Source organism: Lepeophtheirus salmonis, chromosome 4 (genome assembly GCF_016086655.4).
Source record: "Lepeophtheirus salmonis chromosome 4, UVic_Lsal_1.4, whole genome shotgun sequence".
NCBI lineage: Eukaryota > Metazoa > Arthropoda > Copepoda > Siphonostomatoida > Caligidae > Lepeophtheirus > Lepeophtheirus salmonis.
In genome coordinates, this window is record NC_052134.2 from 11,700,064 (window position 1) to 12,196,106 (window position 496,043).

Genomic DNA, 496,043 nt, shown 5'->3' on the forward strand with positions numbered 1-496,043 from the left:
ATGGAAAATACTTAAAAAGTATTTAATAAAGTATCAATGAAGTACTCCATTTCATAATTGCAAAAGCTAACTTCTTTGTTATCAAAAAGTCCATAATTTTATTTTGCACAATGTACACTGTGTACATACTTACCTTACAAGTGCGAGCTAACAATATTGTAATTTTTTTTCATTTTTGGACTGATTGTGTATTTGATATTGGATATCAAATGACTAGATATTTGTTCTTAATAGGGTTTAGAACTACTGAACTAAGCCATCCTCATGAATGTAAAAAAAACAACACATTAACTGCACATAATTTTCTTTAAAAAAGTCATATTAAATTAAATTAATTAAATTATTTAAAAAAACATTAATTATAAATCATTTTGTTTAAAAAAGTCATATTAAATTAAATTACAAAAAAAATTAAAAATTACAAAATATATATTAGCAAAAACCTGGAAGAGAATGGCTTCAACAAGATTTTAAAAATAGATTAATGGAGGATAAAAAGCTTAAAGCAACTGTTTTAGGTTAAATTTTCCAGATTTGTCTAGTCAACACTATATATATAGTTACAACTTGATTTTATCACCTGATTTTGACATATCTCTGCATTAAGTGGACATATCCAGTTCCCATGACAATATTTTATATCATTTACACTTTGCAATCTCAGACCAGTGGTTACACAAATTATTACATAGCTACGATATGGGCTCATGGATGCACCTACTTTTAACAGTGACCTTTTAAAACTTATTTAGAGTGTTGAGTAGAGTATATGCTGTGAAACAAACTCCAACCAAACCATACTCGAACGCATCACCACATATATGAAGATATTGTTAAGAATACCGTGCCAAAAAAATAGTGTGCGGCCAGAGTTTGAAGGGATCTTTCCTGTCAAAGCTTTCTGCTCTGTAATAAGACTTATCCAAAAATTATTAAAATCAGCTGATTTTTTTTAAATTCTTAAAAGTGAGTATAAATTTGAAAAATTTATACTGTGGATTGGAAACTTGATTATTTTTCTTGTACAAAATAAATAATAGAATTTGCATGGTATTATGAACAGAAAAATTATTTTTACTTGTAAAATGTTCAAGAGAGAATAGGAACTTCAAAGATTATTTAACTTGTCCATCCAACTAAAAATGATTCAATTATTTCCTATTTATGATAATGTATCAAAATATTCACTTTAATCCCTGAATATCAAGCGATATGCTGATCCCAACTAGCTTATAAACTCAAAATTTACTTGGAACATTACTTACATACTGTGTCATTAAAAATATGTTCCTTGTTTGATAAACTTTTATAAATTTTCTTAAAAAAATATTGACACATTGCGAATTAGTTACTGCTATCGTCGTGGCTTGTGGTTATTATGGCATCCTATAAAGAAAAATCTGACAATTTTTTTTTCAAAATCAAGAAAAGAAGAAGAAATAGACTGAAAAATAACAGGACAAGAAAAATATATTTTGGGAATTTGAGAAAAAACAAGACAAATCTTTAAAAAAATGATCTTTTTCATCAATATGAAATCAATTCGGATTATGAGAGTCTTCAAAGTAATGAAACAATTGAACTTTTGAAACTGAGGAATAATGCTGGGCTCCAATAATTAAGCTAAATTATACACAGATATGGACTTTCTGTTATTTTGGTTGCGGCATATGGCAATGCATTATTAAGATATCTGAAGCATGTAACTAGCCAAAATTTGCTTTTTGTTACGAAGGTCAGCAAACAAGTACAAAAATATGCATTAAAATTGACCAAAATTATATTTAAAATAATTAATTCTTATGTTTCAAGTTAGATGGCTGCAAGGATCTTACGAAATGTTTACCGGGATATCGAAAGCCTAGAACTATGGAGGCGCATACAACACTGTTTAACTTGGTGTTAAATACTTAAATCATTTGTCACCTATTTTTGGAAAAGTAGAGCATATTATAACTACTTTTAATATCCTCCTTTATCACGGGTGGTTGATAATTATAATTACAATTATGTAGCACTAAATAATCTTGAAGGATTATAAAATAAAACACGACTTGTTACTTTGATAGTATATATAAGAATGAGTCTATATTCATTTACTCGTTTGTAATACATACAAGGTACTATGAATACATAATAGTAAGAACAATCACACACCAATGAGTTATATGTCTTCTTCATCTTAACGAATTACCTTCAAAAAGGGTTATCCAATTTTATGATGGAAAGTTAAGTGGATCAAAAACTTTTAAAGGAGTGTTAGGAATTCTTGCATCAAGTTTATCTTGTCATAAGGATCCAATAAAACTTGAATAATAAAAGAATGTGTTAAGATTATTATTGAGTCTCAAAGGAACAAGTTAAGCAGGGATCAAAATTTGCTTAATTGTTGAAAAGGGGCCCTATTCGGTTCCCAGCTGTAATATTTAGAACGATCCAATAATGAAGACGAATGATAATTCTTTTATTTAAGCAACTATATTATATTATATCATTAACTACTTATCAATACATTCAATATACAACGTCATGGTAAATCCCATATTAGTAATTATCTCTTTGTCTAGTACCTGTCCCTAGAGAAAGCAACGTTTTAACCTGTTAAGTTAAATACTAAAACCCACAACACCGGCTATTTTCTCAAAAACATTGAGAGACTGTTCTAATTGCTAGATAAATTACTACCACTTTTATTTTCTTGAAGATTTACATCCAAGCAAGAAATCCTTGGAGATAACTTACAAAATTAATTGTTTTAATTCTTAATATTTCTGGTCCAACATTTTTCAAATAAAAGAGTATTTTCATAAAAAGTATGATTCTAAACACTTTTCCTTTGCTTTAAGTTAAGTAAATTAATATTCAACAAAAATTGTAAAAGATTTTGCTGAAATATCATTCAAAGTGGATTTATTCTCTTCACACCCATAAAGTATAGTTTAAAGTGCTTTGTTGGATTTAAATAAAAATTTCCAGATAAAATGTTGTCAACATCATCTTAATCCATAAAAAAAGAAGAAAAGTGGGATGAATAAGGCAATATATGACCCAAGGATCGCTTGGGTTAAATTGAAAAAGTTATTTGTTGTTAGTAAACTTATCTACAATTCCAAAAAGTTTTCTAATTGAACCTCCGTCAACTTTGATATAACGAATAAAGAATTTCTGAACTATATAGAAAGAAAAAAATATTATCCATTGATATCCCTTGTTAATCATAAAATGAGAAAAGATGTATTGCAACAACTACTTTAGAGGACCGTCAATTTGAAAAGGCAGCAAAGATTGCTTATGATTCATGCTTAAATTTATCTTGAAATAAAACCAAAATTAAGACCAAACAATCGAAGCTCAAAATGAGTAAATCACTACTTTAGTTAATAAATTTTTATTCTAAAAACATTTATTTCAATGAAAAATAATTCTTCAATTTATTTATGTAAAAACTGTCAGAATTTTATAAAAAAATAAAAATTTGTTTGTCAAACATAGTTTCTTGATTTTATTATTTTTTACAAAATAACAAGAGAAAAACAGAAAGTATAAAAAAATTTTCATAACGGTGAAAAATTTTCATAACTTTATAAATGAATGAACTAAATTAACATATTTTTTAACAAAACAATCAATTTTTTTTATTAGTTTTCTTTTCATTGACACTTTTAGGATTTTTTTCCCCCAAGATTTTGATTTTTTAGGAGGAAATTTTTTATAGGGCATCCGCTTTAATTAGAAGGAACCCTTCGAATTCCGGCCGTACAAAAAATACTGCAGTGTATTTTTACTAATATCTAAATTCGTGTGGTGATCAGTTCAAGTCCATTGAAGTTTGTTTCATAGCACAGACCTACTGTTGTGTGTAAAAAAAAAGAGGAATGACAAGCTATAGACCTTTTCTTATAAATTTAATTGATGAAATATGTATGAATGCACAAAAATAAAAGTTTTGCTTATATTTCTACCTTTCCTTCCTCTCTGTCTGAGAATGAGCAGAGGTGTATAAAATATACATAGAAAACGGGAAAGGGTTTTTAGTTTCTTATCTGAAAAGGGTTTTTTATTTTCCATAGTTGAAATCAGTAATACATAATTCTTGTAAACAAAATATCAATGTATAAAGTTTCAAATAGTTTGTTTGCTCATGAAAAACTAAGAGTAAAAATAAAAATTTGCTTGTGATTTATGTATTTAAGTCCTTGTTCACCAGGAATATAATTGAGTATCAGCATTGGCACAATTCCAGTGTAAAAGTTCTTTTTATTTATGGGGTTGGATTAATATGTAATTTTTTTTATTTATTTTGACCAGCAGCGATAAACAATTTTAAAAAAGGAAAAATGGTTCTTGTATGTGCTCTTTCTTCCTTTTTTGCATTATTTAAATTGAATTCTGAGCAAATATTTTCCATGCACTTGTGGTATTTTAAATGTAGACAGTTCTCTTTTTTATAGAAGTCATTCACTTTCCCCCTCCAAAATCATATAATCATCTGCTATTATTAATAACGGTTATCATTTAGAGGTACCATATGTCTCGCTCCTGTAGTCTCCTTGTAGTCTTTTTTCTATTACAAAAATTCTAGTTGTCCCATATTACTGACCAGTTGTAAATTTTGATCATTACTATATTTTTATTTTTTCATTTCTTCCTTGACACTTTTATATATACATGTTTGACTGTATTTGCAATGATGAGCAAATTATATTTAGTTTGTTACGGGAAAAACCACAACTATTAGTTAAAATAAGAATGGAAACAGTAAAAAACAATAATACCCTATTATGTTAATGTCCAGTTGTTATGTACAGCCGTAACTATGTACTTTCTATGATTATTGTGAATACTCTTTGTACGTAGATATACATAAAATAAAATATTAAAAGGGTAATTAATTTGAAACTATTGGAAATTGACGAAATTAAGAATTTTTTGTAAATGAGTGAGATGATTTAAAAATATAGGGTCCATGATACATATATTTATGACATCATTTGACAAGTGATAATTTGGATGGATAGCGAGTTTCTTTAATTAGTCACTTGATCAACTATTTGACCTTTCCTAGAAAAGTACAATTTATCTTCTTGTAGCATGGCACTTAGGCTCATAAAAAAACAATTTTTACGAAAAAAGTCTTGGGATGCTGCCTCAGTGACTTTGCTGGACTTTTGTAGATGAAGGTGTGTACATTTTCTAAATACCGATTTACTGGCGTCCACTACTTGCCAGGAGCCCCCCAGAGCCGTGACTTGAACCCAACCTGTATTTCATCTTGTATACAATACTCTGGGAGCATCCTACTATGTGTGTCTGAGCTCTCTTAATAATTAATTTAGCCACCATTAGAAAAAGTGATGGCTTCTGTTCGGTGATGGAAGGCTTGGTAACCAATGCTCAAAGGACTCATTCAAAAAGAGTTTTGCAATGCAAAAGATGGGTTTGTTTAATTATTGGTTTCAAAAGTGGTCACTTAACCTTAACAAGCCTTTTTCCACCTTCTTTTTGATAGCTCTTTAGATAGTCTTGTGTGAAATCCCCAGATTTACCGCATGGGCCCTCATGAAACTGGAAGGATTGGCGTGGAATGGTTTTTTTAACTCTTCGGGGTCCATTTGGACATTTTTGACATATCACTTCTACCTCTCCAACTTTTTGGGATTGCTGAAGGCGTTACGTGGCTCTAGAAACACCCAGATGTATAGAGTGAGTGAATGTAAAGTCGTCGATAACTTTCAGGTGTCCTTTACTTGACTTGTTCGTAAGCTAGAGAGATTTGTTTTGTTATATTTTGTTACGAATTGTGTATGCTTTAATCTATCGAAATATGAATTAATTTAATTTACTTAAACTTAATTAACTTTTGAATTACTAAGTGTTCAGATTTCATTGGACCACCTGCTAAGACTTGGTGTGTTAAAATATTCCTTCTAAAGTAATGATTTAATGTCAAGCAATAATTTAACCTTGCACAATTTTAGTGTTGGATCCATCTATAAAATCCTGCCTTGACTAACTTTAGTCGGCCATAAGACTGTTCCTTATCAGTATTTTATGGTAACCAAAGTAACTTAATTGATGTAGTTACGAATTACGTTACTTTAGCTATTAAAGTTTTATCATAACCTTTTTCAAAGATACAAAAGATAAAAGAAAAAAGATACAAAATAACATAAGTACTATTATGTTTCTAGAGACAGGAGCATCAGAAACTTTTAGGGAGCTCAAGCTGTCACCCTAAAAGACAAAAAAGGGGGAAGAGGCGCCACTGGTTTCAGCTATCATTTATTGATTTTTTTTCCGTTTATTTACTACTACCTAGGAGTTAAGAAATAAAAATATAGTTAGCACCTTAAAACTGATAGACAACCTTTTGGGTTCTTAGGATTGATGAATTAATTAAAAGACCCTACTGATTATTAAACAAAATACTAAAAGGTAAGACATAAAAGACTGACTAAGAATGCAGTCCTCAGACCGATCCAGCACTACCAACACTGAATTTTGTTTTATATAAGTAATTATTAAATTTGAAAAACAGACTTCAATACACTTCTTTTCATCGAATTTACCCCCTTTTAAGGATTTTTATCATAGTGTTAAGCTATATAAGTTAATTGCTGTATGTATAGAAAAAGTCAAATGGCTGTTAAAGTAATTATCTAAAGAAATTTGCTATCCATCCAAATCAATAAATGTCACTAATTAAAATAATATGAAGGCAGGGAGTCGGAAACACTTACAATCAGTAATTCAACCCTCCCCGTACAGTAAATTCAAAGAATGAGAACAAATTTGTCATGTTTTTCTTTGTAGAAGAAGGCGAGGGTTGAATGACGGATTACAAGGGATTCTGACTCGTTTTGTCTATATTAGATAATATAATGACGAGTGATGATTTGATTAATAGCTAATTTCTTAATAAAGTTACTTTGACAAAAATTTGACATTTTCTATGGAAGAAAATTTTTACTTCTTGTAGCTTGATATTTTGATAATTAGCCTTATAAGAAATTAATTTCAATTTAAAGAAATGTATCAGAGTCAGTTTATAAAATGAAATTATCATTACGATTATACGGAAGCTACTTTTCCTAGTATTAAAATGGAACAGCAGTAAATTGGAGAGGTGGGTAAAAAGTTGTTACGTAGTTCTAAGTAGGGGGAGGGGAGGAAATGACTTCGTCAAAAGAGTAATAAAGGATATGAACTACTGAATTCCTTTATTTGTGATAATTAAGAATGAAATTTTTATTAGTACTTAACAAATAAGAATTTTTTTAAGTAAGACAAATCAAAGGTGTTAAAATTAAAACAGTCCATTTTTCAAAAATCTTTAAATTGTAACCGGAATTCGAGCGAGGAGGTCATCTAGCCCCTTTAGCGACTTCTCTGAGACATGACTAGGTGCTAAGTCCTGTTGTACGGCCTGGATAGAGATAGAAGCCATATTTGAGAACTTATAACTTGAAATTTTCATGTTGTCGTGGACAAAAATCATCGTTACGGTGCAACTCACTTCTTCCTTTGTAAATTCCAAATTTTTTATTTGTCGAGCAGCTGTTGCTATCACGCCAAAAATGTAAATAAAGTTTGTTGATAAAAAAATTGATGTCTAAAAACGAGGCACATCAGCCATTTATATCAAAACAAAATCACCGGTGCACACAAGCATAGATTTGATCTCTACGCCCTGTACGAGATGTGTATTATATAGTACTTTACAATGTTACTATAACAAATTTTTCACAGTTAATTACGAGTAATTATGCATGTATTGATGGTCTTAAAAATCTGGAAACCCTTTCAGAAAAATTGATACAAAGTATTACTAATTTTCTTAAAAAAACACTGATTTTTTTTTTTTTAAACCTTAAAAACAAGACATTCGTCCTTATTTTACAAAGCTCTTAAATATCTTTCGATTTCCTTTTCTCAAATTTGGAACGGTCTTAGATGGAGACATATTACATATTTGAGATTAAATAAAAAAATTACACCTGAGTTTTTATTCTATTTGAGAATAAAAGCCTATAAAAAGGCCAAAAACAAAGGGAAACTTCAAATTGAAAATGAGCTTTTACCATGTTTTATTTAAAACAGTTAGTACAGATTCGAAATTAATTTGTCGGGTGCTATCTGAATTATAATTAAAACTTATATATTTTTGTTGACTTTTAAAAGGAGTAAAAAATTATGAAAATAGAAACTTCTTCTAATTTTTTGTGTAGAATATATGTATGTATTTATTAAAAAGCTTGAATTATTCCTATGTTTATGTTTAATCCTCCATTAGTAAACATCCTTTTAGTAGTGAAGTTATTAAACTGGGTAAAAAGGGAACTAAAAAAAGAACCTTGTATTTAATTACATGTGAAACAGTTGAAAGATTATAATAATTTTCAATTATAATAATTATTTGAATTTTTTGTCACTTTTTTGCTAATTCAACCATTTTGCAATCGGAAATATCAATTAAAATGCTAATCCAGATGTAGATAATAAAAAAAAGAAACAATTATATCAATCTAAAAGTGTATAATATATCATTTTACTAACAAAGGTTTAATAATATATTTTCCTGCATAAAAAACAGAAAAAAAACTCAAACAAATATTTAGATTGTTTACCAACATTTCAAAATTTAAGGTTATTATTATACCATGTCTGAATAAGTATTGATAGATCACTGGTTATCAATTTGTTTCTAATTATTCTAATACTGTAAAAATAATATTCACCTCAGGTCATGGTCCTCGGCGTCGTTGGTTCCAACAGCAGTAAGATACCTCCCTATCTTACTGGTCAACAAGAAAGTCAATACGGATGTTTACTACAAGATCTTCAGGTACTATGTCTTACCATGGTTGAAGGACACGTTTCCTAGGCACAATTATATGTTTACCCAAGACGGCACACACGTCCAAGAAAGTACAGTATTTCTGTAAGGAGAACATGCCTGTCTTCATGACAGCAGCTATTAAGGTAAATACTTGATTAAATTAACTAAACCTCGATTAGAAATGTCAAAATATAAAATTAAATCTTACACAAGGGATTATCAAAATAAATAAAAGATTGCGTTTAGTATGACTAAATGTGGTATGAGTATACTAAAACATATTCTCAATAAAATGTAGTTTTAAAGTAATAAAAAACATTTATTTCAGGGTATACCGATTCATCACAATGATATAAATCGGTATTTTTTTAAATATCGGCTATCGAAATCAGCTCAAAAATGCGGATTCAACCGATATTTGTGCTTTGCCCTATAAAAAAAATCTAACTTTATTATTTCAAATGTTCAACCAATAAAAATGAAAGAGGATCATAGTATAAACGAACCTAAGTTTAAAACTATGAGCTCTTCCTACATGTAGAAGCCCAAGATTGAGAAATTATTTTTTCTCTAACTTTTAATAAATGTAATAATAATACACCTGTATAAGAAAATTACTGCCCATCCACTGAAAATGAATGTTTATTTATTAGTACATGCAATACATATGAGCCAGCCAAAAATAAATTGACTCCTGAGCACGGAGAGAAACGACCTTTAAAAAAATTATTGTCAAGCCATAATTAATAAAAATTTGGTATTGGTGTATGCAACTATTTTATTCATAATATTAATAAAGAATCAAGATTGCCAGAACTTTTTTTATCGGTATATTTCTAATTTTCATTCATCTTGGGGTGTAAAATATCCCAGTTCACTTGCAGTGGGGGACTAGCTATGTTTCATGAAATGAAGGGACTAATGACAAGAGGAAAAATAAGAAACACACATAAATATGTACATAAGGGGAGAAGTATATTTATTTCTTTATTAGATATAATATGTAGGGAGAAGTAGTAGAACCGTTCGTTCCATGTTTTTATTACGAAACTCGCCAAAGAGAATTCAATAAAATGGAAGGAAGGAAGAAAAACTGAAGAGAAAGCCGTGTGTCTTTCTGCGTATCGTCTTTTCCATGTGTGTATAAACACATACACTCACAGAGCGCTTCCTTCTTTCCGAAAAGAAAACACAAAACTAAATAAAAGCCCTTGTCGAAGAAAAGAAGAACTATTGTAGTCTTCAACAACGTATGACCTACAAAATCCTTGTATTCATAGTAGTATAAACTATATTGGAACAATTCGGAGTGTAACTTTTGTGTGTTGTATTTTTTTTTTCCTGCAAAGTTATTGTCACCCTCTATGGTTGAATTTTCCCGGCTATTTTGAATGTTTGTTTCATCACAATAGCCACAACACCTTTTTTTTTTCTTTTCTTTTTTTTGATGAATTACAATAATGACTTCTGCAGAATGAGATATATTAAAGGTAAGACATATATTTGTATATTATGTAATCTCTTTAAAAGTGGCAGATTATGTCTTGATTAAAAAGTTAACATTATGATATCTGAATTACATTTATAAAGTCAACTCAATGTTAAGAAGAAAGAACCTATTATATATTTTCAATCGTCTCTATCTTATCCCAATTGTGTCTTCTGGATATGAACATCTCTTTATCATACCTATTCATATTTTTAATTGATAAATTATTGACATGATAAACTCAAACGAAGATTATTTTTCCGTCCCAAATCCTCATACGCCGAAACTTACTTCATAAGATAATATTTTATCTGACCTTACTACTTACGCAAATTGATCCCATGTTTCAAAGGATTGCTGAGTGGAGAATGTGGATAGTCTAACTATTAAAAAAAAGTGTAGAAATCTAGAGTGATGTTAATCTTGACATATTTCGAGTTAAAGGTCCATGAGTAAAAATACAGATACTTTTATACCCCTAGTTGTTTTTTTAAATTAAATTTTCCAAAAATAATTTTTTGTTCAAAATGTTCATCAATATTAGGCTTGACTTCTTTGGACCAGTTTTAAGTGTTAAATTAAATATTGTACGCTTCGACTAACAATGGAAAATATCTTTAATAGAATATAAAATCTGCATAAAACAAATTGATCAATTTTATAAGAGGAATGACCAATAAATCAATTTGATATTTTTTAACTAAGGAAAACGTGAAAAATCAATATCATTAGAAATAGGGATTCACTCAAAGAGACAGTTTCATTTAACCCATTGCAAGTGATAATTGTAAAAAATTCTTGGATTCAGTTTATAAAAAATCAAATTTGATAATTATATTTGTATAAAAATCTCAAAAGATCCCTGGAATCCCAATAGGAGCCACTTAATTAATTAATCTACAACCAGTATTACTAGATGTAAAAATCTAAAAAAATTTTAGGATACATATTTGTTATTAAATTGCTAGATTCAATCTTAAAAATTTTAATAAATATATTCAGAAAAGTTTATTTTGTATTTACATTTACAAAATTTCAAGAAAATAAAAATCATAAATACTATTCTAATTTCTATTAATTGTGATAATTATAAAAAAACTCTGGATGTTGGCCAATATTGCATCTTAAAAACCCAAATTACACTTTTCCCTGACTCATTAGACCTTTGCACCGTCTGAACCGAAAGGTAATCCTAATAAAGGGAAGACCATTGTCACCTCCAAAGCTTTTCCTGGCTGGCCCTCTATAAAAAATAGTTACAAACAGAATCAATATGACGTATAAATTATAAACAAGACACATTTATATATATTTTTTAGCCTTCATGAGTGCCCAGAAGTGCCATTGAGTTATTAAATAGGGAGTCCACTCCTTCCTCCATATAACTCTTCCTTCTTAGGGACCTGTGCTTGCATACAAAAGATCAACTATAGATAAACCCTTGTTACATTTAGAAATGATATCAGGAAAAGTCAGGGAAATACTTTTTTAAACTCTGTTCTACTTCCCGCCTTAAAAAAATAAAATATATTCGAAACTGTCTCTAAAATTTTGATAAGAGTAAAATATTTCCTATGTAAACAATATATTCTTATAAATCACTATTTTTTCTTTACTGGCGAGAGGTTAATTTGTAACCATCTAAATTCAAAATGAACTGAATCTGCAGACAATGAATGAAAATAATTAAAAAAATGAATTTAAAAAATATCAAGAATCTCAAAAAAATTTCGAATTGAAATTAAATATGTAGAACTTACCTTTCACAAGATTTTACTCAGTCATAATTTTTATTTGAGAAACACTCTTAACTCGAATTAGACTTTTGAGCAATGCAGTACCCAAATAAATAATTTATAATCTTCTGTTTTATATAATATTAAGTACTTAAGGCAACAGATAATAAAAAATGTAATGGTAAATTAATTAACCTATCGCCTCGAAAGGGATAAGAACATTCTTTGGGCTGGAGACAAATTTTGCAAAGCCTTAAGTGAAATTGCTGATTATTTTTTGTCAGAATGCATTGCCACGAAAAAATATAGAGATAAAATAATAAAAAAATCAAAGTATTGACTTTCTTTATTTTGTCCTCTTCCAAGACGAGAGCAACGATTTAAACCGTCTAAATATCCCCCCCCCCTCTTTTATCATCTACGAGACACTTTAAAATATGTAGACTGTGTACTTTTTTTTAGTTTATAATAAATTATTACTGTTGATTTTATTTTGTTTTATTTCATTAAAATACATATTAAGTTTTGTGGAATAACGGCCAAAGTAAAACTATGCCTTATTGCCTATATCGTTGTTAGTAGGTTCTGTGGCGTATGGTTTTATAGTTGTATTTTGCCTCTTTTTGCGATACTCCACCAAACATCTACCTAAAGACTCAACGCCAAACGATACCGAACATAGGAAAAGTTCTCTGAGGCATTGTTTTACCTTTCCCGTTCCTCCGTCAAAAATCAACCATTGATTTATTAAGTCTATGAAGATAAAAAATAATAAAATATTGAAATAAACAAACTTGTGCATCAAGTTACTTTCAATTCATGATACTTTATTGTTTATGTGGTCGATCATAATGTTTTTAAATTAAGTCTAAAATTGATAACAAGGACAAATCTTAACTTTGACATCAAAATGATGGGAACGGAGTAGACGAAATTTAAATTATGTATAATGGGGTGAAAAAAATTATCATCACAATCAACACTAATCACATTTTCAGCTGCCTGTCATATATTTTCGTCTTGTTCGAAGAAAATCCGTAAAATAAAGGGAATTTCCTTTTTCACGTGTCCATCATTGACACACGCTCAAACAATACCGATTTAAATAATCAAAAACTGTGCTAAAAGTTATTTATCACGAAATTTTATCTTTCTAGTACGCCCTCCAGCGTAAACCAATCGTACTTATACTTTGCCACAAATTAATAAAACAATCCATTTTCACTGGAAGATATTGTTTTAAACTTTTTTGGCGAGTCTAAAATGTTGATTAATAAACCCATAAATATTTTTTGTAGATAATAATTGATGTATATTTACAAATATTAGATCTAAAACTGTTCGGATTTTTGTTAGATCGAACTAATTGGGACTGTTATAGGTGTTTGGTCTGAATCTGACAAAAAATATTTTTTTATATGTCTTATTTAAAATTCGATCTAGACCATGATTTTATGATATCATATGAAAATTAAAAGGTTTAATATTAGTACAACCCGAATTAATAGAAAATTGGTCTATAGAGTGACACCGAAAAAATTGTGCAAAAATGTGAAACAATTAAATATCGGTCCACTGTCTCAACCGAAATATCAGTATAGAAAAATCAATTAAGACCGAGTAAAAAAAATTGGAACATCTTCTACTTATATTGACTGATTCACTTTTGATTTATTATATCATGAGTCACGGGTATCATAATTTTAGATTTAAAATAATAAACATTAGCAAATGTTAAATAACTATAAAATATAAAGATCGTGCTCTTTTTTTAATTGCTACCTGGATAAAAATTTCATTTATTAAGATTTAATAATAATTTTTTTATTCTTAAAGGAAGGAAAAAAACATATAAAGTTATCATTACTGCGTGGAAACAAAAAGTAATTCTGAGGGTTTGTTTTGGTATAAGCGTAAGTCCTTGTACTGAGAGTAGAAGTGAGGATCAACATCTTCTAATTGTCTGGTTTACCACTTTAAGTTTCGTTTATTTAATTATTTTATATTATTTAAATCTCTTATTATCAGTAATGCTAATCGTTACCATTTGTTAGCTATCCTTTTTTTTAGTGTTGGCGAACTAAAGAGTGTCTTTTCGTTTTCAAAATCTGTTATCTTTATTTTTAACATACTTAGGAGATAAATTCCTTTTCTACTAAATATAATCACATACAAACCTCGTTTAAAATTTGAGTGTACATATAAAAGATAGAGGAATCATAAAGATTTGTTGCACAGTTATAATTGTAAGTCTTTGTTGGACTGAGAGTAGAATTGAGGATCGACATTGGAGTAACTCTTGCCCATGTTCTTGTGTACTACTTTCACTCCTTGTCACAGCTGTTTGCAGCTGAAAAAATGAAACTTCATGACATCTAAACTGCTCTGCTCCAAAACAAAATAAGATCAAATTTCCAGGCTTACCATGCTGATTTTATGTTTCTTTTTTTTTATATGTCCAAAAAGCAACCGAATAGTATTTCATATAATTATTGTTGTGAACCAAAGATTTATTGTCCTAATATCTAAAATTGATAAAGTAATTAAAAAAATGTATATACATGGAAAGTGCTCTTAATGATGTTCTATAAACGAGAAATAATATTTCAAGACTGTTCATAAATGATAAAAATTTAAGAATAACATAAAAATTGAAATATAAGTAATCGAAAGGAATGATTAATGTCCAAAACATAAACTAATTAAATATGTTATTATTTATAGATTTTTTTGTTCTTTTTGCCAAAAAATTACAATTCATATTTCATCACACAATATTTTCCATCTATAATTCAAAACGGTATTTCTCTAGGAACGACCGTGCTGCGAACCAACGCATATTCTGTTTAATAGAATTATGATCTACCTAGCACGTTGTTCATTGAGCTACATGGTTCAGAATCTTGTATGAAATAATAATAATCATATAACACACAAAAGGAAATTCAATTTACACCTTGATGAAATGTTTTAAATATACTTTTTTTTAAATCTTTTTTTCTCAGGATATTTTTGCAATATTAAGTTCATAAATATGATTATGAACTCACTAGATTTCCCAAAAAATTTTCATGTGCTAAGAACTTCAGTTATTATAGTGTTACAATAGTTAACTTATAAAATTGTAGTTTTTGAGGCCCATATTACAGACTAGCATTTTTAACCGGTAATGCCGAGAGTAATTAGGTGACGGCCAAAAAACAAATTTTGCTATAATCAAACAGAATATCACTCCCATATAATCTTCAGTGTTACACAAACGTAACTTCTAATTGCTTATTTAAATTCATATATGTTCCGTCTTCAAGAAGAATAATAAGATTTTTATAAAAGAAAGTATAATGGGAGTACTTTAGTCTTTAGACTGTTCACAAGTAATAACAAACAAAATTCCTTTTAACATACGAGTATTTAGAGTTAATTCAAATCTTAACTTATACTGAAAATGCACATAAATTAAGATAAAATCTATATAAGAGACAAATAAAAGACTAAATGAAGCAGTACTCTTGTAATAAAGACACACGTTTGTAATATTTCACTACTATGTCTAATTAATTATATCTTATATCACAATATATTTATGATTTATATCAGGGAGCACTATATAATGTGCATCCTATATAAATTGCTTCATTAATATATAAATCTATTTTTTTCCTGTTAATCCATCATAACTTTGAGATTTTTTGATTTTTTTACATTTCTTATAGGTTCGAGAGAGTACCGACCTGGTTTGAATTATACAAGAGGTTTTGTCTATGTATTCTCAAAACTATCTACATGGTTAGAACAATGTTTTTCTGTTAACTTTTTTTAAATTAATCTTTTTTGAGGCTATAAATTTTATTTGATTTATTTTTCCTCATTTTAAAGATTAAAAAAAATGACCCTTAAGTATTAAAGCTAGTCCTGTTTTCACCTTGATTTTGGAAAAGGAGGAATGATACATTACTAAGCTCTTTTAAAATTACATGTTATTAACCAAAATGTTTGAAAACTTTATACAGACGACCATTTCAGGGATCAAGTAATGGTAACATCAGAAAATATTCTTTTTATTTAAAGGTTTATTTTGCAGAGTAATAGGACCTTGATTTTTTTAATATTTATAACTTAAATGAATATCATGTGTCGGATAATATTGATAATGTACAAAAGAATATTAAAATTAAACAATTCAATGCTCAACGCCTGCCTATTGTTGACCAAGGGCGAAAACATAATAACTACCAAAACATAAAAGCAAATTAGTTATATATATGTATAACTCTTTTAGGGTAACTATAGATTGTTATTTTTTTCTGCAAAAATAAATTGCCAAAAGCTAATATTTTCCATATGTCATAAGCTAAAATATGCAAACTATAATGTTCTAGGATTTTTTTCATAAACCTTGATCAGTAAAAAAATTTAATTTTATGACGCAGAAAATTTCCATGTCGTACTCTGTCGTAATTGTTACGTTCTGCGTAAAATCCTGATTTGATATCCTTTTGGTGATTATAATGAAATACAATCAGTTGAATTAAGTATAAGCAAAAGAAAACACAGCCAATAAAATATATTTTCAAATTAATGCTGGTCAAATAACAATCTTTTATCAAAACCAAAGAGAAGGTGTCTATTTTACAAGAAAAGATAATTCAAAAATTTTATTTTTACAAATAGCTTGAAATGTACCATTATGTCAATAAAATGATAGAAATTACTTCCGTAAATATCACTTGTAATTATTTTTTTCATAATTTATAAAAGAAAATAGTAAAAATAGAAGTGTTTTATCAAAAAAAAAAATCATATGAAAGTACCTAAATATATAACAAATATGAATAATTGAACAAAGATTTGTTAAAAATTAACTACTCCCTTCACTCCCAGAGGCAAACTAGTGTCCTATAGCTTCCTCGGCAAATGGAAAGAGCTAAGCTGTTTTTTTTTATTTTTATAATGATAATATAATCCTAGACACTTCCAAAATTAACATTTAATAAAAATAATTTGATATAATTTATAGATTTAAAAGAATTAAACATTGATTAAAAACGACTAATTATATGAAATCAATCTAATACTGAGTAAAAATTATTAATTCTTTGCGAACAATTAAAAGTTGAACATTCAAGTAATGATTAAATCATCTTAGTATAGGGCTTTAAAAACCCTGATCAAACATGAAAGTGCATAGTTGTAGTAATTTTTTATATGCCAACATAAATGTTTGTTAGATGTTAGTTAAATAAGCAGCAATTGTGATTTAAATACATTTTGTCATACAAGGTTTACTCAAAAATTAAGGAGATTTTTCAAATTTTTCGGCAAGATACATCCGGTATTTTTTCTTTTTATTTCAGTCCCCATGCCACGAATATAAAGATTTACTGTTTCAGCTACATAACATGTTTATTTTGTTTTTGAAAGGCAAAACAGTTACTATTATTTTGCATGTTCGGCGATTTTTTACTATTTAAAACCATTGATTAAAGAATTTGCACAAATGTTGTATTAAAAATGAAATTATGTGCTCCAAAATGCTTAAAATATTAACAGTAAAATATGCTGAAACTTTTCTGATTAAAAAAAATGTTTACAAGAGATACAAAATTTTACCAAATCTCCGGGAACAAAACCGATGAAGAGCCTTGCTTTTGATGCCCAAGTACGTCAATAAATGAAAATGTTGAAGCAGTAAAGAAAATGGTTTTTGAAAACCGTCAAAATCACAGGAGTCCTTTGATATTATTTTTTTCAAACGTTATGAACAGGACACGAGTGTCAGTGAAGTTTGTTCAGAAACTCCTTTATTATGACCAAAAGAATACTTGTTTGTGGTCAAAAACAACACCCCAATCATATCTCAGCCACCAGATTCACCAGATTTGGTCCCATGTGAGTTTTTTTATTCCCAAAACTGAAGAGACCTATAAAAGGGTCAAGATATGCAACTAGTGAGAAGATAAAAACTTCATAGCTGGAAGAGTTCGAGGCTTAGTCGAAAAGTTATATGATAGGATAATATAAATATTGATTTATAAATAAATATTTTTTATTAAATACAAATTCAACTTCTTTTTTTGAACACACCTCACCCTTAAATATTCCATGACGATGCTATTGGATTACGTAACCTCTTGTAATTAGGGTTAGAAAGGAATCAATACTTATTTTATTTGTGATATAATGAAGATAAATAATAATGGACGTATTTCTAAAGCAATCTCTTGAGGGCAAGTTTTGTTGACCAACCCTGCATAGTTTTAGTTTTATATTAAAAAAATATCAATTCACTTGAAGGAGATAATAGTACATAATAGATCATCATCATGAGATGGGTAAAAAACAATAGACATTTACTAGGCTTTTATTTATTCTATATTTTGTTATGTGAGCAACTCTTCCTTATTTAATTTGTGTCGTTCTTTTCTACATTTTCCCATTTGCTGTATGTGTCGTCTTTTAGAACACAATAACTATTTGTCCACAAACCATTGTATATATAGGTACTGATTAATGTGACTTTACTCCAAAGAGGAAAATACATGCATTTATTTAAGCTAATGTTATATAAAAACATCAATTTATTATATCAATTTGAAATATAACTTGACTCATTTATCTCCATTCAAAAAATCCTACGAACTTTTACTTCGTATTATAATATAAATTCATTTTAGCGTGCTTTACTTATGTAAGTTAAGACAAATGGGTTCATTTTTTTTTAGTTGTTTTCTTTTATTTCATGAATAATCTTGTATAATACATGTGTAAATGTATTTTTTGTTGAAATTTTAGCATTTTGTCATTTCTTATTTATTTTGTCCTGACGAGTCTTAGGCCCAGTCCTTTCAAATCTTGGGACCGGTCTTTTAGAGTGTCAGTACTAGAACGTATTAATAAAGAAAACGAAATAAAGTTGATTGACTTAATCAATTAATCAAACTTTAAAAGTTTATAGGACTGATATGGATGACTAAACTATACAGAAAAAAAAAGACTGAACTGAATGGGACTACATTTTTCATTTCTTAATACAGGCCCATGCTACACTAAAATGGACTAACTGTTAACAAAAAATAATTTGGCTGTATAAAAATATAAGAAAAATACTGATTTTATTTTTCTTCTTTGTTTAACTTACCTAAAAAGAGAGAGATAAAACCCTTCCAGAATAGGCAAACCAGAATGATTTTTCTCGAAATTGAGTCTGTATAACATTTCGACAATTTATCGTCGAATTATTTTTATTATACCTTTGGAAGCACTGCAAAATTGTACTAAAATTAGCAAATAATCATTTCCACAATGAAATACTTATAAATTGATTGGTTTTATTTGAAAGGCTATATTGGGAAATATATATCAATTGTTTAAGATTGTTTTTATGTTGACGTACAATATATCAAAGAAACGGGGCTAAAACAGTTTCTTTTTTTATAAATGTTCTATAATGTGATATTTGTAAAACATAGAAAAAAAGGTTGTTAATCTAGAAGCATTTAAACAAGCATAGAATGTACAATAATTAATAAAGAACACACTAAATTTTCATACTGACAGGAAAAGGAATATAAATCAGTCTGGGGGGGTCTTGATAAATGAATATGTCTACGAACATCCGTTCTCATTTTTTTTAGTTCACGTCCATGCCTTTGAGCAAAAAAAAATAATACATAAAATTAACCCATCTCTTTATTATAAAAATTGCAAAACCAAATGTAGGAGCTACACAAAAAACTATATAAATAATTATATATTTAAATTTTAGTATGTATTAGTTGACAAATAATATTAATATTTGTTTTTATACAATGATAGAGTTGTATAAATTAGAACTTTAACATGAGCGTGATTAATTTTTTTATTTATTTTGCAAAGCTAATATCATTATTCTTTAATTCTTTGAACATTGAAGAATAAAGTATTCAATAGTGCATGAAGGTGAAGATTAATATTGAGGAATGTTTGGACAGTTAAAAGGGTAAGTCCTTCATGGACTCAAAGTAAAATTGAGAAAATACATTGGAATAATTGTTTCCTATGTTCTTTGCTCGATACAGAGTGGGATTTGTATAATCCAATCCAAGGTCATGACAGCTAAGCTGTTCATCCCCCAAATATTTCTTGAAAGTCTAAGGTTTCATATGTTATTTTTCAGTTTCAACTTTTTTTTCCAACTCTACTTATATGTCAAAGATTCGGGAAAAACATTTATTTTGTAGATAGGTTGTTCAAAAACACCAGTTATAAAAAAATTAATCAATTGACAAATTTTTTTTTCCCCCAAATATTTGGAAAAATTCCTCCTTAGAGTACATGAAAATATATAACAATCGATCAAACTCTGAGACTCAATATGGCATTCGTTCACATGGTACAGAGGGAATATGAGGTTCCAAAAGATGATTCTAATGCAACAGCAATGCAGTTTGAGGTCATAAGTCAAAGTGACAATTTTGACGGCTTCATCTTGCCTGACTTTGTGCTTCAAAACTCGCTGGATCGGAATCTGATAGATTTTTTTTATCTGGGATGTGATTGAGCGACAAACCAACCGAACCCCCTGCGATACCAAAGACAATCTTATCAGTCCGACCAAGTAGAAATTCCAGAATTTGTGACGGGTCCAAGTGGCAAAGGCCTGCTCGCACTTTCAGCCTCGTATAAAGACTTTAATTGAGGCAGGATGTGATTTTATTGAATAAAATAAGTCCAATCAATCAAGCTTTCAGATCTAGATTTTATTTTTTGAATTTGACAACTGGTTTGAGTGCAAATTGCTTTTAAAAAAATACTCTTCACGGCATAGGTAGCTTGTTTATGTAAACTCTACAGTCATCACGATATTATTAAAAGCAGAAAAGGACATCGTTAAATAATGCTTAAATGCTTTTAAATATTTTGAGTTGTATAAAATTATTCAACTAGCTTTATTACAACATAGTTTACTTCTGTGTGTTTGATTTTATAATTTATGTAAACACCAAAATATACAAATGTATGGTCATTTTTTATTTTACAAAAACCATTTCAATGTTCATATTGTTATGGTATCACGTTTCATCATGAATATTGACAACAATGGATACATAGATGTTTGCTCACAAATAACTCATGACATATTCAATCAAATCTGATAAGCACTCAATATAAAATAATTCATATGTTTTTACATTAAAAATGGAAAGGATTTAGTTACATACTACAAATACTTATGTAAATTAGACCCACGTTAAAAATAACATCTTTTGATGCATTTGATTTATTTTCAACTTTGGGACATTGTGTCTGTCGCAAAATGTTAACTGTACCGTCTCATGTTACTACTAGATTTATGGATTTTATTATCAAAAAAGAATCAATTTGGAATAGTTTTATGTATTCAGACCTAGAAGATAATATTCCCTTAATCATACAATGGCAGGAAATTAGTAATAACAATGTGATTTACAATGATTAAATGAATATATGTATGGTTCCACACATCATTTTTCTTTTTTTTTCGAAAATGAACTAAATAATTGTTTTAGCATCCTAATCATATTATGAATTTAAAGACTTGATTTACACAGTTTATAAATAACGTTTCTTATTGCTTGCAGTGTTCGAATTAAAATCGTAGATTATTTTGAAAAGAAATTTATTGTGTAAAAATTGTAAGAATAAAAGTGATTACAATATTAACTTTGGTATATTTTTTAACTTTTCAAAAATAATTTATTTTGGCCGCTAATATGTACTGCAACCTGGGCTAAAGTCTAAAGTTAGGCGTTGCACCGACTCGCTTTCCGACTACACCTCAAATGAAATAGAAAAAGAGGGCACATTCTTGGGAGCCTTACCATGTTGACACATCGACTTTGCCAAACTTCTGGGGATCGGAGTATACACGTCCTACATGACAAAAAAAATTTAACTGTCTAGCGCTGTCAGGGCCCCCCCCCCCAAGGCTCCAACATGACACTACCATCTCTTTTATGAAGTAAAAATGCTCCAGGAGCACATCACAACTGTGATGATCTCCTGGACATAAAGTCAGTAAAAGAGCAAATTAGTCACCTTATTCGTTTTCTCCTCCGTGAGGACCACTATTGATTTTTGAGAGTTTGATTATTCATTAAAAATCATCCTTATTTTTAATAATGCAACTCAGTATTTTCAAATATTCACCCTTTGAAATTCAGATTAATTTAAAGGGTAGTTTCATTATATTTCAACAAATTTTTAACAAATTTTATAGTTACTAAGATAAAATTTATTATAACTACACTATTGCATAGAGTATCATAAATATGAACACTTTAAAAAAAATTAAATCGGCGAACCAGTTAGCAAGACATGACCCTTTTTAAAATATTAATCAGTAGGTGGCGCTTACATATTGAAAATAACACTAATTATTGAATTTGGAGGTCATATTTATGATAGAAGTATGATTTTGGGATCAAATTATTTGTTTTTTGAGGTGAGGAGCTAAAAGTTATAGGTATATTCATTTTAAACTTAGGAAAAAATAATAATTTTTAATATTTTAAGGGGCATATTTTTCAGGCCTAATCGAAGGATGAAGGATTATTCAAAATTTTGATTTTGATTTTTTTTTTCAAGAGTTCTATATTCCACGAAAAAAAATGAATTTATGTTTGTTACTTCTTTCAACTTTAATTCAACCATGCAAATTTAACATAAAAACATTATTTTTCTTTAGTTTTACACAAATTATACCATCTAATTCAAGCTTCTCACCCCAAAAAACATTTAATTTGATACCAAAATCATACTTCCATTATGTGTATGATCTCTTCAATCGATGGTTAAAAATTTTCAATATGAGAGCACCACATCGTGGTTAAGATTTTAAAATCTTTCTAACCCTTTGGCCGGTTTTAAAATTACTTTTTGGAAGTGTATGCTTTACTTCATATATGACATTTGTAAATATTTTTTACATAATTCAAGCATGGGTAGTCTGCATTTGATGAGATGTATAGGAAATACCTTAAAGTTAAGTCCACAATGTTACCTTGCACACTGATATTGGCAAAATATTTTATTTCATAATTGTGGATGATTAGTGGAATAAATAATTGATTTTTTGTGTTTTACTTGATATTACTTGTGAAAGAGGACACATCAGATACAAATATTAAGACAGCATTGTAGGATACGACTTCAGTCTAAAATTAGGATTTTCAAAGTCCAGCTAGGTCACAAATAATTTTAATATGCAGTAATTTTATTTATATTCCTGAACTGAATATATTGGTTAACATTATAAATAATCTTGACTCCCTACCAGGTGGTCCATTAGAATATGAACACTTATTTTTTCAATAACTAATAAATGTTGACTGATCAATATAAAATCATATTTCAATATTTTAAAGCATACAAAAATAGTTATGTACAGGTCGAGAAAGTGACATTTTAACGGGATAGACGAATTTCCATTTGAATACTCACAGCATTTGGTTATTTCAAGGACCACCGTCCATGCCATCAACAAGTCCAAAACGAAGCAAAAGAAGAATTACTCTGTTAAAAAGGCCAAACTGGACCCGGATGAGTTAAAAAACAGCCTAGACTAATCCCTTCAATTGTGTGAGGGCCAATGAGTCTTTGAGTTCGTTTGAACTCTTTTTTGACACTTTTGGACCCTATGGCACTGTTGCCAACACATAAGACGACACCTTTTGGAAGCATGTCAAGAGAATATCTGTATTTCTTTCGGCGTACAGTAACTTCATGTAGAACATATTTGTATCAGGACAATTCGTATAGAACATATTTGTATAAGGACAATTCGTATAAAAACATTTTGTATAAATTTATGAGGAAACGGGCCATAGAGTTTAGGAATGGGCATTTTGTACCCAAAATATTTGGAGGTGTATTCTGGTACCGCCAATACTCACAACCCCCCGATTGTACCCGAATGTTTGGTGGTGTTTTTGGGTACTGCCAGGTTCCAAAAAAAACGGGATGCAACTTACCACCAACACTTGAACAAACTACTAAGAGTACCTTACAACCCCCTCCCCCCATTGTACCCTGAATGTATGTGTTTGAGGTACGGTACGATTGGCAGAATGTGAGGAGCTCTTAGTAGTTTCTTCAAGTATTGGTGGTGAGTTACATCCAGTTTTGGGACCTGTACACCCCCCTCCAACATTGTGGGTACAATGGGGGGGGGTTGTAAGGGACTCTTAGTAGTTTCTACAAAGTGTTGATGGTAAGTTGTATTATTTTTTGGCACACAATGGTGTACCTAAAGACACCCCCAACATTTGGGGTACGATTAGGGGGGTTGTAAATGACTCATAATAGTTTTTTCAAGTATTGACAGTGGGTTTCATCTCGTTTCGGGCCCAGTGGAACCCTAAAATACCCCCAACATTCAGGGTACAATTGGGGGATTGTAAGAGACTCTTAATATTTACTTAAGTATTCCTGGTACCCAAAAAAACCTCCAAATTCAGGGTATAAAATGACAATTGACAAATTCTATGCCCCGTTTCTTCATAAATTTATACAAATTGGTTTTATACAAAAATGTTTTCTACAAAATGTCCACATATGAAAATGTTTTTTATGAATTTTCTTTATACGAATATGTTTTATACGAAGTTACCTATTACCGTGTTTTTCATCCAAACATAGAGGCCTCAAGGCAACTGTTGGCAAGCATAAATCTGCAATATATACTAATTGATATAAGCAGATTTATTTATTGAATATCAATAATAGCAATTGGACGCTTTGACCGAAGACTACATCGGCCATGGGTACCAGGTTTTTTGTAGCCTGGAAGCCATAATGAAGCCATCTAAGGGAGGTTTCATTAATTATTATTAAAGATCATACACATGTCCATTTACGGTATTAATTTTGTCAAAATTATATTGTTAATTTATAAATTATATATTGATGAATTTTAAAATTTAATGTGTTTAGATTTTAATGAACTACTGAGTAAAATAATTCTGCAGATACCGGGTTAAACACGATTACAAGAAAATTGTAATTTTCCATTTTTTTTTTCATAACATATTTATTTAAATTGCTGTCAAAATTTAAATATTTAATGTATATACGTTATTTGTACAAAATCTCTTAATAAATCTTAACTTTTGATATTAAACCTGTGTTGGAATAATTGCTTAATACTTTTTAAATATATTACAATGCACTTTATTAAGAAAATAATTGTAATTACTGTGTATTAGACATGTGTTATATAAAATCAGTATCTTGTGATTTACAAAAATTTTAATAGAAATATTGAAGAAAGTATAAAAAACATTTATTTTGATTTGTTATACCGACTTATTTAATGCCAAAATCAAAGTATAAAGAAAAGAATAAATAATTTAAAATAAAGTCTTTTAATTCTTTAAATATTTAAAAGTTTTTAATCAATCAAATTGTCTTGTATAAGACTTTTAGGTATTTTAAGACTTTTATATAAAACAAAGTGCATTACAAATTTCTTCCTTTTTCTTAAAAAAAAGTAAAATCTTATTAAGTTTACCTTTTAACGAGTATTAATGTATACATAAGAGTGGGTTGAAAATCAAATTTGGTTACATAAGGGAACTGTTTGTCCACAAGGTAGAAAAAACTACCACCACGCCGCTGCTATTCTGATTATCAAGGACCCTTTCTAAAATCCTCTGATATCCCCTGACCCACAGGAAAGTGAAACACTGGTCAAAATGGTGGATCAATACCCACCACCATTACTTCCCTAAGTATTTAGGATCCCTTTTGATTTCCTAAATTACACCCCAGCCATGGGGTGAGCAAAAATAACTGCGGGTTCAAGAATGGGATCATTGGACCACCACTACTTCCCTGAGCATCAAGGGCCCCTTTCCATATCCTATAAAACACCTCAGGCCATGGGCTGTGCAAGTGAACTGCTGGTCGATAAGGATGGTCATAAGCCATCGCCGCAACTTCTTTGAGCATCAAACACCTGAGTTATTCACACAACTCCAGGGATTGAACTTTTTTTGTAGATAATTAGTAGGCTCAGTGAAGGTATGTGTGACTTTGGTGGTGGTTTATGACCGTCATGGGGCTTCTCTGCAACCTGAGGTTCAGGTGTTACTAATACAAAATCTAAGCCATAATTGAGCAATTTGGATGAACGTGAGAAAATTTGGATATATCTGGATGACTACAGCAACAAGTAAAGATCTACAGAAAGTTACAATAGAATTATTGATCCTACTTTATAATATTCGAACTACTCTCTTGTATATTGCATCCTAATTTTATTACTTCTCTTCAAAATAGACATAAACAAAAAACTTATTTAAGGTTACTTTTTAACATCAAGTCTAATATATTTAAAAAATATCTTTTTGAACCTAACATAGCTAATATTATCTAAATAGTTTTACTTAAAATATCCTCAACATAAACTCATTCACCAAATAAAATACTTTTGCAACATGTTGTATTGTTATGGCATTTGCTATTACAGAGGCGTCTCTTTTTTTGTAGATGAATTTATTTATTTGGAGACCCTACAATTTCACTACTAAAAGCCTTGTTCATTTTCATGTGACAGAATTGATGCAGTCAGTGTCGTTGAAACTCCCAGTTCTCTAGGGACTTTATCGACACTGAAGAATGTCTCCTTGTAAGACTGAAACTGCTTTCTTATATTGATATTTCGATATAATTTTTTCCCCTAATATATATAATCAGTTCTCTTCAATTCTTCCTTTTGTATGAGATTTTGATTGTTGTCCAAACGTTTTCATAGAACATGCAATTTTTAAAAGATAAGGAATAACTTCATCGCTAAAATTCGCGTAGACTTTACCTGAGACTCCATCTGGACCACAGGCTTTATCATCCTCATAATACATTTCTTTAAAGTTAGAAATAATATCTTTGGAGAAGATATAATTCCCTTGAACAGTGGTAATTAATTATCTCTCTTTTTGGAAAGTGTACCACAGGTTTTTGGAAATGGGAATGAAAGTAGTCTAACACATCCACTAATTTAGTAGTAACTTTTCCTTAATGAATATTTTTTAAGGTATAAAATAGTAGCTACAATTTAGAAGCATCACAATCAATTTCTTCTTTTTATTAATATTAACCTTGTCAATTCCTTTTATTCTAAAAGTGACATCCTCGTTTGAACCATCCGTATTTTTTATTTTCATGACATTATTTTTTTTAAGTAATCAATTTGACCCCTAAAGTCTATAGGGAATCTAATATAAAAACAAGCTTGACCCAGACTAAATCTACTATTAACTCCAGCAATTTCATGCTCATTAAATCCACTAAAACTTGAAACAAATTTCATAATATACCAGTAAATGTTGAACAAAGCATTATCAATATATTTAAATAATTAGATGTAATCGGATATAATGTTTCAGCTGCATATTGAAAGTATTCACGAACAGAAGGTAAAATAGAGTCAACCTCCATCACTTTAGTTTTTGTTTACTTCACAACTTTCCCTAATTACGATGACAGTTGCAACAACATTTACCGGTCATAATCTAATTCAGATTTTGGAGAGGCTACAAAATTTTACCTTTATAAAGGTATATAGTAGTAATTTATCATGGATCAAAGTCAAACTAACTCTAAGCAATTTAGTCTAATCAAACAGGGTCTTAGTTTCTATGTATTATAGATATTTGTACCCATCCCCAACTTAGAATTGAGTAGTACATATTATGTATAACTAGTCTCGTAGTATCCATTATTAAGGATTATGTACTATCTTTTGTAGTCTCGGTCTGGTCCAGTTAAGTCCTGCATATCAGTCCAAAACCTATAAAGTCCAGTCCTTGATTATGTCACTCAACTATCTCTTATTTTTTTGTTCTAATACTGACAGCTCGAAATACCAGTCCGGAATACTGATAGGACCATTCCAGTGACCGAACTGGACTGACAGAAACTATGTCCAAGTAAAACAAAAATAGAGCAAAAACAAAATGGAAAAATATAAAGTGAGTTACAACTCATTTTGTTTATAAGTTTTATATATATTTCTATGAGTCTCAACTTGCTTTTTTGAACACACTCTGTTTGTTTATACAAAAAAAATTACGTCAAAATTTGCTTTAAACATATGTATATAAATATTCAAAATGTATGCATAATAGTTTTGTAGAAGATATGTTCATAATATGAAAATGTCCATGAACGTATAATTTACACATTTCCTTATTCATTTATTTAACAAAAAGAAACTAATTTATGAACTTGGAAATAAAAGAAAAGAATGGCTTTTACAATAGTATACATCCACGTACTATGTGAGGAACAGAAATGTTTTGAAACAATCCTATTATTTAAAAATTCAAATAAAATTTACGAATTTTCAGATGTAAAAAATATATTTATACAGGGTGTTACAATACTTTCTTAATTAGTTATTATGAAGATTATTTTATCTGAAATTAATTTCCATCTGCTTCAATTACAGCCTCAGGACGATACTTGGAGGCAGTACGTACTTTACACCCCCCTGTAAGTCCTGGATATCTTCCTCCATTGGGACTCAACAGAGGCTTTGAGGTAATGCTACCTTGGCGGACTCTAAAGGTTTTGGACTCAAGATGCCACCATATTGAAGAGTCTGGAAAAATCAGATAAGAGCTTTTGGACAGGCTAAGAGTCTTTAGCCCAGACATGCATGTTTTTTCTCATTCTGGTATATTGGTTTACCACTTCTAGGCCGATCCTTGATTCTTTGTCCATCCTCTTACACTTCATGGCGGTTAACTTTCAGCCTTTTAACAATGTCAGTGTTGATATGGCAATCACAGACCAATGTGGCAGTCTTTAAGCTTTTTTCTAACTTTTAATTAATAATTAACATATAGAAACAACACGAGACTTTTTGTTCGGTAAAATTCCATCTGATGTAATTGGAAAATATAAGCAGATATAATTTATATTACAATACAGACAGTGTAAATAATAAATATACATAAAGATAAAAAGTAGAGCATATAAGTAAAAAGCAACCGGACAATTACGATTAAATAAAAATTATGAAAATTATAGTTCATATTTAATGTCCTGAAGTAAAATAAACTGATTACATATTAAAAAAAAGTCTAAACATCAGCTAAAGTTAATAAAAAATGACAATATTTTCTTATCATTGACTTGATGAGATTAAAATATTGCACTGACCTCGAAGGAATAAATTTGATGATATGTCCAGCCTATGCTTACGACAAAGATGATGACAGAGGGATTTTGATAGAAAGTGCTTAATATCTAGCAGCTGCGCTTATCATAATAACTCTTAATTCTTCCACATGTAATTGAGTGTCAATAGCTAATTTTTAACAAGCAATTATTTAATAAAGCAAACTCCAGGGCATTGTGACCAGGAGAAGTATTTTATTTTCTTATTAGCTCCAAATAATATATTTCCTTATGTTATGTTAGAAGAAATATCTTTTATTATTGAATTCGATAAAATATTTGAATAATCTCGAACTGGGCAATCAGCAAAAACGTGGAGGATAGAGTTGAATATAAAACCGGAGTCTTTACACGGATAATAAAATTTGATATTGTTATTAGAAATTTGAAATTGTGTCGTAAATTTGGACCCGTCTGAAATTCCAGAAATTGATTGCCGAATTTTGCGTTCCCATGAAGGAGGAAAACCAAGTAGTACCATAAATTTATCTGACACAGACTTCACTTCAACCAACAAATTTTAGTAGAAGCTCATTTTTAAAAATCATGGTTTCGAAGTGGTAAAATATTTAAGAAACCTCTAAGGAGGAAGATGGTGTCTCCTTAACAAAAGACAGATTCCGGGCATAAGTCATCATAACTTAAAATTTTGTGATGGAGAGCAGTCTTATCTAATAAAAACAGATTCCCAAACTTATTAATAAAATGCATTTTAATCCTATTTTCGTGAATTATATCAATTGTTGAATCTGAATGATTTTCATAAACTTCTCTGAATCGACGCTAAAAGCGGCGAAAAACTTCGAAATGCCGATTAATTAAAGGTGGCTCCATTTGAAACCTTTCATAATATATAGAGGACGTGAAATTCACCCTCCAGTCTCTCAAAGGGCATACACCTAATTCATCCACAATCCTTTTGTAACATTTTGGAATTATACTAGATAAAAGATGGAGCCCACTGGCAAATTTATACTTCGGACGCTTTAAAACAGGGATATAATTTATATGAAAGAAACCAAAAACCATGCATCTTCTTGCATTATTGTAGATTCTGCTACAGAAGGCATAAAGATAGCTTTGTATAATACAAGAGGAGCAATTTGCATATTATAAAAATTAATGCGTTTTTGTAGAGATAAATGACGCCATTTTTTGATGTGTATGTAGACCATTATATTTAATTGGACCCAATTATTTCTTGAGACACCATTGGTTGTCCATTCGGTTCCTAAGATTGAAATATTTTGTACAACTCTACAAGCTTCGATTATTGTAAAACTATCCAGCTTCCAAGATCCAAGGGGAAGGATGGTGGTTTTCCATTTAAACATTTCCAATCCTGTCTTGACCTTTAATTTGTTTAAAATAGTCAAAAGAACTTTGATCCTATACCAGAAGTTAAATTTCCAAATTGGCTTCAACCTTTAACATTACATCATCAGTATATAGGTCAATCAGATGCAGAGTCCCTCAAAAAAAGACTCCAAATCCCAAATACTTTTTCGAAATGGTTCTTGTTAGTTAATCGATTGCAGAAATAAATAGTACCGGGGCAACTGGACATCCTTGTTCCAGCTCTTTCTTAATTGAACGGGTTTACTCATTCTACCATTCAAAGAATTTATCAAAGAGTCGTTAGCGAGTAAAACTCTGATAGGATTAAAAAAAAGCTTGTGGAGCTCTATTAACAGATCTCATAATGTGGCAGTGACATACAGAGTCAAATCCTTTCCAAAAATTCAATTAGAATCTATGCACCAAACTTGTACCTCCTATTAAGAGATTCAATTGCTGTAGCTATATTTCTTGAAATATCCGTATTTTTTCTTTTTCTAAGGAAACCTTTTTGCTCATCTTTAATATTTTGGTTTAAAATGGGTTCAGCTTGCTTAGCTAAAACACCAGACAATATTCTGTAACCTTTATTTAAAAATGTGATGGGCATCCAATGACAGAAATCAGTACCCTCACCCTTTTAGGTATAAGAGTTATCCTTCCTTTTGTAAGAGAAAGGGGCATTTTTCCAGATTTCTCCATAGATTATCCTACTTTTAAATGGTATGGCGCAATTTCTTCAGGAGCAAGAGAGAAAATTTTCCCACAAACACTATACGGACTAAATACTTTGGAATCCTTGGAAGCATTCTTTATATAATTTACGATGTTAGCGATTGTAAATCTTTAACCTTAAAGGGTCTCCTTTTCTTCAAAAACTTGGGTCTCTCTCCGCCAATAATCTCTGAGAACCTTTCATGGAAATATTGGAATAGTTCAGAAGCTTATCAACTGTTAAATTGGTAGCACAATTTTTTGTGTTCTTGTGGCTGTATGATTATATTTATAAGGTAAATATTTAGTTTTAAGAATGGGATCGGTTTCGCAATCTACTTTTCTTTGCATTTCTGTTTCAGCAATGTCAAAGATTTAAAACTTTTTTAATACTCTTTTGGAAATATTAAATTCTTTTTGTGAGATTTAATACATTTTCACTGTTTTAACAACAATATCAAACAATAAATTATAAGCATACCTACAAGACAATGAACTAAGACCTTTTGAAAGATGGATTTTTTAATATATTACATTCCCTAATATCCATTTTGGAATTTTATACTAATGATTCCGAGGAATACAACGAAGAGTTATTTCAATAATTTTGTGATCGGTCCATAGATTAGGTCTATATGAAGCATTTTTAACATGCTTAAAAAATAGATATTAATACTAAATAAATTTTTGAAAATCTAACCCCACAAATCCAGGAAATATTATTCTCTGGACTGAATTTTTTCGTCAAATCCACTAAAGCTTTTATAGTATTTTAGTTTTTTTTTATATAAATAGTAATTTAAAATAAATACAATTTTTATCAAAAATTGTTAATAAATGTGTATGATAATTTTGAATAAATCTGTTCAAAAGTAGCTAAACCCTTACCCCATTATTTCTTTGTATAACACAGTCAGACGATTAAACAAATCTCAACCAAAATATCTACGAAATATATTTTTTATATATGTAAACTAAAAAGTTTAAATTTTGATTACTTTGACCTCAGTAAAAGCATTTCTTACCTCTATTTGTATAGTATAAACCAAAAATTGGGAATGAACCTATCAATATCAATTTTTTCAAAATGCATAGTTATTTTTTTAAATGTTATTTCAGTTGAAACGATTTTATTTTGATTTAAAAAAAAACAAAACATTTTTGATACAACAAATGGAAATATTTTTGCTATTTTACAATTAACTGTCATTGTATAAATCATTTTAAGGCCATTAATGATGACTAGGCCAATAAGTATTTTATAATTAAAGCAAAATTAAGTTTTGTCTATACACATTTATTTTTTCTTTGAAGACACTCCACTATTGTGCATTTTTAGCATAGGCCCTATCTCAATACATGATCGCATGCAGTAATCAACGGAAATGACGTCAGACAATTATGGAGGTCAAAATTGCTTCGACTAATAAATAGCATTTATATCGATAAATTACTAGGAATTTCAGAAGTATGGATATCCCAAAAGTATTTCCTCCCATGAAACGTTGCTTTATTTTATGTAAGGTTGACCATGATACGTTTTATTCTTTACACGTTGGTGTTGACGCGAAGTATGTTTGATAAAGGATTGTGGATATCTCTAAAATGTATTAATATATTGGAAATCGTTTTTGGAAACAATTCTGTAAAAAACCATTAAATAGTTATTTTAAAATGTGCCAAAAATACATTTTGCACCTGCTATAATGTTATTAGTCGATTTTTGGCGTAACATCAAGCAAAATAAAATTAGGCCTTATTACCATATGGATAATTATATACACATATATAAATACATTTGTCTGAATCGTTGTTCTTAAATTTTTGTAGAGTATGATTTCATAGTTCTACTCCCCAAAAATCGAAATGGAGACACAATAATTGATACCCACGTTTTGTAAGGTTTTAAATGGTCCAGTTTGACCTTATGCCGGTGTAGACAGTGCTCCCAGAATCGGCCTACTGCTTGGAGTGCGCAGATGAAAAATGACAATTACGTTCAAGTATCATTTTCCTGAATACCGAAGCTGGAATGCTCAAGTTTATTTTGTAACTAATTGTCTGTGCTAGAATATATCGAAATATGAATTGATTTCAATTTATCAAACATAATTAAATATTGCGTAAGTACGTGTTCAGATTTCAATAAACCACCCTGTTTTTTAATTATGATGTTTTGAAGGCTGTATATTTGACTTTGCTGCTCTAGGGAGTTGACAAACACTCAAAACATATCCCTTCATATGAGAAACCATTTAACTAAAGTATGTATATGCAAACCTTTAAACACTGCATATTATTTAAAATTTGCAAAATGCATGGAATCACAATAAATTCATTTCGGTTAGCATCAAAGGACTATTTGATTGATTCTTTCTTTTTTAGATGCATATATTATTTATATATGGTATGTGAAAAAAACACACTATAAATATTTTATGAAAGGAAATTATGTAAATAAAACACAGTAATTTTTTAGTTTTTTTTTAATTTAACAAACTAATGCAACAAATGTAATTATAGCAAGAATAATATAAATTATTTTCTTTTTTTTAACATACAAATATTGTAGATGTTACTCCAAATATTTATAATAACTCCTCAATAAATCTTTATCAAATTCCTTACACCCAAGCCATAAAGAAGTAGTATATGTAATTACTGATACGATAATCCATTTGTAGCCTTGAATAATAAGTACTATTAGCATCTAACACATCGATTCAAAAATATATCACACTGAATTAAAAGTCTTAAATAGTAAATTTTGTGCTAAAAAATGTTATAAAAACTGTGATGAGATCACAATGACTGTGTATTCTGGATCAAAACGTTCCAGAACATTGATACAGTGATTTTATTGTACAATACATTTTGGAGTCTCAAGATTTCTAAAAATTTATTCGGGACCTACTAAGTTGAAAAATATAACATAGTAACACATTCCAGAAAAATTAGAACACTAAAATAATTGATTTTTGGGTAGATTAATCAACAAAAGTTATACCATCTATAAATTTACTTCAGAGATGTGAAACCTGGAGCTCTAAAAAGGTTTTCATGGGGGGTAATTCCAAACTCTTTATGTATATCAAGTTGCTTAAAAAAATTAATATACCATTTTCTATGGGTAGTTGTTATTTTATAGAATAAGGCAATGCTTCTTTGCAAAATGGGTAGGAGCAGTAGAAAAAATATGTTAAAAAAATATTAAATGTATAATTTAAAAAAAGATCATATTAAAATATTCATCTCCAAGGGTTGTCGTTCCATTTTGTATTTTTAATTGATACCATTTTTAAATATTAAAATTTTTACTCATCAGGAATGGATCCCCTTATTATTTTGACCCTGGTATCTCATTATATTTTTTTGTTTAATTATTGAAAATTTAAGCAATAAATTGATTTTCGTAATTTTCATAAACTGCAATCAATAAAAATTCAGAAGCAAAATTGAAATAATTTAAATTCTATAAAATATTCTGCTTAACATTTATTTTTAATATTTTTCTTCGAAGGCAAATACACATTCTTTTCTACTTGAACGCATGAATGAGGACTGCCTGTATTTCTTTGTAAACTTTAAAATCTCCCCTCGAAAATGAATGAACGCCCCCTTGCTACTACATGTACAGCTTGATTCCCCCGAATTAAAAAAGAAAGTTATACTGCAATACCTTATATAATCATTTTTAATTTATTAGATTTCTGGATTTATATCTTTGTATAACATGGACACAATACTGATATGTATATATTTGGCTCTGTGTGTATATCACCTTTCACACCATCTGATCTCAAATTATTTAAATCGTACATTTTTTGGGTTAATTCATTTCTATAAATACCACTTTCATTTAGCAAAAGTGTATCATTTTATACAAATTTTCATTTTTCATTATTTATCAACTCTGATTGTTATTTTTTGTAAGATCTGGAGAAATGAATTCCATCTTGTTTGATATAAATGATTTTATATATAAAAATACTTATTCTTATATATATATATTTAACTAATTTATTTTTGTGTAAGGATTATTTAATTTTTTTTTAAATGGTCCTTTAATTGGTTAAATTGAGTTGCACTGACTAAGTATATGTATAATTACTCCAACTAACCTATGTATCGTGTGTGAAGTCCATTTACATAAAGTATATTTATTTCTCTAGGAATCACCTTGGTACGAACATAAGCACAATGAGTATAATAGAATAATTTCTTTCGAGTGTATTTTCCATGCGATTCCTTAACTTTTTTAAAAAATTAGGAATTATGAAAAAAAAGCCCGAAGTTTCATTCTCAACCAATATGAAAAATGATGGGAAATAAAATTATTTTATTTGTTAGGAACATATCATTCATCACTAAATTTGTTAATTAAACATATTAAAATACTGAAATCCTTTGTTTTGATTTTATGCGTCAATGAAATACTTTTTTATGAAGTATTGAAAATTATTTTCTTGTTTAGATTAATGACAGAAATATCTTGCGATATCAAATTCCGATGGTTTGTCATTGCCGTACAATCTAAAGAATTTAAGAATTTGTATTCCACATGCTATCTGCAAATTGTATATGATTACAAAGAGACATGATATGACATTTTGTTTGCAATATTAAAAGTGCTTAGATACAGGTCCCAAAATGTAAAAAGATATAAATACATTCATTATTTAATTGAAATGCAAATGGGTCTATTTACAGAACGAATAAAAATGTGTTCAATTTACAAAAGTTTGTCTTACCATATTATTAAAAAAACAATACAAATATTATATGAATATGAAAAATGTATTTACAATGACAGTTGTTTTTGCAAATATAAATAATTATTATCTGGCATGATCAATATTCCAAGCTAATGGGGGCAAGTCTTTAATTCCTACTTATTCAATATATAATAGTTACCATAAAAGGTCGTTAAACTGCATACTTTTGAATTATGTACATACTATATCCTTTGAACATTGAGTATTTAGGTAAATGTATCTATTTAAAAATATAGAAATATATTTTTCATGACCCACTTTTGTCTCTATGACACTTTAAACAGACTTGGTCATGATTATAATTTGTAGTTATCTAATATCCTTATTGAGCAAATGGGCGTATTTGAAAGTAGGTAAAATATTTAAAAAAATATCAAATTGCACACATAAACATTCATATTTTATTTTATATTTATGCCTTTATAGATACAATACTGGATACGAAGGTTTTCCCAACCCTTAAACATAAAAAAGCTGTTTATAGTTCGTATGCTAATGCAAATAAGTAAAGCAGCTTTCATATATATGGCTATATGTACATTAGGATAGTGAAATTTTTACAATGTCTAATCACTTGGTTGTTTTTGAATGAGTTTTAAGTAGAATTTGAACAAAATTTGATTTTTAAATCACGCATCAAAAGATTTTAAATTTATATTATTGTCTATAATTTTTTTTTAATGAAACTTATGTAGACTAGTCAAGCTATACGATGGTTGACCACAAACTGGGATTTTGCTTCAGATAATCTTTAGCAAAGGTCAAGCGAGACTTTTCCCTTAACAGCGTCATCTTCTAGAACATATGGTCATGGATATCTCTCCTTTGTAAGACTTGCTGATGATAAAAAGTGGCACCTTTAACCCGTTGTCATTATGGCCTTAGTTGTGGTCTGGATACATTTACGCTTTCTACAACACCCACATTGGTTTTTGCAACGTCAGACATCAAGTGTATGTATATTATATTCTCAAAAGTTACCATATGAATATTATATTTCTTTGAATTGATTTTGTAACCCTTTTCTTCTTAACAAAGATTAACAAAATTGGGACTTTTTGTTGATGTATTGTGGGGGTATGAGTTGTTGATAAAATGACGGAGGTAGGTTATCTTTTACCAAAATGCCCTTGGAGTGAAGAGATTCTGGAATTGAACATTGGTGTCATTCGTTCATTTATTGGTCACCTTATTCCTCATAAAATTAACATGGGTGTAAATAATCTATTGAACAAAAAAAAAAAAAAGTAAAGTTCCTGGTACCCTTCAATCACCCAAATTAGCTATAAGAAAGTCCTCAAATAGAATGGATCTCATTCATGAGCTACCCTTTTTTGCAACAGGCTACGCACAAATCTTTACTAATTTGACACCTTGAAATTATAAATTTTATTTCCGAGCCTTTGATTAAAAAAACTGGATCATCTTATTTCTTCTTTCTCTTCTCATATAAGAATCAAGTTTATAAATGACACAATGTTGTATCAAAACTAAATTTTTAAGACTTCATTTTATTTATGAGACATCTTCTAATTCTAATATTTTTTTGTTATTTTTTGTAATACAGTACAACTTTATTTCCACTTATTATTTTATAAAAATTTTACTTCTAATTCTTTAACATATAAAATACAATATTCTTCAATATTATCGTAAAATCTTTTGGCATAGGTGCTCTTGTGGATCAAAATTTATATAACAGAACTTGTTCTTTTGCAATTATGTAATTTATTTCCACTTGATTTGGGCTGGTATATCAAGACTCAAGTTAAAATTGAAAAAAAAAATCACTTGGTCAATTTTACTAATTATATGAGTCTATTCAAATAAAGAATGTGGGGATGTCTTCAGACATTGTTTACAGACGAAACATATTCTCTCTTCTGATGTTCCAACATATCAACTACCCAATTTTAGTAAGTTGGTAGCAACTTTGTACTTCATACAAAAAAAAAGGAATAGTCTGACATCCTATTAAGCCTTCTGATTATTTCCACGCCCTAGGCATTAAATATAACCCTATATTTCTTCTTTTTTATTTGATAAAAAAAATGGATTTCGTTTTAGTCTGCCCACTAAAAGCATTCTCGGCCTACTCTTTCCATTCATTTTCATACAATTTAAAAAAACTATGCCTAAGGCCAATTATTCTTTTCCTTCAAATTATTTCTCCTTCCAAAATCTCCTTCGCTGTAAATTCGCCATTTTTAATAAAAACCTTTCCCTTGAACGATATCTTTCTTTTAATAGACATTTATCTCTTTAATGAATGCTCAAAATTTAATTCCGTCGTAAGGAAGCTCGAGCTTGAAAAAAAAAAAAAAACCAACACCTGACTCAGAAGACTGGTTCATTGTCAGATCCTTTAGAAACAAGTAGTGTTTGAAGATAGAATAATTCATCTCCATAGTTCAAGGAATTCAGAACGCACAAAAACATTTACCTAGACCCAAATGGGCTCCAAAAGTACGTGTTTACACGTTTAAACGTCTAGAATATTTTCCCTTTACCACTGGCGTCGGAATTAATTTCAAGTTATTGAGTGTGGAAATTATATAATGGTGGCGTCATTACTTGATTTTTAAGAATTTTGTGTAGAGGAGGGATAGATTAAATACACAATGATATTATTTATTTCAAAAACAAATTAAAAAACTTTTGTTTAATTCCTAAAAAAAGTATTATTTATGTTTTACTTGAAATCAAATAATTTTTTTTTTCTGTTTAAAAAAAAAAATTAAATTTGCATATAATATCATATTTTCAAAAGTGAGTAATAAGAAATTATATATGTATTTTCGATAAACCTATAAATAGTCCACTTTTTCGTTACGATTCAATGATTGAGAAAAACACAGCTGAACATTTTAATAGTGTCATAAACATTATCTATTATAAATTTAGACATATACATTACATATTTGTTGGAATTAGAAACCAACAGGTGAAAGTAATACCTGGATATTCTTGTGTAGCAATTTTTTCTACAAATCCCAAATAATATAATAAGCTCTACCTTTGAGATCCAAAAATATAAAATAATATGTGTTAAAATATTAGGCTATTATTTTATTTATATATTGATATATGTCCTTTAAAATGGTTTATACGTCATTTTTTTTCGAAACTTGTGTGATTTAAGATTAAACATTTATCGTTTGGCAGTAAAAGAAATCAATTTTGTTAAAAAAGACAAAAGTGATTACTTTAAAAACATGTAATACACGTATATTTGTGCATTGAATAACTATGTTTCGTCGTAATTTCCATACAAATTTTTTTTTTTGTGCTCTTTTGCATCAAACTAAAAACAAAAAAATAGGAATAATATAAATTAATTGATATTTGCATAATACTTTGAGCCTTTTATTAAGAACAACCCTCGTATGTGAGGAGTAATGTTTTATATCCAAAGGTTTTGAAACAAAAAAAAAGAATATGGAACTTTTTTCTGAAAACTACAGCTGCTGTCATCATAGTAAATTACCCTTGTGTATAATGACAAGTTGAATATATATCAGTGTCTTCAAAATGAAATGAATACGTTTAAATTAATTTAGGGGTAGAGACGACACGATGAAAATTAACAACATTGATAGAGATCTAACACAAACATTTAATCCTATATTGAACATTGTCTTTTCAGCAGTACGCCAACAAAATCATATAAATCCTATTTATAGTTTAATTTTTTATTTATCTTTGCAAAATTGCTCAAAAGATACTATAATCATAATCAAGCATATAATTTGGTATAACAATATAGTTTGAATTACAACTTAAAACATGAGTGTTAGCTCATTGTACAGTTTTGCACATGGCCAGTTCAGACATGAATTAGCGTGCGACGAGTATGGAGGTCTTAGAGGAAGAAATTTGGGGTATTTTACATTTCTACTAACTGAAACGGAAAATGCGTTGAAAGCAGCCAAGAGATTTTTTAATGTATGAAGTGTCGATATTATTTTGGTTCGTGTTGTACAACCGTGGTTCAAGCAATATTTTTTATGATGGGAACTATTCTATCCAATGAAGCTATTGGAAAAAATCCACATCAGTGGGCGCTGCTGATCGTATCCTTTGGTTTGGAACACCTATATATGATTCAAATATAACGATGGACATCGTTCATCAGAACATATCAATAAAATATTTCTTCTAAAATACAGAGATACCCCGTTTTCCTGGAGGATCTAGCATTACACAATAATATTATAACAATTCATGATTTTGATAACCAACCCTCCTTAGTTTTTGTAAGAGGTAAATTTAGTTTCCCTCTGAACATATTTACACAATACCACATGCCTCTGTCCCCCCCGGCAGGAAATTGCAATGGTGTAAAAAGATGTTTCATGAAATAAATATTTGTGTACTTTTTTTGGCTTTTGAACATTGTCCTTAGACTTATGGGTCACCCTCGTTTATCAGGTATTACTACAATTACACTTATATACAACTATTCAATTTACTATGGTTCTATGATATAGAAATAAATATATAAGAAATGTGTCAATTTGGGTTTATTTTCTTAATTATAGTAATGAAAAAACAGCTATGCTTTGATGGATTAAGCTTTGGCACTGATGTTGCTAGAACCCATTTATTGCCAGTGCCTTATTATCATTATTACATTTTAGAACATTTATTTCAAAAGCTTTTTGTTTTTACAGCATAAATAGACAAAAAGCTATCAATTTATATATTTTGAAACAGTTATTTACAGGGTGTAACAGGCATTAGAAGTAATAAATAGGTGGTATGCTTTTATTCTAGAGGCAATGTTCTAAAGTTTTCTAGGAAATACAGTCAGTTTCTTACATATATTGGTGTATTGAGGAACGTACAAATATTTTATCACATAAACTAATAGCAAGTTAGCTCTTAAGTTTTTATTAATCCAATTTGATTGCTTCAATTCCTAATATACAAGATACATTTTTGGAATTCATTTTTATTATTTGAAATTTACTAAATTATTTAAACACAAATAACTCAACAAATAAAATTTTTGGAGAGTTAAATTTTGTACAATCCGCTTAAAAATCATAAACAGATTTTAAGTTAACTAGAAATTGTTTATATTTAGTAGTAAAAAACGGATTTGTTCTGGGAAAAACAACATTTTTGAGGCCTTCGTAGAATTTCTAATTACTAATGATCTAATTTAAACTGTTGTGAAAATATGTAATGTGAATAATTTTGCAGCTGTTCAAAATTTTAAAGATCTTTCTAAAATATTTTTATAAAAACAAATTTTAAAGAAAACAAAAAGATCTAAAAATCATCGGGTATTAAAATACCTTAAATTATGAATGTGTACTATCGTTATTACACATATATTTTTGGATGATCTATTCACTAAAGGTTTCACCAAAAAATATTATCTTAGAATTTTATTATTTGAAACATCCTATATTTACATTAATTATTATTAATGTGAGTTCCTGTCTTGCACCATTATACGAATTTTGAGTATTTGTTACACATTCTATATGTGTTGTTTAAGGTCATTGAGTGTTTATGGAATAAAAGTATACGTGTTTATTCCATTAAGAAATTACTTCCATAAAAAACCTTTTAGTGGTATTGTTCATAAATTCTATAATGGAAATTCCTCTTGGTTTTTATTTAAATATCAAAAGAAGAGAAAAAAAACATTAACTATCCACAAAATATATATTATTTAATAATATACAAAGCAATATTTATGTGACAAAAGAAGAATCGTGGAACATTTCTTTAGTTCGATGATCTAAAATTTATATTTACATAAATATTAATGACACAAGTCGACGAAACTTTGTTTCTAACAGCGTCAATTACGGCCTCGACTCAAAAACGGAAAAAGGTATTGATGACAGTCTCCTTTGACATATTCCAGAACTCTTTCTTTTTCTTGCACATCATCTCGGTTTTTTTCTTGACAAAGGATCTGTTAGTGTGTTGCTCAACTGTCCCGGACACAAAAAAGTCCATGGGGCTGAGGTCCAATGAGTTTCGAGGGAACCACTGGGTCCAAAGAAGTAAAAAAAAGTATAATCTCATCTTTTGATCAGAACGTTTTTCTGTTCATTGATAATTATCACAAGATGACTTGTTTCATAATCGTAATGAGTCAGTGACTCTAAAAGACGAGCATTTAAGGGAGTCATTGGAGGAAATCCTACTAGCCAGGGGCAGTTCAACAGGGATTGCGTTTTCAGTGATTCCTTCTGGACATACACTCTTCCCCATTGATGAACACCGATTCCGAAATCGGAATTATACACTCTCAGGATGAATTACATTTCACATTTTTTAAATTTCTCAAACGACTTTTTCTTTCTATCTCTTTTCTTTTTCTCTCTCTTTGTTTCTATCTCTTTTCTTATTCACTCTCTTTGTTTCTATCTCTTTTCTTTTTCTCTCTCTTTGTTTCTATCTCTTTTCTTATTCACTCTCTTTGTTTCTATCTCTTTTCTTATTCACTCTCTTTGTTTCTATTTCTTTTAGCTGGGTGATAGCGATATAAATGGACTTTTCTTATGATATCAATTACAAAAATTAGTCTATCTTTTGAAATTTTGTCGTAGCCTTATTTTAAAGTGACAACGATATAGAATGTTTTTTGCGCGTCCCTTTTTTTTTTTTAAATTAAAGTTCATACTTAAGCTGTCAAATGAGATACTTTTTAACTTTTGAAGCTATTTGTTATGAAATAAGGAGTCTCTCAATAAAAATCACCTATTTTCCACTTTAAACAAATATAAATCAAGTATATTGTAGACATTTTAAAAATGTTTTAGAATTTTTTTAACATTCGGCTTTAAAATATACTAACGTAAATTATTCCTATCTTCAAAACAAAAGGCTTAAAATAGTTTTTCACCTTAAAAATAACATAAAATTAGTGGATTTTGTCTGAAAGCTACGAGACTCTGAGAGAAAAAATAAGACCATAGTTGGAATCATGGGATCTTGTACATAGCAAAAATTGTAATTTTGATGGATAGTGTAATCAGCTCATGACTCTTTCAATCCTTTCCTCACTCTCTAGACAAGGGCCTGTCGAGGTTTCAGAAGTTTTGCAATCTCAAAATTGTTCCGTCTGTGGCGGATTACAACACTAAATCATTGCCTTTTCCACGAATGTAGAATAAATACTTTTTTGATCAATATTATTTTTTTAACTGCCACTGAATAGTTCTGACTTGCCACCAAAAAAATAAAAACGTCATACCAGCGCATACGCTACTATTGCCAGAATTTACAGTTCTTGTATATAAATAATATACCAATTTATATTATAGAGCCAATAATTTATGTGACTAAGCCCCTTCCCTAATGACAAAAGCTAGTAACGACCCAGTTTGACATGATCATTTTTAAACATACAATCTATGTTTCCTCCTTAATTCTAATACAGGTGTATTTTGAGCAGCAATCGAGAGGAACCTGCTTTGGATTTTTAAAAGGCCCCAAGATATATAAAAAGCTTAAAATTACTTTGTTTCTACATTTTATTAGCAAAACTTTTTAATACGCTTTAGAAATGATAAAATCTAATAACATATATTTAAGATTTTTATATATTAAGCTATTTTTTATCATGGCTAATACTTTATTTAAGATTTTTATATATTAAGCTATTTTTTATCATAATTTATTTTACTTATTTGCTTAAAATAGTTTCATTATTTTTTCCATTGATTTGTTATATTCTTTCTTTTTCTGTAATGGGGTGGCTGAATCAGTAGCTACAAAGCTATACTAATGTATATATTATTTTATAAAACATACAAGATTTCATATAAACATAGGTCTCATCATGTGGACGAGCTTGTGAGTTTCTCAATTATGAAGTATTTCAGATTGAGGGGGACTGAGGGATGAGGTGGGAGGAGATATGATCCCATTAAGTAAAGCACTACAACTTTTTCTACTATATACTATGAACCATTACAGTGTAATTACAGAATGAACTTAATAGATAACATGTAGAAAACTTGTATGTCATCGAATCCAGTAATTCTTTCAACAAAAAATTACTATCAACAAACATAAATATATACAGTTACATACTCCCGGGGGCGTTGTAAGCTTTCATAAATCTTTGGGGCTTTAGTCCCAACAATTAACAACACTGTTCTATAATTACTTATAAAAATAGGTTTGTGTTATTTACATATATGCATTTAGTGGGTGCCTACCTTGTAGGGCTGAATAGAGGGGAATATAAACTAATAATGGAGGTAGAAGAAAAAAGATAGAGCGAGAAGAGAAAAGAGGCAAAGAAAAAGAAAATAAAGTTATATTTCGGTCAAAAACGGATTTTTAATGACCTTGGAGGCCCCAAAAAATATGCAAAAGATCATGAATTGCTAAATTTCAGACTATTTTGTTCGACAATTTTAGATTTCATGTGTGATAACACCTAAAACAGATTTATAAATATATATAAGATATTGAAACAAAAATTGGGGAGCTTTAGGGGCTAGCAACGCAATTGCAAACTCTAAATGATGTCTAATTCAACGTGAAACTTATTCAAGTAATTGTGATCGAGTGAGATCCCTCTCCTCCCAGCTCAATAATATATTCTTCCTTCTTGCTAAAAGGTTGCAAAAAAGTTAACTTTATTTATCTGCTGATGTTATTTCCAGTTTTGAGATAGAAAGATAAATTATGGCGTGGAGTCAAACCTATACCTTCTACCTTGATAAATTTAAATACTTGGGTAAACCTTTGACATTAATTTTTCGTCAATAGTTTATATGAATAGATAATTATTTGTGACAGAATAGTCCAATTTATTCATTCTTTATAGAAGGTTTTGTTTCAAAATAATTTACAAAGTACATAAAATATTTAATAGACTGTATTAAATAGACTTAAATCGTCTTTTCTTCATGAATATTTAAAAAAAAATTATATATATATATACACTTGTATCACGACATCAGCGATTCGTTTGGTGAGTTTGGAAAGGAAAAGAAAGTGTCTAATGAATAATAAATTGCCAATTTATTTAATTTGTAATACTCTTTTGGTTAGTGTAAAATTAGAAATAGGATACTTAAACTCCTCCTTTTCATTGAAAATAAATTAATAAATATAATCGATGTTCAATTATAATTCATCTCTTTATATAGCACTGGTTAGTTACAGAACAATACATATCTTTTATATTGTATTACCAAGTACATACATAAAATATAAGTTTAGTTAACTAAGAGGAACAAACAATCACATATAAATTATTTATATACTTTTATTATTTTGTGTAGTTTTTGTACAAAAATAATCTATTTAACACGGGATTGAATGTCAAAAATTACATTAAACTACTTGTATTGCATTTTTGTGTATATTAATATACATACATATACATTGGTGAACTTTCTTCATATGCTGCACTTTACCTAGATGTTAAAATGCTAGAAGATTTTTATGGATCAATTACTAAATTTTTAGCAGTTCTTTTTTTAATAATCTGAATAGATGTATACATTTTAAGTTCTGCCGTCTAACCAATTCCCTTTTTCTTTATACCTTCAATGTACTGGCCAATTTTGATATATTTATAGATTAATAAAGTAATGTTTGTCTGTCTGTATGAATATTTAAATATCTGTATAAATGAAAGCAAGTCACCATGTACACTGTACATAGTACTTTATAACGTATTGTATTATATACATATTTTGATCTAAGAAATAACAATGTAGTCCTATTAATGAAATAATTAAGGTGAGTTTATAAAGCATCAAATGTGTATATATTTATGATGTCAATCATAAATATATATTGTTTATAAGTTTAATAATGTAATCGTATTATTGAATTAATACATCTGTCTGGATTTGACACAAGAGCATAGTTTTTGTTTATTTTTGTAACTGGTATCTTATGTATATTATTATAATTGATGTGCACTTTCAGTACATATATGTTAAGATTTGAATGAAATATAAACACTGGTATGTTAAAATGAATTTTGCTTGTTGTTATTTGTAACTGCTCTTAAGAATAAAATACTCATTAATCATCCTAACAGATTCTATTTTATTTCTCAAATTCTTCATATTATTTTTTCATTCTTTTGAAGAGAAGACGTCTTATAAATTGATTTAATTATTAAGTAGTTACTTGTGAGTGGGGTCTTGAAAAACAGCGAGTAACACTAAGTATTGTCTTCAAAAACATGAAGCAAAATTTGTCTTATATCAGACACCCAATTACACCAGGCAATGTTGGTTACTACCGCCAATAGAAATTAAATAATATATAGTTTAGTACATTCACTTTTTTGACATATAAACGTGTGTGTTATGTACTTTTTTTGCCCAAAAACACAAAATAATCAAAAACTGTATTATTGAAATCTTTCAGGCCAATGAGGCAGGGTATATGACATATTTAGACCTATAAAAAAGGATTTTTGAGGTTCATACTTCTTAATGCAAAAGTAAAAATGCAGAAACATATCAAAAGATATTTTTTTTAAATAGTTCCATTTAAACATACATATGTGTATATGACGTCTAATATATTTGTTTGAATTGATCTAAAAATGAAGATTTTATAAACATATATAGGGTGAGCCAGCTATATATGCTGTGAAAATGATTTTTTTTTCAAATGCTATTTTCTCTCCGACCAGTTATCAGATTAAAAATATAAAACGTTTTGAATGCTTGATAGATCCCAATTTATTTGATTTAATAAAATCCTCTCCAGCCTCAATTACAGTCTATATACAAGGCCAAAAGCAAAGCAGGCCTTTGGCACTTTGCCCCTTCACAAATCCTGGAGTTCTATCTTGATCCATCTCATAATTTTGTTTCTGGTAGTGTAAAGGTAACGTGGGTTTCTCATTCAAATAGCATCCCACACAAAAAAAAACCCTAGGATTAAAATCCGGAGAATTTGGACGCCAATATGAAGTTTTCGAAACTGTTTTTGAACAATTTAAGACTTTTTTTGTTGGTGTGGAGGGAGCCACATTCTGTTAACACATGTAAGTATCCCATTTGCAGCCATGTCGATCGAAGGCTTTACTTTGGTACTTAATACGCCCATGATGCCATCAGTGTTGACCCTAAGACATTTGGGGGGGGGGGAAATAAGGAGGAATTATTTGACTTTCGGAGCTACCCCAAATGCAATGGCGTGGGCTGGGTATTCGTCTGCATGACAACGGGATAGATATAAGGAAGAAGTCTTCTGGCATGGACTCTATGGAGAGCTCCGTACCTTTTCAAAATATTTGGAACAATGAATTCGTCATTCGATTCCAATGTTTTCCAACTGGTGCAGGCTTGAGTAAGTTATCTAACAAAAAAGTCAGTTCCGTTTGTGCCGCCGTTTGCCCTAGAGCGAGTATCCAAGTGGTAGTATAGATAGTTTGCACACCTTGTATATGTTTTAAAGATTTCTTGCTCAATTGTTGTAACGTGTCTTTCACTATAATATGTAGAATATTAAAAATTGTTACAAGCTTATATACACATTTAATATGTTTAACTTATTTTTATAGGTAAGATTGATGAATAACAACAAAGGCAGACTCAAATGAGAATGGATAATTTGTTAAGTGTTAGCTTTAAGAAGATACACACTACTTTAGGAACAGGACTTAATCTTTAAAAAAAAGAAAAAAATATACCAACATTACCAACATATATAGAAATACTCTATCGGTTTTTGTGTTTATTCTTACAAAGTTATGTAAAGCTACACTTGATGATATAAGCCAAAGAATACTCTATACCTACATACATGAAACAACAATTTTTTTATCTTTCGTTATTTCACAAACTACGTAGTATTTTTTAAGATTAATTAAGAAAGTAAACAGGGAACCATTTAAGACAAAAATAAAGATTTTTCTACATCACTCTGGTATATCATTTGACCGATTTAATATCTCAATTAATATTTTTTTTTTTCAATGGATGATCATGATATTAGTTTATTTATATATTTTTTAATTATGAAGTACATTCAAAATATATTTTTCTAGCTATATTCATAATTTAAAATTAAAAAAACACAAACCCCACATTTTTAATGTAGAGTAACGACATCTTGGATTTTTTTTACGAAATCTTTTTTAATGTAAATGGTTAATTTTTCATTTTTCTGTAAAAGTCACTAAATTTATAAATTTTCAAATTTTGAAACGTATAGTTTCATTTTTTTAATAAAAGTTGTCCTTTAAATAGAAGTATGTGTACAAATTTAAAAATTACAATTTTTCTTTCTTAATTGGTATAAAACAATCGTATTATGTACAACTAACGGAATTAATGTACTTTTTTGTCCACTATTATTCTGATAATACAAAATAAATATATCAACTCGAAAAAATATTTTAACTCATTATAAAATGAATAACAAAATTGTTTTACATTCAATTATCACTTTCATTTGAAAGCTATTCTACTAATATTTAAAAAAACCGTTTGGTTGCCGGGAAAAAAGAATAGAAAAGAAAAATATGGATTTCTGTATTCCCTGTATAAACATATATATATATATATATAGACTTGAAGAATGAATAGTCGGTCATTTTTTTTTTTTTAATTTTAAAGGGAAAGTTGGTCTTAATTGATATATATTATATTATATTATATATATCAGTCCCGAACTACTATAAAAATAAAACATGTTTTTTATCCATAATTTAAAAAATAACATACGTAGAGCCACAATTAGCAAAATAATTCAGACACTAAAAAACCGGTTATCATAAATTTTTTGACAGCTGTCTTATGAAGGTTCGTACTAACTCAATATAAGGGGAATTTAAAAAAAAGTGAGCTCTCGGTGATGCCAGGGGTTTTTCATCGCAGGTGGTAAGTTTTATTAGGTTTTGGTACAACAAAAATCGTGTCTCCATTTTGTCATCTCATTTATTAAATCCATCTAAATAAAGCCTTGTTAAGTTTTATTAAGTTTATCCCAATAGAAAAATGGGATTTTTCTTGATCCATGAAAGTCAAACGGCTTAGCATTTTCCAAAAGTAATATTTTCATTGTTTTTACTTCTTCATCACAGGTGAATAGATCTGGGAATCTGGCTACAAGTCTTTTAAATGATCCACTTTAACTTTTTCTGTTATCTAAAAAACTAGAGTTTTATTACATTTAATTGTTGGATAAATCAATTATTATTATCCTTAAGAATATGACTCAAGCATATTTGATACATCGTTGTCTATATTTAAATGTACATGTAATAACAATGAAATGAATGAAAATATTAATATATAATATACACCAATATTGAATTAAGATTAAAATAGGAGCAAAATATACAAGGAGCATTAAATGAAATAAATTAAATCTGCAAACATAACATATACTTCAGCTTAATTTTTTATAACTTAATGTCATCCCTAAGGTTGATTAATGGATTTTCTTTTATTCAATGTTTAAAGATTTAATAGTTCCAAAATACTAATTCCTTTACTTTATAAATAAATTATTTATCTTTCAGGCTAAAATGAAACTGACTGAATAATTCCATGATTGATACTGTATTATTCATATCAGAAATCCTCATATAACATATCTCCATTTTTATTTTACCTATAAACTTTAATTCTATTTATCATATGCAAAAAAAAAAAAAAATAAGATTAACCACATTAATGTGTTAACACAATTTTCTCATAAAATGACAGTCTAAAAAAATACAATTTATAGAGTAGATACATTTTTTTTGTCTTTCTCCTTTGTAAAACTCCATGTATACAACATTTTTGTTGTTTTTGTTCATTTGATGTAAATATTATCAAACCTGGACCCTGTTTTGACAATCTTGAAAATTCAACATATATGGAATACATGAAAATAATGATTTTTGTAATTATAAAGCAATTCTTTTCAAATGCTGTTATTTATTTACTATTATTTGGCATTGCTAACTCGCATCATACTGAATCACTCTTGAATCAGTATGAAGATTGAAATTGCTTACTAAGATTAATTCACTTATCCTCTTCTTAATTCCCTTTTTAAATGGTATTTAATAAACGTTCCCCCTTTTTCTGGTGTTACAGTAATTCATTTTTTATTTTGTTTTAGGTGCATTTTCAAAGCGAGAACCCATACCTTAAAAAACAGTTTGAGATACGGGGAATCGATCTTGTTTTATGAACAAAATCAACTTATTTACAAAATATAAAACTTAACCTCCAGAGCCGAGGAATTTGGTTGGATCAAAATTAATCATAGTCTTTATTTACATAGCTCAAAATTTGGAACAACTTTTAATTTTATTCTCTTAAGTCGGAATTTGTGTCCGTTTTTAAAATAAATGCGTTTTTATCATTGCTTTTCTAAGCGGAACGTACATCACGCACACACACAAATTATTTAAACATTATATAGGATAATTAGACGCAGTAAAAAACAGAAAAACTGGTGGCACCGATTAAAAACAAGTTTATTTTTACACAATACTATAAATAGTTTTACATATATTGTTATTTATAATAGAAAATTGACAAAACAAGAATAGTAGCAATCTAAAACCTTAAAATAGAAATTCCCGTATTGTAACTTAGGCCAGTTTTCTTGAGATATAATATTTCACTGATTTTATCATAAATCCTATTGTTTTTTACACAATCCTCAAAGGTACATGTTGGCTCATATCCAGACGCCGTAATGTAGTTTATGTTAAGATGGTGTTCCCCCAATATTTTGAAAAATTTCGTTCCTACAGGACTCTTTTTTTAGTCTTTCAGTTTCCCTAAAATAATATATGGCAAGTAGATAACTGTTCCCATTGCAGGACTATTTTTGATAAATAGTAGGCGAGAACTCCAAACTAAACAATAGGGACTATTTTTACAAAAAAGTTAAAAAGTCAATAGCTAAAAAAATTAAAAAAGTCTTCTTGACACCGCTGTATTAGAATTAAACTTTTTTAAGTCCTAATCAAGTGTGAGTACAAGTCAAGACCGACTTCATCGGCCTCTGGTCCAATTAAAGTCAAGTCCTAGCTGAGACTCGATTACCACAGTTTTGAGTTGATAAAATATTAATTAAGAATGTGTTTTTAAAACGTATTATATTTAATTTTGAAATCAGCCTAGTTAAAACAACCAAAGACACATATATTGTTTTTTAAAATATAATTTATAATAACTTTTTATTAATAAAATTAAGTATGGGCTTTTTCATTTTTCCGAGGCCGAGGCCTTTTCCTGTAAATATTGAATTTAAATGCAAAACTTGTTTAAAACTCTTAGACTTATGAATTTAATATCACTTCAAACAAGTTTTATACTGCCAGACGATCTTAGATATTGTAGTGGAAGCTACCTACAACGTTTCATTTTTGTAGAGAAGATATATCTTAGAGAAGCATATATCATTACTACGCCAAGATTATGTACACAAATTGTTGCATCATTAGTAAACTTAAAATTGATGATAACTTTGCTACCTAACATAGCAAAATTGCTCGACTTTCTTGATGAAACACCCAGTAAACTTGTTGCTTTAATTTCCCTAAGGTTGTGTTATGTTGTTTACGTTCAATGACAATGAACTCTATAAATATTACCACTGAAGGGCATTAAACAAATTATTATAGAAATCTATTAAATAGCTTCCCACAGTCTTTACAAACACTATTGAAAAATAATCAACCTGAAAAATAATCAAACTGTGTAAATTTGTAATTTTGAAGTAATTTTTGTTTGCAAGAAAATAAAATTTCTATATTTTTCTTTATTTTTAGGCGATATAAATTCTTTATATTTCATTTTTTTTTTAGGAAATAACATTTCTATGAATGTCTGTCGAGTGGTTTTTATAATGATATTGTACAAAAGGGTGGTCATAAAAAAATAATATATATAGCATTATATTACAAGTCCTACAATATACCATTGTTAGTGACTTCAATTAGTGCCTTACATATTATCTATTTGAAAAATAATACAACAGAGAATATACTTGGCACAAAATATCGTTATAGCTATTCAAGTCAGATCCCAAAGGCCAAATTACTTTAATCATGAGTCGCAAAGTCATAAATCATTGAAAAATTATTCGTTAATGCAGTTTTTATATGTAAAGGGTGATTCAAAATGAGCAGTTTTTGGATTGTAGAAATAAAACACATAAAATATTATATTATGGTCAAAACTTCATTTTGACCAAAAAAAAACAATCCTTTACAATTCTTTCTAGAAAATAATCCCCTTCATATGTTGGCCGCAACTGGTCTATAAATGGTCCATTCTTTTGACCTTTTTTTTCGATCTTTTTTTGATTCCACCAGCCCAAAAAGTACACCAAACTGTTGTTTTCAATGGATGCTCTTGATAAATTTTGGATTGCTCTTCACCCCAAATACGGCAATTTTGATTATTTACGTAGCGATTGAGCCAGAAATGAACAAAATTTGGCGCAGAAAAAACAGATTTTCTTGGATACGTTCAAGAGCCCATTCGCTGAACACACTACGCAAAAGAAGGTCCGGCGGCTTCAATTCTTGCACAAGCTGTATTTTGTAAGACTTTAAACCCAAATCTTTCTTCAAAATGCGCCAGGTTGTTGCATACAACAAGCCAAGTTGTTGAGAGCGGTGGTGAATCGATTCTTCACGATCTTCTGCTACACTCTCGGCTACGGCCGCAATATTTTCTACGCTGCAAGCTGTATGTTGCCTACCAGACGAGGGTACATCCCAGCAAGTTACTGCCCCTTCAAATTTTTCGATTATTCTGCGAATTGTACATTCTGAAGGTCGATTATGTGGACCATAAGTTGAGCTCAATTTGCGAAAAACTTCTTTCACAGAACACTGATTTTCATAGTACAATTGAACAATTTGTACACGTTGTTGTGGTGTATATCTTTCCATGAAGAATTGTGAAACAATACTGAGTAAAAATGACGTATGAGTTTGACAGAACTACCGCGCCTGTCAAAAAATCCCTACTGGAAAAAACCGCTCGTTTTGAATCACCTTTATATAGATTGGATTTCAACATTGTCATAAATTCTTTGTGTGTATCAAAAAAGTTATTTTAAATAAATTGTAACACATTTTTATTTATTTACAATGTTTTCAACTTTTTGATAGCATAACCTTTGTAAAAAATGTAGATATTTTTCTTTAAAAAAAATAAATGTTTAAAACACTCTCTTTAAAGGTTAAAATTCATATAAAGATAGAGAAATGTTAAAAGAAGAAATGGAAAGAAAATGATATAAATCTAAGACACTGATTCGAAAAGATTTCAGATAAATACACAGACAACCTAATTTTAACTGTCTAAATAAACTCGTATACCCCAATAATCTATGAAAATAATAAAAACATAATCTTGTTAGATATAAATAAGGATTGCCAAGAACTTTATTAATGAGAAATAATAGGGAATGTTTCTTTAATGACGACTATGAATAAAAGGTTACTTAATTATTGTCATAGAGGTAATACAATCATTGTATCTGTTAATATTTTATATATTAAATTATAGTAGTACTCAACGGGATCATGACGATCCTTAATTTAGTTTTTTTAAATAAAACCTTATTATTGAAAGTCATAACTTCAAATAGATTATAAATTATTTTTTATTATTTTTTAATGATCTTAGTCGAATTTCGAGAATAAAAAAATGAATAATTTACATAAAAGTGTGTGTTTTTTTTTGCCCAACGATATGTTGATTACTTTTCAATTTTTCGACATGGATTTTCAATGTTAAAAAAAATACACTTTTTTAGGATTTTTTTTTCTGTTACCCAATATGTAGTCTCTAAAAAACCTTAGAGTGAACTGGAATATTGAACAGAAGAATAATTTTACTAGTGCTTCATATTTGTGTGAATCAATATTATATTGTAGATACTTTATAATATATCTTTAAAATATTAAGTCAAATTAAATGCACCTCTTTATTTTTCTTGATTAAGAACTGGGAAGGATTTAATCTTATAGATAGAGATTTAATTAATTTAATGAACTATTTTGCTTATAAGTCATTCCATTCTATTTTTTAATTCTCCTTTTTTTATTGTCAAAAAATTAATATTATGTATATAGTTTGATATAATACACGCAACCTCCTCAAAATTGGATGGAGCACTAACTAATTGTAAAATTTGGTTATAAAAATCAACTTTTTTTTACAAATTTTCAAGAAAAATATAAATTATGTGTTATTACTGTAAAAAAATAAATAGTATCTTCTTGGATTTGTTGTAGTTTTTACATTTTAATTGATATTACTGAGTGCAAAATGGTGTAAATAGTAATGAAATGTCTTCTTACACTCACCTAATTTTAGACAATATTTCCATTTCTGGTCTTTACTTCTGTTGTATATTCCACAAATGCCAAATCTTTCATTATACATTAATACATAATTTAATATCCAAGCTAATTTATAGTACAATAAATACCAGAATTTTTGTTTCGCACGACCTATATTAGCAATAGCCAAAACAATGCATAATAAAGTATACCTTCTAGAATGTTTGATAAAAGCCAGGAAATACTAGATATATAAAAACGAATATAAATAAGGGTTTTCCTTTCAAAGTTGAGCAAAAAATAGCGTATAAATATACAAATAGTTTTTTTAAGTATCCCCTCGATATATACGAACTCCATTGGGGTTCAGTTCAGGGCTGGATGATGGCCTTATGTAGACAGGCTACATGTTAGTCAAATTGTTGCTGCATAATTCAAAGTTCTTCTTCAACTATTTTTGGCTGCAATGTAACTTCTTGATGTTGTAGAGGGTCCAGATATAGATATCAAAGATCTCTGCAGCTCTTTCAGCACTGTCGCCAAATAGGAGGGATCCGCAATTGTTTTGCTTTTTGTTGTTAATCCCACATTTTTACTGTTAGTGTCAAAGAACAAAATCAAAAATTGATTATTTTTGTTCCAGATGTCGCTTGGTTGCATAATGAAACTTCATAATTGGAAATAATTGGGATAAAATCATTATTAAATGCTTATGTCAATTTTGGGTTCTCTGTTCTGTAAGTGTAATTTATTCATTATTGCATAAATTCATGAATGGAAGACGGTGAGTCAGAGGCATTATTCCTCGAGAGTTAAAAGTATAAGTTCCTGTTGGATTTGGAGTAAAATAGAGGATCAACATCCAGTGCATATGTCCTTGCTATATACTGAGTGCTATGTGTTTCGATTTCCTTTTTCTCACATCTCCTTGTAGCTGATTCAATAAAACGTCATGACAGCCATGCATCTCTTCTCCCAACATTTTTCCAATTTTCAGAATAACCATTTTATTTTTCAGTTTACTTTATTTATACATTAGGATAGGACAAACTTTATATATCAATATATACCTGTATCCAATTTACTTAAATAATTATGGTATGTTTTGAACGTATATAAAATAATTACATATATGTAACGTTATCCACTTACCTATTCATAGCAACAATTTATGTAAATTTACACATTAATATGTATTACACGTACTCATATTTATCATATTTTATCTGCGTACTTTCAAAAGAATAATTTAACATATTTTAACACATAACCGCAAGGGAATAAGTAGTTTCTGTACTTAACACTTCATTGACCCCAATGGCTAGTGATGAAAATTGTTTTTACCGGGTAGTACATTGAAATCTGAATGCTTACTAAACCAATACTTAATCCAGGCTTAGCCATTGCAATTAATTTATATTACGATATATTAAAGCATAACAATGAATCACAAAATATAACAAAACTGATCACTTTATCTTACGTACTAGTCCAGAGAATGACACTTGAACGTGATCAACAAATTTCCATTCACTTACTTCAAGAAATTAGGCGTCTCCAGGACCACCTTCTACGCCATCAGTAAGTCTGAATGAAGGTCTCTGTCAATGAGGCCAAAATGGATCCGAAAGAGTTTAAGAAAACAGCTCTCAAGTCCATGAGATCCATGCAAAAGATCTCGGAGTTTAACACCAGACTGTCCAGAAAGCTATCAAAAACGGGGGAGGGAAGAAACTTGTGAGGTTGGAGAGGCCACTGTTGACACCAGCAAGGAAGGAACCCCATCTCCTCCGTTGCAAAACTCTTTTGAATGAGTTTTTTGAGCTCTTTTGAAATCTTTTTTGAACCTTTAGGCCCTCCTACAGCCCTGATGTCAACCCCTTGACCACACCTTTTGGGCACATGTTCAAAATCCTCAAATCCACGGTCAGCCAGCACCGGGACTACATCCACAGCGGCTTACAAGCCTATCGCCACCACCTGGAAGACATCATTATCACTAAGGTCGTCTAAATGAATTATTATTAGACCTCAAACACATATCTATATTATGGGTATGTTAAAAAAGGAAAACCAAAATCAACATGGTAACCCTGACAATTTTAAAAATGTTCGGAAGAGGCAGCTTAGAGTTCATGACGATTTATTAGATCACCTACAATCAGCAAAGACAAGGGGAGAAGAAAATAAAGAAGGTTATGTGCAAGAAATACTCCAATGTCAATCCTCTATTATACTTAGGACACACAATTATACCTTCACAAGAAAACTTTAAGTTATACTAGTTTTTTCATGAGCACCGACGAATGTTCAATCAGGTGTTTAATATAATTTAATCTTTTGAGGAAAGGAAGTTAGTTCACTCCTTAGGAATTAAATAATAATGACAACTACTATGGAACAGAAAATGCATTTCTTCACATTAACAATTCCAAGAAAATATGGTAGTTTATATATTCACACAATTTAAATCAATACCGATTACCATATGGACCTTAAATATGTATAATGAAATCTTGTATTTAATCCATTTCTTCTTCAGTGGGGAAATACAATATATTTATATTAATTATGATCCCTAACTATCTTAAAATAAATAAAATAAGCAAAAATAACAGATGCGCAAATAATATATACAATATGAAGAGCATTCTTGATGCTCTCTCCACAATATTTTTGATTAATAGTCATATAAATCAAATCCATTTTTTACACAGTTTTATGATGACTTCATTTTGTACTTCCAAAAAAACAAGAAGAAAATTTCTTTCATCTCCATCATCTTTTAAAAAAATAAATAATATATGGCATGTATTCATTTTTATCTACGCTCTTCCAGAAACATTTTATATTAGTAGTTGGGGGTTCGATCTAGAACTAAATCTTTCAAGCTATTTTACATGAATACTAAGTAATTAAATACATAATTAATAAGATAGTTCAAATAGGCCTAATAGGCAGTGCAATCCTTACTTTGATAGGCCTACCCATCAAGAGGGAAAAGAAAGACTTTACAGTATGCTCTTAAAACATTAAATATACTTATATAATGTATAGAATTAGGTATTTATCTCTATAACGCCTTTTTTAAGGATTTTTTTTTCAATATTTAGTCATTTAAGTCAAGGTTTAAGGAATTTTATTTACAGTTCCTTTGTTTTTCCTTTTGATTTAAGTAGTTACAAAATTAAAACATTTTCAGATACTATTTTATATAATACATGCAACCTCATGTAAAACTGATGGGTTTCAATTTGATTCCCAAAAATTATTGTTTCAGTCTTATATTTATTAGTCATATTTTGTATAAGTCCATACCAAAAACCCTTCAATGGGATCTTTCCACATGACATTTAATACAGTAAAATCTTAGTCGAATATATTAAAGTCAATCATTTATTCGAATAAGTAACTATTTATTTCCATTTCAATAAAGACTCAATTTTTTGTCTCAAAACAGCATATTCAAGGCTATCCAAAGTAAGACAAATATATACTAAATAAATTAATAAGGCTAAAAATCTACAACAAAATATGTTAAGTTTGTTAAATAAGATAGTCAAAGTATTTTTTTTTAAATTTCTAATTAGCAATGACGAAGCAACCAAAAAAAAATTATTTTTTTTTTAGACTTATGCAAGGAAAGTGCACACTTTTTTTCCTTTACGTTTTTTGACCAACTACAGTCGATTTTTCTTTTTTTATAAGTAGAATAGTTGTAAAACAATCATTTAATGAGTGTATAACATTTTTAAGTCCTTTCAGAAACAACCTGATTATGTCCTTGCAAAAGGTGTAAGCTATATGGGAGTCATTTATTTCTTTGATTTGAAAATAACGAAGTCCATCAACGTTAAAACGCTCCACTGAATTTTAAACATAAAAATAAACCTATTTCTCTTACCCTCAATACTAAACAAAGGGTACACTCTGTTCACAACACTATATACCTTCCAAAACCAAATATAAACATTTACAAGCATGGTTTTTTTAAAAATAAATCAATGTGCCTCTAGAACTATATTTATCTACACTTTCATCATAGAAGTGATCATTTTATTTTTTTTATTTTAACTATTAAGTTATTTATAAAAAAAAATATATTCTTATCTTAAAATGATTACTTTTACAAAATAGATCATTTTTATATTTTAGAGACACTTACTATAAGTCGATCAATAAAAGCTTTGACCATCATCCTTGGTCAAAAATTAAATATAGAATAAATTGTCAACTTTTATGCACAATATGTACAGTCTTCACTCTAGTTTTTTTGCTTTAGTTAACACTACTTTATTTTTTATTAATTAAAATAAGAGCATTTTTAATATATATTTATATTAATTATTCCATAACGGTTTGAGAAGGAGAATAAAAACCTGCTTAACCTTGAGAAACTAAGTTTAAATATTAATAAGGAAAGTCTTATCCTTATACACTTCCTAAATAAAAAGATTATATCATTTTTATTGCTCCGGAATATTGTTATTGTTTATGACGTAATCACTCCACATTTTTTTAATATTTGTTCTCTTCAATGTATGAAAATATATCTCCTACATGACGTTATTATTATTACTATTTACACACTATTCATGTAAAAGTCATAAAAAGTGTAATTTGTACGATGAATTAATTCCTTCTTTGTCATTTAGTCTTTCAGTTATTATTTACAATAAAGTGGGTGATTAATTATAAATGGGCTTTTTGTAATGTACATATATGAGTATAAATATATATTTTGTACATCTGATGGTAAAAATACTACTGTGTCATACACAATGGAGCAGAAAAAATGATTTTCAGCATCATCCAAAACAATATATCATTCGTGTTTGCTAAATATTATCAACTAGCATATCCACTCATTAGACATAGTACTTTGGGCAAAAAGTATTGAATACATGTTCAATAATGCATTAGCATTTTTTGTTTTTACCCTGTATTCACCCAAAAAAGGTGTGAGAGGAGATAAATGTAAAAAAATAAGAAGATAAACAATATTTTTTTATCAATTTATTCACTATTAGCATTTGATTACATAATACAATGTATTCGTCCTTTTAATTTACAAATTACGTTTGACTTTATTAAATATCATTTCTACATTAATCATTGAATTAAATATTTTTTGGTGTAAGTCAAATAATTTTTCTTTATATATATGTACGTGTATGTTGTAATGTTGTATTTTTAAGGTGATCTACGAAGTAAAAAAAAAGGAGTATTTTATGGGGAATTTATTAAATTAAAAAACAAATACAAAGGAACCAGTATTCACAATTTTTTTGATACAAAACAAAATTAAATTAAGAGTAAATACGTCGTTTTCTATTCACCCACTGACTCAAAAAAAAAGTGGTTCATTCACATCGAACTCTTGGGATCTTACAACGAGTCTAAACATACAAAAAGAGATACAAGAGTTGTTTCTTGTTGCTGTGTAAAATAATAAATAGTGACTAAGATTTTTCTTTGAAATATCTCATAAATGTTATGTTTTAATATATGCTTTTCCATGATAAATCTTGCATTATTATTTAGATTTTTAAAAAGCCAAAATTATTTTTCTGGAATAATAAAATTTAACAGCAATAATATGAGAAACATTATAATTGATCCTTTTTTATAAAATATAGATTTAACACTTTTTCATCTATATAAAAGTATAAAATACAATTTTATCGATAAAATATATTATTGATGAAAAAAAACGAATGAAGTTACTCTGTTATAACATACCAAATTCTTATTTTTGTATTCTTAAATATTGTACAAAAATTGGCAATATACCTTTATTTATTGACAGATTTGTTTATGTTATGACAGCAATCATTGGTTTTTAAATAAAATGTTTTACATTTTCCGCAAAATTATTTCGTCAGGAAAAGGGTTGTGGGTATTCTTTCTACGTCCCAATCCCTTTCATCACGGGCCAATCAATATATTATTTTACACGGCATTACCCCATTAATACAAAAAATACCCTATGTATTTTGTTGTCAACTGTCGATTCCCTCGTCTGACTTGATACGTCATAGATATTTCCTAATTTATTCTTTTTAATAACTAAACGAAATAATAAGTTATTCTATACTTTTTTTTAATGTTCATTCTAATTGGATAGATGGAGTTGCACTGATTAAGTATAGATAAATATTATAGTATTACATTTACTCCATCAATTCTAAAATTTTTGTGTGAAGTCATAAAGTACATTTTTTTCTCTAGGAATTATTGGTACGCCAACCTACTCTTTTGTAGTTCAATATAATAATATCTCCCGAACATGTTGTCCATGAGCTACCTGAATTCCATTTAGTAATTAAATACTCTATTTTAAAGTGTAATCTATGTGTAGACGTTGACATTACAAGCCCATCTCTAATCTTTATTGCTAAATCGTAATATTACCTAAGAAACTTAGTAGTTTTGTGCACAAGGTGGACCATTGTTGGTTAACCGTAGAAACGATGTCTAGAAGTCGTTAGATACGACTGACTGAATGTAAAGTATCTTTTTGTATCTTTAACTCTTGATTTATTAATAAAAAAGGTTAAAGTAGCCATTCTATAGCAGAACCACTTTTTTTTTTAAGTCCATAAAGGGGTTTCAAAATATTTTTTATGAGTTTTTAAGTACATCTTCTGACAGTGTACAACCAAAAAACGAAAAAATTGTTTAGGTACCAAATCAGCCAGGGAACACCGATAAACCAGACTTTAAAAAACTTATATTATGTTTGTCCAGGTACTTATAGAAAATTGACTAAATTTTTTTTACATAGTCTGGTCGATGTCACGCCAACTAATTATCATATTAATATACACCCTCTGTCAGTGAACTCTGATATAATATGTTCCGCAATTTAAAAAAAAAAAATTCTCTGAAAACCAAATTTTATTGCAAATACTTTTTTTTATACTCAAGTAACATAAAATCTCAATATATGCATAACTTTATTTAACAGAAAGTATCTTGCTTACGATTTATTCGATCATTTAACAATGTTTATTTTATTTCATGTTCTCTTTTGATTAATATTTGTTAATTTTTTTTTCTATTTAATTTCTTGGATTCTTATTATTTACAATGTAAAATTGTAGCTATTAATTTTTCTTAAAACACACGACCTCATCAAAACAGATGGATACTAGTTTGATTCCCAAAATTCGCATAAGTTAATGAATATTTCGCAAAAATACTTTACATCAACCAAAAAATAATGTTTTTACTATAAGAATAACTAATTATATCTTGTTATATGACAAAACTCGTGTTTTCATCCTATATGTAAGTAAGGATTCATTTTTACCGATATATTATACTCATACAACTATTTTTAGCTCTCGGTTTGATATTAATGTGTGCAAAAAAGATGGAATAGTAAAAAAAAATATACAAAATTTGAATGATGTAATTATTATAGGGGTTCAACTGTATTACTGTAGTAAAATAACTCTCATTTTTTTGTTTAGTTTTACCTTGTTCTCTTAATACGTTATAAAAGGATATTCACTCACAGAGGAATAAATATCTCACCTTACATAATTATATTTTTATTTTGATTATTAATTATGCAAAATAAGTTAATTAGATAAATTATATAGTAGATTTAGTAGAGCTATTTGTACCGGAGTTTAAAGAGTTAATGTATCAAATCATCTATTATCAGGGACAAGACCAAACGGAAAAAAATAAGTAGGCTGTAATTCTACAAAAAAAATCAAGCGTTTTTGAAAATCTATCCTTTCACACAAGCAGATGAGTATGAAATATTGCAACTCGTCTGGAGTCTTTTTCACAAGGAGGTTCTTCAAGGAAGAGCAAGTAATCTGCAAAGAATGTAATGAGGGAACTAACCAATATTGCACTCTTTTAGAAACTGCAGCTCCTTAAAGTATTTATTACATGAAACTAGATAGGATGTGAAGTTTATTTTGTGTGGAAAGGCATCGAACCATGAGCTCTTGTATGGTTTTAGGAAAAGTGATCTAGTAATCTAGTGCCCGCATCCTCAAAAGTTTCTAGTAAATTATAAAGTGTATTATCTAAACCAAAATATGACAGCGTTTATCCCAAGAGGAGTTTTGTTTTTACTGCTCCAAATGAGTTTAAATGGACAAAGTTGGTCGAGGGTAGAAATTAATACAGTGTTGAAGAAAGATTATCGAATAAACTAACTTTACTGAGTGATGTGTCGATCTTTTTTCAGGACTGCAGTCCCGTACAGTTCAGTCTCGGTCCAGTACAATTCAGCCCTATATATAATTCCTTAAATTATTAAAGTTCGTTCTTTCATTATGTGTCTCAAGGATATTTCTTTGTTTTTTAATCAATTCCAGTTCTGATAGTCTTAAGGACTGATAGTCAAAAGTACTGGTCCCTATGACTGATGTGACCCCGTCCTAAGACATGACTGGACTACACCTAATAAATAAAGACAGACGCAATACTATCTGTACCGTTCTGAAAACTCAAAGCTGGACTTCTAGAATTAAGAATATATTTACTAAACATCAGAAAAAATATGTACATCAAACATTGTTTATGAATCCATTATTGTTTTTTGTTTATTTTTATTATTCAGTTTCAGCCTCTAAACTAAACATTAATCATTGACAAACAGAAACTATTAAAAGTTGGAAAATCATAGTAAAACCCATATATTTAGAAATAATACATATTAAGATAAAAAAACAATATGACACCCTAATGTACACAAATATATGTGTCACTTTATCATACTATAATGTTGGCGATAAGAGTGCTAAGTACATTATACTCTTTAATTGGGAAATATTGTTATCATATTTTTTCACTATTATATTTTATTATGATTGGTTAATTTTTGCCATTTCTTACGTATACATAGTAGAAAACCTATGTACAGAAATATTAGAACAAACTTTAGTTTGGAAACTAGAATGAATGTAGTGACTATACCAATATTTTCTTTCTAGTTTCCAAACTAAAGTTTGTTCTAATATTTCGATCCTGTTTCAGGTAAAGATGTAAAACAAAATGTTATTAAGAGCTATTGACTATTTTTGCAAGTTTTTAACTGTAATATTACTTAACTTTTTTTCGGGAATTAAAATACAGGCCCTGTATTTAGTAATATTCATCGAATTATATTTTTTTGAAACTGAAACATTATTTTACATTTTCTTTTGACCTTTTTTGAAAAAATCGTGTCAATATTTACATTTGACTACTTTGTCTTGCAATTTTTTTAAATGGATTAAAAAAAAAAAAATAATGATAAAAATATTTCTACTATCTTTTTTTGTAATAGACCATCACATTTTTGAAATATATTGAAATGACTATTTTTGGGTAATTTTCCAAATGACATCCCATATTCTTACATAAAAGAATTTATAGAGGAACCACACACACCTGTGATCCTTTTTAAAAGAAAACATTAGAGTTTTCTTTGGGTGGTTATTTGAGGACAGGGTTTAAACTGGTAGCTTAGAGTTGCTTTACTTTTATTTAAAGAGCCATAAGATAAAATTGGCGTTTGCAAAATAAATTTCATGTGATGGATCTGTCTAATGGAGTTTCTTTGCCTGCTGGAAGAAACGTTGTTGTAACAACAAACTTAAGTGAAGCTTTGGGCATCGGGATGATCTTTGATAAAAATGCAGGTAGGAAATTCACAGCCCCATTCGATTTTTAGATATAATTTCTACGTAGCTATTGTAAAAATGGGAGTTTAAAGTTTTACTTTTTGTCTGTAGTCAATGACTATATAAGTACGCATTTAGATCAGTGGTTGGGGAATACAGGAAAATTACACCAAATGGGGTAATTTAGAAAATATTCGGGTTACTCGGAGTACTACATCCTAGTGATAAAATAAATAAACAAATAAAAAATATGACAGAACAAGGGCGTCTGCAGTGGTTGAGATAGAGGGCTGTCACTCCAACTACCCTCCCCCCCCCCTATAAAAAGATTTTTTGCTTCTTAAAAGAATATTTTTTGGTGAGCATAAAAAAAATTTAACTGAGATTTGGGGTAAAAATTTATTTTTTGAGAATAACTATCGATTTTTGAAATAAATTTAATATTGGAAATTTAATTTTTGTAATTTAAGTATATCTGAAAAATTTTCAAATTTTTTTCAAAAAAGCTTTGATTCATTTTTAAATATTTTGTATTTAATTTTTTTTTTAAATTTACAAAATTTTGATTTATTTTCCAAAATTTAATACTTGCAAATTAGCTTTTGAAATTTGTATGTAAACAGTTTGGAGTTTTTGAAATTTTTTTTCAAAAACAATCAATTTTTTGTGAATAGCAATGAATTTTTGAAAAAAAAATTGAATTAATTTTAGATATATTCAAAAAAATAATCTTAAGACAAATTTCCCCCCCCCCTCAAAATTTAATCTTACAAACACCTCTGCACTAATTTTAGGTAAATTAATTTTACTACAAGTTATTTTGGGGTAACGCTAAAAAAAGTTAGCCAACCCCTGCTCTATATAATGTTTTTATCTTGCGTGGATATGTTTTTATATCAATATATGAACATTCTGGTTCAATACATATATATTTACTTATTACATACCTTTGTACCCTACATACATAAATGTATGCACTCTCATTCAGATGAAATATCTCCCTTAATGAAGGAATGATTGATGCTGCCTATATGACTGTAGATAATTTTATTCACGGTTATATACATCGATACATGTAGTGTATACCTATGTATATACAAATACAGGGTGTGGCAAGATAATTTCCTTAGCAAGGTGAGGTTTTTAATTAAAGAGGCAAGATACTAAACGTTTATTGCAATGATCATGCAATTATTTGTCCAATTAGTGAAGAACGTGAGTTTCCCGCCAAGAATAACAACTGAATTAAAAAAGTTTGATGTAATATTTTATAAAAATCAACAAATTAAATCTAAACCTTGTTTAAAAAGTAGTGCTGCGTTAGTTCGTTATCGGTTTGAGCCGATTAAGTGATTGAATCACTTAGTCGGTCAAAAAAAACCAATCATAATAGTCCAGTCACAATTTCGGAGCTGCATTTGTTCTGCAGGCTAAAGATGTAGACCACAAAAAAACCCGGGTCATATTGGGAAATAACAACTAAACAGAAGTATTATTATTCACCTATATTATATAAAAAAATATGTGTTACATTTTGTTTTTCTTATTTTTGTCGCTCCACACTGGAGTCCATTGGCTTGCTCAGTTAAATCAATGGATAGTCGATCTGGTTCATTTAGTCCAGACTGACCTAACCCTAATAAAAAGTTCAAAAGATGAAAATCATCCCAACGATGAAGTATAAACCCCTCTTCGAATGTTTCCGCACTTTTAGGCCTTTTCTTGTTTTAAGTGCATTTACATTGGGATTAAATTTATATATAAACTACTTGAAATTTAGCTTCTGAGTTTGTCAGGGTGCAATACATGGAAATCAATTAATTCGTTTAATTTATAATATACAAAAAATAAATTTTAATAATCATTTTTTTAATTTGGATTCCCAAAATAGCAATGTTCCAGATTTAAAAAAATGCTATCATTTTATGTGTCATACAAGGACTTTAAATTTGTGCAGTTTGTTGAAATCAGTTAATTGGAACGAGAATTATTTGTGAAAACGAACATTTTTTAAGATCTTCGCTAATATAACAATTACTAATTATTTTATCTATTTTTTATCCAAAATATTAGATACAATATGTGGCAAATTAATAAAACATATTTCCTTATAAAATAGCTATAATTCTTTAATCAGTGTGTTGCGTTTATTTATAATATAAAAACAATATATTCAATTCATTTCCATAATTTAAAATACTATTTTAACGCAAAAAAACTTTACAAATAAGGATAATAAAACCTAAAATTGGTGCCATTAGATGCAAAAAATTTAAATTAATACAGTTTGTTCAAATCAGTTAATTGAAGCAGGATTCATTATCCAAAAATCAATATTTTAAAGGCCGTTTCCGAATAACTTTTAATTAATTACTCTATTATTTAATCATCAGCACTAATAATATAAATTACATTTTAATAAAATATTGCATCACTTTTTATAAAATCACTCAAAAACCTTTTAATTAAGAGTAATTTAAAGGCAAACCAAAAAGAGAAAAAAGTATCCGATTATCAAAATACCAAAGTTTGTTTTATTCAATATTGGTATAATAAGGGATCTGATATCATTTTTAAAACTTTGAAAAATAATATAATTATATCATTTATAAATATTTTCAATGTTCCTTGAATTGGTCAAATATATTTGCACTGACAATGTATATGATATCTAAATTATTTTATTATAATTTTTCCTTATGATCTGAGAATTATCTTTTAATACCACATAAATTATCTCTGTGATGTACGTAGGAGGTGGGCTGCAGGGGCTGATGCCTCCCTCTCCCCCTTAAGAAATTATTCGCTTTAGTAGAGAATGTAATTTTTCAAATTTTTACAAACAAAAATAATAATTTTCTTTAAATCGCTATTGATTTTTGTAAGGTTTCTCAACAAATTTATTATTTGATGACATTAAATTTTTGAAATTTTGTTCAAAGATGTGATTATTTAATTTTTTTTAAAAGATAGTGATTTTTGCAATTTTTTCTCCAAAATTTAAAAAATGAACTTTTTTCGGAAAATTTAATTTTTGTAAATACAACTCTTGAAATTCTTTTCAAAAATTTTAATATTTGAAATTTTTTTACAAAAAATTTACTTTAAAAAAAAAAATTTCAATAAATTCAATATTTGAGATTTTTTCAAAAATCACTTTATTTTTTATCAACTGGTGTAGATTTTTTAAACTTTTTTGAAAAAAATAGTTTTTTTGTGGATAACTAAGATTTTGAAAAAAATTCCGAAAAAATTTAATTTCAGAAATTTTAATGAATACTTATTTTTCAAAAAAATTTAATTAGTATATTTTTATTTTCAAAAAATAAGAAAAACCAAGCCTCCCCCCCTTTCCCAAAAAAAAAAAAAAAAAAATATATATATATATATATATTCAACCCTGCAGATGCCCCTGTTTGTATGTTAATTTACTATTCTAGGAAAAGCAAAGATCCTATGCATATTGATTTCTAGAAATTAATTTCTCCATAGTGCATTCTCCATATAACTTATTTTATTTATTTTTTCGAAAAAATAACTTATGCTAACGTACCCTGTAATTATATACATTAAATACCTTTTTAAATATACAAATAACTACGCATTAATAATTTGAATCCAGCAAATGGCTTTATAACTCTCATATAAATGCAATTTAAAGAGTTTGCAGATGAGCAACTATGAAAAAATATATATTGTGTAATTGTACAAACATTCACAAGAAATATTACTTAAATATGCAGGATTCTTAAATTTGAAATGTTTATTGAGCGTTTCATGTATTTATTTTAATTTTTATCATAAGAAAATACAACTTGCCCTCTTGTTTAGTATAAAATACTCGAATATACAAAAAACGACTTTTTATAATCATTTTCATAATTTGAAATTGACAAAAAAAAAAAAGAGACCATCAGTTTTAATGTCATGCAAGATTTGTAATTAGTGTAGTTTGTTCTTATCACTTAGTTGGAACTGGAGTTATTCAAAAGATCTTTCTGAAATCTGCAATAATAATTTTTTAATCAATTGATGTTTTATCTTAATAAATATGTCAGCTTCCTTTCTTTATAAAAGAGTTTAACCCCCCAAATCTAAAGGAGGTAGATGATTAGTTAGACTTAGAAATTTACATCTTTCTTGCTAAGATTAAAAAGCAAACAAACTACTTCATAAGAAAGAGGAAAGCTGTACTTCTTAGGATGTTAATTTGCTTCACCAAATATATATATGAAAAAGATAAATTCATCTCTCCACTCTGTATACAAAATCAAGGCTACATCTTTTATTATTTTCTGAACATCATCTACCCCTCAAAATCAAATATATACCTTTTCAAGAAAAAGTTTTATTATTGATCGTCTAGTCTTCGAATTATTTATTCTTTGTGACATATTTATAAATATATATTATTTACATTTTAAGATTATTTAATTTTTTTTTGTACCATTACGTTATTATTAAAATTTTAATATTCTTATCTTAATAGAATTATTTTTTTGAAGAAAATACTTTTATATTTAAAAAAATTCATAATTTTAAGTCGATTGTTATAGATTTTGATTATTGTTGTTGGTAAAAAAAACTAATGATCAAACTGTGATGACGGAAATGATATGTAATCCCCTTTTTAAAACCCTTTTGTGTTCATAATACGAAGAGTGAGCTTCTTTAAATAATAAAAGAGTCAATTTTTGACAAAAGTTAAAAGAACAATACCATGTATAGTTGTTTATTTCAGAATACTAGTTGTGAACATTAAATTTAAACAAAATGTATAAAAGCCTGAAGATTAAACGAGTTTAATAAGTTACTAAATGGATCTCGATAAATAAAACATTTTAAGAAGTAATTAAGTTTAGGTTGTGTCTTTTAATCAAAATTCGAAATGTTCATTTGCCATGTAAAATTTTAATACTATTTTGATGGACTTCATCTTATTTCTTTAAATTTAATGTACGCAACCAGTTTTTTAGAATGAAGAATTATATATGTGAATGTTCTTTTAGATGATTTCATTATTTGACACATTTATAATTTAAAACAACTTACTTCACGTATTATGAACTCAAAAAGCTCATATTAGTACGGATTTACAGTTTTATTATTCAAGTTGACTGGTGGTACTTTATGATTAACTATTATTTGCATTATAATTATGTCTCAAAAAAACAACCAACAACTTGGGGTCGCCTACTCCCCCAATAATTACAGCCCTACATATCTTTCATTTTTATAGTCAGTCATTGCTTCATATATTATTTAAATGATCAACTCAATGTACAAAATAATTTATAAATAACAATCAGCAATTAGCAACAACAAAAATACATAAAACTCTCTACCATATTTTTCCTTTCTCCTCTTTTGACAATCGAAGTTGGAAATGAAAATAAAAACCTCGTCATGGTTAAGCAAATACACTCATCATCAAGAATATTTTAATATGAAGAATTAACTAACTTTGCAATTATATAACTCCAAAGTTTATCTTTCAAAACAGCCATAGCGATATATACTCTAATAAACATTATTTATTTGTCAAAAAGGATTCCAGTACTGTTCACATCTCCACCTATCAACAAGCCTTCTCAATATAGTTTTTCATTCTTCATGCTGTAATGCATCAAACTTTGAATAACTTTGTTTATAAATGTGTCATTTTAGAACTTGTATAAGGATTACTGGATATTTCATTTTCATAAATATCTCCAAAAAGGACTATATTAGAAAATGCTGATGTGAGAATCCTATGTTTGTTATTACTGGAAGAACCTTGTTTGTTTTGATGTACAAGCAGTCATTCTATTACACATTTCAATAGATGTTGGATGCTAGGAATAAATCTTTCACAAAAAAGATTCATATGTTTTTATAAAAAGTTTCAAAAATTCGAAAACTTGAGAAAAATTAATTGGGTTAAATATATCGTTCACAATCTTTTGCCAGAACCCCCTGTACCTAATGTCATTTATCTGAACCAACACTTTGACGAAAAAAATTAAACATACATAGGTTGATGATTCATGTTGCAATACTATGTTATTATAATTATCATGTATGTTACTCTAAATTTAAAAGATAAAATCTTAAAAATTGCTACAGATTAAATAATTAAGTAAGTATTGGTTAATAATTAATTAATTATATTTTAAAGATGACTCAACTGTTAAGTGGAACGGCTATTAGAACCATTGTAGCAAAAATAATGACTGTTGCCTATTAAATCACCATATTACGTCGCTATAAATAAAAATATATAAAAAGTACATTGTTGTGAGTTATCAATTTTTTGATTTTTTTGGGTGTATATTTATCGTATTCCTTATTGCTAAGAATTGTGATCCTTGAGTTGTTTAAGTTTCCAATTAAATGACAGGCACATGTTGGAGAATTGTTAATGTCAGCAACAGGGTATAATTAATACAAAAATAATTATTGCAATTTGAGGCAAATAGTTATTTATTTTATCTTTAAAAATTTGATAAAAATGAATGGGAATCATAAATACAAGTATTGAAGTGTGAATCATCATCAAATTTATTAATTATTGTTTTCAGCTGAAATGGTTATTCCGGAGTGTGTTTGTTCTACAAGGTTGTTAATTGGCAATCTGCCTATTATACAATTATGCACTGCCTTTTTTTAATACATCATGCTGAGCTTAAGCTGTACACGGTCGTTGTAAAGACAGAAATATCCCCAGACAGACAAACAAACAAAAAAAAAACTTTTCTTTCGTAATTGAATAAATAAGTTATATAATTTTATTAATGAAGATATATTACCATTCATGTCATTGATAATCAAAATTCTTTGGATGAAAAGAATATACGTAAAAGAACAATACTTCTTTCTATGGGGTTTCAGCAAAAGCCTGATACGTATGTAAAATTCCTCATTTTTATCAATGAAGTCGTAAATATTTTGTCAATAATGGATAATAAGTATAAGCATTCCACTGTTAATTATTTTTCTGTCACATAGTATTGATGTTTTGAGGATATTATTAATATATGATGACAAAATATGTATAAAGCTTTAAATGAGAAGAAAGAAAATATATATAATATATAGATTAATGTCCTTTTTTTGCTGAACAAAAAGCAAAAGTTTTTTTAGTATAATATTAGATCAAATAAAAAACATAAGATGAAAAAAATAGTTGAGAGTTGTGTAGCATACGCATAAACAAGCTGGTGAATATTGAGAAAACCATAGCTTAAAAAAGGTGGTTAAAAAGACTCCAGGAAAGTTATTAAGTTTAAAAAAAAGTGATGTTTAATAGTGTATTATGCATAAAGAGGATTCAAGATGAATTATTAGTTTTTCAGAAAGGATTATATTGGAAGATTATATAAAGTTAAAAAGAAAGTTTACAATAACTTTGAAAAAAAGCGCCACTCCTTAAGCTTTACCATATTGTAGGAATAATATTGAGTTTGAAGACCAAAATCCTTAAGTAATCCTTGTTTCAGTTCCCAAATTCTAGGCCTTTTAAAAATTCAGCATCGATTAGTTTTTGAATTAAAACATAAGTTTCCACAGCACAACTACAGATAGGACAGATATTCAACCTGAATTCAAAGTACCCAAGTACTGCATAAATAAATGTGCACTATCCAAAAATATTTAAGACCCGAACCAGTTTCCTTGTACTCGAACTTTTATAGATTATTAAAACTATCATAGGGAGTTTTTCGATGTAAAAACGCTTTTATAGCATTACTGAATACTTCAGCATAGTTATAAAAACAGCTAATTTATATATCAAGCTAACATTATATTTATTGTGAGCATTCTTCATAGACAGTTGTATTGCGTAGTACTTTTACACGGCGTTACCTCACGCACTAACACAAAAATGTACACTTTATTTGATTGTAATCTGCCGAAGTTTCTTCTTATTTTTCTTTTATCAGTTTTGTTAACATTGATTGGTTGGATTCAAAATGTTTTTTATTAAGCTGTGAACAATTATCAAGTATTTTTTAAAAAAATATTTCCATATTTGAAAAAATTGGGCAACTATCAATTAATTTTGGACAATTTTCTACTTCTTTTAGGAAAAGAGGTTGCAAGATACAATAATGGTAACGTCGTGCCCAATATTATTCTAACAATAACAAATTTTTATGTTCTAAAATTAATAATATTGGAATCTTTATTGTTTCACCATAAGTAACCAGATAAAATTTAAGCGTACTCATGATTCTTACTGGTTTAATTTTGGGTTTGGATATGTACTTGAAAGTTTGGGTACACGAAATTGACCCCTATATTTACGTTTAAAAAAAAATTTTACATTGTAAAAAAAATCAAGATTGAATATAAAGTTATTGTCACATGTTCCAAATTGAAAGTTTTCAAAAAAAATCTGCCTTGTTTATTTTTGCAAATTGTGAAATAAGTTTCAACAGCAGAACTGAACTGTTGCTTTTGGTGAACAACGGCAATATTCTTCCTAAGCAACAAAAGATGAATAAACTTAAGCGAAAGATATTCTGCAATTGAGCTTTAGTTCACATCTACATGATCGACGATTTAGTTGATAGTCCTGAAGGAATATTAAATATGTCTTGGTACTGACATCACCAACAATAAAATTGCTGCTTACTTCCTGGTATGGGCTGCATATCAGCTCATTATTTGATCTGCTGTTCGTTTATTCAATAAGGATTATTTTCTGGACATAATCCAAAACAAGGTTGAGTAGCCTGTCTTCTTTATGAAACTTAGCACTCCAATGAATTTAGAGGAGAAGCCCTTTAAAAAAATATTTTGACTTTCATGACCTAAAAGGCAGAAACATACATATACAATGGTCTTTTTTACTGCTTAATTTCCTATCTTTGCCAATTTTATATACCTTGTAAAGAATATTGAAATATCTTTAAAAATATACTATACGCTTTTGTGGATTGGAGAGCTTTCAAAAATCTGCAAAGATTCGTCCCCATCAACATAAAGGATTTGGAAAATGAAATTAAATGAAGCTTTTATACTCTTCGGATTATCTCAAAGGAAGAAGGTGTCTCCACAGAAGTCTAGAGAAATTGATTTTGCTTTATAAAAATCAAAGGTATTAATTACTAGAATGCTTCCATTCTGAGCCAATATACCTTTATGACTTTTTATTAAATCCGTTGCTAGATATACCACACTTTCTTTAAAAATCACTAATTCTGATGACACGTCCTGAATTCCAGCAGCAAGAGAAGCTAAACTATATCTTATAAAATAAGAGGTACTAAAATCCATCCTATGGATTATTTGGCTTTTTAGCCTGGATTCTTAATTGTTGGTATTTATTTTGGTTTCAATTATTTTTATATTGAAATTTTTTAATAATGATGTGTTGTGATTTTTCATCTGCCCTTTTTTATAGGTATTACAATGAAGATTTAAATAAAAATTAAACAATATCCAACATAAGACTGGTCCTTTCAGTGCTGACTACAAATATAAAATTGGTCGTTGTTATGAATCTTTTAAGGCTTACTATACACTTTTGACAAGACCTATTAAATATTGCAACAATAATTTCTTAGCTCTTCGTGAGCGCCGCAAATTCCTTTGAATCTAAGTTTTGTAACCAATACTTTTCATTATGCTCCTGAAATATAACATCTGACTATATGCAATTTTGTATGGATCAAGGTAATGCTTTGTTCAGGATTTATCCTTTATGTAGGAAATTGTAACTGATATTCTGCAGATTCAATTAAGTGTTTTGCTTAAAAGTCGTTCCATTGTTCTTCCTTTTTATTTCTAAGAATTTTAACTATTTGAAAATTATGTGATTGAGGCAGACAATAACATCCACAAATATGAAATGGTGTATCTTATATTTTTATAACATAATCAACTTCATCAAAACTGATGGGGTAAATATGTTTCTCAAAATTACAAACAAGTAAAAAAAATACTTTATTGTACTTTTATAACAAAATATCAATTTAATGTTTATTATTGTAAGAGTAATATTTTGTCATAACTCCAAACTCATGTTCTTAAAGTTATTTTAGCATAAAACTATATCTTTTTCAATGTTTAATATTCATAAAAGTATCATTAGCAATTTAATTGATATTTACGTGTGCAAAATAAATGGAATGATTAAAAATAAATACTCAATCTAAATGACGTAACAATTATAATCATTGAAATGTTTATTATTTGATTAAATTCGAGTTATTATTGGGGGTTTTCTCCAACTCGCTCACTGCTTTATAAATGTTTTTTACTAACAGAAATTAAAAGAGGTAGTTATTATATTTGAGTACAAGTTAAAATATTAAATAAAGTGCACTTTGAGAATTACAAGATAAAGGAATCACAAATTAGCAAACATGGCTCAATAATTTAATGTCGACTCATATTTTGACTTTTCCCATTACTGCCCAACGTCCATAGAGGAATGTAAATTTCTCTTAAGTTTATATGACTATGCTGGTGCATCCGTCTCGTGTAGAATGCTCAGAATTGTCTTATCCAGTTAATAAATAATAGTCCTTTGATTTGAGATTACATTTACAGTAAACTATGAAATGTTTCACAGCACGCGTACAAAGTCAAAGACGTTTTAAAGTTTTAAATATCATGAACTGTGTAACATCCGTTCGTAATTTTCAGGAATGTCAATTATTATTTACTATTTTATTATTGCTTCAAACTTTATTTATAGACTTTGGCCTACAAATTATTTTTCATACCTTTCCATACAATGAACTATTTAAGATAAAAATGCTCTAACATTTTTTTACGTTCCTCAAAATACGTTGGGCATGTCTCATATCAAAGCATAATAACATCAAATATTTGCATAAATGGAAAGCAAAGAACAATAATTATCACTCAGTCTATGATAAATTGAACGGAGTATCTTTCCTTACACCAAAAGAAATAATTTCACTATGAATAAGCTTTTATCCATGAAATATAACAAAAAATTGACTCTGAAGGAGGTCCTAGATTTACTTGAAGAAGAGGACATGGATGAACCTTTGGACATAATTACATTTGATCCAGATGAGGCTATGAGGCAACTGATAATGATGATGAGGAGAGAGATGGTTCAATGTACATCAATCTTGTGGGAGAAAGATTCTCAATCAGCAATGTGGTGTGTTATCTCATACTCAGAAATGGTTTAATGATGAAAATGATAACCACAACTACTACGAGATTGAGGAAAACAATTCGGGAATAGAAAAAGGCGCTAACCTATGTAAATGGGATCCCCCTACTAGTTAACACAAATTTGAGAGTCCCTTATATAATAGAAACAAGAACACTAATAAAAAGTGTTCCGAAATTTAGAACCACATTGCAATAGGGTTCAACCATTTGATACATCCAAGTTGTTCCATCTAGTGAACTTTCCTTTCAATCTTGAAAACCTAAATAAGACATATGATTTCCTCAAGTTATTCCTTCAAGATGAAGTATGCTTAAAAATTGTTTTTAAGATAAGAAAAATGATAGCACAACAGGCCTTAGCACAACTTCTCTGTTAGACCTCATTCGATGAAGTCAAGCTATTAACTTTATCAGTGGTTATTTACTGCCTTCATATACAAGGATGTATTGGGAAATCTAGGATGACAACATTATTAAGGGCATTAGAGAGGCCATGTCCTGAAACACTTAAAAGAGTGTCCTCAAATATATGCATTTTGTAAATTAAAAAACTATTCAACGAGAATCAATTCTGGAAGGTTTAACCACTTTTCTACGTCATAAATGAAATAAAAGTATATCAAATCAGAATATATTAGCATAGATGAATCTATGATAAAATATTTTGGTCGCCATCCTCTCAAGCAGTTCATCAGTGGGAAGCTCATCAGATACAGGTTCAAAGTGTGGGTCACATATATAATTACAGGAGAGCGCCGTAATTGTATCCCCTATGTATGAAAGAACACCAAAGTTCGGAATTGAGGCGTTGGGAAAGGTCCTGATGTTATTTTGGAGATGGTAAAACAACTAGAACTACTAATTGATCTAAAGCTTGTTTGTGACAAATTATTTACTTCTCTTGACGTCATAGATAATTTTGCAAAATGATGGTTCTGTCCTGGATACTTTTTCGAACTGTTGGAAACTTAAAAAAAAGAGTACTTATTATCGATGCAGATGATGCGATTGGGAAATTCGTTCAAAATAATTCGAATCTTATCATACTTGGCAGAAAGTACAATGAATAATATTTTCATATGCTGATTAGAATATATCTAAATGTAGAATATATATTTTCTTTTATTTATTTTATATTAGATAGTTTTTTTGCAAGCCGAATTTAAAAATGAATTTTTAAGGTCGAATTTAAGGCATAATTAACCTTATTCGGGTTCATAAGAATAGTATATAAAAAAGTTTAAAAAAAAAATTAAGATTAGGGTAATAAGGCAGAAATGGATTTAGGAAAAGTTTTTTTTTTCCGATTTCCGATTCCCTAATTGTAAGAAATGAAAGTCAATCAATTTATGTCATAAGTCCCATACGCTATTTTTTTCATAAACTTTTAGTTTTCAATAATTGCTTATTTTTAATAAAATTTACTGTTGTTTATTTGACAAATTAAAAATACTTTTAAGAAATAAGTGATGAATTTCCATATTTATTCTTGCTTCCATCTATTATGATTATATAAAAATATATGTAACATACATAAGTTACTAATATTATTTATTAATAGGTTTCCAAAACACTGTATGTAGAGGCTGTCACATGTTTTTAGCCAATCACTTGTAACTGTAAAGTGAATAGATTTGTATCACAAGATATAAAAATACATCCAGCATTTATTTTCACTATCCTTCTGTATGTTAAAGCATTCATGTTTTCCTTACTATTTAATCTTTGTTTTTCATGCTGAGAATCATTGAGCTTCTTGCAACTTAATTGAAAAAATACTATAAGAAAAGAAAGGATAAACTACTAATCAAAATTATCATCATATATTTTTTTACTCTCAGAAGTGAACTTCCTTTCTACTATATACAACATTTCATTGATATCTATGAAACCAAATTGAACATTTGTGCGTACTCATAAAAGACGGAAAATAAACTTAAATATTTATAGGAGTTTGATAATTTGTACGGCCTTGATAGACTCAGAGTATATCTGAGGATGGATATAGAAGTAATTTTTGTTGTTGTTTAATTCCTTCTTTTTCACCCTCCTCGATACTTGTAGCTGATTTAATAAGACGTAATGAGAGGAAAGTAGCTTTTCATCCATTATATATTTTTTTTAATTTTCCGGGTTACCATGTTGACTTTTGGTTTATTTTGTTATTTAGCATGCCCAAAATAATTAGCATCACCAAGACAAACATATAAAACATTTTGTTTTTCTAAAACTACCAAAGGGATCACAAAGAGTGACTAACAGTAGATGTATATAATTTGTTGTAAATAAAAGGCGGAAAAAAAATGCATGCTTTAAGGGGATGAAAAAAAAAATTACTCACTTTTTTTATTGTTACATACGAAATTTAAAAAAAAAATACTTGTTTCACATTTTTATAATTAAAATAATGTCTATCAAAAAACATTGTTGGAAAATCACAAAAATATCTTTTTTTTAATCGGAATTTACCAGATTAAGAGTTTCTGAGTTTCTTCATAAATTAATCAAGAAGTGCGACCTAAAGATGAACTTGTAAAATAATACAATTTATTTTCAAACTATATGCCAACTTTTCCGCACAACTGTTAATCAAAATTAGAAAAAAGAAGAATATCAAATTTTTCTGTGTGGAATGTTATTTTTTTATCTCTCGACTATTTTTTAATGTACAAGTCATAATTTATTACTCTTTTTCGTGTCTTTTGCCAATTAGAACTTTTACAATAGAGCAGGACCATTTTTTTTTAAATTATCAGGTAGCTTGAACGATATCTGTGCAACAGGGTGTTGGATGGAAATAACAAAACTCCTGTTATTTCTTAAAATTTGAGGTTCCGGGAAAAAATTTCAAAGTTTAAAACTGCTGAGTAAATCTTTATTTTTCCTTCTCGAACACTATCAGGGTAAAACTAAGCTGGAAAATAATGTGTTTTTTTTGTTTGTTTTTTTGCCTTATTCCTTGTTGTAATAACCCTAAGGATACTTCTGTTGTGGTCCAAAAAAACAGTCTACTTCATCAAAAAACAGATTTTCAAAACTAAGAAAAGAGAAGAAGCTCACAGGAGCAAAATCTACAATGCAGTTTGGAAAAAGTAGGCATGAGAACCATGAAAGAGGCTATCCTAGCCAATCAGCTGAAGTGAAGGCAGTATGTGCAAAAGAGAGTAATGTAAAGAAGATTGCAGTGTCCAGGACCAACAAATGGAAGAAGGAAGTACTTGATTTGGAAGTAGATTCATATCATTATTACTATTATTTTAAAAAACCCCATTGATGCATAGTACTTTAAAACAATTTTGAAGTACCCCTACAGCCCAGACGTGAGCTGAGCTATGTTCTGGCCGGACGGGGAGTATAGATTTGTAACTGTTGCTCAGAAGGCATCTGACGATGATCACTGCAGGGCATGAGAAAGGAGACTATCCGCAACAGCCTTTAGATGCTGCTTGATTGATATTACTGCACCCAATGGCAATGTAGTTTCTATTAGGGGTAGTAATATTGAGAAAAAAATTGTCGGTTAGGAGTGTGTGAACCTTTTGAAGTACAACTGACAAGGTCATGCAAAAATTGTATTTTAGATATATATATAAACAGTGAAAATATATGTGTTTGAAAATGATATTTTATGTTTTAAACCAAAGGTACTTCAATAGTTTGTGTTTTACTTCTTATAAATAAATAAAACATATATTTTTTGAGCTAAACGTTGTAAAAGTAAGCCTTCTTTTTGCAACATTTATTCATGCTATTCGTTTATGCAAGTAGTATTACATAGGAAATAATTTAAAATAATCACATTACTATATACCTATAAACAGTCCTATGTCCTTATAACTTAGAGACTTTGAAAGTCTTATAAATAACTTTAATTAAAATATACATTGATATGTTTAGGTGCAGAAACATTTTTGCAAGAAGAATTTTGCAAATGAATTTACATAATTGTATTGTTGGATGAATCCCAGGACTATATTTTGAAGATAATTTTTTGTGTCTCACCTCCAGAATAAAACCCCTATTTTACCTGTTACAACAGACCTGCATTGTTTTAAAAAAAGTTGGATTGATCTATCCTGGTAAATTGTAATATTTGTGTATCTATGATCTAAGAGGAAATAGTTTCATTAACAACATGTAATATACCTCTCAAATAGAAAATTATTTTTTAGAGAAAAATCAATTTTCTTTTTTTTTAAATTTGTCTTATACCTTTTAGCTATATAATTTTCTTATTTTATCCTTTAAAAAACTTGAAGAAAAAATTTGTAAAAGCATAAACTATTGTTTCAATTACTTAATATGTATGTAGTTTGAATCAAATTTAATGATACAGTCATTGTATGTAATGAATGTAATTTTGAACCTTTATTTTTTCATTTTATTTTTAAAATTAAAAAATGTAAATTATTTCTTGTAAAGTTGAAAAAAAAAAAAAAATTTTAGACGCTTCATTAAAGAAGTTATATAACATTAAGTAATAATTGCCTTTGAATTTGTAAATAATATTGATGATTTTTGATAAGAACCAGAATGGTTACTATTCATCTTCCTTCAAAATTTGATTCAGAATTTTGTCCAAGGCCTTGCACGAAATTATTTCCCTTAAAAATCAAGATTTAAAACTTATTTTTATAAATAAAACAAAATACAAAATTTGATTTATAAGGGAGGTGGAATAGGACCTTGTACCTTTATCTTTGCCTCACCGTAAAACCAACACGCATCTACTATGAAATATAGTATTATGTTTTTAGACTTAAACATTTATGTCCATATACGACAAAAGAAGTCTTTGTGGACCACTATAATGCTCTCCTAATTGTGTTTAGTTAATACTTATTATTTAAACTTATTTCAATAGCATTGGAGCGTGCAAGAGTTTTGAGACAATTCTTAAAACTTTATTGTAAACTTCAACAATTTGCTTTCCCCCTACTACAGAGAACCCGGAATCTACTTTTTTTCTTACGTTAAATTAAAAACATACAAGTTTATTGTCATATCGTATGAATAATGAAAACAGAAGATTACAACTTTGTTTGCCACATGAATGTCTACAAAAAAAGTTATTGCCGACAAATATTGATCAAATGTAACAGTCTATTATGTCGAAGAACGCCTGGATAAGGGTGAGGATCAAAAAAGCGAACCGTCAATCGTGTCAAGACGTGGCTGGATAAGGGTTGCAATATTAGTGAAGCCCAAAGGAGTGATCGACAAAGAAAATTGAATACAGAAGTTGTAGTCAAACTCATTAAAAGCAACCGCATATCTCCATGACAGAGATGGCCCAGGTTGCAATGTTTAACGGATCAACTTGTCAAAGAACATCTAAGAGGGCGGTAGTGTCTGTCCACGAGTCCAAAAAGTACCACTTTTGATAGCAGAGATGGCAAAAAGTTAACTTCTAGTTCAGTTACAGTATTTTTATTTTTATTAAACAGTCACCTCAACCACCAGATCGATCTGAATCTCATAGATCATAGTAGCTGGTGGCAAGTAGAGTCCCAGAACTGCATAAAGCAACAATCAATTTTGAGGCATTAAATGACATAATTTTAGGGCTTATATCAAAAGCACCTGCAGTAAATTCTGCGGCAGTCTAAGAACTGTTATTGCTCTCTATTAGTGATAATATTCATAGATTATACATAATTGTTTAGATTGTTAATTCTAGTATAATGTCAAGGAAATAATATGTTTTTGAAATAGTTAGTAAAGGAATTAATGATAAGTATAAAATACCCATGTACAATAAAAACAAAAATATTATAATCTCATTGATGAAAATTAATGGGGGAAACATTTTTTTGCCTTGTTTTGCATCTACATATATGTATACCACTATTGCAATTTTACATCAATTATCTAGTATTTCCTTTATTTCCACTCACTTGGTCGCTGTCTTTTATTTATTTTTATGAGCAATAATAATCAATACTAATGTAAATAATGATACATTAAATAAAACATAGTTTTATTGATAGAAAAAGCACAAGAAAGCTTTATTGATTTATGGTCATAAATTAATATATATGAATGCATTTATGTACATACGGTAGTCATTTATTGTATAAATCAAGGGTTCCCAAAGTGGGGTATAAGACCCCCCGGGGGTTGTCAGACAGCACAGATGCAGGATGGTGAAATGTATTCCAAAAAACGAACATACTTATTCATTCATTTTATAAAAAATAGAAAATATTTCTAATAAGAGTTATACACATATATGAGTTGAAATTAAATAAAAGCATGCAATTGTAGCAAAGCGTTTAATTGTTGTATTGAATATAGGCTCAGCCTAAAGAAGATACAGGAGGCATATTTGCATTTTAATACGCCAAATTCTTCCGTTAAAATCCCTTTTCAACAAAAGAATCTCTTCAAATTAATTTTTTTGCCTCTCTCTGTGTAATGAAAATGAGGGACTGCTTTTCCATACAGAGGTCAAATGGCTCTCACAGGGAAATAGGAGCAGCCTCTTGTATAAGCTGTGGGTCAAGGTACAGCTTTTTTGATGGAGCATGGATCTCAGCCTGCCAGCCACCTCAATTACCCTGCATGAATATCAAGGCTGATGTATTTGTCTTTTATATTTGAAAAAGTAAATAGACTTCATCTGACAATATAAGGAGAAAAAACTTATATCGGGTCAATGAATGATACAATCGGTGCAATCAAAAGGAAACTTGAGCACTGGTCAGGGCGCCTAAGAGTGTGGAGTCTCGGTGTGTGTTCAGAACTGGACAACTTCATTGAGCAAAATGCACTCAATTTCAAAAATAGTACAGAAGTGTTCCTTCTCTCTCTCCTGGCACACTTCAACAAATATTTTTCCGATGAAACTGCTCTAGAGGAAAATGAAAATAAAAAACTCGTCTGGAGGGAGTAACAAAATACACGTGCAAGTATAAGCCTACTTTGAAATAAATTAAACACAGAACAATGCACCTATTTGAGTCCTCCCCATTAATGTGTCGAGTGAGCAGTGCCCCTTGGCCTGTGTGTATGCATACTATCTGGAGGAAAAGATACGGACGTGCACCCACATAGTGTATGTGTTTGGTTGTGTGCAACATTATATAACATCTCCAGTTATCTGTTATTTAGGAGGATGCAGGCTGAAAAGTTTGGAAACCCCCCGGTATAAATCATAGTCCAAAGGCTATTTAAATGTATCTAATCAATGAATAATTTTCACGTCGTTACGTCACTAACACACATAATTACTTCGTATTTTGTTCTCAATTGGCAATTACTTTGTTTTTTCCCCTTATTCATGAATGTTAGTTGGTTGAACAATTTGAATTAGCTCTTGTTCAACCTTTATCCCATAAATAAAATTTTAAATGTTATTTTAAAATTATCTTAATATGATCATGTTGATGTGCATAATTAATATTAATATCAAATTTTTATTTTATTATCAATCTGGAACAAGTAACATCAATTAAAATAAAAATGATCAGTTAGTACCACGGATGTGACTAAAATGTCAAACCGATTAAAACTGTTGTATTTGTTTTAATTTCAATATATATTGTGTACAAGTAATATAAATAGATTCTCGATACTTTGACTATTTACATCTATTAAGATTAATAGCAATTTTGTACATAATATAAATGGAAGATATATCGAGAAGAGCTGAAATGCACGTAAATACACCACCTAAAGTTTTTTTTTTTTTTTTTTGACTGATAACACTGTTGTTTTTCCAATGCAAACACAACTTAAAACGTAAAAAAACAAGTTTTTTTCTGCTTCGTTCTGTTTCTAAGCTCTACTTCTTTTTTTAATCATTATGTATGTGTTATTTATAGTATGACGAACTAGTCACCTACAAACGTTATAGTTCAGCTGGGAACAATCTTCAGTAATTATACAGTAATAATTCTATAGTATGAAAAGGTTGGCTAACAACTACTAACTTATTGTTGGACATTGATTGTATGTTTTTGAAGAAAAATTTGGCACTTATGTACTATGAATGAATTGAAAAAAAAAAAAGATATTCAGCATTTAATAATAAAGATAAGCTCAATATTGCATATCTTAAAATTGTGAAAGGTTAATTTTTTCCAAGTATTGGTTTATCTACAGAACCATAGCATATACTTAAGCTTTTGTAAGCATATATAAAAAACCACCGGAAGAGAGAACTATTTATGAGGGCCATATCATATTACTTGGTGATAAAGTTAGTAAAAGAGAAGATCTGATAAAAGTCATACACACTTATATATTACACACTGTTATATATTTCTTTATTTCAAATAATTATTGTATTCTAAAAAAAATCATGAAGGTGGATTTCATTTAAAGAAGTATTAATACACTATAACAAGTGCAAGGTATATTTTCAACCTAATCCGGAGCCTTTTTATCTTCTTCCATGATTTTTCTTGATGCTTTCATTCTTTATAATCTTCTTAACATATGACTTGAGCACCATTGATTACATACATACTTGTGTTCGTAACTTTTATACTTCCAAAAGCTTGTGGATTCGATTTTTGTTATTTAGCAAGAAATCAATTTTCTTTTTTAAAATATTTCAAAGTTTTGTTTCATATTTGACTATTTAAAAAAATATAAAGTGTGTGAAAGCTGTTGACTCTGGAAGCAATAAAATACTCTTTCTTGCTATGAAGGGCCTATTAGTGTCTTTCTCATCTTCTCACCATAACAAAATCTGCGGGATTAACACCAGAGGAGCTGTGGGCCAGATATACTTGTCCAAGTAGTATATAACGTTTACCAAACGCCTTTCATTCGTTTTTTGGCACACAAACTTGGCTCTACGAAGTGTGTATGACTTTTATCAGATCTTCTCTTTTACTAACTTTATCACCAAGTAATATGATATGGCCCTCATAAATAGTTCAGGGTAATCGTTGATAATATCCCGGATTTGATTGACTTCCGATAGACGTCATTACGGTGGGCTTCCCTTCGCCCTATTCACATCAAACTCATCTGTTTCATCACCATCCTCAATGTCCTTCTACTAAAACTTATTTGTAGTTATTGATGTTGTTTAATTCTGTAATCTCCGATTGGGGCTTTCACATACAGAAACACATCTACTATGTTTCTTACCTAAGCCCTTTGTAAGTGTACATTTATAGTACTATTCAAAGCATTACAAACGAAGCTGTTTTGCAACACCTAAGGCTTACAACAAAGTTGAGCCAATACGGTAACTTCAAGGTTAAACTTTTACAACATTCTTGTTTATCGGGGACAATTTCAATTTCACTATGTAAATCATGTACCTAATTTAAACATTTTTGATTGTAAAAACCTGGTACATACGTACATAATGAAATTACTAGAGCCTAATTGATTATAATTCAATTAGACTGGGTAAAACTGAGAGTATATTATTAAACAATAAACGTAGTAAAACCCATCTAACAAGGAAAACCACTCTTTCAAATGTGTTTTATTAATTTAATTAATGATAGAGAGCCATAACCATTTATTTTCATTAATAACCATATTTAATAATCGTTTTCGACCGTTATGTAAAACGTAAAGTATTAATTATAGTTGAAAAAGGTTTGAAATTATGTATCCATGAAACGAATTTATTAACTTTAAGATTATTTTATATGCCTATGAAGAATAAAAGGAATTGACGCTATTATGACTTTTGGCAAAATAAATTTTTTTAAGAGAAATAAAGAAGCAAAATAATAAAAGTACATTCTTATTGGATGAAAAACTCTTATAACAACAAGGATATTTCCTAAATGTTTCCTTGTAAAAGTTTAGTTTTTCTCCTTTATCCGAATGAATATTTATTGGACCATAAACTAACATGGATAGAAAGGTAAATAACCATATTCTTTATTATATATTAGTTCATTTTTCGTAGTAGTTATGTGTCTACAAAGAGACAAACTTATGATAAATGATTATTTTTTTTTGATGTGATGTGATTAAATTAAAAATGCTTTAGTTTCTGAAGGGCTCACTGCTATTGATTTATTTACGTTTGCTCGTTGTAAAACATCCTCTATGGTCAAATTTGTAGTAACTATGCTATGAGTCATCATAAAACAGACAGATGGATTTGCTTTATAATTTGTGTTTGTGAAATGCATTATCATCGCATTTTTTTTTCTAATTTGGAACATCTCATAATTAATTTTATATTTCTTTATTTGTTTTTGTTTATTAAATAACTTAACATTAAAAAATGTAAATTCTTTGTATTTTGAAAAAAAAAATAAAGGTTGGAGGAAGATAATATGCATTAAGAAGTCTCTGAAGACTATCATATATTATATACACTGCATATACAAATATTTTTTTATCCCGTTCAAACCTTTTAATCCACATTTGGTAAAGTTGAAGTATTCTAAAATAAACCTTTTTTTTTAAGAAGAAGAGGACACCAGGGAATATCTTTTTTTCCACACATGTACATATATTTGGACTTTTTTTTTTTTGGATTTTATGGTAAAAACAGAGTTAACAGGATTTTGTTGTTGTTGTAACCCTTTTAAAAAATTTACATATTTCAAATGTTTTTAATGCCTAACTGTTTTCTGTATAACAGTGTAATTCAAGGCTAAAAAGGACATGCTGGAAAAAAGAGTTATAAATGAAATGTCTTATTTTTTACATTTTTAAGTGTTGCATTTCTGTAAAGATTTTAATATGGAAGATATTGAAGGGATACGAACATGTAGTTCTACAAGACTTTATCATTGTACAAAGTTGATCAGATTTTGTAGTACATATTTTATTAATTTCAATCCAGAAGTTAATTTGTGCTAAATCACAAAGAATTACTAAAATCTCTGAATAGAACAAGCTGACACTGTCGGAATGTGCATAAATATTCTAAATTTTCTCATGGGCAACACAATTGCGCAAAGTTTTTCTCTTTTCCGTGATTCACCGTTGATGTCACTGTGAATAAGCAGAACATCCTGACAATGAAAATGTGAGAAATGTCTTCAAAACAAAAAATCTAGCCGGAAAAATAGTCTTGGGCGTTGTGTATTTTATCCTTCCATTTTTGGGAAGAGGAAGGATTGGCTTAATGCAGAAGCTTACATCGAACTTCCAGATAAGAAAGTACTACATTAGGACAGAGAAAAGTTATTGGACAACTTTTTTCCCCTCAAAACAGAGTTCCGTGTTATTGCATCTCTAATGATCACGCTTTCCTCAGAGACAACTTTCCAGACTTCAAGACTTTTGGGGCCTCAACATGTGTCTGTCCACCTCTTTAGATACGACCCCCTTGGATTACGTTTACAAAGTCATGTCTAAGGGAGAGGTTGTGTTCTACTTCACACGGGATTGTCCTATCTCTAGAGGGTTTGATCAAGAAGGAGTGTACCATTTTCAATTCTAACTGCATATTCAAAGTCTGCAAAGGATTTAAGCCTCGTATTGATGAAAATTATATCTATTTTGTTAGTATGATAAACTTTTTCAAGAACTACTTCTTAATAAAGCTGCATCAAACACCCAATTTTTTCATTGCATTTCATTGTCTATTCTCTCAATGTGAGAACTAATCATGGAAACATGTATGCAAAAAATCAGTAAAATCGGATGTAATCCTGGGAGCCCACCAAGTCCGTAACGTTTTTCAGTTTTTGTAAAAAAAAATCGTCTCTCCTACCAAAGATTACTACAAAAAACTAATGCATTAAGAACAAAAATGCATACGTTTTATAAACTTATTTCTTATAAAAAATATATTCTAGAAACAAGAATTAACTAATTTACACATACATACTTTCTATATACTAAATAAGAAAAAAGAAAATCTATTATATTATAATATATTTACATTGCATTTAAGAACTATTTTGGTGGATTTCTTTAATTTGGAATAACTTGCTTATTTTGCTCTATAACCTGCAAAACATTTTGATACTTTTTTTTCTTTTTTGGAAGATGGAAGAAAATATGTACCAAACTTGACAGCTATTTTGGCTGAATCATTAATTCAGTTGATACTTTCAACAATTGTCTTAAATATCTTGAAATCTTTGTTCTGCTCCCATGTTTTATATTTTGTTCAATGAAACTTATATTTGAATCTAAAAGATTTCTGTTAGACCAAGAGTCCTCGTTCACTAAATTAGCCAAAATAGTTTTTGACGTTATCTTCTGGAAAAAAAAGTTTTCCGTAGCCCGACCAATATCGGTGAATTGGAGCACATAGCCAATGTCGTTGCTTAATAGTTATATAAGCATCTACTAGTGCCCAAATTCAAAAGCAGGTACGGCTTCGCCAAACAATGTCGTAACAACCATTTCTAGTGTTAAGTACCATAAATGACACCTAGAGGCATTCAAATCATTTTTGAAATAGGGGCATTGATTTTTTTGTATTCCAGCACAGTCTCGTATAGGCACAAATCCCACCAATGAGCAAAATATGCAGATTGAGTTTCGACCCACCAACCACAGTAAACGTAAGCAATAAAAAGCTAAAAAATACATGAGTTTTAAACACTAATAACTGGCTGCTGCACTTCCGATCAAAGAAATTGGCTTTTCAACTTGACAAATTGTTATTGAAAAGATAATTTTTGAAATCCATCTTTGCATTGCTCTTTTGTTCATTGATCAAATATTATCATATATATAGTGAAATGTCCTTCTTCTGAAACCCCCATGGGCTCCAGTCTGGGCTTGAAGGCATTTGACATCTTGATGACAAAAGAGAAACAACGTTATGCTGGGGAACTTATTTCATAGTCCAGGAACAATAAGCCTGTTGATAAGGGTTTGAGTTGTTATGTTCTTTACAACCAAGAGCTGATCTTTGTGGCCAACATTAATCCTGTTTGGGGTAGTTTGCATCTAACCAGGGCTTCAAAACCTTTTTCATAACTTCTTTGTACACCTTTGTTCAAATGTAAAAATCTCATCCCGGTCATGAAGTCTTCAGTAACAATTTTGTTGGTTCTTCCATTTCCTGCCTCTTAAGAAGATACTCTCACAACTGTTAATTAGCCTTCTGACCTTACAGACAAGCTCAACAAAACAGACTTTTGATATATAAGAATGAATATTCTTACAAGATAGATTTTTGGGGGAGTATTGAGCACAGAGGCAAGATCGAACTATTTCATAAAATCCTAGTTTCTCATTACCTCTTCTCTATTGCCATTTTGGTTACAGAATGCCCTTTTGCCCAATTGCGTGATAGTACTGTAAAGAAAACTATGAACAGTTGAAGCAATTTTTTTTTCTTCAATTATTCGGTGATAATTTGGATTACATATATTTTACTTGTAGAAAACAAATTTATATATATTTGTTTTTATAGGGAAACTAATTAAAAGACAGTAACCTTTAGTAATTATTTGTAATTTGACTTTGTCTTTGTTTTCTCAAAGTTTAAGTCGTCATAGCAGAGATCAAAATGATAAAATAAAGTACTTTATTTACCTAAGGACATCTTAATGTAGAAATTTATTGGAAGGATGTGCAAAAATGTTATTAACGTGCAGAGGAGTATAAAATATGTTCTTGAAAATGGGAGCAGCTATTTTTAGTTGTCTATTTGAGTTGGTTTTTTACCTTCAAAAGATTTTTTTATATTTTTTTTGTTTTTAAAGACTGTATATCTAAAAATATATTAATATTTTATGCGTCTGTTCAATAAATTTAATTTTAATTCCATATATATATGTTGTTAAATAGCATTTTTTTGAAGGAAATCTAATTAACTTACATTAGGATCTGTTTTTCTACACATTAATTTTTTTTTTTTCAAAAATATATAGGTACAACCCCCGGTTGTATAATTTAAAATGATTGTCGAATTAAAAGAATAATAATTAAACTTAATAAAAGTAGTTAGGGATGAAGTCAAAGTATTTTTTGTTCTTTCTTCTAAGTCAATGGTATATTTACGTAAAATAAAATTTGAATTGAATATAAGGTACATTTTTGCTTTTTTTCATTATTGCATACAGGCAAGATATATTTTTTACAATATTGCTTATTTAAAAGTTGTGAGTCTCTTCGGGGTAATAAAATTGTAAAAGTGAGTAAAATCTTGTATAATTTTTGTTTTTGCACATATTCTGTATATTTTTAGGTTTTACTTGTGATTCAATAATTTTTTATCTACTACTTGTTGATTTAATATCTTGCAAAGAGTTGCGAGTATTTGACAACCTAAGCCCCCATCCATTTTTTATAAATGAAAAATATGGTGATACATCCCACATTGAACATATTCAATCTGAACATGATATCCATAATAATTATTAAGTATTTGTAATTTCTTTCATATTTAAAGAAAATTAAATATTAATTATCATAATCATAGAATAAATATTACCCTAGAAATATTCTAATTGCATAACCTATTTGAAAACCTGGGATTATTTTATTTTGTGGATGCTTAGCTATTGTTTAATATAAATAGCTTTAACAATAATTTAATAATAATGCTTTCTCCTATATATGTTTTATATACAGGGTGGTCAAGATAAATTGGGAAAATCTTTAAAGGCCAAAAATAATTGCTCCAAAAGTGAGGATATTTTGGAGCCAAGATATACTATGTTTTTTTTTTTTCCCAGATGGACATGTACTCTTTTGGAAAGTGTAATTCTTCCCTGTGCTACTCCATCCATCAAAAGAATGCAAATTAAGAGTGAAAAACGAGAATTGGTACAATGGAAATTCTGGTCCACAATAGGCTGACAAAGCTACCAAAGCCGTAGGGGCAAGTTTATCCAGAAAGGCGGATCACACAATGAATAATTGAGTGCCATTTAAGGAGGCTTTCAAATATAGAAAAATATGCTTCTATTTTATCTAGTTGCAATATAAGACTTGAAAGATTTTTCCAATTTATCTGGGCCACCCAGTACGGGGTTTAACAACATAGCGTCATTTTACCTTATGCGTGACAATCAGGCTGTTAAAGTAGTAGGGAAGTGTTTTATTCTAGTAGCCAAGTTATAGTTTTCTTGGAAATACAGTCAGTTTTTATCAGATGTCGGAGTAGTGGTAAACCTCCGTTTACCATAAAAAATAAATATTAGAAAATAATTATTAACATTAATATTTTATTTTATTAATCCCACTGTAATTTATCACTGAGTTTTTTCTAGTGTAGTAAACGAAAATCAATTAATTGTTTCATTTATATGCAAATAAAGAGAGTATTATAACATTTTCATAATTTGAAAGTTGCAACATTATTTGAAAGTGAATTACTACACAAATAAAAATGCAAGAATTCTAAACTTATTGGTGTCAAATTTTCCATTGTATAAGAATGATTATTAATCTCATGTTAAAATTTTTTGATTTTCGTATGTTTATAGTAATTTTTGATTTAAGAATTAATGGAGTTGATGCTCTGCTTAATGAGATGTGATCTCCTCCAACCTCATCCCTCACTCCATGAATCCACTCTTAGTCCCCCGGAGAACTTTATTCGAGAAAAAATCACAACTTCCTCCACATCATGAGACTTTCTATTTACTTTCATGATCTTACAAAATGCAGATTGTCCGAATATTTAAAAAAGTAGATAACCCCTTCCTCGTAATCCAATAATAATAGATTAGAAAAAAAAGTAATTTCGTAATTTATGCTTTATTTCAATGCTTTATTAGAAGTGTTACAAGCATCCGATTTAAGCAAAATATAACTCGTTCTGTTCAATATTTTTTTGCCAACGATCATTCAAATTTATAGTGTCCTTCTCGTGGGAGCCCTTGTCCCTATGAATAAAAAAACTTGAATTACTAATTTTCACAGGCCTCTTCTGAGGCCAAATTTTAACCCCACAGTTTGTTGGCCAGAGAAAGGAACAAGTGGTAGTTACTTGTTGTCAGGTCGGGACAGTAGGGTAGATGCAAAAAACTCCTCATTCGAGTTCCTAAAGCTTCTGGCTGGTTATTAAAAATGTGTGCGGCCTGGCGTTAGTTTGATGAAACATGATTCCTCCTTATTCACCAACATTTGTTCATATTAGGGGGCAAAATTTAGAGTTTGACCATAGGGGAACATCCTTGCCAATCCCATCAAACACACAGCATCACCTTTTATGCAGTCAATCCTGACTTGGTCACAGTCTGAGACGCTTCTTTGGCTTTCAACATCAATCTAATTTGCTTGACTTTGATGTAAAGGATGCATTTTTTATCACCAGCCACAATCCAATTAAGAAATGAATCGATTTAGTTCGGTCTATGAGCTTTTTAAAATATGGGGAATCTCTTGTTTTTAGACTCCACTACTCGATGCACGATAATTCAAGAATAAACGGGCTAAGCGTAATACTGTCCCAAAAAAGTTTTGTAGTCTATACACCCACCTTTGAAACGTTGTATCGTATCAAACCGAGTTGACCAATAAAAAACAAGATATACTGAGTTAAATACAGAACGGGAAATACGAATTTTGTGAATTTTTTCCAAACCTTATTTTTTTTAATAATAGATAATTTATTACTAAAAGGCTTGTATAATTGAATTTCAACTACCTGCTATAGCCGTCTCATATTTGTAGATAAAAAAAAAAAAGAAAAGACGTGTGGGCAAACTTATTCAATTTTCTGAATTCAACTATACTCCATGATCAAAAATTTGAAATTGACTAAAGAGTCAATAACTCGAACTCCGCCAAACTCGATGTATAAATCTCAAATCCAACACTAGGTATGGGGAAGTAATTCATATATAATTATCCTTTCCCATATATCTAATATATTAGTATCTCAAATATAATTTTATTAGATAAAGGTTTTGTCATAACATTCTAAAGTACTATTGTATTGACAATTCATTGTTTTTTGTCATTCCTTAGTTCATTTTCAAAAGAATGTGATGTTTTTTATTTCTTATTCTCGGAAGTCAATATTAAAACATACCAATAGATAAGGAATATTTCTTTTTCGGAAATAAAAGACAAATGTTATCTAACTACATCGTTCTATTGAAATAAAAAAGGAATAGGTATTCAATTTAGATAATAGTTATGCAAGGTTTATTTGATACATGAATAATGATTGATGTTTTATTTTTGTAATAGTTTAATATGTACTTTGTAGGGACTATGAGATTGCTTTAATTTCATTTTAATAAAGACGAAAAAAATTTGGGATGATTTTTTGGTTTAAATTCATAGAAATAAAATTTGTTTATAAAATAGGAAATATAAAAATAGAATAATTACATATTTTTAAACTAACCTCAAGTGATTACTGTCTAACAAAATACTTTAAAATACTTATTCCTTTAAATATATATGTTACATTTATCTGCAAATTTTTATTTGATTTGATAATGCAATGTTAAGGATTTGTTCGTATATTTAGGAAGTTCAAATTGAGGTTTTTAATGAACTGTTTTACTAATGTGTTGTCCCTTTATATTTCCTTTTGCTTCTTGGGTTCTTCTTTTTTTTTCTATGTAAGGACTGAATGCAAAAGTAGCCACAAATATAGCCACAAGAAAAAATATTTCATAGAAACTTTTATTTAAATATACGTATTTTAATATTATTTACTATAAGAATTAGATGTTATATTAAAACTTTTTGATACCTCCAACTGATTTTGAAATTATAAGGATTTATTTTTTATCAATGTTTTATGATCATACTAATATTTTTATAAATTTTGACATATAATAAAGAGTGCAAAATGAATGAATTAATTTTAAAAATTTACAGAAATTTTAATGGTGTTATTATATATATCGTTCTACTATTGATCAAGTAATTAAATACGTTTTATTTTGTAGTTTCTTTTTTGTCCAGTTTACTAACCACATCATAAAAAGGATGTTCACTAATGGAATCTTTACAATTTTTTTCTTTGAATAAAATCTTTCGAAACATGTTATTTGTTTTTAAAAGAATAGTTAATTTTTGTCTGATTTTAATGAATATTTAGAATATGATAGACAAACGTTAACGTGATTTATCATTTTTAAATTGTGTTTAATTAACTTATTTCTTCATACCTGGCGAACTGTTCTGAGTTACTAATCTCTGTCCAAATATTGAGAGGTTAAGAGTAATCTTTTTCCAACTTTTCTGTAAACAATATTGTGGAAGACATAATTAGCTGTCGATTGCTTAAAAACAAACATTGTCATAGTTGCTAACATGAGCACATAGAACGAAAAGAGACTTGACAATCCAATTTATTTAAAATATATCCTTGCATGGGAGATATTGTCTGCTCCCCGATAGCCGTCTGGAATCACTTTGCTTTGATTTTGTATATTTTGTCTCGGACAATGTTTTACTTTTATGTTAAATAAAGCCCTTTTTGACAATAGCGTTAATTTAAAAGTGGTCAAGAAGCATTCTCAGTCTGTCCTTAAGGGTTATTATAAAGTTTTTAAGATCTATAAATTATTCAAGGTTAGATACAGTTAAAGATATTTTATAAAAAAAGAATTCTAAAATCGATCTCTTAAATGATGCCTACAAAAAGTTTCTCCAATATTTCTTCCACCTTAGACCCACTATAGTCTTTATTTAAACACCAAAACAATCTCAAACGAGAACATAATTTTACAAATGTAAAAAAATTACTGAAATCACCATCACAACTTCTCTAATTTATAAAAAAAGTATTAGAGCCTAGACTAGGTCGTCGGTAAAACCAAACATTCATTTTTTCCCTTTAATTAAGTTTTTTTTTTCTAACCTCATATCCTGTGTAAAAAAACAACATTTGATAACACTCACATTGGTATAGCTGAAAAAAGTACATGAACGGAACACCCTAATAAATAAATCAATTATTCAATTAACCTTACAATATAAAAAACAATGTGATATGTATCTATGCAATCATTTTCTAATAAAAAGTAATATATTATTAATGAATACATGGCATATGATCATCATATGATTGAATCATTCTTGTAAATTACATTTTTCAATAAGCAATTACTAATTTTATGGAATTGTTATATTTAGAATGAAATTACCCCCCTTATCCAAAACTACAAATGCATATATCTTAATATAAACTTATTAATAGCCATGGTTTTTAGGAGTTCGGTTCATTTCACAGGTATGAAAATATCATTTGTCATTTTTATAGAACAATTGTGATATGTGCCCTGCGAATCGTGTACCAATTATATCAAGCTTAAAACATAATACAATTTGTAAAGCATTAAGCAGTAGCCAACAAAGAGTTCTCATTAATACCAGTGTCACATTCAAGGCCAGGGCTCTAAAAACAAATATATATTTTTTTTAAAGCTATATATTTATTAAGGTGTCAATCAAAGCCTTTTAGAACCTGGAAAGAAGGTAAAAATTATTACATATACATTTGTTGCTAAAAACCCTTATTAATAGTGTCAACTGTAACTTTGAGGCTCTTTATTTACGTACAGATTATTTTTATATAATAAATTATTTAACAAAAAAATTCCCATACTAAAAGATTTTAGGAATAAAAATTATTCAAAGAGCTACAATATATATTGTTATATTTTTAAATTTCTATTTTTGACATACAAAAAAAGTTTAAATATGCATTGTACTATAAATGGGAACGATTGCCAAGTTTATATCATTGTGTTTTTTATGCATTTTGAATTATTAAACCATTGTTAAACATAGCAAGCATACATGACATTCGAATAATTGAAAGACCAATTCTTATAAAACAATGAACCTTATTAAAAATATATTTTATGCAATTGAAAGCTCCTGGCCCAAAAATTGGTATGATAATGTTATTCTTAAATTATAGTATATATATATATACTTGTAAAGTGAAATTTTTTCGCGTTCGTTTCATGTTATTTATGCCGAATAAATTCTTAAGTATAAGCTTAGAGGTATAAAAAACATTGAAGATTAGAATCGACCATAATTTCATTGTTTACTCACATTAATAGTACCAAAATATATTAATTTAATAATTTCTGGGGATAAATTGAATTTTTAACCAATTCCCATATCGTCTTTATAGATAATTCTGATTCCCTTTTATGTATAAAGGAATTTCATAAACAAATAACAAAATTATTTACAAAATTTAAATTTTAACTTGTCACTAGTCATGCCTAAGAAAAAAAAAATATAAATTACAATTAGTTGTTAATAAATTTAAATTAAAAATATTTTTAACTTCTCTTTGTGCTCAGGATTCAATTTTTTTTCTGTTTGGCTCTTATTAGGGATTTCGACACCCCTCCTTTGTTATATGTTTAAAGTTACTCGAAAAAAAAATTAAAGTTGACTCAAACTTGACTCAGAAAATATGGAGTCCACGTCGATTCTTTTATAATCAATATTATTCAACAACATACAAAAACTAAATATTTAATGAAAAAGTTTTTTTAATGCTTTCAGAGTAAACTCCTATTTTTAGCAACTGATTAACAAATAGGATTTTGTAGTGTACTATCAAGTACATTTCCTGTACAAATCTGCAAATTGTATAATCTTTTCATGTATTTCCCCCCCCCCCTCACTTTCTTCAATTGATTTTTTTTTCTTGGACAATAAAAGGTGGAATCAGAATGGTTAGTTCACGAAAATATATGTTATATTTATACAAAGAAGGTACAAGGTTCCTTTCTAGAGCTGGACATTCATGTCTAAACTTGCTTGAGCTTGTGATACACAATTGTATTACAAAAAAAAATGTTTGAAATATTTGGATATCAAATATTGATACCCACGTCTGATTATGTAGTGTTCGCTATATCAAGCAAACAATTTCCAATTTTAATTTTTTTCCTTTGGTTATTCAAATGATTTATGAAAATTCTAAAACTTCTGAACCAATACAATCAATAAGTTTTTAAATGAACCCCAATGATACCCTCGTCGTTCTAGTGTTAAATCTTAAAGTCTTTAATGGTCTAAGCACAACAGCGACCGGATAATTTTTTTATCAGATGAAATAGCTTCACGGCTGACTCCGTCTACAACAATGAAAATGATCGGGTCCTATGTTTTGAGAAGAATGGGAACAGCATAAGAACAGTCACCAAGACAAAATATCAGGCCCCTCTGTGATGATGTTGGGAGTTGTAGCATCAACTGGAGAAAAAATGCCTCCAATTTGGGTTCCTGTTAGATACCGGTTAACTGTAGGCAACTACTTAATGTTTTTGAAGGATAAGGTGGTCGAATGGATCACGTACGTATTTCAGCAGGACGGGGTTCGGGCCCATACTGCCAATATTTTACAAGAGTGGATAGGTAGTAATATGAACTTTTGGGTCAAGATCCTCTGGCCCCTCAAGGCATTACTCCATTTGGTGACAAATTGAAAAAATTCCTACACCCGAATATTGATGCCCTGAAGACATCTGTTAACCAGCAGTGGAGGATCTTGAAAATGTAATACGTTGATAATGTGTGTAAGTGGTTCCGGAAGTGGTTGGAGGGTATCATTGAGACTGATGGTGGCCAGATTTTTACTTGATGTGCTTTTTATAGTAAAAATTTTTATAAAATAAAATTTTCTATGTATAACATCATCCTGATCAATTATGAGTACTTCAATGACCAATTTGAAGTAGGTATAAATACTTTTTTTAGACCCGTTATATCAATTTATATATGTTTTGTCCTCAAGAATGAAAAAATAACAATAAAAATCTCTGCACTACATATATTGATTTTACTCCAAGATTGGTTTTTCTTCAAGCAAATAAACTTTGCTTTATCAATATAGATTATTTGAGGCTCATAACAGCATAAAAAATTTTTATCATCAATAACAATAGAAGTTAAAGTATTCATTTTTCAATCCTTAATTGAAGGTTATATTTCATTTATAATTTCATCTCAAAGAGTTTTTTATAATATTTTTTCCTTTATTCTCTAATTTCAGAATATTAATGGAGCCCAACTAGAATTAAAAAGAGTAAATCATAAATAATCTTTTATCACCCTATATAATTAACATAATTTTTACAAAATTTAATTTTGTACGGCGTTATATTATTACTACAAAAATTTGGATTATATTCAGAGAACAATAGTCTAAAATTTTGGTTTTATTACCTTATTCATTGTGATGCACCATGACTGTTTAAATAAGGAATTACTTTTTGTTAGTTCGTTGAACCATTATCACCAATTATTATTGAATAATAATTCCATAGTTGGAGATAAGTGTCTAAGTACCAAATTTATATTTATTTATGATTTTTCTACCTGCGTTATTAACAATTATTTCTATCATATACATTATTTAATGTATGAACACTTACATTTTTGCAATGAGGTCCTTATTAGCAAGCATGATAAAATATTTCTCCGTATATTAATATTAATTGTGAAATCATCATATTATTTTTCATATCACCTTAGCAACTTTAATTCCTTTTAAATCTTCATACCAAAATTATCACATTTATTGATATTATTACTAATATTATTAATTTTCTTTGGGGGGGGATGGGGCTTAAAACAATTTATTGATATTCTACAATACAAGCAATGTAAATAATGAATACACATAAAGATAAAAGTGGATCATATAGATATAAACCAACAGGACAATATCCTTTAAAAAACCTTAAATGAACATTATAGTTCATATTTAATGTCCTGAAGTAAAATAACCTAATGTAATATTTAAGAAAAAGTCTACACATCAACTTAAGTTGATAAACAGCAAGTATCTCTTCTTATCCTTGTCTTGATTTGATTGAAATATTGTAAGGACCTCAAAAGAACCAATTTGATAACATTTCTAGGCGATGCCCATAACGAAGAGGATGATAGAGGGATTTTAATAAAAAGTGCTGAATATCGAGCTGCTGAGTTTAGTATTAACTCCTAATTCTTCCACATGTGATGGAGAGACAATACTTAATTTGTAAGCAATCAATGATGTAATATTTAATAAAGCAAACTCCACGGCCTTGTGATCAGGAAAAGTATTTTATTTCTCTTAAAAGCTCAAATTAATATATTTATCTTTATTAAGTTTGATAATTATCTTTTGTGACACAACCGTTGAATTGGATAAAAAATATGACTACCTTAAAAACTAGGCAATCAGCAAGGTAGAGTTGAACATAAAAAGCGCCGTCTTGCTTGGATTTTATATTGTATTGAAATTAATTTATTAATAACACAGTATACATACATATGTTAAAAATAAGAGAATACAAATACGTAATTTTATTCCTTCAACATATAAACTAATGTTAATTAGTTACCTGTATGAGTCATTTTTGTTAATTGGGATAAATAATAAAGTTTGACTTGTATACTTCTTTATAAATAGGGAGGGATTTTTAAATTTAATAGTATATAACAATTTATTTCCCAAATTTTATCGATCAATTCACTAATATTTTGCTTTTACATCACGGAGTCCCTATTGAAGTCAATCACTCAAACCAACCATCTCCTGTCTTTAACCTAAGCCTCCAATCTGGAACAGTCCTTGATGAAGTATCTGTTGTCAATGTTGGGCAATGCCTCGGGAATGGAAGCCTGCAAAGATTCAACAGTGTTATATGTACTTTTATTATAGTCTGTCTCTTTGATTCGCACCAAACATAGTAGTCCAAAGGGCTTATATGCAGTTAGCAAAAAGCGCCACCTTTCTTTTGCCAAAAACATAAAAGACTTGGTTTCCCCAGAAAATAATCCAGTTCCAATTACATGATTTGGACAAACAGCACCAACTTAAAATTTTATCATAACACCAGAACTAGTATATATCTCAGGATTATCGAGATATTGAGGAACAAACAGTTTCCGAATTTAAAATCCACACTCTATAATATACATTGTAAATTATACAATATAAATTAACTTGAAAGGGATGTATCGAGGGATTAAACTCTTTTATATACATATTTTCCTTTATTAGTTCTTGATACAAAGTTCTGAAATTTTTAATTATTTTTCTGGTTTTTAGATATAAAAAAAATAGATTGGAACTATTTTACTATTTTTGATTTTTATATAGATTTAAATTAAATTTAAAAGAACATTTGACCTAATAATGGCAAAATTTTATTTAAATTTCAAATATTGGGTAATGAGTTATATAAAACTACCTAACATTGATTAAATTCGATTTCATAGTAAAAAGCAAACCTTTATAAAAGTTTCGTTTGGATAGTATTTAACCGTTTGTTTTGTCATTCAATTATAAACTAAATGGCTTTATTTGGTGTGTAAATATTGTGTCTTTTATCAAAATAAGAGTATTTGACTTAACAATATTTAGTTCAATTGCAATAATGATTATTTATATTTTAAAAAAAAAAATTAACCGCAAAAAGTGTTGAAACTTTAAAAGCTCCTTTATAATTTTGTTCAAAAAATAAAAGAATGTAGAACAACAATTTTGTTTTTTTAAATATCATTATATTATATTTGTCTATAAGAAAACTATTGCTTTAAAAGCACATTTTAAAATATACTTATTCCTGTGTAAATTTAATTTTAATTGTAAATACTTATATATTTTGTATTTGTAAGCATTTAATTCTTAGGAAAAGCTTTGCATTTAGTTAAAAAAACTGTTTTTTTTTAATGATTGAACTAAAGATATTTAACTTTTATTTTTATCTTTGGAATAGCAGAAAAAAATTATATTTTGCAAATATTCAATTCTATCGAAAAATTAAATTTTGTTAGTTTTGAACATGTTAAAAACGTAATGCCATTTTTTTTGGTAGCAATGATCTCTATCATTGACATCAATAGCAGTTATAATTACTTCCGCCCAGTTAGTTAAAATGATACTGTATTTTTGATCCTTTTTGCTTGTTAGTCACGAATATTACTTGAAAAGTTTGTGGTTAATTTTGACCAAAATTAGTACTAAGATTATATATGATGACGGTAAGAGGCCATTAAATTTTGAGAAGTTAAAGTCAAACATCTTTCAAAACGTAAGAAATGCACAATTGGTCATAACTTTGGAACAAATGGGGATACATAACTCAATTTAACATTAGGATCAGGTTTTTCGAACTACCGAGTGATGATTTGAGTTGTTACTTGTTTCACAATAAGTAAGTACTTTCCTATGACAAAAATTTTTTTTTTGTTATAAAGGTACATAACAAAAAATTCGTAAATATTGATGAAAACAGTATTTAGCATTTGCAATTATTGTTCTTTTTAAAATACTCTCAAATAATATTGTGTAGCAAAATTAGTATTTGAAAGTAATGGAATAAAATGAATAAATAATTAATAAAAAATAAAATATACTTCTAGGAGACATTTATCCCTAATAAGAAACCTTATTTATTATTTTGAACGACAACAACAGTGTTTTTTAATTTTGAGAAATTACAATATTTGTTTTTCTTTATATCAATGACGTCAGTTACGTTAAGTATATTCATATAATGTGTTGAAAAGAACATTGTTGTCTTGTCATCCTTGATATTTTGTATGATTGTTCATATACTTAAAACGGTAGCGGAACCAATTTGGGCGATTGGAGGTCAAAATTTTTTTTTTAATTGTCTGTATGGAATATTAACAATGTTGTGGCTAAGCAGGTACAGCCAATTTTAAATTAAATAAATGGAACAGAGCGTATAGATTTAATAAAAATTAGGCAAATCTTATTTTTTTTTTTTGAAATTGTCGCATTGATCAAAAATTTCGGTGAGAAAATCATCTGTAAAATTAAATTGAACATTTCCGTCTTAGTTCAATTAGTCATTATAATATATATAAAATATCCATGACAGTGTTGTATTATATTAGCTGATTAAACAGACAAAAAAAGTAGGATACTGCATAGAAAATTTATAAATATAATTTTGAAAGTATAAAGTTAACAGTAAGTCAAATGAGAAAATTGAATATATCTTTTTTGATTACAAAACGGATATAATAAATACCATTTCATTTTTTTATTATTGGAAGATATTAGCCTGGTCTAAAACAGGTTCATTAGAGGAAAAGAGTTAACATAAAATTTCATCAGAATCAATTTTCTTATAAATTTCTTGTTGTGAAAACATTCCATAATTATTCAGAGACTAAATAGCTAATGCCTTAATACCATATTTGCACAAGTTTCTCATTTCGTCGCTGAATATGGAGACTCACAATTTTTGCACAACTTATTTGATTCGCTACAGACTGGACAAAACTGTGTCTGAGGTCCAACCCAACCTCACTATTGTTTTACCTGATGCCTGCGCAAGTCATGCTACCATCTTTCGGTGGGCTGGTGAGATCCGGAATGACACTTTTAAGCTCGAGAAAGGTGTCGCTGGGAGACAAAGACACCCAACAACATCGCCCGCATGGTATTGAATATATCCTACTATCTTTACATTCAAACTCTTTACAAGAAGATATGAAGTCACCAATAACATAACTGAAGGAAATATAAGTGCAAATGATCATATTAGGTGTATGTCCATACTAGTTGCCCAAATTCAAAATGAATACGATTTCTAGTAAGGATATCCTTCGTTAAAACATTCATTCCTCAAAAGTAAACCTTGTCGTTTTGTCTCTTTACCGCTTCGATCTTCCAAAATATCATGGCATATAGAAAGTTGTGTTGGAAAGATATTTAACAAAAATCTCAGCTCAAGTTTTTGTGCAAGATAGTTATATCAGAAAAAAATTATTAAATTGACGTAGCTCATGGGCAACACGCTCAAAAGATTCCTAGGTTTGATGAAGTAAATGAAATTCCTTAATATTTAGTTACACTTAATCAGTGCAACTCCATCTAACCTGTAAAGGGACATAAAAAAATTAAATCTGTATAAAAAAGTAAGTAGAATTAATTCAACTTCTATTATTCTTTTTTAAGGATTATAAAAAAAAAGATATATCAAGTTAAACAAATCAACCGTACAAGGTACGAGAAGATAATTAATTTTGCAGTCTAAAATTATAAATAATTATGCTTGGGTTTCTTCTTGGGCATAAATAAATTATATTATCTTATTTTGGATGTAATAATTATTGGCAAAAATTATGTACAGGTGGGGGGAGGGGACTAATATTGATGATGTATTTTGGATGGATCCATTGGTATAAATCAGATTGGAGAATAAACAATATGGTATACAATCAAGAAGAAATCTTTTTTTTTTTGTAAGAATCAATCAAGATCAATCATAAATATTATTTATAGCCATTAGAAACCTATCATGATCTTTATTCATTCTTACAGAATAAAACAGATATTTTTTTTGGCTTGATTCTCTTAAATATACTTTATATATATAAATATATAATATCCAGATCCGATGTTGAAGATATATGTGTGTACATAGAATAAATTTAAATGAAATTGTTTAAATTATATACAGCTAAACGTATATACAGGGTTCGAAATTTAAATCCGAACAAATTAAGGATTTATTTCCCAAAATTAATTCACAAATTTTTTGCTCTAACATGATGGGATCTATAGTGAAGTAATTTACTCAAATAACCCCTCTTCAGCGCCAACTTCGGCCTCCAATATGGCTCTGAAACTGGCAAAGGCTTGATGAGGAACTCTTTGTCCTTGTTGACCACAGCCTCGAGAATGAAAGGCAAGAGGAGTCTACAATGTTATGTGCACGTTTATTAAACCCCTTTTCCAAAACGCCCCACACACACCAATCCAGGGGGTTTAGATCCGGGGAGCTAGAATGCCACATTTCTATTTCCCCAAAGATAAATGTTTTTAAAAAGTGGGTTTTTCCTGAATAAGTCCATTTTTAATAAACTGATTTGGACAGACTGCACCAATTTAAAATACTAAAACGACACAAAATCTGTTGGCATTAATTTTAGATCTTTAGCATCATTATCCATCGAGTTATTTTTGTCCCTGGCCTTTCACCTGGTAAGGAGGCACATCATTATTTTTTCATTTCAGCTTTTACTCATGGCATAAATTTAATTACAGTAAACTAAACAATAAATAATAACACAATTACATACAAAATGACATTTTTCGACAGGCATATACAAAACAAAGCAAAAGCTACAAAGTTAGAGCATAAAAATTCTTTACAAAAATAAACTATAAAATAATCTCAAAGAAAACAATTTTAAATACTTAAAAAAAATATATATAATGTTTTGCAATAGACACTACTCAATTAGTGTCAATTTCCACTTGTATTCTTATAGCATACAGCAGGTACTGTTGGTTTTTTTTTTTGCTAAAATAGCTTGTGCCATTAAAAAAGGCTAAAAAATCATCCCAATCGAGTCAACAACCAAAGGTATTCTGCAAGAAAATTTTGACTCTCATATATATGTCATTCAAAATTGTCCGTGGTATCTAATATTCCTTATAAAAGTCACTCCGCTCTCTTGTCTGTATAAAATTTGGCTACCACTTCAAGAGGTTCAGTAAGTTTTCTATATATGATCCATTTTGTTAGAAACTTTAAAAAATAATTCCTATTAGTATTGACGCATCTACGAATGTACTGTTTCATTATCCGCCACTTTAAATATACTCAAAATGATCCAGAATTGGAGTTTGGGATCCCTTTCTATGTAAGGGCACATGCATCCTCAATATCCAAAGTATTCAAAGGATAAAGGATTTGCTATGCTTCTGTAAATGAAATATGTATGTTAGACGAGATAAAGTAGTCACAAACCTTTAAAAAAGATCCAAAACACCCGAGAGAATAAAAGAGAGACGTCGAGGAAATAATATATTTATAAAAGTATATAATAAAAGAAGAAATATGTCACCCTATCCTGACATTGACATTTATGTCAAGGTGTTTTATTGGAAAGGTCACATAGAGTGTATATATAAAACATACACGTAATGATAAAATAATACAAATATATTAGAAGAAGAATGGGGAATGAGATTCATCTTATCAAAAAACTTAAATACACCACATATTACACAACCCCATCAATTGCTAAACCATTGAAGGTGATTAAGTTATTCTGTTTAATATAAGCTAGCCTGTCGATACGCTCCATCCACACCCAGGCGTGGACAAACCAAGTTACAATATTTGTTATTATTTTATGGTATCATCTATGGCAAAGTCTAGTATTTTTGACTTTCCATGCCTTATTCCATCTTCAAAAGCTTTTTCATTAATAAATTGCCATTTTTTGTTTATGAACCTTAAATATATTGGGTTATTGTAAGTTCAAGGTCCTGTAACTTATAAAAAATTCAATCTCTTAATCCCTTTATGAAGTTAAAAAACTTTCTCTTGGTCCAATTTCCCCTTCATGTAATCTTATCTTTTAAAAACTCTCTTCATCTTCAATTCTTCTAGGTAGGTTAAATAAAAGTTATCATTTAATGATTTATTGGTTGCTTAATAGACTTCCTGTTATGTAAAGATTTTTATTTGACCAGTTTATTCGTAGTTGAGAAAAAAGCAAAAATCCAGAGCTCTTTTTCATTGTCAAAGTGATAGTTATATATTTTTTTCTCCAAAGGTCTTTTTTAAAAAGGAGATTTTTTTATTTTTACAAACAATGTTGCTGTCGTTTTTCATAACAGTGTGTTTTTTGGATCAAATTTCCATAATTTTTTTTGTAATTTATAAATATTGTCACGATCATTTAATTAAAAAATATATACAAAATATGTGGTCTAAAGCAAGTGCCCTCAATGACATAATTATAGAAAATTTAATTAACATTAATCAGTAGCACAATTGCAATTTTTTAAACTTGAGCCATGCCTCTTGCTGTAGAGTTTTTGTCCTTAAGTCAGTAATTTCGATACCATTGATATTTAATGTCATTCATAACTGGATCAAAGAATAATACAAATTGTAGGAGTTTTTCAGTTACGTACCAGAAATGTACAGTGAATGCCTTGTTCGCCGCATCTACAAAAGATTTATAGATCACCATACAACTGATAAAGTTATTGAACGGTATGAGGTTATTCAGAGTTGCTGCTGAAGGAAGTGGAGCTGTAAGCCACCAATACATGTAACCAAAAATACGTACAAACGTATTGCGTACAAAGCAATTTAGTTTCTGCTGTTGTCCAGTTATAAATACAGTCCCCAAAGGTAATTCTTAAACTATATTTTTGCTTAGAAGATCGATCTTTATAGCATAAACAAGGTTAGGATCCACCTTGCTTTGTGTAAGGCACCAGGTCAGATGAACTATGGAAATTTTTATTCTTTACCTCACTTATGTGGAGAATTACTAGTATCACCAGTTCCTTACAATCCCCTTTAATAAAAGTCTTGGTTGATAATGTTTTGCAAGGCTGAAAGATATTCTTTTTTTTCTCTTTTAGTCTATCGTTTAGAGATTAGTAATTGAGGTCCTTGATATCAAAACAAAATAAATAAAAAAATTGCTTAACTCAAAACTAAAATATTGATCAATTTTACTAATGAACAAAGTGTGCCCTGTGAATGCAAATTCGTCAATCAGTAATACCTATTTAAAAAAAAAAAAAAAAAAACTTACACAGTAAAATTTCATTAATGTACATTTAACTGTGTCTATATATGTGCTCAACCGGCGCAATTGCAGTACTATAGAAAGGCCCATCTGATTCTGACAATGATTTCTATATATACATTTTATTATTTCTTTTTTTCGGGGGGGGGGGACGGAACTGCAACACTCTAAATGGGGTTATTTTTCTTTATAGTATAAAAATTTATATTTAGATTTTAAATTAAAATTTTTAAAATATTATAAGGATAATTATTAAGCAAAACAGAAAGAAAGCATTTCCTTCTTTTATATTCTGTACTGAAGCTTAACATTGCTTATTATATTCAATAAACAGTTTAGGCGCACAATCACTTATTGTTTTTCAAAAATCAGGAAATTAGAGTCAGAAAAAAAATTGTAAAACATAACAATCTTTTTTGTTCATAGATATATTTTATTGAAAAAGAAGTTTTTAAAATAACACTGCTTTTTTTCTTTCATACATGTTTAGAAATTGCAATTGTGTTAGAGGTAAATTTAAACCCAATTTGATGAAATATTGTACTTGTGTTTTACTTACCTAGTTGCAGTACACAAATTAAGTTTAATTCCGATAAATATTTCAAATTTTGGGGAAACTGTATCATCCTTATATTAAATATCCCTCTTCTTTTTATAATATTCAATGATTTAACTACCAACTCCGATTTTAGTCTAATTAATAAACTGCTGGGCATTTTTTGATGATGTCACCCTCATTCTAATATAGGTTATTTTAAAGTTTTCACATCCTCTTCTCCTTCTCTTGATAAAATTTTGTACTTGTGTTCCAATTACCTAGTTGCAGTACCAAAATAAAGTTTCGTTTATTCTATTAGCCTATTTTAGTTATTTTAAAGTTTTCACGTCCTCTTCTCCTGGTAATTGATCCAAGCCTCACTTATGCCGCACTACTCAGAGGTCTATAAACCAAATATTAGTAAAAATGCTGGTGCAACTGTATTTACTAATGACCATTATGCTTCTCAATAACATTGAAAAGAGACAAGCTGAAAGTATTAGGCTAACTTTTAATGTCTTCAGAATAAGTATACTCTACATAAATCAACAAAATGCCTTCATTTATGTTGTTTTTTTTTCATAGGGAAAAATTCCAATGTCCTCAAAATAAATGGGTTTGTGTTTAATAGAAGGATAGTTGATTTTTCATGAGTTACCTGAATCTAACTACTCTCGACTAGGTAATGACTATTTTATTGTCAATCATAGATTTGTAAATCGAAGCATTATTAAAATTCTTTTTTTAAATTTGGCAATTTGAATGTTGGTTTTTATTAATATTCAATGTATTATCCAATTTAGGTAATAGAAAAACCAAATCCTGTTTGTAAAACAACGAATATTGACATGGAATAATGCACCTATTAAATATGCATATCAAAATACAATCTACCTGATTAAACGATGAATATACTGATTCTACCCCTCCAAGGAATAAAATGCCCAATAACGCTAATACATTTTTAATAAAGGTGCATTAAAGTACAAAAATATCTCAACATGACAACACATTATTGATATACGTCAATGATTCACAAATATTTTTAGGGGCACATTGGATACTTTGAAAAGTACCTTTTTTATATTGTTATGTTTTCATACGTTTGCCTATACTTTTATAAGCCAATGGCATACATATTGATTTTTTATATTTAAAGTTTTTGAATGCCCTCCCCTTTTGGGAAAAGAAACTTTTCAGAAATTCATTTCATAGTTTTTTAAATATATTTAATTTAGTATTTTCATTGTACTTAATATCGATATAAAGTATGTCCTTTCATGATTTTTTTCGTTATTGGACGAAACAAAAAAAAAATATGGTTAATTCTTTTCAAAGTTCCTAACTCCAATATTATTTATAAAACTACTAATGGTCTTTAGACTATTTTACAGCTCATTATATTTTTATTTACTTATAACTATTGATGTGAATTGTTTGCATTTTTACCTGACCCGGTTTTATTTTCCTTAGCAGTTGTCACTCCCGAGGAGTGAGCTTCTTTTTCTACTCCTTCAATTAAATTCATAACCTGTTGTTCAAAATTTGTTGTTAAGTTATAATTGTAAGTCCAATTTGGACCCCTAGTGGAAAAGAAGACCAATATTGGAGTAACTCTCGCCAATGTCTTTGTTAATTTTCTTCTTTTCCCCATCTTGGTCCCAGTTGATTGTAGCTGGTGTAAAAAAACGTCATAATAGCTAATCTGTTCTTGTCCAAAACATTTTTTTAAATGGTCTTGGATTCTATGGTCATTTACGTTTTCTTTTTTGAAAATGACCAAATTGCATACGATTTTCATCACTGGTGAGAAGTGTAATAGTTACACTTGCGCACTTATAGGTCGACCGATATTACGGACTATAAGGAAGTCAAACGGGTAAGACGGTAATGTACAATAATCACTCATGTTTCCATTCATAGTGTGGCAGGGAAATTTTTTCCATCATTAAAGTAATTTGTTTTGTGTACTAATTCAGATTTTAGGTAACATATCAAGCCATGCTCCAATACACGAGTTATTTTTCTGATGCATTGTCTTGATTAGATCAAAATCGGACAAAGAATGAGTGAACAGGAATTTAAAAAAAAACTAAATAATTTTTGATTACCTCGGCCTTAAGAGCTTTGTCAGAACTCCGAGACAACTCCTTACCGATAGGATAAAGGCCTTTAGCCTTGAAAAATATATAAAAATTCCTTCATCCGTCGAATGGGAAAATTTTCTTAGACAAAAAGATCTTCACGGTCGACCAGGTTTTCAACTGCAGAAAAAACAAATTTATAGCATATGGGGCGCGTTCAGGACAAAATATCCGCCCCAACAATATTCTTGGGAGCCGTAACCTCTGATTGGAAGAAAATGCATCCCTTTTTCTTCAAGCCTAATGAGAAAATTGGGGCTGAGGCCTACTTTAAGGTCCTGACGTGAAAAATATTGCCTTAGCTGAAGGCTAACTATTCTGAGAACAACTTTGTTTGGATCAAAGAGGGTGCTTCATTCAAAGGGCCTTAGAGACAAAGATTTTCTACAAGAAGCACTTTGCTCACTTTTTGGACAACACCTTCTGCCACTTTTCTACTCCTGATCTCAATCTTCTCGACTTGTGTGTTGAGCGTCTTAAAAGGCAAGGTTAGGAAGACATAACACATTAACATTGAAAAATATTTTTAATTTATGTTTCTCAGTCAAATTAAAATAGAGTCTGTAATGTTTAGAGTTCAATAATTTTCAAATTTAATTTATAACTTCCATATTCCTATGTAGCAAGCGAAGGATATATAAAACATTTTTTTGTCCTTAGCTTTGAAAGGCAAAAAATACATGCATTTCCATCCATATAATAAGATTTATTATTTGTTTTATTTCTTTATGAGTTTTCTATTTAGTTGCACTTCTTCATAAATCTTACTCTATACATAATTTATAAAATACTTTTTATAGTAATTTATTTTACATTTAATGCATACAAAAATTGATCATATTTTTAAATTATTAGATATCTTAGGGTTTTATGAACTTTTGGTCCAAAGGATCACATGTCCAAATTTTGAGCTATTGAAAAAATATTTAAATGTAGCTGAACGGCCTTAAATTTATGAAAATTTACTCCTTTTTTAAAAAAAAGAAGTAGTGATTTTCTTTAATATTATATTATCTATTTTCTACGCAAAATTAATATAACAAATTTCAATATTTATTAAATTTATATAAAATTTATGTTCATACTTGTTTTAATAACATTGTGTTTATTTGTTCAAATCAAAGATTATTGTTGTTAAATTAATCATATCCTTGCGGGTATCATCGATCTGTTTGTTAGCGTATTACAGTCCAGCAATTTGACTGATATACACCAAATTAGATAGAACCTATATTTTTTACTTAGGTCAACTAAATGTGCTTGTTTCTATGACATTCACCTTGGTGAACTTCATTATGACCTTTTTATGAGAATTATTATCTAATGGACTTATATATTATGGGAAATTAAATTAAATTGCAGAAACCAATTAGGAAGAGTCAACGTAAGAAAAAAGAGATCTTTATCATCATTTGAGGCTTAAAGCAACGAAGCACTGAATACTATAGTTGTATATTTTTAGTTTTTAAAATTACGGAATTCCAAAATGTGGCAGAGCTTATGATAAAAATAAATTAGTTTTTTTGTTTTTTAGAAACTAAGTAAATTTTTTGTTAATCTAACTCTAATACATACTTAATATTCATAATATTTTTTATTTTTTTTATAAATTACAATCTGTATGTTAAATTGTACTTAAATCCCACGGATCGCTTTGACAAATATTTTGTCATCAATTAGACAAGAACACTCATTTTAAAAAAAAAATCATTCAAGCCGAAAAAGGAATTTATCTTTGAGTTTAAAATCCAAAACTGACCTAAGTTTTTTTTGCAGTTATCTGAAATATCTGAGATTATAGTAATTAAGGATTATTATCGTTCAGAGTTTTTTACCTTAAAACAATCTCTATATTAAACAGAGGATTAATAAAACTTTTGTAAAATTGTTTTTTTCATAATATTATAGTGTTTTTGTTGATTCTATATGTTGTTCTGAGCTCGATATATTTCTATTTTTTGTCCGAAAATGATAAAAAACAACACACTTCTTTAGACAATTTTAAATTATTTAACTATATATATCATAGCTTATACTATAGAAAAATATTAAATACATAATTATGAAAAAGATCTATTTTAAAAATATACATTTCCATGTTTTTTTTGTTTCATTTTGTATTTTTAAAGTGATCCCATTTTGAAATATTAAAATGATCTACTCATCGTGAATGGATTGCTTTATTGTATCAATCCTGGTATCTCATTTCTAAGGAAGAAGTCCACTCTACTATCTTATAGGGTCTGGTAATTTTTTTTTGGACGAATTATTCTCCTGTCGTCCTTTATGGAATTCTGACTCTGAATTTAAACATCTGTTGAGATGGATGGTCAAGTTAGAAGTATCTGCCTTCGATTCTCTCGATCTTCTATTAAAAAACCATACCGTGATGAAATTGGCATAGAAATGGGAAAAATATGATGATAATGTTGACTATCTGCTATTCAATAAACACCACCATAAAAAATAGGATCACTACAATATGAAACATAAATTGAAATATAAGTTAGGAAATTTTTTAAAAATTTTCTCAATGTCATGTATCTATACAAGTATTTTTAGCATTTTAATAGATATTTACAAGTGCAAAATGGAAGAAATATTTAATTAACAAAATTTAAATGACGTAATTTCTAAAATTGGTCAACTGCATTATAACCAGAGTTGCATAAAATGCTACATAAAAAAGGGTCCAGTTTTTTTGCAGAAGGTACCTACTTCTAGGATTATTTCCTACCTCAAAATATCTTTTCATTTACGAAAGCTGTCATCATTATTCTTTTTTGTCTACCTTATCATAAACCAAAATCAATGGAATCTAAAAGTAAATTAGTGTTGTCAAAGATTAAGGAAAAACAAGAGGTAAATGATATTTGCCTTAGACGAGACTACAGGTAGATCCAAGTATTACTTATTTTTCCATGGACAAGTAGTATGCCAACTGTAACTCGGAGCTTGATAATCCCTGATGACTCATGACCAGAAAGACCCCGAGAATGATGACTTGGACTTGACCTAAACCATGAATTTATCAACTAGTGAAGAAGTTTATATCTAAACACTGAAAAGATGGACTCAAATACAGCTCTGAATATTGCATCTTTACAATTTTATGTAATTATATTTAGTATTTTCTATATAGAATGATTAATTAATTATTGTTTATGGAGTATGAAGAAGATCTATACTGAAGATGCAAAATAACTAATGAAAATTATAAATAAATATAAATACGAGTATAGTATTATATTTTAATATTGATAATAACCTTGAACAAAATTGTAGAGGTCTCAATCATCAGTTCATATTTAAGTTGTGCTTACAAGTTTTATTATGAAAAAGGTCTTATATGCCATGATTAGATAACGTTATTGCTGTTGATTTATTGATTGTACCACTGTTTTTCTGCATACAATTGAGACTGAATTGAAGTACTCGGTGTAGTAATCAATCGTTTTTGATCACCAAAATTAATATACAAAAGTTTTACTCGGTATTCTTGAAGCAATTCGAAGAGAGTATTGCTATTCTTTTCCAACCATGAGCGAGACAAGTGATATTCAAGATCATTTCGAAATTTTGCTTACCGTTTTTGACTAATTTTATGCAATAAGCTGTGCCATTAATAATAAATACCTTTAATCTCTTGCAACATAAATCTGAGCCAAAAATGTTGTTAAGACAATTGTTTTATTGTCAGTCTTCTCAACATCTTTCATGTTTATTAAATTAGGGCAACCTAACAATGACCACAATGATCAATACTGGAGTCAATGATCAAAGCTTCGTACAAGACAGAAGATTATAATTTCTTACAAGTTCTTTTGTAATCTGTGAGGACACTACTTTTCTATTGGACTCTAATTACTTTGTGATGGTGTAGTGAGAAAGAATGGCTTTGCCAGTATAAAGTTTCATAAATTTTACAAAAATTTGGATGTCTATCAATGTGAAATATTGCAGGAGACTATATTCTTTTATATGAAATTTCTTGTTTGGACATCAATTAAATATCAATCCTATTTTACAGAATAAGCAGTCATACATAATTTAGCTTTAATGTAAATGAGTCACTTTAAAAAATAATATATTGAATTTAAAGTAAAAAAATATAAATGCAAATCTTTTTCACAATTTGATACATTATGTCTTGGGGACTTAGAGTATATTTATGTTTGAACAAATCAGATTCTTGAGACTAAGCACAACCTCAGGTTTAGATGCTACAGTTCTTTGATACTTCAGTTACCGAGTATAATCAAAATTAAATTTTGGAAAAAAAAGATTCAAAATATTATTTTTTTTGAAATTCCAAAATCACCAGCTATTCACAAAAAGTTAAATAATTAAAAAAAAATTAATTTAACTCAAACATAAAAATTCTTTAAAAAAAATCAAATTTTAAATTTTCAAGTAAAAAGCAACAATTTCCGGGGTTTTTTTTGGGGGGGGGGGTTTGGGTTACAGCCTCTCCAGCCCACCTCCTACAAAATTGAATTATTATTTCTTCTTTTCTACTTGTTTATTGCATTTAAACTATTCAAAACTTGTTCTTCTACTAAAAGTTCAAAAGCAAAAATATACATAAACATATATTTATTTGGGTTGATGTAAATGACATTTTTATAATCACAAATAAATGATTGTTTTGCAAATTTCTATGCATTTGTGCGTGAATTATTTTCTCATATATAGTGACACATTAAAAAGTTGGTATTTTTTTCTTCATATATAAACTATTTCATTTGTTTTGCAAAAATTGTCATCTTTTTTGTACATTTTTGACTGTGAATTATAAGTAAATTTATCAATAGGCTCTTTTTTCTTAATTTGAAGTCAATTTATAAAATAAAAAAATGTTTCGTGAATGTATATGAATATCCTTTCAACTGTGTGTATGTATATTTTATATCAAACCTTTTCATAATGTAATCTAGTCAAATATTACATAATGTAATAAATCCAACATACCAACCGTTATTTGTCTATTAAGCCATCCCAGACTATCAATATCATAATATTTAACCACAATTTTTAAAATGAATTACATTTGTATATTTCATAATATTAAAATCCTTCAAAGGAATTTATTTGATACTGTATTACAATGTTAAATGAGCAAAAGTATAAAACAACTTTTTACTTCGTTTAATTAAAAAAATTATGAAATAGTCATCAAGTATCAAGTGAGAGGAGTAAATCTACAACTAACAAAAAAAAAAAGGTACTTTTGGTTGCAAGGTAATGCCGTGTTAAAAAGAGAAATATTCATCATTTATTTTACCAATGAACAAATTCTAAGAACTATTCCTTTCTAAAAGTGCATAATTATCAATAAAATATTTTTTTTATGTTAAAAAGAATTTAATACCAATCAGGAATGATCAAATATAGTTTTTGTTATATACCAATTTACATACATGTTGTATAAGAGTTAAAATTATGTGCGTCGACCATAGACAGGAACAGTTAACGTCAGTTGGTGCCACGTCCAGACTGTAGAGTGGATGCATATGAATTTCTCATCGGAGCTACCAGTACTTCTTGCGAGTCCTGGTGTTGTCTTACTGATGACATGTTGTCTCCTTTTCACCAATGCTGGCCGTTTCTGTTCGATTATCAGCTGCAAACTGTCGAGTTGTTCATACGTTGTTGAGGGTATAATTGACTAAGAAAGAAAAAATAATGATCGCTGGAACCACTGTTTTGCACAATAAACCGAATGAGTGTTATCCCCGTACACATTGCAAATTTATTTGGTCGATTTCGATTCATTTTTCCCTTTCTGGTAGTACAATTTAAAATATGGTGAATTTCTTTAATTGAGACCTACATACTTGACGAACAATACTTCACGACTGAACTGGCCTAGAGCACAACTGTCTATATATTGAATTACTTTTGTTGAATCAATCTTTGAATCAAAGCCGATCCATTGAATTTGTAAGGGACTCTCTTATGAGGATTTTTCAGGAACCTTTCTTAGTCTAAGTCTTTCTCCTGTTATTATTAGTCAATCAAGGTTGTTTTTCGGGTTAAGCAATTTCATGTATTCGACCCAGAAATAGCTAAAGCTATATCAGATAATCTGAATCTGTCTGCCATTATAGCAACATTGGGATAGATTGCTCTGTTTTGTTCAGTTGTTCTAAAAATGTTTGTTATTTCTAGATAGTTACTATAATTGCTCTCATCCTCAGTATTGAAAGAGAATGTTGTGCCACTGCTATTAATAATGACTTTTTGCATCCTGGAACATTCTTCTTTCGTTCTCATATCTTTTTGTTCAATTTGTCTTCTTTCGTTACTTCTAAAAATCTCTTTGGTCGCATCCCTTTCGATGGATCTTGACATCCTAGCTTTTTATTTTTGCTGATTAAAATAGTCATGCTACTCATTCAATGGAATCTCTTTTTCCTATGAATATTTTTCTCATGGCATGGGCAGGAACATATGTATATCAAACAGCATATCACATTCTTTTAGGAAGTTTTCCATTTTGGCATTTTATCTGATGGCACCATCCTTTGAGAATCGACTGAGAGTAAAAACTAGAAATTTAATTTTTCTAGTCATACTGCATATGTTCATTTTCGGGAGACTGAAGCTTTCCCAAACAGAAATGACCAGTTCCGCTGTTTGACTGTATGTATCAGATCTCATCCATTTTCATGGACGACTATCATTCTTCACTTTTAACAAGACACATGTTTGGAGGACAAAAGAATGCCCAGATGCAGACGTCTATGGTAGCTAAAAATAAAATGATCAGTTAAATTTATTTATTTTCCATGAAAAATAACGGAGCACTTAAATCAACAAAACGTTAGCCTAGAGTATACTTATCCTAATATGTATTAAAAAATTGCATCTATTATAACAATTACAGAATTGCTTACTTCAGATATTTTCAAGTAAAACTCTTTTTTATAAATTTAAAATATTTTGATATGAGTAATAATCTTTATTAATACTTATTTTTAATTTTCTTTATACGACAAAAGTTTGGCTTCTCATACACAAGCATTTAAACAAAACGGGGGTATCCGGGAAGTTTTATTTATTTGCAAGAGTTCCTTTTATATTGTACAACTTTCTAGAAAAGATGAATGACGTATCTCACTTTATTATTCATATAATACACCCGTATGTGCAAGCTTATAGCTTGCCTCTTGCGGTCACACGGTATACAGTATAACAGTTACATCTCAGTACTTTAATGATCTCCAATAGTAATTTCCCACCCATGGATAGCTCCAAAACGGCAGCTCCGCGTTACTCTATGTTTTTGGTTATGAGTCTCATATTTTGTTGGTTAACTTTGCTTATTTTTTGTTTGCAGTTTATTTAAACACTTGTATACAAGAAGTTTTTTGGGTTAAACAGGAAAATATAACAGATGGGACAAATATGCTGCTTCTTTAAAAGTGTTGCATTTTAAACAAAGAGTTACATAATCATTTAGTAATATAAATAAGTTATTATAAGGCAGTAATAGAAGTACAAATTGTATATAATTCAATATAATTTCACATATTACAGCTTGTAAAACATAAATATATTATCTTATCCATATTAAATAATGAAGGCATTACTTGGAAATTAAGCAAAATTTCTTATAGTTTTACATCAACTTTTGCTACCATAATGGAGTAATGAAAATAAAGCATTGTAAAGGAAATCCCTATGGACAAAGATTTTCCCAATAGAATAGAAAAAACTAATAAGTCAGTTTGTATTAACGGTATCTAATTATATTTGATTAAATCTCTACATAGATATATCATGAATGATTATTTTTGGGAAAATAAGTGAATATCTCTCTTTGTATTCATTTATTTTGTTTTTGTTTGGTTTAAAAAAAGCAAATACTAAATTTAAAGAGCTTTAACAACGAGTGTGGGTAGGTAGAGACAAAAGTACTCCTTGATTCATCACATCATTTTTTTATTTCTTAAACACTTATTATTATTACTCTTGTGGAGAAGACAAACATAAATTCATTTTAATATTGAATCACTGGATGTAAGGTTGTTCATTTAAAACATGATGAGTCGATGAGATATTATCTATATCAGTGGTTCTCAAATGGGGGTACACGTACTTGAAGGCACTCAAGGAGTTAATAAGATTTTGAAGTAATATTTAACAACTAGTACATAACTTAGAGGCTTCTGCTGTAGTTGGGCTGTAGGGGATGTAGCCCCCGGAAATAAATGTTATTTTGTTTTTAATTAAAAATTTAATTAAAATATTTCATAATAGAAATTTAATTTGATTGTTTGGATAATTGCTATGGATTTTTAAAATTTATTTTCTAAACATTTATTAATTGAAATTTTTTGTGAACAGCTATGGATTTTGAAATTTTTTAATTTTTTTTAAATAGCTAAATATTTTTGAAATTTTAGAGAAAAAAATGATATTTTATGGACAAATTATTGATTTTTGGTCGTTTTTTTTTATTACAAATTTATATATATATATATATTTTTTTTTTTTGAAAGCATATAAAATTTAAAAAAAAGTAATAATGAAATAAATTTAAGTAAATTTAATTTTGAAATTTGTTTCCAAAAGTTTTAATCTTGAAATTGGTATCCAAAAATATACATGAATTAAATAAATATTTTACAAGTGGTACATCTTTGAGTCTACGCTTAATTACTCAGAGTAATGCTGGGTTCTATTTCTGGTAAGATATAAGTTTGTAACTTATTATGAGGTTTTTTTTTGTATATTCATTCCACTTTTGTACTTTATTTTTTTTAAATTTCAACATCCATGTTAACTTAAATGCAATACTTACATTTTGTAAATAAAAAACACACAATCAAAGATATCTGAAACTATAAAATATCGATTGAAACTACCAGAAAATGGAAAAAATCATGAAAATATAAGCAAAGAATAATGAATATAAATTATAAATTTCAACTTTAAGAGGGCTTTCTAAATACAAAAAGAAAGTTACAGAGGGTATGCATCCTGCTGTGATATTTTAAAAGCATTTGTAAATTAGAAGACTATCTAGATTTTGATCTATTAGAAAGTGAGACTTTCTTTTTTTAAATAAAAGGTTCAATGATAACTAAACATTATTTTATATAATAAGAAAATAAAAAAGGAATGAAAATACATTTTCTTGCTTTTATTCCAATCAGATAATTTAAAAAGAAATTATTACGCGACACTTAACCTTACATTAGGCAACATCCTTTATTATGTAGTTATTGAACAGGTGTAGAACTTTGTCAACAAAGAAAATAAAACTTTTCAGATTTATAATATTTATTAACAATTAGACTCATTTTGCACTTGTAAATAGTAATTAAAATATTTACAAATATTGTATATAAAATTATATATGTGATTGTTATTGCATAAATATTATAATTATATTTTTGATAAACTTTGTGTGGGGGGGGTTTATCTAATACAGAAATAGAGTGGAAGTCCTTACACTATTCCTGGTTTAGACGATTAAGGCTGAGTCTTGATTTTCGGGCTAAAAGAATAAGAAATTATTTGAAGAACAATACGGCTATTGTTTTGGGGAAATAATTACCATGGGTCCCGGTGAGGTTTTTTATAGCCATACCTAAGAATGAGGCGTACTGGAAAGGGCTGTTGTCTTGTTGGAATTTTTTTGTTGTTGACTACTCTTCCACTGTTGGGAGATAATGAGCCTGTAAATTTGAATGACCTCTTCAAAAGTAAAGATGAGCTAATGAAGCATTTGGGAATTGTCTCCTTAGGACAAATAAACTCATTCCTATGCCTGTCTTCTTTAAATTTTGTTACAGCCAACCGTACCATTTCCAAACAACATATAAAAAGGCAAAAAAAGAAGGAAATAATAATAATAGAAGTATTGGCCCACACACACTATTTTACATTGTGTTGGAGGACTAAATAAACAATATGTTGAAAAGGAGCTCGTCAAAATGAAGTATCAAACCCCACAATTCTTTTATTTTCTAAACGACTCCAAAAGCTGAATAATACAAATACGGGGATCTGTCATGTGAAATCCATTCACCGATTCAAGAGAGAGATGGCTGCTAGGATATCATCTCGCTACGTTAACAGTGTTCATCAACAAGTCGAAAAAATATGAAACAGAGAGGCTCTGCTCTTTATGCAGGGATCGCTGGGAGTCATCCTTCCATCTTTTTTATGAATGCAGAAGAGTGATACCTATATGGGAAATCGTGGAACTGAAAATTAGGGACACACTCCGAATATAACTAAATGAAGAAGATTGCCTGGTGGCTATACCACCGACGACTCCAGCTCACCTAAAGGCTGATGCAGTCATCACGAAAGTTATCTGCATTTTATAATTCACCCGGACTTTGGGCTCTATAATAAAGAAATATGTTTTCATTGACGGACAACTGAGGGTGCTTCAACCGTTTTTAACAATGTTGTTGATATATAATTATTTATGAGAACTGGGTCGAGATCGCCTCTTCTCTTCAGTCGAATGTAGCTTGCCCATCAGATTTACCAGTTTTTATATGTTATATCTATATATATATATATATTTAAGAGGGTAAGGGAGGAATAAATAATTATTTCATATATTGAATGGTAATTATTTTTTTAATGTTATATTTTCTTTTTTGGTTCATTCTTCAATAGTTTGTTACAGTGTTCATATCTCGCTCTGAATGATGAATTTCCTGTGCACAATATTTTTTTTAATTTGTTTATGTAACCTTAACTTAAAATTACAAAATAGGTTAATAATGCCAACCATTTTTACAAATGTTTTTTATTTTTTAAATGTTTCTATTTTTAATAGATTTAAGCCAATTTTATAAAGGTTTGGGCATGGAAAACTCAAGGTTAATAGAAAACAAGGTTATATCATAACGCTTATTCCACAGATGTTTCACTTCCACAACACTTTTTCATAGTAACGTCAAAGAGTATATAGTAATACTATTAATCATTTAACATCTATTATTATAAGGTGTTAATACACCATTGTTAGTCTCTATGACGTAAAAATCTGTCTGTCTTGCCAAGGAGTCGGTACAATGTACCAAAATGAAAATTACCGCAAGCTCAAGCACATGATGCTCTAACCTTGGGAAATCCAAAAATTACTAACGAAGGCTTAAATTGAGCCTTACCGTTCTATCATTATTTTTTACAAAAAAATAATTAGGAAAGCAGAAGTTTGATGGAAAAATAGTTATATTAATCATTGTTTGTCAATTCGGATGTAAAATAATTCTATGTAAAATACCTAAGTAAATATCAATAACTCTACTAATCAAATAATATAAGGAATTTTTTGTAAATATATTTTGTATGAAAAAAGTATAAGATGAAAATTATGAGGGACATTCACTAACACACACTACCAAAACGTAGGCATTCTATTCATTAATTTGACGAATGAGAGGATATGGCCAAAAAATTACATATGAAACAATCAAATAAACTGTAAGTGAAGATAGAGCAAAAAGAAAAGTTATGGATTTATCTTCACTCACAGTCTGGTTCCATTGTGTATATGTTACTATTTTGCCATAGACTCGGCATTTCCCAATTTGAAATTAAGAATCTTAGAGATTTGTGAAAAGTAAAACAATGACACACTTTGGATGAGGAAAATTTTTACTGTCAGTGAAACCATGGAAAATCATAGCAGATTCACCTTCAAACTGGTCTATACTAAAATACTATAGCTTTTCCTTGAAGCAAGGCTTTGTCAATACTTGAGTCCAATTCTACAATCGATTCACGCTTCTTTAAATTTTGACATCTACTGGTGTATTATAAAATAGGTTTAAGTGTTCTTTTGGCAGTAACGACTTTCAGACGATTGAATTTCTACCATAAGAAGAAAGAAAAACACCAAGTTTCTGTTTGATCGTAACTTTAGATACACTGGCATTGATCCAGCCCTCTACGGAAGAAAAATCTTTTTTAATTTCAAAAGTTTATAGGGAGTTAATTGTCTTAAGAGGAATCATTTGTTTTTGCTAAAAATTCTGATGATTTTTATGGAAATAGGGCAACGCCAACAATGCTCAATATCACAGCTAATCTAAAAAAAAAATTTGAATTTAAAAATATCAGAATATTTATTTTTGATTGGGGCTTCATCTTTTACAAGAGCTGATATTTTTTCGAAAGAAAAGCATTTCTTCAGACTATGTTGCCTATAATCTAAATGTAGAGGGCGTTGATGTGATTGGAAATGACATTGAAAGGTATATTTGCAATATTAAAATTTATATTTTAGACATGGTTGTTCCACAATGTATATGAACACATTCATTTGGTGAAGAAATGAGACAGAATAATTAATAATTTTCCCTTGGAATTATCCATTTGATATTTTACCAGCATAAAAAAAAGAATAAGAAAGAAAATGGTCAAAAATATTTGATTTATATATAAAGAATATGATGCCATAAATTAATTCAATATCAATTCCAAAGTATCTTCATTATTATAAAGGCCTATTTATAATAAACCGATATTTCATTTGTTTCCATTCCTCTTTTTTATATAAAAATTCCACATTCTTATCGTTTTCTTGACTCGAGGTTATCAAAAAAGTGATGAATAAGGGATTATTTGTTCTTTCATGATAATAATTGAAGGGAGAGGTGGAATAAAAAAAGGTTATGATCAAAGGAAATGAGAAAGAAAAAAGTATGATTCAAAGAGAAGTCGGTTGAGACTCATGATTTGAATTGTGATAAACAAAAAAAACATAAGATGAAGTTACTCAAAAAAATAATAAATCATTTTTTTTAACTCATTACCAACCAACACCCTTCAAAATTATTTGAAATTATAAATATTTCAATATGACCTTTTTTTGAATTTGAATAAGATTATTCAAGACTTTAAATCGATTTTTTCCCCCCTGCATATGGGCAAGTACTTTGAGGAACACATGGGCATATTAGGGATAATTTATATATTTATTCTATTAAAAATATATTTTTATAAAACGACTATTCATCCACATAATTTTTTGAATCCTCTGATTCTATTAATATAATATAAAAATTTGTTTATTTTGTAGAGCAAGCTTATAAGCACTAGGGATATAGGCCTACTTTACATCTCTTACATCTATAATAAGTTATATTTTAAACTGTTCAGTTTCTTTACAGATTTGAGAAACACTTTTTGTGTCACTCTTGAAGTATAACAAATAGTACCTTCAGAGTTTTTGTTTCGCATCCTATTCGGTAAAGACTTATCTCTATTGATTGATTTGTTGATATTTGGTACCAATACAATAAAGTCTAATTACGGATTTGTTCTTTTTTGTTGTTGTTGTTGTTCATTATAGAGTTTCCATGCTTGAACCATATTTACATTTAGGAAACAACTGTGTAAGCCCCGTCCCATCTCTTTGCTAATTATTGATACTCTGTTATTGACCACTTCATTGTCAATCAAGCATACTTCCCCCATATAACTTTAACAATTGATTACAGAATTTGGGCATGGAATACTTCATTTCCCCTTATGGCCTTTTGTAAGTCGGTTCACAGATCGAATTGCGTCAGCTTCTTGAAAGTTTGATCCAAAAATTACACCCTCAGAGTGCCTCAAAGCACTGACTACTAAATCTTGATCAATATAAATGGTTTCTATTTATCTATTATTCATTTAGGTAAATGCTGAGTTGTTGAGTTAATCTAGGCATTCAAGATTGCTCCTCGTCATAGTCCCAATGAACAAGTAAGTAAATAAATTAGAATACTATAGTGAATTTCTTATGATAAATGCTCACGAGGACTTAAAAGAACGTAAATAATCTTTCAGCGCAAAAATTGTTCGTGTCAACATAAATATAACTAAATAAATTGTAGATCAGTTATTGTACATAATATTAGAACCAACTTTATAAATATAAAACCCCATTTAACTAATTGATATTCGTAGGACAACAATGATTTGAAATTATGACCAATAACAAATATTATATAGTCACAAATAAAAAACTTCGTAAATAAAGTGCACAAAATAACATTTTATATCAAAATACACCATCTTATTATTCAGTTAAGACAATCTGAAACATTGTAAATGATTTAGTAAAATAGTAGTAGCCACTTAAAAAATTTATTTTTTAACTTTCTAAAGGTACGTTGGGCAGTAATGGTTTAAGAAATAAAGGACTTATTTTTTTATCAAACTAAAAATATGAATAAATACGTAGCTCCTCAATTATCTACAAATTTTGTTTACCCGATCGATTTTTTTATATTATTTTAATTTATCCATTAGACCTATTCTAACAAAATTATACAAACTTTTGATTTTTATCTGTTTTTCTTTATTCTCCCATAATTTTACATGTGATATTTCAAAAAATATTTTTTTAAGGATCTAAGTATGTCCTATATCCTGCCTCATCAGGCTTAAAGTTTTTCAAAAAAAAAAAAAAAATTTTTTTTGTATCATTTTGAAAGTGATTATTCCAACTTATTTTGGATATTTTTTTAATTATTTTGACTCAGATTTGTAGGTATAAAAACCATATGTATGGCTTTATAGATATTTCAGACGTAAAATATACGTTCAATTTTGTGAAAAAAAAAATAACCACAATTATATAATATCAAATATGTGTGTATATATATATAACCATGTTTACGTACCGCATTAAAAGTAAACACATACCAAACTGCCTTACGGTATAACTCCGTACCGTTCAAGCTTACTATTTGGTTTTAAATTTTTTAATAAAATATAGGAGCAACACTAATATTTACTGAAATTTGTAAATTGCCATTTTAAAAATGTATAGTACAAATTAATTAGTGCCTGTTTTACTCAAGTATATCCTTGTTTACAATAAAACATAAAAATGGACCATTTCGGATAAGGAAAAATATGGTCATCTTTCCAAGTATCATTAAATTCCATGCTCTATCTAAGCCTAAGACCACTAAAAAAATTGTTACTTATCAAACATTTTTATGAAACTACCTTGCTACTGTAAACATTTTACAATATGTTAATAGTTTTTACTTACTTGTGTTATAATGTAGAGTATTATTGGTTTAATATAACCAATGATAACTTTATTCGAAAGAAAAAACTTTATAAGTTTTTAGATAATATACTTTTTATTATTGATCTATATTCTTGTGTATTTATAACAAACATAATACGTACATATGTACCTACAAGGTAGATTTTGGAACAATATAGAAATGTTTAGTTAAATGCTAATTCCCAGTTTAAAAAAAAATATATATGTGTACTAAGGCTATTTATTTCTAGCGAAACGGCTATATATATAGACCCAGAGTCCGACAAGTTAATGCAGCTTAACTTAACTTAGGTAAGTTAATAAACTTTTAACTTAACTAGTTTTTTATTTAAACAGTGTTATTTTAACCTCTACTTAACTAGTTATTTTTTTATTTATCAAAATTAATGTTAGTTTGTTTAGAAAGTATAATCTTAATTTCAACATAACTTGATTAAGTGAATTAGTTAAAGTTAAATTTATTTTGTTGTTCTAAGTTGAAATACTAAAATAAAGTTTTGAAGTAACCTTTAGTTCTCCGATAAATTAGTTAAACCCTGTGTCTAGACCATTTGTTCCATCCAACTTTTCAACATGGTCATTCTACATCAAATCGATAAAAATGATATCTTCTCCGATATTTTAATAATTTGACATATAGTTTAAAATTAGATAGAAACTCAAAAATCTAAAAGTTAGCTGTCTTTTAGTTCCATTTTAGTAGTAACTTGAATTTGCCTTTTTTTCTTGATCGTTCAATTGGAAGTGGAGAAAGTTTTAGCCAGAGAGACAGAAAGAATAATCTTTATTATAAAGCCTTAATAAAACTCGTTATGGACTTACTTAAATAGTTATTTTTTAATATTGAAACTAACTTTAACTTCACCGAGGTTAGTTTAGTTTATTTAACTAAAATTACTATAAAATTAATTAAGTTAACCTTAACTAGTTAAAAAAATATTAAACTTTGAATTAACTTTAATTTAATTAGTTAATTTTCATCAAAATTAAAAATAACTTTAATTCAACTAGTTATAAAAAATAAAATAATAATTAACTTTAACTTAACTAGTTAAAAAGATAAGTTAACTTTTTCATCACTACATAGACCTTGAATTAATATAATTCTTAGAATATTAAATGTGTTCTTTATCCACTAATATAATTATCCCAATATTAAAAAATAATACTTACAACCTTGTAAAATAATATCTACATCGGAAAATAATAAAAACCGCAGTTACAATTGTAATTACGAAAGGTAAAAGACTTGTTTTGGTCATATTTTTAATAGCTAAAATGATTATAATTTATTCTTCTTGTTACCACCTAGTATCTACTCAATGAATTTATATAGTATGTATAATTGGTTAGATAGCAAAATGTGGACTCAAGAGGTTGGTCTAGAAATAATTCAATAACTTTTTATTTACAAAATAATCAAATAAAAATATTTTTACAAAACTTGTAAACATGGCCATTTGCAAACTTAGTCACTTAATATGGCCAACTTCAGTATCCGGGTTTACATGAAGTCGGAAGGCCTTCGAGGAGTTGGTGACAAACTCATCAGACAAGTTGTCCTATGCAGGCACTATGACAGCCTTCAGTGATTCCAAATTTGGGTTGGTAGTTACGTTGGTTTCCCTCTCCAAAGTGCCCCACACAGAAAATCCTAGCAGGATGAAATCGGTTTGAGGTAGGGAGCACATCTCTTTCCGTCTTTATCTTTCGAAAATCCTGGCCTTCATGACCTCTTTCAGAAGGTGGTGTTGTATCCTTGTGTATAAGGAAAATCCTGAGTCGCCCTTCATATCCCACCTGATGGTCCTAACATCAACGGATGAGTTGTTGTCGAGCCGATCCATAGATTTGGTGGACTCAATCTTTATTTTTTTCTCAATGTGTACAGGAACTCCGAATCCTTCCTTAAATTGTGCCTACACTTTCTGCTTTCCTGAAGAGGTCATCTCCATTATCCTTCATCTTGTCCACCTTGAAAACCAGGCTCCTGTAACACCTCATAATGTCTATATTCTTCGCCACCTCAACTTGAGCATCTAAAAGATTGCTCATTCAGGAAAAAAAAAGTGTATATAGTTTGCTTAAGTACAAAGAATGGCTGAACCAGAATGATTAAAAATAATGACTAAACCTTGTTGTATGAATAATAAAACTTTCAATAATTAAGAGTCCACATTTAGCTACACAACTCTGTACATTTAATTATGTTTGCCTATGAAGTATAAATAATTCGTAATAATGTCAACACAGGCATTTTGCAATAAATATATAATATTTCTATAATCTACTGATTCATAAAAACCTGCATTTTTTCTTTGGACTAATCAGACAAATATTTTAAGCATATTGAACCTTCTTTATACACACATACAAGGGTATATTTGTATATTATATACTTTCTCTCTTTTTAATTATAAGAATATAATATTATTTACATGAGGAAAATTTGAAAAATACTTATTTATATTGTACATAATGCAGGTAAAGAAACTGATTTACGATCCCCTTATATGTTTCATTTCCTCGTTTAGCATTCATGTATATATATAAACATGTTTTGGAGATTTGAATGTATTTTTAATGCATAATGATTGAATTAGTTTTTCATAAACTTTAAAAAATTTTACAGATCATATAATTGAATTAAACTTTAATTACAACATTTGTCATTCTGATAGTCAACTATATATTTATCATATCATTTTATTTTTATCTAATAAAATTATTTAATAATTATGCATATATGAGTTATATAACTGTGGATATATTGCTGTATAATGTGAAACTGAATATTTATATTTTAGTATTTTGTATTATAATAGTAAAAAATTACAGCATTAATTTATCGATTATCCATAGAATACTTAAATATAGTATGATTTTAATTTGATATACTTTAAATTTTTCACTGAACAATATTCATCACATATTTTGTTTGCAACTTGTAAACTTTATACATGTTACAATTTGTACAAAATCGCGACTTGTATATTAAATCTATATATATACAATTTCATCAAAAAAAATGCAAGATCATTTTTTTGGAGAGCAATGACGAAATATATTCCTATGCAGAGTTGGAACCCAAAAACTGACAGTAGCATTTATTTACGATTTTGTCACCGTTATTTTTATTCAAGAGGTTTCATTACAACCAAACGACAGTCATGGTATCAGCTTCAACCTACTATATATATACTATGTTTGGTAATATAGCCAGTGATGCATAATTTATACCTAGCCAGTAAGTACCAAAAAAACACACCAAAAATGAATGTTGTAATACCGACAGCTTAAAAAATGTTTGGAAAGAGATAAACTTAGCTGGCATAACGTTTTTTTTAAATCTGCTGCAAGCAGTCGTGAGAGGATGGAGATAAATGTATATACCATTCCATATATAGAAAGTACTTATAAGATGAAATTACTCCGATGTTGAACTTCAATTCTACTCCGAGTTTAACAAGAGCTTACGTGAATACTTCCTCAGAGTTTCTCTCCGTCCTTCATGATCACATCCACTAATGGTTACTTTATATCTAGATATTATGTCTTCTAGAATTAAACAATAATGATAACATATTTGGAAAATATAAACAAGAGTTGATATAACTGGAGTAATGAATTGTAGTACTTGCTCAAAACCCAACTGTTGAGCCCAATATGTAGGGCAAACAGGAAGAAGATTAAAAACAGAGTGAGAGAATATATGGATAACATCAATACAGGAGAAAAAGCTAATGGACTCAAGGTTGTAACCAGTTCAGACTCTGCAGTTCTATCAGTCCCAATCTCGTTTCTTTCTTTTAAAACGGTTTCTGTCTCGGTTCCAGTCTTTGGTTTCATTTCTGGTCTTCGGTTTCAGTTCCGGTCTTCGGTCTCGGTTTTTTTATAAAGGGTTTTCAATAGGGACGCTCACATTTTACGTTAATAGGTTTCGAAAACAACGTCCTATTTGTTATTGTTTCTTTGACAGCTGTGTTCAGAAATAATTGTAGTTTCATCATGGAGCAGTACACAGTCGAGCAACACTTGCAAATTATTAAAATTTATTACAAAAGTGGTGAGTCTTTGATCCAAACTTTAAGAGCGTTAACGCCACTTTATGGGCAACGTTATCGACCTGCAAAATCAACAATTCAACGTTTGGTGAAAAAATTTGAGTTCACACCCACGCTCACACGTGGTCATTCAAACAACATCGAATTTCATTCATAAATTAACTTGAATGTATTTCAACGGCAAATAAAGAAATCGTCGATATCTTAAACCGTTTTCGTTTTATTTAAAAAAAAAGTGAGCGCTGTTAATGAAAAACGCTTTACATGCTCAGTTTGGTAAGCGGCACTTAAAACAAGAAGCGTCGCTAGAAAATTCGGGCCCAGAAAATCATATTAGATACAAACAGGGCTGCAGCTACCTTATATGCAGAGTGCGAAGTGCTCCAAGCTCCAGCAGGGCCGCGAAAACTAGAGTTGCTGAAAGCTATGGTTTTCAAAGTTGGGCAATTAGGTGAAGCTAAATGGGGGGGGGAGGTTGTAGTACAGGAAGATGGTTGACTTATTTGGCTAATTAATGTATGATTTTGGGCCTACTTTCAGTTTATTTTCGGAAGAAAGGTTGTGTGATACAATAAAGAACATGTTTCACTTACATAAAATTATGCAAATGGAATATCGAAAGGTTATAAATATATATAAGAAAATACAACAAACGAAAATAAGTACAAGAACCGCGACCAATAAGCAATATATTGCGGTCTCGGTTCGACTTTATCGGTTCTGGTTCTAACGATTCATGAACCGGAACCACTTGCACCGTTATAAATGATATACCGATAAAGGCACAACCTTGAATTAAGTACTTTTCGCCAGTGCCCACAACATGCATAATATGAAAGTACAAATAATTGAAAAAGTGACCCCAAATACAGAAGTTATGAGATTGATCAGTAAGGAGGAATGGATTCGTAAATTCAACTCAAAGAAAGCAGGATTAAATAGGTAATCGTGAGGAAAAGGCGTCCCCTACTGTATCCCAGTTTTCTTTTAAAAAAAATAAAATAATTAATTGTTAGATTACGTACATTTTTCTTTGATGTATAATTATTATAATCAGTCAGTTTTGAAAAGGCTCCAATGAAGGAGAGAAAATATTTCAGTACAGGTAAAAAAATGAGTTTTTTCCATTTTCCAACTACAAGAATTGTTGGATGTCTTACTCATTAATCTCAAGTGTTTTTTTTTACTCGATGGAATCACTATTTTAGTGGCTGACTTCAATAAATTTCATGAAAATATTTCATGTGTAAATATTTCTTTCCAAACTTTAAATAAAGAATTTCTGATAACGTGTTTTTTAGCTCTTGAGATAGTAAAATAAAAAATATCAATCACCCTTACTTTATAAATATTATTTGCAGTATTATATACAGTGGTCCACAAGTAGGTTTAATTCTGCTCCGAGTCCAACAATAACTTTTAATTATTACTTAGCATTAAATGTTCTTTGTTACTGTTTTTCTTTCAAGCACCGGTGATTACTTTATTCCCTATGTCTTCAAGAATTAAGAAATAAGGGTAAAAACTATTAAAAATTATGATGCAAAAATGATTGATCCATTATATGTCAAAAATAATCATACGGATATATAAATTCAATTATAATTGATAATTTTAAAACAATAAATAAAACATTACTTCCAATAATTTGGATCAAAATTGTAATATTATTTTTTATATTTGTAATAATATATTTCATTTTTTATTTCAACTTTTTTTCCATAGGTAAGTTTTATGTGATTATACGACAAATATGGGCATATTTATATTTTTGTTGTATCTGGATTATTACTCAAGCTCCAACAAACATTACTAAATTTGACAATTGACGGAAAATTTCTCAAACTTACCTGAAATATAAGGTCTATTAAAGTAAATTCCAAAGAAATAAATTATTTTAATAGGATTTTTCCGATTTTTTTTTTTTTTCAAAAAATGTTAATCAGCTTAAAAATTAAAATTGATCTTAGATAACGATCAGACTCAAATATTTTTCATTATTTCATCTACTGACTGCCATCTCTTATATTACACCAACAGAAATAAGCAAAAGCAAGGTTGTAAGATATTTCCATCTTTTACTGAAGAAAAACTTGAAATTATTTTTAGTAGATCAAAGCTATATGGTGTGTTTCTGGAAACAAAAGAAAATGATCCGATGTTCTACCAAAACATTGTTTGCCCTCATCATGAAGACGTAGGTATTCCTTAAAACGTACAAGAAAAGGCAACAAAATTGCATCAATATTTTTGGTATGAACAAATCATAAGTGAAAGGGACTATATTCATCTCCTCAGATATTTCTCGTACATTGCACAAAATATATCCTGATTGGGAGTGTAATGTGCTGCTCTAATATCACTCAATATATTTACATAAAAATTTTGTTATTTGTACGAAACATTTTTTTTTTTGGGTTCTTATGTATTATATCATCAAAAATTACATATTGTCTAAATAGTTTTTTTGTACAAAATTTTATTTTTTTAATGCCATCTAGTGTCAACCAATTGGACTTATGAAACACACGATACACATAACAAAAGCCATCGCTGGAAAAATAATGTATTTCTTTTTACAACACTTGCTATACTTATTGGAAAATACAGCATTATTTTAACTCAAATATAAAACTTTGAAAACATTTGAGCAATTATTAGAAATATTTTTAGTATCATTCAGTAAGAAGATGAAGCACTACTACTGACCAAATGTTGTTGTTTTTTTACTCTCATGTAAAACTTACATGTGGAATGAGTGGGGATCTTTAATTTGGAACAAGTTTATACCTGAATATCTTGGCAATACCAAGAGGTACATTTATGAAAGTGCGCTAATTAGAGTAAAGTTGCAAAACTTTATAAAAAATACAAAATGCTTGAGATGTTTTGCTAATACATACGCTGTGTGGCAATTATTGTCTGGTCCCGTACCGGGAGCATGCCCCAATGATTATTTAGTTACAAAGCTGCACAATTAAACTGTTGAAGAGGCATTGAAGGGGCGTGAAGGGTAGGGAACACCTTCAATTCTGGAAATGTATCCTGCATTTCTTGCAAAGGAAAGGTGATCGGAACCTATTGGACTACTATGATTGGTACACCTTGGAAAGAGAGTCCAATAAACGTGCACATAAAACTGTTCACTCTTTGAAGGCTCCCATGCTCGAGATAGAGGGCAACAAGGACAATGAGTTTCTCATCAATACTTGTCCCATGTTACAAGCCAAATTGGAGACTGTTTTTGAAGCTAGAGGTGGTTGGTTTCAGTAATTGACTTCACTATGGACCTATCATGTAAGATCAAAAGTTTTGTCAACTGCTGAGTTAATTTTACAACTTAATTGTAATATACATTCTTCATAATTTTTTGGATTTCAAATCCTCACTTTGTATATGTTTATGGTTGTTCTAAGGCAAAATTCCATTATCAGAATCTCCTTTCATTTTTCACATGTTGGCATTATTTCAAAATTATTTTTTGAAAACATTGATTTTTATAAAAAAATATAGAGTGGTAAAAAATGTTGTTTTCTTGTCAAGATGAAACTTTTTTTATTCAAAAACTGTTCTAAGAGTCTGTATTTTATTATTATATACTTTCATTTATTAAAAAAGAAAAGAAAAAGGAAGGCAATGAATAATTGAAAAAGACTAACATTATTTGTTCAAATGAAGATGTAATTACTTTTCACTATATTTTTTTACTATAGCTGATTCACCAACCTTAATTAATATTTACTTTTAATTAATTAAATCAATTAGATGCTGCTTATCTAGTTATATGTCTGTACTTCGAACCATTATCTTATGATAAAGAATTATGTTTTGGTATAAATAAATCCATAATAAAACTGTTTATACTTTTAAAGCATTTGGAGTGTAATTATGTACGAATCCGGATACGTTCATGTTTAATTCCGAGGTTTTTAGATAACTTTTTAACGAGATCTTTGAAATTTTAGAACTTGGTTTGTTGAATCACTCTGTGTTTGAAAATTCATTGAAAAAAAATTATTCGGTTTTCCAGACATTTTTTTGTTAACAACCGATTGGAACCTTTAGGCGATATAGTTTTTAGAAGTTTACCCCTTAGGATCCCATTTTTCCGTATTTATAAAATGTTTTATATCTATAATTTTTCTTCTTAATCATAGGATCAATGGTGAAGTTTTTTATACCTAAATGTTTCATTTACAGTGCTGAAGACGATTGTTTTGGTTTTTCGGACGATAAAATATAAAGCCCTTTTCTAAAGTCCTTAGTGATCAGCAATTTTTACGGATATTGACAAAATCGACTAGGTAATAGCTTTTATATTTTGACCTTCAGAGTCATCTTCATTCTTGGATTGGCTTTAAAGGTCTTTAAGGTAGCCTTTGGAGTTTGTTTGGATGATAAAACCACTTCCATTTCTGTCTTTAATGTTATTTCCAACTAGGAGTTGTTTCCTGACCTTCGAGATTATCTGGTTTTTGAATAAGAGCATGTTCATGATATTGGTGCTAATTTTACCGACTAAGACTAGAACAGCGACTTCTTTTCTTTTGGCTTCCATTTTCCGCTAAAGAACATTTGATCTGGCCTTAAAATTTTCGAAAATGCACATGATCACTGTTAAATTTCCATATTTTAATATCAATCCAACAATCTTTGAACAAACATTAAATACTGAATTTAATAGAAAATTTAGGACCTTTGGCCTTTTTAGTTCTCTTTCCAAATTACGTATAGTGTTTCACTATCCAATCGTGTCCATACTAACCTAAATTAAATTTAATCATAATGTACTATACCTTCCCACGAGAGACCATGGAGATACATTAATACATGTAATGTTGTAAATTGTTTACTGTGCACGTTTGGTATTGTTGACAACCCCAACTGTGTAAGTTTATTACTTACTAAAGCTGTTATATTTATCCTTTCAATCTTAAGGAGAGAACATATAAGATTAAAGTTTTACCAGGAGTGTTTGTGCTGAGGAATGGTGGAGAGTAACATTATGAATTTGGAGGAAAAGGCATAAGTCACTGTCCTAGTTTAACACAAATTTGAGTATAGGATAAGAAATGAAGTAATTCATGCATATATCCTTGCTGAATACTTACTTGAACTTTTGTTTATTTTCTTCTTCTCACGGGTGCTTGTAGCTAATTTTAACACAACAGCTCTCATCTAAAATATTCTTCAAGTACTCAGAGTTACTATGATGTTGTTTGTTTTTTTGGGGTTTTTTTTAAATCACCAAAATACATTTCAAAAATGAAATGTGTGATCTTTTTGTCAAGCGTTGTAAATAAAATGAATAAAAAAATATCCAAAGTACATGATCTATACAAGTTTATTAAGAATTATCTTGTTAATATAAAATTATACAAATTTAATCATAAAACGTGTACTGTGATCATATGTACACACTAGGCGTTAATGTGATTATGTGAGCTCAGAAACACACATATGGTATTTATTGTATTTATTTTGTTGAATATAAATTCTTAATTAAAAATTCATATATTTGTTAGTTTAAAATTCAAAATGTTTAGATTTTTTTGGACCACCCAGTACTTTAGCATAGTAAAACTTATTGTCATTGCAAAATTCGATTAATTATTTCAATTTAGTTATCTTCAAGAGTACAGAAATGATACAATTTTATACAACACTTTCTCTTTAGTCTCAAAATGGGCCTCATAAATGTATTTGTTGAAAAACAATTTTTTACAACTGTAGAATTATTCTATTTGAAAACAAAATTTTGCAGTATAATTAAATATAAGTTTATACATATATAAATACGGTAGAAATATAAAAGATTGAGAAAAAAAATCGTTTTAAAATAATGTTAAGCAACTGAATTAGGATTTTTAACAAGCTGTAGTTAGTTAGTTTTATTGTTAAAACAATTAATAGAAGATAATTGAAAAAATAAGAAAAATCCAAGAAAAAAAAAATAGAAGAGCAACTCTTATACTTAACAGTAATTAATTTCACATATATTCAAATTTTCAAGAACATTTTGAAAAGTGTTGACAATAAAATGTTAATTTATCGGAATAATAATAACTTTATAAATATCGGGGTGTCAAATATCCCATTTTCCTAAGAGAGGGTTAAAAAATGACATTTTTGTACATTCATCAAATTTAGAAAATGTGACAAAGTATGAATGTTTGTGCCAATAAGGAGGTTCAATTGATGTTTTTTTTTTCATTTAAAACCCCCGTACATTCTTGAAAGCTTATATACATACATTTTTCTCAAAGAGAATAATATTTCTATTTAATTTCTCTGTTATAAAAATGGGTTTACATTGAGAGCATATTATTAAACATATACTAGAATAATTATTACAAGTACTAAATAAGTAGAGGTAGATTATTTATTTTTTCCATATCTCATGTATAAAACTTAGTACATAAAAACTTTATATGTATAATGTGGTATTCAAAAATTATTCCAAAGAACATACGAACGAGGCAAGTACTTCTTAAAAACAACAACAAATTTATTTAAAGCCATAATACATTCATTGTGAGTACATATATACCGTGGGTACATGCATGTATAAGCTTACAATACTCTGTAGGATAATAAAAGCTGTATCATACTTTAAATGTATCCATATACACCGTACTTAAGAAAAACAAATAAAAAAATCTATAAATTACAAAAATTTTGTATTATTTACTAGGTGCATAATTGAAATTTTGACATTAATAAAAGAGAAAAATGAGGAAAATACATATCCCTGGAGTGTATTAACAAGTATATATCAAACTAATATGTATGATGCATCAACAAAAAAATAATTTCGAACATAAATCAAATAAAAAAAAAAAAACCATAACGTTTTTTTTCTTCATGTATTCATTCAAGTACAGTTTGAATTTGTAGCACATCCAAAGAGTTATTACTAGATAATTTGTTTATAGGAAGAGAGTTTTTTTTTGTCAAAAAATACATCAAATGGATTACAAACTCAATTTTAAGAAAAATATTGCTAGGTTGCTACTTTGTTGATGTTCTAAATTTATAAATAAGTAACCTAATGTTTATTATTAAAGAACTCACAATATTTATACCAGGTTTTCATTTGAAATCTGAACACTTGTAAAGGAGAGGAATTGATCATTCATCCTATCAACTGATAAGCTCTATATAAAAAAAAATCGAATTATAAGTAAAAAAAGAGAAAAAAAATGGGTACATTGCGCAGAGCAAACATAAACAGAGATCCGAAAGCAGGCACACTAATTCCATAAGGCCATAAATGACTGTTATAGCATCGAAAGGAAATTTGAAAGCGATGACTGATCCAAAATAACTCCAGATGGCATTAAGGAGGCTGCCCCAAACAGCTGAAATAAATCATTGGAACATCTTAGCTCTATGAGCAATACCCTGGGGTGAAATTATTTTCAATCTGCGTAGGTTTGCGTCTCAGTCGTTTCCTATAGAAAAATATGTATCTTATGTAAATGGACTCCAAAGACAATTACTATGTCAGACGGAGTAAATGTAATACTATCATGTTTACTTATTTTTAATCAGTGCAACACCTTCTCACCAATTAAAAGAACATTAAAAAAATAAATCAATACTATCACCTTCCAAAGACTTCAACGTTTCCGAAGGTACCATCTGGAATGCCTTCATGAAGATATGGGTAAGAGCTTGACAATATTGCGGCGTCCGTTATTGACACATAAAGTTTGGCAGGACTACCTTCAGTGTTGTTAAACACTTCTCAATAACCAGGAAAGCACTATCACCTTCTTGCAACAAGACGGAGCCAAGATTAAAGTTGATGGAAACTACATTTAAGATTATATATGGGAACACATATCTCAATATTTGTATTAAGTTTAGTTAATTTAGCTTCCTTAGGTTCTGAAATAATATTTGTTTAAATTCCAGATTCATTTTTTCTAGTTTTCAATGACGCACCTGTTATAAACGTGTTTTTAACTCATATATACACAATAAACCTTTTAATGTTTACTCTAAATTAAGTGCTTTGGGTTTATAAATAGTAACAAAAAATCCCATCTATTAGTAATGATGATAGGTTGTTTTTATTTTTTTGTTAATGATTTTGGATGAAAACCATTATGCTCGTTTAGTCTTTACTTAGCGGGATGTCAATCATTTTTTTTTTCTAAATGGATGTTTATGTGAAAACAATGGCCATAAAAAATATTTTTGGGATTTTTAAGGGAGGTGGACGTTTTTCTGTACGATTTAACACCCATATTTATATATAATAGGCTCATCATTGAAAACTTACCATATCAAATATAAAATTTTACAAGTTAAATTTCGGAAGCTATTTTAATTAAACTGTTTACAGATGTAGACAAATGTGTTGCCATTTCTAATCTTTAATTTTGCCTCTATGAATTTTGATTATAGCCTTGATGCGCCTCTGCATCCTATCTTAGGTTGTAATCATGTATTAGGTTAATTGAGTATCAAAGTTCATCAACAGACTCCTAGAGTGCTTAATAATTCAGTGCCTTTGTCTGTCAGTCTCTGGCTTCCATGCGGTTGGATTTGATAAGTTGATCACCTTGGTATCTGGAAAAATGGTGGCCACACTGTTTTTGGCCAGAATGGAATGTTGGCCTCCAAAGAGGAATGTGTAACCTCATATCGATGTCAATACCGTCATTAATGGCCTTCTTGATGTTGTAAATAGTCTGCCTGCTTGGTTAAGTCAAGTTTCAAATATATGTAGATTTATGTCATTCAAGAAGAAGAGAAACAATCTTTATTCTTTTTTCTCTTTGTAAGGGCATTTTTCAATTGAGTGTTTTAATTTTTTTGGAGGGGTTGTCAAACACTCGGTCTAATAGCTGCTCAGATGAATTATTAATTCATCTCGTATTTTTTCTTATTCTTCTCTTTTATAATTGGTAAGATTTGTACTATGCTGCTGGTATATGTAAACATATATACTGAGTTCTTTATTATGAACATCAGGGTATTTTTTAAATATGAAAGCCCATCATCACACAAACAAGATGGAATTACTCTTCTCAAAATTGAATGTGGATTACATTGTATATTGCATTCCTCAACAAATTATCGTCATTCACAATCAAAAAAGTATTACGTTTTTTAAGCTTTTGGATTTGCCACAAATTGCACTCAAAGTATCCAAAGCTAATCGGGATGTAAGTTTTAAAAATCAAATAAAGGTTTGAAACTATAGCCAAAATGCTCCTGTATCTTAATTCATCCCGCAAATTAGAATAGAAAGTATATAAAAGGAGAAAAAAATATATAAATTTTCTTTTAACTTGATTTTTGTTTTAGTTTGTTTTTAAGTAGACACACCACATATGTTAGTTTTGACAGATGTTTCTGTATCCACCCAAGGGACTAAAATATCTTTGTATCATATTTTTTTATCCGTCTAGAATATAGGTTCTTTATTCAACTTATACGGTCTGTATCCATTTTTTTTTTCACAGGGATCTTTGCGTTTGAGAAAATGTCCTTAAGTAAAATGTAAATTCGTTAATTTGGCCTTCAGCGAAATGTCATGCGGCAAAAAATAAGAAAATAGCCCAATTGTAATATAACCATTTAATACACACCTAGATTATTTTTCATAGGAATGTCTTATTAAATTCTCTATTCAATTGTTTGTACTTCATTGCTTTCTAAGTTAATAACAAATTTTTATTTTTATGATGAAAGTTATTAAAGAAAGTTTTGTATGTGTTATTATTATTTCCCTACACCAACGATGAATATGAAAATAGAAAATGGAAGAAGAGTGACAGATGTCTTATTCTGTATAGAACATGTCTTCTTTGATAGTAGTTTATTAATTTAAAAAGAATATTATATTCTCTACAATCTTCAAAAGTTATCTTTCTTTTTTTTTTCAACAACTATTTTAGAATAAGAATTCACAAAAATAATTTAAAATATAGTGGTAAAAAAGTTTTCAATTTTGTCACTGATGTTTATGGAAGGTATCTTATGTAACATCTACTAAGAACAATATCTTATATTATTTTCAATATGGAATGACATTGGTGCAAAATCACGGAGGAGTACAATAAGTAATTTTATTTATGAAGAGCTGAGACAGTTAGAAAAAGCAAAGTAGATTCTAAATTCTCTCAAGGATAACCAAAATTTGGTCAAGTTTTGCTCTTTTCGGATGAAACATTTTTTGCCGTTGATGCCACTCTGAATAACTAGAACAGCTATTACATCACAACTAAGCTTCCAAACAATGTCTCAGTTTTAGTGAGACATATCTTCAGAACAAAAAATCCAGCCGGAACAATAGTATATGGCTTTGTGGGCAGGAGAGCGAAGTTTGCTCTCCAATTTTTCTAGAGAGAAAGGAGAACATTGAACTTTTTGATAAAAAAGTGCAGAGAAAAGTTTAAAGACTTTTTTCCCCACTCCTAAGGTGTCATGGCACTGCTAAAATCCAGGCGTTCCTGAGGAACAACTTTCCGCACTTTTTTTACCTCAGCATGTGACCGACCTCTTCCAGCAATAAAAACCTCGGACTGTTCTTATCTAGGCACATTTGCAAAACTCTTAACTAAAGTGACCATTTTCTAGAGGCATTCCATCAGGAAGGAGTAGACCAAGATCAAATTTGATTACAATGTCAAGGTTTGAAAGGTAATTTAGACCTCGTTTTGAGATCATTATTAGAACTGAGGCTCACATATGAACAAAGTTGAGCCAAGTACTATTTTCATATTATTTTGGTGAATATATGTACTCACAAAACCTCTTGTTTAAACTCTACTCATTAAAGTTCAAAATGATAAAATGTCTACATCTAGAAAAGAAAGATCAACCATGTATATATTTATATTGCTAAAATATCACATGGACTGAAAAGTCCAGTGCTTCACACATATTTTATTATTTGAAATTCACCCTTTTTTCAGTTAGTATCATTTTTTAACGGCAGCTGTCAAAATTTAATGACAATCTGTTATTTGGTTTGAAGACGCTTCTATGGATCAAAAATTATTTCTTGTTATAATTTTATATTGCTTCTTGATGGGGAAAAATACTGCTTAAGCTCAGCAATGGATGAAAAAAGTGTTTTGGTGACTCTACTCCATAGAGTGAATAATTTTTCTTTAAAAACCAATTTTGAACGAAAAAAGTATGTTTCCTTTCTTTAGCTTTGTACTTTTTAGCCCATATGGTATCAAATGTAATGTTGGAGTGTTTAAATATCTCCTGTAAAATACTCTTATAATCATTTGGACTGGAGTATATAATTTGGAACTTTAAAAAAAAATATAATCATAGTTGAATTCCATGTACATTGCTTACCACGCTGGTATGATGGCAACTTGGAGAAAATCCAAACTTGGATAGGAAGGGTGGCATACATTCATCTCCTGGATACCATAAACTACAAGGTTATGTTTGAAAAATCAATTATTTCAAATTTTCCAAAGAGTGGATCGAAGAAATTCAATGCAACTCTCTTTATTTCCTTTTTTTTTTTTAATATTGACATGAAATTAAATTTGGAAAATTTAATTCAGAAATAACTCCGTATTTATATTCTCAATCAATATAGTCGCTTTATGTATGAATGATTTATTCTAGCACAACAGTTCAAAGCACGGCTCTAGGCTTGCTGAAGCAGTAATGAAGACGGTCTTCAGTTGGTCCCTTATTGTGTATCAGACTCATGAAAGCTTCTCCTTTAGGTGCTCAAAAATACAAAAGTCCTGGGGTAAACATTCGGCTCTGTGAGGAGTACAAGATTTTTCATCTTTAGCTTGTTGAAGATGAGTTTGATCTAGATCTTACTCATGTACTCATTTACTCATGTCAAAGGCTACAAAAACTGATAGAATAATTCCTTTGTTAGCATTAAAGTTTCCGTCTTGCTGCACCAAGCGGCGCATGGTAGTCTAGCTGCTGTTAAATTCAGTTTCTATAGACTAATGTTTACAAGTGTTACATTTCAAACGGATATACCTGTATGGTATATGGACAATTAATTTTATATTTGTAAATTTTAAGCTACCACAATTTGGCAATCAACCCTCAATATGAAATAACTTGTATATATCTCCATAGTTCTTGCATTTGTACAAATTTTACCACTTTTCTTTTGAAAAAAAAAATCATAGTATTGAAATTTATGTGCATAGTTCATTCAATTCAATTACTTTCTTTAAATAAGGAAACATATAAATATTCAATTTAACGTTTCTTTACCCGTGCAGTGTACTAAAATTATATGGTTGACTAAAATAATTCAATTTTTGATATATATATATTTGAATTAAAGCTCAAATATTGACATTAATGACTAACTTATTATAAAAAAAATCAGTTTATCAAAAATGAATACATTCATCTTTCGAAATGTTTATATTGCAACGACAATTAATTAATCAAACCCCTAATTTAAATTATTTTTACTTAATCATCTGATTTCATCATAAAAATAACTGTTAGAAAACAATTTTTAAAAATGCAATGATTACAAACTTGTCAACGATGTTTTCATCATTAATCTATTGTTGATATAAAAACATATTATTGAGATTTGTCAGGTGGCCTATTTAAATCAATTAACAATAATTATGACACTTTAACCTGGATAACCACTAATGATAGTAAATTGTAATGGTTAACAAGGTTCTGTTCATAATTATCATCAGTTTTGTTGATTTTTTCGAATTCAAGTATTATGTGAGATTTCTTACAATTAAAATACCCATATAGTGTAAAACAAGTAGAGTTTTATGTCTAGTTATATATTTATAATAGTAATTTTAATTGTAGAAGTACTTATCTTATTAAATTTTTCCATTAGTTTACAATTATTCACAGTAAATTAAAGATTATTTTCAATTTTGAATTTTAATAAGAAAATATGAATACATTTTGTCTCATTAATTTGATGAGTTAAAAATATCTACTTCAATGAAAGAATATTATTGTGTTCTTTTGTTTGTTTAATAGTTAATTTCCGTTGCCATTTTGTTTGTTTGTCAGCCACCAAGATTACAACAAAGTTACAAATCGATTTCGATGAAACTTTGTACGAAGATAAAATATGGTCACAGTCAGAGGCCATTAAATTTTAAAAGATTAACGTCAATTGTCAAGATCAAGACAACACAAAACTTAAGAAATCTATATTCGGCCATAACCTTAAAATAAATTGAGATACATAACTCAATTCCATTTTAGGGAGTGGCTTTGTGTTTTCCCAAATTTTGAAGAAATAATTATCCACTAAACGTAGATAGATCTAACAAACTTGCTACATCTTTTTAAAATTCATCTATAAAATTATAGTTCTACTAATGTCTTCATTTGGAAAGTTGAGAGTCAAATTGAAGTACATCAAACTTTATTTTTATTGCCTTTAAAATAAAAATATTAGAAGTCTATAGTTAAATGTTTATATAATTAAACCAAGAAATTTAAACTATTGAAATGAATTTCTTAGATTCATTACATTCTGAAATACCATTATTCATAATAGAAAAATGGATCTTCCAAGTTTAATTTTGTCAAGTAAGTGTCTGAGTTAAAATTTGACTTTGACATTACAATTTCCTTAGTTGATGATATATATATATCCATGATTTTACCTTGAAAAAGATATTTTGAAGAAAAAACTATATATGATGTCTATGTTTATAAATTATAATCAAAATTTTCCTACTTATTTGAAAAAGAAAAAGTCTTTGAGTTTGTGGTTATACAATCATTTATTTAAGAATATCAATTTGCTTCTAGGTTCTACAAGCTTTAAAAAATAAATCGATAATATGTATTATTGATATAAAAGATGGAAATGAAATGACGTAGAACTGGATTGATTTTATGTATATCTTTTAAAGATACTTTCCAATTGAAGAAGCAAGGCTTCCGGGTATTTTATTTAAACTAAAGAATATCTTATACCTTGGTAGAAAAATTATTTATCAATAGAGTTATATATATACAATTTATACTACTTTGGGATGAGCATATATGACTGATACTTTTGAAAGTATATATCACAATTTACTCGTTCCCAATTTTTAATAATTATTTTATAGAAATTGCAGAAGAATAAATATTATTCGATCTTTTATTTTGTATTCCAAAGTTGTTTATAGTTAATTATAGAATACTAATGGTATTGCATCAATAGCAAAGTAAAAAGTTTGGCAAATATTGACATATTTAGTATCAGGTTTTGTGTCATTAGTTTGATGAGTTAATATGTTATTATAGCATTACGAATATTATATTGGATATACAATTATATCTTAATTGTCTTCTATCATAAGAGTAGAGATTTAGCATTCACTTATCAACCTATATACATAATATTATTCGTTAAAAGCTCACTACAATAAGAGATAATTTATCTGAGAGTGTTATATTTTGTTTTGATACATACTCGTACATATGTAAGTAAGAAAGGGGCCAGTTGACACATGGGATAGGTAGACACTCTTCCTTTTCTAGCAAATTTCTACAAGCTGAAGAAATAACCACTTCTTAGTACTGCATAAGCAACGGCTCTTTGAGGGTGGTGACCTCTGATTCTTTTTCTGAGTTGATAACTTCAGAGTAATTTCTTCCATCTTGAATGACTCTTGACTCAATGTATGGTCAGAATATAAAGTAATGCGAGTTCAAGTTAGGATTGTATGGATCCAGATCAAGGCTCTCACGTCAACTTTTTCCTCAGAGACTCACTACACTTTTTACATCTGAGAGCTTCCTTTTTATTTCTACTGCTGGCAAGCTGCTGCTTCACGAGGTAGACTCTGTTCCTAGGCACTTTGAGTTTGTTTGAAATATGTATCCGTGAGAGTTATTCCCAATTAGATAATTGCATAGATACTCCCGATGTTGATTCATTTTGTAAATTTACAAACTCAGATTAATTTTTTTTTCATGTTCATTAATTTTCAACTGGTACTACTGAGCAAACTAGCTCCATGTATGGGGCAAGTTTGGCTATAAAATTAGCAACATTAAAATTGAGATTACAACATAAGTATTTTTTGGTATAATATATATTCGTTAATTGAATTTGCATAATGCTTAGAGCTTAATCAAATTTTAATATTATTTCTACAAGATTAGTAATACCGGGTATTGCATAGAAATTATAGCAGTTTTTTATCTTAACTTCAATAAAATATAGTTCTATAACACATATTTAGGTAGACTTGGAGCTTTATTTATTTTTTTCAATTTTCGTCACACCCTTCTCGAGACCAATTATTTTATGAGTCCCGCTATTTCCCTACACGTTTGTAAGAACAAAAGATTTTTTTTTTTCCAAATTTATCACAAATTCGAAAATCGTACTATTATATGAAGGATTCTTTAGAATGTAGTTTGCTATACACAGTTTGCGTACAGTATCTACATAATTACTATCGTATTTTGAATATAAACATTTGTTATGATATAATATATTTAAATTGTCGAGGACCTATTGTAGTTTAACCTTTTGATTTTTTGAGCAAATAAAAAATGTGACATTAGATATTTGTGTTTCCTAAAACAGGTCTGATAATTCATTTTTAAATTATCAAACTAAATAAATTTGAACATGAAAGATTTTTAATATAAAATATAAAAAACAGCCATATTTGTTATTTAATACTTTATAATAAATAATAAACCAAATAACATTGAATGTTTTAGATTTTCTTGAGGGATTTGGACGTATACGATAGAATGCCCCATTAAGCTAATGTTAGTGAAGCTATTATTTATATTTTTTTTCCATGACGCAACTTCTTTTCTTCATCAATAAAAGATATGAAGTAGTATTGGTATGATTAGGACAGAGTGTCTAGCAAATTTGATACAAACATATTTATGATACAGGGTCGATCTTATCTAATGCTACAGATTTTATTTTTTTCAATTTTTCCAGTGTAAAATTTGAACAAAAGGTATTAAGAGGACATTTATTTGAGAAAATCATATACCAGTATTTCTCGGCACAACTTTTATACAATATGTGAACACTTTTCTCTACTACTTGTTGTCAATATAAGGCCTAACTCCCGTGTTGACCAAGACTATGTAGTTAAAATCAGGCTTGGTCCACTTCTTTTGATGGGAGCCTATAGAGACTAGACACTCTTTTGACTCTTCAGATACGCCTAGATATAGTAGTCCAAGAGGTTCGTGTCCAGAGAAGAGGGCGGCTACATTTTCAGGTCCAAAAAGTCGAGAATATTGTCTCTCAGGAAGGTGGGCGTACGGTGCAAAAACATAGAGCTGTGCCTTGAGGGGAAAGAAAGTTATGTCCAAACTTTTATCAGTCCCAAGTAAGTACTTTATTAACCAGAAGTTTTATGCATACAATTAGGTATGTACCACAAAATAACATAACCCTTTATATTGTAGTTCATAAATAAATTTTTATACTTCAATATAAATGTATGGTTGTTTTTTGTTATATTCTCTTATCCCATGGTATATGTAAATGTATGGATTGACAATATACAAATGTAATTATCAGTAGCTTGTCAGTAAATTAATCCTTTATTTATATAAATATATATAATAGCTTCGCTCATAAAATGAAATATAAATGTTCTTGTCAATGAAAGACCGTTTTTATAGAGGCTTGGGATTTTAAATCCATTTTAAATATAGATCTTAATATCTTTGCGACCCTGAGTTTTCTGCTGATAAAAGTGTGCTCATCTGATTGAGCTGACAAAAATACATATGGAAAAATACAAAATCCATCAGGTGTTCTTCAAACACGGACGCTGTGAAGACATTATTGTATACCTCATTGTCACATGACATGATTGAGTTTAGGAAGTTGCCCAAATTAAATGGTTACGATTTTTAAAAAACATTCACTTTTAAAAATCGTAACAAGTTAATTCAAGGGGTCAGTAAAACCTTCAAAGAAAACTAATGATTGTTTTGAAAGCAAGAAACACACTCTAGACTTCTTGGAGAGGGAAGGGAAAGGATATTTGGCCTCCTATAAATGTGCAAATAACACTTATGACTCTTTGAATTTTTCATTTCTCAAAGCAACGGTGAACATAGGCAAGGAGTTCCTCATCAAAGCATGTGCCAGGTTCAGGCCAATTTTAAAGGTCGTGGTTGTAGCTGGTGTTAGTTAGAATGATTGATTAAATGCACAATGGGCCCTTACATGCAAGGGACAGTATTTGGAGCTGGAGTTGATTGGGTATAGAGACTAAATTCACTATGGGCCCCACATACAAAACCAATGGATTTGTGAATTGTATAATTGATTTTAGGAAATAGTTTGGATAAAATAAAGAAATAGTGTAGTTTTATTTTTCTTTCCTCTTACCGAGTTTCAATTAGATAGTTTGAAAAATGAATTCAGTAGATCAAAATAAATTCTTCAAATATTAGGTATTAAGCTCTCAATTTACCAATTTTCAATTCAAAAGTCTAATAAATAATAAAGTTTGGGTCGTAAAAATCATTTCGTGGATTTTTTAAAAATATTTTTGCCCACCTTGTATTTTTTGGAAATGCAGAGAGTTTATTTGGAACTACGTACATAATAGAAATGTACATTTGTGGGCATATATTGTTTGTGTAATGCTTATTGTACCTATATATAATTTTCGTGTTAACAACTAGGAGAATTACCATTCAGAACTCTATAAATAATTATAATACAAATGCCTGTGCTTTCTAAAGCCATATACAAATACAATCCATGTATGGAAAAATAGAAAAGTCTGCTAAAAACTAGAACATTAGAGGGAAAAATCTTAATCCCCTGTTATTGAAGTTTTCATAACGTTGTGTGTATCATACACAAAAATAGCTATTACAGATTCATTTTGTAGCTACAATATTCTACGCCTTAGTTAATTTTATCATTTAACCTTTTAAAGATCACAAAAAAAAAAATACATAAATCAATACTAAGCAATTCATGATCAAGATGAATAAAGAAATGTATGATTAATAATGAAATGTTTAGTAGAATACTGTAGAGTATTATAGAGTATAATAGAATCCCACTGTTCCGAATTATACATTTTGTACTTATCCCTTATGAAAGTTATTGATGGTGGGGCTCAATCAGTAACATACCCCGGAGAAAATATTCACAGAGTTCATCGAAAAGGTATGCCTTATCATTGAACAATCCCCGATGAGTTCCTCTCCCTCAATCCGAAAGGAACTTGAAGTCAATGACAAGAAAGTTAAGCATACGTTAACAAGGATCTCAAATGCAATTTTAACCAGAAGAGAAGTACTACGACCTCGGGACCACGACCAAGCAGCCTTGATCTTAATCCGATCGATTATTTATCTGGAGTAACCTTAAGGCAACAGCATTAGAAGTCCTCATACAACTAAGGTATCATAGTAACCATCATGAAGCACTTTCCAGCCATGCCCAAGGACTTCGTTATCAACATTTTCTCCCGCTTAAGAAGCTGCGTCGAGGCTGAGTGCAATTTTATCGAGTAAATTGCGAAAGAAACGAGCTACACTGACTTTGCTTAATATTTGGAATAAAAATAATTAAAAAAATGAATTTTATGGGAATACACAAGAAGGGGGAAATTCCATCTCTGAGCCCTGTTTAAGTATAGACTCACTGACGCCTAACATATGCCCTACCCTAATGTAAAAATAAACAAAAGGCATAGTTAAGATGATATAATTTAAAGAAGGATTAGAAGGAGAGCAGCTTAGTTGCCGTTACAATCAGTTAGATATATTTTCATTTCATTATTAGATCGCTTGCAAGCCGCTCTGAGAGGAAGGATATAAAAAAACCCCACAAAAATAGGACCTATTGCCTAAAATTCCACTCAAAGTCCAACAGGGGTTTAAACTTATCCTGCAAAAAAAAAAAACATTGTCACACTGTCATTTATGAGCACACGCGCTAGCTATTTATTTATACATACATATTCTGTGTTTTTGAATAAAACAAAAATGATAGCAGCAATAAAAACTGAAAACACTGTTCAGATTGCCGACTAAAAAAAACGCTCATGCATTCTATGACATATTTTATAAATCTTGATATATATATATATATCTGTTATTGTTATTGTGAGATACTTCTTACAGAGTTTAGAATATAAATAGATGTGTAATACGCGAGTACCTTTAATAGAAGTCTCTCGTATTTATTCTGTGATTATTATAAGAATATATCCGAGATAGGACCGGATAACACACATCTCCAAAGGTACTCATACCTTTAATTGCATACATATCAAGAAATGCATTTGATAAATTATCGTATGCTGCAAAAACAATTTTTCTATGTACAAATGTTGTTACATCATTGATGCATAAATTACATAAATGTGTGAAGTATATTTTGCATCAAGATCGTATTTATCAACAATAATATAATCATGTATTTTCACTCTTTAGAGAGTGTTTAGAAATTATTACTTAAAAATACAACCTTTTTTATAAATACAGTTTTTATTGCTCCATAAAACGTATTTTAATGATTTAAAAAACTACAATTAAGTGATGATTCATCATAATTCCCTTCCAATAAATTGTATGCTTAGAAGTATTAAACGTTATCCCAAATGTTACCAATTTATAGAAAAACAATTGCTCGTTGCTATAACTACTTTGCAGATGAAACATTATTTAGGAAATGATGCTAGAATCACTTTTCAGATGAACAGTATAAATGTTGGTCATTTATTTAAAGCTACCAATTATTCTTTTTTTCGAAATTTCCGTCATTGTAAATAGACTGTAAATAAAGCTAAAGTTGACTGTTGGTTATATTTATATTAAATGTATTTATTATATATTTATTGTAATTGAAAAAATAAGACTCTGTATTCATGATGCTTTCCGGAAAGTTATGAAAAACAGATTTAAAAAATTCAAAAGTAGAGCAGAATACATAACATCTCTTGTTATGCATTAAGTAGTATTTTTTGTTAAGTAATATAATCATTGTATAATATTTTTTAAATGTGTGCTAAATGTAAGCAAACTGAAAGGATAAGGAGTCGGCTGTTAGTGATATTGTATGACAGATACAGAGTTATATTAAAGTCAAATCAAGGTCCCATGAATGGATATTGATTTTATCATAATACCAATAGCATGCAAGTGTAGTACGTGTGAGGACGAGTAAAAAAACCAATATATCTGAATGTAATAAGTTATTTAATGTATTTATTTATGTTTATGGTCAACCTTTTATAGCAATTCTTTTTATATATAAGTACTTTAAAATCCTCCCGTCTTAATAATAAATGGAGCTTGTTCGCTACACATGCTATATAAATATTGAAGTTAGAGGACCCCCTTTGTAGGTAATATCTTAGATTTTGTATAGAAACTTTATAATATTTAATCATTATAATAATGAAGTATAAGAAGGAATTTTAATATTAATTGATTAAGAAAAGTTTTAAGGTAAAATAAATTTTTACCTAGATACAATAAAAATATTTAGCTAATAACTTATGCATTCTAAAAGCATATTTGGTTAGTTGGAGATAAGATGAAACTATGTGCAAATTTTGTTAAAGACCTTTTCTAAATTAAAAGTTATTAATAGAAATAATAAATATTTTAACGACTAATTTGTTTTAAAATAAATATTCATTTTCATAATAAAAATTATTTTTAAAGAAGTGCTAAGCAGAAAACGTTAAAAAAAGTTATTTTACTTTAATAGAACACTTAATCAATTATAAATAAAATGCACCTTCTATAAGTTTGTAAATACCTATGAATAGTTTTTGCCCCTGTCTATTTAGAATCAAAGTTACATGCCTACCTTTACATTACTTCTTGATATTTTGATATTGTCAATTTACATATTCATTCAATTTTTATTTCCATAATGGGAAAATTTTATTAAGTTTATATATGGAAAAGTTTATAATAGTTATCTTTATTGCCCATAAAAAATATGAACACAAATCTGAAATTAAAGTTTGGTAATAAACACATAGATTCTTCAAAATTGGATAGAATTGAAATACATGTTTATAACTTTTGAATAGGAAATTATTTTATTTTTTAATGTAGTCTTAGTATTTAGTTGTTTTATTCAAAATAGTTTTCCAAATAAATTTATCTTTTTTTTTGTTTTTTTAATAAAACAAAATAATTTCAAAAGTCAAAAATATTTTTTCTCATATAATTTTTGTAGAACTTGGCCTCTAATCACAAATCTACAATTAGTTTTTTTATATACATTTTGTCCTTGAACTTAGATTTTCTATATCTCTAATGTAATATAACCGACTTTAATTATTTTTTAATTATATTTATTCACTGGGCAACACTTTTGAGTATATTCCTGAAACGTCTTTGTAATAATGGCTTTTCTTTCAACTATTTTTAATAGTTAAGAATGTTTTGATAACTTTTTATTTCATTATTCACACGCAAGTTTATCAAAATCGATAAGAACTTATTTTGTTATTAAAATTAGTTCAAAATAATTAATGTTTCAGAATTTGTCAAAAATTAAATTGTAATATTTCAACTACAAAAATAACCTATTGTTTCTTGTTGAAACCCCATATAATGTTGTTTATATTGAGACTTGATCTCTTTCACAATTCCTTAGCTTTTTTCATTGATTTACAAAATTTTAACAAATGTTAAACAATTAAATAATATATGAGTCTATGTCGACCATGTATATTTAAAAGGAAACTGTTATACTTTTGGAGTAATTTTTTTACCCAGTCCATTAACTGTGTTAGAAAAAGGATGTTCACTAACGGTAAAGTTATGTTTTGTGATTTTTAAATTGATTTTTTAAATATTTGTAACATTTTTTAGTTTCTAAATAACTTTTGAGGAATAATCCCATCAGTAATACACGTATAAAAATAGATTTGCTAAATAAGCAAGTCTTTATATATATACATTATATTTGTATATTGTTTGGAAAAAAATAATTCCTCAATTTTTTATTTTTTTTAATTAAAACTATTTGAAGTTTAAATAATTGGGGTTTCATTCAAAAAAGAGTATTTGGATCTAATATTTTAAATTCAACAGTATTTTTACTTGTTTTTGATTTGTTTAGGAATAAAAATTACTCCAAATTCATATATAAATTATATTATGTTTAAAAATGTTTTAAAAAAAAAATTGTTGCATTGATCAAACACATCTACCGTATTAAACTTATGAAAATTAAAATATATATTCTTTGTCTGCCTAACATAGAAAAGTTAAAATCCTTTTCACTTCTAAATTTTAATATATATATGTTCCCAAACAAAATAATAATGTTTTGGATTACAGCAGCTTAGCTTTAAGACGTATCATAAAATCAGCTACAATAAACTATGAGAGGGAGATTGGGGAAAAGGCAATAAATAAGATAATTTGCAATAATTACTTTGATGACGATCCTCAATTCTACTCTGAGTCCAACAGGGACTTATAATTTTAACACTGTAACCAATTCTCAAGGGGACTCTCCGTTGTTTATGAGGTAAAAACGAGTGTTCAATGAGGCTTTTAACAAAATTGAATGAAGTAGAAAAGGATGTACATTCATCGAGAGTATAATAATAAACACAACAACTTGGATGAAGAAAATTCAGTCTTCCGCTTAAAAACTCCAATAAACGAGTGGGCTGAAAAGGTAGATCCGATTTTCATTACTACACATATATGGCGTTGGTGATTTATGAGGAGTCATACGAGTAAATCCTTTTTAGACTTGGAGAAGAATGGAAATCGACATTGGAATCATTCTCGCAGTTAATCGCATATAACGACAGAATAGCTAAGCTGCTTGCCTCTCACATCTTATTCTTAATGTCAGGTTCTTTTATCTTGCATAACAGCAGCTAATGTTTTTTAAAACTCAATTTATGAATATCCATTAATGTTTAAAAAACCAAATTAATTTTCTGCATTTATAAGACATAGAATTATATATATTAGTTAAATAACACATATATATATATATATTTGACAATTTAAATTTAGATAAATAATAATATTAAACTACTTAGAATATTTAGACAACAGAAGAAAATTGATTCGAGTTTCTCACGTTTTTTTTTACAGTAGAACAAAGATTGTTGCATTAAATTAAATGAGAAAAATGAACATTTAAGAAAACCATTTATACTGCTGTAATTATCCTCTGTTTATTAGACATGTACTTAATATTTAAACTATGCATAAAAGAACTTTTTATTGTAATTACACTATGTACTAATAAAAATTGTCGCAGAAAAATTAAAGCATATATTTTGGATAATGTTGTCCCTTAACAACGAATCTACAGTCTTATTTTGCGTAAAAATTATTTTCGTAGCAATTGGGTTTACTTATGTATATCACCGTGTTTGGTAATGCCTTTTATTAATTTCGTTTCTTGAATAGAGTTTTTAAAAAGTATTTGTATATTTTTAAAAACGATATAAAACACTTTGTTTTTTTCAACTAGGTCTTCATTTATTTACGAATACACACATACTCAATAAAATATATGTACATAATAGTATAATAAATAATAGAAAATTTGAGTTTAGAAAAAAACTTGAATAAACATTATATTTAAAATTTAATTTTTAACTATATTTTGAGTATGGTCAATGAACACACAGAGTTTTGGAGAAAAACTTTGAATCTCTATCTTTCAGGCCTCCATGACTTCTGTCAGAAGGTGGTGTAAGGTCTTCATGTATGATGGAATCCCTAATAGCCCGTCACAGTGCTTCTGATGGTCCTAGCAGCCACATGGAAGTTGTTGGTGAAATGATTCATCAATTTCGTGTTGTCCTCCTTGATCTTCATCTCAAACCTGTAAAGGACCTCTGGATCTCATTTTAAATTATGTCTTCCACTTCTTGGCCACCTTGAATTCTAGGCTCCTGGAACACTAAAAAATGACCATATTTCTCACCACCAGAACATCAGCATTTAGGAAATTGGAGATCCACTGCTTTTCAGTTATTTGCTCACTCAACAATACGAAATGCTTATTTAGTTTTGTTTATGCATAAAATTTGGTTGAGCCAGAAATTAAAAAAAAAAAACACAATAAAATTTCTTATATAAATGAGAAAACTAACATTAATTAATTGTCTACTTTTAATTGCCAATTCATCTACATATCAAACTTCTCTAAAGGGCATAACTTAAAAAAACAATTCATTGAAGGTATTGTTGCTTCTGTATACTCCTACGTTCAAACTTATTTTTATCAGTTGAAAGGAAACTTTGATAATAAAGTATCAAGGTTTAATAAAAATCCGGTGTTTGATGCACTATTATTTTATGTATGAAGAAACATATTTGTTTGTGGCTTTTCTTTTTTACTTTTTATTTTAAGGTATGCAACTTATAGAGGTATAATTCGTACCTCAAAATCCATTGATGCTAATCAGAAGCATTTTTGCATGTCATAAGAAACTTAGAATCAAACTCAGATATATATATGTATAATTAGGAGACCAGCTTAGCTGCCATGACACTTAATTAGGTGAGCTACAAGCAGGTGTGAGAGGAAATAAATATACACAAATCCCAACTCGTATATAGCAAGGACCTATATATAATCTGGAATTATTTTCAATTCCACTCTAATTCCAGCAAGGACTTGCTCTTACAATTCCTGAGTGAACCCTCAATGTTACTCTCTGTCTTTCATAAGCACCCACACTAGATATAACCATCAATATATTTAAATGTTCTTTCTTCATTAAATAATAATGATATCAGCTTTGAAAAAATTAAAAAAAACATGTACAGGGACTGCAAATATAAAAAGCCACTCTTGCTTTCTATGAGATATTTAATATACCTCTGACTATGCAACTGAATTCAGCCCATTATTTGTATTGTTATTTTAACCGTAGAACACAAAAAATGGCCATGAAAACTTGTAATATAAGGTTGGGTAAAAAATATTTCAAAATATCATAAATATAATGGTATACGAGAGGCTGAACTTAACGTGCAGGTTGGTTAGGGCGTCCGCATCCTTAAGATAAATTGGTAAAAACCAATGGTCAAGATTTTTGTTAAAAGTATTGGAGTAAATGCTCTTATAGATTCTTGAAGCACCAACAGTTTTATTAGTCTCAGTAAAGTCAGAGAGATTAATCTAAAAATGAAAAAGTTACTCAAATTAATTGGAATAGCTTCTTATGATTTTCAAACTAATGCCTCGGGTCTGGCTCATGTGCAGGTCGTACATAATGCATAATTCTATGAGATTGTCAGGTAGTTTGTTCTTTCAGAATTATGTACTAATGTGATCATACGACTGGATTTTTAGGCCTTCATTCAGGATACACATGCCTCTGGAGGAAAGCAGGAGCCTTTTTCAATTCGCAATTTAATGTGTATCAAGGGTATTCCTTCAGCTGTATTGTTCGAAATCTTTTTTCAGATGTTAACCCCATCATAATATGTCCCAAAACCGTTCAGAAGAGGATAGAGAGTTTATTCATCCTCAAAAAGTGAAGAGATTAATAGACGAGGAAATTATCGAGACCAGTATGTTACCCTGGAGGCTCAAGTTGTTATTACTGAAAATGATAGGAAAAAGAAACGAATGGTTATAGATTATTCACAAACTATGAATTCGTTTACCTCATAAGATGCTTATCTTCTCCAACAATTTTAAGAGGTACTGCCTAAAGTGGCAGTCAATAAAATTTTCAAAGCGGTGAATCTTATCACCAGGTCGGGATTGAAGAGAATGAAAGGGAATATACCGCTTTTGAAGCCTGTGGTCGATTACATCAATTTTGTTGTATATCCTTTTGGGGTCATTCATAGAGTCTTTAGTTTTCAGCGTGTAGTAGATTTAATTATAACTGAAAAGAATCTGGTAAATACTTATGCATATATTGATGACATTACTTTCTCTGGAAAAGATCAAAATGAGCACAATAAGAATCAAAAATATTTCATGAGAGCTGTACTTAAGTGTGGGTTGACATTAAATGAGAACAAACCCTATGATTCAAAAATAAAACTTTTGGGGTGTCAGATAGAAAATGGTTGGATAATTATTAGTGATTTTCCGCTAGCTGAATTTGACTACATGAGTATTTCCATTTTTCGAAAAAAAATACACGAAGAATTATGAGCTTTACTCGTTACTTATTTAACACTCGATATTCATCCTTAAATTTTATCCTCCCTATAAAACTTGATAGTCAAAAAATTCATATTTTTTAATGAATTATTGAAACTTGTCATTTAAAAATTTGTGTAGTTATCTTTATTTGTAATTGAATATATCATATATGTACAAATAAAATTATCTTATAGCAACAATAATACTAGTATACCAGAAGGACTATAATACATTTAATATAAGGTACTGATGACCACACAAAATTGTTATTGTGTAATTTATGTGCCACTGATTAATCTAAAAATTAATTTAACCTATTTGAATCGTAGTCATAAGAGTCATTCAATAGTTTATATAGTACATAAATCAATATTTTACTATAATCTGGTTATAACTTGTAACAAATATGTTTTTTAGTGGCACTGATGTTTATTAATGTGAATGTATATTAACGATAATATACTGAAAATACTGCAACTAGTCTTTAAAACATCAAACAAAGATTATTTTTAAAACGAAATGAGACTATGAGTTCATATTGCAGAAAATTCAAAATATTTCTACCTGTGGGACAACATATATTATAAATTTGGCAAGGAAAGGAAGTCATTCCAGGAAAATTTACATTATATAATGGGCTCGAAAACGAAAAAAAAAGATTCCCATGTTTTGACAAGTTCCCAGTAATACTTAATATTAAATGCCCACGATCCTAGTTTTTTGTGTCTTTTGAATTTACCTCATAAAACTCGAGTACCAGTTTACGAGTTTTGCTCGTGATACTTAACTAGTTATTATCAATAAATTTTAACTTTTATTTTCATAAATATATGAATTTACGTCGAAATATAGTTCTGAATCAATTTTCTTAATTCTTTATGTAGCAGTAGACATAACCTATATCAAATAAAGTATTTTTCTTGAAAAGTTCCATAAAATCCCCATGTATTACATTATTCAATTTTTGTATCAATCTTAAATTAAGGAATCTTAATTTTCTTCTAAAATTAAATTAATATAAGTTACCTTTAAGTTTTCAAAATATGTTACGAATTTGTCAAATCATTTGTTGTTTAACTTTGATTTTTTATAAATTCTCAAAAATTGTGATTAAATATTTTTTATTAAGAGGTTATCTGAATCTTTTAATATAGGTATTTTAAACGGCAAGTAAATGAAACACTCATTTAACTCAAACACCATCTCTAAAAGTATGTATCAATAAAGTGTTTAATACATATATAGACATAAATATATAGGAATATTTTGCACTTTGTAGTTGTTGTTGTTTTTTGCAACTCATTTAATAATGAAGAAAAACATGTCAAACTGCCAACAGTCACTTTGAACTTAAATTTAAATAGCTTAGGAAATGACATAAACTGAGATACAAATTAACTTTTAGTCACATTCTTTTATATGATAAAACACACAGAGACATAAAAAAGGATTAGTAAGTTGCTTTTTTAATTTAAATTTCTTAATTCTTATTACGCTGTAAACGAACAAGTTCGAGATTTATAATTCTTGAAATTTCCAGAATAATTTGGATTATGATTTATTTCCCAAAATTAATTCAACAATTGACAATTTTTATGACCTTACATGACAGGATTCATAGTGAAGTAAATCATCCAAACCAACCACATCTAGCTTTAACCACAGCCTCTGATCTGGGCCCGAACCTGCATCTAGGAGGCCTTCTAGGAAGCCACATTTTCTTTGCCCGAAAATATGAAGCTCTTAAAAATGTTGGTTTCCGGAAAACATTTGGTTCCAGTTACTCAATTTGGACTAACTGGAACAATTTAAAGCTCTAACTAAGTAATAAATCTGGTCACATCAATTTAAACTCTCCAGAATTATTGTTTATACAGTTATTTGCGTTCTTAAACGTTCATCCTACACGGAGGCACATTTTTCGTATTCGCAGGATATATCAAGGATTTTGTATTATTTCTTATACAATTTGTTATGCAAAATCTTATGAGCACAATATAATTAACGTAGATTTCAGGATTGCCAAGATATTGAGGTCTACATATGTTCCAGATTTTTTGTATCCCCATCTTGTAAAGTGGAGACATTAGCATATTGATTTTATTTATTATGCATATACATTAGTATTACTAAAAAATATCTTAAACACAGACTTTGTGATAAAAAATTCTAGTATTGAGGGACTCTGAAAATTATCCTAAATAAAAAAATAAAAAATGCAGATTAGAAATATATATATTAACGCTTAATTTTATAAAAATGTAGTTTTTTATTGTTAAAACTTAAAGAAAAGTAAGATTAATAATTTGTATATTTATAAAAAAAGTTCGGTGTTACCGTTTATCTCAACACATTTTAAAAATAAGTTGATATAATAATATAAATGACTTAGGGATTAGATAGAGCTTTAAAAAAATAATCATTTACAGTTTATATCAAAGGCTAAACCAAAATATCAATAATAATATTGATAAATAAATGAAACATGAAACAACCCTGAAAGAATATCAATTAAAGTTTCAATTTCTTTTATAAACATTATCATTATAAACGTTGGGTACTTCGTTAAAATATGACGATTAGTTTTTAGCCTTTTCATTTTTGGATTTTTTTTTTTGCCAACCTTCAATTTTATAAACATGATGCTTCTTTATTGGTTTTAACTACACCTGATAAATTGGCATCCTGTAGCGTGAATAAAGTGCTTCTTTTCTTATCGGGGAAAGTGTTTTAAATTTATGTCGCATTCTGCATAGTAGACATTGTTTAATTCTTGTTTTTTTGTTACACATAAAAACCTTATTTTTGCAAAGAGACTGAGTACATCAAAATTAATCAAATCAATTTTTACTCTTGGGTACTTATGTGAACTACAACTCTTGCTTCCTTCAATCTAAAAGGATGTTCCATTCATGGAAACAGGACGCTTAACTACGTGCCAATAGAGTAATCAGTGAGTTGATACAATCAGACTAAATTGAGTGCTCTTTAGAAAAATTATTCTAACTGTTATGAAAAAGTCTATAAAAAGTTATAGTGATTAAACATAAGTGCAATCCACTTGTAAAGAATAATATAAGTACATTTGAAAATATATCATATTTAACCACATATTCTTGAGTTAAGACATTACAATGTAGTCGTATTAATGAAATATTGCAGGATCTTTTTTACATGCAACATGAAGCTTTTATACAGAATGCAATGTACACAGTGATCCCTGATGTCTACTATATACATGTTTGTATATAAAAGAATATAAAATTGTATTAATGAATTCTTTTATTATTATTATTGTTTTTATTGAAAGAGGAGAATTGGGGTCAAATATTGTGGATTAACATTGAGAAAAGTCAACGATAAACAAATATTGAAATATTGTAGGCATTTTAGATGTAGTATTGAGCGTGGTAAGCTAAGGTTTATCCAAGTAGCCCTATATAGTCCTCCCTGGCTTATGAGTTACAATATCATTTATTTTCTGAAGATATTCGTCTTCTTGAATTCTTTAGAAAAAAACATTTGTCATCTATATATTGAGTAACTGCGTGTGATTGTGTTCATGAAAAACGGTGAGTATTTGCTAGGGTTTCTTGGGTAGTTATCTTAAATATTTTTATGTCAAATTTTGTCTGTTCGGCAATAACGGGTCCTACAACTTTAATAACCAATTATTATACAGTTATCAAAAATTTACAGTGCACCAATAATTAAAAAACGGAAATCCTAAAAGATGAATCCTTTTATTTTTCAAGGAGAGTAAAGTATGAATATCGATTTTAAGTAATTGGAAAAGCTTAATCATATATTAATGAAAATTATAAATCAATAAGTATTAGCGTGTTTTCTATTTTTAATACCTCTCTCTTGAAAGGACTTTTGATTACAGTTTCTTATTTCATAATACGAATCTCAGAATCGTTATTCAATTTCAAAAAAGCTAATTTAGTTACATTCAATTGAAGTAAATCAGGAGTATAATTGAAAATAATGAATATTAAAGTTGAGTTTGCAAGGAAAAGTTTACTTTATACTTATATTGAAGGCTTATAAAGTTATATTGGTCCTAGTTAAGGACAAAAGCCTAACGTCTTGTTTGGTCCACTTCCAAATCTACATTCACAAAGATAAGCCAGTTTCTTATGATGGTTCTTTTTCTTCATATTTATCAAAGTACAACAAAATATTTTCCTAAATATCAATTACTATTACCCTATCATTTTTTGGATGAAGATTTTGTAAACATATACTAAGACTCTCAGACCATTTGTATCATAGCATAATATGACTAGTATGTACTTATACTATATATTTTATTTCGAATTATTTATTAATACATTCTAAGACGAACTCGTTAATCTTTTTCCTATTTTCCCTTTTTAAATTGTAATTAATATTTGTACGTTCTCCTTTATTTTTATTATTTTTTTTTGCATTTACAATTTTTTTTGTGCATTTTATAATTTACAGCACTCACCTTTAAAAAACCTTGAGACAAAGGGAATTGATGTTTTTTATCAAAAAAATCAACTTGTTAGCAAAAAAAAAACACACTTTCCTCCAGATCAAAATGAAGCACTTCCGTAAAAACGTAACTCAGAGTTCTACAAAACTTTTATTTTTAGTCTAAAGTTTGTATCTGTCTCTGTTTTTGAAATAAATACCCTGGGTATGTGTTTTTATTAGCGGACAAACATACAAACACCTACTTTAATATTATATTATCGTATATATACCGTATCAAAACGGGCTAGCAACCCCGCCGTTACATACAAACTCTTAAAAAGATTAGTCCTGTGGTATTTATGTTATTCTGATTTAAAGTAGCATATGGGTAATCTAGAATAACTGATGTGTTACAAAGTTATGTTATACATAAAGTTTTTGTTAGTTGCTTTGGGTTTACAGGGTTTGTATCATTTATTTTTTCCGTCCTTCTATATAAAAATTATTATTTTATCATATATTTTCTATTTCCAACTTTTTGAAATGGTAAATGGTATCCAACAAAATTATACTTTTTTATGCACTAGAACAACATATGCTCAACTTAATAGAATTTGGTCCCCTTGATTCCGAATATGGCCTTCTTTTTCTTTTAGAGCCTCATGGCCGTCAGAAAAAGGCTATACATTTATTTACCTGAACTACAGGGAGCGGGGATCAAATTGTCGTCAAAATATTTTTCTACAAAAAACAACACAAAATATACATTTTTTAACTTTTTTATTGAAAATCAAAACTATGACGAGCATATAGGTATAGAGTAGCCATTCATTCGATATAATCACCGTTGGCATCAATAACGGCCTCAATACGGCCTCTGAACCGGCTGCAGGCTCTTCTTACCATCTCATTGTCCATGTTGCCGAATACCTCCTTGATGGAGTCCATCAAGCTGGCCTTGGTGCTATGGGGATGTCTGTTGGTATGTCTCTCGATATAGCCCTAGACAAAATAGTCCCAAAAGATTGAGGTCGGGAGAGTTAGGAGGCCACAAATCCTTGGTTACGACGTCATAACTGTTCTCGGTTAACCACTGCATGGAGATTTTGGACATATGGCAGGGTGCTGAGTCCTGTTGCCACACCGAGGGCCTGTCTCCGGTCTTCAAGGACCTGGTCGTGTCATCCTCAACCCTCTTCTTCACCTTGTCGACAAAGTCGGTGTCCCTGACCTTCCTCTCGGCGCCCTCCTCCTTGGGTGCCCTCTTTATGGTGGCATCAACATCCTAGGTGTCCTCTAGCTTCTTACGGATACGCTGAACAGTCTGTAAATTCACTCTTAAGGTTGAAGCAATCGTTGAATTGGAGATTTCACCTCCATTATTAACCAATGCCATGACTTGGCGGAACTCGAAAGCTCCTCGTTCCACTTATAGCTCTTTATCTCCTCATATGATGAGGGCATGATGCTAAATGAACTACGTATCGTCAGCTGACAAGAATAGCTTTCCTATTTGGTAACCGGTTTTTTATTTGATAATGGTGTCTTCAAGTTATCAAGGTTTAAAGTAGGCGACAATCTGATCCCCGCTCCCTGTACTCTTACTTTGAACCTCATTTCTACTTTGAAAGAATTACAAGTATAACTCCAAATTAATTATAATGGTTACTATCCATCATGAATGCATTCACACTTTACTAGTCATACTTCACTGGGAAGATATTATCTCCTCAAATATTATATAATAATAGTAACAGTTTTTGAAACAAACAACACTGTTTATGGTGCCTACTACAATACATTTCGATTATAAATAGATTTACTTTTAACAACCCACCTTGTTAGTGTCCCTTGACGTAATTAATTTAAATGTGTGTTTTAAAATTTAAAAATATAAATTTTAATATTACAGATAAATATTATGACGAAAGTTAACCAATTGATGAATTGGTTTGAAATTTAGGACATCCCTTGATCTTGCTAATCTTTTCCTAAGAAATCAGAGCAAGTGGTACACGGATTCTCGAGATATCGCCTGTGTATTTAAATACCTGTTCATCCAAGTGTACAATTTTCCTGAATAATATATTTTTTTAAATTCCTACACTAGGTATATTTAAATTTATTATTCTATTACCATGTACAAAAAAGTTATTGAATAATTGAGGGACGATTATGTAGATAATTTAATATTCTTTAAAACACTTTCAATGAAAATATAAATTACATTTTTTACACATAAACTAACTTTTTACAACACAAAATTTACATATTTTACCATGGTTACATTTATATTCAAGATTAAGTGACCAATACGATTATATCGACAAACTTTTCAATACTCAGTAGACTTTTTTTTGAAGGGATCCTCCTTGAGAATAGTTAGCCGAAAAGAAGGGTTTTCTTGGAATGATCTGTTGAGCGTGATGTCTTCCAAAATATGGAATCATATTGTTGAAGATTCAGGCATGTAAATCCTTGAAAACGGCCTCAGTTTAGCTGTAGTGTCTGAATTTTGACTTTTGTATTGTAAATAAATGAATATATTTATAATGTTTAAAATTCGATCTAGACTAATATTATTGGCTAAAATATGAGGAACAGCTTCCGAGTTGGATCAGTATCTTTTCTTATCCTTTGAAGAGGATGTGCTGCCTATATAAAAAAGACCATCAATAAGAAAAAAATAGCTCAGCTTATGTCAAATACAAGGTTGTGTTGTGTTAAATTGTGTACCTATTATTTTCAAGAATGATGAGATCTTTCAGATTCTGATCAAAGAAAAGCAAAAATACTCCTATGGATTCATTAATAAGAGGAATGTTTCTTTGATGTTGAAAGATGTAGGGATAAAAAAAAAATTAGCTTATTTTTTATTGCATTTTATATTTCCTTCATCTCTTTTGCGTTTTTTTTTTGTATTACTATTTATTTCCTCCTCATTCCCATCACTGTGACGAAGAAAACAGTAAGCTGAGAGAATTACCCATTCCAACACTGTATAAAACCCCATAGTCGTCTGCAGTATTGTCGAAATCCAGATTTGACCTATCGTTTTCAAGGAATCCAAGATTAATTTCCTCCATATTGACATCTGATAGAGTTTCGAGCAATCCCAACAGCTCATCGGCTGTTAAATTTCAATTGAGAAGATCTTAGCAAAAATTGTTGGAACTCAATGTTACAAAAAAGTATAGGAGTAAAATCATTATTTTTGGACGAGGGGGTATTATAATAACCATCGTACATTATTGTTCAAAAATAAAGCATAGGTATAATTAAATATGTAATGTTTTTAACTAATTGAGATATACAAATCATGTCATTAGGGATGCAGCATTTTGAAGTAATTACTTATGATATTAATACAAAAAAAAATGACTAACTTTTAACCCTTGAACAAATTCTTAGATGCGATTACATACATACAACAAACTGACCGATAATGAAAGCCGTATCAAGCAAATTATATTGATCCCATTTAACTTTTTAATATTAAGAAGTATAAGTAGTTTTGAAAATCGTAGGTAATTCAGCTATTTAAAAAAACATATGTAAATGAACATGGTGAGCCGGACAATTTGATTTTTTTTTTTTTTTCAATTTAGAACAATTTCTCTCTAAAGAAGCAAGGCTGTTGTTTGAATATGAAGAATATTATAATTGATATACCATTATAGATTAAGTATTCAACCAAAAAAATTTATTTATTGTTATTTGTTGTTTTGGACATTAAAAAAAAACTTTCAAGCATCTGAATATGTATATAGCGAAAACAAAGTTTATTTTTGTAAAATTGTATAATACTCCTGCATATGACATTTACTGTAATTATATTCCCTTTATTTGATGTTTCAAGGGACTACTTTATTTTTCCTAATTTCCCTTCTTAAACAAATGAAGGTCTCAAATTCATTTAGAGATACGTATATTTTATTATGTAAAAACCTTTGTCTAACATATTTAAACTAATGCAATTATTCAAGAGCTTTACGAAATTTGCTAAAACTAGAGTTGTGTTACTCCTGACTTTATGTTAGTTAAATTATTTATTACTGCTTACCATACATACATAAAATAAAACTTTACTAGTATAAGGCAACAAACACCACCACACAACGGGTATTTATGCTCCTACAGCAGATTCTAAAATCTAGTTTTCCTTTCAAATTTTGCTCAATATTTTTTTTTATGTTCATTTCATAAATTTTAAAATAAGAAAATATTCGTTTTCCTCATCAATTAGATGATGACTCTCGTAAGATAGGGCGGGGTATCTATTGATGAGAAAGGTCTGGACTTTGCAGTTCTTCCATACATACATTGCACGTTGAGCTTATGTCTTTCCACTTGCTTAAGTGGGCTAAAAAAGGGCTATGTCCAGTGTAGGTTGATACAACGAGTCTCAATTTTTCTCATCTGAGCTTGATACACTTCGACTTTGGCTTATTAATGTGTACGCCATTATGATTAGAAGAAGTCATTTCTAGAATAATAGTAATAAGGTAATAGAAGAATTACCTTCTTTATGTAGCTTGAAGGCGTCCCAATAGTAAACTAGTTTTGGCTCTCAGTACCCCTCTTTGCAAAATGGTCTACAAATTATTTTCCTGTCATGTCAAAATGTCATTTACAACGTTCTATATTTATATTATCCTCACTCATTCCTTTGATGATGGTTTCTTTACATTTTAAAACTTCTTTACCAGTAGTAAGTGGATTAAAGATCGAAACAACTGCTGATTGGGAGTCCAATCTGATTATTACATTGCTTAGTGTTTTTTTGTACTTGAGAAGAGCTTCTACACCTTGTATTATGGGCAAAATCTCTCCTTGAAACATAGAATCCTCTCTATTCAATGAATCCATTGAATGACAAACTGATGCATCCCCTTTGCTAATGCCCCATTCAGCCCAAGTGTTTCCATATTCGCCTCTAAACTCGTCTGTACAAATGATCGCGTCACGATTCTTAATCTGACTATTATCTACCCAAATACCATTACTTTTTATCTCCTGACTATGGGACTTAAAATTAATTCAATTCCATCCCTGGCATCGGTTCTTACAAAATAGAAAAGGAAGGGCATTTTATAAAATAATGAACAATACTTTTTGACGAAGTTGAGCCTCAAACTAATGTAGCTAAAGCTTAGTCAGTACGCCACATTAAAAATTTAATCTAATGCTGGTTATAATATTCATCCATTCTTGAGGACAGAATATGTAATTCTATAATAAGTATGTGTGAATTTTTTCCTGAAAAACAGAGAGTAACACTAATGATTTGTTTGGGAGTAATTTGCCGTATTATTAAAACAAATTGTATCTGTTAGTGTCGACGTCAAATACTTTGGACTCCTGTTAGTACAATTACAAACGTAAAGTGAGGACACTATTTTCTGGTATATAAACAACTTACTCAAAAGTAAACAACACTCATACCACATCCCTAAAAATTCAGTAGTTGTGTGTATAATTGGCCCAGATTTGGCAAACTACCAGTTAATTTCTGTTTTTTTAATGTGTTTTTTTCGAAGAAAAGTTACAAAATACAATAAAAGTAACTATTTGCTATGGGTCAGCTTTTGCGTCAAATTTGAACTCCTCTTTAAGGTTTAGAACAGAACATCCAAATTTTGGGACGATACATATCTCGAACAGCAATATGAAACTGGTTTGTAATCTTGGGTAGTATAGATCTTTTGACATTATGTATCTCAATAAAACTATACTTTGAACAAGTAAAGTTTTTATAAGGATTTATTTATGGTGTTTTTTGGGAATAAATAGACTCATATACTCTACAAGATCAAAAGATTTTACGTGGCTATATATATACATATTATAAAACATAAATGTTATTGTATAAATTTTAATAAAAATATCGTTCAAATATTACAAGAAATATAAAGGACTTTATTATGAAATAATATAACAGTACAATTTAGCAAATCCCAAGAGCCTAGAATTTTATGAAAGGAAATTCTAAATAAATTTGGAAAATATATGTTTATAAATGTGCATAAAATATGCCAGTATGTTTAACCCCCCTCAAAAAAAAAAAAATTAAAACAATGACAATATAAAGATATAAAGAATGTTTGGGAGGACAGCAACTTATGGGTAATGACCTTTTGTAAGCAAACTACAAATAATTATGAGAGATCAGAAAAAAAGTAATCATATCATGTAACGTATCTAGTAAAAACAATGAGAGGAATTACAAAAATATCGAACTTTATCCTACCCAAAGAACGACGATAATTTTCATTGATAACTCCGTAATGTATAATCAGTGTTACTCGATGTTTATGACCACACGGTATTTTTAAACACACCCTCCCCTTCCCCCCCAAAAAAAAAAAAAAAAAAAGTATATATATAAAGGGTCGGAAGCAAGACCTGCACTTTTAATCAATTCTAATTATGTAATTAAAATAAAGATATTTTCTAATTTTTTCCTGCAAATTCCGAATTTCCTATCCTTTTTGCATAAATAAACAACATCAGACATTTCTGAAATCTTTCATCATGAGTGAGCAAGAAGTAAAAAGGCAAAGGATCTAAGAGCCTTCTGGATGCCTAAATTGAGGTGGTAGTGGTTATGGACATTGTGAAGTGATCCAAGACCCTCATTTTCAAGGTGGCCAAGATGAAAAGGATAGAAAGGACTTCTCAAGGAAAGAAGGAAGTAGGAACACAACTTGAAAAGGGATTCTGAGTTTCTGGGGGACCTGAAGAAAAAGATCAAGGAAGACCCCACAAAGTCCATGAATCGCCGCTCTGCCGAGTTTGACGTGAACGAGGGGAAAATCAAGAGGGCTGTGAAGGATGACTTGGGGTTGTTCTTTTACGCCAGGACCCCACACCACCTGTTAACAGATACACTATATTAACACATTAAAAAATAATGATAATATAACTGCAAAATACAAAACGCTTTAAAGGTTGCAACCCAAAAAATATCGCACTCGCTTTGGTTATATGTTTTACAGCTCTAAAAATGAAATAAAAATTAATTCAGTTTTTGAGAGAAATCATTTTATTACTCATAATGGATTAACATAAAGTTACAATAAACGAATTCGCCAATTATTTTTACTTATCTATTAATAAAATTGTATATTTTTTCTAGAAAAGTTGTATTCCTAACTGTACTAAATTTCCTCCTCAACATAAAGAATAGTCAAAACAGATTTTTGTAAGTAAAGCAGAAAAAGCCTCTCTCATCCTCATTTTGATTTGATACTGCCATCATGACAATGTTGTACTACCTGGACACAGCTTTTATCTTCGCTAGAGGTCAATCTGTTTGTAAGTGTGTAAACGATGTTGTTGCTTGTGAAATTGAATAAAATAAACAGCCAAATATAGTATTTAATAATATCCCGAATTGGTTTTGAGCTGCCTTTTCTTTATTCTATAAAAATCATAGGTTTTTTTTGTAATCTAGTCATGTAACAGTAAGTTTTGGTATCCCACTATGTAGTTTTGAGTCTTTATTTTCTTCAAATATGAACTTTCGAATATAAACATATCACCCGTGATTTTTTCTTTAACTGTGCCCAGGAAATTTTGAGATATTTAAGAGCTATTTGCAATTCCATTAGAATAAATAAGACGAACTTATACTTATTTACATTATTTTGAATAGCTTTTGTCTTAACAAACTGCAGGAATATGATGTTCCACTATATTATTTATTGATCAATAACTTATTTTTATTTAATATATTAAAAAATGCCATGGCAAAAAAAGTAATTAATATGTTACTACTTGACATACCTAGAGATTTTGTACAATATTGTATTTTTTACAAAAGTATTGACAAAAGCAGATTATTATGATTTTTTTTATAAGCGTTCGGTTCCGTAGAAAATGTAGAGTATGTCAGTGTGAGTGAAGCAGTGCGCTTATTAATATTGTGTTATCATGGAAAGTAGAGATTTGGTTAAGCTAGGGAACCCCATGTCATTCAAGTCCTGGATTTGGCATAATTTTGGGTTACCTTTTGTGGGGAAGAAAGTGATATAGAATGATCATTGTTAAAATAACCATTTGCCAAAATGAACAAAAAAAAGTAAATATGACCATATTTTGAATATTGCTTCACTACATTGCACTATATTAGACTCTTAAATCCTGTATAAGAAAATTGTCTCTTCAACAGCAAACGTTTTCACTGCTAATCAGCCTGCACTTTTTTTTATCTTTATTTATATCAAACATGTACAAAATATTACAGATATACCGTATGCGTGAGAAGTTTTTGTACATTTTTATTCAGAAAATAATGTTTAAATTTCCCGAAAAATTCATAAAAAGGGAGAAATAACAAAAAAAAAAAGGTTTCCTTTTAGGTGTTTATTGAAGAAATAAAATCAGCAGTAGGTATTTTAGCAGTTCCAAAATATAGAAATGGAAAAACTTTAATAATATCAAGACTAGATTTCTCTATCTATGTGATAAAGTAAAAAACGTACAAGGACTTATGACGCATGCCGTATACACAACAACAAAATAATTAGTCTATGAATCTAAAGAAGGATTTGCGTTATATTAACATAATAAGCGTTGTACCTTAAAATTAGGATTCCTAAATAAGACCTGAAACTGAAAGCAAATAAACAATATAAGTATTTTAGCTATTGAACACGGTTCACCTTAACCCTTTGATCAGAAGTCTTAAAAACTGTATTGATCCGTTAGGTTAATAATGTAAAAGATTGACCGCTCTATTAAATCAATGACCGTCGATGTTGGGGATCTTACTGCCAATCCAAACAGTCGGCACTCTCTACACGAAAAGTATGGATACATATTTGATCTTGAAAAAAGAAATAAAATAATCAAACTTTTGTTTACAAAAAGTTAAAATATATATATGTTCAGCATAGAAATACTCGTTATATGGAACAAACACTCTTCCCCCCCCCCCTATTTTCTTTTCTTTTTTTGACAAACTAAAGGCTAATCTTTTTATTTCTCTATGAGTAATATTAATAGTTAAGAAATAAAAGATATTCGAATAGTCCTATATCGAAAGTTTAGGGGAGTTAGAATATATTTTTTTATAAAATATTTTTCTGTAGGTATTAAAAAAAATAGATCAAAATAAAAGAATATTGTCAATACTTTAGATATTCATTACATGACTATTTTTAATCAGTTTTCTCTCAAATTCCATAACTATAGTTTAGAGTGCAACAAAGACATATATTTTTATTTTCATGTTATAACTCTTTAGTTTCAAATAATAAGAAATGTTTTAAAAGGGTTTAAATGTAGCCCATACTATGAGCTATCAAGTGATAATTGCTAACAAGTATAGATACTAGAGTTGTGCACGTATAGTATTAAATAATAATCAATCACTTGTAATATTTTGAGCATGAAAGCGTGCACTTGATGTAACATCATTCCATCAGTATCTCCTAATTGTTTAAGATTTTTTGGATGAGATATTTCTTTTTTTGGTTAGTAATATTCTAATTTAAAGATAGTTTCCGATGTAATGTTTAAATTATGGGTTAATGATTAAAAATTTAATGGTTTCTTTTTTATGTTATAAAAACCATGTTATTGGTACTTTTCCCTGTATTAATTTAATTAAATACATTTTTATGGGTTAATGCCATAATTTTTAACTTTAAATTAATAGCTTAATGCATTTAAGTCTTTCATACTATTGTAAAGGCTACAGCTTAACTCATTCTTCCGAAAGACAATAAATAAACTCGATAAATGAGAAAAGTTATTTTTTTGTTTTATTATGTTAGTACACATTTAAAGTTATATTATATCATATCGAATAAGTAACGCCCACCATTGTCTAATTTTTTTTTTTTTGGGGGGTAATCCAATTTCAATTTCTCGAATTAGTCAAATTGTATTAATTTAAAATTTCTGCATGAAACAAGATTTCATAACAGAAGCAATCAACTGATTTTTATTTATTGCACCAATACAAACTCTTTACCTAAAATAATATTAATTTAATTTCATAAAATCATTTTTTTGGCACTATTTATTTTTGGACAACAAACTCATATTCTCAACTAATCCAACTCATATCAGCCACTGTTTTTAATTCCAGGTAAATTTAGAGTCTTCCCTTTAAAATTATATCACGGCCACCACGCTAATACTTATACAGACTGATTGCCATGAATTATAAAACTGTATAGCCACACCCTGTATAATCTATTTAAAAATGTAGGACATTTTTAATCGAAAAATATTTCATACTTTTTTCAACTATTTAAAAATTAATGAGCTATATCTTATTAATAAACATTATTACAAAAAGCAAGGACTATCGATATTAGAACTTAAGAGAATATTGATGAAACTGCCTGTTTTTCTTAAATCACTGTATTCATATTATATAATAATAAGTTTTTGTCGCTTTAAATATACAACAGTGTATGAAATAAAAGGGTATTTATTAGGAAGTTAGTGAAAAGTAGGTAAGACTCTCATTGCAAAAATTGCATTCATTAATTCACTTAAAAATAAAAATGATTATGATTAATTTTATTGAGTGATATTAGAAAATAATTATTTATACAAAGTGCTATAATCAAAATGGGCCTTAGCAAAAGCCTGTATGACCATTTAGTCATTTGACTTGATGAAACAAAAAAATAAAATAATTAATTTTAAAAGATTATAAAGATTTACAAATTTAATACATTTTGATTAAAAAAAAGAAATACATAGTGTGGTTAGTGCCAAAATGGCTGGAGATATTGTTGGCGTTAGCAATGAGAAACTCTTTATTTATCTTTTTTTTCTCCTAAATATGAACACCCTTATAATTAGTTATAATTATAAGATTTATTATCAAATTTTGAAATATTTTGCGAAAACCAAAAGTATTAGTTATACAAAGTGCAGAAATTAAGCTTATAGTAGCATTTAATTACTTTTTCCCTGCGTTATTTTCAAATACAATATTTAATTACGCAAGCAAACAACAGCTGAAATAACAATAAAAAAGTTTTATTTTTTTCCTATGTCCCTACGGGTAAAACAAGTCTGAGTAACAACAGTAAATTCTAAACGTATGTAGTCTTCTAAGCGCCAGTGTTAATGCTGAGAAGACTGCAAAAACCATTTGTTATTTGATCTGGACTGCCTACAATATGAAAAAAGTCCATCATAGCACCATACATTCCGTACAACAAAGAAAAATCAAAACTTATCCAGCAACCATATGGCTGACTTCTAGCTTGCTCCCATGTGAACTTTCTCCACTCCTTACCTTAACACTTTGGAATTTGCAGTTTGAGGTGTATTTGAAAAGAATTTCTGTCTCACCTCTTATCCAAATTTGTGATTCTCTCCGACCAACCATTATGACAGTATGGTACGCCGTAGACGCGACCTTCATCATCAAGGGATGTCAATCTGTTCGAAGGCGTGTTGAGACTGTTACCGTTTTTGGAAGGAGAACATATTGTATCAAACAAAGAACTAATGATAATATTTAAATATATCAGAATTGGTTTTGAGTTGTATTTCCTTGATTCTATAGATATCCTGTTTTCCAATCCTGCAACTTTTTGGTCCCCCACGGTAGATATTGTTTTGGTCTTCTCTATTATCTTTTTTGAAATTTTATTTTCCTTATCACGAGGCTCTTCTCCCTTTCATTCTTGCTAGCCCTGGAAATCACCATGGAGTAGATACCGAAGTATTCAGCATGGCGTTTGTTTGGAGCTCGATTGCCTCTTTATTCTTCTTGTTGATGACCCTTGGCTTTCAACCACATACAACTTTTATATCAAGACTGTCACAGGAAACAAAACACTCTTTGATCCTGTAGACAGCCGATCTTGATATCCCAAGCTACCTGTCAATATTGATAGCGTTAATACCGCATCGGTGCAAGCGATTACTTTTACACAATTGTCTCTCTCACTGTCCATTTTAATGTCAAAAACTTTAAGCCTGTCAACTTTGAGCTGACATTTTAATTTTTAATTTAAAATCACAAAATCTACTCTTCCAAGTAATCACTACTACAGTTATATAAATTTTATCACCAATACTTTTCAGTTCTCGTATCTTTCAGAAATATTACATGAGATAAAATGAAATTCATTATTTATTTTGATAATGCCTTGTTTGAAATTTATTCAAATATTTATAATTTATAATTAACGTTTAGATAACTGAATTAACAGTCTTTCAAAAAAATAAATTCCAATGTTGTTTTTTTCCTTTTTGATTTTTTTCATTTGAGGACAATAATGTACTATTGTAGCTAATATTTTAAATTTTAAATGCAATCTCATCAAAACTGATGGGTACTAATTCAACTACCAAACTTGGAAAAAATCATGAATATTTAATTGATTTTTTTAATAAAAAGCTTTCTGAGTTACATTAAGAACATTTCACAGAAAATATAAATCCATGAATATCTGAGAAAGCTTTATTTAGAAGCCTTGTTTTAACCAGAAGAGTTTATATTGATGCAAAATATTACTTAAGCCAATTCAAACAATATATTTTAGAGAAATTTTAATTTTTTATTTTCCAACTCTTTTTTATAACTAAATATATCTTGTTCGGTGATATCAAATCATATGATACAATGTAGTAAAAATGTCTTTTCAGAAAAATATAAAATTAACTAATTTTCAAATTTTTCAAAATATTTATGTATCTAAATAAAATTATATTTGATATTCATTTTGGGATGTATTAATTAATCATTTATCTGCTTCAAACTTTCGAATTCTTAGTGATTCGCATCGACAAGAAATTGTTGTGCCATATTTTTATTCATTCGTCATTGAATAATTTTTAATGATATTTAAGATGCTTTAAAAGTATTAGAAAGAGTATTAGAAGAATCACAAAAAATTATACAAAAGAGTTTTTTTTTCATATAGCTTTTTGTTCGTGCTTTAAAAGGTGTCAAACTATGTAATTTTAGAATTAGATGAAAAATAATTATATTATTTTCATGTATGGATAATTCAAATTTTGTATTCCTTATTTGTTTAGTATTAGGAATAATTGTTGAAATTTCACTTTGTCTTGATTAAAAATGAAAAAGTTATGGCAGTTTTAAACTGTTGGGACACTTGTGTCCCACTAATTTTGAAAAGTATATACATATATATATATATATTCAGAATGTACATAGTAAACTACACTGTATTACTTGACATATTAGCAAGTAAAACATTTACAAAGATAAAAGAAATTCCCACTACTTTACCTATATTTTTTATGAATACTCAATTATTGAATATAGAGTTGGTCATAAACTAAAAAATGTAAAGAAAATAAAGAATAAGGTATTTTAATATTTTTAGCAGCACTATTAGGGACCAAATTTAAAGCATTTCGGATGAAGTAGACAGTGCTGATGAAAAGAACATAGACTATTTATTAAATAACTATGTGATCGTTTATTATATATAATGAAAAGGCTATACAGAAACAAATCCATAAGATGATTCAGTGACTCGAGAAGACAAGATTTACGGCGTTATAAAATATACTTCAAATTCTTCACTTTGATGATAATCTCAAAGATGATAAGAGGGATTGAGAATATAATAGGAAACATGTAATTGTAAATTAGAAAGAAAGGTTCTCAAAATTATTGTTTAACAATTGTAAAGCCTTACACTAAAGGCATAGGGGGGAGTCGATCTCATGGGCCAAAGAAGCTATATCTTCTAGATATAATATGTTTAAATAGCTATACCTTTTAATAATCCAAAATAAAGTATCGCTTCTTGACTAGAAAGTTGTAATTGCCCAGAGTTTGATTAAATAGTATGAAGTGCGTTAAAAGGTAATTAAGTCGTCTAAACTAACAAAAATAAAAAAAAATTATCTCTTTTAATCGATAATTATGGTAGATATTTACCTGAGTGTGAACAAAAAAGAAACAGATTACTGCTTACTGTGTAGGCAAAATATAGAAAATCGAAATTTGGTCATTCGTATTCATTATAATATTGTTTTATGCTTGGTAAAAATATGAATTGCTTAGTTATGTTTCACATGTGAAGCATTTACCATATTGATATTTATAAATTGTCAATTGTAGAATTATTATTAGTTGAAATTTGAAAAAAACAAAGTATACCAAAAAAATTTGAATTTGAAATTTAAAAAAGAAAAAATTTGAGTTCATAGCGTAATTTAAGTATTTTATTTGTACATAATGAAAATTTACTGTTCACACCCAAAGGGACACGAATGTTCTCTTAAATTCTGGTGAACCTATCAAATTATTAAAAAAATTATCTCTCAGTAGTTCTAATGCGATCAAAAAGATTCAGAATTTAGGATTTTCTTTTTAATTCCTTTAAGGATCTGAAAGAGTTTATTGTATAAGATACAGAAAGGAACCGTTTAAAATAAGATAAAATCCTGATGAATCGATAAATTACATTAAGTTTCGGCGGCATAGAAAATACATTCCAGCTCTTTGTAAAATCAATATCTTGGTACTATTAAATATTAATGACAAAAATAGTATATTCCTTTCCAGTTTCATTATATCATAGAATCGATAAAGAACATTTTTGATGAAGGAAATTAGATAATACATATTGTTTCTTATGAATCAAATATACGTACGTAATAAGCTTAAAAGTGTTGACATATACGTATTAATATAATACAATATGTGTGTAAAGGGTTTTTCCATGTACCTACAAAATAGAGCCACTTGAGAATTATATCAAAAATACTGGGACATATTTTTAATGGTACTTGAATGATTCTCACTTCATAGAAAGAGCAAGTAAAATAAATTCACTTCATCAACAATTGTCTCTGACAAGTATGCAGAGAAATACAATTTATCTTGGGTCTTTATGGAGTCAGTCTTATATGCTTGCTAAGAGGGAATAATGCAATCCATAAGTATAGTATATAGTATAAGTATGCATTTTTTTTATTAGTCGCCGAAGTAAAATATAAGTGAATCACGTCTATGGAAAAAAATAATGTATTTTCATTTATTTGACGGATTTTTTTCTTCTTATTTATATGATATATAAACAATATAAAATATAAATTATGCTATGAAATTAACTTCCTAACTCTTCATTTAAGGGTTATTTTTTTGCACAGCCAATATTTGAAGAAGGAAATTCAAAATGTACAATTTCTACATATTGCAAAAAAATATCGAATAAAATCCTGCAAAAGATCTCTATACAGGAAATACAATTCATAATCTTTAGATTGAATGAATGTACATATCGTTTAATTTTGTTTTGTTTTGTTTTGTGAGACATTTTTTTTATGATTTGCAATTTAAAAACTAATTCCGGGGAATTATTTTTACATTTCAAATTTTCAAAATATATATAATTCATCTCTCGATATCAGCGTGTTTGGTTTTTTCTCTTCATCAAGATATTCTACATTATTTCTAACTTTCTAAAAAATTAGTCCAAAAAATGTATTGATCATATTCACATATTGTGATCGACGAAATTGCTTAATATTAAGTCGTTTAGAAGATTAAAACTGGGCGTAAGCCACTTCTGTTGAAATTACTAATGCATTACAATTCATAAGAACCTAATAAACTAACTAATCAAATAATGGATATATTTTAATTTTTTTAAATTGCAAATATAGAAATAAAAATAACATTGAATAATTATTATCGAAGTCAGTAAAGATAAAATTTCTTTCTCAGTCAATATATTCTCAATCCGATGTAATTACTTATAAAAAAAAGCTACGAGGTTCCGTATTCTTAAACTTTCCTAATATTGCGTTATTTACCATATTTTTAAACATCACAGCGTTATAAAGCTTGCTTTTTTAAATAAACAAAGATGTAGTCTATTTTCTTTTTAGCTATTTGCATAAGTTGACTCTTCTATGATTAAAGGAGCAGACTCTACATTTTATGAACTTAAAAATGGAATATATAGAATGGGATTTTTACATTACGTTATATCAATCAAAAGCCCTCATTTAAAAATTCGTTTCAGTTCATACTCTGCCATTAAAAAGATTATAAATTTGTTATAACAAATAAAATAATTAATAAATATTTTTGAAATAATAATTAACAGTTGTCTATAAGGAAAACAGCTACACTATGTTGTTGTTTTTTTAATTTGTATTTGTTGAGGTTGAGAATGGATCTAAATCTAGTCGCGTTATCTCGCTGACTCAATAATAATATATGTATTTTGTCGTCATCCGTCGATTCCTTCGTTTTACTTGATACGGCATGGGTATTTCATAGTTTATTCTTCTTGATATATAAACAAATTAAAAAACTTATACTTAATACTATACTTACTTATGCACCACTTTCAAAAAGATGAAAAAACGATTTGTTGTTAATCCCTCGTTGTATATATCAGCCATATGATTATTTATATCAACAAATTTTGGCTAGCATGTAGAAACAAAATTTAAAGTTTAACATTTAATACAATATTATAAGGAAATATTTTAATAAAATATCGATTTAGATAGTACCGGGATATACTAATAAATTGAAATACGTTTTTAAAGCGCTATAACTTCGAAAATTTTTATTCTACGGGATTATTTTATTAAAATATTTCCTCATAATATTGTATAAGCTTAAGCACAAAAAGTTTCATTTAAATAAGTAAACAAAAAATATAGAGCAAGGGAAAAGGTCGGCCCTTGTTGGAATGATTTGCATGGGACACAAGCCTACTGCAATCGTCAAGACGCTATCGTACCCCAGGTCACGGTCTACAGGATCTATGACAAGTGGAAGCTAACTGACCAGTCCAAACGGGACTCTTACAAGGCAATAAGTGACAGGAAGAGGATTCCTACGTTTCTGATGGAACTCAAACTATCGATGGAGGCGAAACAATCATCTTGCTCGGAAAATACCGTGGAGTCAGCTCGCATGCAGTTCAGAGGGCGGTAAAGTACTACCTGAAGTTTACCTCCTGCAAACACTGAAAGAGGCACATCTTGACATCGAAGATGAAGGAAGTCAAGTTGACCAGGAGCCACAAATTATTTAACCTCCTGAAGGATAAGCGTCGTCTTGTAACTTTTTTCATCGATGAGAAAAAGGGACCATGAACATGGTATACAAAAGCCAAAACAACCTCTTCTTTGCTAACCAGGAGAAAGTCCCCATGTTCTACACAACAGGACAGTGATGCCGCCTATCTTCTACAACCAAAAAGAGAGGGTCGATGCTGACAAATAGTGCAAGGACAAAGTCATTATGTGGATGAAAGTTAACGATGGGGGCAACGGGTTCACTTTCCAGCAGGACTCAGCCCCGGCTCACAAGTCCAAGAAGACCCTCGACTTGCTCAAGGAGGAAAACGTCGAATTTTTGTGCCCATAGACTTAGCCCTCTAACTTTCCCTATTTAAACCCAATAGACTACTTCTATTAGGCAGAGTTAGAAAGGCCAGTCTGCTTAAGACCCACAACAATTTCGCCGACTTCAAGAAATCGATCATAAAGTACTGGGCCAAGGTAAACTCACGTACTCTCAGTCTGCTTCTACTTTCGGGTCCACCTCAATAAGAACATTACCGATAAGGCGGTCCCATTAAATAATCCTTTTCTCCATCAATGGATGAACAACTTATGTATTTTTAATATTTTGACTCTTTCACTTTATTGTAAACTTATATGTTGCTCATATATTTTTTTAATAAAACAGTAATGATGTTTATTCATTAAGATAAAATGCAAGTCCCTTTCTCTGAAAAAAAAATTAGGTTTTTTTTTAAACCAACCAAATAATTGAAAAAATAGTAAAATAGACATAACCACTCCAGATCTTAAATTCATCCTATACTCTTATTAAAAACTGAAAAGTTTCACTTATGGAAAAAACACGGGGAAAATAAAAATATTTGAAGTCCCCTATATCATGATAACCCTTGAGCATATTTTACACGTTTCATGTGGGTTTTCATTTCTACTTTTTTTTCGCGGCAGACGTGATATTACGTCAAAAGTAGAAACTCAGAAAGATAACTATTAAATTGATAATTTCGAGTTCTTTATGTTTGAAGTGTATCGATTACCTGGCCAACCGTTATTATTTATTCATCTCTATAATGCAAATTTTAAAAGGTTAAGATACATTCTTAATTTTCTTCCTCGAGGCCCTAGTCTGCTCCCCAATGACCTAATGTTACTGTGTATTCATTTTTGTGATTTTCATTCCCAGGAGCTTGATAATAATTGATCCATTTTTTTAAAATATGATACTAGGTGTGGTCCTTTTACTATAAACTTTTATTGATTTTCAAATGAAACTAACATGTATAAATAGATCAATATAATGAGGGGCTACATATCTTTTTCTTACTAGTACAATTTGAACGTTTGCTCAACTACGATTGTATTAGCTTATTCTTCATGTTATGATTCTATTTTTTTTTATCTCTTTGGGTTTAATATATATAATTAACCTTCAAAATAGATTCAATGAATCTAAAAAAAAAACAATTAAAAAATTGCTTTATTTTTTCTGAATGATAATGTTAAACATTAATTAAATTTTTAGTGCAATTTTCTTTTCTTATAATTTAATGATACTGGAAATCCTCTAATTGTTCATTATACAGGTGTAGCTCGGAAAATATAAGAAAGTAGAACCAAGTACAATATGTTGAAATGTGAGTTGTTTTAATAAATATATGTGTATTATTAGCATATTTTATATTACACATTATCCGGAGTAAAATTCTTTGTTTAGTAAATAATGAAGAATATTTACAACTAGTTGCAACTTTAAAAAACTAATTTTGAATAATTCTTCTAATTCTTTTAAATTGTTCATAGTGGTAATGTCGTTTACATCTTTTTGGGGGTCCTGATAAGTTATCATAGCTTTAAACGTTAATTAGAAAATCGAAGACTATTAATTAATATTTTTTTTTCAATTAAGAAAGGAAGGTTGAATTTTTATTTTTGGACATTCTGGTTTAGCCATCTTTTATGCATAAAAAAATCTGTAATAAGCGTGATCTCATGATCCTGAGCGAGCATATGGCCAAAAGGCAGCACTTCTGAGATATTCTAGATAATTAAGTTTAGGTAACGATTATTAAGGGCATAGTGAATTTCTACAGGAGCCTTGTTTTCAAGATGCCCAAGATTTCGAATGATATAGAAGACATCTAATAATATATTATTTATCCGATTCTGGTATAAATAGACTTGATCCCTTCTTTACCAGGTTTAAATCCCTTGGACTCTACTATGTGGGGCACTTTCGAAGGGAAACCAACAAAACTATAAACAAAAATATTGACACACTGAAGGCTGCCATAGTGGCTGCGTGGGGCAACTTGTCTGAGGAGTAGTAATCAACTCCTGTAAGGCCTTCCAGCTACTTATAAGGCATGGGATTTATGCTAAAATTGGACTTTTATAAAAAAAATAATTTGGTTGATTGAAGTATTTCTATAGCAACCTCTCTAGTCGACGTTTTGCTGTCCAACAATTTTTTTATATAAGTAATAATTTTATTTTATGGATAATTTTTAGGGTTAAGACCACCCCTCTCCAGCAATATAATAATTGACCCTGATTACAATGATTTACATTTGATAAAATTTAAAAGAATCCAATAGTTTAAAATCGTATCTTCATTAGATTGTATTGATAAAAATTGAAATAATATGTTACTTTAATTAACTGGTATTTGCGAGTGTTTGTCCATTTTTGAAAACATTTTAGTTGTATTCGTGCTAGTCAAATATTTTTTGACAATTTTGAATTATTTTAAATTACAAGAAAAAAATAATAATAATAAATAATAAAAACCACTTACTTGATGGGGTTATGTATCCCATTACATTAAAATATCGCTACCCTAATAGAAAATGTATAATTTAACTCTATTTTCAAAAGATATTTTAAGGTACAAAAATAAATTTTTGTAACTAATTCAATTATTTTTGAAATATTGTATGTATAGATTCTCCTAGAAAAAAAATATATATTGACCAGTATTTATGTCATGTTTCGATAAATAAATTATGACCAATGAAATAGGGAAAAAATATTAAGAACTTCTGTTAACAAAGTTTATGGTCAAAATACACTTTTACAAGTAATATACTTAATGAGGGTCTAAAGTAATCAGCCTTGGAGATTAAACAGGAGCACGGACAGTTTTCAAGCTTTCTATTTACTTTTGAACAAGTTAACAATAAATCGAAAAAAAATAATAAAGTTTGTTGATTTTGTTCTGTATTTTTAATTCTAAAGGGGAACTTTTATATTTATTTTTTCCAAGAGGACAAGAAGAAACAATACTCTTGTTACAAATATTACAAGACTGCAATATTTCATATTATATTAAAAAATTATTTATATAATGTACATCAAGAAGCACAAAATACAATTAACCCTGCATTTAGCTTTTGCAATATTACATTAATTCGTTTACTATTTTATTTCTCAGATGAAATTTTTTGATGATATACATCATGGAATACTAAATATATAAATTTATAAAAACAAACTTTGCTTTATTAATATAGATATAGATAAATGTACACATTTTAGCAGATAATTATTTTTTCCTCAATTTCAACTCAATAGTATCTAAATGAGATAAGACTCAAAATTTGATTACTAAAGGACATAACAATAGTAAGTAATAGTATAAAAAGATGGTATAACTCAACTGCGACACAAAAAAAAATTATTAGAAAACGGAAAAACTTTTAGGTATATATTATTCCTTAGAAATATACATATTTGTATTTTCTTCTTCATTATTTTCCAGCTCTAACTTTGTTATTTTCTTTATAATTTATGTATGTATATGATCATATTGATTCCAATATTATAAGGAAATATATATCGAAGTTCATATATATTGATAAAAATTATGTAAATGACAAAGACAAAAGTTTTTTGTGTTTTACCAAAAACTATACTTTTCCCTTAACTTTTTTTTCATTGATATTCGTCTTAGAAAGAAAATATATACTAAGTACTAACTTTTATTTAGTTATCAGGCCAACACTTTTAATTACATGAAGTAATTGCACAACTTTGTCAAATCAGATCATCATCTATTTTTCTTCCATCAAGTATGAAAAAGTAAAAAACTGCTATATTACTGCACTGTACAGAAGCCCAAATAATTCAAAGCACAGTATTATTTGAAATCTATGTTGTTTGAAACTGGGTTATACAGGGAAAATAAAACAAAATTAAAATAGTCATGATACACAAAAATATGTACCTAATTCAAGTTAACCAACTTACGCAACCTAAATTTAAAAATAGAAAAACAATGATTATGAAAAGGAATTTTGTAGAGCACTAGACAATAAAATTTTTGTTTTTCTTTGCAAAAATTATATAACCGGCAATGACATGAAAGAAAAAATGAACTTAGCGAAGTAAACCTATCGTAATTACAGGTGATAATTTTTCTCCCCTTAATAAACTTGATGTGAGTTACTTAGTCACTTTATTCCATATGAATAAGGGGAAATGTTATAAAAATATATATTTGCTATTTTTAATTTATTTTAATTAAAAAATTACTTAAAGAATGAAAATTATTGATTGCAAAGATTTTAACTTAATTTGGAATTGAAAGAAAACTTTCTGCTCGTATCAAAATGTAATGTTATATTTTTTTAAGATTATTATAATGAATAAGATATATTTATAGATATATCCTTTATGTATTAATATATATGTATATATATATACAATATCTATTTGCTTAACTCTCCGTTGGTAAACAAAAACAAAAAAATATTTAAAAATGCTTTAAAATCGTTTGAATCTATTTTTTTCAATACTTTTCAGTGTTTTACTGAAACATGAAATCTGATTATACACTATTCTTTATTTATTATAACACAAAATTTAAGAATTTTTAATGAAGGCTATGTGAATTTAAATAATTGCTTTGCTTAAAATTTGTTCTTTTGTTTTAGACTTAGTTCTCTGTATTATTATTTTTTTTTATATGTGAGGACTCACATCGTTCACATTTTTGTTAAATAAATAAAGATGTATTTTATTTTATTTTCAACTGTTTTCATAAGATTTCATAAGCTGAGTAATGTATGATTTAAAGTTGGTTTCCCCTCGTATTATGAGCTAAAGTAGGTATTCCGATTGAGATTTTTATATTTATTTATAAAATTAAATTTCGATGAAAATTGGTGTCATTTATACTCATTATTTGATAAGATTACCAATGCAATGTACGTAATAATTATTAAATATTATCTAGATAATAGTTAAAATCGGCAACAACAACAAAACATAAGTTAAGTTCCCATATTTTTTCCAGATATTTCCTATTCCTTTTGACAGTCGAAGCTGAAAGTGCTTTAAAAAGTTAGTCATGTAAGACATGTAATACTGGGACGTACTTGTGTAATAAACTTTATTTTGAATTATTTCATTCATGCTTTAAATTAGGGATCTACAGATCCATTAGAATTGACAAGAATCGAATTTTTATAAAGTATCGGATTGGTCATTGGAATTGGCTTTATAATGCCGACTCCACCCATACATATCCATAATGATATATATGGATAATTTGACTTATTTAAGCTTTTTTTGGAGACAAAATTATGGTTACAAATCAATAAGATAGTTAGACTATACGACGTTATTCTGGCAAACTCAAAAAAAGAAAAATAGTGAGGAAAGTGCATACTAAGACAATACAAATTTGTACCTCTGTACAGGAAATTTACTTGAAAGTAACAATTTACAAATAATTACATTTTAGTGGCCAATACATTTGAATTGTATCATGAGCCGTTCAAATAGTATGTGACGTAATAAGTTTGGTTGAGCAGTTTACTCTGACATAATTAAGTAACTTTCTTGCTAAATATTTCTTTTTTGCATGTTTGTTTAATTATATTAGTTTTATCAGAACTGAAGTCAAGTCTATATTTTCTGAGTCAAATTTGATTCATCAATATTCGTCTCAGGTCCATTAAAAATGACACGAGTCCGGACTGGAGCACTGGTTCATACATATTTCAATTTCTAGGGCAAGCATATAAAACTCATGTACTAGCTGGAAACAGTTGATGACTATTTGATCTCATGTGGGCCAAACCACAACATATACCTTAAAGTTTACTAAAGGCTGTATCAGTCTTTAGGTCAATTTTTGGTGGAACATCGGGAAAAAGGGGCAAAGTAGAACTATGCAATCCTAGTTCTACTTTGCCTCTTCTCTATATCCATTTTGCCTTTTTCAATTTTTGTTGGATAAATTCTGCCCTTTGGGTAGTGATTTCATTAATTATTCTACCAAACGACTTTATATTTTGGAATCCATCCCATGTATTATGAGAAACGTTCATTTGCAAAGAGAAATTCACTGATTCGTCTCTTTGTCTTAGTTTTCCCGGAAAAAGTTTTGTCAGGCTCTTATCCTCGTTAGACGGTAATGCCAAAGAACTTCAACCCTCAGAATCTGTATCTTTACCGATGTAGGACTGAATTACGAATAAAATGGAAGACCTGGTATCGTTTTGGATCTTAATCTTTCAAGAGAATATTAATATATTTCATTCATAGATGTCTCTTAGATACATAGTGACGAATTATCAAGTTAATTCTATGTATGAAAGTAATTTCGAAGAGGTTTTAAGAAAGTTACCAAACATTTCGTCCTACGATAGTCAAGATAATTTTATTATGGAATAATTAATTTATAGCTAAATAAAGGCAACGACAACAGACACCAACATCAATCAAGAATTTATCTTCATACAATTTATAGAAATATAGATACTATGTTTATCAGATACCTCTGATTTCTTGTGCAATGGAAGTAACCATTGATGTTTTTATCATTTATTTGAAATTACGAAGCAATTTTGAATTTCTTACTCTCGACTCATAATTTTTATCAATTTTACGATTATATTTTTCTTCATAAAATGGGAATATTTAACACATATATGATGATATCCAGATAAATTCCTTTTAAATTTATTTTTGTATATTGAAATTCAATTCAATTTATCTATTTAACCTATATTTTTTTTTATTATGTTAGGATTATAATTATTTATTTTAAGATCTACAGGTTTTGGTAAGTTACAAATTAGTTTATTAAAGTTTATTCGATCACTTGTTTTGGTATTATAATATTACCAAATATTGACCTCGTCGTTAATTTTGATTTCCACACTATGCATACAATTTTATAATGTAGGAAGATGCATTAGGAAAGCGATAATGCAGATTCCAACAGTTCTTCAAATATTTGATTCGAAATTGATAAGACTATTTTTGAACCTAAGATTGAGAGTGACAATGAACATTTGAATAACAACAATCCTTTTAAAAAAAAAATATTTACAAGAATATTTGACTTTTACTAGGGTTATCTTTTTTATCATCCAAAAATTACAACAATTACAACTATAAATTATTTTATGATTATAATATCTAGGATAAAATAAAATATTTCAATTTTTTTTCGTTGTACATGATAAATTATTGTTCTATTTTTTATACATAGATGTATGTTGCTCCAAAATAGGTCTAATGATTACTTTCGATATTGAAGTTTAAAATATATACATTTAAACAACAACCACTAAAACATCAGAATGAAATCTCAAGTTACTCCAAAGTATCTCTCCGTCCTCGTAAGCTAAATGAGAAACCAGAAAATTCTGAAAATGAATTTAATTTGATTCTTAGCATCCGGTTTAGCTCATTTTTAAAAGTCTTAAGTATTTTTAATACTGTATAACTCAAACCAAAGGTGGAGACATTGAGACGATTCTCTATTTTCTAGACTTGCAACATGACATGATCACACAATAAAAAACTTAAATCTTGACTTGGACCAAAAGTTAAGACTCACAACTCCACTTGGACTCGAAAGTAATTTCAATTATTTGACTGGATATAACTTCAGGTACACTTAAAAAGTATATTTTATTATCTCTGAACTCGATAAAAATATTCATTTACTTGGATTGGTGAGCATAGACTGGAGACTCGACTCGGACTTGCAGTATAAGGACTTTTGCCCAACATTGCGTGGCATATATCTTTATTTAATTTTCTATCCAGCCTTTGATTTTTTCTCAATCAAATTTTCATATTTAATTTTCTATACAGTCTTTGATTTTGTAAGCCAATCAAATAATAAGGCAGAGTAAAAATTAACCAATCAGGTTATAGGGCAAAGAAACAATCCTTTCCCCATTGCATCTCTGACCTATTGCCTTAAAGAACTTGACTTCTTCCTTAAAGAATCCACGAAAAACGATATTGGCAATAGGGAAGAGTCAACGAGTCATAGTTCTACTTTGCCCTATGCTCCACCAAAAATTGACCTTCTGTATTTCAAATAAATACCCTATACGTTTTTATTTTATTAGATGACATACTTCAAGTATAATCTGTTATAGTAGATTTTATAAAATGTACGTTGTTTCATCAGAAACTAATGTTTAATTATTTTTAGTAAACAAGGCTTATATAAATTAATAAACATATTAACGAATTTATATCAAAAATTTATTTATTTTTAAACAGGGTAATTAATATTATTTTAAAATAAAAATTTAAGTTTCTTAGTTTTTATTCCCATAAAAGTTTTTTTAGCAATTTAATAGATTTTTACAAGTACAAAATTGATGTTATAGTAAATAAACATTTAAGCATTTAAGTGAATTATTTTATAATCGTTTGGAAGTTTTGTATATAAATAAATCTGTTTTATTTATTAAGTTACTTTTTAACTCAGTTCACTAACATTTAGTTGAGTAACATGACACTAACGATGTTAAAATAAAATAAAAAACTTATTCTTAAGTTAGTTGTACATTAAAGTTATAATATTATTTGTATTCCAAACCTCTCAAAAAGTTTATTTCTTATATAACTTCATTGATTGCAGCAAATGATAAAAAGATTGTGCAGATAAATTATTATTTAATGATTTTACTTCAGTTACTTATAATATTAAAGTTAATTAATTTATTGAGACTTACTACAACAATGTATTAATGTTTTTTTATAATGAATTTGGTAAATTATAATTATACATGAGTTTAGTGTGACACTATAGATAACAATAGATTAAATAAATAGTCTCAAGTTACTGGTTTATTAAATTTGGGGCCTTTCTACAATTTAATACGATAATATTAATATAAAGAATTCATGGTTTGACAAACATATTATAGATGTCTCTCTAATGTAAAATAAATGAGCAAAAGAGAAAGTTTTGATAAAAACACAGTGACATCTATTGATCATAACTCAAACTAATAACTATATAAATATCTATGTACACATTTTTAAACATAATTTAATTTTCATTATTTTTTTTAGATGTTCATGTAGGAAAAAATGATCAATTTAAATAAATAAAATGGATTGTACATCACCTCTTGGGGATTCAGCATGCCTCAGTCCGTCTCCACCCCCGACTCCAACAGCCACAGAGCATTTATCAACGAATGACACACGATTCTCAAAGTTATGCCAACTGAGCCAAGAGTCAAGAGAGTCTTACGCCTCTGTTGGTGGAGCAATCCTATGCTCACCTCCATCACAAAGAAGAGGAAATATCAACGAAAACAATGCCAAATCCGTCCCAGAAGATATGGACATACAACATAAACAATTATCAAATTCCGAACTACCTTATAAACCCCTTATGTCATATTTGACTCCAAGTGGAGGATGTTCTGGAGGGGGATCATTTGACTGCATTCGAACCTCACCAACACGAAATCAACATCAACGATCTTTTTCTCCTGTGCCACTCATTCTCACATCCAAAGCCTCTTCCACACTTTCCTCACCAAAGCAAGGGGCTATTGTAAGGCAGCATTCACAACCCGAGTCAGGAACCTATCAGCAGACATGTCTCCATCCAAACTATCATCATCTTAATTCCAAGCATCGTCATTTTCATTCTCATGGACAAGGGCTACATCAAGGAGAGGGGATTGCAAATATTGCTTCTGAATCTCTCAGGATAAATGGAGCTCTCAAGCAGTTTAAACAGGTATTTCTTTGACAATAAACGTAACACGTAGATATCTTTGAAATAAGGACAATCAATAATTTTTTATCAAATCTTATTTTTTTTATAGTTTTTTTTTTCTAAAATGAAATTAAATATTTAATTATCTTACTATATCTTTTGAAGTATATAGATACATATTTAATTTGATATAAGTCATTTATTTCAAATTAATTGTATAAAATTATTTTTAATTTACATTTATCAAACACTTTTAAAGACACATACGTATTTTCTAATTTTACAGCAAATGTGTTATTTATGTATTTGAATTATTCATATAATTACCATATTGTGAAGCCATTGATAAAATTCTTTGTCTACATATGCAATACTATATACAGGATAAACTCTGAATACTGTAGAAATGAAAAGTTGTATATCCTTTTTTGTTTCATTGATTAGTATTGTGAAATTTTACAAGAATACTAAGGAATATCAAATCAATACATGACAAAAAAATGATTTAACATGGTCGCCTATTGTAGAAATTAGAGTCGTTAGCCTACTCGACATGAATCATAGTAGGCACAAAACTTTCTTTGCAACATTGGCCCAATACTTAATGAGGGAGGCTTTCAGTACATCCAAATTAGGATTAGCCGTCTTGTAAACAATTTCCTGTTAAATCGACCATATTCCAAAATGGATATTATTCATATATGTAATATATGGAGACTAAAAGTTTTGTATCACAAAAAAAATGTTGAGAGGCGTAGCAGATTTTAGAAAACTGGGAAACTTTTTGTTTCTGTTTTCTTCCCTTTCTCTCCTAAATGAAGGATAATATAAAAAAAATGTTTTTATGAAACTTTGTTGGCAATTGATCAATAATTTATTTGAAATTTTTTAAAAGGATGTTTCTAAATTTCTATGAGCAATATAAGTTTCAATCGAAGTTAAATTTTCCACAGTATTTAGGTTCCTCCAAGTAAATTTATACTCTGTCAAATGTTGATCGTTTTAAAAGAAAGTCAAGCATAAATTTAAAAACAATGGATTAAAAACTTTATTTTCAATTTTCAAAAATAAAAAATGTTTTCCAATGTCAAGTAGTAGTCTCTCTGTCGTCTTGAGGGAAAATATAACATAATTACTCAAAACGCAATCAAATAAAATCGATCCTTTCTTTTCTTTTTTTTCAAGAAGAACGTCTACATTTTGTTTGTTTGTTACTGGATCCTTAGATACTAATTTCCAGTAATTGGAGCATTTTCTTTTCTTGAGCAATAAAATGGTCCGAGGCGCTTCTTTTTAATGAATAAATCAAAAACTTTGGTGTATAACAGAAATTCTTTGGCACAATAATAGTTAATTTCTTTTTTTTCTATCCTGTAGTACGCAATAGTTTTCCTACTTTATACTTAACAAAAGAATTATTATCTTCAACAAAAGGATTAGATCAATTTATCATATAAGGGACTGACTGGATACTTTTTTCTTACATGTACATACTAGTGTGTAAGGAACAATGTGGACAGAATCTTTTATTTTATTTGTAGGCCCAAAAGAGCAGGTAATTTTGTTGCTTTCATATGCCTTAATTAACACTTTACTTTCCCTTTCTAAAAGTTGTACTGCCTCATCGCGTTGATAATATGATTATTATGAAATTCAATATTAATCCTAAGTCCCTCATAATAAAAATGTATATGACTGATTTTTTTCTTAATAAGTTATTCAAGTCATTTTATTTAAATTGTAAGAATTGGCAAACTATAGAGCTGTAAAATAGATGACATAATACGACTAAGAAATGTTTCTACCAAGTAAAGAAAGGAAGCGCAAATGCTCATACTGGGTTAACCTTTTACAAAGGTAAAAATTTAAACAAGAGCTTTTGGGTGGACATTCATAGAATAAAATAATCTTAAAATAGTATTTGGTACATTTTTTAATTAAATATTTGAGCCCTCAGCTCTCATAATTGCCTCAATACTGTGACTAAATCCCTTTCATACCTTTATTATGAAGTCAGACACCATTTCGGTCCGCTTCTTCTTGATATAAGCCTCTAGAGACTGGACAATCGCTTGAGGAGGAGTACACCCTCTCTTCAAGAGACAACTAGATAGAGTAGTTTAAGAAGTTTCTGTCTGGAGAGCAGGGGCCACATGTTGAGGTCCCAAAAATCCAAAAAGTTGTCTCTGAGGAAGGCACAGATCTTAGCGGCGCAATGCCACGGAGCTCCGTCTTAATTGAAACAAAGTTGTCCCTAATCTTTTATCTCGCCTAAGATATATCCAGAAGTTGGATGTAAGCACCTACATTGAGCCGATTCTTCATTTCCTCAAAAATTGGAGGCTGACTCCCCAACACCCTAGACCATGGTTCCAAAATGTGTTTTTGTCCTCAATACATGTGCCATTGAAGCTGATACATTGTTTGGGTGTTCGGCTGTGATGCAGCGGCTGTTCTACTTATTCTAAGTGGTATCATAGGTGAAAAAATTTTCATCAGAAAAAAGCAAACTTTGATTGAACATTTGTTGCTTTGAAATTTTTTTGAATCTTCTTTGCTCTTTCCAACCGTCTCAGCTTGTTCAGTTCAGAGATAAGATGAATTGTTGTCCTCCTCCGTTATTTTGCACCAATATCATTCAGAATTGAAGATAATCGAATGTATATTACTAGATTAGATCAACCCTGTATATTTCATCCTTATTATTCACAACAATGATGTCGTCGACACAAATAAATAAAACAGACAAACATTGCAACAATATACTTCCACGATACTAAAATCATCTACTCATTACTTTACGTATATGTACTTCCATTTAAAAATGTAACCAAGTTCAAACTCTATTTCAAAAGCCTACAAAAAAAAACCTTTGAATATGTACTTGCCCTGTCCAAGTGTATCATTGCTTCAATTATAAGTCCAAACTTCGTATATGTAACGTAAATTTTCATTCTATTTTTCATCAGAGAACATGCCAAACATTCCAGAATCATAATTAAATGTATTTACAATCTTTTATTTAGTTTGTATTTTCGGAAATTCCCATAAAAGGAGAATTCTTGCAAAAACTGTACTTTGTTTTAGGTGAAAATACACTGGACACTTTTAAAGGGGTAAAAGGACTCTAAACCATCTTTCTTTAGATTTTAAATATAGGTTCTGCAATGATACAACAATCATGGTGATATTACAGCTTTCTATTCCCTTTCTATTTTCAATAATTTGAAAGACTTTACGACTTTACATTGGTCTGTCAAACAGTTACCTTTAAAGTCTCTGAAATGTCAACATTGGAAAATAAATACGAAATGGGACTGCTGATAAATGAATATTTTTTGGCGTTGGTCCATAATTTGTGGAAATATATTCTTCAATGCTATTCTCCCATCGAGTTTTTGACAAAAAAAACATCACATATAATAAAGATATATTTTGTACTAATGGGCATTATTTTAAGCTTATTTATAAAACCTTTTATTGGCATTAACCAACCAAGATTATTTTCAATTTTGTCTAAAATTTTTTTAAGCTTTCCTCTTTATTTTTTATTCTTGAGAAGGGAACTTCTATATACAAGGTTCATGTCCTCATGAATAACGGAAAGTAACTCTAAAGATTTTCTGGGTAGTTATAAGTGTAAGCCCCTATTGAATTTAAAGAAATATGAAAGATCTGTATTCGACTAGCTCTCACGACACTACCTCAATACAAGAGACACACTACCGGAGGGAAAAACTAAACATTTAGCTTATGTCCTTGACGATAATTATAAACTAAAATGTGATCTCGGTAGAGCGCAAAACCTCCATTATTTTTTTGCTATATGAAATATTTTTATTAAACCTATATTATGGTACCCATTACCTCACTATGTTTCAAAGTTATAGTCAATTATACATTTTTAATAGGGGTGTACCGATACAATAAAATTGCCAAGAATCGTTTTTTTTTGTTAATTTTGAAGTCGGTTCAAGAAAGCCGATTCCACCGATATCCATCCATAATTATTCTTATGGATAAATTACTTATTTGAGCACATTTTTGGAGACAAAATTTTGATTACTAAACATTAAAATAGCAGGACTAGATGGCGTTGTTCAACAAAATTAAAAAAAGAAAAAAAAGAAGATGAGACTAGTACATAGAAAGATTATGCAAATTTGTAGGTTTGTACAGGAAATTTACTTGAAAGTAAAAATCTAAATACAATTATATGTTTAGTGTCCCTTACATTTGAATTGTATCAAGTGTCGTTCAAAAAGTCCATAACAATGGGAATGGGGTTGAGTGGTTTACTCAGGAAACATTAAGTAACTTTATCATTAATTATTTTATCTTTGTTGAATAATAAAATTCTGTACCCATTTGGAATCGTGAGCAAACATTCCTAGTTCGGCTTAATGTAGAAATATTTTCTGGGACAGGAGTACTCAATAACGGACGTATTCTATCGGGATCCGGCTGAATAGACGTATTTTCTATTAAACATCCCAGCAGAGTTTTTTTCGATAGAATATATTTTCTTTTTTCTTCATTAATTACCAGACCATTTCAACGGCTTGTTTAAATTTGATCAAGTTATTTTCATGTTTTCTTCACAATTTCTACATACTGTTTAACATCTATATATGCATACGTGCATTTCAATTTCTCAGTAGAAATGATATAACCTATAACCCTCTAAAAACCAGACACTCCATTGGTAACGCCAAAAAGAATTAATGTGAATTTATAGAGTTTCCTACAAGCTTCAAAAGCTGTGAATATATTTAGTTTTTTTTAACGGCTATCTGATAATAAGTGCTTTGCAAGTCAATTGTGCTGTACACCAAATGTCTGGTAATCTTATTTAACAGGTCATCAATCCGTGGGAGTAGATATGCATCTAATAAAGTATATTAATTAATAATTTATGAATAATCTTTCAAAAGTCGTTCTTTTACGATCGTTTGTCGTAACTAAGACCTGAGCCCTCCATGGGGATTTACTATCTTCGATAATTACTTCCTTTAACATTCTTTCAATTTCTGAGGCTATAAATTTTTGATCAGGTTTCTAGAATCGCCGTGATTTGATAGTTTTCGGTCCACACTCAGAAGTTAAGTTTCCAAAGAGTGTTGGAAACGGGAGTTTCATAGTTGAAAGATAATAAATCTTTAACAATTTTCTGGGCTCTCCGAATGGGATTTCAATTTTAGAATGCTCTCGGAGTATGTTATGTCCAAGAATACTTTCAAAGCAGAGTTTTTTTGGTAATACAAAGAATTCTACTCAATCATAATATTGTTCTCCAAAAACCATTGACAATTCACAAACTCTAACAACGGCAGTTTGGAAAGAATTCAATTTTGAAGGAATTACTCTCCAATTATATATTCTAGTAAGTTCTAATGAAAACCTCTCAGTGCTTCCTGTATCAACTAGTGCATTGACTACCTTTCAATTCAATCTCACTCATATCCTTGTCTATTCTAGACTTCCTTCCCCAGAGGAAAAAGATGACAAGTACGGAATTCGATTATTTGTAACGCTTGTAATTGCAGATGAAATGTGAAGAGGTTTTGAATAATGGCCTCTTTTATTACAGATTTTGTATTGTGCATGTCTCAATGGGCATTCTTCACGAGAATGTCTGCTGTAAATATCAATTCTTCAGAGATGTGGATGCGGCATTATTATCTATTTCTTCAATCTCCGAGTCTTATTTAATAATTTTCTTTTCAGGATCCCTAGTAACAGAACTAACCAATGAAGAAACGAGTGTGTGAGAAAATGAAAGAGCATGATTTTCTGCCGCTTCTAAAGTCCTAGCTTGATTATATACTTTGTGAAAGCTAAGTGTTTCATTTTCGAAAATCCTTTGTCTTATGTGTGAAGAACAAAGTCCTTTTATGAAAGCATCTGTTATGTAATTCTATTTTACTTCTTAAGCACTTACAGACTTGAATTTGCAATTTTTACATAGAAAATTGAGAACTTGCAGAAAATTATCCAATTGTTCACCTGGTTTTTGTCTTCGTGTGGCTAATATGTGCCTTGCAAAATTTTTATTCTTTTTCTTCGCGTAAATTGATTCAAATGTTGCGATAGCGTCTTTATACTTTGCTATTTCTGATATTTACGAAAATACTTTATAACTTATGTAATTATTCAGGACTTCAAGTTTTATTTTTCCATCTGTATTTCTATCAAATATACACTTTAAAAAGCTTTCAAATGTTCTTTTCCAATGAGTACATTCCTCGTCAGCACTTGAGGAGCTGGGATCGACATCGAAACGGTCGGGGTTCTGTTATTTTTCCATTTTAAGATTAGTTCAATAAATTGTTGTACCCGTATTTAGGCTTTATTCAACTATATCTACAATCTATAATGATTAAATAATAATAAATACAAACAAACATAATTAATATAAATATGTACAACCTCTATTTCATATCTAGCACATGGTCTCAACTAATGTTTATTACTCCACTTTTATCTAGGTAAAATTATATATCTATATTATACATAATAAACAGAACATTTGGAACATTCATATTTTCTGAGTCAATTTCGACTCCTGTGTCTATTAAAAACATACTAGTCCAGACTCAAATGCTGGTTAATTCATATTTCAATTCTGGGGCAAGCATATGGGGCTCAGTTAGGAACTAGAGACAGTCCAAGAATATTTCATTTCAAGAGCGCCAAACCACTAAAATAATAAAAAATAGCCTTTTTTTTGTGTCGCAAGTTTTTTTTTAAACAATGATACAGTTATAACTATATCATAGACCGAGGGGCGAAGAGGCTGACAACAAAAGAGGGCGTCAAGTTCCTTTAAAAAAGCCAAATGGGAATTAATTGACCCCTAAGAACTGAGAGTAATTAACTCTTATAAAATTTAAATGTATTATGAGCTTATCATGATTTATAAATTATTATACTTTTTTTCCTATCTACAACAAATAAAAAGTTCAATATTAAAAAAAAAAAGTAGATAATTTTGTTATTTGTTAAAGAAATTCCTTGAGGGATAATTAGGAATCGGATTGCTCCATAAAGATGGTATTGGAGTCGGATGATACTTGGGTATCTGTACATTCCTAATTTTTAGATGATGTTTTGAGTCTATTTGACATTTGATTTTTGTTTGATTAAACATCCTTTTTAAACCTACTTAATGACACCAAATTGAGCTCTATACCTATATATGTTTTAAAATTAGGGTTGATGAAGATTTTCTTTAATTCACATTTTATGTTATCTTGACCTTTTAACTTACCATTTAAGATTTTATGGCCTCTTACTGTGACAATTTATAAACCTTGTACTAAGTGGTATCAAAATCGGTTTGTTAATTTTGCCCTATCTTGAAGACTACCTAAAAACAAAGAGAAACAAAAACATAACCTTTGCTCCACTTCGTTGCTGGGGCAATGAGAGATAAATACTCTAATGGGCATGGGGAGAGTACAAAATCTCTAACTAAAATCAAATCGAGTTTTGTATCTCAATTGGTCCCAAAGTTATGGTCAATAATGCATTTTTTGCGTTTTTTGTTAGTTTGACCTCTCAAAATTTAATGGTCACTTACGTCAACCGTAACTATTCTTCGTTCCAAGTTCTATCAAAAATGAAATGTAAATTTCACTGTAATCCTAGTGACTAAAAACACACAAACTATCTGAAAAACTAACAAAGAAAAACACAGAGGCAGAAACATAATATTGAGTCACCTTCGTTGGCGGATTGTTAATTTACATACAATGTTTTGAAAAAATAGTTACTCTTTTTCCTCTCACGACTGCCTGCAGCCGATATATTAAAATAACAGAATATCTAAACTTATCTCCTCTATTCCATACATCAAGTTGTCCGATTTTACACCGTTCATTTTTCGTTCTTAAATTTATATAGATTCTGGTAAGTCTCTAAAAGTGTAGGGTATTTTCTTAATGAAATGGCTCATTCATTAATGTTCCCCGTATTATTTTTGTACTTTAACATTATTAGGACTCTATTAGAAAAACAAAAAATTTAATTTCTAAAAACAACAAGTAAGAAAACAACTCCTGTACAATTTATCATAAACTATTTTCCTTTTATTATGTACGTAAATAGTTGTCTTGAATAGTCTTCATGCAATAATTTGTGTGTGTGAATATATTATGTATGCTTTAGGTTTTTTTCTATTTTAAATGATGAATTAAAAGAGGAAGCTCATGTAATTATGGGGTTTTCACTCTCTGTCCCCTGTGAGTAAAATACTGTATGATTAGTGTTGCTTTAATTTTTCGGTTGCTCTTCATTCATCACATACTTCTTTGTACAGTGGTATATTGTAGAATGTACATACCTACATTGAATTATGGTTCCCATTTTTTATATCATTTTTCTTCCGTCTGTCACTCTTTCATTCATTTTGAATTCAAGTATAATTAGAATGGGAACTTGGAAGAGGCCAAACCTCAGCATTTTGTCATTTTTCCTTGCCTTCATTTTTTTTTATACCCATATGAAGTAAATTTAATTAACCTACAATATGACGCTAATTTGAGCTCTTCACCGTAACATATTCAAAATTAATTGTTGATTAGGGATTTTAAGTGAACGTTTTGTGTTTCATTGACCTCGACCTCTCAAAGTATAATGGCCTCTTACTGACACCATATATAATCTTCGTATTAATTTAGATCAAAATCAACCTGTATCTGTTGCTGTAATCCGGGTGACTAATAAACAAGGGAGGGGCATAACATAAAATTGTATTCACTTCATAAAAAAGCATTGTTTTCCTGTGAATTGTATACGAATTTTCTCAAACTCAATTTGATCAAGATTCTCAAAAATTAGGAATCGTAAGACAATTTATTTTTATAAACTTTTGATGTTATATATCCTGGGTCTACTCTTCACGTATTCTTGCGATACGTCAGCCCACTTCTAATCCATGACAGTCTTTAAGATATCCACTTTCACATGCCTCTAAAGGCACTTATTATTTTCATTCAGCTTTTTCATCTTACTAATGAGACCCTTGGAGAGGAGTACTATTCAGAAGATCTCGTCAGTACTTATTCAGACTTTAAAAAGAGCTGATACATAATTTTTTTTTTACCTCCATCTAAGTTGTCTTTGGTCTGCTGAAATGAATTTCACTTACACAAATTGTTTTTATTGCTCTATCATTGGATATTACGGATAAAAAATATGATTATTATTTTAAGTAGTTGAAGCTTTTCCAAAGTTGCATTCACAATTTTTTGGACCATGCTGTATACATACAACCCTATATTTAAATTTGGGGAATGAGTTAAGATAACAAATAGCTAAAACATTGAATCAAATTATGAGCCATCTAGCAAGTAAAAAAATAATTATGGATGTTTGAAGAGACGTCACCGGGTGTTTTGCATGTATTGCTCCCTTATTCATATACTAATAAAGTATAAGGACAAAAAGAGAGTAAAACATACAAGGATCACTTTATAAAATATTGCAAGGGTTTAGTTCAATCCATATTGGAAAAAAAAGAAAAAAAAAGAGGGAAATACTCAACATAAAATTTAAAAAAATGAATGCTAACATTATGTGAGGTTTAGCAACGAGACAATGGAATAACAAATCATCACATCAAATCATATTCTATCTATGTTTCTCAATCTCTTATTTTTTTTTTTTTTTTTTTTTTGTGGAGATAATTTGTCTAATTATTGTGTGAATAGCTAAATGTAACTGAGATCATGAACAAATGGAGGTTAACACCAACGATTTGTTAGGGTTTTATCTTTTTTGTTCCTCTAATTGGTTAGATCGACTTCCACTGATTAGATATAAGTAATTATTATAATTAAATTTACTCCACTTAACCTCGGAATCTTGTGTGAAATCCATAATTATATAGAGTATTTTTTATTGAATGAATTGCCAAGGCACAAACCTACGCACACTGAGTTCAAGAGAATAATTTTTCCCGAGCATGTTATCCATGAGCTACGGCGAATCCATCTTATATACTATTGAGACAAAAAAAAATATGTTTTTTCTCTCCTATTTACTCCTGTCAATGCCCGTACTACCAGTAGTTTAAAATAAATTTATGGTTTTGTATAGGTGAATACTTTCATTTTCATAACTCAAAACACCCAAAAACTTGATTTTTGTTGAATTTCAGTAATCTTCAGTGAACAACATGTAAAATTTGATAAAGTTTAGTCCCTTATCAGTCAATTAAATAAATTTTGTAATAATTTACAGGGTAGGGAAACAAAACATGGACTGCTAATTAATATTTATTTTCTCATTAATATAAAAAAGTTTAGTTATTATTTTTTGATATTCTGTTTCCACTGTCCTTTTTACATAACTAAATCAAATAATTTTATTTTTCATTTCATTATCATGAAGGAGAAACATTTGCATACCCAGGGGTAGATTCTAAATTAAGATCAAGGTTAGTAGTTTATATGGTAAAACATTGGATGAGAGAACATATTTCTTCTCTAAACAATCACTGGATACATCCCAACATTTTTTTATTCGAGTGTTTGCATATAATTAATAAAATCGACCAAGTTATAGTGTGTTTTTTTTTAAATTTTAAGTTGCATCATGTGCATAAGGATTTATCTTACTTTTTTACCAACCGGAAATTAATTACATAACTGCAAAAAGTACAAGTTCTGTGATATATAAATTTAAATGCACAAGAACACCATCGCCCAAAGGATTTACTGTAATATTGAAGAATATTGTATTTAATAAGTTAAAATATAGTTGTACCAAGAAGATCAAGGTTAGACCTCAATATCTTGGCAAACCCGATATCAATGCATATGATAGTTTGATTATCAGATTCAGCTAACAAAAATTTATAAAAAAACATAAAAAAATCCTTTAGATGTCTTCCGAATACCAACGCTGTGTGGCCATTATTGTATTCATTTTTGCTAGGCTCACGCTTAGTACAAAAATGACTTCATAAATAATTATGCTAAATAATTTAAATTGATGTTAACAGATCCCGTATCATACTAACATTTTGAATTGGTACAGTTTGTCTAAATCAGTAATTGAAATTGGATTTATTCTGGAAAAATCACATTTTTAAGACTTTTATTTTTTAGGAAAAGAAAATGTAGCCTCCTTGCTCGATGGATCTAAACCTTTTAAACAATTATGGTTAGAGACGTCTGGAAGAGAGTCCAAAAAATGAATACAGAACAATGTTATCTCCTCAAAAAATTAACATATATAACATCCTCATCTGTTTCATTTATAACATTTTTTTTCTTTGCCTTCATCATTGGGATGTCGTTTGTGTGTCGACACACCATTACTATGATCCATCGATCTATATTAAATCTGTTCGATCCAGATAACTAGGATTATTATTATTTATATAAGTTCTCTGAATTCATATTACTGTCTCAGTGTTCCATTTTTGTGGAATTGGTAATCGAAGGAATCTTTTTCTTTTCCGTATCACTTGTCATTATTAATTTATACCTAAGTAGTGAAATGTTTTCTGTATGTACTCATAAAATGCGAAGAGTAACCTGGAGGATTTTTTGTGGTATTATAATTATAAGTCCTCGTTGGATTCAGAGTGGAGTTAGATATTGACATTGGAATAATTCTTGGCAATGTTCTTGTATATTCCCTCCCCCCTCTCCACATTTGTCACATCTGACTGTAGCTGATCTGTTCCAAAATATTCTTCAAATAGTTAAGGTTACAGTGTTGATTTTCATTCATATACATTATTGTCTAAAGGCATTCCAAATGAGATAGTTTTTATATTAGAAAAAGTTGGATTCAATGAGGTAATTACAAGTACATATATGTTTGACCTTTGATTAGGTTCTATTTTCTTCGATAAAATATAAAAGAAAGGATAAATGTCTTTAAACCAATTGAATTTAAAACAAAATTTAATTTTTTTTTCTAAATTTACTTAATGTTGACTGATTATTTGAGTATCATTTGAAAACATTTAAAAATTGAAAATATTCGATATTTTCATTTAATATTTTTATATGATTTTTTTTGTTCAAATAATATATATTTATGGCATATTCGTATTTTTATCCATTCAAAAAATTATCCTTTCAAAATTTACGTCAGAGGGTTCTCACAATATGGTTTTTATGGTCTTGTTCATATTTTAATAAAATTGTATGACTTTAATTTAGTTATAAAAAGGTAAAACCTCGATATAAATATCTTAAATAATTACTATCAATTAATTATATCTATGCGTTTTATGGCTTATATGTATTCATTCAAGCCAATAAAGAATATTATCAAGGTATACAAAATAGTGTTATGAAATTAGTAACAGTATAAGTTACATAAAATATGCACAAAACCAATATTGCAATGTTATTAATTATTTGATATGGGTAACTGGGGGAAATATGAGGCACTTTTTCAAAATTAGCTTCATTTTTAAACTTTTATATTTATGTAGCTAAAACTTTTGAAGAAGAAGTATAGTGTTGGTGCACTTATTTTTAACTACAAAAATGTTTAAATGGAAATACGTATCTCAATACACAACACCCTTGGGAGTGTACGGGTAAGTTAGATCCAGGGTTGTTCCTATACAAGGAAGTATACAATGTGTATATTGACTGACGAACAATTCCTTGGCCAAATGGTACAATGGAAATACTGTAATGTTTTCTTATCCTTAATCAGTACACTCTACCTGACCAATTTAAGGAATACTAAAAAAATGAAGTAAGAATGTTTTTGAAAAACCCACAATTGGCCTATATTATCCCATACTCATGGTAATGCAGGTCATCATAGTTGCATACATATATAGTAAACCTATTCGGTTTATTCTCTTTATTTAGCCACTAATTTTGTAATAATGTAATAACAGTATTATATGATTTCATACGTTTTTCTCAATTAGCTGGAAAGATGACGTCATTGATTTCACATGTTAAAACAAAGTAACTCTAGTTTGAATAGTAAAGTGCATATAACAGGGACTCATATTACCCAAGTTACCAATAGTATACAAATGCACCATTGTAGGGGTAACACTGGACTAAGTTGAGTAGTCGGATAAGATGAGCGCCCTGTTTTTATTTGCTCCATTAACTTTTTAGTTTAGTTTTCTCCCTCCAGGGAATTGTCCGTACATAAAGAAGGGATCTGTCTAAACAAAAAACTTGGAGAAACGACTAGAATAGCAAAAAAACAAACAAAAAAAAACGGATGTTGTGTTTGTTATTTTTCTGGTTTGTTCATTATTTAATAAATCGTAAATGTGCTAGCATCTCATTCTAAAATAATAATTTTTTGACCATATTCGGTTTAAATTGTTTTAAAATGCATAATAAAATAAGAAAACCTTTTGCCTCTCTATTTCGCATAACAAATTATTCAAAAGTGACTGAATGCATCCATAAGGAGTAAAATCAGTGAGATTAAGGTAAGTTACTTTGTTTTTTTAGGACTTTGTGATTATATGAAATTAAAACCCATTTAAAAATACTATATCCATTTTCTCAATGCATTATTACATTAATTTCCATGAGTTTAACGCACCGTAGTTGGATTTTTAAGACGGCATGCGTGGGGTAAGTTGATCAATTATAGTTAAGCTGGATAATAAATAACCATATTTTATCTTTGATAATCTTGAGGAGGCTTTTGTTGAATCAGCCAGACGAAACAACTGCTTTACTTTCTTAGTATTTTGGATTAATGGAACATTGAAAGTTAAATCCAATTTATTTGTGCCTTCCAATATTTAGGAAAATAAAATAGCAAAAAAATTCCCCCTTTTAAAAATTAAATGTAATGATTTGTATGTTCATATTCATGTGTTATTTAAAAAAATTCCATCTTGCCTACCATGTTTATCTGGTTACTTTAGTCATAAGGCAAGTCGATCATTTTTACATCAGTACGGAGATATTATATAGTTTGAAATTGTTAATGGTGATATTTATTTTTGCATGTTAAACATATTTTTCATTAAATGTTTTTCATGAATTTGAGAAAAAAAATAATTAAAAAAATGAAGAGCACTGTGAAGGTGCTTGTAAAAACAAACCTAACTTACCCCGGTCTCATCTTTATTTCTTACCCATTTTCCAATTTAAATATAATCACGTGACAAAATTATGTTAATGTTTCATGTACACAGGCCTTAACTCTACGATACTCTTTTTCTTTAAATCAGAAGCTTGGTCGAATATTATTAATGTTTCGTGTAAAATTGATGGAATTCAAATCCTAACTTTAAAAGTATTTTTAGCAATTGCTTATCATCCTTTATCTTTATTTGGTCAGATTATTATTTAAAAAATCATTCATTATTAAGTATTTTCATGGTTTTCTTCCTATCTATAGGAATTTTGGGAAATTTGATTATACATTTAAGTTCATATCAGTGAAATACAAATATATTTTTTTTTATTTTTTGAATAATTAGTTTTAGATATTTATATATTTTTAAATGATTCAAAAACTATTCAGTGAGTACATAATTTTAATGTTCCTCATATTAAAATAAAAATTAAAAAGAAAAAAAAAACCTTATAAAAACTATTAAAAGAAACAAATTTTTTTCCTAATATCATAGGGCAAATCAAATTTATTTAAAAGTGATTTTTTTAGTTTAATCACATTTGCTACTACACAATAAAAGGATATTTTTTATATTTAGAAACGTTTTAAGGAAAGTCATTTTTAAATTGTTTTATCCAACAGATTTGTAATTTGTATTTAAATATTTACATTGGTATTTATTTCAATACTTTCAATTCCCTAATGAGTTCACCATTTTTTTATAAATGAAAACTAGTAAATCATAAATTTACATGTTTAAATTTTCTACCAAGGTTTTATCATTTTGTGAAAAAAAATTCCTAGAAGCTTTTGAATTTTTGGTTATGATTTAAATCATTCAAAACAAAACCAAACAACACTTTGATTTTGTTCTGCACGGGAATAAAGCCCAGGAACATTGCTAGCCAGTAGGGATGATCCTGCACCACTGTGCATAAAAATTTAAGACATATTTCAGGCATCTGGATCAATTTGAAGGCTTAAAGTCCAAAGTTTGGCCTTATCCCAATTTAAATGTTTTTGTCCTGCATATTTATGGCCCCAATCTTCATCAGATTTGAATCCATTGGATTACATCACATAGAGTGTTGTGGAGAGGGAAGCTTTTCGAACCTCCCATAGAAATGTGGATGACATTTATGATTCAATCATTGCAGCCTGGTACAAAATGTATGCGGCATACATCAGGAAGACTTGCTTTGATTTTAGAACACCTTTTGGAGGATGTTTTGACAGCTAATGAAAAACATAGCTTAATTATATGTTGAGTTATTAAATAAATTTACAGATTTTATCTCTGATTGTTCTTGAGATATAAGAACATATATATTGTTGTACTAACATTTGTTCAGGGTTCTGTTACACACAATGTTTATATAAGTCTGTGTTTCACATTTCCTTCAGTTCAACAGATCAGCCTGAAATTTAGTAAGTAGACGTATAAAATAAACATGTTTTGCTTTGGTTTTTTGGCCTCGTAGGTTATCAAGGGAGGATGTTTCACCGAAATTGAAAGAAAAAAAAGTAATTTCCCCCTATCTTTTTTATATATATCTCTTCTATTTCCTCGTTGTCTCTTTTTATATTCGTCTCTAGGTCTCTCTTCTTCTTTGTTTATATTACCCTCTTCCCCCCGTATGTATAAATAAACTAAGGTTTCATTTAGCCTAAAAATGTGGGTATCTTTTTTGAGTAGACAATAAAATAAAATAGTTATTCTTAAAAATCAAAATAAACTGGAACTAAATGTTGAAGTAGTTGTCTAAATTAAGGTTCAAATATGCCAAAGGAAAGATATTATTTATTGTCATGTTTCTAAAATGTACACAATTTTTAAATTATAGCCCTTATCTTCAAATATAAAATAGCTGAAGTGTAAAATATAATGTCCAATATATTTCGTTTATATATGTTTGTATATTTTTTTATATAGATGAGGATATCAAAAATAGACAAAAAAAAAAGATATTGGTACAAAAAGACTAAGTTTAGAATGAAGTACATTTAATTCAACAGGGTAGTGGAATATAACTTTATTTTTCTAAAAGACGATAAAATAAATTTCATTATAAAGAAAAGTTTTAATTTTGTTTCATTATAACATTACTAATTTTATGTTTTGTTTTAAACTACTAAATCCTTTTATGTATCCCCATTTTCATTTCACTGAACAAACGAAATCAGTGTTTTAATTACAGGTGAACTATTTTCCTTTTTTCCGTCACTTTAAATAACTTTTCATTCAAATATTTAAGAGTGATTGTTATTTTCTACTAAAAAATGCAAACAGATATTGACAAAATATTTAATATTATATTTCTTGATTAGATTTTTATTCATTGGCAATTCTCCCGGAGTCTATTAAATTGAATCTCACTAATTTCAGCTTTTGAGCAGAATATAAAAATATTTTATATTATGAAAATGAATTGAAAAAATTATTTCGTATATTTAAAAAAATTGAAGCAGTTATCTAAATTTCATCAATTGTACCAATAATAACCTCAAAGCAAAATAACAATTAATTTAACTTAAAAAATGAATGTTGTGAAATCATTTTTTGGCGACATTTATTTTGGAGAGCAAAAAGACGTTCCTTACTACTTTAACAATAGAACGACAAGGGTATCATTTTTGATACCCTTTGGGAATCAATGAAATATTGTGATAAACTTCTTAATTATATTTGTTCAAAATTTATTCAATTCTCCTAATTCATATTATTAGACACACAAAAAAAACCAAGATTAAAAATTTAAATTAGTGATCGTTTCGTTGATAAAGCAAAAACTACCTAGAGAGAATTGGACATCATATTTGATGTCCAATCATTTTAAACAATGTTTTCTGTCCTACGATTGTGTATGAAAAGGCTTAAGCAAGGTCAGACATGAATGGAAAACTTTAGAAAGAAATTGTGTACCTTTCTTATTTAAATATAAACTTAGTTTTTGCTGAACAAGCAAATCTGATTCAATGCATTTTTGTGCAAGGATGTCCAAGAAAAAATTATCCAGTGAAGAAGTAAGACATTATCTTGTTTGAATTCTGAAAGTGATGATTTAAAATTGGAATAAGATGAATAATTTGTTTAACCATTTTAATGAACTTCTTCTCGTTACTATTCTGATGTTTTGACAAATTTGTCGCTGAGATATTTTGATGAATACCATTATTAGTTTTGGAAGATGCTATATGTATATATGGACAACTAACTGGTATATATAATATTTGAAGAAATTTTGGGATACAATCAAGTGACTCAATTCCCACCTTTCTGTGAAGGGCTATACCATCTGTTATTCTAATGTTAATGCATGATAGCAACTTATCGTATTTTCAAGATTATTTTAATACCTCATCTCTAGAATGAAACGACGCTGTTTCTTTTACAACCAGATTGCCGCACATTATAATTAAGGAAGCTGCACCCTGTATATATCCTTAGAAAATATAATTCCTTTGTTTACTTTTAAAATAAATACAGACTAAAGATTTTTAAGTCGGATGTTTCGTCAGGTATAATCTGACATAATGAAATAAAACAGTAAATAATTGAACAATTCAAATATTTAAAATTAAATAAAAAACAAAACAAAAATACACAACTATGGGTTCCCAGTCAGTATAGCTAGTTCCAAAACTATAAAATAAAACAATGAAACGCAGCCGTTAGCTTCGTTAGATCTTTTTGCCTACGCATCGACTTTTTGAGCCAGATTTTGTTTCTTAGACGATATGTAGTTCGAGTATTCAACTATAAAGTAATTTATGGCGCCCAAAAAAAAAGAATATGATCGACTCGTTGTAAACAAATAGATATCTTGTTTGATGTTTTTTATCAATTTTTGTAAGCACTTTGGGATTTATGTACTATATACTTTAATGACAAAATGCATATTCAAACAAAAAAGATTTAATTAATTACTTTATATATGTACGCAATTAGCCAAGGAGTTAGGCTGTCAGATAAATTGAACTAATTAATGATTTATTTTTAATGATCATGTAAGTCAACATTGATAAATATATTAATCACTAACCTTTTTTTTTTTTTTACTCTATTCTCGGTACCTTAAATTCATATATCTATACATCCCAAAAAAACACATAGCAACTTCATCACAAAATAAACGTTAATTAATTAATATAACATTGGTGACAATCATTTGTTATTCATTGTTCAAACAAACAAAGAAAAAATGAGCATGGGTAAATGAAAAAAGATAATAACTTCTTTATGAAAATCTGCTAACCAATTAAATTAGAAAACAAAACTATAAGACAATTCGATTTCCATTGATTTCAAACAACTCCAGCACTTCGTGAAATTTAAGAGGAGTCTGTTCAGACTATTAAACTTACAAGAGTTCTTACTTCTTGTAGCGTAGAGAATAAATAGGACTTTTGTCATGAGGCATTCTATTTTGAAGTGAAATCTATTTTAATGGTGGTGGGTGACATTACCAGCCAATCCCCGATATTTATTTCTGTAATGAAGTATTTCCTCAAAAACTCTGTGGTCATGTGCAGAAAGTTAACCACAATTTGGCTATCCCAAAACAAATATCTTGAAGTCTCTAACCTGGACTTACAGAATGTGGACTCTTTTTGATTCTTTGACTTTAGATTTATTTATGAAAAGGGTAGAAGAAGCCATTCTGTAGCGGAACAACTATTCTTTTGAGTCCATGAAAGTGTGACTCAAAAGAATAATTGAAAAAAAGAATATTTTTATTGAGTTTTTTGGTACATCTTCCGTCGATTACAACCTAATCGATGGAAGTGTTTCCAGACCAAATCAGACGGAGAGCCCGCAATTTGGCTTTCGATGGCTTTCTTGCAAACAATTAATATAGTTATGGTGTCTAACACCATGTAGCAAGGGATTGGGTGTAATATATATTTTTTATAATTCGGCTTAATAAATTTTTTTATTCTTTTAATATGCAAGTTGGTGTGGCATCTGTCGACTTGCTCCACAATCGTGTAATTGCTAAAAGTCCTTATACCTTGAAAAATTCATTTCTAGTGTTCAACTTGTGGTTGAACTTCAATGGTTCGTCTACGCCTAGCATATGAAGAACAGAGTCTACAATTGATTTCCATGAATTGGTAACTTTCTTGCAGTAAGTACAAACCATACTTGAAGACTTGAACAGCTCAGCAGGACCCATGAAAATTCTTTTGGTGAATAGAATTCCGTATTCCTTTTAAAATGGTCTTTCTATCATTTTGCACAGAAATCTAAACAGCTTCTGAGTCTAATAAGCCAGGTGAAGTTTAAATATTTCCCTCCCAGTTTTGTATATTTTTTAGACCTATGTCCCACAATGAAATTAGAGCATACTGGCGGCTCTTTGAAAGACAAGCTTGCCTTGAACCCCATATGATTTTTTCCTGGGTGATCTGCATTTTGCCTTTAATTTTCTCTGTGTAAGGAATATATGAGTGGACTACTCCGTGTATTGCGACAACGTTCCATATTTTCACCCTATCTAATATATTAATATGGTACCCATCGTACTACGACGTAGTGCTAGAGATTGATTCTAGGACTCTCTCTGCGTTAGTGTTGATGCCGATCGCTTCATACTCTTTTGTTATTGAAACATTAAAAAGAAATGATATACTGGAGAATTTCGATAATGGAAAACATATTTTCTAAGGATCTTCAAGTGAATATAAAACTTTCGTCTTGCTGGTGTTGAACACTAGACCTGAGGGCTCTGAAAATGATTCCAGAGTCTAAAACACCGCTCTAGCATACAAAGTGATCTCTTTCAAAGATCGCGTCCAGTAAACAATTAAGTCATCTGCTTAAAATGGATCCATAGTTGGCAATTAATTTATAGTGATAGAACGTAGAGTTGTATGTAATAGTCCAACGCTAAAAGGAAAAGGGTGGGAGACAAAAGATCTCCTCGCTTGCATCCCTGAATTATCTAAAATAATCTTCCCCACAAGAAGAGCTAAGTTTAGAAGAAGAGTATCTCAATGTAGATGTTACCATATGAATATTTTTCAGGAGAACCCTAATCTTTTCAGCTGGGACAGTATATATTTATGGGAGTTGGAGTCAAAGGCCTTCCGAAAGTCCACCAGCATCACAGAAAAATCCATCCCTGTTAGAATTTTGTACAAGGTATTGAGAAGTGTTATCGATTTATAATTTTCTAAATTCAGTTAGGCTTTGTCTTTCTTTAATATCGGAATTAAACCCCCTTTACTCATAAACTTTGGAATGCAACATAAGTTTCAAATATTTTGGAAAGAAGCTTCTATGATGGGAAATAGTTTTTTTCACACAAATAAAATCCAAATTGCAAGCCTCATAACATTGGGAATTTAAATTTTTTCTTATAATTCTTTATATATTTTTCTATTTCTTCGGATGAGATGTTGGAGATCTAAGGTAGAAGAGCTCGGAATTCCATTAGGAACTTTGATAGTTTTGATGAGACAAGAATATAATCTAGTCTGGTTCCCATTAGTTCGCCAAATTTATTTTTCTTATAATACGTCATATATGAATTATTTATTTTATAAAAAAGACCTGAGTTTTCAAGGCAATACTTAAAAATAACTCCATCTAGGTCGTGTTTATTTTTAAATTTCTTAAACCGTTAAAATTAAACGTGTCTATTCCTATTTGTCAAGTAACATTTAAATCTCCCCAAAATTAAGATGTTTTGCTCTTTTATTCCAAAGACTATATATAAAAAGAATTTAACCCCGTTCTTATTTGGGTCAGAAATTGCAAAAATTCTCAAGACTTCGTCCAAGAGGTCAATGTATACCTTATAAAACTACGATTGCTATCTGACTGGATAAGCATTTATGAAAAAGAGTTTTTCACTGGAAGTAAAACTCCTCGAGATGGACAGGATACTTTTGATATAGCAGCTGACTCAAAAAAAAAGAATGATACGGAGAAAAAAATGAGATTTTTTTTTTTTTTTTGAATCCCTAAACCTCGTATCCAGTAAGACTATAATTTCAGGAAAGGTTGTAGATTTCAAATAATTGAATATCGTAGACGCTTTCTTCTAAGAAGCAATCGAGTTTTTCATTATAAGCAAGACTTGACAGCTTCATAATGGACTAAAAGGGAGTTTTGTGGTTTTTCTTAGTCAGTTTAGTTTTTGTAGTTTTCCTTCTCCTAGCTGATTAACAGTTAATCCTTGTAGGTATACTGACAATTCTTGGCCTAGAAGCTGTTATCAACACTTCATTTATGGTCTTATTATTTCTTTTTTGAGCCATCTCCGGGCCTTCTAAGGAATCAGTGTCACTGAGCGTATTGTGACTGGATTTTGAGTTTGGGAGAGTTGACGAGTCATGAAAGTGATGAAATATTGTTGAATTAGATGCTTCTGTTTCATTAGCCTCTGTTGTTGGAAACCTTGCAAAGGAATCATCTAGAGTATTAGAGACCTCGTATGGCTGACTAGTAGGATGATACATTATAATAGTTTAAGGAGCACTTCTCTCTTAATTAGTGTCTTCATCAATAAAGGATTTTGATTCCCCGTTCGTTTGATTTGGTTTTATTTGAAGTCAAAGTCGAAACGACAATGTCTTCCAGATCAAATAATCTGGGTCTTTTGAAAATTCATGTACTTTCAGAAACAAGGATTATATTGTTTATATTTTTTTATAACTTTTAAAACCTGGGCCTATGATGTCGTAGATCCCTTTATTTTCATTCAATGTTAATTATATTCTCTTATCGATGTATTTTTCTTGCCACATAGGTTAGTTGCATGGTTAAAACAAAAGCGATTTGAGTATTTTTTTATCGCTCTGTCGTTGCAAATTTTGATTATCTGACCATGAACTGGAAGTATAGTCTACAATTTAGAAGGATTGCCCTTCACATTGGATTCCACCTTGCCAGTAACATCCGGTTGACTCAACCCTTTAAGTCCTGGGTTCTTATCTAAGCTATTCTTATTCGTCTCGGAGCGAATATAGCCCATCATTTTAATTTCTTTTGTGAATTAGACTAGAGTATTCTTGAGGTCGTCCTTAGATACTATTCCCACACATCTGAGTGCCAGAATCTCAAAAATTTAGTGTGTTGAAACTCCAGGGTCTTTTTTAAACCGGCAATATCCATAATAAATCTTTTGTTACTGTCTTTTATAATATATTCTAAAAACAGCTCTAAATTTTCAAACTTTTTCACAACTCATATCAGTGCTTTTCGGGGGTCCATCTCTGGAATGATGTGGTAAAGATCGTAGGCCGCTAAACATAACTTCATTATTGCTATTTCCACTACATCAAAAAAAATCATCTTCGGTAGGAAAAGAGTCATCACTCACCTAATTAAAAATAGTGCACAGTAAAAAAAAATTAATCCAAGTAATATATTAAAGTAAATTTGTTGCTTTTGAAACAAAACACATATCACACAAATGTTTGTTGATTTTAGTAGTCCCCATTTAAAATTTTATTTTCAAAAAAGTAACAACCTTTAAAAAACAGCTGTCAAAGTTTTATTACAATTTGTTCTTTCTTTTGTGAGCAATTGCTCTAAGTGTGAGACTACTAATGGTATATCCAAAAAATGATGTTCCATCCAAGCAATGCCCTGCAAAGTTTTATAGGGGCTTTGCTCCCTAAAGCAAGTAAAAAGGAAGAATAATGAATAACATTTAAAAAAAAAAAAACTTTTTCAACAAAAAAAAAAGTGTTTTCTTTGATAACCCCTGTTGTAAAGAATAGAATATGATTGATTAAATTAATAAACTATAATCAACATTCCATATTCAATAATTAATAATTCCCGAATATGTTAATAACTAGAAAAAAAATGAAAAACTACTTTATAAAAATTGGAGAAACACAACGCGATGACATATGAGTCAACATTGAATGTTGAGACATATTTTGCTACACTCAAGATATCACATGAAAACTTCAATACCTCCAGAATTAACAGAGGTTCAATTTTATTTTTATTCAGTAGTAATTCAAAAATGGATGTATCATATACCAATAAACAGCCTTCATTTATGATGGGGAGACCGGGTTAGATGAGCTGGCTTTTAGAAGAAAAAATTAACATGACTCATATTTTGTTATTTTTTTATTTATAATTGTTTGTTTCAAAAATTCATTAAACATTAATTGATGAATATGTCTGCCCTGATAAAATCAATATCACCATTAACACATTATAAGTTTTCAATATCTCCGTACTGATGTAAAAATGCTCAAGTTATCCCATGACTGGGGTGATTAAATTAAGATGATCTATGTAAAAACAACGTAAAACCAGTAGCATAAATATAAATATATATTTTTGAAATGGTAAATGCTTCAGCTATTTTATTCTCTTATTATTAGAAGGTATAAATAAATAAAAATTGAATTTATGGTATTTGTAAATGTTCCGTTGTTCCAAGTTACACAAAAAAAAGTCATCTAGTTGTTCACGTTTTACAGCATGAAGGAAAGGAAGTAAATTTGTCTTGTTTCTGCAACAAATTCTCGTCATTATTATTAAATATAAAATTTAGAGTGATTGTTCTCCGCCTTAACTTAAGGTGACTAACTTAACCTATACATACCATACTATAAATCTGATTATGGTGAGCAAAATTACATAATAATGCCATGAGAAAATGGATATAGTATTCTAAAATGTATTTCAATTTCATATCAACATTATGCCATAAAAAAAAGTAACTTACCTGAAGTTCATTTATTTCAATTATAATTGATGCGTTAAGTAACTTTTTAATAGCTTGTAGACAGAAATATGGAAACCAAAAGAACTAAAGATAAATGATAATATCATACATGGATAGAAATGGGATTTGTGTAAGTGTGTGAGAAGAAGGTGGGAGTGATATTTATAGTATTACTGAATACCGACCTATATTAATATAAGTTATCGTTTGAATGATTTTTGGGTCGAGAAAATGAAAAACTGGTTTAATAAGGAGAAACTTTCACATTTAAAATAGAATCGGTATAGGAAAAATATTATAATTATATTTATAACCATGTTTAATTTGTTGTATTATGCATTTTTAAACAATTTACACAGAAGATAGTCGAGAATTATTGTTTGAGTGAGAGATGTTAACACATTTACAAATTATTGAATAATGAACTAACCAGAAAAAAAGCACATTGAGCACCGGTAGAATATTTAGCTTGTCCCTTTTTTTTAGAATTCGGAATATAATTCCTGAGTAGTGAACTTCCTTTCCTGAATCGATTTAATCATTTACTTAACCGGATTGAATTTTCGTGAGTACACATAAAAGGCTATGAGTTACCTTGATAACTTGTCCCGGGGTATAATTGTAAGTCCTTGTTGGATTCAGAATCGACATTGGAGTAATTCTTGTCAATGTCCTTGTTGACTTATCTGTCCCCCTTCTCCCATGTCATAGATGATTTACATGAAATTCTACAAAACACTCTTCCAATGGTCACTATGCTCATTCAGATTTTTTTACATACCCATTTTACTGATGATTTTCATGAATATTCACCGTACCTCATTGTTCTATTTAGCCCAGTCTTACCTTTATAAAAAATATTTCCAAACATTTTATTGAATGTAATAAATAGCAATAAGAACATCTGTCAACAACATTTAAAGTATACGTAGGTTTATGATAAAACACACATAAATGGATATTTATTACACACTTTTATGAGCCTTGGAATGGTTAGTAGTACAAGGTTAAACTCATAACTATATTTTCTGGACATAAACATATATGTATACTCTTAGAAGGTATAATAATAGTAGATATAATTAATTATATATATATACGTATGTACTTTTAATATTTGTAGTAGTAAATAATTTTCATCGAGGTTTTGTCTGTATTTCAACACAAGAGAATTGGATGTATGCATTTGATTCATTTATGATCTCATTTTTTTTAGTAGTTACTTAGTCTGCATGACTTCAATCATTTGAATATTTATTTCAGTTGGACTGGGACCCAAAGAAAATAAAGCAAGAGAGGGAAGCCCTTGAACGAGCCTTTCTGGCACATCAGGTATGTGTGTCGAATCCAAGATCGACAGCTAGCAAGTTATTATTTACAATATATTATAGTTCCTTTATTCATACTTCCATTCAAGAAAAGAAAATTTTCATAGTAAAATAAGTTTGGTAACTGTGCATGACTAACAAGGTGACGGAATGACTAGACAGTAAACAAAAAAGTTGAATATGAAGTCCATATTTTACAAGAATAAAGTTGCACATTTGTTTTCGTTATAGCACGCGTTTAACTCCTGATTAACTACCTATACTCCTGTCCAAAAGTACAAAAACTTTCAGCTTTTGTCCATACAAGACTAATTAGATAAAACATAATAAACAAACTTTTTCCCCAAAAACATATATGATAATTAATATTTTAGCCAGTCATTGACTCACAAAATTCATTTTTTGATCTCCTACAAAAAAAACAACCATGAAAGTTAAATATCCCTTAGATACCATTGAAAAAATTTACACTTGTAAATATTTGAGGATGCTGTGGCCAATGTTAGTTCCACCCATTTCTTCAAAGTCTTTTGAATGAGCTAGACACAATTCAGAATCATTATATTTCCTTTCCTTAATTTTTTTAACGTTCTTCTTTCAGGTGTACCGAGCCAATCCTTATTATTTACTATTTTGCAAATTTTGCGAGGTTCAGAGTCATTTTCACAATTTTACTGTTAAACAATGTTATAGAAAACATATTTAGCTGTCGATGCAAAGTAAATTGTCTTCGTCGAGGGTCCAGTCTGCTCCCCAATGGTCTTCCGGGACAATCTCATGCGGAGGAGCGCTGTTATCTCAATCCTCTTCCTGTACTGTGTTCTAATGGTAGCAACAAGTACAATGTGTTTTTTTTTATTTGGCAACAGCTAATCATGTTTTCCACAACATTGCTCGTAGAAAAATTGTAAGCAGTACAGGGTGAGGAATAAGTTTGTGAAGATATGTTTAAGTTTATAAATCTACTATTTACCTGATAATTTTGTTATAATAATTAAATTATAGTTATGTATTAATCTAATAAAAAAACCTTTAGTTCAATATGACCACCCATTACCCAAAAGACAAAGAGACAATTGGAAAAAAGGCAGTACGGACAGTATCTTCAGGTTTTATTGGCCATTCTTATTTGAGAGTACGTTTTAGATTAGGTGAGGTGAGGCTAAGTAAAAGCTTAGCTGGAAGGATGGGTCACATAGAAAAGTCCATGGAATTCTGATCAGGGCTTGTACAAGGCCACATATTATTTTCTGAAAATCCCCTTGATATTTTCTTTCCACCATCCATACTTATCTTTCCAGTGTAAGAGCTTGTCCCGTCTTTGCTGAAGGCCTAAGGGGGATCACCATAAGTGTCAAGAAGCCAGAGAAAGATCGTGTTGATCAACTCGGCGTGGGAGGCATATGGGTGGATCTGCACACCCTCATCAATGAAAATGAGGTGCACATAAACATAATAACGGACCAGACCGTTACAATAGTCGGCTACAGGCGCCTATTGATGATGCAGTGCTCCTAAGGGATACTGTCAATTGTCTTACCTACAATACTGTTATTTTTGGTATTGTGGATAGTCTCAACAGTGAACAATTTTGTATGTGCTAACCCTGCCCACATACCTTTTCGTTTCTGCTATGTATCTGGGCAAAGGGTGGCCTTTTTGAACAAAAATAAATTTATATTACAATTCGATATTTTTCACAAAAAGGTATGCCAATTAAAAAATTTATATTTAATTTATAAACTAAAACACATCTTCTCGAGCTTATTATACCGTATAACATATGTAGCTAAATATGTTAACGTTAATGTTCTCCAATTTCACACTGTTAAAATTGAAAATATTAATGAATTTATTATAATTTTATAAAATATTATGAGCCTGATAATTTTCAGAATAGCATTAAAATATTTTTGAATGACTTTAAATGACAACCGTGTACAGCTTCAATGATTCATACTAATTTTCATATTGTATAAATTTCGATGGTTATGTAACAAATAACTATCACTTAATTTCTTAGACCCTATTAACCATTCATAGGTACTAAATTACAAATTAGCAAATGCAACTTGATTTAAAAAAGTAAGAGGACAACTCAAACAATTTTCGAGTTAGTCACAGTGTCCCCCTCAAGTAATACATAAATTAATTACATTTTGATCTTACACATCTTGTTTTGATTTGAACTGAAGTATTATGAAAAAATGGTTTATACATTTGGACTCAATTTTACAGGCTATTACATGTTTTTGACCTAAAATTGATATTTGCATGGAACCCCAATTTTGTATAACATAGTAAGAAGATTAATAACAATATAAACGGTCCATCTTTTATTATTTATTCATTTATTTTCCACCAGCAGTGATAATCAAAGATTATAAAGGCTGACTTTTAGTTAGTATTTATAAAAAATGACATTGTTAGTAAAAGTAAAACATAAAAGAAAATAATTTAACATTTTAAAAAATAACGTAAAATTGCAAAAAAAAATCTTGTGTGTGACTTTTTTTAGTAAATGAATTAACAAAAAATCGTTTGAGGTCAGTTTCACTTTCGTAATGTAATCATAGAGGTAAAGAATACAAAGAATAGCCGATTTAGAATGAAAACTATGGTTGAAATATCTACATATATTTGGTTTTGGAAGGCCGATGGCGTTGTGAACAAAGAGTCTCGTTTTGTGGAAGTGGCAGCCTTTGTTTAGTAGCCAGTTTAAATCACACATTCACAGCTCACGACTCTTCTTTTGCAATAGAATTGTTCAACCTCAAAACAGAAATAACCTGTGGTTTGTCTTCATGTATAATTACTATATGCAATTTCTTGAGTTACATAAATTAATTTTTTTAATTACTTCAACATAGTATTACAAATTAATATTTAAAAAATGTTATTAAGTTCTAACATTTCCCTGTTTCAAAGAGAATCCATAGTACTTACAATTAATTAATTGATACAACATCAATGTCTTGATAATAACTCTTTCAAATATTTTTTTTTATTCTATTCAAACATTTTTTTCAGTTGAAATATTTTTGAAATACCATCAGTAAAAATTAAATATATTAAACTTGCTTTCATTTCTTTAATGCATAGTTGGGGTGATATAAACAATTGACAGCCTTCACGTTGTGTTCAACTACTCGGAAAAATTTTGGCCTAGACATACCCATTTTTTACCAAACCAATTTACATCCATTTACTAAAATTTTAATAAATTAAATACCCCTGATAATACGTACTTTGTTTTTGTAAAATCATGTTATTTTTTTGCAAGGAGTACTAAAAAAGGAGAATGCACCTATATTGGGAGTATACAAGCTTAGGTCATTATTTTTAAAAAAGAGAGGGGGAAAAAGGAAGAAACGTAGTAATTTACTAAAGATAAACCATATAACTCAATTAGTTTTTGCAATATACTTCTAAATTAAAACAACTTATTGTTCCAAGTGGTACATTAAAATCTGAAAACTTACTAATTCAATAATGAATGAAGGTGGAATGATCCCAATGAATTTATTTGTCGGTATATTAATGCATAAAAAAATTAGTTACAAAAAAAAAAGAGCTCTCTAGTTAACGTACAAATAGAGAAAATGACACTTGAACGTGATCGACGAATTTCCATACGCATACTCGAAGTAGTTTTGGCGTAACTAGGACCACTGTCTATGCTGTCGGTTAGTCCAAAACGTTCACGAGGAAAAAAGTTTTCTCAAAAATGAAAAACCTGTTACAGATAAGTTAAATGTTACAGCAAATGCCAATTATCTCAATTCCATGAGGGTCCATGCAAGGAATCTCGGGTTTCATATCAGACTGTCCATAGAGTTATAAAAAAGAGTTTGGAAAGAGCATTGTGAGGGTGGGTAGGGCACTTTTGACACCAGCAATGAAAGAAACCCATCTACTTCGTTTGCAAGACTCTTTCGAATGATTCTTTTAAGTTCTATTGAACTATTTTTGGGTACTTTTGGCCCCCCTAAAGCCCAATTGATAACCCCCTTGATTAAACCTTTACTTGTACGTCAAAAAGAAAGCATGCAGTATCTGTTACCCAAAAACCAAGGACCTCAAAGCCCATGTCAGCCAGCACAAGGAGGCCATGACCGACTGGATGCTAACTTTTCGATAAGGGGGGCTACATTAATTATAAAGAGATCTCACACAAAAATCTATTTATAATATTTATTTTGTTGAAATTTCATTATTAGTTAATAAATTATGTCTTGTTGAAGTTTTTAAGATTTAAAGTATTCTGATTTGAATGGACAACTCGGTACAAATAATGACTAGCTGGCATATGTAATTTCATATAATACTATGAAAAAGGCCAATTTGAATTGTTTTTAAATTGTTCTACTACTTGGAGCCAACAAAGAATTTAGACCCTTTAAGGACTTAAATAATATAACCACATATTAATGTTAAATTATTGAAACATGTGTCTCCCAGAAAATTTAAATAATTTCGTTTTTATAACTAAAATATATATTCTATTGGAAGTGTTATGCCATTCCCCTTCACGCTGATATATCTGAGATGGGGCTGTGCAAAGGGCAGGGAGTAAAATTTAACACAAAGAAAACATAACATAAATAAAAACAATAATTAACATTCAATATACGAAACGAATTGAAGGAAGGGTTTGCAAATTATAATTATTTATCGCTCTCTTCCCTCTTTGAATATACATATAACATATATACTAGGAGGGATATAAAAACTACTAAATCTGATAGGGAAGCTACCATGCAACTGAAGAGAAGAAAGGATTTTGACCCAGTTGTCATAAATAATTATTAATAAACACTCTTGTTCAAAACGGTTGAAGCACCCTCAATTATCCGTCAATGAAATCATCGAGTCCTGACGTCTTTATTATAGAGCCCATAGTCTGGGCGAAGTATAAAATTCAGATCACTTTAGTGATGACTGTGTCAGCCGTTAGGTGAGCTCGAGTCTTCGGTGGCATAGCCAACAGCCAATCTTCTTTTTTTTTAGTTCTATACTGAGTCTGTCCCTTATTTTCTGTTCCAGGAATTTCCCTTACAGGTATCACTCTACTGCATTCATAAAAAAAGATGGAAGGGATACTCTGTGCGATCTTTGTAAAAAGAGCAAAGTCTCTCCGTTTCATCTTTTTTCGAGTTGTTGGTGAAGACTGTTAAGGTAGCAAGATTTATCAAGACTCTATCGATCCCCGTGTCAGTTTTATTAAATTTTTGGAGTCGTTTGGAAATTAAAATTGATATCTTCATTTTTACAAGCTCCTTTCGAAAATATTTTATATTCAGAGCCCCAAACGCAACGTACAACGGACAGTGTGTTGAATTATTACAAATGCCGAAAAATATATAAAGATATGTTTTTTGATGTTTCATGCTGTAAAACTATGTAATTTTGATTTCTTATAATGTTATTTCATTTTTAAAAGATAAAATATTTGATCATTTGCTACTGATTAAGTATTAATTAATTGATATTTGTCTTTGACTCTATAAATATCAAAGATGTGATTGTCATTGGATTAGAAACTCACACAATTTTAAAAAAAGTAAAACAAAAAATATTCGGCCAAGTAATCCAAACATCGATTGTAGTGAACTAAATCCATTTTTTTTTTTTTATGGAAATAACAAAGTGATTTACTGGGCGATTGTCATTATTTTTGTTACGGGAGTTCGAATAGAAGTTCTAGCCAATTGTTGAAGTGATTTATTTTATGCCCAGCTGGGGTAACTTCATTCAGAAAAAAATACACTTCAACAAAACCCAAAGCTAAGAAACTACATTAAACGGAAAATAATTCTATGAAATGAGCTCAAAAAAAACTCATCGAAATATATCCTTATATAGATTAAAAATAACGGTTCAAATAAAAAATTATATATAAAAATGAGGATAAAAATAACCGGAGAACAACTGAAAAATAATAATTTTCGTAGTAATATAGTCTTTGGTTAACTAAAAAACTTGTCAATTTCTTTAATAAATTTGATTTGCAAACAAATAATAAGGATGAGGTCTGTAAGGTTTAAGACTTTCTTGGTCCTTTTCGAAAATTTATTGACTTTTGATATTAATGCCGTTGACCTTGCTTTCTCCCTTCCCGCAATTGTTTCATAAAAATGTATCTCTATTGTTTGTTGCCCCAAAATTATCGAGAAATTTATTTGCAATCCGCACATAAGTTTCTCTTAAAAGCGCAATAGACAGTATAATTGCTCACTTCATTTCCAAATAGAAAAATATTCCTCTGGTCATTATGGGTTTGGCTCCAACCTCCACCTTTCCCGAGAGTAAGCAATATTGAACCATCTCTCAGAAAATGCTAAATATATACTCTCTTTTATTTTGATGCTGTAATCAAAGTCCTTTGTTAAAGATTTTCTATTTCAAATAATCACAAAAATGAACTATAATGTATTTTTTGAAATACTTCCTAATTTCTAAGGTAAAAACCATCGAGGCTTTCATTCTGAGCGACACCAGAGGTATTTCCACAATCTTAAAATAACACAACCTTTATTTAAAGGATGGTTCAGTATTTCAGTAATGTAAAAAAAAAAAAAAAACTTCATGGATACTAATATATTTCATTTAAAAAAATCAACAACAGAATCCATTACAGTTTATATATGAGGCTGAAAGCGTGAGGACGACCTCGCCATATGATACCTTGGCAAAATCTGGAATTCCTTTCTTATCCAACTGATAACTTCGCCTTTGGTGTTGCAAGGGTTTCAGTTGGTATGTCTTTCGATCATGCACCACAAAAAAAAAAAAAATTCAGATACAGGGAGTTTGCCGGCCAAAAGTCCGATGAAATTAAGTCACGGACACAGTCACTTCGACCGTTGAACTCAACCAGTATTGATGCTGCCTCCAAATAATCTTTAGAACCCTCAAATTCCCTCCCAATAGAGCTACGTGCCTTTTCCAAATATTTGGGATTGCAAATTCGTGAATTGATTTTATTTTTTCCCCACCTGGTTAAGTTTTAAACAAGCCATCTAACAAAAAAATCCGCCATACATTTGCCAAGGTTTTCCCAAGAGATTACACCAAAGTAGTGGTACAAATAGCATGCACACTCTTTATTTATATTAAGTGTTGCATAATAATAATATGCTTTTAATTTAAATACAATATACATGATATGGCAATTATATATGCATACTTAGTTTTTTTAAAGTGTTCTTCATTACAATACATATAGTTTTAGTATTTAAAGACCAAATGTGTTCATGTGTATATATTGAACATTAGATGAGTCGTTTTGAGGGAGTTTGACCAACATTTTGGAATTTAAGAAAAGTCGTTTAATAGTAAATAAAATAATTATTAGAGTAAAATATGAGCTCTTCTTTTGTGAGGATGACTAACTTTATTAACTTTATTGTAGAGAGAAAATCACACTATTTATTTTGATTAAGAGTAACTATTTTTAGGCATTGATTATATTGATATATATCGGATGTCTGTTTTAGCTGTCACACTTTTTGGAATTACTAAGAAATATAATGAATTTTCTTTTCCGTAGCTGTTGTCATTATTATTTAACTCCTGAGACGTGAACTTTTAATTCTAATTTCAATTAAAATTAAAACATGATAGAACATTCATGTATGCCAATACAAGATGGATAGTATTCTTGAAGATTCTTTGCGGGTTATAATGCCAAGTCATCTTCCCTTCAGTCTAGAGCAAGAAAACTTATTCAAAATTTCACCCCAGCTCAAGAAAAAAACCATTGAAGGATGTAATTATCAATGTCGAGTATGAACCTTGACTCTAAAGAAAAACAGCCTTTGACGCCATAAATAAAGATCATTCATTCTATGTATTCCTTGGATATTTGTGCCCTGGCGTTTACATTCGTCTCAATTCCATCGTCAGAAGTGAGCGTCAAACGATTTTTCTCTTCAATGAAAATCAATTTAAGTGACCAAATAGTTAATAAATTTTCTGAAGAACAAACTGGGATAATCAATGTTTGTTGTTGTTTTTTTTTCTTTTAAATCATTTGTAAATATACATAATAGAAACAATATTCTTCAATTATTACCTTCTGTTTTTATGAAAATCAATAGTATACTATTAAACTCGTAGTTCAATAACGGGTACACTTTTGTTTGTGGACCACTTTGTAGAATATCAGAGTGTTTTTCATTTTTTATGGTAGTGTTCATCCATTTAGATAGAACAATTGCAATATAGGTAAACACACAAGGGGGATCTGAAATGTTTCCTACAGAAAAAAAATTAAAGATATTTTGGAGAATTTTTTTAATTTTTTTTTAACAAAATCTCCTTTTAACAATACCCATTTTTAACATCGATTCTCCCATTTCTGTAACCTCTTCTAATAGAACTTGATGTTTTTCTCTGCAAAATAATTTTTCACGAAACAATTTTGTTTTTGGCTCAATTAATCCAAGTTGGATTTACAACGCCGAATCAAATTTTTACACAACATGTCTTTATGTCTGCGGTTTTTGTAATCTATATAAAGGTTACACTTTTTAAAATAAATATTTAATTACAACTCAAAACTAGATTTTGTCCATTTTAACAAAAATTATCCAATCAATTCATTCAAACAACGGTTACTATACAACTGTACATTTCAAAATGGCTGAAACTTTGACGAGTAACTGTCAACAAATGCTAGATAGATCTGACTGGCTTTTACTTACTATTACATCATTTTGCATTGATGTCGGAAACTTTTCAGAATACCCTTTTGTATCTATCATAACTTGGTTTAGCTATTATGATTGGGGATGGGAATATTTCCTCAATTGCAGAGTGCGAAAATTTACAAAAAGAAATAGACGTTAATAATTAATTATTTCATGCTTAAAAAGATAGAGTTTAAGTATAAAGTATAGCCACAAGTCTGTATGCCAATGAATAACAGATAGTAAAACTGAAGAGCCTTTTGGGAGTTATAAGTATTGATCTATGTAAATTGTAAAAAATTGAATAGAATGTACAATGGCATTAATTGTTAACATTTTCGGTATTTAAAAAAAACAACCGAATATCAACATGGTAACCCTGAAGATTGGGAAAATGTTTGGAGGATAAAGGGAAGAAGGAAATAAACCAGTTTATAGACATATAAACTACTCTGATGTTGATTTGCCAGTCAACTCTGATGTTAGCTAGATCTTACATTTATAACTAAGTAACAAATCGTCAAAGTTGCTATCCATCTTTTTTGAGCGCACACGTATGTTCAATCAGGTTTTGAATATAAATGAATGTAGTAGAAAATTACTCAGCAGTTGAATTATAATGACAACAGTAAGGGAAAAGAAAATTCCCTTTCAGATTGTCCATTCCAAAAAAGGCAAACAAAATAATATCCCAGATGTTCATAACTAGTTATAAGGTTAAGTCCCTGTCTATATCCTTGCTAATTACGGAGTTGAACTTGTATGTGTTTCTTTCTTCTGAAGCTAATATGATAAAACCCAAAGACAGCTAAACTGATCTCTTCCATAACATTTTTCAAATTGTCAGGGTTAGCATGTTAATTTTCAGTTTTTATTTTCCACAAAATATCGAAAATGCTTAAGGTTTGCAATCCTACTGAGTCTCCATTAAAATTTGAACATTGTGAATTTTAAACTTCAACAAGATATAAATATTAATCAACAATATAATTTCAACAAAATTAATGCTATACATAGATATGTGCCTATGTTCTCTGAATCATTAATGTCACCACCCATAGCTGCAACGATTGATTTTAGGTGGTGGCGGAAGGCTTCGCATCTGCTGTAGATATAGTCCTCTACTTTGGCGTCCCAGTATCAGCTGAATGTGGCTTTGAGGGCCTCGGTGTTTTGATGACGGACACTGAAGAAAGAATTCAAAAGAATTATTACAAAAAGTCTGAAGACGGAGAAGATGGGTTATTTTATTATGAGTGTCTAAAGCGGTTTCTTCAACCTGACAAGGTTCCTTCCACCCAATTTTTTGATAGCTGTCTGGGCAATCTAGCTTGAAACACAGATGTATATTACATTGGTCCTCATGGACTTGAGGGGATTATTTTGGGATATTTTCTTTCACTTCTACAGGTCAAGTTTTGCCTGTTTAAAATAGCCCTTTCCTCGTTTCCAACGTTTCATACATGCTGATGCCGTAGACGGTTGTGCTGGAGACATCCCACTGATTGGAATACACAAATGGAAATTTGTCATTAATTTTCAAATGTGATTTTCTCGACTTGTGCGTAAACGAGAGAAGTCATATTGGTTTAGTTTTGTCATTAACTGTATATGATTTAAAATATTAAAATATGAATCAATTTAAATCAACCTTCATTAAGGATTGAATTAGAAAGTGTTCAAATTTCAACGTACCACACTGTATTTATCTTTATATGTGAAAGAGTTATACTCGTCTTTTTATAAATAATGTATTATTATATTCTTTTTTTTTTTTTTGTAGTTTGCTTCTTAGCAGAATAACATTCCATTATGACCAAAAATGCCTTTGAAACTGACGTCCTTAATATAACAGTCAAACCAACATTATATAAAAAAATAATGCTTAAAGATGTTTCCTTCTCGCCATATTGTCTCACAAGCAAAATAAAAGTAAAATAGGAGAAATATTATTGATTATAATATATATTTTTGTTATTTTATCTTGAGCTTTATTTGAAGCCTATCAATAGAAAAGCCTAAAATGATTTTATATATATATTTTGTACAAATTGTAGTTTGTACAAAATACAGTTTATACTTCTCATAATGCATTATGTAATAAAAATATTAGTTATTTTTTACTAATAACTACTAAATGAGTCTATAAAGACATAACAGTGGGTCCTGGAGCCTTATAATGTAGCACAAAATGAGGAACTATTAATAATTAATTTTTATTAAAGAAGCCAAAAATTACATAAAAAATATTTATACCATCAGTCGGATATTCAGTCTTCGCATTCTTTTCATATGATGTATTGTTAATTATTCACTCATATTTTGAGATGCAATTTCTACACAATATAGTTAGGATCTGTCATCACAAAAGCAAGCTAAAATTATTGTCTTCACAATTTAGTCTCTGGATTATATTTGTATTCTTCAATAAATTATCGCATTTCTAAAACAAATTAGTCTTACTAATTTTTTAAAGATGTAATAAATTGTATTTAAAGCTGCAAAAATTCATTGTCCAAATAAAATAGTAATAAACCGATTTTATTTGAGTGGCCATATCGGTGACAAATGGATTCTTATAAAATTATAGGTTTCAAACTGTAACTAACATTAATATAATCCCAGAAGTTGGATTGAAAAGCCTAAAATTGATCCAATATATATATATTTATTATTGTACTGTATGTGTATCAAGTGGTGGGGGGGGGACTCAAAACTTAAAGTAGTACGACTAAGTTACAAAGCCAAAAAAAGTTATTTTCATAGAATCAAGAAAACACAACTCAAACCCAATTTATTAAAGTACTTTATTTATCTAATACTTTCTAATGATTATGTCTGCCTTCATAAGAAATAACAGCCTTGACGCACCGGCGAACATATTTTCAGCTATTGAAGATGAAGACGAGGTCCATGGCGTAACATGCTGTAATAATGGTAGCTTAAAGCGAATCTACATCTGGATGAGAGGTGCGGCAGACATTCTTCTCCAACACATCCAAAGTTTAGGATGTTGAAGTAAGGGCTGGTGAAGAACCGTTGGAGGCAGCCCATAAATCAGTCATATTGTTCCTGGAATTTTTTATTTTGTTCTTTTTAGCTGTGTGGAGATGACAATCTTTGAAGCCTTGCATGTACTGACACCGGCGAAGAGGAAATTGCACACATTTTGCTTTTTTTTATATATATATATTCCTGAGACGTTTTTACACATAGAGATATGAGATAAAAATAAAACTTATTTATTCTGCTTTCAGCTGTCATTTTAAATTAAACCGCATATATATAAACACGGATAAAATTGTTATAAAATTATAACACATTGTTTTGTAATCCTCATTCTCTAAATGATATTTAACATAGATGGGGATTTTTCTTTTATACTTAATTGTGTTCCAAATTGTTATTGTACTAACATATATGAAAATAACATTTCCTTATTGTAAATGAACTTTGAGAGAATAAGTACATTAAGAGATGAGTATAGTTATAAAATATATATTATTTTTTGAAATGATGTTCTAAGAAATAGTGAAAAGAGGGAATGGAGCAGCAAAGATTGTAGAGAGGCGCTTCTGTATGTAGAACATAGTATATTATATAATGAATTGCTTAACAAAATATAATTTCCAATAAAAGGGAATAGGAATATTACAATCAATGCTATTCAAAATGTGTTTAAATATTCAAAAAAATCAAAAATATTGAAAATACTGATTAGTATAACATGATGGAAGTGTAAAAAGTTAAGTTTTTTATCTCAAAAAATATAAATATATTCGCAAAATATATATTTATTTCATTAATTTTGTTTTCAAATATATTTCTCTTTGGTTTTTATATATAAAAAGATTGAGCTTTGAATTTCAGTTCAATTATTTGTGAAAGAAACAAGCGAATATTGATTTTTGCCATACCTATCATTTATTTAGGGTCTCAAATTGGATTCATGGGTGATTCATAGCGGGGTTGTCTGTAAATTAGACAGATTCTTAAAATTGGTTTTTTTTTCAAAATTTGTGGGCCATATTACCAAAAATTATCAAAAGATTTTTATGATGGACCTCCCGTCCAAGCCTTAGTTGCAATGAAGGAAAGTCCACACTGAGACATCTATAAATTTTGATGTTTGGTACAGATTATTTCAACAATACAATAATTAGAGAGTATCCATAGACTGCAAAGCTGAGCAAAAAAATAATATCTAGTAAATCACCTGTCTTACATTCCAATACAAATATTAAGTTACCCCGCCGAAAATGCAAAAGAAACATCCCAAGGGAATATACCAAAATAACTAAAGAGCTAAAAATGATTGTCTTTAACGAAAACTCTCTAAATTTTCATTATATGGGACAAAGATCCATTATAAATAGTAAAAGATATTACCCCCTGCAGAGATCAGCAAAGTGTCATCTTCATTTAACTGCTTCGTATCTAAAATTTGCTACTAAAGTTTTGAAATCTACTATTTTTTAGAGGTGAAGCACATACTTTGAATTTAACATTTTATTTCATTTGAAAAGAACAAATAAAAATGCGCTGTACAGCAACATTTTTTTATGAGAAATACTAACTTTAGGAGAATAATACATGAAATATCGTTAGGTTATTTAAAATAGTTATTTATTATGATTCCCTATCTTTTGCCTTAAATTATTTTGACTCAGACATTTTTCCTTAAACCATTTTGCCTTAAAATTATATATTTAAATCATTTTAATACGTCGTTAAAGTACAGTTTTGCTTAAATTTGATGTTCCCTTTGATTTTTTTAAATATAAATACATAATTTATATTACTATAAAATTTGTTAAATAGTAAGGAGTAATGCTATTTCCACATTTAATTATTTTTGATAATCCCATGTGTTTTTTAACATAAACAAAACATCATCTCTTACGCTAATTAGTAAAGGAATAGTGAAAATCACTTTCTCCGTTAGAATAGTAGTCATGTTTGATTATTTTTTTATTATAGGGATTTATCTACTATTTTGTCTTTGGTTAGAACTCATTAGATAGTGTGGTTTCGAATATAGAGATGTATTTAAATTTTTAATATAATTATATCATTCTTTCTTTATATCTTAAGGCAAAATATTCTTGAGGCCTAACGCCTATTAGGCGAAATGGATTAAGAGACAATGTTCTGAGGAAAAAATAGTTTAAGGCGAAAGTACCTAATATAATTTATATTATAAATTGCGTTATTTAATTTATTTTGAATATTTTGAAGTGAACATTTCATTTTTATCTAAAATATATATAATTTAATAGGCTCATACCTAAAAATTCTTCACTTTTTAACACAAGAAACATTTTTAAACTTTGTATTATTAAATTACTGACATGATTCAAATCTCCTTTCATTTGTGTTCATGAAATGTTATATTACGTAGAAATGGTACATTTGTACCATGTAGAAAGCTGACTGTCATTGTATTAAAAGATTCGTGCTGATTCATCATTTCCTCAAATTGAAACATGTTGTAATAATGGCTAGAAAATAATTGTTAGAGCATGGATGGATGTTAGATATCCATCATGTGAGGTTTAACCAATTACGGTGGGCATTTTTTTAATAATTTGAAATTGTCCTTATAAAAAAACAAATGATCAAACAAAAAGTATTTTTCATATTGATCACTCAACACACGCAAAGTTTCATTCAAAATAGAAGACATTTACATCTCCAAGGAATTGAGATGGATGAGGTCGAAATTGTTTGCAGTTATTCTTCAAATAAGAAAGGACTGTGTAATATTTTTAATCATCTTTTTAAAAACCTTTTTCCTTCTTTTCTAACAAACAATGCATCTAAGCTACCTAGTAGTTACATTTCTTCCATCGAAATCGTTTCTAGAACACTCTAAAAATGTTTCTTAAATGTAAAAAGTTTCTATATCCCATCCCATGCTTTTATTCCTTCCTAAAACGACATATCTTGACAAATCATATACATATACAGGGGGTCCCTCCATAACATGGTTCAATATAAAGCAGATGATTTGAAATTATTCCCCGAAGAGAAATGTATATTTCCGTTACATCACGATTTCTTTAATATGTTCATAAATTATAAAAAAATATATATTTAAACCAGTAAACAATAGTTTTTGTAGTTGTTGATGAGTTCGTTCATATTAAATTGAAGTAAATATTTGATTTGAAACCTAGTCTTAAATTTTTTGGTTAGCTTATTATACCAATATACTATTGCTGAATAAATATTGGTTTGGTTGCTATTATTTTAATTTTATAGTATTGAAATGACCGGATGAAAAATCAAATAAATATCTGATAGTATAATTATTTTACAATTATTGTGTCTGGAATACATTATTTTAAAATATTTATAAAGACTTAAATGTCTAATGGAAAAATAGTAATAATTGGTTTTTGAAAAATAATTTCTCCCATTTTAAGAGGTTTAGAAATAAAAAAGTCCCTGAGTAAAGCGCTTTTTAAATAACACGGTTTTTTGCCTTGTACACAAACACTATGATAATTGGGGATCTCCTGTATAATACACATTATATTTTACTCCTACAGCACACTAAATCAACCCTTTTAACCCTTTTAAAACAAGATAAAGGCAATTCCTATCTTCATAGATTTAAATTTATTATTTTCCATCGTTATAGGTCTCAAATGGGAGTAATAGTAACAACGATGATAAGAATGTGAAGAGTTCGTTTGTTTCCTTGGATGAGAAATCTTTGGTGTCGCAACATAAAACGGTAAGTTCCTAGAGTTTCATTTTTAACTGACTTTTCTTTGATTGAATAACTTAATTAATGTAGCACCTTCTACACGATGCCATTTATTCATATATATGTACACACATTGATATAAAATAATCTTTAACATATCCTATTAGCTTATAAATATAAATGTATGGATGCGACTTATGTAGATAAAAAATACTACTTTATGAAGATATTAGTAAAAATACAGGGTGTAGACTTCAAATATTCGCCTAACAGAAACGCTCAAAACTCAAAAACGATATTATATATCAACTTACCAGTATACCAATACAAGAATCAGGAAATAAGCTGCCGGCATAGGAATAGCATACGATAATCTGTGTCCTATTGAATTCAGGAAAAGTGATGCAACGTCATCATGGTATTAGTGGCAATGCAAGCAATTGTGAGATTGACGATATGCTCCGAAACGACTTAAGAACTGTGGAGATCCTGAGGAAGAGGCTGGAAGAGAAGAACGAACCAAGAGCCATCATTCAGATGATATCCATCGCATTGGAGGACAGGAGAAATTCCAGGAATCCCCCCTCCTTTGCCATGTTGGAGTATATGATCCTGTCATGTCAATTATGACGAATGCCGTGGTTGTGACAGCAGGGCAATGTGCACTGCTATGTCTCTGGTAGGTCAATTCAAGGGCTGAAGGACTCCTAACTCACCAGACTTGATTCCCCTGGACTGTTTCTTCTGGGGCGTGTTGGAGGCCAGGACCAACCTACGCGCTCAGACTAAAAAGGCCTCCCTAATTTCCTTCATCAAGGAGTAGGATTTTTTTATATAGGAATTCCATGCAAAGTCATCTTACAATAGAAAAATACGAGTATCTTTAATTAAAACAACGAAAGAAAATGTTTATGCAATGGTTTTATTTTTTATTAAACACACTTTAAGAAAAATGTAATTTTATAAAAAAAAGGTGATATGTTAAAAAAATGGTACTTTCCAAAGCTCATATGACTATAATTAACGTTTTCGCTTAACAAATACAAAGTAGATCTGCAATTTCGTGTTCCGAAGCTATAAATTAAGTTGTAAAACAAATACCACGTTATCAAGATTCGTCCCAATGTAGATGGCTACACGTGGAGGTATTCATTTATACTTAATTGTGCTACCTCCATAAATTCACTTTTTCAATTGTATAAACAAGGTGAATTCTCTCCAAGGAAGAAAAAATGGCGTAGGAAAATTCAAAGTCATTTGTTTTAATAGGAGTATGGTATTGACGGCAATTTATTATTTTTTTTTATTATGCTTTACATAAAGGTCGTGTAAAAAACTATAAATATATTTTCTTTAAAAAAAAAAGTGAAACTACAGAGTTTTGGCAGCAAAACATCGACTGTCGAGCTTCCTGCCGGTATGACCTCTGTTACAAGGTAGATTGGGATCTCGTGTATAAGGACGGTCCAGAGCTTCCCCTGACGGCTCTCCTGATGTTCCTCGCAGCCATGAAGAAGTAAATGGTGCGACGATTCATCAACATAATAGGATCCTTCTTGATCTTTTTCCTCAGACTAGACAGGAACTCTGGATCTCTCTTTAAACTGTACCCTCCAGTTCCTACTTTCCGGTAGAGGTCTTCTCTATAACTCTTCATCTTGGCCACATTCAAAATCAGGCTGCTGTAGCACTTTACAATATTGATAATCATTGCTACCTGAACTTCAGGATGTAGGATATCTTAGCTACGCTACGTTTTGCTTTTTGCTGAATCATCATAACAAGATGACAAAATGCTCATTACAGATTCTTTATAAACAAAAGAATGGTAAACCAGAAGATAAGAAAGCTTAAGCTTCCTATATCTATAAGAAAATTTACATTTAATAACAGTCCACGTTTTGCTGCCTAATCCTGTAGAATAAGCACTTGGTAGAGTACAAAACCTTCAGCTAAAATGAAATTAAATAATGTTTATTTCAATTTATTTCAAAATTATCTCGATTATGGATTTTTAGTTTTTACAAATATTTGTCTATTTGTTGGTGAACAGGATTATTTCAAAAATTAAAAATAGATTTTGATTAAGTATGATACAAAGATTATCCCTTTAACATCTTCACAAAAAAAAATCAATGTTGACCCCACGGTTCGATTTTGATCCAACATAGTATAAACATTGTACATAGTCAGAGTAAGACACCATTCAATTTCGATAGGTGAAGCTCAAATGTAGAGTTAATCCATAATCTAAAAAATTCCCAACAAACCGTCATTTTGATTTTAGGCGTAGGTTTTGCTTTTACCAAGTAATCATTCTCGTGTACGTTTTGTGTTACTATGACCTCTCAAAATGTAATAGATTTTACTGTATCCGTATCAAATCTTCGTCCCAAGTTTGATAAAAAACTATTTTCAACTTTTGCCGTAATCCTGCTGACTGTCAAAGAAAAAACAGCAACAAAATAACTAACAAAAAATCAGAGGCAAAAATATAACATAACATAAATTCACTGTGGATGTAATATTTTTAATTAAAAGATTTGATATTTTGTTAAATTCGAAATGGTCTATACCTTTTTACGAAAGAAAGAAAAAAGACTAACAAACTTTTCTCAAACTCTTACACGCTAAGCTGAAAATCTGATAAAACAACCACTTTTTTTTTTGTATTTAAAAAGTGATATCTTGCAACAAAAAACGGTTTCACCTAGTCAAAAAAATAATATTAAATTAACTGACGCTATATACCATATTTTTTAAATTTTTGTTCCGTTTTATCTCTCAAGTAAGTTTTCTTTTTTTTTTTGTTTTTTGAACAGAAGAGGAAAATACAACGATATTTTAATATGTAATGAATAATTGATTCTCATTTTTTAGCAAAGAAATGTTAAGTTTATAATTATAAAGAATATATTTTATTCTCATCCTACAATAGATATTTAAATAAGATAGGGATACACATTTATGCGGATGCTCTATTTTTATTTTTTTGAATAAAATATTATTTAGATAGATATATATATATTATGAATAGTACATTTGAAGGAGCTACATTGGTTTGTCCATTACTATGTGTGTAAATTAATATAATTAATTGTAGAGGTATCATAACTTTATTATATAAATCTTCTTCTACTCTTTGTCACGCTTTCACGTTTGTAGAATATAATTATATCCAGTCCAACATCACCATGTTCATCTAAATTACGAAGACAGCGTTGGATACGTAATACCACCGTTCATTGCAAAGAGGAAAGCCTAGAAGTTCCGGTACATGCTACTTGATTAATATGTTTCCTTAGGTTTCATTTTTTGCATTAATAGAATACAACTTTAGACGTCACTTTACTTCACTCTTATTTACATACTCAATCCATTCTTCTTCATCTTTTTAGTAAAAATAGATTTATATTTAAAGTACATTCTAGAAGAGTTTTATTTTTTAAACTTTTTTTAAATTTAGATAATGGTTATTACAGAAAAGTTGTGAATTTGAATGAAAATTACCTATGCAAAATTGCAATCTTCTACAAGGTCATCTTTAGGTCGCACATCACGATCACATTATAAAACAAGACATGTACTCTTTATGTGTAAATATAGATACTATTAATACATTTTCAGTTATTTAACATTGGTTATTTTTGATAAACGTTTTTTTAACCTATTAAAATTACAAAGATGTTTTTTTCTTAAACTATCGTACAAAACAAAATTACGATAAATAAAGTTAGGAAAATTTTAATGATCCGCGTTTAGTTCACATCATTTTTTTACATTTTCAGAATTGAAAGATCAATTTTTTTTTTTAGTATTCTCTCTTTTTCCTCCATAGAGCAGATTAAAAAAATATATACATATATCAATGTTTTTATAGATTAAAATAATACCAATCATTATTAAATCATTTATTAAAAAAATAAGGAATACTGCATTTTAATCTTGATTCAGTAAATAAAGTATTTTTGTCTCCTTTTAAAATTTGAACTAAATGTGAAGCATTGTAAGAATATGACATTTTGCAAAGGTTAATTTTTCATCATATAACAACTATTCCGAACTAGCCGTATTTGAAGTTTGAAAAAAGTTGAAAAACAACCGTCCTAATATTCAATACTTAAAAAAGACAATCAAATCTACCTACTCTAAAATATATGGATTACACAATCCCGATTGATTACCGGGACAATGCATCTTTTGGAAAGTTGCACATACTATTATTTAATGAATAAAAATCACCTCTAGCACAACATGTGTGAATAGCTATTGCATATATGATACGTAAATAAATAGGTGTTGAGTCAGCATAAAAACAATTTTGAACCAAAATCAAAAAAAGGAGAACATAAAAATTTATTTTTTATAAATTAATTATTATTATATTCTATTATTTCAGCCAATTATAGGGTTTTTAGAATTAATTGGAATACATTATTTTGATTTGCGTGATTTATGTCACATTGATTTTGACTTGGAAAATTGCCCCATAGAAAATTGTCATTGGTAAAATTTCCTGTCATTTGCTAACAAAATCAGAAGACCTAGTCCCAAAACATTTTGTTAAAGAACATAGCCTCAAATAGGTTAAAAACTATTACCCCCACTTAACAACACAATCCACCCTCCCCCCTTAATACTTCCAAATGATCCCCGAGCCAATGGGATCAAAAATTCAAAATTAAATTTTCTACGCAGCTAACAAAGAAAATTATTATATGTTATTTATGTAGTATGATATTTTTAAGTGGGACACTCACTGTAAAATCGGGACATCTGGCCAACCTACTATAAACTATACAAAGATTAACCTGTGTACAACATACGGGGCCTAAAATTCATGACAACAGTGGAGTTTAACCTGTTTGATGTCACTGCCATTCTCATTTGGGCCAAAGCATTTGTATTTTTTTATTACATGACCGGAAATTTTCCCAATGGTAATTTTCCACACTAGTAATGTTCTCAAGGGGAATTTTCCGAGAACTGCTTTTGGCATATATTTGGCTGATATAGCGGCACTTCTGATAGATATAAAAATAATTTGTTGATGGAGATAAAGAGGATGCAGCAACATAACTTCCTGTTTTATCATGCTTGACAATCAGCCTGTAGAAGTAATAGCGGCGTGGGCGTGGTTTTGTTTATATAGGCGAAATTCTAAAGTTTCCTTGAAAATACAGTCAGTCTCCATCATAGGTTTGAATAATGAGGAACGAGCATTTACTGTCGAAAATATATATTGCCAAAATAGGGTTTGATATAATATTTTATACAAACTAGTTTTACGATGCAATTTATGAAAATCAGTTAATTGCTTCAATTTATAAAATACAAAAACTATTTTCATAATTCTTGTTTTATTGCCTTTTGGAAAAAGAAAGTTAAGTTGCTGTACCCTGTACAATACTTCGTCAAAGAATACAAATATAATCCTACTCAAAAAATAATCCTTCTAGCTTGCTTTTGTGTTGACAGGCAACATATGTAATATTGCATCCCATAGATATTTAGATAGCACTAATTCATAAGCCTGACAATCATTACCTTTTCTTTCCATTTTCAGACTAATAATGTTAATATAAAATACCAAAGTATATTAATGAATCTAATTTAACAACATTTATTGTTATATTTTCTTATTCCAATAATGATACTCTATGTTGATTATTAATGAATTGGTACATTAAATAAGTAACACAATATGTAATCTTAAATATATTTTATGATTGCATCTTGTAGTATATCCATCTCACTCCCCAATTTATATTATAAATCATTACTTACTTATGCTTCTTATTTGAATTTGTGTTCTTTAAGGGATAAATTAAGTAGAAGGAGAACAAAAAAGAAAACTCATTCTGTATTGAACATAAAACATATATTTTTGACAAATTGAGTCTACCTATGTATATCTCTTGAAGGGGATATAAATAAATTTTTATATATATTGACATAATCAATGAAAACAATATAACGCTTTGTTGTTCAAATGCGAAAAGCTATATAGGCATAGATAGGTATATTTAGATAGATATTTTGTATATTGCTTTTGGCAAAGGACTCATAAATTATAAACTGAGAGATAACTGTTCTTAAAAAAGGATATTGTGAAAATTTCAAGGCGGTTCTTGAGAAAAATGAGCATTATTCTTAAAGTATTTGTTGCTGAATTAGTTAGGAAGATAAATTAAAAGGTTTTGTCTAACATTAAGGGAACTAACAAAATACTTTATTATGAACTTGGAAATCCAATTCCAATTGTAAATTATGCAGTAGTTTTATGGGGGAAAAAATCTTTTATTTATTTAATTGTTTTCAGCTTCCTGAATTATTAAAAGATAAAGAAAAAAGATGGGCCTGGATTTATTAGTTTTTATCCTTCTGCATAAATAAAAAATTCCATAATTCCATATGAAAATTAGAATAGGCAGAATTAAATATTGTAAATAAATTTTCAAACCTGAGTTGTGACAAGCTTCTCTTTCCTGAGATAGTCTTTAATATTTTTGAATATATGATTATATTAGCAAAATTATACCCTTTATTTCTAGGTAACACTCCTTGAATTTAGCCAAGAATCATTTTCCAGATGTTGTTAATTTTAAAAATATTACCAAACAGGGACATTTATCTACCAGGCTCAGAACCGCAAGACAAACATATATAAATAAGTAAATGCAAAATTGCAACCAGATATTCAAAGAAAAAACACTTGACAAAAGAAAAGAAATTATTTACTACATATGTAGTACGTACGATAAAAACTACAGAGTATATTGCCCCTAATCCTGTATAACGTCTCAACTGACAAAAAAAAAAAGCACCGGAACGTAAGCATAATAAAAGTATCTTATATTAATTCACTTTATATCCATTTTTATTTTTTCGGAGACATCCTACTCTTGTTCTTCATTTATTTTCCATTGAAAAATAGAAATTTAGATATTTTTGCAGCTTTAATACAAAATACTTCATTTCACTACTTCAACCCCGACCCCATGTTATTGATTTATGAATGACTGATAATGTTGCAAAACTTTTTTTCTATTAATTATTTTTTTACATTTTAAATTTATAAAGAAAATCAAGTGAGAAATATAATTTATACATAAATTTAATAAAATTGAGTTTTAAATTATGGGATAATGTACATTTATGAATTGAAGTCTAATTTCGACAACTTTTAATTCTATGACTCAGACTATATATAATTTTTTAGCTCCACAATCCTGCAATGTTATTGTATAAATTTATCAAACAAATCTGTATTATTTATATTTGAACTTATTTATGGGTTATTTTTGTTATAAACCTAATGATTTAAAATAATTATTTGAAAATATGGAAAGCTCTTAAACATTGACTTATGTTATTAGGACATATATGTAGTTTAAAAAATTGATATAAATAAAAAAATCAATTGTTTCACCTTTTTACCTCTTTTGTAGTGATACTGAAGAATGAATCGATTTTTCTTTTTTTTTACTTACATTATTGGCGTCAATATACACAAAACAATAAATGAATATTTTTTAAGTTACGCTTAAATTTTAAGTATACTCAGAGCTTTTTTTTTTGGATGTAATCTATTAATTGAGATAAAGTTCACATAAAACATCTAGAGAAATAGTCTCAGAACTTTTTACTTAACCTAATATATGAGCTTTAGTGCTTGTTGTTAAAAATTATACTTGAGATTTTATTCCTTTCGTAGATCAATTATCTTTACAAAATACACTCAAAAAGGACTTTACGGAAAGAATACATCAAATTAAATAGATAAACTTTATTTTATGTGAATTGATTTCAAAGAACTTTAAGTTTACCCATACATTGACAAATATATTATTATTGGGCAATGTTGATAAATTTTCATTGTATTGATTTCCGATGTGGATCCTTAATACAAGTATGGACACATAGAAAGAGATAAACATAGGCATTTTCGAGATGCCACCACGCTCTCAGACATTGAATATCATTAATAAATTCAGCATAAGTTGAGGAGAGTTCATGTTGAGTCATAATCATGTGATTTTATAATCCATAATATTTAGGATAATTACAAATTTAATATTCAAAATGGCCACCGTTTGACAAGTGTCCTTTGGATGATACATGTTTGAAACCAAATCACTAAGTATTGAGGAACTATAACTTCTCACAATTACACAGGCTCAGACTTCAGGTCAAACTATGATGCTAAACTACCAATTTCCAGTTGTTCATACAAATTGACTCCATAGGAGGATTTTGACCGTCGGAAGTACAAAAATGTCAAATTTAGCCTAGCATCTGACATCATTAGAAGTGCTTAGTAATACTACTTAGACTTCAGTATCAATTAATGACACCTAGAACAATGTTTGCACTATAAACTGGCAAAAAATTTGAGTTATTTGGACCAGTGGATGCTGAGAAATAGTAACCTAAACATGAAAGATAAACTGTGAAAAAACGCTTCTGAGAAAAATGAGTTTTTATGAATCAGTATTATCACAAAAGGATGTAAAGGCATAATAACGATAGTAAATGTCTTATATAATGAGCTGTTTGAAACAAAAGAGCATAATTATCATCCTATTTTGATGTGAAAATTCAAAATTTTAGAGATAGATTTCGATAATGAGCTTTTGGATAGTTTAAGACGATAAGTTGAAGTTTTTAAAAATGACAAAATCTAAAAAAATAATTTATGCAGAAAATACGACTTTTCAAAGTTCCTTTCTTGTCTTATGTATTCACATATTAACAGGAAGTGTTCGATATATATACTCTTTTCTTTAACTGCAGACGCCGTTGATCAACCGAGAATAAAATCAATGAACTACCTTTATTATCCTCCCATCATTATTAATTTAACCCTTCATTTGTGAACTGGGATATTATACACCCTTTGATATATAAAATATGTTTCTTTTTCCTTTAAATATGTATCTTATTGCCAGTACAATTTAAAGTATACTCCCGAGATAAGATCATTTCACTGGCCGATACATCTTAATATTATATGTAACACTAGAATTTATTTAACATTATGAAGATGTAATTCTAACTATTTATAAACAAACATTCTCAGATAATTTAGGAGTGTCTGCATTGGAACCTGTAGCTCACTCCCAATTCAAGGAAATATTGTTTTGGACTAGAACAAATTTATCAAACTGCGGGAAAATAATGTGAAAACAGAGACAAAAAAAACTTTTCTTGATTTATTTTCTAAAAAAAGGTAATTCGGCTAAATTAGCCAAAAATCAGCCTCTCTCATAATAATTGTGTTTCATAGTGTTTAAAAATGAAAGGAAAAAAAAAGAGAAAAATCGATTTATTCATCAGTACCACTACGAAAAAGGTGAAAAGGCGGAGAAATTGATTTTTTATTTTATTTATATGTAACCGTTTACCTATTAATTAAGATATTTATTTAGGAAATAAATGACTAATTTCGTAATTTTACAAAAATAACTCACTGAAACTTAAATTTTCATACAAAATCAAGTTTAACCTTTAAAGTTCAAATTTTAAATAAAGTATTTTTGATGTTGTTTAATTGTGTCTCTATAATAAGCTAAATTAGAATCAATAAAAAACTTAATATTTAAACTTTTGTCAAATGTTAATATTTTTCTGTCTCTTTTTTCTTTAAATATGACAAATTATAGTTTTTATAAAAATGGATGGAAAACAACCAGAGAATAAAGCTATACAAACTCTCCTCTAAGAGAAAGTACTTTGATAACTTTTGATAGGTTTTGATATATAAAGTACAAAGGTCAGACCAAATTGAATATTTATGTTTTTTATTCCTTCATGAATAAATTAAAATAATACAATAATTAAAGGGGGCAGTTTTTTGTAGTAGTTACAAGGTCTGTAACAATACGTGTATTGTATCATGGTATGATATTTAGATATTGAATGATATTATAATAATATATTAATACTTTACTCGCCCAAAATTCTGTACAAATATTGAAAGATATTGAAAAATGATTCAATATATCGTATGTGACTATATAATTGATATTATATCTCTTAAAAGATTGTTATTGAGCAAATATAATTATATGTGACTTCATAATTATTAGCTGGAAAAGTATTGATTAAATAAACACCTAAAAGGAAACCGGTTTTGTGCTAATTCTCCCTTTTTATGAAATTTTCGCGAAATTTAAACGTTATTATCATATAAAAAGTTTACAAGGACTGATAACGCATACAGTATATATATATGAGAAAATCGGTCCTTAGATTGACTCCCAATGATAAAACCAATCTACCAGGTATACAAACTTGAAGCTGGAATTTTTAATTGAAAATACACATTTATTGCATGAAAATTATAAAGATTATTTTAGTCAATGCATTGTGTATTGCTAGCTATACATTTTCTCCCAATTGTTTGACAACTTGTAGATACCACATCAAAAATTGTTACTCATAAATTTAAAAAAAAGCCATAAGCCAGTAAAGGGCCACTGGGCAATTGCATGTCCCATTGATGGAAACAGATGGTAATAGGACGAACCCAAGTCTAGCATGTAAGCCGCTACGAAAACATTTCCCAACCAAACGTCCTAATCGTTTTCCTTTATCAGTTTTTCTGAGGGTGATAATTTATTAGTATGAAGCAAAATCCTTTTGTTTACACAAAACTCTGTCGTAATTAATTTGTTGAAAATAAATTTAAGTATTATTGGTTTTACTAAGGATTAGTTACCTATAGCAGTTTTTAAACTTTTAAGTGGTTTTTCATATTTTTCGTTTCTCATGTCAAAATGTCCACTCTTGAATTTTTAAACCACTCAAAGCACAATGATTTACCAAGAGTATTCTCACTGCAAGCAATTTGATGTAATTCTACGTCAGTTTCCTTCAAATAATAAAAGAAAATCAATGTTATCCTCAAATTGTAGTTTCTTAACACATAATTAGACATTTTAACGCTATTACAACTATACATACTGTCATATAAAACTTTTATTGTTGAGAATGTAAAATGTTAAATGCTGATTTTGTACGGCAACTATATTGACTGCTATTACAATTTATTGGTTTATTCCATTTTCAAATTTACACGCCTTCTATATAATGAGGCCGAAAATAATCATTGGAAAACGGTTAAGTTTTGGTCAACAGTCTGAAATTGCACTCCACTTTTAATATAAATTCAAATCTGTCAAGAAAAAAAAACACTTTAGACCGAACTGAAAAAAAAATCTGTTTCGGATATAGTCTCAACAATTGTTTGTACTCAATAATGCCACACTTTATTTTACTAATCAATAATGAATGCTTTTGACCGACGATCATTAATAAAAATAATGTTAAAAAGACTGAACTTTAACTTTTTATTCAATCAATATCAATGAAAAATTGATTTTTTTTGTTGAAGAATATGTTTATAAAGAATTTATTCTGGTATATATATTTTTTTCTCCAAACCTCATTTTATAAAAATATTTATTCTTCTTTTCCAATTACAAAAATAAGAATTCTTTTTTTTCGTAAGGATTCCCTCTTGGGGATTCTACGGTTTTATTTATTTTTGTTTGTATAGCAAACAATAAACTATTTTTCCTCTTCTTGATATTTGACCAACAAATGTGGTCAATAGTCTTTTCTTAGAGTGTGTTTGGTTTATCAACTATCCATCTGATTTAGTCTATTTTTTTGTTGATATATTTATATTCAGATCCTTCTAATATATTACTTAAAAAAACAAGGATCTAATTTTTTTAAATTGAAATAATAATTTTTATAATTAAATTTAAAATTTTATAGTTAAGATAACTACTTTTTTCAAAAAATTAAACATTTTTTTACAATGACGAGGGAAAAAATTTAAATTGTAAGAATACCAAATAATTTATTTCATCTTAACTGATATTTTATAAAAATGATATAATTATCAATATAACAAAATATGTCTGTTTCTTGAGGAGGACTTATTTGTAACAATGCCCGTGTAAAAGGTAATGGATTAAAATCTGAACACTTCTTAATTTGATAATTAATTAAGGTTAAGTGATTGAAATTAATTTATAGCTCGATATAGTAAGCAATCAGCAATTAGTTAGAAAAAAAACAAATATGAGCTTTTTAACTTATTTAGAAATAAAGAAAATTATTCTTGAACGTGATCGACAAATTTCCATTCGGGCTTCTCCAAAAGCAACGGCAATGCTGTCAGCAAACCGAAACCCTTTGGTTAACATTTCTGTCAGAATAGTTCTGTCAAAAAGGTCTTATTGGCTCCGGATTCCCTGTAAGTATATGTGGGCTCATGCAATATATATTGGAGTTTCACGTCAGATTATCCAGAGAGCTATCAAAAATGTGGGCGGAAAGAGCTTTGGGAGGGTTGCGAAACTATATTGAATTATTGTTTGAGTTCTTTTGAACTCTTTTTTGTCCTCCCCCCCCTCGAAAGCCCCTGATGTGAACCCCCTTGACTACACCTTTTGTGTGCATGTCGAAGGGAAGTCCTGCAGTGTCCAAACAACCAGGCACTCAAAGCTGCTGTCAGCCAGCACTCGGATGCCATAAAAGAGGAATACATCCGTAGGGGGTCCAGGACTTCCACCACCGCCTGGAATCCATCATTGCCGCTAATGGCGGCTTTAATTATTAAAAAAATGCATACGCACATCTATGTCAAATAATAATTTTGGTCAAATTCTAGTGATACTAAATAAGTTATATCTTGTTGAAGTTAAAAGTTCCCAGTGATCCCATTTTCTTAGACTAATCTGTAAACCTATAACTTAGTGTATCATATTAAAAAAAAAAGAGTGCATATACAAATTTAGATGTAAAAAATATGGCCAAAGACGAGTGTGAGACCTTGTATAATTATAGAACAGTATGTTTTTATTTTATTTTATAAAGGTGTTATCATTATTCTTTTTCTATTTAACCATCCGTTATTGAAAATTCATTTTGTAACAGGGTTAATGAACTGATTAAAAAAAGATTGTTCCAAAAATAAAACGTATTTAATTACATGGTAACAGTTGAACAGTTCATATATTAAATCATTTATATTGTGTAATATTTTTAAGCATTCTATATATTTCCCGCTCGTTAATGTTGCTACATTGAAATTTCTATAATGAAAAACTATCATTTGAAGTTTTTTATGTTATTGTGCGTTCAAAAATGGCCGAGCAACAAGAAAAAAGCAATGGTTTTGCGATCTTCTCCGTGCACAAATCGATCTCTGATAAGAAGACCTTCTCAGTGGACGCTGTTCGGAATAGGAAAATGATTTCTTCTTAGCTGAATCAGGAGCTTAGGTGAAGGGAAACTTCAGGAACAAACATCCAGCTCATGGTATTTTCTTCAGTGTCGTGGCTTCCAATTATAGCAAGATGTCTCCCTACATCTTCTAGGCTAACGAGAAAATAAACAAGGATGTCTACTACAAGGTTTCAGGTACTATTTCCTGCCTTGGTTGAAGATCACATTCCTCCGGGACAACTATGTATTTACTCAAGACGGCGCCCCGGCACACACATTCATAAAGGTGCAACATTTTTGCAGGGAGAACATGGCTGCCTTCTGACCGGTAGACTTTTTGGCCTTCGTCCTCATCCGACGTGATCCCCTGGATTTTACTGTTTGGGCAAGAAAAATAAGACTTCTTACCCAAATGTCGATGCCCTGAAGCCTGTAATCACGGAGAAGTGGAACAACTTTTCCTTAGACTTCATCAAGTACAGCTGTGCTTCTTTTCGTCCTCGTATTAAAGCCATCATTCAGAATGGAGGGAGGCATATTGAATAAAAAGCGTAGAAAATTGTTAAATTACCAACTTTTGATTTAAAATTTTACCATAAAATGGCACAAAATAAAAATATGTTGAAGTGAAACGGCTTTTAAAATTTTCTAATTTTTGAGTCCTCACAATGTACATTATTAAGAAGAAAACAAACAAAAATATTTTAAATGGTCAATCAATAAAAGGAAGAGAGGATCATGGGTACAAACTAATTTAGGTTCAAGACTGGGGGATCCTACTTATATTTTTGTGGTTAATTTTTATTTTATAATATAATAAGTGCAATTATAACAGACTTACATAACAAAACGAAGGTAGATCCATTAATAATAAAAGAATATTCAGTAGTATGGGTTGATATATGACCCAACTATGAATAACTTGACTCATGAGCACAGAAACGAACTAACTTTTTAAATAATTTTAATATGAAATTATATCCAATAAATTATAATTATGATTGATATGTATTGATGTATTATGTTGTCAAGCCCCAATTAATCATTATTTTCTTATTTATACATATAATTTCTTTATGCATATTATAAATAAGAAAGTGGAACTGTTCATAAAGAACTGGCTGAAATGTTGGTATAAGTACATTTCTACTTATTGTGTGATATTTGTATGATAATTGGTTAATAAAAAACTACGCTTCTGGAATTCAAATGAGTTATTTTACTATCTCATTAATGAAAATAAACTAATTGAATATGGAGTGAATGTTATCGTACCATTGAAACAGTAAGATGATATTATTTTGAAATTAGCTATACATAAAGAAGTTGCCATGGTACAACAATCCAAATTCAGTAGATATATAATTATCACTATGCTAAGTATCATGTTGTCTTATATCAAGTCGAAGTGTTTATATTTTTCCTTCTTTTTTTTTCCTATCTCATTTGTATTTTTCGTAGCTACATACTGGATAAACTATCACTGCAGAATTTGCTATTTAAAATGATAGAAAAATAAATAGGGAAACTTGAGATCTAGAAATATGAAAGAACACAAAGTGGGAATAACACCGACTAATACCGATGAAAATTGGTATCAAGGGAGTAAAAATATTTCTTTACTACATGTATATATGTTTTTTTAAATAAATATTTAAATATTCTATTCTATATTTATTATTATACATATTGTGGAAAATATAATGTAGCTATTTAAATATGCAATAGCAAAAAATTTAAATGATAAAAAATAATATATAAATTAAATATTTGATAACTTGATTTCGTTATGAAGAACTTATATGTACAGAGTGCGCTGGCTCTCTGTGCTGCAATTTTTTGCAGCACAGATTCAAATGCAAATTACAATCAAACCAGTTATCAGATTAAAAAAAATAAAACCAGATTCTGAAATTCTGATTGATTTTAATTACTAAAATCCTCTTCAGCCTCAATTAGAGACTCTATACAAGCCCAAAAGTGCGAGCAGGCGTTCGCCACTTGATCCCTTGGCTAATCTTGGAATTCCTGTCGGACCCAAATGATAAGTTCGTCTTTGGTGTTGTAGGGTTTCAACTGGTCTGTCGTGCCTCACACAAAAAAATACATCAAATTCCCGGCGAGTTTATAGGCCAGCATTTTGGCGAGATGAAGTGATCAATTTTGTTTTTGAGCCATTTAAAACTTTTTTTTCGAGGTATGGCAGAGAACTTGGCCCTGCTGCCACATGTAAGGCCTCCCTTTGGCAACCATGACGATGCAAGGCTCATCCTAGAGGTCGATCAACTACTATGTTGTCGCTCAGGTTTAAACAATAGGTACTTCCGTTTATGTATTTTTTTTAGCAATGCAAACCCAAAAATTTCCAAAATTTGCGTAATTTTACACAAATTACGCAAATAGTAAAAAAATAAAATTTTGCATCATTTGCAGGGTTCTACCGCACTTCAAAAGAAAATGTACGTCTTCACAGAATTAAATCATATCCCTAAAATGAATTTTGAGAATTTGTTTTTGATTAAAACAAGAATGGGCACTTGGTAGAGCACAAAACCTCCGCTTATGATAATTTTTTGGTATGACCCTGACCTTGAATGTTGACCTTGACCTCATTATAACATTTATTATTAAATTTTATTTGGTATGGAAATCAATGATACAAAAATTTTGTATTATTGAAAAGGCTTTACCGGTTGTCAAATTTTCGTAAAAGTTTACAATTTTTCGTAATTAAACTGAGTACCTTAAATAATACATAAATGAATATTGAAATATTATGAAAATCAATGATCCAAAATATAGAACAACAATTTGAGTAAATTAGAGATTATAATCCATGACGAAACTCAGAATTTAAACTCATTTCTGATGATAAAATTTGGAACTTCTGCTTGAGATTTCAATTTATTTATTATAAAGCCATCTCTAGAACCTTTTTATGCTTTATTAGGAACCATACTGGAGCGTAGATTTTAAATATGTAGTTGACAAGCAGATTCTTCAGCAAGGCAGGGCCTGTCACCGTAAAAAAAGGAACGACAGTTTCATTTTCACAGCCAGCCAGTCGTTTTTCAATTGGTCTGGAATATTCTTTAGGACCCAAAGTGCCACCATTTAAACTCAAAAATAAATTACAAAGAGGTAATTCATTTGCATGAAGCATAAAAATGAACCATTGTAACAGTCTCTCTAAATAGTTTTCTAAATATTGAATTACTCCACCTTCCCTATAAAAAAATGGACATAGGCCAAGGTTTTACGATCTACCGAGTACCCATTATTGTTTTAATTATAAAATAACCTTCAACATTCATTATTTTATTATTTTAGACATATGGTTTATTTCAATGAAGACATAAATTCTTACAAAACTTTGAAGAGCGGTAGAGCCCTCCAAATGTAGCACAATTGTTTTTTCTTTTTTACTATTTGCGTAATTTGAGCATAATTACGCAAATTTTGATACCTCTATTGTTTGCCTAGCTCAAAAAAAAATAACACAACACCCTAATAAACAAACTAAATAACAAAAAAATAAATCATCTGCCTACTTGTCTACATTTGTACATGAGAGTGCACCAAAAAATAGCAAAAATATTTTCTACATCCTGTATGTAGTTATTTTAGTCTAATTAAATGTCTCTCATTTTTGTAAATAACGGAAATGTTTTGTGTTTATCAAATGTATAATTTTATTGTCTGTGTTGTTGTACAAAGACGTCTGAAAAGATAGAAAACATTTATTCTTAAAATAGTTTCTCACGAGTCAATTATATCATGTATGCATATAGTGCTTAATAAAACTTGCAATGCTTTTAACTTGCACGAACAAGAACTTTTTATGGAGCAATCAAGGATAAAAGTAAGTCTTTTATTACAATGCAGTAAAAAAAATAGATAGTTTATTGGTTCTTATTCCTATAGAAATATAGTTGTTAGTACCTTGTTTAATCCTCCGTTGTTCAACTGGAATATTATATACCCCTTTATTTATAGAAATCTTTCTGATTCCCTTAAATATACATCTGATTGTCAATAATTTTTAGTATAATCTTAAAAACTAAAATTTTAAATTTTTAAAAATTATTTATTTATTTTGATAAAGCATTTTAAGGATTAATTCTTATTTTTGAAATTTTTTATACAGGATTTAGTTAATAAAATGAATTGTATTGCTTAAAAGACGCACTTTTGTTTTTCCTTTTAATATCCTGGATTATTCTTTTTTTTTAAGTGAGGACTGAACGTGTGTAAAAGAATTTGACTAATCCATTCCAATTGTACTAATAATAAACAACATAGTGGGCACATCAAAGATTGCTATATTTGATCCTCACTGTATTTTATAATTGATTATCTTTCTCTATATGGAAGTTTTCAAAGATATAGAAGTATAGTATGGTTTCATACAAGATCTGGCGTGATTTATGTATAAATAACTATGTTCTCCATTGTTTTGGTCAACTAAATATTGGCTTAAAAAATCCTTTGCAATTGTTTAGCGTAAGGACTCTATGTACGAATATTTCATTTCCATGACGTGAATAACAGTAGCTACAAAAATGTAATAATACAGCTATATCAAAAAATGAAAGGCACTAGTTACATTACCCAAAACTTGCATAAGAATGAAATATTTTAGTGAACATTTTCGAAATTTAATATATTATTACAATAATAAAAATATATACCTTGTTGGAACCCCAATCTCATGATTTGAGACATGTCAACGCAAAAAAAATATTTCAAAATTAGGACATTTTTATTAAGCCTTTTTTAAGGGGATGGGGCACAGGTCCTTGCTCGAAAAGTACTCAAAAGTAGTTTGACCGCACTCTTACACAGGTTTTGCAGTATGTGAAGAAGATCTGTCCTGCTAGAAGCATTAAAACCCTTTCCAGTGCTGTTCCTGCACCAAGGGAAGTACTTGGGATTGTAACATGTCCAGATAGACATGTTAATTGACCTTATTTACCTTGGGAACTCGGGACTGAACGTTAGGGAAGAAGGTAAAACCCACCCAGACCATCATCAAGGCCGGCTTTTGGCCCCTGAACACGTTACATTCATTCAGGAAATATCCTCAAAGTTCCAAGCCAGCATCCAGTTGTTGTGATTCTTGTGAGGCTTCTCCACGATGAATATCTTCTCGTTAGTCACAATGATTAAAAAGTGCTTACAAGAATTCTGAAATTCTGGAAATTCGCCATCTCCCGAGTTAGCCTCATGGCCTTTGTGACTTCAATGAGAAGCTGTCACTTTTGTGGACGATACAGCTTCATTCCCAGGTCCTCCCTGAACACCTTACGCATGGTTTCTAAGACACACCACCCTCAAGAGGCATCTATCTCATGGACGCCTCGTTTTGTTCTTGATCTTCGATGTCCTTAGAGGCTCAAGAACATTTTTTTTTTTTTAAGTTTTGCATTACGTCCATGAAAAATATTAAGTTGAATTTGCTCTCCTAGGATATATGTGTCAACCTGTAAAAGGACATTGACCTTACTGTCTATTAAAAATCTATCTCATTATGCACTGGTATTACTATATATTTTACAAAAAAATATATTAAAAATATATAATTACATTGTAAAACAATCTTATCTCCATATTATTGATAAAAATTAACAATTACATATTACATTAATTTTATTTAAATAACAATGTTAATCATTGGCGTCTATTATTATTCATAGCCAATGTTATTAATTTTTTTTATTTTCTACAAATTATTGTAAAAAATATCAATTTTGAGCCACTTAAATATCGTCTCTTCCAATTATGATGCAAACTATGACGTCAGTAAAATCATTATTTAGTTAAAAGGATGGATTCATAAAAGCAACGTATTAAGTTACAGATTAATCTTTAAATATATTTAACGCCCCTAGTAGACAAAAAAAATTCACAAACACCACTACATTGTAGAAATATTGATCACGCAGTCTCCGTTTCATCACATATAACTCTAGTAAAGTAGAATTGTAGACAATATAACCTAAAATGAGTGCGATGGGTTTTGAATTTGGTAATCCTTTATTTTTATTTTTAAAACTGTCATCATTATTCTCATATATAATATTAACCTATTATACCTATGCTGCTTTTTTTCCAAAGATTCATTAAATTGTCATGGTTACCATGTCATATTTCAGTTTCTTTTTTTTTTATCGAAGGCCAGAAACAGGTTTAAAAGTTTAAAGAAATACTAAACTTTAGCATAGGTATCCTTCACTGCTAACGATCTGCTCAGCCATGACTAACTCTCTGTATGGCTTAAACAGCACACTTAATGCTTTTAACAACCCCCTTTTGGCAAAGTTTATTCTCAAAGAAAAAACACAATGAATAGTAAAAAAACCCGACAGGTCATAATTCATCCAGCTCAAGTAATGTTTTATTTATTTATTTAGAGAGTAAGGCTAATTTGCGCACTGGATATGTAAAAAAAGTGATTAATGTTTTTATTTTCCGAAACTATTATTATTATTCTTTTACTCTTGAGGAGATATGGATAAAGTAATTGCCAATGCGTGTGTTAATGGAAGACTGATGATTTGTTGTGGAGGTACAACCGAATGTAAGTCCTTGTTGTACGCAAAAGTATAATTGAAAATCCACATAGAAATAGTTCATGCTGTTAGTTTTGCTGGATATAAAATTGATTTATAATCCTTTCCTACCTTAAATAACTGATTAAAGCAAATGTAATAAAACGTCATTACAGCTAGGCTACTCTTCTCCCACAAAAAATTATTATAATTGTCATGGCTACCATGTTATTTTGTGGTTTAATTTTTTTGGTAACATACCGTCTATTCATATTTTGTTCAATTTAAATGATATTTATTGTGTATATAGGAAAGATCATGGCATATTGGTGTACCAAATAAGCTAGTGTTCTTTAATTTCTAGCAAGTTCTACGACATGGTATCCCTCACTTTTATAGATTTACCACCTATTGGTATTGTACTTACTACAGCTTTTTGAAGGTGACCAAGTTTAATAGAAATACAAAGGTTTAGACCATCATGAAATCGGACTTACTAGAATTTTCAATTTGAGGTATCGTACTGACTGCTAGGCAAGATAGACAGATTTTGACACAACCACTCATAGTTTATGATGACACTATTCTTAGAATTTTCAATATAATGTATTGTACCGACTGCTGGGTACGAAAAACAAATTTTCAGAAAATACCCTACCACTAATACACTATGACGTCAATATTAAAAAGAGTGGTGGAAGTCAAACATCTGTCGTACACGCGTTAAATTTCTATTAACTTTGAGGATGATGAGTTGTGATGAAAATCATGTAAAAAGAAAATAAAAATAAATTCCAATAATTGAAAGAATGTTTATGGGTAGAGCAGCATAGTTATTAATACACTCAGCTGTGAAAAGGGAGGAGGGTGTGAAGGAAATAAACAAAGGCATTAGGGAAGATATCATCCAATTTCGATTATCAATTCTACTCTGAGTCTATTACAGACTTAGAATGATTACTCCGTCATTTATTTTGAAATTTACTCCCTTTCTTTTATTAGCACACACAAATGCTCAATATGGTTTGATTATAATCGAATACAGTCGAAATGAATGTTTACTAATCAGGAGTTTTAAAATAATGACAACAGCTCAAGAAGGGAAAATTCATTCTTAAGAATACAAATTCCAAAGAAACAGCCCAATTTAAAAATATAAATGTTTTACATCGCTAATAGTGAACAGTACAGGCCCAGTTCCAAGCTGTGAGTCAGAGTAACTTTAATTTAAGCTCTAGCTTGAATTCTTAAACCCTTTTTATTTTTATGAAAATGTTGGTTTGAAGAGTTAAATGCATTTAAATTAGGTAAATGTCATATTGGTGTAAGAGAGTAAAAGAGTATCGGGGGGGGGGGTTGGCTCACCCTAGTTGGCACAACAGCAATATTAAAAATACAAACCCTCTAAATATATATTTAAATCCCTAACGTCTTAAGTATATCAATTTGTGATATAATCTTAATCGTATGTTAAATTTAAGTTACTGCTATTGTAAAATTGTTTCGAAATTGGTATTATAAGTTGCATTTTGCATTGAAATTTACAACCACAACAAAAAACAAATATCAAAACACCTTCTATAAGCTAAATAATATGCCAAAAGTGCGTTAATTAGGGATTAGGGGCTCTCTCTGACCTACTCTTAATTTATTATTTCACTGAGAAATATAACTTAATGTTTTCCAGAATGAATGTAAGCATATGTCTAACAAAAGACATAACGGGTCTGATATTTTCATACATAAAATATTAAAATACAATTGTTATTCCTCAAGGGTTGTAATTAATTTTCATATTCGCTGGGAAATGTGTAAAACAAAAGAGTGAAAACAATGAGTTTTGTAAACATGGATACAAACATTGTTTCATTTGAGAAAATATATATTTAGTTTCCTTAGACAAAAGAAGGATACAATGCTCAAAATATTTTTCCGAACTAAAGCTATATTTTTTCAATCTGAAATGTTAAGAGCAATGATCATATTTCATTTTTACAGAACCTTTACCTTCTCTATTTGTTTTTGTTTGGAATTTTTAAATTGTTCCTAATTTTTTTTTTTTTTTGTACCTTGGCACAATTATTATCTTATAAAAACATAAATTTTATTTTTGGGGCATATTTAATACATTATTCGGTCCTTGTGCTTCTAAACTTATATTTATGAAATTGTACTTTACAGTAATTTATTTTATTTCCTCTTGATTTGGGCCAGTGTAAAAATATGAAAATCCTTTTAGCTCAAGGTTTAATTTAAACTTGAAAAAAGAATTTCAATTACTGGGTCCATTATAGTAACTATATGAGTACACTCGAGCAAAAAATGTTGGGATGTATCCAGTGATTCTTTACAAAAGAAGTATGTTTTGTTCTTCGATGAGGTACTCTATAAACTACCTAAAATTATTAATTTGGTAACCACTCTGTACTTCATCCAAAATAAGAAATAGTTAATCATCCTATTAAGCCCTCTGATTATATCCCCAACTGAGACTATCAAACCAATCTATTTTTTTTCTTCTTATCTTATTTAAAAGCGATTTCTTTTTGTTTTACTCAATGAAAGCATTTCACAATTCCATTACTGCCAAATATATATATATACTGGGTGTTTAAAAGTCTTTCAACACTTTGATTGTGCTTAAGGCTTTTTATGTTGGGCTGTATAAAACTCCCTCAAAGTATTAACATACTCCATGCGTCATATTTAAGGTTACAAGGGTGGTTTTTTGTCAAACTTGTTTTAAACTAGCTCGTGAAGAACGTGATGAAAAAATAAAGTACAATTTTATTGAAGTTTAACTGCTAAACTTTTTACAGATTTTTCCAAATGTGTTGCACTTTTTAATCTTCACTTTATCTTCCATTTACTTTGATAATGATCTTAATGCACTGCTGGAAGTTTTGACAGGTACTTACGGCTGATGGAATTCCAATGCTCATAAACATAAACTCATGTCAATATATAAAGTTAGTGAGCTTATGCCAGGAAATTTGAATTCCTTTCATGTGCTGTTTTTATTTCAATATTTTGCATATGTCCAGATTTCAACTAAGCAACCTGTATTTATAATAATATATCCACTAAAAAAGGGGCAAACTAAATAGATCCATAGCTGAAAAATTACATACATAGCATACATTTTGTTGTTATATAGCAAGCTATATGTAATATCAAAATTAGGCATCCTAGCCAAGGCCTACAACAAATAATAATTAGAGATATTAATATTTTGGTTGATAAACAAGATTCACCTTGAAGATTTTGAGAATATCCTTACAGTTGTTGACCTTAAATAGATCAGTGAAGCCGGTAGTGCATAATATTGATCACTGTATCAAATCCATTATTATCGATGTTTGGGATCCTGATATTAAACACTGAATACCTTACAACTGCAGAAATAAAAATCCCCCTTTGCTATGCTATACCATATATATATATGTACGTTATCACTACGCCATTTTGCGATAAAAGACATTTCATGAAGGATGACGAAGTTCAGTACTTTTCCTTTGGGAGAGGCACTCTTATTACAAGATACTACTCCAAACCAAATACTACATTCATCATTTACAACTTCACATATTCATTGTAATTCAATGCCCTAGCAAAGAGAGAGAGATCCATGATTTAATATATCATCTAGCTATTCATAAAAATCCTTCACTTTTTTTCTGAATAAGCCTCTCAGAAGTTATTCTTTACAAATTTACTTTTCTTTTTTTTTTGTAAGATAATTTAATACTTTTTTATTTGCAAGATACAACTTTGAATAACAAATCACTTTCTTTCAAAACTATTCTAATTTTCAACTGGGTCATATTATTATCAGAAGAGGGTTCAGGTAGGTACTTTCCTCCGATCATTCTTTTCAGCGTTTTAGGTAGTACTAAAATCATATCCAATATTGATTTCCTCATTTAAAATCTCCAGGATACATTATCATCTGGGTTATATGTATACTTATAGGTATATCAGCTCTAACTCAATCATAAACTTTCCGTGAAATATTTAAGCTTTGTTCATTCTTCTTGTTTAGGTCAATATTGAAATCGCCGATCAATATGAGTGCAAGACTGTCAGTGTTTTGCTTTTTAATAATTGCTTACTAAAAAGGGAGACCATTTCACAGCATTTTGTGTACAATCTCCTCGGCACCGTTGTAAGTGCTGAGAAGGCTGTAGAGACCGTTGGCATCTCCAACCCGACTGCTTACAATATCAAAAATTCCATTATAGCCCATACAGCAAAGAATAATCAAAACTTATGTTGTAAAAATATGGCAGACTTTAGGCCGGTTTTCATGTAGCCCTCTTCCAGCCCTTATCTTAACCAAATGGACTTAACCTTTTGGGATGTTTAGTAGATAAATGTCTGATGCACCTCTTATTCAAATATTTTTTCGCTCTGAGCTGCGTGTTTTTGGGTGCTTACTTCATATAAAAGGGGGCTGGGTAGTTGGAACACTTTTTTGATTTAATTACTCCAAGGTGGTTTGAATTATAGGTGGCAAATTTTAACATAACATACCTGAATAAGATGTTTTTCTTTGATTTTATTCAAAGATTATACCAGTATAAATATTTACCACTAATTCTAATTGACAGGTTGAATTTTGCAACTGTTTTCTTAGTAAAGAGTGGTAAAATATCTTAAATCTATAAAATTCTATCAATTGATGCTAGTGGTGCGAGTATTTTCAAATTATTTTCCCAAGAAAAAAGTTTCAAGCAGATATAACTTTGAATAAAGAGTAATTTATACATAAACGTAAGTCCATACTTCAAGTACATGTTCAAATAAATTATAAGTACAAAGGTATAAATAAATGTACGTATACATTACATAAAATGGTTGCTTGATTTTTGATTTATATATAAATTATTCCATCTATTCGTACGAACAAATTATTCAGAGAAATGAGTACATATTCAATATATGTAATGTAATAATTGAGTAATATAATGAATAATTCATGAGGTAATAGAATCAACACACACTTATGTACAAGTCCACATATTTACATATAAAAACATAAATATACTGTACAAAAATAGTAACTTGCCATAAATCAGAAAATCTTATTCGAAATTTCCTTTTCCCATATAATTTCTCTTTATCCTTCATCTTAACAATCCAAAGTAAATAAAATAATAGCAATGCTTTTCAAACTTTTCTCATAAAATAAATGGTCTGTTTGCTTATATAATGATCACCTATTAACTCTGAGGCCAAATAAGGAGAAATAAATAGTAGAAAATAAAATAAAAGAGCTGGTGGTGCGTATATTAGCTCCTTGTACATGTTAGGTTGGGGAAAAAGTGATTTCGTTTTTCCTGTCCTTTTTTAACCATGTATATATTCTTCATTACTGGTCACATCGGATTATACGAAACAGTATTCTAAAGGTGTGAGTATATATTATAAACGCTTGTTTAACATTATTGCGCTTGGACGGTTTGAATTATTGTGCGTCGAGTATGGATGACTCAAATGAAAAAAATTACCATATTTTACCTCTTTTCAACCTGAAAGGAGGTAACACGTCGAAAGAGACCAAATAAATTTGTGATGTATACGGTCCTGCCACTCTTTTGGTTCCTGTTGCACAACAGTGGCTCGAGCGATTCCCCCCTCCTCAATTGTAACCTTTACTGTGAACGACTCGACCGTTTGAAGCTGGCGATCGAAAAGAACCAGCCATCATTGGAGTGTAGGAGACAATAATAGGAGTGTAGGAGATAATAATAGGGAGTGTAAATAGACAATAATTAGCATAAATTAGATTATTGTAACACTTCTTTTAATGCATTCAAATAAGTTAAAATACGAAATTCCTTTTTCCACAACCTATTATTCAATGTTTTTGTTATTTTTCGTGGAAAATATTGTTGCCACCTGCTATCTTTGAAAATATCCAAGTCCAGTAAACAATTACTTCTTTTTTGGGTATTTGTTTTGTGAAAGAAAGTGTATTCTAGTTGTCAATATAAAAACAATTTTGAATAAAAATCCAGAAAAATATTATTTAATGCATATATATTGGGTATATATATATATATGTGTAGTGCACAAGTTACTGCATGTAAATAAAATTTGAACGATTTGATATTTCTTCATCTTGAAATGCATTATCTAATTAAAAAAATTCGTCATTCTAATAACCAACTATTATGTTATTTTGATCTGTTGAAACTACACGGTTTATGAGTAACATAATTATGGATATTTGAAGTTTACGAAGTACTGTAAATCATTTATTGGAAATTTTCATCTCATTCTTTGGTACCAACGTATACAATTTGCTTTTACAAGTTGCAACTTGTCCTATGTTTCATATGCAATTTTGAGTCAATTATAGGCTCTGTATTCCAAATTGTGGAATGTGTTAATATACCAAAGCATTTTACCCAAAGCATTGGTGAGCAGCCTTTAATTGAGCAACGCTCAAAATTCATGAGCGGTAGTGGTAGCACACTCATTGTTTGAAAGAACAAGAGGGAGAACGCTCATTGTTTGAAAGAACGAGCAAGAATTGCAGCGCACTCATAATTATAGAAGAGTGATAAAATCGCTCGAATTTTGCTCATTTATAGAAGTGTTTATTACTTTTTCTGTTTCTACCTCTTATATCTCAAGATATATATCTGTGACTCGTTGCTATTTTTTGTTGATGAGTTTGCCTATTATGTAGCTGGCCACTTAAATTAGACTCAGATATCGATTCCTCCAGAGGGACAGCCAGATCATTTCCATGTGGAGATACTTTTCAACAAGTCTAAAACATTGTAAATAAAGAAGGGCTCTGTCACAAAGGCCGAATTGGATCAGGAGTAGTGAAAAAACAACCCAGTCCTATCTCTCAAACATGAGAGCCCATGCAAGAGATCTTAGGGTTTCACACGAGACTGTTCAGATAGTTATACAAGAAAATAGGTGAAAAAAGCCTTTTTTTTTTTACACCAGTAATGAAAGAACCCCATATCCTCCGTTACAAGACCTTTTGAGTTATTGTGAACTCTTTTTTGACACTTTTGGCACCCCTATAGCCTTGATGCCAACACTTTGTACTGCATCTTTGTGTGCATGTCGGGGGAAAGACCTGCATGTCCCCTCATCCAATTACAGAGCCCTTAAAGGCACTCTCAATAATGACAGAGGAGGTCATCCAACCAGGCCTTCCGCTACAGCCTGGAAGCCATCATTGCCGCTAACATCGGCAACATTAATGATTATGGGAGCTCAAACTAACATTTATTTTAAGTATTGATTGCGTTTAAATTGTATTGTTAATTTAAAAAATTCACATTTTCTTGAATTCTAAAATTGAAAGTGTTCAGATTTTAATGGACTACTTGTTTAGAAGATTTTATGCAATATATTTCCGATTTTGGTATATGAATATACATATATTTAGTTATAGTTAAACTTTGGCACTAAAAGAGATTAAAATATTATTGATAATCACAGTTGAATAAAGCAATATGTTCTTTTGATTTTTTTATCTTTTGTATTCTTCTAAAAAAAAAGCTTTCAATATTTGAGTAATTCTTTTATATTTGTAGATATTTTTCTTATGAAATTTATCATATTAAATAATTTATTTTCTATATTTCTCTGATTTATTTTTATAGATTATTAGTTTTAAGTATCTAATAAAAATATTATTAACTAGATTATTCAATTTTTACATTAAGTTTTTATTTATTACCTGAGAGTAAAAGCTATATATACATATACCTTCAATACTGAAACCATTAAAGGGAAAAACCTTAGGAATCAATAATTAGTCTATCTCTTTTTAATGAATGCAGATTAGCAAATTTATCTATAAGACTATTTTGAAATATTAAAAAAAGGTTCAATAAACATTTTTTTTACAAATAATAGTAATACAAACTAGAATGACGATAATGTAGCACCTCCCATTACAGCTGTTGCTATAAAAAACGATCTCACCACCGCTTCAAAAACTATGCTGACCAACAAAAAAATTATGTTCGAGTCTGTTTTAATTAATATACAAGTCATAACTTAATACAAAAACATTAGGATAATGAATTTCAATATTTCTATGAACTAAAGATCTGCTGATACCATCGAACTCCAATTTTATCTTTATGAACATTTTCAATTCTTTATTTATATTATCTATAAAGAAATACAAAACGAATTATTTTTTTAATATTTAACTTTTTATTAATTAGGGCTTGACAAGAAAAGAAATAAATATAGCAATCATAATTATGATTATAATTATTTGTAACTAATTTGAAATCAAAACTAGTTAAAAAGCTTTTTTTTTGGTGCTCCAGAGTCAATGAATTCGGGTCTGGCTCATATATATTGCCAACACTACTGACTAAACATTCAATTTCAATGGATGGGCCTGAATTTTGTTATACAGGTTTATTATTATTGAAGTTACTTATTTTTATATTAAAAATCTGGAAAACATAATTGAACTTGGGGGCCCTACGAGTAGGAACCCTATTATTATACTTTGGTTAGTTTGAACTATGATCCTCACTTCCTCATATTGATTGAATATTTGAAATAATATAATTAGATTTTTTTGCTAATAATGTATACTAATAAGTACCACAGGTATTGGTTGATTTAGCATTATTGAACCAATTCCAATAACTGATTGTTTGAACAAGTAAAAATTGGTAGAGGCAAAAAGGATTTTACAACTGGATTGGTAACATAAATTATTTTATGACAATTAAATATAGTATTATTTAAAAGCTTTGTCTGGACGTAGTGCTCACATATTGAAACATATGTGTAGTTAAGAGAAACTTGCTATTTTTAATGCATTTTTTGTTTTATTTTTTCCATTAGTATTTACCTCAGTGGCAATCAAAACAGTGGCAATTACATGAACAAAATCTACTTTTTCCATTATTTTATTCACATTTTTGACCACTGGCCTTCCAGAGCAACATTAAAATTATTGGAACAGAATCAACGAAACTAAAACTATGCTATGTCAAAAAAGTTTTCTTAGTACTAAATCTTATATTTCAAATTATATCCAGTGTAAACCAATTGCAGTTATAAAACGTGAGATAAACAGAAATAAAGCTATCCATTGGAAAAAATAATTTATTTTTTCCTACTACACATATTGTAATTTGTGTTCTTTGTGAAAGGCTAGTATTGAAAAATTGGATAATATCTTACTGCCAATTCAAAATGGTATCAAAAGTAATACTATAGTCATTCTAAGGTTAAATGATGAGTTATTGTAAAACATGAGCTGAGAAATTACGGGCTTCACACATAAATGACCTTATTTAAATTCAGCTCATTTTCAGTTATTAAAACCTTTTAAAGGACAGCTGTAAAAATTTTGTGACAATCTGTTTTTTTTTTTTTTGTTTGTGAGTTAGTGTACTATGTGTAACACTATTTTTGTTATTTTCAAAGCAATGGATCAAAAACAATTGATCCATTGATTTAATTTTACTCTGCTTTTTGATGGGGAAAAAAATACCATTAAAGCTAAACAATGACTGGAAAACTGTTATGTGGACTCCACTCCTTAAATCAAATTATATAATAGTAATAATATTATGTAACAGCTAATTTTGAATGAAAAAAACGTGTATTGGTTGTGAAGCTCTGGACTTGTCAGCTCATGTGTTATGTTTGAATGTTCAACTTATTTTCAAAAAATCTTACAAGAAATGTATTTGCCCCTTGGAATATATGTGAAACAAAGGGAGAATATGAATAAAGAAAGTAACAAAATCGTTTACTTATGCAAATAACAAAATTATGTTGATGTTTTCAACATACAAAGTCTTATACATAAAAATTCCAATTTATTATTGATGCGTCGAATAAATCTAACATTGCTGGAATATATGTACTTCGTATTCACAAATATTTTCATCATTTGACGCTTAGTAATAAAGCTGAATTTCTTATTTCTTTTTAAGGGTTAAAAACACAATTTACTATGCATATTTTCTTATTTCAAATAAATTATTAAGATACGAGTAAAAGTAATTTTAAAAAAAGCACAAAAACTGACTTTTTGGCACTTGTACTATTTTAATCCTCTGCCAAGATATTGAGAAATCTCATCATAAAATTTTTCTCCTGAAAATGTTTAAATTGTAGCTTTATATTTTTTGTGGGTTCTTAGTTCTTTGGAGACAAAAAATGACAATAAAAATTGATTTTGTATGACTAATATAAGTTTTAAATAAACTGCAGAAGCTACACTTGAGTTTTCAATGATAAAGTTACAACTAACTTTTTATCTTATTATTTTGTACAACATTGTTAATTTCGTTTTTATTTTTTTTAAATTGTATCTGACTTTTAAAAAGAAATAAATTATAATTTATAAAATTTGGCCGATTAGTCATCGAAACTAAAAATATATGAAATCATCTGGTTTAATTAACTATATACAGAAGTACTGATGAAAATGTCATGTACCCGTATTGGCAATTGTCTTTTAATAATCATTTACAATGAACCTTTGAGACTAAAAATAATATGTAAATAAGGAAAAATTAAATTTTTTTATAGGATATGTGTCTTTCCATTGTCAAGTATTTCAAAAATTAGATTACCTAACGATTGTAATATTTTAGACATAAATATTCCAGCAAATTTTTAAATTAATAGTTAAAGTTTAATATAAAGATAGAACGATTCTACATTTTGTCAGATCCTAAAGGGTTTGGATTTTTAAACATAAATATTCCAATAAATTTTGGGTACTTGAACTTTTGCATCCAGATATAAAAACAAAATTAATTGGATATTTGTATGGAATTTTATGAGCATATTATCCAAATTTCTAACCTTAATTATTTAGAATTTGGATTACGGGTACATTATTAGTAATATTAACATCGAAATAATGAATAACTCAATATTATTACTATTAGATAAAAGTTGCTAGAATTATTGTGCATAATAACATTGGAAATAAATTTTCCCTCTGAGAAGAAACTGAAAATATAGAATATGTATCTTTATAAAGTGAGGAAGTGTTATCCATTGTTCGATCCTGGAGACTTAGACTGGACAGTGAGGTTTTTCTAACAGCATCGGAAACCTAAAAGTCTGGAGGATTGGTTTTGACATTCACCTACTCTGCAGGATTCCTGGAGAGTGGCTTAGAGACCGTCAAAAGGTCAGGGTTCAGGAACGGTGAGATTATAATTAAGGGAACTTTCTCCTTTTTTCATTCGCCTGCTTATGACGTCCTGTTTTTCCTTCAATAATGTGAGTGTGTACTCCTTCTCAGCCCTGTGGTTAGAGCTCTTTTGTAGAGTTGAAAAAAAAAAATACAGCAGATGTAGGTAAATAACCTTAGTTCTTTACTCCTCTCGATCGACTGTTTTAACTAGTGATTTATTACTTCCAGCATTTACTCAAATTAAGCATTTTTTGGCTACCTTAATAACACTTAATGGCAAATCCATTCTCAATTGGAGGAGTGATGGGGGAGGAAACTCCCCCATCTTTTTCCTTGGTCGTTGCTAAAAATCATGTTTCATCGAGAAATAATTAATACTCCCAGATTGCATAAATTTCAGCAGGTCGTTCGATTCCGTACATTCCAACAGCTTCCTTATGGTCTCTATTCAAGCTACAAATAAAATACTTAGATGACAGTACTCCAGAGGAGGACGTTTTTCTGGTTACGACGTAGCCGAAGTAGCGATCAATAAACTTCAGATATAAGTGCAGAAATAGGACCCAGTCGGGCAATGGTTTGTACAAAAACGCCTATTAATATCATACAAAAATTCTAAAATTTAACTCTTTCCTTGGACAACGAAAAGACGTCTACAGGTTTTTAATTTAAAATTGATGTCATAGGTTTAAAATCTTCACTTGAAGAACTGACAAACCGCTCATTCAAAATCCAAGCTCTACGATACATTTCCAAAGTATCAGAGGCCGAACTAGTTTCGAATTTGAAGCTATTTACTGAAACAGAGTCTATGGTTGGACCTGTGAGATCAACAAAAAATCAAAAAAAGCTTATCATATCACCCACCAATAAAAGAGGCAGCTGAAATCATAGGTTGGGGATCTCTCCTGCTCGAAGTAACGGGAGATCCTCATAATATTCCTCAACTTTTACCAGTAAAAGGAAGTATCATCAAATTGGTTTTTGAGCAATCACTTAAGCAATGTAGTTACTGCTTCAGATTTAGACACTCATTGACCAAATGTGAAGGCTCTAAGGTATCCATAAAAGAATACAACGGGTACCTTTTGGGGAAATTAATAAAGCTTGGGGATATCAATAATACAACGAAGTCATATGGTGAAGTTGTATTTCAAGCCGTAAGAAGTTCAAATCTAGAACCACAGAGTGATACCTTCTCAGACAGTCAGATAAATAAACCCCATCCGGTTCTTCATAGTAAGGTTGAAGCAAAAAGCACAGTCCAAAGATTGCGACAGGAAAGTTCTATGGGAACCAATGATGAGAGAACTGAGGGACACACGGCCATTTTGGAATACCTGAAGGACACCCTTCTTCAAGGAACTGAAGAACCCCATATTAATCCCAGTGGTAAAAATGCCGATGAGGAGGCATTGAAAAATTTCATATCATTTTCAGAACTTTCTTCTTCGAATAATTCCACGTCTGGGGAATTCCAAATGGAGAAGAAACCTGAAAAGATTGATGGAGTACAAGTAAATAATTTGGCCATACCCCGTGAAGAAAACCTACAAACTGATTTGAGAACGCGTCCGAAGCTGAGGAAGGTGATTCTGATTATATTAAGAGTTCAATAATTTCGGGTGGTACAAAAAGTAACGCAAGTCTGCTGGAGGGGTCGAGTGTAGAATATTTAGAGGATGGTCCTCTTCTTAACGTCCATAGCAGTAAAGGCTCTGACGGATGTGTGTCGAAGAAATTATCAATGTTACCAAGAAAAGAAAATATATCATATAAAAGATAGAGGTATCCTACCTTTGAAAAAGGGAATATAAAGGAAAATACCATGGTGCACAAAATTTGCAAACTAAATCCTCTACGGTGACTGAGGTCTTAATACCTCCCCAGTTGGAAAGCCTTTCTGAAAAGAAAAGAGGGAGACCTACAAAACATCTATAGTGCAATTATAATTACGAGTTTTTTTTGTTTTTTTTTAGATACAACAATGGAACTTATTTGAAGTGTTTGTTTTTATCTATGGTCGGTATCTCAATGTCTATTACTTATGTCCGATCGTTAAAGGTTCCAGATAATTCTTGGGCACCTTCAGAAGCTCTCAGGAGGGACTCCAGTCTCTTTTGTAAACTCTAAACCACCACTATTACTATAGTTACTCTTGTATCTTTCTATGTAAGCTCAATTTCCTCATCTAACATCTCCAAGTTATTTAATTACATCAGTGTATTGATTTTACCAGATATTGTAACGCTGGTCAATTCAAGAGTGCAGGATATAAACAAGATCGCCCATCTTCTTCAAAAGACACATGTCCTTTTCTATTCAAAGGCAAATAGAAAATCAACTCACCCCTCAAGGGGTGTAATAGTGCTAGTCCATCAAAATTTAAACACAATAGAAAGAACCACTGCCCCGGGCGGTAATTACGTTGTCGTCGATTTGGATTTCCTTGGTTTTGCAGTTTATGACCCAAACCATGATTCTAAAAATTGGTTTTCAAAACTAGTCAGAGGAGTTGACCCTTTGACGGAAAGGAATAACTATTAACGGGGGACTTTAATGTAACTCGAAAACCAAATTGAGACGCCCAGGGTTATAATGGTTCATACAATAAAAATAGTACTTCAAATCTGGAACAAAAAATATCACATTATAACTTACAAGGTTTAGGTCTCACATAAAATGACTTCCCCCCAAAAAATGACTTTTAATGGAAGAACGAGGACTGGCAAAGTAATAAGGAGCATATTGATTATATAATCGCTTCACACCGAGTTGTAAACCTCCTAAACAAATTCAGTGTGCTTCCACCGTACATCTCAGATCACTGCCCAGTTTTAGCAAAATTTAAGCGTCCCCCCCTAAACCTGTAAATCTTCCTGGAAGCTCAATGTTTCTTTACTGGAATCAGAAACTACACGAGATGATATAACCAAGGTAATTCGTGAATATGGTCTAAAGATAGAAAGTGTACTTTAGTTTTCATGGGAGATCCTGAGACTCATTTAGTCGCAAGCGAGGGGGATCTTCATTTAAAAAGGCAGAGAAAAAGCTAGAGAGATGAAAAAATGCTTGTTGAGATACAGACTTTGAACAAAGACGGTTGTACCTCGTCCTTAAAACTGGAGGAGCTGCTGGTATACGATAGGAAGAGGGCACTGATACGTTCCAAAAAGGAATTGATTGATTTAAACTTAAAAGTGGCATCATCCTTCAAACATATGGAAGAAGCGGTCCAATCAAAGAGAATATCTTCACTTAGACTACCGACGGGTGAGATCACAGAAATTACGAGATAAGTTAACCATTTTTACACAAACCTCTACGGATGTCCAGACTACACGTCTGAAAACTTGTGTGAATTCTGCTACGGTTGGAGAAGGATCAAGGATACAACGTTATAGAAACCATTACTATTCAGCAAATGGGAACCCTACAGGAGAGAAAGAAAAATCAGTGATTTTGCACGTACAAACACTATGGAGGAGTTGGATTTACCCATCACTCACGATGAAATTATCGATTCTCTGCGTAGTTATAGAAATAAATACGTCTCCCGACCTCTCGGGCCTACCTTTCGAGTTTTATAAAAGATTTGATTTACTTCTATCACCAATACTCGCGAGGATTTTCGAGGAAGTTTGAATTTTAATTTAATTTAGATTTAAAAAAAAAAAAAACTGCAAATATGTTTTAAATCATGTTCCAATTTTTCCAAATATGAAACGAATTATAAATAACAGTTTATAATTCTTATCAGCTTATTAAGAGCTAATTTGATTCAAACCAATCAATATTAATAACACTGATTAGAAAAAAAAGCAGAATATCTATCAACATCTGACAGCCACATACAGTGTGATATTTTATGTTGGTGAGGTAACGCCATGTGGAATAACCACAAGCTCCTGGTTACCTTACTAACACAGTGCATATTGTTGTCTGGTGTTGATTTTTCTGCTTCTTCTTTTCCTATCAATGTTCTGAGCTCCTGAAAAAATTTACAGTGTTAATATCCATTTTTCTTGAGCACACTCACACGTAGCTACTCGATACATAGATGTTCTCTCCTCAAAAATGACATAATAATAACAGCTAGAGATATAAAATTAATATGACGTGATAACCAAGGACTACTTTATTCTCTCTAGCTGTACATAGATAAACTTTAATTTAACACGCTTCTTGCTAAGCATAACTTTAAGCCACATTTTGTTTTTATACTTTTTTTCTTTTACTTTTTGTATGAAGGGCACGCTCAATGGCTGCAAAGTTTCATTATTATGAATATATTGTTATTTCTTAGATAAAAATACATACTAATATTATTTTCCACTCAATAAACGACTCTTTTGTTGAATCAATCATACTTTTAAAGACTTTTTTCAACTCCAAAACGAACATAGGTTTTACACAATTCAATCAAATTGTATCAACTCACTCAATACTCAAATTGTACTACATGCTCACATAATAAAATATCACAATTTCCTTTACGTAGCATCCTTCTAGAAGGATCCAAGAGTTGATATTTTTATAAATATTCAAGTGTGTAGTTACATACATGCTCAGAGACAAACTTTGCTTAATTTATTTAGATTAAAAGTTATTTATTAAATTAACAAATTAAAAAGTAAGGGGATAATTTTTTTTATTTAAAAAAAAGATCTATGTTCTTAATTTAAATCCCCTTTTTTTTTTTACTGTTGCAACTGTCTTTAGCTATTTGGATAGTAGCAACATTTGATGGGAGTGCATTGCATTGATTTTTTGAAAAAAACTAATGACTCATATAATATCTAAATATATGTTAATATGGAGACACATTTATTTATTTTGACGTAAAAACCAGTGTTGCCCTTGTTCCCGGTCTCCGGAATTTTACCACCTTTAAGTTCAACACATTCATAACTTGCAGTTAAAAAAGATATATTCGTCAGAATTTAATTATTGAATTTACTTTAAGGGCGAATATTTATTCGTCTTTTGTATTGAAGATGCTTAATAATTTTACGAAACGAAATCCATTTGCGTTGCTTTGTCGACTATTTTCCATAGAAAAGTTATTTATATTAACTCAATATACAGAAATTGCATTATTTCTTCACCATGAGCGAGCAACAATCAAAAACACAGCACATTTCGAATTACCTAAATACTGGAGTTGATCTGATGAAGGTTAGTGGCATTGTTAAGTGTTCTGGGAGCGTGGTTTTTAAATTAGTCAAAATGAAATTAAGTGGAGAAGACCTTTCGAGTATGTCAGGAAGTAAAGGCATAATTTAATGAGGGATACGAAGTTCTTTTTAAGTTTGTAGAAGAATATCATGAAGGATTCAACTAAGTAAATGAATCGCCTCACCAATGACTTTTATGTGGTTCCTAGGAAAATTAGGAGGGCTATAAAGCACATCTTGAGATAAGTTTACTTTGCAAGGACCCCACGATACCTTCTGAAAGAGGATATGAAAGCCAGAAGGCTCAAGAGGTGCAAGAAAATCTTCGCCCTACCCTGTATGTGGTCAAAATCTTTGAACGCGGGTATATATGAGTAAACTTATTATAGATATTCCTTTATTTCCCTATGGGTAGCTAATTACAATATCACAATTCACTTTTAGTGTTATTTAGAACAAAAGTTTGTATTAGTTTGCCTTTATTCTTTGTAAAAATAAGAGCTTCAATTACTCTACAATAGGTGCTAAGTTTTGTAAATCAATGTACAACCTTGTACTGTGTCATTGTTTTGTGTCTTTATATACAAAATAAAAAAAAACCTTTGTTTCATTTAATATCTAGATTAACAAAGAAAGTCACAAAATTATTCTTAGTTGTGACCAATAGAGGAAGTGGGACAAATAATCCAATCTAAAAAATGGGTGTAATAAATCCATTGGTATTTTAGTTATTCGTTAGTCAACTGATATAACTTTAAGATTTATAAAAATCTTTCTTATTCCTTTAAGTCGGCCTTTTTCGCAAATATTTTTTTGATGCAGCCGAAATATTACATTTAATTTTACAACACTCTATCTATGTTTATATTTAGCAATTATTTATAAAAGTTTTGTGAGTATAATTAACTTTTTGCTTCAAATTCGTTTCTTTGTTTTTCGTTTTCATATCTTGGATTCTTATTTTTATATTTGAGGACTGTCGTGTTATGACGGTAACTAAAAATACTGTCATTAAAAACTACAGCTATTAATTTATAAAATACACCCTACTTTATGAAAAACTAATGTTTATTAATTTGATTCCCCAAAACTTTAATGAGTATTTCATTGTATTTTTTTTTTAAATTAATTTGTTTTTGCTATCAGAATTACGAATTATATTTTGTTAAAACGACAAACTCATGTTGTTCAGTTTATTTAAAAATAAGGATTTATTTTTTCTGGATGCGTTATATTTATACAAGTATTTTTAGCATTTTAATTTAACCTTATGGTTACAAAATGGAGAGAATAGTTTAAAAATGATACAAAAGTTAAATGACGTAATTATTATAATCATTCAACTGTTTATTATGTCATTAATTGCGTTTTATCTTTGAGGTTCATTTACCCAGTTCTGCGTAAAAACGAGGGTTAAAAAGAATTTTATGAGCCCCAAGGAAGTCAGTAAATGGCAATGTCTATCCTTACTGTTTAACAATATTTTTTTTCTTTTTGTATTCTAATAACCTTTTTCCTCTTGTTCATTGCTTTCTTGACTCTGACAAATGCTAACTAATATTTATTTTTTCACATCATTTTATTCCCATTAATCTTCTACAAAAACATACTATGCCCACCAATTCTAATCAAATATATCTAACAAAGTTACTCTGATAAATGATACAAATGCTTAATAAATTATTCTACAAGTTTAGTGATTGATGGAAATCTAATAATATGTTTATATGGATCCATTGGTCCAATGGTGTGAAGGATATGATTCATTTTTTTATGAGTTTATGCACTGTTAAGAATTTGTACCTTATATTTTTTTTTCCATATCATAAACTGTGTAGTTTTCACTCCATTAAACACTATTTTATTGCATAACTACTCATAAATTATATTTTTTTGGTTCGTCTTTGAAGTACTTATATTTTTTTTTAAAGTTAAATTGAACAATCTTATATAAAATATTTGTATGCAAGAATGATTTTGTTTATAAACGATTTTGCACAGTCTGCAAATCGTTAACATAAATAGATTATTTGTATGTGTTTGTCAGTATCTAAATGTCCCATCTGCCATATTTAGTTTACTCTAAATATGGTTTATAAACCCTTATTTAAAAGTAGTTCGTGAATACAGTGGGAACAAAAATAATTTTATTTGTAGAAAATAATAACACAAGTCCATATTTTTTATTCAATATGGCCTCCTTCAGCTTTAAACACGGTCTCCAGTCTCTTTCTGAAAGACACACAAACCTTACGTAAATGTAGTTTTATGGCAAATCAGTCCATGTAGCCTTGATTGTGAACCTCAAAGACCTCACAGAACCGTGAGGCTTGTTGCAGGCCGTTTCTTCTACCTTTGACAAGTTGGAATAATCAAAAGGATTAAAATTGAGAGAGCATGGAGGCCACATGTTGTTGTACACTTTAGAAAGAAGCAACTTCTAGACGACCTTTTTTCCTTTTCCACCATAGATGTTTCTTCCTCTTGATTTAGCTCCCAAGTAATCTTCAATGATCCTTGGGGGCGTAACCTCTCTCATATTAATCTTCTTTGCCATACTGCGGATCGTTCACACTATATTCCTAATCAGGCGGTTTTGCCATGCATAATCATTGGCCTGTATTCTTTCTGTTCGTTTCCGACCTTGGCCAGTCTTTTTGGTGACTCTAAGGGGTTTAAATCTCTTTTTAATCTCATACACGGCCTTTTTGCTAATCCTAAGGTCATTGTAAATCTCAGTTTAACTCTTCTGGCTCGCCAGTATTTCCAGAACAAGGATTATTCTGGCTTCCATTTTGTCGTCTTTGAAGATACAGTTTATATTCATGAATAAAAACAAGCTTTGTTATATAGGTTCTTTTCTACATTAGTGACACAACAAAATAGTTATAAATTCATGAAGAACAATATTGGTTATGTAGATTTTTGGTTGAATAATCATTTGACATATTTTTGCTCATAGTTTAAATTATATATTTTTAAGGCTATTTTTATAATACAAAATATACTTTGATATGACAAATATAAAATGTAAGTTGTGAAGACATACTATAACTAAATAAGGCTAAATCTATGAGTATTACTCCTCTCTATTCATATAAACTTAATTTATTGTAAAAGTCAACAAATAATGGCTCTTGAATTTAGATGCATCATCTCCGAGCATGATTACTTAAAACTCCAAAAATATGATAATGACCGTTATTATTTGAAATTTCCGTTATAGTGGCCAAATGAGTACAATATTTCAAATGCTGTCAAAAAACATAACAGCTAAATATTTGTGGGCGAAAATTGCCATGGAGAAAATTGACATGTAGGAAAATTGTCAATTTAGTAAAATTCCCCGTACTTTTTCAAATTTCATCATGAATAATAACAAATTATAAATTCGTTTAATATTATTTATGACAAATATCTAAACATATTTGTTTGTTTCATCCCCAAGGGAGTACCTTCAAACGTGAGTAATATTATTACAATACCAATTTCTTGCAGAATTTTGAATTCAATCCAATTGTTTAAGAAATGGATCAAGAGGATTAGTAAGGAAGAGGAGGAGGGATAAATAGCTTAGGGCTCTTAAAATATGACTGAATGCCCTCCTTCCTCCGATTGACCCAAGGGTAGTTTGGGAATGCAAAAAAAACACCGCCAATAAATCCAAGGAATCCCTCTGACACATCACACTAATTTAAAAATCCTGGGTTGGCTGGGTTTCTGGGGGAAGTGTTGGATATTTAAAAACAAAAAGGCAAAATATCACATACATCCAAGGAACCCCTCAAATATCAAAAAATAGTTCCAAGCCCTCGGATTGTGCAGGTTAACAAAGTATGTTTAGATATTGGTCAGCAATAATACTACGCAAATTTATAATGTGTTATTATTCGTTTTGAAGTTTGAACAAAATACGGGCAATTTTCCTTCAGTGCAATCCTCCACGGGCAGTTTTCCTAGTACCTTTAATTTAGTATATACCCAGATTTTTTTTAAAGTAGGTAATCTAAAATAATTTTTTCTAGATGCTCTTGATGTTTTATATCTTCACATTGAAAATAAGCCATGATTTTTAACATTCTGTTCCAAAAATCTAAATCTTTAAAACTTCAATTTTTCAGCATTTTTTTACGAAGCATTTGCTGTGTGTGAGAAATTGATAAAAATAAAATACTTTTGAAATTTATGTCAGAACAATATATTTTAGCTTTGGTTAAAATTCTTCAAAGCAAAAAATAGCATCAACTTCAGTTAGTGAACATTACTTTTTGTTACGCAAAGTCAGTGAAATTAATTAAGCATAGTTTCCACACATGCACCTTTAACATTTTTTGACTTTACTACACAATACAAACCACATTTGTATGATTTCAAATTATCACCTCTTGCTCAGTATGTACAATGTACATTTTGGTCACTAATTTCACAATTGTTAAAAAGTAAAAACCGACAAGAATCAAACCAATTTCTCTCTTCCACAGCATCCAAACTCAGCATCATCTACTCACTCATCCCTTAGCCTTGCTTCACCTCCTCCCCCCTCTTGCACTTCAACCCAGCCCCCACCCCTAACGAATCAATCCTCGAGTGATTCATCAAAGGCTAGAACTTTAGCAACCATAAGTGAACAAGCTCAACCCCTGAATCCTACGGCATTACTTGAGCTAAACAACCTCAGCAACAAGGAGCAAAGCTCAGCTATAACAACTACTACATCGCCCACAGCAACTACACCCTTGACCACTCCCCCTCAACCACTCTCCTTAATAACGGCGGAAGGGGATGGGGGTCATGGGAAAACTCATGGCGGCTCGGTAATTTTTTCATCATTTTTGGCTGCAACAGTTTGGCTTCTTTATTTCTTTCTAATAATTTTTGTATTACTTCTTTTACCTTCTTTGACACAACCATACATTACACATCAAGTAGTATTAGTAGATAGAGGAATAAAAACAGTATATAAACTGTGCCTTGTATCATAGTCATAGAATATAAATATATAATTAAGGACGCATTATTTAAATTTATTTAAGTTTTTTTTTTATTCAAATTAGTCTAATTCATATTATTTGAAATTTATTAATTAATAATTTATTTTTCAAGTTCTACACATTATACATATAGCTTCTATTGCACAGATGTTATTATTAATTAGTTATTTCATCACCATTCTTCTAGCAAGATGGACATGAGAACAGTTTGATTTGAACTTTTTTTTTAAATTCCTAAACTGCTAGTGCAGAAAAGTTATCATATTGTATAAAAATTATCTATGGAAAATTCCACTGTCCTATAAAATCATTTTTAGGTCGATCAAACTATAAAATAAGGGAAACACTTTTTAATTTAGATACTAAACATTTTGGTAGACAATTATTAAACCTACCAAAAGTGTTAATTTTTTTTCTAAAACTCTCTTATCAAAACAAATCAGAAAAAAATCAGAATAATATGATGATCCACGTAGAGCACACATCTTTTATTTTATTTTTTTTCCTTTTATGAAAGTAAAAATCTAATTTCTTAATGTTATTCTCTATTTTTACTCCATAGGGTAGCTTTAGCAACAAACTTTAATTATATTTTTATATGTTAGAATAATGTCTATCGTAATTAATAAAGACATAATAATGATTAATAGAGTATGCAAATACTTATTGACGGAATAAATAACTTTTGTCTCCCTTCAAACTTTAACCGAGATGTGCTTCCTCAAGATAACATTGTAGATCAATGAAATTTTGCGTAGATTAATATCTTAGTACCTGAAGACTTTCCCAAACTAGTCATAGTCAAAATTCGGAAAAAGTTATATGTACGAAAATCCAAAAAACAGCAATACCAACAGAAGGATATTTTTTTCAGTATAATATATGTTACAAAATGTGATAGAAAAGTAATTTTGTATAAATATATTAGGACAGTGGTCCCCAATCCCCTGTCTGTGAATCAATCAGTAACGATAAGTGCAAGAATGAATTAGTTATTTAATTTATATTTATTTTCTAAGTCCGGCACAATAATTAGGGGGGGGGAACTACTGCTTCATCTACAGCTGGCGAGAGATGAAGAAAATATTAACTATAAATGCAAATTACAAATGATAATTAATGATTGTGGAAACTAGGTGTTAATTATATTTGGGTTGATCATTTTTAATTGACTCATTGGATTTAGAGGCAACAAACAAAAATGCAATGATCTTTTGTAGTTTGTATTCATACAGTTCTTCTTATACCAACTGTAGTTAGAGTAGTAAGTCCCCCTTTATTAAAGTCTAAGTTGAGTTGTTTTTTAAATGCCTTTATTCTCTCCACTTGCATTCCAAAGTGTAACCCAAGGAGAAAACTGACCTAGAAATAGACTCCTATATGGTACCACCTAGTTACAAAAAAGTTTATGACACTTTTTGATATTATATTACGGACAGTTTTTGATGTGTTATAATAGCGTTATTTTGTGAGAGCAAGGTGCTGATGATGTTATTATTTCCTTAATTACAATAGTATCGGAATATTGGAGCAATTCCCCTAATAAAGCTCCATAAGAGTATACATTGGATTCACATTTATTAATATTATTATTTCAACCCACCCTGTTCAGCAGTTAAAACAAGGTTGGAGACCACTGTGTTAGAGGAGTTCACCAAATATAACTTGTACGCTATAACTAACTTTGCATGATCATATAGTGTGTTCTCCTTATTGCAGTGATACCAATATTCGACAACGACAGATTAATTTGAATTTGATTTTTTTTTTCCCCTTTTGACAAAGACTGACGCCCTTGCAAAAACGATTGATGCCAAGAGTGGGATACTTTGTCGGATAGTAATTGATTTATAATATAATATATGTATAAGGATTTTCCAAAATAAAATACCGAAAAATTGAGAGAAATATCTACCCAATAATATTTCAACCTCCAAATAAATATAAAAATTGTAAAAATCCCCTCTCTTGCTTGAAAGATAAAATTGAAGTGCTCTCTAGGTCTTTAACATACATGTACATTAAACTAATGAGCTTTTGATTCTTTTTCTAAAAATCGATCTCCCGTAGAGACAATGGATGGATGAACTTTTACCTAAAAGTTTTATATTTATATTATTTCGAGCTTAATAATTTTGCAAAATGACTCGAGGCAAAATTAACTAGTGACCATTGATTCAAAGTTAAACCATTTCAAATGCTATTAATAACAATTTATCTTTTTAAATTTGTATAATATTGTAACAATTACTAATTTATGTTCACAAATAATTTTATTATGATTTTGCTAGTCACAGAAATAAATATTGCCCTGCACGAATATCGAAGGATCCCTTTGTCCCTTTCCATATGGAAAGTATATCTAAGTTTTTTATAGAGATAAACCTAGAATATTATTAAAAAATGTTCGATAAATATTTCTCACTAGGTGGGTCGTTACCCAAAAGTGGTTCACGGATGCTGAATAGGTAGGTTGTAGAGAGTTTATTAAAATTTTAAATATACTTATCTTATTATATGAACGTATTTCAAGCTTTTCAATTAATACAATATTTGTACAGGTCCTGCAGTAAAAAAGATAGTTAATCACTGAAATTCGATGGCTGCATTACAATTGATTTGTGAAGGGTCTAACGATTTGGTTTTCATTTTTATATTTAAATAACACTATCCAATTAAATCGCACTTTCTTTTCTATATACAAGAACAGCATATGCTCAACTTAGTACAATTTGATCCCTTGATTCTAAATATGGCTTATTTTTTCTCTCATAGCCTCGTGGCCTTCAGAAAAAGACCATATTTTTTTTGTTATTTTTGGCTATTTGTAAGGTTCAATGCTGTTTTAAGCCCTCGGTGTTGAAGATGGGGATATATTAGATTAATATTTTTTAAAGACGAATGTTAAAAATTTCTAAAAACATTTTAAAAATGTATGTATCATACTTTTAACTCGAATTATCTTTGTTCAAAGTAGAATGTAGGTGTTTTTTATTCAGAGGCTCATAGTTTCAAGGCGAATGGATTCAAAAAATTTAAAAGTATTGCCTTGGATAGCTAAAAGAATGAACTTTAATTTTAAAAAAGAGCCTCTCCAAAAACGTTCTATATCGTTGTTAATTTGAAATTAGGCCACGACAATATTTCAAGGAAAAAACTCCTTTTTGAATTGATCTCATAATAAAAGTGTATAAATATTGGCTTGCCCCAGCTAGAAGAGATAAAAACAAAGAAAGAGGAGAAAAAATGAGATAGAAACAAAGAGAGAGAAAAAGAAAAAAAGAAGAAGTTTTTAATGCATCATTGGTGTTGTATCGGTCCTAGGACGTCCTTCATAATCAGTCTTATATTTCCCCCCCCCCTCTCAGTTTTTTGAAAATATGTCTGCTATTTTTCACCATTTATCAGTCCTAAGGCCGATATGCTGGTCTTTCAGTAATAGCTACTTTCAAAATTTTCTTTACTTCCAGCTGGGACTGAAGAAAATAAAAACAAAGAAAATAATTAATGATAGCTTGAAATAGTGTTATGTTTGTCCTTATGCATTCAATCCAGTCTAATCTTTTTATCGATCCTTTGCAATGTTGGTACTTGGGCCCGGTCCTAAATACTTTCAGTCCTTGTGTCCGGTCCTAAATACTTTCAGTCCTTGGGAAGGGTCTTGGAAAATTTCAAACATATATCATTGGTTTACTACGCCAAATAAAAGATATGATATATGTATATATATTGAGAATACTTCATTTATCTTACAAAAATATTATTTTTGTCTTGATAACGCAATATTTAACAAGTATATTTTAGTTTAACATAATTATATAAATTAATTTATCATGTAATAAAATAATTTAAAAAAGGAAAAACCCCTCAATAACGTCACGAAAGATAAGTTTTACCTTCTTTACTGACCAATAAGTGAAACTGAACTGGATAGGATCAGACTGAACTATGCTCTCGGTCTAAAATAAAGACCGACACAATAGTATATAGAGGCTTCCACAGGATTTTATTTTGGAGGTTGTTTTTTTTATAAAAGAAATTATAATTTTTTCATCGGTTATCTATTTTTTTAGAAAACAAATCCTAAGAATTAATTCTTCTAGGGGGGCTAATTTTTTTTTTTTTTTTATGGGAGTGATTTTTTAAATTTCTCCATTTGAGGCGGGGGTACAGCCCCCCTTGTAGACACCCCTGGTATAGAAGATATAATACTTGATTATTATTATACATTCTTGCCAAAAACCTCCTACTCCTAGATTAAGGTATCACATATTTTTAAAATTTAGTAACTACTTCATTTCGGATGTTGTTGTCAAAATAAAAAGCCTATGGCAAGGCCTAGGACCAATACATTTTTTTTAAACTGGACTAATAGGATTGCAGACTTAGTAGTAGTTTTTTTACACCTATCTCACACTACTTAGTTTCTTACAACACACACATTGACTTTCTAAGTCGTAACAGGATATATGAGATGATGTTATTTGTTTTCTCTTATTTTTGTCCATTACTCAAGTGGACTTGAGTACAATGATAGCAAGTCTGGAAAATCAGATATATAAATATATATATAGGTATTGTTATTTTTTCACACAGATAAACAGGGTGACGATATTAAACCGAGAACAAGTTTAGACCTCAATAACTTGACAGCCCTGATATTTAAGTTTATGAGAGTATACTCATCAAATGAAGCTGGCAAAACTGAATAAGAAAAAATAAAAACTCCTTCAGATGTTTTCCAAATACGAACGCTGCGCCGGGATTATTATCTGTATCCGTGCCGGGTAGACGCCAAAGGACGTAAATAACTCAATAGATAAGTATTCTAGAGGGTTAAAATTATTGAGGTTAATAGAGCTGACATCATGTTAAAATTATAAATTGACGCATTTTCTCCTAATTAAGTTATTCGAACGAGAAAATTAATATATTACAAACTAATGGAAATGGGGCCTTTTAGCTCCCCAGGTCTAATTTTTTTGTACTACTATGTGTGAGGTGTCTTAAAGAAAGTCCAATAAACGTGCAAATAACACTGCTAACTCCTTACAGGCTACCATTCTCGAGGAAGTGGCAAACATGCCCAAAAAGTCATTTAGCAGAATTAGTAAAAGGTTGTCAGACTGTAATTGAAGCTTGAGGTGTTTGGTTTACGTGATTGACTTTAATATAGTCCCCTTCATTTAAGAGTAAAATATTTGTGAATTGCTATTATAATTTAGGGAGATAAATTGGAAAATATATTACCCTGAATTTGTATATATTTAAAGTCCCCACCCTGTAAACATTATTTATAACATAATATGTACACTCTCAAAGAATAGATAGAGAGAAAGGCTGTAAACACTCAATATAGATTGTTTTTCCTACTTATAAGTAATTTAACTACGCCCTTTACAAACATATAGTCGTCTAAGTGGAAAAAAGAATCTTTCTAAAAATAAAACGTGATTGAAGCAATCCTCCCCCCCCCCTGCATTAATAGTCAGATGGAGTTTCACCACTTAGATTAAAGCTAAACGTAGGCACAAAAATATTGTATAAAAATTGGAAACGGGTATATTGGACAAAATATCTAATACCTGCATCGTATCTGTTTCAGAGAACATTCTTAGAAATTTCCATATAAGTATGCTCAGGGGTATCCGTAGGGGAAGAGCTGGAGGGGTTGTAGCCCCCTCCAGCCAAATTAATTCTTATTCATACAAGAATATTTAATATTGTAATTTTTTTTTAATTTAATCTTTTCAGAATATCTATATATTTTTGAAATTTTTCCCCGAAAAATTTAATTTTAGAAATGTTTGTCCAAAAAAAATAATTTATTTTTTAAAGCTACGGATTTTTGAAATTTTTTCTAACAAATTTGGTATTTCATTTTCTTTTTCAAAATTACACATTTAAAATGTAATTTTAAAATTTTTTTCCAAAAATTTTATAACAATAGCTATTGATTTTTGAAATTTTTTATCAATAGCTGTGGATTTTACAGATTTAAGGCTTAAAGGATTTAATGACTTGAGGCTTCTTTTAAGAACGCAATTAGTGAACTTATTAAAAAATAAACAGTCACTTTTCATGACGTCTGCAATTTTTTTGCCCATTACAATATTCACAATATTAATTCATTCAATTAAAAGAGTGAGTACATGGAAATTGTTTTTATTAATTTTAGAGTATTGAAGAATACTAATTACTCAACAGCTGTAACTGAAAAAAAGTGTGGCATAGACCAATACTTTGTTCAAATACTGATGATGGGATCTTCATTTACCACTAAGTTTGCAGCTTTGGATATAAGTGGATATCTAAGTACTACATTTATACCCTCTGACCCATCAAATATCTTGAAGTTAAAATTTATATTAATATTAATTTGCTAATAATAATTTATACAGATCAACAAAATTTTACTTTAAATAAATCTACTTTTTTTCAAATATAATAAAACTTGATAAGCTGATAACGTATCTGTATTATGTTTTCCAAATTAAATTTGTTTATGAGAATTTTCATTTCAATTGTTTGAGTATTTTTACCATTTTTATAGGTTTGAGTATATCACAAATAAATTTATTTATTACCTGGTAAACTTTATACTATTTCCAAATATGTGCTTATATTTTATTTACGATATTGAATTGTTTAAAATTTTATTGATGGAATAATCAATAAGAGGTTCATAAAATAATAAGCATTAACATTTATCAATTCCTACACAATTTAACCCTTAAATCTCTAGGACTACCGTTTGGTCCCGTTTCAAAAATGCTCATCAATATAAAACTAGCCGTTGTTTTGTTTATTTGTTTCACTGAACATGTCTTTGATAGTTGAGCTTTCCATAGAAAAACTTTAATCATTACAAATACTTTTATTTGTAACTTGTAATTTGCTCTTGATAGTGCGTGAAGGAATTTTTTATCAATATGTCACCAATGTGTTTTTGAGGAAGAATTGCAGAAACCCAAATAAGATTACTATATGTACTAGGATTTTGAAGTTATCTAAATAGGACTGTACAGTCCAGCCAGGCATTGGATTTGTTATTGGAAACAGTCCCATAGGGCGTGTAGGCAAAAATGTATAATTATTCTTCACATTTTGTGTCTAGGTTTTTCAAATTTATAACTTCTGCTACTTTTTACTGAAAAAGGTAAAATATAATCGCATTGAGAGCATGATTACACATATTGCATGCAATAGTGACTCAGACTCTGATGGGTCTGGTGCTGATTTTTGGGATCCAGACTATCTCTTGGCCAACAAGGAATTCCTGACGACAAGACTGACCCCGAGAAAAATATGTGAAAAGATATAGGTTTTATTTAAAACTGTGTAAGGCTGTCCCTACACAGTAAAAAGTATAAATCACCATCCCTTTGGAGAAATTTATTCGCGACAGATGATGTACCATCATCAGTGTCTTGATCAGAATGAAAAAAAAAACTGTTACTACTTGCCCAATGGATTTTTTCAAAAAATAAAATCCTGATCACCTTCTTGACAAGATCTGTGAAAAATCCAATGAGTTTATTCAGCTCATGGATATATAATTTTATAATATTAAAAAAATACTTTCTGAAAATATAAAGATATATTGTGATAGGAGATATCCATTTAAATAAGAAATAAGAGTAATTAAGTCAAGTCTGAGTTTTTTACAATTTCCTTTATAAATGAACTAGCAAAAAAAATACAAATGATCATAATTCTCTTGGATTCTTCACACTATACTATATCATTTCGGTTAAGTAAGGTAATTGACAAAGCCTCATCATTGCAGCTTCAACCCACCTCCCGCCCCCCACACACAAAAAAAAACTCTTATCATGGCCTATTGTAACCTTAGTACTATTATTATTAATAAAAAAATAGCATTTATTGGAATTGTAACAGAAACACAGAACTACTAATAATTTTTTGTATTTGCAAAAAACAAAAAGTTATGAAGGATAATACTGTCGAAAAAATAAAACCCCATAACTTGTTTATTTTTGCAAATATTGCAAAAATTATATAATAAAATATTCCTGAAATCGACAATACTCCGTTCAAATATTGCATCGGCATTTTTTTGCGCAAAAAGCATCTTCTTTTGACACTTTTTCCTAAAAAACTGAAAATGGACTTGTGATGAAAATTGGAAAAAATAAAGAAAAAAAATCAAAAATTTGAGAAAATATTCAGAAAATGACAGATATTTCATTTAAACATCAATTTTTACTTTGCAAATTTATATGCAAACGAGCTGCTTGACAAATTTCTACAAACTTTATTTCATATAATAAAGGATACACACACACAATCTCTCTTTTATTTATATATACCGATTACAATGGATTTTATTTGAATTTGAATTGAGTTTATTCATATAATTTGCCGAAACGAACAATTCAGTCCCGTTTCATTTTTATTGTATGAGTGTTAAAGAACTTTATAGTCTTATTTCATTATTCTGTCATAAGTATATATTTTTAATCCAAAATGGTGTCACAATAGTTTCATATGGCCTTCAAAAATAGAAAAGAGTAATGGAAAAATAATTTATCTGCTAGACAAACATTAAGATCTAAACATTTAAAGGTACATCGAAGGTATATCCCCTCCCCCATACCCAAAAACACACGGAACTTTAAATTAAAAACGGCAACACGTGTTCCATTATTTATTTATTTTTATATGAATTTGTTTATATCTTTTATTAAATAAAAAAACTATCAGAGGATTTTAAATATTTCATTAATTAACCTGGATAGATTTATGCTTTAAAAAAAGTCAAATCTTTATTTCAGCTAAACTATCTCTTTTGTAATTGAAGTTTAAATTAGTGGGCCTTTAAATTACTCGTTTGGCGTAAAAACAATGAAAAATGTTACGGGTAATTCCTTTAAAAAAAAATCAAATATTGTGTTTTTTTTGTTTCTTTTTACATATAAATTGAATTTTCTTGAGATTGAATGATTGCATATAAAATATAACCACACATTCTAAATCAAAAGTTGTTAAAAACCTTTAAAAAGTGTGCACATGGTCAAAAAATTCGAATTAAAAGTTGAATAAGGAATTCAATTCTTTTTTTTTTTTTTTTGTAATTTTGTAATCAGCAATAGATTATATTAAAAGGATTACCTAAAATTAAACGACAGTTTATTTATTACATATTCTTTTTTTAAATTTAATTTAATTTACATTAATCCTATCAATATGTATTTTTTAGAAATGGAATATGTAATATGAGTATTCTTTAATTAAATTCTTTATAAAACATATATATGTAAATTCCAGAGCTTAACAAAGGAAATACGGTTTTTTTTTCGTTTAATTGGTAGCGGAGTCCCCATAAATGAAAGTAGGTTCAGTCAAGCGATGACATACTAAAAGTTATTTTTTTATCCATCATGAATTTGCCGTCGAATATAAATATTTCAAAAAGTTGTTTGACAGAATATTAAATAATTCAAAGTAATTAGTATTTACAATATTTTCCTTAGTTTTTGGAACATTTTTTTGTTAATCAGATAAACACTTCAATTCCTAATTTACAAAAAGACAATTCTTTAATTATTCATTTTAAATTTATAAATTCTTTGAACACAAAAACTCCGGGATAATATTTCTTGCGAGCTAAAATTTAACCTTCTAACGTGCACACAGAAAAAAAAAAATTAACAGACCCCACAAGATTTTTTTATAGGCCTCTACCATATGGTTCAGATGTCGATTCATGGTAAAAGTGCATTCCAGAGAACGAGTATGATTTTTTTTGCATTGAACAAAAAGAAAATATATTTCTATATATATATCGAAAATATGGTGACTCAAAATTACATCTACCAAATGGCCGAGCAGGGGGTTCAAGGGGCAGTTTTTCTAAATAGAGTAATTTGAACCGGATTTATTCTGGGAAAAACAATATTTTTAAGGCCTATACAGAATTACCAATTTATAGTTTTGAATAATGTTACTGTCCATAATTGTGAAATAAAATATTTTGCTTAATAAATTTTATCCTTATACACAAAATTACTATTCCTTTAGAACCTCGAAAAAAAAGACTAATTTTAATAGAAATAAAAAAAATCACTAGAAATTAAAAATATCAAAAATCGGTTTATACAAACATTTCATTAATGGATATATCATAAATAAGTGTGTATCAAAATATAAGAATAACAAATGAAGTTGCAATTTTTATAGAAGAAGTGTCTTGTTAAAGGATATTGTGCAAGTTACAGCAAAAATGTCTTACTATTCTTTATTTATTTGCATCATCAGTCTCATAAATTAGATTTTATTAGTTGATGTTATACTTGTATTTTGACGTAAAAAAATGATATATATATATAAATTATGTATTCCTTTTAGTATAACTTTTAAATTATGTAACACATATTACTTATCAATTATTAATTTTCGAGTAAAAAAGTAAAACAAAAAAAAACTTAATTTTTGGAAATATATAAACGAAGTAAATTTAAAACTCCTAATTTGATACAATCTGTTTTTTATTTGACCCAGTTTTTGACAAATCATCGAGGACTTTTAGTATATATATTTTAGCAAAAGTTTTCTTCGATGAGGACTTTCAATAGATTTCCGTATTGATTGAAAATTAATGTGAAATGAATATCAAAAGAAACATAAAATAAAAATAAAAACTTTCTCGCTAGCTTACGCTTTGTTCCTATAAAATAAAACAAAAATGCTCATGGGAATTATATATTTTTATGAATTCCTATGAAGTATATATCAGAAAGGTAATAGGAAGTTGAGATTATGTTAATTTTTATACTGGATGTTTCTTTTGTGGGATGTAACGGTATTGCTTACTTTCATCATTTTGGTGATTTTTTATCAATTTTATCAATATCGTCGTTTAATTAATAGTAGCATAGGTTTATTTTATACATATATGTCACAGGGCTAAAAAAAGGGGAATCTACACAAAAAATGAAGGCAGAAGAAAAGAGACAGAGAGAAGGATGTAGAAAGATACAGAGAGAGAAGGAAAAAAAGTTTTATTACTTCAGAAATAGGCTCTCAATGACCTCAGATACCCAAAAAGTATCTTAAGAAGATGCTTGTTTATTTGATACGTCTTTCGTAAATTTTAGACGGTTTTGTGCAACCATTTTTGATTATATATGTGATAACACTAAAAAATAACTTATAAATATATAAAAACCCCTCCCTTCCCTATAATAAAGGGGGCTAGCGACGCCACTGATACGAAATATTTTATATATCAAGAAATTGTTATCTGAGAGAACGTTGACAATATGAGTATTTTTATTCAAACTAATTTCTTATATCTGGATTGGACTATATTACATAATTCTTATTATAAGTAATCTAAACATTTCATGTTTTTAGATGAATATAACACGTCATTACATTTATTGTATCTTGAAAACTGTCCTTTAAAGAAAAAAACGTAAACTAGACCCAAAATCAGGTCAATTCTTCTCAACTATAAAATGATTGTTCAATAATACATAGGAATTGTTCAGAGCTTAACAAGAGATAACTTATGATTCACCAATCTACTCTCTGAACACTGACAAGAACAAATAATTAGGAAAACACTGACAAAAAATACAGTTTAAATTGAATACCTCATGATCTGAAAAGTCACGCACTAAAAACGAAAATATGTTTTTCCCCGTTCAAATTGGCATTTTATAAATTATCAACATAAAAACTTTTATGCCATTGATTACCTTGAACCGTATTTTTTCTTGTAAAGAAGCAGTATAAAATTAAAACACGATTTGTTTTAGTTCATTGTTTTGAAAATAACAAAAATAGGGTAACATATAATAGCACAATGACTCACGAAAAAACAAAAACGGATTGCATTAAATTTTGACAGCTGTCTTTTGAGTGTTCATACTAATTGAAAACGAAGTGAACTAAAATAAAATAGCGCCATTTATGTGTGAAGCCCGGGACTTTTTAGCCAAAGTTGTGGTATGTAAGTGTTCTATAGTTATAAAGTTGTCCATTTTGGAAGAAATGACCTTCAAAAACTTTTATAACGGGGTTTTCCTTAAAAAAAGGCATATTTTTGCATTTCCAATCGAGTTAATATAGCAGATTTTTTCCGTATTATTTACTCAAACATTTTTTTCTTTTTTTCAATGATTTGAATAATTTATTAATATAATCAAAATTTATTGTCAATGCAATAAAGACAATCATTCAACATAATAAGTATCCTTCAATCACTTTTGTTTTAAATTGTTATTATTTTATGCAAAAAAAAAATTCTTACTTAATCCATAAAGTATGGAATTTGCAAGCAATTTGATGCTCATATGACAATTACTATGCTTGTAATAATTTTAGAGCCTCATTGTATTTAATTTTAATATAGTTAAAAATAGATGTACCATATCTGTTAAATTTTCATGACTCTAAAAAAAAGAATTCTATTGTATATACTCTGCATAGACGGGATAACAAAATGTCTTCCTTATTTAAGAAAACAACAACTTATAAACACCAAATGTTGAAGAAAAAGTACATGTTTTTTTTTACATCTCATTAAAAGTAATGTACACATTATAAAAATATTTTGTGCGTTCTTTATGCCTCTTAAAAGTTTATAAAATCTCAAGAAATTTATTTTTTTGGCATGAAAAAAACTTAAGCATAACAAAAATATTAATTTTCCTTTGTTCACGTGTAAAGAAAAAAAATACTTATAAATAAAAAAATCAATATTTCACAAATGAATCCAAAAAAAGTCCCATATTTTAAAACTTATTTTTAATTAAGAAGAGGCGCATGAAAAACTAAAACTAAAAACTTTCAAAAATAACATGTTTGATCTATTTATTTTTCATTACATAACTTTCAATTATGTCATCTATATATGTGATGTATCAATACAAAAAGAATCTTGAACAAAAATAACAAAAAGAGAAAATCCGAATTAACTTGTTTACTTAGTATATACAAACAGCCCAATGTTTCATATACATATTTGAGTCAATTATAAACTGTGTATTCAAATTTATTGGATAATTTAAGATAGCTTAATTTCTTAAATACCGTTCACAACATATATTTGATTTAAGGGGCTTATGTTGGCCCCGATATGGCCTTTTAAATAAAATTTATCAATATTTGACCAATTTAAGAATAATTTTCTGCGCATACATAAAGATTAACAAGAATAATTTGTTGATATTAACTAAATTGTATCAAAGAATGCAAATTTTATCGATACTACAGGGTGAGGACTCAAAAGTTAAAATCATCTTCGAGGCCTTCTAGCCTCAGTTCTAAAAATCTGATATTTTTGTAGTTTACACCTTTTAAAAGAACTTACAAATAGCTACAATTTGAGGTTTCTTTTGTTTTTATGTCATCAAAAATATCACAACAACAAGCAAAATGGCAGAGGGTGTGCCATTTACTCCATGCACAAGTAATCTCCAACAAGAAAATATTTACAGTAGACGCTGTTCCGAACAAAAGAAATGCTCACTTCTTAGCTGAATCAAGAGCTCAGATCAAGGGAACCTTCAGGGCCAAACATCCAGGTCAGGTCATGGGACTCAGCGTTGTGGCGTCCTATGGCAGCAATATGCTTCCTTAATTCATCAAGGCTAACGATAAAGTTAACAAGGACGTCTACTACAAAGTCCTCAAGTATCATGCCTTGCCAAGGATGAAGAGCCTGTTCACCAGATACAACTACATGTTTAACGAAGACGGTGCCTGGCACACACGTCCAACAAGTTGCAACATTTCTGCAGGGAAAACATGGATGGTTTGTGGACTTCTCAAGTTCGTCCTCACCCAACGTGATTCCTAGTACATTACTGTTTTGTGAGACTTGAAGGAAAGATGAATAAGAATTCCACCCAAACGTAGATGCCCTGAAGACTGTAATCGCAGAGAGGTGGACAACTTGTCCTCGGAAAGGTCAGCTGTGGTTCTGTTCGTCCCCGTATTGAAGCTTTCTTTCAGAATGGAGGAGGACATATTGAATAAAAAGTGTAAAAAATTAATGCAATACCAATTTTCGGATCAATAGTTCAGACAACAATGTCACAAAATAAAATTATGTTGAAGTGTAAAATGTTCTAATTTGTGAGTCCTCATCCTGTATATTTTTTTAGAAAAAACATTCTTGCTTTTCTTTATTTTTTGATGGTCCACATATGTAGATTTATAATACCTTCATACATACTTATATAACACATGAGGGTATTCAAATGAAAGTTTCATTCTTTTGATAATTCATGTGTTCAACTGTTCAATTACATTCTAATAGATTTTATTATATATAAATCACTATAATTAATATATAATCAAAAATGAATTTAATACACAACAATATTTAAACAATCATCTAAATGAAAATACATTTAGAAAATAAAAATTGTAGTTTAATATTATACCATTAACGTTCGTCTATTCAACTTGTGTACTTTCTTTTGGAAATATTTTAACTTTGCAAGACGTGGGTCAAAGTTTTTGATTGATTCTAGTTGTACGTCGGGGGAAATTATATAAATTAAGTTTTACACAGTTATACAGGGAGGAGTTTTCAATCTGGAAAGTTTAAGGATAATGTATGTATTAAAAATTATTTCCCAATGTATATACAGCAATTAACAAATCGTTTGCTCTTAAATATAGGGTGCATAGTGAAGTAAATCATTCAATCCAATCACCACCAGCTTTAACCACAGCCTCCAAAAGGCCCCTGAAACTGAGACAGATCTTAATAAGGAACACCTTGTTCATATTGGCCACAGTCTCAAAAATGGAATCCCGGAAGGAGTCAACGGTGTTATGTGCACTTTTAATTGACTCAATCGCCAGGACATCTGAAACATGGTACTCCAGGGGGTACAGATCCAGTGAGCTAGGAGCCCACATTTTCTGTAACCAAAACTTGAAGGTCTTAAAAATATTTTTTTTTGTTAGAATAAATCCTATTCCAATTACCCGATTTGGAGAAACTACATTAACTTAAAGTTCTACATGACATTGGATCTCTTAACATCAATTTAAGCTCTTTATCTATTGAAGTTATTTGCGTCCTTGGTCCTGCAGTTATTGGGTACACGGCGTTCGTATTCGAAAGGCATTTCCAAGATATTTTCCATATTACAATTTTTTTTCAGGTAAATCTTATGAGCACATATCCATTAAAATATATCTTAGGGTTACTCAGAGGTCTAAACTTGTTCCAGATTTTAAATTCCAACCATGTAAATAATCTCAACTGAAAGTATTTTTTTAATTCTATGAATCAGTTCGTTACGATAAAAATTTGCATATCTCTTTAAATTACAAAGTTGGCCTTATCATAACAGTCTTCATATTTAGCATATCCTGAAAAGCAGGGGCGGCTGCAGGATTTTATTTCGAAATGGTATGGGGGAGTATTAATTTTTTTACAAAAATTTTAAAGCTAAAATTTGACCAATCATCTTATTTTAACAAATGAAGCTTTTCAAAAAACATTCCCCTCTTGCCATTTGTTTCCCTCAACTCCATAATTTATGGGTCATAAGGACGAATATTCCTTCATTTTGATAGGTTGACTTAATTTTTTTAGCACATTATCTGAGGATATTCATTAAAAGTATGTGAATATAATGATTTTAAAGTGTCAATTCTTATTTATTTGGTTTAATCTAGTCTAGTCTTATCAGTCCTAGACACAGGTCCTTAGGATTATCAGAACAAGGAATTATTAAACAACCAAGACATAAAGTTTAGTCATGTTATGAAAGACGGAACCTAATAAGTTTTTATGAATAATATGCAGGACTGAACTGTACCGGACTAAGAATGAACTGGCTGGGACGATAATCTACAGTCCTAAATAAGGACCAACACAACACTATGCTTTCAATACTGTGGCTTTTTTCAAAGTAAAAAGGTGCTTTCTGGGGATTTTTTTTAAATATTAGTAATAAGATAAATTTTAGAGAACAAAAGTTGTCCCCCTTAAACAACTTTAAAATGTCCAGGGTAGGTAGGTAGTGTAGCAGTACTACCAAAAATTGTCCAGAGTAATTAGAAGGGGTATCCTGTATAAGTTACTCGTACGTCATACTTTCTACTTTGGAGACAGCGACAGAGGATAGGTGAAAATCAATTCTCACAACCCTTTAATTATACTTTTTAGCTTCGGTACGTCAAGGGAAAGAACACAAAGGGAAGAGAAAAATATAAAGGTGAGAAGGATCTCAACTTTTCCGAGTTATTCGGATATTTAGCATTTGGAAGAGTTACAAAATTTGATCTCATTGTGTGGAAGAAGTTGTGAATTTGGCTTTGATAGAGTATTTGAAGCAAAGTAGGGGGTGAGTTCTCTCAGAGTCCATCCGTTGACTGAGGGATGAGGCCTAGAGGAGATCATATCTAGGTATATAAGACATAACTAATTGTTCTTATATCTACCATGAATCATGACAGTAGAATTACTTTCAGGAATGCTTTGCACGGGAGTCGTAGTGTGCAAATTCGTACTGGCATTTTTCTTGTTGGACATCGATACACTCGGATAAAAGTGAAGTCAATGCCTAATTGAAGTATTTTTACAATTAGTTTACAGTCAATAATCATGATCCTTATTCAAACTTAATTATTTGTCACCTAATAATAAGTCTTAATATTATATTACATTAATTATCAATTGATTAATTTTAGGAGATGACTGATGAGTACTTTAGTTTCTAAAGTGCTCACTAACAGAAACATTAAAATACTACTAAGTTGGTATTTTTTAGGTCAAAAATATGTATAAGATATACATCCGGTGCATATGTACTGTGTACTTTGTTTACATGTCTGGGTTGTTCATTTAAATATGAACACTTAACAATTCAATAACGAATTATGCTTGATTGACAAAAATAGACTCATAATTCGATACATTATAGCATACACAATTAGTTACAATACAAAATAAACCCGAGCTCTCTAGCTTACATACAAATCGAGAAAATAACACTTTAACGTGATCGATGAATTTTTCTATTCGCGAACTCTAAGAAGTTGGACGTCTCTAGAACAACCGTACACGACATCAGCAAGTACGAAACCTTGGAGAAGAAGAAAGGTTCTGTCAAAAAGGCCAAACTGGACCGGGAGAAGTGAATAAAATAGCCCAGGTCAATGCCTTCAATTCCATGAGGGTCCGTGCAAGAGATCTCGGGGTTTCAAACCAGAATGTGCACTGAGATATAAAAAGTGGATGGAAAGAGCCTTGTGAGAGTAAAGAGGCCCCTTTTGACGGCTGCAATGAAAGAACCCCATTTCCTCCGTTCCCAGTCTTTTTTAAACTCTTTTTCGACACTTTTGGCCCACTACAGCCTTGATGCCAACCCCCATGACTACGCCTTTTGGTTGCATGTTGAAGAAAAGGCCAATAGTGATCGTCATTTAAGTGCCGAGGCCCTTAAAGCTACTGTCAGGCAGAACTGGGACGCCCTGACAAAGGATTACATCTGCAGTGGGTGCCAGGCCTTCTGCAGCGACCTGGAAGCCATCATTGCTGCTAAGGGCGGCTACATTAATAATTGAGATAGTTCAGACACACATCTATTTATAGTATTAATTTTGGTAAAATGTTGTTGGCAATTAATGAATTATACCTTGTTAAAGTTCAAAGTGTTCAGATTTTAATGGGCCACTCGGTATGCACACCTATGCAATATTTAATTAATTCTTTTACATTTTTATTCATTTAATCATCATTGGTGTATGATATGAATTGCACCCTTTTACTTTCTTTCAGACATTCAGATATAATACATATTATCTACAAATAGAACACACATTTGAACTTCCTAATCTTCTTATGAGAGGTTGTGTATAACTATTCATTGTTGACGATGAGGATTATATAAATGTGGAAAGGAGAAAGAAAGGAAGAGAAAGTGTTCTAAACTGAAACAATTACTCATTCTAAAGCGGTCATTATTTATTATGTCCTCTTATATGTGTGCCCTTAAGAACATAATCAACGTCTTATGAAAAGGAAAATAATGACAATGAAATCCTTGATCTTTATTTTCATTATGGTTTTCCTAGGATTAAAATTTACCTTCCACTTTTTATAATATACGAGTTTAACAAAGAAACTCATGTTTATGGGTTCTGAGTAAGAGTTAAGGTACCTATTGTGTAATACATGAAATTAGAGAGCCTCGAGAGAATCCTTGCTGATATTTTTTTGTGTGTATTTGTCTATGTAATTCCTTGAGTTTGAACGGTTTATGGTTCATACAAGTCAAATTTTGATTCAATCTATAAAATAACTATTTTTAAGAAAGATGAAAAGCTAGTTTCCTTCATGAGGAATATTTTAGATTTTACAGAACAAATTCAATTGGTAAATTTACGTATTAAGTACTTACATTTATCATTTGTGACGATAATACCATTAAGTAAGTACTGTATAATATGGGAAATTAAATAAAAGGGATTTTCATTGTCATATTAAGGACCAATACAACTCATACGGGACATTTCTTAAGGAGTTTTCTTAATTTTCGATACATAGCGTGAATAATAGTATAGTCTTATGTATTCTAACAATTTTTTTTAAAAATGTATTTGTATGAAAATCTGTTACCCAATACTTTTGGATTAAACTATTTTGCCACAAGATATCTTGCCTAAGAACATTAACGCTTAAAACCATTTTGCCTCTGGTATAACTCTCTCATTACCTAATAATATTCTTAAGAGAAAATTACTTTAAAGCGAAATGGTTTAAAGCAAAGTGCCTTGAGGCAAAATATTTTAAGGCGATAGTGCCAAGCGAGGAAAATTTACACCATCCTTCATATTAAAATAATTATTTTTGAGTTTATTAAGAGGATGTGACATCAAGATGGAAATATTTCATTACCTATATTTAAAAATGAATGATTGAAATTAAACATAAATATGTTCTGATCTTTTTCCCACTTTTTTATTTAAATTTTTGTGCTTAAATGCATGCCCATATATAGATATGTGCAGGGTGGGGATTTTAATTCGGAAAACTGCATGATATTGTAAGGGACGTTTGAAGAATTATATTTGAGGGCCGGGGTTGAGTTTTTGGATTTTTTGAAAAAAAATCAAAAATTAATATTTCTAGAAAAAATTCCAAAATTAAATTATTTGGAAAAAAAATTGAACAATTAAATTTTAAATGTTAAATTTGTATGAAAACTATTTCAAAAATTTAAAGCTATTCATAAAAAGTTTCAGATGTTAACTTATTTGGAGCAAGAAATTCAAAAATTCACAGCTGTTCACAAAAAATTAAATATTTTAGATTTTACGGAACAAATTCAATTATCCATAGCTATTTCAAAAATATTTAATTATTTGTAAAATTAAACTGTTGGAAAATTAAACTAAATTTCAAAATTTAAATTTTCTTGTAAAAAGTAATAATTCCTTAATTTGGGGGCGGGGCTGCAGCCAAGATATTGTGCTATAATTTGTTCCAAACTTAAAATCCTCATGATCTATATATAAAAAAATATTAGTGTACTTTGTTCTCAGGTTAAGGCTTCAATTAGATATAAATGATTCATCTGGATTTTGAGATATTTATAATCTTTCCTGTTCTATTATATTATATATTAAAAAGTATGTATATTAACATTTTAGAAAAATGAAAAAATATATTTTTTAGAGGGAGGATGGATTTATTTCATCTCTTTTGAAAACAGATATAATGATTTAATGTTTGATAAAGTCAAATTGTCATATTTCGTTACACATCTTTTGCATTTTTTGGTATATTTACAAAAGAGAGGGTAATATCAAGAAAAATAAACAATGGTGTTTTATCGGATTTTGTGTATTTTCTCTTCAGCATCATTTCTTTATAAAATTCCTTTGACTTTTTTTCTTGTTTTTCTTCAAGACATAACTTTTGTAGTTGTAGTATACTTATAGATCTTAAATTTTTCCATAAGTAAATAGTTTAGGTCTCATTAATTGCACAAATAGACAACATACTTCTTTGCATTCTCATATTAATATTAATATATTAACCAATTATTTTTGCACAGGAGCCATCAATGAATATCAATAATAACAAAAGTAAAAAAAAGTTAAAAAGGTTCAATAACTGATTCTAATTAGTAGTAAATACTGGACGTACTAATTATTAATATGCAATTAGTTTTTTCATATTCTTTAGAAATTATAATTTTCTATATTTCTAATATTAATCTTTTTTATATATATATATATCAATTTTTGAAAATGAAGATTATGATTAGAGATGTGAAACTTGATGAAATCCTTGCGAATATAAATTTAAAAAAAGTACATGTTGATAACTTTGTGAGACGACATATCCTCAATCCGAGATTACTGTATAGATTATTTGAGTGTACTCATATAGTTAGAAATTGAGTTTTTTTTCTTTTTTTTTTAAGTTTTTATGAAACCTTAAACTTAAGACTTTTTCATATTCTAACACGGAAAATCAAATTTATTAATGAAAAACGAAAATTTAATATGTATTAGTTTAGAAGTACAAGAATTTTATAGCCTAAGAATTTTACTTCAATATATTGTAAATAATATGCACAAAAATTAAAACTCTTGCTGGCTAATACATTTGAATTGTTAACAAATTAAAGGTATAATTAGTAAAACCACTAATGGGGTATTAAATACTAGGTATACACACTCCCACAACATCATCATCACCGATTTTGATCCTTTTTGTTCAGGGTGTAATCCCACCACAAGAACACTATGTCTGAATTTGTATACCTATGTGAGCACAAGGCCCCTATTGGGAGTCCCTTAAACGGTTGTCCCTTTTCAAAGAATCCTCAAACTTTGTTCTTAGTCAACTGAATTTAAACATGTATGCCTTAAAGTACAATTGGTTAAATTTATTTAATGTTAATCAAAAAATAGTATTTTTGCACTAAATATCATGATAAAATTACTGCAAAGTATTAAAGCAGCGCCCCTGCAAAGCTGCAATTTCGAATTTGCCGATTGTTTGTTAGAGTTTTAGTCTTCTCAACCCCTATGACAATTCAAAAAATGAGTGGGGAGCTCAATGAAATCATCTTCATTGAGGCAAATAATTGAAAAACTTCATATTTGCTATATTAGTAAATTCCTTAATCAAATTATTTTGTTGGAATGAGCACTCCATAGATTACTTAACATCTGGATTGACATTAGACACACAACCTCGTTCAAAGGTCCTTGAAAATATATAATATTCCCATCATTTTCAATTCTAAAGAGAAGAATTAATTTGTTAAAAAGTGATTAATAATGAACACACCAACAGGGACCTGTCTTATTGTCCATTAAAAACCCTTAATTGCAATTTAAGTAATTAATCATGAAGCTGTGGAAAGACAAAAATATTCTTTTTTGGGAGTAATCATAAAATAGTTATTTTTTAATCTCTTTCTTTGTAGTATCACCGGTATTGGAGGAGAAGGGCTCTTGATGAACCTTTTTTATCAGTAAATTTCTGAACATTTACTTAAAAAAAATAATTAAATCAAAATAGTAATGGTATTAAAAGAGAGGTTGTGTGATTTTAAAAGTGAATAGTTTACCAAAATTGTTGATAATTAAGTTTGTTTGTTTTTGTTGTTGTTTTTTCATACAGAATTAGAATACAAAAAATATAATTGGGAATGAAATCGTTTACTGAATTTATAGATGGAAAAGGTCATATTTTCTGTAATTGTAAATTCCTTTTTAAATCTTTTTATAAGAAAAAATACCAGACAAAAATTATCGGTGATGACCATGTTATAAATTTTTAAAAATTGTGCACACTTTGGCATGAAAAGCCCCTAATATCTGGCAGGTTACCAACATTAACTTTTTTATAAATTTTTAAATGGATGCTCCCGAAGAAATTTGTCAATTTTTGCATCTCTAAATATATCTTTCAACTCTCTTTACTTGTTTACGTAAATACAATATAAAAAAACTATATTCGACAAGTTAGTCTGGTTTAATGAATACTTGACCTAAATTCTGGTTTCATAACTTTTTAACTTTTAACAAAAGTTTTAAATTTTGTTGACTTTTCTTGACTTTAATAATAATTCGAGTTACTAACACAACTAACCCATTTTTTAGACAAACTCATCGCCTCAAGCTTTTCCGTCATCGCCATCTGCAGCGGAAATGACATCTTCTGCACTGCGGAGAAGAAATTGGAGACGTGCTCATACTTCTCATCATCCCAATGCCTCATCTTTTTGTAGTGCCCATCATAACCCCATTGGCAGCCACACTTCACATAATCACATAATCTATTCGGATGTTACGAACCGTTCCATATCTAGTTTCCGAAAGCATGACTCCATCAACTCTTCGTCCAGATTCGTTAATGTTTCTTTCAACTCTAATACCACTGATGATCATTTATCGGTAAGAATTTCAAAAGATATAATATTAGTCATGAACTAAGGGATTTACATACAACTTCCTGCACAATTAATCTAATTCTAAAAAATAAATATAACAAAAAGACCCAGGATTCAAATTTGATAATTTTGTATTGTTAAAGTATTCAAATTTCCTAGTCTATAAAAGAACCTTCACCTTATATTGAACCTTGTCTGCCACAACGAAAAAAGTTATAATATGCAAAAAAAAACAACTTTTTAATGTAAATATAAAATTTAAATAATAAGACTGCATTTATATGATATACGAAAGTATAAGAATACAGAAATATCTAATGACATTTGGCTATATCTCACAAACTATATCAAATATTTAAGTTTTCTAAATATAAAAAAAACAACTAGTGCCATAAAAGATGATTATATATGTATGTTATTGTGTGCCAGGTAAAATTGTGTACTGTTTTATAAAAAAGATAATTTTTTTTATAATGACTTCCATTGGCTGCTACCATAGCCTCAAATTTTGGACTAAATGTGTTCTAGGACTTCTTGATAAATACTTGGGACATAGGCTCCTATTGCTGCTTAGTAGAGTCCTTTAGGTCATCCAAATTTCGGTGAGGGGTAGCATGTTTTATGCTTTAATCAGGTAAAGAGATTATGGTCTCTCTTGACCCGGTTGGCATTGTTTGCTATTGAAAGTAGTTGGTGATGTCGTCACAAATAAGACCCTTTGCCAAATCCTTCACATGGATCTTCACAGTACAATCACTGATACTGCTGCCACGGGACTTCTCAAGGGTGTGACTTGAAACCAGCATGCCTTGAATTTCGTAGACAAGACTCTGGGTAAACCCTATGACCTTCATAATTTCCCCGACACAAATTGGGAATGGAGCAACTCAGACACCCTTTGCTGTTTCGCCTCCATGCTGACAACAGTTGATTTTTGAAAAGTAATTTTTATTGTTTAATATCTGGAATATTTCATAATTCTAATAACACAACTTAGTATTCTAAAAAATTCACCTAAACGAAGTCCAGATTGATTTAAAGTCAAGTCCACGATTTTACCTAGCAAACTACATTGAGTAAATACAAACTATTATATTCAAAAGTTATCTATCAAATAATAGTAATGGGTTTATAATATATCTTTAAATAAACCTGATGTAGTGTTAAGTATTTTTCATATTATTGAAGCATAAAATTTATTATTTATATATTTATCAATCACTTCATACAATTGATATATTTCATGCTTAACACTCCGTTACATCCATCAAATACTACGGTGAGTACTCCATTTGTCCAAATAGCTGTTACATAAGATTTCTAATGTAAACATCATGACCAAATTTAGTACTGTTCATCATTAAATTTTGAATTTTTGAGAATATAATATACAATAATAGATAAGGATAGTAAATGTTGTTTGTAGAGTATAAATATTTATAACAATAATAGAACGAAAAAAATTCTGTGACGATACGACAACTTTTACTTCCATCTCTATTTTTAATATTCATTGTTTGATTAGAAAATTAAAAACATCATGTGAAACTCCGATTACTAATTTATACATTCGTGAATAATTTAGAAAGTAATAAGGTACCGTCCCAAAATATTATGAAACAAAAGGAAGGTTTTGGAATGCCCGCATACTAAAATCCACAATTATTATTGTTAGTTAAGCTGTGGACCACAAAAATTAAACTTAAAATTACAAACTCCAAAGAGTTGGTCTTTAAAACCTTTTAAAATAAATCAAAACTTAAGGGGATAGCAAGGATTCAGTGCCATATTTCGACATGAAAAAACTTGAGTAAAAGGAAAGACCTTACTTAGAAACGAATATTTTCTTTTTTTCTTTAAGTGCTTTATATCTTAGCTCAATTTATAGAATAAATATGTTTCACTTTTTTTTAAATTGCCTTTAAAAAAGATTATATTTTGATTGATTTTTGGTCAATTTAGTTTTTAATATTGATAAAATGTCCAGGAACACATTTTACCTTTTCATGCAGGGACTTGCCAGCAGTGAGAATGAAGAAAAAGCTGTCAGACAAAAAACCAGAAATTGTGGTAAGAAAAAAACTTCTTGCTCAAATTCATATGATAGTCTTCCAGTTCCATCTTGAACTAGAATGAATTTAAGCTTTGACCCGACGTTTACCGCCCTAAAAGCCTCCTTCAATGAGCACATGAGCAAGGAAATTATCTGCAAGGGGTCTGCAGCCTATAAACACCACACTGAAATCTGTCATTGGCTCCAAGGGTGGCCAAAATGATAAGTTATTGTTTTCAAGGAGTGTGTGAAGAAATTTGTAAAAATAAGCTATTACTTATTATGTTAAATAAATAATGGAGGGAAAAGTGTCCTAATTTACATACAACACCTGGTATATGGGGATGGATAAACACCGTAGAGTAGTTACAGAAGGTTAAAAATACTTTTACATATTATTCTTGTACAAAAGGTGAAAAAATAAAGTTTTTCAAATAAAATCTTGAGGTTTTTCTCCAATAGAAACTTAATTGAATTATATCAGCATTTTCTTTCATGCTTCATAAATATGAAAAATGAGCACACATAATCATATCTACAGGGATATGTCCCCTAATCAAACGTATATCTTTTATTACTTGTTTCCAGTTTGAAAGATCACGATACATTTCTTCATTTTTTTAAAGATATTAATTTTAACCATATACAAAGATAATTTAATTAGACATTAAGCTAATTTTTTTTTTTAATCTATTCTAATCGATTTTTGGTTATAGGAAACTTAAATACACTCATAAATTATCAGAGCATAAACATTATATTGATAGAAAGCTAATGGAAATCTTGACTTTTAATTTTATAATAGTAAAAAAACGAAATACAAAGACATAATTAGGTTTATAGTAAAGCATTGATTTGATGTAATCATGAGTAATCAATTGGAGTGTAGTTAATTCATATCATTGATCTAAATATATTACTTACCTCAACCTAATTATTCTCTATATTATTAAGAATATCGGATTTGAGTCTTAATATCAAGTAATAATTCGTACATAACATCCTTAATTAAATAATATAAAATGTGATAAGTTAATTAATAAGTAAAAAGGTTATTCTAAATGAGAAGAAGACTTCTTACCTTAGATCTAAAGTAACACATAAACATTAAGAATTCTTTGAAAAAGTGTTATATGTATAGATGGGGAAAGGGTCGTAAATTTAAAAAAAAAGCAAGAAGCCCTTAGATCAAATCGGCATAATCGTGCTGTGGCAATTTTGTACGGGTAGAAAATTTGTTCTATGAACAAAATTTAGTCACGTTTTGGGTATTATAGCAAAGTTGCACCAGATTTAAAGAAGATTAAATTTACATAGGAAAAATGGAATGGCGCTATGACGACGATTTTTGTCCATAATAACATAGAGATTTCCAGTTGAGTGGTCTCAAAGATTACTGGAGTACCAATCCCAACCTTTCAAAAGGCTCGTCTAGAGACTGATGATCTATCATCTGCCCAAAACAGTGGACCGAGAGAGTCAAGACAAGCGAATTTATCCAAAAAGGTCATTCAAAAAGCTTTATTGCTTTTAGATGGGAACCAGCAAATTGACCATGAGAACCTGAGTGTTGGAGGACCAGAAATACAAGAGCTACAGAGAACGAAACATACCCCTTCCCAAGTTTTGATCTTGATCTGATGGATTATTTTTTTCTGGGCTTTTGAATCTAAAAGAAATCAAACATCTCATACCATCAAGAACTCTCTGATTACCTCCATCGAAGAGATAATGAAAAACAGGCCAATGAACTTCCTTGTCAACACCAGCTTCTTCTTCCCAGACCGGATCCAGGCGTTTACTGATGCTGGGTGGATACATCAAATGAGCTCTTATAATATTCATATGTACAATTCAGGCGTATTTTCAAATAAATCCTCAGTGAGAAATTAAAGGTTTTTGAAAAATGTGGCGATTTGATCTGATCGATATAAATTATTAATCAATTTTTAAAAAAAACTCGGTGATCACAGGTAGAACTATTATAGTGAATCATTCATTTTAAAAGTACATAATTATTACCAAAATATAAAAAAAAGTGTGTATCTATTTTATAATATGTTTAAATACTATATTTTTGATTTAAAATATCTTCCTTTAGATACAATTACAGTCTCGATGAAGGCAGTTTCCAAGGCGTACCACACTGTCATAACGGCAGTTTAAAGCAAATCCAAATCATTATGAGAGGTGAACCAGACTTTCTTCTCCAAGACTTCAAAGTCTAAGGAGTTGATTTCAGGGCAGATCAAAAGTCAGCCATATAATTTCTGATTAAGCTATGGTTTTCCTTGGAAGTACAGGGTTGTAATAGACTTTTTTAATATTGAAAACAGTCTGTATTAATATGGTAACGGTATTTGCACCCTTTTAGAGCCTGACGTTGGTACGAAAGAGATCACACATGCGTTCCTTTTTTGTTGTTGCTCTGAAATTTTTACACTTTTAGAATGAGAAATTAACAAAACTTATTTATTTTTATTTAGCTGTCGTTTAATAGTGAAATGAAGCCTCGTAGTTATGGATAAATAAAACAAAGGTGTTATTAATTTTTTCTTTCTTAACAAAAATCTTACATATACATTAACTTTAAAAAGCACTCAATTAATGTCTAATTTAACATAAAAATGTTTATATTGTAATAATTACTTTTTTTATTGTTGTTATCCAGAAAATCATCCTTAAAAGATTAAAAAATAATTCATCCCGGCATTCTATTTTTCCTATAACGTAAATACTCTTATTCAAAGGGACTTTTTTCCGTTCATAAATTACAGGGTGGAACTATCAAATTATCGCCATAGGAGCGACGACATAATTCCTGTTCCGTTTGATAAAACTGGTTTTGTTTTTTGTAGCAGACCATATACTAGGTGAGCAGATGTACTCTCAAGACTGTTTAATAATTTTTAAAAGTGACATAATGTTCAACGAGTGAGATCAAAGATACAGCACTGTACAAATCATGTTCTCCGCCGATCCAAGTTATGATAACAGGACAGTTGACAGCACCCTCCAAATGTAATTCCGGACGGTTTAATACTTGAGGGGACAGCTGAACGTAATGAAAAGAAAGCTTACGGGCATGGTTATGGGCGTTCTTGTTTTTCCACATTATGACACCTCCCATCTTCGAAGTAGGCTTAAGAGTCAACACCAAAGTGTACTTAGACGTACTGAAGAGCGTGGTTATCCCCTAGTGCAATCAGTTGGCTGCAGTCAGGACTCTGCACCAAGCCACAAGTCCAAAGTGTCCCAGGGCTTGCTTCATAAGGAGTTCTAAGACTATGTGGCCTTCTCTCAGGGCCCCCTTCCTCCACCTTAATCTATTGGATCGATGCAGTGATTGAGGTTGAAGGCGGAAACATTAAATAATGTGAGCAATACTACAAAAACAAATTATATGAATTGATTTTTTCAATAAAACCTAAATAATAATGTTGTAGTGTTGTTCTCTTTAGGTTGACAATTTTATCGTTTCCACCTGTTGTTATTTACTTCAAAGGATCTATAATATAGATAATATAATTATAAATAACTTTGTAGGCCCAAACTTTCATAATATTTGGTTAATGTATCAAGTACTCCCCCCCCCCTCTTCAATCATTGTACTACTAATTCATTCAAAGTAATTATCCTTGAACTTTAGAAATAGCGTTGCGTATAATTAAATTAGAAACTAAATACTGTACTGGAGAAATTGGATCATTTATATAGTGAAAATGAGGCGGTGTTTTTTAAAAGTTATAGATCACGAGAAAGTCTAAAGGATTTATGTCTACAATTTCTTAAAGCTATTTGAGATATTCATATATATAAAAAGACGTAACTTAATCTATAATTTTGTACAACATTTTTGATAAAATAATTGGATGTCTCAATAGTATTAACATGTTATATATCTGAAATTTCATTTCATATATTCTGCACGTGGCAGCTACAAATGAATATCTATCATATGATTTGCATATAAAATACATTAATTCTACAGAAAGTCGGTGCTCACGTTGTAAAAAATGAAAGAGGGGGGATTATCATCTCCCAACATTGAAAATGGTCAAAAAACATCCCCCTCTGAAAGATACACCCCTTCACCCTCCCTTTCATGTAACTGAAGCAACACTGCTTCTATACAGTACCCTCTTTCTAAAATGCAACACTTTTTTGCATTTGCGCGCATTTGTCTTATTCGTTATACTTCCATGTTTAACAGTAATAACTTTTTTGTTAATAATTGTCTATATGAATTGTTACCAAAAAATAAGCAGATACAACTCAGAAATAGGAGAGTTGTAATTAAAAACATGGATCAACGCAGAGCTGCAATTCTGGAGCTATCTGCGTGTGCAAAATTACCTGGGTCGTAACCGCTCTTCTGTGTATCGGTGAGAGACACACTAAAAGCTTCCACAATGTACAGATCATGGCCAAAGAGGTCAAAAGAATTGTTTGAGGAAGTAAAAGGCACAATTGAAGGCAGAATGGGCAAGATGGCCGTCAATGGCTTGCTAGTAAATTTGATTGCAGCTACACCACCATGCTCTGATTGGTGAACCATTACTTTAACCTAATGCCTCCATGAGAACTCCTTGTCGAGATTTGAAGTAAAGGATCAAGTAAAGCGTGTAAATCGATGCAAAATCCTCCTCAACAACCTTAAAAAGCAAGACTCTTGCCCTCCCCACAGCCCCACTGTTCCCCTTTGGAACTTGATATTATGGGCGACATCAATAGGAAGGTTTTGGTAGTCTAAACCACACCAAAGAACCAACAAAAGGCAGCCATCATTACTACTTGACCCAACTTAGAGCTGAGCTTTGTAAAGAATTACTGTGCAATGTTCCACAGAAGACTGAACTGCTCATTAAGGCGAAAGGTGGTTATATTGATTGAGAATTTAGAGGGGTCGTTTGGTTGTATTTATGAATTAAATTTTCCACATTTAATTATATTTTTGAAATAAATATAACTTTTTTTTTTTTAATTTTCATTAAGTGTTGCATTTAAGACAGATGAGCTTGTATTAACTCTTAAATGTTAAGATGACAAATAAAAATGGACTTGAAAAGAGAAGTTTCAATGATTATTTTACAATGTTTGACTAGATTTTAAAAGATATTTTACCTTAAACTTTTGCAATTGCAATGATTTTTAAGTTATATGATTAACTGGATTTGGCCAGATGAAGGTTGCTTTAGAAGGGGTTTTCCCACTGTGAAGATATGTGAAATAAAGTGTCGTCTGAAAAGAGCTGTATTAGGGTATGAGTGCCATGCCAGCCATTAAATTTACTTCAGACCAGCAGTCTCTTGTTTGAAGTACATGCCACTCAGAGTATCTGAACTCACAACATCCACACCATACATAAAAACAATCAAAGGATATTAAAATTATTATCTTTTTAATAAAATAATTATTGATATATATTAAACTAAGAAGAGTATTTTGCTTAAGTTAAAGAAATGTCATATCTTAATCGTTACTCCCATGAGCTTTAACTAATATATGTGTATATGTAGTGTATGTTATTGAAGTCTGCTTGTATCAAAGGCCGTGGCCATGGTGTGCAATGCTGTCATTATGACAGTTTGGAGAAAATCAAGGAAAATCTATGTTATAGGTGCGTCAGACATATTTCTGCAATACACTACAAATTGCAAAGACCAGGAGGTTGAGGTCAGTACTTGAGAAGGGCCACATAGAGGCAGGATAGTAATCAACAATATTGTTTCCACAGAACTTTTTATTGTTCTAGGCTATATGGTTATGAAATGGACTTGTTGAACTTTTGGGCAGTCGTATAGAGATCCCAACAGCCTCTGCACCTGCGCAAAGGAGATCCTACACGCATAAATTTGTATGTTTATTTGTGGAGAGTTTTTAAACTTTTGTTTCAACTGTGGTTTAGTTGGATAAAGAAACATTATTATTAAAAATAACTGGAATAAAATATAAATTAATGCTACACTAAGTTTCGAGTCGAGTACCCCCTCTGTATACTCAAATGATAAACCACACGGTAAATAAGCCAATGGGTGAACTTTATAATATTTGGACAGCTCAAACTATTTAAAGTTTTAAACTTTACTGTGTTACCTGGAATGATTTTGTATGGAAATTATATTTTATTTATCAATTATTTGCTTAAACTTTTAAAATGATGCAGTTTTCCTTTTTATATTTTATTAAAAAATATTATTAGTAATTAAGTAAGACGTTCTTTGAACCTCGGTACAACTATATTTCTACTTATTATTTTATAAAAACATTAGTTTATTTTTTTAACAAATAAAATACAATATTCTTCAATATTATCGCAAAAACCTTAGGCAATGATATTCTTGTGCATCTAAATTTATGTAATCTTACTTGTACTTTTACAGTTATGTAATTTATTTCCATTTGATATGGGGCGTTATGAAAATTAAATAAATGTTTATGCTCAAGACACAGCTTAAAATAGAAAAAGAAATCAATCACCGTGTTCTATTTTTTAAGGTCTTTATTTTACAATATATAATATAGAAAAAATACATCATAATAAATTGGGAAATTGCATTTGGTAAAAATATTAATAAAAAGTGTAGTTTAAAATTAGTTCCCAAAGACAAAGACCTGTTCAGTTACAAAACTATAGTGATTATTTATAGAAAAAAACATATTCTCTCTTCCTGTGTTCCACCATATACACTTTATTTGCTAGTGTTCCTGTAATTCTGACATCCTTCCGACAAAAATCAAAAAATAATATTTGTTCCAGATTAGAGATGAACTTTGTAGGGTTAAAACCCTGAATGCTTCTAGCTATAACTTCATTGAACGAACTAAAGAATTTGTTAATAATTTAGCGTCTTAGTTTTATTTTTATCAATTGGCATAGCTTGTTTTTTAGTTTGTTTTATGAGTGTGATAAAATACTTTTCTATTGACTATTTTAACAATACTTATAGCGCTAAAAACTTAGAATTTGCCAAAATGTAAAAATAGTCTTTTTGCACAATTTTAATTCGTTCTAATTTTGAACTGGCTATGTTTTTTTAACCTTATAATTCCTAATTCGGTATAATATACATATTTTATATATGTATAAATTCTGACAGTTTTGTCTGCATTATTTAAGTTATTTTTTTACCAAAATTATACAATAAATGTATAACTTTTTATCGTCAGAAAAAAAATCTACAAATTTTTTGAACAACATCATTTTTTTAGTACTTTTTTTAGAACAAAGTTTCTTCGAAATTGGGTAATTAAAGCAAAATGTTAATAGCTATGCTAATGTTTTGCATAAATTAATTTTTTTTTGTCTACAAAGGGATATGTAATTTTTGTACATACATGTGTACTATGCAGTATCAAGAACTTTTTTACTATTCTATTTTTTTTTTGTCTCCTTTAATTAGAGCCAGTCCATGTATATGTTTGGATATTTATTTATTTTTTACTTTTGTTAGGGTAGTGATGAAGACATTAAACGTTTAAATTGTATTCAGATGCACCAAACACTTGTTGTTGTCAAATAAAATCCTTTTTTTTTTAAATGCCAATTTATATACATGGTAATTCAATTTATTTATTTGACATAAAAAGTACGAAACAGAATCGACAAAACCGTGATTGGAAGTTACAGTATCAGGACCATAAACACTACATATAAGTAGTGTTTATAAAAAAAAAATATAATATTTTAATAGTTGTTTTCAACTAAACTCCATTTTTGTTTTCATAAACCAAAACAATGCTTACAATAAGGTTGGAATTGACGATTTTTATAATTTTATCCATATTGCTTACAATTGATCTTCCATCTTTCATAAGAAAAAAATTTATAAATTTATTCATCATAATTTGATAATAAACTTTTATTTGAAAAGGTTAATTATTCTCTATAATCAGAAGTTAATTTATTTCTAGTTGGTTAAATATGTAAAGTCAGCCTCCTAATTTCTGATCTAATTTCAACTGATTCACTGTTACATACTTTTTGAAAGTCTCATGACACAATTCATATGTATAAAAGACAAAAAAATTGGGTATTTCTAAATTGTTAGTTTCAAGCCCATTTCCTATAGAAAACTGTAAATTTTTATACTTACTTCTCTGTACTTCTCCTTTCTTGTTTTTATTTTTGTTTAATTTGTCTGAAAGATGTCGTACAGTCTAGCTATTTCATTGATTTGTAACCGTAATTTGGCCTACAAAAATTAGCTCAAATAAGTCATATAAATAATGATTATAGATATAGATGGAATCGGAGGTATTAAGCCGAGTCCGATAACCAAACCCGATGCATTGGTACACTCCAAATAAATACATGTGATATTTTTGTTCGGACAAAAATTTACTTATATTTACGCTTTGACATGTACACGCCTTATTTCTAACAATCAAAAAACTGTGAAAAAAGTGTTTTTTTAGTATGACATCTTATCTTTATAACACCATCTAAAATAAACTAATTCCACTTATACATTACGGGCTACACATTACTTAAGTCATCTATTGGAAAAATAAAAGATTTCTTTTAAACTGCCATTATTATTTAGTTGTCATTTGAGGCTTTTTTAAAGATATATACACAATGAATTATGTAGTATGTAGATTAAAAGGCTCTACAGACTTTCTAAATAAATAATGATTTTTTTTTGTTTCAGCAACAAATCTAAACATATTTGATAACTATGAATTGATCATAAATACTTTAGTAACTACAAATGAATTGTAAATGTGCCAAATACAATTCTACGTTAACTTATAAAATATTTATAGATTACCAGTGTAAAGGGAATGTGTTACTTGTATGAAAATAATCTAATAAAAATGTACAACATATTACATAATGTGGCGTGTATCAAAGCCTTATAATTGCATATATTATTTAAGTAACATTTACACCAAACAAATACAAATCAAATTATTTTTTGCATGAACAAACGCAAACTTGATGCCTCTTATAAAATTAATTATTATTCTGACTTGCAAGAACCTTATAAGTCTTCTGTAAAAACCATACTATGAGTATCAGCAGGTACTTGTGGTCTTACATTAAATATCTGACTAAATTGTTAAAACAGAGGCAAATAATAGTGTTTTGGAGAGGTGCAGAAAATATCAACTATAACGAGTTCTGAGAATTGTTATTTCCAAAACTGAAATTATTATTATTTTATTCCATAGAAGAAACTGTAAAGTTGTGAATAATGCATAAAAGATAAAAAGAAACACTGATGATGTATTATAAAATTTAATGTGTAAGTACTTGTTGGACTCAAAGTAGAATTGGGAATGGTCGATATCGAAGTCATTTCTGTCTATGTTCTTGCTAGACTCAGAGTTGGATTTTTGTTAATTAGCTTCTTCTCATATATGAATGCAGCTAATCTAGTTAAGCGTCACGACAGTTAAGCTGCTCTCCTACAGAACACTATTCAAATTGTAAGACTTACCGTGAAACTCTTCTGTTTCATTCTTATCATACAACTGTGGTTTGTAGAATTGTAGAAATATGACCTGCTAACGTGTTTGATATTTTTTAGAGTTGGATCACTAGATAACTGTAGTGAAGGCGGTATTAGTCTTTTTCCCAAAGGAGTCATGTTTTCATTTAGGATATACAATGATATATCACAGTAAAATAGGGCTCAAATATATTGTGTTTACCATTTTTTTAAAAGCCAAACTCCAAATTTCAGCAAAAGTTGGTCTTTCTAATTTTTTTTATTACAAATTTTAACAATTATTCTATAAAAAAACTCACTATATATCATGGATATCTTTTAATATGTTTATTTCCAAAGAGTTACTAAAAAATGTATTTAAACACAAATTATGCACTAAGAAAAAGAAGAGTATAGAGTTTATGTAAGAAAATAATGTATTACTCAATTGCGAAAAAAAAAGAAAACTAAATGAGGTCGATGGACTTCCATTTGTCTAGAATTTCATGTTTAAGTATTGTTTTTCTGTTTTTTTTTTTGTACATCTAGCAACAAAAAATTATAAGTGAGTCTGTTCTGGTTACAATACATGTATTGACTTGATGCAAGACACCAAAAGAATAAACTCCAATATGTTTTAGTTTATTTTTGGACAACAAAAACTGGTGAATGCAAAAATGATTATACCATCCGTTGAGGTTGTATAAAATGTTTTAGATTATGATAGTTTAACAGACTATTACTATAAAAATTCGTATAAGCATAGTGTTCAAATGCTAATAAATTTTTATTTTTTTATTTAATCATATTAATATAGTCGTTTTAGTGTTAAAAAAAGTGGTAACAAGTTATCATAAGGATCTACATTAGACTAAGGCATGAAATAATTTTTATTAAGATACTTTGACATAAAAAATACATATAAATATATGAAACTTTCGAAAGCACGAAGAAGGAAGAAAGTAATTGTTCCTTCACCCTCCATCTAAATATGTAAGGAAATGCTTCTCAACAGACCATTAACCATTTGTATTGACTTATATTAAAAGAAAATTACATCCACAATAAACGTATTAGTCAAATGCGTTATCAATCAAAAAAAAGAAAGTAATCTTATGGCTATTGGATAGGAAATAAATGTAGTAATAGCTAAATAATCAACCATTTTTCGAATTTAATTTATTTTTAAGATTGACCATTTATAACCACAGCATATGATATGAATTAATCAATGAAGTTTGGAATATATGAACAGGCCTTTAATCACCGGAGCCCTGTCCCCTGAATAATTTTTCATTAGTAAACCTTGTCCTAAGGATTCATAAATTAAACATGGTTAAAGTTTTATTGACTCAGTAAATAATTTACTTATTTATTTCCGTTATATGAACTGGTAGAGCAAATTATTTCATCAGACCAAGGACAGTTGAGATCAAGGCTAAAATAATCGTGTGTCACCATTTCTTGATGAGGGAATAAGTTATGACACGATCTTCTACTCCAAGGATATCATAACCAAGATTAAAAAGCTGAAGAACAATGAGTCTTTAGATGAAGCTAAATGTCACAGATCCCCCAAAAAAAAGTGTTGTTAATACAACTTTTCAAATTTTTGGCCCTGGTCACTGTGGCCACCATCTTCACCAAACTGCAACACCTTTGACTATCTGAAGTGCAATCTAGAAGAATGCCTGTGTCACCTCCCATGTGAATCTTAATGCCCTAAAGGATGCCGTGGTGAAGTAGTGGGCTTAATATCAGTTTAGGATCGTGACCATGGTGGAGGTCAAGGATGGCCACTTTGATATTTAGTTTATTATTCGAGGTTGTTCATTAAAATCTGAAAAACTTACTAATTCAATTATGAATGAAGTTTGAGTGATTGAAATTAACTAATATTTTGGTACATGAAAGCATAAACAATTAATTACAAAACAAAACAAACTTGCACTCTTTAGCTTAGATACAAGTCGAGAAAATAACGCTTAACCGTGATTGACGAATTTCCATTCGTGCACTCCAAGCAGTTATGGTATCCAGGACCGCTGTCTATTCCGTCAGTAAGTCCAAAATGTTGGAGAGGAAGAAATGCCATGTCAAAAAAGCCAAACTGGACTCGTACAATTTTAAAAAAATAGCCCAGGCCAATCCCCTCAAGTCCATGAGGTTCCATTCTATGGATCTCGGGGTTTCCCACCAAACGTTCCAAAGAGCTATAAAAAAGTGGGTTCATAGATCCTTGTGAGGGTGGAGGGTCCACTTTTGATACTAGTAATAAAAGAAACCCATCTCCTCCATTTCAACATTCTCTTGAATGAGTTTTGAATTAGTCTTTTGAGTTCTATTGAATCCTTTTTGACACTTTAGGCCCCCATATAAGCCTGATGCCAAAAACTTCGACAACACCTTTTCGATCTATGTCGAGGGGAAGACCTGCAGTACCCTTAATTCTAACACCGAGCCCGAAGCCCTAACAGCCTCATTCATCCACCACTGGCACACCGTGAAAGAGGATTACTTCTGCAGCGTGTGGCAGGCCTTCCGTCATCGCGTTGAAGGCACCACAACCACTAAGGGTGGCTACGGTAAAGATTAGGAGAGCTCAGACACACATATATTTATTGTATTAATTTTGTTGAAATTTTATTGTTAATTAATTAATTATATGTTGGTGAAGTTTAAAATTAAAAATGTTTAGATTTTAACCGTCCACTTGATATAATGTAAAATAAATATAAAAAGAGTAACTGTTTTACAAACTGGTTTTTTTTTTTTTTGTTTACCTTGGAAAAAAAACTTGTCGATTTACAGGGACACATAATGGTATAGATAGTCCCTCTATCTAGTGTATCATTCATGACCCATAGATATCTGTAGATATCTGAAACTGGTCTGTATACTTCAATTTATTTCCTCCATTTTCAAATTGATTTATTTACCATGTTTAGGTCGATATCTTAGAGATTACTGTTACATTCTACCTTTATATTCTAATCACATTTTAGACGTGTGTATGTTTTTTTTTATAAATATCAACATTTAGAGCCTAATCAAAATTAAGGAGAGGTAATATATGTATATATTTTTTTGTTAAGGGTAATAGACTTGAAGAAGGAGGTTGATTGTATAAATGGGGTGATTAGGATAAAATCAGACACTTGAAGATATTTTAATCTTTTGTCACTCACTATTATTCCAATAATGCTTTATACATTCTGAATTTACCATTGAATTAGCCACAAAAGTAATGATCCCTCTGGATGGAATGAATCCAGTGTAGATATACACATACTAGGGGGGGGGGAATAAGTCCCGAGGTTGACTATAAATAGCACTACTAATACAAATTGCATATTATTTCTGGAAAGATCCATCCTTCATACGTCATGTGTCAAAATTTCAAGATAATCTAATCATGTATTTATAAATTCTAGTGCCCTAAGTGACGCTACTTTTATATGCCGAAAAATATTGAAAAAACTTAATTTCGTGTATTGAGAAAGCATTGCTTTTTGATAGGAAAAGAAACCCGTCACAGCAAAAACTTTGTTCGATAAGTGTTATCCGGGTTATGTTCTATCGAAAGCAACAGTTAAACGTTGGTTTGCTGACTTCAAACATGGCTGAACAAGCACCAGTGATGCTGAACACTCTGGACGTCCAAATGAGGTGATTATACCGGAAAACATCAAAAAAGTACACAAAGATTTAGACAAACTGTAAAATGAAGATATAGATGACATCTTAAAGATATCAAAAGGCAGTGTTTTTACCATTTTGCATTAAAATTTGTACATGAGAAAGCTGATTTCCAAATGAGTACTGGGTTTCTCTTAGTGGACCAAAAGCAAAACTTGTCGATGATTCTGAGAGCTGTTTAACCGGAATAAAAAGTATTTTTTTATGAGTTATGTGGCAATGCATAAAACCTGGATCCACCACTACACATAGAGTCAAATCGATCGTCAGCTGAGTGGAAAGAGTCTGGAGAAGGGGGTCTAAGCAAGCAAAAACGCATAGGTCAACTGGTAAGGTTTTGGCCTCTGTATTTTAGGATACTCCAGTTATTTTGCTCATCGGCTACCTTGAGAAAGGAAGAACCATTAATAGCAAATATTATATGCCATTATTGGCGCATTTGAAGGAAGAAATCGCGCGAAAAACGGCCGCAAATGAAGAAGAAAAAAGTTTTGTTTCATCAAAACAATGCACCGTGTCACAATTCTCCAAAAAACAATGGCAAAAATACACGAAATATCTACCGTATTCTCCAGATCTGGCCCCCACCAACTACTGGATTTTCTCAGAACTTAAAAAAAATACTTCAGGGAAAACGATATGGATCGAACGATGAGGTGATTGTCAAAACTGAAGCCTACTTTGAGGGACTTGACAAATCGTACTATAGAAAAGATATCGAAATGTTAGAGAAGTGCTGGACTGATTGTATTGCTCTTGAAGGGAACTATCTTGAAAATTAAATTCGAATTTTGAATAATAAACTACGTTTTATTTGTCAGCCTCCGACATTATTGACCCACCGGATAATAAGAAAGTCATGACCTTTTGTAAGTCGATTTTACCTTTTTGATCTAATATCCTGAAAACAAATTATGTCATGTTTTTATGTGACTACTCTCTTCATCATCTGGATCTTCGTTTTTCCCCCACTTTAGTATTTATTAAGACAATTATCCTCTTATTTATTTCAATATCATCAAACTACAGGAAGAATAACCCAAACATCGATGCTTATGTTGTTGAGAAAACAATATTAAATCAAAAACCAACACAATATATGTATATTAGATTAATTTGTATTTTTTTCAATATAAAGTATTTCTTCAGATTGCCAGTAAATTCATATATAAGTGCTATGAACTTAGAGTGCCAGTTTATAATTTTGCATAGCAACTAATTGAATAGAAAATTCCATGTCGTAGTTGTATCAAAAAAACAACTTAGATTACCTTAGACTAGTGATGCAAAACCAATGGAGGTAACTCAATTAACAAGCTCAGAATTTTCATGACTTTTTTAGTTAGAATCAATTAGTTATATTACTTAAAAAATATCATTGTTTGTCTCAGATTTTTTTTTTAATAAAGTGATAAGTTTGGTTTTTTTCTATAAAATGAATGGTGTTTTATGACAGATCTCAATTTTCTCCTAGAATGTTCCAAATACTCTATCTTTCCCCCTCCCGCTAAAGAACTAGTGTCCTAGACGAAGACACTCTTACATATGGATATACAATTTAACTATTTTTTCCTTTAACAAAGAGAGCTAAGAATATCAGCTTTTTGTTGACGTTAAGTTGAAAATATTAGAGGTCAAGGGGCATCATGTCAAGGTGCATCAAAGAGACTGATGTTGTCTGTTTACATGTCCAAAAAGTACATGATGTAATCGGGCTTGCTAAAATTTGGAATTTGATTTTTCCTACCAACTGATGGGTAAGACAGATAGATTTTGAAAAAATACGTAACCTCTCATAGTCGATGACGTCACTATGGCTAGAATTTTCTATTTCATCTATCGTACGGACTGTACTGTAGGGCAAGAAAACCAGATTTTGACAAAACATGCAACCACCCATACACTATTACGCCAATATTAAAAAGAGTGGTGGAAGTCAAACATCAGTCGTACACGAGTTATGGTATAAACCTTGTATTTTTATTAACCTTGACATCTCCTAACATATAAGATGGTGAAAAAGTAAACCATTATTCAGTTACAATTTTGTTTTCTTTTTTTGTGAACTCTTGACCTCCCGAATCACTAGATCTCAATTATATGGAGTTTAGTAGATGTTGGCTAGTAGAGTCCCAGACTGCAGAAACAGACGCACAAATATTAAGGTCTTATACTGAGGGATCAGTCAATGAGTAGTAAGCCGTCACGTCAGAGGCTTACAGCAAAAGCATCTACAGCAAATTCCACCACCACCTGTTAGCCGTTACTGTTGTCTACGGTGGTCATTTTCAAGATTAGTAAATATATGTATATAAAAATTTGTATATTTATGAATAAGTTAGAAAAAATATTTGTCTGTCTTTTTGTATCCTTACCTCAATTTTGAAACAAAGTGAATTAACAAGTAAAAAAGAACTTATTAGAAGTAAAAGTAAAATATATTTAAATCAATTAAACAAAGATTGTCTTATCATTAAGACAACACCAACATCCAAACCAATAGATATACATAAAACAAAATATATATCATTTATCTAATAAAGTTGAATTGAAAAAACAAATAATGATTTATAAGTTCGAATTTAGTTAAAAATACTACAAATAAATTAAGTAGACTTACCAACTTATATGAAGTTTTCTAAAATAATGAATAATTAGCTGTATTTAAAACATGTGTTGGGAAATTTTTAAGTTGAAATTATAAATATATTGGTTTTTTATACTTAAAACAAAGCCTTCAAAATGGATATAAAGAAATAGAATTGTGATTTTATATCATTTACTAGAGAAAAAAAAAACCATTTCCAAATATTAATCATCAAATTGGAGAAAAGTAATAATAAAAAATCATCCATTTATATAGGGTTAACAACATCAAACAGGAATACATTTTACGGCAAATCATGAGACTTGTATTAGAGATAGAAAAATAATTTTGTAAACATTTGTAAGCCACATTAAATGTAAAATGATTATTCTTAATGAAAGCCTTCGTTCTTGATCACGATCTGCACGTGGCACCAGAATGCCTTGAATGCATTGCTACCTCGTGCTAATCTATGTCCTTCATTGTATTGACGATGGAGGCATTCAAGGCCTCAACTGAGGAAAAATTATTACTGCAGTAGATTAAAAACTCTCTTATTCAATTCAACAGCTATAACACTTAGTTTGTAACAAGTATTTAATTTTTTATCACATAAACTCTACAATTCTTATAATTAGCCGTCAAAGATATTCCGGATTTACCTTGTCCACCCAGTATATTATAAAAAATTGAAAAATAATATTACTTTTTTCTTTTCTATATTATTCAACAAAAAAAAAACTTCAAAGAATTATGGAGTGAGATCCTAAAAACTTACAATAGCATGACTAAGTTACAAAAAAACGGGGTTTTTATTTAATCAAGAAAAGAAAACTCAAAAGCAACTTGTGCCATGTTAAAATACCAACGGTATCTGCAGCCTTTCGATACTGACATCGGTGCAGAAGAGATGGTGTACGTCATGCCATTTTTGTTGTTTCCGACATTTTTACACTTAGAGACACTAGGTCAAAACAAAAACTTGTTTATTATTGTTAAATCTGTTGTTTCAATGAGTAATAAAAAATAATGATGAAAAATCGTTATTAAATGATATTTCAAGTTTTGGATCCCTACTCCAAATTTTTTTATTATCACTGTTCGTACTTTTTATTAAAACAATTTAGAGATTTAGAGGAATGTATGTATAGAAATGAATTCAGAATTGTTAATAGCGTACAAATTGTGTATACAGTGAATGACGATTTAAATGTATATTTTCGACAGTCTTTTAAATTTGTAAAATATTCTAAATGCTCAGAATTATATGTAATATTCTTGTTAAAGAAGTACAGTTCTTACACCAAAAACTAAAGAACAAAAACAGAAAGCTTTGTTTTTGAAAAATTACCATCATTCAAAGGGTATTATTATAAAGTATCTATTCGTAAGAAGCTTTTATACCAATGCCTAGAGTTGTAAATTCTAAACAATTTGGAAATGTAAAAAAATCAATCTATCATCATGAAAATTAGAAAAATAGTTGGGAAGAATGCAGCTCAGCTGTTATGACCTTTAATTATATTAGCTATGATGGGAAAGAGAAATCATAAAAAAAGACCAAGGCAGCAATTATTACGATTTCGTTCCTCAATTTCTGAAGCCAAAACATACCATTTTTTTCTTGCCAACAGCTCATCAGTGTTACTCTACGTCATTCATGAGAAGACGCACTCATATTTACATTTGACATTTATACATAATATCATCAAGGATGAAAAAATAATATCACCAGCCTTGCAAAATAAAATATATTGTTCAAATTGTAAATTATAAAAAACATCAACTCTAAAAAATGCTACAGATTTACAACTCTTTTGATGCCCTTATGGAAATGGATCAAAAGAAGAAAACTTGCTATCTTTAAAAAAGGATAACACAAATGAATTAAAGATAAAAAATGAATTTATCTTTGAGTGTGGAATCCAAAACTGATCTCAGTTTTTCTCCCAGTCATCTAAATTATGATACATATATCTTGGATTACAGTAATTGCGGACTTATTATCGTTCAGAGTCCTTTTTTACAATCCCCAAATTAAAATTAGGAGTAATAAAGCTTATGTAATATTAATTTTTATGATTAAAAAGTATTTTTATTTATTCTGTATCTTGTTCTGAACTCTATATATTTCCAATTTTATGTAGAAAAAAGATTAAAAACGACAATCTTCTTTATACCGTTATAACTAATTCATAATACATAGTGATGAAGAATATCACAGCTTATAAAAGATAAATATTCAATGTATAAATTTAAAAAAGATTTATTTAAAAAATATACATCTTCAAGGATTTTTCTTCTGTTTTTTTAAGTGATTCCATTTAGAAATATTAAAATTATCTACTCATCGTGAATGGATCGCTTTATTATTTCGATCCTAGTATAGCATTCCTAATAAAGAAGTTTAATTTACTCTCTCATGAGGTCTGGTATATTTGCTTGGATGAATTATCCTCCGGTTGTCCCTCGTGGAATTCGGAATCTGAATTCGAACATCTTTGAGATGGATGATCAAATTAGAAGTATCTTCCTTCGATTCCCTTGATCTTCCTTTTACAGGGCATGACATCATGAAATTGGATATGAAATAGGTAAAAAAAAGTGATAATGTTCATATTTGCTAGTACACAACCATTAAATATTTTTCCATAAGATAAACTATGAAATTCCTCATCACTATACAGGGTGTAAACGCAATTCACGCCCGTTTTCAAAAGTTTAATATCTATCCATGGAAAAGGCCGGACTGGCTAATTATCTTAATCAGCTGATAACCGGCTTACAGAATCTGCATAATCAAAAGAAACAAAACGTTCAAGTATGAACGGGAATCTACTAGAGGCGATCCGTGGAGCATACACCATGTATGGATTTCACGCACAAAAGGCCAGCAAAGAGATTGCCTAATTTTAAAAACTTGTTCTAAAACTCTGTGAAGAACTTCAGGTGCATTTATGATGAACATTGTTAGAAGGGAAGTGACCCTAAAGAGTTTGAAGTAAAAAGAAACACTTACGGGAGTCGTTCTGATTTTCATGATGTTGATATTGTGACCTCCACACAGAACTTCATCAAGGAGGACCCTTGCAGGTCCATCAGGTTAATGTCCAGGGAGTTGGGGATGTCTCACACCTTAATGAATAAGATTGTTAAAGAAGACAAAAGATACAAGTCATTTACACTACGGAGGGACCAGTTCATGAACACTGCGATCAAACAAGGGCGATTTGACAAGGCAAAGAAGCTGCTGATGAAGTTCAAAAAGCCACCTGCGAAGAAATTTTTCATTTGTTACTGAGATGAGAAAAACTTCTCCCAGGATCAAAAGGTAAACTCCAGAAACAGCAGATGGGTATGTGCTGATCCTCAGGAAGTTCCCATTGTTCTAAGGACAAAATTTCCGTCTACAGTGATGGTTTCTGGGTGTGGTAAGCAACAAGGGAGACATGCAAGGCTTAGCTTTTGGGCAATTGAAAAAGTGCTTACGTGACGATTGACCTCGATTATTTTAATAATTTTATCAATGTTTTTGATAATTGGTCTTCCAGAGCAGGTTATAATTTTGATATCAAAATTATCAGGACAGAATCCATGAAACTAAAATTGTGCATAATTGAGTGTTACAGTATACGGACCATAAGCATCATATATATTTTTGACCGCCTTGCTTACGTTTTCCCTTTTATCAAAGAAAGACTGTAAAATGAAGCGGAATTTCTCTTTACTTGTGTCCATATTTGATGCTCGATTAAACAATACTAAGTTAAGTAAAAATGAAATTGCACTTTTAATACAAAATCTTATCTTTCATTGGAAAGATTGGCTTTATACAACGCGAGATCCAGATTAATAAATCGGAAAAATAATGAATTTCTTTTTACTAGACCTAACGTATTATGAATCAGTTGAAAAGAAAAGTGTCATTTTTCATCAGTTTTCAGCATAAAAATGGGAATATATCGAGCTCAGAATCCATAAAAACATTATATAATCATAAAAACACTACGTCATAAGTTTTATTGAATCTACTTTTAATTTTGGGATTGTTTTAAGGGTAAAAACGACTCTGAAATATAATAGTCTGGAATTACTATAATCCCAGATATTTCATAATTAAAAAAACTGGGATAAAAACTGCGATTAGTTTTGGAATCTGCCCTCATCGATATATTTGATTAATGTTTTCAATACATTTGTACAAAATGCCTACCCTCTCAAAGTCATGTGAAAAAAATGCATTAATGCACTTGTAAAGGAAATCTTTTACATACATTTAAAGTACCATTAGTTCACATAAATATAATATAATTACAGTTTTGAATGCTCAATGTGATTGATGAAAAATCATATCAAAGTCTCAATGTTTTACAGTATTGCAATCAGAACGATTTAATAAAGAATAAAAATAAATCTTAAGTAAAGCAGAACTACCAACGGTTCTTTTTACCATATTCATTTGTAATTTACTTTTTTAATTGTATAACTCCCAGACATATATGGTTACACTCGGGATGTAAATATAGACACTAGGTAGTTTCGCCTTTAACTAAATTGCCTCAAGACATCATGGCTAAAACAATAACGCCTTCAGAAAATTTGCATAAAGGATATTCCGCTTTAAAATATAAATAAATAATAATAGAATCATGCCCAAAAATTTCAATACATACATAAATATAAATCTCACTTTGTAATGAGTTGTAACCAGAGACAAAATAGTTAATGAAGTTTGTATAATAATAAATAAAAAAATACATAACAATAATTTGATTAGAAGATGTATTAATTACTACTCCGTTATTAATTATCATTAGTTATAATGGATTATTAATCTAAGAAAAGGCTCATGGATTAACGAACAAGAATAATATGGAGAAGTAGCATAATTCCTGAATTTATTCAAAAGAATACATGCATTTAAAAATGCATTAAATGGTTAACATATTTTGATTAAAACTTTTTTTAAGGGAACATCAATTTCAAACCAAAAATAAGTAATAACTACTTATAAAACTCACTTATTTATTTACATTTTGAGTTGAAAATACTAGGCAACGTGAATATAGACTAAATTGCAGCTAGCCCAAAAAAAAAATTAAATATGTTGGTGAGAGCTAAATATGAATGCTGTAATGAATTATGTCTCCATGTTTTGCAAACTTAAGCGTATCTGCGAGTAATGGTTCTTCTAGTTTATAGAGCAGATCTCTGTCAGCAAAAACGTTGTCTGTCTAAGTTACCATATTTTATTATGACATTCTCACAGTCCTATTTTTTACACTCCCCCTTAATTTGGACAATATTTCCATCTTTGGATTATACACGCTTACTGGAAACAAATTTTGTCCAGGACTTACCTGGAAATGAACTTGTTAATCATGACAATTTTACTTATGTTTGAGAGGAAAGCATATATGTCATCACGTTTTATTAAATTAGCTGTAAGCCGTTTTGAGAAGAAGACAATAAAAACAATCAATGAAATAGGTAGGTGTTACTCAGTTTTTAACTCCCCAACAAATCCGTAGTATTTCTTTCCGTCATTAATAAGCATACACATGTGTGTTAACACTACATATTTATATGTGCTCTCCTGAATAATGAACGAATAAAATTAACTCCCGTAAAAGATAAAAAGTACCATTATGTTTGTTAACAAATAAAAAAATGTGCACGTAAAAAAATACTTAGGATTTACAAACCTGGCCATTATCAATGGGCAAAACCGTATGTTCAAAGGATGACGTCAAATTTGTGTGTTTTTAAAAAATATTATTTAGTAAATACAATTTCACATACTACGAGTCAATGATACCGAAATGTAAATGGATACCCACTTATCCATGGGTGTATTTCTAGAGTCGTCGAAAAAGAGAACTTCCCAGCATGTAAAGACATAGCTTGTCTTGGCGGTGTCCAAAATCGACAAGACATGCTGTTGATGTGACCCTGCTCACTTGTAGCCTCTCTTTTTCGAAAAACTATACACAATTTATATTAAACGAATACATTATAATTTGGAGCAGAATTTTGGACTAATGAATGTAAATTGTGCATTAGGGCAGTATGTTTTTTTTTCTTTCTTGTTCTTACACCTAAATACCGAAGCAGTTACCTAAATATATACATCAATAAACATTTTAGTTTAAAATTAAAGCTTTGGGTAAGATAACATCGCAATGTAATCTAATGCACACAAAAATACGAACATAAAACTGGTAAAATGCGGCATTTACAATAGAACAAAGACAATTTATGAAAATACTAAAAAAAAGTATCAAATTTAAATTTTAGATTGTCGTAAAATCTTTCTTAAACCCTTTAAATGGTGTCTTGAAGTTTACGGAAGGTACTTAATTTCTTCTCCAGCCCAAGTCCACAAATTATTCCACAGAGACGGATCTTCAATGGAAAGGGCAGCATACCTGGCTACTGCAGCAATACAATTACTCTCAGCTCCTGAAGATGTAACACATCATTATTTGTTACTCTGTTAGCTATAAAGGCTTTAGAGTTTAGTAAAGTCAAATCTAAAGCCTTGGTTTCAGATTAAACTTCTCTGTTCCTTGTGGAAATCCCAAACAAATCCATACCATTTGCAACGTATTAGCTTGTTTTAATCCTTTCATATTGAACTTTACCAGGGGCTTTAAAATACCAACAGCTGGACAATCCACGAAAACATGTAGAGTATCATTAAACATTTTGACCACAATCCTTACATGGCATAAAAAAGTTAATTATTCCAGCCTAGATTTGGAATTGATCAGTAAACTTTCTGCCATCCTTAATTCCTCTCGGAGAATTTAATATCCTCTTTCTCCAGTTTTCCAGGAGCCCTAAAAGCTTAATATGATTATCACAAATTTTATTCCCTACATCTGATGAATTAGGAATTTTCATTTTAAGATGACAAGGGCAAAGTATAATGTGAGCATTTACTGCTCTTATGAAATGTTTTTTCAATTTTTTTTCGAATTTTGGAAAATTGGGATATGGTATGAAAATTAAAGACAAAATTTTAATGTCCAACTACGTCATTTTTAGATTGCAAATCTTTATCAAATTATGAAAAAAGACAAAAGCACTTTATTTAAAAAGTACTAAGGTGATATTTTTAGTCAATTTGTATTAACTTATGTTGGTAGACATATTTTTTACCTATTAAAAGTGTTTAAGAAGTTTTTTGTATTTCTCCTATGGAACAAAAAGTAAAGAGAAAAAAGTTGTGAAAAATTGTTAAGCTGCGTATACCACACATCATTTTTTATACCTTTTCCGAAATGAAAAATAAAAATATTGTACTATTATTTTCCTTTTTTTCTCAATGGGAGAGCTTTAGGAAAAAAAACTTTAACAAATATTTTGTAAACATTAAAATAATGTCCACCATAATTGATTAATGCAAAATAATTCTGAATGGTTCATTTTATTCTTAATTGACGTAATGAAGAACTCTTGTCTGATTTCAATCTTTCAACTTTATGTAATTCATAAACTTTTTCAAACTAGCCTTAATCAAATTTCGAAAAAACTTATTGTACAAATCTTATGTTCAAAGATTGATGTATATAATGTTTCAATACATGAGACTCATTAATTTGGTTGTGGCGTTGTTGTTTTTTACCCAAGAGCTGTTTAGTAAAAATAATGGAATAAACTTTCTTCCTTATATTAATATTCATACACAAAACATACTCATTCACAAACCGGTTAGTCGAAATAAGAAAAATACTAGGGAGAAGAGAGCTTATGGAAGGGGAATAGAACATTCAAGTATGCGTGTGTATCTCCAAGTATGTTGGAGAGAACTTTCTTATAGTATGTACATATGCATTTCAGTCTATTGACCTTATTTTAATCCTTGACTATTCTACTTGTGTCATGTATGTCATTATTTTAATCATTTCAAATATATCATATTTATACATATATATATATATGCTTATAAACAAAGAGCAATGGCGTAATTCATTATTATTTTATTATATTATATGTATATTTTATAAATGACATGAAAAGTGAGGAGGAAGAAAGGAGTGAGCGAAATCTTCCTTCTCTTGCTTTTTCTTTCCTTCCTTTTGGAGTGTACGGGAGGAGGAATTTCTTCCCTTCTCTTTTCCTCCCCCCTCCCCCAATCTCAGATCAGTACATACTCTTCTCCTCTTCTCTATCGAATATATAAAGAAAAAAGAGGGAGAAAAAGAATTGTGTTAGTCAGTTACCTACATTCAATGTATCCGATGAGGTGCATTAACTCCAATTACTATGATGTTTCACATCATTAGTAATAGAAAAAGGAGGAAAAAAAAATCCAAAGGATTTTATCCAATTTCTAATTTTTTTTCTTCATTTATTCATATAAGAAACAGTATCTTTTAGACCCATTATATATATTTTTTCATACCTTCAACATATTTCTACCTATAAAGATCCTAGTATATCTCCTGTGTGTGTGATTGTGTTATGTGATTCAATCTTAATATTATATCAATCAAGATTATTCTCGTGTATGTATGTGCTGCAAAACTTCAAGCGGATCGTTGCTCTTCAACATTGCAATTATATAAGTACAATTGAACTACAAGTCTTTAAATAACACTTCAAAAAGTCAAGTATTTCGTCGAAAGAAGAAGTTGTGATTTGTTTTTGAGAGAATTTTGATTATTCATTACTTCAACAACAAAAATAAAATAAATTCACTCTTCACTGTCCAATGGTTTAGTCACTACATATAATATATTAATATGTTTATTATTTAAATATAGGGGTCGTGTACTATAGGTACAGGAAATTAAAGTTCCTCTGATATTTGATAGCAACAAATTGATCAATTTTGTTATGTATTGGGTACAAGTTATAACTTGTCTAAGTCAATACGAAAACATACAATTTCATCGTCTTAAAAAGCATTTTTGCAATACTTAACCCGTTATTTAAAATCTAACCAACTATTCTTTAAGCCTTCATATCATTTTTATCTGTTAAAGTTGATTAATAACATATATATTTAAAAATAACGGAATATATAAACCAGTGAATTTTTTTATGGGGCGAAATATTCTTTTATTTTCACAATTTTAGTCTGTAAAATCTGAGATAATATTTAAAATTTACATTATATTCACCAAAAGTTATTCATCTCAACTTTAAGTTGTACAATTTCATAATACATGGTTAGATCTTGTACACAATATATATATATATATAAATGATTTGTGAGGAAATTAGTTATAAATTCAAAATCAAAATTGAGTACTTAATAGATCATTAAACTTTTACTAATACTTATTTGATTAACAACCTATACTGAAATTTGATTACTACTACAGTCATGAAAAATGGAAATATACTAGTATCATATAATAATTTAGATAATTATTCATCCGCATATATATAGCCAATTTGTGTAATAGTCCAGTGGATAAATTAATCAATAGTAGCTTCATAAGAAAGAATATAATAGAAAATCTGATTTAAATATTGGATCTAATAGAGATAAATTTTGAATAATTGTTTTATCGATTAGATAAAATAAAAAAAGACAGATCATGTTTTTTTTAATCCATTTTTCTTCCGTTTTTTTTAAGGCTCGAAAATGTTCATTTTCAAACAGAGTATGAGATTAACTGAGTATGATATAAAAGTCAACTGTTTAAAAGAACAATATACGAAGGTATAAAAAGAGCCTTTCTATTTAATTAATTGCTTCTACACCATTCATATAAAATAGTGTGGAAAATGAAAGTAACTTTTTTTTGTACATGTAAATTATACACAGCTGAAATTAAAAATAGGTATTTTATATTTACATATATATTGTGTAGAATTTGCAAACAAAAATTGAGATAAATAACTTGAATTAAGTTTTTGGGATAGGGATAATGCATTTAAGGAATTTTCCTCAGAAAGTCCGTATAATAATGATGTAATTATTTACTTTTTGTATACAAAAATAAGAGTTGATTATTGTATCCTGTGGCACAAAATATATCAAATAGCCGTGGAAATGTGAATATTGGCTAAATTACAGTAAGCGTAAAAACAACGTCAGAGTGAATGTCTTAAAGTATACATCAACCTTGAGAGGCAATATAAATTGCTTATAGAGCTTTTTGTTTCCTCATACGTTAAAATTTAGAGAGGAATAATTAATACAAACTCTCATATCAACATAGACTTTTATGATAAATCAATGCTCACAGCAATATAGTACATATTCAAGCCCTTTAATATTCGTAAATACATAATGAACAGTCATTTTAATAGATCGAAATGAAATGATAACATGCATTAATGATTCATATTTAAAATATTTTTTTTAAAGAAATGATAGAATACATTCATGATTCATATTTAGATATTTCTTTTTTTTAATTCAATAAAGACATAAAAATTGTATGTTGTTTTTCAACTTTTTCAAATTGAGCTAGTGTTGAAAAGTTATGACATGGTATGAAAATTATTTATCCAAAATTGCATTGCCCAACGAGATCAGCTTGAGGTTGTACATGTCGATCAACCATAAAAGAAGGCAAACACTATTTACTTAGTCAATATGGATAATAAGAATAAATTTTTAGTTATTTTGCATTAAATAAATTTATTACACATTTTGTAAACCTATAAAAGATCAAATATTAGTTGTTTTTTTAATGAAATTGTTTTATGGAGCTTAAAAACATAAAGAAAGTTTGATGATTATGGTAGAAGTTCCGTTACTCTATCTTTTTGCTCCATGCGATAGCTTTAGAAAGAATATATACGAGTATTTGTTATAGGTTAGAATAATGTCTATCATATTAAAATAATTTCAAAAGTAATAAATGAGTTATTTTAGTATTTCTTGAAGAAATAAAACACTTTGTCTCCTTTCTAACTTTGAAAGATATGTGTTACCTAAAGATGATATTCTAGAACAATGTAATTTTGTATAGGTTATTTTCTTATCAAAAATTTTTCAAACGACCCGTAATCGAAATTTTATAAAAAAGGACAAACAAACTACCCTATTGTACAGTCTTGATTGTACAATATACAACTTGTACAGAACAAATAACTTATGACATGACTATTACACAATTATGTCTACCAGTACATAACACTTAAAAGTTTTTTTATATTATAATATAAAAGCCTAATTATATATATTTAAGAGTATAAAACATCCAAACATAAATTAATGAAATAATTCAATTTGATTGATTTCAAACATCAAATAATAAACAATTTTAAAGCTACGCACTTTATATATAAAAGAAATAAAATTGATTCAATTTCCCAATTTTCCTTTTATATTTCAATATGTTACTTTTTTACCAACAAAAATAGTTTTCTAAATTTGATCCAAATATATATATGCAGAACATGTCAATTGTTGAACCAATACGAAGGAATAGGCTATTCTGCATTCATATGTAAATTTATGTATTGCTGTGATTTGAGACTCAAGGCTGTCTAAATGGATATTTCGAATTTTTTCTTTTATATATACTTCCAAAATGAAATTGAGAAAAATCATTCGCAAAAAGTTTTTTTATTATATATATAATCTTACATATTTTATTTTATAATATAATACTATTAACTCGATATGAAGGGATTTAAAAAAATATTGCAGTCAAAGGTCTTCTTCCTAACTTTGAAATGAACAAAAATATATAATATTTTATTACGTAGATTTAATGTAGATTTTAAATAATGCTTTATATCAACTACAGTATAATACTTATTCTGTACCTTTTTAAGGATTTAGGATTTTTGAAAGATAAGCCACATATTCTATTATATTTATGTAGATGACTATATTATTATTATTTTATTTTCATCTTTCATCTTAATCCAAGATTGAAAACTACAGTTTTTCACGTTTTTTTTATTCCGTCTGTGTCCAGCTGTTACTTTACAAAAATAACTTCCTACTCTAAAAAGAATAAATAAAGACTTTTGACTACATAGAAGGCAAATAATAAAAGAAAGAAAAAAACGAACTTGTTTATACAAAAATTTCTTAAAGACTCAAAATTATTTTTTTATATTTCTTATCTACAAGTATTCAGAAATGTGAATTGTATGAAGTTACAATTACCCTGCTTTGCTTTTCCAAGAGATATATTTTTACAGCATACATAACCCATATTCAACGTAGTTAAGATATAAAACAAGGAGTAGGCAAAGCTGCTGGAGTCTACACCTTCATATATATTTATGTATGGTACATCTATTACAAAAATAACCAACTAGACGACATTCACCTCATTAGATTAAAGTCTCTATTTAGAAAGAGCTTTAATATATTTCATATCTGAGTTACCGGCGTATTGCCGGATGGGGCAAAGGCCACGGCGCTTTTTACAGGAATCGTTCATGGCTTTATGGTGGCAGCCAGAGCTATACGACGCATAAAGCCATCATTCACCACCGAAAGTGAGGTATAATTACAGCATGAATATTTACTTTTAAAAAAATAAGGATTATGATGAATACGAAGGTTGTTTTTTGCATTAATAATTAATTACATATAGTATTCGTATAGTCTGGTGAACCTCAATTGTCAGAAAAATTATGTATCAATACATACTTTTTTGTATTTCAAAAGGAAATCAGTTGAAATTTCATATAATAATTAACCATTACACTTAATTTTTCAAAATGACCATCATTGGCATTTACAAAGATCTTCAATCTTCTTTTGAAGCCAGAGCACACCTTTCACACAAAGTTCTTGCACACAATATCCCATTCCAGATCCATGGTTGCCTTCAGCCCCTTTCCAACCCTCATTTTAATGGTGCACAGAGAGTTAAGAACTGGGAAGGATGAGGGTCGCATTTTATTCACTATTAAATTCGTCTGGTTGTAGAGAGTCACTTATGTGTCAACATCTTGCTGCCATACTCGGATGGTTTGTTGGGCTCCAGCCAGTGTTTCACCTTTGGCATCCTGACAGGGGTGTCCGCAGGATTAAAGATAATTAAGGGGGGGGTGATTTTTTTTGAAATGTTTTATTTTATTTCTTCACTAATCAACATTTTTTTTCTTTGTCCAGACAAAAGTTCTTTTACTTGGGATAACCCCCCCCCCTTCAGACTCCCCTGCAGGACAAAAATATACTCCTCAGTCCCAACCCTGGTCCCAGTGGGGAACCCAAATGGGTGGAATAGTCTCCATGGAGTCCAGCGTAATCTTATTGTTCATCGAAGGAACCCTAAGATTTTGCCCAACACTTCATTTGCCATCATAACGGGGAATATTCTGGGACAAGGTCATAAGGTGGACTCCCAGACTCTTACCCATGGATTTAGTACAATTGAGAACAGGGGAGGTCGATGTTTCATTGTTGATTGGCCTCTTGCATCTTTCTAATTGACAAAAGAGCAAAAGTCGACAAGTGAAAGTTTTCCCTCCCCCTCCCATTGACAACTTGATTTTAAAATGTCAACTAATAGGCCTGTCATTTCACTGCTGTGCAAAAAAAAAGTGACATTTAGGGCTCAACATATTGTATATCAAATTTTTTTGTTTGTAAATTAATCATTCATTTCTTTTAATAGGTAAGTCTATGTGTTCATACATCTAATCCTTCTTGTATATATAATCATGAAAATTGTAAGTAGAAAAAATAATATTCTTTCAATTTATTTTAAACATGGCAACAGTCAACCGTAGTTATGATGTACATAAGTATTATCATTTGTGTTTCCATTCGGTTATTCATTTTTTTATTTCATAAAAAAAATTACCTACATGAGTTTGTCAATTTAGGAACCTCATAACCTCATACATAAATGTATATAATATATATATATATATAAACTACATAGAACTTGACTTAATCTAGGTATCCATGTCCCATTTTATAAATTGTTTTGTGTCGATATGCATTCCTCTTCCTCACATATAAAAGTTTTGAGGGTCATAAATAATAAGGGGCTTTCATGTGTCAAAGTCGCTAAGTACATTTAGAATAAGTATATCTTTGTGCAAAATTAGTTATGTACATATGTGTAGTCACTAAGGAGTGGATAATGGATGAAGGCGAGGAAAATTGCAACATTTTTAGTTTTTGGATTGATTACTTCAACCTGGTTTTATTTTACCCTACAAAAAAATCTTCAGAGCTCTGCTCTGGTTTTACAAAAAACTGAATGTGAATTTTCAAAACCAAAGTTTTCTGCATAGAATATTGTCATAATCATATCCAATCATAATGATAACCCTGATTGCATTATATACATAGTTTTACCTTCAAAATTAGAGCTAATTCAATGAGGGGTTTTGCTGGGAATTTTAACCAGAAAAATATAATCTAGAATCATCCAAAGCTATTTCAATCTAACTAGAATCCAAATTTGATCTATTTATTTCATACCAGTTTATAAAAATGAACAATTTTCGCACATACCAAGGCAAAATTATAAATTTTTCTCAAAAAGGTCAAAGTTAGCAATTTTTTGATCGATTGAGCGTTCGCTCACAAATCTTAAGTCTACTAACTTAATCTTTGGGATTAATGTATGAAACGAAGCCTCCAAGATCTCCGCAATCATGCTTACCAGGTGGCCTAAAATTGCGGTTATTGCAAGGCAAATGCATGGGTGAGTTGAGGAATTTTAGTCCCCTCCAAATTAAGGACTTTTTTAATTTTTTCAAGAAAATTTTATATTTGAAATGTTATTGTGGAATTTTTCTTCCAAAAAAAGTTAATTATTTGTGAATAGCTTTGGATTTTTGAAAAAAAAATCCAAAATATATACTAATTGAAGTTTAATTTTTTGTGAATCGCTGTGGATTTTTGAAATTATTTAAGAAAAATTTAATAAAAGTATTATTTACTTTCTATTTTTTTTTTTTTTTCCAAAAAATCAGCCACTCCAAATATAATCCTTTGCCCCTGTATTACTATAACTGTTCTTTTTGAACTTACACTCACAATATCTCAAACTTTTCTCGCGGATTGGGTTTTAATTTTTGATAAAATTCTGTCAATTGATATCAAAATAATCCATAGTTCAAATGATATCAGTTACAGGAAAACAATCAAAGCTGTAATAATTATTATTGCACAAATAATGATCCTCCAAAACATTTATTGATTTTTACACCAAACAATTTTGACAAATATTTTTTTGCTGTAGCTTTTTGATGTTATAGAGAAAGAAACTGTTTCAAGTTAGCTATTTGCAACTGTCTCTATTTCTCCTTATTAAAAAAATCACAATTGTTCTCTAAATTCAATTAAAATATGTTTCTAACTATAATTGGAGAAATTAAGTGTGTTTTCAATATAAATGAAGAGGGGTTCTCATTCGTATGTTACCCGTTCAGACAAAATTGAATAATTATAAAAAAGGAATAGCCAAGGACTTATAATACTATTTCGAGGAGTACAACCTCCAATCTTGAAACTTGCTACCGTAAAAACATCATTTTTTATAAGAAATTTCTATTGATAAACTTAAAGGAATTTTATACAATTGTTTTTTTTTGCTTCGAGGAGATACAGCTGTAAAGTTGGAAGCGATAATACAAAGTCATAAAAAACTTGCAAACATGGCATACAACAAAAATCTTATGAAGGCAAAAATTACCAGGAGCAAAAAAGTTGGCGGCAAAATTTCCCGGCTGCAAAATCATCGGTCACAAAAAAGACACACACTGAAAATACAAGTAAAATGTTTTAGATAATGATAAAAATGTGTTGTATAGTTATACAATTTTCACGGCAAAGTTACTTAGAACAGTTTTTTGTATTTCCTTCTTTTTTAAGGATGTAATTTTTTCTTTAAAAGAATAAAAAGACTTTTAAACAGCTGTTAAAAAGATACTTTTTTTATCATATACTTTAAGGCAGAGCATTTACCAATTTACACATAGGATAGTTTGAGAAAAGCCTTTAACACTCCCTTCAAACTCTGACGTACGTACTTTAATAAGATTTTTTAACATTCCATCATAAATAGTTGTATGTTGAGCATTTTTAGGAATATCTTTCCATGCAAGACATTTCATATTACTGTATATGTATCGATGAAGACTTGGGCATTTTTAAATATTAAATAAAATAATAATATATTTGTTTTAATTTTGCGAAATAAATACATATTATTTTATCAAGAGCCTTAAGGCCATATAAAAAAATCAAAAACAAAACTTGATGAATCCAAGAATAACTTTTGATTATTATTGCAACAAATTTTCGTTAAGATAAGAAATAATATTTATATATTGTGACAAAAATAAAAAAATATTTCACCTAGAGCCTTTAAATATTTTTGGAAAAAGAAAATACACAGTAAAAAATTTGATAACCATTGTCAATACCTCTTTACAAAAGAAATCTCCATTGAAGAAAGAGTAAAAAACAGCGTGTGAATGAGACAATATACGTATCTTTTTAAAGTTTTGAAGTAAGAGTGATTTAATTAAAAATGTGTATTCTGTATTTTTCTTTACTTTTTATACATCTGGTGTGCGATATATGCAACTGCGGGGTTTTTGCATAGATGTGTTTTTATTTTACATCAGTTATCAATGTTTGTGAAAAAATTCCTGAGTCTATAAGACTTTTATATTTATTAAATACTTGCGATAATACTCGTCATTGCCCAGTGTAAATAAGTGTCGGCTAAAGGACAAGTATTGCTTTGGTAATATAGAAGATAACACCCTAAGAAATCCTGATAAATATTCATTATTTTTTGTCCGCACACTCCCACGTAACTACACCATTCCAATGACGTGTCCAGTCCTTCAGAATGAAATAATAATAATGAGATTTTGAGAAAAAAATTTCAAATGATGGGATGACGGATGAGTACTTTAGCATCTCGAGTGCTCACTAAAAAACCAACACTCGTATCAGTAGTCACTGAAATACAAAAATCTCAGAGAGTTAATTTCGGTTTACATAGTAGTGTTTATATTTTATTCAATTCTTAACATATACTGTAAATGCATTCAAATTATGATAAAGATCAGAGAACTATAACAAAAAAAAACAGAAACAGTTCTGCATATTCGATGCTAGATGCACACGCCTGCAATATTTTATTAGTTCGACAACATTGTTTGATTTTTTTTTCAATCAAAAATCAGGTATCCCTATCTATAGTACACCTTGTGTACACGTTCGTTGCTTTATGTTCACGCCTGTAATATTTCATTAATACGACTATATTATTATAATTTATCAGGTCAAAATAGGTGTAAAATATACATCAGGAGGTACATTATAGAGTACACACAGTATACGCGTTCAATGCTATATGTACCGTACACGCCTGCAAAAGGTTATTAAGACAACTTCATTGTTATTTTTTAGATCAAAATATGTTTTTATATACATCAGGGGTACAGATACAATGTACCCCGTGACTATTTTTCTTAAAGACCAACATGCATATAGATAATACTTTGATATACATTATAATTCATTTCAAGGGACGTGCGTGTGGAACCATGTCCTTGTATATTTTGCAAACTAAGTGTACACTGATCGGGTTATTTCAATCTTATTTCATTGAATTATTGCATATTGGGGGATGGATTTCTTATCATATAATTATCATTGAATGTACAGGTGTAAGACAAATCAACCAAATAAAATTATATTTTATATCTGATTTATACAAAAGTGTGCATATGATGCATAGAATAATTTTTTTTATTTGTATGAATTATGGTTTTTAAACATTTCATATTTAATCTCTTGAGTTTTTATATCGCTTTATTTTTTGAGCCAGCGTTTTTTTTAATTTTTCATCTTCCAAGTGGGTTTAATGGACCTAAATTCCATTTTAATTATAACATATTTGATATATATATATATTAATGTTCTTTTAATGAGGCAGATGGAGTTGCATAGCCTAAGTATAAGAAAACATAATAGTATTACAATTACTCCAGCTAACCTAGGAATCTTTTGCGAAGACCATATAAATAAAGTAAATTTCTTTTTCTAGGAATGGGTGCACAAGGTGCTACGTAGATTAATTTCAAGAGAAATATTTCTCCCGAGCGCGCTGTCCATGAGCTAAATCAATTTCATATATTAAGAAACCGATTATTTTTTGTAACTTTGTCTAAATTTATCAGATTTATTTAATTTGAGAAACTATACGATTTTTAAAAAAATGTTCATAAACGGAGATTTTATATAACCTAAGAAGTATAAAAATGTTTCTTTTTATTGTCAATACTTTTCAAAAGGCTCTTGAAACATTCCATTAGATTATATATGCAATTTATATTTATGTTGATAATGTCCTGTTTGATGCAAATAGATTATATATGCAATTTTTATTTATCTTGATAATGTTATGTTTGATGCAAAACAGATAATAATATATGCTAAATCTCAATTAAAAAGTGCAAAACAAACGAATAAATCCTAAGTCGTTCCTTTGTTTTTTTCCTTTAGATTTTTTAAATTCTTCTTTTATTTCAATGTGAGGAATTTATGTGAGCTATTATTTTACATAGTTTTCCTTCAACCACATCAAAACCAGTTTGATTACTAAAAATATCTTACAGTTTTGAGTATTTCATAGAATTTTGTATCAAAAATAATGGTTTTATGTTTTTATTATAAGAATAACGTTATTATATCTTTAAGTTGAAACCTACAACTCATGCTGTTAAGATTTTTTTAAATGTTTAAATGAGGATCTGTTTTCATATAATTATTTTAAACAATTTAATTGGCATGTAGGAGAGCAAAGTAGATGTAGTTTTTTTTTTAAATGAGACACAATTTAAAAGACCTAATTATTATAATCGTTCAACTGTTTATATTGTAATTAAATAAGTTTTTTTAACTTAATCAGTTGTAAAAAGGAATGTTTGATTAAGCATAGTTTATTATTCAATATTATTAATATATTTTTGTTGGTTCGATATAAGAAGTACGACTTATAATAAAATATAAATTCTTTTGCTCTATAAAACAAATTGCAAATTTACATAATTTACTAAACAATATGTTCATTTGACGAATCCAACGGAATTGGATCCATTTATTATAATTCTAAAGCACGTTTCAAACTAATATGTTATAACTGCTTTAAAAAGTTATACTTGTTTAAAGTAAACATTGATTAATAAACGAAATACCTTATAAAATACGAAATAAATTATGTAAATTAACATATTGTATGTAGGACAGCTGCAAAACAGGTTAAGCATATGCAAATAAAATATAATAATTGATTATGGATCCTTGAGACTCTTTTGTATGGGGTATTTACTCTTTTGTAGATATTTATAGGACCAAAAATGTATTTGAAGCCCAGGTCATTATTGATTTTTAATACTCAAAAGAATATGTATTTATTTAGAGTTTTATACAGTATCAATATTGGTTTGATTTAATTTTTGTTTACAAAGATATCACTTAAAGTCATACTGGAAATATATTAATTATTAAAAAAGACAAGTCAACAAAATTTTTAATTTTCAAAAATCGGTTAAATTCAATATTCAAATATTTTTAGTTCCTTTGGCTTAAAAAAATGAAAACCCAAGAATGTAACGACGTAGTTGAATGGATATCACGCTTGAGATAAATTATTATCTTGAACTGAGTGTGCGTAAGTTCGATCCTCCGCCGTTCCTAGAGAAGGAAACATACTCAATAAATATGGACTTCAAATACAAGTCCTAGGTTTGAAGGAGCAATTATAATACTATACATTATGTTCGGTTACACTTAATCATTGGAACTTCATCTCTCCAATTATAGGATCATAAAAAAACTTAAAAAAGAGATCTTGATTCTTTTCAAGCAAAACCCTCCAAATACGGTGTTTTTTATCATTTAATTAGTATTTTTTCCAAATTGGATATATAAGGACAAATTTTCAAAAAATAAATAAATTGTTTATGAGAATGAATAATATATTGGTAGTTGACTCAAATCTATGAAATGGGTAAAAATATTCCAAAAATTTAAATCCAAAATTCTCACAATTGATAATTGATATGAAAAAACCAATTGCAGATTTGTGATTCGCTTGTTAAGTACTACTGGAATTAAATATAGAATTTTATTTTTTATTGGTTGACTTGTGGCATTAACGAAGCAAGTACATAAACCAGAAATAAATATGTAAATAATACATTATTTTATATGATAATATCAACCTTTTGTGAGAATATTGGTAGGTTGAAAGACCAAATTGAATATAATTTTAAAAGTTTTATAGACTATTTGTGTGAATATAGTTATTTTGTAAATCATATAATTGTGTAGAAATGGTGAAAATCCTTAAATCTCCAATCATAAAATATAACAATCGACTATATATCCATACTATTTTGTTCAATCAAAATAAATTTGTTTGACTGATTTTTGACTCAACAATGCATAAGAAAATAAATAAAAGCATTTGTATTAGTTTTGAGACTCGGTCTAACATCTATTTTTTTTCGGTTCGGTCTTAACTGATGTTTTCTAAAGAGATTTGGAACAATATTTCTGTAAAGACTGCGTTTTTAACATTGAAAAATTTTTTTGATGGCATTCTTTGGACTAATTTTTTCCCGACCTCATACGAAGGGCCAAATTTAGTATGTCTTATATCAACCATTGTTAATTAACCTAAATATACACCTTCAAAATCTAAAAAGAATAATTGCCTCAGAGGAGGTCAAAAACAAATCATCCAAAAAATAATTGATATTTAATGAAACGGTGTTGCTTGTTCGATAACTAATACATTATTCTTCTAAAATCAATGTTTGTAGGTTCAATACCCAGTTTAAGTCGGTATATATAAAGCTGTATATTGACTTCCATTTCCTAGGTCAGATTGATTGGTTGTAATACTCAATTATCTACTTATCCCAGGGATGAACGGTCCATAAAATTAGCCAATCTGGATAATTAATTATTTTTTTTTACGAGTCCTTTAAAAAATTTGTTATCCCAGAGTGCCACAAAAATTGTATCATTTTTAGTACATTGTTTTTAAAATCTATGATCCACATGTGAACAACCACTGTTTTCTGTTATTGTAAAAGCTTTTTAGATAAACAAGTAGCCAATTAGTGGGGATTAAGTCCAGTTACTTGGTTTACATAACAATAGAGTTTATAACTAAGTAAATCTGAAAAATAGGTTTTACAATCAAGGGACAAATAAAGAGTACTTCAGTTTTTTTTTTAATTTTAATAGTGGGAGTACAAAAATAGAGTTATATATTTTCTGTGAAACCCAATATATACTTAATAAAAAGTATAACAACTACAGTATTACAGAGCCAAATACTGGCCAAAATGCAAAAAATTCTGGTTTTTACTAACAACAGGCTAGTATGGATGTCGAGCCCTGCTTATACCTAATTGGTGCCAATCTATCTGCCCTTCAAGAACAATATAAATTGGTCTAAAGATAAATTTTTAATAAGGCTGATCCAGATCTATTTTTTTTATTTTGGTATTGCCAGTCTACATCAAATTTATGTTTGAAACAGCAATACTAAAAATATTCTTAATATTTCGACATTATAGTTTAAAAATCTTTTATATTCCAATTTTAAAATATAATTTGGAAAAGTATTTTCAACTCTTCATTCTTTCAAGTGTTATATATACAAGCTGGTCCAGATAAATGGTCAAAATCTTCAAAGGCTTACAACGAACGAACTAGTTGGGGTAAAATCATATCTTTTTTATGATTTAAAAACTACATTGAATGAAATTCAATCATTTTTAATTAAATCTGTCCCTCTTGATAACCTCGGCAATACGGTGTATGGAAGCTTTTACAGGCTGAGCGACTTCGTGTAGATCCAGTTTATCTATTTTACGGGAAACAGGCTTCTTTAAAGCCTCCACAGCCGAACACTACTTGGAACGGACCTCATGTTGGACCATTCCCCAAAATTCCTGGCTTCAAAAGAGAGGATATTTTGTATCCAGTAAAATGGGAAAGATGGATCTACACAAGGTCACCCGGGCCAGCCAAAGCTTCCGGGCTATGTGGCTAAGATTATCAAGAGAGGCGGATCTTACCATCCATAATTGAATGTCATTAAATGTAGCTTTCAAACATTTAAAAAAAAAAAATTCTACGACCATCTAGTTAGTTTCTTATAAGCCTTGAAAGATTTTCAAATTTATCTGAACCACCCAATATATGTCATTTAACGTGACTTGAAAAGTACTTTAATTCCTTAAATCATCTATAGTTTATTTGCATGCTATCAAAGCTATTCACTTTTCTTGGCATTCCGTGACTTAATTAAATGATTTTTTTGTTATAGTTTAAAGATAAAAAAGTTTATTGTCATTTTACATCCTTTAATATATATCCCTCCTCCCCCCTTTAAAAAAAAATCCATATACTACCTACATAAATAACTCAAAAGTAGCAAATATAAATATTAGGTGTTAGTAAATTGGGCTATAACAACAAGAATATTTTTTTTTTTAAAAGAAAGCCCAATTGAAGGTTATTGAGTTACTTATTTCATTCATTATTTATATATAAAGGTACGGAATATCTGTTTGCATACATGGAACATATACTCATAATTCATTTTTAATTATATAGTTTCGTTAAATAATCTTTAACAAGCCTTTACACATATTTTTGTTATGAAAAAAAAATCAGAGTGGTAAATTCGCTTAATTTACCCAGAGCTTAAAGATAAAATCCACGCCCTCTCTATTATTTACAAAAAAAAACATAAGATCGGTAATATTTAATATTTTTATTTCTAATTTCAAACAAAGTACATTAGGTTATGTGACTTAAGGTTTACTGCATATAATTACCCTTCTCTTTTATTACGGCTTGGATACAGCTTTTGATGACGAGGTCCTGGACATAGATGTGAACTGCTTCTAGACATCTGCAATCAGAATTACTTTTGTTTTGTGGGACGGTTATTATTGTGTGTCTGAAAGTAGGCCCAAAAAATCATTCATCGGATTAAGATTGGGTTGCCGGGGCTACAAAACTGTCCAGTTTGCATTTTATAAGACTGCTATTTGAGATCCTCTTTATAACATGTCCTAACTTTCTAGTCACTGACTTCTAGTTCCTGTGAAATTAAGGTCAAGGACTTTGTTGGGTACCGGTTAATGACGATGAGTACCTTCTCCATGAACTCCGTGTCTTTGACCTTCCTGCAGTCCTCTTGTGACCTCTTGTGCCTCAAAATATTTAAATGTACTTCGAATCCTACAATTCCTTCCTTGTTTCCTGGATGTAAAACCTTTCAGCCAAGTGGTGTTACAAATGTCACGGTTGCTGATTTGTCCTTGTATTCCTTGAGTTTTATCTTGTTTAATTTTATTTCCTTGTGTAAAATCCTTTTTTATATTATAGAGTAATCTAATTGTTGATGTTATCTTTAAAAAAAAACAGAAAAATAAGGTTTTGGAAAAAAAAAAACTCCCAGAAGATAATTGTATAATTCCCATTGTTCAATTATGTTTAATTTCAAATATACTTATATAAGTAAATTAGAAGTATTAATGTAAAACCCAGATACTTCCTTGAATGGATACATAACAAATATGTATAAAGAAATGAGTTTTGAGAGGAAACTGTGTTCCTTATACCCCATGTCTCATGTTTAAGTTAAAACGGAAGATCTTTTTTTCAATCTTTATTAAAAACTAGTTTGTGAAGACAGTAAAAAAATTAATTTATATCCACTTCTATTTTATGGTCATACGCGAATTGTCCTCACTGTTCTTACAGTTCGTTTCCAACTTGCCAAGCCTTTTTTGGGGACTTTTCCTCGGGTTTCATATCACTTGTTAATGCCATACACGGCCATTCAGCTGATTTTGAGGTCATTGTTAATCTGGGTTGGGGTTTTCTGGCGTGCCAGCATTTCCAGCACAAGAACAATTTTGCCTTCCATTTTGTCGTTTTTAATGATACAGCTACTATTTATTTATTAAATAAGATATTATTAAATTATTCATAAAATATAATTAACTTCACTCTAATAAGAGTTTCTATTAAAACTCAAGCTGTCTTGAGACACAAGCAACCACCATATTCGAGCTTTTTGAAATATAAACAGGTCTATAGACAATATATTGCTTGATATACAAATAAAATATGAGACCTTTAGTCAAAATGGTCAACTAGATATTGATTTTATATCAAGCTTACTTTTTGAACCCATTAACTTTTGACCTTAAAATCATTTCTTTGCAGAGGTCAAAAAAATTATTTAACATGGACTGAAAAGGATTACACATATTAAAAAAATAAAAAACATTTTTGAGAGATTTAAAATAAAGATCAAAGCAGTAATAATTTTATGGCCTAAAATGTTTTACCTTTTCCAATAAAATGATAACAAATAGAATTAATAGGTACAAATGATGTCGAAAAAATAATTCTCAAGAGCGATTAATTCATTTTTAGATTAATATATTCAAGATATTTTATATTTAATTTTAATTGTTTTCTCTTCTAACTAGAGATTGTAAATTGTACCAAATAAATGAAATGATCGAATATCATACATTTTTAAGTGTTAATGAACAATATGACAAAATGGAGCAATAATTTTCGAATATCAGCCTTTTTCAAAAAAAAATTATAAAACGGTTAAACTTTGGTCAAACTTCACCCCAACTTTTTCCATCAATTTGAAGTCTGATATTAGAAAAAAAGTAAAATCAATTCATGTCAAGAAATAAAGGATCTTGGGAATAAAACCCATATACACCTTATATTATTTTTTTAGGCAAATGTGACAAGTTCCTCAATACTCTAACGAATGATAACAACTGATTTTATTTCAAAAAACAAAAAAAAAAACACTTATAAATATTCTCCGCTCATGGTTCTATTACAGATACAAATCATTTAGAAATAACTTTATTTATGTTTGTATTTGTTTTGTTGTAGAAAAGCATCATCAAGGGTAGTAAGGAGTCTGTGTACCCTTGTACTTCAAAAATTTATAATAACAAATAAAATATAGATATAAATACAATGCTTACTTTTTAAAACATTTGTGTATGAATATATATCATGCTTTTGCTTTTTTAAGTCAAAAGGTCACGTCAATCAAACTTCCGACACTTGAAAAACACTCTACTTAATGCATTTAAACAATAATAAATACTTGAAAAAGTATACTATAACAAAAAAATTTGGTAGGATAAATATGTAGTAGACTTGTTCATATTTACTACTCATACATTCCTTCCTAAATAGGTAAAACAATCATGTAATATCTAAATCTCCAAGTACATATTTTGTTGTCTTTTTAATGAGAATTTCACATGCTCTTAAAGGTTAGATGCAATTGTTTTGCTTTGAATTTGTATGTATAATATTTAATTTGATAAAACTGTAAAAATGTTTTTAAAATTGAGCGTTTTTCTAAACTAAAGATTGACGCTTTGTGACGTCAGGTTTCTAGTTCAAATATTTTTATGCCAGTGATGTCTTTCTTATGTCCCTTAGAATTAGAATGGGACGGAGGAGGACTTGAGCATGTATATATTTAAAAATCTGTTTTCGTGTAATCACACCTGGAATCCAAAATGGTCCAACAGATCAGTTTGAAATATAGCAAATTGATGTATCAAGGATAGTAGGTTTTGATCACCTTAGGGACCTGCAAACCACTTTCATAACCTGTCGGCCGAAGTATATTTCCCAAAATAAAATGGATTCTCTCGTGACAATTTCTTATCATACATTATTTTGAATGTCCGAATACAATTTAAATTTCAATGAAAATGGACACGATTATCAAATTGCTTTCCATGAAATTATATAGTAATAACACCCTTAATTATCAAATTGTTAGCAATAAATTCTTTGAAATTGCCCACTATCATTTTACTGGGTGGGCCATTGAAATCGGAACACTTTCTTATTCAATAATCAATTAATTTGAGGGATTGAAATTAATTGCTACTTTGAAATATTTAAGCATAAACAATTAGTTACAAAACTAAACAAATCTGAGCTCTCTACCATACATAAAAAAAATTAGAGAATGGTACTTGAACGTGATCGACAAATTTTCTTTCGCGTACTCCAAGCAGTTGTGTGTCTCAAGACAACTGTCTACGCCATCAGCAAGCCCAAAACGTTGGAGAGGACGAATGCTCAGTCAAAAAGGCCAAACTGGACCCGGAGAAGTTAATGAGAAAAGTCCAGGTCATTACTCTCAAGTCCATAAGGGGCAATACACTAGATTTCGTGGTTTTCCCCCAAGACTGTCCTGAGTGGATGCAAAGGGCCTTTTGAGGTAAAGAAGCTACTTATGAAACCAGCAATGAAGGAACCCCATCTTCTCCGTTGCAAAACTCTTTTGAATTAGTCTTTGAAGTTCTTTTGAACTCTTTTTTGACACTTTTGCCCCCTAAAATTATGATGCCTTCCATGTCGTTGGGAAAGCCTTCAATGACTGTCATCCAAATACCGAGGCCATCAAAGCCACTATCGGCCATCACTGAGTAGCTGTGATAGAGAACTACATCCACAGCGAGTGTTAAGCATTCTACCACTACCAGATGGGAAGCCATCATAGCCGCTAAAGGTGGTTATATTAATGATTAAGAGAGCCCATATACACATCTATTAATCGTAGTTATTTTTATTACGTCATATAATTTACAAGGCATTTGGGGCGCCTGGGATGGTATCGGCGATCTTTCAAGGCATCGTGGGCATCGCTTCCTTAACGATAAAATACTGGATCAAGTTGAATTGAATAAAGAAAGTGACTATATCCCCGGCAATCGTATCTGATTCGAAAACCGTCATGTTGAACACCCTGATACAGCTATGTATAAAGACAGATCCAAAGATGAGAAAGGCAACACAGGTACAAGATGGGCTATCGATCGAGGTGGCATGTCGATTCATCAATCATTAGCATGATTAAATAATGAAGCATCGGTCTTCCAAGCAGAAATCATTGACATCACACAATCAGTGGTAGCTCTTCTTAACCAAGACCAGCCATCAAAAAACGTGATTATTCTATCAGATTCTCAATTGGCAACTACTGCTATTCTAAATCAATTTACAAAAAGTGATACAGTTAAGAAGTGCAAAGAAATATTTCACATTATAAATGTGAAATAAACATATATCCCGATTGGTGCAAAGGTAATTTCAGGAAATTAATTTGTAGACTATCTTGGAAAGAGTGGCACTGAAATTCGAAATCGTTTGTAGATTGGAGTGCCTCCTAGCTACATAAAGAAGGTTGGGGGTGACTTATTCTTCGAAGTTTGGTGCAATAGATACAGGGAAGATCAAAGAATGAAACATACACATCCCATTGTGAAGAAACCGAAACAAAAGAGTGTCAAACTTTCAGGTCAAAACATGATCTTACTTGTTCAAGCCTACACAGGTCATGGGCCATTTTTGGTCCATCTGAGTAAATGAAAAAATACAAGTGCAATATGCAATATTTGCAGGGAAGAACCACAAGGCACAGTCCAGCTGATTAACAGATGGCCATCCATCCCATATGAGAGATACCAAGCCAGACAAGAAGAGGATCTAGATCTTCCTATTCTTAAATTTATTAAATGTAAAACTAAATGAAACAGATTATTGATAATAACTACAAAATTGCAAAAAAATTGCAAAAATACCCCCTTTGTTTGGTAGAGTTATTTGCCGTGTGTATGCATAGTTTTGTAATGTATATATATGTACTATTTTATAATGTATGTATATATTATGTTAAACAGTTATAAATTCTTAACTAAATAACGTCACAAAATTTGGAATGCGTTAACATCATTTTTGTCAAGAAAACTGTATCTCTGTATGAGGAACATCTAGGTGCGCGGTCGGCATTAATAAAATTGTATACTCTCATCTATTAATAATATTTTCTCTTATTTTTATCAATTTTTTGGAAAAATAGTATGAAAATCAGAATTATATTCCTTTTATACTATTTTTTATACTTTCTTAGACTTCTATAAATAAAACTGTAAAAATCACAAAAAAAGTAATATTATATATTATCAATTTTTTTTTTTGAAAGCATTTTTTTTTCAAACTTTCTAATCGTCACCTATTATATTCTTCAGTTTAAAGGAGATACTCTCTCTTCTTGGGATTTTTAGTTATTATGTTCGCATAATCATTCATCATTTTTATTACTCTGTCTACAATACCCAAATATTAAGTATATATTTTTTTTTTCTTTCGTGTAGTCTTCATTTACTGACCATGATGCAACAGCTTAATGAAGGCAATTCAATCCTGTATTAAGTATGTCTAAAAAAAAATGCAATTCTGGGCCAATAAGATTAGCTAATTTAGTTTTTTCAGTTATTATCTTAAATATAGGATTGCCTGTTATAAAGTTGTAAGATTTTTAGTCGAATATAATGGCAGGGGTATATTCCTTTTCTGATCATCATCTAAAACATTTCCGAATAGAGCGAGCAGAGTCAAATACCACATGTGATTTTGAAGCTTTTTCATCACAATCTCTACGTCTCATTGTCCATTCTTCTGAACAATAATATGTCCTGTTAAAATTCCAAGTAATTGGCAGGAGCATCTGTTCCAACGCTGAATTAATCCACAATGCTGTATAATACACAGTAAGGAAATTTTTCATCCCATCCAGCTTTTTAATGGTAACTTTAATATATTTCATTTCCTTAATGAGTTAAAACATATTTTGGGAGTATATATTTATGGCCATCCATGTACCTTGATGAATTACTCCTGGTTTCTTCCAGAGAATACCTCAAACACCAGAGCGATAATCCTATCCTATTCATCTCCGTTTAGTATCCCAGTGTAGTGCAACATATGGAGGTAGAACTCCATGAATGATGAAATGTATGTTTCATTAATTTTCTATCTGGATGTCATCTAGTACCAACGAGTATTTGATTGAGTTGCAATGAAATCCTCTAAGTCAACCCCGCCAGATTTTGCATGAGATTGTTAATGTGTTGTCAGATAGTCCTAAACAATCAACAGTACCGCATATTATTTTACATTCCATATGTTTTTTTATGGAAATTCATAATGCAGTGTAAATCAGGAAATACTTTTACAAAGTCATTAAAAGAAACTTAGTTTTTAATTATAAACAAACAAGTTGTTAAACTAATTTATTAATAACTTTATCCAATAACTACTTGTCTAAATTTTACGTCTTTATTGATAGAAAATAAATAAAATATCATTCTGATATTCATATTTGTATTAGTTGATTTTTTTAAATAATAAGAAATCGATATTAGTGTATCGAAAATACTTTTATATTTTTCCCAAAAATATGTAAATATCAGAGAAAATAATATTGATAAAGAGAGTTTACAATTTTAATAGTGCCGTCCGAGTACCTAGATGTTTCTTTTTACCTTTATAGCACTGGTCAATCTCGATACTTCAATTCTTAAATATAAAAAAAAGTATTATTAAAAATAATCATATTTCACCAAAAGATTCCTAGGCTTGATTGAGTAAATGTAATATTATAATGTTTACTTATACTTAATCATTGCAACTCCATTTAACCAATTAAAGGAATATAAAAAACAAACAAATATACAAAGTGACAGAGAGTAGCACCGTATTCCGACAAAATAATGCAACACCCACATTGATAATACTTTTTCATGAACAAAAAATAGGTGTAATTTATTCACAGAGAACTTCCTATGAATTGTCTCTCAGTGCCCCATTATTTTAAACAAAAAAATAGAGACTGTCACGCCACCTTGTGAATATATATATTTTTTAGTTTCCTTATGCACTATTGATAAATATTCTCTCCTTGAACGATAATAATATACGACGCACTGAAAAATTTGGTGAGGACATCAAAGGTACTGGAATTGGAAAAGTAAGAAAACTTAATCATTAAATCGATGAATCTGTAGATAATACAAACATACCACAACTGAGATAATTTGGTCGATCCATGTAAGATATTGTCAATTCAAGGAACTACCACTGCTATGGATATTTTCGGAAAAATAAAAAAAAATCCTTCACAATCACTCAATTCTTATGACGAAAATAACTTAATTACTTACCGATAATACACCATCAATTATGGGCAAGAAAAGAGGTGTTAAAAACAAATAAGAAGGCAGTTTGCCTGGACTTACACTCATATCATTGTAATATCCATAATGTGTCTTGTGCTGTAAAATCATAGATGAAGAAAGTTATAAATATCGCAAATTATTTATAAAAATAAGTATACTGCTTGCCATTGCGAATTTAAAACTTGATTGATGGAAAATCAGGCCAACTATGTCAATGTTCGATATCATCATGTGTCAGATAGTTCATTCAGAGATAAAAACTACAAACTAAGTCGTATGGGATGTAATTGAGAGGGTTTTTTCTTTTTTGTTTCCTGGGACCTACAGACCAAACCCTGCAAGTGAAAGAGCTGAAAAAAAAATTCAGCAATAAAATAGAAATGGAGGTGATGGCATTTTCGTACAAACTATTCTGGACTGTAACTCAACTTTCAATCAAATGATGAAAGAAAGATTTTGTTCAGATCCTCATCTTCTTCTAAATAATTCTAAATTGAATTGTCAACAAGATTCGAGATTCTAAAGCAATTGCGTCTTCATATTTGTGGATTATTGTGATCAACATGGTTGTGCGAGTATGTTTTAGAGGCATGTGGTTTTAGATAAACATCGTACTACACTCATTCATGACTGCTTAGCTCAGATAATGAGAATTGCCACAATCAATATTGAAGTGAACTTTAAAAAAGCTCAAAATTCAGAGTGGTTAGAGTTAAAATATGTAAAAATAAAAATATTCAAATGTCAATTACTTTCATCATGTTGATATGATTTACTGTCGAATTAAAATTTCATATATGTGACCTACAAGATTACCACTAAAATGTTGAGAACCCCTTGTGTAAAGGATAAATCGTTTCTCATTAATAAATTAAATATCAAAAAAGCATGTTCTTTAAGAAATAAGAAAACCCCTTCCGACTTTCCTTCAACATATCTAATGTTCTGGTAAATAAAAACATTAGAAAGCTTTAAAAATATTACGTTAAACCTGGATAATTAATTGCAGAACTGGTTAATAACTCAGACACTAATGAAGGACTATTCCCACAAAAAAATGTCTGGAAGAAGTTTATAATCATTTAAATAATTTGAAGTAGAAAGTGTGGGATAAATACGATACACACCAATTATTACAGGTAGTGAGGGACTATTACAAAAAAAAATCCTATGCCGATTCCGATGCAATTCTATTAAAAATTCCCAATGCCGACTCCAATTCTTTAATATTTAAAATAATAGTTTAAAAAACCATTTTGCTATCAGGGGTGTCCATAAGATTATATTTTTGGGGGGGTTTAGTTTTTAGATTTTATTAAAAAAATATCCAAAAATTAAAATTTTTTGAAAAAAATTTCAGAAATTTAATTTCAAACATTAAGTTTTTTGTAACATAAATTCAAATACACAATTTTATTTTCAAAAATTCAGAATTGAACACAAAATATTAATTTTTTTTGTAAAAAAATTCAAAAACCCTTGTCCATTCTCAAAAAAAATCCCCATCGTTTACAAAAAATTTATATTTTTAGAAAAACATTTCCAAAGTTCCTAGGTTTTTGCAAAAAAAAAAAAAGATTTTAAAAGACAATTTCAGAAATTATATTTTTAATTTTTTTTTTTTTTTTTAATTCAATTTTTCTAAAAAAAATTCATAAATAAAATCTTACGCACTTAAAATTAAATTTTTTTGAAAAAAAAATTGAAAAATTTAAGGTAATGGAAAACAATTTGGAAAATTATGTTTTTATCGAAAAAAATTGAAAATTAAGTTAAATTTCAAATATTATTTTTTTTTAAATCAAATTTACATTTTTTAGTAAAAGTAAAAATTCCTTAATTTTGGGGGCCATTTTGGTTTTTCATCACTTAGAAAAGTAATTAATATTTAAATACCAGTAATAAATAAGAATCAAAATCGCAAATTAAACATTATTTTTCTGATGCTGATCTTGATTTTGATTCCAAAGAAACACTCAATTCTCAGATTCCGATTGATCGTCCCATCAATAGTTACATGGACATTTTAGTATATGGGGTTAACATTTGTACAGTAAATGTTTTTCACTGTAGTAAATCTGATTCCTTAATATATGAGATTTAATTGGCAAGTAATGTTGGTCTCTTCATCGTTTTATTGGTTTTTGAAATGTATTCCTTAAGTTAAAAAACTGAAGCATCATAATCTTCAAACTCATGCAATAGAAAATAAATATTTTCATAAAGTGTATTACTTGATATGATATAGTGCGTCTTTGATGCCCTTAAAGTGAAGCTGTTGTTGTTGTTATTTTGTTTGACTTATAACTTCTCTATCAATCCGCTTCAATGTTTTTATTAACTATTCATAAATATAAGCTCTGAAACATTTCAAAAAAATAAATAATAGATTATAATTTTAATGATGTATGAATATATATGTTAGTGTTGCATTCGATTATCTAACTGGAAAAAAAAACTTGAAAATTTTCCAAACTTGGGTGAAATATTATTTAAAAAACTTAAACTATTCTCATCTGGAGTTATGTCCACATATTTATTAAATAATTCGTTTTACATATAGTTCACATATTAATAACAGTGTGTTTTTTTAATTTAATTGCCACCTATTTTTTCTGTTTTGATAAATATAATATTTTATCGTAAAGAAGTAAATAATTAGTATGAACTATTATTTATAATTATTCATGTTCACTTAAATTAATTTAATTTATGCATATCAATACTTTTTTTTTAACATACGTGAGTGAACATGTAAATTATAGACTTTCAGATTGAAGAAAATGTTAAGTATTCATTCGAAGGGAGCATTAGTCTGCTCAAGAAATCCCGAACGCACTCCCACTCAGTTATTAACTTTGTGAGTTCACCCCCACTCAATTAAAAATCAGCCAAGTTCCATTTTTAGCTAGTATAGTTGTATTTGAGTTTGATAGCTCTTAATGATTGTAATTAAATTCCACATATTACAAGCTCAAGTGTACCGTACCATTTGTGACAATCATTCATTATTTACAACAGCTCATAATAATCGAAATGATTGATGTAATTAAAATAAGTGTATCAAAAAATTTTGACTTTTGTTTTTTTGTGCCTTGGGCACAAAAAAGTATGGGAACCAATGTGTTAAGAGACGTGTTTGGTGCACCATCACACAGTTAATCCTGATAATTAACTTTAACTGGAACAAAGGCTTTTCAAGTTTTTGATCTTATGCTTGCATTGGGATTTTGAGATCTTATTTCAATTTACTAGATAAAAAATATAAGAAAATTTTATTTCATTTGGGAAAATTCGTTTACAAATAATAAAGATTTATCTTTGAACGGTATCTCCACAAAGGAAAAGGCTGGCGGTGTCTCTTGGGAAATCGATATCAGAGTCTTCTTAAAGTGGCCAACTAGATCAGAGGTACATTTGTCAACCGAAATAACAGAGAGTCACAGATGAGCATGTAAAAAAATATTCTATCTTATCTTGTGATATAACTGAACCGTCCATTTTTGCAATCTTTGAAAAAAAAAATTATCTTTCATTTTTTTTTTTTTTCAAAAGTTATTTGAAAGGAAATAGAAACAGACAAAGTAATTCTACCTTATTTAAAGAGTGAAAATTGAAGCAATTTTATCGGTCATTGTTTTAAATAATGAGGGTGAGCATGCTCTCGCTCATTATTTAAAACAATGAGTGCACTCCCGTTCTTGCTCAAGAATTGTGAGTGTTGCTGAATTGAGTGTAGCTTACTACTGCTTTACCTAATAATCTGCATTTTATCGCCAATACTTTTCATTATGTTCTTGAGACATTAAATTTCATAATTTGTCATCCTTTATTTTATTTTTCTTATGAACCATTTATTCGTATATTTACCAATATTTTTTTTCGAAGTTTATTAAATTAGTTTAGCTCTTTTTCTTAAAATTCATCCCTTTGTTTATCCTTTTGATTTATAGAATTCTTCTTTTCAATGTGAGGACTGGATGTACGATGATAGCTACAAAATAGTAACATTGTAGCTAAAATTAATATAATGCATACAACCTTATCAAAAAATGATATTTACTAATTTTTGCATTGAGTGGGGAATATTTCATAAGAAATTTTTTTTTAAATTATTATCTTTACTATTAAGAAACCCCAAATTCATATTATTCAGATTTTTTTTAAATTCTAGTAAAAACTATCGATGCCAAATTTTTTAATATTTTAATTAAAAGTTAAGAAATATTATTTTGCTATCAGGGGTGTCCACAGGATTATATTTTAGAGGAGGGAGGGAGAAAGCTTCGTTTTTTTTATTTGTTTTTTAATCGCAAAAAATGAAATTTTTGGAAAAAAAATGAAAATATTCAATTTTTACTAAAAAATGTCAAAAATAGAATGTGATATTTAATTTTTTTTCAAAAATGATTTACAAGAAATTAACTTTTTAGGAAAAAAATTCAAAAACTCATTACCGTTCTCAAAAAAAATTTCAAAATTCCGCAGCTGTTCACAAAAAAATTATATTTTTATAACAAAATTTCCAAAATCCACAACTGTTTACAAAAAATAGGATAACGATTTCAAATATTAAATTTATTGGAAAAGAAATGTTAAATTTTTAAAATAAAATTTTTTGAATATTAAAATTCAATAATAAATTTTCAAAGAAAAATTTGAAAAATACATAGTTATTCACACAAAATTAATTTTTGTGGAAAAATTTATTTAAATCTCAAATATTAAATTTTCTAGTAAGAAGCAAAAATGACTTAGTTGTGTGAGTGGCTATTTTTTTAACCTAGCATAGTAATTAATATTTAAATTCCAATAATAAATAAGAATCCGAATCGAAAATTAAACATTTTTTCCCCGATGCCATTTTCAGAAAAAAACACCCGACTTTGTTATTCCCGATTCTGATTAATCGTTCCATCACTATTTTCTTTCTATTATATGCAAAAAAATATTTTTATATAATTTTGACAGTTTGTTATTTGATTAATAATCATTGGCAGCCTAAATTGACTTAATTGTTGAATTTAAAGCGTTTTCCAGTCGATATAGTTGTATATAAAGGATTTTTTTTGACACGTTATTGGGGGATTTTTTTTCATCCTGTGCTACTCTGTTTTGATGGAATTTGTATTTTGAAATGGCCACCAAATGAATGAAAAGGAGTACAAAGGTGTAATGACTTGCTTGAAACACATTTAGCAAAAAAATATATCGCTGCAATCATTGGGATCAATGTTAGGATACAACATGCTATGAATGTTGCTGAAGAGCCTTCCACTTGTCCAGGAAGTATTTTCTGGTCTTCCACCTTTGCTTATATCCAGCTTAAGGACAGTGAAAAGGTGTGAAGGGTGGCCTCCATCATCCCACCATTTGAACATCGTTGATTGCTTTTGGTGGGATTCCATCCAGGTCATCAAAACGCCACCAAAAGGAGGATGATCTAAGTCCACCATCTCTAAAGTCTGGGCCAGCTACACTGAAGATAAAATTGTAAATGCCTGTACCAGCTTCAAGTACTGTTTTGAGGCAGGCTGTAATTGCTTCTAATAGAGGCAATATTGAATCAGGTGCAGCCTTTTTGATTTGCCAACAATTTTTCTAAATATTTTTTTTTTTCAACTCAGTAAAAAAATTTTTTTTGGACCGGAACTATTTACTCCTGCAGACTGTCTACATAGTTCAATCAATGGGAAAATATTTTTTTAATACCGATGTCTTTATTCAAACTCAGTTCAACTTAATATTCAATGACTGGAACTTGATTAAACTCGGATCTATGCCTACTATATATGAGTAAATATGTTTTAGTAACGAAAAAGTAAACTTTCGGTGAATGATTATTATTGAAAACAACTACATGCCTTTTACATTGAGCCTTCCTATGAATTCCTGAGCGTTCAACTTATTTTTGTGATCATAGGAATGCATTTTCTCGGAGTATTATTAAGTATAATTTGATTATTATATCAATATTTATACAAGTATGTACATAATCGAAAATATTTGCAAAAGGTTTTTTTTATGAATTTGAAAAAGGGCACCATCGTCAATAAATATAAACTATGTTTAGCACTTAATTTAATTAAAAACTAGTTTGACTTCCTCTCTTTTTATATATCTATGTATTCTAAGTTTTAAACTTTCATTTACAAAGTTAATGAAGCAGGAAAGCTTAGCCCTCCCTCCTTCCGCCTGCCCCTTTCATCTTTATTTAACATGAAATAATTAATTATACTTAAAAATGATACATGTTCATCATATTTTTTTTAAAAGTTGTAAACTTTTTAATTTCGTTGTGTTAATACTACCACTAAAATATTCCCGGATAATTTTGAATTATTCCAGTTGGGGAAATATTATAATATAATAGAACCAAACCTCTAGATTGACAAAAAAAAAAAAAAACTCAAAAGTAATGGAAATCTTGTTTACTTTGGCCATCTTAAAATAAACCAAAAATGGTAGCCCTGACAATTTGAAGAATAATTTAAAAAGAAGGGAAGCTATAATCACCTGTGACAAAGGAGGAGGGTGAAAAGGAAATAAACAAGGACATTGACAAGAATTACTCTGATGTCGATTCTCAATTCTACTCTGAGTCCGATAAGGACTTACAATTATAACTCACCAACAATGCATTTATTTTATTCACCATCTTTTTAAGCACACACTATTGTTCATTCAGGATTTGAATTTAGAAGGAAAGGAAAATCAGTACTTGGGAATTAAATTATAATAACAACTGCTAAAAAAAAGAAAATTAATTCGTCCGTGTCCCGATTCCAAAAAAGACAGGTCACCTAAAAAATACAAACTATTTACAGCACTAGATATAAAAGTAGTCAGCTATACAAATATGCTTCGACAGTCTTTTTGTATAATGACCAATTGATTTTAAACTACAATTTTATGCACATTTTTATATAGCTCCGAGAGATCATTACGCAGGGAAACAACATCAAAAACAAATAATATTTTTTATTTTTGTTATCACATATCTTTATGTGTACAAATTTCGGAGCAGAATTTAAAAAAAGCAACGCTTGAGTGATCTACTTTAGTGCCAAGAACCATGCAATGACATTGGCATCATCATCACAACTTCCTAAAACATTAATATGTCAATTACAGCCTCATACAGAAAAAAAAACTAAAACTAATACAGCAACAAAATGGCTGACATGCGGTCTGCCTTGATGTTGCCCTCCTGCAGCCCTAATCTCAAACCAATCCCATTTGCAGTTTAAGACGTCGTGGATCAAAATATCTGCCACACCTCAAATTCAAATTTGAATTCGAATCAAGCTGCAATCATTACAATGTGTACGTTATAAAACGGCCTTCATCGTCAAAAGAGCTGTCAATCAGTTCGCCAGTGTTTCTATACTAATATTGCTTGTAAATGAAGATATATTGCTAAAAAAAAATAGATTAATATAGCACTAAAACATATTCATGTTTGTTTTGAAATAAGTATACAAACAACAAAAACATCATAATTAATGCAAGATGGCGCCAATATCATCGATTATGTCAACAAACTACTTACAAGTAAGAAACGAGCATGCCCTAATAAGAACCAACCCATTGATTCAAAATGTAGTAATGGGGTTAATTGAATAAATTATAATAATTGAATCGAAATTTTCAAGATTTTTTCTGGATCAGGGGACAATTAAGCAAAATAATTATGACATAACTGAATCATAATGCAATGATTGAAGATGGCTGATATAGGTATTATATCATTAACTGGGTTGTCTATTGAAATCTGATTAATTCATTAATTATTAATTCAATAATTAATGAAAGGTGAGTTCTAGAAATTAATTCATATTTTAATATATTAAAGCATACACAATTAATTACAAAATAAAATAAACTTGAGCTCACTAGTTAACGTGCAAGTCCATAAAATGATGCTTGAACGTGAGCGACAAATTTCCATTAGCTCACTCGAAGCAATTAGTGACTCCAGGACCTCTGTCTACGCCGTCAGCAAGTCCCAAACGTAGGAGAAGAAGAAGGGATCTGTCAAAATGGCCAAACTGGACCCGGAGAAGTTATAAGAAACAGCCAAGGCCAATCTCTTCAAGTCCATGACGTGCCCTTGCTAAAGATTTTTGGGTTTCACACCAGATTGTCAAGAAAGCTATCAAAAAAGTAGAAGGAAAGAGCCTTGTTAGGGTGGAGAGGTTACTTTGACGCCAGTAATGAAAGAAACCTATTTCGTTTGTTGTCAGATTCTTTTGAGTTCTTTTAACTATTTTTTGACACTTATGACCCCTCTAAATCCATGATGCTAACCCCTTCGATTACACCTTTTAGGCAAATGTCGAGGAGAAGGCCTGCAGTGCCCGTCATCGAAGTACCGAGGTCCACAAACCCACTGTAAGTCAGCACTGGGACGCGATGACAGAGGCATTTGCATTGGTTAACAGGCATTCTTCCACAGCCTGGAAGCCATCATTGCCGTAAAAGGCGGCTACTTTAATTATTAAAGAGCTCAGACATACATATATTCATAGTATTAATGTTGTTCAAATTCAATCGTTATATAAGAAATTTTATATTGTTGAAGTATTAGTTTCAAATTGTTGAGGTTTTAATGAACCACTTGGTAGTGGTTATTGTTTCGTATGGAAAACCAGGTTTAAAACGTTAAGTATTAATTATTATTTACTCTGAATACAACTTTGAAGTTACTAAACACCCCGTTCAAGAAACTTTGTTCCTTTAGGTGGTGTAATAACGATAAACATTCATTTTTTCACTCGATATATATTTTTAAAAGATGGACTTATTTCCTTGCCTCCAATTTTATGAAGAAAAAAAATGAAGGTTTAAAAAAAAGAGGTTCAGACTAGTCTTGTCTTGATGGTATTTTGTTGTCTACTACTCACCAATGCTGGCTGCTTCTATTCGATTGCCAGCTTCGAATTGCCAAGTTGTTCACATTGTGGGCAGAACTGTGGAAGTGGGGAATTGATTTGACAACTTTTGTGCAACACGAACCGAAAGATTATTGTCCCTGTACACATCGCAATTTTCTTGTTCTCTTTTAACGCCTTTTTCCCTTTTATGTAGTAAAAACGTAAAATATGTCGAATGTCTTAAATTGAGACCACATACACGACAAACGATAATTCACGACTGACCTGGCTATGTGCAATACTGTCACGCACAATTTTACAACAAATTATTGTATGATCCGATGTGGTCAATAATAAATAAGATATACTTAGTTAAAAATAGGGAGCGGAAAATACGAAATTACTTTTCCCCTCAACCTAATATATATATGTATTATTAATGTACATATTACAGAGTGTAAAACCAAAACATACAGAAGCACTTAATTACAATTTATGATGTATTAGTACAAAAACAAAGGACAGCTGAAACAATTACATACAATTTTGGTTTTTATCCCAAATCTCTAAGTTTAAAAATGTTGTAAGAACATTAAAAAACACAAAGCATCGGCAATCTTCTCTGCACCCGTGTCAGTATCAAGAAGGGAGCAAAGAATATTAGCATCTTCATCTGTACGTCCTCAAACATCAAGAATTTAATTAGAGCCCCATACAACTAAGATGTACAAAAAATTCTGAAGAAAAAATCCGGCCGATTTCTGGCTTGGCTCTATGTGGCCATCCTCACCACTGACCTCAACCCCCCTGGACTTTTTTAAATGTTACTTGAATTGGTCAGATGGTGTTGTACTGAATAAGTATAAGAAGACATTATAATATTACATTTACTCCATCTGACCAAGAAATTGTCTTTGAAGTCCATAACATTAAGTGACTTAAGTGCGAACCTACGCACATTGAGTTCAAGATAAAAATTCATCCAATGTGCCTTGAAAAAAGTTTTGTTTTTATCCATGTATCTAAGTGTAAAAATTTAGGTGCAACAAAAAAAAATAAGGCAATATGTGTGTGATCTCCTCTGCTCCATTTTAAGTGCCGAGAAGGCCCCAAAAAACCGTTGGAATCCTTCCAGACAGCCTATAACATCAAGAAGTACATTTCTACTCTATAAATCTTTGAAAAATCCAAAATCATACAGCAACAATATTGCTCTAAGCTCTCATCACAGCCGTGTGGTACGCCATAGACACAGTTTTCATCACCAAGAGCTGCTAATTTGTCCGCGACTTGTTGAGACTGTTTCACAAAAAAACTTATACTACAATAATACGTATGACTTCTGGTATACATCCTTAGGGCCCTCCTCCATCCCTGGCCTCAACCACCTGGAAAGTTTGGGTGTCTTGGAAAAGAATGTATCTCACTCTTCTCATCCAAATTTTGAATTACACTGAGATTCCATCATGGCAGCGTGGTACCTCATGGACACGGCCTTCATTGTCAAGAGCTGCCATATTTTCCGCCCTTTCAATGCTGCTTTTGCATATAAAGGAAGACAAATTAATTAAAAAATATAGATAAATATAGTATATAAATATATTACAAATTGATTTATTTTCTATATTCCTTCAAAATTGTGCTTTTCGTCCTTTAATTGCGCTACTGCAAGCTTGGGAACTCCACTCTCTAGTCATATGACGAACAGGCCTGTAAAATAGATAAGCTTTTATACTTTTTTTTTGCTTTATTCCACTTTAAAAACAAATATATTTTTTTATACTATTTATATTTAACAAAAAAAAATCATGAATTTAAAGAATACAAAACTTGATTATGCTCGTCTTTTACTTTAAAAAAAAGTTATGAATATTCCTAATATATCTACAACACTTTTTACATTTAGTTTTTAGGGAAGGTTACTATACAAAAATAATATTATCATTTACAGAAACTCCTTCTTTCTTTTTAAGCTGATGTTTTCTTCCTCATTATCAGTATATATTGTCAGACCTTTTTTTAAATGCCTTTCTTATTTAATATTACATATTTACCAACTTATTTGAATCTAACATTTTTAGCTTCATGAAAAATAGATATATGAAGGGGAAAGGGGGGAGGGATACGAAAATAGAAAGCTAATAGGCTTTATGGCAAATCCTTAGTCAAATAAATTTATAAATGACGATATTTATACTCAAATCCTCACTCATTTTCGATCTATCTCATCGTTTTTACCTTCAGACTTAAGCCAATCAAAACTATGGGATCCATTGTATAAGTTTGCCCATGCGTCATGCTTTCTCTTCGATCTCATAGATGGAAACAGCACAACCTATAGTTGAGATTCAATTATTGCAATCTTTTAATAATAAGTAAATTACTTTGCAAAGCCAAACTTGTTATTATAAAATAAGGTAAAAATTGACCGTTTGTATTTTAAAGACCATATTGGAGCCAATATAAGTTCCTTTCATAAAGTATAAGCTTTAAACCATAGCTAACATTTTATAATATTTTAACTAAAGTTGACTTAAACATGTCTATGAAATATTGGGATGTATGTTTATGAAGTAAAAATATAAGTTGGGATTTTTCATATGCTTGTATTTTTGTTCTATATCCTTATCTTTTATCTTAACGCTCGACAAATAGGTTTTGTTCAATATACAGGGTGACGACTCAAAATTTAGAAAACTTTAATAGCTGTTTTCACTTTAAAATAATTTTTTTTGTGCCATTTTTATGGCAAACTTTTGGAGTAAAAGTTGGTTATTTAGCCATTTTCTACACTCTTTATTATTTATATTACCCTTCATTCTGAATGATGTCTTCAATCATTGACAAATAGAAGCACTGCTGGCCTTGATGAAGTCCGTGGACAAGTTGCTCCACTCCTCCAGGATCAAGGCCTTCAAAATATCGACATTCAGGTGAGAAGTCTTGTTCGTCTTGTTTTTCTAAGACGCGTATGTGTTGGTGTGCAATTCTTGGTAAACACATAGTTATCCCTAGAGAACGCCTACTTCAACTATGGTAAGACGTAGTTCCTGAAGATCTGGCAGTAGACGTCCGTGTTTTTTCATTGGCCTTGAACAAGTAGGAAGGCATCTTGCTGCCGGTGGATGGCACGACGCCGAGGACCATGATTTGAGCTCTTGATTCAGCTAAGAAGCGATCATTTCTCCTGTTAAGAAAATCATCTACTGTGAAGATCGACTTGTGTGCGGAAGAGATTGCACACACTATGCCTTTTTGCTCGGATATTTTTGATCGCACAAAAACAAAGCAAACATCAAATTGTAGCTTTTTGTTGGGCCCACACATCTTTGATGATATGCCAGGGAGCTTGGGTGGGAAGTTTTTATGAATCCACCCAATAGTTTGGAACAGGCACCAAGTGGCTACGACATGTTTCTGTCTATAGACAATGTGCTTGGAAGAACAAACTTAGTTGTTCTAGTTTTTTGCCGATAGGAACAAGGGCTTCTACAAGAAGGGCATTTTGATGTTAAGTGCTCGTTGACAATAAGTTATTGAACAGAACGAGACATACTTCGTATAAACAACACTAAATTAAAGTCATAAATACGAAAATACTTTTTCCCCAACCTAATATATCCTATGTTGGAAATGTTCCCAAGATTAAGTGCATCTTCCATGTGTTGTATGAAAAATTGAGCACTTCTGCTAGTTCTTAGAACTCAAAGTTGTGTGAACCAATTTCAGTGCCTTTAATTGCTTCAGAATCTCCTAAACCTATGTTTATTCTTCTGAATTGCACATCATCCCATCAATAAAATTGACCAAAGAAGAGGGTGTTTTAATCCGGATATCTATACTTCTTTGGTCGAAAATAACTCTTAAAGAGATTTCTGACCTAGATGAGATGTCCAAGAAAACGGTCGACCTCGTCACCCAGTTGCTTGCCAGCATTGAGAATCAAGAAGGACCTCTTTTACATAAGCTCGGCAGTGGAAGTCAGGAAAAAGTTGATGTGAGAGTCCCAATGTGGCCCCCTACAGGACATAATTGAACGCTTTTGAATTTACATTCTGGCTGCATGTGGAATAAAGGATCTATTTCATTTGCCACCCGAATAACGCAGTCCTGAAGGTCATTGTCAATGACCACAGCTAAGGGATGAGCAACGAGACTATCTGCAACAGGTGTGTAGCCTATAGACGAACACCTGAAAACAATCATCCTCGCCAAGGGTGACCGTATTGAGAAATAGTTTTTCTCAGGGGTTGTGTGAAGAAAATTGAAAAAAAAAAAAAAAAAGTTGTTACCCTTCTTACTTGTTATTATTGAAATTATGATAGAAAAATGTCATTTTTTCCATGTATCACCCAATATCAAAAATAATATAAATATACTCGTAACTAATAATTTCTTTTTTCTTTTTTTTTTGCTTCATTTGTATTCTTTATATTGTATGTGAAATTTAGATATGACTTGAATAAAAAAATATTATTCTTTGAATAAGGAATATATTTCATTTAAATACATATTCAATATTCTTGAATCTAATATACAAAATTTCCTATTTTAATTAAATATGCTTTTTGTATTTATGTTCTTGATTAAAAAGAAATAATTAAATGGATGATAAAATTGTAATTTAAGTATAGATATCACCATAAATAAATGAAATCAGTGATATAGATATGTCAGTAAATACCTTGATATCCTTAAAATGTACGTCTGTGTCCAAACTGTTTTTGTTTTTTTCGATCACATAGTTTCTTCGTGATTTTAATGTCTTTATTTAATCTTTTCATTTTTGAAGGCTTAGAAGCACATACTTACAGAAATAAAATTGATGGTTCTAGGGTAATTGGTGGAAAATATTTCGGTCAAATGAAATTATGCCAAATAACAATCTAGCCAACATACATTTCATTCATTGTAAATTTCGCAGAAAAAATCTTTTAAGATATTTGACTGAAAAATGATATTAATATATGCGATCTATATTATAATTCAATTGAAAATTATACAAAGATATATAGGTATTGTTTATAAGCTATATATGACATATATGTTCATTCATGTTATATTACAGAAAAATGTCTTTTTATCAATTATACCCTTGAATAATAAGTTTATACACAGTAGTGTGTGGTTAGAATATAGTTCGAATCTTTAATGTCGTATTATTTCAAGTAATTAAATAATAAGGAAACACGACAGCAACTCGATTGGAAGAAGGAATTATGTTTGTTCTTCAACACATGATTATTTTCCAATATGAATAATTCATCATGTCGAATGATGATTAATTGATAAAGGTTAGCACTTCAGCCATTTGAGTTGCTATCATATTTATATATATATTAAATTTAGTTAAAATTATTTATAAAAATAAAAATTCGAACTACACTCAAAGTACATGCTACTGTGTTATGTTTATATATGATTATTAAAGAAAATAATAAATTATTTTCAAATTAACATTCACAATTGTATGTCGATATATTAAATATCATTTTTTGCTCAAAAGATGTTTCGGCGAAATGTTGATCAGTAAATGCTTGTTTAGCAAATTTGTCCTTCAGCTAAAAAAAAAAGTTCCAATTGTCCACTCATAGTAATTAACTATGTGGGTGTAATAATTTAAATTCAAATGATTGATTCTTAATTTTCTTAATCATTTTTCTGTCAAACAGTCGCAACAGTCGTAAAAAAGTATATATCAATACTGCAGTCTCACTGGATTAATTAATATGTTTGTACCTTACCAAAGGTTATTCATTAACTAACTTTCCATATGAATTGGAAATTAATTTGATAATGAAAATTGTATATTTATGAGTGATTACGTTTTAACTTTCATTATAATCCATTCATATTGGGTACCATATTATACAGGGTGCTTCATCAGAGCTTTTATTTTTATAAAGCGTGACAAAAAAGGTAGTGGTGTAAGTCAATTCTAAAGTTTTCTTGTAAATATCGTGGGTTAATTACTACTTATATTGCCTTAGATATATATAAATACAATTATTTGTTTCAAGGCTTATTTACTTATACTTATAAGTGTGCTTTTATACCCATTTATATATACATATGTGGGTATAAATAATTATTAATTATATTTATGAATAACTAAGCTAACTCTATGATTTTTTACTGAATTCATTATAGTTATTTTGATTAAAATTGCAGAAAACTTGAGTGAAGTTTTCATTAACTAGACTGACTTGCATTATAAATTTACATTTACATATTAGCGTTGAAAGTTGGAAAAAACAATAATATGAACTTGGTAGATATATACAAGGCTCGATGGTTGGTAAAATTAGTTACCATTCAACAGGTTTATTAAATTATTATAATTTATATACCCTGTGACAAATACCAAAGTAAAATATTTCATATATTTCAGGTCCTCTTCATTTTGAAATGATATTTTTTGAAACAAAAATTTGATCTATAAGTTTAAAATTTTTGTACCGTTATTCTTCCCTTACTACTCAAATATAAAATGTAATAAATTAGAAAAAAAATATGTCTAAAAAAGAATTAAAATTATTTTAGCCAAACGGACTTGATATAAGGTATCCTGTACTATCTGCTAGCCACTTGCTAGCGTAACTAATTAAGTCCTGGGTATATATATATATATATATTACCAAAAATATTTTTTTAATATACTTACATCTATCAACTTAGTTTATTTATCAAAAAGCTCTCGTTATTCTTTCTCACCTATCGGACTGCTTGTGTCTAGAGTCAAATGAGTAGAATAAATCTCCATAATTTATTATATCACAATTTAAAAAATGTCCATAATTATGACAATAGCTTTGGTAATCAAAAACTCTCTTCAAACTGCTAACTTTAAAAAAATCGGTTACGTGATTAGGTTGTATTTTAGATAGCTTTACCTATAAATCCCAATTGGTATAATTGTTTTTAAATTAAAATCCTTTTCCATTTCTAAGGAATATTTTTTTCTTCTATAGGTCAAAATCAAGGATTTTTGGGTTTTTTTAATTTGAGATTTTTGAGTGTTTCGTACTACAAAAAAAATTTATTTGTTCGTAACTAACTAATTGTTATTTTGTTTTTTAAAGTTGATTAAAAAAATGGATTCTTTTCTCCATATAAAAACCTTTAAAATTAGCAGGGTTATTATGATTTAAAAAAATATAAAGTTTTAACACTTTTTCTTGTAAGCAATTCTTATCTTTTTCTGTTGAATAAACCATTTCGATGGGAATGACTTCTTAATTTGGTTTCACTACAATATCATTAAATGACTTAAAATATTATCCTTTAAAATAAGGAACAAAAATTCATAAGAGTTTACGTCTCCTAGCTTGTGAAAAATGTGCATATTACCCATTTAGAGAAAATTTTCTAGACATGTAATAAAAAGCTTTTGGTCGCCAGATGGCACTTTTGAGATCCCATGAATGATGTTACTCTATCATTTCCCCTTGTGGAAAAGTAAAAGTAAGTTAATTAACATTTATGTTTAAAATAATAAAGTTAATTTTTTTTTTTACTTTTTTATTATTTCCCTTTCCTTCCAACGAAAATATCTTTATTCTAAATATACAAGCAAGCGCATAACGATACAAATCTATGTAACTTTTGTTCATTATTTGCCCATTTGTGGTATGGGCAAGATGATGAATGTGAGGCAGGTTACGCTCCATAGGATCATAAAAGACTAATATTGGGCTAAATCAAGATTAATGAGGAAGAAAAAATATTCTGTATGTGAGAAATTAGAAAATAATGTATAGAGCCTAGCTTCCCTCATCTTAATCTCCATGGATTATTTCATCTACTCAAAGGTCGAGGGTGCTCCCTGCATCAAGCTTCACAGATATTTGAGATCTTTGGAATTCAAAATCAAGAGGACATAAGCTGTATTATCAGAAGACTATATCCGTTAGGATTGTGTTGCCTTCAGGAAGAGGATGGAGGCCGTCATGGAGGGTGAGGTAGGCTATATTGAATGAAAAAGGTGGAGTTCAGTTATAATTTACTGGAAATCAACTTAATTTTCTTCTGGTCACTGTCTTTCCAAACTAGTTTTTAATCAAGTTTGAAAAACAATCTTCAGTGTAAGCTTAAATATGGCGAATGGAGTAACTGTATATTACGTATGTAAAATGTATATACATTTATATGCATATGCTACACATAGGAAGGTAAGTAAACAAATATGTCTGCTAGAGTAATTTACCTTTACAGTCAATTCCCAGGGGAACAAATATTAATTGTATTTGTATACTCACACTTTGCATTCGTTATGATACTTTTCCAATAATATATACTATCCAAATGAATTCTTTATACATGGTATAGTTATTTTTTAGTGCGCTTTCACATCACATCAGCGTTAGTTATTGTCGGCCATTTGAGAGCTTCGCTAAATAACTAAGTTTATTAAAAAAACGAAGACCCTTTACAGATAGATAATAAGAAAATAATCACTATTGCAGCATGTCAAAATGGGACAAACAAATAAAATGAGTTAAACCTTACTGTTGTTACATACCGTTGAATCGGTATAAAAATACAAAAAAGACTCCAGTCCGATCATCCCGGTCCTAATAAATTGCATCAGCTGAAGGAGTGGTCCTTATTGGTATTTTATAGTGAATACAAATGAATGTAGTTACTCACTATGTTCCTTCTGCAGTTCAACATAACCTCTTTCAATGAGATAAGATACTTTAAGTTTAAATATATATATATATATCAAGTGTTATAAGTTCTAGCTATCATGACTTCCACCAACAAAGTTAGATGGAGGTTATATTTTTACCTAGGTTTGTTTGTTTTTTAGTCACCAGGGTTAACGTATAACGTAAAAAATGCATAATCGACCATAACTTTCTAACAAATTGCGATACATAACTTAAATTGATTTTAGGAGGAGGATTTGCGCTCTACCGAGTGTCCATTCTAATTCATAATTTTGTTTGTTTTATATTTTTCAATCATAGCTTGGAGTGAAGAAAATAAAAATATAGGTTGGACCGTATACCTTTGAATGGTAAAAAAGATCGGGCAATAAAAAAACTGAAGACGGGAAAATATGATGGATTAGAGAATCTGTTCTAGGACTGATCCAGCACTAATAGCCATAAATAATATGTTGTTACATCCTCGTTTAATTTTATTTCTTTATTGTTCATAAAAATCAATTATTACAAGAGAAAAAAATAATTAAATTATCATAATTTATCGTCCCTAATCGATAATTTTTTTTTGTAGAAATCTACATCTTTTTGGTGGATTTTTAGTACATATTACTTTGATTCAATTCAAACATCATTGATCAGTGATATCGAGTTGTGTTCATATACAGTGTTCAGTCTTTTTTGAATCCTTAAAGTATTTTGATGGAGTGCCATCAAGATTTATTGGAAATAAGGACATTTAATGCTGTAAAAATATCAACTTTCTCTTTCAACTATGATGCAATTTACAGCGTTACTGAAAAGTATCTATTATTTGTATGTAGATTGTAGATTTCTGCAATTAAACTCTTGAAAAGTATGTGCGTATCTATCCATTCGTATAAACAGAAACGATGAAATTATTTATCATATGTTCATCATATATATGTTTTTATAAGGCATTTAATGTTGATAAATAAAATTTATAGATGAATGTTTTAGAGTTTTATTCTGTGAATGTGTGTAAGTATGAACTTAAATCATTTTATTTATTTTCTTATTTTAAAAACACACTATCCACCCATTGTTGGCAAAGGGAACTTTAGGCATTATTTACTTTTATTATTATTATTATTTATCTTATATTAAAGCATTATATTTATGAAATATAAGCCAAAAGTTGAAAAATTATGTAAATTTGTCTTCATACATATTTATCCGTACATAAATTTAATACTACTTCAACAAAATATGCTGTACTAATATTAGTCTTTTTTTTCTTACTTTACAGCTGAAAAAGCCTCTATCAACTGTTTCAATACCAGGCACGATGACTAAAAAGAGCATCGACGGTGAAGCTGGTATAGCTTTGGTTGGTGTACACACCGACTTTCCAAAATACACTGAAGATAAAAGAATGCCTCCAGACACAAGGTAAGAAAGTCTTAGGTTATAAATAGATACTATAAAATGTTGTAGTTAGTTTGGACGCCTTTTTGCTTTTAGAAATTATGTGTAAATAGCTTATGTAGCTATCGGGTCTTAAAAAGTTTCTAGACTAAAATGAACGAATTAAATAATGATGGATTATTTTCTTTAGATTGAATATCCAAAACAATATTAGTAATATAATTTATTATCAGGATATCAATGATAATTAATACTTAATATGACCATCGTAGGCAGCAATAACGGCTTCCCGCTGGTGGCGGAATATGCTGCAAGTGTGTTTGATGTAGGCCCGTGACAGGGCAACCCATTAATTATAGACAGAGCTATGTAAGGCATCAACTATTGGCTGCCGGATTCTGCAGGCCTTGGACTCTACCTTCCAACAGAAAATATGATTCAAAGCATTCGGATCTGGTGATTTGGAGCCCATGAGTTCTTCAAAAAAACCAAAACTTATATGAAGGTGCCCTTTTTACCTTTTTTGCTGTCAGGTGTAATATTTTTTGGGCTCTTAGAGAGACACCACCACCCTCTTTGACTTACACTGACAAGGTAGTCCTAAGGGCATTGACGTCCATGGACATCTCCATGGTGGAGAGATCTGGTTGATCTTTAAAGACTTTGAACAAAGGTTCAGTACTCTCAATTGTCTTGGAAAACCACTCTTGGGGCTTCTCCAAGAAAATCACCCTTGAATTGCCACCGTGTGACATGGTAAATTTTTGTCGTTGAGACATATTTGACCGCAATAAATTGCTTTAGAGATATTAAAATCTTTCGTCCTTGTTGTTTTTGCATCATGAGGATAGACATTCTTTTTTTTATTTAGCGTAAACTTAATAGAAAATGGGTTTAAATACACTAAAAATTTATAGTTTAAGTCCCTAAGACGATTGACATCAACAATGCTGACGTAACATTGAAATTGCTATCTGATATATAATATTTAATCTTACAAAATATGATTAGAGAAATCATGATAGTAAAAGTTACTACCTTCGATTCTTTTTTTTAAGCTATTCACAAGTATGATTTATTGAAAAAGTTGTATCGTTTTATTCATTGAATATGAAAATAGTATTTATATTTACGCATCTATCTAGGCTTATCTTTTCCTTTATAAATCTTAGCTTATGTTATTTTTTATATACAGTGTGATTTTGAATCCAAAAAAATTGAAGAGAATATATTTTACAACTATTTTCACAAAAATTAACTCAGCAATTCTCAAATCTTTTGCTTTTATATGTAGGGATATATTTTGACGTCACCTACCACGAACCACACCTAACAGCCCCCAACCTGGCACAGGTCTTGATGAGAAACTGTCCGTGTTTGACACTTCTTAAAGATTGGAAACCAGCGAGGTGTTATGTGCACGCTTATTTGACCCTCTCTCTAAGATTTTTTTTAACTGTTTATTCAGCTTAATCTGCTGAACATACTTTTATAAACATACATCTCCGGGTTAGCAAGATATTGGTGTTCAAACTTGTTCCAGATTTAAAGCCCCAGCCCTGTAGATGTTCTAAGAATGAATTCATCACTTCTAGTCTTATAGTCTCTAGCTCTCAATTTCCCCTTTTATGCAAAGTAAAGACAAACAGTTGCTTACACAATTACAGAGGGGTTAATGGTCCAGGCATTTTCTTTTCAAAGTATCTGGTTACTTGGACGTCGATGTTCTAAATAGCTTATCTTACAAATAAGAGAACATAGGAAATGATGCCTATTAAAAAAAGAGTAATGGAAATACTTTGTTCGTATATAAGGCATGACTGTGTACAGCGTATATGTTTTATTTACATCTTTACATTCACAGAGAGAGGGGGGAAGGAAATAGAGTAAAATAATTCTGAAGGAAATTTACCGTAAATAATTTATTTTTTTATTTATTTCCCCAGCTTGATGCAGCATTTCTAATTATTGTATTAGTATTTGGTATCCTGCCTAAATGTATACATATTTACTTTTTATAGCTTGTGGCTTAAAAAAACATGGTCAAATACTCTTTCAATTTGATTATAGCACACATGAACGACCTATTCATGTTATATATGTGGAGAATTAATACAAAGACAAGCATGAAAAACCATGTAGAAAATTATACTGGGTGTGTAATTAGAATCTAGACATTTTGAATCTGGAATTTAAAACAGTTTAATTTCGGAAACTAGGGGAGCTACATGAACTAAACTTTGTACAACTGTTGAAAATGTGTTACCATTTATAATCATTTATGTAGCCTCTGTCAATTTCGATAGTGGCCTTGATGTGTCGATGGAAGCTCTGATAGGTGGCCATAATCCAATTAGGGGTTATTGGAGTTTCTATGCTCATCAAAGGAAGCCTTATCTGGCAATCCCTGACATTGGCATACAGTCAGAAGAAAAAATGAGTGGGTTGGTGTTTATGAAGTATAATTTCCACATTGTTTTCTGCTAGAATGGAATGACAGTCCCCAAAAAGGACATATAATCTTTATATAGCCCTTCATATTTTGTATGGAAAATTATAAGGGCACTCTTGGTGTAAAGAAATTTTAATTTTTTTTAAATATCTATACTAAATTATTGATTTTTATAATACATTTGAGTTTTATTTCATATTCTATTTGAGAAAACAATTATAGATGATACTATTGGAAAAAATATAGTAATCGTTTTATTCCTACTATTTCCTATAATAAATTAATTGAAAATTTTACAGGTGATGTTTTTGAAAGCAATTTCTTATACTTAGTACACATACAACAAAATTTATTTAAAAACTTACTTGTGAAATAAATATAAATATTGTAAAAGATATTACGCAGTAGAAAAATATCATATACTATGACAAAAGAAATCCATTAATACCCAGAGGGATACTGGTGTCGCAAAGAATTTAAACACGTAAATAAGTTTTGATGTATACATAAGAACTAAGCAATGGTTCAGTATATATACAAACAAATATTTGATTAAACTATCATTTTCTTCAGAAATAAAAAAGTTATATATATTTAAAGTTTTTTATTTTTCAAATGTGGAGAAGTTATGATATTCAGTAGCTTAAAAAATATTCAAAACTCACGTTAGATTCATTCTTAGACAATCTCAGAGATAATAGACGTCTTAACTATAAAATAAATAAATAAAATCTAAATTTGGTTTAAAAACAAGCACAGTAAGAAATATCTTATTTTATGAAGAATTATTTTTTCACCATATTTTGATGAATAATACATGATATATATGTAAACATTCGAACGCTCTTTACGACCCGGTGGTTGGGAGATTCCTGGTCTAAGATACATAACACAAGGGCTGAAAATTTCCAGACTTCACACATAAATGGCGTAGTTAAAAAATTCAATTTGTACCAAGCTTGAAAAGACAGCCGTCAAAATTTCAAAATTTGTATTACAATCAGTTCTTTAGTTAGTGAGTTATTGTGCCAAGTGTGACGCTACTTTTGTTATTTCCAAAACAATGGGTCAAAAACAATTTCGAGTTATAATTTGATACTGCTTTTAACCTACAGATTATAATAATTATACCTGTAGTTGCATAAATACGCGGACTAATTTTTAAACGCTTATATCTCACAAGTATCACAAGTAAGTTGGTAAATCTTTTGGCATTGTTTTTGTTTTTCTTACTCGCATCAAACAAAGTCGTTAACGATGAATGACGCGACCAAACGTCATATGGTTGCCACTCACTCTACGCCAGTAGGTCTGTCTACTTGGAGATTTTGTAGGACAAGGTCCTTCCATAGGCCCTCTGATGGGGGCCTCTTTATCTTCCAGCAGGATGGGCACCTGCCCATACCTCTAGAATTATTCAGGATTGGCTCGCTGCCAACATGCCATTTTGGAACAAAAACATTTGGCCACCTCAATCACCTGATTTGAATCCCCTTGACTACAGTGTGAGGTGGCAAATTGAAAAGAAGGCCTGTGCTACCCACCACCCGAATTTGGACTCATAAAATGCCAGCGTCAATGAGCAATGGGCAGCCATGGAAGACCATTACATCATCAATGTGTGCAAGACCTTCCGCGGGCACTTGGAGGGTGTCATAGCAGCTGATGGCGGTTATATTCAGTAATTATATTAAATTTTATGCCAGAATAAATTCTTTATTATATAATTCTCAAAAAAAATATGTCATACGAATTTTATTACACATTTAATTATATGCCACAAATAGTCTGCGTATTTATCCATCTACCGGTACAGTTATAACTAGTTCTAAGACCTGCCACTGCCTTCAGTTTATACAGAATTGGGGAGCCAAAAATTAGACTCTCATACCTTCTGGTATGCATGACCTTTGTCAGAAGATGGCATGGGATCTTCGTATATGAGCACAATTCCAAGTTGTCCTTCACGTGCCTCCTGAAGGGTCCTAGCAGATATGGAGAAGACATCGGGGAGGTGATTTATTAATTTGGTGGGGTCTTCTCCCATTTTCTTCCGAGAGCTTGACAGAAATTAAATTTAAATTTTGCCATCCACTTCCTGATTTTCTGGAGAAGTTTTCTCGTCATTCGTCAATCCGGCTTTTTAGACAACCAGGTTCTTGGAGCACTTCACAATGCCCATAATCCTCACCATCTCAACTTCAGCATCTAAGAAGTATGAAATGTGCTGCCTTTTGGCTTCTTGTTCATTCATGATGACGAGATAACAAAATGATTATTTTTATTTGTTTATCCATAAAGGATGGATTAATCAGAATGTTAAAAAATAATCAATAAACCTTCCTATATTAATGAGAAAATTAACATTAATTACCAATCCATATTTCGGTGTCCATCTCTATTTTTTGACGGTTAATTACTGTGTAGGGCAAGAAAATGTTACAAATTAACCTATGCTCATTTATTTATGTTGTTCTTGATAGTATACTTGAACCCGATGGTAGAAACTCGAAGTGAAATATGAGTATCTTTGCCTTAGTCGAACTCAGCTCAACTCCCATAATCGAAATATCATACTCAAGAATTTTAACTAGAATGCAATTCTAGTAGTATTTAACGAATACAAAGGGTGATGCTACTGTATACAAAAGTTTGTTTTTATTCCAATGTAAAGGTCTTGACTTTTTATATGTACATAAAAGATTAAAAGAACATATCTAAATTTCCATTATATTTAGTCAATTTATATAAGTTTTTAGACAATTTCATTCAGATTAAATAGTATATATTACAGTTGCTACATCCTTTTAGTAAAATGATGTTTATAATATATATTTTTTAAGTTGTCAAACATATTCATCTTCACGACTGTATTTCGGAGTAAAATGATATTATGTAAATGTTCTTTATTTCCTCGACATTTATATCTTGTAAAGCGTATACATATTTTTTGTATTATCAATTACGAACAAAATCCAGTATTTGATTCATTCAACCATTAGCATTTTTGACATCTGACAAGAGAGACAATGAGGAAAACATTTTTATCATACATGTTACTCCAGATGTGGAAGAAAGTTTCTTAATATTTAGATTTCCAAGTCTTTGCTCAAAAGTTCAAGTGCTTAAACTTTTTATCAACCCAGTCTAAGTTTAAAAATTTAATCAAACTCATTTCAGATCCACAAATGTTAATTTGTGTCTTTGGACTTTTTTTTTTTTTTGAGTGCAGTATGAATTAGTTATACTTAATTAAAATTAATAAGTAATTGGTTCCCTCAATCAAAGCTCTTGATTCAGCTAAGAATCAATCATTTCTCCTGTTCAGAACAGTGTCCACTGTGAAGATCTTGCCGTCAGAGATCGGCTTGTGTACATTGGAGATGTCACACCCTCTGCTGTTTTGCTTGTTGGTCGGTCAGACATTTTTGACTCCACAAAAACAAAACAAATTGTAGCATTTTGTCACCCTTTTCGAATGGTGCTAAGTACAAAATTGTCAGACTTTTAGAATGGAGGATAGGCAGCCTCGAAGAGGATTTTAATTTTTGAATCTTCAACCTATATGTGATTTACATCGAGAGAAAAAATTGAAATGAATCATACCAAATCCAGTGGAGTCTCAAGTATTTGATTTTGATCTGAAGTCAAATATCAATATCATCAAACTCAACCCCAATTATCCTTCTTTGCAAGTTACACTTAATGTTATTTTAATTTTTTTTTATCAATTAAGACATGCAGTACTACAAAATTAAATTAAATTAAGGAGTGCATGAGTCATTTTTTTTTGTCATATGTGTGACGTCAAAATCATGGACAAAAATCCAGAAATGGAAAAAATTACTCAGTATTTTCTACTTCATCTTGTATAAATACAGGCCTATATTTCCTTTATATATTTTGGTCCATTTTAGGATTTATATTCAAATTATTGTGATGAGTTAAGATACCCAAGAATTTTATATATGTTATACAGAGTCATTTAGGTAAATCCAATCCACCTTTAACTAAATACTGAACAATAAAGATAGTATTTAATTCGAATATTTCAATTTCAATTGAGATGTTGAGCCTTAGCATTATGTTAGTTGCACAACTTACAAAATCATACCAAGTATTTACAATGTAGGAGACCTGGAAGGACACCATGATCGAATTTGCTTGCGCGGGACACATCTCAGAGAAAATCAAGAAGATGCTCAGATATCCAAAGAGCACAGTATACGAAGTCTACAACTACTGGAAGGAAGAGAGGCATATAAGAGAAAAGCCCACAAGTCCCAGAGTGATAAAAACGCACTCCCATATTCCTCGTACGCTTGAAACGCTCACACCAAGATCACCAAGTAAGCCGTGCAACAGTCTCCGGAGGCATAATCACTTACCTGAGGATAAAGTCATACCTTTTCTATAAAAGACATATCCTTACAAACATAATGAAGACCAACAGGGCTGCTCATGGAAGAAACTACTGAACGTTTTAAAATCCCATGGTAGCCAAATCATTTTTTTTCTGTTGAGAAAACAATGGGCTGTAAGGAGATCCCAAAATATCCAAAATCACGTCTTTTACGCCTTTAAAACCAAGTTTTCGGCCACCATCATGAACTTTGGGGTCATCGGGTATAACGGCAGTGTCGTCATGCCCTTCTTCTTTGGGCCAAAGGAGATCCTATAGGCCTTGTATTGACTGAATGATTGGCAAAAATGGCAAACACATTCATTGAATTTTTTCTTCTGTACTATTAGAATTTGTAAATAAACTTTCAAGCCTATACTTGATTCCTTATTGATGAGGATTCAATTAAATGTAGTCCAAATTTACCTGAACGACCCTGTAGAATCTTTATTTAATTTTTGAGATTTATATTAAACCTTCAATGATCTCATCCTTTCTATTGTGATGATCAGTTTTAGCTAGTTTAAGTGGAATTAGTGGCCACTCTAATGGGTTAATATGATTTTTTCTTGACGATAATTTGTCAAAAATACAAATATGTATAATACATTCTCCATTTTGAGAAAAATCTTTTAAGGTTGTTTGTGTGTTGACAGGTCAATTACTAGCTTTAGAACATCATTCTGCGTGATATAGTGTAAATTTGAATAATAATTGTATTTTCATTAATTTAATTTTAATAGTAAAAATGCACATTATGTGTCAAAGAATGACTAATGAACAATTTTCTTTTAAAATAATTCACTTAACATAAGTTAATTTATAAATTAATTTATATGGTACTATTTGCTAAACATATTATACACACACTGTAAGTAAGCAAAATTAATTAGTATGCAGGGTGAGCACAATTTAGTATTACATGTAAAGTTATTTAATTACAAATAAAATTTATATAACAGGTGCCCAAGGGTATATATATATATCTATAAAATATGCATTCCATATGGATGATGCCCTTAGCGGGAATGTCAAGCCTTCAAAGTTTTGAGCCTGTCTCAAATCTGCCTCATACCAAGTCATCTGGAATAAAGTTCCATACCTTGACAATGGATGCCATCAGTTGATCTTTGTTCAACTTGGGAGGGGCATTGACTTCCTTGTTCACCATACCGTACCTGTAAAAGTGAAGGGGGGGAGGGGGACATCTGGAGAAAAAGGGGACCACATTTCCTTTGATCCTAATTGTTTGAAATTATTTTGATATTACGAGTATATAGTACAATAAGAAAAAGACAATAAAAAAGTAATTTAGTATTTCCCACCTTTTTTTTTTATCGAAATATATCTACTTTATTAAGGGGCACATCAGATTAAACGATACGTTGTTGTGAAGTGTATACTAAAAACAATAATTATATAGGTTTTCCCTCAGCCGGTTCAGTCGTGAATTATAGTACGTCGAGTTTGGAGGTATCAAAGGAAGAAATTTGCCATATTTTACATTTTCTACATGAAGGGGGAAAATGTTGAAGTCGACGAAAAAAGAAAATACAATGTAACCTTTCATTTCGAGTTGCACAACAGTGATTAAAGCAATTTTTTCTGATGTAGTAGGGGTGAATGATGCACCACGCACTAACAAGAATTTCGTCAAAAATGTAAATAAAATTATGGAAAACATTGAGATAGAATGTCATGTTAGAAGTCGGAGCATTGCCAAGGAGCTCAAAATCGATCATAAAACAGTTTTGAACTATTTACAGAAGGTTGGATAACAAAAATAGACTAGAATAAGAGAAAATTCGTGTTTCATCAAGACAACACCAGGCCTCACACACATTTGGATGAAACACCAAAAGCTCCAGGAGCTCGAATGGAAAGATTTTATGTATCACAGTTACAGCCTAGAACTGGCACCAAGTGACTACCGCCTGTTTGTCTATGGCTTATGCTCTTTGGGGTAAAAAATAATCTGGTATATTATAAAATCAGATAGTATGTATGAATATAGTCCAAGAGCCTGCCACGGAAGGTTACACCACATAAGGTAGAGAAGGTTTGAACTCCTCACATAACTTATGTCACCTGGAACATTGATTTTTTTTGTTAGTCTGACCGCCCGTGGCCTCCAGCCCCTCCTAAAAATAGCCTTTGGACGGCTTTTTTAACCATAATGTACATGGTCAAAACTTGAGCCAATGTATAGTACTATGTAAGGATATCCTACAAAAACAAGACTGGCAAAAAATTCTGTCAGAAACTTGAGATCACACCTTCCACAAGGTACAACAAAAAATCGCAAAAGTTACATTTTTTCACCCCAAAAATTTCCATCAATGTATAGTACTATGTCAAGTCATCATAAAAAAATTAAGTCGAAAAAGTAAGGTTGGACCCCCTCCCCCCTCCCTCGAAGTCGCCAAAGAGACTTTGAATTTACTGTTTATTTTAACCGATAAATTACATAGACAAAACTTGCATCAATATAGAGTACTATTTCAGGGCATTACCAAAAAAAACAAGACTGTTAACCAACTTATGTCCAGGACAAAATTAAGTCAGACCCTCAAAAAGTATCCCAAAGTTGACAATGGAAGATTCGTAAGAAGTGTAAAAGCTGGGCTGTCAGCGATCATGAATAAGCTGATAGTCGTATGTTTTACCATCGGGAAAACATACCGTCTCCAAAGCAACGTTTTGTATTAAAAGAGTCAAAAATTACACCATTAATATATCCACCCTCCATGGAATATTCAATTTTTGTATGATTCTTAATCCCAAGTAAAAATTATCGATCTCATTTTCTGATAGAAATTTATATAATCTGCTAATATAAGTTACAACTTGTACGCAGCATATATATGTATATAAAAAATGGATAAATCCCATTTAGAAACAATGTGAAGCTCTTCAAAATAATGTTATTGGATATGAGAGAATTATTTTACTATTGTTCTCTTTGGATATTTCATTTTGTGTTAGATTTATCAAATAGTGTAAGGCACCACCAGTCTAATCCTTAAATACTAGAGTTTTTGATCAGAAATCGGTGTTCCGGTACTAATTTTGGTTTGAAATTACGGAAATTTTTGAAAAAGCTCATTTGTCAAAAAAAATCTCCCAAAAATCATAATTATAATTATTAGTGGTGTCTCTACACCTTTAAATGCCCCCCCCCCCCAATAAAAAAAATCATATCAAACATATATTTCTAAGTCTGTTTTTGGTGTTCCCACATATATAATCCAAAATGGTACGACAAATCAGTCTGAAATTTAATGTGTAGACTTTAAGAAACCAAGAATGTTCCTCCATTTTTTAGGGTCTCCGAAGTCATTAAGAGACTGTTTTGATAAATATCAAACTTCCTTCTTTGTCTCTCCTTTTCTTTTTAAGTATATTTCCTTCTAACCATCACTAATATTGAAAAAGTTTTTTTGAAGCCTGCAGCTCCTGCTTTTTGAAATGCTGAAATTCGATCGGTGTCCCAGCAAAAAACAATTAATTAATACATGATTAATTAGCTCTCTGGATAATTGTATATATAAAATTAAATGAAACTTATGTTATGAAATAATTGATACAGATTTGTCGTAGGTATGAAACCACGAAAATTCCCAGGGAAATAAATTCCTGGAGAGAGACCCTAATACCTATCCAATGGATAATTTAATAATAGTAATTAAAGATAAAAAAAAGAACTATATATATATATAGGACATATAAAATAATATTTGGTGTTCTCACATATATAATCCAAAATGGTACGACAAATCAGTCTGAAATTTAACGTCTAGACTTTAAAAAAGACACAACATAGATCTACAAACATCAACACTAATACTTAAGATTAAGGGCAGAATCCAGGATTTGAAAGAAGTACTCGCTTGCAAATCTAAGAACATAAAGAAAGACGAAATACAATACGAAATCTTTAAATTGTCACTAAAGGCACATTTTTTGGCAGATTCACTTGGAAATTGGCTTGAATGTTCCTTGGTATGTTATTTGCAGTCTTAAGGATCTTGGGGTTTCATAGCATATTGAACTGAGAAATATCAACAAATCTCCTCCATTGCAAACTCTTTTGAATGAGTCTTTTAAGTTCTGTTAACAACAAACTTCGAGTGCATGCAATGGCTGCGTATACGCAGGTACGACATTGTTTGTTGTTTTGGCGGCTAGCCAAATGTGGTTGACGTCAGTTTAAAAAAATGGCATCTATGAACGAAGAGTGGTAAAGTGTACTAGTTGAGATTGCTTACTTCTAAAATGAGGTCAGAATGTAAGAGGGATCAGGATTTCATTCCAAGTTTCTAAAAAAATATGGATGATGAGCCATTCAAATCCATTACCTGGGATCTCAACTGTCCTAAAAGATAGATCAGGAAGTACGTGGAAAATTATTTTTTTGGCAACAAGACTCTGTTACATACCACACTACAAATAATATATTGACGTGGTCGTGATTTTTTTTTTCTTTTTTTTACTTTGTTGTTTCCAATGTTTGGCCTCCAGGCTCACTGGACCTCAACCCAATTGACTTATTTGTGTGGAGTGCTGTTGAGTGAAACACCAACAGATCCACCCTACAACTTAAAATCTGAGCTGATTTTCTGGATCAGGGACGAATTACGAAATCTGCCATAGGAGACTGTCGTTAATTTGCTCTGTTTAACAATGTCGAGTCGATGGCAGTGACACCAAAGGAGATTACATTGAGTAACAATATTTTATTTATTTATTCAGATTTCATTTGCAATTGGTTTTTACTAAAATTGTATGATTAGTTGAGGAGAAAGTCTATAAAAAAATATTGTTGGTTTTGAAATAGAAGTTGCTCCCGAAAAGCAATAGTATAAGAGTATAACAGTATTAAACAAGGAATAGTCAATAATTTGTGTCCAATTCCAGTTCTGAGGACTTACAATTATAAGCCTGCCACAAATTCTACGTCTTTTATGAGCATGCATATTTAATGTGATCTGAATATAATTAAATGTTGTAAGAAATAAAATTTACTAATCAGGAGTTTAATAAAACGTGGAAATATTAATCATTCACAACAATTGACTAACGATTTGCTTGCTTCCTACAACATATCTTTGCTTTTTGCTAGATCTGGTAAGGCTTACACGATTGGCCTGAAAGAAAGATTATGCACACATTTGTACATATGTCACCAAGGCCAATTATGAAGTCTATACACTTCTCACTAATAACTCAGTTCAAGTAAGAATAGATTAAATTGCTGAAAATTAAAGATAATTTGTGCAGCATTCTTGCTGCAACAAAATTTAGCCTGCAGTTAGATGAGTCCACTTAACTTGGAAATGAATAGGTGTTTTTCGCTTATTTTTGTTTTATTGTAAAAGATATCAAGTTGGTTCAAGAAGTGATATTTGAAATAAATACTAAAGGGGAGTTGATATATGATATAATTGATAATTTTTTCCAGGAGAAACACAGGTGTATTGTGCTCCCCTGAAAGAGTTGCTAAGATACATGTCTGAACGATATTAGGACTTTTATAGCTAATTATACTCAACTGAGTTGTCAATCCGTTCTTAGAAGTCAGCAATGAGGGAACAAGAATTAGTTATATTTTGTACATATACTTATTATGACTTTATACTTATCAATTTTCTTCTCAAAATTAAAATAATCATGATAGTAAATAAAAAAGGCTGTCGAGATTAACAACGAGAAAAAGTCGTTCCTGCTTTCAAGGACATATTATATTTGCCCTGCTATCTATTTCGACAATTTTATTTAGAGAAAAAGTGATGTATATCTATGGGAACTTACAGATACACATCAATACATGTTGATTTGATATTATTTTCAATACACTTAAACCTAATTTTGAATCAATCCTCAAGTTATCTTTTAACAAGTAAAAACAAAGTGAATACCTACATTATTCATCTTTGCATATATAAAAATGTGTTTTTGTATATTTACAAATAATGTGACAATTACAATGTTCTCTTGAGAATATATATCAAACATAAAGTTGAGTTTATTTCACCGTACCCGTACATATTTATGTCCATGTTTTTATATTCATCTTACATATGGTAGACTCTCTATAATAGAGAAAAAGATAAAATGAGAATTGCCTTGGAAAAGTTTCCTGTTGGATTACTCGCACTCTGGAAAACTTGCCCTCGGAACATTTGCCTTGTAGAAATTTTGCCTTGGATAAAGCTCACCAGGCGAAAAAATCACCTTCCTTTATTTAATGCAAATAGTAATCTCCCTTAGGTAATGACTAATGAGTTTGAACCAGAGACAAATATGTAATATTACTTAATAATAAATACTTGTGCAGGTTTTCCCAGCGTTGCCCGGAATATTAAGAAACTAAAAATGATTCTGAACTCTTTTGCTTCATATTAAAAAAAAAAAAGTATATGTAGCCTTGCACACATTTTTTAAAGGTGATTATAAGGTTTAGAGGGGGGAATATTCAAGCACCGGCTGTTGGACCTTCGTTCTCTCAACTGTCATATTTTTTGGCAAAAATCATTTGTCTTATTCTCTGCAAAACTTTATAATCTCGTGGGTTTTTTTTTTTTTGGGGGTTTTTTTTTAAGTATGCAAAGATACATACCAACATGCAGCAAGAATAATTCTTAAAAATTTACAGGCCTTTATTTTTTGGGTTTCTATGAAAGAATTTTTTTTTGGTCAAAAAACAGTTCATAGGAAAATATTATATAAGGGTCGTCATGGCTTTAAATGCAGAAAATTTATGCAAATTCATTCATTGGTTTGACCATGATTCCTGAAAAAAACACAAACATTCGCATTAAATATATAAAATAGAAAAAATATAAATAAAGCAACACGACATCAATTCGAATGGGGGAAGTAATTATCCATAATCAATTATCATTGGACCTCAGCCATAATGGATAATTCATAGAGGAAAAGACTCATAGATGTGCGAACATCAAGTGTGCTTATGAAAAACAAAGGGGAACCTTTAGAATTTGTTTGGCTGTTATCTTCAATAGTATCAAAGGCAAATGTGTATCTTTGTCGACGCCTAACAACTTCGGGCAATACTGGGTACTAAAATTAAGAATTAATAATAATGTATGTGATTTAAGATGAAATTTAGTAAGGTGTGTCTTGTAGGTAAATCACAGTCAGTGTTCTCTAGATTATTTAAAAATATTATTATCAGGCTGTTATATGTAATTATTCTTACACTTTTGGAAGAGTATATCTAAGTATTGAATAGGTACGTGTAAGTGTACCCATGGAAGACGGTGAGTTATATTTAGGAATCGTTGGTGGGTTTTCTTATATATTATGAAAGTAAATTTTGTCTCTTAGTTCAAGCCAAGGGTGTTTACTTCAGCTAGTTATATAGTAGGTTGATAATAGTAACTTTGAATCTATATTTTTGCCTTTTTCTTTAATATCTATAAATGACATAAATTTCTAAATTACATGTATTATTTTATACTAGGAATGGGTTTTGTGTATTTGTTTTTGAACTTAGTAGAAACGGATATATCAACTTGAACTGAGATTGAACCACGTATTTTCAGTAATTTGTAGCTACATTGTCTTAATGATAAGGGCAACCAAAAGCACCATATTAACGCAATAATGCAGCTATATATAGACCATAATAATAAAGAAATTGCCTGAGATTGTTGTTATTAATAAATGACGACATTTTTAAAAATCTTCGCACTTATGAGTTGTTTTCTGCGCTCCATTTATAATTATAATATATTGTGCTAATCTTGAGGATTTTTCTGTTTTCTTTTATGAGTTGCAGTAGTTGGAGCTACAGTTTTTAATGAAGTACAGTTTTAAGGTCATAAAGTGGTCAATTGTTACAAAAAAGGTCAACTTTTTCTAAAATGTTTGTTTAATGTGTGTTCTGGTGTGTCCATTTTTTTTTTGGTGACATGTTACTTCGATTTTCTGGTCTATTTTAATTAAAAATTATTGTTTTTAAAGTTTAAGTCTTCAAAGGGCGTTTTTGATATATATAAACATTTTTAAAATGACAGAGTTGAATTGAGGATCAAAATAGAAGAAATTCTTCCTAAGTCCTTGTTTCTTTCCTTTTCCCTCTCGTCACATTTGCTTGTAGATGATGTAACGAAACGTTATGACAACTATGTTACTCTCCTTCGAAACATTTTTCAAGCTGTTTATATTGATTTTCCATTTCACATACAGGCAGGAAATGTTTATGCATCATTGACAAATAGACAAGAATTTTTATTGATTTTTTTGCGAAATTGAGAAAAAAAAAGACGGTTAAAATTTTGAAAATATAGAGCGCCCAAAATATCGATATTGAGTAATTTGTATTCAAAGAAAAATAATTTTTTAGAAGAATAATTTTAAATAATTATTTTTATTTTAAATTTATAAAATTTTTCACAGACTCACCTCTATTATTTCGACAAATCAAATTTGAAAAATATTTCAATTTTTTCCCATCGATCCGTTTAAGTAGTTTTGAAACATACTATAAGACTGTTCAACGTCAACATTAGTTGTTGGAGCAAATTTGAAGTTGGCAAAATCTTAAAAAGCTTCAATGGAAGATTGGAATTTTGCAATTTGGCGCAAAAGTATTTCTTCTTCTTTATTCCACAAACAATTTTTTAATTATCTTCAAAGAACCATCAAAGTTGTTTTGTAATTTAACTAGAATTAAGTAAATGAATGATCCCACAGAGATCCTAATTCCTAAGTTTATAAAAGATCAATTTTATTATTTTTTAGCTTGTCCGTTTTTTAGTTGTAGTATCTTTTTTTAAGCAGTAATCATTATTACTTAATTCCTGAACAGTTAACTTCCTTTTCCATTACATACAATAAGATAAAATTGTGAGTACTCATGAATAACGAAAAGTAACGCTGATGAAATGTTGCAGAGTAATAATTGTAGGTCCTCGTTAGAAATGAGAATTGATAGAGAGTTATTATTGCCAATGTTCTCATATATTTCCTTCTCTCCTACCTTCTCACTTGTTGCTGATCAAATTAAACATCATGAAAGCTAAGCTGTTCTTCTTCCAAATAATGTCGAATTATTAGGGTTATCATGTTGGTTTTTTGTTTTAACACGCTCAAAATGCAAAGTTAATTATAATATGTGACAAAGTTGTAAGCACTTATTGCCGAATTTTCATGACTGATAATGACGTCAAAAAAAACCATGAACAAACTTGTTTCATTGAATCGCAATATCCCAATAGTCAACCGACTATCACACATTTTTACTAAATAAAGTTACTTCATAGAAAATATGGACAAATTTACAGGTTAAAAGAAGAAATATATATTTTATATAAGGATGATTTATAGAGTTTGAAGAAAAGTTTTTTTGTTATTTTATTTTAAAAGTTAGTTTCTTTTTTCTTATATTTGAATAAGAGTGAGCTTTTAAGTTAACTATCGTTATGCAATATAAGACAGTCTTTTTAGTAACACGTAAATTAAACGGAATAAATGTTAGTACTATACTTTTTTTTGTTACGTAAAGTCTATAATTATACTATTATGAACATTGAACATATTTTTCATATAAGTACCACTATTATATTTGTTAAGTAAATGGAAATAATGTGAGTCAAACTCTACAATATTTTATATGTATAGCAGAGCTGGCTTTGTCAATACCGGGTTGTTGATTGAAATTGGAACACTTACTAATTCAATAATCAATGAAGGCTGAGAGATTAAAATTAATTCATATTAAAGCATAAACAATTAGTTACAAAACAAAACAACCCTGAGCTTGCTAGCTTACGTATAAGTCGAGAGAATAAAACTTGAACGTGATCGACGAATTTCCATTCGCACACTCCAAGCAGTTGGACTTCTCCAGGACAGCAGTCAACGCCGTCAGCAAGTCTGAAAAGTTGGAGAAGAAGTTGCATTCTGTCAAGAAGTCAAAAGGGGAACCGGGGAGTTAAAAAAACCATCTTAGGACAATCCCCTCAAGTCCATAAGGGTCCATGTAAGAGATCGATCTGTGTTTCACACCAGATTGTCCATCCAAAAGGGGGGTGGAAAGAGCCTTTCGATGGTGGAGAGGGCACTTTTGACACCAGCAATTAAATAACACCATCTCCTCCGTTTCAAGCATCTTTTAAATGAGTCATTTGAGTTCTTTTGAAATCCTTTTTGACATTTTTGAACCTCCTGCAGTCCTGAAGCCACCAATTTCGACTACACATTTTAGTTGTATGTCGAGAAGAAGGCCTTGAGTGCCTGTGATCCAAATGACGAGGCCCTCAAAGTCACTGTCATTCAGCACTGGGACGACATGCCCGATAATTACATCGCCTTCTGCAGCTACCTAAAAGCCATCATTGCAGCTAATGGATGCTCCATTAATTTATTAAGAGGGCTCAGACACACATCTATATGTAGTATTAGTTTTGCTTAAACTCTATTGTTAATTAATAAATTATATCGTGTTGAAGTTTCAAATTCAAAGTGTTCAGATTTTAATGGACCACTGGATAGTAGCTTATATAATGTAATAATAATTAAATTTTTCCTTTGACCCTCCCTGAATTTCTTCAAAATCCTAATGTGAGTACTTCTCTGGGATATTTCAGAGAATTTATAATCTAGAATATTACTTGGAGGAAATAGTATACAAGTTTTTGGACTGAGTAGGATACATTATTTTTCAATTCATAAAATAATGTCCAACAAGACATGTTCTATAAAAAAAGACATCTTCACTTCCATCTCCCTTTTTCATTGGTAGAGTTTTATCAAATATTATCTGTGTGAATGTAAAATAAACATCCGTTGAAAACTCGATCAATTTATATTACAGTTTGTACATAGTTCAAAAGCTATTAAAGTACCATTACCATAAATTTGGTTACATAACTTATGATAAATTAAGAATTGACAAAGAAAGTGGAGAAAAATTTATTTGAGTCTTTTGGGTAGATAGGCAACCCGGTAACAGAAGGGTGGACAAATTATGAACTTTATTAAGAGAATGAAGGCTTCGTCCCAGCGGAAGTGTTTTCTAAAAACTGCTTCATTCGATTAATGGTGAGAGAATCAATTTCTTGTTCAGACGAGAAAAATATCTGCTGATTCCGAGTAGGTTAAAAATGTTGATATATCTTATGGGATTCTTATTACAACTTATTAGAGAAGGGAAAATGAGCACACCATTGGTCTGTATAAATAAGTCCTTCTTAACCTTTGTGTGGCCTTTACTTGCCGTACGGGTCTAATTTTTGAGTTAAATATCAATTAATTCTATATGAAAGTTACAATACTAAATTACAGTATAATTTTATGCCGCATGAAATGTTTCGTATATATATATTTTTTTAATTGATTAATAAACATGGATAAAACAATTGAAAATAAAGAACAAAGCCATATATAGCTGAAACATGTTGGACAATATATGAATATCAATCTCATTTTTGTTTAAACAGATGTATTTTGCACATGAAAAAAAAAAATTTTTTACAGTTTATCATTGAGTATGTCTGGAACTGCTTTTTGGGTTCTTAAAACTAGGAGTATCATCCCCACAAGATTGATAGACACCTGTTACTATCTATAATTTAATTCATACTTGAAGATCAGTATTATCAAGGTTTGTCCAATTCTCGCCCTATCTTCTAAATCATTCTAAATTAGTCATTTTCAATATGATTTGGACAATAATTTGGAGTTATGAATACACAAAATCTTGAAATTATTTCCTTTGAATGGGCCATGCCATATCTTGTGAGCACAGGAGGCATTTTTATAATGTTATTTGTTTAATTCCCGCCAAAGAGAACCATTCATTCTGGCCATTTTTTGAAAAGAAAATATCACATTTAGGAAAAAAAAATATTCTTCATATGAGGACAAGACAAGTATTCACCGACATCATCTCCTTCTAACACATCCTCTTCAAACTACAGATCTTGCAATTCGTCCTCATCAAAGATCTTTTGACAGGTTAGTTTTAAGCTAATTTTTTTGGATAAACTCACTATAGATTTGATCTGCAATCTCAATCAATATATATTCTTGGAATTCATCATCATCAAAAACATTTCCTCATTCCTTTGTGTATAGTTTTAATATTTTTACACTTATGTAGCTCTAAACATATGCGTATGATTTTTTTTTATTTTTTCATGGTCTCAAAAAGTGATTTGGTTAACGTTCTGTACATATAGTGTGTCAAATATCTTCGTCGCTCTCAATCTACTCAAAAGTAATCTTATTCTCTCTCGAATATTATCATATTTTGTATCTAAAAAAATATGTATCAATAATTCCTTTGTGGTTTCCTACATATGCATATAATTTTATAAGGTTTTATAGTATATAATTTATTATAACCGCGTCAAAAAGATCCGTAAGAAAATCTTTGTACACAAGTCCTTTTCAGCAAAAAAAGGATGATAAAAAATGATGTTTTTTTTCATTTTTTTCGAATATTGATATATATTTAGGAGTATACAAAAAAAAATCAAGTCTAAAAAATGTCAAAAAGAGGTATTTTTCGTAGGTAAAGTTAAAAACAACAAGTTAAAAACTTGTTCTGACAGATTGAACAAGTCATTGTAAGTGTAGGGGCGTGTCAGAATCTTTCACCACAAAAGCTCACTTCGTTTGAATATATGCACAAAACGAATAAATATGATCTGTTTTGCTTTCTGAGTAGACGGGGCCTTATGGTATACCTGAGCTTTATTGGATACTAGAATAGGCATGAGCAAACTAAAAAAAATATATTTTAAGGTTGGAGGCGCAGCATAAATTTTTAACAGAGTCCTCTAAGTGAGGACATACAAAGTGTTTATATTTGCCTAGAGTAACATATCTATATTTATAAATAGATTAGAGTCATATTTATGTAACCAAAGGTTGGAGACAGTTTAGGAAGATAATTGAAGACATTGACAGTTCTAACATAGGAGACTATCGAGTTAACGTTATAAAAACCATCAGAAATATAAGCAGAGCAAGTGTACATATAATTTGCATAATAAAAAATAAACAACCAATATTTTAGTTGTTCGTTTCCAAAATAACATTCCGTTTTGTCTGTTATGAGTCCTTTAGTTTGCAAAAGGACTTCAGTGATATAAAAAGTTTTACTTGGGATTTTTTCGAGCTAAGTGTGTCGGATTGTTCCTTCATATGGGATTGGATCGACAGTATAATACTTTCAAGGTGTTTTTTTCGTTGAGCGGGATCGATTCCGCCCATACAGTTGTTAGGGAGGGGTTAATGGTGAGATTAATGTGAGGATCTTCACTTTTTCTTGGAGATATTAGGTTGCTCCCTGTCCTAGATCTTTTATTTGTTCCCATATTATATTAGATTGATAGAGGCAGATGTATTATTTTGAAGCAAGATTTTTGCCTGCTCTCTCTCCTGCTTTGTTACAAATTAATTTCTAATGCACTACTTTGCAGTCTTATTTTTATCATTAACTTATTACATTTGAAGTTCGAAAAAGAAGTAAGGATTGAAAATTAATAGCATTTGATTTTTATTAGGTATTATTATTTTGGGGGATTTTGTTAAGTGTCTATGTAGGTTAAAGTCTTCTGATGCTCTTTATTTTAAATACGATTTTATGAGCGTGTACAATATGTTCTGTATAAACAAAGAACAAGATTATAAAAAATAGACCTTGAATGATGTTATTTGAGAAAGTAAGACTCACCAAATACCTATGGAGGAAAATTATGAGATGTGAATGCCTATACATGAAAGCAATTTGCTTTTTAGACAGTAATTAACATTGGAAAGGACAAAATTACAAATGAAGGACATGTGATTTATTTACCAGATGTTTCATGGAAATTAGGACACTTCTGTTAATTCAAGTTTGTGGTTACCTGTTTCAAATGTTGAAATTACTTCAGAAGCCACTGAATTTATGCTTATTTTTCTTCATCTCACTCTCACGGTAAAAATAAGCTCAGAAAGAGAGGTTTGGAACAAGATCTCTGCACTACTCCAGGGGAATAACTTCAACAGAGATATCTGACCAGCTTAGCAGGATAACACTCCTTCTATACGGCAAACATCACACAAAAGTTCTTCCAAAAAAAAAAGCAACAGGCTGGATCTCTGATCCTAGTTTATCGGGTCTCCCTTCAGCCTCAACCTGACCCTACTTAACTTTACATTCTGACTCCATGTGGAGTCAGTGACTTATACTTTTACAACTCACCAGAAACTGCTGAATGCATATTTGTTTTTCTACATTGCAAGTCACTCTCACGGTAAAAATGAGCTCAGAAAGAGACGTTTCAATCAAGATCTCTTCATTTCTTCAGGCTGGATTTACTACAACAGAGTTTTGAAATCATCTTAAGGAGATCATTTTGCAGAATAGCGCTTTTGCTTATATGGCAAACGCCATGTTCCTCTTTGAAAACAGATTTCTGAGCCTCCCTACAGCCTCAGCTTGAACCCGCTTAACTTAAAGTTCTGACCACACGTAGAGTTAAAAGCTAGGATCTAACCCAACTCTTATAACTTGAGGTTGCATGAACCAATTACGTTGAAATTGCTGAATTTATGTTTGTTTTACTGAATAAATTAGCATGTGAATCTTATACTAAAATTAAACTCGGATAGAGTCGTTCGAAGCAACAACTCTGAAATTATCTGGGTGGTAATGACTACCACAGAGCTTTCAGACTATCTCAAGGTGTTCCTCCAGCAGAATATCGCTCCTAAATTTATGTCAATCGGAATTTCATTGATAAAAACATCAACAGGCCGGATTTCTGACCCAAGTCGATATGGCCTCCTACATCCTCAACTTGAACCCACTAGATTTTACTTAGACATCGCCTGTAGGCTATCATCGCCTCCAAAAGCAACTGCATTGTACAGTAATTGTTCTCAAGGAGTGTGGAAGATTTTTTTTTACTGGAGATCTACAATGAGTTATAGAAAAATATGTTTACAGAAAAGGGTCTTAATTTCCATGCAACTCCCGGTATATATTGTATATCATTTCTTTCGTATATAATGAAAAAAAATACTCTTGAATGATCAAGTAGGAGATCAGATACATGCATTAGTATATACAATGTTTTTTTTGAATGAATTATTTGGGGTTGTTATCAGTCATTGCTCTTAGGTAAATTATTTATGTACATATATATGAGTCTCGTCAACTCAAAAGGAAGATGTGATTAGTTTGCTCAAAAGTGATTACTTTGATAATATTAAATCAAGTTATCTTGCACATAAAAGCCGTCAACTCCTCTTTCTCTAAACATTCTTCAAATTTTCAGAGTACATACGTTAATTCCCATTTTTTTAACATACCAGCGTTTCATATATTGTATAAATATCTGGTTATACCTTTGTTATTACCTATATAACTTGTTTTCCAACAACTTGGAAAACTACAACTTATATAATATAATATCAACTCAGTAATAAAATTAATTTTATAAATGGTTTATTATTTATATTGTATATAAGTTGCGATATTGTACAAGTTGCAACTTGTATGAGCAACTTGTACCAGTTGCCACGAAAAAATTGTGATGACTAATATTAACTAAAGGATTTACAGTACTTGCTATGAGGATCAATACTCCATGGATGATTAATATATTAATGGTCTAATTTTTGCTCATAGTTATATTGCTCATAAATACATATTAACCATGCAATTTTAATAGATCAAAATGAAATGATAGTGTCTATAACTAGAATGACCAATGTTGTATTCAAGTAATGAACATAAGACAAAGAAATCGTAACTTGTGCAATTTGTTTATACAAGTTGCTAATTGTACAGACCATCTTAACTTGTATACTTTATATATAAATGATAAAATAAATGGGGTGGGGGAGGCTTTACGTTTTGTTTTTTTTATAATAAAAAAAAGACGATGTTGACCACCTCTGATAATAAGAATAACATGAAACACTGATGACAACTTGAAAAATGTTTTGAAAGGAGAGCAGCTTAAATATCATGGAGTTTTATTTAATTTGCTGCAATCAGGTAACACATACAAAAGTGTGCCATTTTCAAATTTAATATTTTTTAAATCTCTGGATATAACCCATAATTTAATACCTAGCGCTGTGAAGTGATTTCGTTCACAATTGTCCGGGCTGAGACTCACATCTACAGGTTGACTATCCCTCTAGCAGTATTGAAAAAAAATGAACTACCTAAAAACCTACTCAAAAATCTAAATATTAGTCTTTCATTTTTGTAAATAAGGTAATGCTAGAGTAGAAAATTAAGAAATTAAAATAAATTATAAACTCTTCTGCTTCTTATAAAACAACAAAAAAAGGACCGTAAGATTTTAAGAATTATTGCTGCTGCAGAAAAAATATTCATACACCGATCGTTGAGTTGAACTTAACTGTTTTTATTTTATGTTTTACATGAATAAACCATTTGTTTGCAGAAAGATTTGTATTTCGAAAAGAAAGAAGCTATTTTAAGGGTACCCTGACCTTGAAGGCCGAAAAATGTTACAATAACCATCTCTGGGGACGTCGTTACATTTATTGTATAAAGCAACCTTTTCTCAAAAAAAAAAAAAAAAAAAAAAGGCCCGAAATCATCTGGTCGTTAGTCAAATAAGTCAATCATACGAATTCTTATTTCTTTCTTACGTCTCTGAGACTATCATTGTCATATTATTAATCCACAATTGAACGAAATGAATTATAAATATATATTTCATAATATTATTATCCTATAATAATCTTCTTTGATATTACATTACAAAATTGTTTTTTAATATTTTATTAGAAGATCAGTTTATTTATTATATACAATATTTTTTTCATATAAACAATAAAATGGCCAATATATAATAAGTTGAGCAAAAAGTAATTTCGTATTATTTACTTCTTTTTTTTCATGCTTGATAATAAGTATTACAATCATCCAACTTAAGCTAAATATGCCCAGTTCTGTATCATAACTTTTTGCCAACAAGAATCCAACTTCATAATGTCCTTTTCGTGGAAGCCCTTGGTCCTTATTTGTAAAAAAAACTCGAACAATCAATCCTCTATTGAGGCCAGATTTTTACCCCAAACGTGTTGGCCAAACACAGGTATAGATTGTAGTCACTTAGTTCCAGGACTGTAGCCTGGATGCATAGGAGCTTCCCATCCATAACGTGCCATCAAAGATGGGTGCGCCCTCGTGGTATCTTGATGAGGGCTTAATGTTGACATTTGTTCGATCGCCAGCTTTATGTAAAAGAAAAAGAAATGTATTATGCATATGATATTTAAGTCTATATGTATGTTTGTAGATATGTTACATGTAATAATGTACTTGTCAATCTCCAAGGATTTGATAGATGCGTGTAATTGATGACGTCATTTTTTTATTTGATTTTTTTACCATTCTAGCAATTGATTTGTATATATATTTATATAGCTAGATACATGAAGATAGTATGAAGGAGTAATCAATCAAGGTAAAAAATGTATTTGATGGTGAATATTATCTTATAAAAAATATGGGGATACTGAATTTCATTCTCCAAAAATTTGCACTTAAATTTATTTCCTATTTGTATTAAGGTGACAATAATTTCAATTAAGTAAATGGATCAGATTAAAAAAAACATGTCTTAATCTACAAAAAAAAATATTGAGAAAAGTTTGAAGAATATTGAAAAATATAAAAATAATATTATATTTTGAAAACTTATCGTTTTTCAGATAAAACTGAGTATATCCTCGAATACAGTCCAAATAGTTCAAATAAAACTTTTATTTTTATATAAGTTAAGTTTTCTAAATTTATAATAAAATATACTTTATAATCATTTCGGGAAAAAAATAGTATATATATCTCCGAAATAACGTCAATTCAACTCATTTTAACTTTAACATATCGCAACTAAACTGATATATCACATTTTGAAAAGCGTTTAATTCACATTCAATTTAGCTATAAAATGTAAATTTTTAAAGTTTAGTTACCTTTTTATGACCTTTTTGACGGAACGAGGACATTTTAATTCAATTTTAAAACACACCACTAAACATCTTGGGTGTTTAAATTTTTTTTCAATTTCTGTAAATTTTCCTTTGTTTATAATGACCTTTTTATGACCATTTCAAGATAAATCCCATTATATTCCATTAAAACCAAAAATCTAATTAGTACAAAATGTTTTTTGATTTAAAATTAACAGATATAACAGTAAGTCTAAGATAAGACTTTTATTTATAATAAAATGTCTGCTTATACCGAAATTCTTCGTATATTTATCAAATAATGTTTAATTGTAGAACATTATTTTTTAGACTAAATCATCTACTTTTCCAAAAATTACTGAAATTACAGTCGTTCTAATGTGTTGTTGTCTATTACAAAACAATTTCCTTTCCAATATACAAAGTTTCGCAGTTATTATAGGTTTGTAAGACAATAATAAATTATTTAGCCTAGATGTCAGCCTCCGTCCTTTTCCTGAAGGCTGCACAAACCATGCAGAGGTACTCTTCTGAAAAGTGAACTTATTGTATCTTTGATGGCGTACTCCAAAGATATCACAGATCTGTGATGTTTATTTAGGAAGCTCCCTCGACGTTTTCCTAGATGAAATAATCGAAACGGATAACTGGGAGGCCACGTTTTCTTGGGCACATTAAAAAAAGCTTGGCTCTAGAGAATATCTTCTCGTTTGTGGGTGTCGTAATGAGATGTTTATTCTGTCTTGCTTTTGATTATACTCCCAAGCTAATTGGCAATATTGATTGGGGTCTTCTGGGTTGTGAAGTTTTCCCACACAATAATTTATTTGACTTCCATTTTGCCGTCTTTGAAGGTAGAGGCAATATTTTTAAATAAAAATAATTGCAAATGATTATGAGAATATAAGACCCCCAAATTAAAACAACAAAAAAAACGTCCTATCAAGACTGGAGCTGTGAGCAATTCGTTAAGTGTAAACTTAATATCACGAAAATGAATAAAAACATAAAAAACCTTATTAAAAGTATTTTTATGCTGAATTATAAAAATACGGAAGCAAAAGTAATGTTAATCCTCTTTTAAATAGATGATGATTCCTATTTTTTTTTTTTTTTTTAAATCAATATTCCTATTTAGAATTTTTGTAATATTATTATAAAGAGTTTTTCCTTTTATTGAAAGATTTAAAAATCTTCAAACTTTTGAAATCTTAGATTATTTATTTGTTTATTTATATTTAGGACTCTTCAGTAGAAAAATGATCAAAATAAACTATCAAAATATATGATACCATATTAGAAAATTGTCCATTCTTTTACAGACACATTCCAAGTATTTCCCCCCATCTTTTGGGACTATATTCAAAGTTCATACCTATTAGCAAACCTAATACACACACGTATAAACTATTTCATTATGAAAATAAATGGGTATATTATATTAACTCCAAGACGTCCTTTTTTTCTACTGCCTATAAAAATCCATAAGAATAGTTTTAACATGAAACAAAAACATAAAAAGAGAAAGTAAAATAATTTATTCCTTATTTTCTTTTTTCATTTAATTTTTAATATCTGGAAAAATTAATTCCGTATAATTTTGCTTTAATTCTGTATCGCTATTCACATTTTTATATAGTCAAAATGAGCACATTTGTTCATAGATATGTAAATGGCTGTTTTTAGTAGAATTAAAATCATTTATAAAAAAAATTAAGAAAGGCCTAATTTTTTTTCTTATTTCTAAATATTTACCCTATTCGTCATATGTAAATTTATACGTAAATAAATGCTTACAGCTCGAGTTTTGATTGGAGTTTGTAGAATATTTTTTGTTATATAGTATAATAATCACTAGCAACTATTTTTGTTTATAAATATTGCCTCTATCTTCAAAAACGACAAAATGGAACCTAATAGAATTATTGTGTCGGAAATGCTCGCGCGCTAGAAGACCCCAACCGAGATAGGAAATAACCTTAGGATCACGGCCATGAATTACATTAAAAATCGATTTGAACCCCAAGGAACAATCGCCAGAAAGTATGGTTAACGTCAGAAATCTACCCTTAGATCAATGGCTACGATTATGCGCGTCATAAACCGCTTTACTAGAAATCCAGTGAGGAAGATTTGTGGTATAGTGATGAAGATAAATATGATTTAAGCTACGCTCAGAAGGATAATTAAAGATGACTTGGAACGAAAATCAATATTAAGGAAGAAGAAACTTGTCATTACAACAACCACATAGGATCAAAGGTTGTCTAGGGCCAATGACATTTTGTGAATATTAACGTTAAAACTTCCTTGGGGATTTTCATAGCCCCAATAGATGAATTAATCATTTCATGAAATTCCAGCCCCATGTATTTACATCGATGAACACTTTAAAGGATAATAGATATTATAGAAGAAAAAAAAAACACTAGTTTAACCCTCCGTTAGTAAACATCCTTTTTATAACCTGGGTGTGTGTCTGAGCTCACTTAATCACTAATTTAGCTGCCTTTAGCGGCAGTAATGGCTTCCAGGTAGTGGCGGAAGGCCTGAGACCCGTTGCAGATGTAGTCCTCAATCATGGCGGCCCAGTGCTAGCTGATGGTGGCTTTGAGCGCATACTTGTTTTGATGACGGACACTGCGTGGCTTCTTCTCGACATGCAGCCAAAAGGTGCTGTTGAGGGGGTTGGCATCAGGGGGTATAGCGGGTCCAAAAGTACCCAAAAGAGTTCAAAAGTACTCAATAGACTCATTGAAAGAGATTAGCAACAGAGGAGATGGGTTTATTTTATTGCTGGTATCAAACGTGGTCACTCCACCATCACAAGTGCCGCAAACGTACTGCAATGAATTATCCACATACATACTTGATTTTTAACTTCGTCAACGAAGTTGAACAAAAGTTATTTTTTTGTGTCTGTTTGTGTGTTAGTTACAAAGATTACTTCGAAAATTACACGAAAATTATGTTACAATAAAAAGGGTCCTTAAATTTTGTTGGTCAAAGTAACACAATGGCTAAAAACTGCATAATGGAACATGACTTTAGAACAAATCAAGATACATAACTCAATTTTATTTTAGGCCGAGGTTTTGCACTTTACTGAGTGCCCATTCTAAGTATTTATATTCTCATTTGATTATCTGAATCACGTTGAAAGGACTGCAGATGATGAAAAGAGAATTAGTATATTTCTTTTTAGAACTATGTATGTAAAATGAAGTCAATTTAATTTATTGCCCTTGAAGTTGAAGATACTTTATATTAATATCTTATTAAAAGTTATATATTTAATATAAAAATGCGTCTTTTGGTTTCTTGATATTTTAAATATCGTAAATAATGAAAATAAGAACTGTGGAATGTGTATGTATGTATGCTTGCTCTTCATTTGTTTCTCCCTCTTCGCCACAAACATTAAATAAAATAATAGGACAAGGGGATAGCATTTGTTGACAACTACCGTTGGATTGATGATTGGCCTACTTTTAAAGGTGTAAGAAAGAGTCTTGGAAAGAGTTATCTGAATTACATTACTTAAAGACACTAACCCAGTTATTAAATAAAATGTATTTCTACCAAACTAAACAAAAACTCTTCATAATGTTAATGATAAAAATATTTTCTATCCCAAAGGTGGATAATTTATAAATTATATCCAAGGGACATCATTTTGTAAAAAAATAACTTTTTTTATTAAGATTAATACACCTTAACTGTTCTCGTACAAGAACACAAGGGAGTATATTATAGAATGATGGAGATCTTTCAGTGAGTAAAAGAAAAAAACTAGTTTTACATCATGTTAGGCTACATTTCATGAAAAAGAAAATACAAATTTAATCATTGATTATCATAGATATAGAAAATATAATCACAAAAAAAAGTACAGAGTGCTGTGGCATGATTAAATAACAAATTTTTGTTCATTAAAAAATGACAACCTATTTGTGATATTTTAAAAAAACTATATTTTTATATTATCCTTCAAAAGTAATTACAACCTCGACACACCAAAGAACAGATTGGTAGGTAATGACGATGAAGACTGTGTCCATGGTGTACCACGATGTCTTGATAGCAGCTCGGATGGTATACAAATTTGGATGAGAGGTGTAGCAGAATTTATATCAAAGACACCCGAAACTGCAAAGTCAAAGGGTTGGGTTCAAAGCTGGAGGATGGTCACATGGATGATGGCTAGAAGTCAGCCATATTGCCGCTTACAGAATACCATGTCCATCCTTAATGGACTTCTTCATGATGTTGTAGGTATTTTGGATGGAGAAGCCAAGGGTCTTTGAAGTCCGGCGTGGAAGAGTCATGAAACGCATTGCCCTTTTTTGTGCTTCGGCATTTTTAACCTTAGAGAACAAAGATACTCACAAAACTTGTTAATTTTAGTTTTAGCTGTCGTTATGGTTGTGTAATGAAACTTAGAATTATATTACTATGCGAAATATCATATATTTTAATTCATTCAAATTTGTATGACTTTTACCTATAAAAGCCCAAAATTTTAAATACGTTTTTTATTATTATCTTAGGTATTAATGGAAATACAAATTCTATATATTGTGGTTATAATTATGTAGTTTTAGTCATGGATACCAGAGAAATGGACGAGCAACCCTTTAAAACTCACTCAACTTTATACTAACCTGGTATATTGAAGTGTTGAAGAATACATATATTTCAAACATATAAATCTATCATTTTTTTATAGAATAATTTTCAATTAAAACAATTTTTAGATGAACGAAAATATTTTCTTCAAATACAAATTGTGTTGTAATGTCACCAAAAGTGATTAACAACTATAAAATAGAGTGAGTTCGTATTTTGAAACTAAAAAAATAAGAACTTCCTCTTTTACCTGAATTTCCTTACATTAGTAAAAAGAATTGACCCACGGTGATATTCAGTTCAAAAATCTGTCGAACCCTTTTTCTGGTATCCATACTTTAGCACAATAAATTGGAATTATATATCAGTCAACAAAGTTGAATGAATGTTATATTTTTACGACAGTTTGTTTGTTTGTTAGTTCCCAGCATTACGGCGTAAGCTATGGATCAATTTCAATCAAACTTGGTACGAAGATCATATATGGTCACAGTAAGAGGACATTAATTTTTGAGAGGTCAAGGTCAAAGGTCAAAATACCAACAACATCAAAAATACATAACCAACAATAACTTTAGAAGAAATTGAGATACATAATTCAATTTGAGGTTTTACGCTCTACCATGTGCCCATTCCACTTTGGTTTATATTTATATTTTAGTAAGAAGGTGGAAGTATTGCTTTGGGGGAGGAAGGGTCCCTACTAACCTATACCATGTGGTTACGGCACTGTAGCTATATACATATATGTTAATACGTAAAAAATGAGTAATGATTGCTTTAATTTTTAATTAATTTATAAACACACTGAAAGAATACTAAAACATACTAGTTTTTAAGATATTATCAGAATACCACAAAGTATACAGCTACGCTTCTTGTAAGTTACTGCTGCAAGATGTAATTTTTTTAGAAAAATCACTACCTCCGCAAATGAAGTTGAACGGAGGTTATGTACGTCGTAAGTCGGTACATACTTTACTAGTAGAAGTCCTGGGCATTATCCGCTAATGGGACTCCACAGAGGATTTGAAATTGGTGATGTTCCTGTGGTGAGCTCAACAGGCTTTGGAATCAATAGGCCACTAAATCAAAAATTGCAAAAGGTTCAGATCAGAGGGGAGGGGGGAGTACATTGTATGACGGTTAACCTTCATCCTCTTAACAATGTCTGCTGTAGCCCGTGCAGATCAATATGGCAATATCAAACCTTTTGGCCTCCATTTTTATTAACAATTAACATTTAAAAATCTTAGACCAATTTTTTTTTTTTTAACTTAGAAATCCAGCTTCAGATGATATAAATAGAAAATTTTGAGTGTGACTTTAAGTGGTCAAATACTTTTCAAAATCCTGGTATATAACTAAAATATAAAGTATAACTGCAAATATATTAAGCTTAATTCAATTCAACATAACACATTTTGGACTTTAACATACAGAAGAAATTATATTGAAATTGGGATAAATGACCCTAGGCGGAGGTTTGTGCTTAACCAAGTGTTCAATCTATTTTTACATTGTATCCAAATGAGATAGAAATAAAAAATTTCATAAATGTACTACAACTAATATAAATAATAATTCTCAATTTTTCATCTCTTTGATGATATTAAAATTAATTAAGATTAGATTTTTTTAATAACTTTAATTGGCTCGCCAGAATTTGATGGCACACTGGTGTCCCTCTGGGTGGGAACGGTCATTTTTTATTTTGTATAAACAAAGTAATAAAGTTACTCTAAGCAGTTGAATTCTCAATATTTATAAATTAATTTGATTCACTTTTTATTCTTAATTCAAACAATTAATAATTCTATCATGGAAAATAGATTAATATTAATACGATAAATGTGCTCAATGTGGAAGATAACGAAGTAATTTCTATCTCTTACCATACATAAGGCAAGATTACATACCCATATAAATGACCAAAATTTGATTTTCTATAATTTTGCTTGCAAAGTAAGCACATCTTTTTTTTCTTTTTTTTCAGTAGAATGTTATTTTATCGTATTCCAAAAGACTTTTACAGGACGAATATATGTTAAAATGTTTTGCATAACTTTTTGATATCTACTATTACTTTGTCTAATAATTTGACAATATCTAAAATAACATACAAATATTGAAATGAATAAATATGTGAAGCACGAGTGTCCCGTCGATGCGAAAGAGTTATGTGGATTTCGCTAAATTACAAAAGTTGAGTGATTTAAAAATATAAAAGTTTCCGATAAATATTTTTCGATTAATTCATTAATCAGGGGGGTTTATTTTCATTTCATTGTATATCAATAATATATATATATCTATCTATGTACATTCAATGAGATGAATAGTCTCAATCAACACAATAAAAGAGATTACTGTTGATATTTACTTTCCATCAGTAAGTTTTTCTCCAAAAAAGTTTTTCATTTACATACATATTTTTTCCCCCTATAATTTTCATTGGTTCCATTATAAACTTTTTTTTCTTCTCTTTCATTCTTATACGATGTAGGAAAACCTAATAATATGTGTCTCTAATCCATCAGTTCTTAATATTCAGTAATAGTATTATTACTACTTACTGAATTGAATGTTTTTAATACATCCATCACTTCTTTTTTGACAATTTTTAAGCGAAAAAGGATACGCCAAGAACAAATTCAATTCAATTTTCAAATTTACTTAACAACATGATGCCTTTAATAAAATGAACTCAATAACAAAGGTATACTCAGATAATAAACCGCGTTGCAGAGTTGGAACAGAAAATATCAGACCCCGTCTCCAATACTTTGAATGTCACCGACGACGATTCCAATACACAATTTTATAATAATATTATTCTTAATAATGATTCATTTCAGTTTAGAGAATATAAATATAGATTTAATTTATAGCTATTAGTTCTATGTAGTAATTAATGTTTCTAGGTAGAATCCCAATATTTTGATCATGTTAAATATAAAAGATGATGAACAACAGATGAAGTGGATCAAAAGTTGTATTACTTAAATCTATTGCTAGTTCATTCATAAGTTTTTGTATAGAATATAATTTATGCACTCGTAACACCGGAAAGACAATACACACAACCTCTCACTTCGATCATACACTAGAATTAATAATCTTAGGAATGAATTTTCTCTTCCTCAACAGTTGTCATCATTATTTAATTATTGAGTAGTAAAATTCTTTTCTTACTAGATTCAATTATATTTAAAACCTAATTGAACATTCGTATGTGTAATAACAGCCTCAATACGCCGGAGAAATGAACGGTCAGGCATGTTGTTATGATAGCACCCCGGAGCAAATGCAAATTTGGGTGAAAGTCGGTGGATACTCTTCTCCAAGACGCCCCAAAACTGCAAAGTCCAGGGGATTGAGGTCAGGGATGGAGGCGGCCACATGAAGGCATCCCAGAAGCCAGATATATTGTTGCTTCACAATTTCTTGTTCTTCTTGGCTGTATGTGGCTGCCATTGGCTTCTCATTGATGTAGGCAATCCGATTGGAGATGTCAACGGGCTTTAAACCCTACTCTGCACTGACACTGGCGCAGAGGATATGGCGCACATGTTGCCTTTTTTGTTATACTCCGATATTCTTACACTTTGACGCATGGGATAAAACAAAATTTGTTTATTTTTGATTCAGCTGCGTTTAGTAGACTTATGAAACAACCTCATAATTAAAAATAACGGAGATAAAATCGTACTTAATTACCACTGCAAGTTTTGTGTACTAATTTCATTCCATAATATAGTATGGAACATTTTCTTTTCTTTTTTGTATTTCAATGGCTTGTTTTTCATTGAATATTCCCTCATTAAATATCCATAGTGATCAATAATGTTATTACTTAATTTTTATGTCCTCCATGGTGTATTATATATTTTGGGACATATAAATTAATAAATACATTTTTGTCATTGGGTTTCTAGGACAACATATGTTTTTAAGAGATCAAAATATAATTAATGTTACAGATGAGAAGGATAGGAGATAAATATTCCCTATATTACGCAACACAACATCTAAGCCAGCATCTGATAATTGTGTTTTTAATCTAATTGGCAAGATTTTTTATAAGAACAATAAACATAATAAGAATGGTGGGCAATACCGCTGGGCAGAAGTAAAAGAGATTGGAAGAAATTGAATTATTGACTCAAAAGCATTAACTATTTCAAAGTGAGCGTTGTAGAAGTCTTCTTAATGACCGCTACCATTTAAGATGTGTTTCTTATCCCATAAAGAATTTACACTATTTATAGTTACTTCACGAATAATTAATCTATTATTCATAAAAGTAGTATGTAATTGGAGTGGTTCTAATGAAAAGTCGCGACAGCTAAGCTGCTCTCCCACAAAATATTTTTCAAATTTTAAGGTTTATGATCTCGATTTTAGGTGTATTTCTTAAACATCCTCAAAATGCTATCACTTTGTACGAGGTCGTAAATTTCTCTTTAAAAGGGACTTTCATTTTTATATAATTGTAGTGATTAGTCCATTTCAATCTGAACACTGAATTTTAAACTTCAACAGATATAATTTTTTTAATTAACAATCAAACTTTAACAAAATAAGGATTAAAATACAGCATTAATCATTATTTTACATTAATTAATTATGATACACATTATTCTAACCTACAAAATCAATAAAAAGTTTTTATTTATAAAGCTATACCAACGATTGGACAAATATTGCAACTTTGAATTTTTAACCTTCAACAAAATATATTTTTTTAATTATTTATAGAATTTCAACAAAATTAATACTATGAATAGATGTGTGGCTGAGCTCTCTTGATTATTAATGTAACCGGCTATATCGGAAATGATAGCTTCCAGGCGACGGCGTAACCCGTCTTTTGTCAAAGCGTCCCAGTGCTGCCTGGCATTGGCTTTGAGGGGCTCGTTGTTTGGATGACAGACACTACAGCCCTTCCCTTGAATATGCAAACAAAAGTTGTGGTCGAGGGGGTTAGAACCAAGGCGTTAGTGGGGAGGGCAAAAGTGCGAAAAAAGAGTTCTAAAGAACTCAAAAGATTATTCAATGGAGTCATACAACGGAGAGATGGGTTTCTTTCATTGCTAGTGTGAAAAGTGGCCTCTCCACACTCACAATACCATTTTACTACTTCTTTGATAGCTCTCTCGACTGTCTTAACCACCCAGTAATTAATTATCTTTGCAAAGCAAAGTGTGTCAATAGTAAAGTTAAAGTTTTTGTATATTACACAGGATTTATTTCAGAAAAAAAAACATCATTTTTAAGACTTCTGCAAATTTGCCAATTACTAATTATTTAGTAAACTAATTATCCTTATTTATATCATACAATATGTTGCTATTTAAATTCTACATTCTTTTGTCTAAGATGAACATCCTTTTGAAACATATTTTTAGTAAAATACCAAATTCCTGTACATGAACAATTGGGAATGTCAACTATCTCATATGATTTCTAAAACCATGTACAATAAAACTTTAAATGTGTACTACCATTATGAAACAAATAAAAAACTTTTCGGATTTAAAAAAGTTGTTTTATTGTCTTTTAGAAAAGGAAATTATGGTGTTGCAAAAACTATATATATATATTTAAACATTAAGTTTTATGTACCTACGCATATAAATGGTATATGAGAAACTCTACTTCATTAACTAACCACTTTCCTACCTTTAAATGATGTACACACCGAGGAACAAACGTACTTTAATCCGTGTATGTATAAAGAAATAAAAGCAATTAAAATTGGCAAAAGTGGAGATGTAAAGAAAAAGAATGGGCAAATAAGCTCTTATCCATGTTTCAAGTAGGGTACCTTTTCTACGTTCTCTTCTCTTCATGTATTAGACATATCTCATTTGTACATGATATAATGTCCTCTAACTTCCCATTTCTCTTATATTTACCAGTTATATCCGACTACCTACTGCAGTCTGCAACTCAACAATAATAAAATTGGAAAAAAATATAGTGATATATATATTTGGTCATACATTGCCAAAAAAACATAAAATAAAAGTCAATGTGTTATATTGTCTAAATAAGTCCACATTAGCTTAAGGTCAATGTTTCCAAATGCTCGTAAAAACATTATTATGAAAAGGGAAAACCTGCTCGTAAGAAACTGCTGCGATAAAATCAATTAGGAGTTCCTAATATTATGTGAAGTTGGTTTGTTTATTAAAGTAATATCTAATTGACCCCTACCCTCTTGTTATGGTGTCAAAAAGATTAGATATTTGCTAATTATTATAATTGTATCAACAAAAGTGTAAAAGTATGTCTTAAAAAGTGGAAACATCTAGTTGACATTTGGAAGAGTTTTTATTGTATTTTCCAAAGCTGCTATCAGTATATTTCATTTGTTCAAGAGAGAACAGGGACGCCCACAGGAGGTGGGCAGGAGGGGCATTAACCCTTCCCCCCCCCAATATTAAGTAATCTTTGCCTTTTACTGGAAAATTTAATATATATATAATCTTTTTTCGAAACTTTTTATTTTCTATTAGTAGCAATGGATTTTTAAATTTTTCTCCAAAAAAGTTATTATTTGAAATTTTTTTCCAAAAAAATTAACTTTTAGTGAACAACTGTGGATTTTTAAATTTTTAATTTTTTTTTTTCCAAAAAATGTAACTATTTCTGAATAACTAAGGATTTTTGAAAAAAAATTTAAAATTGTTTTCCAAAAATTTTTATTGTAGCACTGTGGATTTTTTTAATTTTTTGAGAAAAACTAAGGATTTTTGAAAAAAATTTCCTAATTTTTTTTTTTTTTTTCTGTGAAGGGCGGTTGATTTTTAATTTCTTTCCCCAAAATATTAATTTTTTGAAATAACTGTTTCTATAAAATTTAATTTTTCAGATTTTTCCTCAAAAAAGATGAGGTTTTGCTAGCGATTTATAACTGTAAGTCCTGGTTGTGCAAGTAATTGAATTGAGGATAGACATCGAAGTAAATAGTTCCAGTGAAATGTCCTTGCATTATAATTTGTGTCATAAACTTTTCTCTCACATATGCGTGTAGATGATCTAATATAACGTCAAAATAAGCCATTATAAGTCACAAAACTTTAAAATCAAGACAAAACCCACAAATACTTATTTGAATGTCATTCAAGCATGTACGTTTTCCTTCTTTTAATCACACATTATTACTTTTTTGCGTAAGGGATTGCTAAAAAAGTTCTATATTATAATACCAGGTGTATCACAAATATTTGCTGATTCAGAACGGCAAACTACATGAAGAATTATGTATTTCAATAGTAAACTGTTGTTAAACTTTTTCTTATTTCGGATGTAATAAACCATAAGGTTAAGATTTATTACAACACAATATGACCTCCATTATCCTTAATGATGGCCTCCAACCTGGACCTGAAGGCAAGGTATGACATTCATACCAATTGCTTGTCCAAATCCAGGGGCGTCTGTATGATTATATTTTGGAATTTTTTTGTAAAAAAATCCAATAAACCATAGTTATTCACAAAATTAAATGTTTTAAAAAAAAATTGAAAAATTAAATTTTTTGGACCAAAGATAAAAAACCCATAGCTACTTACAGAGAAAAAAGTCTACAGTTATTCACAGGAATGTTTTATTTTTTTGAAAAACAAATTAAAAAATCCACAGTTATTCATAAAAAAAAGTCAATTCATTTAAAAAAAAAATTCAATGTTAAATTTTTTGCTCTACTATATAATATGACGGAATATTATAAATATTTCTAATAAAAAGCAAAAATTCCATATTTGGGGGCGGGGCTACACCCCTTCCAGCCCACCCCTATTAAAGCCCCTGATATCGTGGCAAATATATTGAACAGAGCCTCAGTGGTGGGGTGGCGTTTACCACAGGCCTTGCTCTCCACAAGCGTCCAGAAAGCAAAGTCAAACAGATTCACGTCTGTTTGCCACATTGTCTTGTCCCAAAAAGCCTCACGTTTTTCTGGAGAAAGGACAGGGTCACTTTGGCCGATTGTACGGGTGTTTAATTCTGTTGAAGAACAACATTGTAATTGGAAAAGCTTCCCTTGACTCATTGGATCAAGTAGGACGTCAATTGTATGATTTAGTTGGTCGCCGTGTGGTCATACCCAGACGGGAACCAAATCAAGTGCATCTTGAGCCTATTCTATGGAACAAATCCTAGAGGTATTGCTGAGACCGGCTGTTTTGAGGTGGACATGATGTGTTTACCATCAGGAACCTCCTCAAATCCAATACATCGATCATTGAAACGATTAAACACTTGGTCCACAGCTTGACAATTTCCTTTTTTGTGACTCCAGTACGGAAAAAACAGCAACTTTTACGCGATTTACATGCTCCGTAGTTGTAAAATAAGAGAACAAAACAAGGAAAATCATTGTTTATCAATAATTTCACATCATAAGTTTTTAAATCATTCAACGCAACTTCGACCTATTAGCATTTAAATTGCTCCAAAAATGTTTTGATTAACCTAGTGAAGCGGTTTGATTTTATTTTTTTTTCGAATTTCGACTATGGCATCTGCTGAAAAACTAAAATATATTACAGCAGTTTCGTAAGTATTTATCTACAAAGTTATCTTTAGGTCGCACATCACGATCAAATTATGGAAGAAGGCAAAAACTCATTAAGTTGTCATATATAACAATTTGGATAAACATTCTTTTTTTATAAATAATGTGCTTTATAGTTTTTTTCTAAAGTTAGTAAAATTTAATGCGCGTATAGGAGAGATCAAAATTTGCTAATTTTATAATAGTGTATTTTTTGGCTTCATAGGGTAGCTTTAGAAAAAAAAACACCTTATTTATATTTTCATATGTTAAAATAATGTTTATCAGAGTTGAAAATGCAAAATAATGATAAATAATTAATATTGTATTTGATTCCTACTAACAAAAGAAATAACTTTTGTATTCTTTCAAATATAGATCGATATGTGCTACTGAAAAATGAGATTGTATTGCAATGACATTTTGCATAGGTTACTTTCTTACCACATGAGTAAGTTTTCCAAGTTAACTGTAATCAAAATCCGAAAAAGTTGACAAAAACCACCCTATTGACAATATTATTGAACAATATGTCAAATATTCACATTGAAAAATCAAAGACACATACTGTATTATAATAATATGGATGGGTTTTGTACATTTCTATCCGTTGATGCAAAAATAGAGTGAACTTATTTACTTCCTGACCTTGGTTGATAACCAGAAAACTCCTTCCTCCACACACACACACATTATTTCATGTGATCTGTAGTACATGAATATATTAGTTATGCAAAAAAAAATACATTTTTCTAATTAGCAATGAAATACTGATATAACGTACTTTTATATTGCCTTGTATATATATATATATATATATAACACTTTTATTTATGATATTAAATATAAAAGAGCATTGCAAATTTGCATATATCCATTTATATTCTTCTTATATAGCTATATAGTTATGCAGAAATATATTTTAAAAAATAGGAAATTGTGGGACCTTGCTTCTTGAACAACCTAATAAGAAAGTTAATAAGTATCCCTTTTATTAATCACATATTTTTGCTTTATAAAAAATATATTTGACATTTTTTCACTTAAAATATGTACCATAAATACAAAATTACGAATTGTTTGACAATTTTACATTATAATTAAAAACCCATGTCCCAAACTTTTTGTAGTATGGACCAGTTTTATCATACAAAAATTACGGATCAGATTCCATTTTATCTGTATTAATTATAAATAATGCAGCGGCCCTATTTCAAATGTAGGGGCGTACACGCGTGGTAAGGGACATGGCCAACAATTTTTCTTGATAGTACATTTAAAAACTTAAAGTAGCATTATCACAGTTTTTTTTTATTATAATGTTTCATTACCTAACCAAACGACAGCTGAAACAAAAGTAAACAAGTGTTGTTTTCATACCATGTCTCGAACTGTAAAAATGTTTGAGCAGCAATACAAAAGACAACGCGTCTGCAATCTCATCGGCACCGGTGTCAGTCCCAAGAAAGCGGAAGAGACCATTGGTATCTCCATTTGAACTGCCTACATTATCAAGAACTCAATTATAGTCCCATACAGCCAAAAAGAACCAAAACTTCTGAAACAACAATATGACTGACTTCTGGACTGCCTCCATGTGGCACTCCTGAAGCCATGGCCTCAACTGCATGGACTTTGCAGTTGTGGTTCCACAAAAATCCCGTTCATCATATTGCATGTTTTGGGTACTCACTCTAAATGTATATAATTATTAAATATTAAGTTTATTTACGAATATGTGAAAATTCAATTTTAGCCCAGTTTTTTTAATGTGAAAATGTATTTTAAGCAATTTGAAAAATATAAAAATTTCGGCCAAATTAATAAGAAGAAACTCAGAATTTTCGATATCATTAGAGCCTTTTCATGATTTTAATGTAATAGGTATACAAGATTTTATGCTTATAAAAAAAAAGTACAGTTTTAAGATTTTAAAATTGAAACTTTTGAATCCCTTTACAATCAGAGAAGATGGTTAAAAAAAGTCATATTTAAATGGCTATAGAGTTCATAAACGCCCTTTGAAGACTGAGACTTTACCAATTTTATAAATTTTTGATTAAAATACAACAGAATATCGAATGAAAAGGTCACCTTAAAAATTGGACACCCTATTACACACACTAAATAAAAATGTAGAAGAGGTTAACCTTTGTGATCTTTGGCCTTTTTGTGACCTTAAAGCTGTACTGTATAAGCTTAAAATGTTACAAAACTTTTGTTTTAAAAATAAAAAGGCTTCAATAATCACGACATTCGCGAGTTTGTACTTTTTACTTTAAAAATAGATTAAGAAATTTACCGGAGATTAAAATTTAATATTTCAAGGGTACTTAAAATATGTTTTGTATCCAGGCTAAAGTTGAATTTGATTTTTACACACACCCCCTCCCATTTTATGAAATAGGCAAAAAAAAAATCATTTTCGTTATTTGGAAGTGGAGTCACCTTTAAAAGTAAAATAACTAATAAAATGAAATTGCAACCGTTTAAATTCAATCTAAGATTTTATTGTTTATTAATATTTTTTGTAAACAAAATATACAAGACGATAAACACTAGCAAATATTTGTTAATCAATTGTCTTTTTGTGATATATATACTATCATTTATCAAGTGAAAAATATAAAAAATATATTTCATTCAATGTAAATATATTCTCTCTCTGCTGCATACATCTATAAATCCCCTAGTCAAAATAATAAAAATCATTTGACTTAATCGAATTGAAATATATTTTCATTTCATTGACTTATTATTTGAAGTGAGTAATTTATGAGTACGGAAGATAACATGAGATGACAAGAGAATGAAGTAAATAAAGAATGAAGTAACAGTTTTTATTGTATATGCCGGGTTGTCTCTTGAAATCTGAACATGTACTAATTCAATGAGTAATGAAGGTTGAGTGATTGAAATTGATTCATATTTCGATATATTAACGCCTAAGCAATTAGTTACAAAAAAAAAAGTCATGAGCTCTTTAGCTTACGTAAAAGTGGAAAAAATGACACTTGAACGTGATCAACGAATATGCCGGCAGTAAGTCTGAAACTTTGGAGGAGAAAAGGGCTCTGCCAAAACGCCCAAACTCAACCAATTGGAGTAAAAGAAAACAGCCCAGGTCATTCTCGTCAAGTCCATGAGGGCCTTAAGTGGGTGGAAATATTTTTGTGAGGGAGGGGGAGACCACTTTTGACACCAGCTATGAAAGAAATCCATCTCTTCCGTTACAAGACTCTTAAAAATAGTATTTTGAACTATTTTTTGATAAATTTGGCCCCTCTACAGCCCTATTGCCAACCCCTCGATAACACTTTTTGGGTGCATGTCAAAGTATAGTGTCCATCATCCAAACACTTATGCTCTCAAAGCCACTGTCAGCTAGCACGAAGACGACATGACAGATGACTACATCTGCACTGGGTGCTTGGCCTCCATGTAGATATCATTACCGCTTAGGGTGGCTACATTAATGATTAAGACAGCTCAGACACACATCTATTAATACTATAAAATTTTCTGAAATTCGATGGTTTATTTAGAAATTATATAGCTTTGAAGTTTAAAATTCAAAGTCCTCAGATTTTAATGTACTACTCGCTATATGTAAAAAGGACATTCCATGTCAAATCGACTACGGCATGCAACCCGACCTTTTCAAATTAAAATGATTTTGACATAGAAGTTAAAATTGATGAGTAGGTTTAGTGTGTCAAATTTAAGCACATACTTCTGAGTCATTCATGAGATATAAATACTCGTCTTAGGACCTTTTTGGACAATCACTTAAAGCGTCGTTTTAATGTCTTATATTTCCGGACGCTACTTTTTCTTGTATATTTTATGATCCAAAAGAGCTTAATTTTTGAAATTTAGTACGTAACTATTTTGAGGCTTGACAATTCAAAAAATGAAGCCAAAAGTAAAATATTTAAATTTGACCTCAATTTTGATTTTTTTTTAAATCAGAAAAATTAATATTAATATATATTTTCATCATCTTTTTCAGTTTATCACATCGCCTTGGTCGGAGAAAAGCACTCTTTGAGAAAAGAAAGAGAATAAGTGACTACGCTTTGGTCATGGGCATGTTTGGAATCATTACAATGGTGATTGAAAATGAACTTTCCTCCGCTGGTGTATATTCCAAGGTAAGAACAGTTTATTTTATTAATTATAAAAATCAATAATCCCCAGGATATTCACCTATTGGACAAGTAGGTTAAAAAACTGGAATAACACCTTATTAATTGCTTTCAAAATATGATTTATGAGGAATTTCATTTTGCCTCAGTGAGACAACATTTTGACATAATTCCAATTATACATTCATTTTGGTATTTTGATTTATATTTTTTTGTAACCTACTTTTAAAAAAGTAAATAATGACAGGAAAATTGATTATTACATATTGTTAGAAACATATTTTAAAATAATATTTATTATTTAATTACTATAACTATCTTCATATATATATATATATATATTAGACTTATAATGCTTTATAAGAAACGTTACAATCATCCGATTTAAGCCAAGTATGCCCCGTTCTATTCAGTAACTTGTTGACAAAGAGAATCCATCTACATAATACCCTTCTCGTAGAAGCCCTTGTCCCTATTGGCAGAAAACTTGGACAGCCAATTTTCATAGACCTCTATTGAGGCCAAATTTGTACCTCCAAGTGTGTTGGTCATGGACAGTAACAGGTGTTAGACACTTGGTGCCACGTCTGAACTGTAAGATGGATGTATTAAAACTTTCCATCCGAGCTCCCAGAGCTTCTTGTGTGTCATAAAAGATGTGTGCGACCTGGTGTTATCTTGATGAAACACGATCCTTCTCCTACACGAATTTATTTTTGTATATTGCTTTCTGCAAATGGATCCATATGGTTTTACGATCAATTTTCAGCTCCTGGATGATGCTACAAATACTAACATGACGGTTTATCCCGATAATTTTATCGACATTTTTAAGGACAGGCATATCACTGCGTGGCGTATCATTTATATCAACTACACCAGAAGGAAATTGCTAGAGCCACTGTTGTGCATCACGAACCAAAAGAAAATTGTCTCCTTATGCATCTTAGCTTTCTACGCATTTTTCCCTTTTAGGTAGTGAAAACTTAAAAAATGTTGAATTTCTTCCTTTGAGACCTCCATACTTGATGCAGAATAATTCACGATTGAAAAGGCTAAGTGCAATACGGTGGAAAAAGTGTTTTTAGTATACACTCACATCTTAACCTTGCTTTATCGTATTATACGATTTGACCTATTATGAACAAGATATACTTATTTTAAAAAAAGGGCGGGAAATACGAAATTCCTGTTTTCTCAAACTTATCAAATCAAATATTAATTATCTAAAAACTTCATTAAGTTATAACTTTTCCATAACTACTCCTTTTTATAGAAAAAAAAACATGAGGGGGAAAAAGGAAGAACCAGTAGATACAAAAGTATCTTAAGACAGTTCCAAAAGAGATGCTGATAAACATTGTTATTCCTTTATATGTCGTCCCCCACATACAAAAACCACCCTATCTCCTCTCTGGACAAAAACACCAAAAACTCTTATGTGCGTCTTCACTAGCTATCCAAGCCCCTAGGCATAAGCGAACTGGAAGATCTCTCACCATAAGTTGTATAGATAAGGACATGTAGTGGTATTTAAAATATACATTTCTGTGAAAAGCTCTGGATTTGGGAAATTTTTTTCAAAAAAGTTAATTTTTGAAAAATTTGATTTTTTTAATAGTTGTAAATTTTTTAAGTTTGTTTTGTTTTGTTTCTCCAAAAAAATTCCAAAACCACTCCTCCACCCAAAAAAAATAATTATTATTATATGTATATGTAATCCTGCAAACGCAATTTATTACCATTGGATATTATCATTGATAGATCAAATATGTTTATTATCCTGTTTGAAAGTATTTAACAATGAAGCATAATTCTAGTACTACAATTAAATGATATTACCTAAGAAACATTTTTGAAATCAATATGCATAAAAATTTATATTTATTTCACTGGGAGCGACCGGGATTTCAACTCATGCACACTGATTTAATGGCGATTAACTTATACCGAGCATGATGTCGACTATGCTTTGGGTAATGATACCTATTGATCAAAATCTTATGTATATTGGGCAAATTAAAAAAATAAACCAAAAATCAGCATGGTAATCCCGACATTTTGAAGAATGTTTTGGAGTTGAGTATCAGCTGTAACAAGAGAGGAGGGGGCGAAGGAAATAAACAAGGACAATTGGCGAGAATGAATCCGATGTCGATTATCATAAATATTTACCTCCACAATAAATACTCAAGGTTAACTCTCCGTCTTTTATGAGCACATACTAATCTTCAATCAGGTTTTGAATATAATTGAATCTATGTATTACAATATAAGTTTGCCCGCATATCATAAAACTTTTATACATCTCAAAATTGGAGACAGCGACAGCAGAAAGTTTTATTAAATCATCAAAACCTTCTAATTATAAAGAAATAATTTCGCCAAATGAAGTAACGTGCAAACTATATTAGGTATTGGATTAGGAGGAGAGTTCTATGAGTCGATTTGTGGACTGAGGATGAGCCCGGAGGAGATTCCATCTCATTATGTGAATTTCTACGACTATTTCTACGATGTAATCTCCTCCGGCCTGTTTCCTCAGTCTATGAATCGACTCCAAGTCCTTCTTTTCCCTCCCATCCCCCCGTGTATACGAATTTATAATCGTCCGAATATCTCGAAAAAGTCGAAGTCCCTCTCCTTCTACTCCAATGACATTAACATATTCTTCTCTTCACAATGTTATTTTCTGAGTATTTAAAGGTTGGCTAATTTCAATTTCAAATTTCCACCTTTGCTGTCTCCAATTTTGAGATGGAAAGAGAAAGTATGACGTGTGGGCAAACTTATACAGTGTACCCAAACCTATTTAGGAAACGAAGCTCACAACTCTGAAAATATATAAAAATGAAAACCAGTATGTAAAAAACCCAAAACTGAACGTGGTCATTCTAACAATTTTTAGAATATTTTTAAGAGTCGCTTGTAAGTTAACAGAACTGAGGGATTGAATACTTTCATTTCCTTGACTCTGAGTTTTAAATTTAAAAATTGAATGACAATTAGGATGGATTTGGAAAGTTAAGGAATCAATTTGAGTTGATACAGCACTAAAATACATCATATGACTTCTATTTATATTCCCTAATAATCTGTAATGATACTGTAGTTAGTTATTGAATACAATATTTTTTGTTTCATAAAGCAGTGATGAAAATGAAAAAAAAAGTATAAAGCACCTCAAATGACAAAAACATTCTAGAATTACATTGGCTCAATATTAATGATGTTTGCGAGAATAAAAATATATATATATCACATCATAAGGAAGCTCTTATTTCTATATATAAATCGCGGAACATACATACATTTTATACCATTATACACTGGGTTGGAACTAAGTAATCTATGTATGTATATACATTGTGTTATACATATGTCAAAAAAGAGACGTGAAATTTGATCGATGCTTCTGTTTCCTTTCGTTTTGCCCCCATACAGAGGGAGAGAACTCGTGATGGGACAGAAAATATTATTTTTTTGACATAATATGCATCAATTTATTCTAGTACTCAAATATTAAGAATATATGAATAGTAAAGTTATCTACACCATGTGTTAGGGATATCGAGGATAAAAACTTAGCCAAGTGTAATCCCTTGTGGAAGCTGTTCCGGGGTGGTGGTATTTTTAATCTTTATAAATGCAATTAATTATTTACATTTTTCAAAATGCCACCTTCTTTGTCAACCATGGCCTCTATTTTGCCCCTAAAAACACTCCAAATTCTCACAACGTAGTCGTTCCTCATTAGCATGTAGTTGAGGTTAGGGCAGGATCCCTTTTCCACATAGCCCCAGATTCCATAAGTCAAGGGATAATGGTGACCAAAAGTTGGCTGGCTAGAAATCAGCCAGATTAGATCGGCACCACTCCTGGATTGAAGCGGAATTTGTATGTAGCTAAAGCTTTCTTCTGACGTATGAGGTCATACTAAGATCCCCCACCTCTCTGCGTACTGTGGCTTCTGAGACAATCAACTCCCCTGAAAGTTTTCCCATTGAACTTGTTGGATTATCCTTGATGGTATCCCCCAATTCCTCCTAAAACTCCTCAAACCTCACTTTATTCTGCCCTCCACTCCCTACCTTCTTATCCAGACTTTTTCAATCCCTGATTTTTGTCATGTTACAGCAAGTTTTAGGTCTCCAATCTGTAGATTTGGTTTTTTGACTGTTCCTGGTAGAAAAGGTATTTGTACGAAGCCAGAAAAATATTGACCAGAAACCGGACAGATTTTTGTGCTGCCTCCATTTTATTGAAGGGAACCTAAACAGTAACTTTACTTTTCTCAAGCTGTGATCCTCATTTTTTCATTCTTGAGGAGAGAACATATACGTTTTGAGTAAATTTGGTATAAATTTAAACTCCGTTTTTGGACTTCCCATGTCTCTATGCGTTAAAATGTAGGAGTAATAACAAAAAAGGTAAAGTGTGAGTAATCTTATCCGCGCCGGTTTCACTGACGAGAAGGCTGCAAAGACCGTTGGCATATCCATTCGCACTGCCTACAACTTCAAGAAGTCCATAACAGTCCCATACAAGCAAGAAGATCGAAAACATCTCTAAACAACGATTTGGCTGACTTCTGGCCTGCCTCCATGAGGCCCTACTCCAGCCCTGACCTCAACCTCCTGGACTTGGATGTTGTGTTGGATGTATTGGAGAATAATGTTTGCCGCAATTGTACTCCGAATTTTGATTCACTCTGAGGTTCCATCAAGCCAGGGTGGCACTTCAAGGACATGACATTGAACATCAAGAGCTGTCAATCTGTTCACCAGCGTATCGATTGGTTTTGAGTTGTCTTTTCTTGATTCCATAATAATTACCCTTGTCCAATTTAGTAATGCTACAGTAAGTTTTGTTTCACCTCACTGTATATTTTGTTTTTTTTATTGTTCTCACAAGATAAAAAATTAACCAGAAAATGGGATAGTCTAATAAACTCATTTATAGCCATTTGTTGGCAATTATTTAAATAAAGTGCATTTCACATTAATGTCAATTGAGATTAACCTTTATAATTTGACATGAGAAAGTAAACTTGCCTCCAATAAATCAAAATTTACCTTGTAATCCAAATTGAAAACAAGCTCTTGAAATGTACAAAACACTTGCTTACCAGGAGCATTACATACAAAAAAAATTGCAGAGCATTCCGTATTACCAGAAGATTTCAACTATTTTAATACAAATATCTTCAAAATGTTCAACTTTTAGAGTCTAATAATTTTATTAGAATTACTTAAAGATCAAAGTTCTCAAGAATGTAATATTCTATATTGTTATAAGTAGGTACATAATATGCCTAAGGCTTCATCTCCTTGGTTTCATATTATATCTTTTAAGAGAGAGAGAACTAGAAGGTACAAGTTTGTTCTCTCTCTCAAATAATTTTTCAATAAATAGACATACAACTTTTCAAACAAAGAAATAAAAAGTGTTCTATTGCGTTCACAAAAGTATTAAGACTGTGTAAAAGAAAAAACATAACTTTTTATTATTTGGTTTTAGTTTTATGGGTAAAACATGTCACTTTTAAAATGCAGAGTGGTATTTTTTTAGAAAACATGTGTAGAGTATTTTAACCATATGTAAATATGTACTCCCTATTATTCATATTTAAGTATACACTTCAATAAATGCTCACCGCTCAAGTTTTGATAGGAATTTTACAATAGTGGGGTTGTGTTATTTTCTAATAATTATTTGCAATTGTTTTTATACATGAATATTGGCTGTATCTTCAAAGACGACCAAATGGAAAGCAAAAATAACTCATGAGTTGCAAATAATGCTTGCACACCAAAAGACCCAGCCGAGATTGACAATGGACTTAGGATTGGTTGGACAGCCGTGTATTGCATTAAAAAGCAACTTGAGATCAAAGGAACAGTCCCCAGAACGTCTAGGCAAAGAAGAACAAATGCCATGATTATGCATGTCAAAAAACCAGTGAGAACGAATCGTGGTATTGCCAAGATTATGAATGTAAGTAAGATTATGCATCGAAGGATCATTAAAGATGAATTGAGAGTAAAATCAAGAGGACGAAACTTGTCATTACGACGGCTACAATTGAGAAGTGGTTGTCTGGAGAAGGGCTTATTTTGAATGTGTCCAAGAACATGTGGCATCCGAGCTCCCCTGACCTTTATCCCTTGCATGATTTCATATAGATGGAAGTTGAGGGAGCTCCCTGCAACAAACCTCACGGGATGTGAGATCTTTGTAGTCCGCCATCAAGGTTGCATGGGCTTACTTGCCATATGCCTACATCTGCAAGATTTGTGTGGGCTTCAGGAAGAGGTTGGAAGCCGCCATTGAGGCTGAGGGAGGATATATTGAATAAATTGTGGATTTCAGTTATATATATCACTTGAAATAGACTTAATTGTTATCTTTTCTTTATGACAAGTTTTTAATAGAGTTTGAAAAACAATCTTTAGTGAAAACTTAAATATAAATATAAACATGGGGTAGAGTTTTTTCAAGTGACATCAAAAATTGTATCATAATATAAGGAGAATCCATTTTGGGAGCTCAAAAAATCCATTTTTACAAGATAAAATGGATTTTTTTTGATAAATATTCATGAAACTTCATCAAATGGCTTAATGAATATAAAAATACATAACATCTGCATCCAATACTACTTGATACAGATGATAAACAAATATTTGTGTACTCGGCTGTGCACTTCAGTCAAAACAAAATTTGACCTCCTCCAGATCCCGTATGAGTGCATCACGGTTGGGTTTTTTCCTCCTCATACAAGATTTTAGTTTTCTAATAAAATAAATTTACGTTTGTGCTTATTTTTAGTCAGTTGTCGAGATGGAGAAGCATGATCACTCATCTAGTAGTCTTTTTCTGATTTAACATTTTCAAAATTCAATTCACACCAATAGTCATGGAAGTCGTATTAAAAAACTATATTATTTTTTCTATCGATTATAAACGATATATTAGATAGATTTTCGATGGAGCAACTGGCAATGTAGAACTATGCCTCAGTTTTACTTTTAGTAAAAAATCTTTTTCGCCGGTGGTGATCGAGTCAGATAACAATTGTAATTTTATAAAGGTAGACATTCACCTTTCAGCCCAAGTATTGAGAATTTTTGCAATATATAGGCTAAATAAGAACGGGGTTGATTTTTTTTTTTTTTTTTTCAAATATAGTCACTGGAATAAAAGAGACAAAACCTCTTAATTTTAGAAGATTGGAATGTTACTTGACTTTCCATTCATTCAATTTCATCTTGGGGCATAGGTCTAAAAAATTGAGAAACTGTGTGGAAATCTGTAAACTTTAAATGGCTGATTAGACTAAGAAGCTTTTCGGATTTATGGGGAAGATCTTAAAAAACATGTTTACAAGGAATACGGGGTTTCCATTTAACGAAAGAATTTCATGGATCCTACTGAGCTGTTTAAATCTTTAAGTATGGTTAGTACTTACTGGAATAAAATGACAAATTTATAGAAATCAACTGTGGATTCCGTTTTTCCTATGCTGGCCATAGAAAGAACGATTAAACTTCAACCACAGGATGAAAACTAGAAATGAATTAATCAAGGCATCAGGACTCTCAACAATTAGGCCCTTTTGGAGAAAGTGTTCAGATACTACACCAACGACCTTTTGCATATTAAAATAATTAAAAAATTGATTAAGTAATTTTAAACAAAGTTTTATACCCCCCATTCCGTACCATATCTAGCTCAAGTTTCTGCAAGAAAGCCATCGAAATCCAAATTGTTGGTTCCCCGGCTGATTTGGTGCGTAAGCGCTTCCTTTGATTAGGATGTAAACCGTCTGAAGATGTACTGTAAAACTCAAAAAAAAAAATGTTTTGCCACACTTTCATAAACTCAAACGAAAAGTGGTTCCGCTACAGGATGGCTCCTTCAACCTTTTTTACAAATAAATTGAGAGTCTAAGATAAAGAGAGTCACTGCACATTATGTAAGTCCAGTTTGTAGACTTCAAGACATCTATTTTGGCATTGCCCAAAAGTTGTTAACATTATGCAAATGACTACTGAGCTTTTGAGGGGATAATGCAATTCAGAAATAAAGATTTCGGATTGGCTTGTTGTATCACCGCCTAACCAAAATAGAATACTTAATAACTAAGATGATATTTATTCTCTACGCCGCATAAAGTAAGAACTCCTGCATATCTACTAATCTGGACAAATTCATCTTAAAACCCCAGGAAGCAAAAAAAAAAAAAAACTTCGGAATCTGGCATGCATACTAGACGTGGCCTGATATATTGGATGAAAATTGGAAAACTGATATTTCGGACCAAATATACAATATCAGCCACATATTTGTAAAAGAGAAAATTCGATGGAATTTCGATATTTATTCCGATATTTCCTTTGATATAATCAGAAAAAAGGGAATAATGGAAAAAATATTGTGGTTCAATTTTTGTAGCAAGCGAATGCATTTTGATGGATAAATGTTTTGAACAAGTTTTAAGAATTTTAAAAAATATATTTTTTACTACATAATACACACATTTAAAGTTTTGTTTTACACAACTTTGAAAAGGATAAGAGATAGGCGACGTCCTCCATTTTCCATAAACTGAACTTCGATATTTTATTATGTGGTGATTTTTTTTATTTCTCTTAAATAACTTTTCATGTTGTGGTTTGTTAGGGATGCATATGTGATATAAGAAATTGCATAATTTAATTAGTGACAGGCTTTTTTTTTTTAAATGTTGATACTATGTTGATTTAGCAATTAGTTATTGACTACTTTGAATATGTCTTAAAAATAATGGATGTTCCCCCACCAATTAAGAATCCTTGCAAAACACCAAATTGGGTAGCACTAACTTTAGCTCTCTTGCATTGTTTTTTTTTTGTGGAATTATTTGGGTTCAACTAATTTTGCAAATTTTAAATTATGAAAATGAATTCAAAAATAGTGTTTTTCTATATTAGAAAGTGAAGTAATTAACTGATTTTTATAAATTGAGCCAAATAAAACTCAGGAACTTAATTTAAATTAGTTTAATATCATAACATATTCTGTAGAATCATTTTTTGGCAATATTTGTTTGCGACAGTACACCCACTTTTGTCACTACTCCAATACATGATAACTCACTAGGTGACAGGGTATCCTACGCAAAGTGTCTGAGTCCGCATAATATGACATTTTGTCCCTAGTGTAGCGACGAGTGAATCTGCTATAGTTCACATCAATACGGCTGAGTCTCCCAGAAAGTGAATTTGAATGGAAAATATGCAGAGAGGGTTGATGAGGATAGTGGCGGTGATCAGAATGTTGACAATGTGAAGGAGGTTGAGGTATAAGTACGGAAGAAGGGAAGAAGGTAACGAGATAGAATGATCTCGGGTAAATGGATACTGAAATTTGGAGTAGTGAGTAACAGGCAATCAGGAAACAACCCCAATTCTTAAAAAAATTAATGCCTATATACAGTCATTTTTTTCTACGTAGAGCTACCATGAATGGGGTTGGGGAAAAAGTAATTTCGTATTGTTCACTTTATTTAAATGCTTTATAAGAGGGGTTACAATCAGCCAATTTAAGACAATAAGCCCCGTTCTGTTTGATAATTTGTTTCCAACGAGAATCCATCTACGTAATACCCTTCTACTAAAAGCCTTTGTTCCTTTTGACAAAAAACTCGGACAATAATTTTCAAAGGCCTTTATTGAGGTCAAATTTGTAACCCCAAACGGGTTGGCCAAATACAGAAACAGGTAGTGTCACTCTGTTCCCGATCCGGACTTTACGGTAGATGATTAAGAGCTCCTGGTACGTCATCAAAGATGTATGAGGCCTGGTGTTGGTTTGATGATGTCTTGTTGCCTCCTATTACCTCATACTGGCCACTTCTGATTGATCACCAGCTTTAAACGGTCGATTTGTTGACAGTAGAGTGCAGAATTGAGCGGGGGGAAACTGTTGTACATCACAAGCGCAATACTATCATAAATTGTTTGTAGTACATCATCATACCTTTACAAGGTCTTATCGTATGATCCCATATGCCCAATAATTAGCAAGATATACTTAGTTAAAAAATGGGTTGGAAATACGAAATTACTTTTTACTCAACCTAATATTATTAATTATAGACAATTTATTCTTAAAGTAACTATATATGTACTTTATTAATTCTTGATCGGAGAAGAAAGTAGTCTCCAGTTCGTCATTATGTTTGAGGTCATTAAGAAGAATCTTACATTGCTTCATACAGAGTTGTTGATGCTGAATTAAGAATGGCCCATACTCAAATTTCTTTGACTTTCAACCATCAGACTTGCCTATTATTGACACTGTATTCTTAATAATCTTACGATTTTTTTTGCTACATGCTGCCAAATTTGATTAAATCTAGCTGGAAATCGGCTAATTTGGCAACACTGGTGAAAGCAGTGGCCCAACAAAAAGTAAACATACACCAAACATGCTCAATACTGTCTCAAACGTTCTGTTGAGTGAGCTAGGGAATTGTGACATTTAGTTTCGTTTTATGAGTTTATACAAATGTCTTAATAATATGTTCTCACTGTGTTTTATATAATATACACATTTGGTTCCAAATCAATTAACGACCCATGGGGTTGTGTTCGAGACCCACAGACTGGGAACCACTGTTCTAGACAGAATAGCAATTTTTAATTGAGAAGCTTATAACAATAGAAAGAATAACTTGTATACCTAAATATGTCTTACACAAAGTTTCTTAATCTTAAGTATCATAAATTAAGTATAATTTAATATAAGTGTTCTCTAAGTTTTTTATTTGTTGTTTTTGGTTAAGAAAAAAGTCATAAATATATATATGTGTATATTTAACATAAGTTGACGCATAAAGCTTCATTAATGTAACTTTTTTTATCAAATAAGTTAGAAAACACACATTTGTCACTTATAAAGAATTCTATACAGGACAAAAGTTAAATACTTAAAATATTTTTAAGAGCCAATTTAGTATAATATACATGAAATTAACTTATACACACAAACAAAGTAATGAACTACAGTATACAACTCAACTCTCTCATAACACCTTCTTTTTTATGTCTTGGCAAATTTACCAGAGCCACCTTCCATTGTTTTCTTTAATTAGTTCTTACTCCTTACATATGCTGTGTAAAAGTTGCGATTTTTTGCAAGTAGCGTAGCTATAAATTTGTATTTGTATATGATAGCCAAAATTTCTTCATATATAAATATTTGAATGACCAATATAAATATTTTAAAACAAAGTGGGATCAGTAAGGAATTGAACTTCTTTTCTTTTGGAAACGGAGCATAAAATAACTTACTAATCTGTTTATTTATCAAAAAGAATACGTTAGGAAATAGCCATGACCAATTATGTAAATCCGGTGTGTTTTTTAGCTGGCCCGTTAATTTGTAATTGTTCGTATAAGAAGTTTTAATTTTTATTTTATTCCTGAGTAGTTAACATCCTTTCTTAAATAGATTCAATTATATTGAAAACCTGATGGAACATTCGTGTGCACTAATAAAAGAACAAGCTTAACCCTGATGTTTTGTTGGAGAGCTATAATTATAATTCCTTGGGGGACTCGGAGTAGCATTGGGCATCGACATAGAAGTAATTCTAGCAAATTTCCTTATTTATATCCTTTTCTCCTTCCTCTCTTGTCACAGCTGATTGTAGCTAAACTAATTAAACGTCATGAGCATTATTCTTTCTCTCCTCCTTAACATTCTTCAAATTGTCAGGGTTACCATGGGGGAATCGACATCTGACAACAAAATACAGGAGCTACTTTTGTGTTAGTGAGGTAACACCATGTGCTCCTTATATCATATACTCCCTAATTTTCTTCATACTGGATTGATATAGGAATAAGGTGGCAATATATAATGTGCACCCAAAATCAATGTTTCTTTATAAATACTTTTTCACGACAATTGCCAAGATTTTTTGGAAAAAAAAACAGAGTTTTAATTGAATTAAGTCAAATTTTATCTGCTCACTGAATACTTAAATTTTATCTCATGGTCACATAATGGCATGCACTGATTTTCTTAATGAAACATCCTATTAGATTGAAGGAAGCAGGAGTTGATGTTATTAGCAATCCACTTTTGTTTAAAAAATAGAGATATAAAAAGTATTAATACTCTGTAACACATTGTAAAGTTGAAACGCCCACAGTTATATTACTCATAAATACATTATATCCATGTAATTTGAATAGATCAAATGAAATGATAGTGAAAATTAATAGTTGTTAATTAGGGAGACCAATGTTATTATTAAATTATGCATTTTAGACAAGGAAACTGCAACTTATACAACGTGCTCATAAAAGTTGCAACTCGTACAGACATTGCTAAAATAGTAAAAAGTGCACTTTAATAATATAGTTTATCCCATTTTACGGGGTTTAGTTCTAATTCAGTCCCTGTACAACGCGTATTTCAAATAACACAGATTTTTCTGGTCCCCAAAGCCGAAATAAGGTGGGAACCCTTTTATAAAAATACTGGTTGGACTTGGGACATCTGTAAAGGGTAGATATTATTAAAATATAACCTTTCTTAACAAAAATCCCATCTCTACTAATGACGCAGGACAAAATATGAACTTAACGTAGTAAAAATAATAATTCAATGTGATACATTTGTTTTCTTCATTTATTTACTTGTCGCCTCTTTTTTCATTCCATTATATATTTTGGATGTTGTCTCAAAATATATATACAGCTCTTATTTGAGTAAAATTAGTTCAATTTCAGATATTTAAATATTTACAAGTACACATAGTGTGTGTATCAGTTAAAGGAAATGAAAAAGTAGTACATGTGTATGTAGATGAAATAGAAATATCATTTTACAATCAAGAGATACATTTTTATGATAATTATTACATCAATATTTTTTTTTGACGTCATGATTTCATCACTCCACTTCTTTCATACATATTCTATGTTAGATAATCGTTGATTATTCTCTTATTTTTTTATCCTCTACAACAAGAAGAGGATAACTATCTAAAGTACACTACAACTACAAGTATTATGTATTAGTGTTGTGTCGGTTCGATTCAAATCAAGCACTAATAGTGAACTTTTCTACAAAATCTCAATATTTAAATAAAAAAAAACCAGGCGACAAGAATATCAATAATAACATGCAACAGCCTTTTGGCCCACAGGCTGAAACCCACATGAAATATTGTTATTTACGCCATAAAACAAGAATATGACCCTTAAATCTTTGAACCTTTAAAGCCTTTTTTTAAAGCAAATTTTAAGGGTATAACTACAATTCAGTTCCATATTTTGAAATGCAAGAACTATATACATGAAAATCAATGAAAATAACAAATTGATACAAACTATTCAGCATTTGAAAAATGAATTATATATTACTTTATCTGGAATACGATGAATAAAAAATGTATATAACCACCAAAAAAAATCGAGTAAAATAAGTAAAGCCTTTACTTAAATGCTAATATATTTTTCATTTTTTTCTTCAAGTTCTCTATTTCCAGCTTATGTTGTAGAATAGACCTTATTTTTCAATTTAAAAAAATTGCCTTTAAAAAAGTTTGATTTTGATTGATTTTGGGTATATTTAGTTTTTAATGTTTATTAAGAAATTTAATGAAATAAGAAAGTTATATAAAAACATGACCGATTCATTCCCCTCCCCCGGAATATTAGTGTAATCTATATTCACGCAACCTTACCAGCTTATTTGATTATAATCAGTTAATTGTAATAGGTTAAAGAAAAACTAATTTCGTATTTTAATGTTTTTTATCAAGTAGCTGATCTTATGGAACGTCATGAGAGCTAAGCCACTCTCATCCAAAACCATATTCAACTTTTCAAGGTTACCATATTGATTTTCGGTTATTTTTTTAACATGCTCCAAATGCTCCCAATTCGCATCTCTATCCATAAATTATATTTCCTTCACTAGAAGCGACCTAATATCGAACCTAAGCACATTAAGTTAAATGGAATCATTTCTCCCGAGTGTGTTGTCCAATAATCTACGTCGTTAATTCCCCTAAGTAATTTTCTAGTCAATTACAATTTCTAAATAGGTTATTCTAATCTCTTTGGAAGCTGATTAGACAATAAATACCACGGTTTTGTCACAAATCGCCAACCTATCATTATAACAAAATTTTCGCTCATTAGTGCTCATGAAGACAATAAAAATAGCCGTAATGATTGTCTGAAAAAGGAGAAACTTTTTGAGCAACTATTATTTATTCCATAGTTGGGAGGAATTGGCTAATTATCAACTGATTTTAGGGCATGTTTTATGTTTCTTTTCATATAACAATTTACAATATTATTTAAACGACTATTAATCCAGAAGTAATGATACTAGAGACCTAAAATTGATGTCGTCAAAACTTGCGGCTTTCAAGAATTATGTTTTTGGGTAGTTCAGAACAAATAATTGCAATTGGATTTATAGCCGAAAAAGAACATTTGTAAGGCCTTTGCAGAATTGTGAATATATATCATGACCTAACAATTATAATTATAATGGGGGGGGTTATTTTTTTTGGAAATTTACAAAATCTAAAGATATTCAAAAACAAATTCAAAAATTACATTTAAAATAATAACTTTTTTCGGAAAAAAATTTCAAATATTCATAGTTTTCACGAAAAAATAAATTTTTTGAAATTTTTTTAAAGATCTATAGCCAATCACAAAAAATTCACAAATCTACAGCTTTTCAAAAACAATTTTTATTTTTTGGAAAAAAATTAGAAAAAATTAACTTTAAAGATTACTAATTTAGCAAAAAAAAATCAAAAATCAATAGCTATTCACAAAAAAATGAATTTGGTTGAAAAAATATCAAAATTCTATAGCTTTTAACAAAAATTTAATTTTTGGAAAAAAATTTCAAATATTAAGTTTTTTCGATTTTTTTTAAAAATTCATGGCTATTTACAAGAAATTAAATTTTTTTGAAAAAAAATTGAAAAAATATATTATTGGGAAATTTGGATATTTGGGGAGGGAGGCCAACAGCCTTACCAGCCCACTCCTGCTCACTCTCCTGACTAATCAAGTGATCATCTACAGCCATGAAATATAATATTTAGGCAATTACATTCACATATCCTTGCGTAACATAATGATCTCATTACAACTTCTTTATAATATATTATATTATAAAAGTCAACCCCACAGTATCCCAAGACAAGCTTTGAAGGGCACCATTAAAACCTCCATCAAAATAAATGCGAGACAAGACGTATGAGTTTTTTCATTTACTGAAGCCACATTATGATATTCATATAGGAAAATATATTTTTTAACACCATAATATCATATAGTTGAACAATGTAAGGGATTGTAATAAAAAGTTATTATGTATGTGGCTATTTTTACATTTTGCTTCAATATATAGTACATTCAAGGATATGAAGCAAATTATTTATATACCAATAAATGTCTGGAATTATTGCTTTTCAATATATACATACGAAAGGAAATGGAAGGGAGCTAACAAATTTTTTTTTATATTTTATTTATGTATAATATTCATATTTGTATTTTATGCTAGATAAAAAATAAAAAAAGTCATTCTATTTTAAATTTACAAATACAGTTCATAGATCAAAAACATGATGTATTTTAAATAACATTATACAATTAACAGATAGCTGTGGACATTTGCAATACTGCGTAAAATTATATATCTAGTCGGGTACATTTTTATATTCTACGAGAGTCGTTTGAAAATTCCATGAAAACTCGGAGATATGGCACTAATGGTACGAGATTATGTTCAGTTTGGTGTATCTCTATGAAGAACACACATCAACTTTGAGTCAGATCGGTCGCTTCTTTTCTCTTGGGCATTACTTTGAATCGAGAAACGGTCTTCGCTTTTTTTGGTGCAGAATATTCCATAATAACCCATTTTTTAGATTGTTGTTTTCTTTCAGGAGTGTAGTGATGTACCCTTGTGTCATCTACAGTGACCAAACGACGCTTAAAGTACTGCAAATTCTTCTGGAACAGCTGCAGACCGCTCTTGTAATACTTCACATGATTTCATTTTTGGTGAAGCAAGAGTGCCCATTTTGCAGTTAGCTTTGTCATATCCAAATGTTGATGCAAAATATTATTCACACGTTCATTCGAGATGCTCCACTTCCTCAATCCAAACGAATCCCAAACAGAAAAAATAGAGTGGTCTAGCTTAAAGTTGGGGTGTGTTCGTCCAAGAGATAATACAAACTAAAAATAACCTTTTCAAGAGGCACTCGTATTACAAATTAAAAGCCCGGATAGTTAAAGGAGACGCCATATTTGCTGACAGCAATTGCTATAGTGCTGTTGTTCGCAAATGCTTCATACGTATGGATGAGCATTTCGTAGAGTGCGAACAGAATGTGGAAGCAAAACTTATGATACAACTGAATTAAGACCTTTGTTAACATCAGTTGTCTATTTAAGATTTAGAAGGATGAAAATGTATCACTACTATAGAGAGGAGAACTTATAATATTCAAACTGCATTTGTGCAATTATACTATGCATTTTGAAAAACTTAAATGGTGTAAAGGAGTTCCGAAGTTTCTGAGAGCTGTAGTTACCGGAAATGGTGCCATATGGCACTCATTTTAAAGGATCTGTAATACCATTAATTCCAATGGTATAAAAATATATTTTGAGAAATGAATATTTGTGTGCTTTCTTGGCTGTTGAAGTTCTGCTAAGACTTGTGGGTCACCCTGTACGTTAAGAGTAGTGAAGTGTATGCATTTAAAAAAATAATACATCTTGAACATCTGATTGGGCACACAATACCAAAAATGATCAATTTATGTTATTTTTTATATCATATAATTATATTTTATAACTACGATTAAAAATTCTCCGGACTCAGTTTCAATCTATCAAATTTGAATTTAGCATGAGTCATTGAATGTGTGAAAGAAATAATGTCTAAATAGTGGAGTCTTGAGCAAAAAGTCAATCCTCCCGTCATTGCATACATAATTTTATCAAAGATTTCTTAAAATATGTTTAAAAATGGAGCTAAAAGGATGGTCTAAAAAGTTACTGACCTCAACGTCAAGATGACAGCACCCGTAATACAGCTGGGCACATATAAAGTGACTTAAAAGGAAAGAGGAGTCAAGATGTTTGAAATAAAAAGTAGACAAAAACTATGTATATGAATTATGTCTAGGACTCACGAAACCTTGATTAAAAAATATAGAATATATATACCGTTCGTAGATGATTAGGGTTATATATTTTTGTTTAATAATACCTTTTATAACTTTTTAGAACATAATTATGATGCAGATACTATGAATGAGTGTTTAAATTAATAGTTTAGCTTTCTAGTTAAATCTAAAGAAAAATATATAACCTTATCCGAAACATTGACTTCTATTAATTATATTAGATGAATCTTAGTCAAAAGACATGATAACAATGAACTGTGCAAAAGAAGTTGAAAGCGTATATACAAAATCTTAGAAGAGTCAGAAATAGAGATAAGAATAAACCTTCTTATTGATATACATAACTCCTCTTTTCCTTAGTCTCTTTAGTCACATCTATCTAGTATCTGATGACAATTACTCACGAAGGTGTCAACCTTTTTGGATGTGTAGTTAATGTATAACAGTCATTTAAGTGAATTGATGTGAGTGTTAGACAAAGTCGAGTATCTAGCTTTCATTAAATATATATTTTTTTTTTTTGAAATTGTAACCTTTACATATATTCAAACAATAGCAAATATAAAAAGGCTTATTGCGTTAGAATTTGACACGTCTACTTAAATGAATCAACTCAGAGTAATTGAGGCTAAAACAAAAAGTGTCTCGTGAACAATTATTTTGCAGAGAAAAATGGAGAGTAATATTTGGACAGGTTACAGATATAGGAGCATCCCTGGGAGAAGTACGTTGTTCAAAAATAAAAATTCTGAAAAAGGGTATTATATCTGTGAAAATTGGAAACTTTTGAGACGACCTTCGTATTTTGTTATGATGAGCAATAGCTCTAAAAAAATACCATACTGTAGGATTATGTACTGCATATCATACACCAATTCTATTTTCTCACTAGGAGTCATAAATGACTGACTCAATAAGCAATCGGTATTAAAATATTGATAAAATAAGATGCTTTAGCTTCAACTAATAAAGACTATTTATAAAAAGTATGGATAGAAAACATTTATTAATAATATTTTATATTAAACTAACAAATATAAATAAATAACAAAAGTACTTAAATGAAATTGAAAAAATTAAAGTACTATCTTCATAAGTTCTATTGAAAAATGCCAGAGGACCTTTTGCATTCTTCCAAGAAAGTAATTTGATTATATTGAATATACATAATAGGTTAGGGAAAAAGAAATTTCGTATTTTCACTTTATTTCAATACTTTATAAGAAGAGTTACAATCCTCCGATTCAAGCCTAGTATTCCTTGTTCTGTTTGATACTTGTGGCCATCGAGAATCCAAATTCATAATGCCCGTTCCGTAGAAGCCCTTGTCTCTATTGGCAAAAAACTCGGATAACAAATTTTCAAATGCCTTTATTAATCCCAAATTTGTACCCCCAAGCACTTTGGTCGTAGACAGGAACAGGTGGTAGTTATGTGACCAATAATGAAAAAGATATACTTCTTTCAAAAAAGGGGCGGGAAATACGAAATTAATTTTTCCCCAACCTAATATAAAGATATTTATTTATGTAATAATAATATTGATTATATTGATCACGCCACCAAGGGAATGATAGAGGTTTGTCCAAATGGATTCAATTCAACATAAAATTCTTAAGGTGAATCACTAATTGTAAAAGAAAAATTCATATCCTTGGGGGTCGTTCATAAATTACGTGCTCTGAATTTTCAATTATTTTGATTCACCCTCTTACAATTAATGGACGGACACTTACATCACTAACATACATCTATTCAATATTTGTCACAAAGTAATATGCATAACACCTCCCAACCTTTCCTTTAAGTAGTAAAAGAGGTCCTAGGATGTATCCTCTTTGTAACTTTCGCTCTCATTTTTATACACATATTATTTCAGATATATCTTCTCACATATAATTTAACATATAAAATGTGTTTTTCTGCACTTGAAGTCGTATGTAATGCATGTTTGCATCATTAGGGTAAAATTATCAGTTTCAATTCAATTTTAATGTATTTAAAATAGTAAGTATCAAACATGAACTTTATCTATGTAGTTTTACCCCAGAATCAAAGTTACACAATTCTTAAAATTTGAAGTAATACCACTGACTGTATTTATTCATATTTATTTGTCTCTGTTCTTTCTTTATCTTATCTGTCAGCTATAGTACACCGGAACAAAACAAGGTTCCAATTCATCAAAATAAGAAACAACATTCATTCTGAATGATATACATCCAAATTGAATTAAAATCCCCTCTTTTCAAGTTATTCCCTGTACAAAAAAAATAATTACAAAGGACTTATTATCACTGATGGATCCATAATCTGAGTAAACTGTGTCATGGTTATCTCATCGTATCTTAGCAGTGGATGATGCATTTGTCTAATAGAAATAGTCATTTATTTAAAGGATGGAGGGCTTTGAAGTTATTTGGTGCTCAGAGGGATTATGAATTAAGTTCGTCTCAGATTCGGAGGATAAGGACTCTCTTAGGAACCATTGATGCTACACTCTTAAGTGTTGGAGAGGACTTAGTCTTAGTTGTGTTAATCTTAAATTAGTCTATGAGGAGAGTTATAGGGATTGTGAATATTGAATGCACTATTCCTTAATTAACTTCATTGCTGCTGAACCTCTAATATTCTCCTAATTGCTCTCAAGGCAATTATTCTTACTTACATCTTCAATGAAGAGATTGAATATTTTGTTATGCTTCTTACGATTTATTGGAAGCCAATCCATTGAAACTCCTTCTTCCATCCTATTTATATATTGTTGTTTTCGTAGATCTCTATCACTTAATTCATCTTCAATGACTTTACAATCTATTGGACTTGGGAACTCTGTTTCTAATTATATTATTAATGTCTGTAAATTGTACGCCCAATAAGATATAACGTTACACAATCATTGATTTTAGTGAGCTTTAATTTTATTGGCTTAAATAAGAGACGGAATTTCAGATGATTTATATATTATTCAATAATATATGTAGGTAAAGTATGCAGATTGGCAATTTTTAGAGTTGCGAGAATGTTTTCGTTTTTTATTAATGTTTACATTATTATTATGATAAGAAATAAAAATCTTTATCGTTACATAGAAAAACTTTTTAGAATTTTTTGGAAAAAAGAAGAAAACGAATACCCATCCTCACAAGTAATTTCTAGTAGAAGCTAAAATCATGCTCCTCTTGAATACTTATCATGAATAGGCTTGCCAAAAGTTCCTTTGATTGATGAAAAGAAAAAAACAGACTGTGTTTCTTCGCCATTCATAATTTCCATGTATAATTTTACACAAAATAGACAAAACAGATAAACTATGTCTAGAGGTGTTAGTAATCCACCTCTATTTATCATATTCAGTCACTCTTCTTGCAAGTCCTTTCATTTGGCTTTCATCAGATGAAAGGTCAAAAACTGGAGGTACATCGCTGACTTTCAAAAGATTAGAAGAGTCCTCACATTTATTCAGCATGATAATGGATTTTGTCACATATCCAGATATGTAGTAAACAACTCCCTTAAGACAGTTTACTTCTTTGCTTATCTATAGAATGGGTGGAGCTTTATTGACTATTTGAGGAAATGCATATAGGTCATGTGGCTAAATTGAAGAATTGATCAAAAGAATAGCCATTTTTGAATGTGAGAATTGACGTAAAAGTCTAATTTTTTTCTCGGCTTCCAGAAGTTGTTTAATGGAGATGTAGTAATTAGATCCTCCAAGTTGACGATATTTTGAAAAATGAGCTTCAATATGATCGGAATTAATTTTCCCTAATATAACATTATCCAGTTCTTTAACTCATTGTAAAAAATGTCTCCTTACTCAAGCCACACTTTTACGAGTTTTCCCAATAGTAAATCTATTTATAAATTTTTTTTTAAATTAGAGTTTCATATTCTTTAGAGTGACTGTAGTCCTTCGGTGATCCCTTAGGCGGTCAGCTTCAAATACATTTTTTACATTTACTCAACACCAGAATTATTTCACTAGGGATATATAGTTAGAAGTTACTTCCCACATTTGGTTAGTCCCCGTCAATGCTCATAGTACAGATATTGTTGAGTCATGGAAACAACTATGAGCTAGTTTAACAATAGTTCATTCAATGGCACTTAGATGAATGACCTTATCCGTTAATTTGTGAGTATATCGGACTAGAAGAAGTACTTCTTTTTCATATGACTCACGAATGGGATTAAAATTCACTGACATTGCAACTCCATAAAGCATTTGACATTAAAAAAAATTTTGAATGAGCCAATTGTTATAAATATTGTTAAAAATGTGAATCATATCGAACAAAAAGTAAATTATATTCCCATTGGAATATAGATTTTCGATATAATTCTTATCTTTCTTTAACATTGTTCTAAAGATTTTGTTGCAGAAATGTCAATCTCTTATAACTATGACGACGTCAAACCCTATCGTCGATACATTTTTGAGAACTGAGTGGAATGATTTCTGTATTAGCGAGGAGTCCTTGTATTTGCACAATGCAGGAGAAATGTTTTCCCACACAGTCACCGTTAAAGGCTTTGTCCTTTCACAGGAGTGAATATTGTTAAAGACTGCTCCATCAAAAACTTAATTGGTTTTGAAGTCTTATCTTCAATATCTGGAAGAACATTCAAAATGGCCGGTATATTGTTTTTATTCCTTCCAATGGATTGAAGTCTGAAGTTTTTGGAATACTTTTGAGAGTTGCTAATATGTTTACAACCTCAGAAAAGGAACAAATATTATTAGAAGCTAATAAATGGTTGATAATAGAGGAGGGTTGAAGCTTTCCTAATTTATAGGTTACAAAGGTTAAATCAGAGGCTATATTTAAACTAAAATTAATCGTTGGAGCGGCTAAAAAATAGATACTTTTAGGTTTTTCTATCAGATAGGACAATAAAACAACCTTTATTCTGTTTTTGAATAAATAAGTATGTTATTGAGGTATCTTCAGACATAATGAGAAAATCAGAAGGGATGTTGTATGCGGATATTTTTTCCTTTAATTAACTTAATTATTTCTAAATTTAATTTAGTTTATACTGGTAAAAAGTTAATTAAAAGATAACCAAAAAATAACTCTAATGCTAACTATATATGTATGTCTATTATGCAAATAATTATATTAATAGCTAGATCTATATCTACTCAGTATCTTAACTCTCCCCTCGTTAAAACTTAAAGATCCCCCCGTGAAAAGGTATTTTCTTTTCTTTTTTGGGAATGGCTCTCTATGAAAGGAAAGATGGATTAAATTATTTTGTATGTGGAATAAGAAACATCATATTCACACTCTTTTAGATATTTAAAAAAAATCATTTAAAATATCATTACTTACAAATAATGATAGTTTGAAAGTGCATATGTGGAAATGGATTATAACAATCAAAAATAGTATTTTTTAATTTTTATTTACTTTGACAATCTTTCGATGTAAATGTAAGCTCGAGGTTAGTTGAAAGCAAATACAGTTTTTGAAAGTTTAAGAACTGTTGTTTTAACAAGTTATCATACTATTTCTTTCGAATCATAATCCATCATGTCTAATGATAATTAATAACAGAAAAGCAATTAGCACTTCTTCTTTTCGAATCCTTATAGTCTATTTCTTTTTATAATATTAATTTCATTAACTATTTTTTCTCTGGTTTAAACTCATTTCATACCAATATAGTTTCTGATGCTATATATGCACTGACATTTTGGAGCATAATTCCATAACTATCCCAACAGAAAACAACCATTCAATGTATTTTATAGGAATACACACTAAATATTTAGATTAAAAAATTCAAAGGAAATATTAATTTAAAACAAAAATGCAAAAAAACGTATAAACCTCATTTATTTGGATATTTAAGCGAAATATCCTAGAGACGAAATGGCTTTAAAGCAAATGTTCTAGGCAAATAGTTTAAAGTATATGTACCGGGTTTTGGAAATTTTTTTAAAGGCTTCTTCTGTTTTCTTTTTTGTAAATTCATCTATGAACTTTTTGTTGGGATAGTTTTAGATGTGAGGTCAGCTGTTAAAGTCAGATTAAATACTCTAAGCTGTCATGGAATAGACATAGCTAATGGAGAACGCGCTCGGGAGAAATTATTCTCTTGAACTCAATCTGTGTAGATTCGTGCCTTGTCGTTCCTTGAGAAATAAATATACTTTATGTATATTGACTTCACACAATATTCCTAGATTAGATTGAGTAACTGTAATACTATAATGTTTAATTATACTTAATTAGTGCAATTCCATCCAACCAATTAAAGGAACATAAAAAAACCGTGTGGTTGACCACTGATCGCCTTTTCATGAAATTCGTCTAACCGGCGTGGAATACCAAAGAAACCCACCTTCCTTTTGGCTTCCATATACCTTTCGATTAGCCCGTAGATATGTACCTCTAATAATTTACTCCGTGTCCACAATGTAGAACCATTTATTTACATACAAGCTAAAAAATAAAAAATGATATAAATTTACTTCTGATTATTTTTTCAATGTTGATTCTCTTAACATCCTTTTTATAACCCGGATAGTGAATTGGATAAAAATAAATCGTATTTAAATACATTATAAACAGCTGAACGATTATAATAATTACGTCATTTCAAATTTACATCATACTTTTGTAAGTACTCAATCCATTTGGCAAATGTAAATATCAATTAAATTACTTTTTTGAAGTAATGTTATCAACATGATTTTGGGGATTCAGCGAGATATAACTTGAAATGGTTTTAGCAAAAACTTTAGATTTTTACTTTTGATAAAAACTTGTATGAAATATTTATAACATCATGAGAATTTTGGGAATAAAATTAGTACACATTAGCTTGTGATCAGAATATATGTATTATATCAACTAATGGTTACAATATTATAATTTTGTAGCTACCGTTATGCCTTAGTCACAGAAAGAAAATAGATAGAGTGATGATACAGACCAATATCAAGGGGAATTTTTTGACGTCGTGACAGCAGACAAGAAAAAAAAGTTGACCAATGCAATCGATAACATATAATTTTTGGCTATAATTAAACTCCAACAATTTTATAGTAAAGTATAACTGTCGTAAAAAATATCGGTTTTTAGAAACAGAATTAGTCCTTTCAAACTATAAATGATCATGTATTTGATTCATCTCCAGAATATAACCATATATTAACATTAATTAAATATATTCAAAATGTTAGATAGCCATAAAATTATATCAGTTGGGAAAACGTGAAAGTGAAAAATTCAAGGGATAAAAGATTGGAGAATAATCACGCATATAAATAATTTATTAACTTATTGATATTTCTAAATTCATATAATCAGGGTTATTTTAAGAATAAGATTTTTAAAAGTATATATATATTTGAAGCGCCATCAATGTTTCTAATATACTTAACTATTACAACTCGGAATGTTTTGGTCAAGTATTTCTTCTTTTTTGACGGAAAAAACACATTTTTCTCATCACCATCATGTTAAAGTATTTTATCTCTAGGTGGCCTTAGTCCTCAAATTGAAAACAAAAGAATAATCCAAGAAATTAAAAGAAAAACAAAGGAATTAATTATACGCAAACCAGTGTATTTATTTCACTCAACTTCAATTAAAAATGTCTAAATATACGAATAAATCCCAAACAAGGCATTGTCATAATAAATAAATAATTACATAGAATTTGATTTAATGTCTCAGGAGATTACTAAAAAGTATTGGGGATAAATCGTAGATGAAAATGAATAGGTAGGATTTTTTATTAATCTTGGTGGTTTATAATATCCAAATTTACTAAAGGAGGGTTAAATTTATGAGTATATAGTTCAGATATGTTCAAAAAGCTCTTGAAGACTTTTAAATAAGAATATTATTGTACATAGATACCAACAATACATAAAAGTGGTTTCACAAACGATCATAAAATATAAACATGCGAACATAACGTGTCCTTGAATAGAGCATGATAAGAAATTTATTTGGCCAATCTTTAATGATTTGAGAGAGTATATATATTTCAATTTATATATTTAAGGAGTATAAAAAAAAGGTGTGCATAACGTTTCATCATTTATAAAATACAATTGATTTTTTTTATTAAATCTACATTCTCAATTTTGCCTTACACAATTAATCACCATATTTTACATTGAATTTCTATATTTACATCAAACCATGACGTAATATGAGGTTTCCAAATGGTTTGTAATTTAAATTTATTTTAATATACTTTGAGTAATATGAAGTATATCCCGTTATTCCCAATGATTTTTATTGATATCATTTCCGCTTTTTGAGCCATTACTCAAGAGGGAAAGAAATCACTCAACCGTATAATTTGAATCTTGAAAGAATCGTGTATAGATAAATCATTTTTCTTCGAAAAATAATGGTCATTACTGACATACATAAATTTGTATGTACATTGTTTATTTTTGTATAGCTAAGGGTTCATTGTTTGGGGCCAAAAATTTCAATGAATTATGATCAAGTGTTGTACCTATAAATATGACATTCTTCTACCAAATTTATCAAGGTGGGACAAGCTATCGTCTGGCACGAAAACGATTTTTTTTAAACGCTATTTTCTCTCCAACTAGTCATAAGATTAAAAAAAGAAAACCAGATACTGAAAGATTGATGGATTCTTATTGATTTTGTTTCATATAATCAGCTTTAGGATCAATTACAGTCTCTATACGAGGCCGAAAGTGCAAGTAAGCCTTCGCCATTTGGTCCGTTGGTAAATCCCGGAATTTCTTCTTGTTCTTACTGATGATTACGTCTTTGGTAATGCATAGAGTTTGGCTGGTTTTTTGTTCGAGAAATACTTAATGTGGCACCGGTAAAATTTATTTGAAATTAAAAATATTTCATACAGTGTGTTCTTATTATAAGTAGAACATTTTTATCATACTGCCAAAGCAATATTTTTTTTTACTTAGTTTGATGAATCCTAACGCACACCCCTGCAAAATTGCATTAATACGACTGCATTATTATTTCTTACATAACCCAGTGATTAGTTGTTATACATACAGATATTCATATATTCAGACAGACAGACTTTTCTTTATTAATATAGATATGTGCTGAAATTTTACTTGCCATTATCTATTTTCTGGAAAAAAAATGCAACTTTAAGGTTAAAAACTACCATATTTTAATAATTTTGTTTGAACAGGAATAACACCTCAATTTTTTAATAGATTTAACTGTCAAGGAAAATATATAATTTTATTCACATACACAAAAGTTATTTATCAGAGCTCTTGAAAAAAGAGTTTTTAATGGATTTAGACACATCATAAATATATTTTTAGACCAAAATGTCCAATCCTAATCCATATGCTCGTTACAAAAAAAGCTTTTGTATGGTAGATATTTAAAGGTTTATCTTGACATGTTTTAGAGTAATGATATTTTGAGATAGTTATGAGAAATATTGGAGGACTACAAGAGTGATGAGGCTTTTAAGCCTAGGCATCTACACTAATTTACAGAGCCAGATGGCTCATAAACAGTTGAATTCATATTTCACAGATTCGGTCAACGTAAGGAGGACACAAAAGAATATATACAAAAAAGATATGTATATCTAATCAATACCAAAAATATATTTAATTAATTTTGGGATGATTATGAAACCTAAATTGAATTTAAATCCATAGGATTGCGAGGGAGATTCCAGAAGATGCTGGCCTGACTAAGAAATAGCAGTAGTTTTTTTTGTTTTTGTTTTTTAAATAACACTGCATTAGAAAGTACACAATATATAAAGCATATGATTCAAGTTTGGAGGCCCCATGTTGTTATGTAGGTATTTGTTTGGCAGACATCAATGTTTATTGTTGTCAGTGATACTGTGAAAATGGAGAAAATCATATTGAATACTTTTATTTGAAGGCCCAACCAGTTGCCCAAAAAGCTGAATTGGAGTGTAAGTCTTCTCATTCGTTCACTAAGTACCATTTTGGCTAGATGAGTATTAAACGAGGCCGTAGGGGCTGCCAATACAAACATTGCAATGGTTGAGCAAATAAAATGACAACTCAAGAAATTGAGAAGAAAATCTGCAAAGAAGATCTGGTGGATCGTCAAGTGAAGTACACGATCTATCAGACATTGTAAGCATTTCTATAAGTGCTGTAAAATAGCTAATTTTTTTGAAAATTTGGACATTGGAAAGCTGAGTTCAAGATGGGTGCCGCGTTTGCTCACACTCGAGCAAAAAAAAAAAGTGTTGTGAAAAAGTTTTAATTGAGTTTTTTGTAAAGTTTCATTGCAACTAAACTGAAATTTTTGAAAAAAAATTACAAAAATCTCCCCACACCCTACCTCTTCAAAAAAAAAATTATATTTTGAAGTATATATTGCTGAAAGGAAACAATGTTTTGAAAAAAAATAAACTCCAAAATTTTGTTTTTATTTTCTTTATTGTTTTGGGTACTTTTGGGATCACCTTCGTAATTATTGTGTATAAGATCAATCACAGAAAGAGGATAATCGCATAATTATGATGCAAATCCTTGCCAAGTCATACAACCTATTTCCAAATAACTATATACCTTTAGGCCTTTTTTGAGGAGAAAGTTAATTTTAAATATGAAGCATATATAAACTTTGGTGCTGGATCTTCATAAAAATGAATCAAAAAATGTCTTATAATTTTTGATTCGCTCATTGCATAGGTGTAATATCCATTATTTATGTATAATTACAGATCAAATTAAGCTGTTTTCTCTTAATCTCCTTTCATTAATTTAACAATACGAGCATTAATCAATGCTGTATATTTTCAACATAATTAATCAAGGTAAAATCAGGTATATGCTTGTACAATGTACATATAACTTGTCCGTAATTATATGTATATTAAAATACAAAGAAATAAGATCTTTTATAGTTTGTAATATGTAATACGAAAAATAATATAATGTACTCAATTAAGTGTGGTTGGTTGGCTTATCATGTTAAACAGTTTACATGGATTTATTAAAAGTAAAAAAGGATTGATGTTCATTTATAAATTACCCTTTCTTTTCTTAGAACATAATTTTATCTTCCATCCTATTCAATAAGATACAAAAAAAAACAAGGGAAATCTTTTAGTCTACCAATCTGACTTTATTTAAGGAAGTTAAACGGATTATATTGACAACACATGGGCTAATCCAAGGCTTAAGAAGGATATACGTTTTTTTCGCTAGATTTTGTTTTTTTGCATTATATATAAATATATTTTTTATTTTTATTTTTTTTGGGGGATTTAAATTAAAAGTTAAAAACAAAAAAATACATAAGTGTGTAGCTACATAATTAAACAAGGAGGGGAAGCTCAGGACGACGTTATCTTGCTAATTAGTGTTCTGAACGTTGAATGGTTGAATTCAAATCAGCTCTTACTTTGTACAATCCCCAACAATTATTGAATATTAACTCCATTGTTTGGAAGAATCGGCCAACTACTGACTAGTTTTGAAGTTTTTCTGGGGTTTTTTTTAAATTAAAGGTTGCGTGATACAATCAAAGTAAAGGGGTGTCACAATAGGATAAGAGGAGACAATCCAAACAGGCTTTTCTACAGACTCGTCACTAAACATTATCTAAACAAGTGAATTTAAAGCAATAAAAAATCTTCCTGGTAAAAAAAAAATTATCGGATTTCCCTCAAGTGTGAAGACCCAATAAATACCAGGAAAATTGGATCTTGTTACAGAACTATATTATATACACTACAGTGATGTATAAAATATGTCCTGTCGATCTGTAAAAATAAAAGAGTCCCTAAATCAAATTGGTAATTCTCACACTTTGTAATAAAAATATACACAAATCTGATTCTGTATATAACAAGGACATTTGTTAGAAATACTCCGATATTGATTCTTAATTATCCTTCGACTCCAACAAGGACTCACACTTATAACTCTTAAGCAAACCCTCATTGTGACACCCCCTCTTTTATGAGCACGCATACAAGTTATGATTACTTTATACTTAGATATTTTGTCTTCAAGAATTAATGAATAATATTATCCATCCCTATTTATAAAAAAGAAATCGACAATGAACACCCTCACAATTTGAAAAATGTTTAGGAGTAATACAGCGTGACTGTCATGAGGTTCTATTAAATAAGCTGCAAGGAGCTATTAAATGAAGGAATTAAACATTTCATTCCCACTTTGAAGAGGGATATTTAGTGACGTCATACCGTTTTCGTTTCTAAACGAATTAGTAGTTTTTGTGTAGGGCTGTAGAAAGATGCCTGAGTAGTGGCAGTCGGCACTGGACATGAGAGATGGATGGGAGACGGAAATGAATGATTTATGGTGTATATGGAATAGAAATGACGTCAGGATAAATATTAATAGTGAGTAAGAATGGAATCCGGGTCCGTGCATAATACTACTCTTCTTCTTTTTCTATACCACACAATAAATTATTTATATCCTTCTCCCATCCGTCACTAGTCATCGATGACTCATCACTCATCTCCAGTGCATACTGCCCAGCCCTCCCTCTCCAGCCCTACACAAAAAGTACTATGTAGCTTAGAAATATCAACTGTTTGAGGTCACTAAATATCCCTCTTCAAGTTGGGAATGAAATGTCCCGGGATGAATTTTACTGGGAATGAAATCACCTAGCACCATGAAAAGCATATATTTAGATATGAAAATTATATATATATATATATTAGTTAATTAATGAGGATAACAGATTACACAAATAATAAATTTCTGTTCAGAAAAAGTCACTCCTGCTTTCTAGGACATATTTTTTACACCTCTGAAACTTATGAATATATGTGGGATAGTATATATTTGTATGTAGACAACAATTAATGAATAATGGTATCTATATTGTTATAATTGTAAAAATAATACTATATTTGAAATGATTAATTACTTCTTTAATTTTCTTCTTATTCTAACGCTAAATCCTACTCGTACTGATGTACATTACTTCATTTCATAGAATGAAGTTTGTGGTTACTTACTAAAGAATATGTATTATAAGTCTAAAAAGTAATAGATTTCCTTTCATATACGGAAATATCATTAAGTTCATATATGTGTAGAGGCAGCATAAAAAAAATATCCCGTTCTAGCTATTTTTACTTCAAAAGAAATTACTATTATAATTTTTATGATAATACATATTTTGTATTAATTTTATTAATATTATTATAAATTGAATTAAGTCACTCAATTCATACAAATAAGTTTGGTTGACTTAGACACTTCAAATTGGAACAAAAAAGCCTTTATATCTCTGCTATAATTAGAATTTCATACTATATAAAAATCTTTGATTTGTTAGTTAATTCGGATTAAAAGTTTTTTTTTGTTTTTGTTTTTTGGAATGAATGTTGCCTGCAAAAAATTTCATTTCTTTAGACTATGACTTTGTGACCCAATACCTTCTAAGTGAGCCATATTTTAGGATAAATACCTATATTCTTTTTGCCACAGAGCGGGGACCCAAAACTTGCACTACTAATATATTTAAAAAAATAATTTTTGGGGAACCAAGAAAAAGATAACTCAAAACCAATTGAGAATATGTTAAAATACTCTATTTAGCTATATTTTTATTCTACTTTAGAAGCAATAACTGTCTACAAGCACTGGCAAACAGATTAAGAGCTCTTGTCGATAGGGGTCGTGTCTGTGGCGTACCACGCTATCATGATGGTAGCTTAGAGCGAATCAAGATTTGGATTAGAAGCGCGGCAAATATGCACAAACTGCTAAATTCAGAGTGATGAAGTTTAGGACAGGGAGAGGGCCATATATATGTAGGCAAGAAGTCAGATTTGTATTCTTATATCGATAAAGTATAATACTTCTATCTAATTATGAAATGAAAAGATTCAGCAAAATGGAAATCAATATCCTGTAAATCAAATAAAAATCACAAAAAATAAATAAGTATCTATTAATTTAATTAGGGGAATATTTTCTTAGAAAAAAATTAATACACTATTGATTTATATATAAATCTGATTCAATGAATATTCCTATCACATAGTTACAATGAGATCAAGTTATTGCTAATAAGCAGAGATGATTATAGATTATACGTACTTATGTAGATATTATACAAGGGGTACTTTAAATACTATAAATTGAATAATTGATGATAAAATTTCGCATCAATACATATCTATATTATATTAATAGGGTACAAAAAACAGTTCAAAATGGTTTTCTTTAGCAAAAAGTTACAGACTTGAGTCTGTTAGACACGAGCCACCTCCTATCGAATGTTCGAAACGGAGATTCCTATCCCTTTGAAACAGGATGGACGAAAGTCCAGAAGTTTTGACAGAACCGTACACAGTGGAGAGGCAATCAGACTTGTTCAGGGAATATTCAAGCACGAACCTTCCTGGATTGCCTTTAGATCTGTTTTTTTTTTGTGTGTTTTTTTTTTTTTTTTTTTTTGTGGTTTCAGGATCAATTAGACAGTCTATTTTGACTAAGAACGATTCTTTATGGTTTTTCCCTTGTCTAAGCGTTTACAGACATTGCAAAGCGGCTGATCCCTTGCTGTGTCAAGATGTCGGGAGTGCTCCTGGGTAGCAGATGAAAGTAGAAACATGTAAGAATTTTACTCCCGTCTTTTTTATAATTGAACTGAAAACATGCTTATGGTGTTTTTTTTTTTCTAGCGCAGATGCATTTAAAAAAATATAATTAAACATTATAGTTTAAAATTCATTCACCAGATTAAGACTTACAAACATAAATATTCATAAATCCAATTTTAAAACATTAGCATCTCAACGGAAACAGTTGCATAAAATATTAACTGAATAAAAATAAATAAAATATAACACCAGGACATACATCAATTTTCATATCAATTCCCGTCATCATAGAAATAAATTAATAACAAACAAGCCACAAAAATATAAATATGTACTAGTAATAGCAAAATTGGTCTTACAAGTCTTAGAACTAGCTCGTTTCTTCAATATCCTTCCAAAAAAATTTAGTATCTTTCGCTTTGTTCAAAAATACCTAGATGAGTTTGATGGATGATATCTTATAATATCAGATGCCCAATCCTATACACCTTCGATCGTCTTAGGAATATTAAATTCGAAGGCCCCATATTTTGCAACCGCCGAAATTAAATTTGCGTAAATATCCTCTATAACTATGGGTTTTATATTCTTTGCTAGGTAAACCATAACATTTAATAAAGCATTCGCTATCAATTTATTTTTAGGAGTATGATTTTTATCTTTCAATGTCACGTACTAAACAGAATTATCCCCGCAATAATATTAACATTTAAAGAAATGAATAATCTCAGAATATGTAACTGAGAACATTCCAAAGAAACGTGTCCCATGACGTTGAATAATTTGCCACAATCTTTACATGGAGTGCTGAAAAACATAACTCGGGTGACTGTTCATTTTCTTCCATCAGCTATTCAGAACATTAATATCATATTCTTATGCACCCAATTATTCAATAGATTTAATCCCTTAATCCATTTATCACACCTTGACAATGCAGAGCCTTCCTTTGAAATAGAAAAATTGATACTCAAATGCCAAGGAAAGGGCTCATTGTCTACTGCCATGTTTTATGGAATAAAAAGTAAAATTTGTGGTTAAAAACCCCAGAGTAAACACAAGTATTATTAATTTATTTTTTTAAACATAGTAATATTGTAGAATGTCTTTAAATTTTTTCGAAAATGCAATTGAATAGTGTTGAATTACATGTAGTCAACTAGATATTTTATACCCTTCAATACATGCATGTATATATACCAACATAATCCAAATGTATAAATTAATCAAACAGATGTAAGGTATACCTATTTATGGACTATCTGGTTTTGGGAGCAAATCTTTTTTTGTTTGTCTTTTAGATGCATTACAATGACATAAATAAATACAATACTCCTTCATTGCAGATATCCCATTTTCTCCTTCATTAGTAGTTTTATCCAATAACTATTGTTTTTATTAAGTATATAGGGACCATCATCATTAATTTTTATTATAATCTAGGGATTTTTCGAGGGATCCCCAATCCTTTATGTAGTGTATGAACGTCTTCAACCGATTAAAAAGATCAAAATAGGTTAGAACCCTCTGTTTTTTTCATCAAATCCTAACGTGATGTTAATTATCCTTACGCATGTTCACCTACAGAAACCTTGTTACGACTTTTAATTCCTCTAAACGCTCATGTTTGAGAGTCTTGTTTAACAACAATGATATTTGATCACTAAAACGATCAATCCGTAGTTGTGACGACCTTTTTGTTCAAAGAGAAGGGACGTCAACAGTGTAAGCTAATGATTTACTATGTACCGGGAATTCTGCTTCACGGGAAATAATTGGAAGCCAAAATGTTAGTTTTAGTAATGTTGTATGAACACACAGGTATTTAGTATAAGAAATGGTACACGACATTACCCTGAGGTATGATCTGCTTAATTCAGGTTTGACTGTATTTGATACTCTAAGAATTTTTATTGAAGATAGAGAAACAATTTGTTACACACAAGAATGGATATTTTAGTCTCTGGAAATCTTAGGGGAGGATCAAATATCTAACTGAAATATTTACCTTTGTCTTTTGGACTGTCAAAAATAAAAGTCATGTTCGGAGATCCATATAGTAATTATCCAGTCGTACAAAAGTTTTGAAACTAAAATGTATTAGTTAAACAATTATATATTATTTCGTATACATTTTAACGGCAAAATTATGTTGATAACGTGATTTAAAATGATGGTATTAAAGGTAATTAATATGACCATATTAGGCAGCAATAACGGCTTCCAGGGAGCAACGAAATTTGCAGCAGGTGCATTTGATGTAGCCCTCTAACATGGCATCCCACTGTTTATTGACAGATTCCTTTAAGGCCTCATCTTTTGGTAGTAGGACCGTGCAGGCCTGGAACTCTACTAAAATCCATGGATTCAAGTCTAGTCATTAAAGAGGTCATGAGTTTACAAAAAAAAAACTGTATCTGAAATGATAAGTAACTTTTTTACACTCTCTACTGTAAGAAGTAGTACTTTTTGGACTCGTAGAGAGACATCACTACCCTTTTTAAGGGTCCTAAACACGGTGAACCTCAGCACATTAACGTCCAGGCCATATCAGTCATGGAGGGATCCAATTGATCTTTAAATGTTTTGACTACAGCTTCCTTCTTCAATTTTCTTGGACAACCACTCCTGGGAGGTTCTCTGTGATCCTCACTCTTTGACACAGTTACCTTTGAATCATATTTGCCTGCAATAAGTGATTTTGGGGGTATTCCAGGGACAAGCAAGCTTGCAATATATTCCCATTGTTTTTCTTGCGGCATGATAATATAAAGTTTTGAATTGAACATAAGCAAAGGGAAGAGACTCCAAGGATCTTTATGGAAGGGATAAGGAATCATATTGTTATAGTATACGCTGAGTTATTTAGTTTTAATGATGGGTAAAAACTTTTGCACGACCACGTAAGTATAACGTAAATTTTTCTTACTGTATACGAATAAAAGTAATTGATTAGATTTGATCTTAGCTTACAAAAGGATATATTTGCAAAAAAAAAAAAAAAAGTAGCGTAGAAACAAGAAGAAAGTTACATTGCTGAGGATTTTTGAATATGCTACTAATGAAAAATAGCGTTTATTATTCAATTACGTAGATATGTGTATGCATAGATTGATAATAAGTGAGTAGGATTCAATATGAAGATAAATGTAGGGCAGACATGATATAAAGAGATAGAAAAGGATTTATACTTATAAAAAAAAGAGAACAAGTTATGTTTTTACTGTTTTTTTTACTGAATTACTGCTATTCTACATATAATATAGCCTTTTTTTAAGGAAAATATCATAAATATATTTATTTTATTATGCATTTTAAAATCAATGCACACCAATGATAGGCAGGAATTTCTTCTTTTAGAGGGAAATGTTAACATCCCCACAACTTATTAAATAATTAACAAAAAAAGACGAAAAGACTTTCTTTTTAAGAATAAATTGTACTCGAAACGCTTCATTGGAATATAATAGGCTATATGTATAGCACATCCCATGCTAACAATGTTCCAGCATGTTTACAGGCATATGTCAGTGTTATTTAGACATTAACTAAGCTATTAACCAAATGGTGGAACGAAGACAACGAGATCAGTATTTGCCGAAATATATTACTCCTTTTTTGTCCACTATGTAATCGACTAGACATGTATATTAACAGGGATGCATCAAACTTGTCCTGCCATTATGTAAAAATAAAAGAACCCGATAATGAATCACGTAACCCTGACATTTTAAAAAATGATTGAGAGGTGAGCAGCTTAGCTGCCCTGATATTGTACTAGGGCAGTTGCAAGATGAAGGAAGTCCAAAAACGACTTATTGTTATAAATCCCCAGGATCGAACCAAGTATCACACTGTTTTATTCATGAGCAAACACACTAATGAACCCTTTATACTTAATATAATGACATTTTTGTATCTATGATATTTTCTTAAATCATTCCCTCATGTTCCTGTGACGTCATTTATACCATCGTGGTATTTTATTCAAATCTATGTGGGTTTAAGTTTATCCAATAGGAGTTGTTTTAGGCTGGATCCCCCCTAAGTGGTCATTTATTTTGTGAACGCCCTTAATTAACTATGGAATCTCTTTGATTTCATACTTTTACTTGAATTAACAAGGTGAGCCTTGAAAAGGGAAGGATAAGTTGCATACTTCATGAGAAAAAAAGACAGGACATGATTAAATGTCGTCATTTGACTAATCATAAAAAGTAACCTCTTGGGTTGACAAAAGGATAATCATAAGAAAGCAATCTACTGAAGTTACCATGCACATTTTGCCATTAAGTTGTATACCTTTAGGACATAATTGTGTTCTCATTTTTGATTGTTATCATATAGCTAGTTATTTTTTGCTCGGCATTTGAACGTTACTATACAGAATGGGGACCCAAAATTTGCAATACAATTTTATCGCCATTTTTAAACAATGAGGGTTCCTTAGGCAACTAAACAACAGCTGAAACAAAAATAAACAAGTTTTGATTTTATCCCGTGTATCTAAGTCTAAAAATTACAGAACAACAATAACTAAAGGCAATTTATGTGTAATCTCCTCCGCTCCAGAATCAGTACCAAGAAGGTTGCAGAGACCGTTGGCATCTCCATTCAGACTGTCTATAGCATGAACGATGAGAATGGTACAGAAAGCTAAGAAGAACCAAAGCTTATGCAGCAACAATATGAGTGACTTCCTTCTGACCTGCCTCCATGTGGCCCTCTTATAGCCCTCACCTCAATCCCCTAGACTTTGGTGTTTGAGGTGTCTTGTTGAAGAAGAAAGTCAGTCGCACGTCTCATCCAAATTTGAAGACAATTTGTCCGCCGGTGTGTCGAGGTTGTGTTTGGTTTTGAGGAAGGACATATAAATTAAAAATATAGCTGAATATATTATTTTAACATAAGACAATTTGGTTTTGAGTTATTTTCTTCTTGATTCCATAATATTTCGTAATTTAGTCAAGTTACTGCAAGTTTTGGACCTCCACTCTATATAGTCTGTAGTTTATAGCCCATATCATTTTAATACTAGCAATCAACTACCTTTTAAAAGCTGAACATACTTCAGCTATCTTCGAGCATTGAAATGTTTGTTGGGTATATGCATTCAATCGTAATTATTATCAACAGTTCTTAGTCAAAAGAAATTATCTGTGTCTTTGGCCTTTTTTCAAGTAAGATAACTTGCGACTGATTTAAAACATTATTCAAATTAAGAACCAACAATCAATGTTTATACAGAAATTGAACAATATATTTTTCATGTGTTTCAAATAATGTATTTTTATAATTCGAGGGGAAAAACCAAAAAAATGATTGGATTGTTTTATTTCATATTTAATGATTTATACTATCTTTTTATAAACGAATAATATATCTTGATTCTTTTCAAAATATAAAAAAAGGTATTTTTTATCATTTATCTTCCTTAATATTTGATTGTTTGGAGTCAGCATTATTATTGTTATTTTATTTATTTTTTTTTGTCATGGATATCCATTGAAATTATTCCTATGTGGCTTTATTCTACATAATTGAAAGGAAAAAAATATACATATGTACATTATATTTATTGTTTAAAAAAATATATTTTTTTTATGTATATAAATTGGCTTTTAAATCTAATATTTATTTTCTTATTAATTTGATAGGAGGATTTCTATTCCACTGCTCTTAAAACCTTAATATCAGTCTCTACAGTAATACTTCTCGGTCTCATTGGAGCCTATCATTCCCTCGAAGTACAGGTAAGACTTTATTGTCCTAAAATAAAATATTGTAGAGGGTATTTTATCAAAGTCAATGACCCTTTACATAGAATTTATTTTCAAATGTTATATTTTGTGTTGCGATACACGAAAATATAATAACAACAAATCATTGTAGAGCGACTTTTGCAGTACTTAGGTGGATTTATGCATATAGCTCTGAGCCCCATAAATTGTTGTTGTGCAAAATGTGAGCATATATATTTTAATATATGAGGAGATAGAAAATTTAGTGTGCTACACAGTTTGTTTCAGATTAAAAGTCAGGAAAGGTTAGGTACAACATAAAGAACATATCAGATTCATTTTTTTAAGTTACTAAAATATTAAGAAATGATGACGACATTAGAATAAAAAATATATCATTAAACTTGTATTAATGCAATAAATTAATACTCTTTAATACAATAATATAAATTACATTGAGCAACATAACTTAATTTTTTTATAATAAGTGTTTCCAGGAAATTATCAAATCTGGTCTCATGCACAAATTCTGATTTTTAATAATCATTTTTCAGACCTTTGCAAAATTGTCAATTACTAATCACTCAAACAAATAATAATCCCCAAATAAAAAATAAGATATGCTCCTAATTAAATTATGCATATTTTTGTATAACATTACTATTGCTCTAAAACCTCCGAATGAATTATTTTAAAGAGAAATAAAAGAATGAAAAAATCATGGAGCATTGGTTTATTCACCTTTTTGATATTATTTTCAAAACTGTGTAAACAAAACTTTAAATTTTATATCATGATGAAACAAAAATAAAAAGTTTTTATACTTATAAAACTTGTTTAGTCTTTTGGAAATAAGAAGATATGTTGCCACACCCTTTACATAGATAAAAAATTAAATTAAATTTTAATTATTTCATACATGCATTTAATGATTGTTTTCTTGTACTGTATATACAGGGTGGTCCTGATAAATTAGGAAAATAGTTAAAGGCGTATAACGAACCAACAGGATAGAGTATAATTATATTTCTTTCTATTTGAAAGTTATATTTTTTAAAAGTCAATTAATTTTAAATAGAACCGCCTTTCTTGATAACCTCGGCCAGACCCTGCCAGAAACATACAAGGTGCTGGCGACCTCGTGTGGATCCAGCTTTGTCTTTGTACTTGTTTGGCAATTTTAATATACATTCCCTCTATGGATGCGGTAGCCTAAGGAAGAAAATAAACCTTCTAACAAGACGGTGTTCTGACCCACAAGGCGTCAAAAGGGGCAGGATGTCTTGGCCACAAAATTCCCTCACTTTTAGAATCAGGATTTTTTGGCCTGAAAACAGCCCAGACCTGAACTCTAGAGTAGGATCGAGTATAAGGCTCGTGCCAAAAATAATTCAGCTGTGTAGGCCTTGAAGAAGTCCATTACCAGTAGCAAAGCTGGATCTGCATGAGGTTTCCCGGGTCTACCACAGCTTCTGGCGCTGTGTGGCCGGATTATCAAGAAAGGTGGATTTCAAAATAAAAGATTAAATGTTATTAAATAATAAAAAATTATAATTGTACTCCATTTTGTTCGTTCGTTATAAGCCTTTAAAGATTTTCCCAATTTATTTGGACTGCGCCTAAACATAAAATCATATATCAATAAAAACTATTTGAAAATACTGAAAGGTAGAATGTGTTTATAAAAGGACTATCCGTTTTTCCTCCATTTATCTGGACAACAATGTATATCAAGGGTAATTCTTTTAAACCTGCGGAATGGTCAAATTTTTTACCATTACATCCCCAAGAGCTGGGATAAGGAGGACATTCCAGACTTTAACTTATGGGATAGTCAAGAAGTTAGTGGGACTTTTTGGGAACATATTGAACGTGTGGTCCGAGTTAATGGCGAATTTAATTAGTGAATTTCAAATTTAACTATGATATAATGTTGATTTTTATGAAAAGGTTAATGAAATCGGTAAAGAAATAAAGTTACAGCAGCATTTTACTTTTTTTTTCTCGGCTCGTGAATGTTGAAATGAACCACTCTTCATATATACCAGAGTTGGTTTGCCCAGGACGTTAAGGAATTAAAATTAATTATGTACTTTTCTTCCTGATATATAACAAAAAATAAATACATATGACATATATATAATTATCTAATTAATTTCAAACATTGTCCTCTCTCTTCTTTTTTTTTCTTCAATAAACCTTATAATCTCCTTTGAAAAAAGTGTGCAAAGATACATACCAACATGCAGCGACATTCGCATTTTATATATAAATATTGCCCATATTATTATTTCTATCATGAAATGTTGCCTACAAAATATATGTTTAGCAACGCTTTTAATAAAATATTACTATACAATATTGTAAAACAGTATCGAATAAAATACTAGGAAATATATTTAGGAAACTCATTTTAAAAATTGTAGAGAAATAATATGACAGGGATAGTTTGGGAGTACATACTTAAAAGATAATCAGCATTTAGCTTAATTGACTTATCCAGGTCTTTTTCGGTTTCTTTTTTAATGAAAGGCTGTGGTATATAATAAAAGTAACGACGTGATGTGTGTTTTAAAGCAATTTCAAATTACATTGTTTTTCAATCAATACGGATACATATGATAAGTGATCCCCAAAAAAGCTTTTGTTGAAAAATAGGCTAAAAATCCTCGATTATGAATAAAAAATGGATTGAATCAACGACTGATTGCATAAAAATGAAGTATACAAAAAAAAATTTATCATTTACTTCGGATATTAGAAAAATCTGGATATAGTCAACTTTTCATCTGACGGATTGGAGTTTTTTTTATAATCCAGATTTTACTGTATTATGAGTAAAAAGTTTAATTCCATCAAATGATCTTTGATCAAATTGAATCTATTTTTTTACAAAACAGAGAATGCCTTTAAAACTTTTGAATACTTTCAAGCATCTATAATACTATTGTTGAAAAGTTTAACTTTTAGCTTTTACATGATATATGGCATTCAAAAAAATCAAGTAACTTTTGTTCAACGTTGTTTGCAACGCAAGAACTTTTATTCAATCTGATTAAAAAAAGCTAATAAAAAGCTATTTTATATCAAAAAATACATTAATTATTTTCACATGAAGTAAATACGTAGTTGTATGCTTTATGCGAAAAAAAGTTACCACAAATGAAGCCATAGATCTAAACTTTCTTCATAATTAAGTCAACCGACTTCTTTAATATTCCTTTTTATCTGATTAAAATTGTACATTAGTTCAAATGTTTATATGGCAAGGCTTCTATTAAAAAAAAACGTGACTGGTAGGTTTTTGATTTATTGGATACTGGGGGTATTAGGCAAAGGCTACAATACACACTTTACTTTAATTGTTTAGAAAATAAATTCCCAAGAAATCCTTAGTGTTACTCTACGTTCTTCATGAGCACACTCACACTCGTGTGCAGACTATTGGCGGAAAATATTTGACGAACGGATATTTTGCCGAAGGACAATTTGGGGCATTTCACCAAAAATATATATTAATATAGACGTTTTTATATTTCACTTAAATTAAAAATGATATTATGAAAAATAAGTATTGTTCATTAGGTAAATTAATGAGTGTTCTTTTGCAGAAAAATATTTTTTTTTATTTATTGTATTCATTAATTATCATTATATAAACACAAAACAGTAGTATGTGGTTTGAATGAAGTTCGAATCTTACGGATGTAGTACTTAAAATAGATCTTATAATAAACAAACACGACAGCGATTAGAATTAAAGAAGTGCCAGTCACTTCTCCGTTATTAATTAATCATCGTTCCACATGATTGATAGTTCATATAGGAAAAAACTCATGGATTGACAAACAAGCATAATATCCAGCAAGTGTTCATATTGTGTTTAAATAATGATAATTAATAAATATAAAAAATAGCATATGAACAATACTTATTTACCATATTATCATTTTAAATTGAACTAAATTATACAATCGCATATATGATTTTATTAATTATCATTTATCGGCCAAATGTTCGAAATGGTCCTTCTTCGGAACGTCCCTTAAACAAAATGTACATTCAGCAAATTGTACTTTGTCGGAATATAATTTTAATTCTTATTATAGCAAGAGCTTTTTAGGTTACGTCTTACCATAAGGACAAATGTCCTTCAGAGGAGTCACGGTTATTAGTAACCTATTTTTGGTTATTCCATGGATTAGTGACGAAATTTTTGCATTACTCTGGGGAGGATTTAGGGTAGACATTGCTACCTTATGGAGATTTTTTGCACTGCACTGTCTTACCCTTCTTTTGTTCTCCGTAAGAGTTATAGCACACACTATTTTTCTTCACTATACAGGATCTTTGAACCTATTAAAGGTCCCAAGCAATTACAATAAGGTCTCTTTTGACCCATACTACACCTAAATGAATAATGAAGAAATAATAATAAGAGTTTGAGAAAGGATAAAATTAATCTGATGAGGAGCTCTCACTTACAAAAAAACACACAGTGCTCCTTGTATAAATACTCGATGCTGCATGCACACTGCACACGCCTGCAATATTTCATTAATACGACTACATTTTTATTAAAATATCTATAAAATGTACATCAGGGACCACTATATACAATGCACCCTGTATACAATGGGGGGGGTAATGTTATATGCACACATTTGTGATATTTATTAATACGACTATATTACTATATGGTAAATCAAAAGATATTTATGATATATATATCATTGTACATGGTCAAGATCTACTGCAAGATCTACATTGAATAAATACAGATAAACTTTACTTTATTAATGTAGAAATGCTTATATTTCTATTAAATTGAACACAGTGATTGTTCTAAAGAATTTGAGTAATATTTAATACTTCCATTGACCGGTTCTGTCAAAAAACAAAATTTTAATCTGTTTTTTGTTTTGTTCTTTGATGGACATAAATTATCTTTATAATGCAAATTTCCTGGTTTTGTGGCCTTATTTTGTAAATATTTTTTGTTAACATTTACAAGATTTCGTGTTATTTTTTGCCTTCACGAAAACAAAACATAAATATACATTGTAGATACATGTTTCTAAATTAGAAATTTAAATAAACTTTTTTTATCTTTTTCTGAATCGGAGAAAATGTCTGTTAAATATAAATCTTACAAAAATTGACTTTTTCTTTGAATTTCTAAGAAATTCTTCATTTTTAATCAAAATGACAAAAAATTTAATTTGTCATAAAGTGAACGCATAGAGCTTTATAAGTAAATATGATTACCTTAAAAAATAATATTTTAAAAAGGATATAAATATAATTATTTCTTGAATAACTGTAACTGCATTTGTTTAATGTTACTTTAATTGGTCAGATGTAAATGCACTGATTAAGTATAAGTAAATATTGTAGTATTATATTTACTCTATCTGACCTAAGAATCTCTTTTGAAGTCCATATACGTAATGTATATTTGCTTTTCTATAAACTAACGGGTTGAGAACTTACGCACATTGAGTTCATGTGAATAATTTCTCCCGAGTTTGTTGTCCATTGAGCTACGTCGATATATTTATTTAACAATCAGTGCTTATTTTGAGTATTTGAGATGTTGCTCATTTTAGACCACAAAAATATAATTTTTGTTCTTAAAGTTCATTTTCGTGTTTCTCAAGGTAAAATAAATAAAGAACATATTATGTTCATCCAAAGGTGAAAATGGATTTATTCGTGCTATCAGATATCACTAAGATTTTGACAATTAACGTCTGAATATTTCCAGATAATGGAAGTTGGGAAGGGGGGAGGGGGCGGGTGTTAAAATCAAATTTAATTTTATCCCCACTTTTCGGATGCAAAAAGATCTTTTTGCCACTCTGGAAATAAAAATCCGGGAAAACACCTCCCCCATCCCCAAAATTACTTTCTCAACCATGAATGTGTATTTTTAACCTATTTTCAAAGTAATAATAAGAAACTCGAGAAGGTTGTGAGTGTTAAAGCCCGGGTATGTTTAAAACAATAGATTTATAACATTTTAAGTTCATAAAATATAGTTCTTAAGTCGTGTAAAAAGACAATTTCTTTGAAATTTTATTTTAGTGTGTGTACTAGGTTGTTCAATATTTAGGATGACCTGTAATTGTATCTTTTGTAGTATTTTTATGAAAATATTATGTATGTAAAGTTATGTTGCTGAAACTTCGGAAATTTGAATTTTAAAGTTATGTCATTGAATTTCAAAATAATTTTTGGGCTGATTTTTTTTTTCCCATAGTGCTTACAAGATTATTTTGCATTCGAAAAGTTGTGATAAAATTAAATTTGCTTTTTTTGTCATGAGATAACAGCTCTTCCCCCCCCCCCATTTCATAATAATATTAGATTGATAAAAATGTATATTTCTTGGAAATATAAAACATTGACCATTCAGCTTTTACGTTGAGTCAAGTATTACACAGTTTAATCTAGATTTTTTCAGTCTGGGTTTTGTAATTATACGATTTTTAACTCCAAGGCTCTCACAATTTAAACTAACATTCACGTGTGAAACAGTAATATATTTGTATTTACTCGAGTAAGATTTCACCTTACTTTAGTTAATATCCTTCATATATCTCCGCTAGGGAACTGAGTAATAAAAGAAAAACCCAAAAAAATAAAATTTATTTAATTACATGATAAACAGTTATATGATTATAATGAATACGTCATTAGTACATCATACCATTTTTTTAACCATTCCATTAAATACTTTATTTATGTTTTGTTTTTTTAAAGGGTATAGTCAACTTATTATCTGAAAAATATGAGATTTTCTATTCCGAATTTAATCTTGAATCGCAAATCCTTGTCATAGACATATTTTAAAGGAATATGAGAACAAAAAAGAGTTTACGTAGATTATTTTAAGGAGACGTACTACTTTTTTTCGACAAACATCCATCCAAAATAACGTTTTTTTCTATAATAAGAATGAATGTAGACTTACTGTAACTATTCGAATTGAACGTTTATTTATTTTAAGATATGTACATATATTTTAGATTGTAGTATAAATACATATAACTTATATTTATAAATAACGTGATAATCATTTTCCCTTTGTTTTCAGTTGTTTATGATTGATAATTGTGCAGATGATTGGAGAATAGCCATGACTTGGCAACGCTTAACACAAATAGGAATAGAATTACTTATATGTGCAGTCCATCCCATTCCAGGAAGATACTACTTTCTTTGGACAACAAAGTTATCCAACCATGGAGGGAAAATTGGCGCTCAATGGGTTCCCGTTGATGTGACACTCTCTTTACCTATGTTCTTTAGACTTTATCTAATTTGCAGGTAGTAAAATTAAACTAAAACTTTTTTGGTGAATTTTCATACTTATTAAAACATTACAATTAGTATTGGAATTGAGTATTTCTTAAATTATAAGAACAGTCTTAGCTTTATTCAAATCCAAAACTTTCTGGAAGTTACTCAAACTTGCTCGAAATATTATTTGAAAAAATCCACTAAGCTCCTACACAATTAATCAATACTCGAAATATTCGATGATGAATTAATGTCATCCCTAGTTGAAGGCTGGTGCCACCTACAATGTGAATGCCTTAAAGGCTGCTGTGGAAAAGGCGTAGGCTGATAAATCAGAGGAATACGTGATTAAGATCTACCAGGCCTTCAGTCCATAGTGGAGGCCAAAAGTGCCCACTTTGAGATTAAATTGCTTGCATAAAACTTTATTCTCTTAGTACTTTTTGAGGACCTTGATAAAGTGGAGCTTGTGAGAATTCGACATAACAATTTTCCTAGTACTTGACTTTCATATGGAGGTAATCAAATTGACTTCATTATTGAGATCAAATTTTATCAATTTAATGCAAAAATATTTTTCTTTCCTCTTACTTAAACTTAACTTGACTCAATAATTAGGAGCTCCAATTTGATTCGACTCAATGTTCAGTTACTCGAATACAAGACTAATTATAATAAAACCCCAATAAACTGTTGTATACAGTGTGCAAGGTAAAATCGTGGACTCGAATTTAAATCAATCTGGATTACTTTAGAGTGAATATTTTAGAAATACTACGTTGCGTTATTATAAGGAGGGACTATTCTTCTAGTTAATAAAAAGTAAAAACAAATCTTTTAAACATCAACAGTTGTCAGGATGGAGGCGAAAAGGCAAAGTATCTCTTATTTTCTCCACGCCCAAGTGAGTGTACAAGATACCATGAAGGTTGTACAGTGCTCCAGGAGTATTTTTTATGAGATTAAAAGCATGGCGGCTTCAGTTCAGACCCTTGGAAGTTCGCTTGGCAACATTGGGAGGACGTGGGCACTACAATCACCAGAAGCCGAGCAATTCAAGCATGTCAAGGATTTCACTTTCAGTTTTTGGAGTGTGAGGAGTTATGTAAAGGATTTGGGGACGACAACATTGGCATCTGCTTTCAACAGCAACCAAGGCCAACAGGGTCAAAAAAGGGCAGAAATTATTTATTTGGATAAGATATTATTAGACCGTTTAGCCGCCCTTCTCCCCAGACTGTTCTACTCTCGACTATATCATTTGGGGATTAGTCAAGAATAGAGCCTGTGGTACTCCTCACTGAAATTTGGATGGCATCAAGGCCTCCGTGGAGTAGCAATGGGTGGACATCTTTAGTACCTTTGTCCAGAGGTGCTACGGCGTCTATGACTCAAAATTGGAGGCCATGGTAGAAGCCAAAGGAAATTATTTGGAAGAATAAAAAGATATATCAATGAAGAGATCTGTGATAAAGCCTAATGTTGTACTCTTTTTCATTCTTGGAAAAATTTACCCTATTTATTCCTTAACAACAATCCACGATTTCCCCTTTTACACTCTAATTACAAATAAACTACATCCCCCATGCATTTGAAAGTAGTTTAAAAATAACATTTACATCCATTTATTTTCCTTATTCTCAGGGTGATGTTGCTTCATTCCAAACTCTTCACAGATGCCAGTTCAAGAAGCATTGGAGCCTTAAATCGTATCAATTTTAATACTCGTTTTGTTCTAAAGACTCTTATGACGATTTGTCCAGGAACAGTATTGCTTGTATTTATGGTATCACTATGGATCATTGCATCATGGACATTGAGGCAGTGTGAAAGGTATTTTATATTTATAAAAAAAAATACAATTATTTACTCGTATATGTAAGTTAATAATGATTGGTAGATTTTGAGAGATCCATGATCGTTTTTCCTTCTAGAATTACATATATTTTCACTTTAATGACTTTTTTTTTTTTGTCAATCCAATTGATTACATTGTTATATGTAGATTGTAAAAAATGAACGAAAAAAGGTAAATGTGCTGATATTACAATAAATATTCTTCACTATTTTTATAATAATATATAATATATTTTATTTCCTCAAAAAAAAAAAAAAAAAAAAAAAATGCAAAGGAAGAAAATAAAAAATCTAAGATTATCTTAAGCAATTTACGTTTATATTTACAAAATCATTTGCAAATATATTTATATGCTATTACATATTATATGTATGAATTAAAGCTTATCTTAGAAAATATTTTCAACAAATAAAACATTAGGTTGGTCGATTTGAGGGTGTTTGAAACACTTTTTTGAACTTTGAAGTGGGATCTTGGAAAAAGTTGTGTTTTATTGGTGTACAAATAATTTTTGTGAAATTGTGACTTTTAATTTTGTCATGATCATTTTCACTGCGGGTAATTTCGCTTTATAAATTTTTACCTCATGGAAATTTTGCTGCATGACATATTGTATATGTCAGAGTGGTCTCCCAAAACTTTCAGTAGTATTTAATTACAAAATTTCATTAAGCAACTAAACGAACTCTGAAATTAAAATAAGCAAGTTTTTTGTCCTTATATCATGTTACTAACTTTCAAAATAACGGAGCAATAACAAAAAGGGAACACTTGTGCGATTTGCTTCGTGCCGTTGTCAGTCTGATAAGGCTGTAAAGACTATTGTAACTGCCTACAACATCAAGAAGTCAATTACAGCCCCATAGAGCTAAGAAAACCCAAACCTTCTGCAGCAATAATAAGGGTAGCTTCTGGTCTCTATTCATATGGTCCTCCTCTGTGGCGTACCTCAAACCCCTGGTCTTTGTCGTATAGGACGTCATGGAGGAGAATATCTGCCGCACCTTTCATTCCAATTTGGATTAGCTCCAATCTGCCAGTATCTTTGTGTGGTACACCATGGACACGGATTTCATCATCAAAATCTGCCAATGTGTTCGGCGGCGTCTCGAGGCTGTTATTCTTTGTAAAGGACATATTTAATAAAAAATATTACTATTTAAACAAATCATAAAGTAGTTTTGAATTTGGAGCGTCTTGGGTAAGAATGCCTGCCGCACCTCTCATCCAAATTTGTATTCTCTTCGATCCTTCATCATGAAAGTAATGGTAAAACATGAACACTGCCTTCATCATCAATAGCCACCAATCTGTTGTCCCGCGTGTTGAGGCTATTATTGCCTCTGAAGGAAGCATATTGAATAAAAAATATGGTTAAATATACTATTTTAACATATGACAAATTGGTTTTGAGGGCTTCTTTCTTGACTCCATAAAAGTTACGTTTTTTGTAAATTATTCATACTACTGTAAATTTTGGGTTTGACTTTGAACAGTGAGGAAATAGATAAAAAATAGTGTTCATTAGCAGGGGCGTCCGCAGAGGTGGGCTGGAGGGAAAAAAAATAATGAATTTAATTTTTTTGTAAATAGCTGTTAGTTCATGAAATTTATTCCAAAAAAATTAATTTCTTGTGAATTAGTATGAATTATTGAAGAAAAAAAAATCAACGAATTTAATATTTTCAAGAATATTTCAAAAAATTTACTAATTTGACTTTTTTTAATGAAAGTTTAATTTTTTATGAACAGCTGTAGGTTTTATCAGAAGCAATTTTCAAAAAAATAATTTTTTTTGTTTTTCTATGACTTTTTGTAATTTTTTTCAAAAAAAAAAATATTTTTTGAGAATAGCTGTAATTTTTTTAATTTTTAGTGAACAGCTGTAGATTCTATTGATATTTTCCCACAAATTTCAATTTATTGTATTTAGATATGGATTTTTGATATTTTTTGCAAAAATTTTAATATTAGATTTTTTTTTTTTTAAAGGAATTAATATTGGAGATTTTTTTTTGAATTTTTTTTTTCAGATCTTAGTTAGATCTTGAGAGACCAAAAGAAAGAAAATCATTTTTCTACAGTTAAGACGGCAGTTAAAATTTGAAACTATATTATTTAAACATAAAAAGGCAGCGAATCTGTTATGCGGCAAAATCTCCAAAGGAAAAATTTTGTAGAGCCATGTAAAATATTATCTGGAAGGAAAAAGTTTCTTAAATGGTATACAGTATACACTTTCTAAATCTCATTTTTTTTCATATAATTGACTTATTTGGCGTGGATGACTTACTTCATTTAAACCATTGTAAGGACAAATTACCCTCTTTATTGTCATGACGTTAGGTTATGGTAAAGAAATTCAAATGTGAGTGTTTCACTTATGAGACATAAAAATAACACAATATTTAACAGAAAGTACGAAACTTGATTTGTTTCAAACATTTTTTCAATATAACACAACTCAAACCATTGAGGTTAAAAATACCAGTCAAGTTTCTCCAGGAATCCAATTTCTGAACATAAAAGAAAAACAATATTTAAAAAAATCCACACAATAATTATAAAAAAGATACAACTTAATTTGTGAAACTCGACATGTAGGTTTAATTCTCCAGAAATTTGTAATGGAATAAACTTTTTTTGATATTGCAAGTTTCCTAATACACCTCAAATTTGTATTTTGGACCCACCCTAATATACATATGCTTACGATTTTTAAGGCACCATAAACATATATTGAGTGTTTTTACGTGACGTAACAAACAATGACTTTAGCGTCACCTCGATGGAGGCTTAAAAAAATATATAATTTAGATCCACATCCTCTACTTATGGTAAGTGGTACCCTCTGTTCATTTGTTACGTCAGTAGAAATATTTTATCATAACAAAATTATTATTATAACAAGGTTTTTACATCCTCATATTTTTTTTTTTTTAATTTCATCAAAAAATATTAACATATTTGTACAACAAATGTCCATCAATATAAAACTATAATAAATAATCGTTCAGGCAACACGACGATGAGTACGCGAATATTTTGAATAGTTTATGGCTGGTAGCAATTACCTTTTTATGCGTGGGCTACGGGGATATCGTGCCGAATACCTACTGCGGCCGTGGCATGTGTCTGTTATGTGGTATGATGGTGAGTCTCTTTAATTTAGGAGTTTCTTTCTTAAAAACTTATATGCCAAAAAAAAAATTGAACTTTTTTTTAAACATTTTATTGAAGTTTTGTCTTTTTATTTATCATTTTCTTTTCATTACTTTCATTTTGGGGTTTTGATTTTTAAATTTTTTTGCAGTCATTTAAATATATATTTTTTTTTTAAATAAGTACGATATTTTGTTTTGACTTTTTTTCTGTTTTGCTTTTCATAAAATGGTCTGAAAAATGTAAGGAAAAAAATATATTCACACAAAATGTATCTATTAGTTCTTATCTGCTGTCAACTCTCATCAAAATGGCAAAGAAAGCAGTTCTTTTACGTTATTCAAAAAATAATGTAAATGATTTACTCTTAAAAAATATATTATTTTCGTTAATTAATTATTATTATTATTAAATAAATGTGCTTTTTTTAAAATTCATTATTAGTAATTAGATACCCCTTTCTTTTCTTTGTTGTATATTATTTATTATTTCATAGCTTTAGTAGAAAATGAAGTACCCTCGATACAGTATTATCACAGATCCATGTAGTTTTTGTTGTAACATTTGCCCAAGTGTCTTGAAACTTTATTCAAAAGTCACAAACATATTATGTAATTACTTTATACTTTGTACAGGGGTGAAGTTTCTTGACAAATTGACTCAAATCTCTTACCCTCAAATCCTTGTACTATCACAATATACCTTATATATAAGTTGTATCTTACAATTTACTATACTTAACATTTAATGTATATTGCTAAATAAAATCTTATATTTTAAAATGAAACTACAAAGCCTGATGGAATACTACTCTGATCAAAAAGAAACTCTGATTTTCTCATTCTGAATTCAATTCTCATTAGATTTTCAATTTTTTATTATGACAAACGTGCACAACATTTGCATTGTTAAGGTAGATTGACACATCTATCGTGCGTATACGTGTATATACAGTGGTGGGTAGAAGTATCCGAACAATATTTCAAGTAAGTTTAAATATTAGTAAAATGTATTACATATAAAAGTTAAATTAAACAATTAGCTCTTTATCATTCAAAATGATTACTCTTGGCATTGATACTAACTGCAAACGGGACATAAAGGCTGAGCAGACCCATATTACATCTTTTATTTGTTAAAAAGATGCCTTTTCCTCTTCACAAAGAGCTTCAGGGACCTCAAAAAGCTATGGGGATGTTTGTGTACCTAATACAACTAGAAATCACACGGGTTAAGGTCAGGGCGGATCGAAGTCCACTCATTACCATTGATAACAAGGTGGAACTGGCTGTCGAGATAAAGGCATGACAATTTTAGCAACATGACAAGGCGCTGAGTCTTGAATCCACATGAACCTTGTATCTGGAGGGTAAGTGACTACTATCTATGTTATCACAGGATTTTAAAAAAGGTCCAAGTACATAGAGAAAGTCAACTTGAGACCGTTGTCAAAAATGTGAGCCAGCATTACATTCCTGTCACTGGCGATCAAGCCAAATACCGTTATCTTGGACGGGAACTTGGTCTTAATCGCATGAAGAACATTATCACTGTCCTTTACAAACCAACAGTTGTTATTTGGGTTGTAGGCAGCGTCCAATGTGAAGTTTGAATCATCACTAAGTAGCTTTATGATGATTGGATTTGATTAAAAAATTGGCGGAGTTTCTTGCCTCTTTCCAACCTGATATCCTCCATCCTGATGTAGGACTTCAAGAAAAGGTATTCAATGCTTACCCTGGCTACTGTCTTCCTACTGATAGATCTCCTCCATGCATTACTTACTTTGAGGGATCTCTAGAGCCCAGACAGTATGTGACCAGTCTGCTTTTTGTGAACGACATGAGGAATGGGAAATCCCCTTGCCGGCCTTCAGTGCTTGCAGAAATTAGAGACAGTGCTCCTGACTTTTATGATAGCCTTAGCATTATTGCCGGCCTCAAACAACTTTTCGATGACTTTAGTTTGTACTCTTGCTAATTCAGGTAAAACTAAACAGATTAAGTACGAAAAAAAAAAATTGTATGAGAAGTATTTTCAAATAAAGTTTGAGCTTAGTAAAATAAACGCAATATTTAAAAAAAAAAAAAGAAGAAGTATGTCCGGATATTTCTGAACACCCCTATATATATGTATCAAAATATTCTATCAGGAGAATAACTGCTCTCACGGAGACTTCCTTTAATCAACTAAAGGTAGGTTACCCTATCTATCGTACGTGTACACGTCTAAGTACATATATAGGTATATATATAAATGATCAGAAAAAGTTTTTTGAGAGAGAAACTCTTCTCCCCATATCATTTATATATGTATTTAGACTTGTACACGCACAATGGATGTGGTAACCCACATTTACCAAGAGTTAATATATATACACGTATACGTGTACACGCACGATAAACATCGTAACCAATCTTTAGTTTATTTTTACTACATAGAAAGGTTATACGAGTACGTCATTTCGGTGTACTCTGCTATTTTTTACTATTGAAAAAGAAAACGGAAAGAAAAATTCAATTTGAGGAAAAATTAACAAAACGTTTGAAAAATTATAAAATAAATATACTTTTTTTTCAAAATGCTAAACTTTTGGAAAATAACTTATCTTTAATGTCTTTTTTTAAGAATTTTCCCCTAAATTTATTTTTTATTTGCATTCTATCAATAATTAAGAAAGCAAATATTGTTAAATTGCGTACCCACATAGTAAAAAATGTATTTTACAATTTTTGTAAGAATCGAATTATAATTGAATACATTTTAATCAGAACTCCAAAATGTATATTAGAGTGATTAATATTTTTGAAATGAATTAGTATAAAGATGCCCTTTCAATGTATAAATATGTCATGTCTGAAGTTTATAAAAATAGTTATGGATTTATTCTACGTATTCACAAAACTTGTTAGGGCCATTTTAACGATTTAAAGTATAACGTTGCTTTAATATATTTTGATTTTAGAAATACCCAGAGCATTTATCATTGCAAAATAATAACAAACTGTCAATAAAACAAGGGAATAACTCACACATCATTAAATATTCAATGATTAACTATGTAAATGTCTCAAAAATGAAGCAATTGGCGTGGTTTGAAATCAAATTGAAACGAGATTAGTCACCAAAACTTTCCTTTATCATTGGTTATTTGATCGTTTATATGATCATCTGACTATGACTATTAGAGCGCTTTCATTTTTTTTTTAAATCGAATTTTGATTACAGCTAGTACGGAAAAGTTGTAATATAATATGAAAATTACCTATGCAAAATTGTAGTGTCCTACAAGGTCATCTGTGGGTTCTACATCTCGATCAAATTAGAAAATGTAGATACTAGGAATACATTTTTCTTTATTAGAATAAAATTGTATTTAAAGACATTTTTTTTTATTTACAAAAAGTATTTAATAAATGTATTTTCTAAAAGGGTATGATTGAGTAAAAAATGAAAAAAAAGTTAGGGAAATTTGATGATACACAACTTTTTTTCCTACTTTTTCAGAAAGAAAAAATCAAATTTTCCTTATGGTTTTCTGTCTTTTTGCTTCATAAGGAGGCTTAAGAAAAGCTTTATTAATATTTTTTAAAGGTTAGAATAAAATCTATCATCAAATCATGTAAAATAAGGATGAATACTGTATTTTAATCTTTATTGGCCATGTTTTGTCTCTTTTCAAACATTGAAATGGATGTGTTAACTAAAGATGACATCGTAGGGCAATGAAACTTTGCATAGGATATTATTGTCTTAATATATACCAAATTTTTATGAAATACCCGTTATCAAAATTTGAAAAATAAACTGGACTAATGACTATGTTTTTTGCTCAAATCAAAGTAGTGAAGTGTTATTATTTAAATCAATATATAATTGCAACCGCATACTAAAATTATAAGAAAGTTTTAAAATGACCCTGGTGAGTTATGAAAAGATTTGGAGTGAAGCTAAAACCATTTTTGTAGTCCTTAGACATGTCACACTGATACTTTAAAGGGTAAGAATATATGTGTGTGTATTAAAATTTGTGCATACTGTAATTTTTTAATTTAGTATTTAGTTGTTTTTCGATACTTAACGATAGTACTACCTTATTTATTTTCCTTCATCTCTACAAACACCTCCCTTTCTTATAGAAAAATCTTAATGTATCAATGTTAGTCAGCTGTATTTAATTGTTAGTGCATTTACCATCCAATTTGAAAGATAAGTGGAATATTTACTTTATAATTATAATAAAAAACGTTAATATACTAACCTGCGAAATATATGTCAGTGTCCATAGGTGAATAATGAACATTATTCCCGAAAAAATACATCCATTAAAGTCTAAAATAATATTAGATTTTCTAAAAGTATATTTCATTAAGTGATATATTTTTTTGCCATTGGATTGAGAAGCAGTGTCTCGGATTGCAGTTATATCGAGAAACATAAAAATGAATTTTATAACCTAAATGTTTCTCAACATTGGCAACTTTTCATATACTCTTAGCAAACCTTAAGGTTCAAAGTATTTATACAAAAAATCTAAATAAGTAATAAAATATTTTTTTTCAGATAACCTTTATGAAAAAGTGAGGTTGTATGACACTATTTTATATCAAACTATTATTTTTATCAATGTGATTAAAAATAATACATTTATTAGATTTCCAAAAAATGAATAATTTTTTTCTTCGATTCAAAAAATTATATATGTACATATATAATTAAAATAAATCATGGATTTACAAACTGTATTTGAAGCTTGTCTTTTTTTTTTTTTTTTTTTTGTAGATGGTGTCATTTTATTTTATTTTTTTCTTCAAAAAACCCTTTTTAGACAACATAAACAGAAATTTTAAATAATTAACGTAAAGAAAAAACTTCACATTTAAAATATCATTCTGTTTTGAAATATCATTTTATAGATTTAGATAATATTTTATAAATTAATAGTTCTTTATTCACGTACAACTATCATAGCAATTTTGAAAAAACCAGATAATTATGGAGCCATATTGTATAGTAAATTAGTTTACCTTGTATTATATTTTTACCTATTTCTTTGGTTATTCAATTTATTTTTGCTCTAAAAATAAATAAATTAAGAAACTCCGAAAGAGCATCACAAAACGAATTTGGATCTCTCATCAAAGTCTTTTTCGTTATTTTTTTACGAAGGCAGTTAAATTAAGAAAAAAGAGAGGAAAAATATTTTTCCATTCTTAATTTTATTTCCTTTGTATTTTTCCTTTTGTTAAAAAACTCAAAAACTTATATCTTATGAAACCATTCTATTATTATATCAGATATCATGATGAAGAGCACGCGAATTTGCTCAATACCATGTGGCTTATTGCCATAACTTTTCTCAGTGTTGGATACGGAGATATTGTCCCAAATACATATTGTGGTAGAGGGATTGCTGTGACGACTGGTATGATGGTAAGAAATGATTTTTTACTTAATTAATTTTTTTCTTCTAATTTTTTGCTTATTAGAATTTTTGTACATTTATTTAATTATTTAGATTTCACTCCTATTTCTTTTTTCGTTTCTTTTTACAGAAAGTTTATTCATGTAGAAAGACACACAATTAATAAACTTATTGTTTTATTTAAGATGATTTGGAAATTGACCAAACATACTCCCTTCAAATTATCTTAATAAATGTATTCTACCCCTATCCTTAATATAGATAATTACTACTCCTCCGTTTAAATCACATCTTAATCGAATACTATAAATTGATTGATTTACTTTAATATAAATTAACATCTAGACCATTTTATGAAATTTGACTCTTATTCAAAACACAAAATATCTACAAAATTTAAACTTGCGAAGAAAATTAAACTTAAATAAAATCTCTCTATATGACTCCACATAAACCAAAAACTTAATGAAAGAGTAATTAAACTAAATTGGTAAGCATTGGTTTTTTTTGTTTGTTTTTTTTTTTCAAATAAAAACTTAAATTGTTGACAAAGACTTTAATTCATTTTTATTACTTATACATTTTGTAATTTTCAAAAGAAATATACTTATAGTACATTAAGTTAGACACTTCATCACATAAATAACTCCAATGAGATTTGATATACTTGTTTAATTGTTCCAATTTGTTATATATTTTGTTAGGGTGCTGGCTGTACTGCTTTGTTAGTTGCTGTGGTTTCACGCAAACTTGAATTGACACGGGCGGAAAAACACGTTCATAATTTTATGATGGATACGCAATTAACCAAAAGGGTGAGTCAATCCTACAAGTTGTTTTTTTTGTTTTTCTTTCAAAATCTCCTTTACTCAATATTTATATTTATTTTTAGCTAAAAAATGCAGCGGCCAATGTTCTACGGGAAACATGGCTTATTTATAAACATACTAAGCTAGTAAAACGCGTTAGTCCCTCCAGGGTGCGAACGCACCAACGCAAATTCCTTCTTGCTATATACGCGTAAGTTGTATTTGTATGTACATTGGATAATACTATAATTTTTAATACTTACTCTACAATCACTAAATATATCTGACGGGGGTCAAAAACAACGGAAAAACGAGACAAAACGAAAATTAATATTTTTTTTTTCTCTCTCTTTTTCCCAAAATCACATTATATAATTTAAGAAGTGACAGCCATTCCAAAAAAAAATAAACCAATCCCGATTTTGATGCAATTCTAGTAAAAATTCCCGATTCCAATTCTCAAATATCTTAAATATTAGTAAAGGAATACCATTTGCTATCAAAGACATCTACAGGATTATATATATATATATATATTTTAATATATTAGACATTTCTAAAGGGAATTAAGGGCTTTATTTTTTTTAACTTTTCTTTAAAAAATCCAAAAATTTAAATTTTTTTGATAATAAATTGAAAAATTACATTTTTTCGAAAAAAATTTCAAAAATTAATTTTTAAATATCAAAAAATTAACACAATTGTTATCTTCAATTTTTTTCGGAAATGAACTATTATTCACAATAAATTCAAAAACTCATGATTATTATCAAAAATTAATTATTAAAAAAAAATCAAAAATCCTCAGCTTTTCACAAAAAATAATTGTTTCCAAAAAAAAATTATCAAAATGCAAAGCTATTTTTTTTTTTTTTTAAATTCAAAAATCCACAGTTGTTGACAAGAAGTTATATTTTTTCGAAAAAGAATTCAAAAATCCACAGCTGCTGACAAGAACTTATATTTTTTAGAAAAAAAATTTCAAAAATCTACAGCTATTCACAAAAAAAAAAAAAATTAAAGAAATGTTTCAAAAATCCACAGCTATTCACAAAAAAAAAATATTTTTTGAAAAAAAATTTAAATATTAAATTTGTACAAAAACCTTTGCTCTCCAAAGCCCAGGAATCTGGTCTGATCAGAATGAAACATAAACATTATTACGAAACTCAAAATTATAAACAACTCGAATGTTATGTCTGTTTTTGAAATAAATGCGTTTCTATCATTGTTTTTCAAAGCGGAACATATATCACACACAGACACAAAAATAAATTATTTTAATTATACAGGATAATGAGATAAATTAATCTTCCTACTTTTTCTTCTGACTATCAGAGGCAGAAAAGATATGCTTTAAATCATGGATTATCAACCTTTTTGTGTGTGTGTTGTACCACTTGTAAAATATTCTTTCGAAATCTCAAGCACCCTCTGGAGTGTCCATGTATCCCAAGGGGTACTTGTATCCTTTATTTGAGAACCACTACTTTAGATTAATGTATGAGAGTAAATGGAATATTTGTAAAAATTAATTTGGTCCCTTAACCAGTAAAAAATACTGTCAGCGTGACAACACTACTTTATATTTCCTCAATAGTTAATAAAAGATGACAACACCTTTTTAAAAAAAAAATTAAACTGTTTATTGTGCAGGTTATCAACTATATAAAATATTTACTCCTGAGAAAAGGATTAGAATTAAGAACTCCATGTGTCTACATATACAACATCAAAATATTATGATAGGTTATACTCAATCATTACTCAATATGCCAAACTAAAACGTAAAACTAACCAAGAAGTTTATTTCTTAACTTTTTTTTTTTTTTTTTTTTTTTTTTTTTTTTGTGTTAAACAAAAAAAAGTGCTACTTTTTCCCTTGAGTCTTAGAACTATATATTCACAGAATAAAATAAAAATTTAAAACATTCTATATTTATGACATTGGAAAGAAAATTTGCAAAAATATAATTAACCAACCATTGTAAAAATTTAATGGGTATGAAAAAGTTGTTTTTTATATTTTAGGTCGAAAATGTGTTGGGGTTATTTCATAAAAGTTTCGAATTTTATTTTTAATATATTTTTCTCCAAAGCTATTTTTTTTTTTTTTTTTTGTATTAGTATATTATGTTTAGAGATGTGAAAAGTATCGAAATCCCGGTGAGCCTAAATTTTAAAAAAAACTATATGTTAGCACTCATACAAATTTTCTTAAAGCTATGAAATAAAGTAGCACAACCCCCTTGTTAGCTAAGGAATATTTCCTTTTCTGCTTGAAAAACTTTTACGGGAAGATATCTCTTTGAGATAACACGGATGACGTTACCTATTCATTCTGTTAATTCAATCAATAGGTTCATTTCACAGAGGACTTATGTTACCTGGTGGGTTACAAAGTATTTTTTCTTGGTACTCACAACGCCCTTGGACATAGCCAACAAAAAATTTAGGAGAAGACAACTAAATATATTTGAACAAATACTGATCACGTGGTTTTTGTTTCACTGTTTGGCTAATAGCCTTCATCATTCCTTCTGATTTTAAAATTATAATGACTGCAAAGATGTCTTCTTTCACAGATGGTATATTTCTTAAGCTATTTCCCCAGGCGTGTTTTGGACATAACAGGGATTTAGACACTTTTCACATCTCTATATAAATATGCAAACTTAACCACTTTGCTGTTAGGCTTGTAAAATAATTGAAGACTTTCATAATATTTTTTTGTGAAATGCTTAAGGTAGTGTACATTTATAGTATATGGATTTATAGGTCAACAACATGAATTTATTCAATTAATTTGCATAAATTATTCCTTTGACAAATATACACAATGATAATTAATATTTAATGAATGTACAAAAAAGTGAGCCTCGAAAACTTTTTTGGAGGGGCTTAGAAGAACAGAATAAATTGTTTCTTCGTGCATATCAATTAAATAGGATAGGAAGTATCGTTTTATGCATAACTATATGCCTACGTAATATTTAGGTATATAAATATTAGGGATGTGCTGTTAGCTGAATTTTACTCCTCCAACATTTTCGAGTTTAAAAAAAAAACACGAGGAATTACGAGCTATAACTCGTTACTCGCTTGAATACTCGTTACTTGCTTGAATCTTTGTTCTCTCATGGGTATGAAACTTAGTAGTTTTGCCAAATTGATAATTTTGTGTGTATAAGGACAAACATTCATGAATTTAGGAATACAACAGCCCTTCTAGGCTACCCCCTTCATGGCGCCCCTAGCACTACGTAACACTTTTTTAAAGCTAACAAATTTGTCAGTCAAAAAATCATATTTTATAAAGGATTATTGAAAATTTGTCATTTAAAAATTGATTTCCATTCTCTATTTAGTAATAATAAGATTCACATTCTTCTTAACCATATCTGATAAAGCAGCTTTCTTCCTCTTGTTGAGGCAAAACTTTTTGAATCCGAATAAAAAAACTACGTTTTGAGGATTTATATACCTTTTTTTTACATCAGAATTTTGTCAATATTAAATTGACAAAATAGAAAGAAGCGACAAACAATTTTTGACGAGTTACGAGTAAAATATTCCCATTTTAGACACACGAGCTGAGTTGTTTTTTTGTTTGTTTTTTGTTAACTTCAAAAAACTCGATTACCGATTTACGAGTTTTGCTCGTCACATTTAACTAATAAAAAAATATTTTGAGACTCCTCTGATACCGAATTTCTTCTTTCAGTTTGATCATAAGGGATCCTCTTAACCGATGTTTCTCAGGACAAATATAACAATTTACATTTTATTCCGCTCTCAGCTGTTGATGTGTCTGCTTCTTTCCCCTCATCAGTTTTGTGAATGTTGATTGTTATTCATGTTATAATGAACTCTTGTTACGCTATGAACAATGATTTTATAGCAGTAAAGATTGGTAAAATATCCAGTGATTTTGGGGCTGTTTTCACGTTTATTTTCGGGAAAAATAGTTGAGAGATACAATACGGTCTGAAACCGCGGAAAGTGTGGATCAAAATTAAAATCGTAGATTCAAATTTCAAAGCATTTCTGTATGTTTATTTGAAAACAGTGACAGGGTGCACAATATTATGATGTATATCATATACCAATACAGTATAAAGAGAGAAAAAAGCATTAGTACATACAGAGAGTACTGTATAAAATGAATAAAGTCCTGCAGGCGTTTAGTTCAGCTTATATAAAAAAAGGGTACTTTATATAAAATGACTAAAAATTTATATGACTTCAAGGAAGATAATTTATCTAAGACAGAAATAGATCATTACGTTGATACAGTCATTTGCAAAAGTGTAAGACCACCTCTGATATTTCACCTAATTCAATAATAATTTTTTCTTGCCGTGTATGAACGAATATTATACAAGTATGGTACGTGTCATGTTCCACTGGATCTAGCAAGTGTGTTCATCAACCTATTGCCTAATGACACTTGCAGGACAAGGATGTGCTCGCATATTACATGTAATGATGTTCTTCAAAAACGAGCAAAATAGCTACCTTTTCTGATGTTCATAGGGCTACAATAGTGAGATTACACGAATAAGGCTATTCTGAGTGCAAAACTGTCGTGAAGATGTGATTTAGCTGGACTGCTGTTCACACAGCCATCAGTAATTTTTTCTACATTCAGATCTTGTCATCAGGTTTCATCACAATAACAATGGGGGTGGCCCATTTGGTTTAGTCATTTCGTTAGGCTACTTGATATCTTTACACCGGAGGGCCAGTGGGACGGGACGTGAACAAATATACCGCAGCCTTGCTTCCTCTTTAATATGAATAACTGCCTTGGCATGGAATAAAGTTTGTCCCAGTGCTTGATAATGGAAAACTCATCCAACAGTGCTTGAATATCTACGTTAGTCAACGAAGACCCATCAGCTTGATGAACAGCACAAACAGAGCTAAATCTTCACCATGTGCACATTTTAACAATTCATTTTTTGTTGTATCAAATGTTAGAGGAGGTTAAGTTTAGTAATTTTCAGGATTTGTATTCAAGTTTATTAAATCTGGGTAACTAGTCAGGCGTAAATTTATAAATACTTTTGTAGGAAACCTGGACTTGATCTTTACGATCTTTTAAGGTGACGTCAACTGGTCTGAATAGAACAAGGGACGTATAAGAAACAGGAAGTTGTCTTAAATAAGGCCAATTTTTTCTGGTTTGCTTGATTTATTGAAAATAAAAATTGTTTCGATCCGTGTTTGATGTGAGGGAATCTTTTATATGAAGGATAGTAAGACAAATGCATTTAAAATCATTGAAAAAAGTATTTTAAGCTCCACTGATTGATTTTTTGAATGTTTAATCTTAAAAGGGTAGAAGTAGTAATAATCCATTCATCATCAAAATTGAATAAAAAATTTCAAAGTCTGATTTCATGAATTAATTTACTATTATTCAAAGATTTAAAAACTGTGTACGTTTATTTTCTTCTTGACAAAATTTCATAATATAAATAGATGAATAAATAGAAAATCCATAATTATTCATTTATATTTGTATCCTGTCAATAGTTACTTCATTAGTTTTAACTTACATAATAAAGTCAAAAAAGTTACAAACAAATTCAAAAATAACATAAAATAATTTTTTCTTTTCTTATGCCTTAATTTTAATAATATTTTTTTTCTTTTTTTTAATTTGACTTCATTTTGAAGTACTTCCGGTACGCTGGAACTTTGACCGGATGGAGGGTAACAGTTTTTGTTAGCACAAATAAAAAAATTAGGAGGTCATTAACACATCTCGTAATCCACGATAATTTTGAATTTGGTCAACTTTAAAAAATTGTCAACACTCTATAAGATAGGACTTACAATACTGAGAAAAATGACCTAAGTTACAACATTTATTACAATTTTGCCTAGATTCTGGACAATTAGTAATTTGAAATATATGAACTTTTTTGCAAAAACGACATTAACCTTCTTTGGGGAAGGACTCTTGGGTCCCTTTAGGCTTCCAATGATTCGTTTTCATTGTTATTTTATGCTTCTGAGGTCCCATATACTCTGAAAGGAATGCAAAGTTGTCGTCCTTAATCATATCTTTGGAATGGTTCTCCGTAGATTCAATTGCTCTGAATCACATCGTCTATTTTAATCATTCTCTGCTCGAATACCAGTTGGCGTAGTTTAGTTGTCGATGTATTTTTAAGGATAGTGGCCACAATCATTTCCATTTACTAACGACCACACCTCCGACAATTAAATTTGCCATGCCTTGCTGGTAACCTAAGAAAAGTACTGACTCTGACGACGTGAAGGCTTGAGTCATGGAACGTAAAAGTGCTGTATATGAGTCTTCTTCTCCTTCTTGAACGATATTTAAAGTATTCATCCACTGTTGTACTTCAGGCACTTCATAATGGAGCAATAGTGAAGCCTTGCAATCAGGGTCCATGGTGCCAAATAAAGATAAATAAATTATGAAATCGTCACTCCAGTCCACCCAATGACAGATCAAATGGTGGAGGTTGATTCACTCCTAGTTGACCAACAACGAAAGATGCACCCAGAACATTTGGTGTGATCTCTATAACAGCCCTATCTTGACAACCAAAATCAAATCTGCTCAGGTCAGAGACACATAAGATAATGTAGTCCTTTAAAATAGACCATATCTATCTTTTTTTCATCCCCTAAAGTTCCTCGTCCCCGACAAGCTTAATTCTTGAGCACTCTGCTCGAAGCTCCTTAAGATTCACCCGTGGGAGTAATTTCACCATCCTAGTCAGCCACATTTTGTGTTCTTATTTAAAGATAAGATCAATATATTAATATTCAGTCTCCTCACCAACCCAACGGTTAAAAGGAATATAAAAGATATGACTATGAACGATGCACAATTTAAAAAGAGTATATTATATGGATGCACTTAAATACATGACAGAAATACATAAGAGCTAAAATACAGGGAAGTGACCCAACCCACGGGTAAATATTATAGTGACCATGTAAAAATACATAAACTTGAATCCATAAAATGACACAATGATAAGTAATATATAAAAAGGATTAACAAGACACTCCAAACAGATTTTTTTTAACACTGAACACTAAAAATGAGATAAAAGTATTCCTTTCCAATAGGTGATAGTAATTTCGGAAGGGGTGTAGTTGTCCACGGGATCAGTATCCTAGAAATCCGACTATGCCATTTCAGGGGCAATTGTTGAAATTGGGAAGGACATAAACTAGACGCACACATGATTTTTCGTATGGATTTGAAGTACATCACATTGAGTGGATATTTGATTCATATATTATGTATAACTTTAATGGCTGCAAACAAGGTTTTCTATTAATCTTGGTTACAATGTGTTTTTTCAATGTCGCCTATATGACGGAGTTTAGTTCAAAAAACTATTTATTTTTATGAAAAATACACGAATTATATATTCAAAGGTTCAATCATTTATATTTATAAAATGACAGACAAGTTTTAAAGAGATATTTTGGTCAATTATAGTCTTTGAATTCAAATTTATGGGATGAAGCGAGATACCCGAGGGTATTAACTGTAGTTTAAAAACTCAGTTTTCTCTTTTATACCTAGTTTGTTCACAATATTGTCTTAGAAATATAATTTATTCCTTTCCTAATTCTCTAAATGTGGTGGTGAATTTTAGCTACTTTAAGTTCAATTTGTGGTGCCTTCAAAAGGATTATTCAGAACCATTGATTCATTGAAATTAACTATAATTTGTTGAAAAATGTAGTCCATGTTCAATTTTGATAAAAACTATTCTCGCTTCTTCTTAGGTTGACGTGCTTTGCAATTTTATAACAATGACTCAGTACTATTAAGTACTGCTCATAAGTTATAATTATAATAGATTTTAATAATTAGTTATTACTTAGTTCGTGTATATTTACATACACTTGAGCCCCAAAACTATTCGTACCCTCACAAAAATGACATAAATAAATGTTCATGTTGAATCTATAACCTCATTTTGAATATCCCTAGTCAATCAAAAACTAATCTTAACTAAAAACTTATAATAATTTATTCATTTTTCGGAGTAAATGAACAAAATATTATTTTTCGGGCTTCAGAAGTATTCATACCCAAAGAGCAAAATTACTTTGTGACATAGCAACTGGCTATTCTATGACCCTAACCTTATGCATATTGAGCCATTTTTGAACTTTTTTGGATGTGTGATTTGAGGCATTGTCTTGCTGGAACCACCAATGTCCTCCATGCTTATGTCTCTTTGCTGATTGATGCAGATATATTTCAAGAATATCGATATAGTCTTTATTTTTCATGGTGCCATCAATTTGGTGCAGTTTTCCAGTTCAATTGGCAGAAAAACAACCCAAATAATATTTTTCTTCAAGCCCCGCGTTTCACTATTGGAATTGTGTTTTTGGGGTTGAAGGCTTGTACTGTTTTACGTAAAATGTGCCGATTCTGGTTGTAGTCATATAACTCCACCTTTGACCTATTGACCACAGCACAGTGCACCAGAAGTTGAGTTCATTATCTTTGTGGGCATTGGCGTACTTCAGCCAGGTCAGTGGATTGTTCAACCAAAGTTCCGGTTGCTTTCAATCCCTGCTAGAGGAATTCAAGAGTTGTTGTCGGCTATTAGTGTTTTGAACTTTAGTTCGACTATTTTTATGTATAATGATTCCCAGAGACATTTCAGACAAAAAAATCTTCGTCGCCCCAGACATACGTGAAGGCATTCTCATTTTTGTACGTTCAACCTAATTTATCAATCTCATTTGGAGTATCCCACTTTTTTATGCTTCAAAAACTATACAGTTTCATTTAAAGAATTCCCTAGTGTATTTATGTATACTGTACAAGCCTGGTACTACCTCACTGTACCGCTTGAAATTAAACAGTTATACAGGGTACAAAACATGACTTCTTTTTTATAACTCGTAACAATTAGGCCGCAGAAGTAATAGTGTTGCCTTATTCAAGAGGCGAAATTCTAAATATTTTTCTTGGAAATACAGTCAGTTGCTTGGAATTGTTAGGAGCGTGTGTTTTCCTTCGAAAATAAATGTCACGATATATAATGGTATAGATCATATGGTAAATCTTCAATGATGAAAATTCAGTGTACAATGGGCAATTTAAAAAAAGAAACCGAAAGTCAACATGGTCACCCCGACAATTCTAAGAATATTTAGGTGTTAGAGAAAGAATAATGATCATGACGTTTCATTAGATCAGCTGTGACAAGAGGAGAAGGAGAAAAGGATATGGAGAAGTAGAAAAGTATATACACAAGGATATTTAGTAGTTCAATTAAACCGATTTCAATCCCCAATTCTACTCTGAGTCCAACAAGGACTTACAATTATAACTTACCAGTTACAAATTAACGGCCTAGTTAAAAACAAGCCCCCTCCCCCCCAAAAAAAAGAATATATATTTGAAATTTTATTTTTTAAATGTTTTCCAATAAATACAATTTTCTGTGAAAGCTATTGATTTTTTCGAAAAAAAACATATTATAAATTGGGGGTGTCATGAATAATTGAATAGGAAATTAATTTCGTGGTATTAAATATTGCCAAAAAATAGTCTGACCGAATATTGTATAAATTAAACTAATTGAAATTTAGCTCTTGAGTTTTTATTGGTTTAATTTATAAAAATCAATCCATTACTTCAATTTTTAATATATAAAAACAAGTTTTTCGATTTATTTTCATAGTTTGAAATTTACAAAATTCTTTGAACGTAAATAACTCCACAGATAATTATGCTAGAAACCTAAAACTGATGTCATCAGATTTGTTACTATGCAAAAATTCTAAATTTGTGCAACTTTTTAAATCAAGTAATTGAAACCGGATTTATTCGGAAAAAAACAACTTTTTTAAGGTCTTTGCAAAATCGCCAATAACTATTGCTTAATCAACTAAATATCTCCAAAAATAAAATAGGATATGTTTTTAGGGTACTAGGAAAACTGGCCTGGGGAAAATTCCTCTCGGAAAATCGTGCGTAATTTGTACAAAACTAAAGGGCTTTGAACTATTTTTTTATACTATGTACATGAGATGCTTTGGTGGTGGTTTTAAACGGATTCAGGGGTTCCCTCAAGAACCCTGTGCAATCCAAAGGCATATAAATACTTTTTGATATTAGAAGTGTTCCTTGGATTTATGTAATGCTTTTGCGGTGGTTTTTACTATCCCACACTACCCCTGGGATCCCCGGGCTTTGAACTAGTTTGTGTTGTTAGAAGGGTCCATTAGATATATTCGTGGTGGTTTTTAATAATCCCACACTAACCTCGGGACACTGGCCATTCTGAGGCAGGCGGAGAGTATTCAACCATATTTTAAGAGGCCCTAAGCTATCTATTCCCTTCCCCCCCCCCACCTCCTACATTGCAATAATATTACTCACACTTGAAGGTACTTCCTTGGGGGATAGAACAAAAAAATATCCTAAGATATGTGTCATAAATAATATTAAGTGAATAAATAATGAGTTGTTGTTCATCACGAAGTTTGAACAAAATACTGGCAATCTTCTACGGAGATCTGTCTTCTCCGTGCACAGTTTTCCGTGCATGGTTGCTAATTAACTTGTGTAAACTTTTGAATAAAAAACAACCCTTATAAAACCTCTTAATTAAAATTGCTTGAAACAGAAATTAAAAAAATGTAAGAATAATCGGGTATTAAAACACCAAAGTTCGTTTAGAACAATGGAGGACATTAATTATTTAATATGATTTTCAAAACTGTGTAAAACAAAACTTTAAATTTATACCATTATTATAAAACACAAATAATCTTTTTTTATTGTCTTATGAAAAAAGGAAGTTAGTTCTGTTAACATTATAAGTTATGTAATGACTTTGAAAGTACTTGTCTTAGTTACGTAAGTATTAACTTGTATTCTTTATTCGACAATAAAAGACACTTACTTATGTACTTAAAAATATTTTTTAAACGCCAAAAATATACACATCCCGTTCTATTCCCTCCAGTTTACGAAAAGTCAAAATGGATCAAAGAAAGCTAATGGATAATGCCAATACGATCACTGACATGGCAAAGGTAAGATATTATTTATTGACTGACTTTCTTATCAATTACATTATTTTCTTACTTTTCAGACTCAAAACAACGTCTATGAAATCCTGTCAGATGTAAATACGCGACAAGATATCATGGATGAACGAATAGCTAATTTGGAAGAGAAGATTGGCAATATCCAAGTATCATTGGACATCCTTCCGGATTTATTATCCCGCTGTATTCAACAAGCCTTAACTACAAATAACAACAACGGACCCAACAATAATTCCAATGCAGGGGGAACAAGTCCAGGGAATAACAGTAATAATCCATGCCGCAAGTCCCTTCAACCTCAGCAGTTAGCCCCACCACATGGAGCGTCTTGCACTCTGGGAACGGCTTCTTCGCAGCAACAAACTCAACAAGTTAGTAGTAATACAACTCCGACTTCATACCAATATCCGACCACGGCGTCTCAGCCCAGTGCTGCTCCACTACAAATACAACATCAACCACCTCCTCCATTTCCAGAGTCGGATCTCTTTTCCAATCCGTCTAGTACTAGTAAACAACAGATGTGGCAACAGCAGAGACAGCCAAGCGCGGGCTGGCCCACGAATTCTCCGCTATCCCCCTCATCTTCTTCATTGGGAGTATCGCCCCGTCCTACCTCCTCGGCATCGTATGTTGATACGAATAACACAAGGCCTCCAAGTCTTGTTTTCCCCTCATCAGGTCCTTTTAATCCTGGAGCTTCAAGCTGAAGACGACCAACTTCTTCCTTCGACGATTACTCAGCCGCACTCAGTGGCACTTTTGTTTCAAAGACTTTATTGAGAGTCCAGTCTACGAACCGCTACGATTTTCATCAGGAGGATGATAGCAATGATGGTATTGACAATGAAGGCACTCCCATCATCATTAAATCAACCCCTGTTTGAAGACAACCATATATTTTGACTTACAACCAGATCAATTACTCGATCCCAGTATCTTTGGTTAGGTACATACATACTACAATAAATATATTTTTTCGTTTATTTATTTGTTTCCTCAAAAATTATCTAATAATTATGTAACGAAGAAAGATAACCGATTATAATTAATTAATTATCGCACACAACACACATACAGAAGAAAAGAAACAATGTGATCTGATTAATTTATTATTGTATTAGTATTCATCATCTTAATTACATCAAATCTACTTTGACAAACTTTTTTTCATTTAATCATTTTGAATCAAACAAACAAAAAAAAATTAAAAAACTAGTTATTTATAATTATAAATATATATCTATATTAATATAATTTATTATACTACATACATCAAGTAAATTTCTAATATTACAATTAATATAATCAGTATATTATTATCTACTATTTTTTTTCTTTTTACTATAATCTATTGAAAAAAAACAAGATATCAACGTAGGAATGAATTAAGGCTCACACATCGTTTTCAAACTTTTTTATTTTACGCTAGCCTGAATATAGTTGTCTATTTCTAACATAACTTATATAATATGGATTTTGTTCTTATTTATGATGTAAACTTTCAACTGCACACTTTTAATGCAAAGTATTCAATGCTACTTGAAGTGTTCATCATAGACTTGAATAATTATTGACGGTTGAGAGAAGGAGGAACTAAGTGCGTTCATTTTTATTCTAAAAGATGTGATCCTTAAATTTCAAAACAATGCTACAAATCCTATGGTTCAAATCAATCTTAAATAGGATATCATTGAAAGGCTTTTGCCATATTCATAGGATCATTTTTACTTTTCACACACGAAATATTATTAGATTAGACAAAAACTACTTTTGTACAAAAGAATTCTAGCCAAAAAGGAGTTTATTTTTAAGGGCAAAATCCATAAAGGATCTCAGGTTTTCAATCAGACATCTGAATTCTGTAATATGTGGGATTATGGTAATATTATCGTTTAGAGTTATTTTTTACCCTTAAAACAAAACCCCAATTTAAAATAGGATTTATAAAACTTATTTACAAGTGTTTTTAATGATTCTGTATCTTTGTCTGAACTTGATATATTTCCATTTTTAGGCTAAAAAATAATGAAAAAGTCACTCTTCTTTAGACCCTTATAACTTATTAATAATGCATAGTCATGAGAAATATCATAACTTATAGGTATTATAGAAAAATTTCAATGTATATTTTTAAAAAAGATTAGTTTAAAAATATGCATCTTTAAGGATTTTTGCCCCCACTACAAATGGGGTTGAAGAATTGAGAAATTACTGAAAGGACTAACATAAGTTCATAATACACAGGTTTCGAGTATTATATGGATTATCCAATCCCAGGGGTATGGAGTACCCTTCTTTTCAATTTTTATATTTTAAATCATTTTAAAAATCAATTAACACGATGATACTTCGCTAACACTTAAATAACTTTTGAATTTTGTTGTCAGAATTCGATTCCCTCGTCTCACTTGATACGTCTTGGATATTTCATAATTTATTCTGTTTCTAAATGAACGAGGTAATAAGCTATACTATACACATGGACGTCTCGAGCACCAGGACAACAGACTAGAAAGCATGCACTCCAAGGGCTGGCTTCAAAGAAGTTCATGAATATGTGATTTTCTTAATAAAAATATATTAATACGGTTTTTCAATACAGATTGTATGAGTTAAAATCTATCAATATATATTTATAATAGGACAATTAATAAGAATTCAAGACTAAATAAGCTGCAATATATCACCAATATAATTCACATTAATTATTTCAAAAATAGATACACACACCAGAAAAATTAATGGTCATAACTTAAACATTATCAGATTTAAAAGTATGGCAACCTTTCTAGATTTGGGCTTGTTTTCAAGTGATCTTTTTCTGCCTTCCTATCGGATCTTATCATTGAGTTGAGGCCCCAAATCTTTATCCATCACGTTGAAGAGAATTTGAGAAATCTTGTCAAGAATGGTTGCTCATTTGTGACCTTGATCACACGCAGTATCAACTCTATTCTAGTTTCTGAGCTCTTTCTTGACTCTTTATGGTAGATTTCTTTGATATGAGCAAAGTTAGGGTGTAATGATGATTTAACTTGTGACAGTTCAGGAGAATGCTGAAGTTTCTGACATTTTAGAAGCAGTAATAAATATTTTTAAAATGTGTACGGGGTCGAAGATGAGATTAAATTTTCTATTGATGTTGTGTGGGTATTGAATTGAAGTCTGGAGCACACCACCACAAAGTAAATGAGTGAAGAACTTCCTGTTGACTGGGCAGTTATCAGCTTACACAGCCACAACAATAAATTCGATTTAATAGAGGGTTCTCATAATTACAGTATATTTTCTGTGGAAGAATTCAGCGTTTAAGTTGTCAACTGGTATAAGTACTGCCATGTAGTTTCCTCTAACAGATTTGATCAGAAATATAAGGACCGTTTTAGTCGTTTGGTTGTTCTCGCAGCCCAAGAATTTACCTCTAATAAACTCGACTCTTTCTGCAGAGTAGACCTTATTGAGTATAAGGTTGGCATTTCACTCTCTGCTGTTAAGGTGTTTGATCCTTGTTCCAAGATATTTAACTATAGATGACGGTAGTCCAGTCTCTATTTAACTGCAGTAGACATAGTTCTAAGATACTTAGGACATGAAACTGTAAGCCAATTCGACTTATAAGATTTGATCATAGAGGGCCGTACTAATATATTGCTATAGAAGACAAACAGAGAGAAGCCAACGTGAAAATCTCCCTTTATTGGGTTTCTTGAAGAGAAATATTATCTGTTCTATGATGAAAGACAATTTTGAAGAATGAATTGGCTCCAAGTCTGTCTGGGGATGCAAGTAGTTTGATCAATAAGACCATGATGATTTCATAAGTCACTTCATTATTCAAGAAATACTATGATTCTAAATACCCAGCAATGTAGATTACTTCAGTTGATGACATTAGCCTTTGTCGTAAGACAGTGGGAATCTGAACTATTGCTGAGTGTATGATGCCCATGAAAACTCTAAAGGTAAGGTCTTGTTGGATTTCGAGGCTAGCCTTAATATCAAGGCCCCTAACTTTAATCCATTTCATCTCAACAAGGGCGAATTTGGGGGATTTAATTAGTATAATCCCGACGGTAATGTTTCAACTAACAACTTATCATAAAACTCCTCAAGGGTTAGCACCTCTTCTTCCAAAAAAAAAAAATTGAGCTCCAAGGTTTCCTAACGCTCGTTTTTGAGGTGGAGTCGTAGGCCATTAGTGGATACTCGGGTGGGTCTAAAAAGAGACTGAGTTGAAGAGAGGTCGAGCAGAAGGTTTGACCACAGTCAAGACACAGCATCTTTTTCAGTCTCCAGAAAAGTTAAGTAAATCAAATAAGTACATATGTCTAATCCTTGAATTAATTCCATATATTCATTTTAAAGTAACTTAGTCTTTTACACAAAGCTAGAACCTGGTTTTGAGCTTGTGCTCATGACCTTAGTTCCATTTACGGATTAATTTGCTACCACTGCCCTGTCTTTGGTATATGGAATGGGTAATATAATCAGATTTACTGAAATGGAGGCTGCACAGTCTTGAATTCTTAATCATTGTATATATTTTTGAGTTCTTTTTGAGATCCACTTTCTGTTTTGGAACAGTCCTCTCCCATTTGGACTCAAGTTCCAGATTAGGAGGCACATTGAAACTAGGAAAACTATACTATATCGTGGCCAGCTTATTATTTCTATGAATCCCAAATACTAATGTACACCTACTTTTTGTATAAAATGTTACTAGACAATATTATAATACAGTTTTGAATATAATACTATGTAGGATTTTAATATTATTACATATATGTATATGTAATTCATTTTAAACAATATGGAGAACAGGACAATGAAAGTCTTTGAGTACTTTAAAGATACATAGCAGTTGCTGTGACTGTCTTAGTAATTCGCTAACTACCAGATGATTTTGAGCCTCTTGGATATTACTTTTTGAAGGAAAGGTTGTGTTATACAATAAATGTAACGACTTGCTAAACGTATAGTCCATCCGTATTTTCTATTTAGTAAAAATTTATGGTATTTTTATCAATTTTAATTCATCTATTCGTCAAGAATCATATATGAGTCATAGCCTGATTTGAGCCTTGATTAGATTACTTGTAGATAAAGCATATCAAGTTGAATTTAAACTCATATCGTAGTCTTGTGACTAGTATACACTAGATATATATTTATACGACCTTAGTAGAGCACAAGGATTTTACCAAAGATAATTGAGTCAGCTGTTAATAGAGCATGAGGGTTGCTGTATTCGTGTCTGTTCATAAAAGACAGAGAGTTACCCTGAGGATTTGTTGTGGAGCTATAATTTCAAGTCCTTGTTTGACTCAAAGTAGAATTGAATTCTTGCTAATGTCCTTATTTATTTCATTCTACCCTTCCTCCCTTGTCACAGCTGATTGTAACTAGTCTAATGGAACGCCATGACAGGTAAGCTGCTCTCCTCGAAATTTAAGGGTTACCATATTATTTTTCTGTTTATATTCTTAACATGTCCAAAATATCCAAATTTTCCACAATAAATATAGCTATATGTTACTCACATAGAGGTCGCTTTGAAAATTATTATCAACAGGCTACAGGCTGTCACACCACCTTCGTTATAATATATTTTTATAGTTTGAATTTCAACCGTCAATAAAGTATAAACAATCATAATCACTATTAGTATATTTACTAATATAAAGTAAGTGGGGCAATAGAGTCAAATATTATTTAGATATTGATCAATCAATATTGAAGTTTTATTTATTAAAATATTTATAATTCATGGCTTATAATAATTTTTAACTTTTAGAGGCAAATAAATTTAAGCAACAAATACCTTATAATACGCACTATTAGCCGAAACTATATTTTTAAAGGACAATTTCGGACATTTTATTCAAAAAATGATATTCAATATATTGCTAATTCTAATGATATATTTTAATACAATTTAAAATGATCCTATGATAAATATGTATTTTTTATATGGTATACAAGTATTTAATTTTCTAGTAAACAAATTAGAGTTATTTTGCAGAATAACATGACTTTAATAGATGGTTTTTTTCCTAGTCATTTTAAATCTTTTTATTGATCTCATTTCTCGAAAAGGGATCAAAATGTCCAAATTTTATATATATTTAGTGCACGTAGCTATGTTTGTTATGACAACTTATTTTTGGTTTTACTTCCCTTGTTAGTGTATCCCGTCTATAACTATTAAACTTAGTCTAAAATACTGTCCGGGCTTATGTTCTGTGATCCTAGTGTTCCAGCGCCACTAATATACAAAATCAGTTCACTGTTCTTAAAAATAGAGGGTCATACTATTTATTGTATGTATTACAGAGGTATAGGATTCGAACTACATGTTACTGCGTTGTGTCTATATTATATTCATTATAAATATACAAATCTATTTCTGCGAAAGAAAACTCTTTAATTAACCTATATGACATATATATATATTGCATATGAACAATATCTATTTATTATAATATCATTTTAAAATGGAAATAAGGTATGCAATTGACTTTATCAATATATTAAATATGTCTGTTTGGCAAATTAGCCTTCAGCGAATAGTCGATTGAAAGATAAATGAAGTTTGTCTTGAATCGTTCCAATGTAGCTCCTTGATAGATAAATGCACTCTCAAACTCCTGGTCGAATCTGTTTCAATGTTGTAACAAGGATTCACCATATGTATGCATATGGTAGGCGTTTAACAAAAATTCAGAACTTAACTTCCTGTTTGATATTGGCAGATTTAGTATTAAGCTTTTTGTGTAGCAGTGACATTCAAAGGCAAACTTGTGGATAGAACCAAACCTTACTTTAAAGGTCTAAAAGATTAGAATAGTGTTTATGATTTTTTCATCTAAGCCGTTATTCTGCTTAAAGCTGCAACGATCAAGCACTGATAAAATAGTTGAATCCATGTAGTACTCTCATCCTTTAAAATCAAAGATTTTACAAATAATAAATAGAGGTAGAATAGAAAATTCTGTATCAAAGCCAATGGTTGCTTATTTCTTCGAATGTATGTATCCATGAAATTAACTTTTTGGGCTTTTAAATTCATCTTTAGAAGAAAAACATTAAGTAAAAATCTACTTGGATTAATCAACACTTTAATTCACTTTTAACAGCTCAAATATGAATAACTAATGGTAATAGACCTTGTGTTGATAAATGGCCATTTATTGAGTGCAATTGCCTGTATTGTTACGATATTGGATGGATGATGAAGGTGTTATTGCTCTCGAGTAACTTTTTCACATAATAGAGCATTCTATATTTTGAATACTAAAATGCTTTATTTTATGAGACATATATTATATTAATGTCGTCTTCTACATCTCTAACGTTATATGCCAAGTGACTAATTTATGCTATACACTGAAGGCATTGGACTCTATTGAACTTCAACTTTTGATCTCTTTCGTGTGCATATTTCTGTCGATTATATAAATAACTTGTATTATGATCAATAACTATTTAGAGTGTTTCACGATTCATAGTCCTTTTACAGTAGTCATCTCAATTCATGATGCATGTCGTCTTCAGTGTTTTGAACTAATTTTTTACGTTATATGTATTTTTTAATATTTTACTCAGGACTCAATTATAAATTAAATAAATCTGTAGAAATGCATTGAGTTATATTTAGTAATGCTTAAGATAAAACGAATTTCCTGCAAAAGTCAAAAGATACAATACCCAAAATCCGTAGAAAACTTGTCAAATGTCTCCTTCTCTACATTCGTGGAAGACCAAAGCTATAAACCAAGAGATGAACCAAAAACCACGCAATCAATATTGTTTAAATATACAGGAGTGGGCAAAAGTATCTGGACAATATTTTCAAGTATGTTTGAATAATAGTAAATGACATTGAAGACAAAATTTGTTACATATGAAATTTAAATTGAACAATTAGCTGTTGTACCATTCAATATGATCACCCTTGGCATTGATCACGAGCTGTAAACGGCACATAAAGCCTGACCTGGCCTTTACTACATCTTTCTTATTGAATCAGGGAATGTGTCTCTTCACAGAAAGCTTCAAGTATCTCATGGAGCTATGAGAATGTTTGTTTACCTTCCTTCTCAGCTCAGACCACAACTAGAAATCACACGGGTTAAGATCAAGGCTGATGGAAGGTTACCCATCACCATTCATAACTAAGTGGAACTGACTGTCGAGGTAAATGCATGACAGTTTTAGCAACATGACAAGGCGTTAAGTCTTCAATGCACATGAGCCTTGTATCTGGAGGGTATGTGACTACTATCTATGTTATCAGAGCATTTTAAAAAAGGTCCAAGTACACAGATAAAGTCAACTTGAGAACGTTGTCAAAAATTTGAGCCAGCATGACATTCCTGTCACTGGCGATCAAGCCAAATACCGTTATCTTGGACGGGAACTTGGTCTTAATCGCATGAAGAACAGTATCTATGTCCTTTACAAGCCAACAGTTGTTACTTGGGTTGTAGGCTGTGTCCAATGTGAAGTTTGAATCATCTCTATATAGCTTTATGATGCTTGGATTTGATTAAAAAATTGGCGGAGTTTCTTGTCTCTTTCTAACCTGATGCGCTTTAAATTCGTGGTAAGAAGGTGATGCCTTCCCTTGGTGTAGGACTTCCAGCCAAGGTCGTCCTTGATGCCCATAGTCACTGCCTTTCTATTTGTGAACCTCCTCTAAGCATGATAAGCCATTGAGTTGCCAGGATTGGCTTTGATGAACCTCTATAGCCCAGCCAGGAAGTAGTCAGTCCCCTTTTTGGCTTTGTACGAACAACATGAGGAATAAAAAGCATTTTACCAGCCTTTAGTTGCTTGCAGACGTCATAAGAGGTGCTCTTTGCCTATTTTGTGAGACTTTATTTTGATTTCTTGCTGCTTCATGGTGAAAACTGAGGGTAGACGGAGGATTCTAAGCTTTGAATCCTCACCCTGCACCATAAAGCAAAAACAGCTGAATAAAAATCCTCCAATAAACAGATTTCGGAAGATACATACAACCATACAGCAAGAATAGAAACAAGAGAGAAGAAGAGCCTCATGACAATAATGTTGCTTTCCTCCCAAGCATTCTTCAAATTGTCAGGATTCTCACCTTAATTTTCGGTTTATTTTGGTTTTTTTTACATACCGGTACGTCATATTTAATACGACTCAGCGAGTAATTGTAATACTATAATGTTTCCTTACTACTGAAGGAATATCTGCTTAAATAAATTTCTAAGTTTAGTAATTAAAAAAAAGGAAAAACAGTTGTTGAGTATAGACTTTCTTCTCTTTTGTACATTAATTAATAGGTCGTCGTGGTATGAACTTATTCCTTTAAAAGAAGAACCTTGGTCTATTTTTGGTGATTTTTTTTTTAAATACATAATGAATAGATATATATAAATGTAAATTTATAATTATAATATTTGCTCTGCACTAATGTTATTTTAAATGTTCGTTATATCAATAATTTATTTCCCCCTCATAAAATCATATAACAGGCAACTGATATTAACATCAGTCTTAATTCAGTAATACCATAAGTAGTGATGCAAAATTGTTTGTATTTTGGACATGTTTAAAAAAGTTAGAAACCTAAAATCAACATTCTAACTCTGACAATTTGAAAATATTTTCCAAGAGAGCAGCTTTGCGTTCATAACCTTTCAAATCAGCTACAATCAGCTGTGAAAAGGTAGGAGGGGGAGAAGGAAAAAAACAAGGGCATGTGCAAGAATTACTCCGATGTCTATCATTAATTCTACTCTGTGTCCAACAAATACTTGGAATTATAACTTCACAATGCATCCTCAAGATTACTCTCCGTTTTTTATGAGCACATACAAATGTCCAATCAAGTTTTGAGTGTAATTGAATGTAGCAGAAAAAGAAGTTCCCTAATCAAAAGTTAAATAATAATGACAACAGCTGAGGAAAAGAAAATTCATTTTCCAGATTAGCAAATCCAAAAAAACTGGGCAAGCTAAATAATACACACGATTTTTATAACTAAACATAGTTTTCCTTCCTCACACTCTTATGAAAATTCCATCTTTAAGACTAATTTATACTTATTTTACTTAAACAGTGCAACTCTATCTGACCAATAAATAAAATTTGTTTTTTTTGTAAAGAAGAGGAATTTAAGAAAATTACGTTCTAACTATTATTGCAATCTTGTACTTCCTCTGTTTTCAGGTCATACCCCGATGCCCCACCACTAATCAATCTCCTATTAAACCCTTCTCATAGATCTTTAAAAGCAATGTAGAGTGGATCTGTTTTTGACAATTTGTTTTAATATGGGGATACTTCTAATATCATATAAAATATGTATATTTGAGTACTTTGTTCACAACTTTTTTCGAATTTTAATTATGGCTTGTTGTTATACGGTATGAACATTATCTATGCAAAATTGCATTTTCCTACAAGGTCATCTTTAGGTCAAACATCTCGATCAAATAATGATAAAAGGCAAAACTCTATACTAAGGGCATATAAATACTAAAAAGACATTTTTAGTTTAGTGTATGAAATAATTTTGTTAGACATTGTTTTAACCTATAAAAAACGCTTATATAAATTTATTCTAAAATTGTCTTATTCAGCAAAATGAGGGGGAAAAGTTAGAAAAATTTGATGATCTGCGTATATTTTTTTTTTTGTACATTTTCAGATAGAAAAAAAGATCAAATTTGTATTATGCTATTTTCTTTTTTTATCCATGGACCCTAGGATAGCTCAATGAAGTTTATATCTAAGAGGAAAGGACATGTTCATTATTCTTTTTTCCTTTCAATCCCAATGGAGGTGAAAGATTACCGTGCCACTAATGCGTGTAGTTTGTTTTATACCTAAAGGACGGAGTTCCAGTTTGCATGATATGTTCAATAAAATTGCTGACTGTAATTTTATCGTTCTTTTGTAATTCAATTATGTATAGGATACAAAAGTGGTCTACCTCTTACTAAAGGATCTGTTCTACATAAATGTAAACCTTTATTACATTGTTTTTCATTAAATAAGCTAACAAGAAATGTCTGGATCAAAGCTGTTGCACGAAAAAATTAACCAAAAACTTCATATGCAAGGGTATTTTTTTTCATTTTAGGTCGAACAATTTAATTAATAAGAGATCAGATAAAAAGATCTGTCTTTCTATATGTCTTTAGAAAAAGATTTTAAAACAAGAATCTACTCCATCAATCCTTCCAGCCTCTCCCTAAAAACCATCGATTAAGCCAAGACCTACCAACTATTATTCAGCAGAATTAAGGCATTCTAGGGAATAAGATTTGTTGCATGATCAGATTGTGAAATTTGAAGACTCCAATAAACTTAAAGATTATGACGACTTCATTGAAAAAATTTATAATACTATAATTCCATCTGGATTCCTTCATCATAAGAATAAGACAAATTATTCATTTTTATTCCTTTTTGATAATGAACTCAAGGGACTTATCGTAAAATTAAGTTTATTTATAGACCAGGAACTAAAATTTAGTACGTATTAAAGTTTCCACTTTCAAAATTTAAGCAAATAGTGAAAACGAATAAAGTTGATACAATTGATTGTATCTCAAATCTATTGTCTCATCGTAAAATTATTTTTTAATACGGAAGAAGACCATGATAAAGACTCACTGGATATTATTTCAAAAATTGAATTTATGTGTTATGCGGAAGCATATGCATCTAATGACAAATACAAGTTTGCATAGTAGCATCTGAAGTTTGCTACAAATGGTGTTGGAAATAAATGTTATTCTTCGTATTTAATGACATTTGCTTCTTTATGGATGGCCACCAGTCCAGCATTCCTTCGTTTGATTCAGGAGAGGGGCAATCGTTTTCTACCCTCTGTCAATAACTAAAATTATTTATACATGAATAATATACATTATGTAACTATTTCTAATCATTTTTAAGATACTTGACGTAATTTTCATCTATTTTAAGTGTGGAAGAAGGATTTACTGATCATACAATAGTCCATTTAAAGGAGATAATTAGGAATCTATATTCTAAAGATCGAATCATAAATCTCATATTTGATACAGTGTATAGTAAATAAATTTCTTAAATTTTTATGATTTAGAAGACATGAAAAACAATATTTTTTACTATGCAGGGAATATTTATCGTTCACTTTTATTGAGGAACAAATGCTTCAATTGCAAAAAAATAAAACAAGATAAGATTGTTTAGCTCCCCGAAGAAGTAAATAATTTTTTTACAGATTTAAAAGATAGAAGAGGACTGGTTTATTCATCAGATCTTGTATTTTTGGCTAACTATTGCTTCTGTAAAATTAAAAGAAGATACATTTCAGGAAGTAGCCACTAAAGCATTATTTTTTTCTTTTCAAAATCCACGGGATCTATTCAGAAGGTGTTTCTCTAATAAAATAGAAGAATCAGACTGTTTACATTGTTTACTTTCTAAGAGGGTCATTCTTTCTTAAATTTATCGAAGAAATCGCCTAGACAACTTTTAGTTACATGGTCCAAAAATTTGTATTTTCTTGTGAAAGACAATGTACATGAGAAAAGGAAATACGGAGCAGAAAACAAACCAGCTGCCAAAAGGCGAATAACAAAATTATCTGAATAAACTTTGGAATAAATTGTTGGTTTCTTATATTGATAAAATATTTGCACATTTCATAAATTTATAGATTTATCAGAACACCCCTTCATACGAATATAAAATACTGTGTTGTAGTAAAAATCCCCTTTTCCGAACTTAAGTTTGTCAAACAATTCCAGGATTACTCTAAAGCCCTTGTGCTATCTTGTCTGAGTTGAGTGTGAATCATGAGACTCACAGTGGAAGTTTATAATAAAATGAGATGAATAGCCCAAGTGATATCCAACTTGATCAAAATACATAAAGACAATATCTATCGCTTTACAGACAAAAAATATCACTTCACTATTATGTAGTCATACCATAAAGGACCAATACTGAGTTAATTGTCTGTTACACAGCTCTGAGGTTGTAATTATCTCCTTATTAACCTAATATACATACATCTATTTACCCATGAATCGACCTCTTGCCATGCACGAAATATATCCTCTATGCCATGGCACATAAATTTTCAGACGGGTATAGAACATACTATTTCAGAGTCCAATTCACAATGTTCCTAGTCCAATATGAGTCCAAGTCATGATACCTCCGAGACCCGATAAAAATAAGGATAATACTTGGACGAAGTGATTTTTAGAAGTAAAATAGTATAAGAATCAACGGCTAAATTTCTCCTTTTCACCTCCGTTGGTCTTGAGTAAAAAATATGTCTCCTCCTTTAACTATAGATTTCTTTGTGAAGCTTTAGAAAAATACTTTATAAATCTTTTTCATAGGTTAGATTAATGTCAATCATCATCATTGATTAATAAAAAATAAGAATGAATTCTGTAAAAAAGTAAAGTAAAGAACTTTTGTCTCCTTACAACTTTGAACCAGATGTGCTTCCTAAAGATGATATCGAAGGAATATGCAACTTTGCATTAAAAAATTCCAACTTTTCCAAACTAGCCGTAATCAAAATCCGAAAAAAGTTGAAAAACAAACCGGCTTAATGTAGATTCTTAAAGCAACAAAATGTATATGATGTTACTCAGTATGCTTCTTAAGGTAATAGACACAGCACTTAAACTTTATCACTCTCAAAATGACATGAAATGCTCGTAATGTAATAAGAAGGATATCCAATTTCATTTTTGGAGAAAGAAACCATTTGTTATCAGAATAAATACAAAAATGCAGGACCTCCTTCTCCTCTCAAGTGCTTTTAAATTGCCTCTTTATGTACGTACGAGTTTGAAATTGAATCTTTGTTTGTGTTTGTCTTAGTAAGAAGATACATACGCATACATAAGCAAATGCGGTATTGTTTACACAAAAGCCTCATATGTACAATTTGAAGTAGGTTAAAGATACTTGCATACACTTTGCAAACATACTACATAATATTCACGAGAAAATTGTGAATCATGCTTAGTAAAAAAGATTAAAAATATATCTTGATTTTATGTAGTACAGGGTTGTAAGATGTTTCATGCAAGGAATTTGATGGAAATAACACGAAAAGACGAAATATGAATGTTTGTCCTATAACGACACTTATTGTAAAGAACTAATTATATATATGCTTAGGCAGTATTTTAAAGTTTCGTCGGAAGTATTACCCTTTGTTTGTAATTACCGAGGTCAAGAATCCTACTTTTCACCCCAAAAACTAATGTATGATCCTCATCAAATTGCCCACTTTCGAATATAGGTTATTTTCATTGGCTAGCAATGTATATTCGAAAGGAATTATATATTAACTCTGACCTGTAGGAATGGGAGGTACTTGCGCATTTTTTTATGTTCAAGATCGTACATATATTTCTCGACAAGCTCAAAGTGCTCGAGAGTAAATCTAAAGTGGTTTAATTCAAATTCGCAGTCACTTTTGAGATAAATCACCTCGAGAAAGCCCTGAGTCTGAAGAATAAAGTTTTAACTTTGATTTGGTCTCACAAACTTAGAGTTTGATAGGTTTTTATGGATAATCGTGTTCGCCAATCCTCTTTACTACAATGGGAGTTGAAAAAATGAATAGCAAACGACTTCAAGTGAAGGAAGGCCCGTTTTAAGCCTGGAAAATATAAGTGCAAAGATAAATTTATGACGCTGAATGAAATTTTTTCAGAAAATATGAACCTTCTATAATCAGTCTCAAAGTTGGTGCCATTTCCCGATCAGGACCAATTACACCGTTCAGGAATTTTTCTACGACGGGAACTCTGACAGCATCAAATATTGCACTGTAGCATAATTAAAATAAGAGTTAATCGCGTTCAAATAATTTGAGAATTTCAAATTAGCAAAGTAATACATGATGAAAAATCGTATTTCCCCATCTCCACAACAGACTAAAAATGAAAACAAACAGAAGTTGTTAATTTGTATAAGTAGGGAGGAAAACTCGGCCGTGAGGAACTCATACAGGGTGTGGATGAGGAAAAAGTTTGTTCCAATTCTGCACAAAACTATATACTTACATATCCTTTCATTCTAAAACATACATAATTCAATAGAAATTTACAATGATGTGGTTCTTGAGATCAGCCAGGGTTCACTGTTTTTTACAACGATATTTTTGTCGTGAGGACAGTGAGGACTGTTACAACATTTATGGATCTAAAAAAAGATCTTAGTCTTGATATCTTTTTTTTTTTTTTTCTTTTTAATTTCTTCTCTTACTTCATTTTTTGTTTGTTTTTTCTTTCATTGAAGACAATAGTTAAGCTGTGACAAAAATGATAATACTTTTCGATTAAACAAATTTTCTAAAATATTTCCCTCCCCCATCCCCCCTTTTTCCTGTTAAAGAGAAACAGGACACATCAACTATTTATAATCATTGAACATGTGTTTCCTAATAAGAATCCATAAATCCATAATAAAAAATAATGGTATAACACATGAATATATATATATATATATATTCCCCCTCTCCCCCTCCTTCAAAGAGGATCACACACGAGTAAATCTCCCAAATATAGATTCTCAGAGATAGAGAAGGAAAGAAACAAACGACGCTCTATTGGATGGGCACTATTTGTCAACAGCGTAATTAAAACCTCCACTTGAGAAGGATTCCATAAAATTAATCAAGATGGGCACGCAGCTTCGTATTCCGAGTAGAATCATTCCATTCCTATACTTCACTGCGTAGAGTACTTCCTAGAGCTTCGAAACAATGTTGTCTATTTTGAGACACTCCTCATATGATGCAGGCGTGACGATAAGCGAATCCATCTGGGTGAGTCTCACTCCATAGTGGCACCATGTCATGTCTTCCACCGCTCCCAACATGGGTAAAACCATCTGGTAGAAGTAAAAAATATAAAATGATGTCTCCGTCTCCATCTTACAGAAAGAACACTTTCTGTAAGATGGACTCGCTCTCGATTTATTGGTAAAAAGTGAGGATGCTGCCAGCCGTCACCTAAGCCACTTTTGGTGATAATCGCTGAAAGGGTTTTTCAAAATCACTAATGGGTCTACTTCTTTCATGTATCTTTCTACGTCCAGTCGCTTGATTCTTCTCTGAATTAGAGTGGGAGGGTGTTTCACAGCTAGACGTTGGAAAGGCTTCTCTTATTAATTTACTAGAAATAGTTTCTAGTACAATATGTACCGGACTTGGAGGACCCGGCGCTTCTTCCCCGCTTTTTTTTTTTTAAATCTGGAACAGTGTTTTGGCCCTTAGCCAAAGTATGAAATTCTTCAAAACGATGCTATTTGAGTGCAGGTGGCCGACAAACGTTATCCCATGGTTTTCGAAATACTTGTAACGACTTTTCAGACGAGTGTTAAAGTTGACAGGCTTCGACAGGCCCCAAAAGTGGAAGTACGTAGTCTATAATTGATCTCCATGATGAACTCATCTCTTTCCAGTACTGTCCACATCTATTTACGGCTCTGAAAACTTCCAGTGGACCAGCAAATATCCACTCATTAAAATTGTATTCTGTAATAAGCTGAAATACATCATAGTCCCGAAAGTCCTTACTTGAGGGGATATGGGTGTCTTTTTTTATCAATAAATGAAAGAATTTCCAACGAATTCCTTTATCACCATTATTTGACTAACTTTCTTGTCTTTCTTCTTGGATGACGTCATCTTCAATGTCGTCGGGATCTTTTTGGTGATCGGAAGCCCCATAAACTATTGTGGGAAGTGCCTCCGACATGTTTTTAATATCTTCCACGCTAACCCTGATCGCTGGCCTATGCTGCTCACTTGTAATATCTTGTCGTTTGTCGTCCCTCAGTGACATCTTTAAGAGGAGGGAGTATCCTCCCCCCCCCCCTTTAGATGACATCCTTTGGGTTCTTGAAGATCCAGATGCGTAATGAATTATTACTTAATAATACTATTATTCATAGAAGAATTAATATTATAATATTTTATAATATATATTTCCACTAATACAAATCGTTCGACCTTTCAGCTGAAAAAGTTGTTATTATGAGTCTTGATATCTTATAGTCATGGGATCATCTTTATCCCTCAAATTCTTGGTTTTATTATAAAACTTGTTATTCTGTTCTCATGGGATATATTTTAACATGCTCAATATCTAATGTTACACATTATATTAGTTTTAACTAGAATGGCATTGGTGAAAAATCACGGAAGAGGTCATGTTATCTCTAAACAGAGCAAGCTGAAACCGTTGGAAAGGGGAAAGAAAATTCTAAATTTTCCCAAGCCAAAAAAAAAAAAAAACGACTAACATGCCATTGGTTTGATAAGTTATCTACAAAAAATACCACAAAGTCTTATACTGAAATGTAAATGTCAAAATATTCGATAAAAGGCAAAATATACACATTGTACGAATGCAGGATAGGGATTTAAAATCTGGAACTAGTTTATACCTCAATATCTTACGAACCCTGAGATCTATATTTATGGAAGTGTACTTTTCAGATTTAACTGACCAATTTGTATTTGAAAAAATACAAAAACCTTGAGATATCCTCCTACTACAAACGCCTTCCGGCAATTATTGTGCGTTCTTTGCCAAGTGTAAGCTCAAAAAGATCATTGAATTTACGAAGCTGCCCAAAATCAACTGTTTACGATGTTACCAAGGCTCTACATGAGTATGATTGGCAAGAGCACCTACAAAGAAGACTAATGATCCTTCTGAAAGCAAAAGACGCACTTCCGACTTTTTGAAGGGTCCGTAGGACAAAAGAAATATGACCTTCTAGCTCACTGGATTTAAACCACTTGGACTATCATGTTTGGATGTGTCTCGGAGAGAGAGTTCAATAAACGTACACTTAATACTCTTCACTCCTTGTGCCCCTCCATTCTTGAAGAAGTGGCCAATACGGAAGAGGAGATCCTTATCAAGGCCTTCCCCTAGTTCAAGGTAGGTTGGAGGCTGTATTTGAAGCTAGAGTTGAATCATTTGAGTCATTGACTTCATCATGGACCTTGTCGTTGTAAGAGCAAAATATTTGTGAATCAATTTTGGCAAATAAACTGTTAGATACTCTTGTGTACCTTATCCCTAATTTTCCGGATTTAAAGTACTCACTCTGTTCGTATTTTGTCGAGGAATTTCGCCATTGCTTTCATCTGTACTTTAGACTCAAATTTGGGATTGGCTAATTATCAGGGGTCTTGCTAGCATACATCATTTGGTGGCCCCAAAAATTATCAACACTGTTATATAATTACTTATATCAATAGGTTTATTTTATATACAAGCAGAGGGTGCCGCGTTGTAGGTCTGAATAGAGTAGAATAGAAAAAAGAATGAAGGTATAATAAAAGAGACAGAGAGAGGGATGTAGAAAGAGACAGAGGGAGAAAAGAAGAGGGGAGAGACAGAGAGAAGGAGAGAAATGTAGAAAGAGAGAAGAAATTTTTTTTAATTTCAATCTAAAACAGCCTCTTAATGATATCACAGCCCTTAAAAAATATCATAAGAATATGCTTGCTTATTTTATCCGTCTACTTGGTGGTAATTTTCTGTTCTACAGAAATATCTAGGGGGCCTAACCTCCCCCCCTCTCCCAAAAAAAGAGGGCTAGCAACGCCACTGATAAGTAAGTATGATAAATTTATGTTGCCTGCTATTCAAAATGAGGATACAACTATGATGGCTTTTTTTTTTATAAAAAGAAAAAGGCCAAAGTTTTGATATGTCCTCATAAAGTTAATGGAGCTACTCATTTCATTCACAGATATTTCTTTCTTATACGTTTGGAGAATGAATGATTTAAAGAAACTTATACCCTTAAAAAAGAACAATATCATCTGCAGAATTTTTACAAAATATATATGTAAATTATATATTTAGGATGTGTTCTAGAGTTCCATTACTTTTGCTTTACTCTTTATCAACATTAATGCACAAACTTTGTACACTGTAGGGAGCGGTGGATCAAAAACTGAACACTTTGAATTTTGAACTTCAACAAGATATAATTTATCGATTAAGAAAAGAATTTCAATAAAATTAGCGCTATAAATAGATGTGTCTTAGCTTTCTTAACCATTAATGTAGCTGTCTTTGCCGGTCATGATGGATCCAGGCGGAAGGACTGGTACCCGTTACGTATGTAGTCCTCTCTCATGGCGTCATATTATTGGCTGACAGTGGTTTTGAGGACCTCCGCGTTTGGATGACAGACACTGCAGTCCTTCCCCTCGACATACACCGAAAAGGTGTATTTGGCATCATGGCTGTAGGGGACCCAAAAGTGACATGAAAGAGTCCAAAAGAAATCAAAAGACACTTTTCACACACTTTTTTGATAGCTCTCTGGAGAGTTTGTGGCAAAACCCCGAGATCTCTTGCAAGGCCCCACATAGACTTGAGCGGATTGGCCTGGGATGTTTTGTTTGACTTATCCGAGTCTGGTTTGGTCTAATTGATAGCATCCTTCTTCCTCTTGGACTTCATGACAGCATTGACGATGTCCAGGAGATGCCCAACTGCTTGGAGTGTGCAAATGGAAATTCGTTGATCACGTTCAAGTATCATTTTTTTTTACTTGAGCGTAATCGAGAGACCTCAGGTTTGTTTTGTTTTCTAACTAATTGTTTATGCTTTAATATTTCGTAATATGAATTAATTTAGAACACCCGGTATATAAAGAATGATATTTCAAATGTAGTAAATTTTTAATTGCCAATTCTGTACATTAGGTACGTAAGAAAAAAATTGAAGAGCGAATATTTAGAAAATTGAAAAACATTTTTGAATACACAATAAGCCAAATTACTTTTGCTTAAAATGCTTATTTAATTCTGTTGAGATCTATTTTTGATTTGAATCAATAGCATATTTAAGTATGAGAATAGATTAAAAACATATGGAAGTTGAAGAAAGCGCTCTTTATTTAATTGCTGCTTGAAAAAGATTTGTTTCCTTTTTCAAAGCTGTTGTAATTATTCTTTATCTATTTCAAATCTACTATTAATATTTTTTTCATTTTTACTCTATTTTCCGCCATGTACTATAATCCAGGGGATTCCTATCCGGTGATTGTGGAGGCCAAGAATTATTGTTCCAGAGTTCTTAATTGTGGCAATGCATTTTTTCACCATCTCTGCTGTCTCTTTCGCCTTTGTTGTTCTTTTAACTTGATAATAAACTCTGAATTTAACGTAAATACAAAAAAATCCAATTGCTGTAGTATATGCTGAGTTATTAAGTTTTTAAAATTATCTTAAAACCTTTGGCGGACTCGGTATACAGGGGTATCTGCAAGATTATATATACCAAAATTCATAGCTATTCACAGAGAGTTTAATTATTTGAAGAAAATAAATGGTAAGTTTAATTTTTTTGGAAAAAAAATTGAAAAACCCAGAGTAATTTACAAAAAATTAAATTTCTTTGAAGATAAATTGAAGAAATTAAATTTTTAGAAAAAAATTGAAATACTATATTTATTCGAAAAAACATTGAAAAATTTAAACATTAAACTTTTAGGAAAAAAATTGAAAAATTAAAATATTAACCTTTTTTGGAAAAAAAATTCAAAAATCTACATATAGCTATTCAATCTTTTAAAAAAAATTACCCTTATTTTTGCCGAAAAACGTTCTAGTAAAAACGAAAAAAAAATCCTTCTTTTGGGAAGGGCTATAGCGCCTCCAGCCCACCCTTAAATAGTCATATTAAAGAATTATCATATGATTATCACTTCCTTAATGTTACCCACGCTTGTCTCGCTCGCAGGTATCACTTCCATGCCTATATGGCAAATACAGGAAAAGATACCTCCTTTTGAGAAAATATATAGGTACCTACATGGTTACATAGAATTGTTGTGATTAGTGCCTTACATATATCTATTAGGCATGAGCAGATATCAAAATATTTTCACTAGTGATGAGACGATTGACCGGATTGGAGAATCGAGTGTTTTTTCTAGAATCGGAATTAAGATTGCTTTTCTATGTGTAACTGTGTATTCTATGTATGTTTTTTTGTTTTTTTGGGGAGGGGGCCCAGAAAAAAAAATAATAATAATAATTTTTTTTTTGCTTTTTACTAGAAAATTTAATATTTGAAAAAAATTTTGTGAAGTAATTTATATTTTTGAAATTTTTCTCCAAAAATTTGACATTAAAAATATTTATTTTTGTTAAATTGTTTTTTTTAGAACAGCTGTGGATTTTTGAAACTTTTTTCTAAATATTTAATATCTGAATTTTTTTCCAAACAATTTCATTTTTTGTGAACTGCTGTGTGTTTATGAAACTTTTTCCGATATATTTAATATTTGAAATGATTTTCCAACTTTTATTATTTTTTGTGGACAGCTATGGATTTTTGAAATTTTTTGGGAATTATTGTGGATTTTTGAAATTAATTAAATATCAAATCATATTTTGAATTTTTTTTCCAAAAAGCTTTAGTTTTTTCAGTTGTGTTTCAAAATTCATATGAATCATAAATAATAAATCTACAACTCATAAATGAGGATATAGGATAAAATTGGCCTATGGATTGAGACCGAAAAACAATGTATATACGAGTACTATATTTTTTTTATTTACATTTAATTATATGACGTAGGGAACAGTTTTAATTATACTGAATATACCTTTTGGCAATGGTTTATTTTTGTATTTTGATCTTTTATTATTGTAGTAGTACATAAACTTTTGACTTATTAATCCTTTATATAGAATTGCTTTTTAAAATTGTCCCATAAATAATTGGCTCAAAATCAAAAGCTAAGTGACACATTTTATAAAATCCTTTGAATCATTTAATTGAACTATTACAAATATGAACTTATTCAAATTGGCAATCTTTAGCCTTTTTCACAGCAACCAATCTCTTCCGAACTGCTTTACAACTTGGATGTATTACATCATCTGAAATTTGGTTCAATTTCTTCTCAAGGATTGTTACCATGAGATAATCCTTATTTCCTGAAGGATAAGCATTGACCTCTCTCTTCAACATTCCCTAAATGGAAAACTCCAGGGGATTTAAATCAGACGAATAGGGAGGCCACATAACTTAACCCAAAAATGCTGGATTTTTTTAACTCCAGTTTTGAACTGAGTGGGCACCATGAGCTGGAGCTGAATCCTGAGTTAAGAAAACTTCTTGACGTGGAAATACTGTTTCAATTTTTAGTCTTAAAAAAGTCTAAATAAACTTTTTTATTATTTTTTTACCCTATCAGTGATATAGGTGTTATACAGGTGATTTTTCCCCAGAAGCCCTAGTAACCCAAATCCAATTTTCAACTTACAGTAAATGACTTTTCGTCACACTAAATCATGATGACATTCTGATGTACTGGATGCCAGTTGAGCAGAACTTTGTTTTTATCCTTTCATTTTGTAATGGTATTCTTTAACAAAAGATGGCTAAACTTAATTTTTGTAAGGTTTGACACAAATGTAATCTTTAACAATCTTGGGCATAGTGGTTCTGCTTACATTGTGATCCTGGGCCGCCTTATCATTGGATTTTTATCTGTTTTTTTTCTTGGACAGCCATGACGAACCTTGGAGTTCTCACAGTTTTGGTGGTTCCACTCCTGGACCTCCTTTTCAGACTCAATTCCATCATACAATCGATTATTACACCTGTAAACAGTTTTCTGCTTGACCTTGGCAATCTTCTGGATTGACTTGGAAGTGAGCCTACCTTTTAATATAGTAATAATCTGTTCCCTTTGGAATTTCCTCATATTTTGCAAAAAATTATATGTTCATGGGCAATTATGAAAATGTAATTTTGTAAAACATGTACTTTCTGAAAAAAATATATCTAATAGTAAAAATTCTCAGACAGTTATTTTATTCAATACCCCCAATGCAGTCCTCATTATTTACAAGCACTTCCTCGGGTCTGTTGCTCCCTGTAATTCGTAGTATTCAAGGAAGCCTAAATATATATTTTTAGATCAGTCAACATAGTGGGGACTGCAAACTTGCAGTTGTATGATTAAATTACGAAAAACAGGATTTTTATGGAATCTAGAAAAGGCAATCAAAACCAATTTCTGAAATGTAAAGAATAACATATTTAGATATATTTTTATTCAATATCTATTCCTTCACAAGCAATAGTTGCCTTGACACGGTGGCAAATAGATTGGTAGCTCTTCACTTTGAAGACCTTATCTATGGCGTATCATGCTCTAATGATGGCAGTTTGGAACAAATCTAAATTTTAATGAGAAGTGCAACAGACATTCTTTTCCAAGACATCCCAACTGCAAAGCCCAGGGGGTTGCGATCAGGGCTAAAGGAGGCCACATGGTGGCAGGTCGGAAGTCAGCTGTATTGTTGTTACAGAAGTTTTGGTTGTTTTTATCGATATGGGGCTGTACTAAACTTCAAAAAAATTTGAAACAGTCCGGATGGAGAGGCCAACAGTTTCTATAGCCTTCTCGGCACTGATAACACGCAATACCTTTTTTTTTGTTGCTCCGATATTTTGACATTTAGAGACATTGTATAAAAACAAAACTTGTTTATTTGAGCTTCAGCTTTCGTTTGGTTGCGTAATCATAATTAAATACTACTAAAAGTTTTGGGTCGCACTCTGTGGATATTAAAGCCGAAAAAATAGGTCCACGATTCAATTGCGAAGTCTGGACCAAAATACTGGTCTTGAAATTATATCCCTCTATTCATGGATAAGCCCTCATAATTTAGATAACTATGATCCAGTGGAAGCAAGTATGTATTTAGTTAAATTCATATTAACATAAACTGAGAATCTTTGGTATAAAAAAGATTAATGCTTGATTATTTTAGATACATGGAATCATTTTTTAGAACATCAAATCCATGACGTATCTTTATACGTTGATATTCGTATTAAATGTAGATAATAACTTTAAATTAGCCAAGATGAAATTAATACTAAAGCTACCGGATGCGACGCTGATATCTGAACTCTGAAAATCAGAGATGAACATACTTTAAGTTAGTTCCGTTAAACATTTCATAACACTATCTATATATGTTGGGCGTGTCCAGGACGACTGTGTACTCCACAAGGGATAAAGAGAGTATCTAAAGGAAGGCTGATTGTGGTATCAAGAGACTGGTGAGGATGGGGAGGCCTCTTTTGATGGATTGTATAGAACATACACATCTCTAATGTTTTCAACATCTTTTGTATAAACTTAAGAGTTCTCCAGCTTGTCTGTCTGAGCAGGTGGAAAAATTCGGTCTTGGACCGAGTCTCAACACTAGTAGATACCTTTAAAAAAAGTTTGAGGATTGTGTCCTTCATAGTGGTAAATACTCGTACTTTTAATTATTGGGAATTTAATTACTTTTCCATTTCAATGTATGTAATGTATAATATGTAGGAAGGCATGGAAATATCAAACAGTTTAATTATCTGCCTTATTCAATTTGTGAATAAATTATACATACATACAAAGTATTGTGTTAATATACTTTAATAAATGTATGTTATTTATGAATATAGGTGGATAGTAGAGACATTCATATCTTTATAGAATTTAAATTTTCCGAATAAATTAATTGGCTATTTTATATAGAAGCTTCTAGAATTTAAATCCCTTTGAATGGCGTACATACATATTTTTGTGATGTTTTTTTCTGATATAAACAATTATTTTACTTTTTTTTTTGTGTGTAACAATAAAAAGAGTTTCTAAATCTTGTTTTAGTATTATTTAGCCTCCTTATTCAGGATATGTGTTGCGGGCATTTGAAATAATGCCCGGGCAACGTGTAAAATGCTCGGGCATTCTAGAAAATATCAAATAGAGTCCATTTTACGCTCATTTACATAGCCAGTTAAAATGATTTTGGGTAATTTGATTGTAAAACAATTCATTGCAAGCAATTTGATCATTCAGGATTTGATTATGATACACTTTAATTGCAAGAAATGTGATGCTCGTGTACACTTTTATTCGAATTAATATTCTATTCTGACAATCAAACTTATTGTATCATAATAAACTGAAACACGAGGCCCCATTTTATCTTGAAAAATATACTTGGGCCAACAGGTTGTGTAAATAGACAGCTGGTCCCTCCATAGAATTTAAATGTTCCGAGTATATTAATTGGTTATATTATATAGAAGCTTCTAGAACAGTGGAGGGGGAACATGGGTCAATTACCCTAAATTGGGTAAGATAGAAAATTATGGGGTAATGGGAGCACAACTTCCTAGTGTTAAATGAAATAAACAACATGCTGGAGGCAGGTTAGAGGGGCTGTAGCCCCCTAAAAAAAAAGAATTTGTGCTTTTTGCTATAAAAAAATTTGGGTCAGGATCAAAATTTTTAAGCGAAATGAGGGATAAAAATTTAATTTTTTGTGAATAACTATGAATTTTTCAAATTTTTTTCAATATCTGAAATCTAATTTTAGAAGTTTATTTCTTTAAGTTTAATTTTTTTCGAATAATAATGTGTTTTTGAAATTTTTTTTCACAAGATTTAATTTTTGAAATTTTTTGAGAACTATGGATTTTTTTCCTAACAATTTAATTTTTGTGAACAGCTATAATTTTTTTTGAATAATTTGGAATTGTTGAAATTTTTCCAAAAATTTTAATATTTGATATTTATTTTTTGAAGTTTCTTTTCAAAAGATAAAATTATTTTTGAATAACATTTGGTTTTTAAAAAAAAATCACAAATATAATATTTGAAATTTTTTACGAACTATGAAGTTTTTTCCTCAATATTTAATTTTTTGTGAACGACTGGTAAATTTTGAAATTTTTTGCGAAAAGGAATTGTTTTTTTAATTACTTTTTTTTTATTTCTGTTGTAACTGACCTTTTGAATGTCGTAAAAACATATTCATTTATAGTTAGGTTTTTCTCTGGTACATTTTTTTTTTTTTTTTTTTATTGGACAATAAAAAGAGTTTCTAAGTCTTTTTTATTATTATTATTGAGCTTCCTATTCAGTATATGTACACTTTTTTTCCCCTTTTTTGATTATGTACTTTAGCCTAATATTTCAGGATTTAAATAATAAAAAGAGATGGTGCTTTGTAACATTTAAAAAAATATACACAATATGGTCAAATATGTTCTGACCAATAGTGTAATTCCACCCCAAAACATCTATTAGTATATACTTTTTGTACAAATCATGACTTTCTACGAAGTGTAACTTGCAAAAAAAAAAAAAACTGTACAAGTTGTAACTAAATGTAAGAGAAATAATTTTAAATGAAGGATTTACAGTATTTGGTAAGAGGATTATGCAATAATTGAATGTTCCTTAGATGATCGATATATATTAACGGTATAATTTTTATCCATTTAAAAAAAAATGACTACAATATAAGTATTCTCTACAAAACTATAAAGTTCAAATGCCACAGATATATTACGCATTAATACATAATAACCGTGTTATTTTACTAGATCAAAATGGAGTGATAGTTAGGGATGGGCATCGAGCAAATACAAATAAAAAGCGGGAGGGAAATATAAGGTACTATTGGTTTAAGTGACGGATTTTGTAGGATAGAATATCACGTGATGCTGGTATAGGATTAAAAATCTTCTTTTTATTTCAAATTACAGTGCAGTCAGTTGATTAAATGTAAATTTATAAATTAAGGTATTATAACGTATATTTGTGATATTAAGTTAAAGAAATCGGGGTAAAGTAAAAAACACTACTAAAAAGAACTATTAATTATTACAAAAAATATTAATCAGAAATTTTAATAGTAGTTATACTCAGAAAATGAAGCAAATTAATAATGACAAAATGTATGAAAATGAAGTTATTTACAATAAATATTACAAATGGATTCAACAAATTATTAGGGACAAATATAAAGTATAAATATACAAAATATAATGAGACATTTTTAGTTAGAAATAAATTATACTAATTATGAATATATATATAATCCATGTTTTTCCCGTCATACGTCAAATTCTATTTAATATCATCATTTATCCTCATCTAAGTAATTTGTAAAGCTAAAAAAAGAAAAAGTAAATTAATATGTTCAGTATTTAACACGAATTATACTTAACTCAAATAAATTGCACTTCAACATGTTGGAATCCATGGAGCATCATAACCAGTTCTTAACTCGAAGAAACTGATGTTACACAAACTATTCGCACCCCATTTGAAGCTGAAATACCTTTTAAGCCAATTCATGCTGTTGTTCTTTACCATATTACTGTAGTTTTCTAACACCTTATCTTGGAGATTATGAACATTTAGCTATATGTTAATCCTAAATTTGATAAGTATTTGTTCAACTAATTTTTGAATATTTAAATACATCAATAATAACTTACTCAAGTCTTTACACAAAGAAACTACACGTCATTTGAAGCTAAACCCCCATTGAGACCCATTATGCTATTGTTCTTGCCCATATCACTGTATTTATGAATAAATGTAATTTATTCATAAAAAAGTTATTTCATAAATACTTACACTTAGGAATCCAATATCTCATTTTATAAGTAGCATGTTCCTGACACTTTTTACTGACCAACGAAACCTAATTTTTGTGTGAATGGCTCTCAACATGCTGAAAATCATCTCTAAGTCATAATTTACAATAGGTATGTTTCTGTATATTTTCTCCTCTGAATTTGCTAGGTCTCGCAAATCGTTGTACGCTGAATTTTTATCTAAAAATGAATTAAATTTGGTTTTGAATGGATCTAGCTTGATATCGACACGTAAGTGTTCAACAATAGTCAAGCTAATGCGGTAATGGCCTCAACAGTTGCGTATTAATAAATATTGAAAGTTATTCATCAATAAAATCATCATTTATAATCTCCTCAGCTTTAACGACTGAGGATATTTTTTCATTAAGGTTGTTTAAATATTCCTTGATTACATTGAAGTTATTGAAATAGTAATCAACTGCTTTCAACTAAGTTCCCTAGCGTGTGATGATGTGTGCTAAAGATAAGGGAATTTGTTAAGAATCAGTAAAGTTATGTTTTCTTTGACCACCATTTGAAAACATTTTTTTTAATTTCTGAAATGAACTCGTTTGTCTTTGGGAATTCCTAACGTACAAGTTCAGCCACGTTATAAAGTCCATGAGCTACACAAATAATATGTTTCAATTGAGGGTAGCTTCTTTTTAGCCTCTTTTTTAGAGTAGGACGCTCCATCTATGATGAAAACATTACATTTATTTTCATTCAAGTCCAAACCAGGACTTTGTTGAATACTCTGAACAACAAAATTTGCAATATTAATGTCATTAGAAAGTTGTATATCTATCATGTTGATTAGATAAGGACGACCCAAGAAACGGGCATCCAATAGACCCATCAATATAGCTGTCATTGATTCACCCCTTTATCTTTAGTCTCATCAACAACTATGAAAATATCCATATCTCCAATTTTCCCTTGAATTTTGGAGATTACATCCAGGCTAACAACCTCCATTAATCTATGTAGAGTGTTTCTACTAGGGACACTTCTATCGGCATATTTCTTCATAAATTTTTTTGGAGAAGATATTCAAAATTATAAAGTCATTCACCGAATTTTAAATTTTTCAAAAAAGTTTAAAAAATTAAGTTAAATTTTATAAGTAAAGTAAAAACTACTTAATTTGGGAGAAGGTTGTAAAGTGTTTTTTTATAACTTAGAAAAGTAATAAATAAGAATCGGAATCGCAAATTAAACATTATTTTCCCGATGCCGATCCCGATTCTGGGAGAATACCCGATCCTCTTATTCCCTATTCCAATTAATTGTCACATTATTACTTATAACTGCCTCTCATCGTTACTCACTGTCTTTCATGAGAACACACAAAAAAATTTAATTTATGTAAAGATGGCATTTCCTCAAAAATTAATGAATATTTTAACATCTTTAGGAAATAAAAAAATAAACTATTAAGATTGCCAACTATAAAAAATATCGCACCCGATAACATGCTTATAATTTATAACTCTATTGATGAGTGTCCTTTTTTTTCCTCTCTCCAAATCTTTGACTAAATCAAGATAAATATGGTATTTCAAGTAAAAAAATTTAAGAAAAAGAAATTTAATTAACAAAAGAATTTTAATTTTTACTCATTTTGTATCTAAATCAAAATTAACATCTAAGTTGGATAAGCAGATAGTTAGTATTAGAGTCTTTAACTTTTTAAATATAAAAACCAGTATCCCCCTGAAAAGTGTCCATGATTTATACTCGTGTACGTACTTCTTTCTATAAGCAAAAAAAAATCAAGTTTAGAAAACAAATCTGGGCTATCTTTATCGTTTAAATGTTAATTTTAAATGAAATGGCTCAGGTTGAATTCCATTTTAATTTTAAATTCATGATTGAAAAGGATTTATTTATTTTTCTAGGGGATTTTCTCGTCTATTTTGAAACATTTCAATGCATATTTGACGTTTCCCTTTACATACATTTCAATATATTACATAGATAGTTGTCTAATCGACAATACATATATAGTATTGAGCCACATTATGAGATATACCGAGTGATCCATTAAAATCTGAATGTTTGGAATTCTAATCTTCAACAAGATATAATTTATTAATTCACAATAGAATTTCAAGAATATTAATACTATAAAAAGATGTGTCGAAGCTCTCCTAATCATTAATGTAGCCACAATTACCGGCAAACATGGCTTCCAGGTGGTGGGGGAAGGACTGGCACGCACTCCAGATGTAGTCATCTGTCATGGCTTTCCAGTACTGGATGACAGTGGCTTTGAGGGCCTCGGTGTTTGGATGATAGACATTGACGCTCTTCCCCTCGACATACACCCAAAAAGTGTAGTTGAGGGAGTTGGTATTAGGCCTGTAAGGGAGTCAAAAGTGCCGAAAAGAGTCTTCACAACGGAGGAGATGTTTTTTTTTATTATTATTGATAGCGTCAAAAGTGGCCTCTCCACCCTCACAAGGCCCTTCCCACCTACTTTTTTTTTTAATCTCTGGGAAGTCTGAAGTGAAACTCCAAAATCTCTTGCATGGGCCCTCATGGACTTATTTATTCAGTCCATTTCAGTCTCAGAACCGATCATTTCAGTCCTTGACACTAGTCATTCCTTCATACTGACAGTCCGAAGGACTAATAAGTTCAGATGCGTCTTCAAGGACCAAACCTTATCAGTTTTACAACTGATCTGAAACTCTTCGCCCTAAATAAGGAACGACAGAACATGAATAATATAAAGAAAAATAGGTTGCTATTCATCAAAAAAGAGATTCATTATAAGATAACCTGCCATAAAAAAACTAAAAATTGTGCAAAAATGTTTTTTCGACCAAAATTAGTACGAAATATGAGGCCCAATTGATATGTATAAACACGATTATTGAGTTGAATCGGACAGCTCATTTTACAAAGTGTGATGGTTTCAATCAAACTTTATTACTTTTAACAAACTTTTGCACTAAAAATGTACTCATTTGGTGAGATTGAGTGTAATATATGGGGTAATAGCTGTTATTACATTTGTAGTAATTCAAAAAAAAGGTATAACAAAGCAAAAAACCAACTTAAAAGTGAACAAATTAATCAAATTCACCAAGCCTTGATGAAAAATAGCTACAAATTACGAATAATTCCACGAAAATACATTTTTGCAACAAGAAAAAGTTGCATTTATTCTGAAAGATATTTTAGGAGCATATTAATGCCGTTTCTAGCATTAAAAACTATATTATCAAAATGGGGGTTCAGAAAATGTCAGTTCATTAACGAGGGTTAAGAAGTTCATTTTTTTTTTTTTTTCATCTGACCAAGTTAATAGTAATAAACACATTTCAAAAACCAGTCTTCATCATGGCGAGGTCTCAGTGACCTATTTTCGATATTTATGACAGGGTTAAGATAATAAGGACATCTACGTACTAGA

At 29.9% G+C, this 496,043-nt stretch overlaps 1 protein-coding gene across 15 annotated transcripts; it reads left to right on the forward strand.

The window, feature by feature from the left end:
- Positions 1–9,960: 9,960 nt before the first annotated feature.
- On the forward strand, positions 9,961–466,432 carry SK (small conductance calcium-activated potassium channel). 15 transcript variants are annotated; one of them, XM_040711114.2, is made up of 17 exons: positions 10,039–10,329; positions 184,214–184,895; positions 209,924–209,992; positions 225,328–225,423; positions 228,562–228,669; positions 266,024–266,356; positions 288,659–288,952; positions 355,585–355,727; positions 397,750–397,891; positions 435,380–435,475; positions 442,563–442,795; positions 444,413–444,601; positions 447,644–447,779; positions 453,918–454,028; positions 454,106–454,233; positions 465,026–465,095; positions 465,155–466,273. In XM_040711114.2, exons 2-17 carry the CDS (start codon positions 184,254–184,256, stop codon positions 465,818–465,820), a joined length of 3,456 nt encoding a protein of 1,151 aa, XP_040567048.1. In that variant the 5' UTR covers positions 10,039–10,329; positions 184,214–184,253; the 3' UTR covers positions 465,821–466,273. The 15 variants fall into 15 exon arrangements, with proteins under 15 accessions (XP_071743727.1, XP_071743725.1, XP_040567050.1 ...); XM_040711113.2 differs by lacking the exon at positions 447,644–447,779 and adding an exon at positions 453,086–453,221; XM_071887624.1 differs by lacking the exon at positions 228,562–228,669 and having other exon boundaries at positions 9,999–10,329.
- The last annotated feature ends 29,611 nt before the right edge of the window (positions 466,433–496,043 follow it).

Bases quoted from the DNA above. Each gene is read 5' to 3' on its own strand.
- SK (XM_040711114.2), top strand. From the start codon at position 184,254: ATGGATTGTACATCACCTCTTGGGGATTCAGCATGCCTCAGTCCGTCT. The intron at 209,993-225,327 runs GTATGTGTGTCG...CCATCGTTATAG, and splicing joins GAGCCTTTCTGGCACATCAG to GTCTCAAATGGGAGTAATAG. The intron at 454,029-454,105 runs GTGAGTCAATCC...ATTTATTTTTAG, and splicing joins ATACGCAATTAACCAAAAGG to CTAAAAAATGCAGCGGCCAA.